The sequence below is a fragment of the Tauraco erythrolophus genome, chromosome 9 (assembly GCF_009769465.1).
Source record: "Tauraco erythrolophus isolate bTauEry1 chromosome 9, bTauEry1.pri, whole genome shotgun sequence".
Taxonomy (NCBI): Eukaryota; Metazoa; Chordata; class Aves; order Musophagiformes; family Musophagidae; genus Tauraco; species Tauraco erythrolophus.
The window spans coordinates 40,009,072-40,559,327 of NC_141473.1; the positions used below are offsets into that span (position 1 = coordinate 40,009,072).

The 550,256-nt window shown below is 42.0% G+C and overlaps 1 protein-coding gene across 3 annotated transcripts; it reads left to right on the plus strand.

The window, feature by feature from the left end:
- Positions 1 to 60,489: 60,489 nt before the first annotated feature.
- On the plus strand, positions 60,490 to 420,271 carry PCDH15 (protocadherin related 15). Of its 3 annotated transcripts, XM_086616980.1 has the most exons (36): positions 60,490 to 60,580; positions 91,767 to 91,832; positions 155,857 to 156,017; positions 160,236 to 160,391; positions 171,340 to 171,459; positions 176,822 to 176,932; positions 179,980 to 180,150; positions 204,783 to 204,891; positions 210,920 to 211,032; positions 228,798 to 229,004; positions 236,476 to 236,496; positions 239,700 to 239,834; positions 240,944 to 241,093; positions 249,922 to 250,115; positions 255,382 to 255,514; positions 261,325 to 261,404; positions 266,483 to 266,576; positions 283,058 to 283,186; positions 298,831 to 299,136; positions 300,312 to 300,536; positions 318,121 to 318,237; positions 330,570 to 330,710; positions 332,922 to 333,034; positions 347,359 to 347,468; positions 348,219 to 348,359; positions 360,015 to 360,142; positions 375,471 to 375,686; positions 380,010 to 380,098; positions 391,624 to 391,800; positions 399,267 to 399,485; positions 403,342 to 403,452; positions 414,114 to 414,135; positions 415,627 to 415,665; positions 416,854 to 416,927; positions 417,764 to 417,896; positions 418,685 to 420,271. In XM_086616980.1, exons 1-36 carry the CDS (start codon positions 60,490 to 60,492, stop codon positions 420,269 to 420,271), a joined length of 6,189 nt encoding a protein of 2,062 aa, XP_086473106.1. The 3 variants fall into 3 exon arrangements, with proteins under 3 accessions (XP_086473106.1, XP_086473107.1, XP_086473108.1); XM_086616981.1 differs by lacking the exons at positions 236,476 to 236,496; positions 414,114 to 414,135; positions 415,627 to 415,665; ... (1 more) ...; positions 417,764 to 417,896; positions 418,685 to 420,271 and adding an exon at positions 408,335 to 409,727; XM_086616982.1 differs by lacking the exons at positions 236,476 to 236,496; positions 414,114 to 414,135; positions 415,627 to 415,665; ... (1 more) ...; positions 417,764 to 417,896; positions 418,685 to 420,271 and adding an exon at positions 91,071 to 91,085 and having other exon boundaries at positions 403,342 to 403,456.
- Positions 420,272 to 550,256: the final 129,985 nt, after the last annotated feature.

A 550,256-nucleotide genomic window follows, 5' to 3' on the forward strand; every position in this document is an offset into this window, starting at 1 on the left:
GGCTTTGGTTTGAGTTGTCCAGTTTTAAACTTTGTTTCTGCTTTTTAAATTGTGTGTGTGAATAATTTTTTTGTGTGTGAATGTCCATTGTACAACAGCACTATCTTTAAAAGAAAAAAAACAAATTTTTCACGAAGAGTGGACTTGTGAAGGGCATTTGTGTAGTTAAATATTGATAGGGCTGAGATGTGGCAACACTAGCATTCGTAGCCAGTTTTGACACCATTGGTGTTAATTTCTTAATTTTAAATATGTGTTAGGAGCTTCAGATTGGAAAAGACCATCCGTGAGTCCAACTGTGCTTCTTGCTGCTGCATCCTTAATACCATACCATTGCTGGCATGCTAACTGAGCCCCATCTGCAAACAAGGGTATGCCTGGGATTTGTGTTCTGTCCCTGGTGCTCCCGTGGAAATCTGGAACTTCTGACCCTCAGATCCTTCTCCTGATTTCCAGGGTAAATACAGTATTCCCCTCCCCCATGTCTTTGCTGTCTTCTTTGAGTAACTCTTTTCTCTGAAATTAATCTTTTAACGTGGTGATCGGAATGGTAAGTGGCATCCATTTGTCTGCATTTCCAGTATTTTGTGCAGTGATAGCACCGATTTCTCGTTCCTGTTAGAAATACGTCTGTTCTGGATCCAAGGATCTCATTTGCCTTTTTGCACCTGGATCACATTCATGGTTTATAATGATATTTTAATTAACTGAAACTCCCCAGTCATCCTCCTTTGCAGTTTTCCCTGGGAAGTGCACAGCGTCGCAGGAAACTTCCTGTGCTCCCTGACTACACGACCTTGAGTTGTGCCTTGCTGAATTTTGTCCTGTTTCTGTTACTTCAGAGCGTCCAGTTATTTCTCTGTAGTATCTAGGTCCTCTCTTCTGATACCTGTATCCCCACTGTGGTATGTGTTATCAACCTGTTCCTAATACCAACGACTGTTATTGGTTGAAACGTTTAATAAGATCAGTTCCAAGCCTGATTCTTGAGACCCTCGAATAATCACTTAAGTTTTCGAGACTTCAGCTGTTGTCTCCCCTTGAACCAGATGCTCACCTACCTCTAAATTCCTCTGCTAGTTACAGCTTAACTAACAGTTTCCCATGTGACAGCGCTGAGTGCTCTGCTAAAACCCAGATTAATGAGATCTGCAGCATTTGGAGAATGTTATCTGATGAAGTAATCTCTTCGGTTAGTCTCTCCCAAGCTACCCTGTGTTAAACCCATAATAAATTTGGTCGCGTTTTCCAGTGTTTCCGTGTCTTTAAAAGGAGATTTGAAGGGAAGCGTGCTTCGTCTCCGTGCCACTGAAGTAAGTTTTGCAGGCTGGTAGAAAATTCTTCTCTTTCACTTTAACCGTGAATAATTTATTTCCTACTCTTTAATTGTAAGCAATATCCTAGTTAAAAGAAACGCCTTAGTGGTGATCGATTTTGTGTGCCGTTTATTTCAAAAATAATGAATGTTTAATAGCTCCTGAAGTTTTTGTTTCACTTCGTGATGATTTCCTCTTTTGTCCCCTTGTGTATCTTTTTTTGTTTTGTTTCTTCACCACTCACCCCCTTCGTTTCATACCATAGTAAACATTAATGCCCCTACTAAAAATAAAGGCAAACATTTCCTTTGGTACTTGAATTATCCTTCCCAAAGTACCCTTCTTGCAGCACAGGAACCCAAGTTCTTTTCCTGATCCTTCCCTACTTAGAGCACCCAACAATCTTTATAAAGCTATGAAAACCAGGAAAATGCTGTTTGGACTTTGAGATCTGCCTGAGATTCCGTTATACCAGTCCTCACTGTTTTCTTTTCTTGACATCTGCATTGTGTCTTGTTTTAGGCTCTTTTAAAATTTGTATGTTTTCGTTAAAAGTTTTCTAATGCTAGAGGTAGTTGAGTGTTAGACATGCATTCATACAGATTAAAACAGCCAGTCTTTCTTCTTGGAAATCTTTCTCTCTCTCTTCCTTCCTTGGAATACTGAAGGGTCTCATACCTGGGATTTGAAGATTTCTAAGCCTCCTTCCTATTCAGATAGCTGAATTCCTCAAGTCAGTTGATTTTTCTAGTTAGTTCCCTTAATTTCTTTTTTCAAAAGAAATGGTTATAACCCTTAATTACAAGTCTGTTTTCTTTTGTTCTTCCATTTTGTTTAATCAGCTTATTACCATTCCAATCCAGTTTACTTTCTGTGAGTGAACTCTCTCAAAATTGAGTATGAATTAACCTTATTTCTTATAGCTATAAAGGTTGTCCACTGGATCAATCATGGATGAGAGTACACAAATTACACTGCTATTAGTATTCTTTGCTCTTTGTATCTGGAAAATTGAACTCTTCAATAGTGGCAGTTTCTATATAGTTCTTACTTTTCTTAAGAACGCCGCAGTGATCTATGTGTTGCTTCAAGGTTTATGGCATTACTGCAGTCAAATGAAATTTGACTGGATCAGCTCTTCCCAGAGTGATTTTGATCAAAACCAATATTGAAGTTTAACATATGGTGCTCTTCTGGCTTTACATCTCGGTCTCAAATAGAAAATCCTTTGGAGAATATCTTCTCTGCCTATGTCTGGAGAAATAATAAGATCAAGTTAGCTGGTTGCACCAATCGTTTCTCCGTTCTGTTGCCCATGTTCCTGGCATTTGTGTGCAGGAACTAGTACAATCTACAATCTACTAGTAGCAATTTGCACCCCGAGAGAAGCAACCACAGTTCATGGAAGAACCCTGCCCAAATTTAGTGCAGACACAGAATCAGCATTTCAACCTTCTCATTAACTGTGGCTACAGTGCTTTGTTGTAATCAGCTGAGTAATCAGAGTGGTTATTTCATCTGGAGACCCCAGTGGGTGTGGAAGTTGTTCGCTTTGTCCTGACGGAGCAGAAGCGTTCCTCATGAGCCATTCCTTCAAACACTGCCAGTGCTGTTTTCTATTCCACCTGTAGAGAAGATACTTCAGATTTTCTTTTCTCTAGCATAGGGTGATCACAAACTGGGTATACATCATACTGGTTTACAGTTATGATGAGGCAATGCTTGAAAGCCAGCAGACGTAATCCATCCTGAAGCTTGTCCTTTGCAATAATTCAGAACCTGCCCTGAAGTTCATTGAAGACAATATTTCTAAGGTTTCAACTCTTAGCTTTAGTGCTTCCAGGTGGTTTTACAAGGCTTTACATCCACACTACTGTTGTGTTTGTAACTAATTGAGTGTGCCTGTGCACTCTCTATACATACAGACACATATGTAATGTGTATGTGTATATGGTGACTCCTGGCTCTTTTTTGGGTATTCAGGGTACGTGCTTCAGCTGTCGGTATGTCTTTGCTGCAGTCCGTGTTCGGGGTGCCCTGTTTGTTTAATGTAAGTTCCACTTTGCTGAGTGGACCTTCCCTTCCACTGAGCAGTAGCTATTGGCTAAATTGCCAGCCAGTTTGTGCACAGATAGTTATTAACTGTTGGTTTGACGGAGAAATATCTGCAAGGTTTCAGTGCAAAAATCCAGAGGAAAATCCAGGCTTTTAAGAATAAAACCTTTGTATCACAATATACAGGAATAATTGTAAGCTCTATCCAAAGCACAGAATGTCTCTTAAAATTTTGTAGTGTTTTTTAATGTCATACACCTTTTGTAAAGTGGAATTCTGCTATGACTTTTTTTACTGAAATTGTTCGCTCTTTTGAGTATCACCGGTGCCTTGACTTTGAAGCTGTGAAAGCTGAATGTACTGGCTATGTGACATTTGAGATGCTACAACACCTTTTGCATTTAAAAAAAAATTACTATTGCTTGGTAGTACCCCTTTCCTTCCCAGCATATCAGCACACTTTGGATTTTAAATTTAAATAAGTGTTCTTATTATTTTTAAGCACTTATACCATCTTAGATCAAATAAGTGAAGAAGGAGTAGAGCAGGATCGTGACAATCAAATCTTATATGAGGATTTGGAGATGAAATTTCTGATGATTCACTGGGACAAATATGGTTTGTTACGTTTTGCCTCTGAATGTACCGAGGCCAGGATGCTTCCAGGCTGCAGAAGAATTTAGGTTGCTTAAGTGGCAGTTCCTGATCTAGCCACAGTCTGTGGGCTGTGCACATTCACCGAGTCCCAGCCAGGGGACTTCTGTCTTCTGGTAGAAGAGCTTGGTGGGGAGAAGGTTTAGGGAGGGGAGTTTACTGGCTTTGCTGCTCTTCCAGTGTCATTGCAAAGTGTTTCCGTGGTTTTGAGCTGTGAGGGTGCGTGTTGGACCTGCTACACTGCTGGTCCCGGGAAAGTGGACTCGATTACAAGGTAGCAGATGGTAAAAATGTGACACGTCACTGTACTCCCACCCTGAGTACAGTCATAATCACAGCTCTCACAGACCAGGGAACAGCCAAATGAAACAGCTGCTGTTTGACACAACAGGTCAGAAGCTGATGATGGGATACAGAGCTGGTCTTGGTCCATAAATTTACACCCCTGGTTCATAAATAACTGACACTTAATTTTAATTTGGCAATGTACTTTCACACTGTATCCTTCCTTTAACAGTTTTGTAATGAGCTTCCAGCACACTTGATGCTTTGGAGACTCTACTTTAGAAGTTCCCTGCTCAACCTGCTGAGCATTCACTTTAGGAATACTGCGTGTTGAGAATAACTGTATATTCACCACCACTTCTATGTCTCAAGTTCAGTTTTCTGCATGCTTTGGTGCATCCTGACCAAGAAGCATTAGTGCTGCACCTTTGAAATTGCTGCTAACCAGATGAGCTTGTACACCATGCTGGCCTAGATTCTTTGTAAATTGGTTAAAAAAACTGTTCACGGCTGTTTCTGTTGGATAGCTCACCATTCCTGGTCTGCTGTCACGAAACCAGATGGATTACAATATACCTGACCTACCTCTGAAGTCATGAACCTTATAGAAAATAAGCTACATAGAATCCTCTCTCTGTTTCTGTACTTCTGAACCAAATACGTAGTAAAGTGGCCACCAATCTATCATTTGTAGTGGAGTTGACTCTTCCTAAAGTGACCCTGGAGTAGAACCATCGCGTGCAATGTTGAATTGATTCATCCTTGCCAGAGCATCTGCACGTGGGTGTAAAAGATTTGTATGTCCTGAGCAAAACGTTAAGAGCTGCTACTTGTGCAAATGCTGAGTGTTGTGAGACCTCAACAGGTGAGATGCTCTGAATAGCGTCCTTCACAGCAAGCTAATGTGTGAGAGGGTGTGAGAAGGATGGCATGCTGATGAAGTGATGCGGTTGCTTGCGTTGACAGTCCTCTCTTTTTGAGATCTACTGGAGTTTGTGCTAGCTTGATACAAAGTGCCCTGCTGTTCCTGATGGAAGTGGGATGTGAATGCCCCAGTCTGCTTCTACCAAACCATTAGAGCCTTGTCTAATTCGTACTGTTGTGACCCTTCAGTCCAATGAAATGTCCGGTTTGTTTTCTAAATAACTGAGGCGGGCCTTGGTTTTGCTTCTGCAAGTGAGTCTTTATGCTACACATGCTGCTTGAAATGCAGCCAAAACTCTAGTATACTTGTGTGTCCCAAGGTACCTGTAAATGAGGAGAGAAGACACACTTCTCTGTTAACCTTGACTCCTGTTCTTTGTTCCTGAATGCTTCTGACTTACTTGAATGTTGAGCACACCATAGGCAACGCTTTCCTCAAAGGTAGGGCGCAGGACAAGAAATTATGGGCTTGTAACTTAAAATTTACTAGCTTAGAATCTCCCAGGTTTCCCAGCATCAGCTGGAAAGTGGAGTCCACATTGCAGTTTATGAGCCGTGATAGACCGTGATTATTACTACGCTTGTTTCAGCTGATGAGTTGCACACTAGACATAGCTCAAGGCTGCTGCTAGTGCTTACAGAGCTCTCCAGAGGAAAGATGATTGATTGATCCAAGGCCCAGCACTGTTTTGGCCTTGGAGCCAAAGATCTCTCTCGGAGACCTGAGAATGCAACACGGACCATCCTCTGGATGGACTTGTTGCTTATCTTTTGGTATAACTTCTTTTTCCCTGCTCACCTCAACTTAGCTCAGTGCAAAACACTTCCATGGAGTATACCTTGGAGATGTCTCTGTTCAGATAGCTTTAACCCCAGTAAGAAGTTGTTTTGCCTCCTCCATACCATATGAAACTGCTCTCTGTTCATTTGCAAGAAGTTTTCAGACCCACTGGTAAATGAAGCCAGACAGAGTGGTGTTGTGTGAACTGGATTGCTGCCTGCTTGGTATTTTTGCTGTAGTAAGACCACTCTCAACTGAGACTTGCACAGCGGCGTCTGTGAGACCTCCTGCGAATGGATGTTTTGTTCTCCAGCCTGTGCCTTGAACAGTCATCGCAGCCACTGGGCTAACGCCTGTGCCCCGTGCCATGAGAAGAGTTGGAGGCTTTCCAAAGGGTTGTCTTGTACTGGAGTAGGAGCTGGGTCAGCAGTGGCAATTTCCAGGCACGCATGTATCTAAATGATGTAAGAAGGCAGTAACGAGGCCTCAGAGGTCTGTGCTTGCTTGCTTGCTCTCAGGTGAACCCCTCCACTTCCTGTCCCTGTTGCTCTTCTCTGCTAGCCTAAAAGCGAGAGAAAACCCTCATGTTCCTTTTTTCCCACGGTCTTTTCTTGGAAGGCTTATGAAGATGGTGACCTGTCAACAGATCCAAACTAGCACCATGTTTGTTGTGAGCATGGGTATCAACAGGGTCTGCTGAGGGACACTTATTCTTCCTACCAAGGCTTCCCCTCCCTCCAAAGAGCTGTTTTCCCGGATAGGGGTGATCACCTTCTTTAGAGTGGGATTGCTCTTTGTCTTAGTGGGCATTGCATCCCAGATGTCTTGTCTCTCTTTTAGATCCTGGTTTGGGTCTTACTAGCCTTGCTAAAGGCAACTGGCTTTACTCCTTTGGGTTAAGTGCAGCGACTCCTTGATATTCTTGTGGGATCACTATGAGTTGTGGGGTCACAGTGAGTGGTGAGCCCTGGCTTGGCTGTACCGTGAACTTCTGCCTTCAGCTCGCTGGCACCTGAACCGCCCTGCGTGGGTGTGGGGTTTAGTGTTTTCTGCAGGTTGCCTCAGTATTCCCTTGGGACTGCCTTCAGTATCCCCTGGGACAGCTCCTGCCCTTGCTCCTGCCCTAGGCGCAGTCACCCCTCTCCCAGACACCAGGTACTGGCACTTGAACAGGTTTCACAACGTCACCGGCTGCACTTTGGAGAGCACCGAGTGCTTTCTGAGAGACAGGTGGTGCCAGAGTCTCTGCCATGACTTGTGCGCGTCTGTGACGCTTGAGCATCGTTGGTGGCACAAGCAAATGTCTCACTCTTGCTCTGCGTGATTTGGAGTGGCTCTCGGATCAGAAGTCGGACTCTTGGTTTCTTTCTTAGGGCAAACATGGACATGTAACCCCTGAAAAACGTGACTTAACTTCAGCAGACTTGTGGGAATGCAGATTAGGAAGTAGTAGCAGTGTTGATGCAGTCTTTGGTTTCTGGTTCGCAAACAGCTGGGGTGTCCGTAGATCCGCACAGAAAATGAGACAGATCCGAGTGCCTGATGGGGGAGGAAAGAAAGGTTTCCTTGCCTACTGTCTCACCACACAACCTACATGATTGTTATGAAATGAACTGATGAGAGAGATTACTTCTCCCACCATCATTAGGATGCAAGTGTTCTCTGAATGTGCCAGATGTTTGGCTTTCATTATCTGGAAGTTTCTTTCATTTCCAGCCCTAGTGAAAGGGAAGCTTGAGCACGTCCAGCAGAATTATAAACAGTTTCCTGTACGGACGAAGAAAGCGGCATACTTAATGAACTGCAGCGTGGTAATAGTAAGGCCAGCTAATGAATGCTTTCCCTGTTATTTTAGAGAGGTGGCCGAGTGACGTTTTTCTGATTCTGGATCACTGAATCCGTATGGATTATTCATCTGAGAAAGGCTTCCTTAATTTTAATATTTGGGAGGAGTTTATTCCACAGCCTATACTGTACAGTCAGATTTCTGAGTTATTGAGCATAGCCTTTCATTCAAAGCTAGCTAAGGGTATGTCCTCTAAGATGCTAGTGGTTGAAAAGTGTCTCTATGAACAGGGTTTTGTATTTGTTCTGGAGAAATCCAAAGAACGTTTTTTCAAGGCACGATAATACCTACTCCAGTAACGTATTTTGAAAGTATTAGTTTGTGTAGAAGGAGGAGTTTCTGAACTATAGGTTGTAACCTGCTAGTTAAGATTTGCACATTCAATACTGCTCTGCCAAAACCACGGTGGACTCTCTTGACTCCAGGTAATAAGGGAGTTGCTGTGACTTACCAGGAAATTCCCCAAATATGTTGTTGTATTACTGAACTGCTTTGGGATACATGTGTGTCTTTTTATTTCTAAGGATTGAAAATATGTTTTTGGAGCATTGAAAGGCACTTAGATGCACAGAATATTGCTGCACTAGATGGAACAGATTTGTCCTTTCCAGTGGTAGAAGAAGAGAGAACTTGTTTAGCCTGGTCTTCTCTGAGAATATTTTCTTCAGCCAGGTTGGCTGGATTGTCAGGGGGCTATGTCTGCAGTTCTTCAGCATTCAGTGATTGACATAACTGATCTGGAAGTGATCTTTACTGCAGCTCAAGTGTGATTCATTAGTTTTTCCAACAATTGGAGCCGAGAACCTACTGGAAGTGGTTGCAGCTAATGGGAAGACCAGAGTCGATGGCCTCGTGGTTCAAATGCAAGTTGTGCCTTGTAATAGATGAACCTTTAGGGCTGTCCTACGATTGTTCTTCAGAATTATAGTCTTCTAGTACAGAGGTGGGACTGTGGCTGAAACCTTTTCCTGGTGCTAGAAGCAAGGTACGTATCATGAGTGGTGCTAGTTATTCACATGAGCTTGGTGAAGAGTGAGGTCATCTGAGATACCACGTGTGTTAGCTGAGCAGGATACTAGGTGTTTGCAACAGGAGGAGGGGATGGCACTTCAAATTATCTTTAAAAGCATTTCCCCCACCATTTTGCCAGCACTGCTTTCTCTACATTGTGCTTTAGAGAGCTCCTTTTCCTCCAGGAGCAGGGAAACGCACGGATACCTTTGTGTTAGCTGCACGGCAGAGGTACGTAGGGAGTTGCCATCATCATGTTGGCATCTCTGCCTGTGATTTCTCACTGTGCTCTTCTACAATGGCAAAGGGAACAAAAAGGTGACAGATCTGTCTCTCTGAAAGCAGACTCTAGGGCATCAGTATCCACCTTCATTGCATCTTTTAGGAAAGACCTGGTGGAATTCCTACAGCGCTGCACCATTTCTCCCTGAATAACTGGGGGGAATTAACAGTTCCTTGAAATATAATGTATCAGAAAATGATGAGGCCTCCAGCGTTATGAACGTAGAGATCTTCTCTGTGCCTGTCTCCCAAGTCAAATCTTCTGGAACCGTTCTGTGCTGAGTCCGGATCAACTCCTCAGTATCTCGGACTAGGCTCGTTAGGCAATATGACATTTTAATGCACTTCAGTGGTTTTCCATAACTTTGATCAAATGGGATATGAAACAGTGGATTGATGAGGATCACTTTGGTCTATAGGTGACATTGCAAGTACTGGACATAGATACTGCATTTTCCATGGACTTGATGTGCTTGCTTTTCAGAAGGTTCTAAGTTTCTAATAGTTACAACCTCAAATCATTTTTGTCAGGAAGCAGCAATTTGAGAAAAGGATCTGGTGCATTTTTTTTTCCTCCATATTTTCTTGAAGAGAGCCGTGCGAGGATTTGGATGGAACAAAAGCAGGAGAACATGAGGGGAAGGGCAACAGATATGAAAGGAATGGGAAGAATACGCCAAGATAAGTCGTGTTGGAGGAGAATGAGGATATAGAGGATGATGAGGGGGAGAAAGACAAATAAAACCTGAAAACAAACACAAAACCAGGCTGAGTCAGATGAATGATTTTATTCTTCCCTAAGAATGTTACGAGGAGAACTGCACAGCGTTTGGCTCTGTGTGGCTGCTGGAAGCTGGATGGGAATTGCCCTGAATTGGAATGATTCTGTTTCATAATCTGTTTTGAAAATGACAGGAAAGCCTTCGAGTTCACACTATGCTATGGAGCAATACATTATCCTTTTAATGCAATTTTTTGGGGTGTGTTGACTGTGTTAATAAGAGAAGTGGAAAGGAAATTCAATGTTCAGTGTCTAATATATATAATGCATGCTTATGTATTTTCTCTTGTCTGTGGGTAACCAAAACAGGGTCTTTTTTAATGCTTAAACAGGTTTGAAATACATCTGTGCTACTGTCCTGAATCAGCTGACTTGGAGTACTCTAGTGAATTCTAAGTGTTAGAGTTAAAATATGTGATATATAGCGTCTCAGGAATAGCAAATGTTTTGAAAAATACAGTATTTTTGTCCATGTAAATTCATTTGCCTTTATATGCAGACTGGCTGAAATAAGTAAGAATCTGCGTAAAACATTTGAGTTCGCTCATGCCATTAACAGGAAATGTTGATGCCCCTCTTGCCCTACTGTTGAGAAGAATTTGGGAACTGCAGTCGTCTTTGCGCTTGGTGGAAGGACAACTTTAGTGTCAGTATTGGTTTTATGTCACAATTGCAAGCAAGAAATTGGTCATAAGAGGAGTGTTGCATTCCACATGTTGGAATAAGGCCTATAAAATTCCAGGAAAACTCAATTTCTTGCAAAATGTGGGTCACAGGAAGCAGCATAACATCTGTTGCTCTCCAGAAGAGGATTTTGGAGCAATTCCTGCTATTTCTTAAAAAAATTATTCCCCTTTAGCTCAATTACCAATATTAAAATATCATTAAATAGACATAAATTCCTTGAAATACAACACAATGATTTTTAATAATATTGAGAGTTTGAGAATATATAGGAATAAGTATGAGCTTATGGGAAAGGAAAAGCCAATAAAAGTGTAGTTTTTTCTTACAAGCCGTACACTGGATATTCATTTCTGGATTACAGTTAATTAGTCATATCCAGTGATCAATATTTTATAAAATAAATGTAGAAAAGCTGGTGCTTTAGCAAGTTTTTGAGAGGCCAACTAAATTTAAGAGGAAAGCCCCAGCTTTCTCCTCATAACAACAACACCAACAGTATTTCACAGGGAATTGTAGAGACGAGACACTGAGTTTTTTGCTCAGATATTTTACTTTAACACACTTTCAGCATATTATTGAATTAAAATGACAGCTTGTAATATGTACAGGTACTCTAATTCTTGCAAGCTCGTTACTGCATGTATTATGCTTGGGATTTTGGGGAGAGGTTGGGGGTTTCTGTTGTTGTGTAAAGGAGAAGTAACTGTCCCAGTGTGTGTTTCAAAGCTGTTACGCTCCGGTGAATCATTCCACTTACTGTACTCACGAGCTAAGGCATTGCTCCCAAAGTAACTTTTGATTCTGGCAGCTATTGACATTTTGTCTAACACAGCCAAGCAAACTGAAGAATCACACTCGGCTGGGGCAGGTGTGACTGGATATGTCTTATTTTGGAAGGAGCCCTGTGCGATCGTTTCCACTGTCAATAAATCAGAATTTTGACTAGAAGCTACAGGTTGATGATGGTAGAGTTTTATAGAGCCTCTGGCCTTTGGATAGCAATAGCCATCCTTCACTTTGAAAACACGTGTTTTCTCAGGCTTTAATGACATTAGTTAATGGCTTCTGTGTCCTACCATACTGTCTTGTCTCATCCAAACTCTGAGTAGTGCTAATATAACCCACGGGATGATTCTTTCTTTTGCATCTCAGCATTTTCAATATGTTACTTCTTTTTCTTTCTGGATTCTTAAGGATTTTGAAATGAAACTGAACATTCCATCCTTCAGAGGACTGGGAACACTAATTATTTCTGGAGTGTGTGTTATACATACGAACTTTTGACTGGAAAGGTAACGTTTTGTACACATCCACAATGTTTGCGTGGTGATTTCATCACAGAACTTTCCCTGATTGTTAAAGAAATACCCTGGAGCCACACGCATCATGGATATTTATAGGGGATGGTAGCAGCACTAAGTCCATAAACTGTACAGACTGAAAGTCTTTTTCTATACATTTTTTGTCATTTTCAGAGTTTTAATGGAAATAATGCGTATTCTCATGATGGCTTTAGTACAATATGGACATACAATGCCATCCAAGGCTGGCGCTGATGTGCCTACTTTTTTCTTCTTTCACTGCTTTTCTCCTCCAGAGCTGCTGAGGACGGGAATGCTCCTGCAGGCAGCTCAGGGGAGGATCTGGCATTTGTATTTCTGGGGAAGATGAGAATATTTGGGGTGGTAAGAGTTTAGTCGAAACGTGAGTCGGTCAACGTGGCAGCTAAGTGGATGGTCTTCATTTGTTGTTGTTCCCACAGTTGCTTGCTTGCTCCTTACTAAAATTAGCAAGACATGCTGAGGAATGAGATGCAGCGTGGAAGTATCTTCTCGAAGCAATAACCTGTAGCAGTGAGCCGTGCTTTCAGCCTGTCCGTGCGGGCCTCCGCGTGGGATGGGAAAACTGCGCTACCGAGAAATTGGGGTTGGAAAAGGAAGAGGATTTTTAAAATATAACCAAGATAAATCAGTGCTTTGCAAAAAGACTTTTTCAGGCCAATTTAAAATACTGTAATGGTATCCATGTGTTAGTATCTATGTGTTAAATGTGCCTCCTGTAGGCTCTTTAGCATTGACTAACTGGTGTTTCTCAGTGGAAGAACATTCCAGTTGAACATTCTTGTTTCTCTCTTTTTATGAAGAGGAGGAATGTGTACTTTTCATTCAAATGACAAGCTTAATCAATCTGAGTATGCCATTTATCTAATTACAATTGGAGATTATTAGGTTTTTAGGTAATCCTTTAAATTAGATCAGAAATCATATTGTCTTACAGCTTGATGATTCCTTTCAAATAGAGTTTTCTTTTCCTGTCTAGAAAAAAATGAGGTGTTCCACAGTCTTACGTCCTGCTTTCAGATATTCCCATTGCAATTTCATGCCCTGTAGCTTCTGAGAAACTTTGGTATATATTTTTAAGGCAATAAGTTTTGTTCAAAGCACTATGTTCTGTATATACATGAAGTTACTGAGGAAATTTTCTATACGGATGTTGCCAAGTGGCTTTGTGACTTACAGTGGCAGAAGTAGGCTGTTAAATCCTTGTTAGGTACCTGTTAGGTTTATACAGCAGTCTGTGAGAAGCTCATTTGGCAGTGCTTCTGCTCTTTAATGCTCTCTTTTATTGTTCCCTCTTCCATGTGGTTTGTGCTTTTGCATGAAAATTATTTTGATGAACTTAATCTGCATCTCCCCACCTTCTCCCCCAAGATGAGAATGAGAGGATACAGAAAGGATGGCAACACTGGCGCTACCTACGCCTTCATCTTGCTTTCCTCTCTCTTCCCTTTGCTCTGCACAGCCCAAGTTCTCTCCCTGAGATGGTTTTAAGCTCAAACAACAGCTATTGCTTCCGTTCAGGATTTCAATGCTGCCTGCAGTTCATGCAATATACAGTAGACTCCTGTTTCTAGCACAGCTGTTTTTCATGGCTTGCTTGGAGTGCAAATTGCACTTCCAGTCAAGCACTACAGATCTCCTGTACCATCTCCCCATTCTCCATTCCACCCGTCTAAAATCTGCTCTCGGTGGTTGGTTAGCTACGGTCATACCTTGGGGTTTCTACATGTCAGTGGGCTACGTTCGTAGTAATGTGGTGTTTACATTCCAGCACGGAAGCTCCTCCTTTGGTTACTTTAATTCAAATTTACATTTAACACAATTATTTTTTGTGTGTTTTTTTGTTTGTTTGTTTGTTTTTTAATTTCCAGAAATGAACGCTGCTGTAAGTGCAGTATATCACAGTTGCTAATCACATACCATGCCTGCAGTTGTGAATCCTCCCACTGGGTAAAGATCTTCCTCCTAATTGTGATTAGTATTCAAATAGTAGCAGAAGAAGCCATCGTTCCCCCTGCTCTGCACACTCGGGTCACAAAAGCAAGCTCACTTCTCCTTGCCTATTTCTCAGACAGTGGTGGGGTTTGCGTTTAAACGGAGAGAGTACAAAAAAAAAAAAAAAGAAAGAAAGAAACCCCTTGAATGCTTCCTGTTGCTGCAGTGTTTTGTTGAAAGGAGAACGTTTCCACATTTTTCCGATCTTTTACCCAGCCTCTTGGTAAAAAATGGAATGGTTTTATGTGTTCTGGTACTGATTTAGTTTGGGCTTTTGTTTTGGGTTTTTTTGGGGGGTTTTGTTGGGCTTTTTTTGGTCAGGTGTTGATATGACACATGAAGCAGGTATTTCAGTAAATCCTATTTTGTCACTTAGTAATTTTTGTTGAAGGTTTAGGAAAATGGAAACCTGTGTTTATTTTTGGGTTTCTGAGACCACTGACCAGTCAAGTACCTACTGATTTGGAACTGGTGGTTCAAAGATCTCTTTTCCTGAGGGATGAACATACTGTAAGGCATGGCCGCGTGTTCCCTGGAGTGTTTGCAGTAGGTGATTTGTAAATTCCCAAATTCTCTTGTCCACAGGGTCCCTTTGTAGCCTGTCATTAGTACAAGGCTTGAAAAACAGAGTGTGGGAGATTAGCTCTCTTCCTATTTCAGTCGACACCAACTGCAGTACTCCGGGGGATGCCTCTGTGAGGTCACTCACTGTTTTCTTTGCCTGGTACTATTTTAGTTTTTAATTCTGTGTAATCTCTGTGAAAAGAAGTTTGCGAAGGCATGGGGCGGTTCCTGAAGATAGGCAAGTCTTGAAGGTTCACCAGATGTATCAGATGTAGTCTGATGGTGCAGGGCTGAGCTTCGGGTACTGCTCAGCTGCTTCCAGTTTGATTATTGGAGTTGTTGCTTCAAAACGCTTTGAAGCTGAGAGCGAGCCAAATCATTGTAGTGCCATTAATTTCACTCCTGGTATTGCCTTTTCAGAATATCAGGGGTTTTTGACTTTGTTCCTGTATCATAACTGGTTGATGCTGACATAAATTGCACATTGTAATCACTCGTCTTGGAGACTGTCAGAGTCTTCATTGCAAAATGTCACCTTCAATTTTTCTTGGCTGATCCAGCCCTGAGCCCCTGTTGATCATTGCCCAGTAGGTGGTGATACAGTTGCGTTTGCTTTGGATTCTTCACCGGTACGCTAGGCTAACCATAAGCTTTTAAAACTTTCCCATTTTGGAATTTTTTTTTTTAATTACAGTCATTTAACAGGCTGCTATTGTCTTGGTCTTGGGCACTGACGTGGAAAACACGTCTTAAAACCTAGCTATCCTATGGGAATGACAGTGACCTCAATTTATGGCTCTTTCTAGGAAGACTGCTCTGGCAGTTTTAGTCCATAGAGTGACACAGGCAATATTGCTTAATCGGTTATTCCATAAATTAACGAAGGCTTAAACTTTTCTCATTCTTGATATATTGCATTTAATAATCCCTTTAATTCTCAAAGGCTAGAAAGAAATAAATTACAGGTTTTCAAGATTTGTAGTTTTGGCATTTACAGTTTGCAAATCCTGCTTTGTATTCTTGTGGTTTTGGCAGAATTTTTAACCTCGGGGAAACTCCACAATTTCAAGTCATGCACTGACAAATTAAAGATAAAACCCAAATTCCCTGAGGATTCTGCTAAGGACTCTCTTGGTGCTCTTTTCTGAGCTCTTAACATCCACCAGCTGCTTCTAATATTTTCTAATACTTGGTCACTCAGAAACACCAATAAAGCGAACACCAGCATTTTCATCAAAGTCTAAAAATTCCAGAACTCATTGCTTTTAGAGAAGGGACCCGATTCCCAGAAAAACCTCAGCAGCAGTTAGCTAAGAAAATTAGAAACTGCTGCATGGATATTATGTAGGTGTATTTGGGAAATCCAGATAAAATCGCTTTGTGCACACTTTCCACTGGAATAAATGCGTGAGCTTTAGAGGCAGAAGAATTCATCTATTGAACTCTGGCAATGTTTTCCAGCACGGATTTGGCCAGAAATACACAACAGGGCCAAACAGGCAATACTTGGGCTTTTTTATACAGTAAGTGTGGCTGAGGGAAAAGGTGAAAATTGTTCCGTCAGCCTTTTGCCACAGTGTTTTGAGAGGGAAATAGGAGCCGTATGCAAAGGTGTAACAAGGCTTCCCTTAAATTCCAGCACTTTAAGGTCTCAGACTTCATGTGAGAGGGAAGTGGCAGACAGGTGATGTGCTTATGAGTGAATTAATCTTGAAAATTTAAATGTTGCCATTTGTCACAGCGATTATCTTGTCGTCTTGATATAAAACCAACAAGATGGTTTAAAAGACTTTGGGGACAAGCCAGAGGGTGATTTTAAAGGCAAAGTTGCCCTCTGAAGCAGCATTAAAGTTTTGTGTTTCTTTTTTTTGGGTGGACAATTTGTCTGTTTGTTGTTATTTGCTGATAGTTGTTTCTTTTGGTTCATAATCAAATTTTCTTGGTCAGTTTCTGCAGGTTTTTTAAATTTATTTTAAAACTTGCATACTTTATTTAAAAAAAATAATAAAATCCATATTTCTTACTATAAGCACAGCTGCTTCTCAGCCACATTAAATCTAGAGCCACTTGAATGCGTGCAAAAATTTTGTGACCACCTTGCAGCAAATGCGGCACTGAATCTCAAACTGGTCTTAGGAAGGGACTGACCAGTGAATAAAACAAGCAAACCTGGAGGGCAAATTTTTCATCCCTTGGAGATGGACCTGCTAAGCCATGTGCGAAAATACCTGCACCTGTGCTTGAGTGTGGACTGAATAGCTGAAGTGGGGGGATGATGTGCATCTGTGGCTGCTAAACTCCTCCTCCTCCCCCCCCAAAAAACCCAAATCCCCTCAGGTGTGGTGTGTAAGGCTTGATAGGGCTGCCTGTTTAGCGTTGAAGAAGGGAGAAGAAAGTCTGAGTTCTTTAAGCTTTGCAAGAAAGCTTCTTACAGCCAGAGTCAGAAACTGGGAAACCTGAATTCCTGCTGCCACGAGGTAACGTAAAAATGTTTTTAAAACTCTGGAAGGTTTGGTTTCTGGTGAAGTGTGGGGTTTGCTAGTGACTGTAAAGGGCAGGAGAGGAGAAGCCTTTAAAAAGAGATTTTGGCTTTTCATTTTTGCATCTATGTATTAAAAAAAGGGGAACATGGGGTTTTTGTTGTTGTTGTTTTGGGTTTTTTTAAGACAAAAGTTTTAAGCACTAGTGTGTTTACCTGAGTTGGAATTGCTTTTTTTTTTTTTTTAAAGGAAGAGTAAGATTTCTGTCTGAAGACTACTTGTAACGTAGGTATGCATTATTCATTTTCTTTCTTGAGCTCTTAAGATCTGCTGTATTATTTCTTATTCTAGCCTTTAGTAGTCATACTTTTGTTAGAAATGTAAAGATGATATAACAGCCTAGCTTGATTTGCATTTAGAATTTATAAATGTTGCTTAAGAAAACTGGTTAAAAAGAAAAAAAACCAACTTTTTTCAGTTTCTCTCTTCCCAACCTGAAAAATAATATAGCACAGACTTCAAAGCAGTATGGACTCAACTTTTAATGAGCAAAATGAGATTATTTTCCAAAGGTTATTTTACTTCAATTGCAAGCATGTTAGTTTAGTTTGTTTGTGGTTTTTTTTTTTTTTAATTGGAGAACTGCAGGAGCAATTAAGATAGCTTTGCTTCAGTCCTTGATGTGCCTGTCTCATGTAGCTGTTGTAAAAATCTCATGTAGTTGTTGTAAAAGTTGAGTACTGGAGCAGGTTTGGGGATATTAGTTTACAGAGTGCTTGTGCAAACAATGTGAAGTGCGTTTGTGACTACTGCTTGTTCTGCTTACAGTTTAATTAATAAAAAAATGGTTTAAAGCCAAATCACTGCATCCTATGAAAAGTGTATTTTGTAGTCTTAGCCCTTAGTTAACTTAGAGTTTTCTCCCCGTATTTGAGGGAGAAAGATGCAGCTTTGGTGGTTCTTATATGATGGTAACGGCTGGAACTTGTGTATTTGGGATTGGTGAAACTTTTTTCTCCCTGTGTTGTGTCAGGGGCTGGAGGAGCCTCTGGTCCTCAGGCTTCACCTGGGTGTAGCTGAGCACTGTGGAGAGTGGCTGTGCTGAAAACACCTGTGTGCGTGCGCGTTTGCTGGGCATTTCTATTCGTGTTTTACGTGTTGGTGAAGGGAAGCCTGGAGATTATCGGGGCTTCGTTCCATTCGAACTGAATCCATAGCAGAGACCTTGCAGATCGCAGTGACTCTTCTCTGTGTGTGCACACGCGTGTGTGTGTGCACACACGTGTACTAAGCACAGAAGCACACGGGTGTGTACACCCAGGGCCAGGTGTCGCTTGTAGTTTGACGTGTAAAAATTCGTTCAGAAATGTTGAAATTGAACATGATGAGAGAACTGAGATGGGGGGGGGGGCCAGGCGGCTCCTCGGACTGGCAGGAGGTGGGCGGGGCAGCCGGCCCCGGCCGGCCAATGGCGTGCCCCGCTCCATATAAGGTCATGCCCGGCAGTTGAAAAGGGCGGGAGGGGGTTTGTCGCTGAGGCGCCCTGCGGCCGTGAGGAGATGGTGGGCGCGTTCCTGCGCCGGGCTGGCCGTGCGCTTTCCTTCACCTGATCAACCACCGTCGTGTCCACCCTCGAGTTCTCTCGCTTTTATTCTTTGGTTTCCGCCCTGTCCTGCGGGAGGGGGGCAGATCTATGAAGAAAGACAAGCCGGAGAGGCATTGACTGGTAGGTAATCCTTTGTTATCTTAACTAAACCCAATTCCAGTATGAAAATGTGGTGAGTTGCTAGTTTCTGTGTTAAAACCTTCGTAGGGCTTCTAATTTTTACATCTGTGGTAACATTAACTGAGTATAATTCAGATCTTAGAAATTCCAAGCTCTTCAGAAATGAAATAGTAGCACATACACCTCCAAAACCTACATGTGTTTAAATTACCCAAAAGTATGGCAATATAATTCAGCAATATATTTCTGCAGTTTTCTTAACGAACACTTTGGAAACATGGTTTTGTTAAAAGAGAGAGTTGCAAGAATTCTGTACGTAATTAACCAACTCTTAGATCATATACACGTGAGCTCGCATAAAAATATTTCCTGGAAGTAGCTTTCAAACCTGCAGCTATCAAGATGACTAGCAAGAGATGGCAAGGTAATAGCAGAAAAATCTGTGTGTATTCTTTGTTAGTCTAAAATACTGCATTACGGTTGAAGGAAAATGCCGTCTGTTCAGTATAATGTCTGCAAATGTATGTACATAAACTTACCACAGTGTCGTGGCAGAAGGACAGGACTGTGTCTGCAAGCAGAGGGAATGATGGCACTGTTTGTTCCCAGTTTTGGCTGAGCACTCTGGAAGTACCTTGTCTGGGAAGGTGGTGGACAGTTGAAGCTGAGCTGGGTTTGAGCATGGACTGCTTTGTTTTGAAAGTGAAAAATACTTGACTACCTTTACATTGCACCATCTGCTTGTTTATCATCGTTTACCAAAGGGTTAATTTGTGTTCTAAGCCGACTCTCAATACACAATCTGGAGTGTTTATGCATCTGGTTTTATCTTCAGATATCATAAATGTTAGTCTAAAGCTGCCATGCATATTAAAAAATACAATAAATTAATTCAGAATTAATATTTTTGTTGTGAATAGAGCTTTATTTTGCTCTTGTAGGCTTCTTAAATGTGTTTGTTTACCCTTATTTCTCCGAACAGTAGCAGTGTTTATACGTTCCATTTTTCATGCATGATTTATTGCTTTGTTCTAGCCAAACTTTATTAGTCATATTAATAAGAAAACAGTTTTGAGAAAGACATGAAATTTATTGAACTGATTGGTTTGTCCTGTTCTTTTAGGTTGTATTTTAAGGTATTGTCTTCCAGTTATCATGTATTTTTATTTGTTTACCTTTTACTGAACATATTTGCCTTAGCATCGTTATTGTCAAAGTCAGCAGATGGGCAGCTTGATGTACTTAACCCTTGGCTTCAAGTAGTTGAGGTTTTCACCACGTTAGCTTCCTTGTATGCTTTTCTTGAAAGATACAGAACCTGTACCCTTGATGATCCTTTCCTTCTGAACATTTTTTTTAATAGCTTATTGAAATACAGTAGCTGGGTTGAGTGATATTAATAATAACATATTCTTAGATGACCTCAAGAGGTGGTCTTTCATCCCGTTCTGGGTGGTGCAGAGTGGAGTTTGTGGCTGCAGTGCTCCCTAGAGCCCAAGTCCTCCCTGCTCATAAAGCTAAGGAGACACCTGTAGCTGAAGAGCTGCTGTGCTGATCATTGCCTCAACGTGTGTGTGCACTTGGCTCTGTGTTTCTTCAGTGACTTTCCTCCTTGCTTAATGTTTCCCCAGGTGTCTGTGTTTTTTCCCCACGTTTAATTGCTTCATTGCCCCCAGACTTTAGAACTGCAGGGCACTGCAGCTGCAGAAGAGCTGGAAACTGGCTGGGCTAGACCTGCTCTGAGACAAGAATGAGAAAGCAAGAGCTTAGGTCTCATCACATCAAATACAGGCAAACAGGGTAGAAAAATGAAGGTGGAGAGCTGCTTAACTCAGCTCTGGTTTTATTTTTCTCTCTTTCATGGAAAATACACCATTGGCTCTTGGTTGTTAAGCTTCTTTCTTTGCAGCACAGATGGCTGCTTCTCCAGCGGGACCAAAGGAAGAGCAGGCAGCTCTAATAAGTGTCTCTTCTGCTTCCTGCATATGGAACATCATGTTGTGGGCTGGAGGGCCTGGAAATGGTGGTATTGTAAATACCTGCTGTTCTTGGGCATGCCCAGGACTCTGCTGTGCATAAGAGTCTTCCTGTAAGTAGACTGAAGTTTTGTGCTGCTGCTCTTCTATCAAATTTCTCTGAAGCCAAGATGGACCCTAGAGCCTTACAGATGCTGCTTTCAGGCACAGTATTTGCAGGATGTTTTGGAGACTTTGCCAGTCCTTGCTCTTTTCAGGCAGAGCCTGTGGGCTGCACAGGTTGGTCTGAAGTGTCAAAATTTGGGAACTTAAAGGCTTCTCGACAAACTGAGGAATGCTATTACGTAATCCATTATTGTTTTGGGGAAGATGAGTAATCAATAGCAAGAGCAGGAAGGTGGAGGGTAATAGCTGTTTACATGGTACTTCTGGTGACAAAGGGGGGAAAACTTGCAAGCATCTTCCGTTGTTGTCTACCATGTGGCAGCTTTGCTGTTGGGTTTGCTGCTTGGTTTGGGTACGCTGTGCTGTTCCTTAGAGCCGGGGCTGTGGCCCTGTGCGTTCATACCCAAGCCAGAGCTTTCTACTTCAGGGCTCTTATCTGTAGCAGCACAGATTCAGTCACTGATGCATCGGACAAGTTGGGTTTTGCCTTTTGTTTTGCTTACAATATTTGTTACTCTCTGGGGTATCTCTGCAACTTAAGATTTCTCCGTTTTCCCTGCTGAATACTTGCCACTGATTTGGAAACAGTGTAAAATATGCCTGCTTTGGTTTATGAGAAAAAAATGTGCATTGAAAGACTGTTCTGTAATGAGACAAGTTGGGACTTGCGATGTGAAAACCAGAAGCATATAGATCAGACAGGTGAATGGGTTCACTCTCACCCCCAGCCCCCCCAGCATTCTCACAGAAACCTAATTAGTATCTTTGAGAAGTAACATACAAATAAATAAAATAATCTTCAAATAGTCTGTTACTTTAATCAGTGAGTTGGGTTTTTAGGTTTTACTGAGAGTAACACCTTGTGAAAAGGAAATACCCATGTGGTGGTTTTCTTTGGTTTTCATTTTGCACAAACCTAATTGGATCTGCTGATTTAAATCTCATGCTACTAGGGTAAAGTAATAAATAGTCATGCTGCAGACTGTATAGTGGTGTCAGCTAGGATTTCCTGTTTGGATCTTTCCTGTGAAGATAAGGCGCTGCTCTAGAAAAGTCAGGTCTAAAATAATGTTGGATTTTTTTCCTTAGCTTACGTCTGTGTTGGTTTTTTAAGAGTTTTATTGATGCGCTGTTTCAAATTTGACCTCATAGCTGCCATATGAAGTGTAAGAATGCTGAAAACACGCGTTTCTTTATCTGGTTTTGAGGAGGTTCCATGTTTAGTGTGGAGTGTTTAGGAAGCGTTATGTGAAAGTGTAGATCCATTTACTTCCTAAGTCTCCAGTATTTGGGAAATCTTTGAAATGGGTATTTCTTCTACCTGTGGCAGTGATTGAAATACTTTCTTCTTATCACAGATGCATTTGGCTGTTCTTCAGGATTGCTGTTGCACTGCTGGTACAGCATTGATCATTCTGTATTTTCAATACAGTTGCTCAGATTGTTTGGTGGTTTTTTTTATAATTATGTCATATCCAGCTGCTGTTGGTTTAACTGCTGCTGTCTTGGTTTAAGGCTCCTGGCTCTTTTGAACTTTCCCAGTAAGGTGACTTTTGAGAAAAGGGAAAAAAGAGGAGGGGGAAGCAAGTGTATGGGGATTATTTTTAGGAACATGCCATCCCTTGAAAAAGCAGCTGTGCACCAATGAAGAAACATGTGCATTAACCTCAGATTAATCTATGTTCCTCTACCATGTTATGTATACGGGACGAGGAACATTTGCATTTTTGAGCATGTCTGATTTTGTTCCCCGCACAAAGGAAAGATCAGAGAGAGATGTCCAAACTTTTATTCATTTTCATTAAAGAAAATATATAAACCACACTGGTAAGAAGTGTTTCTGAGGACTTGTTTGCTGTTTCTGTAGGTAACACACAAATTAACCAGTGGTAGTGCTTGAAATGAGGAAGTACATAGTACACTCGTTGCAGTGTAGGAGACCTTGGCCAGAGGGAACTCCAGGAAGTCATCCTTTTTTCTGTTCATCAATAGCACATCCCTTTCAGAAGGACAATATTTTCCATATGAAATGGATTGCTGCTCGTGGAAGAGGCTTAGGTCTGTTCCTCTTTTAGATCTCTGCTCTTGACTTGTGAGCGTTCAGAGCAGATATGAGTGTGTACTTTGCATTTAATTAGAAAACCCAAAACATCAGCTGCTTTATATATTGCATTTTCAGTTTAATGTGTTGTGATATATTACATGTAGTGATGCTTGAAAATAAAGCGAGGAAGATTTCATGCTTTTGAAGATCATGTTTTCGCAGGTGGGGAAAACTCAACTAACCTAAACATAAAAAGTTTTAGAGCTGTGGTTGTTTAGTTAAAAGAGCTCTTCAAACACAGCCTATCATCTAAACATCTAAAATCCACAAACATTGGCTGCCAAGAGAAAGCTTTTTTCTTTGAATTTGTTGATCGAAAATGACATATGAATAGTCTCTCTCATCTCAATGATTCTCATGATAGAAAAACGGAGAAATATAGAAGATGCATGGTAAGGAGGAAATAGTTGAAACTGGAGACTAAATGGAGGAGATTATCCTTTTACAGGTTTTTTTTTTGTGTGTGCGTGTATCTCTGTTTCTTGGTATTAAGCGTGTGTACACTTGCTGCAGGCGAGAACTTGGGTCAGGGGGCAGTGTTTCCACATAGTCACCCTAATGAGTGAAGATATGAGAACATCTATGACCTGAACGTATCTTCACCCTGGTGAAGATATGAGAACATCTATGACCTGAAAAACAGCATTGTTTTCACATCTTTGAAGTGCAAATTATACTATTTATGTGTGATAGATACGTGTAACTTCTTGTGAGGGAGAGACAGATTCCTGGCAACAAATACAATTAGTGGTTTTCTTGCAGCCTTTGGGTTTCATTTTGTTGTTTTATGACAGTGTGGGGTTGTTTACGTTCTTAAGCTGCTTAACTGGAGACAAGTTCAGACAACCTAAATGATCTTGAAGTCCCTGAGTATTGTGTGATGGTGGTGGTTTCTCTAAAGTTGTGACCTAGCTCTTTGCTGTCGTCACTAGCTGATGCTCACAGGGAGAGTTGTCATCCCTTTTCCTGATACTCATTCTTTTTCTCAAGACTCCTGCACCTTGGTGGAGAATATACCCTTATAGTAGGGACCCAGATTGCAGGATATGTCTGCAACAGTTTGTTCTATTTTTGTACCTGCACGGCAGGGGAATTGAGATTCATCCACTTGACTAGAAGGTTTAACAAGGAAAATTCTGTTTATTCCACAAGGTGAGGAGTTATGTGATGGATTGCAAAGCTACAAAATACAAATTGAGAAGGCACAACCTTATAATATGCCTGGCCTTCATCTCTTTTGTCTTCTACCTGTCACTTTGGATTTCTGAGTGTCATGTTTTGTCTAAGGAAACCCAGAAAATAGCTTGGTTTTACTACAGGCCGCTAGCTACTCAGAATTGCTCCCTCTTTATGAAAATAAAGCTTTTTTTGGTCCTTTCCTCCTTCAAGCATCCAGCTTTTGGACTTATACTAAACATGACTGTGTGTTAAGTTTTCTTTCTGTTTTTGTTTGTTTGTTTTTCCTCTACTGTTGTGCTTTGAGATGCAGAATTAAAACACATGGGACGTTTTCCCTCTCTTGGAAGCTTCTTCGAATGTGTTTTGCTGTTCTGTGTATGCTTGGGCAAAACTGGATCGTAGTAACAGACATCTGCAACTCTCATGACTAATCTAATGACATAGGCTGAACTAGTTTCGATGAATTTACTCGTGGACACGGATGTTTTGTGATGAAATACTTGTATCTGTAGCCTGATGTGGGCACATGAAGGAAGTAACTTGTGCATGTCAGTAGTTGCTAAATACACAGTAACAGTGGGTTAGGCGGAATATATAAAGAAAACTAGGAGTCTTGAGTGGTGGATTGTAGCAGCTGAGAAGACAGCTGCCCTTTCTTTTCTTTTTATCTGCATTGCAGGTTTGTTTCCTTCCTGTTCTGCACTCTCCCCCAGCATTCCTGCAGTATTCATGATACTTTCATGATGGGCAGCTCTGTCTTCAGCTGCAGCTTGGTGGCTCTTGTGGGGCAGGGTAGGGGATGGCTGAAATTTTGGTTCTTTATCTGGCACCCCCAAAATGAACAAAGAGTAGGCTGCCCCCCCTTCTATTCATTGCTCTTTGCTCCATTTTGCTTTAAGTGCTCAGAATGCCAGTTCTGTGTTTCCGAAAGGAGAGCAATCTCTCATGTTCCTTCAAAGCGCTGGAGGGAAACAAATAAACTAATAGTTCATTTTGATGATCTAAAGATTGGTGGCTTTGATGCCAGAGGAGATCCCCGTATTAATGTACTACAGAAACAGGAATTTAATTTTAGCTTGTGTTACTAAGAGACAAATACTGCTGAAAACTGCATTAGTCTTCTGCCCCTAACCCCTCCCACAAACTAACCTGAACCATATTATTTCTGTTAATTGCTGAAGAGGTGGATTCTGGTGGCTGTCACGGTCTCTCCTGTAACCTCTAGCAGAAGTCCTGAGGCACCTTGCTTTTATTACTGCAAGTGCAAAGGGCCTGGTTATAATCACTGATTGTCTGTAATTTATCTGCTTGGGCCAGGTTCCAGCAGCTCTGGTGGCCATGTCTGAACTACTTCAGGATTGGTTAAACGTCCTCCAGGTGAAGTATATTGGGAAATTCAAATAATTAGGAAGATTGAGAGGTTTTGCCGCAACCTTTGTTTGCCAAACTCGTCATCGGTCTGTTGGGGAGACACTGAAAATTTGGCCATCTAAATTGGATGGTTTGTGGATGTGAAGATAGTAAACTACCAGATGGAGTGGGCAAATTGCATACTGGACGCTGCCTGGTATGTGACTTTCACAGTATTGTAGCCCTTTTACAGAGTCTCTGAAGTTTAAAATTGAGATAAAACGAATTTTTAATAGTAAAGTGTTAAAAATAAATGCTATGGAACACCAATACACTTTACATAAGGAGAAAGAAAATTAAAAAGAAAAAGAAACTTAATAATTTTCAGAGTAACATTTTTGATCTCGGCTGGTTTGTGTCCCTCCTTGCCGTCCTTGGGCAGAGCTCAGCTCAGCTGCTGGGTCTTCAGGTGCCCCTGTCCCCACTGCCTTGTGCCGAGGGCGTTTTGGCCCCGGCAGCGTGTGGATAATGAAGTTATATTGGCCATCTCTGTGTGTAGCAGCACGTAAACTGTGACTGGGAGGAAAAAACAGAGTCGACTTCTATCGCAGGCTGTGAAGCAGAATACCAAAGCTAGAAATGCAAACCTATTTCCTAGACTCCAGTAAATTCTCTTCTGATGCTAATACTTCTAATAAAGACATGTCTATTAAAAATTAATTGTTTTTAGTTGGAAACAGTTTTTAGTGCTAGAGGGCCTGTATTCTTGCAGTCAAACACGTAACAATATAATGGCTGGAAGTCAAAATTGTTAAAGTACAAATTGTAAACAAGCTGTAAACATTTTGCTGATGGTAATCAACCCTTGAACTAAATTAGTAAGCGATGTTAAATTTCCTGTTGCTTTGAAACTATTCATAAGTAGAAATCTTGTTAAAACATGTCACGCTTGAGCCACAGTTAGCTGGAGTTTACTGTGGGTGTTGCTTAGTTCAATAAAATCCGTGTTGTGCCTGATGAGAGTGAAATGTTCTATGTGGCATTAAAATGGGAGAGTCAAGGGAGTGGGCCCAGTGTAAAATAAAAACCCACTTGCTTGTTGGTTTTTGGTGAGTTCAGGAAGGTGCTTCTGGCTGTGCAGCCAGGAGTGCTTGTTTTGCTCTACCTGGAAGTATGGGATGAGAAAGTCGATTTAATGACACATGTGTTATGTTAGAGGTTTAATCCTAGTAGCAATAGGTTTTGGATTTGATTTTTTTTTTAATTCTATTTTTTTTGTGTGTTGGGGAGTAGGGTATATCTTTGGGATGAACAAAGATTTAGATGAGAACTGAAATGGTCAGGGTGCCATGAGAGCCAGCAGCTGGCTGGGGAGACAAGGAGGCGGCAGGGCCTTGCCAGGCAGGGTCTGTTCCAGCACCCCAGCCAGGGAGCAGGGCAGCCCTGGGGCCGCATCGCCCAGCATGAGGATGAGGCATGTCCTGGACCTGGTGGGGCCCAGCTCAGCAGGACCTTTGGCCGGCCTGGGGGCTGGTGTCCTGCAGTGTTGCTGAGGGCCCAGGGGCAGTGGGGAAGCCCAGATGAGCTTGATCAGGAACAGTGAGGCCAATTGGTGCCCTCTCTGCCCCGACCGAAATGTGGTGAAGATGAACCTTTAAAAGCATTGTGATTCTATCCACATAGGTGTCTTTGTAAATGTCACATGCTGCTGCTGTTTTCTCCTAGTGACTTGTAAAGGGATTTGCTTCTGATAGCCAGTGTTTCTGTACAACCACCACTTAGCTGATCTCAACAGCCCCTGCTCAGGAGAAGTATAGCTGCATCCTTAGCCATGCTTGCAAACAAGTTCGCCTCATGCCTTCGTTTCAAGAGGAGTTGCCATCCTCTATGAGGGCAGAGCACAGAGTATGTAAGAAGAGTTTTACAAGCTCATTTGTTTTTGCAAATGTTATTTGTGTGGTGTCTATTGGCTTGCTTCTGTTCCTCACATGGGACACGAGGGAAGCGATAAATTGAATGCAATATTGGATGGCAAACTGAGTCTTGATTTAGAAGGGGGAAAATAACACACAGTTTGGATTATAGTACGTATCACAAGGAGTGTTTTTTACTTCTGAATATTGATTAGTTAAGAATTATTTTTTTTACCTGATGTTGCATACTTGTTTAGGAGTAGATTACGAACAGCTTGCCAGCATCAGTTTAATATTAGTTTCACAATTTCCCAGAAGGGAAATCAAATGGAAGAATTTTGGCTAAATTGCGGAAGGCTGTTTGTCATACTCTTGAAATCCATTATTACAAATATCTGTCTGAAGTCATACAGTCATCAAGTGGATTGTGCCTCTTACATGTTGTCTTATTCAAAAGAAGTGTTTTGAACTCATTTGGTTCTTCAGTGGAAGAATTGGGCTGTTTTGGCGTAACTAAGTCACGACTTGAAAGCTTTACAGGGAAAATCAATACAGAATGCTGTTTTCCTTGTGGAAGTTATGTGGATATGCTTCCTGTTCTGAGAGATGGTGGAAATCCCAAAGTAACGCCAGGCTCGCTATGATAATGTTCTAACACAAAGCCACGACAGTTCTCTCTGACATCTGCAGGTGACCGTTGGTTACAAACCATGAAATTTGCAGTGGGAACTTCCTTGGTGCTCAGGAGGTTACAGATGAGCATTAAAAGGTAAACCAGGAGCCTCTTTTTACGATATTACCAAACTGAAAGAAAATACTTCGGCCTGTTGTGTGTCGTGCTACAAGCACTCAACTCTGCACATCTCACTCTGAATTGCAGCAGGACTTAGGGAATAAGCTTTTTGAGGGAGAGAGTAGAGGAGTTATTTGGCCTAAATCTAATCCAGTGTAAGGAAGAGTTTGAGGTCGTACCTGGTTAGCGATTCTGGTGGAGGACAGACCGGAGACCTGCATTTTTCTTTGAATGACTGTAAGTCTTAATTCCTTCTTCTCCAAAGAAGCAATATTTCACACATGAAACCTTCCCAGAAAGGCCAATTCAGTGACTGTCTTAGTTTCTTCTAGTTTAGATGCTTTTGTTGCTGTTTTCTGGCAGTCAGAGGTCTGAGGCAGAGGCTGTGTGTAACCTGTTCTGGTATTTGGAAGTTTGAGATAATTATCATTAAGAATACAGAATTAAATAGTTGTTCTCCTGTGCACGGAGAAGCTGAGTAATGTACTTACGAGTACCAGTCTTGGAAACTCACCTGAGGCTTGCTGGGCTTCATGGTCTTCATCTCCACTCCCAACTGGAGTTTGCCACAGGAATCCAGTGTGAAAGCCATGCTGATCACCATGATCAGACCTAAATGGGACTGGATTAACTGACTCGAGATTGTGTCCCTGTGGCCACTGCTGCTGGTGGGCAGACAATTTTCTCTGACTGAAAAGAGACTGCAGAGGGCAAATGTGTCTCAAACGAAGCTACTCAACGTTTCTCCTTTGTTCACGCTTTGTTTTTCGTTTGAGCTTTACCTGGCTGTTTTCCGTTGCGTACTCGTGCATGAAGTACTGCCAGAATTATAAGAAAATGGATGGACTTGGCTGCCTTGTGACACCCTGCTCTGCAGTTTTTCTCACCGTGGCACAATTGAAAATATACTGAATGTTACAGAGCAGGGCCAGGAAGGGCGATGTGATCCGTTCCTGGGGAAGGAGCTGGTCACACTGTTACAGATACGGATGCCACCAGTCTTCATGATGAAAACAAGCAAAGCCACATTTGCTGAGTATCCAGTCTCTTTCCTGCCAGTTCTTTCTGAATCATCAACTTTGGAAAAGAGCAATAAAAATTGGGCAAAGATCTACCTTTCACAGATAATAATCTTCAAGTACGACAGTTGTCGTCTCTATTCCCTTATCTTTGAGGTTAGAGAGAGATGTGTCTAAATTGTTGACTTTCCCACTGCTTTTGGAATGAGTCATGGCCAGAATTCAAAGTGAAATGGTTAGAAGCAGGGCGTTTAGTGTCATGAATCACTTTTTGGAGGAGTTAGTATTACTTCAGACAGCTTACTGGCCTTTGGCTAGCAGTAGGTTACTCCTTGAGAAGATGTAAGAGCAACTTGTACCATGTAATTAGAACCACCTGTTGCTTTCTGGGTGTCAGACCTTTGAAGGATCATCTTGGTGTGGTTCTTGTACCACTGTGAGAGGAAAACCTTGTGTTTTCACTACCTGTTGATCAGTGAAACCCGTTCTAAATGTAGGCTCTTTCTCACGTTTGTTAACGAATCTTTCTGTACTGGACAACATGATATTTAATAGCTACTCAAAGGAAGTCTGTGTCCCGTCTCTGCCTCTCTCAAGGCTGTCACTGCTGAAGATTTTGTAAACGCTTTTGTGACTTTCCTCCCTGACCATATTTGTTACTTTTCAGATTTACATTAGATTCCTGTCTTGCCTTGTGTGAAAACTTGATTGTTATATTTTTTTAACACTGAATTTTTAGTGTGCTATCCATGAGCTAGATAGGAAGACCAGTGAAGGTCACTATATCAAAGGGAAGTGTTTCAGCATACTTGGTTCTGCAGTTGCTGATGTAGGGTCAATAAGAAGGGAGGAAGAAAAAGGGCAAAATTCAATATGCTTAGAAACGTGAAGTGCTGACTGCAGCTATGGAATGAGCATTGTGTGGGGAAGGTAAAAGGAATCTGGTTTTGAGAAAGGCTGGATTAAAACTATAATTGCCCTTGTAAGCGCAAGATAGTTATTTGAAAACTACTGGCTATTGATATACTGATTAAAATCAATTGCTGTTGACTAATGGGAGGTGTGAATCCCTATTGCTTATGACTGATTTGGAGGAAATATTTGTAAATGTCTGTTGGGAAAGAACCATGAATGCACAAGAGATATTAGTTTCAGTTTCTTTCACGTCTGTCATTCTTACCTCTGAGAGAGATTTGCAAGTAAAGAAATTGGACAGGATGTTCACCTTCCAGCAGTACGTGTTGCTTAAAGGGATGCCTGAGTGGTGGTTCTGGTGTTATTACTTGAGCCTGAAAGTCACCTTTTAAATTCCTAGCAATTTGAAACTGTTGAAATGTGTGTTTCCAACCGAGATTGAGTGATATTACTCCGAGTTGTGTATTTTTGCTGCTCTGGATTTTCTTCGTAAACATAGATTGCAGAATCCAGTAAATCCTCTTTTCTATTTACCCCCACTTTGTTGAACACGGCGATTCTAGTGTTGCAAGCTTGCAGTATTTTACCAGCATGTGGTATCAGGGAGCAATGTCAAATCCTTTACCCCTCCGTATTTTTTGTGAGGCAAGGAAAGAGCTAGTAAGATTTTGTGCAGGCTGTCTTGAATGCTCCCCTTGTCCTCACTTGTTGTGTCCACAGAGATTCAAAGCAGCATCCCTGTATCAAGTGGGCCAGAGTGGTTGTGCTTTAGAACAAAGTCAGTGAGTTACGTTTTCTCCATTGGGTCAGATGATTCAGCCCAGAACATGAATCACACTGGACAGTGATTTGGATGTTTCTAGGGTAGTAAGAGCCAAGTAATTTTAGTTTGCCCAGCGTCTAAATTAATGTACAAATCGAGTTCAATTAAAATTTTTTTCACACTCTGACTATTCATTTTTCTTGTTCCGACACTTTTATTTAACATTTGTCCCAAAGGTCTGCCACCGTGGACCGCTTTGGCATCCTGTCCAGAGCCTGAAGGCAGCACCTAGTTGACATGTGCTTTGTATCCAATTGTGTATGGATGGACCGTTTGCTTTTGAATTTACTTAAATGAGATGTTGCTAGTGTCCCTGTATCCCTGCAAGCTGATGAGCAACAAACACTGTAGATCTGAGCTTACTTTCAGTTTTCAGAGAGAGGAGCTTTTGCACCCTGTGAGCCGTGACATGCTAGAGGTTTGGTGTGTGTTGTTTGGTGTCCATCAGTTGTGAACCTAGGCAAATTGCCTCTGAAATAAAAGTTTTTAATCATCTTGATGATTTAAAACTGCAGAGTCTTTTATTTTCTGGTATTAATTTCAGTAGAAAAACTTGCTGCGTACTGGGCACGTGGAATTCCAAGTGTTTGAGCTTTTGTTTCTTGTTTATCCTGGTATATATTGTTGGACTGCGTATAAAACTTTGTGGAAGGATTTCTTTGTTTTGCACATCTAAAATTTCTGCCAGGATGGAGATGTTTACTTGATACTGTGCAACAAACTTTTAATGGTTTGCAAGTATGTGCCTAAATGAGAGACGCAAGGAAGTACTTGTGGTGCAGAGGAAGCCCATTCTTGTTGGGGATGGATGGAAATGTAGGTAGATCCATTCTGTTTCTCTACAATTCCGAGTAAAGGCTCTGTTCTTCATTGTTTTTTTCGACCATTAATGTGTCTTCTCACTCTCAGTGTGTTAATGATGACTGCCCAGTCACCAAATTGGAGCGAATGGGATCAGTTAAAAGAAATCTCCATGGCAGGCGTCTCGCTTGAGAAGGGCGGGTAACAAACGTAGCCCAAGAGCAAGGACAGAGCATTACGCTTTCCAGTTTCCACTGTTTATCCCATCACTGTCTGTACACACGTTTTCAGCTAATTTTTCAGTTTAGATTGCATGCTGACCTGTGGCAGAATAGTTTGTCAGGGCTTGTTCACCATGTGGAACATCTGCCATGGACCGTCCCACTGAAAGTGGTTTACCAAGCAGGTTGCAACTTTGCAACACTTCTTTTCCGTGGTGTGGTTTTCTTTGGCTTAGCGTTGGTAAGTGCTGTCTGTGACAAAAGTTTGAATTTCTACTGTTGTTTCGTATGATTTTTTTGAAAATTAAGTTTCTTTGTTTGAAGTGAGGCAAAGTTTAGGGATATTCCCTCAATTCTCATTGGTGCAGAGCTTTGTTTGACCTGTTGTTCTTGGGTTAATTAAAATTCAGGGTCTGTTTTCAAGTAGTGTGGAGCTGTTATCTGAGACCTATATTGCACCCCTCCAAATGTGAGTGTGTGCTTCTGGAGATTAAAGTGCTATATGAAGAGACTGATTAAAACATAAAATTAAATTGCATATTATAACTTCAGTTCCAAGTTTAGATTAATTAAAAGCTAAATTGCCTATAACACCTTCCACTTTTGATAGTTCAGTGCCTTCCCATATGATCAGACGAAACTGCAAGGCTTAAGCTCTTCAAACTGAACATGCTCGTACACGAACAATGCGAATGAAATAAATAGTGACGTTTAGGTACTGGTCAATTAAAATTACAAGAGACACTGGCTCTGATAAGTATCTCCTGGTTTGCTCTACCATAATAGTTATTTTAAAGAGGAAAGAAGCAACTTGAGTGAAGAATTCAAAGAAATTCTAGTGGCTTAACCAGTAGAATTATATGGGGAAAACTGTTTTGGAAATCCTTGTACTTGATTTTAGAGAAGCAGAGTTCCCGAATTGCTATCATACTTCATTGTCTTTCTTACTGCCAAGGTCAAACGTCCTGTTCAAAGTTCTTCTTGGCTGTTTTCTGTTATTTGTTTGGATGTCCTAATTTTAAAATTTCAAGATCTTACAGAACAGAGCATTGAGAGAGACTGTTAAACAGTTTTCAGGATGCTGAGTGATCTTGAAAATGAGCATCAAGAGATTCTACTGCATATGCTGGTGACCCAGACTTTTCTGGGAACTTGTGTGGATGTATATCTATCTGAAGGTAGCGTGCATGTGGCCAGAACCATACTGAACATGTTTTACTCGCAGTTGCAGACTTATGCTTTATTATTATTTATTTTTGGGTTTCTTCCATCTCATTAAAGACTTTGGGTAAAATACTAATGGATCTAGAGCTTGATGTCAAGTTGCTTTTACAATGATGGGCTTCAGAGATCATAGGACTATTTTGCAGTGATTCAGTCTGTAGGGAGGAGGACCCTGTCCCTCGTGGCTCTTGTTTCAGAATTCCTAATTTGAAGATAATTAATCTGTTTACTGAAGTTTGTTCCTCTTATGCCATGATTCTCTTCCTTCTTTGAGTATGTGGTTGGCAAGCTGTTCTCCAGATTTATCACATGTGCTTAAAATCATCTGAGGAACAAAATTAAGACATTTTTCCTTAAACACTAAGCTGTCCTTGAAGCCTGGGGCTTTGCAGCAGACAGCTCTGAGCAGAAACGGATGAGCAGTTTTTTCTCTGGTTCTGCTCTAGCTTTCAGCAAATTTTAATTTTCTTTCACTTAAGATAAGAAATGGGGTGTATCCTACTATGAGGTGGAGCAGAGTAGCAGAACCAGAGGAAATAATTCTGAAAAGCATTTGAGGATCAATGATCAAGTATTGATGACTCAAGTATTCCAAATACTTTTTTGGTTTTTTTCCAAAAGCGAGTTTGCTTACGTAAATGTGGGAATTCTGAAGTTTTGCTAACTTTTGTTATCCCTAAGGAATAAACTACTTGTGTATTGCAAAATTTTTCTGAAACAGAAATTTGTGGGAAACCTGATTAGTGCGGGGGGTGGGGGGGGGCTTCAGACTGTTAAGGAGCCAGGGGATTCAAACCATTGGGAAACACTTGCTTGTAGAAGCATTCCGTTTCTTCTGTATGTTTGTGTGAGTGCAGTCAAATGACCCCCCAAAAAATACTTGGGGGCCTGTGCTCTTAAATCTAGCAGGTCTCTGATGGTTTATCTACCCAGCAGCAAATGGGTAACGAAGCAGCTACTGATGCCATAATACATTGCCCTTCTAGAGCGCTGTAATCAAGGAGAAGAATCTTTCTTCCAGTACTTTGCTCATCCGTAAGAATTAAATAATATTTAAGGGGAACAAGGAGGACCCGGGCAACTACAGACCGGTCAGCCTCACCTCTGTGCCTGGCAAGGTCATGGAGCAGATTCTCCTGGGAACCATGCTAAGGCACATGGAGAGCAAGGAGGTGGTGGGTGACAGCCAACATGGCTTCACCAAAGGCAGATCGTGCCTGACCAACTTGGTGGCCTTTTACGATGGGGTGACAGCATCGGTGGACAAGGGTCGACCAATGGATGTCATCTACCTGGACTTGTGCAAAGCTTTTGACACTGTCCCGCACGACATTCTTCTCTCTAAATTAGAGAGTCATGGGTTTGATGGATGGACCACTCGGTGGATAAGGAATTGGCTCAATGGCCGCACTCAGAGAGTAGTGGTCAACGGCTCAATGTCCAAGTGGAGACTGGTCACGAGTGGCGTCCCTCAGGGGTCCGTGTTGGGCCCGGCCCTCTTCAACATCTTTGTCGGTGACGCGGACAGTGGCATGGAGTGCACCCTCAGCAAGTTCGCCGATGACACCAAGCTGTGTGATGCCGTCGACACGCTGGAAGGGAGGGATGCCATCCAGAGGGACCTTGACAGGCTGGAGAGGTGGGCCCGTACCAACCTCATGAAGTTTAACCAGGCCAAATGCAAGGTCCTACATCTGGGTCGTGGCAATCCCAGGCATAAATACAGACTGGGTGGTGATTGGATCGAGAGCAGCCCTGAGGAGAAGGACTTGGGAGTACTGGTGGACGAGAAGCTCAATATGAGCCAGCAATGTGCTCTTGCGGTCCAGAAGGCCAACCGCGTCCTGGGCTGCATCAAGAGGAGCGTGGCCAGCAGGTCGAGGGAGGTGATTCTCCCCCTCTACTCTGCCCTCGTGAGACCTCACTTGGAGTACTGCGTCCAGTTCTGGAGTCCCCAACATAAGAAGGACATGGACCAGTTGGAGAGGGTCCAGAGGAGGGCCACGAAGATGATAAGAGGGCTGGAGCACCTTTCCTATGAGGACAGGCTGAAAGAGTTGGGGCTGTTCAGCCTGGAGAAGAGGAGGCTCCGGGGTGACCTTATAGCGGTCTTCCAGTACCTCAAGGAGGCCTACAGGAAAGATGGGGAGAGGCTGTTCAGGATGGCCAGTTATGATAAGACAAGGGGTAATGGTTTTAAAATAGAGGGAGGTAGGTTCAGGTTGGATATTAGGAAAAAATTTTTTACTATGAGAGTGGTAGAACACTGGAACAGGTTGCCCAGAGAGGTGGTGGATGCTCCATCCCTGGAGACGTTCAAGGCCAGGTTGGACAAGGCCCTGAGCAACCTGATCTAGTAGGAGATATCCCTGTTCCTTGCAGGGGGGTTGGACTAGATGACCTTTGAAGGTCCCTTCCAGCCCTAACCATTCTATGATTCTATGATTCTATTTCATTAAATGTTATTAGATTATGCTAGGTGATTAATTTAGTAACCAACAGTATCAATCACGCTGTCTTCCTGGCTGTTATCTATTGAGTTAAAACCAAGTTTCTCACAAACTGTTATGCTGCTTCTTATTGACGTATCAGACATTTCATTTACTGGTGTTTGAAATTACCTTCTGGTGTTACTTTGGGAAGCATGGCGGCCTGACAGTAATTAAGCAGTAATTGGTAGACAAAGGCAGGAAGTGTTCCCAGTAGCTAACTCTTCTGTTAGTAAATAATATCAGTTGTGCTATGATATTTCAGCAGCTCTGGCCAATTTCTGTTTTATTATGTGCCATATGTCTGTGCAGCAGAACTTTGGATTTTCAGTTTTTCTGCTTTATTTAATGTTGATTTTTAAAGTACTTTTTTTTCCTCACCAGTGTGTGTATAAATACACTTCTTTGCTTCCCAAGAGTATTGCTTCCTCACCGAACCTTCTGCGTGGCTTTTGCATTCATCATCTCTTGTTAGAGCAAATTATTTTTGAGGAGGAGGGAGGGGTACATTAAAAGAGCACGGTCACTCTGGTTTTGTGTGTTGTTCCCTGAGGGCAAGTTTTCTCAGAAACCAGACCTGAGGAGTAGTGGCGGTGGCAACAGCTTAGCTTCAGCATCGTTTTGAAGGTGTCTTAATTGCCTGCCTTCAGGTTGGCATACAAAGGAAGCTATAATCAGCTGATTCTGCTGATTTTTGTACAAATCTGACATGGTGTTTTGTTTCTCCTTTTCTTACTCTCGGCTTGTTTTGTTGTGGTGGGCTTCTTTAGTGCTCGTTCTACAAATGCCAGTCTCAGTTGTGTTTGCATGCAACCCTGACTATGTGATTCCAGTAAGCAGGGCATTAAGGGATTCCTGCTCTTGTTTTGGGAGCATGGGTGTTGAAATGACTCCTCTGTAGAGACACAAATGCTTGGCATCCATTAAGGAACATCCTAATTGTCCTTCACTGTTATGAGACGACTTACAAGTTGTCTTTCTACGCAAAACCTTTTCCTATCGTTGCATTCCAGTGATACACAAGTTTAAGGCTGATACAGAGATCTTAGCTCAACAGCTATTGGAAACTATCAGATCTAGACATAATACATTGTAGTTGTTTTTCCCTCTGCGTTTCCATTGCTATTGATGACCTCTCCTGGTGGATAGGGAAAAGATGAGTATCTTGTCCCATTTGTCTCTGAAAGCTAGGGTACCGTTTGTGCTGCTCGAAGATTAAAGTAAATGGAGGAATGATTTATCAGGGAAAGGAGAGAGAGATGACTGAACCGAAGAGATGAAAGGGTGCAAGGCAAGAGAAATGAGCTGGTGTTTAAACAGGGCTGGGTCGTGGAGCAGACGAGTGTAACAACTGACTCCTGACCTGAGTTAAGGTCACATTCGAGCAACCACGGAAAAGCCACAAGTAGCCAAAAATACTGGTTCTTTTTCCATAGCTGAGTAGAGATCAACTTCAAAATGCAATGCATTGCTTGTTTCCCAGTTACTGTCTGACACATCGTTGTAGCAGCAAAGACTGAGTCAATTAAACTATGAACGTTTAACTGATAGCAAACAATTAGTGGAAATTGTTTTGCAGTTTGGTTTTGTTGGGTTGGTTTTGGGTTGCATGGGTTTTTTCTCTTTCCTTGGTGGCTCAGTGTTCACAGAGGTGGAATATACAAGCCTATTCCTGGTGCTGGCGTACAGCTGTGTTTCCTCATAGTTCACATGGTGGCTGGGATGTGCATTTGCCCCCTGTGCTGAAGCAGTGGTGGTGATGTGTCTATGGTTTAGCATTTTCCTGAATGTTTGGGCTTTATAAAAAGACTTTTCAGTTTCTCCACTGAAACACAAGGTAGAAAAATGTTTTGTCTGTTTTCCCTTGGAATTAGTCCCCCTTTTTTTCCCCATTGTTAAGATTTCATGAAATCCAGGCCAAATTCAGCAGAGATGTCATTTCAGACATAAATAATTTGTCTGTGAAGAATAACCCAAGTAGACCAGAACTCTGTCTGGCGGAGAAATGACAAAACAAGTATGTGATGGAGGTGTGTAATCACCTGAAGGGGAAGGGTAGATAGTTCCCATCTCTTCCAATGCAAGCATGGAGGCATTATCACATGAAAATAGTTGCTATGGGTTTTTCCCCGTGATTTCTTTTTTTAATTTACTTTGTCTTCCTAGTGATCTTCCCGTTGATCTTTTTCTTTAGAGATAGGTTAGCCATGGGTTCATCTAGACTGATTACCTTTTCTCTTCATAAGGGTGAAAAAATATTTGATAGATACTTTAATTCTTCAAAGGTGGTTTCTTTTTTCTTTCATGTTTACGTAGCCAATGTGAAAAGCTGTTCTCTTAGAAATGTAAGAAAAAAAGATATTGCTGCTTATCCTGTTGTAGGATTGACAGTGGTATATATTAGCTACCCTAAAAATTAAGTGATAGTTGTCTGCCTCTGTTTGGTTATTGTGTTCCTTTTGACTCCTCTGCATGTGGCGTTTTTCCCCTAAGTGTGTGTGTGGGAAGGAAGGAGAACAGAGAAGGGAAAGGTGCAGTGTGGCTTTTGTTCTGGTTTTATTTTCTGAAAAATGAACATTGGTAAACTTTCATCTACTAATGCTGTTCAACTCCAAGACCATGGATTTAATCTTGGGAATCGCCTTCTGTAAGGACAAATATGTCAATGCCTGAAGACCTTGCAACACCTGAGTTTACTCTCCAACATTTTCAATACAGGCATGCAGTGAAGTGCAAGGTGCTTTTTAATTATATGCTCAAAGTATTTGTGCTCTATTGGGGCTTATCTAATTGTTCTACAAAGAAAATACTTCCAAAACATGAAGAAATCTACAGGAACTTGCTAAATTTGTTTTGAAGGCTGGCAACTTTTGAAATGGTACAGATGAATCTCTTTCCTGCATCTGCTCTTCTGTAACAGTACTTTGAGAATACAATGAAGGATTTTGTTCTTAAAACAAAAATACTTTCCCTAAACTGTCAAATTAAGTGTCGAGACCTTTTCTTGTTGCCAGTGACACATCATCAGTTTTACCCACGCAGGTCACTGTTCTCGAAGAGGTGGAGAATTGAAATGTGATGCTGAATTGGACAAACACTGACCTCTTTTTACAGCAAGTGCCACGCTGCTTTTGCAGGTCACAAGTAATCAGCGTGTCGGTTGTGTGTCTCATTTACAAGTGGCACTTCCCCCTGCAGAAATGGCCCCACAGCAAGACATGGGGCTGTAGCTGAGCCGGAGCATCCTCATCAGTAAGCATTCCTTGGGCAGTTAGCCTGAGGGATCTTGAGCTTCCCAGATTCTTGAGATGGCCCATCGCTTCTTCCCAGGTGAAATTTCTTTTGATACAAATCCTTGCTTTGTGAGATTGCCTACGCAAGCTGATTTGCAGAGTTTGTGGTTTTGACTATAAGTGAAAAAAATTCCTCACTGTAGCTGAAATAATATGTGCTTTTTTTCCCATGCACCTCACCTGCCTTCTCATCCAATTCAGATTCTCAGGTTGTATTTATGTATTTGTCAACTCCCTTAGTGGAAAGGTTATGTTTGGAAACCTTTACTCAAGGAGGTCTTGAGTAAAGGTCTATTGCCTTCAAACTTTATTCCCTTGCACTTGAGGCCAGAATTGCTTATGTCGGAGCGTTGACATATATCTTTTCTGTGTTTGCACAAACACGGTTGTGTTCTGGTGTCCAGATGTAGCCATCTTCTACTGCAAACTAAACCACGCGTTATATTGTCAGCAATATAAAGCGTTCCCATTGGCAAAATACTGTAAAAGTGTGTACTCCATCACAAAATGTAACTTCAGAGTAATATTGGACTGCGTAAATCCGTAATGTTTCTTGGTGTGGTGCTCAACGAGTGTTTCTTCAGGTGTTTTCAATTCTGAAATTTAAAAATTAATGCATGTTGAAGTGCTCTTCATGCTTTTGAATATTTTTATTATATTTCATATGCATCAGAAGAATAAAAGTATAGGTAGTGTCTTTAGAGATCATTTAGCTGGGAAGAAAATAAAGCAGGAAAAGGGAAGACGATAACAAGGATTTAATTTTAAAACAGGAACAATAAATTTTCTTCAGTGCAGTCTGCGTTTTGTCAAATACTGGATAATCCTAGCTTCCTTCCCATGTATGATCTCAAGAATCCTTTGCCTCTTTTGTACTCCATGAACCAATTCTACTTGTTCCACACTCACACTAGGAGGATTTGCTGTATTAAATAAGCGTGCTTTTGCAGTTGCCTTTTTCAGTGAATGCGGGGGAAGGATGTTCGTTATGAGCATGGTTTACCACTTCTTTTACTTGAGCCTTTTTAGATGTTGTGCCTGGGGAAGTCGCTGTGGACTCGGTGTTGGTTCTGTACCTGCTGCAGGTGAGCTAGCGGAGGTTCATGCAGCCTCTGCTTCCTTGGCATAGTTGGTGAACCCTCCATGCATTCACTTGCAGCTTGCCATTTCCTTCCTCATATTGCAGTAATGGCACTGAGAGCCAGTTATGGCCAAAAATCAGGAATGAAACAGGGACAATATCTCTTGCTGGAAATTTGACAGGTGTAATGCAGTGGCAGAGGTCAGATCCTGGGTGAAAGAGCATCCACAGACATTGAAATACAGCATCCATCTACGTGGCCATGCGTGACTTTTATACAGCTTGAATCAAAGGAGCAGTTTAGGAAATAAATTCCTTTTTATTACCTAAAAATCCTATTTTCAGAAGGCCCACAGAGACTTAAAGACACATAATGAAATGATGTGCTGTAAGGAGGTGCCAGTCTGTAGCCACTAGGTCAGATGTGGGAAGTATACCACTTCAGCAGCGTAGTTGTTATGCTTTGCTGTTCCTTCTGGATAGACACTGCCTCTTCTCTTCCTCCTGGATTTTGGGTATGTGCTGCATCTGTGTTATGAGATACCTGCTGTGTTCCAAAGAAACTTGTTGGAAAAAAAACCCAACAAAACACTTAGGAATGCCATCTTGAGAGTTCATCACCAGTGCACACTGGGTGGTAAATGGTAAAGCTCCAGAGTTTTCAATCCAGCCTGACCCCTGCTAACTGCTTATTACAGTCTCTTCTGACCTTGGTGAGCTTGCAGATAGGCAAGGTAAAAACCTGCAGTGATCTTTGTAAGGTCGTATTGTGGGGAGTGTTGTCATGAGGATTCAAACATAGGCGAAGTCAACAATTTTTTGGAAGTAAAGCCAACAATTTTGCTTTATTATATTTTTTTTAAATGTAAGAGGCTGTTATCTGTAGAAGAAAATTCGTAGTAGCCTGTTGATGCTGAAATAGGTATTGTTCCTTACCTCCTCTGAAGTAAGAATGCAGTTTGAGTTGTTTTTCAGAGATTCCACCTTTTTGTTGTGTCTTACAGTTCAGTGTTGGTTACGGTTATGTTTGTGAATGGTGAACTGAGTTTAGTATACAATATAAAAATTATGATCACACTGGACATTTAATTACAGATTACATGAAAATTTCACATGTAACGAGTGGATGTGATGTCTTGCCACAAACCAAAATTACTTTCTGTTTGTGTTTTGGGATGCTCAGATTTGGATTTTAGAAATTTTAAACTGGATTATGCTGGGTAAGTGGAAGTGTAAGATGTTTTTTTTACAGCAGTCTTCCAGTTGCACAAATGATTACAATGATGAGAATGAAGGTATTCATGTGAAGTTTTTTTACATAATGAGAAGGGAGTGAGTTATTGGGGGAGAGATAGTAATGATTCAGCTCATAAAGACCATGCTTGTGAGAATAATTTCATTAAATACTCCAGCAGATCAGTAAATCCTTCAGCTGCCTTTTTCCGTACAGTAATATAGTTTATATTCTTCTGGGAGGAATTCCACTCTTGTTTCTTGCCTCCTCCCTCCAGCTTGATGTTTTGCTAAATCAATTTATTGCATGACAGAGCCTGCAAACAATGTCTGCCAAAGCATTAAAGATTTGATCTATTTACAGAAGACCTTTTTTGTTTATATCCTAAATATGCTGTCAACTGATCGTTTGATTGGAGTTTAGCTTGTCCCCTTTAATCTCTTGCAGATTCTCCCTGGTGACAAGCCCAGCTTCCTGAGCTTGTCCAAACTGCTGTTTCTTTTACCTTAAAAATGGTTTTCTGTGCTCTGGTTTCTACTTTTCCTAATGGTAGAGTGACCTCATTTGGACTCATCTGGTTAGTACAGTGGCAGATCTCCATCACTTTTGGTAGTTGGATTGGTATCAGAGGCCTTCTGTGTTAGTGATCCTCAAAGAGGAAAAATAATCTTTTAGTCAAGACCCATTTCTGTGAAATTCAGCTTGAAGGAGCAGAAAGCAAAGAGAGAAATGGATATTAATTGATTACAGTTGAAACAGACGGGACCAGGGTTTGGTTTTTTGGTGAAAAAATAACAAATAACGTTGGGAAACTTTTGTGCTCTTCAACTCCTTTGGCCATATTAAGCAGGTTGATTCTCTGAGTTTTGTACTCTGTTAGTATTCGGCTGGAATGATGCTGATAGCTGCTTACCTGAGCCCAATTCTGAATTTGAAGTGATCAAAAGCCGGGTGTTTCCCTGTAAAGAATGGAAGACATCTATCCTAAAATACAATTACTATTCTTTGAGCACTGATTTCTCCTTTTCCCCTTTAAAGAGTTTAGAAGTATAATTATTAATTTGAGTTCAAAAGAAAACTACAGAGCAGGCATAAAGAAATAAAGTAGTCTACGGTTGGGTCATTTGTGTTCCTAATGAATTTGAAAATTACATCTCTCGTTAAACTTCCAATTTGAATCAAAGCTGTTAAAGTCTTGAACAGAGTGCTTCTGAAAACCTTTTATTCAAATAGCAGTTAATATTTTTTGCTAATATTTTTTCATACCAAACACTCTGTTCTTCAGACTTTGAGGAATACTTATGTTTGGGGGTGAACTGGGATGAAAACCACAAGTTTTTAAATGTGTATTTTAAAAATTATTGTTCTAAGCAATTCTAATGACACTGAACGTAGAGCACAGTTCCAAAGAGCAGCTGGAATTTCCAAGAAAATCTTGCGTAGATTAATTTCCTATGTCCTTCCGTTATAAAAACTGAGTGGTTTGGAATGGGAGTTCATCTACCACCTGTATATAATAGTAGAAGACGAGGATGTCTTGTGAATAGTAGTTCATTTCATATTCAAATGTGGTAAAAATTGCAATGTTAGATTGTCTTTCAGTTGGAGAAGGACCTTTCCCTGTGAGAGTTTGTTGAAAAGAGATATTTATGTTGAAGGGCGCAAACCAGAAGCAATAGGATTTTATTCCTAAAAGATCCTGCGGATTATAGCACAGAGAGCTACCATACACTTGCATAACTTTTCAGTCCCCTGAGGTTTTCCTGATGGGACAGCTGCTGCACCAGATTCTGCAATCTGCCTGCATCAGATGTGTTTTCAGATCTACGTAGGATATATGATTGCATACTAAGTGATACCCAAAAATACATATATTTGCATTTTTGCCTCTCTGCATTTGTTCTTAGGAAGGTATAAATTATGATTAAAGCACTGGGTAAACGATGCATGCATAAAAAATTTTAGGAGAAATGCAATAGAGCTTCGAAACTACTCAAACTGCAAGAGTGTAGAAGGCTCTCTTTAGAGGTGTCTCAAGAGATGAATTTCAATAAAAGGATATCGTGTTTTAGAGTCGTGATTGATATTGCCAGCTCTGAAGTGATTTATAGCTACCCAAGTTAACTGTGGATGTGTGTCGTTCGAGGGTAAGTGTGCCTGTCGGTGGGTATTTTGAGGAGTTACTGCCTTCCGATCTGAGTAGGTTTCCCATGTAAGTGGCTTGTGAAGAGGTTTAGCCAAAGCTGGGTCTTCATGACCTTTTTCAGTGCTAAGTTGAGAGCATTATTGCTCTTAATCTTATTTTGATTTCTTTTTCTCCTCTGCTTTTCAAGGGGAGGATGGCAGAAAATGGAGTCCTGGCATACAGTGGCATAGTGATTTAACACTATCAATCCAATTCCATTATTGAAACTGTTTCTTTAAAAAAAATTCTGATCTCAGCAAGTTTAAAGCCATCTAATGCCTTCAAGATGCAATTTGTGAGAGAGTACTGATAATTTAAACTTCAGAAATGGGATAAGGCTGTACAGCAGCATTCATGTCATTACTGTGATGTCCTCTACTTAGTTGTGCCACCTAAGGTCGACTGTATCCTCTGGACAAGTTGCAGTGCTTCTGTCGTGGATCCCATTTTGTATAATTTCTCAAAGGTCTCTATTGGTACTACATCCATATAGATTTTTACCTTGGTTTTGATGGCTTGCCTCTAAGACAAAACTCTTTATTGTTATAATGATATTTTGTCTTGAAGAAGATTTTTTCCAATTTTATCTCTTGGGGAGGAATACCTCACATCACAGTTGTTGTGCAAATTAGGAGCTAGCTCCGGGAAAAAGTTCACGTCGCTGCGGTAATATATCTGTGTGTTCAGAGCAAAACACACAGCTTCCTAATCGAATGAGTCCTGGCACTGAAACAAAAATCTCTGTCTTATGGGAAGGCAGTCTGGGTCTTTGGGGAACTGGTGTAGCTCATCTGTGTAGCTACCTGCTAGCCAAGAAAAGGCCTTCTCAAATACTTTCAAGTCTTATCTTTAAATGGTGTGTCAAGAAGTAGTGCTGGACTACATGCTATAAATGGCACTCTAGCACCTCTTAACTTGGAGTTCATCTTGAAATGATAGAGAGATACAAATACATGTGAGAAAAATAATCTAAACAGTTCCAACTTCAGAAGCATTGCCCTTAAAATCTTGCGAGGCCTGCTTTGGTGGATGGGGGTAGGCTCTGGCACAGGAGGCTAAAGGAGAATTTGCAGTGGTGATAGTGCAGCCCTCCAGGCACGCTCCGCTCTTGAGGCAGATAGCCATGCTCCGGCCTTCGGAGTCTGCCATGAAGAGAGACCTGCTGCTCAGCGCTGCTGGGGAATCTCCTTTCGAAAACCACCATACTGTTGCAAAAATAGGAAATCTACTCTGGAGAAGGAGAGGAGACAAAAATGTCGTTGTCATACTCCAGTACCCAGGAGAAAATGATGTTGTGTGCTCTGTGGAGTTGGAGCCACCTACTCCCTGAGGTCAGAAATGCTGCCTGCGGAGCAGGCGTATGTCGGTGCGGTAGGGTGGTTTGTGCCTAAAGGTGGCACTGCTACCTGGGACCTTCTGTCTCTCTAATTTCTCGTTATTGTGTGATAGTGGAGTTGTGCAAGTTTAGGGGCTTCTGTAGGTGCAGCTTTCTCCAGAAACATGATATAAGCCCTGATTATGGCATCTCGAGGTACTGGATTTCTGTCATCAGTGTGGACTGCCAAAACCAGGTATAATTTGCCGCCAGGAAACTGCTTAAGATTGGCTTATGCATTTCAAAAGAGAAAATAGTCTTGTCTCTCACAGCGTTGCCTTCGCTTGTTGAAAACTGAAAGCGTGGATTATTTCTTTTTACTTGCTCTGCTGTATTTCATTTAGTGGATGTTAACTCCTCGTCTCCTAGGCTGGAAACCCATTTCTCCCCCAGCTTTGCAGCATCATGCTACAGTAAGAGATTCAGATATGAAAACTGTACCTTTTCCTTGAGTGGAAACCGAAGAGATTGATCAGATCTTATAATTTCCTTAAATATTTGTTTTGTGAAATAAAACCTGTGTTTGAGACCACTTTATTTTGGAAGACTGTGAGGGAGAAAGAGGTATCAGCGAGGCTCTATGGGGTGTATTATCCTTGCAGTTGTATTACCAACTGCAGCTGGTCTGAATCAGGGTACTGCTGAAACAGCTGGATTCCAGCCCAGGTTTCCCAAGAAACTGACTACTTTATGCTCAGGTATGTGGGACCTTTTCTCTTCTCTGTATGCTGAGGGCCAAAGTGATGCAAGTAAAGCAAAAGAGGTAAGGTGAAGAAAATGCCTTACTCAAGGCAGTTTCATTAGCTTGAAACAGGTGTAGAGAAGTGGGAGGAAACTGACACTTTGGGTTTATATGCTTTACTAAGTTTATAAAACACAACTAGGGGAGAAAAAAAAACCTCAAATGTCTGAATTGGCGACTGAACCAAGCCGTGAATCTGTTATGTTCAATATCTGTTCCTCTGACTGTTGCTGCATGTTTTGCAGAAAGTAAAAAGCGCCCGACCCATGGCCTGAGGTGAGCCATATAGCGCCACGTGAGTATTCTCTCTTGGCTCCTGCAAGCAGTTGGCAAAAGCCTTGAAGCACAGAATATTCTTGTCTCAGCCTGCATAGTTAAAAATATTTTTGTGTTGAAAGGTAACTTAACTGGGAGTGGAAGCAGTTGCGCTTTCCCTGGCCTGATGACTTCCCAAACAAGCCCAAACGTTTAGTTCCTGTCAAAAAGATTTCTTTGTATTTATTCTTGCCTTTATTTCTGCCTGTATTCCTGTAGTATAGAAATATTACAGTGTCCAGTGAAAAATTCATTACTACAGCAGTTTTGGTAACCAAGATTTCAGTCGATATCTGTAATGTCTGTTTCTTGTGATAAGTGATCCTTGAGCTTCTTTCTCAGGAGTGGGGATTGTTTTGGGGGGTTCTTGTTCTGTTTCAGAAGGAAGGGTGAGGTCCCGCAGTGTCTTAAAGACAGTTGAGCTGTTCTTCCTGAGACCGTTTCCCTTCTCTGGTGTCTCTTTCGGAAATTACGGCAGCAAAAACAGTGTTTAATACTCTAGGGGTTTTCTATTGTCCTTTATAATGTCATTATAATTTAGGTCCTATTTCTCTCGCTTCTAATGCTCCCAAGCATTTTGTTTACTTTAGCTCAGTACCCATTACACTACAGCAGCTATCTATACTGTCTCCTCTGAGGGGAAAATAGCTAAAAACCTGACAAAGTCAGAATCCCTATTTGCATACATGAATATCTTATTTGTCCCAATGTGCATTTTTATCCAAATGGAAATTCATTTCCCAAGCTATTGCTCAGGTACTAAATGCATTTAAATCCTCCCAGAGCTGCTCACAATCCTCCGCGGTTGTTAATAACCGTCGCTGAACGCCGTGGAGTCGGCAGGCTGCGCAGTCGGCACTTTATTCCACGCTACTTGGCTGACTGCAGCACTGACACCTGTGCCTCCTTCACCCAACAGTAGGCAACCACTGGGCCAGCTCGTCTGGTATGTTATTTCTTAGTTTTCTGTTGCATTTACATCTAAATTTGTGTAATTCAAGTTTGTTCCCTACAGTTCAGCCTTTCATCTTGGGTAGCTCATCTTGTACGCTATGGCTGCTTTCCCTTCTAAAGCATATCAGAGCCATGTCTGTCTTTACGTGCTTTGATACAAGAGCAGCCTAAAAAAAATGATGACTGAGAGGAGTGTGGGAGTATCCCTCAATCCCAGGAGTGCTTCCGATTCCATCAAATAGCATTGAAAGGTTATCTCTTTTCTGATACTGAATGAAGACTGTCCTCTAAATTTTTTCTTTAGGATGAATGTTTTATGTAATTCTGTTTTCATGTTCCTGCTGCTGGGTAGGGCCTTTTTTGTACCTTAATATCCCAAAAGCCTCAGGATACTGTGCAGAGAGGAACCAAGGCACTAGGAGTGGGTGTATCACTTTATTTAGCCATAATTCCTGTACAGGTCATCTTTTGGATGCAAACTATATGAACGTGTCTTCCCCTTACTTCAGAGTAACTGTCTCAGGACCGTGTCTAGAACCTCACTCTCTCGCCCGTACCAAAAATCACAAATATTGAGCCCATTCCCCTTTCCTTATTGTCATCTGACTTCAGCAGTCAGTGGGTCTCTGTGCTACCTATTCTGAACCATCTGCTGTTCGGAAACGTTAGCAGTTGCGCTGGCATCTTTCAGGTTCACCGTTGTTCGATTCCTAGGGAGTAAAATTACTTCTGTAAGTGTCGTGATCAGAGCAGCTTCCAAGATGGATTGGCATTACTTTTCCTTGAATAAGGCAAGTCATAGTCTAGCTGTCCATCGTGAACTTGTGTATATATTTTCTTTCACCTGCTTGGCCTGGATACTAGTCTGCTCACATTTTGTTGCCTCTTGTGAGGGTCAGTAAGTTTCTATATTGGGACCACTGCTTCTGAACCTTGGGTCAAGTTACATTAATTCCAGGTAAAAGGGATATCTTCACCCCTAGTTTCTAAAACTTGATTTATCTCACGACTGAACTTGTGCTGATATCCTGGGAGGTATGTGTTGACTCATTCATATGACCTCTGTGGAGGTCAGTGAGTGTCAAAGTTGTCCTGGCTGTTTCCAGACTCTGTGCAACTTCACTAGCGCAGCTTAATGACTTCCAAACACCAGTCTTTATGGACTTCATGGAACTGTCAGCTCAGTAACAGTGAAAATATCAAGTAGGATGCTGGAAGCAGGTAGGAGAGGGAAAGCGCACTATCAGGCACATGGAGACATGTATGGGCTGTCCACATCTTCAATGCTGTCCGCATCTCAGAACACGTTTACTTTGTTTGCATGCTCTCCCGCAGCTGGCCTCGGTCAGAGCCAAACCAAGGGGGCTAGACGACCTTGCGTGGGTGTAAGGATATTATTAGTTTAAAGACTGTCGAACAATAAGGTTGGTTTTTTTCCTTTATGAGATGTTACAGGAAACTGTTTCAACAAACTTATTTACTTTGACATCTTTCAAAATTTAATAATAACGTAACGCTGTTTTTAAGTCTTACTCTAACTGATGTGTATTGCTGTGTTAAAACAGAAGCTGCGAAAGCTCTTTTGTTGGTAGTATGTAGTGCTCTTGGATTTCTTTTAGGTGTCTGGTTTTTATTTGAATATTTCAGTAATTAGTTAAAGGTAACTATTTGTAAACCCATTTTGGCTGAACTTTGTCTTCTGCAAATAATCACTGATACAGTAACTATGAGTTAGGTATCTAAAGAAACTGTTACATGTCTTGTGTTCAACAAAACTGCTTAACCTCTTCCAAGGTATGTGATGCATTTACACGAAAGAAATTTGCTGGAGTAATTTTAAATGTTGTAATGAGGTCCTTGTTTTGCCTCACTTCCCACGTGGCTGTGTTTTGTTCTGCCCACCTCAAAATTTGCTTGCCATGATGTGTTACTGTCTCTGTTGCACAACCTGGCAAGGTACAGTGCTCTTCAATGGACGACATTGTTTTTCTTAAAGAAATGGAAGAATATTTTCTCTTTCCCTACTGAAGGCACACAGCAGCTTTGGTAGGCTCTCTGTCGCCAGCTGTCCCTGAATGAGGGCCCTGTGCACACCAAACCATCCCAATGTCCCCCAGCTCTGCAATGTGTGAATCACCCACAGATGCAGTTGAACAAAGCAGCTGATAAATGCAGGATCAATTCCTCTATTCATTAGTGTGCTTAAGCACTTTTGAAAGTCTTGAAGGTTGAAGAGAAGGATTTGCTTGAAAGAGGTGGAGACTAAATGCCTCAGAACAGCCAAAGAAACCTGGACGTGTGAGCGCTGTCTGTTCCTTGGTTTTAAGAAAGCAGGAATATGCAAAATCCAGGAAATGTACAAAGTGAAATGCTGAGCCTTGGGGCTTGATGATGCAGTACTGAGGTGTGTGGGTAATCTGGAGAAATAGGGGTTCTGGAGATGGATACACGTTTGCCAAAGGGCTAACAGACCATTAGAGTCATGAAGAGGTTTAGAAGGGGATATTGTGAAATAGAGATGGACACATCATAGAATCATAGAATGGTTTGGTTTGGAAGGGACCTCAAACATCATCTAGTTTCAACCCCCCTGCCGTGGGCAGGGACACCTTCCACTACACCAGGTTGCCCAAAGCCTCATCCAACCTGGCCTTGAACACTTCCAGGGATGGAACATGTAGAGGGAAGTGATTGCAGCTTCTGTGAAGACTTTTAAAAGGGAAAGAATAAATATGTGAAAACATGAGCAAGTACTTAACTGCCTCCTTTCCCTCACGGCCAACAAGCTGAGAAAGCAATCAAAGTATAATCAAAACAAGTAATCACATCTAATTATGCTCTTATTGCCCATTAAGAAGTGATAAGAAGGATTTTTAAAGGTAAGATCCCCTAAAACACTGGGAAGGAAAATCATGGAGCAGAGGAGTGAAAGAGTACTTGAGGATTGATAGACGTGATGTCAGATACAGAAAATCTTGGAGAGCAGCGGGGCATATGAGAGGACATGGAGCAGAGCCGGAGGTTTGGAAAAGGCTGTATTGGGGAGGTGATGAAAACTAAGTTTAATATACAGAACTAGGACCCGACAGAGTGCAAGAGGTGGAGGAAGACGGGGCAGGACTCCTTTAGTTTTGGGATTGCTTGCTGCTAGATGAGAGGTCTGAACATAACAGTTGTGTAACTGAATATATGAGGTTTAATGTCTTCAAGCCTGCTTGTGTAATTGGCTTGTGGGTTAAATAATCTGTTGATTTAAGTGCTGATGAATGTGTTGTGCAATATGGTAACCGATAATGCATCGGGTGGCCTTGTGAACATGGAACTGATAAACATGAAACTTGCTATGTGCTGCACTTTTCTAGAAAAGAAACCTCAATTCTCCCTTAAATAGCTTAATTTATGAGGCATCTGGTCTCTGAAGGCTTTAGAAAGGGGGTCTGTCCCATAGTCAGCTGTGGCTGGAGGGTAAAAGCCATGCTTGGAGTGTCACTGGTTTACTGGACGTTAGTAGCTGATGGGTACTGGTAAGAAAAGAGGTGTCTGAGGTTCACTGAGAAAAGATGAGGAGATGTAGGTACTGATTATCCCAAGGGTGTGAAGGAAGGCGGGCTGAGACGAATCCTTTCTCTGTGCAACGATGGGATGTGCGTTACCTTTTGAAGGACTTGAATGCTGTTGTCCTGCTGCTACCAGCAACTGCTGTAGGTGTCTTGGGCAGAGGAGCAAGTAGCTGAGCGCCCTGCTCAGCAACACAAAAGGGAATGGAGTTACTGCAACGAGCAGCAGCGGTGGAGGACGTTGGTTTTGCTCTCTGTGATCAGAACAAAGCTTCTAGTGTGATGAAACCTGTTGAGCTGCGCTGTCTCCACAGGGATCTGTCTAGGAACAGGATTGTTAGGAGCATCATTAGAAATGGCACTACAGATGACTCTCAAGGACTCTGCTTGGTGAGTTTCTTTATCAAGGTTTGGTAAAAATAGTTACTACAGGTGGTTTAAGAACAAACTGCTGTCAAGTGTTTAAGTGGAAAATTTGTATTTCCAGAGAAACAAATTACAACAGAAGACCTCTCTAAACATTGTAAACTTTCTTTGCTGTTACTTAGTCTGTAACTCGGAGTGCAGACGTACAGCAACGCTTGTTAATGAGTTATTTGGCTTAATCGGCCTTCCTGTTTGTAAGCTGTCCTAACTTCCAAAGCTAGGACTGTTTTTAGAGCTTCTGGCCCAGTAATGTGTAATAACACAGTTTTCAACTTGACATTGAAGTAGCTGAATATAACGTCTGCTAAGTGTGTGTGTATTTATGTGTGTGCATGTTAATTCCGAAATGACATTGCATTAAACTGTTTTAACAGAGCTAATAAAATCCCTGTAATTACTCCAGGGGGTGTTTAATGCTACTTTTGATGTGCAATGACTAACAGGCAGGTAAACAGTCACTTTTCTAGAAAGCTAGACTTTGTGTTGACAGGTTTGATGTATTTATTGTACAAAACTTAAATAAAAAATTCTCTCGGAGAAGAGAAATGCGGCATATAAATCGTATTTGAGCAAATGTTCTTTTCTTTCATAAAATACATTTACTTAACATAATTTTGGATGTTTCCGTCACTGTAATGTGAGTCACTTTTTAAGTCTTAAGATAGTGAGACAGTTACTGGTTTCCTACGAAGAGCACTGAAGGATGCTTGACAGAATAGTTCCTGGCATCAGAGAGAGACTTGCACCTGTGGTGGTGTCTGCCTGGTCCAGCAGGAAGCAGGGATGGGGAAGTTAAGGATAGAGCTAGGGTAGGTTTGAATGTTTTGACTTTAACATGAGTATTTAAAGGTAGGATCATCTTTAAAGAATCAGTCATCTTGGGAAAGATGAACAGATATCTACATCCAGAAATTCAGTTCCTCTAATGGTGCTCAGAGTTGAACCATTTGAACTGGGTCATCTTTTTTAAGGGTACTGACTGGTCCAGCTGCTTGTTGTATGTTCCTGACAATGGCTCAGGCATGTGTGTGACAGTAGCTGCAGCTGGAGACTGAAGGTCCTCCTTGGAGCTGGGCAGCAGCGCATCCCTCCTGCCCCGGGGCTGGTGGTGGAGCAGGGATGGTGGTGGCTGCCTTCCAGCCTCACTGCTTTTAGTTGGTTTTGCAATGTGCTGCCCTTGGTGGCAGCAGCTCTCTCCTGGCTAGAGCCCGGTTCCTTAACCTGAGGGCAGTAAGGTTCATTTAGCTTCCCAACATAGAATCATGGAATGGTTTGGGTTTGAAGGGACCTCAAAGATCATCTAGTTCCAAAGCCCCTGCCATGGGCAGGGACACCCTCCACTACACAAGCTCGGAGCTGTGTGTCTGAGCGTGCTTTTTCTTCCTCCTTGCAATTCATACTTTTCACTTCTCTGAGTCTCTTTGAGCTGGGGAAACCCCGAACTGTCCAAGTACGCTGAGATTGCAGAAATCCACCATTCTTTCCACTGTGATACCAAGATCTTCCGTAGTTTTTACTTGAAGAAAATCTTTGATCTGCTCATCTCTATTAAGTAAGTCCAGTCAATGATCCTTGGAGAGAAAAGGCTCTGACCAAGGAAAAATTGAGAGGTTTCTGGGATATCATCCAGTACTTGTCTTGCAGTAAAAGCAATGAAACTGATCTTTTGCTTGGGACTTTTATATCAAAATATATTTCCATTATTAACCAGCAAAATAGCCTGCTCTTTAGTGTATACTTTAAGCTTTGTGTGCATATTTTGTAAAGACAAAGGTTATTGAAGAATTAACTACTTTGGAATAATATAGATTATATTTATTTTAATGTTTTTATGTTAAGCAGTTAACGTTGCTTTTGAAATGAATTCTTCTTGCACTGGCTAACAGAAGACCTCTGTAAGTAGAAGTTGGACGTGTATGGTGTGATGCAGCCCAAACTTACAAACTTCTTTTGATGGAGCACTCAAGCCTTCTGTGAGAGCAATGTTTTGTAGGTGAAGTCCATGCAGAATCTTGGGAAACTGTATATTTATATTTATTGAGATGTATAAAATGCATCTGCAGTGAAAAATGGGATTTGTAGCCAGGAGTGAATTGGCTACCCTGTTTACCCACCCGTGATGAAGAGACTGTAATGCTGTTAATCCATCTCCTGGCTGGATTACTTTGTAAAAGTACAGAAAGTAAGTCTGACAGTCGTAACTAGTGATGGAAGCAGGAAACAAAAATCCTCCTCTGTCCCTACCTCAGTTATTCTATAAAAGCTTTCTTCTGTTTTTGGAAGTCTCGTTGATGTTTCTCTGCGCGGTCCTATGTATGCTTGGCCATCTTCGCTCTTTGCTGTGGGAATTAGCAGCATGCCACCTCGAGTGCTAGTACAGTGCGTTTATAGTACGTTCTGCTGGCAAGGGGACTGGAAAAGTGCCCTCAAGATGTCACCTGCTGTGAGTCAGGCCATATGCACATTAGCATATTACTATTTAGAGATGGAAAATAAAGAACTTTATTTTTGAGAGAGTGCAGGAAAATACCCATTACTTCGGTTTGGGGTACAAAGTATTGAAATAAACTTAGGAATTTCTGCATTGACATACAAATGACTCTTTAATAGCTTACTTATAAATCGCTAACTTTTAAAGTGCATCTTTCACTTCTAGGTGCAAGGTCAGCTGTAGCTAGATGAAGTGCTGTCACTGAAGTTTTAAATTATTTTTGAGCTAATGCAGAGGCAAGTAACTTGCTGTTACTGATGCTCTCCTTTGGCTTCGAAATACCTTGCCGTAGCAGTGGCTGTGCATCTCATGGAAAAGTGGTCATGTCTGTAAGAAAGGCACAGAAAAGAATAGGTCTGAAGAGTAGGGGAAAGAAATAATGAAAACTGGTAGTCCTCAGAAGAATATGGGCAAGGAGGAATATATGAATTGCTTGAACATAGATACAGAGTATACGCTGAGGGATTTTTAACTTGCAGGTGAAAATATTTTCAGTTTTTCATATAAATTGCCATCAGACTTTTTCTTTAGTTCTTGTGTATTTGCTTTCTAAAAATGCTCTCTCCAAGTAAGGCTAAAAACTCAAGACCTTGGTAAGTGCAGAACAGGGGAAGAGCCACTAATGCAGTATCAATGCTACTCTGTTTTTAATTTGTTTGTTTATTTGGGATAGATCAATAAGTTCAGATCCAGCAGCTGTGAAAAGGGAATGGAGCTGTGAGCATGTTTGATCTGGAAATTGTTTTTAAAAAAATCTTCATATTACTGAAAGTTTTTACTGGAGAAGTAACAAAATCCTTACCAATTGTACTAATTCTATAGCATGAAAACCCTATAGTTAACATACTAGAGATTGAGTAAATCCAAGAGTCCACAGGCTGAAATATTTACATACCAAGTGCTCAAGCAGTGTTAGTGAAATAAAAGCTGTAGTAGCGTTCTGGTTTTTGGAACATTCAAAATTGGAGAAAGGGTTGTATTTGCACTGTAAATTATTCACCATCACCCCACTTCAGCTAAATATTTGCTTATGCTTAAATTCTTCTTCAGGAAAGCGTTTAAACAGATACTTGGCTCCAGTACCTGGAGTTACTCACACTTGGTGCTCAATTAGAGCCGTGACTAACTCACATGGCTTTAACTCAAAGGTAGAGTCTCCCTTCACTGGCTCTTCTCCTGGTTGTAAGTGCTGTGAGTTGGGCTCAGCAGCCGCCCGGGAAGCACAGCAATGGAGCGTGGGAGTTTGTGGGCTGGCATTTAGCCTTCCAAAGTGCCCTGAACTAGCTGGAGAGGTCCCTGAGCTTGGGAGCTGGATTTTTATTTTTTTTTTCTGGTTAAGCCTTAAAGTGAGGGTGTTTTCCAGCTGATGTGCTCCAGATGTGCTCCACCAGTGATTTGGGCTCAGGACCTGGCTAATCAGAAGTAAAAACCCTCCAAGATACTCAGGGTGGATGTCAGGTCCCAGCACCGACTCCTGGTGCGCGCATTCCGCCTGCTTGCTGGTGTAAGTGCTGCAGTGCCGTGTTTGGCTTGTGTGGCACTGGGAACGGCTCCGACTGGGGACGGGGAGGCGTTCTGCTGTGCCTAACTCAGTTAGGACATATGTTAAGGCAGATGTAGCTGCCTACCATATGAAATGGCATTAGTCAAGAATGGCATTGAGACAATCCAGAGGGTTTTTTTTCCTGTTCTGCTGTTTAAATAATATTTTAGAAGTTTGTTTTTTTCTTTTTCTTATGTTGACAATTCAATATAATTATTTCAGCAACAAAAATAAAACATTTGGGACCTGCAGTTTAATGGACCGTAGCTTTAGCTAAGCCAGGAAGAGTCAGACTGTAAAGCAAATTCATCTCCTTTTTGGCTTCTGTAAGAGACTTTTTTTCTGTTTCTCCTGACATTTCTAATTTATTATGGCACCAGCTCTCTCAGAGTAAGCATTTGCACTTCAGAGACGCTCTGGTTTTTGTCTTCAATCTTCAAAAGAGTTCATCTGATCAGCAGTAATAATAGATGAGCCTCATAATAAAACTGCCCACTATAATTTTTTCTATGTTTAAACAATTGAGTACCTTATATTTTAAAAAATAGTTTATCATATGCTTTGCTATTTTATCACAGTTGTAATACACAAATAGCAATACCACTAAGCAAAATGTGTAACTTCTGATGCTTGAAAGAGTTCTGGCTGGTTGTGTAAATTAATAGCATACGTATAAATGGGAATTTAATTGTTTTCTTGAATGCCCTATTATTCATCCAACCATGGCAGTTTCACAGCAGCTATAGTTATTGAGATCTGTATTAAATGGCAAATATTTGTTTAAATGTCTCCTGAATTAATACGTGTTTAATGATTTCTTTTTAATTATTCAATTTATTTCTTCTCTTACGATGCCTTGGTACAGCGTTTGCCTCAAAGTTGTTTTAGGGTTGGCTGTTAATGGTAAGAAAACACTTGCAGAATCTCTTACTGTGTGACTGTTTATGTGGTATGGCACTACTCTATTCCACATTTCTATGAAGTCACGTGTGTATACGTCTGTTTTGCTCTGAATAAGCCGACGACCGCTGGCTTGCTGCAAACTCAGTCCAAAGTTTAGATTTTGCTACTAAAAATGGATTATTTTGAGTGTTTAAAAATACTGAAGCTCCATGTTCTGCTACAATTTAGGCTCTAGTTTTGGGTTTGAGACCAGTGTTGACCATGTTTGCAAGGGTTTGGGTATTTGTGCACTAGTTTTTTGTTCCCTGTTGTCTCCTGACCATGTCAGTGACTATTTTGCTTTCTTTGTTTCTTTTTCTCCCTTGCCTATGTTTCTCTGAGACTTTGATTTTTAAAAAGAATCAGTTCCCTTCAACACGTGGTGTTAGACTGTGTGAGCATGTACCCTATTTTGAAAAACCTCTTAACTTTGATTTTCATTTCCATACTGAGAACAGTTCTGAGAACAGTATGGGTGTGTTAAAATATTTTTCACCCCAGCCACGCATGGCTATTTATTTTGACTGAGTCCATGTTTCCCTCCACAGCTTCAAATGAATGTAATGTTTTTAAGTACTGTAAAACCACCTGATTTTAAAGTAAATAAGTATTTAAGGTTACTGTAATATCATTGAGCCTTAAATATATTCAAGGCTTTTGGATTTGGTAACTCATATTTGATACTTGGGAGTTTTTTTAATTCTCTTTTATCCTTTCTTAAAATTTGTTGGTGTCTCTTACATAGATGTGTCTAACTAGTTGGCGTTTTGGCTGAGTAAGTAGCTATACTGGTGAGAGGGGAAGGGGTTTAAAAAAAAATCCAGAAGTGAGGTGAGGAGACATGATTGTTCCTTGGAGTGTTATTACACCCGTTTGCTGCAGTCGAGCTGTAAACATCTCCAGTGATCTGCTGGTGCTGCCGCTCCTCTGGGAAAATCCGTGCGTGTTTGTGTTTCTTGGTACAGCTGTACAGTCGAACAGGGAATGCTCCGGAGAGAACGTTATTGAAATTTTTTTCTTTTTTGAAATGCAGACATGCCAGGAACTGAAATTCTCCTAAACTTTAGTTCTTTTTATTTTTATTTTAAAGTTTTTTCTACTAGAGTGTACAACTTCTTGTTGCTCATAGTAACATCAAACCTTAAAATTCTGCTGTAGCAACATTAGAATATTTTCAAGGAAAATACTGAGTCTTATAGACACATTGTATATTCTTTCTTTACAGATCTTCCTTCTGTCATCAATTCATAATTATCTTTTGCCCTGTCAGACTGCATCTAGAGTTCAACACTGTATTTCTTACAGATTGTCTACCCTTGGGGACTTCGTAGTAACTTGTGGTTTGTTGTGAGCTATTTCTGAATTAGCAGAATCTGCTGAACCGAAGACTATTCTTCCTGTCTACACTTCATACCTTTTTTTTTTTCTGGTACAAATTGGAGGAAAAAGAGGGATCAATTTTTATTCTGTTGTTATTACAGTTATATAGAGATGCTTATTCTTAGAGCAACACTGTTGCTATCCTTGTGGTTTACTTGACATTTCATGAAAATCAAAAATAAATCTGCCAAGATTCTGTCCTAAAATCTCTCCAGAGTAGACTCAACTCAAGGATGTCAGCTGAGCTCTGAATAACTTTCTAAAATAGAACATCGTGATTGGAGATCTGGATTTATTTTTTTTTTCGAGATTGTGAAATGAAATATCAGAGGCCTCTGAAGTGTGTTTGTGCATTCCTTTTTAGGTCTTATAACACATGTAACCTGCTTATGGATGTGATTTTCTTAGACTGACCTGAAGAAACCAAGATAGTCTCCTGAAGCACTAGTTTCTGGGTTTTGAGGTGTAAAAGGTTGGAAGCACTTGACAGCAAATGCCACCTAATGTAATAACACTGCTCAAAATGAAAAAGCCTGACAGAGCTCAGTTCTTTCAGGATCTCCTCTTAACGTGGGAGGAAAACATGGTGAAATATCCAGAAGTTCGCGTTCCTCAAAAGTTCTCAGAAAGTGTAACGATAGCTTTGGATTCATCTTAATCCATTTGGACAATGTGTAGACACTCAACCTTTATTTAAAAGTAGTCAACTGGAGTATGTTATGGTGGAAGTACTTTCTGTTCTATTGCAAAATCTCAAATGACTTCTGAGTTACCTAAGTGGAAATCTAGGTGACGGTTATCAAATGAGCTTTCTGGTAAGCAGAAGAGAGGAAAAAGCCATTTTTGAGCAACATTGGCAGACTTCCCGAGTGAGTCCCTCAAGGAAGGGATTTATTTGTTCTCTCAAGAAAGAACTAGCTGCTCTTTTTCTCTACGGGTAACCCAATTGTCAAATTATTGGTAACATACTTGATGAACTTGAAGCTTCCTTTTCAGAGCTGTGCAGCAAGCTTTTTAATAGCTTTTTCTTAGGGATAGTGGGATCTTTGCTAACAATTCTAGTCTCTATACGTGCATGGGAATGATAGGCCCTTTAGGAAGGGTCTGAAATTCTCATTTGTGCTGACTCTGCTGGAGTTAGGGGCAGAAACTTGTAGAAGTGCCAATGGAAGAGAAGGAGGAGAGAGGGGGAAGGTGGGTGCTTTTGTATGGTTCACAGATACTATTGCGTGGCCTGAAATCGTTCATTCCTGTAACCTTGAGCTGTTTCATCAAGACTGATGTTTGTCTAGCTGAAATGAAAATGAACAGTCCCATGAGATCTGCACTGCTGCTTCAATTAGACACAGGCTGCCTCCTTGTTTGATGTGTAATATTTAAGTTCTTCCTGAAATTGCTGCCTGTTGCGACTAACTGCCTGCGGTGACCTAGTGCTGCTGAGCAGGGTGGGAAGAGTCCTACTGGAATGAAGATGGAGATTGGAAAAGCCTCTCTTCATCTTTAACCCCCCAATGAGAAGTGGAGCAGTGTGTGTGGCCTAGGATATAAATGGTTTTGCTGCTCCCCTTTATTTTTGCAGCGTTGTTTGAATAGTTAATGTTGGTATTAAAATCCACTGGAAAGCAAAAAGTCAACTGTGATTCAGGTCTTTGCAAAATAAGAGAGAGTTCTTCTGGCTGTGTAAAGGAGTCTAATAGATCCCACCCCTGAGAGCTGCCCTGGAAGCAGGCTAAATGTATACAGAGGCAACCACCTAGGAACTTCAAATATTTAAGTAAATATGGGCCACTCAATCTGGTTTATTAAATTTCACTCCTTGCTTTCCTTATCCATTTGGAAAAAAAAAAAAAAAAAAGTAACAAGACCAAAAAAAACCTCCTCAAACCCACAACCACCAAAAAAAACCCCTCTTGGTGCATACTTATTTTGGTCTTTTTTTTTTTTTGGAAGAGGAACAGCTTATAAGCTGTTTCCTTCACAGTACTGTTTCCTTCACATTGACTAAAATATTTTACAAGCTGATATGATTTGGGATGAATTCTTGGCTTGTCCAGTACTTAATGAAACTATCACCCATTTCTGTTAGTGGAAACCCTCCTTCCTTGTGGCTCGGATAACTCTTGAGAATCATCTGAAAGAATGTTTTTCTGCCCTAAGTAGGTACGTTTCTCTTGTGCATTGTGTGAATCAGATGCCGTCCATACATTTGTGGTTTCTATAAGCTCAGTTTGAGAAAGGAAAATGACAGCACGGCTTCAATAATGCCTCGCTGACGGAGGATCAGATGGTGGTAAGGCTGAGGCTGTGAAGCGGGGGGTAATAGTCTGCCTGTTTGACTTGGAATGAAATGCAGCACTTTGGGAACCATGACAGAAAGTTATAAGCAGAAAGTGGCAATGAAATCTGAGTCGAGTGCTTTGCTTGGGAAAACTGACAGCACTTAAAGCCTTTTTATACAATAGCTTGTTTTTATACTGCTGGAAGTCTCCATTTCATGCTTCTGTTGCTAGGAAGTCCATTGTATTTGTCACAATGTTTTTAAATGTGAAGGAATATTTTAAAGTAACTCAGTTCTGGGCTACAAAAATATGCTAATTCTCTTTATTGAAGCAATAAAACAGAGCCTTAGATAACTTTCTAATGTTACTTGCTCTAAATATGCTTTGGAGTTCATCCAAACCTGTCTTGGCCAGTTTATTCTTCTGAGTTTTTGTGCCTGTGAGGTTTTGTTTGTTTGTTTTTCCTCTTTTGCTGGGCATGAACCAACAGCCTGTCTCATTAAAGGCCACCTACGGGATTTGCTTGTGTTTTTTGCTGGGAGAGGTTCTGCTGGGTGACGTTTTTCAATACAGAGTCCCTGCTGACTTTTGCAGTTGAACAGTGGTTAAAAAAAGTGAATTCTCTCGGATACGGTCATTTGGATTCTCCAAAGTGCTTTAAAGCATAAGGGGAGGTAACGTAAATACTTTATTGTAAGGAAATTGTGGAAATTAGACCTCATTTAAGAAGCAGCTTGCATTGGAGGCCTGTCCATATATGAATTCTCCAGTTAACATGTACGTATGTATCAATTGATGCTCCTGGGATGAACCTTGCTTGTTTAAGCACAAACGATGTCACGGTTTCATAGACTACGTATCCCTCCGTAGTTCACACATGCATAGTTACCCGGGAAATAGTTTGTCGTCGCTCACCTTTGCATAGGTTGGCAGACTAACGCGTGTGTCAAATCTTTCTTTTTCAGATCTGCCTTGAGTGAAGTGTGACAGAAAATGTTACAGCGGTTTTCTCTCTGGAAATGCTTAGCTGTAGGGATTGCGGTTGCTACTATCTTAGCAGATTGTTTGGCCCAGAACGATGAAGGTAAGGTTTTTACTGTGGGATGGGTGGGATGACTCTGTGATTTCATTTTTATTTTTTCCCCTCTGGAGTTATTACTTGAACATGTAGCGTGATATTTGGCAGGAAAGACAGTGTACGATAAAGATTAAGATAGATATGGCTATGTTTCATGATTTTAAGCATCTGCTGATGATCACGTTTTACAAAGCTGTTGATTTACCAGGAAAGATATTAATCTGAAGTTAGGATTATTCAGTACTGAACTCCTGCATTAAATTTTTTTCCTTGTTCATTCATTGAACAAATACTTCATCTTCCTTGACTTGTAAATCCACAGTTACAGCACTCGGAACAGGAGTTTGAGAGAGAATTGTTAACGGGCTGTCTACATATCTGACCAAAAACTTGAGAAAAGATCCACAATGAGGGTCTTTTAGAGAAACAATACTTTAGAAATCCTGAAACATGGCTCGTGTTCATCCTTACAGCATGTTTGTTGAATTTGATTAAGAGATACCAGAAATGTGTTCTGCCAATTATCTATAGTAGTAAAAAAATTACAGACCCAGGTAACTGATTATGATTTATTCTTTTGAACAATTTAAAAAAAGTTGAAAAGCTGAGTTTGACAGACATGTTCATAAATACTCTTAAGAATAACGAGGAGGATAAGTAAAAAGTGAGTATGATTTCAGAATGTCTGTAATGAAGTTGCTCATTGAAAGTGGCACTTATGCCTTCCATGTAGGTAATCTGTTAGAGTACATATTTATGACTTATTCCTGCAGCTGGATTTTTCTTGTAGAAAACTCTATTTTGACAGTTATGAAGTACAGTAGTTTTGCTTTCGTGAGAAGTAGTCAATCCCACTTGAATTTCGCTTAGCTTTTTTGGTGTCAAGTAGACAGCATCTTTTTCTTACTCTGTTAATTGTTTTCCAAGTGTCCTTTTGTTCCTTTCCATCCTCTGGCCGAACCCTATGTTGTATTCCATGTCCATAATATAGAAGAAAACTAATTTCATTTTATCTGTTTTGATACACTGTCATTATAGTTGTCATTGTTGACACTGAAGTGAAGTGTGGGAGCTGCTCGTATTTCAGATGCTTGATCTACACTTGGCTGTAATTAGCTTGCTTTTTAATCATTTATTGTAGTGGAGGAGTGAAGCCATTATGCTTTGCAATGCTGGACTTGGTGATAGTTGTCAAGTGCTCTTTGAGCAGCAAAATGCTGGATTTGAGGGAGGAGAGGCTGCGTGGCAGCGGGATGTCCCCTGGCACCTTCAGCAGCATGGGAGGAAGCAGATGCTGGAGAGCAATGGAAATAAGTTGAAGGGAGGGGAGGGAAGCAGGATGGTAGGATTGCACTGGGCTGTAGCCATCCTGGGGTGACGAAGAAAGAGTGTTCCTGGTAGACTGAAAATACAAAGCAATATTTTTTACTGTGATCTTGTTCGTACTCACACAGGCAACGCCATAACGTTCATCCGAAAAGGCTGTTTATCAAAATAACATTGTGAATTTCGGTTGAATGCTTGAACAATGCTGCAATGTGCAAAGCACGTGGCACAGATGCCCCAGGACAAGACAGGCTGATGTTTCAAAACAGCAAAAGGGATTCCTCAGGTTTCAGTTTTCATGCTTTTCGACTTCTTGTATGACAAACTTCCATGTTCATCGACGTCCCTGTCTCAAAAAGCAGGCAGATCGTCCCATTTTGTTACAGGTGGTTTAGAGGAAGGGAAAGATACTTGTTCACAGTTAGATATAAATCTATTGTTCATTAATGATAGTGACTGAAAATGTATGGCAACTTCCTCACTTAAAAAGACTGTAAACATGTAGTTGCACTTAAACTGTCTGTTGCCTGATGGGGCCGTGTGGGAGGAGAGGGTCTGTGCAACTTCTTCACTCTGTACCAGGAGTTACTGGGAGCGGGTGAAAATTGCATCGCTGACATAGCTATAGCAGCAGAAATGCAGCTGCTCAGATTGCTTTTTGTGTTTGTTTTTTTTTTTTTTTTAATTACCTTGCACCAGTTTGAATTTTATTTGCTTCTAATGTTGAATGCTTGTAATAATTCTGTGAAAACTTGCCTATAAAACTTTCACTTGTGTCACTGGGAAATAGAGAAGACCTGAAAACACAGAATGTTTTAAAATTGGGTCTAAATTTTGTGGACAACTTAGTCATATAGCTACTCCAAATATCCAGAACTTTGGAGACAATGTGCAGACAGTGTTGGGGTTTTACAGACTTTGTTTTAGTGCATTAACTTAGATTCTTGAAATTTCATATTTTCAGTCTGAGTTTCAGACAAGTGTACAAGGATCCCTGCTAGTGTGGCCACATCGTCCCTCTCAGTTATTTTTCTTGTGTGTGTTAGTGTGGGTTTTGGGATTTGTTTTTTTTTTGTCTTTTTTTTTACCCTGACTCATGCCACTTTGCCCAAACTCGTTTTTATACTTAATGTTTTCTTATATAGTCTGACCAGAGGGGCTTTGCTTTTCAGTGAATAGAGATTTGATGCATATAGCCCAAGAGTATTGTTACTTTACTGGGGGGAAAAGTATGCTGTTGCTTGAGGAAACGTGCAGCACCTTGAAACAAACTTGAGAATGAACTGATTTCTGTCCCCTCTCCCCCAGCCCATGATCAGGAAAGGGTAAATTTAGCCAAAAGTACTTCTTATATTTTCAAGGTACTTTGAATAAATTCCATAATGCGACAATAGAGGCAAAAAATTCTATGGAAATTAAGCCAGGGTGAGGTACTGGTTACTCAACAAATGCCACGCAGCTAATGAGGCAGTTCTTAGAAAAAGAATTAGTTTGAAATGTATTTCTTGCAGCAAAGTAGAAAACTGTTCTGTACTTACATCGTTGCAGGAAAGTACTTTGGCATGCCTGGCACTGGTAGAGTTGTTCTAATTTGCAATAACAAAATCTGTAATCTAACACATAACATAAAAGATGCACTCTTTCAGCAAGTGCAATTTAGAAACAGCGCAGTGATTTTAACAGCAGAACAATCATGACTACAAACAGGAAAAATCAATTACGGCAGAAATGATAACCTATTTCTTTGCATCTAGCATGCAAACGATCTGTTTTCGTAGCTGTAGCTGTGCATACCCAGTTAGTTGCATGCCTCTCTATGCACTTTGCTCCATTAGCTTATGCTTTCTCTATTGCAGATGTTTTGCTTGACCTCCTGAGTCATCAAATCTTCCCCAGCCGCAGCAATTAATGATGTTACAAAGTAGCCTTAAAAACTTTATCAAGAACTGCCTTGGAAATAGTTAGACTGCTTTCTTCCTATGCTTATTAGAAAGCTTCCCCAGAATCTCATTTGTTCGTTTGGCTCAATGCCATTGTCTCACAGAAATGAGCCAATTTATTCATGGCCAGCTGATAGCACCTGCATAATCTTTCAGTTCAGGTAAGATGTTTCCATCACTGGTGTTTCTGCTCTCCAGCCAAAGGAACATTCAGAGAGCAATAATTCCCCCTTTTGGGTTCTGCTTGATAAACTAAACAAACCCGTTTCTGTAGGCTGCCCTTGCAAAGCAGATTTTCCTTCCCCTCCTCATCCCGGTAGTCCTGCCGCATCCCTCTCTTGGCTAAATTCCTCTCTTGAAGGTGGTTGCTGGCACTCATATTTTGTCTCCAGGTGACATCCTGACAGTTCTTGACGATGCCAGCTGTGCTTTGCTGTCTCTATTGGAGTCATTTCACTCAGGAAAGTGCATTTTGTGCCTTGCTGGCTGGTGGGTGTGCTGTAACGCAGTGCAGCTCTGTCTTTTTCTGTCACCATCTGTAACTGAGAAGCACGGGCCCTTAGGGATCTCTTTTTCATAGCGATGTTTTTGTCAGTGGTGTCGAAGTGACATGCAAAGCGATCTCAAATTTGTGCTCAAGTTTTGTTTCCGTCTGTGCCACTAATCAATTTGCGTCCTGCGTTTTTGTTGCAAGTTTTCAGTGAGCTGAAATTTCGGTCGTATCTTGCTGCTTGTTTGGAGAGAACTCTGTCACTGTTCAGGACAAAGTACCCATCTGAACTGAGTCGTCTTGTCGTCCCATTTTAACCAGCTCTCTTCAGGTGGTACTTAAAATTTTCATACTAATCCATCCTTTCCAGCATAATCATTTCCTGTGGGGAGTATGTAAAATCTAGTGATGAAATGCAAATACTTTACATCTACTGTAGTGCCTTTTTTATTAAAAAAACCCCAACACTTCCCCCTCAAATGTCAAAAAAAACGTTTATTTCGTTAAAGAGTTCTCACATTAGTCTCAATGTACTGTTGATGAACCATTCAGTGTTTTCTTCCAGTGATTTCTTTGTATTCTTTTGCTCAATCGTATGGTATGCCAGAGTAAATGTAAGACTGGGTGGATGGGTTATGTGTTTTTTTGCTTGATTTTGGTTTTCGTTGTGTGTGGTTGGTGGTTGGGGTTTTTTTAAAAGAAAAATCTGATTTTACAATTTCTACTGCCTCTAGTTTGCTCTCTTCCAAGCAGGAAGACTGCAAAGACTTAATATTTTATTTTCAGTAAGATTTTAGCTTAAGTAAAAGTAGAAATGTCAGTTATAGCCTTGCAATATGTGAAATTAGGTCAGCTACAATGGCTTTTATTTTTTCAGTGCTACTCTATTAAATTCAGAGGCAAACTCTCAAGCTAAAAGAAGCAGTGAGGAGGAAGGTGGAAACCCAGGATCCAATGTCTTTCCTTGTTTTTTTTTTCTTTTCTGTTTTTTTAAATCCATTGTGTATGATTAGAAGGAACACTTTAGCAGATATCTTTTGTTCAGTAGAGAAGGCTGAGTTGAAAAGCTGTCTGTGTGCACTTCCATGTCACACCAAACCAATCCAGCAAAAATGATCATTTGACAATTAACAGATTTAATAGTCTTCAGCATTTAGACCTAGTATATACCTGTCACAAAGGATATAGCTGCAAATTTGGGGGTACCAGTGATTTATACTTTACTCTTAAAAGATGAAAGAAAGACAAAAATAATTCTAACCATTATTAAAAAAAAAAAAAAGAAAACCAAAAGCAAACTTGATAAACCACCAACAAAGGGCGTAATGATTCCATTACTAGGATTTTCAGAAGTGTTTAATGGGGTTGTGAATTGTGGTGATCTGTTTAATATAATGGCATCTTTGAAGGATTCTTGAAGATTGTCATTCGTTGGGCCTGCTTTTAACCTGAAGTTGGCTTGTTTTGACTTTTTTTTAATACAAATGAGTAAAAAGTTTGAGAAGTCCCCTATGTTTCACTTGAAGATTTTTTGGGTGTAAAACAAGAATACTAACAAAAGTCCTCGATTAATACACTTAGATGAGACCACCTTGGTCCTTATGTTGCCTTGTGATGCAAGTGCAAGTTTGGATTGTGTTTTAGGGGGTTCTTGAGGTGGGGAGAGGAAAGGCTGGGCTTGCAAAAGCCACCCATGTTTCCCTGCACAACTTGACACTTGCTCTTGCCTGTCTCCCTACAGCTCAGCTGATTCAGGGAATTGTTTTACCACTCTATCACGTAATGTCCAAAACTGTGTTGAATTCCCCTTGTGTTTTATATGGAACCAGTACTTAGGTTGTAACATATGGTAAAGTAGAAATTATCTATATTGAGGCTTTTTAACTTTTTTTTAATCAAATGTATGGGTGAGTTTGGACTTGGGACTGAAAAAATGTCATGTTATCTTCTAGTTTCAGACTCATTTCCTTGCTTTTGAATAGTCCATTGAACATGAGAGGTGCCACGGACATCTTGGCTGTGGAATATGTGTCCATTGCTGATGGCTCAGTGGGTGATGTTTAATTCTAACCTGCTAGTTGGGTCTTTTCTCGGAGTATAGGGCTTGCCAGCAGGAGTGCCTCTGCAGGACAAAAATTTCATGCTTGAGAAGCCTGAAAGAATACATGTTAGCATTTTCATCCAAGTATAACTTAGCACGTAGATGGAGGAAAAGAAACATCATCTCATTTTGGTTGAAGTATAAGGTAGTAGATACTGCTTTTTGTCCTTCAGCTCATGAAGGCCCTTGAAGGTCTGGAAAACATGAGTTGTTTTTGTGGGGGAATATAGACTTTTCTGGGAGAAAACAGACTTGTAGGGAGAAATTGAGGAAATGAGTGACTTCAGTGGGAATTGGTGGAAAACTGCGGTTGCTAGGCATTGACAGTATCTCACGTCATGGTGTTTGCATTAGGGTTGTGTTGAACATTAAGCACCTACTTTTGTTTTGTTTTGTTTTTACCGTGGATGCAAAGCTGGCTGTGTGGGAAGCTGCCTGAGGTAGTGGATTGCCAGGTGAGCCCGACCTTTATCCTGACTGAGCTAAAGGAGCTGCTGGAAAATCATCTCCTGCTGCATTGCCCTGCTACTTTTTATCCTGCTACTACTGAGACAGGGTGTGTGGGGATGGTTGATTTTAAAAGTAGACTTAAGGCAGGCCTCGTCTATATCAACACTAAGGGTTTTGGCCAAAAGAACAGAAACTCTTACTCCTGGCTCCTTTTACACATAAAAAACTGCCCCAAAACCAGGCAACTACGTGAGGAACTCTAGAGCTTGCTAGTAGAGTCTGTCTCTAGGCAGTGCTGGCATCTGAAACGAAGTAAAATTGAGGCTCATCGGAAGGCTTTCTTATCCAAATATGTATTTCACTTCATAATCATTGAGCAGGTATTTGTTTTATCAGGATGTAAGGAATGAGCATTTAAATAGTCTTTTTATTTATCCTGAATGGGAGATTGCTTTTTAAATAAGGGTTTTCCTGTGAAAAACACAACTGTGCAATTTTCTTTTACCACCAGGATTGGTCAGGCACAAGTTCCTTCAGATGTTTTTCCTCTGCATGGTGGCCCCTTCTATTAGTTACTGTCTTTTATTGAGTCTAACAGAGTCTTATGCTACAGAAATTGAATAACTAAAGGGCCTCACAAATCACTTTAAGAGGCTACTTTAAAAATAAAATAGTTTCAGATCTTGATATATTACTGTTGGGCAGGAAATTAACTGAGGAAAATGCATATTTGAATACATGTAGCCCATTTGTCATTCCCTGAGCCCAGTACCGTACCTATCCAGTGAAAGAAGAGAAATACAAACAGGTGCTTGCCTAGGGGCTGTGTGGGCAAGCCTCTGTTCTTCACAACACAAGTAATTTGTTTGCTTGCTTTATGGAAACTCGCTTCGTTTGCTTGGGAGCTCTGGCACTTGGCTCTGCAGTGTTCCTAGAAGGAAAAGAGCCATCCTTGATCTTTTTGAATTGTAGTGCGGCCGTTAGTTCCTCTGATGGGTTTAGTTCTTCGAGGTGTAACTGATAGGTCATCTCGAAGTGCCGCTAGCGATGCTTGAGTCTGCAGAAAATTTATTTCCCTTTGGCAAGAGATTAGTTAAATTCATCAAATATAGACATCAGAAACAAGTTTCATTTTAGTTAACGTGCAAATTTCAGTCCTGAGTCTCCTGGCAGAAGTGACTGAGCACCCTGTGCTGGGATGGATGAGGCAGGAAGTGTTTGAGAAGCAACAAATTCCAGATCCCAGCATCCTCCAAACAACCAGACCGTGGGATCTAGTTAGGAACGAGCCTCTCTTAGGCACTGGCCTAGCAAGTTCTTTCTACTCAGCCTTATCCTTTGGCACACAAGGTGATGCGTGTTGGATTGCCTGGATTATATGGTTGCGAGCATCAATATTCTTCAAGTCTCTTGGGACTTGACTGACCTGAGCTATCCGTTGGTGTGGGAAAGCTGGGAATACTGAGCTGCACTTTTCCTGCAAGGGACAGGTGCCCTTTCTAAGGTAAGATTCGTGTCTGGGAAGGGAAGGCCTGGTGCAGGGAAAGCAGAAACCCTTGTGAAAGGGCACTGACACAGCTTGTGTCCCCTCTGTAACAGTGGTTTGGACTTTGGGACTTTCACAGAGTAAACTATAAGTCCAGTGATACTGGGCTGAGCTCCTAAAGCTAAAAATCAGCAGCAGTTGTGTCTGCGTATTCATATTCATGTTCAAGAGCATGAGTGTTGAGCTGAGCTAACCCCTGTACTGGTCGTTCTTGTGCTTTAATGGTAACGTTTGAAAGAGTCTCGAGTGGAGAGTGAAATCTGGGAAACTTTGGCAATTTAGTGTTTTGACATAGAATTAGAGGAAGGAAGTCAGGGTTTCTAGAATGCTGTATCTGTTTGAGATCTTCATTTCATGTCCAGATTTCGCAGAACAAATTTACCGCTTCCTTTGAACCTAATTCCTTTTAGCCAAGAGAGGTGGTGCACTGGTATAGTGTGAATAGGACAGTGCTTCCTCAAATAACGTAGATTTCTCCCTTAATTTGGGGAGGATGAGGTGGGATTCGTGTGTATTGCTGGGTACAGAGGATTATACTGTAACTGCTCTGTGTGTTTATTCCCTAGTAAAGCTCTTTGGTCACGAATATTCTGAACCTAATTGCAAACATGGATGCCTTAATGTAAGTGTGTGTACATATGTCTGTTTTGCATCTCTGTTTGAAGTAGCATAAAGACAGAGAAGGCAACAACCTCTCCTCGCAGAGCTTCATTTAGCTCGGTCTAAACAGGATCCGCTTGCTGTAGATGGGACACTGCCACTTGAATTCTTGAAAATACTATTCCAAGCAATCCTTGGGTTTGTATGTTTTTGTGTAGTTCCGTGTGGTCTGACGTTGTTCCCCACGAGATAAACGCCATCTGCACTAATCCAGTAAATCCATCTCTCCATTACCTGCTGAATTGCTGCCACGCTCTCAGCTGGATCAGCAGAACCTGCTTGTTTCATTTTATTCCAGTTTTCTCTTAAGCGTCAACATATCTGCAGATCAGTAGGCCATTAGATCTAGTAGTAAGATAGCTCATACTAATTGACCATATTTCTTTACTAGGAGGCCTTTAATAAGAATAAATGTAAATATTTAAACTTGGCGATTTATTGAAATAACTTGGGAGGAAATCAGACTTTGAAATTGATTTTGAAGAGCACTAACTAGACTAGTCTGACTTTCAAAAAACTGACAGAGAAATGCTAGAAATGACAGCATATAAAATCTGCCTGTGTCCCTTAGTGCCATATTATTCATGTCGTGGTCCACCGTTTATTTACGTTGCCTACTCAATTTTTCTTGGAAATATTGTGCCGACTTCTTTGTATTCACATATTGTATATGTAACAAGAGTTTGGAAACAGAATTCCTGGGCGTGTTGTGCTGACATGGGAGGCTAGTAATCTTTTTTTACAGTAAGAAGTATGTCTGCAGCAGACTATTTGTGTCAACACAGAAGCTTTTGGCTACTCAAGGTTGAGGTTGGTCATAGGTAGCCTACAAACATAGATGGCTTCCAGTAAGTTTTCCATTGCATGTTTAGCTGGGTTGTGTTCCTAAATTACAGCTTAGAAATACAGTATTCAGAGCACAAGTATATTTTTCTTTCCTAAAGAAAGGAAAGTTTCAGACTAACTCTTTTAAAAAGTGTTTTCTTAAGATGAAGCAATAGGTCTTGGGGAAAGGAGTCTGAGCTGTTAGGTAAACCCTGTAGTTGCAGTCTTCTCTTCTGCAGACTTCATTGCAGCCACAGGATGCGTGAGGAATGGGATGAGGTGTGAGTTGAAACAGAGAGAACTTCTGAGTAAGTTTCCAGAATCCGTTAATTTACCTTTTTAAAGCTTCTTAAAAGTCAGGGGGTGGGAGAAACACTTATTTGTTCCTTCCTCTTTCTCCAGACATTCCGTTCTTCCTGCTGGCCAAGAGTTCTGGTGCACATCCTCTTTCATGCTCAGTCTTCTGTAAATATGCATTTTTGTGCATTATAACGAGCTCTCCCCTATCTTTGGAGTTCTCTGTTCTGCCACTGAACTCTGTCGCTAGCTAGAATATTGCTTCTGCTCCTACACATCACTGTCCCTCCCCTGTCATATTACTTTCCAAACTCTCATCTCATTTTTCCTCGTCTCAATCCACCAGTAAGAATTATTTTCTGAATGCTTATATGAGACTGTCGTGTGTTGACAAATAAACTGTGATAGAAGCTACCTCTCTGTTGCTACTATGCTTCAATTTAATCAGTTTCTTATGAGAAGTATCTTTACAACAAAGCACAGGAACTTCGACTTGATCAAAACTTGATTTTATTATGCTTTGATTTTCACATAACAAGAAGCGACTCATAGCTATGTCCTTAAGAGCACAGGTTCTGTGCATTACAAGTTACAAATTTGGGATTGGGTCGCTTCAAAATGCCCAGTTTTGCTTCAGTTTGATTAATTTATATATTGGGAGTGGGATTCCTAACTGCACCAACAATGAGCATATGTTTTCTGTGTTATGTGGCAAAGACCTGATTGAACAATGGGGTCACCTCCAATGAAGTAATGAAGTTGTTCTGAAAAAAAATGACATGTGAAATCTTTTTTTCAGAGGACGTCTTGACTTTCTTGCTCAATTACTTGGTAAGAATGGACTAAAGGAAGGCTTTAAATATGGATCCAGGTTTTTCAGCACTCCGAGGTCTGAAGTTCTGCAGGGTCTGAGCTCATGCCCCAGACAGCACTATCTGCTGTAGTGTCTGTGGTGGGAGCAGAGTGACGTGTTGGGCAGTAATTGCAAAGGATGAGCTCTCCTGGCTCATTTTAATGCGTTCAGTTTACAGGAATCATTTTCAGATTAGGGGATCATTACCATTCAGCTGTTGTCTATCGTTAAATATAGAAGGTGTTTTTCTTGACTAAAGCTCATGTAAACTCAGGCAATTGCTAGAGATTTATGTGGAATGTCTGTGGGGAGGAAATATCTGCAGTTTTGAACCTAAACCCAAAAACAAGCACCAAAAACCCCCCAAACCAAACACCCTCCCCTCCTTTTCCACAAATATTGCTGTGGTTTTTGAATTAACTGCGGTTTGTAACTCTGTTGGCCTTATAGCATCAGGTGAATAAATGCCTTTGACTTTTGCAACAGTGAAGATGATGATGTTAATATTTAATGTGAACTTAACAGAGCAAATAGAATGGACTTGGAAAGAGTTTTGTCTTGAAGACTTCTGCCCTTATGCACAGACGTGATCATCACTGGATTTCCTCCCAGGCAAATACCTTCTCTCTCACCTCTTCTAGGGAATATCTGTTGAAAGATAAGTTTGGTTGGTTTGTTTTGGTTTTTGGTTTGGTTGTTTTTTTGTTTTTTTTTTTTAGATGATGAAAGGAAAAATTTTGGGTAAACAGAATAAAACAATATAGGGATTTTAAAAAGAAATTCCGACTGTCTTTCAGAGTTAGGTTTAAGAAATTAGTAAGAAAAAAAAATCTGTCCTTTACTGCAGTATTTATTAGAGAGTGTATTGAGGCATGGCAAACCTTAAATTGGTGTGAAGATGAATATCAGTAGGCTACACTGAGCAGAACTCAAATATTTAAGTAATGTCAAATTACCGTCATGCACCTAGTTAAGCCTGATTGCAAAGTGGAGGGCTGAGGAGGTGGAAAAGGAAGCAAGGGAGAGAAATTGTGCTCTCAAATTGGATTTATAGATAAGTGGGATTTCTCTGCAATTGAAGGCTGAACAGATCTAGTCTAAATTATCCTGGAAAGCTGATTTTCACAGAAGAATAGGCATTGTGGTACGAGTTTGAGTGTGTTTACCTATAATGCCATTTCAGTTTTCTTTTCTGAATTCGGTAATGATAAACATGATCCCTTCTCACTTTAAAAACATGTAAATGGGGTTTCTATTCAAGGTATCACAAGCTGTTAGGCATTTTAAAACACTCGTGCAGAGCAGTAAATAGTTTACTTAGGTTATTTGCCTTGCTTGATCCTGTACTGCAATAGCAGCGTTTCAGTCTCTGATTTTTAAGCTACTGATTGTTCTGCCCGCAATATTGATGCGACATTAAATACTTGATTTCTTTATCCCTTCTAATAGGTCAGTCCTGCTCAGTGGTACTGTCTGTTGAGAAAAACAAGTTGTTGCCAAAATAATTATTTTTCCTCTCCATTTGCTAGAATGAGCTGCTTGTATTTACTCAATTATAGCGACAAGAAGGGTTTTCTGTCAGTAGTATTTTGGAATATCATTGGTTTGAGTGGCTACATACAATTCTGTTACTGCCAAGTGGTTCCCTGACTTTAAGGATATATAATGGGACAGGAGTTAATTATTTGACCTGCTGTTCAAATGTTACATGAGACTAATTTTGTGGCTTATTTCTATTTTGTGGTTTATTTTTATTTTTAGAGGGCAGATTTAGGTTAGATATAAGAAGGAAATTCTTTACATTGAGGGTGGTGAGGTACTGGAACAGGTTGCCCAGAGAAGTTGTGGATGCCCCATCCCTGGAGGTGTTCAAGGCCAGGTTGGATGAGGCTTTGGGCAACCTGGTGTAGTGGAGTGTTTCCCTGCCCACGGCAGGGGGGTTGGAACTAGATGATCTTTGAGGTCCCTTCCAACCCAAACCATTCTGTGATTCATTATAAACGCAGTTGTTTAAACAGACCGATTTGTTGGGTCCTAAAGAGAAACACACAGTTGTAAGCAGGTAGGGCCCTCCCTCTTTAAAAGTTTCATCCAAAGCTCCGGATGGTCCAAGCTTAAAAGAAGCTGTAGTTGCCTGATGTTGTACTGCTGGTGCTGGAGATGGTAGTTTTGTTTTCTTTGTGACTAGTTGGCCAGGGCAGGCTGATCGTGTTTCTTGAGAAATAGCTGGGCTTGTTGTTGTAAACGGGTAACACGGCACACAATTAATCACTCAAAAAATACCATAGTAAGTTTTGAAAGATTTCTGAAAAAAACAAAGGAAGACAGAGTGGACTATTTTTCTTCCACATAATGTAGCTGACAATGATGCTGGATGACAGAGCAGTTGATATGTTATATTGTTAGGAGTTTGTAGTGATTATAGTGTTCTCTCTAATCTTCTTTCATAGAAACAATAGGTTTTCCTCATCTTTGCAGATAATTCTTGACTCATCAGACTACTTTTTCTCCATAACATCATCGGGATCCTGCCATGTGAATCGGTACAATATTTAATGCGCTTCTGCGATAATGGCTAGCAGCAGATGAAGTTGCAGTAAATGACACCTTTCAAAAATGTCCTGAAATTGTTTTTCTGTTTATTTGGGGATAATAGTGATGAACAATAGAACACCTGGATGTAAATTGGAGAGCTCCAAATAAATGTCACTTGCAGTGGCGGTCTGTGCTGTGAACAGGCTCACCCAACATCAGCAGTTGTGTGATGTGAGTGCGGTTCATGCCCTCACGTTGTCAGCACTGAGTAGTCAGTGCAGAGAAATGAATCCCCTCTACAATGAAATGAGTCCCACTTCTCAGAAGATGGAGGAATTGTTCCCTCTAGCCGATCTTCGTTAGGATGGCTACTTTAGAAGAAGATTTGTACTGCTATTATTACCTGTAATTCCATGGCAGCTAGTGTTTTATCTCGAGATATAAAGATGAAAACCAGTATCTTCAAGCTTGCATTATGGTTTTCTCCAAAGTTCAGCATCAAAAGTACAGTAAGAGATGCTAAAGGGCTTTGTGAGCCATTGGTATAGACCGTTTTGGTTAGTATGCAAAGTTTCAGATACGTGAGTTGGAAACTTCAGCTTAGTTTCCATTTCTTCAGTGCTTTTTTTTGTCCTCCCAAGTTTTTCTTTACTGCTTTTTATTGCAAAATTAACTGAAAAAAATCTAGACACTGTTCTTTATTAGCGTTCTAACAATTCTGGAGTTTAAGAAAACTAAACATAAACCAGAGTATTTATCAATGTAGATGGAGAATTTTCTGTTAAGAGACTCTAGAGAGATATTTGTGATGTTTCCCTTCTGAGAAGCCCTTTAAGGATTGTTTGAGCCCTTTTTCCTGCTTGGCTACAGTACAGGAGTTGCTAAAGTGGAAAAATATTACGATTTAAAAAAAAAAAAAGTTGTAAATACCATCTCATTTTTTAAGTACTGTTTTGTAAATGAGAGGAGGAAGTTTGATGTTCTTCGTGTGTGCAGGTGCATTTTGGGAACTCTGTTCCGTTGACCCATTACTAGTTGGTTTGGGGTTGAAGCCACTTGTACATCATTTGTACTTGAACATGCCATATCTAATATTTTATAACATATACAGCTGTAGTAAATTTTTATAGCCTTAAATTCATTTCAGTAGCAGACACTAATCAAAGATGTTATTTTATGGTCATTGTTGATAGAGATTTACATTCACATTGTTGATAGAGATTTACATTCACTGTTTCTTCTTCACTCAAATGCCACATTCTGTAAGATAAATTTTTTACGAGATGCTTACAAAATGTTTGTCCTGATAGGAAATCTATTCCACTTCAATTAAACGGGGCATCTGCGATTCCTGCTCAGCATAACAATACAGCATGTGAAGAAGGTCCTTTCATTTGACAGAGATAGGGTTAGGAGTGTCAACTTGGAGTTATTTGTATGTTTTTTTTTTTTTAATAGAAAAAGCCCAAGAAAAAAAATAATGAAAAAACCCTCACAAAATCCCACCGAAAAACCTGACTCTTTACTTGTTTGTGTAACAACATAGTATCTTCTGCAAAAATCATGCTGCTTCTTCTGGTGCAACGTGGTTTGTGAATGTTAGAGAGTTTTTGTTCAGAAATGATCCAGAAATTATTCCAGGGCAACAGATAATGAAGGGGAAACTTGAATTCACCAAAGAGAACTGAAAAAGTTGTAAAGTGTAGCTCTATGAAGTTATGGTATTCTTTCTGGACTCGGTTAGTAGCAGGTTTATACTATAAAGCTAAAGACAAGCCTGAAGATTTGTTTTGTTTTCTGGCGCTGTTCAAATTATGAGCTGTTGTGTTGACCTTAACTCTAAAATTTTCGTTATCTTGGGGAGGGTGAGGGGGAAGTTGAATGATTTAAAAGTGAAAATTTGTCAGTAGTTTAGAAGAAAATGAGAAATACTCTGTCATGACCTCACAACGAGATTGAAGATCCTACTACCACAATAAGTAGCAGTCTACTTTGCTTTTGATCAGCTGTAAATGCTCTTTGAAATCTCTCTGGCAGTATCTCAAAGGTACACCAGTGGTGTCCATTTTTCAAATCTCAAGTGCACAGCCTGCAGGAAAGCAATATTATTTTTCATTTAATGAGCTTTAGCACACGAGCAATTAAGAAGACGTAATTGAATGAAGCTAATCAGGGAGACACAGAAGCTTGCCTCTGGGATGCTGCTCAAGTCAATTGCTCCTCTTATCTACAATTTTATCTGTTTAGTTAATAACACCGATGGGTATAGTGGCACGGGCTAGTGGTTTTACAGCTCCAGGGGCTTCTGGCTGGTTTGTTTTGTTTTGTCTTCAAGCCTTAGCCTTTTTATTCTGCTAAGGAGGTCGTGATTAACAGGTGATGAGAGTCTCTGCTTGGCTAATATTCTAGGTGCTCAAAGAAATGTGATTGAGACTACTGTATTTTTAAATGGCTTTGAATTGCTCAGCATACAAACCACGAAGCCAGACATTTACAGGCATGGTCTTCACACAGCTCCATGGAATCACTGAACCTGTTGTTGTCTGATAATTAAAATAGTTACGAACATACTGTCACGAAAAGATAAACTGAGTGAATGGCTTCAGACAAATGACTATTTTCTTCATTATCTGGAAATAAACCTGTAATAAGCCAGAATCTTACACACACACACAAAATTATATTTAAAAAACATAAACAATCATGCATAGGAAGAAATAATAAAAAAGTCCCATAGCTGTGCATAGCTATTTTCTTAACGTCCTTGTGGGTAAAACCTTTGTATAATTAAGTGCTAGAGGTATGAAAAGAAGATGCCATATCTGCTTGTTCTTCCAGTATAATCAATGGTTTGGGATTTATTTTCAGTTGTGCATCTGGCTAATACAAAATTAATCAACCTCTCCATTACAGTCAGCCTGGATATGGAGTAGAAGCTGAGTACTTTTGTGTCAAGTGTGCTACTATATCAATGCCTGTGTGCTAGATTAAAAAAAAAAAAAAAAAGGTTGAATGGGATTAGGAGAGGAATAGTCTTTGGCACTGCTGAATGCATGTTAAACCTACAGAAATACCCATGCAATCGCTGTCTCATCTGCAGGGTTGTTTTCACCTTTGCATAGGTGAAAACCTTACAGGAAGAATTTGAAACCTCCCCTGTACCCTTGTGTTTCCCCCTATAGAGATGAAGCTGGGTCCAGCTTGGAGGCATCGCTTCTGTCCTCCTGCTGATGGCCTCTGTATAGTCTGTAGATCCAAATTATTATGACATTTTTGTAATTTAAGAAAACAATGTGTTTTCTTTCCTGTCCGTCCTTGCTGATGTAAAACTCCCAGGAATATGCACTGGGATGGGACTGACTTCTCAAGTCCTCTCTAGTCGAGTGCTGTTTTGCAAGTTGTTAGCGTGTACGTGTGTATTTGGAGGGAAAAGATGGATCACTGGTGGGCGAAAGCTGCTATTCCTTTGGCACTGGTCGTTTTTCAAAGGAGCAGAAACACTGTGGAGAGCTGTAGCTATACAAGAAACAATGATCAATCTTAATTTCTGCCATCAAATACCCTCCTCCTCTTTTTTTTTTCCCCAAGTTTTGATGGCTTTTGCAGTAAGAAAACTTGCATTTTATATTAGTTTACCTGTGCTCATTATTAGCACTAGGAGCCAGTAGATTTGTGAACTGTTTTTACTTCTTTGCTATTTGGTATCCTGGGAAGCACCAAGGTACCACCGTTGTCTGTTTTAGCAAAAGAGTTTTCTTCCATGTCTTCAGCTCTCCCAGAGATTAGTGATAGACACAGAGAGATTTTGATGGTAATCACTATGTCCTATAAGGTGTTTATTTTTGTAACTGTTTTCTAAGCAGGTGAAAATTGAAAAGTATTTTGAGGGTTTAGAGTTGTACTGCAAGGAATATGAAATGTCTTTTCCAATGTAGCAGAAAGGTATCAACTCTCTTCTTGCAATTTGTCTGTTGTTTGATGATAGAGGTTTCCGACAGCAGATATACCAGTGCTTTGAATTCATTTTCACAACTGTTATTAAAAAAAACGCACAAAAAAATCATCCTAAAGTGTGTAAGTTTCTGGAAGAAGTCTTTTTAATGTTCAGAGCTTGGAGAGTCCACGCACCAGCATCAGCTGCTTCGCTTGGCTTTAACACCGTGTTTTGGGCATGGTTAGCACGTTTTGGGAATCCTCTCCAGAGGGGTTCTGGTGTCCACCGTCTGCTGAAGGGGCTGAGTCAAGCAGTCCTTTGCCTCATCCCATACATCTTTCCTCGCATAGTTGCTTTATGGGGGAAGCACTTAAAACCTTAACTTTGTTAAAATAGAGCTTAAATGGTTTCAAAGACAACGGCTGTAACTATTTTGTATTTACCAGGTCATTTTTGAGTTAATAGTGCCCAAGCTTTCCAAAAACATCTATAAAGAAATTCTGGCCGGAGTGACAGGTGACACCATAGATATGTTCTTTCATTTCAGGTTGTAGTGTCCTTATTAAATAGATACTTCAAAAATAGGCTGAAGTTCCATCTTGATGCTTTTCACAAAATTGTTGGTGTTTTTTTTTTTTTAATAAATATTGAAGAAAGTGCTAACTCTGCAGATAAACTTTTATTCCTCCCGCTCTGCATATTTTCAGTTTTTTCATTTATAAGTGGGAGGTATTTTGTGAATTTACCTGAAAAAGTAAATAATAAACTGTGGGACCAGGAAGGCATAGTACAACTCCTACAAGAACAGGTATGATCATCACTGTAGATGGGAAGAATGTTAATTATAAAAATAAGGTTGTATAACTTTTTGCTTAACAAAGTGGGTATCAAAAGTGTGCATCTAACCAGAAGGAAAACAAATAACTCTCTGTAGCTGTTGAACATTAAAGTCCTTATTGCTTTTATAATTAACTCAGGTTCAGGCTGTTTAGACACAGGCCAGATCTGTGATGGGCAGAAAGCGGTTCAGACTTCAATTATTGAATCCGTTGGAGCATAATTTATTAAAGAGATACTTCAAAGGATGACGCTTTCTGTGAAGTCTTATTACTTTGCATTTTTTATGGATGAGGAACATGCAAATGGATGTGTTTCAGGCAGGTGGTATGTAAGAGCTGTTACGATATTTCAGATGCCTTAACCTCTGTTTTTTTTTGGCAAAGGATGTTCCAGCTGCGACTTGGGAGCCTGCTTTCTGCTCACAGCTCTGTACCTGTTCACCCAGGCTGTGGAGGCAGCATTTTCCAGATCCTTGCCTAATTATTTTTTACATATGTGAATGCGTGTCAGCATCCTCTGTGCAAAATAAGTTAACTTTGTGAAGCCACTGGAACTTGATTTTAAGCCCTAAGTTCATTACGTCCTATTTCCTGGGTTCTGCTACTACATGTCTGCTTGGAAATATGCTTAAAAAAACAGATCTTGACACTTTTTATTGCCTCTGAGACCTTTTTTGGTTGTCACTTCTGTAAGATACAATGTCTTCTACTTGAGATACCTAAAGCTTTCTGCTTTCGAAACCAAAGCACAACATCTGTCTTAATTTGATAAGGCGTTCAATGGTAATTAGATCACGATTCAGTTAAGAGACAGTAGCAGGGTCTGTTTTTTAAACGTGAAAATCTCCAGGTCAGTCCTCAGTTTTGCAGGTGGTTGTTTCTGCAGGGATGGAGCAGGGGATACCCTGGTGCGTGCTAGATAATCCAACGGAGTCCCGTGACCATGGGACATGGCAGCTTGTCCTCCCAGAAGACGGTTGCATTTGCCATGGAGAAAGGAAGAGAAAATTTGCAATGTGCTGTTATGTTTAAAATGCAGTTGTGGAAGTCTGTTTTGCCAGGCTCGTTTTAGCAGTGTTTGAGTGAGTACTCGAGGAGCTGAGAGAGTAGGGTGCCTCGTAAGCCAAGGAGTTGTCTTGCTTCCCCTTCGTGCCCGTGAAGGGCGCAGCAGGGTATTGCTTTACCGAGCAGCGAAGCCACTTCCTCACCTTGTGCCACTGCTGCTTTTGATGTCTTGATTGAATTACAGGAAGATGTTGATCAACGTCGACTTCATTAGAGATGTCACGAGCAAGATATTTATAGGCACGATATGTAAATGTGCACAAAATTGCTAGTTAATTGCCCAAAACATAAACAATCCTAGAACTGGCAGATTAATTAGCGCAGCCTGTTTTCGGTGGAGGCAGCCGTGGGTTACCTGCTGTAGATCTGGCACATCTGGTACCAAGTGGAATTTTCTTGAACTGTTGGAATATTTACAGCAGCTAGTGCTCAGCGTGAGAGGTGACTTCAGAGGAGCAAAACAGCTTCTCGTTGTTCTACCACCAACGGACTCTGACAACTTGACTCTTGTTTTTTACTTAGTAATATGTGAACGTTGCTGATATTTAGGATGGACGGGAGAGAGGATTGTAATCTTAAAAATCCAAAGGGAGTTAGAGCCTTGGCAGCAATATAACTTTTTTCTAGTCAATAAAGCGCTGCTTTCTAAAGAAAGTTGCTGAAACCATAGTCTCAAGACTACAGTACAACAGTATTTGCATATGGTAATGTAATATTCTAAAACTTTACATCTGCTTTAAAAGTGAATATGTTCCTGTGTATATAGGAAAATTTCATGAAGGTTTTTTTCCTAAATTTAATCTTAAACTTTTAATGCTGCTTTCTTTTTTTTTCTTAGCTAATCTCAATCGGTTCTGTGGGAAACAAACTTAACATTTTCCATGTCTATTGTGCACAAAAAGAATCCTGGACCCAAACGGGATAAACTGTTCAGGGGAAGATGACAAGCCTGATGATTAAATGTGATTTCAATGGCAACAAACATTAATATTGACCGTAAAGTCTAAAAGTCAGAAATTGACCCTTTAGGAACAGGGGAAGGCTAAATATTATTAGCTCATCTATAGGCAGTTTAGCTGTCTCCTCTCCTGCGTTTCAGTTAATAAATGTTGATCCCTTTTTGTTCACATGTAAAGAAGTTTCAACAATAGGAAACGTTACAGGTACCTCCAGTTGCTTTTTCTGAGTTACCTGAACTAGTAGTTAAATGTCTGCGTTTATACAGCGGTTAAAATTGCAATGACTTCAAAATTTGCTTATAGCACCTGGATTCAGTTTAATTTCAAATATTAAATATTTTTTCATTCTCCTGGATGAGATTTTTGTCTTAAATGTATCACAGAAGTAATAGGGAAAATGCAATTTCCAAAATATTGAAAACAGCATGAAATTTTAATGCTCAGTGCATAGTAATAGTTAAAAGTAGATTTAGTCAACTTTTGAAGTTTAAGCACTTGTGAAGATATTACAGCTATTTTTGAGCCATCCGGTACGTTTTAGTGGTCTTAAAAATTACTTCTGGTAATAGCCATTTTAGGTGCTGCTTGGCATAGTATCATATTTTTATGCGTATTACAGTGTTTTCAGGCACAAGTACGATTTTAAAGAGACTGTCAACTCCAAAACTGCTTGTAAAATGCAAAGTTGTTTCAATCTATAAGAATATTGCCCGAAAGACGGATGGTACTGCATTTTTCTAAAGCGGTAAAACAGCAATCCACATCACTTGCAGGGCAATTTTCAGCTCCCAAACCCTTTATAGATATCGTATCTGTAGAAAAAGAGTTGGACGAATGGAGAAATAAAGCTACAAAATAAATCAGGTTGCATATTCTGTATAAAAGCATGTTTTTCTGAGGCTATGGGAACAACAGTTTACAATGACACTCTTTATTTGGTTTATGTCCTTTTTATACTTGATTATCCATCATGCTCACCTTTTGTTCATCCAAAACCAAACCCAAATTCAGCTACAGTCAGATTTTAACGTTTAGCTCATCTTTCACTAGAGTCTGAATTTCTGAGCAATGAATTTTAGAGTAGTGCTTAACTGAGCCGGTCTGAGTCAAAAGCACAGAAATTCAATGTAGGTTTAAGAAGTACCGCAAATGGGTTTGAATCAAAATCAAGTTTGCTGTCATTCCTTTCCCAGTTTCTACAATTGGAGAAGTCTGTCAGGAAGAGCTGAAAATAGTCTGTGAAAGCCCTCCTTATGCTATTTTCAATACAGAGCAATTGTAGTACAAGCCTGCTAATGTAAAGGTTTTGCCAAGCTTAGCCGAAATTGCGCAGCTGTAGTTCGGAATTCAGTCACGCAGGAAGCAAGGCAGGACGTTTTCCTCGTAAATCGGGTTGCTTAGTTACTCAGCTTAAATGTATGGTTCTATGTAGCTCTTTATTAGCAACCTTGTTCTGTAAATGGAGATGTTTGGAGAGACTCTTTCACGGGGTTTTTGGGCGAGCGTTCCCTGATGAATGAGCATTGGAAGTGCAAAACGTGGAAGTAAGTATAAGGCCTTTCAAAGGACTGTTTGCTTAATGAGCAGTTGGAGCATTTCTGAGAAATATATTTTCCAGCAAATTTCAATGTGAGGTGCTTTAACCTCAGCCAGTGCCACAATCTATTAGAATTTCAGTTCTTGCATCTCCAATTTAAATAAAGCAGAGAACACGCTATCGCTTTCCCTGCACATCGCAAAGTCCCAAGAGTTTGGCTGGGAATTTCAATCTATAAAACCCCGTGGGCTTGAGGTTTTCCTGTATTCATTGATATTCTGTTTTGTGAACCACTTAGTTCTCTTGAAACAGCCTTTCACAGTAGCTTGTGGTCTCTCTCTGCAGCCACCCCAGCGATGCACAACCTGCCTTTGTGGCACTTGCTGTTCTGGCAACGTTTTAGTAAATCAGTTAGTGCAGGTGTTTTGACTTTGTTCCATCAGACATCTTTGGTGTGGTGCGTGCACAAACTCTCTTTGATTTCCAGGCAGTGGAATAAGGCAAAAATCATGTGTCTATTTTATTTTTTGTATTAATGACTTCTCATTAATTTCTTATTTAAAATGGCCACAGTATTAAGAGTGACTCAGGACTGAGGACTGGACTTCAGTGATTCTTGCTATATATCTCCAAGACATTTATGCAAGTGTCTTATGTGCTGTGCTTAACAGTGCAGAAGAAATGGGGAAAAGAAGGCTTTAAATACTTCCTAAACCTTCTTTCACAAGCTCTATTTCCTTTTTCTCTCAACATAGATGGAAAGGGATAGAGTTGAGGAAGAGTACGCTTGAAATTAAGACTGCTGCTTAGTGCCCACTACTCTCACTGAACTAAGGAGCGTAGCTGAATGTTGAGTGCTTGCTTTGTTTTGCTCTCAGCAGAGCAAAACTAAAACACACTTAAATGCAGAGGGGAAGAAACAAAACTTTAAGAATCTAGACTTCTGGCTGCACTTTAGGTACTAGAAAACTCCCCTCTGTTCATTTCGGCTTTTCTCTAACTCTGCTCCCACTCTTCTGGCTCTGGAAAGTAGTTTGACTTGCTTGCTGTGTCAGGGTTTTTGTAGTACCGAACAACTTGTCAGTGCTTCATTCTCAGAGAGTCTGAATTCCTGGCAGTTGGTGTTGAACTATCCAAAGGTTTTATTATGATCACATTATATCAAATAAGGTGGCCTTAGCATCTCCTTCAGTGCAGAGGACAGGTAGGCAGCTGAGCCTGTAATTCCAGTGTTCGGAGAAATCATTTGTGTGTAAGGCTGTGGTCGGACAGTTGCTTCAGGCTCTGCAGAGGTGGATCAAGATGGCAAAGCCTCCCACTTGCCAGTCATTTGTTACCACTTTGTCGTCAGCTGCTGTTATTCAAACAGATGAGCCAAATTAGAAGACAGTGCATGGTCACCTTGTGGACTTCAGGACAAAATGAGGTGGCATAGTTCAAACCTTGATGTGCTTTGCTTGGCCAGGTCAGCACTGGGGATGACTGTTTCTCCAGCCAGGAGACAGTGACATCTTGAACTACTACGGTATTTCTGACGAAGCATAGTATGGTGTCTGTGGTATTAGCCTGAGAACTACTGCTTGTGTTTGTCTATGTTGGGTTTAAAGAGGAGTTAAGCAGGCTGGTCCTGTATGTTGGTAATGTGCCTTATTGCATTTGCACGTTTGGCTTAAACATTATCTCAGTACAGTTGGTGGTGATTCTGAGGCATCAGCAGGGCTCTTGGTCTAGAGGCTCCAGGCTTGCAATCGGCCACAAATGACTTTGTTTAAAGATGGCAGCTAATTTTAATATCAAATTTTTCATATTACTGTATTTGTTATTCGTAGCACATAGTCACGGAAGCAAGTCAGAATCCTGAACTCACATTATTGTTTGCTACAGTATTTAGGGATAAAAAAAATGGTTTATTGCAGTCATAGAGGGCACAGAGGGTCAGTAGGGAGTGGTTGGATGCTGTTTCTTCCTGCATGGTGATGAAGTGGTACCATGTGAACAAGCAGTGACTAAGTTCAAAATAGGGTTGCTCTAAGGGATTATAGATGCAACACAGTTTAATGGATTAAGGAAGAGTTCAGACAAAGGAATGTGGGGGATCAACTAAGAGCTAATATCATGTTCTTGGAATATTGCTTTTGTAGGCTGTGCTTGAAGACAGGTTTGAGTTTTTTGTGTTGAACGGATACGGCTTTATTCAGTGTGTCAGAGTGGTCAGGCCTTAATTCCGTCCTTCGAGTTCACAGCTTTACGGGAAAGCTGTTGTAGGTGTGACACACATCACCTTTCAAAATGCTTTCAGCTTGGAGTAAATGTACAGGCAAATACTGAGTAATTAAGTTCAACCTTCTGCACTTCATTAATACAACAGAAGTGGCTAAAACACAAATGCAGAGTAATTGCGTGGTGAGATTTTTTTTTTTAATTGTTTTTTTCCTCTTGGCTTGGGGAGAAGCCCTTGGTAAGTAAGGGACTGATGCTGAAGAGTAATGGAGCCTTCTACAATTCCTGACAAAGTTTAGAGTCTGATCTTTGTTCCAGTGACAAATTAAAGAACAAAATTTGATTCTGCCAACAAATAAAATAATTTCCTTCAGTAGTTAGTGAGTAGAATTTTATTAAATAACAAGTCTTTTAAATCAGGCTGCGTATCTGCTAGGAACTGAGTCAGTTCTTTGAGATTGCCTGCTGTACTCTCTCTATTTGTTTAAATAAAACCAAACAAAACTACTTATCTGAATATATAACAGCAAAATTGAATAGAAGACCAAATGTAAAATAACTTAGAGGAATAATTGGATGTTCCTGAAGCAGCTGGAAGAAGAATTGGTGATTAGCATATTGAAGTGGATTTTTTTTCCAATTTTAATTCCAGAAGTGCTTAGGAGAAGATGACAGTTATTTCACAGAATAATGTCCCAGGAACGGTTCCGGTTGGCTTTGTTTTCCAGGTGAGCACACTGTACTACCGGCGGGGCAGCTCGCTTTTTCCTGCCATGTCAAAGACAGAAAAAGTTATGGAGCCCTTCTTAAAGTTGTGCTCTGTTACTGGGAACACAAATTCCCTGTCAAGTGTTGTGGGAGACCTTTTTTTGGTTATATTCATTTAAATTCATAAGGCTTTGTGGGGCAAGCCATTTTCTTTATGAAACTTTCAAGCAGTCAATGCAATTATGTGCCTTGCCGTCATATGATTTAATGATCAGAACAGCCAACTTGAAACACTGCTCCCAACTCCGTCCAATGTTTTTTTTAGCTGGAATTTAGGGATATGCCAAGTATGAATGGTTATTTTGGATTTCTAAGTAATTGCATTTAGTAGAGGGATGTTGTAGGAAATTCTCAGTCACTGTGACTACCTCTAACTTTTTGGTTTCGTTGTCAGCTTCTAAACGTGTGTGAGGCTACAGCTGGCTTTGTAAGTGTATGACTATGGGGCTTATAAGAAACGCAGTTAAGGAGATGTTTGCAAAGCTCCATCTACAGTTAGTGGTGTGGAGGTCCATCTTTCTAGTGGTTCGGAGCAGGAGGCCAGTTTGTAAGGTCCTTTGAAACGCTTTTGTGAAGGAAGTCGTCTCACAGGAGAAAGAACTCCTGGCAGAGAGGGGCTGTGAGGATGCAGGATGGTGGGAATGAAGAGGAGAGTTCAGGCAGGGAAGGTGTGCTGCTGTCAACTGCAAAACCCCACGTTGATGGGGGTACGCTAGTTGGAAGGGACCTTTGGCAGTTGGGCAGTCTAACCCTCATCTCATTGCTGGACTATCTCCACTCTGATGTCTTTAGAGCTCTTTGTGTTGCATGTCAGTTCCCCACACTCAAAGCTGCTTTTTGACTGATTCAATGGCATTTGTTTTTATTTTTATAGATGTTTCTGTTTACTTTAGCTGTGAAGTTGAAATAGAGAGAAGTCCTGTAAGTAATGTAAGTGTTGGATGGGAATTGGGTTTGAGAGAGGGAAGGACGAAGTGAAACGAAGATGATCAGACAGCTCTCTGTAGGCAGAGTAAGAGATCATTCAAGTTGTTGTGTTTGTTTGGACTCAGGCTGTTCGACCTTGCTGAGCATCTTACCTGTAACAATGATTGAGGGTGTCCTCTGAGCTATCTCATTAAAAATAATTAGAAATTAAAATAATGAAAATTAGCTATCAGAAACCATCTGAGCCCTGTAACTGTTCCATGAAGAGTTTGTTAAACAGATTTTCACTTTGCTCCCAAGGAGACAGGCCCTTTATTTACCTGCCTTCACCTTGATCAGGTAATTGTAAAGCAAACACACTAGTTAGATGAAATGGTGAAGTTAATGACAGGAACAAAAATGCTCTTCTGGAAGCTTTTAGGAAAGCCTTCATAGCTTGTTGTTTTCTTTGCTAACTTTTATTTGCCTGCTGCCCTTTCTGTAAGGTGCTGGGGCGGAGAGCACTGCTACATCATGATTACATTTACCAGGGCTGCTGCTTTAACGTAAAACAAATCGTGAAAACTGTGGACAGGGAAGCTCGTTTCTGTAGTGCCTTTTCTGCCTTGCTTAAAGCATGTTCAATTTAGCACGATTTGACGTCCACGACTACTCCATTATGCCCAGGAATTTCCGGGACAACTTGCTTTTTGTTGAGAAAGTAGAACAAATAAACGTAGAACAGGTAGACGGTGCTTCAACGTGTTGCTTCTCCCAGTGCTTCCAGCAGAGCGGAGGTTCCTTCCGTTGGTGAGACAAGTCAGCCTCTGCCATGTTCCCTGCTCACTGGCTGCTGTTTGCTGGGCATGGGGCCTCTTTTCAAAGAAACTACGTGGTGGAAAGAAACCATCCTGTCTTAGCAATTGCAGTAGTTTTATTAAAAATTGGAATTGTTAGTTAGGTGCACGTCAGTATTCTGGTAATAGTCTGCAGCATGAAATTAGAAGAGTTAAAATATCTAATATCTAATAATACCGGGGCCCCAAATCAGGCATAGGGCACTTGAAAACAAAAGAACAGGAAAGTGTTGTGTAAATATTTCTTTCCTAAGTCGCCTTTGGTGCTGCGGTTATCTACACTTGTTTATGTTGAATAAAGCAATCTGTTACTGCTTGAAATAATTTCTGTGGAGGGATATTGTTTCAGCTAGGCTTGAGGATTCGGCAAGGAGACGCACGCGTGGTAAAGCTCAGTACCAGCACTATTAGTCAGCAAAATAACTCGTTCATTCTGGTGTCTCAATCGCTTTGTCTGTCTCCAGCTGTTTCACTCGCGGGAGAGCACGACCGCGAATCAAGACTCCGCACTTGCTTCCTACTTTAAGTACGTCTGTCGCCCACACAGGACAAAATACAAGAGTTAAAAGTTGTGTTGATTGTGTTGTGTGTGTATATATGTATGTGTGTACCTAGAAACCCTACAAGCAGTTTGCCTACACGCTGTTGTTACTCAAATCTTCTTACAGACTTGCTAGCACTACCGCTCCTGATGCAGTGGCCATGGTCAACCCTTGGATGTTGTTGCATTTCAGGGTGGAGGCTGACAGGCACTTTTTAGCAGATGTCCCTGCGGAGACTTCGGTGATGGAGCGCATCTCAACCCGCACCCCTGTGCGGGCTGTTACACCTTCCGTCCTTCCACGTAGGGCCCATACGTGGCAGGAGGAGTGGCATTCCACTCCGCCTTTTTTGTTAGATAAGATGCCCACTGCCGCACCTGCACGCGGCAGCTGGGGGGTCGCCCTGGTGGTCTGCCTTCCTCACTAAGTCTTCCTCTTCTCACGTCTTGCACGTTCGCTTTCTCGTCTGCCGAAAGTTCTGAGTTTCTGCTAAGTCAGTTCTGGAAAGTCCCAGTCTGGCTCCGTCTGTTGTGAAATGTAGTATGTCCAGTCTATCCACTGAGTCCCAGCTTTGTTCTACCAGCTCTGAAACCCTGTCCCCAGTCCAGCTGCACACAAGGCTTTCCTCTTCTCACCTTCAGTGTTGCAACCAGCAAATCACCAGTTGCGTAGTTGCTGTAAAAGCAAAAACTCAAACCAACTGATCAGCACAGACTTACTTAATCAATAGAAAGTCGTTCAGTCAGTGGACCCAAATGACACTCACGCGTCAACTTCTCATGCTCCCCTACAAATATTTAAATAAAACCTGAGAAAAAGTAAATCCCATCTCATAATATCTCTGAGGAGCATTTAGTGTAATCCCTTTCATAAGCAAATCAAGGCATGTTTCAAAAATGCTGAAATTGTGTTTATGTGCAGTTCCTGCTGTGGAAGAGTGTTCTGGGATCTACCTTCTCTGCAGGTTAAAAAAATTAAATTTGGACTGGAAATGTACTTTTTAAATTCGTGGGCAGCATGCAGCCGTTTCTCCTTTGCACTTAGTGTTCTTTATACTCGTATTGCTCTTTAGTTTAAGCACTCATTTTTCCTCCTCGATATTTATCCAAGTGTATTTCTAGAGAGCTTTCATTTTCCTTTACTAAATAATTCAAGCGTCTGTCATCTTCATAGGATGGACTCTCCATCCTCCTGATGACGGGAATGACCTTTCTGTGCACCTGGCTCAGTCTAAAGATGTTCTTTTTCCTGTATCCGGTGTTTCCCAGGTCTGGATGGTGCCTGGTGATACAACACAGTGTGTGAGCACTTGGTCTTGTTGCTGCTGCTTACTGATTTTTATTTTGCACAGAAAAAGAAAAGGTACCACTCGTGTATTTACAACATGTAACTTGGCTTTAAGGTTTTTCTTTAAAATTATCGTCTTCCTTCGAATTGGAAATTGGTGTAAGACTGCAATTTTAAGTTTATCTGTTCAGTGTGTGGTGCTGAACGTGAAACTAAATCAGACTGTGGCATTATTAGGTTTGGTCTTTGTCAAGGGGAGGGAGGGGGTGACAGGCATCTTAAAAAGCACGCCGATATTTGGTTGGTACTGATGTGTTTGAAATGGTATGAAATAATCTGTAAGCTCTTATCTGTGCCATAAACCCACATATTTCCTCAGAAATTTCTTATTGGTACCACGAGGGTAATCCACAGCAAGATTCCTACTGCGTGTCCTGTTTATTTTTTTTCCTTCCCTAACTATAGAAATAGTTTTGACTATTGCTCCAATCTCTTCTTTTCATTGTAATTTGTCTTGTGTTAAATTCTATTGCTTCACCTGCTCACACTTGCAATAAATCCTCTGCAAATCACTGAACGGGACTGTATAGTCTGCCTTTTCTCTGACACTCTATCCAGATTTCCATGCTGAACATTGATTTTAAATATACCATATGACTGCTTTGGTTATAATTCTGGGAATTCTGATCTGCTTGATGGAAAACCAGTGCTGTGAAAAGGCTGCGAAGATGTTATAGGCTTGTAATTTTGATAATTTGCTTATTGAATAAAAGAACTAGAAGTTGGCTTGATTTAGGTGAACTTCTCATTGAGACACCCAGCAAGAAGAAAACTTCATCATGAAAACATAGATGACAGTGGGAAAGCTCATACAATTTTCAAAAAAAAATAGGATTTTTTTTTTGGTAAGGCATATGCAATCTTTAAAATAAAAATTGTCTGTGCTTGGATTTCTTTTTGGCTGTATGTGCAGTGATCACTGTTCAACAGTGAATAGCGGGATCGTTCATGAAAACAAAGTCTCAGTAGAAGTTTGTATCGATGGGCTTTGCCCTGACAAAGAGCTTGTTCAAGGGTCATTCCATTAGCCAAATCCTAAACTTCTAGAAAATTGTAACACACGTCTCTGGAAAAGGTTAGAGTTGTGTCTGTTACGGTCGTGTTATTTTTATAGCATCCAAGGGAAAAAAAAAAAAAAAAATCCTTATTTCATGCAGATATGCAAACATTACATATCTTCCCACGGGATGTGCTCCTGGGAAACTACAACAAAATGGAGGGTGTAGTTTTTCAGATGGTCTGATTGCTCTGTTAATGCCTTTGAAACAAAAACTTTACAATTATAATCAGAAAATATTCCATTTTTATGTATCAAAGTAAAGCATATAAGAAGGAATAAGTACTGAGAATTTGTTCATTAAATAATTTTCTTTAGACTGTTTAGGATAGCAAACCCAGTGGGTTCATCAAACTCTACAAACAGTATCACTGGCGTAAGAATGTGAGCCAGTACCCACACAAGCTCTGTGTGTTTTACCTTCAGAGCGAGGTTTGCACCTTGGTCTTCAAAAAAACCCCACGTAATTACAGAGTGACTGTTATCATTAGCATTAATTCAGCTGTTGCTCAGGCTGTTCGTAAATATTACCTGCCTCCTGGAACGCTGTGCTATCAGTTCCAACCCTGGTGTTCAGAAGTTTGGTCTGGCAGTTGAACTCATCAGCTGAATAGCAAAGCTGGTGCTCGAGAAAACGACCGTGCTGCGGAGATGTCCTTCAGAGGCTTCCCCTAAACGGAGATGTGAATTAATGCTTCGCTGTTTTGATCTTCCTTCATAGGCTTTGTCTATACTGGGGTGACTACAGCCTGTAATGAGCTGCAGCATAATTCTTGCGAAGTCGATGAACATGTAATATTTATTGTAAGCTGGGAAATAGCATTTTGCCTCAACTTGCTCTTGTGGATAGTTTACAGATGATTTTCTGTTGGAATTTTTGTGCAAAGTGTTTAGACCTCTCCAAAAAAAAAAAAAATACAGTGGTACTCCAGCATTTTTTTCCTTGGCTAGAAACCAATTAGAGCTGCTATTTCCTACGAGTGGGGTGTAGCCATCCATGCGATGGGGCTGTGTCAGGAGGATCAAAGGAGTGTCTAAGTGTCTTAAAAAATGTGGAAGTGTCTAAAAACGTGGACTGCTCTCTCATATATAGCTCTCCATGGTGAAATGGGAAGGAGCATGGTTGTCTCTTAGCACGCTGTTTCAGTGGTCCTGGGAGGCTCTTTGAAAATTAAAAGCACTTCTTTATTTTCTATGTGCTTTACAGAGGTAATAGTTTTCTTCTGTTCAGTGTAGAAACCCAAATTGTTCACAAAGAACAGTCCCCACGTGTAATAGCCGTGCTTTTATATATTTTAAGACTACGCCTATGCATTTGCTAGCTCTGCATGTACAGCTTTGTGTCTTTGAACCTATCTTTTGAGTAAACCTGCAAAATCTTACTTATTTTCTTTCATTATTCTGCTTTGCTTCCATTGATGGCTCTAAACTTTTGACTCCAGACTGGCAATACGAGGGTAAGATGGCACAATGTAACTTCCTGAACATTGCTCGTCTGTTTTTAATTTTTATTTTCTTTAGAACGTTATTAAAATTCTGTTTGCTCTCTTTAATTAGATCCTTTTGTTGCAATTAAATTTTAATTATGTTTGTTGTGAAGCTTTAATTACGATTTATACCTTTTAGTCATTCTTCTGTTATTTCTTGGGTTAAATTACCATCACGTTATCTCTGTCTTGAAGATCTTCTGCTTCGCTGAGATCCCTGGTGGTATCTCTAGAGCAAGTCACAAACAGGTTTATAGCGTAGCCACCAAACTGCGTTGTGGTATGTGACAATGATTTGGGGGATGTGTGTATTCATGACATGTTATGTAAGAGATAACAGAACAAGCGGTAGGAAGTTTTTGCTGTTTGTCTGTTTTAAATATGGATCTGCAGCTGAGATGTTAAATCCTTTGGCATCAGATTCTCCCTTGCTTTATAAAGTTTATCTGAGTGAGGGATAAGCAAACAGCTCAGACTTTGATCCTCCTTGAGTGTAACTTAGCAAATAGTTGTAGCTCATACATACATCATACCTAATTGAGTACTTGTCTTCAGTATGCCGAATCTGCTGACTTGTTGTAAAAAACAGCAACCAAACTCTCAAGATCCTTTTTCTGGAACTAGAAATAACTTCTCTTTTCATCTTTGTAGATTGCAAATTGGCCAGAACAGGTCCTCCAGCCACAATAGTTCCTATTGATGAAGAAAGTCGGAACGGTGAGTGCATCTGGGTTTCCCACGACACCCCTTTGGTTACCCCGCGTGAGCTGGTCAGGGTGTAGAGGCGCGCACGGGGCAGTGGAGCGTCTGGCTCGGCGTTGAGGACCCCTGGGCATCAGCTCTGAAAACCTGGTAATGAGGATTGCGGGTGAAAAGGTGACAGTGATCTAAAACGCTGAAGAGGTACCGTTTCTTCCTGAAAATTACACTTTTTGATGACTTTGGGCTTTGACTCCAGATAGTTCTTGTGAATATGCATTTTGTTTTAACAAGTATTTAGACCACGAGTGTTTGTAGTTGTACAGCAGTCATTTAGCTCCCTCGTTGGAATATGGCAGCTTATTTTTACTGTCTAATTTCTAATTATGTCAGTGTGATGATACCGAAGGACAAAGTTCTGGTCGGTCTTTGGTTTTGGTGTGCTTGGTAAAGCTGAAACCCTCTTTCTCTGAAGCTTCATAGAGTGTTGACATTACTGTCTTCTAGGTTTTATGTGCAGCTTATAGAAGATCTCGCATTGTTTCACTCTAAGTTTAATAACATGAGTTTACGGACACTTCTGAAATGGCAGAACTTGCGTGTAGTCATGGCAACTTCAAAAGCAAATCAATGTTCTTCTGTTCATGGTTTTTTTTTCTTGTCAAATCATACCGTTCTTGCATTGTTGATCTGTAGTCTTAGCATTGCATTTACGCAGCATACTGTGATGTGATGAAGTGCTTTGCCCTGTTGGAGTTAACGCTGTGTACAGGTGACTGTTACTCCTGATATTAAGTTACTACTCTTTCCTGATTTTTATTTTGTGATTTATTTTGTTATCTTAACCTCTTAAGCTAAGCACAGTGGTATGCTGCATGTGGTTATGATTTATCTATCATATGTAGATGCATGAAATGGTGAACAAAGATCCAGATCATGCTGGTGGAACCTCTCTGCTGTTATCTTTGAGAGAGCTCCTTGCTGTTGGAGTTGCTCAAGGTCAGATAGAGTAAGGGCATGCAGGTTTTACTGGTAAGAGAACCAGCACCAGAGTGCTGAAGAACTCAATTGGTACTGGAGTGCCTTTTAAAAACAGGCTATTTTTTTCCTCCAGTGCTGATTTTTCTTGCAGTCATGTCTAATGAAACTAAAAAATTATGATTGGTCTCAGCAAAATTAAATTCTCCTGGTAATCGTGTCTGCATGCTGAGCAGGACTCTATTTTTTTTTTTTTCCCCTGTTAGTTTTGGTTGTTGTAATGCAGCCTGACTGCTGTAGAAGTAACTTATACAGTGCAATATTAATTTAAGTAGAAAGCTGTATCATGTTTGATTCATGCTTATATTAAGTGGGAAAAAAAAGTCTTTTTCTAGTGTTTAAATGGATCACCATGTCCATCATTGGTCTTACTCTTTAATAGCAGGACTTCTGTGTGAAATCTGTGCTGCAGGATTACTCAACTATCATTAAAATAATTTGGGTATATTGGTACCTAAATAGCTCAAGGGTCCAGAATCAATACTGTGGTGTTTTTCTTTATCTTTTTTCAATGCAGGCACCATAGAAAAGACTCTTGGTGTTTGATGCATATGAAATAATTATATCTGTAGCACTTTGTTGGGAAGGTGTCAAGTATTCTTGGTTTTACATGGCCAGTACTGGCATGTTTTACAGCAACTTTAGTTACTATCTGGAGAACGTGGTGGGAACAACAGGCGAAACTAAGGCTGGATGCTGACCATAGAGTCATTTGAAATACAAACAAAAATTTAGAGAAATAAAAAGCTTATAGCTCTCTAATTGAATGGTGTAATAAACTTTATTTCTCAGCTTTTTGATGCTTGATTCAGTGTTTGCGAAAAACTAGAAAGTTAAAATTTCGGTTCAAATGTAGCTGGTCCTGCAAGAAAGATGGTTAAATTGAGTGTGGTGGGGAGAGGTTTGAATTTTCTAAAAGCTTTGGATGTGTCTGCAATGATTTAATTTATCTATTTCACTATGAATTCTTATGAACCATTAGCTCCCCATTAAAGAAGTCGAATTGGAAGCAGGAACTTCAGTTCGTGTGGTACTTAATGGAAATGACACACCTCATCTGTAAGTCACAATATGTATTAAGTAAATGGATCTCCTGGGAAACCAGCTCCGGAGTTGAAATATCCTTAAACCTTTCCCTGTCTTTGTTGAAGTGGTGAGTTGTATCCTCCCCACTACTATGTGTGACTGAAATTAATGAAGGTGAAATCTCAGTACAGTGCAGAGTTGCAGCGGTTGAGTTAAGGCTACTACTCATGTACTTCAAATTAAAGAGTTGTTTTTCCCTGAGTCTTGTTTAAACTGAACGTAGATGTTTTAAAATAGAAAAATAATCACAGCAAAGGACGCAGAGCAGCTACCAGCAGACTTTATTTTCCAGCTCTGTATGTGCGCCCTTCTAAATGTCTTCTGGTTCCAGGCAAATGCTTTAGCTTTCTAGAGTTGGATTTGGATCCATGCCGGATGCTGGGTGTTGTTGCAAATGAACATATGTGACTACACACCCGTGCGTGCACGTGCACACACACACACACACACGTGTATGGGGGAACTGGAAGACTGACTGGTCAGGTCATGCTTTGTTACTTGGCTGCTTGCTGCACGCAAGGTCATCAAGTCCCTCTTTTGGACCTCTCTCTGTGGTCATGTTCACATGCTTACGTTAGGTGCTTGTAAGTAGTGTCTGGCAATGCCATCAGTGTTGCAAAATACTAATATGCTGTTAGTTATGCTGGTTTAGTATGCTGATGTTTTGGTCCTAGGCAAGTCCCTGTCGCATCCTGATGGGTGCGCTTCTGTTTTGTGTGACGATGCGTTTGGCTACAGTATCAATTTGTGCTCTGCAGCACCGTCCTCGGCTCATTTCCTCACCTAGTTGACACTACAGCGTGAAACAAATAGTGAAAGCAGCAGACCGAGAGCTGATAGATCACCAGTAGGACCTCGATTGGGTTTATGCAATGACCTCTCTTACATTCAGAAGGAAGAATTTGGTTACCAGAGCTCGTCCCCTGTAGCCTTTCATCCTTCCTATGCATTAGAAGATGAATCCATACAAATGGGTAAAGGGTTATAAATAAGTCAAAACAGTTCTGCCACCAAAAAAACCTTTGTAAAAATCTCCAAAAGGGAACAAACAGAGGATGTAAAGGGTAGTAAGGAAGGTCAGGCGAAGCAGTGTGTTGTGATAAGAAGATGTTTTAATACCAGTTTTTGATACTTAGGGAGCTTTGGTACAAGGATTGGATGCAGCCTGAAAGTAAAAATCATGGATATCGGTGCCAGGATCAACCGAGTGAGTGTGTTTACTCTATGTGTGAAATCACTAGAATAGTTTATCAAAAATGATGTCAAATAATTTGCTGTTCAGGCTCAAAATTGACATTATATAGTTGTTAAAAGTGATAGTGAAGCTGTAGTGATAGACGTTTAGGTAATATACAGATTACGTTATACAACACTTCCAATGACCAAACAAACTTTCTATTGGAATTGCCAATAGATGCAGAGAAACAGGGTGTCTTTTGTTCTAATATATGCAAATATGTCTCTGGATCACTTAAACATGAAGTCTAATGAGGTTACTTGAATTTCTTGCACTGCAGCTTTCAAAGGTCTGTTGCTGGACTGTCTCCTTCTAAGGTTTTAGGATGAAGATCTCAAACAATAACCAAGTTAACACCTTTGTGTGACGTTTCATTTCATCTACTGCACATATTCATCAAATTCTGGCAGCTGAATAAGCAGAAAAGGCTGCTCTTGAGAAGTATATCTTTAATTCCACTGTGTTGAATGTTACTTCTCAGCTGAGTTCAGATGTTTCTAATTCACGAAGGCTGGAGACCAGCAAGTCGCAGGGAATAAAAATTTTTTACAAAATAACTATTCCTAGTTTTCACAGTCAGACTCACAGTTACTGTGTCTGTCCTTTAAGGATTCCTTGAGAGATCAGCGTAGATACTAGGGTTTGACAGATTCTCACCCTTGGATTAATAGATCTTTATAAAAAGTAATTCAGATACAATAGTGTTTTAGACCATAGTTGTGTTCCTGTGAAGAATCTTAGAAGGGGTGAACTTTGCATTTCTTAATGTCCAAATGAATTTTCATTTAGCCTTTGTCTAACTGAATGGATGATAGTACTCGAGATGGTATTAATGGCAAAATTTAATTCTTCTAGATGCACGAGGGTTTTTTGATAGGTAGAGAGTTGTTTTCACCCATGGATTTTTATTTTTCATCAATGAATCTGAGACTTGGTTTTAACTTGTAGAAATTGAACAAAGTGAGACTAGTTCATACTTTAAACTTTTTTCGTTGCAATTGCACCTCAAGTTTTTGGGGCCTTCATGGAGAGCTGCCTGTGCTTTTTTCCTTAAGATGAGTGTACAGAAATGGTAAAAGGCTTTGAATCTTTAAAAAGGCTTTTTAAGGAAAAATAGGCTCTTGGGAAATGACTTCTAAAAGAGGCAAAATTGAGGTCAGCTAGATAGGACTGATTAAAATACACTTTGGAACAAAGTGCCGGGGTTGGGGTGAAGGAGCAAGCAGGCTTCTGGGCAGGATGGGTGACCTCATGGACGATGTGTCACCTGCTGCTTGATATTTACCTTTCCGTGGTTTATTTCAGGATAGCTAAAACATTAATAGAATGTGGGCAAAGATTATTCCAATTTTAACAGATACTGGTTTTGGATATAAGTTTTATACTTGGCTAATAGCCAAGTGTCCTAGCCGGGTGTCAACACAGAGATCAGCGTCACTACCTTAATGTGAAGAAGAACATGAACCTCTATGTCATGAGAATGTGTTCCTACCAAAACTCTGTAGTTATGGATATTTTGTTTGTGTTCTTGCCTATCCTAGGTAAATCAGTAAATCTTGTTCTGCTTTTGATTTTAATTTTTTTTTGTTTATTTCTCCCCTCTGCCCTTAATAGTGGGGAATGAATAATCAGACCGTCTCCACAAATTACCTGATCTCTCTATTTTCTCCATACGTAAATCTCTGTAGTCCTCACTGGGGATGTTTGGGATTTATGCAAACACAGATGAGTGTGTGGGAATGAGCTTTCATGGCTGTAGGAGGGTTTGCTATTATTTTGATATCTTTTCATCTTCCTGCTATCTTGGCAGCAATCTTTTGTCAGCCTGACTTCCTGAGGAGGCAGAGGATGCGTGATCGCTACAAATCCCCATCAATAACTCCCTGTGGTGGGGGATTAAATAGGAAATAGGGCACAAATACGCAGGAACCAGGCTGTGTGGTTTTTTTTTTTCCTGCTACTACTGGAGGAATTTATTTTCAATTTAATTGACGTTAATGCTGGAAGAATGGACCTGATTACTAAGGCACATTGACAATGTCACTGCAAATTTCCGTGCTATACCAAACTATTTTAACTTGTTTTTCAGGGGCAATTGACAGGGATTGAAGAAAATGTCTCTAGAGGTACAAAATCCGTAGCCTCTCTTCTGAGACGAGCTTTGGTGTACTGATACGTTTCCTATGGACTGCGTGTGATGCCTTCCGAACAGCCATTACTTAATCAAATTGCCAGTGCCTACTGGTGTGGGCCGGAACTCAACTAATGAGCCTTAAAGATTAAGGGTCCTGCTCTCCATCTCCTGCGTGGATCGTGTGCCGATTCCAGTCTGGCTGAGGGGAAAAACGGATTTAGTGAAATACCATTTTCTGATTTGGAAAGTTACTGTGAGTGAACACAGGTGTATTGAGAATAGCATTTCTTAAGAGCTGTGACTTTATGGTCTTCTCCAACTTTTTGTTTCAGAAAAAGGACACATTAATGACTCGAAGGATGAGAAGGTGCTTCAGCATCTTCAGTTCTTTAAATACATCTGTCATACGGAAATAATGTCTCTGACATTATTGTTGTTTTGAAATGTCTGATTTTTGACTTTGCAGTTGGATTTTGAACATGCCACCAAAGCTATATAATTGTTTTAAAATACCATTTAATGGATATTTTAAACAATCAAAAGTTCACCTCAGACCCACTCCAGGTGTTTGGATTATATAAACCCAGTGTGTTTTTTCAACAAATACTCAGATTTCATTGCGAGACGTGTGTTTTTCTTACATTCTAGGAGTTGCTGAGTTCTAATTAGTGGAACTAAAACTTGCAGCAATTAATCTTGGTGTTTGGCCCTGTAAAGCCTTAGCAGGGAGAGCAGGCTGGGATGAGATGTGTCAAAAGCACAACGGAACTTCAGCTTGCTGGTGGCCTGTACGTTCCCATCGCTCCCTTTACATTAGTATGGTGAAGGTACAAAACAAGACTAAGTTAGAAGACTGTTCTGTAAAATTTTTCGAAGTCAGGTACATCTAATAAAAAGCTCACGTTTATTTTATGTACTGACAATTAAAACAGTGCATCTAGAGCTTCTGCTTTCCCCTTTTTGTGAGGAAAAGAAGCAGTGGGAAGGCAGGGAGTTAACCCCTGTCTCATAGTAGTGGAGCGTGTTGTCCTGGAGACATCACCGGTGGAAGGAAGCAGTCTAAGCCTGGTGAAACTGTTTCTGTAGAATGTTTTGACATGGAGCATGCAGGTCCATGTGTCTGTGGACCTATGAAGTCTTTATATCATGTGGAAGGCTCCCTGCTTTGACTTGTGCTGTCCGCAGTAGTTCTCTATTTACCAGGAATGAGTCAGTTGACACTCAACAGGGTGTAAAAAAGTTACAAATAAGCTGAAGACAGCCTTGTGTACTCAGCACCCGAACAAGACCTGAAAGCTGTTCCGTGGCTGTTACCAGGACTGAAATGGAGCAGAACTTTTGGCCTTGGCTCTGGGTTTCTTGCTTCAGGAGGGAGGACTTGGGTTTATTTTAAGCCATACAGATGCTAGCACGTTGCATGGAGCTGTTATGATTTATAAAGTTATACGTTCTTGTCAGTTATATATATATATATGTATATATATAGCTCATCTTTATGAGCCTCTCAATATTTAATTTTAAAACAAGGTATTTTTACCTATTACTTCCTATCATTCAAAAATCAGCTTTATGTAGCATTGCAAAGGAAAAGTAATTCTCGTTTTACTGTTTCAAGTGATTCTGAGAAAAACGTCTCTCAAGTCTGGGGTGTTTGTGTGGATATGGAAAGGGAAAAGAGACCAAGCTGTAACATACTGTAATTTTGTATCGATTTTTCTTAGTTTCCCCATAAGTGCCGTTTGAGGACTCCGTGTGTTTAACTTTCACTCGGTGCACTATTTCTTTTGTAACAGTTAACAATTATGTTTCTATCATAGAAAAAAAATCTAATTATTAGCTTATATGTTGTTATCATTCCTGTGAAATTTTTCCAGGGAGAAACTGCTTCAGTCAATTTTCAATCTAAGTTTTGCAATTGTCTCTATACCTATATATCCACAAGTCGATTTTTCTCACATCTTTAGACAATCTTAGAGCTTCCTAAAGTCTTTGTGAACTTTTTTTCATCAGCTGTGGAAAGTATTCCTTTTTGAATATGTCTTCACCAATCCGGAGCCCAGTTTCTGTAGCAATGGAGATGTGATATATTGTGTGTATGTGATATAGTGTAAGTCAAGGTATTGCAGCCAGTAAATAAATCTTTGAATGAAATATTATCTTGCTGTGCAAGGGAAAGAGGAGTTCAGTCAACTTTGCTTCAAAACCACCAACTTTTCTTCGGTTGTAAAACTCGTTGCTCTAATTGTACAGATTCAACCCTTTCTCAGGTCCCACGTGTACATATGACAAGGCTTAAATTAGCCCAGGTCCTTGTGGGCCAAGGATTGCAGTTGAGTCTCACGATGTGGGTTAGCTGCTGGTGCGATCTCCATGGCTAGTACGATTGTCGCATTGAGCAGCAGTAGTCTTTCGCTGAACTGGTGTGTGCCGATGCTATTCCACGATCGTTAATCCCGGGTCTGTGCAGCATCAGATTAACCAGTGGTACAAATCTGGTCTGGATCAGCCCAGGCACATAATAACTTTTTATCAAATTAAGGAGTGCAGCATGGAGTTTATTCTGACTTTATGTTTTTATATGGGAAGAAAGGGGATACATTAGATCTAATATCTGACAGATTAAGTGACTTCTATCAGAAGGAGTTAGCCTTTCAGAATGTTTTGGACAAATTTTAACAGGAGAAGTGGATTTGTATTGATTTGTGTATGCCACGTGGCTGCACAGTGTTGGGGCTGCTGCTGAGGGCTGAAGATGGAATCTACCACGTTGCAGAGCGCTGTGTAGTTCAACCCTGTTTTCCCATACCCGGACTGATTTGGGAGCCCCAGTGTTTCCTATTGACACTTTGCCAAGTCATCCAGATGGACAACTGTGCCATGGACTGTTTTAGATGAGTCTAGATGTGACTCTGAAGATACAGGCAGATCCTGAGGCCACCTGAAAAGAAAGCTTCCAGCTTGGTGTTCACAGCCCTGGCAAGTACTGGCTCTAGTTACAGAGCCTTCAGGGCGTTCCTGTTGCATTTAGGAGTGAGTTGGTTAAACTTGGAGAAAGGGGTGAGTTTGGGCCATAGAAATCCACTGGGAACAGCGTATCATCCAGGAAAGTTTCAGCAGCAGCATCAGAAAGGGATTTGCTGACTACTGTGGTGCTCCTCGGCTTCAAGGTGGGGAGCGTGCAGGGTGCAAGGGAGTCAGGAGAGAACCAATTGTAGCTGATTTGGTTATTCTTCTGGCAGAACTTTACTTCCCACTCGTTTTTCTGAATGCTCTGGTCCATGCACTGTCCTCAAATTTCTCCGTCATGGAGGAAAATTGGCTAATATGCCCCAGGTTAATAATGTACGTTTAGACTATTGCTCTTTTTCTGTTGTGACTTGCACACTTGGTTGCCGGAGGTAGAAATTTCCTTCTTTTGTATTCAGAGATGCAGCCAATTAGGACTAAGGCTTATTTGGTCTTAATCAGCTGTCTCAAGAATCATCATTAAATGCAACAACAGGAATATTAGCAGAGCATAGCAAATCTATGTTTCAAGAAAGGGTAAATTGCCTGGAAGCGTACGGCTACTATTCTTGTCAGGTAAGAAGGCTTAGAATGGAGCAGATGAAGGGTAAGTGTAAGAACTAGAAGTTAGAAAATTCTCTTGTACGCGGCTAATAAATGTCTTCAACAGGATGGAATGTGGAATATCTTTTTTTTCGAACTTGTATTTGTGGTTTTCCTCCTGTTCTTCATGCTAGCAGCTGGCTCATACGTGTTGGTGCTCGACTCGCTGTCTGAAGTTGCTTAAATCAAAATGTAAACTAGTGCAACAAAGTGTCACTTCTCAGCCGACAATTTGATTTAGTTTTTAAATTCATGAGATGGCAAGAGGGCCTAAATTTATGGAAATTATTTTTGTTTCTTCATTTCCATTCTGAAATTATACATTCTTAGGATTTCGGTATTAACGATTTCATTGAAAAGTCATGAATCGATTTGATGTCTAATGCTGTTTTTATACCACAGATTTAAATTCACACCGAAGTGTTTTTTCATGGAGGACAAATGCATAAAGACTGAAGAAGCTGTAAAATGGATGAGCTTATTATTCCCCTTCTATTCATGAGCACAAACATCAGCAGTGGCCAGTGTTTATGCAGAGCTTTTGTTAACGACCCCTGCCATTCTTCTTTCTCAGTAATTTTTTTTTAATTGTGTCTTTTAAGAAAAAAATCGAAGTGCTAAAAAGCAGGAGATAATTTGGGGTGGGAGTCGGGGAGAAAAGACACTGTCCTTTTAGAAACAGATTAATTTTTTCTTAAAGATAGAAAATGCAGTTAGTAAGTGATAGAGTTGGAATTATTTAAAATGTTTTTATGCTGTCAGCTGTCTAGAAAAATATCTTAAACTGATGTTGGTGCTCTCAGGGGGAGGTGGAAATACATTGTCTTTAGGGATGAGAGTTTTTTTTCCCCTTATTTTCATCATTAACCTACATTTGTAGGTTCTTGGGACTTCTGAGTGGACATCGAAGCTGCTTCTCTTTTCATTGTGTTGTCTGCGCCCGTGTTCAGGTGTCATCTTGGCTCAAGTTGTATCTTCTGAGATCTTTCTTGTGCTGATAACTTGCAGCTGTCTCAGTGCACCCACAGGCACCAGTTAAGCTGCGACCTACTGAGCTTTGTTCACTAAATATTGAATAACTAGGAGTAATTAGGAGATGAGGCAAGACTACAGGCCTTCCCTAGTATTGAGGTTTAAAATGACAAAAATGAGGGAATTTAACTCTGGTTTGGTGGTAGGTATATTTTTTTTTACGAGTAGTGATTATGCTCTGATGCTGAGACCTTTTCAAAATGTATTTGAAATTTACTTTTTTTAGTGGAAATTCTCCTCAGCGTGACTTAAAATTTTCTGAACAGTTCATCTTTGACAGTTTGAGTGTTCAGAATAAATTATTCAAATTACAATGCTCTCTCCATTCATGTTCCCAGGTTGTCAATTTACCTTTGCAAATGACGAACTGCGTATTTCAACAATTTATTTCTTTCATATAGTTTTTGAAAGATATGATGTCATTTTACAAGCAATATTCTTGGACTGTTCTCTCCATTACAGTTCCAGTAAAGCAGTACAAGGATAGGAGTGTTTGATACGTTTAAACTTAATTCAAATTATTTTTTGTCTGGGGAGTGGGAGGTGACTGTTGTGATGAATCATCTGGTAGTAATTGCCAGAGCTGTTATGTCGTGCTTTGTAAGTGTTTTGGTATCATTTTACATCTGGAGTTACTGTATATTAACTAACGTGTACTTGCAGGAGAACAACCGAGAGCACTCTGATTTTCTGCTCCTTGCAAGCAAAGAGGAGACACTGATGAAAGTTGGAAGGAGCTTATTTTGAAATCTTGGTTCGCGTTGCGTTCGAAATGTAAGCAGAACTTCTTTCCATGGCATGGTTTTGAATACAGAATGCTGTTTTCCAGCTCAAAAGCAAGAGTAGCATGTCTAAGTCAGCCCAGTAAGGGCTGATGATGCATTTAAATATTTAATCTGCCTTATTTTCACCAAACAATACTGCTTTTACTGGCATGACTTAAAATTAATTCTTGCCAAGTTCTCGTTTTGTGAAACATTTCCTCTTGCGGAAACGTGATTTACATTTGGCACACTGCTCATCTGGAAGAAAATCTCTTCCCCGGAGCGTGTCGCTGTCATTGTAACGGGGATCTATTCCTGTTACACCACCCACCAACAAGACAGCTGTCCTTGTTTTATATTCTCCACTGCATGGTCCTGTAAACAGCTCTCTTACCCCGATGTGGGAATTGGTGGCAGTTGTACGAATGCCATGACAAATGATTGGCAGAGCTGAGATCTGGGAGCAAGGGGCGGGAGGAGAAAGGTATGAAACAGAGTTCAAAGCAGGAATAAAAGGCCTAATAATAATAATGAGGCCCTGAGCAACCTGGTCTAGTTGGAGATATCCCTGTTCCTTGCAGGGGGGTTGGACTAGATGACCTTTGAAGGTCCCTTCCAGCCCTCATGATTCTATGATAATAAAGGGTCCATAGGTATGGCTGAGCCTGCCTCAGCCACCTCCTAGGAAAGGTCAAACCTGGGCCTGTTCTGAATGACCCAGCTGGCCTTGCCCTGGGCAATGGGAACGTGGTGACTACCATGGAGGTCCCACAGTGTTGAGAGCTCAGGCCTCCTCTTATGCTGCTGGCAGAGGTCTGCCACTGATGTCAGAGCGAATGGATCTTATTTTGCCTTTTGGGAGATGGACTTCTGTGTGTTTGGTGTCAAACAATAGAGTTCCTACCTTGCAGCTCAGAATCCATTCTTCATTTAGCTCTTTCGAGCTCTGTATTGGGCAGATGCTCCTGTTCCTAAAAGCCTTGGCTCTGTTGGTTCCTATGTGCTTGAGCTACTCGATCCCAGAATCATCTGTTCTTACCCACTGGGGCTTTGTTGAGCTGAACCCACTCAGTTCACACAAAATTCACCTCTTGTTCAACTTAGTGCTGGGTATGGAAATAGTACGTTACTCATTTCTGTGTACTTTTGAATTGCGATATTTACAACTACTCTAGTGTAAAGCATAAGGTTTTTTTCTATCCATGTTGAACTAAGATGAATTTGGACTTGGGACACTGCAGCTATAATCACAGAATGGCATAGGCTGGAAGGGACCTCAGAGACCATCTAATCCAACCTCCCTGTCATCTTTTTGTTAATACTCTCAAGAAATATTTTCACTCTGCTGGAAGTGTTTGCTTGATTGAGTTGGAATGACCCACATGCTCAAATTCTGATAGTGACTTGGGACATTCCATTGATTGCACATACTGAAGGGAGATGATGACTGGAGGAAAACCTTGAGAGGGAGATCTGTTCTGAAGGTAGGAACATCAATGGAGTCCTCTGTTCTGTTTCACATCATGTCTGTCCATGATGCTCTTACTACATCCCATTAAGTAGCTTGTTAGGCTGCAATAAAAGTGTTAGCTATTATTAGTGTTTGTGTCAGTGAGCAGTGTGGTGGGACTGAACCAGGGTGACCCCAGCACTGATGGGACAGTGTCCCCACTGACCAGGATGCTGTCCCGCAGGATCTCAGCAGGGTGGGGAGAGCAAGGATGGTGGTAACAGGGTCAATCAACAGTTGCAGGCACAGCGAGGTGATGGAGCAGGTCTGGGTCCGTGTGGGGAGTCCAGTCAGGAACCGCAGAGGATGGGACTGGAGATGAGTACGCTTCTGGTGTAGGAACATAGGGCACGAATCCGTGGTAGGACACATTGCCATCCTGTTGTACAAATGGTAAATGATCCATAATACTTTGAAACGACTACTAGTTGGAGGAGGTAATGGAGTATCGCACTCACTTATATCATGGCAATGCTCAAGTCATCATCTTTCCTTAAACGTCTTGATAGAAAGAAATAAACTCAATGATTAAGGCTTAGTGACTTCCTGTCAGGCTGTACACGTGTTGGCACTGTAACATTTTAGTGTGTAGAGGACTTCAGTCTTAGAGGTTGTTAGATAGCCGTAAGCAATGCTCACAATTGGCTACAGAGACAGTATTAGTGTGGAAACGCTTGTGGAAAGACAATAATGGAGTACAATGTCTGTTTTACAAGTTTTGACTTTCAATTTTTTTTTTTTTCCTCAATACAACTCTTCCATAGCTGAGAGTTTGGAGTTCATTGGTTTTGTTTGGTTTTGGTTTTGTGGTTTGCTGTTTTGTTTTGTTTTTTTTTTTAAGTGGCCATCATAGTTTAGTTAGCATTGATCATAATTTTTTAATGTATTTTTGTTCTAAGATCACTTCCTCACCTGTCCCAGGTTACTTATTTGAAAGAGAAAATGATCTGGCTATTGCAGAGCTGTAGTAAAAATTCTCTCTAATCTATGGAAATACAGATTTTGGTTGCGTATAATAAGCTTCTTAAAATACTAATTTGAGCAGTTGGTTTTAAATCTTGCTTCCATGGTAGTAAAGTATTCAGTTCCTTTTAAACTATTTTACTGCGTCTTTTTTGGGGGAGCTCTTATGATATGCCTTCAAAGAGCACAGTGAGTTTTTCCTCTGATTTTATGGAGCCTGATACCAGGAAATACTGTCTGTGGAGTAGGTTTGGAAGGAACCTTGCCACGTGTGAAACACTGTTCGGACCCGCAAGCCGCTGCTGGAAGCCAGTAAGAAGGCCTGCAGGCAACGTGGTGTATCTGCTCAGCTCTGTAACCTGGCAGCTGGAGTTGTGGTATGATCAGTTTAATCTTAGTTTAGTCGTAGCTTGAGAATTTCTTTGCCATAGATGACTTGGACACGTCCCCGCATACTTGAATATGGAGAGCCAACATCATTTAGTAGAAGCTGAGTTTGTGGATAGGTATCTAAAAAGCTTTTTTGAAAGATGAAGCATGTTAGCATCATAAGCCTACTTGGTTTTGGTGGTGGTCAGGGGATCTGAGCCACTTCAGTTCTTTTCAAAGTCCAGTTAACACCAGATGATACATGTAAAAGTGTGATGGGATTGCAAATTGGTTTCCTTTCTTTCTCTTCTGTGTCAAAAGAATTCCCCGCCCTACCTTGTTGGCAAATGAAGTATTTTACGGAAATGCACAAAACTAAACTAAAAATGACAGCTCACTAAGCAAAAGGACTGTGGAGCCTACTGAAAGAGGGAAGAAGAAAGGTTTGCAAGCAAGTCCCGTTGTACTAACCACAGCGTATGTCCTTTCCAACAGCGTGGGTTTTCGGCTGGCATCCAGAAAAGCTTTTAATTGTCCGTAGGGCTTGAAGTTAGAGTTCTTGCAGGCCTGCTCCTCTTGCTTCTCCTGAGGACTCTCCATTTACATGGTTTCTTCTTGCCACCCACCCTGTGGAAAGCTCAGTATGTTCAGTTGCTCTTAGCAAGGTGAACATAATCCTCTCAACTTGCTATCCAAACAACTCAGGATGATGTAGAGGGATAGTGTCCAGGTAAAAATACCCTCTCTGTTTCTCTCTTTAGCACTACAGAATATACAGAATCTGTAGAAAATCCAGTAAATGAGAAATTGAATCCTTGTGTCTCCTTTAGAAGCTGCCTGAGGACCTTTAAAGTCTGTACCGCAGAGCAAAATTCCCATTACTTTCCATAAGCGAGGCATGCTTTTGAAAACATGCCTGCTTCTAAGCCAACTTCAACTAAATTTTCATTTAAACTGACACGATAAAACCCTGCTACTTCTTCACACCTGAATGAGAAGGTATGGCTTTGCCTCTCTCCTCCTTCAACATGTGCCTGAAGGGGCTACTGGTAGCCAGAAGCTGGACCAGGTGACTAATGAGCTGTTCTTAGTGCTTTTAGTAAGCATTAATACCATTTTTTTATAAAAGAAAAAGTAAAAAAACCCCACCCCAACCTTATAAATGGTCATACCTCAGCTCCATTTAATTACATATATTTTGCTTTGACTTCGAAAAGGCGAATAACTGTACAGCATCTCAGGGTACATTTTTTGCCCTCATATTCGCTGTGTTTTTAAGCAGGTTGCTCTGAAAGCGTCAGTAATTTAAGCTTTATTCTGACTTGGAAACACTAATAAGAATAACACTGAAGTTATTGCTTGTGTTGAACAGCAGAGCGCTTGTAACAGTAAAATAATTCAGTAAATGATGAATTTCAAAGCTTTGCTGGGCTCAAACGTAAATTACATTTGTTGCTTTATTTTGTTCCATAGTCTCATGTGAAAACTCCTTGTATCCTTTTACGTTTTCAAAGTCATATTAATCAAGCCAAATGTTATCCTCCATGGCTCTGGTATTTTTTTTCCCTCCTTTATTCCCTTACCATTTTTCATCATTACTTTGCTATTCTACATTTTCAGCTACTGATGCAACTACTTAGGAAAGTACAGCCCGATTAAAATAAATCATCAAGTCTCAACCTTCTGGTTAGCTGCTTCTAATTTATGCCATTAGCACATCCCTGGTGATAATTTTCTTCCTCTGATAAGCCCATCCTTCCTTCTGTAGCTGTTTAAGGAGCAGTGGTCAACGGTATGGTCTGAGGAGCAAGACGTTTTGGTTGAGTAGCTGCTGAGGGAGTAAGGCTGTGGTCAGCTGTGGACTCTGAAATACTTTTAACTGGTTTTCATCATGAGCCTGTGCTGGTTTAAGACCTGGCTTGCTTCACTGCCCCTCTGGACAAAGCTCTTTTGGGTGTTAAGCAGGTGTTTCATGGTTGTTTGTGGTGCCGTGGTGGGGAGGCGGTGGCTGTGGTACTGCGTGTGTTCAGAATAAAAATGACACTCAACTTGTGCAGAGCGGGGGGCTGCTGGGGCAGAAATTTTTCTTTTTCCTTTGCGTAATGATTTGATGCCAAGTTCTAAATCAGCCCAAATGTATATTAGTTCTTTTCAGAAGAATGATTATACGTGGCTGCCGCCAGGCCTTAAGTTTTATTTTTCAGGGTGGTTTATGAGGCTAATGAAAAATCTGGCAAACCCGCTTCTGAAACGCGCGGCTGAGCGATTGTGTTGGGACGATTATTTTGTCACTGTCGCAACAAGGTGAAGTCTAAAAGAGCAGTTCTGTGATAAATTACCTTCCGTACAAGGAATTAACAGTTTTTGAAAGGGCATCCCTGAGGAAGCGGGCAGCTGGGAGAACCCCTGACTTCTCAAGCATGTCCATGTGTTTTGATAGTTTTACTTGTTTGTTCTTTTTTTTCTCTTTTTTTTTGGTTATTGGTGCTATTGCCCTTCACATGCAGCTCCCCACCATCTTTTGTGCATCCAAGACTTTCCATAGTTCCACCCAGTGTAGAAAGGGGTGGGATGAGAGGATGTGGTGCTGGCGACCACGGCAGCCTGAGCCGTGGGTGACGTGCGGCCTGTTCCCTCTCCGGTTGTTTCTGGTAGGTAATGCTCCTCACTTGAGTTCCTCCTTCCTTTTTCACCTCTTTGCTCGCTCTTGTTATGGCCTGTTGTGTTTCTTTCCTTTTAAAAGCAAAAAAAAAAAAAAAAAAGAAGAAATAATCTTACTAGGTCCCTTTGGGAATCCTTTTGTGAATTATTCTTCCTCTCTGCAATTAACTGTTCAATGTCCTAATTTCTTTCTAAGTTTGTGAGCTTATGGTTGCTCCCCATATCTGTCTGTCAAAGGTCACTTTTTATCAGTTTTGGCTTCCAGAATGAACTCTGCTTACCACACGGACCAGAGACCCCTGAGGAATTCACCTCTGGCTTTCCCTCAATCTCTTCTTTACTCAGTTTACCAGAGATCTTTACTCATCCCTTGCTTTGATTCCCTTTTTGCGTTGTGTTGATGTAGCTCCTAGGGTTGTGTTGTTTTTCTTTTTTTTTCTCCTCTTTAAGTTATTCTGTGATTGAATTCTATTGCTTCGAAGTCATAGAAATTTGAAAGAAGAAATTCAAAGGTTAAATTTGTCTTTCTTAAGGTGATGTTAGTGGATTTCACCTGACTTTACTGAGTCTTTGCCACTTAGTAGAAAAAAAAAATAAAATCAAACAACCCTTAAATCAACAGAGATTGATTTTTCCTTTTAAACTCTCCGTGAGCTTTATTTTCCTTTTTCTGAGCTGTTGCTTCTAATGCATTTATTCAGCATCCCTTCCTTTTTTCTTTTTGCAGCACGCTGCAAGTACGCTAGAGCTTTATGTGGCTGTGCTCTTCCTTATCGGTTGCACTCGACTGGAGAGGTGCTACTTTTCTGTGTCAAAGCAGGAGAAATTTGGAGCAGTACAGCTGAAGCCACGTGTCTATAAAACACATCCTGTGGTAGGCTGAGTACAGTTGAGTGTCATATAGATGGCACTTCTTTTGAAGCTCAGGATTGCTGTTCTTTATTAAATATGTATGCAGATTTCTGGAAAAACTAAATATTGTTTATTCATATTAAAATACAGATAAGAGAAGAAACTGAACAGATACTCTAGTTTCTCTTTACTTTTCACGATTTTTCCTGCTTTTCCAATCTTTTTCTTGACAGCTTTGTTCTTCAGTGCAGCTTAATGCCATGCCATATTTATTCCACAACTCCTTTTTATTTCTTAGTGAAACAGTTGTGGCTCTGAAAGGATGGAAGAGGAGCGGTTGAACTCCCATCAGGAATATGCCCTACAGACCATGGTGGTACCTGGGGTTCCTCAGCTTTTGAAGAGTGTTAGGCACATAAGCCAGGTGGACAGTTGTCAATTATATATAAAAGTTGCCTTCAGGCTGTGAAAAATACTGGTAACAAGTCTCTTGGTATAAACCAAGGTTGTTCACCAGCTGCGTAGGTTCTCTGAGAAATTTCTCAATTTATGGAGCCAAAATGTTTGTGGGTGTATGATGATATGAATGTGTAATTGATATAATTGTATTTACCATTTAAAGGCTGTCGATTGTGGAGATATGCTGCTGCTTTTCTAGAAGGTTTCATCCTTGAGAGAGCAAACACCCACAAAGGGTTTAGTTCCTTTTCCTGGGGAATTCAGTGACTACAGTGTTTGGAGAGAGAAACTTTTTTTTCTGCTTAGTCTTATGAAGAATACTTACTATCCTTTAATCACTGGATCACTGGACCTTTTCTTGGCCATGAGATTTGACAAGTTGATTGGTAACATGAACCCTGTGTATGCGCTGCTAGGAATTAGCTTTCTGGGCTAGATTTTTTTTTTTTTAATTACCTACAGATAAGTTATTTCTGTTAAATTGGAAGCTAAAGCAAACACTGGGATAAGCTGTGAATTGCTGAAGCTGAAATTAAGGTTACTCTTCTCTTCTGAAGGTTGACCCTGTTTTGAGCAGAGGCTTGGACTAGATGGCCTCCAGCTATGCCTTCTAAACTTATTCTGTGATTCTGGGCATACACTAAAAACTGCCTTATTAGAGAGCAGGGTGGTTTGTTGGTAATGCAAATTTATTTGAATTGTTTTCATCTTTTGAGGGCGTTATGTTCTGCAGTCCCCTATGTTGATTATTAAGGAAAAGAAAAGCAGATGAGATGGTGTGCTCGTTGTCTGATTGCTATTTGCTGTCTTCTTTTACCAGGAGCTGCAAGGAAGTCATACTTATTTTTTCCTCCTCATTGTTCTTGATTTGCTAAGATTTAAATTGGTATATTATTGAGATAGATTAAGCTTTAGTTTCGGTAAATGTCTCTGAATACATTAGCTCCTGTATTATCTAAACTATTTTTGAAATCTCTGGGTCGGGATCGTTAGTTAAAGAGACAAAACTTCTGGTATGTTGCATGACCAAGGATTTTCCAGGGGAACTTTTGGTTGGTTTATGCAGTAGCTTTGAGTATTGGACACCTTGTGGCAGTTAAACATCTCTAGATGTCCCCAAAACGTCATGCTCTGGATTGTAGAGGACAACTGGAAATAGTTCATCTTTGCCCCTCGTTACAAATCAGCAAATCGTGTTCTACTCCTGAGGTAGGTGAGAGATGAAGTACTGAGTCAAAAGGAAAAAGAGCATGATAATTACCATTGAAATAATTCTCATTAAAGATGGTTGCAGTTCTAGGACAAGTTTTCCATGGTGACACTGTATGCAGCTCCCTCTCCAGGGGAGGGGGGAAGGATTTTTTGTGAGATGAAGCTCTTGCTTGGGGGCCGCAGTGGGTTTTGTTGTGGCCTCTTAGACTGTCGGTTTGACACAGGTCGAAATAAAAAAGATGCAGTTGACTTTATGTAACATCTTGCAATGGATTAACTACTGCTGATTTGATTTGTGTAACTCAGCTTCTGAATTATAGCTCGTTGTTCTTAGCTAGACAGGAATTACAGCTCTCGAAAAGAAAATGGAGCAAAAGTTGCCAAGAGAGGACTGCCAGCACTCCTTAGAAAATGTAAAGGAATTTCAGTAACAGCCACCTTGTTGGAGGTGCAGTTATTCTTAAATCACTTTGAACATAAATGCTGTTTTCTCATTTAAAGCGGAGTTGAGGACGGTTCTTCTAATAAAGGCAATTCCGATCGACCGGAACCATTGCGGTTGCAAATGGTGGTTAAGAGAGGTGAGATGGCACTTTCTCGTAGCCCTAACTCAAACCCATCTTCTCTAATGTTTTATTAATGTTCTTATTTATTCCTTTAATGCTGCTCAGAAAAGCTTTGGGGAATTAGTCAAGAACCCAAGTCCTCTATATGCATATTTTTCTATGTATTTGAGATGCTGCCGTATTAATGCGGGATATTCATATGAGATTGAGAACGGTACGTGCTGTAGGTACCGGGGATCAGCAGCCTCCAGGCAAAACTCATTAGAAATTCAGGATGTTTTGTTTAATTTGAACTGGATAGTAAACTACAGTATCAAAGGGGATGGGACAAGCAGAGTTCAGTGTCTGAGATATTCTTTATCACAGCGGAGGAGAGCTGGTATTCGAAAGGGTTCAGCATTATGAATGTCGGTATAGCGCTCCAATTGAATTTAAATTCATAGGTGAGTGTTTAATCACTTTGATTTGTAATTTTTTTTTTTCTAGTTTAAGTAATACTATTTTAGGAAGTAAATAAGATTTTATTTTATTAACTCAGTATGCTAAAAATGAACCAGCTAGGTAAATGGGATGTAGGTGGAAAACAGAGACAGGTCAGTCAAGAACAAAGGCTTTCACCAAGACATCGGGAAGCGAGAACTATCAAAATGTAGATGACTCGGACATGGAAATATATATTAAAAAGAAAAATACTTTTCAGCAAAGAGAAGAAAAAGTATAAATGAAGTGGCATGGCTGTGCTTTAGGGAAAGAGTAAAGGTTAAAGATGGTCTTAGATATTGCCTCAGACCTAAATATATGCTTCGTCTGGGCTGTAATTAAGGAGGTCCATGCTGAAATGGAGGGCGAGGGCAGGACAGCTGATGAGAAGGTGTGGAAGCAATGGAAGTGACTGCATTTAGGCTGAATGAAAATCAGTGAGCTGTCCGTCCTCAAAGCAGGAGCAGCAGGAAGGAAAGCAGATAATTTTCATCCCACAATAGTGAAAGAGCTGATGCATGAAATCATAGATGAGACCAAGAGGATTTTAATAAACCTTTCAAGCTTGGCAATAACATATGATTGGAAATTATTGGCATATATGTTGGCTGAACAGTAACAAATATCACATACTGTTTTAAGGAACAGGAATTATTTAGGACCTGATTTCTATAGTACCTGAGAAAAAGTATAAGCATGCCAATAAATACGATCTAGGTAAAATGAATGTACCGTAGCTCCGTACCAGGTGTGACATCAGTCTCTGACTTTCTAGAACAGAAATTCTAGTTTTAAAAAAGTCAGGTTCTGTGCACAATTGTGGGCGAGTGAGAAAGTTGTTGCAGAATCAACAGCCACCACGGTTGTTTAAGGGAGAAGGATCAGAGAGAGATTTGTCAGAGCTCTGGTTTGAGGCCAGTCATTTTTAGTGATGCCACCTGCAGCGGTAAAAGCTCACGCATCCAGTCTGGTCTCCTGCTTAGTGTGAGACACCATTTCATCTGGTGGTTTCTCTAAGAACCCCGGAATTACTGGTCGAAAGAGCATCTGGTTTACATCACCTGTGCATGGGGGAGCTCGGCTGGTGCCGGTTCACTCTTGTGCTACTTTGCAATTTAGGATATCAAACAGCTTTATTAGTTAGATATTAATAAGTGTCACAACTTACCCTTCTTTGGTCTTCTAATATAAAATTCCAATTCCAACCTTGGTGTCTGGAAATCATCTGACTGCAACAGCTTGTAGGCAAACCTTGATCCTTCCGATCAGGCCGCTACAGCCTGAACCACCTTGCTGCTGTCTTCAAGGTTGCTTTGCAGAGAGATCAGCCTTTTATCCTGAGTGGATACAAACTCCTTCGGTGAGCGTGTTCCTTTTTGTTAATGACAATAAAAGAAGTCTCCTCCGGTTCCTGTGCAATCTCTGGAGTCTACAGGAGCGATTGTGTCGCCACAACTGAAGTGCTTCTGTGGGGCAGGTGAAGATGCAGCACAGTAAACTTTTCCCTGGAGCTTAGTGTTCAGCTTACTGTGACAAGAACGAGTTGGGTCTGCTTGTCCACATGGTGCCATGTTATGCTAAACAAGAGGAGGAAGTCTTATCTCTCTGGGATTTCTCCTCCTTACCTGTGTGAATTACATTGCATAGGTTTCAAACTCCGTTCAGACCGTTGTCCGTGGCTGAGATGCGAATGGTGTCTCTGCGGAGCCTGTTTCAGGTTTTTGCAACATAGCCCTACTTAATTCCAAGTAGTTTTCTCGGCTCTGAGGTTTGAAAACTGAAGCTTGCTCATCCGCAGAAGCATCTAGTCATTATATCAGTATAGTTTTACCAGACAGTTATGCTCGTTATGTGTTTCTTCTCTGTATTGCATGGCAACTTCTTTGGGTGATGACAGGCACGCTTTACAGCAATAAGCAAACAGGTCTAAGAATTTATCTACACAGAGGAGCAACCAAAGAGAACGGGTTTGTTTTCTGGCAGTGCACTCTGCAAATTTTTTTAAACTTTGATTCCTGCAATTTAATTTTTCTAGATTGAGTAGAATAAGAATATCTTAGCAATGTACTTCAGGACTGAGGATAAACTGTGATTGACTGAGTGGTCTGCAAGAAGTACAAAATCCTCTACTCCAGAGCTTGTCTTTCTCTGGCACGACTGTTGAATACTTCGGGCTGTTCAGTGTGATATATGCACTGATGTATATGCATTTCCCTCATCTCCTGTTTTGGCTGAAGAGGTCTTTCAAGTAAAATGCAATTGGGCTTTGCTAGGTGAGCCATGAAGTACAGGTGTCAGACCTCCTGCAGTTCTGGGTTGAGAACAAGAACCCTAACTCTGCTTCCAGATCTTTTAGCAACAAATCTGAGGCAAAATTTGAAATATTTATCCTTCAGGATTAGAATTGAATGAGTTTTTTGTTAACTAGGTCTTATCTGATGGTAATAAGTTGTCCACTGAAGGAAGAAGAAAAGGTGACCAGATGGTTGATGTTTGTGATGTGATGTTCTACACACTGATGTGCTCCCCCTCGCACATCTTTTCTGTGGGAAAGAAAGAGTTTTGTCGTCTTGATTTATTTCTAAATCAGGTAGTTAAAAGTCCATTTGCCAGTAGTTTTGGCTTTGCATACTTTAATACGGAGTTTTCTGTTGTGTAGATTATTTCGATGGCTTCCCCTTGACCTATTTAGAACATATGTTAAGACTGATTTCACAATTTAGAGACTGTTTCTCAATAGGACCTTCCACTCTCAGTAGAACATTAGTGTTCATGTATCTAAAGGGAAGAGTCCTTGAAGCCGTTAGCCTCTTGTCCTTGCCTTCATTTGTCCATGAAGGAATGCACTTTGCAGTTAATTTCTCCCACTTCTCTTGCACAAGCAAGGCCCTTGCAAGAAGAAAATCTTGTGCCTTATCTTCCACAGCAGTTAACTAAAATGACAGTGGATTTTTGCTACACTATGAATGCAAAGGCATCTGTGTTTTTCTCTAACTCGTTTTTGCTCCATAGCCCCAGGCTGGGTGTTTTAGTAGGACTCCTCCTGTGCCTGCTGCAGGCTGCTGGAAGGGATTGCCTGCGTATTTGGCACGAGGTGCTTAGGGATGACTGTCCTGGCTTATTAAAACCCTTTCAAGTAGAGCTCAAGCAACATCAGTATCATCCACTCATAGTGTACTAACACGTTAAATTTGCAAAGCCACCATATGGAGTTTGTTTCATGTTTTTATTAAGCATTAATGCTTCTACTGAAGCATCGCAAAGGAACGTTGCTTTTGGAAGTGTAGTCTCTCAGTCATCGGGGGCTCTGCGATGCCCCTCCAGGCACTTAATTAATCCCAGGGTTGAGAAACTATTTCTCTTCAAGATGTGTTGTCAACATGTGCGTTTTCTACTCCTGTCCCTCCCACTGAATGCCTCTGCTTTTACACATCCGTGCCTGAAAGGAGGATTTGTGGTGTAGCTTGGAGGTGGGCCTGAGGGATACCGCTATGGTTATTTGGGATGGGAAATCTGGCAACAGTGGACTGCGAAATGTATTTCTATAAGAAGAATACACGTTTACACAATGCATACAGGAACCATCCTTACAGAGCTTGTAGTGTATTGAGGTGTCGATTATTCCCCCCCCAGCAGAGTATCGTATGATACCAGCTTTAATGAATTTCTGCTATTTCTTTTTTTTTTCCCATTTAACAGCATCTCATGGTAAACCATAGGTTTTCAGCTGCCTTTAGGATAATGGCAAGCTCTGTAAAAGGCACTTAAAGAGCACCTTTCCTTGACCAGACTCGGCAACTGGAGAACACGCTTTGTTCAAGTCCCTACAGACTACTGCTTGTTGTACGTTAAGTGTTAAAGATCCAGAAATGATAGTTCTTGCTTGTTGTTGAAAGCACTCTCATGCATTATTTATCAAACAGTAGGTGAAGACTTCAACCTTTTTATGATAATTGATAGTGGTTAGAATACAAGATTACACCAGTAATGAGCACCAGTAAATGCCAGCATGGGAGGTGTATTATCAGGACATGTTCTTCATAGTTAATTCAAAATATATATGCTTTATTGGGCCTCACTCAGGCAACATGGAGGGGAGAAAGGAAAGAGATGATGAAACTGCCTGTTAATAGCATTGCATGGGGGTTTGCCTGCTTGTGTTTTACAGTACTCATTCAAACTACGTGAACTGTAGCTCTTTCAGTGTGAAGTAATAAGATTAAAGATACCTTCTGTGAGTTCTGCAACTTGTTCAGTACGACTGCCGTGCTTCCTTGAAATCCAGGATCTTTATGCAATGGTTTCTCTAGATCACCTGGGGATTTCAAGTAGTTTTAACATTAGGTGTGATTAGAATGATCTCATGTTAATCAGCTGAATCCATGATGGTCAAGAGGAACAGTTCTGCCAGGGAAGGGACTCAGGCTTGTGAGTGACTGCGCAGACCTGAACACGAAAAGAACCTCTTAGTGTAATTTGCGGCACTGGTCAGTGTGTGAGCTGTCGTATCGCTGCTCTTGGTGCTTCCTTTGCCCATGCCAGGCTTCTGCTCCAAACAGCCCAAGTCCTCCTCGTATTTGGGCGCAGTCGATGCCTGTTTGGAGTTGAGACTTCAAAAAACATAGCCGGTAAGTTGTATTATCAGTTTAGTAAGGTTCAGTACAACTTAAGCTAGTAAATTCTAGCTGTTTGTAAATAGACAAGGGATCGAGTGGTTATGAGGTGTTGAGTTGCAGATTTTTGATTTTTAGTATCAATTATATTGAAAAAAGATGAACATTGGAGGAGACGGAGGAAATAACTTTATACCCATGAACTGTTAATTTAGTTTGATAGAGCTGAAGCAGCTACATATTGATGCCTCATTATTTTTAAATTGAATAAGAGGTTTCCTTTCATTAATCCTTTATTTTGTAGACAGATGGGAAATGATAGTTCCTTTTTTCCGAGGGCAATTTCGCCCAACTGTCAGTACGTTGAAAGTTAGGAGTTCTTTTACTATTGAAATAAGGTGCTGCATAGTTGGGAAAATAAATTAAAAAAACAAGAGACCTTAATTTGAAAAATGTGCTGCCTTGTTTTATTTCTTTATAATTTATTTCTTTATAATCTGTGGCAAGATCTATGTTAGTTTTCAGCTTGGCTAGCTGTGTATCTGAAAACATGCCTGGTAGGTGGCAGATGTAAATATCTCAAATGAAAAGATAATTTTCGTGTGCCACTTATTCGTCAGAACAGCGAAACAGTCTGAAAAAGGGAATTGGAAAACTGACGAGTTGATCCTCACTTGAGCTCATGGCCAGTAGTGACTGTGCTTTCCCTGACGCCGATGGAAGTTCTACCCCGGGCTTGGGCAGAGCTGGGAAGAGTTTGGCTCCGGGGATTGTGGAGAAATGTGTAAATCCTAAGCGGGGAACCTGCTCGTTCTGAGTCGAATGTAGCTTATGACTTAATTTCATATAACCAAGGGCGATGGTTGGTTTAGTGTATTTTTGGAATAATTATCTGTTTGTCCAAGAAAAGATAGAAATGAGTGTCGTTTCTGTGGCCTGCAAAAAGTGTTCAAAAGATCTGTTCACCCCCTGGTAAAGAATACTTTTGTACGGCAAACTTAAGCAGAAGTTAGAGCAATCCAGGCTGTTATTTCATGCCTTCCTTTTGGCTGCTAATTCTTCTTTTGTCTTCTACTGTGTTAAGTGTCTCTTAACATGTGTATGCTGGTTTGGAAAACATCAAAATACATTGGGAACACACATTACTCTCACTTCAGTGCTGCTTTGCCCTGTCCTTTTCATTCCGTAGCTGAGTATAGCCTTGAAACTTCGTACCGTTTCTATTAGCTCTAATAAGCATTTAAGCAGGATGAGCGGCGTGACAACTGGGGAATAGCTCCATGTATTTTCTGACTTCTAGATGTCGGTCCAATTTTTTGTATGTGACTGCTATCTGTTAGGTTAAGCCCACAGAAATGGAGAAGAAAGAAAAAGCTACGAGTCGAGATAAGCCTCTCGCCCTTTCCTGCTTCATCCCATCAAAGATATCAGGGTATTAGCGAAGGAGAAGGCTCTTCCAGCTCAAGTCAAAGTACAAACCTTACCGTTAGATGAGTGCAAGGATGAGACTGAGAACTGGGAAATGGAAAAGTGCTATAGCTGGCTGAATGGATTATAAAGTTGCTGTAACCTTCTTGTGTCTCAGGGTTTGTGAATATCCTTGCACAGCGCAGGCTTTATTTTTCCGGTCAGCCTCTAACAACGTTTCCGTTAATGAACAGTGCATTCACATGGTTGATAAGCTGCTTGACAAGTTAAGTGTTGCACTTCTAAAGGAAAATACACCTTCCTTGTTCCCGTGGTGAGAACTCAGTCTTGCTGGACCCTTACTCTCCCTGGGGAAGTTTCTGACCTGGTGCCTTAAGGCAGCGGCGAGCCTGATCGGGTCATTCCTCAATCTCCGCTTGATGAAATGGAAAGGGGGAGTTTTAAAGCATTTCCTACCATACCAAAAGCTCTCTGATGTGATCATTGGTCTGGTCTTTTCTCTGGCTCCTCTTGAAGGACTCGTATTAATTTCATTTTGTGAGTTATGGCCCCAGTATTCTTGCTTGGCTGTGCTAATACCAAATACAGCAGAAACAAAACCCTGCTGGCATCCTCATTATCCCCTTGGCTACACCAGTACAGACTGCGACAGCACTTGCGGACAATGTCCTGTCTCCAGCAGATGCTGGAGTTAAAATGGACATGGCATTGAGCCTATGTGATATTTGCCTGGAATACTTTCAAAGTCTGCAACTGTTTTCATCTCAAAAGAAAAGAGATAACCCAAGGAGCTCTGCAGCATCTGGGTGGCCCCTTCCTGGTCAGGACACTCTGCGTTTCCAAAGTGTTTCCAGACCTCTGTGTTTACACCTGGCTAATGCAGGGATTTCCTCCTGATTGCTTTTTGAGACCTCTCGGCTAACTAGCTCTTAACCCATTTAACTTTCATCTGGTTTCTTTTTGTGGTTTTGTGAACAGCTTGTGTGGTACAAGGCGTTGGAAATTTAAACTTGGGAAGTTGCGTTCCCTTTGCCATGGAGGCTTGTAATTTCATTAAAAATAACACAAATTGGGTTGTTGATGTTTTCCATAAAGCCATGTTCAGAGGTGTAATTATAGTATATTCCCGTAGCATGCGTTGAGTCTCGTATGAGCTCTTGCATTGTTTTTCCTGGGATCAACGTTCAACTGACATGTATATTTACTGGGTTTAAAGAATGGCATGAGGTTTGCTTTCCCCATGGTTCAGAACTGTTTCAAGTGATGTCAGCACTCAGCTGGCGCTTCCCAAACACTTCCATGTCCACACTCTGGGACTAGAGGCACAAAAAACATCAAACCTGGTTTGCCATTGTCCTCTGTAACAATGCAAATAATAAGTTTCTGCAGGATCTTCTGATTAAATCACCTTTTTTGCTGAAAAGCAGACATGTATTTAATAAGTGCTTCCGAGTTTTCTGTCCTGTGGATGGAGATGTTAAGCAACACTAGCATTCAGAATTTTTGCGTTCTCTAAAACATAAGAAATCAAGATCTCAAAGTTACTTTTGAGGGCTTAGCTTGGTTAGTCACAGATGTGTCCTGGGGTCTTTTGCTTCTCTTGTTGCAAAGCGTTTCCTCAGTCTCATGTTAGTTCCTCCTTCTCCATTAGCATTCAATGACTTCCGTTTGCTGGAGTGTTTTTCCTTATCTGCTTTGCCTGATCAAGTTGGTTTTGTTATTTGGTTGGTGTTTTTGGTTTTAGCTTGATTGCTACGTTGAGGGGGTTGAGCTAATAAAGGGTTACATGCCTGACTAACCTCTTAATTCTAAGCGGAAAATACATCCCACTGTTTTGACAAGAGGTGTCTGTTACTCTGCTGCTGCTGACAGGTACCCAAGGGAAGACCGCGCTTGCTTTGCTACCAGAAGCTGTTCCAGGCTTGCTGATGTTGTGCTTGGAACGAGTTCACAAGTGGAAGCTGACTTAGATCGATGTGTTTTACCTCACCAGCAGAAGTGTGGCGGTATGTTGAGGTCCACGTGTTGCCAAAAAGTTTCTTCACGTTTCCAATTACTCCTTTGCTGGGCAATAGCCGAGATGTGTGATCAGTGGCTTCTGCCAGAGCAGATACTTTCCCACATTCCTGCATTTCTGTTTAAGGTGAAGTGAATTTTAAGGTTGTGGTCATATAGAGATGTTTGGCATTAGAATTGTGTGGCAGTCAGTGTAAAGCATCTTACACCTACCTGTCTTTTTAAGTAACTGAAGTTTGCCCATACGGTGCCTTTTTGGGAATGGAATCATAACTAAGATAGGAAGAACCTTAGCAGCAGTTTGACAAATGGTTTAAAGAGTTATGCTGCCTTCTCAAGAGAGGTAAAAACACAAGCCTGACACCAAAAGCGATGTAAAGCCAAAGAAGACAAAGGCAGCTAACCAAGTGTGACAGCCCTGTCCTCTTTCTGGTCGTCCCTTGTCAGTGAAAGATACAGCTGAATTAGAAATGATTAATGGAGATTGTTAGAAAGGTGGGGAAAAAAATCAATAGCAACATACGTTAAAAATCTTCAGATCCTTGAAGTACAGAGAGATGATGACGTGCTGAAGGTATGAGAAAGGTAAATAAATAGATGTAGTGTGCTGTGGACACCACTGTCCGTACAAATGAAGTCTCCGCTGGCTGCAGAGGCAGCCTGCGCTGGTACAGGCAGCCAGATCCTTGCTGCTCCAATAAATCCGAGTGAGCTGCGGCTCCTCTCACTTTACACTGCAGATGTAACTCAGTGGAAGGAGTAGTTAAGGCTGCCCAGTCAGTAGGATGAAATCGTAGCTGTGATTGTCATCATTCCCCCATGGTGATGCCTTGCTTCATCTCACTTATCGACCTAAACTACTCATTGCAACTAGTAATCTACAGCGATGTTGTAGTTGATGGGAAGGAGAGAGGACCGAACAGCCACAGTGTCTGATGCCAGGGGCTGTCTGCCAGGGTGTCCTGTCTCCAGGAGTAGGCAAAGCCAACTCTGCCCAGAGGAAGCATGCAGCACAGTCCGTCGCTGTGTGATGGATAGCACTACAAGCAGTGTTGCAGATGACGGGCAGCTGAAGAGCATATAATGGCATAAAGGTCTGAGGTTTTTTTTCCTGTTTCCTAATGGTTGCTAGTGGTTTGGGGTTTGTGGGTTGTTTTTTTTTGTTTGTTTTTTCTTTTGATCCCTTATAATGTTAGACTGGTGCTATCATAGAATCTGATTGTGATTCCAAGGTCTGATGCCTGAGTGGAAATTACTTGCTTGGAGCCCGGCATATTTGTATTAAGCTAGAGTTGCCCACCCTAGTATGTGTGTATCTGTGTGTGCTGCCTGTCTACCCTGCAGAAGACCCTTCTCCCTTTTCTTTTGTTCCTTTGGAAGTGACATTCCTCGCTGGTACATGGTCAGCTAGAGTGAGAGAGATTTAGGTTTCTTTCAAAGGTGGTGGTAGATTTTCATCTCACCAGGGAGACAAGTCTTCCAAATGCTTCATCTAGTGCTTTAATGTCTTTGTGATCCTGTTGTTTTAATCAGCTCTTTAGAAGTCTTCCATGCAGTTTATTTCCAGCGTAGGTGGATTTCCAGCTGTGCTGAAAACCTGTTGGGAAACAGCAAAGAAGGGAACCCTGGTGATTGCTGGAGCATGCTTCTTGTGGAGCCCACCTGACTCTGGTAGCAGCGTGGGGCAGTGCTCCTTTCCAAGCGTTTGCAGCTTAGATGTTGACTCATCCCTTTGTCAAACTCTTGTGCCTTTCTCAAAGCCTCAATAGATCATTACTGCTGCTTTGAGTGGCTGAAGTACTCATCCTCCCACTGCCATGCTGAGCTGAAGGAGATGAGATCTGAGAGTGAGTTGTCTTTGGGTATTTAAAGGGGAACTGCCCAGTCATCAGGGAAGGGACCAGCACGCTTGGGGTATGGGTGTCCATGGGGACAACATGTACTGAAGCGTGCTGGTTAATGGCAAGAAACTACTCTGTCTCCAGAGATGTTCATTTGGTTAATTTCCATCTGGAGAGAAGGAAAAGCTCCTGATTTGGTTGCGGCCTCACTTGCTGATCAGAGGAGCAACAATTGTGAATAGCCAGAATAGAAAGGAAGAGAAGTTCGTAAGTGCGAGTAGGGTGGGGAAGTGGTACCAATGCTGGTAAAGAAAAACATATATAGCAAAATTCATGTTAAATTAAGATGATCATAACAATGGGGGAAACAAAGCAGGAAGAGGACTTGGACTGAAATGTGAAACAAAGACACGAATACAGAATAGGATGTTTTCCAACTTAAGAGCTATATTTTGAAACTCGAAGTTGACAGGTCATTAGCACAGAAATGTAGCAAGCTGTTAGGGTACCAGCAATTACATTCCTGCTGTGCCAAGTGGGCCTTTTTGCCCTGTTTGAAAAACTCCTCTTCCTCTTCGGTTTGTTTATGCTTGAAGGCCAGGAGACCTTTGGTATTATCTCATGCTTGCAAGGACAAAGTTAATTTCCAGCTGTTTGTAATATAATTCACTTTCTCCCTATTAATCTATATCAATCAAATTTACTAACTTCCTTTATGAGAAATATTTATGCCTACTCAGAACACATCCAGTTAAAATTGATTGCATCTTAATTGGATCCAGTATGAAATATTTTCGTCCTGGTAGGAGCACGGGAGTGTTAAAAGGAGAGAACGTAGAGAATGTTCTTTGTAGCAGCATTTAAATATCGTTTCAAGTTGTGGTTGTGAGAACAGTAACTTTGGAGTTGCTGTCTGTACTGCTTAGGGCAGAGACCAAACTTCTTCCCTAAGTGCTGGTACTTAGCCAGCAGCATTATAGGATTGCAAGGTGAGAGGGCACCCGGAGCCAAGTCCTCATGCAGTGTGGAAGAATGCCTGCCATTTAATGTTGTTCTAAAAGCTGGCTCCATTTCATGATTAGTTTTTGATTTACAAGCTGCTTTGCTAACCCCCTGTTGTTAGAGAAAATGGAGTGGGCTGGTTGCAGCACAGAGGATTTAGGTTCAAGTCTGAGAGCGCAGCCCTTGGGTGACCTCCCCATCATTACCGGCAGAGCGAGAACTGGGAATTGCTTTCTTCGAAGCCATGATGCATTGTCCAGGATTTGTCTGGTAAATGTTCTTGCAGCAAATGGAGAGGTGCGTTATTATCGTTGGGTGCAGAGCACGCTGGAATGAGCCATTACCTGCGTGATCTTCAAAATTGGTGTCAAAATGAACTCCCAGAAAAATCAGTGAGGAGCCTGCTGGGGAAAGAGCCACGCTGCATATTCGGTGATACGACTCGGACTTTGTGGTATAGTGAAAGATAATGGAATTAGAAAAGAAAGGAAAAGCTGTGAGTAATACTCCTTTGTGCACCCTGAGCTCCTTGATCCAAGCACTACGCTAATGAAAGGGCATGAGGGGCCTGAAATAGCGGGAACAGCTCCAGGCTCTGCATCTCTCTGCCACTGCTTTAGTGGAAAACGTCTGAAAAAGAGGTGATAAGATTGAGCAGGCTGGTGGTCATGCATTTCAGATACTTCAAGTTCTGGAAAGTAGGATGAAACTGCTTTTTTTTTTTTTTTTCTCAACCATGGAAAATTGCCAGGTATGTTCATTGCCCAGCGTGTATTACATGGTGAATTGATATTACGTAAAGACTAAAAATAGTTTGTTTTTGTTTTAAGTCTGTTGTCATAAATAAAGCAAGGTGAGTAACCAGGAGGTAAATAACATTCTTAGCAGTGCCTCCAGGTTTTCGTGGAGTTTTATGGCTCGTTTTAATAGTCTCCATTTAAGATAGATTTCATTGAAGCCAAAAATGCCATTTAAAGTTAGAAGTCTGTAGAGAACTTGAGGAATGAATGGTTTTGACAAATGAGCAGTTTGAGGGAATTCATCTTCTGTAGAGGAAATCATAGAAACTCAGCTTTCTTATACAGGGATAGGGTATAATTTGATTAGCTTCAGGTAGAAAACAAGGAAGAAGTGCCTTGGGAAGTAAGATTTTTATTTCGATTAGACCAGCCAAGCAACCAGACCAAGACCAAATATGCAGATTTTTATACTAATGCTTGAAGTCTCAAAAACTGTAGCCAACATGCTGAAATCTGTGTGCTTTGGACATCTGAAATTACTGATGCATCAGAAACTTGCTGGAGGTAGAGGACTGATGGGATTCTTACAGCAAGAGCAAAGGAGACGAGAGTAACAAGGTGGTTGTTTCCATTGAAGCCCTAAAGAAAGCACAGATTTATAAAAGAGCAGGAAGGCAAGAAAGGCAGTAGCATCTCCCTAGGCTGCAATGGCATGCCTGGAAAGGAAAAATGGAATATTTGTGCCTTACCTGCCAGCCGGGCAACCTGGGAGGATAAGACAGAAGATGCGGTTAGCGGGGGCAGGCTGTGGCTGGTCTATGTTGAGCTGGTAACTGGCAGTGCGATGCAACGCGGTGGCTGGAGTTGTGGGTGCAGGGAGAGCCTGTGTCCTGCAGCAGCCGGATGGAGAAGCTGTCCTGGTGGCTTCTGAGCAAACCCCAGTGCCCGGTTCTGATGGGAATTGTCAATATGCCACCTTGTAATAGCGACTTCAATGAACTCTTTAATGGTATCCTTTTAGAAGCAAATAGTCATTTAGGTCCGTAAAGGAATATAAATGGTAGGAAAAGCTCTGTTTTTCCTAGCAGGAGAAGTAGGAGTTGTATGCCTTTACTGGGTTGCATGATTACGCAAGGAAAACATTTCCGTAGTGCCTTATCAAACTGACACCTGCTGCCCTGAAGTGTTCAAAATGTGAGGGAGCTCAAAAAAAGGAATTGGAGTTGTGGAAAAAAAGTATACCCAGGCCCTTTTTAAGATCCCTGTAATATGATGGCCCAGCCACGCTTGCTGGTTCTGGATTTTTTAGAACTGATGATTACAGGAACCTTGAAAGTACAGTAAAGAGTTTCCTTCTGCACCTATCAAATGAGGGAGATGTTCTCCTGATGTTCACCACTAATTGCCATTGAAGAAAGGCGGTTGGGCCAGCTATGTTTGACCTGGCCACAACCTGGCTGTGCAAAGGAGCCTCGGGAGCTGGTGGGGTACACGTGTCTGACCTTACCCACGGTCAGCTATGGGACCTTGCTGTAAAGAGGGGAAGCTTTGAGGTGAGTAGAAGCTGACTGTTCAGTTGTATCTGCGGAATGGGTCAACAGAAAACTCTACAGCCTCTTTAGAAAGAGTTGAAGTAGGAAGCAAGCAGGAAGAAATAGACAGCAAACTCCACTCAACTAAAAAATAATAAATAAAAATTAATAAAACCTTTGAAGCTTGATAGTGCAGGGATGGATTCTTCTACTTTATTGTCAAGAGGAAACAGAAATGTAAACTCTCAGAGGATGAAAATGTACTAAAATAAAACAGTAAGTAGGAGCAGTTGTAGTACCTCAAAGCATGTATGGTAACTTTCTGCTGGAAATGATTGGAGAAGTCGCAGAAAAGTTCTAGCAATAACAAGATGAACCCCAAAATCACAGCTGCCATAGCCAGGACTTGGGATTACTCCAAGGTAAATGTATAAATCCAGTGTAATTGTGCCCCAGAACCACCTGCTGGTCACTTCTTTACACTATAGTAAAATTCACGCTTCTGGAAAACTTCCCTTTTCCCTTCAACTTACAATAAAAATGAACTGTGGGTTGAATGAAAACAACCAGCCTTCTATCTTAACGGAAAATGTGGTTAACTGGCACATCTGCACACGAGATTTTAAGCTCTGAATAGACAATGAACAACTGGCTGTTAGTTGCTTGTTAAATATATGAAATATGTAAAGATACACAGTATATTTTAACTTCACAGTGTGTATGTAGTGGAAATACATTAGCTTAACCACTCTGGTAAAATAAGTAATTTATGGGAACCTTTTGTATTCTTTAGTGTCTAGGAGTTTTACAGTGGATAAAATAACTGCATTTATTGGGTGTTGGTGCGTTCACTGATAGGACAGAAAAGGTGCTCTGTACACCTGACAGCTGCTTATTCCCAGGTATTTGCATGCGGGAAGCTCTGACTGCGTTGTTTTAGCAGTATACAAGTCCGGAGGTAATTCCTATCGGTATGCATTTGCCTTTTACAAGACGAGTACCTGTGCACTGGAGCAAAAACAAGGTTGTGAAAAAATAGTGCTTTGCCTCATAGCTGTAAGTGTGGATTTTTCTCTCCTTACTACGGACCTGTTCCATGTGTCCAAGTCAATCTGTGGCACAGTATTGCCAAGTTTAAGCTTCGTTTCATAATAAATACCCCAAAGGTGTCTAAGCAGAGACCGATGCATCTGAGAGAAATCCATCCATATTGGATTTTTCTAAATTGAGCTAGAAGAGTGAACTAGGGTCTGTAAGGAGAGGTAATAGGCCTGCCTGCCTGCGGCCCTATCGCTCCGTGCCTACGGACAAACGTGCGAAAGATTCATCTCCAGGGGAGATGAAGTGGAAAGTGTCCTTGCCTATGGCAGGGGGGTTGGAACTAGATGATGTTTAAGGTCCCTTCCAACCCAAACCATTCTATGATCTCGCCATGGGCATGGCATGGTGTGAGCGATGGCCCATATGAAAGGGTCATCGTCTTATAATAACATTTTCTGAATTTGAAACGTGTCAGCTTGTTCCTTCTTGCTTCTCTGTGAATATAAAAAGCCATTAGCTTTCATAACTTCTCCTTGAGGTAGATATGTCATGAACAAGAAGGATGCTGCTGAGCTTTTATGGTTTGCAAAGAACGGGTAGGGCCAGAAAAAGAAATATATGTGCAGTGTCTTGGTTTTCTTGTTTGGGGGGGGGGGGGGGGGGAAGGTTTTTTTTGTTGTTCTGTATCACAAGACAAAGTGGGAAGTTTTATGTAAGCATACTGGGGGACAGGGAGAGCAGGTTCTAGGAAAAAAGGAAATTTGTCAGCAGAAGCTGTCCAATCAACCTGCTTAGAAGAGCCATGTGCTTAGAGGAAGTACTGTAAGACGACTATTAAAAGGACACCAAGTTAGTTATCCTCCTGGAACTGTTGATCTACTGCAAATGTGGTTGAAGGAGTGGTCAGACTCTTAAAAGAAGAGCAGGATTTTATCTGGACGTTTGTGGAAGCAATTCACAATGAGCAAGAGGCATCTGGCAAAGTGGACAGAGAGGCACAAGTGAGGAAGGTACTTTTTTTTCTTAATTAAAAAGTCTCAATTCGGCTAGAAGAGCAATGGCTGGTATGTTGCTCATCTACAAACTGAAGATCACAGCTGCTGTGGTTTATAATATTGACTTGAAAAGCCATGGTAAATTCTGGGTTGTGTTCAGGTAATTATAGAATCATGGAATGGTTTGGGTTGGAAGGGACCTCAAAGACCATCCAGTTCCAACCCCCCTGCCATGGGCAGGGACACCCTCCACTACACCAGGTTGCCCAAAGCCTCCTCCAACCTGGCCTTGAACACTTCCAGGGATGGGGCATCCACAGCTTCTCTGGGCAATCTGTTTTTTTACTAATTCCCATAGTAAGATTGCATCATGCCATGAAACAGGAGCATGGGTGACCACGTCTACGTGCCAGCCTGCGGCTGCCGAAGGACTGCATGGAAAAAGAGCTGTAGGAGCATCTTTGTAGGTTTACTATTGGATTTTTGCTATAACTTGATTAAAGCAACTCAGAAGAAAGCCATCTGCAGAGAAAGCAGGCTTCATTTGTTCGATTGCTGGTGGAATTGCTTGCTTTGAGTTGGACTGAGTCTTCACTGGAAAAGCTTCTCCCGGCGAAAGTGTTTTCACTTTCTCGACAGCTGAAAATGAAGCCAAATCTCCAGTTTATTGTGGAACTTTTGGGTGGGTACTGCAGCAATTGCTGATCTGAGAAGTTCTTTAACCCTTGAGTTGTCTCTGTCTGATTTAGCAGCTTCAATTAAACAGGCCAGTTAACTTCCCAGCCAATAGACAGAACATTTCAAAAAAGGCAGGAGAAACTATTCCCGCTGGAGATTATTGTACTTGTTTGCTGCTATCACAGACATTGTGAGATTGAGTGACAGGGAGAATTACATGATTTTCCAGTGCATAATGCTTTATGTGTGTGGGTAGAATTTGACAACTGTTTTTAAAACAAAACAAAACACCCCCCCAACTTAACTTGTCATTTAATATCGAATTTTCAAACTTTTCAATTGAAAGTGGTGTAAAGTCTGAAACTAACTTCTGTTTTTCTTTTGCACTTGCACCGAAGAAAAGAAAAGCAAAGAAACCAGAAACCAAAGCAAACTTCCAACAGCCAGAATGAAACGATGTTATTCAGAAGCCAGCTCCCCTCCTTTCCCTCCCACCTTACACGTTTTGGCTCCAGGCTGACCAGGATTACTGTGGAGGCTGGGGTTTTGGTTTTGTTTGACTGCCAGTATGTTTAAAACAAAAAAAAGCAAATAAACCCCCCAACAAACCAAACAAACTCCAGTTTGAAATCTGCCTGTATAGTTGAACACTGAAACTATTTATGCTGATGAATTGGCACCTCTGGCAGGGACTGGAAAACATCCTTTACGGTCAGTGAAAACACCCGATGAGAGTTGGAATTGAGCTATTTCTTGGCTTGAAGAGTGACTCAATATAAGTGCTTTTGGTTGATTTGGGTGTCATCTAGGTTAGAATTTGAATCCATTTGTTGTGCACTGGTGTGAAGACTAAAAATTCTGTCTTTTTCCATATAAACAGGAAATAATATTTTGCTTTGTCTGTTCTGGACGATAGCAATTGATGCCTTTGGAGCTAAGTACAGAGCTGAAAAAAATATCTCTAATATTTCTCACTTTTCATGTTTTCCTGATGTTTGCAAACAAACAAATTGCCACTTAGAGGTATCATCTCGCACTAAGCTCGATGGAATTCCCCCAGATAGCAGAGTTGGCCACTCTGACATGCTTCAGAGTGCTACCACCACCAAATTTCCTCCTTTCCTGTACCGTGTCTGTCTTTTCAGTCTTTCTAATAACAGCCTGGGAGTCACTTGAGTGGGTCTCCTTCAGCCTTAATTGCACGTGTGCAGTTTTTATGGAGTATGCCCCCACCAGGAGGTCAACATCGTATCAGTGATTCTGTTCATCATCTAAATTTGCATATTCAGGCACGCTCCTTCCTTCAGTTTACTCTAACAGAGTTATAAGATAATGCAATTGTCAGTAATAAGCTGTGTTATCTCTTCCACCGTCTGCCAGTCAGTCACATCAGGTCACGTAAATTTATTTGCGTAGAAGTTGATTATTCTCGTCTCAATCCTGAACGTGCTTTTTGGGTCGGTTCTAAGTCGAGCACGTTCTTTCAGCTATGCAGAGCTAATCGAGAGCGTTTCTGCCAGACTTTTGGGACTGTGGGATCAGTTTTCTGTCCGAGTCCCTAAATGTCCATTAGGTAAATAGCTTTTCATGGCACATTACAAGTACTACTCAACTACCAAGATGTTTTCATTATTCAATATTTATTTGAGGCGGGGTTTTTTTTTTTCAGTATTGCATCCAGTGCACTGAAAAGTCTGCTTGGGTGTTTTTGGCAATTTTTTGTCACATTTTTTTATTTTCTCTTCTGAAAATCAAGTTGACTGTACTCTTTCTAAATGATTTCTTTATACACGTCTTGCCAAGCTGGTGGCATCCATTACTACTGAAATGTGTTGGTGTCAAGATGCATGTTTATCTTGCATGGAATAAAATTGGTTCGTAGCCCCATTTGGAATATGGCAGGTATCTGTCACCAGCAACAGGACTTGCGAATGTTTAAACTGGAACACATTTTTTAATTTGCAGCTACTACTACTCAGTTGCTCACTTGTGATGTGAACTGGAAATGCTACCATTAAGTCTTTGTTAAAGGCATACAGCTGAATTGTTTGGGGGGAGTTAAATGCTCAGTTTGAATATCGTGGTTTGGTTTCATTTGCACTTCCATTAGAACAGTTTTCAGCATTAAATTTGCATTAAAATGCCGAGGTCAGTAGCTAAGTGTGGATTGGGAAGACTGTAATTAATCAGAACAGCCACTGATGTGAGAAGAAGAGGGTAGAGCCCAGCGGAGCAGTAGCAGTAGTTTTGACCGAGACGTTCACAGTTGACAGCCATGGTGGGAGCCCACAAAGAGGGCAGGAACATCAGGGATCTGCTGCTGGATGTCTGTAAATCCCAGCCAGGGACTTACATAGCTCTCTTGGCAGGTCAGTGTGGTTCTCAGTGGAGACTCCCTCCTGCTTGCCACTTCCTCAAAGGGTGTTTAACCCCCAAATCCCATGGATTTGGCCATAACCAGGAACGGTGAAGACAATAGCTTAAAATCAAGGCGCCAGAGCTCCATAATGTCTATGTAAGTGAATGTAAAGAAAAACTCTAAGTAGCCTGATAAAAATCTTCTATTTCTAGTTCCTTTTGCTTAAATGGGCCTGTCTAGAGGAAGCGATTTCTTTTCTGGAGTTGTTCTCCAAGCTGCTGCCAGGTCCCAGTACTGCAGCTGATGCAGCAGTAAATGAGTTGTCTGGCCTGACCAGTTCTGCAGACAGGAAGCCCCTTCCTTTCTCCGTACATGCAGACTGTCTCTGCAGTACCTGGACCAGAAGCTAAACTTGAACAGAAACCACACAGTGTGGCTGCTGGCCGTTGAAGTTAGAGAAACGCGTGGGCAAATAAAGACCATAGAGAACCACACACCAAAGAAGAACAACAGTAGGAACGGTTGTACTAGTCACATTTTACTCTTAACTGTTTTGGACCACTGAGTAGAAATGCTTTTGTGGTTAAAGCAAGATTTCAAAATGCAATTTGTTTTAAAAGCTAAACAAGAAGGGTTGCAACAAAGTTAGAACTTCATATTGAGCGTGGCTCTGCCTGGGCCCCGAAGTCAGTTCTTTATTTCCCATGATGGAATGGGTTTTCCTACAGTCAGGTTTGAACAAAATACCAGTTAGTTTTTAAACCTCTCTATTTTATTCCAAGAATGTACTGGCAATGACAATACTTTAATAAAAAGAAAAATAATAAATAATAAAAAATAATAATAAAAAGAAAAAAAAAAGAAGCTAAAAGGTTTGAAAGTTCCTGAAGAATTACTTGTAACGTTGTTTATTTGCCTATGTAATCAGCTGTTATTGTGCTTCTCCAGTGACACTGGCTTTACCCTTGGGATGCTCTGACCTCTTCAAGGATAGTCATATGCAAACTGAGTTAAAAATTAGATAGAGTATCTTTTGTAACAACATGTCAAAATGGAAACCGGTGCTGAATATTCAATGCTGGCTGCTCAGGATAGGCAAATTCATTTAGATGACATGGTAATGATGCTGCAGGAAAGAAAAATTGGAGGGGAAGAGAGCAGTCTTGTAAGAATAAAATTTATGGCCGAGTAGATTGTCATCTTTTCTTCTCGCTTCATTTTATAAAGTATTTCCATTCGCAGATGTTTATTTTATGTGCTTGGGAGGTAAGTAAGGGGGTAGTACAGTTTATTAGGAAATAGTTTAATATACTGCACAACAATATAGTTTATTGAGAGAAAGGATTATAGATTTATGATACCGTTACCGTAGTAAATGTCATCAACGCAGCGCACGATCCGCGCATCACCTCTAACTGAGAAGGCAGTCTGGGTTGGCAGCAGCTCTTTCCTCAGGGTTTTCTCCAGGCTTCCCATGCTTCCCAGCGCTGGGCTTGGGGTGACATTGCTGCCAGGCTCTGCCTTGATCTTCCAGTGCCTTGTAAAATCTCCCCTTGTGCCCCAAAGGCAGATGGTTTCTCTGCAGTTCAGGGCAAGGAATTTGTGCATTGGATGAAGAGATGCTCCTGGAATGCCCAGTGCCTGTCTCCCTGGGAGTTGTGTGTGAGTGTCAGAGCAAGCTGGTGCCCCTGAGAGCACTGTGATTTGACATGATTTCTCATTTTTGTTTGTTTGGAGTCAAACTGGAATAACTCAAAAATGTAATCTGCAAGTAGCTGTAAGAAATTATTCTGATAAGAAAGTACAGCAGAGGGAAGTACTTTTTTTGTATATTGGATTGGTATACGTAACTTGCTGACTTCAATATTTAAAATAAAAATAATCTAAATTTCAGTTTGTCAAAGCTAGTAGATGTGTGCTTGTTTTAAAAATGAATTTTGGAAAGCAAAATATAGTTATAATGATGCTGTATCAGGCATCTTGTTGCTCCACACAGTGCTCTACATTTGCTTCTAGTTAACAGTTTGAAGGGGTTAAGCTACAAATGGGAAATAAAATATACTGTCCCTCAGTTTCCCCTGCCCGTTCGCTCCCGCGAATGCCATCTCATATCTCCATAGCTCCTTGTCCTGGTGCTGTTACTGAATGAGGGTTTGAATGAAATTGCTCAAAAGGTTTCAGGATGACCAAATCTAAACGGCCTGTAAAGATTGTTTTACATTACTGCATAAATTGTCTGCCTCAGTATGTGGTTAGCTGCATGAAATGGCTTTACTTTATTTAAATATTAAAAAAAAAAAAAGCCAAAAACCACCACATAAATGAGGTAAACATTCTCATCCTTTGAATATAGGAACACACATCTGGAGTAATGTCTTAGACCTCAGCACAATGGTTTTCAGAAATCTTTGCTGTAACAACTGCTCTGTTATTTCTGGATTTACGTACGTAACAGAGGGCTGTAGTTGTTGAAGATCTTGGTAACTTAGAAGGAAAAATAGTAGCAGAAAAGTTCTTCTGGTGTTCTGTGACTTGTTTGGACAAGTGAGTAACAGAGACACTAAGGGATATAATGCACAAAGGGATCTTTCTGCCAACACTGTTACGTAAACGGAGAGTAAGCTGTGTATTTTTTTTCTGTAAGTTCATGGAGTTCAGAGTCAAAATGGACCTTAATGTTTCTCATTACCTGCATACTATAGACTATTAAATTAACATTTACCTCTGTACTGCAGGGGTAATATTATAGTACAGTAATAATTATGAAATCTGAAACAAAATAAGGGATAATGTTTATTGCATTCCGTTTAATGGCATTACACTTATTACATTACACATATTTGGTTAACCTTGGTGATTAATTTCAATATTTAGCTGCCCTCTCTCCTTTTTGGTTCCTTAATGATATGTTTTTAGCATTTGAACGTGATTCTCATACTGTTCTCCTCTAACTCTGCCTTTCATAACTGATGCTTCCACCTACTGGCAATGCTCACACGGAGGGATCGGATAAGTTGTTCCTCTTTCCCATAGCTGGACTGATTCAGATCTTTTTGTGCATTTTTGTGTTGTATTGCTGATGCACTAATATTTTTTCTTTACTAGATCCTTTCCCATTTATCAGTTTCATAACAAGCAGACATGAGCACTGCAGTCACTTTTGCAGTTTGAGGCTGAGCAGTGCTGTGCAGAGTTAAACAGACATCCCTGTTTCCTGTGTCTTTTCTCTTGGTAACGTGTCTAAGGATAGCACAGTTTTGATTTACTCTTTGAGAGAGCAAGCAGAGTAGCTTGCCCACAATGATTTGTGAATATTTGCAATGCCCTGCGAGGAGTGTCTCATTTTATAACTATGGACTAGTTTTTAGATGCTTTCCGTTTGTATCAAGAAGCCTTTGAATGCTTTGAGTCTGCTTTCCAAAAAAATCTGTAAGCTTAAGATTTGGAGTAACTCAGGATTCCATGCATTAGTTTGTAGCTGCTTAGAGAAGTAACTCTTTAAAAACATTTCTTTATTAACAGTTCTCCATGGCATGTGAGAAATCAAAAAAAAATGTGTTATTGAATATGCGTGTGGCTTAATAGGCTGGATATTTAGTAGGTTCAAATGTCTTACGTTTGTAGATGAGCAGAGAAATTTTTAGATAAGAAATATTTTCTTCTATGAAAGTGGATTTAATACCATGTGAGCTGTTTGCTTTGTAAAAACTTATTAATCATTTTGGTTTAAAATGTTGTTACAGTGTCAAAGGGAATTCAAAACGATACCTAAAATTTCTGAGTAGACTGATGAGATCACCTTCTTGTTTATAACTTGAGTTAAGTTTGAACAACTGGAGGGAATTTAATTTGCTTGGCCTCTTTAAACAGCCACAACCATGTCCACATTGTTGATCCATGTTGGGAGCAGAATGGAAACCAAGTACTGGTCCGATAGTGACTCTTCTGGCCCAGTGAAAAGGTAAAATGGTGTTTAACCAGGCACAGCTGTCTGAACTAAAATTCAGCTATTGGCAAGCGTTAATATTTCTGAAGTTGCCCTCTTCAAAATGCCAGAAAAAGCAACTTTGTCAATGTGGTACATAAAATATCAGCAATTATGAAAGGATTTGACTGAAAAACTTCATGATGAAGTGCAGTTGCAGGTAGAATATGTAGGCAGGCAGGGGACTGGATTTGGGGCGGTTTTCTGCACTAGTTGGTGAATTGCTGGACAATAAAAGTGCTGCTCTTAGAAGATGTGTGAGACAGAGCTGTCCTGTTCTGCGTCCGTTTACCATCTCTGCAACTCGCTTCGCTTGTAGATCTCTATGCAGTTACAGCTGGATCCAGGTCTGAGAATAAAGTCAAGCCTAAACCTCATTTGAAACCTTAAACTGTTCTCCCATGGTGCTTCAAGCCTGGAAAACGAGGAGGAGAATTATATAGATAATGATTCCAGCACATGATGCTGAATATTCGCTTTGGTCGTCAGTGACTGAGCGATGACACCTGGAAGCGATTTGAGTGATGAAGCCAAAATTTTAATTAGTTGCTTATATTTGGAGAGTTATTAGTTTCGGCCTCTGGGGGCACATCTATACTGGTAAGTTAAGCAGCGCAAGGGCCTTTTCTGTGGCCCTGAAGCCAACTGGCATGGTCTGACCATGTCTATACAATTGCTACCTGGGTAGTGACACCTCCCAGGCTGTGCCCGACCGTTGTTTGGGCAAGGACTAGCTGGCCAGGGCCAAAACTGTCCTGGAGACCGTAGTAACCGTTTACCAGCAGTGACTACTGGTCTCCAGTGCTCAGGTCTGTGCTATGGCACTGTTCAACAGAACAAAAAATTACTAAGATGATGTGGGAAGGCTGGAAAGTGGGTCAGTTCTTACTGCCTTTCCTCCCTCTTGCTCGTGTCAGTGACTTGCCTTTCAGTAATTTGCTTGGCAAATAGATGTTGCTGATGCTTCATTAGCATTTGAGTTATTTATTTTCGTCCTTTCTGGCTATCAGCCATTTACGAAGCACGTTGACATCTTTTTTTTTTTTTTCTATGCAAACAAGGAACTTGAACAACAAAATAAAGGCGATGCAAATGATCTGTTGCTAAACTTGACAATTTTTTTCATTTAATATTGTTAGGCTCTATGTTTCTTTTTTCAATTAGCTTTGAAATCTGCTTACGTACTCTGCTGTTTAGTATTTCTGTCAAAAGAAGGAAAGAGATTGCAGCATGTGTTCAGGAAAGACACAAACCGAGAAATCCTCAACTGCACAAATAATTTGCTCCTACAGTGTGGTGCTGGAATTGCTCGGTGTAAAGATGAAAGCATGCTGTGTTTGAGAAAGCATCAAAAATATCATTAGATTTCTGAGATTATTTTTTTTCATCCATCAGAAGCTCTTATTTTAGCTTGTGTTATTTTTGTTTAAAAAAAGAAGTCCGAAAACGAAGATGCTTTTGTTCTCATGGTTCAGAACAAATACTCTGCGAACACAAAGAAAGTGAGTGTGTGAAGGAGATTTTGCAGAGAGTCTGATTTCCTCAGGCTTGAAGTATTAACAGATTGTAAGGGCTGCCAAACCACCCTTTATCAGCCAACACGGACAATAAACTGTGCAAGATCATAATTAGGTTGGATGCAAAACAGTAATCATGTAAGAGCTGTAGGAGTTGCCAGTTACTGTTAGTATTCTGCAAGCTTGATGGCCTGTGTGGATGCTCCCAGTCTTAAGTCGGTTCTGCTTTCAAGAAGTGTTATTTCTGTACCCACTGTCTCCTCTTTTGTAGGTTTTCTACAAAAAGTCACATGAAACATGTTACCCTTTTGTCCCTAAGTATTTGGGCCTTAGTAGGACTGCATGCAGAGTAGGGATCTTCTGCTGACAGGTTTTCTGGCATGACATCTGCCACAAGCACGGCTTGTTCTGTACGTGTTTGCCCTTTGTCAGTGATTTTCTCTCCTCTTGTCCCCTGCCATAGGAAGGCAACTCGTGAGACGAGCTCCCAAGCTGAGTGCTCCAGTTGCTGTAGCCAAGGCTATGTAATTTTTTTTTTTTTTTTTAATATTTATGTCCCAATAGAGCCTTTAATTGGTATATCCATGTATCTTCCACTCAGAAGCTGAGATCTTCTAGGATTCAGTTACAGGTGTTTCTCCATTGAGCTTCTCAAGGCATAATGAAAAGGCTTCATTTAAAAAACCACTCTTGAAGTGTTCTTTGTTCTTCTAAATTAGGCAAATATGACTTAAGTGAAACAGCAGGAGCTGAGGATGAGACCAGGAGGTGTTTAAACCACTTGTGTACAGGTCTAAGTAGATCATCCAAACCCACCGACTTTAGTTTCCCTGTGGACTTGGTTTGTTTTCTGGGCTGTTTTTTCCTGGACTTTATTTCGGTACGTTTGCACAGCACCTGTACAGGGATACCAGGGGCGCATGAATGGAACTATTACGACCATCATTACAGCAGTCAGGTGTGTTAAGATGTATTTTCCCTGTTGTACTCACAAACCTGTTTTTGCAGGCACAAGAAAATTGTGGTGGGCAATAATTATGCTGTAGGTTTCTTGCAGTTAGAGTTGTGGTTCCACAGCCGTGGCTCGGGAGCCTCTCCTCTCCCTGGCAAACTTCTGAGTAACTCTATCATTAGGTGCTTTTTTAGGCACTTTGCTGAAGCTGGGGAACGTGCTTTTGAAAGTTAACAGTGCACAGCTTCCTGAGGGCTATCAACTGCTTTACTTGCGTATTTGTGTAGTATTCAAGAACAATCAATTTTTCAATTTCCAGGTATTTAGAAATTCTCTTAATCTTTGCTGTAAGATGACCGTTTTGCTACTGATTGAAAACATCACTGATATATTGACAATAAAGGATTTCTTGTAGATATGAGCCCCCAGAGAGCTGTAGTTTAGAGCTGGCAAAGTGGTGACAGGCTCTGGAAGAAACAGTCAATTAGCTTTGCAGTGAGACGTTATCAGGGCAGAATGAGGAGGCTGGAGATCTTCTTAGTTCTCTCACCTGAGAAGATCATTGCAGTAACCATAAGACTGTTCCAAAGGCAGTCTTAGAGGTGCGTAAAGAGTAATATCAGAGAAATTAGTAGGTCACTATAAGGGTTTTGCAGTGGAAAATAGCCTATATCTATGTGTGGGCATGTGTGGCAGTAACCATACATTTAATTATAATGCGCACCTCGTCCTGGATTATGCAGCCCGTGCGAATTTATTTAAGAAAATGGATACTCGGGGAGTTTAGGGTGCACAGAGGGACGGCTTTTCCTCCTCTCTGCCTGCCCTGAGGTGCAATTAAAAACATTTATGGCAGTGCCCAAACCTCCAAGTCACACTGGCCCATGTGGGATGAAGGTATACAGGCTGGTAAATTGTTGAGATTATTGATTATAAGAAGTTAGCCTTTCCCGTCCGGTGATTAACGTCCCTCAGCTGCAAGGCAGGAACCTGCACTTTCCAGTGCATGAGGTAACGCACCTTCCTTAGGGCAGATGTTTTGGGTTTTAACTGCATTAAGTTGATTACTTGTAATTGGATGCTTGGTTAAACTACTTTTATGGCTTCTCCTTGAGGGAACTTTGCCTTCATCAGCTGCCATGGTGCGGCCTCTTACTGTGTTAACAAGAAATAACGCCTCTGGTTTGTGAATTTTGTTTGGAGAAGCAATGGGAGATACTTCTGGTGGTTGAAACAATTCTTCTGGAATAGTTAAACCAGCTTTTTGGAGCTATACAGTCCTGTTGCTTCTTTTTTAGCGAGTGTAAAACGTGTTCTGTTGTAATAGACTTGTACACAGTGCTGTGGCTCTTAAGGAGAGATGTGGCCATTCTTTCCAGAAAGATTGTCTTTTAGAAAGTTGTGTTTATTTGCTGTGGAAAGGCTCAGTTCCTTCCCATCCAAAGGCACAGATTGCTCCTCTGGTTAATGCAGCACCTGACTGCATGGAAAACAGCCAACAAAGTTTCTGTCTTGTCTGTTAGATGCCTGGGGTTTGCAAAAGGAGCAATTCTGGGAAGTTAACAGATGAGATAGCACAGAAACTACCATTGCTTTAGATAAAAACATACATGAAGAACAGCAGTACGAAAACATTGAAGATTTTGAGTAATTGTGAACAATCGGTGTTTGCAAGTCAGTGCTGATGCTGTTCACTCTTCTGTTGCCTCTTAAATCACTTCTGTAGAAAAGTGCAGTCCTCGTGGCTGAAAGGTCTCCTGAAATCTCCTGGGAATGAGATGCATTCAAGTGGTGATTTTGCCTCATAAGCTTGTGTTTGAATAAGTGAAAAAATACGTAAATAAGTTGAGAAGACTGTCAGAGCTACTTTAAAGTACTCTCCATAGAAAGTCTGAATGGTAGAAACAAGGAGTAAAATTATACAGTTTGTGCTTCTGGGGTTTTCCCTGTTTTGAACTACTGCAAAGCAGCAGCTAAAATCTCCCCTTCCTCTGAGAATTAAAACAAAAATTATGTGCTAAAAGTTTGGACGGGAAAACTCTGACTCATATTGTGCTCACATTTATTGAAAAAATAAATCAGCATTCTGAAAATTTGATTTTTAACTTCCGTCATACATGTTTTAAGCTATGTCTGAGGCTTGAGTAACACCATGACCTTGAGCAGTTTGTGAAACGGTCCCAGTTAAGTTGAGTGAAGTCAGTTGCTTCAGCTGTCTTGTTAGCTGTGTCTGTTAGCAGAGCACATGGATGCCTTGGACATGGATTGTCAAAAAATGTATGAAAAAAAGATTATTAGCAGGTGTGACTTTCAGAAGGAATTTTTTTTTGTGCTGGAAAAGATCCCAAGCGTTGGGTCACGAGACGGCGTTGGTACAGCGTGATGGCTTGGCATCCAGGTGGAACGTACGGATCTGCTGCGCAGGAGCCAGGAATCGCATGGCCGACGCCTCCTCAATGGGGGCCGGCGGTGGCACAGGGATGAGGTGAGTGTTTTGTGGGGAGGCTTCCCAGGAGCGTTCTGGCAACAGAGGAACAGCGAGATGCAGGATTCCTGCCCTCAGCCTGAGTAGAAGGATTTTAAATAGGTTCAGACTTCTCGCTTCCCTCCTGGACTTGGCCTCTGGAATTTCGTCCTGATTCTGTCTGGTTTTCGTTCCTAGAGAAGCTCTGTTATTGTGATCGTTTCATAATCCCAGTTGAGACCTCGGAGAATTCCAGCTGTGATCCTGAGGAGGCAATGGAGGGGGACGGATGATGCGCTGCCGTGCTGGGGGCTGGCGCGTGAGCAAGCTGCCGCGGGGAGAGGGACGAGGTACCGGCGTGCTCGGAGACGATGGTGTTTTCTACTGGTGTAGTTACTGGATTCCCAAATCCTGCTCTCAACACATGTGAACTGTGTTTTATTCCGCAGTGTGCACGTGGGCAAAGTTTCTCAGGGTGACAAAAGGCACATCCCTGGTGTGATTCAACACTTCCGCTTCATTTCAAATTCCTTCTCTGAAAAAGATAATCTAGAACTGTTAAAAGGTGCAGGAATCTTTAAAAGGAGCAAGAGGTTTATTTTCAGCTGGTTTTGTCATTAAAAATTACTGTCTTAGGACAGCACCCTTGTTTTATGAAGAAGTAAGCTTGGATGGTTAAACACTGAGAGGTTCTCAGGAGTGTTTTAGGAAGAAGCTTGGCTGAGGCTCAAGTCAGGTGGTACCGATTGTCTATGTATAATCATTAATGTGTTTTATCGTTTCAGTGGGTTTTTACTTCATTACATGCCCAGGCTTTTTCTTTTCCTTTTTGGGTTTGCTGCAACTGCTTGATAAAGCAAATGTCTCAAGTTTTATTTCCATAGGGCATACAATAGAACAGCAAAAACTTAGTTCATGACAAGTCTTGTATTTTGTTCTAACTCAGCTTTTTTTTTTTTAAAGAGCTTTCAGATTACAAGCAAAATCAAATGCCAGGAGCTCTCTAGCAGCCTCTTCCAAACGTTTGTTTTCAGTTCACTCGATGACTTTTTTCTTTATGCTAAGACCTGTTCAGACAGCCTTTTACTAAGAGTGATTTCCCTTAGAATAAAGAGCAGCTCTATCTGAGGGGGAAAAAAATCCTAATCCTCATTTGCAAAAGGGAAGTGATGAAAAGGTTAAAAACCTGATCCTCATGTTACACTCATAAGCTGGATACATCCTCGCCACTTCCCTGACACCCAAGTCAGGGAAATCTGAAGAATTGACTGTCTCTGAGGAAGGGTGTGGCTTTCTTTGGCTTTTTCTCCCAATAAATCTGATGTTTTCGTGGCATTAAGGACTTTCACTTCTTCATAACTCAAAACCCATGCTTGGTGACAGAGGCAACAAAATGGCTTAGAACTTGCTTTTGAATGTCCTCAAAGAGGAGAAGACAATACTTCTAGGCAGAATGCAGTGCCAAGTGTTTCTGGTTTTCTTAGTTTTCTATTGGTACGTCTACCAACACAACCGTGAGTTGGTACTAGTGACAAAAATCACCTTGGTTTTGTTTGCTTTAGTAAAATGAGAATAAAATAGTATGGAATGATGTTAGGCTGATATTTTTATCAGTCAGTCCATTGTAATCCGTCACTCTTTCTGCTCGCTATCTGAATTGTTTGATTCTGTATTCTGCTCCAAAGCTGCTGGTAAGACTCTTTTCTTAACCATTCTCCTGTCAGTTTTTTGAAATTCTGCTTCCTTGAAATCAACTTGATTTATGGAAGTTTATGCACAACTGTAGGTTAGAAGTGGTCTTTTAGATTTCATAATAAAGTCCTTTTCTTATGCTTTTTATTTCTGTAATAAAGCAATTCACAGGGAAAGAAAGGATTTCTCTCTCCCCACAAAGGAGAATGCTTTCCCTGCGCTCACAAAAGCAGAATGTTAGCCAGTAATGCACAGAAAGCTTAGGCTATTTAAACAAAAAAGTGCACCTTTGCTTCAAAAACCAGACTATTAGAGATCAGCAAAGAATACATTTCAAAGACAGAATCTCCTTTTCTTCTGCCTGGCTACTGAGCTCTCCTGGCATTTGTCAATGGGGGTGGTTTGTCCTCCAGTTGCTGCTGCTGAGGCATCATAAGAAATCCCAGCCTGCCTTCTCTGAAAAATCACATCTCCCAGGTTTGTATTTCTAGAGAGATATAAGGAATTTTCCAAGAAATTGTGGATTTTCCTCTATCAGTTACAAAGTCCTGTATGCGCTTGCACCGTAGTGCTCCATTCCGTACCTTTGGCGTTCTTTTAGCCTCTGAAAATAGGACAGATATCGTAGCAAGAACACAGTAAAACTGAATTCTTGTTTAGCAAGACTTGTATCCAAATCTAGTTCAAGATACACATTCAGGTCTGTGATGTATTTTTCTACTTGGATGATGTTTGATGGTGGCTTTTCCCTGCACTTCCCACACACTCAGCTGTTTATCCCCCTCTTTCATGAGGCTCAGGTTGCAATGTCTCTGGGTTTCCATCATCTGCAGCTGGGAGACTAGAGCCAAACTCAGACTGTGCAGTCATGTTGGGGCACAATTTTGGAAAACATGGCTGTGATTGCTCTGCCTTTGTTATTGGATGGGGTGCACCAAGAAAATTCGGGTTTGCTAGCAATGCTCTTTTTTTTCCTCAGGATATTTCCCTGCAGAAAGTAGCCCGAACAGATAGAGAGGGTGTATGAGCATCAAGATTGTCTTTTTTTGCCTGCTCTATAAGGAGAAAACAGATACGTGTGGTTATTACAGTGCACAGTAGATGCCAGGGAATATTAAAAAAATAAATAAATGCAGATAGCCATAAGCAATGTTTAGGTAGGCTTTCTATAATTTGAATAATTCAAGTTTGCTCTAGAGCAGAGTGTTACAGTCTCCTGCTGCTCTTCTCAGAACGATCTGCAAACAGGCCCTAGGATGGCTCCAAATTCAAGTCATTTAATTCACACCTTCAATGGCCACTGCCTGATCACAGTGTTCCCAAATAAATGCTCGGTCTGCTTCATTATTTATAAGTCCTTGAGTGTTTAAAGTGTAAATTGGACTTTTCTAAACAGAGAACCATTAAACCCTGATGTTGGTTTGCTTGAGTAATGGCTAAAGGAATTGGAAAGCAAAGAAGATTTACAAAACCAGTTTTTGATATATATTTGTGATCTGACACACTGAAACGTGCCTGAGAACTCTAAAACAGATTACCTGAATATGCAGTCTTCCCGAGGAAAGGTGATGAATGGATGTGTCCTGCTCTCCGTCTGCGTGGGTTGTGTGCCAAAACACCCGTTTTGATAGAATAGTTTGCGTTGGAATTTCACTGGTCAAAGACACCCCTCCACGCACACCCTGCCTCCTTACTGTCAATCTTGCCTGTGTTGAGAGCTCCAGTCCCACCCTATTTGCACAATCCCAGAGATGTATTTTCGGTTAATTTTGAAATTAAGGTTTCTATTTTAAGAGGCAAACCTAGCCAAAGCTTGGCATTTCCTGAGACACAATCATCTGTACTTCCAAATAAGTGATTTTTCTAGAATCAGAATGAAAATTGGTTGTTTTTCTATTTTCTGTAGGGTGGATATAGAAATACGCTCTCCTTTCAGAAAAAAACAACAGAACAACCAGTCTCTCCAGTTCACGTGCGTCTTGTGCATAAAGGACCTGATGTTCAGGTAGCAAATATTGGTTGAGGAGGAAGAACCAGAGGACCTTTGCTCCACATGCATCTGCCAAGATCCTGAGGCTTGTCTGTAGGGGGAGAGCCAGGAAACCCCAATTGCTCCAGCTTGGCTGTTTTCTCCCCCGTTGAGTTTTTGGGACTTGCAGGCTCTCCCATTTGGCAGGAGGAACCTAAAAGCCTTAAGAGCCCTGGCTGCAGCTTTTCTCTCTGGTCACCCTGCCCCAGAATTCGGGAGCCATAGGTTCACCCTGGAGATCCCCACGCTCCCAGGGGGATTTTGGGGTCAAGTTTGTCATTTGAGCTGGTCGAAGGTGGCACCACAAGTGTCATCTCAGGCTCCTCTGTGTTCTTGGTGCATGTAGGCACCGAGAGCCTGGTCTTGTGTTCCCAGCAACTAAGAAAGTAAAAAATGAGGCAGATCTCTGATAAAAACTGGTTTGTATTGCAGCAGCGTTTGTCAAACCTGACAGATGAGGAACATTTTCAGGAACTTTTATTAAAAATAGCGTTCTGAGAAAATTAGCAGTCGAGGATCTCGAGAGGAAACGGAAAGACTGCAAATACAAGCTTTTTCATGCATGGTCTGTAGTTGCCTCAGAAAAAAAGTCGCTGCAGTTGGCACTAAGTTCAGGAACACTTTCTGTTTTCAACAGAAACAATTTTCGAAGTTGCATTTCTTTCAACCTGTAGGTGCAAATTTCTGTCTTATTTAAGGACTGGTCAGTGTACACCGTAAGTGCTGCAGGTTTTCGTTTCTGATTTTAAAATCTGGCACATTTGCACTCAATATGTCAGGTTGTAAATGTAGTTTGAGTGCATTAGAAGAAAGAGGCAAACCTGTTAACTTGAGGAAGGATCTGGGAAGAGAAAGCCCAAAGTTAAAGAAGGTGCATGTAAATTTGAGGGAAAGTGGTTGGACTTTTGGGTTGAATGCAATGTCACAGATTTGGGTTAGATGAACCGGGCAATGGAAACAAGGGTGTGTTTGCAGGTGAGGATGTCTGTTCGTAGGTTTGGAGAAGGAAGGTACTAGAGAGGATTGTTCTGCAGGTGATCTTTGCAGTCCTGCTCAAAGGTCATGAGAAGATACCGTGTCTTTCTGCTGACTGCAGCTGCAGGGTTTGCTCTACGAAATGCGTTTCCTCCCAGAAATGTTCTGCAGGTAGAAACTGTGACTGGACTCCTCGATGCTGGGACTTGCCAGGTGCATGGCGTAAGACTGGGACTCAGTTGGGTGCACGTGGTGACGTTGCTGTGTCTGGGATGCGTGGGGCTGTCGTAATCAGGGGGAGCTTGACTGTATTGCACAGGCTCAGTAAATTAAATCTGAAATGTGTTGTACTGGAAGATAACTGGTGTGTGTGTCCTGGGCTTCCGCTAACGTCTCTGTAGTCGCACAGCTAAAACCGTTCTTGCTTTGTCCTGCCGTGGTACCTACTTGGCAGATAGAGAATAAATACAACATTTATTAATATTTATTAATACGGTCTTAATAAAATAAGCCGGGTCTGAAATAGAAATGAGATTGGTTTTGTGATAATGTATTGAAATGGGAAGGCCTGGATATCCCTGGGAACATGACTCCTTTCAAATGCAAATAGTTTTGTTTGCAGGTTCCTAACTTAATAATCTATGCATGTAGTCAGAGAATTTGTGTTCCAAGGAGCTCAGTTCTGGCTGGGAATGTACACAAGCTTTGTTAATATCCGTGATTTTTTCCCAAAGTACCAACATAAAGCCAGGAGTTTTCAACGTGGCCAGGTGTAATAAGCTCACTCGCAGAAGAGAGAACTTCCAGTGCAAAAGCTGGTTTGTGGAATTAGGTACCGTGGCAAGAAATGGCTGTTACTTTGGGATAACTTCTACCTCGTGAATCATGGCAGAATGTCACTGTTCCGTAACCTGGAATTGTGTGAAGTTTCCCGTTCCCGTGTCCCCTTGTGCTCCGAGGTTTCCCTGTGCTGGTTCTCCCTTATCTCTGCGTGTTTAGTAAGGCAAAAAGTAACTTTCCAATTGACTTTCATCAACTGGGCCAAATGCAGGAAGAGGTCCAAGGTGCGAATGGAAGTACAACTTGCTGATGTTTCTGCTCTGTCTCTCAAAATAACAGAGTCATAGAATAAAGAGCCCTCAGTCTGTTCCTCTGGCTTCAAGTACAGATTTGTCTTTTTTTCTGATGAAAGTTTGTCTTATATATTCCTGAGACATCAAGTGCTGAAGGTCTCATCTTCTAAGAAGCCTCAGGATCTTTCCTGGGTTTAGGTGAGGAGCTGGTATGTCTGGCTCTTATTCCAGTTCCTTAATCCAGGGCTACCAACAGGGCCCCTGTTCTCACTGTCTGACTCGTCTTGCCGATCTCCGAGTAGTTCCTGTGTTCATTTGCTTTACTTCTAGGTGAGGATGTTGTGTTTGCCCTTGGTTTTGCTGTCAAGTGTTATTTCCCCTCTTTACATCACCTTTATTCATTTCAAAAGCTTTTTCTCTCATCATCTGACCCGAATGAGACACAGGGATAATTCCCATCCTTTTTTTTTTTTATTTCTCAGAAAAGAGTTTGTCTAAGTACAGTAAAACTCGTAGGAAACTTTATGGTGCTGATGTGCTTCCTTTGTCAGAGGACACGTGACTGGAGCGAGTTCCTCTATTTCTACATAGCTTCACCCCTGCAAAGCCCAACGCAGAGTGGTTTTGTTTGGCCTCTTTATGCATATCCTTGTTGTTGTTGTGCGCTGTGTCTTAAAGATCTAAATCACCTTCAAGAATTGCTGCTGCCAAGGTCTTCTGGGAAACGAGACAAGAAACAAAGTGTTTGCTGGAATAGCCTGGAGACTTTTTATCTTACTGCTGACTGTAGCATGTGCATTTTTATTATTTCTGTGCTGTCTGGTAAGAAGAGGAATGTTTTCTTTGCTAAACGTTCCCAGAAATTTTAGCCTGTGTATTTTCTGTTGATGGCCTTTCCGTTGTGTGTCGGGTACTTTCTAAGGTAGCATTTTTGTTAACGGTCATTTTCTTTCTGTCTGTACATGTTGTCTGGGATGAGAGCACCGATCTGGGGGTATTTTTTTTGAGAATTGACAGCTTTTTGTAGAAATAATGGAGAATCTTAGGTCAATCTTAGCAATCCGTTTTTGGTCCCATTTGCTAAAAGAAAAAATAAATAAAAGAAGAATCTGACAAATCAAGGTCTTTCAAATTTTTATTTCAGCAGACATTTTAGTGTTGTGGGATTGCCAGGGACTCAACAGCCTATGTGGCAGATGAGCAGGTGGTCTGGGGACCAGGGAGGCTAAAAGCCCCTGGATCCCTGGCGGGATCCTGGCCAACAACCTTGACTTCTCCTCTAGTTGTCTGGGGAACTTCTACTGCTCTGCATATCCATGTCTGCTGGCTTGGAGAGAGGTCAGATGATTACTTTTTCTTCAGTAAGCAGGTCGATGTGTCTTGACCATATGCATGGTTAGCTATTTAGAAATAGTCCCTTGAGCAAAATAGAATTGATGCCTCCTCAATGTCTGCAGTTGTAAGCTTCATAAAGCTTCTGAAGAAGAGCCTGTGTGGTTTGTAAATGCCTCTAATGTCTTTTTTTACCTGTAAAGCCAGTAAGCCCTTGGACAAGGGGGATCTGGAGCCAAGGAGCATGTGGAGGAGGGAGATATAAGTAAACTTGATTTCTAGAAGTAATTTGGTGAGTTCCTTTACCAAAGCCTCATGCGATGAGAGGTAGGATTCTTGCACTGATAAGAAAGTGACCAAAGAAACCCCAAACCCAGAATCAGAATGGCTGATTGTCACAGTAAAGGAAAGTCACCAGTGAATCCTTCCAAGAATGTGCACCGAGACCTGTTTTATTCAGTGTGTTTATAAGTTTTCCGGGAGTAGAGTGCTTGGTTTGGACAGTTAGGCTGTCCAGAGTAATTAAAAATTTACAAAACAGGGCAAGGTGGGAGGAGTATCCAGAAAACGTTATTATTGAGTGTCTAGGAGAGAGAATGGCAGATGCCAAGTGTAATGTAGATAGATGAGAAGTGATCCTCATGGGGAGAAAAGTTGGTCTTCACATCATGTGTGAAATAATGGGCTTCGAAGTGGCTGTTATCCCTGCAGTGAGCTTAGGTTTATTAAGGATTTGTGTTTAAAAAAAACAGACCAAACCAACGAGCCAAAACCTAAGCTAAAATGCCTAAAAGAAAATATGGCTCTAAATAAAATGTTACAAATTATTAGGAAAATATTGTTTTGCATTTCAGAGCATCATTTTGCCGCTAGATAAATTTATACCTTGAACACTGTGTGAAGTTATAGTCAAATCATTTCAAAGAGACTAGAATAAAGCTAGAGATGGGCAACCAAGATGATCAAAGATAAAGGACCACTGGCCTTACGGAACAGCTGCGTTCTTGACGATCCCAAGATGCTTCGACTGGACTGAAAAAAATTGAGGAGTGGTGTCAAATTCTGACTAGTGTTCGGTGAAGGTATTGGAGGATGTCAAAGAAATTAGCAGGTTGAGAGTTAAATTCTGTGACCTGTCTCTTCTTTTTTTATCTGTGGAACGCCTTGCAAAAGCTGGAGTTTGATGGATTTTTTTGAAACAAAAGTCATCGAAGGCTGTTGTAGACATCAGGACAATCTCTTGCGTGGAAAATGCCAGCACTGTGATTTGCTGGCATCTGGGAAGGTGCGTTTGGGAAACATCATCGCTTTCTTGCTCTGCTCTGTCCTGAGCGTTGCCTGTTGGCTTCTGCTGGAACCAGGACACCAGGCTAGATGAGTCTGTGGTCTGATCTTGTACAAGTTTTTGCAAAGGCAATTATATATATTAAAAAAAATAATCTGATAAAATAGGACTGAAATTTTTTCATCTTAAAAACAATCCTCTGTAAATAATGATTTATAAGGGTCGAATTTTTAAAGCAATTCAGTGTAAACCTTCAGATGTGTTTTGATGGGAGTCATTGCATTTGCCTTCTGTACCATTCAGTGTTAGAGTGGATTCAGAAGAGATGACAAATGTTAAGGAAAATAGAAAATTTCCCCAGAAGGAATTTTTGAAGACCGAAAGAGAAAAAATGGTCCCTTGTGGGGGAAAGACATTGAGTTCTCTCACCTGTCTCCTTCAGGCTGGTTTTGCTTTGCGGCTTGCAATGTGGAGTATTACCAGACATCTAGTTAAGGACTTTGCAGACTGTAGTCTGACCCAATAGAGACATTCCTGTGGTCCCATGTTGCAAAAATACTGCTAAACGTAGTGAAAAGCCACCTTTGATGTTTAGAGGCTCCATTCAACGCCGTTGGCTCCTGACCCCAGTGCTGAGTGAAAAGGAGGGCAAGACGTGAGAAGCAGAAACCTTTGGAGGGCAGGAGGGTGATGGAGATGTGCTGCTGTGAGTGATGTGGGACAGGCACAGCAAAGTGCACCTCGTGAGCTGGATGCAGAAAGAGAAATGAAATGTTGGGAAGGCCTTACGTAAAGGTTCCTTCTGCTAACTTTTTGGTTTAAGGTCTCATAAAGGTGACTGCTGGAGGGGAGGGGGTAGGAAGCAGCCAGCATAGCCGTGGCTCCAGTACTCTGTGAAGGGAGCTCCATTTCTTTCCAATTTAGCTTAGATTGTGTCTACAATAACTGGGAGTAGGACTCTTGATTTTGCTCGGTGTAGTCTGTCCCAGTATAGTAGAGAAACAGAGTCTGTTGAGATCCAGCAAGTATAGTTAAGCTTCTGGTAGAAGTACTGGCTTCTGTTGAGGGACGGAGAAACAAAATGCTATGTCAAAAATCAACAAACTCGAGTCAGTCCTTGGACAGTAGCGCTTTACTTAATTTAGGTTTGTCAGCACCAAGAGGCTTTCTATCAGAAACACTTGCAGAAAGAGAACACAAGAGCAACGTCCGTGGCCTCAGCATGGGGCTGTGGATGACCTTGCCCCAGTGAAACATCAAAGGAGGAACAAGCAGACCCTTCTGTGAACCAAGCAATTATCCTGCTGCTGCAACCCCGAGCATTAAAAAAAAAAAAAATTGTTTTTGAAGAAGGATTTCTGAAAAACTGTTTTTATGTTTTCCCGTTTTAAGCCTTTAGTATTCATTGTTTTCAGCTTTTTCTCTAACTATACAAGGACGGACGAGGCACTTGTTTTTGTCTGAGATGCTCCTTTGCTGTCACAATTTTAGAGGATGGGGCTTTGTGCAGAGTAACACATTACGCAGGACTTCGAGTGAACTTGCAGCTTCTAAACTGATCCCCAGCCAGACCCCAGGCCTCCCCAGTCCCTAGTGGTGTTTGTGTTAGGGCAGTATAGTCTCTACAGCCTGGGTTCTATTTTTGTATATCCCTGCTCTGTTCTCTGGCTTTTTTAAATGTCTGCTTCTCTCAGTGCTGTGATGGGACCCGAACTCTGCTTCCTCTTATGCCTTTGCTTTCTCCTGGGCATCCATCTCTGTCTTTCTGCAGTCACTCTTTGCTTGTTCACCTCTTGCTCATCTCTTAAAAGAGGGGTGAGTAACAAAAACATTAATGTAGGTCGATACACCTAGGAAGGGAATTACTGAATATTTAGTTAATTTAGTAGTTAGCATTTGACCATCATGCTTTCCTCTTCTGTTTTCTTTGCATCCTTATTCGCTATGTTTTGATGGCAGATGTGAATGCTGCGGGTCGTGTTTTTCAGAGTCACGTATGAGTTGTGTGTGTGAAGTACTGAGGCTATGGCTTTTTGAGATTCTGGTCCCATTGTTTGTGAACATGGAGGGAAGACAGGGAGGAAGGACCGTGATTCTTAATGTCCTGCAGAATAGGCATACGTATGCTCAGATCTGACGGCGATCCCAGGGCTGCCTATGGAACATATTCCATCAATCTTGCTGCATAGTTTCCGCCTGGAGCAGGAGTTATTGTAAGTGCTAGGTCTCTTGTCTTCATGCCAGCTGGAAAGCACTAAAACAAGAAAATGAGTCACCTTTGCTTAAAACGGACCCAAACTGGTGCTCTACAGTGTCTTATGGATGACCTTTTCCCCACGGTACACCCACTCTTACAGTGACTCAAGGTGGGAAGGCATAAGGTCCTTGTGGGAGGACTAGGAATATAAGCCTCAAATCTGAATTTGTCAAACTCCTCGTTTGGCCAAAATAATGGGCTGGGTTTAATAATGCTCTGTAATTGCACAAAGGCTGTGGCTGCACGCGGAGCAGGACGGGAGAAGATGGACCAGGACAGCAGGAAAACAATCTTGAAACAACCTTGGAAACACCTCAACAATCCCTGCTGATGATGGGAGGCTGGGGCGTAGGAAATGTGTAATCCAGGAGGTGGCTGTGTGGAATTATCCTGGTTTTGTGTATGAACCTGCAGCATGGGTCTAAGTAAGATTGTTTTAATGTTGAGAATTTACTTCTGCAATAAGGTTTTCATTTTCCATTGACTTCTAATTTATTGGTATTTAATCCATCCTATGCTACAGACATACACCATCAAACGTAGAAAAATAAGTTTATGATCCAGGTTTAATTATGAAAACTCTATAGAATATAAAAAAAAAAAAACAACCCAAACACAATTGCCATTTCAACTGATCCATCTAATGCCTTTCTATAAGGAAATAATCCCCATTTTCCAATTGCTTTGCAATCAGGGGCAGGCAGAGGAAAGCAGCACAGAGATACAGGTGGGGTTTTAATGCACGTTTGCTCTGTCTGCAGAGCCCTTGCGTATCGCACGCTCTGTGAACGTTGCTCAGGAGTCGCCGAGTGGAGGAGAAGCTCTCCAGTGCATGCGGGTGGAACTGGGGCTCTACAGCACGTTGTCGATGGCCCTGAGCAGGCAGAGGTGGGACTGGCACATGGAGACCTTCCTGAGTCTCTGCCCATGTTGGTTTCTTCAGCTTGACCAACAGAAGATGCAAGTGCGGAGGCACTGGTGGGAACGTTGTTCGCCCTTTGGCAGAAGGTTTATAACCACTTGGTCTGTCTGATACGGGGTTTCCCAGCTCCAGTGAACGTCCCCAACTGTCGCTCACCGTCACCACCACCAAGTCTGAGCTTGCCACAGCTAATTTCAATGGCTCTTTACAAAGCAGGAGTTTCTCATTTCTTCAGGCTCCCTATTCTCGCTGTCCTTGCTTGGTTGATTTTCATTTTTTAACAGACTAAGTGTGAAAAAAACCTGCTGCTTTAGAGTGCAGAAGTGATGAGTTTCCTTCCATCTATTGACAGCTATTGGTACTTGCCCTTAACTGCAGCTTAGTGAGTCAGAGAGTGTATTTATGTGTATATATTTTTATCCCAATTTTTCTTTTCACTTGTCTTTTGGAAGCGCACCTCCTTTCCCATAAGTGAGTTAAGTAGAATGTCATGTTGCTCATGGAATGTACAGTGTGTCAGATACCTGATTCTTCCAGATGGGTGCCATGACAAATCCATAGTTGGTGTTCCAGGGTAGGAAACACCATGTATGTTTAACATAAATTTCCTGACATGTTATTTGGGCTTGTTATACAGACTTGATGAATGTGCTGAAATGAAAAATATGTGTGAACAGCAGAATATGATTTTTTTATGATCTTTAGCCTTTTTGTACATCATACAGCTGAAGTAGCTGCTGATGTAATTGGGCAATATTGGAGGCTAATTGTGCTGTTGCAGGTGGTTTTATCTTTTCATCAACTTGGAAAATAACAAGTTTTAGACTCTCTTCAAAGGAAGAATAAGTACATTTGGATGATAAAAACTTTGGGGGATTATTATACTTCTGCCTTGGCTTCAGACACTCTCTGCAGAAACAGAGAATGCCATTTAACTCCTAAAAGCAAAGCGCTGCTGGTTCCATTCAACTTGAATCATGTTTTCTGGTTCGTGTGCTGGCATGAGGGTTATTCCCAGACCAGTCATGATTCACTGACTCCTTAAAAAAGGGCTCTGCCGAAACATTCAACTAAAATAATCCCAAGACAGGTTAAATCATTTAATAAGTGAGTCCTCACTGAGTGCTGAGGGTTTGCTGTCTTTAGTAGAGCATAAACTGCAAATTCTGTCTTTCATGGCTTTTGCACCCGAGTCCCTCGTAATGCCCTTCCCATAGAAAGATCGTCGTTTGCAGAAACTGATCTGTAAAAACAAACCCTTCCCTGTTATTTTAGTGTAATACAGATTTTCTGGATTCCTCACCATAGAATAGTCTAGTGTACAACTATTGTTAGAATGTTTACAGCATTTTATAGTTTTTATTTTTGTTGTCCCATCTAGTAGCTACTTGTTGAATAATTCCCAACAAGCTCAGATAACATTTCAGTGTAAATGTCATTACTTTCAGAAAAATAGTATTACACCTGAAAATAATAGATCTTTCTTCTCTGGTACGGTCTGTTGGTTTCTGGACTTTGATTCCTTGAGGCTTATTCTGTACTAATCCCTTGAAAATCTGTTTGGTCTTCCCACAAGGCATCTCAGGCATCAATCAGGCTTCAGTGAAGGTGGAAAAGCAGCCAAATTGTGGTGTTCTCACAAGATGAAAAGCTCCTCTTAAAATCTACTTGTGTTGGTGCACCGTCTAACTTTCACATCAGTCTTTTTTTATTTAGCCAAGAAAAATATCAATAATTATAGTCCCTGGTGTCCTTTTCAATGGCTTGTGCACGCAGGACAGAAGTGCAGGGAACAGTGCTGAAATAATATTGAACATTTGGATGTTTGAGTGTAACTTCCCAGAAGTTGGGTACAAGAAACACACATCTACGTGGACCACCTCTCTCCTTATCATGAGTGGCAGCATCTTGCTCAGGTGCCCTCAGTAGACTTTGACCAACCCCTTATCCCCCCAATACTGGAAAACTGAACTTCCAATATAATTACAGAGGAAGGAATGTGACTTCTATAACAAGGTAAAAGATTTTGCTCCAGCTAGAGCTTTGTTTGAGCTTCTGTTTGTGCAAAAAATTACAAAAGCAAATTGTCTAAACTTGTTGTTTTAGCGTGTTGCAAATATCAAGGGATGCGTTTGATTTTTGTGGTCTCATGTATGGAGGGTTAATGGGCAAACTGTTGATGCGTGTGTTCAGATTTATGGTTAGGAGGTGACCTTCCTGGTGTTTTAGGCCAAGGACAGAGGCAGGACGTAAGGAACAAAAGGACAGATACCTAAATGGGGGGAAAATAAAGACCCAGAATTTCAGATTCTTTGTAAATTAGAAGAATAATACTTTAAGGATGGCTATTAAAAGGCTTGTTTGCAAACTGCCGTGTCTTGAAGAGAGGGTACAAGTGCCTCATGAATATCTGAAGAAGAATCCGTCTGTTTTTAAGAACATAAAAATCGCTGTATCAAAACAAACCAAACAGAAGTGCTTGCTGTTGTAGAGTGCGACAAAGGAAAGTCAAACGAGATGCAGAATTCAAAGCAACGAGGTCAGTTAAGTGGCAAGGGTTTACTAGAGACCGTACGAAATTCGTCATCGCATCAAGATTTTGAGTTGATAAAATATTTTTTTTCTGGTAAGTAATTGCAATCGCTTATTCTCGGGTTCCTTAAAAATGAAAGCTGTTTGAGCTCTTTAGCCCATGCAGAAGGCTGCGTTTGGCAGAAGTCATTCTTCTAGGAAGTAGGCAAGGGAGAAGGAAGCCTCCTTGGACAATGAGCAACAAACCATGGTGTAGGTAGCCTATACCAAGCCCAAGCGGCCTGCAAATGCCAGATAGTGAAACATTTGATGTATATTGCTGGAATTTATAGGTGCCTTTGAGGTGTGTGTGTTTTCCTCTGATGACCTGTACGCAGTTGATGGAAGGGTAATCGCGACCTTCACAGGCAGTGCGACTGCGAAGGACGGAAGTGATTGATTTCCCTTTGCTGCTGTCACTTCCATCAGGACCTACTAATGTTATATGATATTCATAATGATGTTGAGTTTTGTAGAAACCAGGAACCAGTTTTCATTATAGGACAATCTTTCTCTTTTTTTAAAAAAAATACTCTAATTTTCGGAGGAGAGAAATAAGCGCTCTTTATGTCACGATTGCTTAAGCATCTGACAGTGGTGTTTTGGTGGGCAGCTGCGGTGGCTCTGTGTCCTTGTAACTTGTACTGTGATGCTCCTTTGCTCCTCAGGGACTTACTAGTCTTCAACACGGGAGAGAGGACAGAAGCTGTTGCTGCTTTTTCCCTCCCCTATTTCCTAATTATCCCTTGCAGTGTGTTTTTTCACTACTTTCACAGCCCTCTCCTATTTGCTATTCTGTGTCATTTGGTGGTTTCATTTGCCCTAGTTCTTCCATCCTTTAAGCTCCTCCCTTTCCCAGCAAGAATTTTGCATGTGATGTTTTCTAGAAACACCACCTTACAGATCTGCTGGGCGCAGGTGGCCCTTGCTGAAATGCCAGATGCTGTGCTGTTTACAGGTGGAAATTGCAGGTTATTTCCCTCGAGGGCCATTCGAAGGGAGGTGTAGAGCCTTCTGTTGGGATTAGTGCTGGTGAAGATGTGGCCAGAACCTAGACTTCGCCTTCGGGTCTGAAAAATCACAACAACTGAAGCTATTAGGATGATTGTGGTGTTTGTTATTTTGGGTGGGTTTTTTTCAGGGAGGCTTTTTTGGGGGCGCCTTTTGTTCAGATGACCTCAGATTTGGATTGCTGACCTTTCTTTGCATCATTATTGAGGTACAATAACGAGGGCAATGCACAGAAGCTGGTGGGCTCTATAGATTTTAGAGGAGTTGGTGACTAGACATAAACACTTGGAGCTGCTGCAGGGTTGGTAAGCAGCATGGTGAAATCCTCTTTACATGAAAGCTAGTGGTGTCTCCCAAAAGTTGTATGCCAGTTGAAGCTACTGGGTCAGAATATAATCATACAGATGGTATTCCATGAGAAATTGTGCTGGTAACCATAAAACACGTGGGTAGCAACTGCGTTTCTCGTGTGGCTAAAAGGATGTTGCTCCTCTGACTTGACACCAGGCTTTGGTGTACAGTTAGGAAGTTTGGCAGTATTCCTTCCTGTCATCTCCATTGTGTTATAAAAAGCAGTTTCAAAATTAAATGATTGAAAAAAACCCTTACTGTGGTGTTTTCCTCAATAGGACTGTAAACCAGTTGGCTGTGGTTAAGACCAGTAATTAGCTTTACTGTTTCATCCAGAAAAAGCATTGGCTCAACTCAGAACCCACCACCCCGCCCAGCTGAATATATTTATGCAAAGTCACTGTTGTTATGAAGTGAAGGTGTAAAGAAACTTTGCTCTGCACTTTGGAATAAATTATTTGGGCCTTTAATGCAGGAGGTTATGTGATGAATATTTTAGACTAATTTAAATGTTCTGCAGCTAGTGACGTTCACAGATTTTCTCCGTAACTGGGGATGAACTTCCACAAAGATCATTTCTTTTAATATTTCAGTGTGAAGAAAAGCAAGTAGTGTTAATTTTTCAGAAAAGTGAAATCTTAGGCAAGTGTTTATAAATACTGTGCCTGCAAATCTGAGGCACCAGAGTGCAACGTTTAGGGTAGTTAGTAATGCTTGACATTTAGAAAGTTAGTTGGAGTGTTTTACGCAGGAGATTACATACATTGTGGGTACTGTGAACTGACTGAGAGTTTTAGGCAAGACTTTTTAACTGACAGGATGGGACAAGAAAAGAAAAAAAAAAAGCACGTTATATATGTTGAATAGATGGCTGGTCCTAATGAAGTGCCACCTTTGTCTTGGTAGACATAGTTTTTATGTCTTTATGCTGTGATTTAGTTTTCTGTTGCAGAACTCCTCATGTTGCAAAACCTTTTTTTCCTGGAGAGCTTTATGTAACTGTTGGGTTTTTTCCCCCTCACCTTGATGTGTCACTCGTGCTGTGGAAAATTTATTCTGGTTTTGGTTGTCATTTCAGTGCTTTCATTTGTCTGAGGTGAGATTGGGTGATGATTGCTCAATGGAGGGAAAACTCATAATGTTAAATAGATATCTGTATATGATGGGTCAACATAAATTATTGGGCTTTGCAAGTGCTTCTTCTAGCATTGTCTGAAATAGCTTCAGTGTCAGGGGCAGTTTTTCATTACAGATAATAAGGTTCAGACTTGTTAACCATCACTCGAAACGCAAAATACCAGAAACTCGAGTTAGAAAGCTGTATTTTCAGTGTTGCCACCATTACGAAAATACATAAAAATGTAGATGCCCGTATGAATTTCTCCCCCGTGTGTTTTTTGTTTCTGCAGGCACTATCCTGGTTGACAATATGCTGATCAAGGGGACAGCAGGAGGGCCGGACCCTACCATTGAACTCTCCTTAAAGGACAACCTAGATTACTGGGTGATCCTCGATCCGATCAGCCAGAGGTTATACCTAAATAGCACTGGCCGAATTCTGGACAGAGATGTAAGTTTGGGATTTGTTGTTTTTCTTTTCTCCACATAGACATGAAGTTCTGAATCTGTGTGTGCTGGTAGAAAGACCATAAACAAAAGACCTGCTGGAATATAATAGCTGCATCTTTCTTTTGTCCCCAGCTGGATGTGAACAGAGTTAATTTGGTTATTTATTAGGGCTTGTTGGGGTTATGCAGGATCTTGACTGTTTCTGCACAACAAATGTGTGGACAAACACAACAATAAAGACTAAACAAACGGATGTGTGGGTTGGCAGAAATACATATCGACCTGCGCTTGACTTGTTTACTGAATTAAAACCATTTTTATTCTGGTTCACTGCTTTTATCTGGAAGAAGTGCTGCTCACCTCGGGTCCTGTGACACTTATTAAAAGCCTGCTCTAGCCGTGTGCATTGACTTACGAGATGCGAGAGAGAGCCAAGGAATTGTGAATATTACAATTCACTTATAAAGCCTGACATATTCAAGTGGGAATTTGCTAGTTTAGATTCCCTTTTTAAGGCAGCATGAAATTGTGTGGTGTGTTCATTCTTAAGAGCATTAAAGAAATATCATTAGGCTAAGTTTGATTTTTTTATAGGAAAGATTAAAAGCCCCAAATAAACAGGAGTGTTCTCACCTATGCTGATTTCCTTGGAGAGAAACACTTTACAAGTAGAGATGTTTTCTCACAGCATTGCTTGCACAATTTCTTACAGCATTGCTGCAGTTCATCAGAATCTGAAAGGAAAGTTGACTCCAAAGTGATTGTAATCAGCAGGGAAAGAGTGCTTTAAAGATCAGGAGCTCTCCTTGGAGTGCATGGAAGTTTGTTTTGTATTAGCTTGTTTGATTAATTTGTCTTCTCCGTGTGTTTTGAGATATATTCATAAGTACCAGAAACAAGATGCAAATTTTTCTTCGTTTCCATTTTTAGTTTAAAGGAGCTAATTGAAATCACCTCGTCTTAATTTAGTTTTAATTCACAAACTGATTTACATGTGAAGCAAAGGTACGCAGCACAGAACATGGCAGAAGGGACATGGTGGCAAAAGACTTTTCAGTGCATCTGCAGAGTCAGCATTTCTTCTTGTGCCAAGCAGCTGCCTGCCTTCACAGAGACAGGCAGGTACCGGAGTGTGTTTGGCATTTCAGTTTCATTTTATGTTAGAGCAAAAATCAAGAGCCCCTAAAGCGAGGTGAGACTTAAAAACCACTCTAGGAAGCGTAGGATCAATTCTTCACCCCACGCAAGTCTGCATATCCACATGGCATTGGGAAACAAAATTAATTTGTGTTAGATCGGCACCAATTCTTTTTCCAACGCTTTTAGTGACACTTTTCTTTCTGCAGATTCATTCAGCTGACCTGCTTTACCTGAATCTAACTTAGATGCTTTACCAAAGCAACCTCGTCAAATTATTTGATTTCCACTGTTAGTAACAGTCTGACTAAACTCACAAGTATTTATGTTTTTATGAACACATAAAGATGCTTTACAATGATGTTCTTGGCAAGGAGTAGACTGAAGTTGTAAGGAAACAGGTGGAGGGTGTACACTTTCTTAATTATGTATAGGTAATATTGGTATATTTACATTGGTATTTACAGGGTCATTTCCTCATTTTTTACTATGATGGTAACATTTCTTAGTACTGTAGTGCTGGGTAAAATGACTCCTCTGTGTTCATTTAGTTTTACTGGGATATGAAAAGAAAATCTGAAATATGAAGTAATTGAGATTTTGGGTGTGAGCCCCACTGTAGCCGTCATCGATGGTCTCAATGAATTGCTGTGAGTCACAAGCCAAAGAAAATGAAAGCAACCCACAGAAACCCCACTGATATAGAGTAAAAATGTGAAATTTATGTCATGGATGTGATTAATATGGCTCTATCAAAAGGCTGTTTCCAGCCTTCAGAACCAGAGCTATACTAACCCCTAAAATGCAAAATCATTCAAGAGTCTGTGTGCTTCCTTTTATTTTTTTTTTTTTTAAAGTAAACTCTTTTTCTCATCTTTGAAGTTAAAGCCATGGAAACTTAGTAATGCCAATAAACTCTGGGGTTTTATTAAGTTGAATCTTAAAATTCAATTTTTTAATACAGAGCAAAAATTGTAGTCTCTGATACACAAATGGTGCATATATGATTGCATTCAATATATTTGGATACTCTTCCCATTTTTCTCTCTGATGTGCCCACTTGTCAACTCCCTGCTGATTCACTTAGCCTGATCCTGTTCTTTTTTATTACTTTTCTTGGAAGAAAATCTTATTAGATTCCATCGATTGATTTTACTAAGAATGACAGTATGTTTTCCAAACAAAATCAGATACAAAGAAAAATCTAGATTTTTTTCTTCCAAAACTTTAAGTACTTAGGAAGGATGAATAGCCATAAATCAGAACTGAGGGTGAAAGGAACTGCTAAAAGGTGTTGAGAGAATTTGTCCCCACCAGCATGAACAATTTGTTTCATTGTGCTGTTATGTATTTACGTTTTTTGTTCATAAATGCCTGGATTGATGGGTGTTGGTTTAAAGACCTGATTTTTAAATTTAGGCACAGACCCAGCAGAAAGTAGTGTTGGTCCTGTGCTCTGTCACGTTTTACCGAAGGCGACAAACTATTTTTTTCCATGTTTTCTGAAAAAGACAAAATCCAGAACATCACATATTTACATACCTATCGTTACAACTAATTATGTTTCTCTTGGGCTTTGCTAATAACTCTACATGTAGTTTGAAGTTTATTCCAAGTGGCCTAAAAATTCTTGGATCTTTTACAAAGAATGCCAGCTTGAAAAATAGATGGAGATGATAATGTTAGAGGCTTAACTTAAGTTACAGATGATGTTTGGTATGTTTTTACCTGTGTTAGAAGTTCTGTTGCTAAAAGCAGAACCACACCATAGCTGGCTGCAGATTTTTAGAGTGGAGAGAATGGCGTTCTAGTTAAAAGCTCCTGCTGTACTTCATTGCAAAGAAAGTGGAGGGTAAATGTGTAGGGAAGAATAGATGTTTCACGTAAGATCTCGCCCCTACCACCACCAAGCCCCCTTCTTTCCCCAAATCCGATGACTCTTTAAAAACTGAGTAGTGCCAAAGGGTAAGGAAAGCCATACGGTTCTGAAATCTGTTACAGTGAAACTGGAAAAAAAAATCGATCAATCAATCAAAGAAATTGTAGCATTGAGAATGAGTGAAAGCAAAATTATGTAGATCTATAATTACGTTATAATTGTCTCAGAATCTCAGTACAAAAACCTGTTTGCATTCACTGTACAGAAAAGTATGACACAGGCATCTTTAAACCACGTTTCTGAGGTGTTTATTCCCTTGAACACTCTGAGGTTAATAAGTGCAGAATTTTTTCATTTTGTCCCCTTCCATGCTCGCTTCCTCTCTGCTGAGCGTTAGATACAAAATCAAAACGGGCTTGCTGTCGATATTTGACATGCCAGACTGTTGCTTCAGATATGTGATTTGGCACTTGCTGTGGTGGGAACGTTGTGGATAGAAGTGACACTGGAATGCTGTATTTCCGTAGGAGTCGTTCAGAATTTCCATTTCAACCAAAGGTGCCTTTTCCTTTATCTGTAGAATTGTTTTATTAACTCAGGTAAGCAGGACTAGCCTTTCCAGCTTAAGTTTCTTTACCCATTCGCCAAGTTTGGGAGTTATTTTTATTTGAATACGATGACGTTCACTGGAGTAAAAACAACAGGACTTTGGATCGTCTACACTGAAAGGTGACCGAGTTGTTTCTGAATGACTTGGGAAACGTAAGTGGTAGGATATTGAATTTATTTCTGACTTGACCTTTCAATTCTGGTATGAATAAAGCAAAGGTTCAAACGTGTGACATTTTCCTAGGTATCTTTCAATAATCAGAGGGTGTTCCGAAGAGGTGCTTTTTGTTGTTGTTCTCAAGGGAAGTGTGAAGGGCTAATCGTGCCAGGGATTCTTATTTCTGTGTTAGCACATACGGCTGGCAAAGCTCGGTCTGCAGAATACAGCCTTGGGACACGTAGGTCTACTTAAACATTGCCAGCATGAGTTGTAGTCGGGACACTCTCCGAGGAGCTTTTTGATCACACGTAGAGCATTAAACGTAACACAGGCTGTTGGGCTGTAAGTGAACCTGAGCAACACCCGCAGCAGTGGAAAATGTAAGAGTTAGTTCAAATTTTGACTAGTTATTACAAATATATTTTCATTTACAGCCGCCAACGTCCATTCAGTCCATTGTGGTGCAAGTGCAGTGCGTTAACAAGAAGGTTGGCACCATTATCAACCACGAGGTACGGATCGTGGTGAGAGACAGGAACGATAACTCGCCTCGGTTCCAGCAGCAGCGGTACTACGTGGCAGTGAATGAGGTCAGAACCACTTACCTTGTCTCCTCGATTTCTCTTTCGTGTGATGTCATTGCTGAACGCCCCCTTTCAGTTCTTCTGCTCCTCATTTGAAAACCCCATAAATTCCGTTGGTTTAAAATCCCTTCCTTTCGTGTCGCTTTGGAAGAACACAGCACAGACAGTATCCTTCAGTTTTTAGCTTTTAAGCTGTTCTTCCTCCTTCTTAATGAAAATGGATACAAACACGGCTCGTCAGGACGCTTGTAATGTTGCAGGAGATGCTTGAAGCTACATCTCAATGAGCGAACCATTGATTTCTCTTAAACTTATAAAATGTTGTACTGTGTTCTGCAGTTGTATCAACAAACCTGGAAGTCAAGCAAATGTATTTATGGAAAACAAACGTAAAACAAATAGTTCAAAAGATTTTATTAACAATACTGAAGCTTGGCAAAGTGCAGTTTCGGTTTATTGCTGTTTATCTTTTTTTTTAAATTGTGTCTGTGAATGGAATTGTTTTGCTTTATCTTTTTATGGAATACAGCTGTGGGTTGGACTTTTCTGCATTATTTGAAGGAAAATTTTTCTTTCTTGAGCTAGTGCAACTTCATTTCACTTTACAGTTAAGTTGGGCATTAAGGATTGAACAATCTGCTAATAACTGGTACAAAGGATGTGTGTTTTCAAAGTAAGTTAGTATTCTGGGGGTTTTGTTAATAATAAGAGGTGGAAATGGCTAGACTGAAACTAAGAGGAGAATAGAAAGATGGGTCAGTCTTCTGCAGGTAAAGATGGGAAGAATTACAGTTACCTTTAAGAAAATAAAGGTCTTAAACTTGCAGTATGCATTATGTCCTTGTTGGGTGGGTTTTGTTTTGTGGAAGAGCTTGGCTGCTTTCATGTTGTTTGATTATTAGAATTGATTGTCTGTTTCAAAAAAAACTTTGTTTCGTGTGTTTGGGAGATTCAGCTTTTCAGTGCATCTGCATGTTCTCTTAGGATCACTACATGGCTCGAAGTGACCAAGCAGGCAGCTGAGCCATGTGCAGGAGATCTCATGGGCCCCAGGACAGGAGCAGGAGAGTTGGTTGATGAGTTAAGGCCTAATTAAGCCAAAAGAATTGGGGAGGGGTTCCCACACACACACATTATTTTTTGAGCAGAGAGCTGAAGTTGAGATAAGGATACATAGGTTTTTCAAGCTTAGTGGTCTCTTGACTGATGACACCTTTTAAATTGAGACTGTTTCCCCTCAGACAAATTTTTGGCAATCCCTCTGCCCGTGTTTCTTACCACCAGCATTTGGAGGGCACAAAATACCATCTGTCTGAGTTCCAGTGAAGCTGTCATCCTGTTTTTAAATTGTTTTCAAGTTGGCCTTTACACGGTAATTGTGATTTCTATGTTTTTGCAGACCTGTTGCAGAAGTGCTTTTGATCTACAGGAAAGGCAACATAAACGTTAGTCTGAAGTGCCTGTACAGGCTGTGATGCGGGTCCCAGATGGCTTCCAGGACCTGCATAATTTTTTCAATAAGACCAAAGGCAGGTAGTATGCCAGTGCTGTAACACTAAGGAGGCAAGGATTTTCCATGATTAGAAAGGAGTCTGGAAGACAGAGTGAGAAATGCACCATTTCAAATTATTTCTATTCAGAAATTTGACAATGTTCCAAGTATGTGCAGTCATTTATTTGCGTTATTATTGGGTAAAATGCAGTATTGCCCTTTCTGCCAGTTGCAGTCCTGATTTAATTAGCTTCTTTGTTTCATTTTATCACTGTTAAGCTTATAGCTTTTGACGTGGCACCACTGTGCCCTTCAGCAGTACCCAGTGGGTTAATGCTCTCGTTAATTAACCAAAAAAGAGTTCACAAAGCATCTCAGATTTTCTCAAAGGTTTTAGTGAGTGATTACATTTTTTAATGATAGTTTATTCTGCAAGTAATTGGCACTGCCTTTAGTGACTTTAACTACAGGAACGCACTGGAGCGAGGGGTTTGTGGTTATTTTTTTATAGCCTCTGGTCTTCTATTTTTAGTTTGCTTGTAAACTAAAAAGTACAGAAATTTCTCTTGCGTAAGTTACGTAAAGCAAATCAAAGGACAAGTACATATTATTATTTACAGCTACCATACATGCGAGCATCACAAAGATGTCCCTATTTTTTCTGGCCAGGAATTTTAATCTGCGTCAATTTGAGGACTGACTTGTTCAGCTGCTTCACAGGGTGTAGTTGGCAGTTGCTCCTTTCAGCTGCCGTGCCCCTCTCTGACTGTGCCACGTGGGGTGAAGAACGCACAAGGCATCCACTGTGGCTTTATAACCACACTGCAGTCACTGGTGCTTGCACCAAACATTAGGTGGACCTTCCACATACACTATTTAATCCATCTGCACGTGCACAGTAAGTGTTGGAGTTACAACTCCAGTGCTAAGCAGCTTTGTAGGTGGTGTATCTCTCAAAAGCATCACGCTTCCTGTATATGCCTAACATAAGAAAATCCTGGGCAAATATGTCTCAGCCTTGCAATTACCCCAAAATGTTTTAGAGGGAGTAACGTCTAGGGCTAAGATTTTCCTAAGTGGTCAAAACTATTGTATAATTATTGGCACCTGTAATATGAGAAGAATAACCATAGTTAGATTTTAATTCATTAGGTAGTTTTTTAGTTTCAGAAGAATGTCAAGGGGTGAAATTATATTTTTGAGAAATAGAATGGTTTTTCTGTCTAGTATTCTTTGTATTTGAACTGTCTACAACATACTAAAATCAATTTGTAAAAGAAGCTGAGGTTAATTATGATACCAACATAAATCCTAGTTTCACCTGTGATTTTTCCATTCACACATAAAAAGACATGGTTTAAAATTAAGCCCGTGTTTTGCCAGAAGGCTTAGAATGAGATGGATTTGGTAAGGTGGTGTCTGGTTTGGTTTATACCAAAAGGTATCTCAGTTTTTATTCTTGATTGGTTAGAAAAGGAGGATGTCTGTACTGAGTTAGACTAAAAGCTCCCCTAATCCAGTGTATTTTCTCTGTCCGTAGCTCTTACAGGTGCTCAAGAAAGAGCATAAGGATTGGGAAACATGAAGTGGTGCTGTCCTAAGGAGCTCACACAAGCTCCAGTCACTTGTAGCTGCAAAATGTGTTAGACCAAAGGCAGTGTATGCAATAGCTCTTGACCATTTTTTTTTTTTTTCCCCCAGTGGGTTGTGAACATGTATATTTTATTACAAGAAATATTGACTCATCTGTATCAAACTTTTCCATGTTGTCACGAAAGTCTGTCACAGCATCAGAAGATGCATGGTGTAAGTTCAGAAATACCATGGTAGCATTTACTTGATTTTCAAAGCCATCCTTCGCTTACAGAAGTAGAGAATTTTATCATTAGCACTTATTTGCTGATGCCTCAGTATTCCTGTGTGGTAGTACTCCCTTGAGTCTCCATTCTCCTACCTCTAAATTCCTCCTCAAGTGCTTGAGCATGAAGAAAACAAATTCCATGCCTTAAGGCAAACTTCCCAAGTCTTACAAAATATGTGCACTTATTAATCTGGTAACTATGTGATCTCTCTTATGAAAAAGCCATGATCTCTCCTTTCCTTCCTCACTCGAGGTGTTGTATAGTCTTTTTCCATCGTGTCTCCTGAGATGAGAAATACCATCCTTTCTCACTCTACTGCTTCAAATATCTTCATTTGAATCCTAAAAATCCTGCAAAATCTCTATACACGGATAGTGTCTGTAGAATTTGGATCTATTCTGCATATTATCAAATGATCTTTAGGGATTTAAGTGTTTTATTCTGTAATGGGCACACCGGTACATATAGAATACCCCTGTGTAAGGTGATCCAAAATTAAAACGTGCAGAGGAATTAATGTTCCTCTCCAGCACATGTGCGGTTTGAAAAACGTGCCTTTTGCATCAAAGTATAAAAATTATCATTACATATTTATGGTGGAAATACTTTTTTTTTCAGGAGGATCTTAATTATGCTAATAAAAGTATGGATCTTTCATGTGTAGCTGCAGTATGATTGTTCTCATACTTGTTAGTGTTGATGGAGCCTGTAATGTCTGCTTGTCTTGGTGGCTTAGCTTTGAGTGACAGAGCTAGTATTCCTATTAAGTTACAGGTAAAATTGGTTTTAAGCTTCGGCTTCTTCATTTAAAGTATAAAAGAGAGTCTCTGTTTCCCTAAACTATGTGCTTTTTAAGCAAAGTGTTATTGTCTAAGCGTTTGTAAATGAAGTAGTTAGAGTTAGCTAGTAGGAAAAGACTCACCCTGCATTTTTTGGAGGGAAGGGGAGTGTGCAAGCAGAGGAAACACTTTACGTGTGTGTGTGTACGTATACGTTTATGTGCACACTCGTTTGTGTACTTATACATGTATGAATAGTCCCCAATACCTCTGGTCTTCAACAGTGTCAGGGTTCAACCCCAGCCAGCAACTGAGCCCCACCCGGCCGCTCACTTACTTCTTCCTGATGGGGTGGGAGAGAGAATCTGAAGAGTAAAAGTAAGAAAACTTGTGAGTTGAGATAAAGACAGTGTGATAGGTAAAGCAAACCAGGGAATTCCTTCACTCCTTCCATCAGCAGGCAGGTGTTCAGCCATCTCCAGGAAAGCAGGGCTCCATCATCACACATAATGGTGACTTGGGAAGACAAACATCATCACTCTGAACATCCTCCCCTTCCTCCTTCTTCCCTCAGCTTTATATGCTAAGCATGACATCATATGGTACGGAATATCCCATTGGCTAGTTTGGGTCCATTACTCTGGCTGTGCTCCCTCCCCAGCTTCTTGGGTACCTGCACTCTGGAAGCTGAAAAGTCTTTGATTTCTTAGCAACAACTAAAAATCAGTATATTGTCAACATTCTTCTCGTATCAAATCCCATCCTAAATCCAAACCACAGCGCTCTTCTAGCTACTAAGAAGAAAATTAACTCTGTCCCAGTCAAAACCAGGACAAATAAGTCACAGCAGGGGGCTAATGCAGGCACAAAATAACCACGTGCTTGAAATTAACTGGCGTTTTGTGCATAGGCTGTAGTCAAGAAAATGAAGTTGTAATTAAACTATTGACTTTTTATAGTTGCCTGGGTGATGAAACCGATTTAGGACCTAATTCAGGGAACTCCTAAGCAGTGCTGTTCCGACATCTGAAGTAACTAAGCTCATTGTTGCTCTTGGGCCGCTGCTGCTGTGCTTACCACACCAGAGAGTCCCTGCAAGCACTGGGACAGAAATGGGCTCTTTTCCTCCGTATCACAGCTGACCCAGTGCCACTGCTCCATAAGGGGCATGAAGTTACTGGTTTTTCATCTGTATTAAAGCAGGCTCTGGCCTCACCAAGAGCTTAGTGCCGCACAAGTGCAGATCCCCTTTAGAGGGGTTTCCCTCTTCCCTTTCCCGTGCTTTTTCAAGACAAAGAATTTAAATGTCTCAGCCAAAAGCAAATCCAACTGCTGTCCACAGCATTATGAATCTTCTGATAAAAGTAAAAATGAGTTTAGATTGTGGTTAACGTTTTAATGATAATTAGAAACACTCTGCATGGCTGTTTCCTTTGGTTTGTGTGTTACGTGGTTTTTTGTTCATATGAAAATGTCACATCATTATTCAATTAGAAAAAAAATCCTGAGGAAATGACATTACCCTGGGGCTAAATGTGACCGTGTGTATTAGTGACTTAAAGACAGGAGTTCTTGCAGTAAATTAAAACCAAGTTCCATAGTTAGGTTGAAATTCAGAAGAATTATGCAACTCGGTTAACGCTCTACAGGCAAATCTATAGCATTACTGCAAGGGTTTAAAAATACTTATGACCTAATACATAAGTCATACATAAGATTATGTATTACAGAATATCTAGAAGAAACTATAATCTTTTACTATTAAGGCAGAATTGTGGTTGTGTGTTCTATGTTAAACACAACTTATCTTAACAAATTTTATCTCAGGTAATACAACGCTAACTCTGCGTTGCCTGAGTTTTATAAGACTGACTTTTTATATTAATTTTTTGTATTAATTTGTATTAATTTTTTGTATTAATTTTTCACGTGAGCCTTGCCTGAGTGCTACAGAGGAGTTGGTAAGCTCAGGAGCATTTAAATAACAGAGGGTTTTGGAAACAGTAGCGGAGTTACCAGAACACTGTTTGAAGTCAATGTCACTTCATTAAACATGCATAACCTTACAGCTGATGAGAATTTTCTGCCAGTAAACCAAAATTCAAGACTTGCTTTTTCTTTCCCCCTCTTCCCCTTAAGTTGGCAGAGATGAGAATCCTTTGCAAAACGAGCGTGTTTCTTGAACTTCAGCCATCTTAAAACTTTGGCTTTGGGCTGTTGAGAATTATAACTTGTGCTGAATTTTCATCGCTTCTGGTGTAATTATTCATATCTTTTTCCTTGTGGTACTGAAATAATTAATCTCTGCAGGTAGACATCATCAAAAGAATATTAGCTCAGAATGATCAACTGTAAATCTTACTTTGCTCTGTGGTTCAGGGCCACTGTGAAAAATTATTCATTTTTAACTTTGTAAATAGGCAATAATAGGAAAATTTATTTTCAAAATGTTTTATGGAAATGTTGAATGTTCTTATCTGCGTCTAGTCTTGTAATAGACATAAATCATGTCGAAGGAAATTTTTAAGCATTACAGCTGTTGACTGTGGAAGAGTAAGATTTATTGTGTGCATTTCCTCTCTCGTTGTTTAATTGCATTCTTTTGAAATGTTACTTGTTTCTTGTCATCACGGTTCTCTTTCACCACATTGAATTCCCACAGAGATTATTATCCTCCAACTGTCACTAACACTCATGTAATTTTTTCTGTACAATTCCTAACGTTTTATCTTGCATAGGGAAAGTCACTCAGCTTGGTCAAACACTTTAGTACGTAACTTCGGTTCTTATTCATAGGAGATACTAAAATTTAATATTGAAAATCAAAATTCCTCCCTAAGGTATGTCTGAAGCAGGCATGTCTAATGGGAGGGAAACAAGTGGGGCTCTAGAGACAACTCAAGCAACGCTTTCTAGAGCATTTTTGGATCCTTTTGAGAGGTAGCAAAGCAAAGGAGCCAGGAACCCCTCCGTAGACATATTTCCACTTCCTTCATCTCCCGGAAAACTTGTTAGTGAAAGACTTCTCAGAGAATGAACTGAGTTGGAAACTGGGGGAAATGGGTGCTGTGCAGAATCCCTCTGCTACAGGTTGACATAGCAATGGTGGGGGTGATTTGAGCTCTTGATAAGTCTTTATTGTCTAGAGAGCATGTGCAGCTACTAAAGAATGAATTTGATCACTGGTTTCAGAAATTATGTATGTTATATAGTATATAATGCAAAACCATCTCGATGTTCTGCTCTTTGCCACTGCCAAAAATGTGAGTAACCAATTTGTTCAACTTGCACACTCATGTATTGAAGTGACATGCCCATTTTGTGTCTGGGCGAGATTAAACCCAGTCAGCTTGCTCTTTCAGCTTTTGGATACGTGTTTTAGATACCTCCCTAACGTTGGCTAGAAAAATATTCCTTTCGTTCTCATGTTACCTGTCTGTCTTCCTAGGAATGCACTTCCTCATGGGCTGTTCACGTAATAAGTAATCCTTATTTAAGCAAGAACAGTGGGATTATTCATGTTGGTAAAGAACTATATGGAGAGTGAGTACTATGTGTAGTACTCTACATATAGTCACATTTTGTAAGGTGAACTGAGTTCCTCCTTGTTGTTCCAACAACAAAGTGAGTGGTGACAGCAGTCTGTCAGAAAGGCTTCACCAGGTAGGATGAAGGTAATGGTAAACCATCGCAATGTGGAGATCTTGGTGTAAAAATATTGTGTAGCTTCGAATGCCGAGTGCCTCTCTTGAATGATTACAAAGTGGAGTTTGAGACAGCTAAGAGCTCATCTGGATTTTTCTGAGGGCTGCAGAAATCTTTGATGTGAGGTTTTGGGCAGGCTGGAAAGTTGATTGAAATGAGTTAATTTTTTCCTAACTTTCAGGAAGAGGGAGTTGCAGGGGATTTTTTTTTTTTTTTTTAGTGGCCTTCCTAAAAATCATTCGTATTGCATATTAGGTTCATGAAGGTCTGCACATCTGCAGTCAGTTATTTTGGATGTCATACACTAAATCTGAGACTTTAGCTTGGACTTTTGACTTACTGTAAAAGCAAAAGCATGCAATTGTAATTCTGGTGTTTACTGCTATTTCATTTTTATAACTGTCGTCTTTGTTATCACTTAATGATGTGCTTTACAGCGCTGGAGCCTTTTTGTGTGAGTCATCATTTATCTGCACCCTGTCAGGACCCTGATACAGCTGCTTTGGATGGAACAGAGCAAATAACTATTGCCCAGCGGAGCTGCTGGTTAAATTCCATGGAAACCAAATGTTTATGTGCTTCTGAAGAGCAACGCAGCTCTCAGCATCCTTCAGCTGTGAGCACTTGTGCAGGTTCAGCCCTTCCTCAGCCTCTTGGCAGCCATGGAGGTACCCGGTCAGGGCAGTGATGTTGTCCGGGATGTTGTGCTGGAGCTTCCCTCTCCCTTTGAGGACACGGAGTTTCAGTGACCAGCTGAGGGAGCGGTGCCAACGCCTCCATGGCTGGCTGTGCTTTTGGGCTGTTCTGAAGTGACAGTGGTTTTTAACAGAGACCTGTCATTTTTTTTCCAGTGGGAAGTTCTCCTGCTAAACTCATTTAGTTTAGCTCTTTTGGGACCTTATTGCTCTCTACAATGGGACTTTATCGCTCTCTACAGTTACCTGAAAGGAAGTTGTAGGGAGATGGGGGTCGGTCTCTTCTCCCATGTTATGAATGACAGGACGAGAGGGAATGGCCTCAAGTTACGCCAGGGGAAATTTAGGTTAGATATCAGGCGGAATTTCTTTCCAGAGAGGGTTGTGAGGTATTGGAACAGGCTGCCCAGGGAGGTGGTGGAGTCCCCATCCCTGGAGGTGTTTAAAAACTGTGTAGATTTGGTGTTGAGCAACATGGTTTAGGGACCCTGACAGTGCAGGGTGTATGGTTGGACTCGATCTTGAAGGTCTCTTCCAACCAGATGATTCTATGATTCTCATGTTTTCAAAGCTGCTTCCTCTGGGAGCACTGAGGGTTTTTTCTGGTTTGACAGCAGCAGCATGGGGGACTCCCACTGCGCGCCAGCCAACGCAGCTCTCCCCGCTAACGAGGCCGTGTCATTTGACCCATGATTAACTGGTTAAACTGCTTTAGTTAGTGTGGTACTGGGCGGCCATGCCCGGCCGAGGGCTGAGGGCTCTCTGTGAGGAGAGGCTGGGGCTGCCCTGTGCCGGGCACGGCCGGTTCCAGCTGGTTCTGAGGGCGCCAGCGCAGGGCGCAGCCCGGCCCCTCCGCCGGCGCCTCAGGGAGACGGGTTCAAGAAAGGGGAGAACGCCGCCCGGCGGGAAGGAGTCGGGCGGGAAGGAGCGAAGCTGAGCCTCAGGAGAAGGCATGTTTCTGAAGTGGTGGCTCTCCTCAGTTCCTGAGAGGCCACTGGGGTGCAGGAGGCTCCCTGTGAGGTAATTCTCTCGCCATTAGCAGGCACGGGGGAGCAGTCGGCTTCCTACACCCGCACGTCACGTCTCCGCTGTCTGTGCCAAGAGTAAGCCAGTCAAGTTTGTGGCAAACCATAAACATACGTAGTTATTGTGGCGTGAGCGTAGATAATGAGTATTGTACATTAAGCCCCACGTGTTTTCTCATAAAAGAGGCTTTGAATTGGTGTTTTTTGTTTCAAAGATTCAGTAGTCTCAGCCCTGAAAATTATTTCGTAGAGGACTGTCATCCATTAAACTCTTGAAGTAATTAGCAGCTTTATAAATGAGACAGGACTAGGAACTGCGACTGTATCAGGAAATGGGCAGTTAATTGTTTGCTTTATGGTGTGAGCTACAAAATATGAAGGTGAAACAGCTCCACATTTGCAATGAATGTTGGAATGACTCTGTCCATTGACACCTTTTCTTCTAACAGCGTTTCAGACCTTTTTAGACCTTATAGCTTTAAAGATGTGCAACAACTTACTGGAAAATTTGGAGGGCAAAAGAGGGGGTCGGTGGATCTCTGAATTCAAGGGCCAAAAATTTGGGTGCAATGAGAGCAGCAGCAGGAAACGTGGCTGGGAGCAATTGCTATGTCGAATCCAGAACTGTTTGTTCATTTGTTTTTCTCTTTCAGGTTGATTACTCACAAAGTTTTCTGAATATTAAAATTCAGAAATGATGACTCCCAAGAAGTCAATTGGACTTCTGTCCTTGATCTCAATGGATCTTGATTTCATGCTGTTTATCTATGCTAGGATAATAATAAATGGATTCATTTTCAAAATATAATTTTATGGGTATTCAATTGCTGCCAACAAAATACTGGAGAAACAGGATCATTCTTGTGTTTGTTTAAAGCTATAAAGCTCTCTGGGTGTCTATATTTGCATGCAATAATATTTATCTGGTGCTTTTCACATTGTCATGAAGACACTGTTAAATTTAAGTTCTGTTTACTTTTCCAGCTCATCTTTATTTTCCTTCCTGAGTCTGAAAAAGTAGCTTTTATTTTGTTTGATCTATATATATTTATTTTGTGAATTCCTTCAGTTTAAAGACTTTTTTTTTTTTAATCTTCATGTTTTTTTAAAACAAATGAGGTTCTTGATGCAGACAATCTGTGGAATAAAAGCGGAAATGGGTTTCACTCTCCAAGTGACACTTGGCATCAGTTAAAGAGTCTGAGTACATTGTGTCTAAATAGTTGCTTATATGTGAGGTTCTAGGCCAAACAGTGGGGAGGAGATATGTCAGCCTTGCATTGTAGATCAGAGCTGTGGGGAAAAAAAACCCTCAAAGACTTTGCAAACAGTTCTTTAATTGTTTCTTGTATACCTTAAGGTTTTAATGGATATCTATCTGCGTCTGTTGTTGCAGCTAACTCCAGTTGGAACAACCATCTTTACAGGATTTTCTGGAAACAATGGTGCTACTGACATTGATGATGGTCCAAACGGCCAGATAGAATATGTCATCCAGTACAATCCTAATGACAAGGTAAATGCATTTAGCTTTTATTTTTTTTGCTCATGTATGTATATACACACATACACACACCTTGAAACAGCAAATAAACAAGAGTTTGCTGTTGGACTTCATAAAGAAATGTCTTCCTCTCTGCCTATGAGCCTTGCTTGCCCTGTAAACGTAGCTGAATTTATCTTCCCTTTCATTGCCAGGTTGTTAGCAGCTGGATTACTTCAGTTATCAATCATTAATAATCCCATGTCTTCTCCGGTGTTATTCACGCACTTGATCTTGGTTTTGGCATGCCTTTTCAGTCCGTGATAGGTAGTTGTATTTGCTCCTGTGCATTTATACCTAACGGAGTCACAGCTAAGAAATGTTCGTAGGCGTGCCTAAATTGCTCTCAAAAGGGACATCCTGACTTTTCTCATGGAGTCATTTATATTTAAAGATCTCTGTTTTTAAAAGAGAGAGTTATATATTATTAAAATAAAGCACTAGTGATGCCTACCTATTATCTTTGCAAACACATAGTTTTAGAGACAAAAGCTTAAAGTATTAAAATAAATTCTCTTTAAGGTCAGATGTGTGAATGTCTCTATTATAACAAGTCTTTGCACGTTGATTTGTGTGAAGTGTCCACATGTATTTTCGTAGCAAATTCAAACTAATTTTAGCAATCCTTTTTTGCAAACCAGGGTGTCTTTTGCCATGGGCTAAGAGCACAGTTATTGTGGATCAGCTGGTGTGATAATTTGATAAGCAAATTAACCCAATTTTGTATTTTGTATCCCAAACATGACACAGATGTTGAAGTGTTTCTTGGGGGAAAGTAGTATATAGACTTAGTAACCTCTCATTGAAATTCCCTGCTTTTACTTAAGGGGAATTTGAGCAGAAATGGTTCTGTGAGAAAAGAGCAATCTGATTTTCAGTTTAATTAGAAGTGTAGGCACACAAGTTGTGATTCAGTGTGCACTATTTAAGCTGTATGCCTCATAAGGGCTTCAGTCCCGTTTCCATTGAAGTCAGCAAGAGTGTAAGTATCTACTGAATTAAACTTAGTGCTTATGCTTTTTAAGAGGTGGAATCTTGTAGAATAGTGACAGTATCAGGGAATACTCAGTGTGAACTAATGATACAAGAGCCTACTTTTTTACTTTTCGCTGGGGTGATTGTTGATTTTTGCATGGGTACATGCTGATGCATAATATTTACTTACTATATCTACATATTTTGAGGGCAGAGATGGTTTCTTGAGAAACTTTGCAAGTCCTTTTCTGGGAGCATTGTTTTGCAAAGAGACAATGTCTTTTTGACAAAAGTGGAATTGTGTTTTTGGAAGATAGGGAGATAGGGAATTTTCTGACTTTAACGTGTATATTCAGACTGATTCCATTTTTTAAATGTTTGCACTTGTATTTTTAGAGATTAAATGGACTGTGCGGACTTGAGCAGTCTCTTGAGTTACGGCATTTGCTTCGTGAGACCGCTTAAATGACTAAAATTAATAGCACACGATGTGTGGGTTCATCATGTTACATTCTCAACTGTTCTTTGTACTGGCAGTATGTATGACTGAAGAGTTTCTCTCCTAAATTTTGTAAACAAAAGCATGAGGTTTCTGTGGAAATAGAGTACTAAAATGTTATGCTATCATCTTTTAACTGTTTGCATAATGGAAGTGTTATAAATAAATGCTGTTCCACTACCACAAATATTTGAAAAGTAAACAGAAGGAAGGAGGGAGTGACAGGAATGGACAAGCAGTTTCAAATTCACACAAAAAATCCCCAACCTTTGTATTTTTCTGTCCACTCTTTTTTCTTACCCTTAACTTGTAGTACTTGACAAAAACAGCTCCAATACTTTCTTCTGTTTCAATAAAGACTATGAAAAATATTGGCACTGAGAAAATACCTCTTCCAGGTAACTTTAAAAAATTTAAAGTGTTACAAAAATTAAACATTTTAACATACATTGAATATGTTGGTATACTGAAAACAATACTGAATAAAAAAATCCAAACCCCTCGAAATATAATTTCTGTTAAAATGTATTATGCCACAGTGAAATAGAAGAGCTGCTTTGTATTTGATTTACTATTAAGTCATAGCATTGTATTGCTCAGAGGCATCCTGGGAAATTTCCTTAAGGAAATTGTTTTCCTGGGAAACAATTACACCACATTAAAAAATAACGTGTACAGCTTAGTGTGAAACACCTCTACTTTCCTACTTCTAGGATCCGTCTCTGTTGTGTGAGGAAGGTGCCCACAGTATTGTTTGGCACCAGCGACATAGTCTCCTGCCTTAGATAAAGCAGACTGATTATAGCTTATAAGTTTCCTTGGAGACTAATTTAAGCATTTGGAAAAAACCTTCTAAAAACAAGAGGTGTTATTCTAGAAATTCAATTTAACTTAATTATTTTGTTGTTTAATTGGGAAGATATATAAAAGCCAAGTAGAAAAATGAATGCAAATCATACTTGACATAGGGCTGGGCTCTAGCTGTCATGTAAAGGAATTCTATAAAACTTTTCTTAGCTGTTAAAAGCTAAGGATCAAGTCAATTAACTTGCCAAAAAGATTTTGTCTCCTAATGCAGAGTGGATTTTTAGGTCTCCAAGGACTCTGTTCATACCTGAAGGTTATTAAGACAAATGCATCCTCAGAACAAGCTCTGAACTCCCTTCTTACAAGCTAATTTTACTGAGCTTCATTGTACTGTCTTAGGTGAGGATTCAAAATTAAACATTTTGAGTTTATCTGGAGTTAGGGAATACACATAATGCTTTTGCTATACTGATTTTTCACATGTCTCTCTGGGGGATAAATTGAATTGTTATCCTGGTGACTTTCCTCATTTTAAATTTGCTGGCCCGTGTTCAAGACTGAGTGAACAAACGTTCCAAGATATGAAGACTGCTGTATAAAAGCAGTTTGTTGTCTCTGTTTTGAAGTGTGAGGAGAACCACTTTTGTTCTCTTGGAGTAAACAAGTGACAAAGCAGTGTCGTGATATTCCTGGCTTCCAGTGTGTGCTGGCTCATTTCAGTATTGGATAGAAACAAGAAGGACATGGAGCTGCTGGAGCAGGTCCAGAGAAGGCCATGAAGATTATCTGAGGGCTGGAGCACCTCTCCTATGGAGACAGGCTGAGAGAGTTGAGGCTGTTCAGCCTGAAGAGGAGGCTCCGGGGTGATCTTATTGCAGCCTTCCAGTACCTAAAGGGGGCCTACAGGAAAGCTGGAGAGGGACTTTGGACAAGGGAGTGTAGTGACAGGACAAGGGGTAATGGCTTTAAACTGAAAGAGGGCAGATTTAGATTAGATATAAGGAAGAACTTCTTCACTCTGAGGGTGGTGAGGTACTGGAACAGGTTGCCCAGAGAAGTTGTAGCTGCCCCATCCCTGGAAGTGTTCAAGGCCAGATTGGATGAGGCTTTGAGCAACCTGGTGTAGTGGAGGGTGTCCCTGTCCATGGCAGGGGGATTGGAACTGGATGATCTTTGAGGTCCCTTCCAACCTTAACCATTCTATGATTCTGTGAAACACAACTGAGATGTGATGATGGTGTGTGCATCTTTTAATTGCCCTGGAGCTTCGTTACAGTTTGGGTTGCAGCAGAAATACATGGAGTTCGCAGATGGATCACAGGGCTGTTCTGATGCAGTACCTTCAGGAGCTGTGGTACAAACTCAGGTCTGGAAGTGAAGCTTTAAATCACCACTGAACAATGGCATTTCTGTGCTGTGTTGGAGCACGAGGGGACTCCAGGTACAAGCAGTTGGGGAAGAGGTTGAAGTTTTTGGCTGAAATTATGTTGATCCTTCCTAACAGTTTAGATTGTACAGTTCCACTTAAGTGCATCATGCCAAGATCTGCTGAGGAAAAGGCAATTATTTGGAGAGTGCCTTGACTGATCCTGAGCTGCAGAGTCTCTTCCAGCTGGCTCTGGCCTTTTAAATCAGAGAAAAACGGGCTAAAGCAGTTAGGATAATCTTTCTGGTGAATTAGAAGTGCCACATGTGTGCGTGCATGTGCGCACACGTGGCGTCATCTTGTACAGCAGCCAAAGATACTGCCCATTAGTTGCGTAGTTCTCAACCTGCTCGCTTGTCTGTGCAAATACCATCAAAAGAAAGGAAGAGGGGGAAGAAGGCAAGGAGCCCATCCCTGCTTGGTTCTTCCTTCTTCCAACAGTAAGAGTCTGTTCTAGTTTCCGGTTTTGCCACAGTATAAATATTGTAATCAGTTTTTTTTTTTTTTCAGTTGGAACAATGTATTATTTATCAAAAAAAATGAGTGCCAAACTCGGACACAGCCTAACGGTGTCTCTGGTTATTCAGCAGAGCCCGTGATGTACTTCCCAATCTGGTTTTCCCGCACACCACAAATTTCTGCGACATGGTGAATTTAACAATCATTCATTTGCTGAAAATCCAACTGCAATTTTAGCACGTTTCAACTTTTAGAGGAAAAAGGCCTTGTTACGTTATCTAAGGAAAGAACAGTGCTCTGTACCTCTGCGGTGTTTTCCGTTGAGAGATTTTGGAATATTGCTATTATCCTTCAACGTTCTCAAATGTTGACTATACTCTACATTGGTAGATTGAGGCACGGCAAGTGGAACCGTATCTCACCTCAGAAACCCGTGTCTCTGCCTGTAATCCGCCTCCCAGGTGGGGCATTATTAGTCCAAGTGAATCCTTTCAAGGTGTGTGCACCCTAACAGTACCCTCCTGCCACTCACGGCCACAGCTTTGGGATCTGGATCTATTTAAGCAAATATGCAGGAATTTCACCTGATGTACCCCGAAATCTGAGTTGACTAGTGTATGAACGTGTGAGTGCTGCTGTGAACTGGCACCTAAGCGTGTAGCACTGGCAAACTCCACGTGTGTACTACTTCGTTTCCCTTACGAAAGCCAGAGTAAAGAGAAGGTAAGTACAATGATGTGAATTTCTTAGTCTCTCATACTTGATACTTTCTAGAATAGTGAGCAAAAATAGGCAAAGGCAAGGCGAACTGTTGAAACTGAAGACCTGAACTCGCAGCTGACAAATAGGGAAGGCTTTTCGGAACACACCACTGCATTTCCGCCTGGAAAATCTACAAGAAGCAGGATACTAAACTTCAGTTTGTTGTTGGAAGTAATAATTTATACGCAATGAATCAGATAGAATTCTGTTACGTACAGATTGTTTATCGTGGGGTTCTTATGGAGTACATTGGATGAGGAGAAGACAGAAAACTTCAAAATCTCTGATCTGGAAAGCATATGCCATTTTGGTATGGAATCCGGTCGATCATCTCGTCGTGCCCTAGCTGGAACGTGTTTTATCTTTCAAGCATGATCAGTTTTCTTATACTGTTTTATCTTTTGCAGACTTCCAACAGGACCTTTGATATTCCTCTCACTTTGTCCGGAGCAGTAGTTCTACGGGAAAGACTAAATTATGAAGAAAAGACGCGTTATTTTGTCATTGTTCAAGCAAATGTAAGTACGGATCTCTTAATGGCCATTTAGGCCACTGATTTAGGTGGGGCTTCAGTTTGCAGATTTAGATTTTTTCCAAGGAAAGGAACAGTCTCGCAGAAATGCCAGGTCGGATAATACTCTTCTCCTGAAGATCTTATTTAAGATTTATCTAGGTTGTTGAAAGCTTAGACATATTATTCCTGGTTAAAAAGCTTACTCAGCGTGTGTAACAAGACAACCTTTTGGCACAAGTTGCGTATTTGAAGTACAGCCCGTGCAGAAAAGTGCGTTCCAGTGTCACTAAGTGTTCATTTTCTAACAAATCTAGCGATGCTAAATTGATCTCAGATGATTTTAGTGGATACAATTTAGTTGTATCCTTCAGGTTTGAAATGCATTTTTCTATAAAGAGGTGATTTTTCTTTCAAGTCATGTTGCAAGTGTATCTAGAGGTTTTTACGGTGTGGCTCGCAGTGTATAATGCATACTGAGAAGACAAGTGATGTTTAAACTATATCTAATATATCTGTCATCAGAGAAGTTTTTTTGGTGCCCTTGAGGGCTGTGAAAGCTTTTTTCCCTTTTTGTCCTTCTGATAATAGCTGAAATGAAAACTTTTCCTCTGTTGTTTATCTCTGTTGTGATACTGTTTCATTTGTGGGAAATGAGAATGCTCTGAAGCAGCTTTGCCTAGTTTGCTCCTGAATTCACACATTTGTATTACTGTCATCTTTCTGATACAGGATTGTAGATACATTACACAGTACGTTTTACAATCCACTGTCCTGCGTATTTTGTGGCATGTTCAGCATTCCCCCAAGAGAAGAGAGGCTCCAGTGGTGTCTCAGTGCTTGTTGCATACATCTAAAGATGCTTCCTGGCCCACACAGTTATGGCTGTTGGAACAAGTCATTTTACCTGAGTAACATCCCTTGCTGGTCTCTTGAACAGGAATATAGGAAGGCTCAGAACCAATCTGGCTTGTTGTTTTATCCATAATTTATTCTGCAGGTCACCACTGCATATCCAGACCTCTTTTCCTTTGATGGCGGAACTGTGTGTTTCATGAGACACCGCGCTCCTAGAAAAGTAACTGGGGCAATTGAGCAGGTCATGTTTTCCCAGTGGGAAGCCTGTCACACTGCAGGAGCAACTGGTGAAGGCACAGCTTGGGATGCATGATGGCAGTACCACAAAGCAGTCTCATATTAATTTGTTCATTCCCTCCAATATACGACCTTGCACAGTGATTTATCACCTGTGTGGTATTGGTGTGGGACCGTGTCATGTTCATACACAACGGAGCAGCTCGCATGATGGAAATGTCTTGCGAGGCCATGTCTTTTCTCCAATACACCCACAAGTGGGAACTGGGCTCACTTGAGTGCTCGTGGATGAGAAACTAGATCTCAAAGAAAGGCTCTAATTAAGCTCTACAGCCCAGTTTTTTAGGAGTTTTCCTTATGCAGCCTTTTTTAAAAATAATTTTTAATTTTAAAATATATCACAGGCCGCATTTAGTTTTCTCTATCGTTTGTACTATGCAATTGTACTTCTGTTCAGCTGATTACATTAGGGGTTGATGGTTTATTGTTCTTGCATCCTGAAGATACTTCATGAAATTAATTACTCTGTATGTGTTTTGATCCAGTATTACTCAAAGGCACATATAGGGTAATGTAAAAAAGTTCAGTTGATGAAGATCCTCTGCACCTTGTAGCTGATATTGGTTTTCATCGTTGACCATGACGACAACCAAATTCAGAAATTCCCATATTTAGTAACCATAAATGTAAAGTGGTTCCAAGAACAGAGTGGACTGTAAAATAGGAATAGAAAAAGTGTATCCAATCTGACTGTGAGCTATGACCTATGCCTCTTACACACATGATGATATCAAGCAGCATAAATGCCTAAAAAGAAAAAAAAAATGTTTTTTTCTTTTCTGTCAATGTTATCCTAGAACAGGAGGGCAAGACTTAGCTGGTGGCCTGTATTCCCTTGTATTCCCTCCCCAAGGTTTTATTTTTGTGAATAAAAGCTATCACAACAGTTCCTTTGTGAATATGAAAATATTTTTGGCTGTTGTGCTATTTCTTCACTAGGATAACAAGAAAGAAAAGGTGAACTGTTGTTAGCGTGTATGTTGTTCAGTGTATAAAAATAATCCAGGTGATTCCCACAATTCAGGAAAGTGTAGCTTTATTTGGTACCATCCGAAAAGAAAAAAAGGAGACTGTAGAGAAGTTGCAATAGTCAGTGTCTTGTATACTCAAAGATAATTTTTTTTAAAAAAAACATGATACATTAAAAGCAACCTGTTATGTAGCATGGAGGCTCTTTTGGGATGCAGAATTGTAGCTGCTTTGTTGTGGACAGAATTGTTCTTCAACCTTTAAAACATGAGCAGTATGACTCTCTAGACAAATCAGCTTTCCACGTGGAGTGCAGTTTGGAGATCTGGGATCGATCTCGTTGCTGTCCTCTGGCTGTTTTTTTTGGAGGAGGAAAGAGAGGTGCTAAATATTTCTTAAATTGCGGTGTGCAGAGGTGGATTGAGCTTCGCAATCCGGCCTCTCCACTCCCAATTAGAAGAGAAATTGTTACTGCTTACGCTTTCCCTTTCTGTAGTGAAAGTCCTTTCACTCACAGACAGGATTAAGTAGGGCTACACAAGACAGTGGAAGAGTGTGTTTTGGATTATAAGGCACAAGGGACTTTTGATTTTACACAAATATGCTGCATTTTTATAGATTTAACAAGACATATATCTTCTTTTCACACATTTCCTGAGAATTAATCTCTCACCACTGTATTATTTCTGAGTGATAGATGTCTCAGTACTTCTTAATTCAAGGGGTGAACTTTTACCTTTTAGTTGTGTTTCTGAGCCTTTATGAAAATGAAGGCTGTAGCTCTGAGGCTGAAGTTTCTGTAATTAGCAATTTTCAAGGACCTGGATAATTATGGTGCTTATATGCTTTGCCCTTAGCTTTAACCTTAAACCTTTTTTGTAGCTTCTGAGTTTAGAAAGTCTCACCAAAAAGAATCCGTTTGCTCTACAGGACCGAGCCCAAAATCTCAATGAGCGAAGGACGAGTACAACCACCCTGACAGTAGACGTGCTTGACGGGGACGATTTGGGACCAATGTTTCTCCCTTGTGTCTTGGTGAATAACACTCGTGACTGCAGACCTCTCACCTACCAAGCGAGCTTGCCAGAGCTGACCGATCCTGTAAGTCCTCCGGATTTTTTCCACGTTTTATGTGTTTGTTTTATAAGCGACTGTCATCTTTTCCTGTGGACGCAGTTGAGAACTGCAACTCGAAAGGTCACATATGCTTTATGCCACATTTTATGTGCTGAACAGAATAAACCCAAGGTAAGACGTGTGTAGGAACAGATGGTGAATTTCTGGCTTTGATACAAGGGCAAAACTGCTCATTCACTACAAGGGCTGAGTCTCACTGAAATTCGGTAAATTATGGAGTTTCTTTTCCGGATCTGCCCACGTTTTGCTCTCAAAATACTCTGAAGAAGCACTTTTGAGAAGGGAATTGACGTTCCATTCGAGATTGTTGCAGACCTTAAAAGAAAGATTTCTGGAAGAGGAAGCACTAGTCCCTGAAAAGATTATTTTTTGCTGTTATCTGGTTTCAGTCAAGAGATGCTAAAGAGCAGTGTGTGTTTATGCCATGGAGATGCTTGTATTAAGGATGTCGGTTCATAGATCAGTTAGGGTAGGGATCAGCACGAGGCTCATTTCGCACTGGACCGTGCACAATGAATCACAAAAGGAGGAGGTTGAGAGCTTTATCATTTCTTGATGCAAGACGGTGCCAACTCCCCTTCCTTACAGGAGAACCGCGGCTCGGTAGAATGATGATGCGCGCCTCTGTGGTGGATGAAACTGAAATATGAATTTCTTAACTGATACTGAAATATGACCTTTGATTCCTGTGTTTTAGAACATACAAAGGAGAACGAGTTGAAGCACTAGCAATCACCCCACCTGGTTGACATTAAGATGACCTTAAGATAACATTAATTGTTGACATGAAGATGGTGACTGTCATTGTTCCTCGCAGGACACGCTCTCTGCCCTCCTTCCTCCAACCAGGAGTCAGGGGAGATTGAGGCCATAACGGTGGAGACTCCTGCCGTTCTCTGCCGCCTTTTCTTGCTGTTCTGTGCCTCGTGGTCTTTTGCAGTTCCCCACACCTCAGGGTCCCGCTGCAAATATGCTTGAGCAGGGATGCCAAGCATTGCTGCCTCTCTGCTTGATTGATTCAGATGATGCTCTTAGAAAGTTCCAAATCTCTCACGGTTGTTTCATGCGTTTTAGGACAACCTGAAATTTGGTCTAATATACAATAGTCGGTCAATTGCTTCTTCCTAGGCTAGTGGTACAGGCTCTGGTTTAATAACCAGTACAGTCTCAAGGAGGTGACATAGGCTTATTGTAATCAAGATGCGTGATTGGGTGCCCTCTGGAAAAGGAAGGGTTAGAACAAGTTTCAGGGAGGTGGTATAAGGCAGTCTGGACACTGTGGCAAACTTGTGGAGGAAGATTGGGTCTCACAGGGCACATGCACCTCCAACGGAGGCGGTGTTTGTCTCTACCAGAGAAGTTCTTCCTACCAACTGCAGCCTGATTTGTCAGGTGTAGCAAGACTGGAGCCTTGAGATATCCAGCCTGTGACAGCAGCACATCAGTTGGGAAAGGGAAGGGGAGAGACATTCCAGATTTAACCTTACTATATTGATTTACACATCTCTCTCTCTCTCACTTCTGCACCTTGGTGGTGTATAACCCTTTGTAACTCTGTTGTCTGTTTTGGACTTTGTGAATAAACCCTTTTATTTTAAATTTGACATTAATTTGGCTTGGGCTCAGTGTAGTTTTATGTTAACTGGGCAACCACAAGTTATTCCCCAGCTGAGTCTGTGGCCTCATCAGGATTACTGGGGTACCCAAACTGTGGAGCATGGCAGAATATGACCCCGTTTTATCTGCACGGATCCGATAGATCCCAATACAGAGGCAGAAATAATGAATAACCGGTGTTTGATCATTACCTTGGTTTTTATCTGGTTGTCTTAGGTATAGTGCAAGTCATAGAATTTTCCTGATAGAGCTCTCATAGGTGGAAGGAATCTAGCTCTGTCTTCATTCCTGCCCTTGGTCAGACACATACGCTGAGCTGGAAGACAAAGCGGTGTCTGCCAAGGAGTGTGTCTAGGCTAGGAAAAATCTGACTAGTGATGAGGTGCTGAGTTGCAAAATGTATTCATTCAACTTCATAAGCTACAGTCTGTTCAGGTGTCATTTTTTTTGTTTGGGGTTTTTTTTTGCTTTTTTGCATCAAACTGCATCTTGAGAAATCTGATCTGTGAAATAAGAAACTGGTTCTGTTGATAAACTACCAGCTATTTGCTGTTTATCAATTTGTAGCACTGCAGCTGTTTCGATAAACAAAAGTGGAAGAAGGGTGTTTGAACTCCAAGTTTACTTGGTACCTCAGATATTTACTTGACTTCTAAATTGGAATTCATTTAGAAGATATGGATCACACCTGAAAAGGTTCAGCTAGTGAATACATATGTTATGTTTGTCCTGCAAACAGCAGTATAATAAAATGCAGAGAAACCTGAGCTGTCTGGACTAGCCAGGGGCTGGCAGTGGACTCAGTGGTGCTCTGACCTGGCAAAGCAGCCTGGGCAGAGGACTTTGTTCAGAGATAGGTTGGAGGTTCCTGCGTGATGTGACAAGACCCTTCTGAGTCCTTCGATGCTGTGAGACTGTCACTACAATGTGAGGTTATACAGAAGGTGATAGTGACCAATATACTCCTCAGAAGGATTTATCTGAAGTTTCTTGCACCAACTCTTTTTTTCTAAAAGGTTCATCTCTACTGTACTGTAGGCGTTGAATCTTCCAGTGGGTGTAGTAAATATAACAGAATGCTGAAGTTTTTTTAATTGTAGTGGCTACGTAGGCTAAAGGACTATTTTTAGTCCAATGTAATTTTTTTCATTTGCTTTTTAGTTTTTCAATAAACAAGAGAAGGAATATTAATGAATCTAGAACAAAGGGAGGTGAAGTATGAATTATTCAGAAGCAGTAGCTTGAAAAAGAAGTCCTGCTTTACAGGGCAAGATGCCTACTGTTGGAGCGGGTCCAGAGAAGGGCCATAAAGATGATGCGAGGGCTGGAGCACCTCTGCTATGGAGACAGGCTGAGAGAGTTGGCGTTGTTCAGCCTGGAGAAGAGAAGGCTCTGAGGAGACCTTCTAGCAGCTTTCCAGTACCTAAACGGACCTACAGGAAAGCTGGAAAGCGTTTTTTTTCAAGGGTGTGTAGTGACAGGACAAGGGGCAATGGCTTTACACTGAAAGAGGGGAGATTTCGATGAGATAGAAGGAAGAAATTCTTCCCTCTGAGGGTGGTGAGGCACTGGAACAGGTTGCCCAGAGAAGTTGTGGCTGCCCCATACCTGGAAGTGTTCAAGGCCAGGTTGGATGAGGGTTTGGGCAACCTGGTGTAGTAGAGGGTGTTCATGCCTGTGGCAGGGGGGTTGGAACTAGATGATCTTTGAGGTCCCTTCCAACCCAAACCATTCTATGATTCTACTCAGCTGACCCCTAATGTGAAGAATTTAATGTAACTTGTAAGAATAATAGTTTTATTCAGTTTTGCATGATTCCTTATCTTCAGTTGGCCTCCATCCATGAATTTCCTGAGGTATTCCCTTTCCTAGTTTCTTTCCCTCAGATGCTCTAAAGCAGTTGGATACGCTGGCAGTGAAGAATCTATACGACGTGTGCTTTGTCTATGATCTTTGACTGGTGGAGATGGAAGAGGCCAGCAAAACTAACGAATCTTTTTGTTACCAGAGATGTGATTTCTTTTCCTGAAGAACAATGTCAAGGTTTACATTATGCTTTCTAAGAATTGGTCTGTCTCATGACAGTGTTAATAATATCATTAAATCTGCTCCGGGCTGAGCAGAGCGCTGTATAATTACTGTTTATACACTTGTAAAAACCTGTTTGGCATTTCTGCCATTTGCTCAGACAGCGTAAATTCCCCCAAAGGTGCAGATCTCCCAGGCAGAGGCAGAGGTTACCTGCTGCTCCTCTCTGGGTGTGCGTATAGAGTGAGATGCTGTGATCGTGCCTTCTCAGCCTTTGCCCCAAGGAGCAGTGCTGTTCGTTGGTGGTGGCCTGGTTTTGCAGGTGTCACTTCTGCAGCGTCCCCACTGAGCTACTGTAATTAATTCCTACAGTGGCCTCCTTAGGCCTGTGGTCACAACTAACAGATAAACATCAGTGTCTCTGGTATCAAATGCTCGTGAGGTGCTGTTGCAACTTTGTAGAGGATGCAGAAACTTGTGGTTTGGAGTAAACAGACTTTGGATGCTTTTAGAGCACATGAGCTCTTCTGAACGCCTCATCCTGTGGTAGGTGAGGGCTAAACTGCCTCACTGCTGCTGGAGCCTGGGCGTAGAGCTAAGTTTGCTCATTTGTGACGTGCTACGTGTCAACTCTGATTCAGTGCCCATGACAGTGATGGAGTAAGCTGCTTTACAAGTTCCCAGGCTAGGAGGATAAAGAAATAAATCTACTGAGTTTTGAGACCTCTAATAATCATTGCAAAAGTTATTATCTTGCAGAAAAGATACCAAAGCCTACGATAAGACTGTGTTCAAAGTCATTGTTTGAAGTCCTGTCTCCTAATACACATGCAAATTCTTTTACTTCATTTCCTTTAGGGGAATGCAAAGTACAGCTTCAATGATGTCTTACGGTGAGATTGCATAAACCTTTCAAAATTCGAGTGCCACAAGCCAAATAAATCGCCTTCTAACAAAGAGAAGAGGTGCCTGTGCTTGATGAAAGGATGCGCGTATGAACCTTCTGTGTCTGCTGATTGGCCCACGTACTTCTGTGTGGTTTTCCCTGACTGTCGCCATCCTACGTGCTCTCTAGAAATGAATTTATCATTGTTAGCTAAATTTCCATGTCTGAGAAAACCTGTGGTGATAGGTTTTGGTTGCAGTTTTATGTTTGCCATAGTGTTTCAGTGTCTGATCAAGTCTGGTAAGTAATTTTATTTATTTTTGGTTTTCATTGTCTCAGGAAGAGTTCAATAAGTTAGCATTTATTAACAGTATGTGCAAATCCATCAAATGGAGTTTAGAAAAATAACCTTATGAACATCTCATAACACTGGAAGGATAATTTCCCTTCCTTCTTTTCCCCTTCAGTCTTCTCCTGTCATGCTTACTTTATGAAGAATTTGTCCATTTCTATACTCAATTTTTTCCATCATCGTGCAAAGAAGGAAAGCCAATTAGCAGTAATATATAGATTAGGTTAATTTAATCAGTTACTAGACTAGTTTTGCAACAAACTGATTATTATCAGGTTCCATAGGGTAATTATCAGTCCACATGAACACTAATATACTCCATGACACCTGCTAGACTTTCTTTGTACTAATTCAAGATCCAACACTTTAAACACCCAGCTGTCTTACGAGACATTGCTTATTAGTGCACCTCTGATGTATCTTTCTACATGGAAAGTGTTTATTTTTGTGCTAATTATCCTCAGGAGCTGTGTCAGCAGGGACTTCACAAACTCTGTGCTCAGCTGCCCTGTTGAGGAGAGACTCAAGGACTTGGGTCTGAGCAGAGGACTGCTAGATGAAAGGCTAAAATAAAATAAATAAAAAAATATCAACAACAAACTTCTCTGAGGAACAGTGTGGTTGAGGGGGGTAAAAAAAAGACATTGAAGAGGAGAAAGTCCTTAGAAGCCCTCAAGCTTTTATTAGCAGGAAGGACTTCTTTAGTTAAATTAGTCCGGATTCAGGGAAAGAAAACTGAACTTTTGAGAGGTGGTATTTGTAATCGTGCTGGGTAAAGTCCTTGCTTGATCAGTCAGGGAGTCCTCCCCAAAGAGCACTGTGTGCATCCTGTAGCACATAGTTTTGAGACTGTGAAAACTGCAGACTTGTAATGGTAAAGTAAAATGAACAGTTTTGCTCTGCTGTCACAGAAATCAAGAGTTAACGATTTTTTTTTATTTTTTTTTTTCCAAGTTAGGTCATTGTGTATTCTACCTTTAAAACTGAGCACAGTCTTTTCTTATCCTTCAACAAGCTTCCCCCCAGCCCCAAGGACTGCAAGGGGCAGAAAAGTTCACTGGATTTCATATAAGCATAGCATAATAAACCACCATAATATTAAGAATTGTGGCTGTACAGTAAACTCATCAAATCCTCAATATGTCTTGACAGAAAGTACATCTTACTTGGAATCCAGAGTCACTTGAAGAGTTCCCAGTTAGCAGTGAAAAATGTGTTTTGCATCAGACTGATAGTTACATCAAAAGTGACAAGCGCTTTTTAAAACTCACGTTTTATCTTTTCATTTCTTCCTGAAGCTCTAGGGGCAATCACAACAATTTTTCTCCAAGCCATTTCCCATTCCCTTGCAGCGTTCCAGCTCAGCATCGCAGGGTGACGTGCTGGAGCTGTTGCAGTAAAAGAACTTTTGTCCCACCTTCCCTGGTGTATTGCTGTTGGCAGTTATTTGTGTTTATTGTTTGAGGAATTGGGAACTGATCTGTTGTGGTACCTTCTGGGCACCATCATCTGTTGCAGTGGGGAGACGTGGAGGAAACAGGTGATTCTCTGGGCGTGAGAAGTGGAGATGCCGTGGGAGGGAACTGCAGTTACAGCAGTACAGGAAAGGCTGGGTTTGTTGCGGTGGAGGAGAAAAAAGGAGTTTGGAGGACTGAAGTCATTTGATCAGTGAGTGGGGCTGGTGTTGGGAACACAGGACACTTCTGCAAGTAACCAGACTTCTTGTAGAGACACGCTGATCGAAAACTTGCTGCAAAATTTTTAGAAGCAGCATCTCCCCATCTTAGTTATAATGGCAGGTATTAGTCAGAGAATAAAGTTCATCAAAAATGGTCTGGAGTTTTTATAGTGAGGGCTTTTATTATTATTTATTTATATTTTATGCAGTGGGAAATACCCACCCACATAAGGCATTTTATCCAGATATCTACCACGCCAACTAAAACCAGAAACCTTCCCTGAAGTTTGAGAGAAACTTGATTGTTCAGCCTGAGCTTCCGTACAGATGCAAAGTAAGATTTTTTTGGTAGCACTGAAACACGCAACCTTCATAATTTGGCCAGTTAAAAACTTAGTCTGAGTTGAAGTGAATATGTGTGGTTGAATCAACTGTAATAAAACCTTTCAATGTGTGAGGAAGCTGCTTCTTTTACCTGTGTGAAGTGTAACATCTCGTAGAAAAGCAGGAACGCGTCACCCCAGATGGCAGGGGGTTTTCTTGCCTTGTCTTGTACGCACAACTGCTTAAAGTCAACCGTACATGGGGGTGAATTCACCCCTACTGACAGTCAAATGATATAAAGGTAAAAAAAAATCAGGTTAGATTGCCAGTTTTTCTTGCCAAATCATTACGTTCTTGGTTAGATACAGTACATTTAAAACTGCAAATGTTGATGGCTAATTTAGGAAGTTGTTAGTTTCTGAAGCAGTTGTATCTCAATATGCCTTTTTTTTTCCTTTGCTTTATTTTTCCGAAGATTTGGCATCTTCTGTAGAAACATGGTGGAAGAGCTTTGCCAGCCTTTGGCTTACTCTGCCTGTATAGTCTTAGGAGCTGTGCTGGCAATTTAGTTGCATCAAGCATCAGGAAATTATTTGATATTTAATTTGTTTCTAATTATTCCTTTCTCAGCAAAGTAGATACTGTCCAATTTTTGGGAATGATGCTAAGTGCTCCTGTAAACGATGGTATTTACACTTCATCCTGGACTTAGACCACGATTGAGCGTGATTACGTTCGCTGCCATAATCGAATGTTTGAAGTGTGGCTTGGTTTGTGGCTTCCAGAGAAAACAGAGCTTTCCTCATTAGGAACACTGCACGTTTCTCTTTAGCCAAGTATTTTTGGTAAGGAAATAAGTGAGTTTGCATTTTGAATAAGCAGCGTCCAGCTCTGCCATGGTCCCTGGCATTGACACGTCGGGGCGCTCTAGGAAGGCAGGTTGGCTGCTTACAGAGACACATCTTGGTGCCCAGCCCAGTAGGTACGCTCTGTCTCTTTCTTGCATAGAAGTTTTTTGTTTTGTTTTGTTTTTTTCCCTCCATCCGTTTGTCTTCCCATGTTAGAAACTGATCTTAGCCTTGAATTCAGATGTTTGTTTCTCAGTAATCAATACAAGGGAATGCAGCAAATGCCATATTAACTGTGCTCTGTGTTCATCTTTGACTCTAACTGCGTTCACCTTGCCTGAGGATCTCCCTTAATTTCCCAATAACGAGCCCATGCCTTCTTTGTATCTCGTAATTTCAGGACTTGATAGGAAAGAGAAGTTGGGTTTTTCTTTGGTTTTAAATAAATGTTTAGTTGAGAAGATCAACTCCTCACAGCTGTTATTTCAGAGGTTCTATACAAAAAATGAGGAAAGGTAAAAGCTTATATTTTTTTCAACGTTTCTGCAGCCATTCTCTAGTGACTGTAGTAGCTCCAAGGTTTAGAAAATCAGACCTCTCGTAATTTATAGTCTAGGCTGTTAACTTCTTGGTTTTACTGTGTGCGTGTGTTGGCCGGCTTTCCGTATGAACTCATTCTCATATTTAACACGAAAATCATTTTGCCTTTTCTTCACAAATGCTCCTGTTTCTGAGCAAATAGTAGGCAAAACAGCACTGGCAAATCTGTACTTGCTACTAAAAGGTTTATGTACTTTCTTGTCTGTGTATTTTATCTTAGAATATTTGTTTAGAAAAGCCTGGTGATTGGTTTTAATGAGACTAAAATCTTTGGTGAAAGATAGCATGTGCTGTCAACTGTTGAGCTGTAAGTTGGATGAGTTCCTGTGTACTTACTAGCCAAAAATTATTTGGTAGACAGGCTGGTGGTGTCACTCAGTTGTGCTACAAGAACTAACCAGAGAAGTGCTTTAAAAACCAGGGCTGTATCTAGACGTTCTTGGGCTGTTGCTTGTTCAGTAAATTAGAACAGAATCTCTCTTCAAATAGTCCCTTTGCCACTGCCTGAAAGAAGAGCAAATTGACCTTTTCTTCAGATATTAATTTTTCATTAGCAATTTAGGTAAAACCTGAAACTCAGATTACGAAAAGGAAAATGAAGATTGATTTCCGTGACACGGATGCAGTTGTCAGTGTGTTTTTTATTGAAAAAGGCAAATTGTTACGGCCAAGTTATTTGCAGTATAGTTGAGCAGCAGACAGCAATTTTTCTAATTAAATTTAAGCATAGATGCATGATGAACTGAGAGGCAATCTTGAGTTGCTTTGGAAGTTGGAAAGCAATTCAAGAGCAATGATAAAATCCTCTCTTGGGAGCAGTTTCCCCTTTAAAGTTTAGGGGTAAACTTTTCATTTGCGTTTTTTTCACTCTGCAGCCATGCAGAGGTCACGAGATTGATAGTAAGTTCAAGGTGATGGACATTGTTAGGCAGGCAGTAGCGCTGACAGAAGGTTTACCAGCATAGGCTTTTTTTATAGCTTGGTACCAGTGATTTTGACTGAACTCTCTGGAAATTACTCTTTTGGCAGAGTCAAAATGGACAGCTTCGATAAGCGATTGATTATCTGCTAGTGCATGATAAGAAGTCATAAAAAGGGCTTCAAGCGTTCCGCTATGATTTTGCCGGCTTTTCCGTTTTTGTGATTGATTTTCTGTCTCCCATACGCAATCTCTTGATAAGTAGAGCCTTTTTTTTTTTTTAAGGAAATGTCACTGAAAAGTAATGAAGCATGAGAAGGTTAAAATTACAAAGATGTGATGTTACAGGTAATTAATTTTTATGTATTTGGGAGTACGCCAGGACGGCACAGCTAATTAAAAAGAATTGTCAGTAAAATTGTCAGTAACTTTAATATTTGAATACATGAAACGTGAGAATTGTTTTCTATAATCTCTCTTAGCAGACAGGCCAGCCCTTCGCTTGCTTGACGTATCAGTCAGGCAGGACAGTCACTGTTCAGGAGCTAAGCTTAACGGTTTTAAATAGAGGTGTATTTTAGATAGAGAAGTTAATGTGGCTGCTTTTCACTTCAAGAACAAACAAACCCATGCTTTTTACTTCTAAAATGTAATGAATGTTTTAAGAAAGCGTTTCAGTTATTGAAAACTCTGTTTCTCGTTGAGAAAATAATAGCAAGGCTGCACAATAAGCAGATATCATCTGAAAGATACTTCCCTGCTGGTGGTTTCAACCGAGTTGTGTGTCAGAAATGGAGTTGATGTCTACGAGTAGGAATAAAGGGATATGTCACAGTGCGCTCCGAGTACAGGAAACTTGTTTTAAATGTGGGATTACTGTGGTGGAGATGTTGCCTTGTATGTTTGGTACATAGTGGAAAAGGGGGCTGGATAGTGAATTTCATTGAAAGATAGAACAGGAAGACACATGGACAATTTTATAATGTGAAAAGAGAATTGGTTGAGCACAATTTACATGCTTTAGGTTTTCACTTGTACTGATCTTTCTTAAAATGCACTGGTGAAATGTTAAGGGAAAAAGAATCAAGCTTCACTGAAAACTGAGGAGTTTTGGACAATGTATAGTAAAAAATTAAATAGGAAAAGAAAAACATCATTAGAGATCATCTCTGGAGTTGTGTTTGAGGTGAGAGAAACACAGTTTGTTTATTGTTAGGACTGGGTTATCGAGTGCCCTGTGATACCCAGTGGCTGTGGGGCTCCCTTGCTGGTGCAGGAGGAGCAGGAGCTCTGGTAGTTCACTGGAGACCCAGTCTGGACTGGGTGTTTGGCTGATGGTGAAAAGAGGCACGTTTTCTAGATACTTTATCAAGCTGCAAAGTGAAATTGTAGAGAGTTAATCTCAAATCTGATTCCTTTAATTAGCAAGAGTAAGGGGGGAATAAACTGGTAAAAATGACTGATTATATCGTATACATGGTTTTCTCCTTTTTGCCAAATATGGAAATGTTCCATTAATTGGCTGATATTTATCATCATGGTTAGTAACTTACTGGGAACACTAATGGGAAAATACTCAATTCTTACAGCTTTGTCAGAAGCTAAGAAGAAAAAGGGTCCTGATTTTGCTTGGAAGAAGTAACTGGGAAGCTGTAATTAGAAGCAATTTTCTTTCAGAAGTGAAGATGATCTGCTTTGATTCAAATTTTGGTCTGGCACATCAGCCGCATAAGCCAATACATGAGAGTTTGAGAGAGATCACCAGGGTTCCTGGGTGGGTTTCATGTGTGCAGTAGTACAGGTTTGCTAGCATAACCAGCACCAAAAATCTGTTCAATTAACGGAGTCCAAAACCTGCCAAACACCCTAGTCTTCGTTTAAAAGATCTTGCTGTCTCATCCGATTGAATTCTTTGTTCGTTTTCCAGTTTTAATTGTAAAGTTTGTTAGAAGGAAGAAGAAAAAACCCCACATGCCTCATAACAAAGAAGACTTTAGCACAATATGTGAGATCACACGGCTTATAAAAATAATTTCATGAGGACAGGAGAAAAGCATGATTCCTCACTTCTGAGAGATATCCCACAACCTGGGGTTTGAAATTGTCTTGCTCTCTGTGATGCCATTAAGGGATTTCAGGTACGGATGAAGCGATTGAGCCTTTCTCTCCTCAAAAACTAGAGCTTCAGTAGAGGCAAGAGTGCCTGAGAAAGTACCATCCCGGTCTCGTTCTGGGCTCCGGTCTGTGTCTTGAATATACAATCAAGTACTTGTGTGATTTAATTGCTGTCTTGGATATCTGCCACGGCAAAAAAGCCACTTTCACAATATGCACGTCTGTTTTCTGTTTCATAAAACCGTGTTTGTTATGGTGTGAAGTGGAGCTATTGTCAAAGAGGAAGCGTATATATTAATTTATTTGATCCTTAAATGTCATTTAGAAACATTTAAAGGTTTTAAATGTTGACATTTAAACAAAATACGTTTGCAGTGATGCTCTATCACTGAACTGCACTTCAGAAAAATTCTCATCTATGTCATAACAGTGATCCTTTTAGAGATAATTATAATTTCAATGGCTAGGTTATCCTGTTAAACTATAAACTAGCTGTTCATTAAGGGTCAGGAAGAAAGATTCCTCTTTTCAGCTTGTTGTCACAATGCAGAGGGTGCAGATTATTTTTGTTCTTTACTTAATCAAATCACGATTCATCAGTAAAGACTTTGCAGATATGTGCAGGTTCACTTGCTGGTGGTGGAAGATGAAGTAGCAGAGGAGCTTCCTCTTGGGGACCAAAGTATTAACCCTCGGAGGCTGTGAGAGGCACTCCGGGCGCTGCGTCCCTTTGGATCACCGCAGTGTCTTGTGGCCCCGCTCTATTTATTATGTAAATAATAGAAACAAACCAACAACATTGACTTAATAAAACCTCTGTGTAAAATGAATCAATCAAGACAAATGATCTGGGTGAAATATTGACCTATTCATTTCTATGTTTAACTTTTTTTTTTAATTAATTACTGTTTTGTTATGGGTTTTTTTATTTAGTTTCATACCACTTATTATAAGAAAGGGTCCCACCAGTGATACTGGTTATACTGGGCATAGAGAAGCTGTCAGCCTCTTCTCCTTAACAGTATCACGTAAGATTGTTTGCCAACTCAGCTGGAATTAGCACTGTTGACACAGCTGACAACTGTATTCCTTTTTCCCATCTGAGAAAAATATATATTTAAAAGAAAACAAAATGAGGTTAATATTTCAGACTTTTGTATTGTAATGAAATCACTCTTGGAGATGAAAAAAAAAACCTGCTTTAAGTCGTTATATTAGTGTTACACTGATCTTTAATTTTTTTTTTTTTTTTTTCTGTCAAGCAGAAGTAGGTGTGTTTGTCTTGGGTTTTACAACTTGCTTTTCTGCTGTTTTCCTGACTCATTCGGAATCCTGAACAGAAATCGTTATAATAATAAACCTACCATCAAGAATTTGAAAGATAATCAAGGAAATAGACTTCATAGTTTGAATGGGAGGAAGGGAAATGTCAAAAAGGAAATGTCTATTGTTCTTTAATCACAGTCATCACATTGGAAGAAGTAGAACCTCCGGATTGAATTCTTGCTTTTGCTCTGGAGATAATACCTGCGCGCCACGGCGGGGGGCCCATTGCATAATGCATTTCGTTTAGTCTCCAGCACAGATTCTCTGTTGGAGATGTTTCTTATCAAGCATGTCAGATACAGAAAAAGCAATTTAGTAAGCACTGTGATCAGATCCTGATGAAATTCAATTCCTTTTTGGTCTGGCTGTTCCTGGAAGACATCATTGATAAAAATAGTCTCTATTTTCCTCTTTGTTCTGATTCATTATGCTATCTTGCTACTCTTTCAGAATATTTTTTTTCCCCTCAAAGGTGCCTTGTTTTTACAAATAAATGAAAGGAATTGTGTTTTTTGACAGCGTGCTCTGTTAACAATGTGATCTGTCAGGATATTCTCATTTTACAGTTTTCATTTTAGTAAACTGCATAAACATTGGACACAACAGAAAACTAAGCTCACAGAAACCATGGATTTTATTGAACAACCAAATAATGTGCTAAAAGGTATTTGACAATTATGGTGCTGAATTTAGAAAGCAGGTCCCTTTCTAATAATCAATCTCGTGTCTTCATTATTCCCATCAGTCAGTACAACACTTTTTATACCCCTAGAGAAGACATGAGAGGTTAGTTCAGGCATGTTAACTGCTTAAATTATCTGCTGTTGCTTTTTATCAGTGGTTTTTAGAAATGAAAGTAAACATTAAAAATAAATAAACAGAACGGTTAGATCTATTTTAAAGATCTATTGTAAACTTGCAGATCAACTCCCTGTTCTAATTACTTTCTGCTTATACATATGTTTGGACTGAACAATTTTTAACAATGATTTTATGATACCAACTTGACTTTCTACTGCTAATAGTTATGTTCCCCTGGCTGGACTGTTAAAACACAGTTCCTGCTTTACTGGTGGTATCGATAAACGTTCCCTTTCACTCAAGTGCTACACAGCAAAGCTCATCTCCAGGAACGCTGCTCAATGCTGCTCATGTTTCATTTTCATATGAAGTGTGAACATTCCACACAGTCTGGTTGGACACTGTAACATCATCTGGTGGTAAGAAGTATTATTTTGACAGAGCATGAACCTTCCGATGGTTGTACACTGTTGCAAACAAGAAGTATCAATTAGGTGCATTGGCTGCAAACCTCTAGATTTTGATGGGGTTGGGTTCCTCATGTAGCTTTACACTTTCTTGGGGAGCAGGATTGTTGCTGTATAAACCTGTTTAGCTCCTGTGACAATTTGATCAGAACAATTCTCTGCAGAGGATTTACTCTCTCTTCTGTGTTTCAGCTTCACAATGTGTTTTTGATCTGTGCTTGGGGTTTTCTTCCCCTCTCTTTGTGTTGGCTTTCAGTCGAGATCTTACCCAAAAGTTTGATATTCTGTCTTGTGTCAGAGGAGGGTCAGAAAATCCCATTCCGCCTGTGTTCCTGTACATCTTTGCATCGCTTGAACCCACAGAGTGGCATAGGAAATCCTGCAGCCTGCTGACACGAGGCACTGCCTCTCCCTGTGTTTGCTCACTGATCAAAGGGAATGTCCGTAGGCACTCGTAGCTATCAACAGGAAGGCAAGAAGAGAGGGAGAATGGTGAAATTCTGCAAATAGATTTGACATGACATGCTCAATCTAACTAATGACAAGGAATTTTTTGGTAGTATCTTCAGCTGACTCTACTTTTCTGGGGTGTTTCTTGCTTTTTGGATTTGCTTTGCTTGTGGTTGGAAAACTGCATTGAAATATTTTCTGCATTTTACTGACATGCAAGTACTTTATGATGGATTTGCTTTCAGTAGTGTTTTGTCACAGCCCTTGTACTGCCAAAGCATCTGAAGCAGCAGCAAGAAACGATGTTGAAATGGTTTTCCAGCTCTTCCTGCTGTTTTAGTACTCTGTGCTGGCAATAGCGGATGCGTTTCTGCACAGCATGGATATTTCCATGTTATTACTTATTAAGTTATTAATAATTACTTATTAAGTTATTACTTATCTGCTTTCCCATTTACAGCTCGTATTCTGACCTCACATGTTTCTCAAGAAAGCACAAGGAGGAACTGTAACCACAAGGATTCATCAAAAACTTTGTCGGTTTAGTATTGTAGGGCTCCTTTTGAAGGGGTTCTGGGTGTCAGCATGGGGCAATGCATGTTGCTTTTACTAATATTTTCTCTCTGGGAAAAAGCTTCTCACCCTTGTTTGCATGGAGAGATGAGAGTTCTTCTGTCTTGGTTGGTCAACTCATCAGCTAAGCTATGAGTGTGCCGTGCGTTTAAGGCATCCAGGCTTGATTTGAAGTTTGTTGGACACAGTGACAGCTTCCTAATGGAGAGAGTTGAAAAAAATAATACTTTTCAGGGTTTAAAACGCTAGCTCGGAATGCCTCGTGTTAACTAATTGACCACCCTGTTCTGATAAAATACATATATCTGTATTGCTTTACGCTGTGAGAGAAACCCAGGACAAACTGATGGTTAAATGCATTGTTTTCCTTTGGAATGTTTTGTGTTGTCAGTAAAAGTTATCCTTCTGAAATGCTCTGCAATTCTCAGCACTTCCTAGAAAATAACACGATACGCACAAAAATGTGGGAAAAGTGCTGCATCTGTACATTCATACAATTTGGATGTTACAAAGTTTTATGTGCATCTTCCTTAGTTTTGCTTAAAGCAGGAGAGACTATAAATTGTCAAAGAAATAGCCTGCGTGTTTCAGTGATTTAATCTGGTTTGCCACACTCTTTGTATGAATTTTAACCTGATATCAGAGAGGCAGGGAACCTTGAAAATCATTCAGCCACTTGGGGCAGAATTCAGTTCCTTGTGTCCTTGACTAGAAACCTGGCTGACTGTCTGGGTTCAGGCCCACAGCTCAGGGAAAGAGGGGAGTTCTCGGGCATCCAAGTCCCCACCCTCGATTTTTGTCATTGAACTGCACTTGGTGATACCAGTTAATCAAAATCCTGGTGTTCCCTGGGGGTGTCAGTGTGTTCCGCTTGACACGAAGGCAGCACGAGGCATCGTGGGTGATCGGTCTGGGCAGCAGGGATTGCTGGCAGATGGGAAAGTGGGAGGGCAGGGCCATTGGGTTTGCCTGCAGATATTGATGGGGGTGTGGGAGAGGGTCACTGTGATGCTTAGTAAATGGGAAAACTGAGAAGAAGAAAGAGGGAGAAAGTACTTGGAAATGTCGGGGGGAAAAGATGACTTCTTTTAATCTGTTACCAATTGAGTGGCATAATGTCATCAGTCTCCTAGCCTTATAGTTAGATTAGATCTAAGAAAGAAATTTTTCACTCAGAGGGTGGTGAGGCACTGGCACAGGTTGCCCAGAGAAGCTGTGGCTGCCCCATCCCTGGAAGTGTTCAAGGCCAGGTTGGATGAGGCTTTGGGCAACCTGGTGAAGAGGAAGGTGTTCCTTCCCTTGGCGGGGGGCGTTGGAACTGGATGATCTTTGAGGTCCCTTCCAACCCAAACCAGTCTATGATTCTAGCGTTGGAAGCCATCTCTGTTACAACACTGCCAGTTGAGCTGATGCAGATCAAAATACTTATTTTGCTGTCATATGAAAAAGTATCTTTCTTAACCTCCTCCCTGAAGTTAACAAACGTTATGATCTGCTGAATCTGAATAAATGAGAATAAGGTAGTATTTAGGAATTAGGTTTGCTCTTTTCACAATGGAATATATGTTCTTCTGTTCTCAGTGAAAAATGCCTGGGGAGACATTCCAGATTGTTCAATATTAGACAATTTATTGAATTCCTTACAGAAAATGCTTAACTGTTCAGCATTAATCATCTTATAAACGTCCTGCATAGCTCCGTGCAACAGATCGCATGTGTATATACGAGTGCCTTAGAGTTTCCAGGACAATGGAATAAGTAACGCAGGGTTTACTATGACTTTGGAAATAATTTTAAAAGCATATCAATTTATTTGGTAAGACTATGATGTAGGACAGGTTTTCACAGCCATGTTAATAATGCACGTATTGCGTAAAGGTCAGCTAACTGTGTGTCTGCCAAAGAAATGCCACCCCAAACTGGCAGACTGAAATATTAATGCAAGTGAACGTTCTTTTTTTTTTGTTTGTTTGCTTAAGGCACTGCGATATATCATATTTTGGTCAACCTGGAGTAATGCATATTTTCATCATGTTCCTTTTTTTATCATTTTTTTTTTAGCAGACTTTGTGTATGTCTTAATAAATTAGTCTTCCATGTGAATCAGTGGGTAGAAAATGTCTTGCCGTGTTTGAATACAATAATAAATTCTAAAGACGTAGGTTTTGTCCCTTCTGTTAGTGGATTTCGTGCAGGCTAACAGACAGAGGAGCGCTGTGGGTGGGAAGCTGGCCTTGGGGTGTGTAAACAACAGTTTGGGAACTCTTCTTCTTTGTATGGTTTTGTCTTTGCCAGCAGTTGGTAATGTTTACTTCTCGCCTGTGTAGCGGCCCTGACCACCAGCTCCCAGGAGCATCTCAGGGCAGGCAGTGGGGGCTGAAGTGGTTGTGAATCATCAAAGCAGCATCACCCCAGTTTGTGAACCTGTGGCTGGTTCACGGTCTGTTTTCTTCCATCATGTAAAAGACAGTTCTTATTAATAAATTACCTGCTCGAAAAGAGGCAGTGGCCTGGTTCAGTAAGGTCAATTGTGTTTTGGTTTCTCAGAACCCAATGATTTTTGTGATAATAAGTGAAAAAAACAAACAAACAAACACCTCTATGCAGAAAATCATGTTGTTGTAACTATAAAAATGAGTCATTTCCTCCCTTTTCCTTTGTACCTTCCCCAGAGGGTTAAGTTCTCCATAGGTAGATACAGTTGGCAAATTTAGCTTTGCATCTCAGGCAGGCCATGGAAAAGATAAGAAATCTTTTTTCTTAGAGCAGAGCTACCCTCGGTATCAGCTGTGCAACAATTACTATGGTTCACTGTCTTTAAAAAAACAAAAAAACCCCAACTTTCTGAACTCGTAACTTCTAGCAAATACCAATCAGTGCGTTGTTTTTCTCATTTAATGTTTAGTGCTTAGTAGAATCAGAGCCTTGAACGAGCCTGTGGCAACTTGAATTCAGCGTAGCGCCGTGTGATATACAGCTATTTCGAAACCCTAAATTGTTTTTCACTCTTGCGGTTGTGTTCTGGTATTTCGTGACTCTAACGTGTAATTATTTAGCAACAATCAGACAATATTGAGAGAACGGTAAGAGATACAGGGAGAACTGAGTGATTGACCTGGGAGGTTTGAAGTCACTTAAAAGCTGCTGTTTGATAATGCTGTATTCTGAGGAGGTGTCTGGGAAAAGCTGTAGATACGCAGCATTGAGTTCAGGTCTTACTCCCAGGAGATTGAACTGGATTTGATTTCATTAACTTCAAGTGGAGTATTTCTGACCTGCGTGGCTTTAAAAATCAAGATGTGGTCCAGGTGAACATACAAAGAAAAGAAGGTACTTTGTTCAGGTAAATTAGTTCCCTGAGGTTGCTCTTCTCTTGCTTTTTTTAAATCTTGCTTATTAATCATTATTTAGCAAAAGTGACCCTCTGTGGGCTTTTTGGCACCGTGCTGGTTTGAAACCATTGGCAGTGTTCTCCCAGAGCTCCAAGGTCCGAGCTGGTACCGTCCAAGGACTTTGTGCAGTGCTGAGAAGCAATGTTTTATCCCAGAAAGTGAAAGATCTCGAGAGGAGGATGGTGAGGAGAGTTATAACTAAGGAAGGAGGAGGAGGCAGATGGCAATCGTTTGAACAATCAATTAAAAATGTCCATATAAGAAGACAAAACCCCTCAGTTTTCAGTTTTTAATCAAATAATTGCATTATTGCATTTAACACGACTTTTTACATAGCTTTCTATTGAAAGTCTGGCAGTCAGTCATGAACATCCTTAAATGTTTTAAATAAAATAATATACATGCAAAATCTTTGGAAAATATGTAACTTCAAAAATAGTCGCTTTTGGTTTATTATGCTCGGAAGCCCAAAATGCATATTTTGCATCTCAGTTGTAGACTGCCTTTTAATTGTTCCATACTGTATTTCAGTCATCACGTGATGCTGAAAAAAAGACTTATTTTTACACAGATGCCTGGAGATACTGTTTGGGTTATTGAATGCATCTGCAATCCTAAATATATTAAGCTCCATGTCAGTAAATAAATTAAAAACCAGTTGTTCCTTTTCCTTACTATCCGTAGTAGGAGTTTAAAACACTCTTGCATGAATGCTTGTAAAGGTTAGTGACTTCCTTTGCAAGTTTTGGGACTCATCAGTGGTTTGAGGTTTAAAGATCTTTTCCTTTGGACTTTTTGATGTATCTTTCAGGTAAGAAAAAAGAAAGAAATTTCTACCAGTTGTTATTATCATATTTATTATGATGTTATCCTTCTTGGATGTCTGTAGTCTAGCTGTGCGTCGTTATTTGCAGTAGAGATACCAACTGAAGGAGTTTCACTGCGTTCTGAGGGTGTGTATGCCGAAACAGGAAAGCAGGTGGAGAAGGGAACATCACAGACAGGCTCAGATGTGGTGGTAGTCAGTTCCAAAAAAAAAAACAAAAGGAGTTTTTGTGGTTGAAGTATGTTCAAAGATGTAAGCGGGAGTAGTGGTGTCTGGAAGTTCAGTTCCTCTCCTCTCCAGGGAAATGTGGCTTTTACCTTTCTACTGAATTGTTTAAAACGGACCTGGCTCTGTTATCGGCTTCTCTTCTAAACAGAACCAATTTGCAGCCAAATTTTGGCTAACCACACAGGCCAAAGAGCAAGACATAAAAAGGGCATAGCAAATTAGTGTAAGCATTTTCCAGCTATACTAAATGCATTTAACAAAAGCATTGGAATGAATATTTGCTGTTGGAGTTTTTTCTTTTCTAGCCCATCCGATTTTGTAACAGTAACTTCAGATAATTTCTGGTTTTCTTTCCCATGACAAACTCTACGCTGCTGCTTTTTAAAGTGTGTATCGTTTGGTGACTGGGGTAGGCGACGGGCACTGGTTTATGACATTTATGAATAAACATTTTATTATTCACTGATCATTTCGTAATGAATTATGAGACATCTTTCTATTGAAAAGACCTGAGGGAAAAATTCCCGGAGCTCTATCCTCACAGCCCCTCAGCAGTCAAGTCTTGTTTGATTTCGTTGAAAAGGAGGATCATTTTGACTCATCGCCCTCCCAAACACAGCTGAGAAAATTTCTCTCAGTAAGAGTACTGAGAGTTTTGATTGGTGGTTTTTCATAAAAGGACTGAATTATGTACAAGGAAAATGTCAAAAAAACTTGAGTCACTTTATGAAGTGTGCAGCCTTCAGTGCTTAAAACTGCAGTCTTTTGCAGGTGACTCTCATCCTCTCTACTCCGATAGTAGCACAGATCCCTGTGGGTCCTCCCCTCTCTCCCTACGGGAACGGAAAGCTTACTCCTGCTCCGCCTCGCGTCTCTTAACCAAATTCTTTCTGGAGAGACAGGTCTTCGCTCGTTTTCTGTCAAGGCCAGATTTCCTCAAGAGTATTTTGTAAGGGAGCTTGTCCAAGTTGGTTGGAAGTCTACACACGCGCTATCAGACAGTTCCGTCGTGGCTGTGTGCCCGTGATTCCTGCAGGGAACCACAGGAGGTCTGAGAGGCTGGATTTCCCTTGACAGAAACCAAACTTTCCCTGGTGTGTTGTATTCATGTGTTTACTCAGACTGTTATTATATCATCGGCTCATTTTTCCTGGGACGAGCCTCAGGCTTCATCTTGGTATTCCCCTGGGTTGCCCTTGGGACCCTTTTAATTTTGGTATTATGCTTGTCACCTGCTGTTCCTCAAGTGCCAAAGGGCTTTTAAGCAGGAAATTACATAGCACAGCAAGTTCATATGATTCACTCTTGCCTTGCTTTAGAAACCCATCTGCTCTTGGCCTCACGTTACTCTTCGTTTGGCTTCTTCAGTCCATAACATCTCTGAATACTCTGATTTTTTGCAGGACCTGCTAGGCATCCTGCACAGAGAAGGTGCTGACATGGGGACCCGTCAGTGTCCTTTCATGGTGAACAGAAAAGAAGGAAAAATGAATAGTTTTGTCTACTACCTTATTCTCTCTGAGCTTTTTTGTAAATCTTTTTTTTTTTTTTTTCCCTTGATTGTCCCTTGGCCCTGCAGACTGCCTGACAGGCTTCCTGTCACGGCTCTGTTAGAAGGAAGATGTATTTTTTAAAAATTATTAATACTTGTGGTAATGTTTGCGAGTTGAGGTTTGGGTTCTTTTTTTTTTTCACCTGCCTCATGGTGTATTCTGCTATTTTGAAGTACCTGGAAGTCTATTAATAACAAAACCAATAGCTGAGATCTCTCTTCCCTAATGAGGAAAAGTAAATAAATGCCTGTTTTACCCTGGAACTGACAGGATCTCCTTGTTTGGTTGGTTTTTAATTAACTGCTTCGGCTGGAGCTTGTGAACCCTCTGATGTTCTTCACTTGGAAGTGGCTGGGTTTTGAAGGCTGTTTATCCTGAGTAACCTTCCCTGCACCACTGGGTAGCTGTGATGACTTGCCCTTTCTGAAGCCTCTCTCAATAAAAAAAACCAGGTGTTTTTTCTTTGCCACCACCTGAGTGTCCTTAAGCAGTCATGAGCCCCTGCAAACGTTTCACTTGTTCAATAATGTGTTTTCCCTTTCTGTTAATGAGCTTCCATCTTTTTGTGAAGCTCTCCTTTGAGGCTGAGAACAACAGTGAGAAGGTTGGTGGGTTTGTCTTTTGCAAAGGTGTGGGATCTCATACACGATGGTGGCTGTCACAGACCCTGTTTTGTAACGTTCACCCACTCTGCAGAGCTGCCAAGAGTCTCTGTCTCCTGTGCTTACATCAGGAGCCACCTTCTACCTGTGTGTGACCATGTCCTCTCCCTCAAAGGGCTGAGCAAAGCCTCAGCTTTCCCCTGAACCTGCTGGTGAGGATGGCAGTGGGTATTGTATCAGAGTGGTCTGCTGGTTTCTAGCAACAGCTGCTAACTGAGACATGCAGAACAGTTTGGGGAGCAGGACTGGGGCCCCATCCCAGTGAGACGGGCTCCAGGGAGCTGTCTCAGGCCCCATAGCCCCGATGGCTCTGCTGCCGAGCAGCCCCGCGGCAGCGTGCACGTGGGGGGCGTTGTGAGCACCCATTTGGGCCTTTTACAGTTTGAAGCACTCAGAAAAGAAAGAAATATCCCCGTGTGATAGTCACAGTTATTGCTGCAATAGCTCAAAGCATGTTTTGACTACAAATTTTAAATTTGTTTTTCAGAAGAAGTATATGTACACCTTCTGAAATGATCCTACACGTGCTTTTCCAAATTTATAAACATACTTAATGACTGCTTCTTTGTGCAGTTATGTTTTCATAGTTCTAGTTTAAGTTTAAATGAAAAAGAGACTCGCATTATCTATGGATTATTATGCCAATATGAAAGAATCTTTAGCTTTGCTTCAGGGCACATCAGCCTGTTTAATTCAAAACAACTTCAAATTATCCCTAAACATTTCAGCGGGTTGCGACTGATGTTGCAGAGTATCTTCTAGTTTACGAGCAGCCCATTGCCAGGTGCGTACAGTGCTTAGAAAAACAACTTATATGGAGTAAAAATTCAATGGATTTCACGTTTCATTCTTAGTTTTCTTATATTTCTTTGTCTTGCTTCTGTTCAATTGATTGCTTTGGTTCTGAGGAGTCAGTGTGATGGTGGCAGCGTGGGATAAAATATCTACTGTTCAAGCAGAACCTGTTTAATTTCAAATGCAGTTTTTCTAAAAACTGCTCTCAAGCTTCTTGAATTGGAAAGTAAAGTACTTATCCTTGCTATCTGAGTTATGTATCCAACAATTATTATTTTAGTCTAGTTTCGGCAGTTGGGTTCAGCTGACAGCTCATTACTGACAAGGCTAGATCCATCGCTGTTACTCCAGCATAAAGTTGGATGTTCATGAGTTAAAAAACCTAGCCAGCCTTAGCAAATGAGACTGGTTTTGTTGTATGTTTTTAACTATAATGTAGATTTGTCTGAGAGTGCTTCAATTGATCTGTAAATTTAAAAATAGCATTTTAGTCTTGGACAGTATTATGCATAATCTTATCTCTCAGCATGGAACTTTTATGCGATCCTAAAGCATTTTAAAAATTCAAACATGTGTCAAATTTATCTTCTTCTCTCTCTTTCTTTATGCCTATTTTGAGCTCATCTTCCTCATTACGCTTTTAAGAGTTTAATTTTTTAAAGAGTCGAAAGTGGAAATAGGCGTGTGACAAAGGACCTCGCCTGCTTGTTGGGAGCTGTGGAAAAAGCCACGAGCAGAGAGGCAGAGCGGGGAGGTACCAGTCCCATGCTGGTAGGCAGATGCTCTACACCCAAAGCCGAGAGCTGTGTAACCACGTGTGGCTGGAAGCCCTCGCTCATGAGCCTGGAAAAGCCTCATCAGACCTCAGTAACCTGCAGGAATTGGCTTTCGGGTGGGCAAACGGTGGGCAGAATAGCTTGTGTTGTTGCAGATGACCATATGGCTACACATCCAAAATTCCAGGAGGGGTTATGAACTTTCCCCCCTTGCAAACTGCCTTGCATCCATTCCTGTCTCGCTCTCCTCCTCCTGGCTCTTTTCCCTCCAGGTTTATGGACAGGCATCGCTAGAGCTCTTGCAGATTTCTTCCAAATCTTAGCAGGAGGATTTCTGAAGGCTGTGCCAAAACTTGGCCAAGCATGGACTTGTTTCATTCCTATTCCTGTGCTAAATTTCAAGTTATCTCTTGTAGAACATGGAGCATTAGAGCTTTCCAAAGCAAGGGCTGCCAGGATTAGTCATACATGGAAAAAAGGCATCTCATTTTTCATAGAGTTTATTAAATGGTTTTGCCATGCAAGTAAGAGTTCCAGGAAGGGAATGGAAAAGACGAGTGCACATACATTCACGGAGTGTTTACATTTCTAGTTGGTTAAGCAGCCCAGGTTACCAAAACCGTTCTTTTAGAGTTGGGAATGGCAGCTCTGGTGTTACTGCTGGAGACTGTATCGCCGTAGGAAAACTTCAGAAAATATTCAAAGCAACAGTGAGGGCCAAGTGCTGTTAGTAGCTACGGGAGTGCTATGAAGTTGGTGTGTGAAGAAAGGGGAGTACAAATCCTGAACAAGACGAAAGCCTGCCAACGCTTTGTCTGGCTTGCTGTTTCCGTGTTCGGCGTGCGAGATCCCTCCGCTTCTGAATAACGGTGGGAATGATTGCAGTGTCCATCCAAACTTGTCAGATGTACCTGTCCTCGAAACCTCTGTGCCTTGGCTTGAATTTCTTTTGCAGTATGTCTTCGTGTATCACAGCCACTCTAGCTCTTAAAACCAAACTGGATTTGAGAATCATTATTTCCTTTTTTAAAGCATTTGCAGCATTTCACTGCTATGATGATGCCTGAAATGTCTGATTCAAGGGACTATTTATAGTAGCATAGTCAAGCATCTGCTTGAACATTTACGAGCTTCCTTTCCTCGAAGATACTGTTGTAGTATAAAATGTATCTAAAAGAATTGTTGTAGGATTATATATGTTGCCTACTTAATTTTGATCTCCAAAGAGATATGTGCCGTAACTATTCTTAAATATGAGTACATTTTCTCCTGCAATTTCACCAAGTATCCTTTTCAATGAGATATTTTTGTGTTAAACCTGAAGATCTGCCTACTGGCTTTCTAATTTCTGTTTCAAATCTGTCTGATTTTTCATTTCAGGCACGTGTGAATCCCATCAGTGTCACTCCACCCATACAAGCCATAGATCAGGACCGAAACATCCAGCCACCTTCTGATCGACCGGGCATCCTCTATTCCATCCTAGTTGGTTGGTGTCTGCTACTCTTGTTATCACTCACAATTAGCCGCTTTGTTATGACCAGCCAGAGAAAGATTGACTGGGAGAATGGAAACCTAATAAAAATGCACATTGTGGTTAGTGGGATGTTTGAAATCAGTCCTAGGAAGAGCTCAGAGATACCCGCTTCCTGGGGGGAATGTCTTCTATTCTGCTGCGTATTTTTTTTCCTTGCTACTTTCCTGTGTTTGGCAATTGTTTCCAATTGCTTAGCTTGGATGATTTGATAATGGAGCATCCTCTTGATAACTGAGCATCCTCTAAGAAAAGAAACGAGGTTTTCTTTGGATAGCCATGAAGCAAGCTAGATCCCTTTAGGCTGCAACCAGGTTCAAGTCTGGCAGACCGAGGGATGCATTACTGTCAACTAGTCCTCTTCCAGGGAAACTGTTTTGTAAGGATGTTTGTAAATACACTGGTTTTATGTTTGAAAATTGACTTGGTTTATTTATAAAGTGATTTGGCTTAATTTATAAATTCTGTTATTGACAGTTGTCCCCTAGTGCAACATTTAGTCTGTATTTCTTTCAAGTTCTTTGCATAATTTGCAGAGTTCTTCAGCAGTGAACTTATTAAGGTATTTTTAATGTTTGAACGACTGTTTTGACCTCGAAGAAATAATTCAGAAATATGTATTATAGCAATTTGGTTTAGTTTGGGGTATTTTTCAATGGGAAAGCTATCTCTCTTTTTTCTTCCTTTTTTCTTCCTTTTTTCTTCCTTTTTTTCTTCCTTTTTTTCTTCCTTTTTTCTTCCTTTTTTCTTCCTTTTTTCTTCCTTTTTTTCTTCCTTTTTTCTTCCTTTTTCTTCCTTTTTTTCTTCCTTTTTTCTTCCTTTTTTTCTTCCTTTTTTTCTTCTTTTTCTTCCTTTTTTTCTTCTTTTTTCTTTTTTCTTCTTTTTTCTTGTTTCTTGTTTTTCTTTTTTCTTCTTTTTTCTTTTTCTTCTTTTTTCTTTCTTCTTTTTTCTTCTTTCTTTTTTCTTTTTTCTTCTTTTCTTTTTTTTCTTCTTTCTTTTTTCTTCTTTTTTCTTTCTTCTTTTTCTTTTTTCTTCTTTTTTCTTTTTTCTTCTTTTTTCTTTTTCTTCTTTTTTCTTTTTTCTTCTTTTTTCTTTTCTTCTTTTTTTCTTCTTCTTTTTTCTTCTTCTTTTTCTTTCTTTTTTCTTTCTTCTTCTTTTTTCTTTTTTCTTTTTTTTTCTTTTTTCTTTTTTTTTCTTCTTTTTTCTTTTTCTTTTTTTTTTTTTGCCATGGTCTTAAAAAGGATTTCTTTTTAGATTTTAAGTCTGTCTTCATCTTTGCCAGTATGCAGTGCTATTTATATTTCAGTCTTTACCTCAGAAAATATTAAATAGCTTCACAGGACACAGGCCTCACAGATATTTCTCGTTATACGGATTTTCCCCTTCCTTTAGATCTAAACGTATTTCTTAATATCTTTGGATATGTGGGTTTTTTAAGCACAGGAAGGTCTGAAATATGCCCATAGAATGAGAGAATAAGCTACTTACAGAATACGAAAATGATTTTGAGTTTAGTTTGATTTGACTGTGTTCTAATTTGGTGGTTTTCTTACTCTGCTTTCTTCCTCCCACTGCACACCTCTACACGTCAAGTCCCGGCATATGCTTTGGGCACCATGGAAGTTATATATGAAACCTGCACATCTTTCTCAGTGTCTTCAGGATCTACTGTAAAGACACGTTTCTTTTCACGAAGCCCAGCATCGCTGCAGCAATAACGCACTTCTACTTGATGTGGCTTACTGACCTCATCCTTAAGTGCCCATAAAGATCTCTGCCTGTCATGCCTTCAAGCTTATAAGCCTTTCAAGTGTTCAGGCAAATGCCTCAATGCTGCCTTTGCCAAATCTAGTGAGCTTTCCCATGAGGGGGGTACGACTGAACCTCTCCAGTTCCAACAACAGGTTCCCCTGCAGTTCATCAAAAAAGAGTTAGACTCGCTCGACGAGGTAATCATAGAATAGAATCATAGAATGGTTTGGGTTGGAAGGGACCTCAAAGATCATCTGGTTCCAATCCCCCTGCCATGGGCAGGGACACCCTCCACTACACCAGGTTGCCCAAAGCCTCATCCAACCTGGCCTTGAACACTTCCAGGGATGGGGCGGTCACAACTTCTCTGGGCAACCTGTGCCAGTGCCTCACCACCCTCAGAGTGAAAAATTTCTTCCTCAGATCTAATCTAAATCTGCCTGTGGAGATCTTGGTGTACATTCACGTGAGCACAACAGTGCTGAAGACTAAAGTAACTTGAGGGTAAGGCATTTGAGAAATGAAGAAATAGCCCAGGTGTGTTACTCGCCCGTTGTTTTCTGCTTTCTTCCTCATTCTGACCTCTGAGTTCAATCCTCTCAAAGGATGTATCGAGATGTCTGAGTGGACTTGTTCAGGTAGTTGTGGGCTGGTACTGGTAAAATGATAGAAGATTAGGTCTTAAATATTCCTGAGGGTCACCCTAAGATGAGAGACCTAATTGCAGTACTACTGGGATTGTTGTCTTCTATTTAAAGTATTGACCAAAGTACATGATGAAGGAACTACCTTCTGAAGTACGGTCAAGTACTTCAGAGGAGAGGATTGAACTGGGGCCATGCTGGAATACTTCAGTTCTTATAAAATGCCCCATACCTTTACCTTTGGAAACACGATGTTTGGAATTATTTTTTTCATGTGCTAATTTTTCCCAATCCTTGACTTTTAGGATTGTTAATGTATTTGGGTCATTGCAATAAACCCACATACAGTGTCTGGCGTAGGCAAGAGTGTAAGCAAGCCCCCTCCCTTTGCACGTGGCGTGTGTGCAATAAAAGGGGCGTTAGAAGCCAGCTCACCTTCTCTCACCTGCAGTCCTATCCAATTTTTTTCCTTTGTGCTGACTGCCCTGCAGCCCTGTGCTGCTCTTTTATTTACTGCTCAGCCCTGCTCGAAGCTTTTCCCTTCGCGATTTTTATTAGTAATTTTAAAGTTCTCTTTTCTCTGGAGGTGGCTCTTGGGAAAAGTCAATTTTTCTTCCAAATCATCAGCTTCTGGTTTTGACCCTGGAACTGGGTCTGATTTCTGCTGCCGATTTTCAACAATTAAGGAAAAGAAACCACATGCCACCCTTCATGTGCCGTCTTCCTTTCTCACTGGTGCGTGCTGGTCCACTGCCTTTTGATAGCCTAGACCTCTCCAAACACCCAGAGCAGATGAATTTCTGGAGGCAGGAGACTCAGAGTTCATCCGTAGGGCTTTAGACCTCTCTGCTTTTCCTGGGTTACCTCTTCTTGCAGGTCAGACTTACGAGAGACTGGCAGTGTAGGGATGGTGTGAACAGTTCTGTGGCCAGTAGTCCTTGTCTATGATGCGCAGACGACACATTTGGAAGACACACAGTTACAGTTGCAGTAGGAAATTCCTCCTTTCTGGAAGCAGATGAGGCAAAAATGTTGGTCTGCTCTGTCAAAATACAAATATTTTTGTGTAGGTGAAAGCAGATATATCTGTTCCTGGAAAACTTTACTTTCAGGATTTCAGGTATCCTGGAGTATAGACTCTTCCTGTGATGGCTGCAGCTAAGCAGGCACCTCAGTTAGGATTCAGGCAGTCCAGCTCTATTATACTCTCATCTTTACTTTTCTGATCGTCCTTCTTGATGTCTTTTCCTCCTTTACATTTTTTATTTTCTCTTGGATTCTTTCCTGCTGTCTTTACACAATATTATCTTCGTCTTCCCTGCTGTTGATCACTTTGTGCCTCTTTCAGCTGTCTCCATCCTCTCCTATGTATTTGTTCTCCTTCAGGGAAGCTCTTGTTTTCTACTTTCTCTACTTTTGCATTTAGTCCTTCATGTCTTGATTTTTCTTAGCTTCAGCATCAGCCCTTGTGATGTGCAGCCTCCTAAGACTGCAGCAATCCGTTATCTGCCAAAATCTTGGAGCTCCTGCTGGATGCCTCGTGCTCTTAAAAAATTAGATCAGTTAATTAGGAGCTAAAATTAAAAGGTGAGGGCAGAACTTGGAGCTAGAAACTCTGCATTTATGTTGGTGGTGTAGTAGAAAAAAAATCATCCATAGTGGTTCTTCCTGTTACTACTCTGTGGGTCTGTAACGTGCATGTATACAGGGATGTTCACAGAATATGTACGTGTATGTACACACAGTATATCTTGCAAATGGTTGTCATTTGATGATGTGAAAATTAAATTATTGTACATGAGTTTGGACAGTTATCTATCTCCTGAGATAGCTCCTAACTTTCTAAAAGCAATTTCTTACTCATTCCACTTGAAAGGTGAACAAATAGCATCATTTCTCAGCAATGTAGGCTTTTGTGTATTGAATCTTATGCCCTGATATACTGCACTGAGGATTTGGCACAGCAATATTTGTCCTTCTCTCATGGCTGCTTTAAGATACCGTAACTCCTGAGGCATTTGTGTGCCATCAGCCAGGAGTGCTTTCTGCCTCAGCTGCTACACAGGTCTGTTCCTAGACCTAAAATGACTCGAGATCTTAGGCTTGCAATCTGCATTTGGGTTTCTTGGGATACTTTTAATAGTATTGTTAAGCAGTGAGATGCCCGGGTTCATGCTGTTTCTAAACGCCTTGGCTTTCCGAGCCCCGCTCTGTTCAGGTTTGTGCTCTGCCGTCTGCCCAGCGAGAGTCAGGCTGGCTCAGGGAAAGTCCAACAGTTAAACCGAAACAAACTGAGGTGGGACACAGAGATGAGAGCAGGCACGCACAGCTTTGTGCCATGCAATTAGGAGAGAACATCCCATTGTCTTTTAGGAAAAAAAAAGATAAATGTATAACCTTTATTCCCTGATGGGCAACAAACTGCTGCGGAACAGTGTCCCCTGTGCTTATTGCTTCCTTCTGCCCTGGCAATTACTGCTCCACCTTTGCTACTTTCTTGTATGCTTTCGATGAGAATTATGCAGCTCAAAATCACTGCAGCTTAACTCTTAACCCCTCCTCCTGTGTCAGGCTGTGCTGTTAGAGCCTTTTGGCTTGAGCATGATACCAGGGGAACGTTTTTGGGCCGCGGTTGCCTCGCTGGCCAGCCCGGGGCCAGGCCCAGCAAGGTCGTGGCTGTCTCGGTCCTTTGCTCAGCCCTTGCTGGATCTCCGTGGCTTCACAAAGCTGTTTTAACTGGGTTGGAGAGTATCCTGGAAACTCACAGCCATGACGATGTTATTTGCTGCTGACAATAAATGGAAGCTGTTAGACACAGATGAGATTTCATCTGGTGCTTCCTCCCTGACAAGAAACTTTTCCTAGAAGGATTTCTAAAATAATGTCTCTGTTATCATTACTTACATATACGTTATTAATAAAGAGCTTGCCCACAGGTGCAGCAGAGGGCTGCAAGACCCAAAGTATTTAAAATGTGCGTTTTAAATTGTGTCAGGACATGGTCTGTGAACAATAACACAGCTATCTTGAACTTGGTGGCAACATCTTAGTCACATCACCTCATCATGTATTTTCTTTGCTTAAATGTCTGCACTTGAAAAAAGGTTCGTAATGTTCTCTGCTTTGTGACTGGTGTCAGTGTTTGTCCAGCCGTGCCTAGGGGGAAGCATAGCTCAAAGCTGGCGAGAGAAAATCTCAGCGGTATGTGTGGAAGACGATTTGCAGTGAAAGCTCATTTCTCCATATGTCCTCTTAACTGATTAGATTTATTCCTATCTCCTGGAAGCTGAGAAGCAGAGTTTCCACCAGCTACAGGTGTGTTTGGGCTCCTGTCGTTATCAAGTATTTAAGGATTCCCAGTTGAGAAGAATATTCATGGTCAGGGAGAGTAAGGAAATAATGATGATATTAAATGCGTAGTGTTAGTAGTATCCTTAAGCTCCACGTCCACATGATGCAATATTTTACCCTTATAGTAGCAGCATTAGTTTTTGTTCATTTGGTGATCACTGAGTAAAATAAATCCATTGTGTAACTGAATCTTTTGGAGACAGCGTTTGTTCAAACCTCGATGTCTTTTTTTACAGGTACTCCTGAGGATTATCCACAGTATTTCCATATGAATCTCACAACAGCTGTACTCACGCTCCTCAAGCCAATAAATAGGGATTTACACCAGAAGTTTGACTTGGTTATTAAGGTAATTTTGGCTGAATTCATATTTCCATACGCCTTTGAAAACTGCTTAGTAACAACAAGCTCTAGAGAAAATGTAGGGTGGGCTTGCTTTTCTTTCCTGAATTTTTCTATTTTTCAGCCTGTCAGGCACCATTTAGCACAGTCATGGGGAAGAAGGGTGTGAAAAATTTTTGAAAAGGAAATGAATCTTGATAGATTTCTAACATTTCATGTTATATTGATATTGTATGAACAAACTAAGTACCACTTGTACGTTTTGCTTCTTACTGAGTTGTCCTGAGAATGTATTTGGTTTATATTTCACATTTTCTCCAGTTCACAGCCCATGCTGTGAATCATATAGATACAAATAACTGGATACTGAACATTGGGAGCAAGGAGAACAAAAAAACATCTCCACATCTCACAGCAATTTTTGCGTGGGTTTTTTGTTTTGGTTGGTTTTTGGTTTGGTTTGGTTTTGTTCAGAGATGATTCAAAAGAAAAAGGGAAGCTCACTCTAGAGCTCTGCTACTGAATTAAAAAGAAAGCTTCTGAAACATAACCAGTGCTGATCTCATTCAGCTCCTAGTGCTGGGAAAAGACATAAACCACTTCTGTGGGGTTAGTCTTTTCAAATCCTGCCATTGATGAGGAGAGTTGGCTTATCTCCTCTTTTGTCCATACTGCTTTGTCCTCAATTTTAGTCTGGCTCGGTAACAGTCTGCAGTTGTTCTTAACTCAGCCAAGTGATCAAAGCACATACCACTTAGTTGTGCAGAGTGTGTCTTTACAGAAAATCTCAAAATGTACCTGCATCTGGTTGTCAAGTCCCAATTTTGCAAGGAAAAGGATAGGAGATGATGATATCAGTAGTTAATTGCTAAACTTATTAAACGTAGCAAGCTATAAATTTTACTTGGAGCAAAAAGCTTTGCTGCAGGTGGAATTTGCATGGAGGGACTGCAAAAGTCAGATCAGTAAAGATGGTGTCTGATGAAAATAGAGCAGAATTACGTTTGGTTCTTTGGAGACAGTCTGGAGTTGTCCCTAAAGCTGTTGTCTAATGACACGGAAAATTGTGTGGGTTTTGCTGTAAGTATTGGTAGGCAGAGGAGCAAAGAATGAGAAAGGAATGGCAGGGGTCTATTTCGAAGTAGTAGATCACTTGTAGTGTTTGTCAGTGTGTTTCATGCAGAATAAAGAGCGGGCTTCCCAAACCGCAGCGCGTTCTTACACCGCGTGTCATAAAGCTCTTGCTGGTTTTTAGTAGAATGTAATCCATTTTTAAATACAAGAGTTCCTCTCACATGGTAGGAATTATTTATTTGCCTCTCCTCCCTCCCTTTGGCGAGAGCGGCTGTGTCTATGCCAACCTCTGAACCTCTTGAGATGGTGTGCCGTGGTTTTGCCAGCTCCCGGCCTCGATGCTTTCGGCCTGTCACGCAGTCAGACCGAAATGCTCGAGGCCATTCCTCAGGGAAAATCTGAGTAGGGTTTTGTTCCTCTTTTTCCCTTCAGAGCAGAAGCAAAGCTCAATCTTTCAAGGATTTGGGAGTGGGGGAAGCAATGATATACACTTCTGCTCTCGAAATAAGGAGAGATGAAGGAACATACACAAATGTGATGTGACAGAGCGGCCTGGGTCCCATCTGTGCCTGTGCATGGCCATGCAAAAGCTGATTGTGGCTAGTACCTGTGTAAATTGTCAGAATTCTTTTTTACACTGGCTCTGAGCATTTATTAAGCACGAGAGAGATAGGGACAGATTTGCAGGCTCCTCCTGTGCGTCTCAGAGAGGGCAGCAGTTTCTCTGGGAATATGGTAATAAGTTTGTTAATATACAGGTCCTTTCTGTGTCTTCTGGGGAATATAACTGATTATAGTATGACTGAAGAGGAAATAAAATTATAGCTTGATAGGAATTTTGAATAGCTCAGCACCTTTTTAAATACTTGTGTTAATTTCCTACCACAGTTCATTGAGTGCATCAAAGTATAAAGTCTGTGTACACTTAGAGTGAGATAATTTGTGATTAGATTCTTGTATTATTTTTGAGCTTACTTCCTGTTGTGGAGTTCTACTGTCAGTGGGATAGAGGAAGAAACTTAAGTGGCTTAATATCTAAATAAATATGCTAAGAAGTTACAGGTTAAAGCCCTGTAGTGTTTTGTTTGATTTCGTCATCGTTGTCAAGATTCAGCAGTCATATACAGTAGCACAATAAATCAATTAAAAAAAAATCAATTACCCAGCTCTGGTACCACATTCTGTGTGCCTAAATAGCAAGCTCTGTTGTTAATGGAAATGTTTAGAGGCATTATTAGGTTCATATTGCTGTGTTATATGTGCAGTCAAGGGGATAATAAGGAAAATTATCAGTCTGTAGGAATGATAATATGCCACCTGCTAGAACAATAAAAGTTTTAATGCTGTGTTGTTCAGGGACCTTTTGAACTGGTATAATGTCTCAGGCTTATAATAAATCTTCAGATTCTTGTTTTACACATTCTTAAGTTCATATTTCTTGCAGTGTTGTAGTTAGTGAATCAGATTGTATTTTTTCTGAAAGAGTGCAGGGTCTGATGTTTCCCTTTAAACAGAAAATATGCTATTTTTGTAGGACTTACCAAACTTAATCTTTAAAATATTCCCTCTGATATCAGATTTCTTTTTTTCTGCTAAAATATTATGGAAGACAGTGAAATAGAGGAAAAGGTGGTTAAGTCAATACATGAATATTAGAATGCATGAAGTAAGGCAGACAGGAAATTGAGGCTCTCATCTGTGGTGTAAAAACTGCATTGCTGATAAATGTTGAATTCTCAAATAGATAGAGAATGGAGAAAGCTAAACTTCATAAGAAATGCTGGGTTTCAGCCTCCCTGCTATCTCCAGAAGATATTTGATGCTGAGCAAGGAGGAAAATTTGTTGGCCCTCCTAGGGAAGCTCCTGTCGCTTCCATTCCCTGCAACGCAACAGGGGCTTTTACGAAAGAATGTGGGTTTTTGTGTGTCCCATTGAAATGTCGATGTGGCAACTGCAAGGCTGTCACAATAAGCATGTGGATTTAGAGCCTCTGAACTGAAAGGGCTTTCCAGTGTCAATGATACTGTAACTAAAAATACAGTCTGTATGAGACCCAAAACGTGTAAGGCTGCGAACATGATGAGTCATAAGTGCTCTTTCCCTTTACTTACTTGCTTCTGCTGTAAAAGATTGTTCCTGAGATGCAAAAACACACCCCGTAACACTAATTGCTGTTTTGAAATCAATTACTACTTTTGGACCAAGTTTTATCGATAAATACATATGTATGTGGTTTGAAGAATTTTGTCCGTAAAGGCAAGGACTTAGATGTCTCTTGGGAGAGCAGACGGTTTGGAGAGAGACCAGTCTCTCCTGGAGCAGACAGTCCTGCTTTACAGAAGGTAGTTGCTAGAGAAATCAAACCAAAGCTACGGTGAGAGGGAGCACGCTTTCCGCAACCTCAAAGGCTAAAAAATAATTACATCTTTGATCTGCAGCCGTGCTGAAACATCTCCTGAGGTTCTCAATAAAATAACAGACCTATTAAAACTACATTTCCTTAGCATTGTCACTACAGTGGCTGTCTTTCTCCTGGAGGACAATGATTTGTAACAGGATGGCGTGTAATCTCTTTAGTCCTCAATAGAGTTAACTTCACCTCTGATACCTCTTTGCTTGTAGAAGGGGATGGAGCTGCTTGAAGGAAATGGCAGCAGCTTTCATCACCTTTGTGGAAAAAACATGACCACTGCACTGTAGACAGGAGACTATGTTCTTGTTGCTAGCTCTAAAATGTGCCACTGAGATTTTATGGTTTTTTTACAAGCATGTGTATCGTGAAACAAATAGGAAGATTAATCAAATTGATGCATTTTGATCCTTTGCTGTTCGAGCAAAGATTATTTATCAATCAGAATCTAACCTGACAGTTCTATTAAAATCAGTTTGCAAAGTGGATGGGCTACCGAAGGCTAGATGTGCTTACACAGTCAGCGAAATACTAATGAATGGAAATGCTGCACCACACAGGAATTTTCCACACCTGTAAGAGACCAGATTTTGATAAAATTACTCATGCTGAGTGGCAATGTAGTTCATAGGGACTCACGTGGCTTGCGGAGTAGGTGGAGGATGAGGAGCTGCCCTACCATAAGGGCTGGCAGTCGGCCCAAAGAATGTATATGTGTGGAGATTTAGGAGAGAAATTGTCACTAGCAAATGATAAAGAGTTTTTGCTTTATAAAATAATTTAAAACATTATGGCTACTTAGATTATTTCAGTGTCTTGTAAAGCAAAAAGTGATCCTTCTCTAAATAAATGAGTAACTATATTATTTACTACGATTACAGAAATTTTATCAACTCTCTTAAGACCCAAGGTGACCCTCCTAAAAATGTGAATAGTAAAGCAGAGTAAAGGAGGAAGGGCAAGTGTTTTGTTAGCAACTGTTGGTAACCAGTTGATAATACATGTCAGAAGTCAGCTCTGGTTCTCCAACGCATCAGTATTGCAGAGGGTTGGTATCCAGTAAGTAAGGAAGACTCAGGAATTATGTTCGTTCAGGATTGCTATACAACCTGTAGGAGTTGCAATAGAAAAAAAAGACTGGAAGTATTTTGAGGCTAATGAAATATAGGCATACCTTTTCACTTTATGGTTGTATCTTTCTCTGTTATTTACCTAGAACAATCAATACCTCCAGTTTTCTCCAATGTAAAGAAAATGAACGCGTGTCAAATTCAAAATCAGGGTAGGAATTTTATTTCTCTTGCAAGAATTATATTCTGGTTTTCAGGGCACAGGGATGCTTGTATTAAAGACTGAAAAATACTTTGAATACTATAACATGAGGTGGAAAGATAGAGGAATGTTTTGTTAATCTCATAGGGACACCTGTGTACTGGGGAGATTAAATTTATGATGTTTAAGAGTAGATTTTTATACAACCTGTTGTATTTGATTGTATTTGTGCCATTGGGAAATTGGGAAGGATTCCTGTAAATTAGACATCTCAATAAAAACTCCAATTAGATTTAAAAAAAAAGCAAAAACAGGAGGGGAATATGTTTCCCAGCTTCAAATAACATTTGTAGCCTGATTTTTAATAAGACTTTTCCTTGGATCTGAGAGTTTTGTGGCTCTTAGGGAATAGACTGTTACAAAAAAAATTGCTTTGTGTTATGGCTGCTTGGGGTTTTTTTTTGGTGCCTTCCCAACAGTGTTGGTTACAGAAGTGTGCTTCAACACCATGCTGCAGCTATGCAGGATGTTTTGAAGAATAGCTTTACAGAGTATTTTCCGTATCTTATAGAATCATAGAATGGTTAGAGTTGGAAGGGACCTCAAAGACCATCTAGTTCCAACCCCCCCTGCCATGGGCAGGGACACCTTCCACTACACCAGGTTGCCCAAAGCCTCATCCAACCTGGCCTTGAACACTTCCAGGGATGGGGCAGCCACAACTTCTCTGGGCAACCTGTGCCAGTGCCTCAGCACCCTCTGAGTGAAAAATTTCTTCCTTATATCCAATCTAAATCTGCCCTCTTTCAGTTTAAAGCCATTGCCCCTTGTCCTGTCACTACACGCCCTTGTAAAAAGTCCCCCTCCAGCTTTCCTGTAGGCCCTTTAGGTACTGGAAGGCTGCTATAAGATCACCCCGGAGTATATGTACCTATCTCAAAAATGTGTTGTCCCCAGATGGTGTTTGAGTCAGACTGGCATTAACCTCATGAAAGATAATACCATAGAAACAATTCCATAGTGGGATTGCGTTTCCATGTTGTTTAGGTGGTAAGAGAAGGCCAACACCATGTGTCGGAGTTGAACAGACTGTTTGAAATTCCAGTGTTACAAGAAAATTGGTTTGGGGTCCCATTCTGCAAGAAGTGGTGCTGAACTTTCCAGCAGTAATATCTACTCTCTTTACTCTACTCTGCTCTTCCTCTTGAAAATCTGAATGGAGTGTGATCCCAGTTTTTGGAAGGCTTCGTCCGCCTGCCGAATTGGCTGTGACATTTATATAAGTTGTGACTAGACGCGGGAGGTTTGAGTAAGTCAGCGGTACTTGCTTTGAGTACGCGTGTAGAGACTGAGGCTGAGGAGCAGCCAGACCAAATTCCAGATGAAGGAAGGCGGATTGTGAAGCTTGGCTACAGCTATGAAGTGCCATCCACTGGTGCACACGTTTGATTACGTGAATACTGTTGTGGCATGAATTTGTGGGCCTATTCTCCTGCTCGTCCCAAGAAACTGCCTGGGAGCTGGAAAGGCCACTTTTCCTTTCTGGTGGAGGTGCTTTGGATCAGACAAACACTCCCAGTATGTGTATTGGCTGATCCAGTATAGTTAAGCCCTTTGCAGCATGCATGATTTTCCTGGATACGGCTCTCGGCGGGAATGACAAAGTGATGCTCTCCTGCTGCTCGCACTGCAGGTTAATTGCTTTCTCTGTCCCTGCTGGGAACTTTGTTGATCTCTCGAGGCTGTTGAAAGCTTACTGCACTAAAGGAAAAGAAGGCAGAGCTTCAGCAACGCTCTCGGGACCAAACTGTGGACAAACGTGCCCTTTGAAGGCAGCAAGTAAAGCTCATGTATGCCATGTTTTGTGTGGCCTATTCATCGAACAAAGACTGTGCTCTGTTCGCTGTGGGAGCACAGGGAGACTCAGCGAGGATCTTTGCCAGCCGTTGGCAGGTGCAGAGGGCAAGGCTAAATGATCAGTTCTAAAAAACAGGTAGGTCGTCAAACGCAGCACTACACTTGAAGCCCTTAGTTTTTTAAGAAACTTGGGAATGATCTCGAAGGTTGAAATAATGAAATAGAAAAGCTTACTATGATCCCGAGCTATTACAGAATAAGAAAATTGCCAAGATGGGCAGACATCTCTGGAGATTGTCCAGTCCAACCCCCCCTGCTCAGGTTGTGGGAGGGGGTTGAGTGTTGAGCTATCTCCAAGGCTGGAAGCGGCGCAGCCTCTCTGAGCAACCTGGTCCAGTTTTTTGGCTACTCTCAGATTAAGAGTTTCGTCTTATATTTAAATGCAATAATTTGTATTTCAAGTTTTCTTTTGCCCAAAACTGATCCCAGCACTCCAGATGTGTCTCACCAGTGCTAAGTAGCACTCGAACTGCTGGCAACGCTTTTCCTAATGCAGCACAGTTTTGCTGCAAGGGCGTTTTGCTCAGTTTATCCACCCCCATGTCTTGTTCTGCAAAGCTACTTTTAGATTGTTTGACCCCTAACGTGTACCGGTGCCTAAGGTTATCTCTCTCCAGGTGCAGGACTTGGCGTTTTCCTTTTTTTGAACTTCCTGAGACTCCCATCTGCCCAATTCTGCAGCCTGTCAAGGTCCCTCTGAATGGCAGCACACCCATCTGGCAAATCAACCACTTTTCCCAGTTTTGTATCATCTGCAAACTTGCTAAGAGTGCACTTGGTCCTATCAACTGGGTCATTAATAAAGATGTTAAAACAGTGGTGGTACCACTATCGACCCTTGGGTACACCTCTATTAACTGGCCTCCAGCTGGGCCGCATGCTGTGGGATCGGAACACTGTGTACCCAGCAATTCTGCCAGTTTTCAGTCCACATCGTCCATCATAGTCAGTACTTCACCAGTTGGTTTATGAGATGATACGGAGACAGTGTCAAAAGCATTATTCATGTCAAGATAAATAATATCCGCTGCTCTCGCCATACCCACCAAGTCATTCATCTCGTCGTAGAGGCTTATCAGAGTGATCGAGCATGAACTTCTCTGCATAAACCCACAGTGACCACTCCAAACCCTCCTTCTTGCCCTTCAGGTGTTGTTTGGAAATGGTTCCTAGAATTATTTGCTCCACCATGAGCTTCCCTAGCATTGAGGTGAGATTGACTGGTTTGTTGTTCCCTAGATCTTCCTTTTTGTCTTTCTTGAAGATAAAGTGATACTTGTTTTCTTCTAGACCTCAGGAACTTCTCTTAATTGCCACAAACCTTTCAAATGTAGTAGAGAGAGGTCTTGCAGTAACATCAGCCAGCTCTCTTAGCGTGTGTGAGTACAGGTATGTATTCATGTATGGATTCATGTATGTCCAGTTTGTTTAAATATATCCCTAAGCTGATCCTCCTCTGTCTTCCTTGCTCCAGACTTTTCTGTGGGTCTTAAGGGTGGGGATTACTGATGATAGGTCTTACCTGTAGAGACTGAGAAGATGACACCATTAGATATGGCAGCCTTTTCCATGATCCCTGTCACCCTGTTCCTCCCAGCAGCAGCCCTACATTTTCCCTAGTCTTCCTCTTGCTGCTGATAAACCTGTAGAAGCCTTTCTTGTTGCCATTCACTTCCAGGTGGGCTCAGACAGTGTTTCTATAGTCCACTTGCGTCACCTGTCCCTGGTTCCAATTCTTGCAGGCTTCCTTTTTGAGTTTTCTCAGGAGCTCCTTGCCTGTCCACACAGGCCTGCTGCCGTCTTTCCTTGATTTCCCGTTTGTCAAGATGGACCATTTTTTGGAGTTGGAGAAGGTGATTTTTAAAAGTCAACCAGTTCTCCTGCACCCTCCTTCTCTCCAAGGCCATATCTGATAGGATCGTGCAAAGCAGATCCCCGAGTTGGGCTGAAGTCTGCTCCTATGCTGTGTGCAGTAGCGTAGGGATGCTTGGGTGTGGGAGGGACATATGGTCATGCTAACTTCCCAGAAAGGCTATGAGAGCTTTACCTATAATGCTGTCCTGCTGGCATTCCCTTATTTATGTGTATATGAAGGTGGTCCTCCTTCAGCCCTGCTTTCATGATTATGGGTTCCCTCCTGCTCGTATCACCCTGCAGGCTTTGGTGGCCAGCCTGGGTCCACCACTTCCTCATTTGGTTCTTGGTTGTCATCTCCTCACCAAGTTGATTAGCTGGTTGGCATAGATGCTGTTGCCCCACCCCTACTGTTCTGATAGGAAAGACGAGAATTGACTGTAGAGCTGCAGAAGGACTTTGCAAGCCCGAATGACTCGGTGATAAAATGGCTGATAAAATTAGGCAGAGCTTAAAAATAAGGTGAAACAAGTCAGAAAAGGTCATCCTAGCCTGATACACAAAAAGTATAGTAAAGTAAATCTGGCTTGACTTGGGAATGAGATCTTGGCATTGTAACTGCTAACTGAGCGTGAAGGTTGACTCGGTCATCTGTGGCTGTCCAAAAAAAAAATAAAAGGCAAATTGAACATTAGAAATCATTAGGAAAAATAGAGAAGAGAACAGAGAAGAAGGAGTACTGTACAGATCCAGGCTGTACACGTGTCTTGACCAAAGTGCACTGCTCCGATCTCTATCCCAGAAAGGACAGAGCAGAACTGAAGCAGGTTCATATCAGGTGAGGAAGGAAGAAGATATGATAGACACCCAAAAACTCTAGTGTCACAATTCTGAGAGCGAAGAGGGATCGATAGTTCGCTGTCTCCTGCGGTGCAGGAGCTGGGAGTTACCAAATGAAACAAACAGGTGGCAGGTTAAAAACAGACAAAATAAGTTTTGTCTTCTTCATCTAATGTAGCTTGTCTGCTTGGACAGGCAGCGGTGTGGGGCTGAAAGTTGACATGGGCTCAAGGGGAGGCAGGGCTGGCTCGTGGAAGAAAGATCTATTGATATGAAGAGAAATCTTGAGCTGCCTAGGTTCTTCTCTAGGCTTCTGTCTTTGGCTGCACCTGCAACCGTGATTTTGCACGGGATGGATTATTGGTCTGATCTAGTATAATTCTTCTTATGATGTTCTTTTATTATGAGTTTCAGAAAACACCAGAAGAAAACACTATGCTAGCAGGCAATGAGAAGATGTGCATCAATTGAGGCTCGCTAGACTGGAAATTCCTGGACTGCTGTTACAGAAATGGTCCGAAATCCATGTTTTTTGAGACTTAAAAAGTCCTGAACTATCTAACTCTTTTTCACCACTTGAGAAACCTCAGATTTGCAATGTTTGGTGTGTTTTTGTAAGAGTGTCAGCCTCCAACTCTTCTCATCCTGTTTTGATCTCTTGGCTCAGTGCATCTGTTGACCTTTATTTGTTATTTTTGTTCGAGGTAGATCTAATTTTCCCCTCTTCCAGAGTATCTCAAGGAATGTATTTTCTTACATTTGGAAGATTTGTGTTTATTCTTTGCTCTTCAGAATTTTAAAACAGTGCAAATAGGGATTTCAGCACACAGAGTAACGCCCCATTTATTTAGTTTAATCAACATGATAAAGACTTACTAGTTTGAAGGACATGCCTGGGCTGCAGCAGTCGAGAACTTGAGAAAACTTCACGGTGACTGCCGTTGAATAGGTCTCTAGAAAGTAACCTGTATGTTAAAAAGCTCATCTTCCTAAATATTGGTGTTTTCTCTCAAATTTCTCTGAGTACAAAGTGGAAAATAAAATATAGACTCCATTACGAGTATGACTTTCCAAAAAAAATATTTTGCCCTTGTTCTGCAGCTGCTTTGTTTTTGTCTCGTCTCTTTTGAAATGCAACTATAGAGTCTCCTCTGATGTTCTTACACAACAGCGGAGCTGTACCAGCTGTAATGGGAAACAGGGTGATTGCTCTGCCTCAAAATAGAATATGAACCGAACAAATGAGAGTGGTTTTGCACTCACGGTGACAGATTAGGAAAAGAATGGAAGAAATGTATTTTCATTAAATAGTTACTCAATCCACTTCCTGACAATGATGAAATCTTCAAAATCATTAGTTCGGTTGAACTGCTGTGCATCACCTGTAGGCATTAAGTACAAGAACTGCTTTTTAAATCAGCTTTTCAAATGTTTGTCCTTTATTTGAATTCAGTATTCAATTACCTCTCTTGGATTATAGCTGTCACAAAAGCATACCTACTCCAAATAGTCTGGAAATTTCTGTTCTCTTTGAGGTGGCCTTTTTTTCCATCTTGTGTGTAATACAGGGATGAGAGTTGATGTAAAATTGAAAATCTGAGTGCAGAGACAGGTTTTGTGTTTGTGAATAAGGAGAGGGGAAAAAAGGGTGCCGGAAAACTAAGCGCTTTCCGATACATGAAGAAAATGTTTCTTCGTATCGGTCTTTCTCCAAAGTTATCACATACGTGTTGAAAACAGCAACTTTTCCCTGTGTTTAGCAGTGTCTCAGCATGGTAAATGTTTTTCCTTGTCTTTAGAGCATTGTCACAGATGCATGTTAAAAAGACCAGTAATTATGAGTTAAGATTGACCCTAAATTGTGTGTCATGACTCACAGAGCAACAAAGATTTTAAGATCCATAAATGGTAAGTTCTGTAACGTCTTCTGTTTACAAAAATAGCTGTATTTCCTTTCTGCAGTAAACAGACTTTTTTTCATGTAAAACTTAAACACCCATCACTTAAAACGTGGAATAATGACGTCATGGTTGGCATTTTCTTTAACCGAAAGGAAAAAGGAAGAGTTTTGTTATTTGGAAAAATGGGCAGCTCTAAGTATTACTGGTCACTGCACTGCATCGTCATCATATGTCACAATCATATCTTATCATGGTCACTATCGTGATCATAAGTCACCTTCAACACATGAAGGAAAAATGCATGGTTTGGGTTGGGTTTTTTTAAGCCTAATGTCTAGACACATGATGTGCTAATTTCAGTTCACTGCCACATCACAAGCTTCACTGACGGTAAAGTCACATTTCTTCTGCGTCCTAAAGATACTTTGTGCTTCTTGTCCTTAAGCCAATTTGTAATCCATTTCAGTAGTTCCTTCCTTATGCTGTACTTTCTGACCTTGTGAATTAATCCAGTGTGTGATACACAGTCCTAAATCTTACCCTACATCTAGATAAATTATGTCCCCAGTTTCACCTTTATCTCCCAATTCAGTTATGCACTTAAAAGAAGCAACTTTGTTAGACTCGACCTTCCTTCTCCATATAGACCTGTACTGGCTGCTCCTTTTTTTCATTCCATTGGTTTAAATACTATATATTTCCGTCTTCTTCACAGCTTAAAGTCAATTTAAAGTTGGAGTGTTTGAAGTTCATGGGCAGTTTCCTTGTTCTCGTATTAAATAGAAAATCCTAAGGGACCAACCTGCAGTTTTCCAGTACTCCATCTCCTTCAGCGAGCTATCAGCTGTGTTTGCCGGAGGCTTTTCCTTATTTCTTTTACCATATCTCTGGAAATGCTAGGGTATAATCAATGGCAGGGGAAGCACAGAGGGTTTTGGTGGCCTTCAGAAAGGAGAGGAGTGCAGGACTGGAAGCAATTACGGCAACTGAATTGATCATGTTTATGTTTCTTGCTGGGATGCTTGTAAAAAGGTAACTGGACTGAAAAAATGATGTGACTTCCAGTTTGCACAAAGGTGGTTGTCAGCCAGCCAGTGGCTCTCTCTTTGCTCTCTATGAGGGATCTCTGGTAGCCTACTAAGGGTTCTCTCTGTTTAGTTGAGTGTAATTTCTTCTTACAGCGTGCTGAAGTGGCTGCATCAATTCTAATCCCAACATTAACTTCCAATAGCAAAAGAACATGCTCGTTTACCTTTCTGGAAAGCCAAAGGTCAGTTCTTAGATATAGTGTGAATCTTCTTCAAATAACATTCTATTTTTTTGTTTACTTCACACAAGCATTTAAATACCTAGGATGCAGGGGCAATTTTTTTTGCATGGGATTCTATGCTTGGCGATGCAGATATTTTGCAAGCTTTATCTCAGGGCTAAGCTAAACAGTTCTACGTTGGGGTATAAGTGACATTATCATTGAGTTGGAAGAAATGAAAGACTATTATTTTTTGCAGTTATTTCAAGTAAGCCATGATTTTTGAATGTTTTAAAAAATCAGTCTAGCCATAGAATAAAAATTCAAAGTTACATTTACCCATCAAAGAATTTTTTCATCTGCTGCTGGATATTTCATGAGTGATAATGAACTTAAGTTCAAGTACACTGTTGTGACTTATGCATTTCACATACTGTGTCCTGCGGAGAAAAAACAATGGTTTGATCACATTTTTAAAGAAACAATATCCAGAAGTTAACCTGGTTGGTTTAGGTATAACTGGCTTAGGCTACAGAAGCACAAGGAGAACAATGTCCGTTTTGTTCAATAAAAGTATTAAGTTGCTCAGGGAATTATGATAGCACAGAGGAAATGACTTTAGGACCTAACTGCAATTCAAAAAACTTTGCTTGTGAAGAAGAGGAGACTGGTGGCACTAATTTCAGCAAACCTTTTGGTCATGTAGTGCCTGAAGAAGTTCATTTTAATGGACAGATTGGTTGCGTGGGTTCCAAGAAAAATTCTTAGGGCTGATATTGATAAAAACTAGGATTTATTCTTCTGAGTTTTCACTTTTTTTAAGTTTCTGACATTACTGGCCCAATTACTTATCAGATGGTGATAACATACGTTCGTTTTTTTGAGTCACGAGGCCTGCGATAAGTTGTATTGTTATTTTAGACACTATTCCCAGTGTTTTCATCGCTGTGGCAGAGCACGTTTGTTTTAACTGGATCAGAAAGGCAATATATGAATTTTAAAAATTGTCAGAAACATGCTATTGTGTGGGTGGTTGCTTGTGCCAGATCTACCAGCAAATCAAGCAAAACAGAACAAAGGAATATGAGAATACTTGGTGCTGCTGCTTAAAATATGCTTGTATTCCCTTGTGCCGGCGGATCTGAAGAGTGCGTGGGTGCACACGTGCTGGAGTGGGCATCTTCAGGAGGGAATTTTGGAGACTTTCATGCCTGATAAAGGTTGCGTGCAAAAGGAAGAAGAAAGATTTCTGAACCTGAGTTTCTTGAAGCTTGAATTTTACACCAAGGAAGGAGTGATCCTTGTGAGGAAATACTCAAAGCAGCAAAGACGAGGTCCCGGTCTGCTCCCAGGAGTGTTTCCATATTTTCTCAAATAGCTCTTTAACGCAGACATCGCGTCAGGCAGAAGGATAAATGAAACGCAAGCCTTTAGAAGTCAGTCTGCTGTATAATGGTCTTTAGGGGAGATAGTTCAAGGTAACCTATGCAAAGCTTAATTCCAACAGGATTTCTTGTAAAATTTGCTCACTTTTCCCCTTCGCTATACAGAAATCTTGTCCCTTCTGATCAATGTCAGTTCTGTCCAAGCGCTAGGTGAGGGGGAAACGTTACCATGCCCTCATCCAATCCTACGGATCTGCTGCCTCTGGAGGAAGCGTGCACCTGCCATTGCTCTCCTTAAGTCTCAGACACTGCTGTACCTAGTTCTGCCTGGCCCTTGAAGAGGAATTTCAGGTCCCAAGGTTGGCACTGGGGTTTGCTCTTTGGTGCTGGTGATGAGCCAGGTGGGTAGGGCAGCAGAGCAAGTGCGTTTGTACCTGTCTCACCTCCTGTGCCTGAGCACCAAACCTCGACAGCCAAGCTCTGATGCTTTGGAGATTTCCAATCTTGCCTTCATCCATCAATTTCTGGATTTTTTTTTCTGGAAAGGAAGCACTTTTGTTGGCTATTTCCAAAGCTTGCTTTTTTTTTTTTTTCCTAAATGTAAAATATCTTTGGAAGGAAAGCTGAGTTGTAAGGGTAAAAGAGACGAGCTGGATGTGGTGGTTTTCACCTGGTTGAGGTGATTCCCCACTTTCTAGGGGAGTGAAAGAGCGAAGTCGAGTTGTGTCGTGGTGCAGCGTTGACGCTGTGTCGCAGTGCTGCAAGAAGCCCTTGTTGCTGGCAACAAGCAGTTGGGAAGTGACTGTGACTTTTTGAAGGCTTAGCTGCCTAATTCTGCACAATTCTCAAATGAGGAGCCAAAGTTAATTATTTTGACCAATGTACCCAACCTGGTGAACAAAAAGGAAAGGAAAGCACCTGCAATGTTGAAACGCTTTAGGGTTGAAGTGCTGTTGAGGAAGGAATCCTATTCGTGGTAGGTTTGGTCTCCAAGGCCTAAAATTTTAAGTCCAATCTTAGGACTCATCCTTCTTTGTATTTGACCACACATAGTTTAGAGCACTGACTTGTCTTTCAGAAAGACCCTGCGGTGCTATGGTGATGATGTAGTAAATACCCTGCACGGATGAGTATTTCCTTTTTTAACCCGGGATGCGGTCCGTGCTCACTTATGCATTCAAGCAAGGCCATTGTTGTGGCAGTTCAAGCTGTTAAGAATGTTGGGACCCTCTGTTCTCTGCATTTTCTGTTTTTTAGCATCCCTTTGTAGCAGTTGCAAGGAACATCAAGGTATGTTTGAAGGAAACTTGGAGCAGTTGTGTGTAAACTTTTTACTGTGAAGAGGCCTGTTTTTCTTGACATGGAGCAGAGTATTTAATGATGTTCAACCATAGATCTACTTATTAAATAGAATCACATCTGTATGTATTTGTTGCTCATAGAGCAGACTTGTTTCTGAGATTCTTTTTATATTAACCTAGGCAAAAACTCTCCTTATCAGGACATGTTTGAAGTTTCATCCTACTGACTCAGTAGCCAGAGTGCATCCACGTAATTTTAATGACGTTAGTTTTTACGTACAAAGTTTATTTTCATTCATCAGAGCATCAACTCCAAAATAAAAATCTCACTGGTGTAAATTGCGTTCAGCATTTGGGAGTCACTTATCCAGTGTCCAACACTATCGCCAGCTTCTGCCGTATTGGATTTGAAATACGTTGCTGCTAACTTCCCGCAGGACCAGGAGTTCCCCAGGGATATTTTGAGTGCTGCTCTGTTGAATGAAACTCAGTGCAATTGGAAGGTTTCTAATGAAAAGGTAATAAACCAGGTGTATGTCATTCTCTTACAACGACAAGTGCGAAGGCAGACTTTCTCAGCTAATGAAAATCTCTAAAATTGGTTGGGATCACCCAGAAACATCAGTGTCCTTGAGTGGCCTGGAGCCTGGTGAACTATTTTCTTGTGGTTTTTTGTTTGTTTGTTTGAATACCAATAATGAAGCTGGCTGAAAAAAAAAAATGTTCATACTTAATTTGGTAGTAATTATTTGAGGCAATTACAGTTTTGATCACTGGTAGTATCCTGTATTCGAGAAGCTGGTAAGAACAGCAGTAGATAAATATGTTGCCTCCTGGTTACTGAAATCTTAACGTGCCACTGAATTAACAAGCAGAACTCCCAGTTACTACAAGAGAGTTTTGTTTCATTAACAAAAATTGATCTCCTAGGAAAAGCCTTATTAATTTTAGATCCTAGCGCCTGCTTGCATAGATCTGCTCACCAGATCCGAGATAGGTTGGTGGTTACTTTTAAATCTGTGCCAGCGTGACCGTTGCCTGTCTCTTGGTCAAGAGTCCTGATTTGTTTAATAGAGGAAAATACATTTTTCCCAAAAACTCAGTGTTTTGAATGAGTTTCTTAATGATTTGCCAAAGGTGTTATCACCTACTTTGAAAAAAAATAGCAATTTTTATGTTTATACTTCTTTTTATTTGAAATGGAAGATTTTATTGTACTATTGTTGCTTGGTAAACAAAGCAAAACTTTATACAGAATTAACATTTTGCAGACAAAGAAACCCAAAGACCTATAAAGCAAACAAAGAAACAAAACTCCCCCAAAAAAACCCCAAGCAAAGCAAAAAAACCAAGCATCTAAAGAAGAAAGAAAAAAATAACTCGGTGATGAAATCAAAACGGTGTGTTTCCAGAAGAAGGCTCCTTGGATGTTGGATATGAAAAATGAGGCATTATCTGTTTTGAAATGGGGGAAATACCAGAATAATAAATTATCTGCAAGCAAAAAGTGCTGTTAAGAACAATCATGTGGGTACTGTTCTCTCCCTTCTGAAATATTTTTACGCTGTAGAAATTTATTGCGTAATACACGTCCTACGTCTGCAGAAAGGTAATAGTGCCCTGCTGGCCCAGTCTCGGGGTCCATGTGCTTACAGATTTGGGAAATGAAGCCGTAGGAATAGACCAGTGTCTTGTGCTACCCTGCTGTTGCCTTGCTACAGGGACATGTGCAGGGCTATAATGAAAACTGGTTTCTCTTTATAAATAAAGAACAAATTACTTGTTGTCTTCTACGTCCCCTTTTTATTTATTTAGTCATAGGTAGTAAATTTAAAAAACAAACAAACAAACAAAAAAAGATACGTGTATATTGCATTACCATAGTGGAATGGGCAATTAGTGCTTTTATGTTTAAGAAGTTTGAAAATAAGAATAAATCAGGTGAAAATCTATCAGTAAATCTTGATCGGTGAGGCGTTGCCATTGAAAAGTGGGAGTTATTAATTGAAGTAAAGAGTTTTGCTCGACATTCAAAAAGAGGCAAAACCAAAATTAAAATTGTACTCAGGTAACACTGGAAAGGTGGATTTTGGGGGAGTGGGAGAAAGAGTCGTATCCCCAGCAATATGCTCTTCCAGTCATCTGCGGCGTGTACTGTAGGTCCGTGGGTGCTGTTGTCATCTTTCGGCTTTAACTCTCTTGCTGGTGGTGTGAGTGTAGGTTCTGTTGGACAACCAACAGATTGCAGTTTTCCTTCAGCCTTCCAAGACTTTCCAGAACTCTCCATACTGACCATTAAGGAGCTATGTTTGCACATATGCTGTATGGCTTTGCGTTTCTTTGTGGCTACTTTAAAGGATATTGCGACTGAAACTCTTTTTGCTCTTATATCCTAGCTAATTTTTATTTGGTATTTTTTTCCTGATGCTAAATTTCATAATAGGGTGATCTCTACATTGATATTTGTTTTAATAACTAGAGTTTAATTCTTGAATATAAGCCAACACCAGTCAGTAACTGTAGTTTTACTTGGCTGAGAGCTTTTGACAAATGAGGTGTTTTTTTCAGGCTGAACAAGACAACGGCCATCCTCTTCCTGCCTTTGCCAACCTGCATATCGAAGTCCTTGACGAGAACAATCAGAAGCCTTACTTCACAAGGTCTACGTATGAGGGCTTCATCCTCGAGTCCTCCCCAGTGGGAACAACCATCTCCGATAACCAGAATCTGACTTCTCCACTACAAATCGTAGTGTTGGACAACGATGTGGAGGAGGTATGTTTCTTAGTCTTTTAGTGTCATATTGGTGTTTACATTCTTATTATTTTCAGAGTTTTTTTTCATATTTTTTTAGTGAGACAAAACTGTTTTGAACAATAAATTAAAAAAAAATCTTAATGTCGTTGTTATGATTCAAGTTTTGTTTTCGTTCTGAGTTCAAATAGATTTGAAAGTGCATCTGAACTGGAAAACTAATCTGTATTTTACTCAGCTGTCCTTAGGGTGATGTTCTGTTAGAGATGACGAATGCTTAGTGCAAAGGAAAGCATTTTGTGAGAAGGGTGAATCTACCACACAGTGTGGGGAAATGGGAGAAGTTCAAAGTGAAAGGAAGTAGTAGTTTGACCAAACCAGGAAGAGGAGGAATAGGAGGGCAAGAGGCTGAGTTCAGTCCATCCTTTGCTTTGCCTGGGTTTTGGTACTAACGTTCCTCATAGTAAAAATGGGGCATGTGGAAAAGAATAGTAACCAAGCAGTAACACCACCACACCTGTAAGGCTAACGTGTCTTCTGTTCACACCAAGGCTGTTGCTGTTTCGTGTTTTTCGATAACATTTATTTTTCCTCTCATTACTGTTGTCTCTCCAGGTGTCCCCTTTGTTCTTTTTTGTTTCTATTTTTCTGTTCTCTTGTTATCTTCAGATACATAAGGAAAGCTAAGTTGTAGGCATAGGATTTGTCGTTTTGGGTTTTTTTTGTTGTAGTATAGATGTTTATAATATATGCCAGTACTCTTGAATAAAGTTCCTAACATGCTAGTCTGAAAATAATCTTTTGTTTTTGAACATTCACTTTTGACATGGGCAAATTAATTAGTTTTGAGAAACACGAGAGGCCATTGTAACTGAAAGATGCTTTCTACATCCCTGTCTGCATTAGAGTGATTTATTGTCCTAAGAAGCTACTTTAAAGCCTAAACTCATGCAGAATATCTCCTTCCTGTCCATTAAAATCTCTTGGTCAATTTATGGGCATTCGTGACAATTGGTTGGAAGGCAGGTGGTAGTTGCTGTTGGATCTGGCTTTCTTAGGGGCTGGATAAAAGGTATGGAATCGGTGCAGGGGACAGTCATCAGTAGGCATTGCTGATGGTTCGTGTTACTTGCGAAATACTCTTGTTCAGCACTGCTTTTGTTAACAGCAAAGCAGGTTTCGTGTTTGAGCAAATTGATGGATCTTGTAGGTTGCGTGACCTAGGAATAAGAAAGGTGTGGAGGCATCAGGTATGTGTCTATATTTACAATACATCGTCTGATTGTGTTATATAAGATCTATGCACATAATGTGTTCCTAAACACAAAGGAAATAAAATTGTATGAGCTAATGTCTACGGTTCTAAGTCCTTTTTAAGCTACTAATTTGGGAGATGGTCACAGAAGGCAGCTTTTAGTTCTGTCATCCCTATGTGTATTAAACAAAAAAAAATATTAGGATATTTTTAGATGTTTTTAGCCTAAACAAATAGCTGTCTGTTTTGTTTTATCCACACCTTCATGAAAGTACCAGTAAAACCCTTTGGTTCCAGTATTCCTTGGTGCATATCTCTTTGTTACAGAAGTCTGGAATTTCTGGGCACTATCGATGCCCAACTTATAACACACGTGACTGCATATGAGCTTTCCAAAAACGGAAAGAGAGGAAATAGATCACCTGAAGAGAGGAAGACCAAAAGCAAGCAAGTCTGTCTGTGAGACTGATAGACTTGCCCATTAGATAGATATGGTCTGACACTCAGAATAGGGGTTTGGCAAGCTGGAGAGCTTGTTGCGAACCGTTTCTGCCAGTTTGAGCGATGGACAACTGAAAATAGCACAAAAATCTGGCTGTTAATCCGCAACGTGCTGCGGGTGTTTCTCTGTGCAAGTCCACTGATGTTCTAGGGACTAAGGTATTTGCTCTCAGGGCTTTATAGCTGCAATGGCCTTGGAAAATCCCACTGTGCATACAAAGCCTGGAGTGAAGAAAGAAGTCACGCAGCATGGCCGGTGAGGGAGGGGCTCGATCAGTTGTGCTTGAAATAATTCAGAACAACTGTGTTAATTAAAGATAGTTCAGTGTCTTGGTTTAGGCACTTTTGTGGCAGTTTTCCGTGCTGGTGGCTTTTTTGGGACTCTCTCCTATTTCCTAGTACATGATATATATAATTTCGTTAGTGGAATGATAGAAGGACTTTGGACTTCATTAACCTCCAGAGGTTTTTCAAGTTGTAGTTAATCGTGCTCTGATTAACCTTTCCCTGGCAGTTACACAGCTCTAACTACAAGGTGTCAAAGGCAGATTTGATAATAGAAGGTTCTGTGATATAACTACGTATTACAATATACAGAAGACTGAAAATTAGCATGATTTGAACTGTTAAATGCTGAATTTGGACTGACTCTTTGAGTTAATCACATAACTACCAGGTAGTTAGTATAGCACATGGTGTTTATGTGCTCTCAAACTGCAAATATTTAATTTCAAACACTTCTGTGTGGAAAAGTGATTTGTTTTTTTAATAAACTACTTCATGAGGTTTATAATGCAATCCTGGTATTTATGTAATCCCTGTATTTATGTTCCCCCCAAAAAAACGTGCTTTCTATTATTGATTTTTGTGAATACAAGTTCAATACCTCAAGATTTAGAGAGTACTTTGAAATTCATCACAAGCGGTTTGACCACGGGGCTCCACGCTTTCTTGTTGCGCGGCCCAAATATTTGTAGTTTTAATTGCATCACGAATAAGAAAAAAATCTTTCCATTCTGCAGCAGATATTTCAATTGGGAGCGTTAACATAAATAATCTGCATCCAAAGATGATGAAAAACCAGTTTATCATTACTGAACACAGGCTGCGTTGTTAGAACTTGTTACGTGTTTCCATGTCTCAGTACAAATAGGCCTGAAATTTCATATCTGTGAGAAATGACCATTAAAGGGCCCCAAAATATTTCCTAGTAAACTTAAAGATTTGTTGTTTATGCCATGTTTTTGTTCTTTTCATTGCATGATGAGTAACAGCAGTTCGGTTAAGTTGGTGACCATCTAGATCAATGATATGACACAGTGAGACAGAGCCAGAAGTTTCCCAGCAGATGATTTTTGTTTATTATTGGAAAAGTTTAATATTTCAGTGTTATGTGATGAATAACTGCTGAGGACTTCTAGACTGGAAAATGAGGTGGCATAAAGACTTAATTTTGACACCGCACCCCATCCTCGCGAAGTGAGGACCAAATAACGCAAATCTCTGGCCCTGCTGGGATGTAATGCCATGTGCCAGGGGAGATGGGCTGTGGTGGAACTCGGCCAGTGGTCTTCGTGCCCTGTCCTTCTTCTTGCTTCTAGGATGGCTCTGTACCCACAAGGCCACTTTCCTTAGGTATGGATGAGGGGATAAGGGCCAGTGGCACGGCCGTGAGTGCTCGTTACCAAGCCCGGGAGATACGAGGGGAAGGAAAGGGCGCTCTGTCTCAGCAACCTGAACTACTCAGGAAACCTGGTGCCAGATTCCGTGACTGTATCAGCCTTCACTCTTGCATGTTTGGTTGATGCTTAAGGCCAACCGGCTCTGATCTGCCAGAGGTGATGCATCCTCTCTCTTTCCAGAATGCTCTAGGCTTATCTCAGGACATGCAGAGATCTGCCTGCAGCCACAGAGACGATGCTCAGCGTTGTCCTTGGGTGGAAGCGCTCCGTGTAATTTCCTACTCCTTTGGCATCACCTCATGCGAGCACAACTCTGCAATTTTCTGAAATTATGCAGGTGTAACAGGAATGTGAGGAAGGACAGAACCAGATTTAGCTGTCTGTGTGTTACCATACACGTGTCAGTGATTCATGTAGTGCTTATAACCTGTTGTGGGCATGAGACTTCCAGCAGAGTAAGGCTGGGAGTGCAGCAAGTGCATAGAATTCCTACAAAAACCAGCCAAACAACCTAAAATGGCAGGTGCCTTCTTGCTGGGACTAGGTGGTAGCTCAGAGTGGGTTAGTAAGCACAGGTAATGCTTATTGACTTCTGCAGGTCTTGGTGTTCTGATGGCTTCGTTGTATCTTAGTAAATTAATGAATTTAGGAAGTAGGGATTGCTGATGAGAGGTCAACATACATCCTCTACGTGCTTGTGCATGTTAGTTTCCAGCAGTGACGCTGGCTGAACATAATGTGTTCAGTCTTCTAACTGACAAATCAGCTGAGATTATGCTTCATATTAAAATAACTGCTTGTCCTGAGATAAATGCATGAAGAAAGTGATCATCTTAACTGCGTCTCTTAAGGAAAAAACAAAACACGTTATAAATTTAAGCCCCGTGGGAATTCTAATGGGGTCCTGCTATAAACCTTCCAAAAATTAATTTATAGATGTGACATTGCAAACAGACCTTTAACTAGAGGAGCACTGCCAAGTGCTGATATAATTAAGTGGTCTGTTTAAATGGCATAAATTAAATTAAGCCACACAAGTACCTTAAGACCTGAGTAAACCAAAGCTGAGATGAGGAATTTAAACAGTACGATCTAATTGCTGTTTACATAAGGCTTCCGAGCCACTGGCTTCCTTACTCTTTGGCTTCCAGGGGAGAGTGCTCATTTCTTCTACTCTGGCGGTTAGGATTGGTGAAAAAGCTACATGGTAACCACCTTTCTGTCTCACATGACAAATCTTGTTGAATCTCCTTTAAAAAAAAAAGAAAAGAAAACAAACAAACAAAAACAATGAAAAAAACAACATAAACCCAAACAAGAACTGAGGATTTAACTTCCAAGTTGGACGCAGCTAATCAGCATTCACATCCATTGCCTACTACTCAACTACCAAGGTGCTTACCAATAGCACACGCAGTGTCTTGATGAATAAACTCAGGATGTAAGGTAATTTGTGTGTTGCTCGTTAGAAAACAAAATTGATTCGTGTTCACAATGTGTCGGTGTGTGTTCAGAAGCATTTAATGCGGCCCAGCGCACGTTCGGAAAAGCACCTGTGCAGTAACCCTGATGCTTCTGCGGATACTACAGCCCAGTGCAGCATCCCTGGTAGGGGAATGTGGTGCAGGTCAGGTATTACCATAGGTTCCTCTCCAGATCCTTTTCTACCCGACGAGGTTCTTGTTTTATGCTTGCGTTGTCTATGAAGTTGAAGTCAAGCTAAGTAGGTGGTTGCTCAACATCCGTGGTTCCAGAGAACTTGTGGGAACTTTTAAAGAATGATTGTTGTACGTAAAAGCATCTCAGGAGCAACCTAAGAATCATAGAAGGGTTAGGGCTGGAAGGGACCTTCAAAGGTCATCTAGTCCAACCCCCAAGAGGACAGAACAAATAATAGATAAAACAACTTTTAAATGTAACTACAAATGCAGGTTATGGATTTCAATGATATATCCAGATAAGGAAAAAGAATGGATTTTTTTTTTTATCCAGGAGTATTGAAGCATTTTAAATACTGAAGCATTTTAAATGCTGAAGCGTTTTTCACTAATGTTTACCTGGTTGCTTTTATCTTTCCCTGTTACTGTTTGAACTTGTTTTGCAGCTGGTATTCTCTCGAGAGGAGAGTTCTCATAATGCTGCTGTCCCAGTGTAGCACTTCTGTGACACTCGTAGTCACACCACAAAATAATAATTCAGGAAATATTCTTCCCAAATGTAACAGCCCATTAATATCATTATTAAAACAAAAGGGAAAGGCAAAGCAAAGAGGCTGCTTTTCTTGCTTTAGGATTTATAAAGGGAGGGTTTTTTCTTTGCTGAATCTCTCTGCTTAAGAAGGAAAAATAAAAATCTGAACGTTGAATCGCTACTGTGGTGTTGTACGTCTTCCTTTCTTCGTCGAGGAGGAATATCTAATGGTTTCTGCCTTCTGAAGCTATTCTTTCTCTCTTTTGGGTTCCTTGGAGTCCTCAAGGAATTTTTCTGTATATCTGCCCCGTTTCAAACAAACGCTTTTGCTGAGGAGTGGAAGTGCTGAAGATGCTGACGTTTGTTTCTTGCCCTCTCCCCGGAGTGGCTCACTTGTATGAGGAGCGGAAGACGATTTTTTTCACGACTTTTCTGTCGGCTTTTCTTTCAGGGAGCGGCATGGCCCTTTGCACCTCAACTTGAAAGAGTCTAGAAACTGTTGCAGTGCTTTTTAGTGCCTGACTTTATAGCCACGCTTGTGTTTCGGTGGTGGTTGAAAGAATTCAGAATTAAAGCACTGCTCAGCATCCATCCTGGTTCTCTCGTTTGTCTTTTGACATCTTTTCCTCCAAAGTGGAAGTTACGTATATGGTGAAGAACTTTTTAATTATTATTTTAAATTGTATGATTAAATATTATTTAGATGAACTCACTTTAAAGAAAAAAAAAATGTTTAAGGAAAAAAAAAAGATCCATAGGGTGTCTTGGGCAAAGTCTTCTCAGACTGATTTACCTCCCTCAGTTTTTCAGTTGCCCAGAATTTAGGCTTGATTTGTTCTCCTCCTTGGGTTCTTTTGATCTCAGTGGTTTTACAACTAAAGCCATCATGAAGACTTCTCGGGAGGCTGTGCTTCAGGTTAGTTTCCTGGTATCTAATGGTAATGTTAAAGATGCAGGAAATTCACTCCAGATGCCGTGTCTTCATTGTCTGTTCCATCCAAGCTATTGTGAGCCTGAAGGACCATCTCATCAGGCCCTGCAGAACTCATCTCGCACAAGTGAGAGGAAGTCAACAAGGTCAGTGCCAACACAGTCTGATTGCAAACGCCTTGTCAGTTGGACTGGGAATCCCACTTCCTTCACCTCTGCAAGACTGTGAATCTCAGATTTTTCCAATGAAAGACAGAAGAGGGAAAGATTTTCTATTTTCACCCAGAACTGAGGAGGGCAAGTGCTGGGGACATCGCTTCAACAAAACAACTCTCTTCTGTGGATGTTTCAGTGCTGATCATCTCCGCATGAAGGATGTTGGTTAAACCAAGATGTGTCATTAAATTAGCTTTGTTATCACCACAGCTTTTTGGAAACAAGTCTGTGCTAGCAATCAGGAAGCCTAAGCAGTTCTGATACTCTTGGAGCTCGTTCTGGCTGGAGAATTTAACAGCCAGATACACTCCCTCTAAAAAGTCCTTGGCGATGTTGAACCCCATACTGAATATGTGTCATTGTCTGCTCATTCTTGACAATATAATGTAATTATGGTTTAATTTTAGTAAATCGTAGAGAACTGTTGACTTTAGCTTGGAAGCCCTTGTGGGAGGAAAGGAGCAGCAGAAATGTAACATTAACATCTGTGCAGGCTTCCAAACTTGCAGGAACTTCTCCAGAGATTTTCAAGCAGAACAGATTCAGACTCAAGCTTTGGTTATTAAGAGTGCATTGGAGCACTTTCTGCCTCTAGTCTTACTGTATTTTTGTCTGTAACCATTTTTTCCTTAAATGTACTGTTTTTATGATGTCCGTCAGTGTCGGATTTTTGTTCCTTTATTTGTATTCATTTTGTATCATGTGTTTTTCTTTGTAGGTCGCACCAGGTGCCATTCCTGTAGGTATTGGGTGTTATGTTTGCAAAATTACTTTTTTGCTTTAATTGCGTGATTTGGTTTTTTATTTCCCCTTGTCCTCCTTCATTTTTCTCTGCCTCGTTGGTGTTTGACTGTCACTTGTTTTCTGAAGCCTGCAAAGAGCCCTTTAAACACATCAGACCGAATTCAGTTACGACGTACAGTTGTACTGTGGTTACGTTGTGATTGCTTTATGTTCCTTCAATAACTCTACGTCTTTAGAAATCTTAAATATTGCAAAAAGTACATTTTTAATTTAAAAAGTACCTACTGGTTAGTTTGAAGTATGTAAACCATATCAGGTTTGAAGTGTGTCCTTGAAATGGTCCTTGCAGGTTGCATGTATACTCTTTTGTGTGGATTCTGACAGCTTTCTACTTAAATTTTTATATGCTAAACGATTTATCAGAGACAAGCTAGTCCACGTGACCCAGTAACGTAGTCACAAATCACAATGCTTAAGTCCAGATCTCAAAATAAAATAATAGTTTAAAAAGTTAAAGGAAGAGCGTTGGCACAATTGTGTCCCACAACCGTATTCTCTCGCAGTATCTGCCACATAAAACGTTCTCGGTTAAGTCGAGCAGAATTTCTTTCAGCGTAAAATGTGATAACAATGTAAAAGCATAACAATGCCAAGATTAAGGAAATAAATCGCTTTGTAGGTCCAACATGCATGGAAGGTAGTAGAAATAGGCATTGATTGCAGTAAAGGCAATTTAACTTACACATTAGGATAAAATTTCTAATACAAGAATAGCTAAGGAGTAGGATAGATTACTGTGGAAGTGTATGGGATGTCCGTCATTGGTTTTTCTCAAGAACAAGCTAAGAAAAAAATACTGTTTATTAGTGTTCAAAGTGGCATGACAAGCAAGAACTGTAACAACTAAGCAGGGTTTTTGTAAATTAAATTTTTGACGGACTTTGTAGTGTCTACAAAGTGAACAATTATTGGCAATTACCTTCTGTAATTTTTCATGGAAAAAAGAGATTGCCGTTTGCATTGCTAGCTGTAAAATGAATTTTAATTTTACTGAAAGCTGGCGTAGTTGCAGCGAAGCTTTAGGCAATAGGAAACCACTCAGTTGGAACACTGCTATTTGTTTAACGTAGCTTTCAGCAACCAAAATGGTTTCTCATTTAAACAGTATAATCTTAGCCTTCCTGCTTCAGAGTGTTTTGGATTGCTAAAATAAGTTTCTCTTTCTCCTTCTGTTGTACTCATCTGTCCTCGTAGCTGTTCAGTAGGACCCTCAGTGCGTGTGTTCTTGCCCACCGTACCGTAGGGATTGGTGAACTTCCCAGTGGTCTGTTTTCTTTTGTGAATTATGTAGGAATGACAGTAATGAAAGGGCAGTAGTTAACCTTCTAGAAGTGTTTTGGATTCAGTTTAAGATGTTCAGAGAAGAGGACCGTAATGCTACTTGTTGGATAATTTGTTGAATTCAGCTATTTCTGTCTGGATCGTGTGTCCTATTCTGTACGGAGCGGGTTCTGTAGGATTATGTTGGAAAGTAGCTGGTAAAAACACTTTTCAAGTTATGCCTTGTGCAGCCACTGGATTTTCTGTTATGTTTAATTCATGGTAATAGTCCTCTGATTCCTCATCTTCACATTATTTGGCGCAGTTCAAAACAGTTTTTATTGGACTCGTCTGGCAGCCTTTTGTGTTTTGCCTGATCACATTTGCATTCCTCTTTTGTAACCTCGCCTCATAGAACAGGAATAAACGAAGTAACTAATGACCGAGAGTAGCACATTAAGTCAGGTTAGATAACCAGATTACAGGCAAGGACACAGAAGTGTTTGTTGGAATACTGTGAGCATTAAAAGGTAATGTCATTTATTTTAAAAGTTAACTGCAATGTAAAGTGACCCGTGCAGTCTAATCAGTTTAATAACGCGATAGCATCTTTGAAGAGATGGGAGAAGATGTTGACATAGTTCATCCTGGTCACAATTGACGTTTCTGGCATTTCACCAGCACAGACTTCTCGGAAAAGTGCCTTAATTTGGGGGGCTTTTCAGAACCACCAAGGCATACAGAGCTTAAACACCCTTTTTGCCTGCTCTGTGCCAGCATCCGGCAGGGCACTAAGGTTAGGAAGTCCGTTTTGCAGCTTTGTATCCCTCTGGTAAGTTCCCATTGGAAGGAACTGGTTTTAATTGATCTGCTTGATTCCCTGAGAGTACAGTAATAACTTCTGATTCTGTTTGTGGCAGAAACATTCCTCCCTCTTTCTGTTAGCTGAGATTCCATTTGCCCCCAAATTAACTTCAGATCTTTTCCCCAGAGAACATTTCATTCTTCTTCCCCATACTCCTTCCTATACTGCCAACCACGCTAGGAGAGAGGATGGAAATGGAAGGAAGAGTTCCTGAGGGGTTGCTCAGGATATCTCATGAGACATTGCCCCGTCTTTATGTTGTTGCGTGGTTTTGCCCACAGTGCTAGAACTGCAGCACCGCTCTTGGTGCTCACCCAGTTGTACCGGGAGCCATCCAGACCTGGAGGTCACGAGTAACAAATTTACAACGCCTCGACTTGCTCCCCCCCTCCCTTTACCTTAAAATCTTACTTTCTATTGAAAATTACACCACAGTTGCTTTACTATGGTTTTGACCTCATCAACTGAGACATCCATAATTCCACATCGATATTCGAGACATAAAGAGAATGTCTGAACAGTATCTATTTAGCAATAGGCTTCAACACATATGATTATCTTCTTCATTGCATCAACCCAACTGTTACATTGCTCCATTAGTCAAGATAAGTTTGTTTTGTTCCTAATATGGTTGGAGACAAATGCTTCAACCTGGTTTCTTATATTGATAAGTTAGATTTGGCTTAACAATTATTATTTTCATTTAAAAAAAACCATTTGAAACTAGCAGATACAGATATTTGTTTACCATGGGGTTTATTTGCTCTATAGGTAAAAGTGTATTTTTAATACATTTTTCATCAAGAAGATTAGATTTTTACATCAGCAGTGTTACCTTTTTTATCTTTTTTTTTTTTTTACAGTTTTGTAGATTAACTTCAGTTAGTCACAGTATTTGTACTTTCTGCTTATTTAGGTTTCGACTAAAACAAGCACTTATATTGAGTAATTGGAAACTTACTGGTATATATGCATTTATAATAAAAGGCTCTTTTTTTTCATATTGTTTAAAGACCAAGGATCCCCAGCTCCATCTCTTTCTGAATGATTACAACACGTTTTTCACTGTGACTCAGAGTGGCATCACCCGCTACCTCACCCTGCTGCAGCCTGTTGACAGAGAAGCCCAGCAGCTTTACACCTTCTCGGTAAGTTGAACCCACTTCAAGGCGCATCAGGCACGGTTCAGAGCAAGTGTTGAAAAATCATTAGTTACAACAACCTTGAAGATCATTAAAATGGCACAGAAGAAAGAAAACCAGTAAAGGACGAGCAGCAGCAGTACTGGGGCTGGGGGGAGTTGGTGTCTGAGGTAGAGTGCTCTTCCAAAATGCGTGTGTTTGGTTTGATAGCACATTTTAGATCCCCCTACCAGCATCATCTCCATGGTGCCAGGCTTGTGTGCTGCTCCTCGCCACCATCTCATGACACAGTCTGACTCCTGTTTTGGCCACCTTTGCCTTTTCTGGATCCTCGAGCTAGGAACACGACACCTGTAATGGCCTTTCCACTTTATTTTAGTATAAAATAAAAAAAAAAACACAAAACAACAGGCTAACATGAACCAGAGCCAGCAGTATTTTAAAAAATACGGGAAAGAAAAAAAAAATAAAAAAAGACTTAAATACTCCCTCAGGCATTTCCCAATCTGTGAGTAAACATCTTACCAGCCCTAAAGCAATTTGCAAACGTGCTTTAGGGAAACCCTGTTCCTCTGCAGGAGTTCCCAGTCAATGCCTCCGTGTTTTCTGTCCATTCACCATTTGAAAGGAGAGCTCAGATTTCCTCTGTGAGTAAAAAGCCTCCAGCTCTTTAAGTCCCACCTTAAAATGGACTCTTTGAGGTTTAAGATCTGTATAGCAGATCTTGTGTGTGGCCCTGCCCAGGTGAGACTTGAGTGTTAGACAGATGTGAGCTGCTGTGGCCAGGCTCTGCTCCTTGAGGGTGTTCAGCACAGCTGGGGATGGGCTCTCCCCTTCCAGCTTTGGACTGCAGCTCAGATCCCAGCCCCAACCCTGGGAAACAGGTATTCCCTTAATCTGACACAGTGTGTTTTAAATGTTGTTTCATTTTGCGTTTGCTCGGAGTCTCGCACGCTGCAGGCTCAAGCTCAGCTGAAGCCTCCTGTAAGTCCAGACAACAATGAAATGCTCATTTTCACTTGTCATATTGTATTTTCTCACAGTTGGAATTGTATTAAGAACACACCATTAAAATATGTTCCTGTTGTGCTTTTTTATTTTTTTTAACCCCGCAGATGACAGCTTCTGATGGTGTACAGGAGAGTGTCCCCGTGACAGTCAATATCCTGGTGATTGATGCAAACGATAATTCCCCAACCTTCTCCAATATCTCGTACAATGTCAAGATTTATACAGACATGAGCCCTAGGGAAGGCGTTATAAAGGTAATTTCAGGTCTTTATATTAGCTTTGTTAACTCAGTTTTTGTTAGCAGTAGATGGTCTTGTGAATGCAAATTGGAAATGCACTGAAAACAGCTAGAAATGAAGTTTGTCTATCTCCATCCACTTCATTAGTTACACAGCTATTAAAAAGGTGCTAATACTAAATGATGGGTTTGTCTTAGCTGAACTGCAGCTTTGCCTCTGTTTCATCTGAAGTTTTACAAAACCTTTTCATCTGAAAAATCCCAAAAGAATGAAATACTCTCCTGTACTAGCAGAAAATTGAAATAAAACATTTTTGGAGAACAGGTAAACAGTTCAGTAGAACATAACCAGAAATGTTTTACCATGCCATAAAACCTTTTCATTTTTACAGAAGCCGAAGCCGTTTGTTTGTAGAGCAAATGAGCAGTGAAAAAGGTGTTGAACACAGGCCCAGAGAGAGAAGCAGTTTTAATTAAAGTTAGCAAGCACTGATTTATGTTTCAGTGCAGGCTGGAGGTGAATCCTGGTTGCACTGAAGTTAATGGAAAAAGGCTTTTTTGGGTGGTAATTCTTGTAAGATTTCAGCCACGCGCCTGAGTGCTTCCAGTCTAGGTGGATGAGAAGACAAGATGCTGTTAGTGGAGGTTGGCATTTAAGGATGGGAGAAGGCAGTGAGAGTATTAAAAAAAAAAAACAAACACAACAACAACAACAAAAAACACAACCAAAAACCCAGCCAAAAATTCATCAGCTGACTTAAGTAATAAAATACCATTTTCTGAAATATAAGTGGGAATTAAGCATTTGAAAGTAGCAGTGATTTAACAGTATCAGGGTCTATTCTGGCATATGAGCTGTATTGACTTGCTGCATTTGCTGTCTTTGCCTCTTTGTTAGTGTTATACTTGTCTCTTCATCAGTCTGGGCTACAAGTGGTTCAAAAGCATCAGTGAGAGCCATGGGGATGTTTTCAGCAAGTTTTGAGGGAGAGAGAAAAGTTTTAAACACAATTAAGTTCCTTCAAGCTATGCACAAGGCTGTATGGGCGGAAAAAAAGAGACCAAATACTGTGCAGAATGAGCAAAAGGCAGGTAGAGCTCAGGAGCTGTATTTGCAACATCTCATAAACTCCTAACTTCCTGTATAAACATGGACTTTTCATTCCCTTGATGTTTAAGGGACAGAGATACACACAGAGCTGAAAAAATTTAAATCAAGGTTTTTTTGCCTAATGCATAAGCGCTCTAGTTCGATAATAATAAATCACATGGCCTTTGTTGTGCAGGGCAGGGGGCAAAGTAGTGTGCTATGGATTGAAAGTGGCTGAGTACCTAAATGGTTTTCCTTTTAAAGGTGCATGTGCCAGGAAACACGAGGCAGAAGGTGTTGCTAAACAAGGTCGCAGCATGTATGAAAAGATTTTGGTTGCCAAGGTTGGCCTTAAGGATGCTCTGAGCTGCCCGAGTTGTGTTTATGATGCTTGGGATGAAGCAGAGCAGCTACTGTGCTTGTCTAAACCAGCTGCAGTGCTAAAGTCCCTCTGTGTTCAAAGGGGATGTGCTGTTCTGAGGGTTTATCTGTTCTGGTGTTTCAGCTCCAAATACTTTCAGACCCTGAAGGTGTGCAAAGAGCAGGAGTACAAATTCCTTAGTGAGTTGTTCCTTCTGGGAGAAAACGAGAGGGCGGCTCTACAAGAGGGTGGCTCTGCAAGACCACCTGCGTTAGCCCGCGCCACCAGAAGGAGCTCAGGGAGACACAAATTCCTTCTTCGTGAGCAGGTTCAGTCTGGGAGACTGTTGTGTTCCTGTTCCTCCAGTGCCCGTGGCAGCAGTTCCCGTCTGCCTTCCCACGCTGGCGCTGTGTGACTGCTTGTATAAAAAGTATCATCAGGTCAATCATGAAGATGAGAAACACCGCAAGGACGAAGAAGCGTAAGGGCAGAAATGGCGAGAAGAAAATGTGAAATGTAAATATTGTGCAGAGCATTTGAACTTAGCTAACACCTGAGGCAGATCTGGAGCAGGGCCCTTCTAGAATGACATTGAGAACTTAGAAGTGAGTAGTGGGGAGGTCAGGCTTTGAACGTGCCTTTGCTAAAAATTAAAATTATTTTGGAAAACATAGAAGTTCTGAGCGTGAGGTTTTTCCCTCCTGCACACTTCTGTCTGCAAGGTCAAGGTGTGGCTACTTTCAGACTATGTGAGTTTGTGACGTGCTCAGAGATGGAGGGTAGGTAATTCTGGCTGGATCGGGAGAGGGTTTGTTTTTCCACGGATATTACATTGCCAGATGATCTGGGTTTATAAACAAACGGACATTAAAGAAAAGCTAAGAGTCATCTTAAGATTTCTGCGTACTGAGATAATGCCAGTACTAGCAATTCCAGGGTATTTGGGAAGTTGCTCACCTTGTTATTTCGCCCAGGCTGCGGGCACCGAGTCTTTCATTCAGTGTGACAGGAGTGTGAGCGAAGGGATTTGTCTCGAGGAGTTAGGAGTAGCCACCGAGTCTGTGGTGCCAAGAGTGCCCGTGGGTTTCCTTAGGCCAGGAAGGCAGATAGGTGCTGCCTGTGTTTGCCTCTGCTTTATAAATACCTTCTGAAATGGGAAACAGGCTTGGTTTGTTGTTTGTGGGGTTTTTAACTGCTAATACAATGATTTGGTTGATAACACTTAGCTTGTTCTCTCTACGTGGAACAAACTCATCGTGTAACCCTGCCTCAGCGGTGGTTTAAAAATCGTTTGAGATTCTCTGCCATGGGATGACAATCAGCTGTGATAGTTCCCAGAGGAAAATGACCCAGGTCAGATATGATTAGTCCGTAAAAACCAGTTTCTCTAATCGGAGAAAGCAGGTTAGAAGCACACTGACCTCAGTGAAGCTGTACAATCTCATAATCATTTACACCTAAGCGCTGGCTTGCACTTGGCTTTTTACTCAGACTTATCTTCAGAGATGATCACGAGAGTATTTCTTTGATGAAGCATTTCATCTTTCTACAAAAATGTGAATTTCTGCTATAGCAGTGTAAGCACTCTCATGTAGTTGCTGCTTTGCTTTTATTATCCCGAGGGTAATAAGAAATTAATTTTTTTTCTTTTTTTTTTTTTACTGAGTGCAGTTGTGTAAAATGTACAAACAACCCCAGTTTGTGCTTAGCTGGGTGAGTTTCCCTCCTTTCCCTCTTGCCTCTAGGAGAAGTGGTGCTGGGTACTCTACATTTGCCTTCCCGATGTACGTGTTAGCTGCAGCTTCGCGTGGCTGCTTGTGTAATTTTTGGAAAATTGAAGGGTATCATGATAGAGGAGCTTGTCTCCTTTATAGGAATGACCTCCCTCTGCTTTCTGAGAATACAGAGCAGAGCGTGAAATCTCCAGTCCCTCATTTTTTTGGGCAGGGGCTATGGCAGTACCATTGGGTGTTGAAAACAGGATTGGTTTGGGAAGTTTTTATTTCAGTTGTTTACTCTGAGTACTTGTGAGATTGTTTGAGGCCTTGGTTGAGGAGAGTACCTTTTCAGTTCAGTTTAAACGTCTGTACACTCTGGCCCTTTTCAGCTTGGGAATTTCTTACCTGATTTTTCCTCTGCTTGTATAGATATTTTATTGTGTTCCCTGAGAGAGGCAGTAGCTGATGGAGAAATCTCTCATTTAAAACACATACGTGTGTGGTAAATAATAATTATCACTAGAAAGACTGATTAATATTAAACCTATTAAAGTACTCGATTCCCTCTTTTTTATATTGTTATAATTTTGCTGTCCTGTTTTCCACTTTTCTATTAGTACTTTCTTCCTGTGATTTACATATTTAAACTAGTTACACATTGATGTTTGAAGTATGCAGCAGTAATGCAATAGTGTTTCGCATAAGTAATTTAAATCCACTGTGCTTCTTCAGACATCTCTCATTTCTGTATACAGCATAAACCATGCAGGGTGCAGAGAATATTGCACAAGAAAATAAGAGAGCTGAGAAGGGACAGAGGATGGCAAAAAACATTATCCACCTAAATCTTTGTGTAAATTTGCCTGAAGGTCAAAGACTTCCTGGGCCCATGAAGAGATTTGGTGTATGTTCTCTTTATAGAAAAACTCGTGAACTGGCCTTGAGAAGTATATGCTGTTCTTACTCTGCTTTCAAGTAATGAAACCAAAATATCCTATTTTAATTTATTTGTGTATAAATAATTTCTGAGTAGTTTCCTGTTGAAGAGGTATGGTCCACGTTCAAGGGCTCTCTTATAAAAACAATTAACTCCAGGATTTAAAATGGAGAATAAGCTATGCAGTGGGTTAGAGCATTACCTGTTCACCTTGTGCGAGCTGGAACATTCTGCCTCAGATCACCAGTGCAAGTTAACTTGCAGGTCCTGCCCCAGATCTCGGTTACACAGAGCACTTACCTGCACCCATCACGGCATAAACAGCCGCATGCTGGAGGCCAGAAGCGAAAGCAAAATGATAAAACATGGTAAAACTGCAGGCAGTAAAGTTTCTATCACTTACCTCTTGCTCACAGTCAAATTAGTCTTGAGCAGTAACAGTACTTTCAGTTGTACACAGGGACAAATCTTATTTAGAGCCATTAGATAAATACCTCCTCTGGGACTGTTTCGCCGTTACCTCAACTGCTGCTTCTCAGTGCTGGATCACTTTGTCTCCTTTAAACAGCTTCTCTTCATTCCCAGCACATACGCACGTGTGACTCAAGCCATCCTCGCGTACGGACACGTGCTAAATTATGTATGAGAGACATGTTTGGGTATCTGGGGCTTGTTACATGCTCATGGTTTCCAGCTTTTAAACATGCATCTTGCTAGAAAGCCACAGAACAATTTAGAGGAAATCTTTGTAAAAGTTCTCCCCCAAAACCACTTAAATGTTTTATTTAAGTGGTTATTTGCAACCCTTTGCCTTGAGTCCATCAGCATATTAATTTCCATCTACAAGGTAAACAGTATTAGCAGAAACAGAAAACAGAACTGGGTTATGTTTGCATTTCTTCTTAGTAGATCTACCTATATACTGAAGTGAAAATAACGGATAGAGACTTAATGAACTATCTGAAGAAGATATTGAAGAAGTATTTTGACCTACTCTGTTAGCGTGATGTTTTGTTGGCTCAAATTCAGGAATATCTCCATCAGGATCTTTTCGTCCCAACATATAGAAACTCATTACTGCTTTTCCTAGTGAAACTAATGACTGAGTTGTACTGCTGAGCCCTAGGAGGATGAGGAGGGGGTGTAGTTGCCGTCTAAGTTATGGCAGCCCAGCGTTTTTCACTGGTGTGCTGCTCTGGAGAGCAACCGTACTGTTTTCTTGACAGTTACACAGTATAAACGTGTAGTGAATGTGGCCCTGGAGCTTTGCACTCACTTGACTGGAACACTCATCTTAAGGACAGCGCTGGGAGGCGAACCTGTGGGACTCATGGTTTCCGCAGGACTCGCTTTAGGTCAGTGCGACTCAGACCGACTTTGGCGAAGATTTAATTTGTCGAAAAACGTAGGGCTCCGGGAAAGTTTGGTAATTGCTTTGTTTAGGGCAAGGTCACTCCAAGTGTGGCGGTGGAAAGGCTGCAGGTCAAATGTGTTGAAGCCCAGTCTCCTCCAAGAATAAAGTGAGTGTGAACAGAGCTTATATGGTGCAGAGGAACGTGTCTTTGTAAGCTGTAAGTCTCCTTTTCCGTCCAAGAAAACCACTTCTCGCTGCAGCAGAATACGCACCTATTTTGCAAAACTATCAGTCCGTTAAATTTTAATGTAATGAGGCTGATGCTGTTGGATGCAAAAAGTTCCTTGGGAAAATAAAATAAATCTTGTTTTGTACTTCTTTCTGTATATTTTAGACTATGTTTCTCAAATCTTGTTAACTATGAAGCTCTATCGGTCTGGCACAGCTGGAGATGGAATTTATACAATCATATATTATGGCAGCGATTTAACTTTGATTCTGTTTTATTCTATTTTCAATTCCTGTTTTTGCCCTCAAAACGTTATTCAAATCACTTATCTTTTCAAGCATTCAGTATTTGTAAGTGTAATTAACCTTATTAATCTGTGTACTTGTGTAGTCAATTAATTTCCTTTTCCATGTCGTCACAGTAAAAACTGGCCTGGTTCCAAATCCCATCGTTAAATACTTAGGTCCTTGTATTTTGCATAAAGCCTTTATTTATCTTTTAGTGGGGGTTACTTTTGAAGTTCAGTAGAGAAGGTTGTTGCAGCACTTTTCTTGGCTGTGTCACGTAGTTTGATAGTTCCTCTTTGCAAGGTTAACACATCCAGTTGTGCATAGAAACTATAGAACGAGTGATTAAAGAGAGAGGTTGAAGCTCTGAACCCTGAGAGGGTGCAGAGAGTCTGGTTTATATGCTGGGTTTTGGTGTGTTGAGACTGACCATTGCAAGTTGATATATCAAGATGTCACATGGGTGGAAAGCAAAGCACGTTCCAAAAGTGCAGTCTTCATAGGATGACTTTTTGACAATTTCAAAAGAAAATCGAGAACGAGATAGATATGTTCTCAAAAACTAACACATGGATATTAATTTGCTTTTTAAACTTTTAAGACGAGATTTTTTTTTTGAGGTACTTCAAGTGTTTCTCCTGTTTTCAAGGCACAATATGAATTAAGATTTACTCATCCTAGTGCAACAGTCAGTTTGCATTGTTGGAGGGAAGCATCTATGACAAAGAAATCAAATAAAATCTGTTTAGAGAAATTAAAGTAACTACTTCTGTGCTGGAAATTTGCTTTGGATCACTGTGCTGTGTGTGAAAGAGGCAGAACACTGATTACTTCAGGAGAAAAGTAACCTAATTAAAATGCTTTTCAGTTGATGAATACTGTGTGCAACCTATTGCATGTGAAAAATGGTTGTTCCTCCATAAATTAACTCAGTCCCTAACAGCAGTAGTAGCTTGCACTCTTAACGGAGAAGCTAAACCCTACTTTTGTTTATACACATAAACCACTTATCTTTTAGCATTTCAGTTAATTTATTCTATTTAAGCTGCTGTGTGCTCCGTTCTTGGTTTTGAGCAAGATTTTGACTTTTTACGTGAAATTTCATGTTTCACTGAGCCTATGTGCATAAAGAATCAAGATTATCCTTATAAAGCAGCTAGATCCCTGAGTTTTTCACATACTCCCCTTGGTGTTTAATGTTGTATGCAAATGTGATTAACTTGAATATTACAGCTTTGCAGTTTATTCTTCATGTCCCTTCTTGTTCTAGTTGCAAGGTTTGGTTTTTGCTCTTCCAGTTCTTTAGCAATCGGTGGGCAAAGGTGGTTTGAAAGTTGTCAGTAGTGCTCTGAAAGGCTGTGACCCGCTGAAGCTCGAGCGTGATGCTATATTGATTAATAAATGACATTATATCCTAATGTAGCAGAGACTTCAATGGATTCCTCTCTACCTGTCTGCAATGCTGTCAACTTTGAGGGTGTCCCAGGGATAAGAAAAGGGTGTCCGGCAGGCGGACATTTAGGCTGCTGTGTCGGCTGGCCTTGGCTGAGATCATGGCTGTTGATCCTGCTGTTGGCTGCGTGGTCGTCGCTAAGGTTTTGTGTCATCGTGTGCTACCCTTAAATCCTGGACTTTCAATCCTACGTGCAGTGCTGCCCACTGGCATGAGCGTTTGTGTCAAAAGAGCCGAAGCAGACAGGCCAGCAGAGACCTTTCAAGAATCTACGTGTCTATTTTTTTTTTTTTTTCTGTCTTCACTTTAGGAGCCCTGCAGGGAATCGTTTCTGAGGCTGATCCCAGCTTCTTTCTGCTTTGTCCATCCTGGTGGGGGCTCTGCTGCTGTACCTGCTGGTGCCCTTCGCCATTTCCCACCTTGAACTGCTCGGCTGCAGCTGGGAGCAGCAGGAGCCCCTCGTGCCGTTGTTCCCTGTCATTTCCACTCCACTGCTCTTGGTACTGGGCAGCTGGGTGCACGGGCACCTGTCTGCTGCAGCTGTGACCTCCTAGGGTGTTCAAGCACCGCTCACACCACTTTGTGTCATCCCCCGCGCCATTTGAGGTGATATATAGTCGTACAAAATCAGGAGCCAACTGAGAAATCAATGTGTGCATCAGCAAAATAACCCCAGTGGGAAGAACAAATTCACCTCGGAAAGTGCGGAGGTGCTGGCATGGTTTGGTGGTGCTTTGGTGACTCAAGCCTAAACGTACCAGAATGCTGTGCTCCTTTTTGTCTTCTCCACATGGTGATGATTCAGATGGAATTTTAATCGTAGGAATACAAGTCAAACGATAGGCGCTGTGTGTCCATGTGGGAACAGCTGCCGTTTCCCTTCCGCTCGGCTTCCTTTACAGTACATGCACACGAGCGATACAAACACTGTTTTCCAGTTCCACACGGCGAGGGTTTGTAACGCAAGACCTGGATATTACAATTCCTGGCAGTAACAGGCTGTCACTTGGAAGAGCGCAGAGAGGGATGGGAACTTTCACTAATTAAATACAATCCTCTTGTTACGTTTGCAACGCAATAAGTGTCTTCTTTCCCCCTCCCCGCTTTATAGGAAGTGTTATAAATTCAAATCTACAGAAAGTAAACTTGCTTTTAATTAGTTTTCTTAATTCATATCTTAAAATAGTTTGCCTGCAATCTTAGGTAAGCAGTTTTTCTCTGCTCTGTGATGTTTTTACGCCTATTATCCTTCATTTAAATGTTGTACAGTAATTAGAAATTACTGCATATGTTACAGGTGTTTGAGTTTCCCTTCCTACTTCCTCTCCTCCTACCGAGTTGCCTTACAAAAAAAAAATAATTATTAAAATACAAGACTGAACCATGCGTGCTGACATTCTGGTTTTGAATTGCAGCTCACCGCTGTAGATGCGGACGAGGGACCCAATGGACAGATAGTGTATGAAATTTTGGCTGGGGATCAGGGAGACTTCACCATCAATGACCGAACAGGCCTTATCACCATTGCTCCAGGAGTTGTACTGTCAGTGGGGCGATCCTACGCTCTCACTGTCAAAGCATCTGATAGTGCTCCTCCTGCGCAGAGAAGGTAATTCATCTTCTAATGAAACTAATTTTTTTAATCAGTGCTTAGCAGCGCGTAAGAAGCGTGGCACGTGCCTGCAACTCCGCACCGGAATGGAATTCAATGTGTTGTGTTTGGTGTAAGGATCGCCTTTTGGAGAAGTGTCATATTAGAAGTCTTTCACTTTTTGTTCCTTATTTGTATTTTCCTTACAGCACACAGTTTTCATTATTTCATTTGCTTGTAACAGTGTTTTTTTAAAGGTTCACATGTTGTGCTGTCATTGTGCGTGCCCATTTGTTAAGAGAAACTAAAGCGAAGGGATGTGAGGAAGAAAGCAAGTGAGAAGGGAGGTGCTTTTTGTGCGGAATGCAGCTTGCCGTGATGCAGAAAGGATCAGAAATAGCCTGGTTGCTGAGCTGGAGACCCTCTCTCCAGGTATAGGGTGTGCAAAGCCATCCAGACCTGGTGCGCTGTGGACATACTTGACAAGCTGTGCCAGTGGCGAGCAGTGCCCCCTCTACGACCTAAATTCTCACCGGCAGAATTATTTCCCTTCTCCACCAGCTGATAAAGAAGAGCAGCCTGCAAATGTGGTGCAGTTAGAAAAAGGAAACACTCTCATGTTAAAAAAAACCCAAAGATATCGGCTCCCACTTACCTGCTTGTTTCTTTTGAGCTTGTGTTCTGCATGTGGCAATCGTGCACAAATGTTGTTTCATGAAGGTGCAGGGACGGGGTGCATAAAAGTGCCTCTCGTGGTCTGGGCCTGGTATTGACAAATGTGGCAACCTCGTTGTCTCAAGAGGATGACAGAGAGGAGCAGTAGTTTCCAGCATTTAAATCTCCCACAACCTTTTCTCTTTTCCTCAAATGGGGTATGCAAGAAGGAAAGATAACACACAAGTGGAATTTCACTCATTGGCTTTTCTTCAGGACCTGCTACTTCTATCATGTCTCCAAGAAAGCAGCTCACAGTGTTGCGCACACGTTTTATAATCACGTTTTCCAGTCGTCGAAGTATTCGGGTTGTTAGATTGTTCATAAAACTAATACCTGGAAACATGCTCTTCTGGTTGAATTTTCTTGTCCTTTCCCTCTTGCTTGCTTTCTTGATGAGCCTTCTCTCAGGGTAGCTGATAGTAGGCTGTTAGTAGTGCTGAGGAGAAGATTGTGGACTATTATGCACTTACTTTTGTGTAGTGCTACCATGGTATTAAAGTGGAGGACAAAAATCAATAATGTCACTTCAGAGAGCTGCAGAATCCAGCGGTGTGACCCCAGCAACAGTAGCCCCTACAATACAGCTTTGATTGCCATCAGCTCCTTTTATGTTTGAGAAATCTTTATATTGTCTAAAAATATATACTTCTGATGATGTATGTTGGGAGCATGTGCTTCCTCCTCTGAAAATGTCTTTATGGCAATAATTTTCAAAAGTGGGAAAGCTGTCCTTGTCGTTTCTGCTTGTCTCCCCTTTTATGGAATTACAGCATGTAATTTCCTTCATAGCTTTTAACGTATGTTCAAAACCCACTCCATCCAGGCAGTATTCCCGGAGCTGGGGTGGGTGGCCCCGGAGCCAGCCTTGACCTGAGTTGTATTTTGGGCCCAGAGCTGTTTTTTCTGTGTCTGTGGAAGTTAAAAAATCAGGGGGAGGGCCACTGAAGCTTCAGCAAGGTGCTGTGGAGGAAGAACGTGGACAACACTTACTGTCTGATAAAGGACATTCAAATAAAAAGATTTTGCTGCCTTCCTGATCTTCTTTCTGTAAGGTTGGAAAACCAGAAATGAGCTGGTGGTGCCTGAAGGAAGCCTCTTGTTGTTTTACACAGAGAATAGCTGGGGAGAGCTCATGTGAGCTACAGCTCCAAGGTGTTTAAAACTGTCCTTTTGCATCTCCTTAGTTCCTTCCTCCTGTTGTGAGGTGGTTAGTATCTCGCAGTTGGGGCTGTATGAACTTCTTGGTCCTTCTAATGCAAAGTTGTCACATTGTGTTAGGTGGTTCCCGTTGCCTTGCTGTAGGCAGTAACTGGTGTTTGAGACTTCCAGGAACGGGCCAGGTCTAGCCAGCCATCATATATCTGTGCCAGCAGGAAGGTGTGTGCCCTGTAACATAAATAAATGAAGGAATTTGATGAATTTTCAACTATTAAGCATTTTTTCCCAAATCTGAATTCTGCTGCAGGACATACAGGGGGTTGGATCTAGATGGTCTTTGAGGTCCCTTCCAACCCAAACCATTCTATGATTCTATGAAACGTAGTCAGTTGTAAACTGGTTGGGTTTCAACTATCCCCTTGCTTATGCACAAAGCGAGACCAAACTGCTAAACCTGGCTCAGGAGCTGCAGTTCTGTAGCCTTTGCGAGCATGAATGTGAATTGAAATGAATCTTCTGTAGCTTTTGGTGTGTGGTATGACACGTTACATTCATAGTGGGTGACTGTGCTTAAAACAGGAAATTTTTCTGAGTGTTATTAAAGTTTCTATCTGTAGCAAGGATCGCTGATGTAAGTTATTGAGATATGTTTAAGTACACTGGAGTACTTAAAGTATATTTAAGCTTTTACGAAGTATAGAGTGGAATTATGTCACTTAGTGATAGCAGTGATCTGCCAGATCAAGTCCAATCTAGAAACTACCTGGTTGTGAGATAATTATTGCACGTAGTGGAAAAGAACACTTTCTCTTTGACATCTGCAGAGATTGTTTGGCCAAAGATCTGCTGGTCCACATGTACATAAAGGTATTTGTTACATGTTATGTAACCTAGTTGTAAGCGGAAAGCACACAGGATCAAAGCAGAAACACGGATGCGATCTCAGTGACTTGCTGACTGGGCTTTCCTTGTGTTCCCGCTCAGCCGGGGCAGCCTCAAAACTGTATTTCCACTCCGTCGTGTCTCGGTTCCTGAGCTCTGCTTGTTCTCGGTGCGTTCGCCTGTCCCTGCGCTGTTGGGACACCAGCTGTGCTTGTTGGAAGGCTCAGCTCCATCTCCTTTCCCTTTCCCACGCCGCAGTGGAGTTTGCCAGCCGGACACGCACAAAGTGGATGGGTTAAAATCGCAAAGCGCTCATCAAAAGTGGATTGGGAATGAGACAGAGTAGACGTTTAATATTATAGTGCTTTTAGTTGGCACACTACTAGTGCTTTGCTTCTGTGATCTTTTCTGAAAGATTTGAAGGAAATTTGCTTACTGTTGTGGTAAACAAACCATTTTTTTTGGCGCTTGAGAGGCAATAAATCATCTTGGGTATTATTAAGACGTAGCAGGATCAGGAGAAAAATGGCACGGAACTATATGTTATTATTAAACACTCAGCAGCAGAAAAAAAACGCTCACTAAACCGCAGCTGTTGGGGTGCGTGTGTCGCATTTGTGCGTTTGGTGACGGGTTTGGGTTGGTGTTTGGTTTTTTTTCACTCCAGCACTGTAAGTGTGGAACCATCAATGCAGAAGGATTAGTGGGATGTGAGGGAGTATCTGAAGACGGGAAACAGACTGTGCTTTCTAAGGAGGTGATCTACACGGAATGATGGGCTTGGGTTGTAGTTGTCCATCTTGCCCCGATCGCACTGGTTTGTGTGGAACCGCTGGGTCAGTCGTCGGCAAATGCAGCTGCCGAAATGCCCAGCGTGAGGAGGGGCAGAACCGGCCGGAACCGGCTGTGCTTGCTGTGAGGGAGGGGCGGAACCAGCTGCGCCCGCTGTGAGAGGGGGCGGAACCGGCCGTGCCCGCCGTGAGGGGCGGGGGCGGAACCGGCCGGAACCGGCTCTGTCCGCCATGAGGGGGGCAGCCCCGGCCGCTCCTCGCAGGGCCGCCTCAGCCGCGCTGCCGCCCCGGCGCGGGCGCCTCCCGCGGCGCAGCCGAGGGCGCGTCTGTCCCGCAGGAAGCGGCAGCAGCGCCGGAGCCGCTCTCGGTATGTCTGTGGTGGCGTCGCGGCGGCCGTCGGGCCGGCTCCCGCCGGGGCGGGGCGGGGGGGGTTACAGACCGGCTGCCAAGGGCGATGGCTTTAAACTGAAAGAGGGAGATTTAGATTAGATCTAAGGAAGAAATTCTTCCCTCTGAGGGTGCTGAGGCACTGGCACAGGTTGCCCAGAGAAGCTGTGGCTGCCCCATCCCTGGCAGTGTTCAAGGCCAGGTTGGATGAGGCTTTGGGCAACCTGGTGTAGTGGAGGGTGTCCCTGCCCATGGCAGGGGGGTTGGAACTGGATGATCTCTGAGGTCCCTTCCAACCCAAACCATTCCATGCTTCTTGTCCACACCCACCAAAAAAAAAAAAAAATAAATAATGGGACAAATCCCTTTGTCCTGAAGTGGTTTCTTTCCTGCAGCCCTAAAACCTGAGATATACCAGCTTTGTCCAAAGGCTTATGCAGAGGAAATCTGCGCCTGCAGTGCAACACGTGCTCTCCTCAAGATTTTGTTCTGGGGCAGGGGTACTGTTTTAATGTACAGGAGAGAAGATAGGTGGGATAACCGAGCAAAGATGCAAGAGAAAGGTCCCTTTAAGCCAGCTTTTAAATCTCTCTCTCAACTTCAGGGAGGTTTTGGCTCCCTTTCTCAATTTGGAGCAGTTGAACAGCAAGCGTGTCTACAGCAAGGGCTGTAGTGTCAGTGTTCCCAGAAGAGCTTTCAACTTGCACTCTAGGATGCTGTTTGCAGTATATTTGGGATAGGGGTTCAGTGCAGTTGAAGGGTTTGCCAGATTTCCTCACAGGATTTTGTAGTCTCCCGTATTGCTGTGGCTCACTAACCTGAAGTGGGCTTGGGTTGTTTTGTGTGAACCACAGCACTGATGCAGCCTGTTACAGAGTTGTGTGCATCAGTCTTCTCTCAGCATTATCCTCTGCCAACATTTTCTGTTTCCTCGCTTCCAAAGAAAGGTAGCAAACCGAACAGCAGCAGGGATGCTCCAGGGGTGGACATTGGGCATGGCAGGAGCACTTACCATCTCAGAATTTTTTTGCTCTTCTAGAGGACCCGGTATCACCAAAGGATTATGAGTTTTCTTTGTATGTGGAGTGTGTACTGATAGCTTACTGCTTTGTTTTTCAAAGAACACTTGGGCTACCTTTAAAGAAATTATTTAGCTTTTCTTCCGTTAAAGTGGCAACCTGCTTTATTTTTGATGCAGAATGAAAAATGTGTCCTGAAGCTTTTAAAAGAGCAAAGGGAGGTTGTTAGAGCTAGAGAACACACAGCGTATAAAACAGACGTTTTTGGTTGCCCTGTGTTTGTTGATTTATTGATTTTGACTGGCTTTGACTTTTTTTCTTGCGTTGCAGGAGCTCTATTACTACTGTTTACATTGAGGTCCTTCCGCCCAACAACCAGAGCCCTCCCCGCTTTCCCCAGCTGATGTACAGCCTTGAAGTCAGCGAGGCCATGAGAATCGGAGCCATTTTGTTAAACCTGCAGGTACAGATGCTTCCCTGTAAGCCTTTACCACGTTCCTTCTGTTTGTGTCCATGCCATGCAAAACCCAGTCCTTGCGTACGGGCGGAAAGGACAGTTTATAGGGCTTGAAAATTATTTAGTTGTAATGAGTAGCCCCTTTTACCTGGACCGTATAGGAAAAGTGCTTACTTGGATATTGCTGTAGCTTCTTTTTTGTGTTAAATATGCTAAAAGGTACCATAGGCTGCATGTGGGACTGAAGTATATGAGAAAAAGTTTTCATTACTTGCTCGAAACCCAAAAGGCCTGTGATTTCTTATGTTAAAATCTCTCTATGTACATTTGCCAGCAAATCAGAGGAGCTTAGGACCCTCTGCACCTAATTCACAGGGAATTTCAGTAAGATTTTTGGTGCTTGGTCGTCTTTAGCCTGTCGTTTTTGAAAAGGATCGGAAGATATTTACTCCCTTTGGTGTGTGTAACAGCTGCTGTTAAATGCTAACAAAAAGCAGAGGTCCCTGCCCTAGCTGACCACCCAGTACAGCTCTGCAAGTGGAAGCAGTGAAAGCACATTGGTCTGGTATTGCTTATAAATAATGCTGCATGGGCGTAGTGCGCAGACCCAGGTTGCTTCTCTGTGTGCTGCTGCATGGTTGATTTATCAGCTTTCTCCTAGCTTATTTTACTGGTGCCTGAGCTTTTCCTGCGTTGTGTTCTGTCCATATGTCTTGAAAGCCAGCTCGGCAAAACGGGTAGATAAATTACCACTCTTTAGGTGTTTTTTGGGGGATCAGGAACTTACTATGATTATGAAATAAATACGGCCTCAAGTCTAGAGCAGTAAACTCAGTACAGCACGCTCTCCTGAGCGTGGTCCCTGTAATCACGTCCGCGTTATTCAGACTTGGTATACAGCCATTGGAAGGAAGCAGACTGGAGACACCTGAGCTGAACAGAAACCACGGAGAGCCGTAGCCTTACCTGCTGTAAGTCAGTGTAGCTCCACTGAAGTCTGTTGCACTCAGTGGGATTAGGTCAGTTGGTATCAGCTGGAGTGTGTGGCTCTGTGTGTTTTGCACATTCAGTAAACGCACGGAAAAAAAAATAATCCCAACCAAAGCGTGCGAAATAAAGGAACTCTAATTGGGTCACTGGTGCAGGTGAATGGGTAAGTTTCTATTAAAATCGTTTGCTGATGAAAGATTAAGATTATGATGGATGGTTAAACTGATATAGTCTCCTGTGCTGAGGGAGGGTGACTCGTTTAGCTCAGTGCTGAAAATTGACTTCTGACATGTCTGTAACGCCTGCAGTGAGGGCAGAATTGAAGAGCTGTGCTGCTCAGGAGCCTTCTCCTCGCTGATGGGGAGACGCTCGGTTTTGGAAACCCCAAAGAGTGAAGGAAGCCAGGAGCATGCTGAGGAACAGAAACATTTGTGCTTACTTGACAGGTGCTGGAATATATGGCTGAAGGCCTGGGTGATCTGTGGAAGCAGAAAAAGCTATCAGCAGGTTTTATTATTTCAGGGTTTTACGCAATTTAAATGTGGCTAGAAAGTGAACTTGATAGTTGGAATAATCTAGCTGCTTTAATGTTTCACTAAACTCCAGACGTTTTACCTAGATTTTGTTTTCCTTTTCAAATGATCCTTGGTAAGGAGTGCTGAGTAAATCTGGGAGAGACAGCCTGTGCCAGGCAAGGCAGGGGAGACACAAAATGGTTGTGCCAGCTACTCTCCTGCTAGCCAGGACGCCGGTGAGCGTTTTGGTGATGTGGCAGTGGGTGTGCTCTTGCCACATGCCCAAGATCACCAGAAATGACGAGTTACTGTGTTTGGGAAGGAGTGAAATGCATCAGTTAGTTTGAAGAGCTTTGGAAACACAGAGAAAATTTCGTCTTCTACTTACTGTTACTGCAGTGTAGATTTATCTTCTGTTACCAATATGCTGTGTGTGACTTGAAATCAGCGAGGCAGTTTCTGTTCATGAAAAATAGGTGATTGTTAAATCACAAATATGTGTGGCTTCGTCTCTTGGGGGTTAGTCAAAGACTGTATCTCTTGTAGGGCTGGTGGTCCTGGACCTGAAATGCGGCTGCATTGTCTTTATAGTGCCAGCTCAATTGCCTCATTCTGCATTAATATGCCCATCTATATTAAAGGACTTTTATTGTGTGGAATGTATTTCTGTCTTCATCTTTTTTTATTCCCCGTGTAAAATTGGCCAGGACATTTGAAACGTTCATAAACCGAGTATTTAAGCGTATGAAATCTTGTGCTGTCTTTTCCAGGCAAACAGAAAGCTAAAATTAGTCATCTTGATTATTTTTTGTGTGTGTGTGTAATTTTAACAATAGCTTAAGGGTATTGCCTGTATTCCACAGGTAATAAGGAATATTACCAGACCTCAAGTGTTTGACAAGTGTGTTCATGTGTAAATTTTCACACTGGCTTTTTCCTTCATGAGAAGTCTTATCAATAACATTAAGTGGTTTGGACTTAGGGTGTGTTTTGGTTGGTGCAGTAAGGTTAAGGTGTTAACATTTTTACGACTCTCTCTCAATAATATTTTGTTAGTGTTGCATAGAGCATGAGGATTACAAAAAATATTTTCACTATTCCCAAGTTAGCAAATCTGAAGATCTGTGAAACATCAGTGTCAATAACAATGCAAATGCAGCTGATTTAAATTTGCCTATTAGACTTTAAAATACATGATCTAAAACCAAAATTTACTTTCTCCTTTTCTATTAAAATTTTTCATGCAGATGATGGAAGATTACATTTTTTCTTGTGCTATTATTTATTTTATAATGCACCCAGTTGATTGTGACTGGTGTTTTAATTAACAACATTTGAGATTAAGTAATGCAATATTAAATGATCTCCACAGCATTAATTTGTAAATAAAACTCAGAGTTTATTGCATGCCTGGGAGGCATTTATTGCTTCGTGTTCTGCCAGCCATTATTAATTAAAATATGCAAATAGTGTAATTTTCCTGCGAGTCTGCAAAACAAATAGGGCCGTTACCACGGTCCAGTTATGTGCTGAACAAGGAAGCAACATGAAATCTGCGTGTGATTTATGGAGTCACTGCATACAACTGATCTGGAAAACCGCAGGTATAGGTCACACTTTTCTCATGTGCAAGTCTTCAGCGGTTTTCTTCTGTCCATAATAACTTGATGTTCTTTGGTTTTAAAGAAAACGGAAGGTTTTTAAAACAATAATAAACTTTTCCCTGTTTTTTTTAAATATGGTGATCAAAAGGTACATTTTTTTTTTTTGGACATAAGCAGAAGATAAAATGAACCAGTCTTCTGTTTTCTGTCTTTCTGAAAGTCTCCTGCCTTGTTATGAATGAATGAATGTAGACCCTAAACAAACCTCTGAGATACCCTTAAATGTGAAGTGAGGACAGGATCTCCTGCAGGTAAAGTAAAAAGAATACAAAGGACCACCAGGGATAGAAGCTGCAACGTAATTCCGGTGATTTAGAATCTCTGGTGTAGTCCTCAGAGACGCCAACTAGTCAGATTTTCTACATCTGGTGTTTGTGTGGTTTCATACTATTGACTAATGACTTCATGTCTTTACTGACCGTTCACATCTCCAGCATAAGAACACCTGAGTTCCCCTCGCACCCTCTCATGTGCTGACACCTCCTGTCTCTCTTTATAAAATCCGTGGAATTTATAAGCAAATTCCTTGTTCTGTCTGGGATGTTGTTAATGAAAATATTGATCGGTATTGGAACAAACATGCACACCTCTGCAGAATTTAGTCAATACTAAATGCTACCCACTGCTGTCTGACGTTAAGTTTTATGATCAGCTTTATGTTTGCTGAATCCCATGTTCCGTTTGGAGACCACGTTGTCTGAAGTTGTTTGTGAAAATGTCACGTAAGGCGGTGCGAAAAGCCTTGCTGTGGCTAAGATGCATTGTTGCATCCAGAGTTTTTTCCCTGTTTACAAGGCCTGTTGTCCTGGTGTAAAAGAAGATTAGATTGCTTCGACATACTTTGTTCTTGGGAAATTTAGCTTTGTGTTATCCATCTCCATATTGTCATCGCAGGTACTTACAAATAATGTGATTATTTGTGGGTTTCTGGGGATTGAGCTCTACCTGTCTGCTCTGTGATTTCCCAGCTCGTTCCTCTGTGAAAGATGTACCTTGTGTTTGTCCTTCAGCACGTGTGTCCTCTGTGAGTTTTCAAAGAAAACTGCTAATGGCTTTGAGATTGCTTCAGCCCGTGTTTTTATACACTAGGATGAATTTCATCAGGCTTTAATTTCAGCAGATGATTTAAAGATGCTCTGTTTATGTACATATTGTCTGCTTTTATTCTTTCCCTATTCTCATCTGAGATTTTACCCCCTTTGTTGCCACAGTTAATTTTGTTAGCTGCTTGATTGCAGCTGGAACGCCGGAACTGTTAGCTCTCTGACCTTCTCACATCATCCTTTCTGCTTTTTCGTTGCGGCAAGGTACCACCCTCCTCAAGTTCCCTCTGCATTCTAAGCATTTCTGTGTCATCCTTTCTTTTCTGTTTCTGTTATGTTTCTGCCTCGACTTTTCCTGACTTCGTCCCCATATAGTTGTGCTTGCTTTTTCTTTAGCCTGGCTGCCTTCATCTGATTTAGCCACTATTTTTTATATGCTTCCTATGCTTGGGGCAATTTGGTCTTTTACTGGGTTCCCTGTTCTGCCTGCACACTGGAATAGGTTGTGCTTCTGTTCTTGATGTTGCAGGGAGGTAGGGGTGTGTGTGTTTTTTTTTTTCTTTTTTTCGTTTTAAGAACTTCTTTTTAGATGGTCAGCCCTGAGATATACAGTTCTTGACTGTGGACTGCAGGAAATGCTTGTGGAAAGTAGATTAAAAAAAGGATAGTTGTTGAAAGATGAGAAACATAAAAATATTCTCTCCTTATCTTCTTTTTAATTTTGACCTGTCTCCTATTAAATCCAATCTGGCCGCCTTTGAGCTTGTTGGATGGCCTTCTCGCGATTCTTGTAGCAGTGTGTTTGTTTTTCCTGTGATAACATGCTTAATCACTTTGTATTTTGAGTGCTTAATAGTTGTAACTGTGAGACAGTTCAATAGACAGTATTTTCTCTGAAAGGGACCCCATAGTCTTTTGGGGAAAAAGGTGTGTGTCCACCTGACCAAAAAAATAACAATTACATGGCCATTTTTGGAAATAGGTTAGGTGAAGCTTAACTTCCAAAATAGTTTACTCAACTTCTGAAAAGCTCTTTTGTCATCTAGTGGGTGGAATATACTTGTTTTGGTGCTGTCCATAGTCCTTCTTGAAGGTCTCATCCTGATCTTCGTCTTGCCCCAAAAGCAAGTTGTGGTGAAGGGCGAATGCTACAATATCTACACCACTCGATGGAGCATCAGCAGAAGGGTTGGGATTCTACTAAACTAACAGAAAGAAGAGTCTGGGCAAGGAGTGAAAATAAAGACTAGAAACAAAACAAAAAGTTCAGTTTAATCAGTCTGTAGCTGCATAAAAGTAAAGGTAATTGAATAAAGCCTGAATTTGATACTTGTGATGGTGTGTGTTTATGTGTATCAGGAATTCAAAAGTCTGTGTTCAGGATATTGCCCTTTCCCTCCAGGATAACAATTCTGATGTGCTGCAGCTTTATTTTAAGTAGCCCATCTGTAATTACCACTGTTGCCCTAGAAATAGAGAGATTACTGTCGTTCCTGTAGATAACTTTACTAGAACTTCAGGGGTTAATTTTCCAGTTGATAAATTGAAGGAAAGAAAAGAAAGCTTTGTAACTGACTTGATTTTATCCTCTTTTTCCCCTAAAGGCTTTTGATAGAGAGGGTGACCCTATAAGATACCTCATTCAGAATGGAGATCCTCAACAAGTTTTTAATCTCTCTCACAGGTAAGTGGAAAACCCTTCGAAAATAGACTTGTAACTTTTCCGTCAAGGGAATATGTGGACTGAGAGCAAAAGAAAAGACTTGTGATCAGACATACTCAGCTGTTCCTTAGCTTGGCTCTCAGACATTAATGAGAGCTCTGTGAATGATACTGCACTCTGGAATTTTTCACAGGGGACTATTTATATATTTTAAACACTTTAGTAGGTAAAACTCACTGAGGTGGAAACATTCTATTTAAAAGAGTGACCAGGGATTAATTAAAAACCTTATACTTGTCAACTCTTGAATAATGACAGACAATTTTTGCTTTAATTTCCTGCCTTCAAGTGTTTTAGTCTGTAGTCGAATGTCTTTTGAGTGTTGTTTTAAAATCTCTTTTCCTTAAATTGAACACCAACTTAAATAGAGTTAGGAAGAGAGGGTACGTTACGAAATTACAAGCACCAGGTAGGTCTGTGCCTGTCCCTCCACCCCCTCCTTTATTTTACCCAGGCAGCTATTATTTACGTTCCAAAGTATCTTTTTTTCTTTGCAGGAAGAAGGGAGGGTGGTGAACCGACTTCCCCTGAGGCTTATTTGTTCATGGTGTCAGTATAATTGCAAAAAATTATTCTGATTTGGTGCGAGGGAAGGTTTGTACTGAAACAGGTCTGCATATTCTGAGTCAGCTCTAGGTGACTCGCTGTGATGAACCTCACATATACAGAGAATCAAATCACTTATGAAACAATGTGAAAAAAGCCTCCAAGATCCCAAGAGATGCTGATACTGTTATCCACCAAGATTGATGTGCCCTCTAATAATAAAGACGTGTCAGGCAAGGAAAGGGACAGCTTAGAGGAGACTGTTTCAGTGAGGTGGTGAGAGAATCGGGGAAGGTGTGCTGTGTTCCTCAGCTCAGAGAAGGTGCTGGGGGTCGTAGTCAGAGGCAGCAGGGAGTCCTCCTCCATCCCACCCAGCCTCCGGGGCCCATCATGGGCAGCCTGACAGCCCCCAAACACACGGCCCCCAGCCTCACATCCCCTTCACATGTGTCCGAGCATCATGGCATGCCGAGAGATTCAGCACAAACTCAGGTGTGCCTTTGTCTCTTTGATCTGTCACCTCTTGGTAAAAAGGAGAACTCTTTGAAGTGTTTTCTCCCTCCTGCTCTTCTTGCATCTGTTTTCTTGGAAATTGTTTGTGCAAAGTTTTCTTAAGGCTTTTCCGTGTTTTTTTTCTCTTGATGCTGAAATGTCACAATAGGAGATTAAAGTAGGATTAATATTAAACAAAGCATATATTTGATGTGAGTGGCATATTAAGGCTGCAGGAATTTATCTCGGTGTTGCATAAATACATTTTTAGATACTTTAAGGCCAAGGCAGAGGCCACGAACATGATTTCTCTCTCTTCCTTTTTCTCATCTGGATTATTTTCTTGCATCCTGGAGCATGTCAGTTAATCCCTGTGTAATTCCTTAACTGGCAGCGTGAGTACTGAGTATTACCAGTTTTACATCTACCTGCTAGATCTCTTTTATCCTCAGTCTGAGGATTGTGAGCTGGTTCTTTCTTCCTTGACAATACAACGTGAGCAGGATCTGTAGTAACTCGGTACCTCCTTACGTTCCCCAGGGAAAAAGCGATGGTTAAAAGCGGGAGTAGTCAGTGGACATGAGTACACCTGAATCCTTGAGTAAAACACAGGAGTTTTGTAAATTAGCCTGTCTCTTGAATGACGTTCACCTGCTGAAATGGAGATCGTAGATTGCAGTTGTTCAAGTGGTAGGAAGGAAGACTAAAGGCAGCACGATAGTGCAAAAATATGTGAGAAATTTAGATGGGTACATGCAGCTCAAGGTCAGTGTTAGTAAAGCAGTATTTGTTGTTAATAATTTATTCTTAGCTCCACTTTGATTATTAGGGGTTTTTTGCAAATTAATACTTTACCACAGAAGCGGTGTATGTTTTATTCACTCTTCCTGTCCTAAAAAATTCTTCTGTTCGTATTTTATTACAGTGTCTTGACCGAATGCTGAAAAATATATCTGATTTATTATGATAGCTAATTGATTTGTAGGAACACCTCGATATAAGAGAACTGTTAAAATGCAGAACATGATTTAGCGTTTTGCATGAGTTAATAATAAATTTGACTTTCCTACAGCCCTCAGAGGAAGTTAATGCCTTCCTCAGTGGCATCACTACTGTTTCTACGTCTGCTCTTTGTAAAAAGTAATATGAATAAGAAGTATTTAGTAATATAACAATGATATTAATTGAGCTCAGCTGAATATTCCTTAGCAGAAGACAGAACGTGAGACTGGAAGCAAAAATGAGATACGCCGTGTTACTGATTTGTGGCACACAAATTACAGGATGGTTGCTGGAAATCCCACCACTCTTCCACTCATTGCTGTCTTGTGGGCCATGCACGTATGGCTAAGAAGTCACTGTTAGTCTAAGCCAAGTCTTAACGGGCTAATCAAATGATTATTAGTAGTCCAATTATGACACTAATGCAAATAGCTAAAATTGCAAATAGGCTTATTTTTTAGGATGTGTATTTAGGTAAATAGAAAAGATGTATAATATAGTTCATTTTATGTATATATGTAATTTTAACCTTTATGTGCAATCATATATATCTATATATACAGATGTATTTTAATGATATATAGCTATGTATATTTTTATATGAGTATATATCTCCATATGGATATATGCTCTCATATGTATCCATATATAAAGTGTGTATATATATCCATATATATATGTATCCATATATAAAGATATATTTTTAATAGCTATATATCCCTACATGTATTTATATTACTCTCTATATAACGATGTAGAAAAACATATATAAATATATAGACAAACTTTCTGAAGTCTGTCTCTTGCTCTGGTGTTACGTTTTACCTTTCCGCTTTGCTTTTGGGGCCCTCAGGGCAATAATTTCCTCTGGAGCTGAGGTCTCTGCTGAGTCTTCGTTATCTGAAGTCATGCCCTGGGAGGAGGAGTGTGATGCTGATGGCTTTGTTCTCCTCGCTCTAGGATCCGTTTTGAGTCATTTTTATGTTTGTTAATGTGCCCAGTACCGTGCTTTTTCCCCCCACGTGTATGCACGACTGTCTTACATCTGAACTTACTGCCTGTGATGTGTTTTACATACGTGGATATTTGTTTGTTGCTCTCTTTGTGACCTCAAACAGGTTTTGGGCAGCTCCTGAGGTTGTGTTTATCAGTAGTAGGCCACTGGTGAGGTGTTTGTGGCCAAGAGGCTCTGGTGTCATCCTGTGCCTGAACTTGCACTGTACCAGAGGCCATGCCTGTCCCACTGTGGACGTAGTTCAGCCTCTGCACGATAACCATGCTATAGCCACCTATTAGTTACCAAAAAATACATGTAAAAATAGGCACCATGTCACAAAATTGTGAAAGAGCAAGCAGAAGCTAAAACAACATTGGTTTTGGGTGCCCGCTCATGAGATAATCGCTGTTTAAAGCTAAAACCAACCTCTGAGCAGGCCAAGGCAACTCCATGCAGAGAAGCATGACAGGTCCTCAGGCCCTGCTGTAGCTTGGGACAAGACGTGTCAGCTCCATATGTACTGGATTACAGAGCTATATTCGTGTGTATTTACACAATATTCGTGTGCCCCGTTGCCAGTAAGTGTTGATATTTGTCTTTGCCAAAAACAATGTGGGGAAAAAATGTCGGCCTGGAACCAGCTTGCTGAGGTCTTCTCTGACAGTGAGGAGTTACAGCAGAAACTCTGCAGAAATTTATAGGCAAGGGAAAAAAACATCATCAGGTACAAATGATGTACATCCGGGCGTTCTGGAGCAGTACAGCTAATGAGACCTCATGGTTTGGTGGGACTTTTCGGTTTGGTTTGTCTTTGGCTTCTCTTTTTTGTTGTTTTAATAAAACCTTTTTCTGAACAAGTAGCGAGTTGTTTTCTAGGTCATGAACATAAAATGTAGGTTCAACCAGTGAAACTGGTAGCTGTGCTTGACCAATGCTTGTGCCCAATATGTTCATTAAAAAAGGAATGACGCATGGAAAGTCACAGCGTCCCAAGATCCCAGTTCACATGGGTTTTGCCCTGCAAAATCATATGTCATTCCACTGTTCTTAAAATGTTACAAGTCGCCTGTGATGTTTTTGGTGGAGTTTCGTGGGAGAAGGGGCTTAGCCTTGCGACAAGAGGATACTGGATCTGTGTGTGTTGGTGCATGTTTGTTCAATAGCCCGTAGATTGAGTGGCATTTAACAGAGATCTCCGTTTGTTACACACTTGACCAGTGTGGACTTCTGCATGAGGACATTGGATCGTCCTAAAGACAAAGTCTAGGTTGCTTTATTTGTCAGCAGTCATAGGAATTTGCAATGCTTTCAAACAGCGTTTTTGTAAAATTTTATTTAGTTTATTTTTTTATATATGTCGCTTCATTTGTCGTCTTTAAGTGGGCTTCAATAATCGCAAGGTCCTGATTCATTTTTCCACAACGTTTGTGCCTGTGCTCGTATCTCATTGTTAGGGAATAGGGTATATCTGTGCTTGCACTGAAAGGGCACTGGCTGATTGCAGCGCTTTTTCTGCAGTTACACAGCATGCAAGTTAGTAGCTTTTCCCTCTAAAACTCTACGGAGCCTCGCACTTAAGACCGTGCGTGTTGTATTCCCAGAGTTTACAGATTCCTGCAATCCTATCAGGGCTATCAGGACTGCTCTGTGATCAATAGGCTGCTTGTGATCCTCTCTTCTCGTTAATTGCAGCATGCAGCTTTCTAACCAAGGAGCATCCCGTGTTGGGTGTAGGCCTGTCTTTTGTATAATCCTGTAGATCGCTAGGTGGTTGTTGTAATCCTAAATTATACTTGTAAGGAGGCAGAAACGGTTAGAAATCAGCTCATGGTTTTTATTAGCCTTTACCTACACAGAACACGCTCATGGTTGTAATAAAGCCTAAAAGCTATTAACTTGCTCGAGGGGCAATGTTTGTGTAATGCAAAGGAGTGGAACAGAAGGGCTTGTAGAGATCTTAGAACTGTTGTGGTAACGTTTTGTGTGTTTGTTTTATCCCTAGCTCTGGACTGCTAGCCTTAGGAAAGCCCTTGGACAGAGAAAGCACTGACCGCTACATTCTGATTGTGACAGCCTCGGATGGCAGACCCGACGGGGTGAGTTTGCTGTGAGCGTTTAAGGAAATGAGCTGTTACAATACGTAGGTAGGCACTTGGAGTAGGCTAATTGTAGTGTCTTTTCTTTGGGTCTTGATCAAATATATCTGTAACCTGCAACGATTTTCCTGTATCTCAAAAAGGTTTGTGCAGCTAAAGCCGGTGTATCACTGGGGTAACGTCCTTCGATCTTTGAACAAAGTGTCTTTGCTGCTCCTTCTGCCTTTTTGTTATTCTTCAACAGGAACCAGTGCAGTCAAGGTTTTGTGTTAATCAGACAAGAGCATCTTTTTACTATTTCTTCTCCGTGCTATTAAATAACCAGTGTTGTTCTTACCTTCTCCTAAAGATCAGTTATATGGGCAGCAATATTATAGATTTGTTCTTTATCTACTCAAGTGCATTGAACTTTTTTTCAGAATTGACAGATGAAAGCACTGTCCAGCTTCAGGGTTTTTTTTAAGCTCTCAGGAAAATTCTGGAAAAGTGCCTGTGCCACTGCTCTTAAAAAATAAACCATTTTTTATCAAGAGATATTTCTAAATCTTCTATGTTGCGTTGATCAGGCATGCAGCAACCCCACAGTCAAACCAACAAAATATTGCTCACGTTTGTGTTTAGTACAACAAAATGATGATTTTCAATTTCCATAACAAAAAATGGAGGGCTGTTTAAGAATACATATTTATTTATCAAGCAGAGGCAACAGAATTAGGTTTTCTCAAAGTCTGCAGCAATTCCAGCAGGGGGAATTTACTGCATTTGGATTGTGTGAGGTGCATGGGAGTGCAGCAGTTCTGCGGTGGACTCGTGCCACGGACTGATAGCAGAGATGGAGGAGAAGTGTCTAAGTGTCCAACCTTAACATTACAGAATATAAGGGCAGACGTAAAATAATATATCCACATTATCTGGGCTATTCTAGGAGGCAGTGTTCAGCTTTGAGATTGAAACTGAGACATCTTTGACAGGTTGCTAAAGAGCAATCATGAAAGCTTTGTGGTTTGGACCCTTGCTCACCCTGTCTTCGCTGCAGCAGGAGAAAATCTTATGCATTATTTCTGTGGCATGCTCTTTTCTCTATTTTAGTTTCTCCAGCTTATAAGATTTGCCTTCCTGCTCCGTATTTACTCAGATTTTTTTTTTTCCCCTGAAGTATTGAGAAAGTTTTAGAGCCTTCATGCAATTCTACGGTAATATGGAGTAACTATAACAGAGCTTACACCTTTTCCATTAAAAATTTGGTTAGGCTTATCTTCAGTAATTCATCTTAATATTTATAAATTTGTTACTTGTGAGCTGCTCTCCGTTCTTGGTAGCTACAAGTTTAGCTGTTCTAATCTCTAACTTCTAGCTGTGAAATATAAAGATTTAAATAAAAGACTTGCATTCTGTCTCAGGCTACGTTATGCTGCTGAAATACTATTTGGGCATAGAAAGGCTACTGAAAATATATTTCCTTTTACTTTCATCTAGAGATTCATTCTCTTTGTCCTGATACTTAACTGGACCCTGATCCCTTTTAACACTCAGAAGATAATAGTTGCTTTTTTAAGAGAAATCTAGTTAATCATGGCATGCTGCTTAACATAAAATAGTTGTTCCTAAGGTGAGAGACGGCTTTGGAAGCTCAACTGTGTAAAGATAAAACCGTGGAGGGCTTCATTAGTATTGTCTCTGAGCTACGCTGACGTAGAGTGTACTACTTGTTGCAGCAGAAGTCATTGCTACTTAAGTCCGTGAGCAGTTCAGTAGTCAGGCTGGAGCAAGTAGCAGCCGTGTTGTGGGGGGAATGGACTGTCCTCTTTTTTTTTCGTGCATTGCCTATCCCAGTAAAGACAGGGCTAGAGGTGTGGTAACACACATGAGAACAGTAGAGTTCTCAAAAGTAATTGTAATGGTATGCAAATTTCAAGGATATTTTTAGGGTGTTTTTTTGTTGTTTTAGAGAAAATATCAAGACTGTCCCACGAGGAAATCAAATAATTAGAGCCCAAAGAACTGTTGTAACATCAATGAAAGTTTTTTGTGGTTTCCCAACACTGCCACAAAACTCATAATTTCTCAATAACCATGGAAGTTCTTAGTAAGTACCGCAGTCACTTGACCAGCAGAGACATAAGCAAAACAGCAGCAGGTTGCTTGACTCTTTGGTACTGAATGCTCTTGATGGATGATGTTGTTATGTTGTTGTTTCTATAACAACACACTCTTAAAAAAATAAATCCTGCCCCCCTGCTATCTCATTACCTGCCTTCCTCCCTCAATACCGTATGTTTTTTCCCTGGAATTTTGTGTCTGCAGGTGTGTCTGTATGTGTTAATTTTTCTCAGTGAAATGCAGTCTCGTGCTTTCTGGCTTGTGTGTTCTCTTTTCTGCTGCTTGGTTTGGTGGTCTTCACCACTCTTTCTTACCTGGCTGTAGCTGTTTTCTTCTGTTACGATGCTCTCTGCCAGTGGTGGGGCACCTTTCTTCTTCAAACTGTCCACCAGTATGGCTTGCTTGACAAGCTGGCTCGGCTGCTGTGGCACCCTAAGCTTCTGGTGGCAGCCCGTGAAACGAAAGGGTTAGGGGTCAGCTGGGCTTGCCAGTGTCACCAATGAGACTGTGTAAGTCTCTCAGCTTTTATTTTACAAACAAACAGATGAAACGGGGCACCTCAGCCCATTAAATCTCCATGCCTTTTCTGTTCCAGGAAACACTGGTTTTGACTAATTTGCAGGGCTTCCTTCTGTCTTTGCACAATTTCTTTGATTTGCAGCTCTTTTGGACTTACTCTCTTATTTGACAGGCTTCTCCTGGGTCAGGGACAAACTGTTCTAAGGACATCAATGCTTGTTTCAACAAGTTAGTGACATTTCATGGAGGACCTTTTCATTTTAACTACTTTATATCAGAAAGGAATGATGTCTCTTGTGGAAAAAAAAATTATTCCTACAATTACAAAACTACTGCTCCCTGAACGAAATCACCTGCTGCTTGTCATCAGGGTTTGCTTTTTTGAACGATTCTATTAGTGCCTACAGCAAACCGTTGTCTGATTGAAGAACTTGTGTCAGTTTCCTGAAAATCACAAAGTTAATTCCACAGGCAGGTGCGACTTAATTTAAATGACGGTAACATATTTTAGCTGGTTACTTATAAAAACTGATTTCCTGCCATCCAACAGTGGGCTGTTTGAAACTATCTATTAGTGTCAAATATACTTAGAAAAGCTTTTGTATTCTGGACCACCTTTTCTGTATTTGCTTGTCTTTGAAATTCAAAAGCAATTTAAAGGGAAAATACTTTATTAGCGTGTTGTTTTTTTTGGGGGGGGGAGGTGTTGCTAATTTTTTTTTTAACTAGAACTTGCATCTTCAGTTAGAACATAAAAATTGGGCATTTGTACATGTTTGCAGTTAAGTTGTATGAACAACAGTCATAGGATCACAGGATAATTCAAGTTGCATGGGATCACAAGAGATGATGTAGTTTGAGCCTGTTCCTCAAGCATGGTCAGCTATGGTAGCACTGGCAGTTTAACTGGGGAGCAGGTTGTTTAATTCACAGCCTTCAGGTATAAAGATGCATAAAAAGCCATGTTGATACCCTTACATAGTGGAAAAAATAAAACATTTTTATTGATGTTTCCTACTTATCTGAGGAGGTTTAGTCTTTGCGATTTCAGCCGGCGAATTTGCTTCCAAAATTGTGAACAGTACTCAAGACATTTCAATATCAATAGTATTTTTCAACTAAAATTTTAGTTGTGAGCAAAGACTTTAGCCATTATAACATCAGTTTCGAAGGGGCATAACTTCAGCTCATTTAATTTTTAAATAAATGTATAAAATACTGCATTTTAGATGGACTACTTCAGATGGGAAACGTTGCTGTGCTTTGAAAGTGTTGAAGCTTTCAGAAAGAAATTTATCCTGTGCTGCTTTAAAAGTTGTATCTTTAAAAGTTGTGCTTTAAAATCGTTGTGGTACAAACCGTTACCTTCCTAAAGCCACAGGTTACTGGGTTCCTGATCTTCTAGGGATTGAAACTCTGCCCCCCACAGCTGTGTGCCCATCCTGCTCCGCTCTGCTGTAAACCCCACGGGGCATTGGACTAGTACACAGTGTACAATATGGTATCAGCCCTCATTTTTATCCCAGGTGGTCTCTAGGCAAAACTAACTGTTCCCCAGCATCATCTCTGAAGTCAGCTGAACGCGTTTTTGCATTTGAAAAGCCTGTGGTCCCACACACCTTGTATTTCTGGTGCTTTAATGGTATTTTTTCTCCTGCTGCTTTTTCTGTGGCATTAATAAAGGGTCTACGAGACTTTTAACAATGTTTCTATGGCGCTAAGTAGTTGAGGTTTCTGTATTCTAAGCCCTGAGGCTTATTTAACTGCCTAATGTTGTGTGGTGACAGTCATGTTGACACCTTTTGACTTTTGGGGACTGCTCATTCCATCAAAATTAATACAGACCTACTTACGCCTTCACCGAGCAGTGCAGCTTTCCATTTAGCGGTGTGGCCTGGCTGACACCAGTTCATCACTTCTGCATGCCTTGTAATGCTCTTGATTGTTTAAAATGCTCGACTGTGCTTCCCAAGTTAGTGTTGTTCTGATTTGTAACCTGGAGCATTAACAGGCTTGTGGGTTTTCTCTGACCTTGCAATAACATGACCTACCAACCCTCACTGCAAACGACAGAAAACAACAAACAATTAAGTATGTATTAGTTGAGTAGTCAGGAAAATGTTTTTATTTCCCTAGTAATGAGACTTAGCTGTAGATGGACAGAAGAATAATGCACACACAAAAAACAAAACACCTGTATCAAGCTCAAATTGTTTTCACAAATTGTGTTATGTTTGGATGGGATTTCAGGGCAAGAATTCATGTCTTTGCATTTCAGAGGGAGAAGTTAGAAATAAATATGCATGACTTCTGCTGGAAGCCTTCCGTGCTGTTTATTTTTGGCTTGCACAAGTGTGTGTGTGTGTCAGTTCGTTTATACAGATAAAACAGGAAGCTCCATTCTATCGCCTTGCTGTGTATTCTGTGATTTAAGCAGAATTCAAACCTCCGAATACAAATCTGTCGTCCTGAAAATATCCACCCAGCACTTGAGAAATGTGTTTCTGCCCGAACAGAGCAGCTCAGTGACTAGTTTACAAGGCCGTTTGGGACTTAGCAATTGGGTATTCTCCAAAATTGTCATCCAGGGGCTGTTCTCAACCCCCCAGGCAGCTACAGCCTTCCTTTTTAATACGGCTGAAGGAGGGCAACGGACGGCATTGATGTCCCTTGTCACACTCACTTTGTGGTACCCAGAAAACACTGACAGGGGTTCGGGTTCTCTTGATGAGTCTTAGAAGACTCAATGTTTACTTAACCTGTTTTCCCAGTGTCTTTTAACCACTAAACTACTTTGGAAGTCCAGAAGCAGCTGTTGTCCACCCGCTCTTTTAAAGTTCTGCTGTTCAATCTGAGATTTGATGGATAGGAAGATCAGAGGTGACCTAGCTCTGGGAGGGTTTCTCTGAAAGCCATGAATCCAAGATCTTGCCCATTAATCTCAGATTGTGCCCGTTTCTTCTGCAATGAACACTTCATGAAAAAATTTGAGTAATTTTACCATGGCAGACCTCAGAACTGGTTTGAGGCCGTGTTTCCTGAGGAGACAGAGGCACCATCAGGTGATTTTTAGAAAGGCATCTGAGAGAGAACTCTTTTCTCCATGGTCTGAGCTGGCCCAGGGCAGCTGACTGCCAAATGCCGGGATTGAATTGTCAGTATTTAAGATATTCTAAGTCTTTTTTAGTGCTTTATATGTGTGGTTCTGGGTACCCAGCACTAGATTCCAAATTCCACTCTGATGCCTGATGCATAAAGTGAGACACTGGCATATTTAACCTTTAAGTGTGGCTAAAACATTCATGGGTTTGCGCTGTACTCAGTACTGGAGCTTGCATCAGTGAGACTTTGAATTTAGACTCTTTGAAAACCGTTTTCCTGGCTACAATACGCAGAAGTATGGTGTTCATAGGTGGTCATGGTCGTCTCTCTGCCACAGCAATGCCCTCAGAAGGACCAACAGAAGTTGAAAAGTAGTGTTTGCTCACCTCACGATCTAGCTAAATAATTGCCACAGGCTGTAAATGACAGTAGAATAATACTGTTGTATTCTTGATCCTAGAAAAAGCTGTGTGAGCAGGGCAACCTCATAGTCTCTCTGTCCCAGGGGCCTTGAGACACACTGGTGTGCGTTGTGCAGACACATACCGTGCCATCTTCCTCCTCACTGTTTCATTCTCAGTCAGAGCAGACTAACGCTTCAGGAGGGTGTTCATCCACTGAATGAACCATAAGTAGCTTTATTTCAGCGCCCTGTGTTTCATCATGTAAGTTAGACTTAGGTATTTCAGTCATCTTAGAAGATCATTAATAATTTAGAGCATCTGTCTCCCACGACTCTTCAATTAATTATATTCCTTAGAGCAAACAGGTAGCACTAGATCAAGGTAATTTAGACAAAGATTTACTACTTGGATAGCATACAGGCAATTAATTAATTAGAGTAAATTTTCTGTTACTCCTGTAGCTGTTACCTGTATCTGCTCCACATCAGTTCCATTATCTATCAAGAACAAAGCACGCACCCCTCTTTGTGTAAATACTCGCTGAACAGAGATTTTGTATGCTTCTATTGAAAAAGGCTTCTACTTAACTGACCTTTTTGTAATCAGTTAAACAAGATTGCCAAAAAAAAAAAAAAATCAATGGTGTCTGTTCATACTGTGGAACCGTAATGCTACCTTAATGTAGCCCATTTCTTTTGATCTGTTGGTGCAGTGGGAAGGAATAATTCTTAAATGTATGAAAAGGGACAATATAAACAGATATATGACCTTATACTTCCTCCTCTAAAGAACTCCTCCTCAAAATATTTTCTTTTCAGTGACAGAAACTGTAACTAAAGACAAACACTGCCTATTACTATTTTCCTGACGAGTTATGTGCTTTGTATGAGAAAGCCTTAAAAATTTCAGCTGATCTATAAATTCCAGTTTTCACAAGGAGAATCTGTCCAGCCAGATTTCCTCTTCTGTGAGAGAAGGCTTTATTCCGTGCATCAGCTCTTTTATTAGGGTGAGCTTTGGGAGACTCCCAAACTTCTAGTGTTTGTGCAGCTCACCTGCTCGCATTGCATGGATAATATTCCCCATAAAGGCTTTGGTTTCAAATGCTAACAGGGGAAGGGGGGTGATTTGAAGTAATGTTCATAAAGAAACAGGTTGATTGCAGTTTTCAGAGATTTTGAGGAGGTTGTAATTCCATTTTGAATGATGACTTTAATTATTTTAAGGTGAGAAACAGTTCTGCACCAAAGATTATTGAAGCATTTTGTATCCCAAACTTAATAAGATGTAGAACTATGTTAAAACAGATCTTGCAGCAGAGTTCACAATAACAGTAATGTATAGTGTAGCACTGAGTATATGTTACTTTTACTGAGTGTATATATAATACCACAGTCATGACAGTAAATGCCGTGGTCATGAGTTCTAGTTAGACTGGAAAACATAAACTGGGCAGACTGTTTTTTCAGCCGGCACTGTATGTGCACTTAGAGAGCTCAGGAGCAGACACACCTTTAAAGCTTCTTGCCCTGACCCTCCTGTAGCTGAGCATGCCTTTCAGACACACCTCTGTTTTTTTTGTAACAGCAGTGAAGTCTCCAGTTCTAAGTAAATAGCTGACTCTTGCAAGAAAGGTAGGAGAAGTGCAGCTGAAGGCCAGGGCAGCCCACGTTCCTCATCTGTTTCTAAGTTTTGGGGTTTGATTTATGACATAAAGGCATGGGTGGGGATGCCACAGCTTTACCCATTTGTGATTAAGACACTGTATCCCGAACTTTCAGTTCAGGTGCAGACCTGTGTTTCCCCAGCTGTGTCTGTGCCAGGCTGTGTGGCAAAGGCAGCCCACCAGGCAGGTTAGCCCCCATCCATGTTACACGATGTGCAGCACCCAGCACGCTCCACATTTAGATTATATATAACTATATAAAGCTGAACTATAATATATAGCTTGGGCTAGAAACCACCAGCTGCTGCTGTTCATCTCGTAGAAGCAGTAATGTTTCATTCCTGTGATACTAAGATGCTTTTCAGCTGCTCGGACAGCAGATCAATACTTTTCCTCAAACGGGCTGGAGCCCTGGCCGTTACGTGGCTGGTGACTGGTGTAACAGTGGAGACCCATCCCGTCAGTCCCATGCATTTGTCAAAGACATGTACTTGTTTTTCTCTTCCTTTCCTGCTGACGTTCTCGTCTCTTACGTTTTCTTTTTGGATGTGTGAGGTTTTAGTTTTCAGGGGTTTCCTTTGGAGATGTATTTTTGTGTGTTTGGCAACTTTTCTTTGTCTCCTCCCCAGGCGGCTTCTGATCTTTCATTCGTGTAGCTATTGACAAGCTCCAGCCTTGTCTTTCCCTTCAGCCTCAGTCTCTTCTCTCTCCTAAATTTCTTTGCAGTCCAGCTGGCCATTTCTTCTTCATAACTTGGAGGGGTGTAGAGGGTCGTTAGATACCGCTTTTCAAGTTCTCATGCCTTACACTGGAAGAAAACAAGGTCTGAAAATAGCTGAGGCTTGCAGCCTTGCTGATAGGAACAGACTGGAATAACATGCTCCCCCTTGCCCAGGGGCTGGTGGACGTTGTTTGTTGTGATGTTGCAGCTTCTGCGCATTCAAAAAGCTTAGTGACCAAGGCCATAACCAGTTGTGCATATTTACCCATCGCTTTTTCTGACTTTGGCACTTTGTTGACATCCTCCGTTTCCAATCATTATTAGATTCCCATTAGCAGTGTCACTCTTCAGGCTGTCTCTCTCCTGGAACACTGAACTTGGACGAGATAGCAGTTTACCTGTTACATAATTTGTGTATATTTTATTCTGGTCCTTTACGCTCCCAATATTTTAAGATCTGAGCAGCTGTTTCCTCTGTTTGGTAAAAAATAGCTCTTGTTTTGGATATCGTAATTTCAAGTGTAGTTTTCTTGAACTGACTATAGATAAGTCCTGATATGTAGTTCAGAAGCATTATTTACAGTTTGGTTTTTGATCAAATAAGGCTTTGCCTCAGATCTTATTATTTGCAAACTAGTTATATCTAGGGATGATAGTGTTTGTCTTAGAGTTTGTCTGAATTGATACACTTACTTGACATCAGAGCTAAGAATGTTTCCTCTCCAAGGCATAGAATGCTCTCATCAATTCTCAACTTCAGTTTAAATGGCAGGGCACAAATAAAATAAGTCATAAGTGAAATTTCCTTCAGATTTATCGTCCGTAACATTTATCAGGGCCTGGCATACTTAGGACAAAAGATATTTGTGGAGGCGACGTAAATGTTACATTTATTGCTCAGGGAAGAATTATACATGTAAGAACTATTTTAGAGGCCCTAAGAAAGCTATAAATTGCAGCTGCTGATCTTTTGTTTGCCTTATGTTTATTAGAAAAGAGAAGTAAACACGGTTTGCCTCAGTAATAAATAAGAAATGCCTGATATGGGGCTGTACTACTTTTTTCCCTGCGTGAATCTCCAGTGATAGCTTCAACGCTCCTTTCCAAACCCTATTTGACAAATCTTTTGTAGAAATGCCTGATTTTGAAACAGCCGGGGCAGGTTTTTTATCCGTACTGTATTATCTTGGAATTTGCATGAGGAGTATCCGTTCAGTTGATGTACAAAACCAGTTGTGAATTAGGTCTCTCTCTCATTACTTTGGGGAACCACTCGAGTTTGTTTAAAGACTTTTAGTGGTAATTAAACATATGCTAGCAAAACAGCAGCTCTCTTTCATGAGTGTGCTGTTTTACTGTCTCTTTTAGGATCCTCTGCAAAACACCACAGCGTTTCATAATTCCTCAAGAAGTTTGTGAAACTGTTTGCTTTCATATATATGAAATTCCTCAAGAAGTTTGTGAAACTATTAGCTTTCATATATATACTTCTATACTTTGGTAGTGAACAAAATAGCATGTATGCGATCAAGGGGGCAGATTAAAACATTCTGGCTTCGACTGATTTTCTTCAAATATCATCTTTTCTCTAATAATTTCCCCAAGCTTTGCAATACAGTTGCCTCTTTTCCCCCTTGACTAACAAGACCAGAAAGCAAACTTTGCAGAAGTAAGCGGGCACCCAGTCGCAACTTGCCATTAAATACAACTTTTGCTGCTTTGGTTGTCATAGGCAAGAATGACTTTTAGAGCTCCTCATACTCTTCATTTCTGACTTAAAAATGTTAGTGTGATGAGTTGTGACAAAGTTAAGCGCCACCACCTCTCTGTCTGTGTGCTGCAGGTTTTCCTTGGTGGAAGAACTTAAGCTGGTAACGTAGAAGTGCAGTTTATGTGGCAGTGGGAGCGATCTCCGGCAGCCACTGCTACCTGCAGTTGAAAGTGATAATAAGAATTGATATACTTCTATTATGGTACAAGAAAGGGAGCTTCATACAAAACGTTTTGACCCTTTCTTGGTCTGTTTACTTTTATCCTCTCTGGAGTGCACTTTTTATCACCAAAACGTACATTCACTGCCTGGGGTCCTTCTCGCCCGTTGCCTAGTGTGCCAAGTGGTTACTTGGCTGCTGTGAGAAAGGGGATGACCCACAGCCTGCTCGCTTGCTTATTTTGTGTTCCAGTGACAGACTGAAAAGAGGTTGTGGCGAGCCTTGAACGTAACTTCTAAGCAGAGATCGTTTAGTCAATGTGATTTTACTGTTGCTGGTGACTTTTTTACATGATGCACAGGACGGATGATCATGATGTTAGCAATGCTGCTCTGTGCTGCAGTTCTAATAAGGCACTGTAATTTATTCTGGTTGTCTAACACAGGCTATTTCAGAAAAGCACATCAGTCTGAAGCTGTGGCTTGCAGAGAGCTTAAGCAAATCTTTGGAGCCATCTAATGGGGATATAAAAATGCTGATTTTATTTAATAATCTTTGATTATAGCAGTTTCTGATGCTAATGGCAGAATGGCTGCTCCTTGCTTCTCAAAGAAATAAAGGTAGCCAACTGGCTACCACTCTATGTAAAAGGTTCGCATTGCTCCATCAGTGGGATAACATGCTTCCTGTATTCAGATGAAATAGCAAGATTTCTGACGATTCCTATGTGCTTTCTCAGTTTCAGAGTTGTTTTTTACTGATTTAAAGAAAGAGGGCACACAGAGGCAGTGCTGATAACCCAGAGCTTGTTTTGAATGCTCCTCTTGTTGGTCTTGCCACTGTATTCATCAACTTTCGATAATTTGCTAAATCGAGACTAATATAAAAATGAGGATATATTTGAAACGTTGGTCTTATTACAGGATCTTATTTCAGTAGCCTTGGAAGATTAGAAAGAAGAGAAAACTTAATTTTGCAAAATAATTTTCCTGTTTGGCATCTCAATAAAATATTGTTCCTGTGCAAAAAATAATGCTTTTTTTAATTCATAAGTGGATGTTAAAGTATGACTTGAGACTCGATAACAAGGGGAGCGCTATCCTGTGTGGTTGTGTGGCTCACAGGTAAGGTAGGATGCTTAAGATTAGTAAAAGCATTGCCATCAATTTAAAAATTACTAAAATTCTTAGACAACAGGCGATTTGGGAAGCAATTCCAAATGTCGCTTCTCCTACCTCCCTCTCTCCTTTCTTATAAAATCCCTGCAAACTTTCTTTTATTTCTTGCAAAACTAAGCTAAGCAAAACCTCTTCAATTTTTCCAATTCTTGTTAGTCTGGGGGTTTAGTCTGGCCTGGAATCCCTCCGCACCAGTCACAAGTCCTATCCTACGTTACAGAATAACCTCTAGAATAACTCAAGAAAGCTTTTGCTCTTCATTCACACAAGTCAGGCTGGTAGTTGATTTATTACTTTTTTTCAGGTAACCCCTATCTAATGACAAAAAAAGCATCAAAAACTTGATTCTTTATGTTGTTATCCAGGGAGTGCTGGGAGCAAGTTCACAGTACCTGTCTAGAGTGTGAAGACAAGCTGGAGCACAGCGCATAGCAAACACTTTTGCTTCTTCATGCTGAAAGGCTCTCAGCTTTGTCCTCCTGGGGAGAAGCAAGGGAACACTGCTGATGGCCAGGCTGAACCTCTCCTGTTTTGGTTCACACCATTTTCTCTCCTGACACTGAGTATGTAGGTGTGGTCTTCTGAGGGCCGAGCAGAGGGGATAATCCCTTCCTTGGCTCTCCAGGCTGGTCCCCTGTCCATACATCCCCTGAGCTGCTGGCCCATGTTGCTGCCAGGGCACGCAGCTGCTCCTGCTCTGCTTGCTGTTTGCCAACACGCACAGGCCTTTCTGCAGAGCTGCTCCCAGGTAAGCAGGCTCTGCCCGGGCCCCAGGGACACAAGTGGGCATTTATTCTTTCTGAATTTCATAAGGTTCCTGTTGGCTCATTTCTCAGCTGGCCCAGGTCCTTCTGAATGGCAGCCCTGCCCTCCAGCTTGTTACCCCCAGTTTGGTGTCGCCTGTGAACTTGAGGAGAGTGTGCTTTGTTACCTTCTCTACATCATCGATGGTGATGTTAAAAACGATCTTAAAATTCATCTTAAAAGCCAGGTTGTGTTAAGCAGAGCTCAGCCTTCCCTGCTGCCTCTGCTGTCTCCTCTTCGGTGAAAGCCGAGTCTCCTTTGCTACTTTTCAAATGACTCCTCCTAGACTCGTTTCAGTAAGCTCTGTTTTTCCAATGAATGGGTTTCAAGAAGGCTCGAAGGGAAGAAAAGTTCCTTTTTTTGTTCAAAACATCTAAGTATTGCTGCAGGGTCATGTCTTTAAGAGCATGCTTCCAGAGCAGAGGTGCTTGGGTTTGGAGAAACACTGCCATTTAGGAGAAGTGCTCTTCAGAGTTCTTCATAACGTGTCGCTAGGCTTATCTAAAATCAGTACGTGAGCCCCTCCCCATTGCCGTGCAGTTACGTTCTAAAGTTAGACTGGGAAGTAGTTCCCAAAAGTGATTTTACTTTCGGCACTCGATCCACAAGTTGTCGGGTGCCAAGGCGCGTTTTAGCGTCTGCTCCGAGAGCTGCTGTAGAAGGATTCAGTGGCATCAGAAGTAAACATGTCACAGATTGTAAGACACATCCCATTAAGATTCTCTTAAATGGAAAACAAATATTTTCAAAACGAGATGTGTACTCACTGTCTTAAGCCAATGGTTTTTATGCCGTATTTCTCGCGGTTTTTTACATCTCGACGTTTTTATTACCCTATATTCTGTGGAATCAAGTGGGCTTTGGGGAATTGATTTACATTCTGTGTGCATTGCACATCATCAGAGCAAACGTTCTGGAGTGTGTTTTGTGTTGACAACGATGCGTAAATTGTAAAATACATTTGCCTGATATAAATAAGTTTCAGAAACAATTAGCAAATAACTGAGCATAAGCAAATATAAGAAGCCAGCCCGAAAACATCTTTTTGTTTGTTTCGAAATACTCTGTATTTGTTACCTTTTAAGTATTAAGTAGTTATTGTATGGTGTTTAGCGTGGCACAGACCTGTTTTCTGCGTTTGACGCGGTAGAGAAACTCCCCCTCTGAAAGAGCTGTATCATGCATGGATGGGATTGATATTTATGCCATTTGTGCATGTTTGGGATCTGCCCTTTGCCTTGCTGGTGTGGGGGGCTGCTCAGGAAGCCTGCTAGCCCAGGCAGCACCTCGGTGAACACGTGGGACACTGTGAGTGCACCAGCCACATTTATAGCCGTGGAAAGAGATGGCTGACTCCAGTAGCGGTGACTGGGCAGTGGCTGAGTCTCTGGAGTTGGAAGGTGAAGGAGATTGACCTGTCACAGGATCTCTCCTGCAGAGAGGAAGCTGTCAGGCTGAGCTGGCGATGCAGCAATGGAAGCATGAGCAAACACTCTTAAGGTAGTGAGTAGGTTTCGAGTACATTAGTTGTCCTTTGCAAACACTTTTCTCACGTGGCAGATACAAGGCGCTTCCCTCTTAATAAAAATTAGATGATGTTCGGCGTTTGTGGTGGGCAGTTGCTGCAGGGACCTGTGAAGGTGTGGATCTGTGTGAGGTTCGTGACACGGGAAGCAGCGCACCAGAAGACGTTTCAAAGCTGCAGGCTTACAGTCGGACTTTTTTGGTGTGGCTTTTCTAAGGGAGGCTGGTCGCAGGTTTCTTTGTGAAACCTGTGAGGTGCTGCTTTCTAACAGGTTGGTTGCTCTTGTGCCTGAAGCAAAGGACTTTCGGGGGCTACGTCTGCACAGTAAAGTTGCTGCAACTGTAATGTCATATGGGTTTCCCCCAGTGTAGCTTGATGCAAAGTAGTTGAGTGTCAGAATGCATCTGGATGCAGCGCAGGAAATTTGATTTCATGTACTGTGTTTGATTCCGCGCTGCATTTCACGGCAGCAGTCGCTGTATCGTAGACATCGTTACAAATATGACTGTCACTGGGGGAACAGTACAAAACAGTCTGGGCAACCAGCGTTAGCAGTCTGCGGCACAAAGGCATCAGCGTTAAACTTCACACGTGTTTCTGTGCTTCTCCGTTCTTGCAGTGGAAGGCTTTCCTGGTGGGTCATCTCAATCTTTCTTACCGTGGTTTTTGCCCAGTAGAGCTTCTCATGTCCCTGGTGGGTGAAGAGTACCGTTCATTCCTTCTCTTTGTGACCTGTGTCACAGCCACAGAAACTCACATTATTAGCCTCAGCTCTTCTGGAGTTACATTTATAGGATACAAAACAAAGGCACGTTGTCGTTGCTCTTGCCGCAGCGGTTATATTCGTGAGGCTTAAACGGAGGTATTTCACCTCAGTGCCAAACTGTTAAACTCGGGAAACAGAGAAGTTAAGCATATTCCGAAATAACTAACTGTGTGAAGTCTTTAGAGTTAGCTGATGCGTCTGTTTCTGTTAAAATCTTAAACTGTAAGCTACGGGTCACGATGGGACTTGCTGCTGTGCTGGGTTTGAATTTACGGAAGAAAAACATCTCTGATAGCAAAGGTGTTAGCATCTGTTGAATTGATTTGGAATACAATAATGTATTAATTACAGTAATGTATTAAATACAATAATATGGCGCTTTGCATCTGAAACCCTCAGTACGTAGGACCGGTGAAAAGGGATCTGACTCAAGCTGTGAAGATCTACAGACAAAGTATTTGACATTCCAGTTGCTTTGATTTGGATAGAAAATGTCAGTAGGGAGCACAGACACGTTTTGTTGAAATGTTCAGGGTGTTAAATATAGTTAATTATGCTGTTCCCACTAGGCACCTCTCTATGTTACAGTTGATGTGCTGATGCTTAATAGCACAGCAGCGTGGTGTGGGTGAAGGATGATGCGGAGATCTCTGAGCTGAGGCCAGCTGAGCTCACCATGGAGCTGCGGTAACGTGATTGTGCCAGCTAAGGGGCTGACTAATCGTCTAAGCTCATCATCACAGTAGCGTGTTTTGATGAGTAAAATCAGTAATGTCTTCCCAAATTTATACTTGTGGTAAATTTTGGTATTTCTCGCTTTTTTCCCCACTCAGAATGGAAGATCCTTAAATCCTTAAAATACCGTATAAGAAAAAAGATATCTGGCGTCCTTTGTGCATCTCTAAGGCGTTATTCAGTCTCGAGCCTGTTTTGTCTTAGAATCATAGAATGGGTTGGGTTGGAAGGGACCTCAAAGATCATCCAGTTCCAACCCCTCTGCCATGGGCAGGGACACCCTCCACTACACCAGGTTGCCCAAAGCCTCATCCAACCTGGCCTTGAACACTGCCAGGGACGAGGCATTTACAACTTCTCTGGGCAACCTGTTCCAGTGCCTCACCACCCTCTGAGTGAAAAATTTCTTCCTTATATCTAATCTAAATCTCCCCTCTTTCAGTGTAAAGCCATTGCTCCTTGTCCTGTCACTACACACCCTTGTCAAAAGCCCCTCTCCAGCTTTCCTGTAGGTCCCCTTTAGGTACTGGAAGGCTGCGATAAGATCAACCTGGAGCCTTCTCTTCTCCAGGCTGAACAGCCCCAACTCTCTCAGCCTGTCTCCATAGCAGAGGTGCTCCAGCCCTTGGATCATCTTCGTGACCCCCTCTGAACCTGCTCCAGCAGCTCCATGTCCTTCTTGTGTTGAGGACCCCAGAGCTGAACACAGTATTCCAGGTGGGATCTCAGGAGAGCAGAGCAGAGGGGCAGAATCCCCTCCCTCGCCCTGCTGCCCACACTGCTTTGGATGCAGCCCAGGACACGGTTGGCTTTCTGGGCTGTCTTTAAAGAAAAGAAAGGTAAAAATAAACTTTTCAAATGAGTAATGTTTCCTCTATCACCAAAACATGCAGGAAAAAAATCCATGATCTGTTTACCTGTGGTTCTGTGCTGGGTGGGTCTGTGCATGGCAGTAAGGTTGCTGATCAGTTGTCATCTGTGAAACTGCAAAATAAAGGTAATTTGTTCCTGATGTTATCTTTCTCTGTAGACCTCCACAGCTACTGTCAACATAGTGGTGACGGACGTGAATGACAACGGACCAGTTTTTGATATGTTTCTGCCCAAAAACCTGTCTGTACAGGAGGAAGAAGCCAATGCTTTCGTTGGTCAAGTGAGGGTAAGTTGTTAGCTGTGCGGAGTTGAGTTGTTTATTGGATTACCCCAACTGTCCAGCCTATTAGGAAAGAGCACAAAATAATTGTACCTCAGACAAACTGACATCAAAATGTCTTGGGTTTAAATACAAACTGCCTGTTGTCAGATGCATTTATGTTAACAAATTCATCTTTTGGTCTTTAAAATACAGGAAGGATTTTCTTCTTTTCTGTGATTCATCGTTGAAAAGGCTTTTTCATTTAAAAATAGCACATTGAAAACTGGTTTTGAAGGCACACACCACTGTAAAAGCTTGCTTATAGCAAATTTACTGTGTTACAACATTATTGCTACGTTTTTACACTCTTACTGATTTCTCTTAAGATATTTTTCTAACATACTGAGCAAGTGACATGTATGTATAGAAAATTGTCATGCATATAGAAAATTTTAAGGCTATTAATGGGAAAAACAGTTTAAACTGTTGACTGGAATAATGGATTACCTGTCATAAAAACAGATTGTGCTTGGGATATTGTTAATTTGAGTGATTTGAAGCTTTGTACATTTTTATAACGTATATGGGTTTTCAGGACTGCTGAATGCGGATTCGGTCACTTGAAACCATACATCACTTTTTTTTTTTCCAAAGTCAGCTTTTTTCCTAACATCAGGTGAAAGAAAAAAGTATGAGTTGGGTTTTTTTGAACTAGTACTTGAATATAATGTTTTGTGTTTCCTTCAGTGATGGGTTAGCACAACAGTTGGATGCAATAAGAGCTGTAGGTGAAAGATTAATTTGGAAGCACACTTTTTTAGGAATTTAGGTGGAAAATCTGCTTTCCTTTCCAGTAGCAACCATATCAATAGAAAATGGAGTCTAGCAGTATATATCTTCAGAAAGAATAGGACTTTTTGGGTAGCATGGGAACCATATTGGGTAGCATATAACTATAAAAACCATGTTTCTTTGCAGATGGTTGGATATCTTACTAAATAATAGAAGTGTTTTTTGTCTATCGTCTTTCCTGTTATTTTTGTGTTCTTTTTGAGTGAACTTCAGTTGTTTTCTGGTATTTATAAATTGAAAAATTGCTTCTTTGGGATAGACTTGTGTCTCCTTCCAATTTTGTTACTTATTCACTAAGTTATACTTCAGGTTTTGAAGGCTTCTTCAGTACTATCTCATTTGCACTTATACTGAAGTGGTTCTACATATGTCTATGCTCTGCTTGCTGTATAACCTGGTATCATCAAAGAGGGGTACTGCTCTGAAGCTGTCCAAGCTTAGGTGTAATTTTCAAGGGAAATAACTACTGTCAGCATTGAAGAAGATTGCAGTTTTCCTTAAGCTTAATGTTGTTGTGCTGGACTGAAATATCAGCCATGTCAAAGGCTGGTTGGAACCCTTGTGCATATAGAAATTAAGATCCCTGCGATGAAATCAGCTTCCATAGATCGATGAGTTACTGCTTTGGTTTTTGTCATTGTGTTCATCTTATGTGCTCATTTTTCATTTTGCATCCTAAAACGTACAGACGTGATATTTCAAACCAGTACCAAATATCTTTAAAATCCATTTTGTGCTTTGCTGGGTGCCCTCAAGGTGCAATAATCTTCTCAAACACTAGATCGGGTCTATTTTTAGCTTAGATGGAACTGTAAAATAAAACAAGTTATTGCAACAGAACCTCTCAGTCTTCTAAATTAGTACAATTTCTAAGTTGTGTTGAAATGCAAATATGTAACGAAGCCTTGTGATAGCTCATTCCTAGTTGTGGAATGACAGGAACTGGTTATGTCATTTGTTGTCGTATTTATCACAAGTCCTAATTCACAGTCTCTGGATGGAAAATGCTTTCTCTTTGTAGCACAAATACTGGATGTAGTTCCAACTGTTTCAGATTCACACACACAAATAGGTAATACGGAAAAGAATGATCTGGGCATTTGGAATTTTTTTTTCTGGCTTCAGTGAGATCATTGAAATAAGGATGATGAACATTTAGGTGTAGCCGTGTTGTTTGAGGATATTCTTTAAAAACTGAAATAGCTTTTGTTGTGTTGTTGTGCTTCACAGTATGTTAGAACCACAGGAGGTATGGGGGAGATTTCTGTGGGAACACATTTTGTAGAGAAGCTGTAACGTGCTTAAAATACAAAGGCCTGTTTTAGGTGAAAATAGCCTGGTAAAAGAAGGTAGTAGCCCTTATTGCATCATGAGTTTTCACTACCAAGAATGAAGCCGCTGACTGGCAAGCCTGCTTTTCAGAATGTCTTTTACTGTATTCATTTCAAACAGAAACCTGAAATCCACCAGAGTAAGCAGTGATAGAGGTAATTTGGAAAAAAAAAAAAAAAAAAAAGAAAAAAAACCCAACAAACAGGTTTTGTGGTGTCCCTTTCCCTTTTGAAGGTAGGTTTCCTATTTTACCATGGGGAAAAATATAGTCAGAGATTTTTATGTTAAGACCCCAGAAGGTGTGGGCCCTGCTGCTCATTGAGGCAGAGGACCTAGTGGCAAAGGGTATGGAGAAGGTGCTACTTTCACAGAATCATAGAACGGTTTGGGTTGGAAGGGACCTCAAAGATCATCCAGTTCCAACCCCCCTGTCATGGGCAGGGACACCCTCCACTGCACCAGGTTGCCCAAAGCCTCATCCAACCTGGCCTTGAACACTGCCAGGGATGGGGCAGCCACAGCTTCTCTGGGCAACCTGTTCCAGTGCCTCACCACCCTCAGAGTGAAAAATTTCTTCCTTGTATCTAATCTAAATCTCCCCTCTTTCAGTTTAAAGCCATTGCTCCTTGTCCTGTCACTACACACCCTTGTCAAAAGTCCCTCTCCAGCTTTCCTGCAGGCCCTTTAGGCACTGGAAGGCTTCAATAAGATCACCCCGGAGCCTGCTCTTCTCCAGGCTGAACAGCCCCAACTCTCTCAGCCTGTCTCCATAGCAGAGGTGCTCCAGCCCTCGGATCGTCTTCGTGGCCTCCTCTGGACCCGCTCCAACAGCTCCATGTCCTTTGATGCCTCAAGTGTATTTTACTCGTGAGGTTTGGTATCGGGATCACCAGCTGCCTGAGCCCAGTGTCAGTCTCGGGGCAGGAAAGCACTGCCCTCAGTAGCAGATGATAAAGTTTTGGGCTGTTTCAGGAAATAAGAGATAAGCAATGACCTGGGTACTGAAGGACGGACCAAACAACCTCCAGAGACCCCTTCCACCCAAACTGATTTTGTTTCTAATCGGCTGACTTATTGTAATGCATTTTATAGTTAAATCCATTCTGTTATTCATGCAAGATCCACCCAAATCAGTTATTATATGATTTACTAGCAGTAGCTACTATTATTTTTTAATTTTAAAATATTTTTTTTTACAATTGCCAGTTGACGTGATAGTAATGCCGCTAAGTCTGGGGATATGTTCTATGATGTCACTAAGTAGTAAGGTGAAGCTGTAACAAACTGATCAGTACCTATGTTAAAATGTTAGAAACAGTCTAGATAACATATGAACAGCTATTGAAATATTTATCTTATTTTTTACTTTCTGTATGGGCTTTCTCTTTCTTCCCTATCCCGAGCCTGCAAAACTTCATGTCTCTTGACTGCTCATCTGTTCTAAGCCAGTGCTGGATCGCATTCACACCCTCCTTTGTCCCCTCTCCCCTCATGCAGGTGAGGTTATAAGCAATTTGGGGTGTAAGACAGTTAGGTCTGACGCTCCCATGAGTAATTCCTGCCGCAGACAAGAGATTTCTGTGCTCTGCTTTCTTCTGAGTGGGAAAGTTGGACATAAAAAGGGTTCTCATGAGGGCTTAGGTAATGTTTGGGAATTTGTTTCCCAAGGAGACACGGAACAAGGGCAAGGAAAGCTCTTCTGTCTAAGAGGGGAGGGCTTGTTATGGCAGGGGGGCAGCATTCACGCTCTGAAGTGCTCTCACTCTGCCACTTCGATGGCTCTTTGTCTGCCAGCTGGAGTTGTGGGAGGCACCGTATAGGAGCCCTTCCTGTGGGCATTTGAGGAGCATACTGAAGATTAAAAGAACAAAAGCTGGGAAGGAAGAGGCTGAAAGCACAGTGGATGTGTTTCAAATCCCTTTTATTTTACACAGTGTTGTCTAAATTGGGGCAGTCGGAGGTGTAATAGATTCCCTGCTGTTCTTTCGTGTCTGATCATGGGGATCCCCTAGCAAGACAGAAGGAAAATTGCTGAATGAAGTTCTCTACAAAGGACCGACAGGAAACAAAAAGCTTCAAATGGGAAACATGAAAATGAAATTCAGGCCCCCTGTTGTCTATTGCAGTCTGAAAACAGCTGAGGTCCTGCTGAAGATGGGGCATCTGAATGATTTGCACTGTACAGTGTACTATTTATCAGTACCAGGTACACAGGAGGCGAAAAGGTGGAGTGGAATTTAGGTGAGGATCAATGTATCGACTGCAAAACCTGCAAACAGGTTTGCAGTCTTGTTCAGCGAAAACCAGTCCCGAGTAGTTTGTTACAGGAGTTAAAAATGCTGTCCGTGGTTTAATAAGGAGCTGCTGATCTAATGGGGCCCAGGAGAGGAAACAAATCACTCTCCTAAAGTTTTTATTCATCTGTTTTTTTTACGTTTACCCAGATTCTTTCACACACACCCCCATCGTTTGTGTATTGTAGCCATATTTTTGTGTCGCTGATCAGCACTGTTCGAACTCTCCGACTTGAATATGTTGGTATCGAGAGGTAGATAGGGACATGAAAGGAAATGAGAAGGAAAATAGGCATAAAGAATTACATAGCAGGGGACAAACCGACCCCTGACCAGATGTTCAAGTATCCCTGAACCTTAGATTTTCCCCAAAATGGAGACAGTCTAAATAAGCTCCAGTAATTAAAACAGTTTGCAAACAGTGTGTAGTACCTCTGTCAGCTGCTGCTTTGTTTAAGTGAGAAAAGAAATGCTTAAAGAAAGTAAGTTGCTCTTTAGGATGGAGCTATTCTACCTATTGCAAGAGCGAGCTTTGGAGGGCTTTCTTTGATTGTATGGTACAATGGAAATATTTTAATGTTCTGTTTATGTAATAAATGGAAATTCACACCTGTGGTATAAATCCAATAGCATCTGTGCACTACAGAACAAAGCAAGGCAAAACTGTTAGATGAATGAGATAGAGATGGTCTGTATGGCACCAGTCTATGGATTCTAGACATTTTCTTTTACTGGTATATAAGTGATGTAAATGTGTCGTGTAAAGAAGCAAGCTATCACTTTTGAACGCTAATGAAACGTCATTATGATGCCAGCTTCCTAACAGCTTTCTGTCTGTGAATATCAGTGAATTCTTACAAGCTTCTATTTTTATTTCAAGTCCTAAGGTGGTAAACCCTGCAAGCCTCATGATTTAAAGCCCAGTTTAAATTTGACAGTTGTCAGTAAGGCTTATTGCGTTGGACTAAATGACCTCTGGCGATCCCTTACAACTAAATGATTCCGTGTTCCCGTGTACAGGAAAATTGCTTCAAATGCTGATGAGGTATTACAAGATTTTGCTGTAAAATGTATGGAAAGGAATCTCACTTTACCTAAATCACCGTTGTCAGTTTTCTTCGTGAAGGCTCATAGGACAGAATATGATTTCCCACAACCTGCTCTGTAGATTACACCTTACCTGTATTAAAAATACCAGCTACTGAAATTAAATTCTTAGGTCTTCTGTACCTTTAGACAACTTGTAGGAAAATTTAGAGGTGGAGGAAAATGGGCAAGACCAGCAAAAAAAGGGAGATCTATGGGCAGGAGAGGAGAGTCTGTGAGGGAAAGGAATTAAGCCCTTGGTGAAGAGTAAAGTCACGGACTCTGAAGTAAATCTCAAATACCTGGAGTGAGGCCATGGCTACTGCTCACTGTGTAATACGTTGCCTAACAGTGTGTTTTGAATTCATCTCATATATGTAAAAGCAATACGAGCAGCTAGGCTTTTAAAGTCAGATCCGTAAAAAATTGATCGGAACCTAAATTCAGAGAATCATGGTATGGCAGATGGACCACAACCAGAGGAAATTCAGACTTCTGTGTTTGGTTGCAATGTGCGCATCTGTATCGCTAATCCCTTACCGTGTAGTGGTGTGACTGTGCAGGGTCTGTGCGTGTAGGAATGGGCTACAACTTTCCGGTGCAAAACAGCTCACAAACTGTTCTTCGTGAGCTCCTGTTTGTGCTCATTTCTGTAACTTCCCTGTAGTTTTTTGTAAGCGATTGGATCATCATGAGGACGTTTGGATAGGACTTCTGTGGTATCATCTCCTCGCAAGCTTCTTAAGAAAGTTGTCTACATGATAGGTTAGCGAGGCCTTTAGTAAGGCTTTTGGCACAGTCTCCCATAAGATTCTCAGAGAGATGCTGATGACATGCAGGCTTCCATGGTTTCACGTCAGACAAGACGTGCAGAGGGGAGAGTGTTTCCAACAGGGCCTGGATGTGCTCCAGACCTGTCACAAGTGCGTTTATTCTTGCTTCTTGCCCAGCCCTTCTCAGTTCTGTCAGCCCCTAATACCTGGTCATGGTGGAGGAATTGTAGCTTCTTGGAGTCACTGTATCCGCAGAGTCTGCCGTGAATCTTCCGCCTGTGCATGATAGGGCATGCTCGTGTCGGCTTGGCTGAATGCTGCTTCAAGGTGTGTACAGCAGAGGTGCTGGGATTTGCTTTTGGGTTAAGCTAAACGGTATGCTCCTTCCTTTCCTCAAAATAAGAAGTCCTGAGGAATATCTTCTTTCTCACCCAGAAGGGGATATGTAAAAAGGATGAGAAATGCAGAAAATGGTAACCTTTATGAATAGTGTTCACTATATATTTTAACTTAATTTTATTTTTCTTTCCCCTTAGAGTCTCTCAGATTGTATAATTAGCTGTCACAATAATTATTAAATGCTGCATCTCTGCTTAGATGATGAGAAGAAATGAAATGACAGCCATTGCTGAAGTCGATGTCATCATCCCATGTGCTTCTAGTTGGATTTCCATTTGTTTGTTAACAAACAAATTCTTTCAGCCTCTTAAAACAATGTAGAGATCACGGTTTCAAGTCCAAACATGTGGCATGAGAAGTGGATGCGGTCATAGATTTGTGTGATTTTTATTTTTTTTTCCATCTCGGACGGGCTGTGCTGGGCAGGATTAGCTTCTTTCCACGGACACCCCTAAAGGGTTGTGTAATTCCTCCAGGGTATTTCCACTGCAGCCACTCTCCCTCTGCTTTACAGCGGTTCCTTGAACTTAGATGAGCTTAAAACATAGATCAAGTAGGGTTAAAAAGCTCCTTGCCACCCACAATGTGGGTGACTTTTTAAACTAAATTAATTTCAAAAGCTGCGCTCTTGTCTTTCCTGTTTCCAGTATTGGATTTGTGCATTAATTTGCATTTTTGTCTTCAGAGTGATAACACCTGTGCTTTAATGCAGTTGAAATTTTGATACTTGTTGTCAGAGAAGCATTTAAACCATTTTCACGTTCACAGCAGTTGACCACTGAGAGTTCAGGGATTTTTGTATGAAAGGAATTCTTGGTTTTGTCTGCCTGACACCTTGCATCCCAGTGTGTTAGTAAGCCCTTTCATCTATTTCAGCCCGATGCCATACTAAATCTTTGGAATCAGTGGTTTCACGTCTCCAACACATGCTCTTTTAGTATTTTGATGGCTGATTCTGTTTGTTTAGATTTGGCTGTTCAGATTTCTGTCACTGGGATAAGGAATTAGGTTTTCCTGAGCTTACAAATTAGATTGGTTTATATTGGGCCCACTAACTTTTGACTGCAGTCTCTCATTATAGATCTTCTTCTGTGACTTGAACAATTGTCTGCATTAGTGATTCCTTTTTTGAAGACTGCCTGGAAGAAGGAGGAGTTTGGGAGTTTTCTTGTGATAGATGTCAGGTGTCTTAACTTTTTTCTAATATTCAGACCTTGTGGCCTCGATATCTGTAACTGGTATGAGAAAACTAGTTTCCTTTAAGAATTCTTCTGTCAGTGAGAGAAGGCAACAGAACACAACCAAGAGCTTTATAAGACTCTGACCAGTGAGATAAGTAGTTTCAAATCCAAACATTGGCTGTTATGTTGCAGCTCAGATTCTAATTCTAATGTTCTCTAATTAGGTGGGCTTATGAGGAGTGCCAATAGTCTAGAGAAATGGCAAAAATAACTTTAAAATGGATTAAAGTATTAGAGATAATGTTTGGGAGCACAGCTAAATGTGGAGATTTTGAACAATATAAGTGTATTTCATCTGTGATTTAGAAAGCTTTGGGTTTTATTTTTGCTAGTATGTTTATTCATAGGTTTAAGCTCTGAATTACTTGATGATATCGTTGCCAAAGAACATACTCATCATAAAAGCAAAATTTCTAGTCATCTTTCAAGTAAAAACAGGCAGCAGAAGTCTCTACATTTAGGATTTGGTTGCGTGCCAGACTGAAGGAAGTTTCTCTATTTTTAAGTGTTACAATGTGATTAACTTTTGTAGGAGATTCAGCAGTCCGTTAAATCATGTTTTTGCAGCCATGAGCTTTCTGATTTTCATTTATTTTAATTTATATTCGCTTGTAGCGTTTAACTGATCTTACTGTGTAGTTTTATTTAGAGTCACATTTAATTGGTTTCCAAACTAATCCTCTAGATGCACTGAAATTAGCATTGACTATGGAAGTAATTATCAAAGGTTTTCCTGTCTTGTATAATGGCTAAAATATGTCTGTATTTGAAAATTTACCATATGCTACCTTTACTCTAACGAATTAGAGTGTAGTTATGAGAAAAATGGTAAGCTGGTGTGACTTGGTAGCTCAGTAAGATACTTCTTGGGAAAAGTTCTTGAAGGATACAGACCAAACCTGCAGTGTTCTTCAAAAGCATGTGTATGTAGGGCGAAGTAAAGGATGCTGCCTCTGAGTCCCGTTTCTGCCCCTCCAATTTTTTTTAAAGCAGTTGCACCCAATTGGACTGCCCAACCAGTGATAGATCACAGAATTTGCCCCTGATGGCACTACCATGTCCAGTTTTATTTATTTATATGATAAAATTGCAGGGACATGAAATAGGGACATGAAAGACTGTGTAAAAGCAAACAAAAGAAATGAAAGAGAGGAAAAGCTGTGCTGAAATACAGGGCAGAAGGAAACTTCCAAACTTTTATGGATGACTGATTTTCCCTCCTTAAAATATTTTTAAGTAAATACCAAGAGGTCAGAAATATTTCAAATACTTGCGGCCTCTTACTGCATCTGGGAGATGTTAATTTTATCCTGGGAGCACAAACAGTAATCTCCCTGAAAAACAAGTACCAAATCCAATTTAGCACTCCCCCCCACTCTTGATTTGCTCTTTGACACAATTGAGAGGCTTGGGAATCTTTTAAACCCATAATAATAAACCCATTAAACCCATAATAATAAACCCATTAAACCCATAATAATTAAAAAAATCATGTTATCATCCATGAAAACAATAACCCAGCTCCCACCAGCAGCATCCTTTGTGTCCTCCAGCACAATTTCCATCCATCCCTCAAGCTACAGTGTTTACTGATTACTGGAGAGGCTGTTGGATATCGGGAGCTTTTGTTGGGCTGAGTATAGATCAGGGGCAACTTCTGTCCCTGACGAAGACCTGAAGGAAAATTTAATCTGAAGAAAGTCGAGCTGGTGGCAAAGTGGTCCCTGAGAAGAGTTTCAGCTTGCAGCTTTAATGAGGACATACCTGTTGTGTTTCTCTCTGCTTTGTAGGCAAGTATGAATAACAACACGCAGCGTTATTTTGCTGTTTTCCAGCTCCAGCAGCCCGAGCGTAAACCCTCAATTAACCTCCTTAAATCCTGTTGTTACCCATTGCGAGCAAGAGTTGTGGATATTATTAGATTTCTTTTGAAAAGAATGATAATGATACAATTAATATTGTTGACATTTAAGCACTTGTCATTATATTTCAGAGTTAATGATCCTTCAAGAGATATTCTGGTAATTCAGATCTCCCAGAATTGTGTTTTCAAGCTGTTTGAGAAGGAAGATAATTTGTTACTCTGACTGTTGGTTTATATTCATCAAGTTTTCTTAGTAATGCTGATGCGTAGTTGGTAATGCAAATTAAAACTTCGCACAACAGATAAAGGCTGTCACCTTGTAGATTATGGGATTTCCAGTAAATCTGGGATGTATTTTCCAGGAAATAAAGTAATGGTTTATTTATAATAAATAAATATTAAATTTCATTTTTTAAAAAAAATATTTAATTTTATTTTTAATATTAAATATTCATTTCTATTCTTAGGTTCCCAAGTTTGTTTTATCATGCAGTATTTTATAATTTAGCCCGTGAGAGATGGCAAGGAGAGTAGTCCTGGAGATCGAAGGAGTTAGTCGAATAACAGCAATAGTTCCCAGAGACTCTTCAGAGGAGCATGCTTCTCCTAACTTTGAATAAACATAATGAGATGGGAGATGCAGAAACGTGCATCTCATCTTTCTGCATCTCTTGCAGCGTTGGCAAGAGGAGTTAGTCAGCAAGGGGTGGGTTTTTTTTCTTTTCTTTTTTAAAGTCTTATTTCTACTCCTGCGGATGCTCTCAGTGTAGAGAAAATAAATTACCTTAGTCCTCTGTAAAGCAGGTTCCTCGGGCCTCGCAAAACCCCTTCTGGTCGGGCCGTACTGACTTCAGTGAATTTATGAGCTCTTCAGTTGCGTGACGCTGGTGCAGTAAATTTGCCTAACAGGCTCTTTGAATAAGAACAGAGGAAAACCTCTGAGCATGCAGAGGGATGCTTCCAATTTTTCTTTTATCCAGAATAGCAGAGTCAGCTTAGTTTTCTATCCACATTTCCCAAGTGTGTTGTGTGTGATGGCAAGTGATCGAACACCAAAACTTACCGACAGATTTTGGTGTAATGTGATGGGTGGGAACTCGGGTGTTGCGGTGGTGCTCGAGTGATGGCTCCTTTGCTTTCTTGTTCCCCAGCCCTGTCTCTACAGGCACTTGAACTGATACTTTCCTTCCCTTTGGATTAGGGCTGGATGCAACAAAAAAATATTCTTGCAGGAAGCTAAGGCTGAAATGAGTAGGTTCTTTCTTCACTTGTCTGGCCTTGACGTCCCACTGCGGCGGAGGAAGAATGAGTGATCATCTTTGGAAACATGGATTATCACTTGTGCTGCCCTCACCTTTGTCAGCTTTGGCTTATTGCAGCGGGGAAGAATGTGTTCTGCACATATCCTATGCATATGTGCAAGATCAGATGTCTATGGATTTGAAGCTAGAGTGAGACAGACTGTGCTATGGGGAGTAGAAAGAAATATGGCCAATTTTGTGCTCAGTGTTTGCCTTGGGTTTTTTTACTCCTAATAGACCTTACTTAATAGAATAAATTATTAAAAATGTTGGTGTAGCCCAGAGAAAAATAATATTTATGATTTGTATCTCATTGTTACAGCTGAAAACACACAAGGATACTGGTTGCTGTAGAGATTTCAGAGCTGACATGCTTTCATACTTCCTAGGAGACAGATTTTTGGGAGCAAATGGAGAAAGCTCTGACTAGAAACGTCAGGAGCAGATGGCGGAGTCAGAACATCAGGGAGAGGCTCTTGATGTGAATGTGTGGAGTGCTGTGGCTCAGGTCACAGAGCTCAGTCCTTTGAACGGGTACTCTGGAAAGGCTGACGTGGCCAGTTTTGGCCATGAAGCCTGGATTCATACCTGCACTGTCTCTGTATGCCTGGAATGTCACAGTCCCAGGAGCGCCAAACTTGGTCTGAACTGAAACAAGCCTGAGACTTGCTGTGGTGCAAGATGGCGGTGGGTTGACTGGCTGGCTGAGGGAGCGTGGCTCAGAGGTTAGTTGGGGAGCAGATAAACTCCAGGGAACAAAACAGAGGGGTGGGATGAGAGAACAGGTGCCTCCCAAACAGTTCTCCTCTCCCGTTTTCAGTGGTCATGTGGTTATGCAGATGGTGTAGGACCTCTCAGCCATTAGTGGGCTGGAGGAAATTTGCACGACCTCCAGCATTTGAGGTCATCATTACATAATGACGCTATTGTCTCATCTTGGGATCTTTTCTGTTACTCTTGAAATTTCCCTCGTTTTCTGGTTCCCTCTTCTTGGGTTTTTTTTGGGTGTTTTTGTTCGTTTCTACGATGTCTGTCTCCCCTGTGGCCTTTGAGGGTGGTGTTGCCTACAGCAATCACGCCTGCTGTTTCTGCTGCCTCTACCAAGCCTGAATTCCTTGTATGAGCAACATCTGCAAGGCTGTGAAGACATTTCTGCCTGTAAATAGATCTGTCGCTCCTTTCAAGATCTGCTATCATCTGGTGGCCCTTTACTGACTAAAGCTTCAAGACTCTTGCCAGGCTTTTAATGTGCGAATCAGTGAGGATGAGTGGGGGTTGAAAGCCTGTGTGACGCATTGGCTGTAAGAGTTTGAGCTCGCCTCTCTTTAGTCCTGCCATAGTCTCCTTGGCTTTGTCTTTGGGACTTTCCTTGGGACTCTGGTAATACAGAGATGAAGTGTTTGCTTGCTTCTCTCCACCTCTGGTGGCTGTACACCCAGGTGATTCACCTCAGCGTTGGTAAAGAGCAAATCGTATTACATTTATTGGGATGTCGTTGGCTTCTCTTTTAAGGGTAGTGGTAAGTTCAAGCAGGGCTGATTTTTGAAGCAGGACTTTCTGAAAGCCCAGCTCCTTGTTGTGCAGACCTCCTTCTCCCTTTTCTTCTAGTCAAGGCTTGCAATATGTGCGTGCCAGCTTGTACCTGTCACAGGGATGACATTGGGATGACTGGAAGTCATCCATTTTGATACAAAGCCAGATAGTAACTGTGCCACCAGTGAGTCCTTCAGGACTTCTCCATGGAGCTGCTGCCCACAGGCTCCAAGAGGCTCTGTGAAAGGATTTTTCTGGTGGAAAGAGTTAACTTTGTATACCCTTGAGACAGGATTATTTCAGAAAACAGGTAAAACTCTCTTTCTTTCCTAGCCATAAAGAGTACATTATCTCTCTTCAAGCTTTCAGTGATAAAATGCTAATTAATGGAGATCTTAAACTGTAAAAGCCATTTAATTTGCTAAAATAATAGCATTTTCTCAAAGCTTTTTTTTTACGATAAAATCAGTTTTGATTCTTTAAGAACATGCACTTCAGTTTTAAACATATTATGCATGTACGGGTTGCCTGGAGCTGGTGGTGGAGCGCTCTGCGAGGAGAGGTCAGGCACAGCTGGCTCCAGCCAGCTCCAAGGTCCCCACAAGGGCACAGCTCACCCTATCAGCACCTCCAGTAGGGTCTCTGAGACACAGAATGAAGCATCTCCTCCTGGCAGTGAGGAGTGAGGCACAGCCCTGCAAGCATTGCAGAGGAAGAGGAGCTTCAGGCGCTGGAGCAGATTCTCCTGCAGCCTGTGGGGAGGCCATGGTGGGGCAGGAAAGGGGTGGGGCCAGGGAAAGGCTCTTAGGGGTTAGGAAAGCCCCGCTGGTGTGCCACAGGGGAGTCTGGGCTGGAGAAGGCAGCCTCTGGCACGGGCTTGGCAGCCGCCACAGATGACGTTTTGGCCTTTCCAAGTCTCTGAGGGTCGCAAAGCCGCCTGTAGGTAGGTTGGGCAGTACTTGTACAACGTAATCTGATGGTTCAGTCAGAACATCCATCTGAGATTTGAATTTGCCCTGTGCTGTGGAAGCACAGGACTACGATACGTAAAAATGCACAGAGCTAATGCGTGTCTGCACGTCTTTGGTTGGCTTCTTGCCAGTGTTACGGTGCTACTGTAGCAACTGGTTTAATTGGAGTTAATGACGATGGTTTGCCTGCTACTCTGCGTGGAAGCAAAACAGTCCTGCAGAAAGTGGAAAAGATGTTTACGCGCAAGGATGCGCACAAATGAGTTTACAACACACGTAGTCGTGTTTCTAGCAAGCAAATTGCAAAGTGGCTATATTCAAAAATTGGCCTATTCAGAAACTTTGTTCCAAATTAATCTTAAATATGTTAAAAATGTTTTATTCTCATAGTTTCTATTAGTAGTAGCGTTTCAGATCACTGTTAGTTGGGAGATTTGGTGGTTTGGCTTTTTTTTTGTTTGTTTTTTAACTTTAGCTCTTTAACAATGTAATTGTTATAACACAGCTTTGGCTTAAATTAGAGGCTAAGTATAAGGACAGACCTCACGGGTGTGTTGGAGATCCACGTCTATGAAGGTGAATCCTGCTGTTGGTATCTCATCCAGAAGCCCTGCTACTTACTCTGCATTTCCTATACTTTCCTTTTCTTTCAGTGGGACTAAACGTCTGTTACTGCATACTCTAAATGTTTCTCCTTGACCAGCTTTGTGATGGTTTTCCAGTAGATCTTTCTGACCCAAATTGGTTGCTTCCACGGAGGAAATAGAATTGCTTCTAAACTAAGCAAATCAACCATATGTTGAAGGATGCCCATTACAAGGATGTGTTCTCCATAGACTGGTCATTATGAAGTTGTTGCCAGTACTGCTTAGTGCATTGATGTAGTGCAGGGGGAAGGCACAGGGAAATTTTTCTTATTAACAATTTTAATTAACTTTTAATTGATTTCTAGTAGATAAATGGTTTCGTTACAAAGTCTTACAATCAACACCTTCACCGGAATGAAACATTCATGGAAACTTCCTGACAATTGTTCTGATAACAAAACATGAAAATCTCTTATGATCTTCCTAGATGTCTGTAGCCTCATGTCTAAAATCAAATAAATGAAAATGTCTTGCTCACAGAATGCCCTTTGTTTAATTTACATAACCTTATTCATCGTGCCATAATTTAATTAAGAGGAGGAAAATAGCAGGTCAGCATTCAGGCTATACTGAGGGCCTGGTAGCTCTGGGAAAAACATATCTATGAGGGCAGTTAGGTAATAGCCAGAATTATATGGCTGATACTGAAATTTGAGACTTTGCTCAGTACATGAGGACAAAGATATCAATTGAACAAAATCTGAAGAGTTTTCTATTGCAATCATCTGCCACTTCGGAGAGTAGAAGAATAAGGATGAAATATGATAACATTGGGTTTTGAAGAACGTGATAAACTGTAGGAAGTTAAGTAGTTCTTCAGAGTGCAATGATTAAAATATCACTACATGTGACAGAAACGTTAAGTGAAAAGAAAACTTGTAACTAATGTGTCCGTTCTAGCTATCTGCTGGCCGCATCCGTGTTTCACCTATGTACTCCGTATGATTTGGGCAGCAATGAAACACCTAAATCAAACAATGTAAAATAAAAATTCCCCTCAGACACCGCCTAACCCTAAAGATACTTCAGCATTGGAAGTATCTGAGGGCTTGACTTTAGAAACATCTGGTTTGTCTTCTGCTTCTGCGTGCAGTTGTGCGAGGCTGAGCAACCAAACGTGTATTTTCTCCTGAATAGTCCAGTAAAGCCTACCTTCTGTCACTGCAAACTAAGAGATTTTTTTCTGCAGGATGTTTTATGTTCAGCAAAATATCAGAGGGAGGCAAGCTGCTGTAAACAACGAGTGCCAAATAGCCACACAAGCATTAGTACTCTCTAGAATACTCTCCTAGCTTACCCTGTTACTCCTGTGTAGGTATGTCCTTTGTATTTAAAATGTGCATTAAAACATGGTTCTTTTTTTCTGTTTCTTTAGGCTACAGATCCAGATGCTGGTGTCAATGGTCAAGTTCATTACAGCTTGGCAAACTTCAACAATCTTTTCCGAATCACGTCAAATGGTAGCATTTACACAGCAGTGAAACTGAACAGAGAAGTAAGGGACTACTATGAACTGATTGTTGAAGCCACAGACGGAGCTGTGGACCCCCGCCGGTCAACACTCACTTTAGCCATCAAGGTGCTGGATATTGATGACAACAGCCCTGTCTTTACTAATGCTTCCTACACGGTCTGCGTGCCAGAAAATCTACCACCAGGCACGGTCTTCCTGCAGATAGAGGTAAGAAAGCATTATACTGTGAGGAAGGTGTTCTGTAAATGTTCTGCACTGCTAAGCATGTTCTTATTTCACTTCTCAGTGAGACTGCAGTGAAAAATTGGAAACTTGAGTGGGGAAGTTATGACACTCAACAGACTGAAAAATGCATGACCTTTAGACAGGTATATAAAAATACTTTGAAGCTGAGGTTCGTTTGGACATAAGAGCGATTATTAAAAACCAAACAAACAACAAAACCTACACTACTGTTGTCATTTATTGGAACATTGTTTTACACATTTGAAGTGGTTTTGATCTGTTTTTGAAAGGTCGTCATATTGCTCCTACCTGTTAATGTCAGTAGGAAAATAGAGCTTTGTCTCAACTGATTTAGAGGTTTAAGTCAAACCTAGATGTCTAACCTCACATTATAGTTATGGAGATAATAGTTACTTAGACAAGCAATTCATCCAATACCAAGTTCATCATCCAAAATAGCTGGAGTAAAGTGAAGTGAACACCTGGAGGTGTTGTCTTCTCTTCACTGACCTGGAAAAAGATACTCTGACGTGTGAGAGTTAATTGCTCAAGGATGAGCTAGATCTCAAATACAGCTGAGATCCTCTTCCCCTAAGCAGTCTGTGTATCCTCCTGATGTTTTGGTCAGCATTCTTTCACGAGAAGAACCTGTCCTGAGACGATTTCAACAGGAATGGTTTTCTCTGAACCTGACTGCAGGTAAATCTAATGTCAAAGTACAGCTACAGCAATAGCATAATGCTCCTTATCATGATCAAAATTAATATTCTTTGTCTAAATACTGGTATGAGATAAAAACAGCCGTGCTGCCCTACAGGGGTGAGATCAAACATTTGCTAAGCCAAGCGTCCTCCCCCAGCAGTGGCCGATAGCAGGTGGCCTGGGAAGAGAACAAGAGCAGACTGAGTTTCCAGGGACTCTTGTCCAGAATATTCTGCTCATTTCATGTGGCAGGTACCTCTGGAATTTATAACCTGAAGTGGATTTGTCTTCCATGTATTTGTGCAATAGTATTAAGTGCATCAAACAGTACTAAAATAATACGACAAAATGAAATTTGTTTGCAGTAGCTTGCTTTTTTATGTTCTTTAAACCTAGTAAGGATTTTTCGTGCAAATGGATTTTGTTTGGGTTTTTTTCTGTATGACGTGCTCTAGGCGAAGGACGTTGATCTCGGTTCTGATGTTAACTATCGAATAAGGACACAGGAAGCACTACAGTATTTTGCATTGAACAAACACACAGGCGAGTTATCGCTTCTGAAGTCCTTGGATTACGAATCATTCTCTGACACAGAAGCAACCTTCACCTTTCTTGTGGAAGCCTTCGACAGCAAGGGCACTATGCCTCCTGGTCTCGCTACTGTCACCGTGAGAGTAAAGGTAAGAGGAGTAACTTGTCAGTTGGTAGCATCATCTCCTATTTGTTACAAAATACTTCATCAGCCCTTACAGGTGTCCTGATGAAACCCCAGAGCACGGTAGCAGTACGTCTGCTTTCCTGCTTTTTCAATTGTGTGAAACTACTGCCTGTTTCTGACAGCAACTTGTTCAGTTAAACATATGCCTTGTAACATCTATAATTACTTTGCTATATGCCGTTACGTAGTTAAATCTTGGATCGTGGATTTATGAAGTGCAAGAATACCTGAGACATGCATAAACCTTTAGTCCTTTAGAATCCCTGAAAGGTTGAAGTAAGTATCTAATGGAATTGTTTGCAAAAATGACACCATCACGTTTCAGTTAAAGCTCTCGTAAATCGTAGTTTTATGAACCGTTCAGGTGTATTGAGTGCTGATGTGGCACACCACATCCTAGATGTCAGATTCTGCTGCTAGAAAACACAGAGCTGCAAAGGAACGGGCTTATTTAGTGGTCTGGCACAATGAATCGTTTCTGTGCAGTGAGTTACAGCATCACCTCTGGGTTTCAGTTATCTCACCAGTAGTATGGGGATAATGGTATTCTCTTTGGTAACGATCCACAAATGAAAAGCATTTCTAGCTGAAACATTAGCACTTACCCATCTTAATTTGGTTGATGTGCTCATGTCCAAGAGGAGAGGGTGTTTTAGATGCTCTAAATCGTGCCTCCTTGCATTGACAACGGTGCAGTGCTGGAGCCAGTCGGTCTGGTCCTTTTGCGCAGTTACTTCGTCCTTGTTGACTTTGTCAGCGAAGAACCGTGAGCAGTGGGAAAGAAGAGAGTTTAATTACTTGTATTTTAGCTAAGAAATGAAAATTGTAACAGGAACGAAAGCATAACTCACAAATGTGAACTTCGTATCTGGCAACTTCAGTTTAAATGTAAGTCTGCGGGAAGTATTTAGCATGTATGAATCAGTCTCGGGTTCAGCTTGCTGTGTATCTGCAGATGCTATGAATTGCCACATGATTTTGAGTAATTCTGTTTGTCAGTCTCTACTGAGCTCAGAATTATTTTAGGGACAGTAAATGTCTCCGGTTATTAGTTTCGATGACAATGTAAGAAGGCGTCTACAATACCTCTCTGTCTCTGCAAAATTTCTTGGACTGAGATGCAGGTCACCTGTTTCCTAATAGTCTGCACAATTCCCTGGCACTTTCCAAGTCAATCAAAGAAAACATAGCTTTTGACATCATTCCCTGGGCCTTTTCTGTTATACTTTTAAGGAAGATGTTACTCGAACCTTTTTTTTTTCCTGAAAGAAACTTTTTCCCAGCACAGTGAATTTTTGAAAGAATTAAGTGTTTGGGTGGTTCTGATGGCTTTTTTTTTTTTAAAAAAGTACTTGTTTTCCAATGGGAATGTGTTCAGAGAAAAGCTGCAGTCTGTGTAATAGGGCTGACCCAGCTGTATGATTGTGCATTTGTGTTGTGTTCATTAGTGACAGGGTACAGGGGACCAGTACAGCTCAACTTGGTGGCCTTAGTGTAACAGCAGCTTGTGTATTGAAAAGGAGGTGGTGTGGGAATAGCAAACTCAGGAATGGGATTAGAAAGATCAAAAAATAGGTTTCTCATTTTCTTGGAAACTCTTCCCACACATGAGTAACAAAAAAAAAAAAAAAAAAAAAAAACCAAAACAAAACGAGAAGCATGATCATACTTGTTTGGAAAGGCAATATGTGAGAGGCTGGAATACTGGGCTGGAGCCAGGAGTAACGATTTGTGCAATAAAAGGTATTAGGCTGGGGCCAGAACAGGGCCTGAAAGTGAGGACAAGCAGCTTATATTTTAAATTAAAAAGAAAATAAATCAAAGAAACTGTTAAGAGAGTGTTATACTCAGCTACAGGCTGACTTTTGCAACAGATCAGTGGACATAATTATTATATGTATTGCTGAGGTTAAGATGATGCTTGGGTTCCAGCCTTGAATTAGAGGCAGAGCAGTAGTTTTTTTGAGTGGCAGTTGAGAGGATGGGGAAGGGCTTGTAGGAAAGTGTTACATTTTTAATATCTCATTTTGTTGGGCAGATGTCATTAATAGTAGATGGTAGAAACTTAGAACCTTGGTCACAAGAGGTGCCTGGAATAGAGAGAATGGTTTAATTTGAGCTTATAGATGAATTTTCCAGATACAAAATGTACAGAGGGGAGGAAAGGTGGAGATGGCAGTCAGAGATTTGTGCATGAGATGAGAATGATGTGCAAGAGGACAACTTGAATGGTTGATTCAAGAGACAGAGCAGCAAGAGAGGGATATAGAGTCTTGGCTTCCACTGAGACCAAGATGAAAAGCAGGCCTCAGCTGTGAAAAGAAATACGGAAGCAAAAAGTGCATCACAATATAGTTTGGGTTTGTTCTTAATGGGAAAGCCTGACGTTCTCCCTTGTTCTGAAGGTGGAGAGCTGACGTGCCTTCAGAGAGGGTGAAAAGTCCTGATCCGCGCAGAGAGGGCAAGGCACTAAAGTTCCTTGAGGATCAAGGTGGTATTTACAGGGCACTGAATTCATCCCTAGGTCTTGAAAGCTTGGTGACGTGGTTATGCAGTGGGGTAGAGCCTCGTGCACAGCGTGTCACCTGATTCCAGTCCAGCCTTCGACTCCTCGGCCATCGTAACCACGGTCCGAGCTGCTGCTTCAGGGCGTAGCTAAATAGATAACTCCTCATGAGCATGTCCACTGTTTCACTGGAGTCATTCAAGACTTTTTGTTGACCAATTAATACGTCTGCAGAGGGAATTGAAGGAGTTCTAAACCTCACTATTTCTGCCAGACCGTCTGCCAAATTGGAGCCTGCGTCAGGGACAGGGTGCTTCTGCGTGGGGATGAGCATCCCTCCATCATGGCTCTGGAGTTGTTGTTCCCACTCAACCTGTCTTTTGCTCCTGCTCTCAGACCAGGAACTCCATGTGTCTGTTTCTTCTCAGTAGTAAATGTGCTTTTACTACTTTGTGTAGAAGATCTTATTAGAGTAATTCTTTTAATACAGTGTTTGCGACCCTAAGTAGGAAATGAACCCAGTGCAGATACACTGGAGACCCTAACACAACAGTCGTGCAGGTTGCAGTCTGTAGTAACCCAAAATTGAACTAGAGACAACCAGAAGCAAGCATTCCAGCAGTGGTGGGTCCAAGCAGGGAATTCATGTAACCCTTAGGGATTCAGTCCCTGTAAGCCTCAGAGCATTATTTGTGTTACAGAGGTCTCCGAGTCCGTTTGGGCTTATGCCGCTCTGATAACTTTTGTTGTTTTTCCCAGTCCAGCTCTTAACAGAAAGCTTTGTAGTTTTTACTGTGTGATAGGATTCTGCTAACCAGCTATGGACAACAGCTGACGTTTTCATGTCATTTATGCAGTATGAAACGGAATGAGCAGCAGTACGGTGTACCCATAATCACACTGGTATTTGGGGCTTGGAGGAGAGTGGATGCACACAGCGGCTTTCTTTACGCTCCCGCTTTCAGCCTTTGGCACATCAGGTTACAAATAGTTTGTATTAACCTTCCCTGAGCTTGAGCAAAACACAGATTGCGTAGCAGAATAGTCACTGTGGAAAAACCTACTTAATCTGTTACCTGCATGTCAGTATTGAAACACAGTATTGAGTTCTGCTGCAGCCAAATGGCCCTTTACATCGTATGGGTATCTTACAGCTCCATCTTCAAAGAAAACCAAAGGTAAATTAATGAATTGTTGCTTACTTTCTGGTATTACTGAGGAGCAATAGTATCAGTGGCGTTGATTTCTTCTTGCCAGAAAGATGCAAACCACCTCAGACTGAGATTTTTCTTTTTTCCCCAGTTCTCAGACTCCGCTCAATGCTGGCATAACTTTAGACCTTAACCCAAAAGTAGTAATGAGTCATCTTGTCTTGGGATGGCATGGGAGATTGCATCCGGAGTAACTGAGGATTGTAATCTGATCTGTAATGAAGAACACAACACTTTTTATTTTATCTGTTTGATTTTTTAATAGATTAATTATACAGGTTAGACACAGCACATTTTCTCAGTCTTGAAAGCGTAGTTTAAGGCATAAAAACATTAGCAAGTCCAAGAAACAATTTGTGTGCTATTTTTCAGTGGTTTGCTGCTGCCAACGCATAATTTTTGTCACCATGAGAACAGCAGAGATTGACATTCCCTTGGTGGCTGAGAGGGCTGAGTTGTTTGCTAAGCGTTCCTGTAGTGCGTATTGCAGTACGCACAAGAATCCACTCACAACCTAAGTGTTTCCTCCTAGTGGAAGAAGCAAAATCATTACTGTTGAAATGGTGCGCTTGTTAGTAGGATTTAGCGTTCGGAAACAATTACTGTGGTAATAGAGCTTCTTAACAGCAAGAGGACTAACCTTTTTCCAGTTTATATTGGTGTTAGATGAGAAATGTGTTCCTAAATACATAGTGTGAGAATTTCTGTATCATGGGGCCTGTATGGTACTTGCATATTTTATGCTGTGACCACCTCCTTCTTATTACCAGCGTTATTTTTGTATTACTTTGTCTCTTGCTAGTTTGTTATAATTGCTTTTTCTCCTCCTTCTGTGTTCTGAGATAGGTTTTCTTTTTAGTTTTTTCAAGTAGAGTATGTATTGTAATGAAGCCGTTATCTCTGGCTGGTGATTCAAAGTGATAGAGCGAGAAGAATAAATAAATAAATAAGAGAAGAATAAATAACCCAGATCTCTATGTTTCTAGCAATGCCATATCATGAGACCATCATCTTTGCCTCAGTCTTTAATAATAAGGTCAGCAGTTCCCAGGTGAGCTGGCCTTCGGTGTCTGAGTGCAGGGAGGGAGAGCAGATCGAAGCTCCTGTGATCCAAGAGGAATGGGTCAAGGATCTGCTCCTTTGGCTGGATGCCCACAAGTCTATGGGGTCTGATGGTATCCACCCGAGAGTCCTGAGAGAGCTGGCGGATGTCATTGCCAAACCCCTGTCCATTATCTTTGGGCAGTCTTGGCTCACTGGGGAAGTTCCGCTGGACTGGAGGCTGGCGGATGTTACCCCCATTTACAAAAAAGGGCGGAAGGAGGATCCGGGGAACTACAGGCCTGTCAGTCTGACCTCGGTGACGGGCAAAGTCATGGAACAGGTTATCTTGAGTGCTATTAATGAGCACATACAGGTTAACCGGGTGATCAGGCCCAGTCAACATGGGTTTATGAAAGGCAGGTCTTGCCAATCAAACCTGATCACCTTCTATGACAGGGTGACCCGCCTGGTTGACGAGGGAAGGGCTGTGGATGTAGTTTTCCTGGACCTCAGTAAAGCCTTTGATACAGTTTCTCATAGTGTTCTGGTGGAGAAACTGGTAACTGCTGGCCTGGATAGGCACACCCTCCTTTGGGTTAAAAACTGGCTGGATGGCCGGGCCCAAAGAGTGGTGGTAAATGGGGCTAAATCCGGCTGGAGGCCGGTCACCAGTGGGGTTCCCCAGGGCTCAGTGCTGGGTCCAGTTCTGTTTAACATCTTTATCAATGACCTGGATGAGGGGATTGAATGTACCCTCAGTAAATTTGCGGACGACACCAAGCTGGGAGGCTGTGTCGATCTGCTCGAGGGTAGGGAGGCCCTTCAGAGGGATTTGAACAGACTGGATCGTTGGGCTGAGGCCAATGGCATGAGCTTTAATAAGGCCAAGTGCAGAGTCCTTCACTTGGGGTATAAAAACCCCAAGCATCGCTATAGGCTCGGGGAGGAGTGGCTGGAGAGCTGCCTGGCGGAAAAGGACCTGGGGGTGTTGGTTGACTACCGGCTTGATATGAGCCAGCAGTGTGCCCAGGTGGCCAAAAAGGCCAATGGGATACTGGCATGTATCAAGAATAGTGTGACCAGCAGGAGCAGGGAAGTGATCCTGCCCCTGTACTCGGCACTGGTGAGGCCGCACCTGGAATATTGTGTCCAGTTTTGGGCCCCTCGCTTTGAGAGATATTGAGCTCCTGGAGCGAGTCCAAAGAAGGGCAACTAAACTGGTCAAGGGGCTGGAAAATAAAACTTATGGGGAGCGGCTGAGGGAGTTGGGGCTGTTTAGCCTGGAGAAGAGGAGGCTGAGGGGAGACCTGATTACGGCCTATAAATACTTGAGAAAAGATGGTGGGGAGTTAGGGGAAGGGCTCTTTACATTAGTGATGGGAGATAGAACAAGAGGAAATGGGCATAAGCTTAGTCAGGGGAGATTCAGGTTGGATGTTAGGAAGTATTTCTTCTCTGAAAGGGTTGTCAGCCACTGGAATAGGCTGCCCAGGGAGGTGGTCGAGTCCCCATCCCTGGGTGTGTTTAAGAATAGGGTGGATGAGCTACTTGAGGATATGGTTTAATGGGGATTAGGGATGGTTGGACTCGATGATCTCTAAGGTCTTTTCCAACCTAGAAATCTATGAATCTATGAGACTGCCAACCAAATGCTTCGTTTCATTCCCACCGTGCCTTAATCCCAGTGGACCGTTATAAACATTATACAATGAATTTCCAGATTTAGTAAAACTGACTGTACCCCTGAACATCGATAAATGTATTGCTTTCATCAGAGAGTTCACAAACTGCAACTGCTGAACTAGTTTTTCAGGACAAGTATGCCATTGCGAGGTTAGAAGTCATCAAATGCTTTAGATCATGCATTTATATGCATTGATTGGTACTTACCGTGAGGGGGAAATTTGAATCTTTCACAATCACTATGCTAAGTCTTCACTTCCTTGGGAACTTTGCGTAAAAGCAGCAAACCAACCCTGCAGAAACATGTAACAGCTGGCCTGGTTGCTCTGAGTGGTCCTCCATAGAATCATGGAATGGTTTGGGTTGGAAGGGACCTTAAAGATCATCTAATTCCAACCCCCTCCCACGGGCAGGGACACCTTCCACTAGAAGTGTCTAGTATCTTGTTCTTCTAGACACCTTCCGCTTCAGCAGCATGACCATTCTTGCAGTCCCTCATAATCAAGTTGGAAGCAAATGGTATGATCTTGGTGGTAATGATGCCGTAGCACTGCAGAGCTCCAACCTGCTTAGACAAGAAAACTCCCTTTGTTTCTCTGACAACCTGAACCTTGAATCAGAACAAGGAGAAATAAAGTTAGTTTGCCTTTCCAGGATGGGAGCATTAGAAGAAGCTACATTTTTGTGGCCAAATCACCCTCTCAAATCAAACAATTGGAGCCTACAGTAAAGCGAAGATTTCATGTTATGGTGAGATTTAATTACAATAATAATGAAGATCATCTGCCAGAAGTTATACAGATAATGAAGGGTGCATGGAATATAAGATATTAGTGAATCAGTTAAGGTCAAACACATCATCAGTTCTACTATTTTTAAATTAAAACTTAAGTTATGTTTTTTAAATAAATTTACATCCATGAAGTTAATCTTTCCTTTCAAACATTAACGAAAACCATTTCCCATTTAAAGGATAACAGGGCAGTCCAGCACAGCAGCAGCACATAACTTACACAAAGGTAAAAAAAAAATGAGCTGTATTGCCTCCAAAATGTAATTTATGCTTATTTATCTCTATTCTAGTGGCATTAATGGATAACAGGCATGGTGTTGGACTACGGTGCCAGTAAACAGATTTTGATTTTTTTTTTTCAGTCTCAACTTATCTGTTCAATCATTTTCTAGTCATTTATTGCCTCATATATTCCACTATGAATATTGTCCCTTAATTTATATTATGAGCCACTTTAGTGCTTGCTGAACACTAAATATGAAAAAGAGGCAGTTATACCATGTTAACAAGCCTCTATTTTCTATAGCTTCAAAGAAAGATCCCTGTGCAAAGAAGCACTGCACCCAATTAAAGACAAAATTCCAAGTGCCAATTGATGCAGTTTGTCATGTTATCTTGTCAGCATCGTCACAAAGATCAGGAACTTGATGCCCAAAGCTACTCGATGTTGCTTGATGCTTTAACCTCAGGCCTTCTAAATGAGTCACTGTGGTTGATACATAAATCTAGAAGACGTTTCAAAGACTTGCAGCAAAGCTGGGAGTAGATGCCAAGTATTGGCTTATTTCAGTGGACTCAATGTAAATGTGAAATTGAAACAATACCCTGGCAGATCAGCGTGTAGGCTCATGAAGAAAGGTTTGCTTGCAGACTTTGTTCTGTGTCTTGGAGGATGAACGTGCTGGTGGCATGCGTGAACCTTAAAGGAGAATAAGAGGCCAAAAGAGTACATAAAGAATGGGAAGGGGCTTCAAGTTCTTGATACTCTAGTATCTGGTAAAGTATTTCTATATTATGCCGAGTAATGAGTTCACTTCCCCCTCCCTCCTCCAAAAGCTGCATTTTTAACAAGTCAAAACTTTGAAGGCGCTCTTATACATGTGTTATTTGAAGTGGAAATAACCACAGTAGGTTGTCCATCACGTGTATGATTATTGATAATAAAATTAACTTGCATTTGTAACAGAAACAGTTGTAAAGCTAAGAGTCAGTGAAATAAGTGTGGGGTTTTTTCCCCATTACTTTTATCATATACATTAGGAAGTATAAATTCTTCTGTGCTCACCTTCTTTGTATAAATCACAGAAACTGACTGATGAAATGAAAGCCCAAATTACAGAGGAAACAAAATTGAAAAGATCTTAAAAGAAATTACTCTACCTCAATGATTTTAAGCTGTTGTACAGTGACACATTTCTAATCCCTTTGCAGTCGGTTTGAAAGGCTGCATGTACCTGGATGTGTAATGTTCTGTTGCTGTGGAGCGCTCCGCAGAATTATCTGGGTAAATTACAACAAAACAGTCATTTAAAGTTAATAATACCAGTCTTTTAGCTGAGGGAGGAGAGCTTGCTTGAAATCTTAAGTTCTGGTTATTGCCCCAGTTCTAGATAATAGATTAAATGCTTACAGTGGTCCTTTAGGGGATTGTTAGTGGTTCTTAAGGCCTGGAGAATAATGTTGCATCCTCTCAGCTTGCACGAGTGTTTGCTCAGGGAAAGAATAGATACAGTTCAAACACTTTCATGAATATATACTTAGATATATATATATATATATATCAGTCAACTCTTGGCTCAAAGTGAACATCTGTGGTTGTATTTCGCTGTAGCTGTGTGCATGGCGTGATAGACACTTAAGGGAAGACGAAAAGAAAAAGATGATCTTCTAGTAAAGGTATTATAGATGAATAACATTTTGGTTTTCTTTCAGAAAAATAACCTTACCTGTGAAAGAGTGGTTTTCTGAAGTCACAGCTCAATTTTCAGATGTTTCAATGCTGAGTCTGTGACTCCAAATCCAGAGACCTTGTTTCAGAAGAGCTTTATTTAAAACTTATTTTAGAACTGTCATGTAATTTAAGATCACTGTGTCATGAAAGCGTATGGAATTTGCATTTTAATATTAAATTTATACATCTGTACTGTTCTGAATAAGGTTGATTAGCATCATACTGAAAGGCTTTGGAAACTTAGTACATTGAATAATAGAAATATAAGCAAATGAGGATTTGCAGAAGTTACAGAAAGAATTGAGGGCACTAGATGGCTACTACCAGTTAGCATGGACCAGAGGAAGAGATGGTAAGAAAGTATGGCACTTATAGGTGCTGTAGCTGGAATGTAACGATGGTAGGAAAGATCTCGGCCTGTGCAAACATCAATGAGCACCATGCTAGAGAGGTTTCTGCCGAGTGATAACCGGCACTTGGCGTTTCCTTTACAGCTAAGCAGAGCTTCAGGAACTCGTTGCAAAGCATAGTGGCATCAAAATGAACACATTTCCTCACTCAGGCCCAAAAAATGTTCTGTTGAAGGGCAAGATAAGGCCTTGTGGCAGAGGTCAGAGATCTGTGAGTCCTTGGGTGCTTGTTACAAAGGGCTCACTTCCCGCTTTCCTGTTTTTTTCATGAACTGGTAGTTAACAGATGAAGAAATTGAAAATTATTGTGAGAGATGAGTGTGGGCGAGGCTGCCCCATGTGGGACGATGAGCCGAGGCCAAGGGTGACCCGGTGTGGGCAGTGCCCTCCCTGGCCGGGCACAGGTCCCGGTGGGGACAGAGCTGGGTGGGCAGACCAACAGGCTCCATCAGCAACCCCAGACGTGCTGAGGGCATGAAGCAGGTCTGGTGTCTGCCCAGGGAGTCCAGCTGGGAGCAAAAGGACAGGGGGCCAGCAGCAGGGCTGGAGCCTGGTGTCCTGTGGCATCACTGGAGCAGCACTGAGGGCTCCAACTGGGTGGCAATGGGGTCCCACGCCCGGGGCGGGCAGGGTGTTGGGGGTGATGAGGTGAGGCCAGTCACACCGTCAAGGGTTATTAGTGCCCTTAGGGCCGTGGTATTGTCTGGCCTTTAGGCTTTTTTCGTTCTGCTTATTTAGTAATGAAGTATCTTGGATTTTATTTTTTTTTAAAAGAGGCACTGAGTGACATCTTTGTATGGTTAAAGAATGCAGAAGAGGAATAATGATTTTCAAGTACAGCAATACCAAAACACCCCTTTCCTTTCTGTAGAAGAGAGTTTCACGGGTATCAGAGGAATGTTAAATGTGCCCTTGGAAGTCCCCAGACAGCAGGGGATTATTAAACACTTGGAGGCAGCTCAGATGGGAAGGCACCAGCTCTGGTAATGTGCACATAGACTTAAGTGGCAGATGCTCAAAACAAAATGACAGCAGGAAATTGCAGATACATATCTGTAGTTGTAGAAGAAGATTGGGAAGGTCTGAAAATTCCAGTGTGTGACATATGCTGTGCTTTGAAGTAAACCTTTTTACTTTCTCCCTTTGTGGGATTATATTATGTACGTTTACCATTAGTGGAAGGAGGGATCACTTAAAAAATACATTTTTTTTTCCCTATTTAATACACTCGTGATAAAAGCCAGCAGACTGCGAAAGGAGCTATAACTGCCTAATATGCATTTATTAGCTCCGACGCCGTTCAGTCACACTGTGTTTTACAGTGAGGGAATGTTGGTTTCCACTTAAACATGGTTAACGCGAAACCTTGGCATCAGCAGGTATAATCAAAGAGCACAGTCCTCATGTGGTAGGAAAAACGTATGGAAACACTTAGGAACGCTGTAGGAAACTACTTGCAAACCAAGAAAATGTAATATTTAAGAAGCTAACGAACTTAATGAGTGATATATTGTTTTTTCAACATCAGAAATAGGAGAGTAAAACATTTCCTCAAAGACTTTTGGAATCTTTATGGGGAGATGCTTTCTGCTCAGCAGCTCAGCACAGAGGCAAGAAGAAAGGGAGGCTTGGTGCAAAATTGCATTTGTAATGCAGGCTCCCCAGGTAGGCACCTCTGTTGATAACGGTGAAAATCTTCTAAAGTGTGATTCTCTTAGTGGTCTAGATGAATCGATAGAATCTGTGATTTTGGTGTTCTTTGACAGGAATTTGTCCCTCTGGAACTGTTCAGCGGATTGCTAATTAGATTTTGCAATCACAAATTACAGCTATTTTAATAAATAATCAAAACTTCATTATAATTAAATCACATAGTACCAAAAAAAGGAATTAAAAAATCAGACTGCTTTTGTAAGCTTCAAAAAATCCAGAACCTAGATGACTAGCTGTAAAAAAGTATAACCCTGTTTTTGTAAGATGGAAGTTGAGAGAGGGTAGAACATGTTGGGGTTTATGGGTGATGGGGAAGGAGAGGCTCCACTCCCATTTGGGAGGGCTGCCCTCTAGTGCACTGCAGGCTGAAGGCAGCGTTTTTTTTTCCCTGCAGTAACAGTGTTCCCTTTGAAGGATGCAAGGGCATTTGCACAAATTATTATGCCTGAGATAGGTACAGATATGTATATGTAAATATATGAGTATACCTGTAAATATATATATGTCTCAAATGTGTCATCTGCAGTTGCTTCCGTTTGTGTGGAGATAGCTGATGAAAAATTAACTTCAGTTTTTACTCGTCTTTCAGTAAGATTTATACCAAAATGCATTTGCAAAAAATTCATTATTCTTTAGAAAGTCTTTAGGTTAGGGGTAATATTCAAATCAGACAAGTCTGTCACTCATTGTGATGTTGCATTTTGTTAACTGAAACCCGATAACAGTCATGAGCTGCAGCTGTAGTTCCTGGGACTGAGAAGGAGCCACATCCTGAGCTCATCACAACTGCCTTGCTCTCAGGAACCGCCAGGAAGGAGCTGTAATCCCAGCGTATCCAGCTTCTTCCTTCAGGAGTGATTTTCCAAATATCCTAGAACTGCCATAGCATAGTTAAGGGGCAGGGATGGTGCGAGGAAGAAGGCAAACATTTGAATCCAATTTGCGTGTCTCCCAGATTAGTGAATGAGGAGGAAGAGGGGATGGTTTCACCCAGTTTCATCAGCTGTTAAATGCTGATACTCTTAGTGACAGACAAGCATTAAAGGTCTCTCAGAGTCCCCATAAACCAAAACTATATTAATATCTCTGAAGTCTGTTGAAGTTTACACATTAATTTTATGCTGGCAGCGCTGTACTGCAGGTATTTTTCTTCTGCTCTAGTTGTGTATCGCCTCCCACGTCGGCAGTCACCACCTGTCTAGGAGCACCTAGTTTAGTATTAGTACATTACAGCTAGCGACTGTCTTAATGATTTTTAAATTACATATTGATTTGCTCCTTAATGCCTTTCCTCCCCTACGCTTTGTTTCTCCTCATTGGCATTCCTAGACGACTATCCTAGTTCACCAACATCATTGTTCAGCATTTTCATAATCTTTGCAGGCAGGTGAGTATGTGTTTCCTACAAACCTTTTGCTAAATAACAACCCTTTAAATCTTGTGAATGAGGTGTGTCTTGTTCAGAGGGTCAGGAACTTGGTCAGGACGTGGGGTCATTCACCTGGTAAGGGTGACATCTGAGTTAAATGAGTCGGCATCAAGCAACCTCTTAATATGTCTTCATTTGCTTTTGAAGGTACTAACATGAATTCTCAAGAACAGTAATTTTTGAGCATCTCTCCCATATTGTGCTTCCTTCATGCTTGATTCTTAATCTTTGTGCAAGGGAAAGGTGTAAGGATGCGTCCTGTTCTGCTTTTATGTGCTGCCCAGTGCGAGCAATGTGAAACAAAACCAAGCAAAAAGTGGTCGACAAAGAGCATCTGTGTTGGGGAGAAAGTGTTGTGGTTTTTATGCTTTGACTTTCACTCTGTTTTGTAAACAAAGATTTTTAAAAATACAGTAAAACTGCAGCTGGATTCACAGTGACACAAAGGCCGTTTGTATTTATATATAAATATGTGGCTGCTATTACCTTTCTGTCACAATACACAGCCCAAGTATTTTCAGGTGGGACATACAGAGAATTCATTACCTCTATTTTCCATTTACATATTTTTGTGTGTGTCTGACAGTTCATAGCAGCCTGGATTCATGTGACTGAAGCAATGAAGTGTGAACAGTTGTAAGATGCTGCAGTTTGGCCTCAAGGGCGCGCGTAGGATTACACCCCACTCCTAAAAAGTGATGATACTACTACTTACTACCACTTCGTGGAAGGTTGCTACCCTATTCCTAACCTGTGGTTAGGGATTGCACTTACATGCTGCATCCGTTTCTATGCAAAGTCAGGTTTAGTGGTGTTTTAAGCAGAAGCCATTGGGTACAGCATGATCTTCAATTATTTAGCTGTCCAAAACCACGTCTGTCTGTGTCTTTGGCCACCAGTAACGACAGAAGCCTAGTACTTTCTCTAAATGTTATCTTTTTGCCCAAAGTCCCCCTGTGATGAAAACTTGAAAACTATTTCTCTCCATCTGTCAGGAAATGCTGAACACTACTCACTCTGAAGTCCACTTTGATGAAGAAGGTTGAATTGGGGACATTGACTACTGGGGCACAGGTCTTGGAGGTGGGATGGGGCGGATCACACCCATGATCTCTGGAGCTATTCACAGAAAATACAGTTGTGCTTTCTTTCTGTGCTATAAGAAAATCAGATCTAGACTGTATTCCATCCTTGATGGTGGTGTTTTCACCAGAAAATCAATAATTTCTTTTCGTGACCTTTTTGATACCTTTAAGTGCCTGTAATAGTTAAAGAGAAATTACACCAGTTGAAGGAGATGACAATATGTGAATTTCTCCAACATGTCTCTTAACAAATCTCTGCTTGTTCTGTTGAGGGTTGCCCAGAAGAGTCATCTCAACCATAAAAAGCCCATTTCCAGGTCATGTGCATGTTTTGCATGTCAACCTTCTGCCTGCCCGTTCTGCTTACAGCAGTTATTTATCGCGGACATTAGTGGTGGGTACGTGAGACTCCATCACCTGTCTGCAACGACAGTCTTGCTCTCTCCGAAGTGCGCTCAGCTGCAGCTGCATAATGAGAAGACCTGCGGTGATTCTTATGGGCAACTTTTCTTTTGATAAAAGTGGAAACATTTAGGCTTGAACTCTGCTGTAAAAAATTAGTGGCTGCTTTAAGATCGGGGAAGAGATGAGCCCGGAGGAAAAGCACATAGAGCTGTTCTGTCTAGGTAGGACTGAAACGTTTGGTGCCTGTTCATTCGCTCGGCTAAGGTTTATGAGGCACAATCGTTCAGAAGACTTGTCTTAGAGAAAAGGTAAGTTAGAAAGGCAGAAGGCTTTCTGTCCCACTTTTTTCTTTGCATTCTTGTGTATTTTGTACTGATCCGTGTATCTTAAAAAATAGGTGTGTTAAGGAGGATGGCTTAGTCATTTTCTGTAGCAGAAGATGTAATCACAGAGTCACAGAATGTCAGGGATTGGAAGGGACCTCAAAGGATCATCTAGTCCAATCCCCCTGCTGGAGCAGGACCACCTAGATTAGATCACACAAGAACGCGTCCAGGCGGGTTTGGAACATCTCCAGAGAAGGAGACTCCACAACCTCTCTGGGCAGCCCGTTCCAGTGCTCTGTTACCCTTACTGGGAAGAAGTTCTTCCTCATGTTTAAGCGGAACCTCCGATGTTCCAGCTTATACCCATTTCCCCTTGTCCTGTCATTGGACTGAGAAGAGCCTGACTCCATCCTCATGACAGTCACCCTTTCCATATTCATAAACATTAATGAGGTCCCCCGTCAGTCTCCACTTCTCCAAGCTAAAGAGACCCAGCTCCCTCAGCCTTTCCTCAGAAGGGAGATGCTCCACTCCCTTCATCATCTTTGTGGCGTATCGTCTTCAAACAGGATTACGCTTACCAATACCTTAAGTCACAGATTTTTCAGGCTCTAAAGTCACATACAGGTATTCAAAAGATAAAATAAACATCACACAGTGATTCCCCCCACCCGTCAGTGAGCAAACAGCAGAGCGTGATCTCTTGCTGCTACACCAAAGAAAAAAGACCAGATATAGATATGGCTGTGGATTTGCAGGTGCACAGAGACAGATGAATTCAAAATAAATGAATGAATGCAGACAAAAGGCTGGGTTATTCCAGAAACTTCACCTGCTTCATGGAAGTGATCCTAAACATCCAGATCATGGGAAGCAGAAGCCGCAAAAAAATGTGTTATAAGCGTAGTATTGGGTCGTTACCCCAGGTGGAAACTTCATAGGACAGAAGGTGGCTTTTCTGTGTACATGCAGTTGGTAAAAGGTTGCATCCCACGGGAAAACTTTCAGGGACTACAAACCAAAGCAGTTCCTGATTTACACAGTGGTGAGACCTGTGCATGTAGTGTTGTATCATATTTCCTGTCACACTGGAGATCATTTTTAGTATTCCATCCTTAAATGCCTAGGATTTCTTGACTCATGGCTACTTTGTGTGTGCTTCAAATAAAGTAATTCCCTGTCTTTTCTTTGGGGTAGAATGGCTGCAAATGGAGCCTTACGGTGTGAGACTGCTGTATGGTGTTGGTTTCTTTGCCCCAACGATACGTTGCTCTGGAGTGGAGTTTCTGGGAGCAAAATGGAACAAAGGATCGCTTATTTTACAAGCGCAATGTCACTTTGAAGAGGCTTGAGAAACAAGACTGTTTATGTAAAATACTCATGGCTATTAAATTCTCAGATGAAGTTATTTATTTTCTTGCAAACAGGTCAAGAAATTGAAGTTGTAAGATTCAATGCCTGTAATTCCATGAAAAAATGCTACTGTGTTTGAATTTGAATGTTTTTCCTAAATGTTTTCATTTGAGTGCTCTCCTGGTTTGAATTGCCTAGTAGTCACTTTTTGATGATCCAGTTGTCTCTTTAAAAATCAGAGAAAAAGCTTCCTCCAGTGCCTTGAAGCCTTGAATTGCAGACCTTTCAGCATAAACCACTTGAATTATTCAGGTGTTTACCATGTGGACTCGTAAGAGTCTTTTTTTTTTTATATATATGTAGATGTTTATTACACCATCCTTTCCTCTGATGAGGCATGGATGAATGTTTTAAATGATCATGGAATATAGCGTGCCCACCTGTATCGGCATCCTGCGTTTGGAACATCAGGAGGTGGTAGAGGATGGTATAAACTTTGCGTCACTGTGTAAACTTTCAGTAGCTGTGTAAGAGATGGGGGGGCACCTGTGTTCCCCCAGAGCTCCGGCACACACAGTGCTGTAAGGGGGAAAAGTCTGCTCTTCATTTGTGGATCAGTAAAGTCGCTCTTGTGTGCCGAAGGCATATGATGCTGCTTATTTGTTCTGCAAAAAAAACCCAGAAAATTTTGTCTATGTTATCCATATGTGCAAAACAATGGAAATAGTAGTGTGCAAAAATGAATAAATCTTTTCTTAATAGGATTCAAGCTAGGAAGGTGGCTCCACAGAAAAAAAAACTGAAAGTCAAATTTATTAGTAGAATAAACGTTGTGATTTAGAGATGTACGTTTAATTTTTTTAAAGGAGCATAGAGATGCATTTTCTGGAGCTCTCAGTGAGATAATTTTGACAAAAAATTATTTTCTGACAACTTCTGAGAGTCAGAATGAATGACTTTTTAATAACCTGGGATGCTGGTTGAGTTTCTGACTGTTCTCGTCTCCTGATGCGTGAGGAACGTGTCACTGAGAGGGCTGCATCTCCCACACAAGGAGGTACCCACGGATGCATACAGACGTTTATGGCTGTGCACAGATGTATAACTGGCAGCGTACGTACGTGCGTACACACACCACTGTGCCAAGAAATGGGGCTTAACTCAAGCCTTTGAAGCTTCTGTTTGGCAACGTACACATCAGCCCAAAGAGCACCATTTTTGGCCCTCACGAGGTGTTGATGCTAATCTGACACTATGTTTTCCCTTCACTTGTTGCATATTAGGGGTAATAATATGCAGCAGCTCATTCATTTCAGAAAATTACCAAAGCCCTCTTGTGGCCTGCTGCTAGAGAAGCAGGTGTCATGGAAATCTCTGCTTTGTTTACTTGTGAGACTGCGCTGTGTGCTTTTCTGCAGATTTTCCTTCTGATGATCTGTCTCACATGAATATTTTTTGGAAACTTTGGCACCTTCCCCTCGTGTGCTGGTTTTGTGTGGTGCTAATGAAATTGAGAATGGCAAACAGGCTTCCTAATGAGGAAGGGGTGATTGGGTAGAGTTTGAAAAAAAACGATTGTGAATGCATCTATAATTTTGTTTGAACTTCAGAACTAAACTCTTAATTATGTTTTTCAGGATATGAATGATTACTCTCCGGTGTTTAGCAAAAAGCTCTACAGGGGAATGGTTGCTCCTGATGCAGTCAAGGGCACTGTTATCACTACTGTTTCAGCTGAGGATCAAGATCCTCCGGTAAGCAAAAAGGTTCTATTAATACTCTGCGCCCACAGGGGAGTAATCTTTCACCCTCATAAGCGACCTAAGATCTCTGAAACAAAGGTGATTATTAACGAGTTTTGCAGAGCAGTAACTCACACGTTTTTTGTCAGCCTGTCCTTTGTCGTTCTGGACCAAGGCTGCATTGACAGCGAGTGTTCATGAAGCTGGCAAATCAATGATACAGCTCTGTTCTGTCAGGAAGATTTTTGGAAAGCTCTTTATCCGACTTCACAGTGTCGATGAATAAGAGGAATAGGCAGGAAGGGAAGCTGTGCTTGTCTTTGGTACAGTTCTGCAGCTTAAAGAGGAAACAAACCACAACTTTTTAAGATTGTAGCTTTCTTGATTTGGCAGTCCTGGTGTGTTTCCAGTCCGAGACATCACAGGGTCTCGTGGAACCGTCCAGCTCACCAGCCAGCCCTACTGCATGTGCTGTGTTTGAACCCAGTGCACCTGTGTTGGGAATAAAGCTTATTTCTGCCACTGGCTGTTATCACTGTTCCCTGGTGAAGCACTTGATTGACAGAACTGGGCACGTATTTTTGACTTGTTAGCTATTCTGAAGGGTAATACCAATTTCTGTAATCAGAGGTTGATGAACATTGGTGACCAGATGATACACTGAGGACCATAAAAGCCAAAGATGTTCTGCCAGCCAGGTTTAATTTTTAATTGTTAGTGTTTGGCATATTAAGGAGAATAATCCTCTGGGAGAAGAGTTCAGAGAGAATGTGCCATGCACATTCAAAGCTGCTGGCAGTCCTTTGACACAAATCAACTGTAGCTTAGCTAACTATCCTACATAGTAATTTATTTACCGCCCAAGGACAGAAATGCTAAAGCAGTGTTTCTGTAAGGACAATCCTGCCATCCCCTTGTAAAAAATCCTAACACACAAAGGTAAGTAAATTCCCTGCAGGGGATACGTATCAGAGGGGTATTACTGAACTTGGAGGCATTTAAGGTCGTTTATAACAGCTGAAGATGTGGACTATTGTTTGTTCAAAGTATGTGAAAGACAGTAGGATCATCAAATAGGTAATGAGTAGCAGTAGTTGTTGATTAATAGTGTTACAGAGTACTTAAGGGATGCGGCAGCAGAGGACATAGACATTGCTTGAGCAGAAGACAAAAGAAATTGAGAGGTGTGCGTTAATGGCAGGTCTTGGACAATTTGAAGGGGGGTATAAGAGATGTTGGTGTCTGATTTTGAGTGCTCTGATTGCAGAATGGAGTCTGAGGTGTGTGTTAAGCTCCTTCCGTAGAGCACGGGCACGTTAGAGTAGAGTCCCAACCAGCCAACATGTTAATCACAAATCTGCTTAATTAAAAGAAGAGTCAGCGCAAGTATGTGTTAGACTGATCAGCAGAGGCAAGTGGGAGTTTCTAGTGTCTTGATTTAGAGATGCTTTTAAAAATGCATGGCCTAGGACTGTTCTCTTTGTGGCAGGCACCTACACTCTCCTTCAGAGATATATCTGAGTGTGCTCATAGCTTTTAGCGTGCAGCAGGAGAAAGGTGATGTAGTGGTAGTGCCTGCTTTCCTCTCCGTGCATCTTGTTATATTAATCTTGCTAGGAGAAGCCTTTCCATGGAATGTTAGAGGCCAAGGCTGCCTTCCCTCCTCTGACTGAAGGATTCAAACCTTCAGCTCTATTTCTGTGTAAAATATCTTAACTACCAGGAAGGAGGCTGGCCAGAGCTCCTGACACACTTGAGGCGTATCTGCGGGTGTGCGGAAGTCTTCCAGGCCAAGAAGTTGCTATAAAGGTAAGAAGCTGCAGCACCTGTGAAGATCAGGGACATGCAAGATTGACCAGTCTTGTACCTGCATCACCTGGTCCTCTTCTGGATTTGAACCATTACACCTAAGCAAGGGGATATATTTCTAGCAGCATCATAGAAGTCTAAAAAATACAAATCCCTGCTGTAGCCCTTCAGAGGGCTCATATTTTTGAGGCCTTCCTACACTCTTGCTCCCACTGCTTTTTTGCTCTGTGAAAGTCTAGTACTTTTGTCTGACCTCCTTCGCTGTTCTCTGGGACACACCAGCCCCAGGTTTCCACCATCGTCGTAGTCACTGTTTAAAACAGTCATTTGCAGGGGAAGGTAGGCTTGATTGTTCAGATCTCAAAGTTACTTGCTGGAAAACAATTTTGAAATTTCTAAATCTGATTCTGTTCTGTGAATGACTTACTGTCACGTTTCATGAATATCTTATTCTTCCATAAGTTAGGCACAATAACGTGGCAATTAGAGAATGGAAATTGAGATCAAAGTGGGCAGTTTCTGGGTGGCATTAGAAGCCTGCAGGGGTTATGTTTATGCCATGTATTGCCCAAAGGTATTAGCTCATTTTGCTGGCATTTCTTACTGAATAAGACACTGCACTACTGGAGTACCACCACCAGATCAGTACCCCTTGCCTTCACACAAATGGGTCTGAACTGCATTCAGCATGTCAGGGAGTTCAACAGATGCTGCTTAGCTGGAGATACTCTCTGTGGCTCTGCCTAGGAATTACTTGGGAACCAGGGAGGCAGGAGACACCGTTTCTGTTCAAACTCTTCTCTTCAGCAAATAATGGAAAAGGGAACACTCTGCCTGTATCACAAGCAGAGTAGCTTCGGAGCGATCTGTCAGTGGAGGGTGTGGAAAACTGGCTGTGCATGACTGTTGGAACTGTGTGATTTTTTTGATTGCCACAGTAGAAATCTACGATACTGAGTTCATTAGTCACAGTCCTACGGACCTGTCTGCCCCTTGCACCAGTACGTATTTGCTCCTGGCAGCTCTGTCGTACTGACCTTTGAGAAAAGTCTACAGAAAAAGATGTTAAGGATCAGTGCAACTGGGCAGGAAGATGAATTTCTATTCCATGGAAATGTTGACGTAAATGGGTTAGTGAGAACAGGGGAAAAAAAAAAAAAATATTCATTGGTGCTAGAGAAACACTTTTTAACTTGGTTTTTGCGTAGTTTTTATTTAGTAGTATCTGTTGCCCTGCAACAAGGTGTTTTGCTCTCAATAAAGTGTTTGTCCATTCTGATATAAGCTCCATTTTATAGTCCCTTGGTTTGATGTGTCTCAGTTACCACAGAGAAACTGGAGGAAACAAAAGAGCTCAGAAACTGATTAACGTATATTTATAACAACTCTTAGTCCTGTGGAATCAGCATTTCCTAACGCGAAGTTATTTCACTTTCTCATTTTAAAAAAATCCAGATCCTTCTGAACTCTCTCCTTTTCTAACCTTTCTGTCACTATTGCTGGAACAGAGAAACGTAGAAATGGGACATGGATAAGCTCACGTGCTGTTTGGTATAGAGGGTGGTAACAGCTATCTCTAGGTGGTGTGAGAAGGGCAGAATGAAAACCTGCCCAAAGTGCATACCCCTCCTAAATACCTTCCCTGTGATTCCCTCATGTATTTGTATGCAATTCTTTTATATGGTTTCACGTGTGTTATATTGGGAAGATGTGGGGATTCTACCTCTGCGGAGAAATCAGTGCACATCCATGAGGAAGAGATCAAAATCACTGAACGTGGGATCCTGTTTATTACCATTTCAGCAGGCATAAACACGCGTGACGGTCATTTTAAGATAATGTTCTTGGAAATCAACTGTTGCATTTCTTTGATTTTTATGAAGCTTTAAAAATGAAGCTACCCTTAGGCATTTAATGAATACAGTAGCCATAAAAGTGAGCCAGCAACGGAGGAAAGCTTTTAAAATAGTTTTTGAAAGTTGGTGTTTTATCTCAAACTAATGGCTGGTAGTTTTTACTTTTAAAATAAAAAAGAAGATGGAGAAGACTCTCAGGCATAAATGGCTCTGTTTCTTTTTCTGACTGAGCCAACCTGTTTAGATGTTCTGTGCTACTGGCAAATCTGTATTTATTTGGAGCTGTCTTTGACGTTAAGTGATGTCACAAAGTATTTGATATGAATTCACCAGAAATTGTTTTAAAAAACACACAGCCTTTTCTCTGTTCAGCAAGAGTACCTTCCTCTAAACTTGCCTAAGGGAAAAAATATTCTTAGTTATCATCATCAATATTTTAGTTGTTTGCTTTGAGCTTTTTAACCTGGTGGAATCTTACTTGCCCAGTACTAGTACATCTATTTTATCAGTTCAAGAAAAGAAAGATGTGTGTGTTAAAAAAATAATTGTGGCTTTAAAATAAGCCTGATTATCAGGGCAGGTCTAATAAGAGCCTAATAATTTGAAGTATCCAAGCCTGAGTTTTTCTATTGTCATTTTACAAGTTGTGTACACTATTCCCCAGTCAACATTAAACTCAGCCCAAAATAAAAGTCAAGCTAGATTTTTTTCAAAAAGCAATAAAATCTTTTCAGACCTAATCAGCTCTTCAGAGACTGTCCACTGTCTTCAGCAAATCCCCAGTTTGCTCTGTGTTGTCAAATTAATATGGAGGGTATGAGAGTCCAAATTGAAACGCTCAGCACCTGCATGTGATTTCTCTGCAGATAAGGGAAATTCGAATTTTCCAACAGCAGAAGAGCAGGTTTGGAGTAGGAGGGAGGTGTTGAATGGTGTCAGTGGAGTTTGGCTCTCCGTTTCACCCCACAGGCACCATCCTCAGCCCCGTTCCTTCTTTGAGCTGCTGGCCTGGGGCTATTGTGGTGTTGCCCTGTTGTTCCTCTTAGTCCCACAGCAGCAGTGATAGGCCTGTAAGTGGTAGAAAAAAATTCATACCACTGAAGTCAACATTAGTAAATCATCATCTGTAGCAGAGGATGCAGGTATTTTACCTACTGTGTTACTTTTTGACTGTGGAAGTGCTCATTCAGTGATGTTCCTGGGAAAAGATCATTTATCTGGGGCTTCTGACTTCTAAAGGACAAGTCATCAATAGCAATACTATTGATGCATTAAATGGTCAGTGAGGGCGGCATGAGTCCAAAAAGTAACGTAGGTGAAAGGTGAGATGTTGGAAGAGACTCGTGGCGTAGAGTTTTTTTTCTTCTGGCTTGCAGTAGCAGTGTATTTCTTAAGTGATTTAGAAACTTAGAGATAAAAACTTTAGATATGGAAGTGCCATAAGTGACTATGATATGCTTCCAAAAACAGTCAGGAGGAGTAAGGATGAGCTTTTACTCTTAAATGAAGAGCTGTTTGATTAATTTGTTGGAGATGTACATTGAAGGTTATCTTGTTGTTTTTCTTTAAAAATCTCCCCCCATCGAATCTCCATACAGTAAATTATATGCAGCTGAGTGTGTCTTACATGTGTGAACAAATGAATGGCTGAGTTTGGATGAAGTTGTGTAATTTTCTTCACTTAACTGTACAAACCTGATGCCTAAAACATTAAGCCATCATTAGAATCCAACTGTAAGATCGGTATGGTTGCAAAAATCCATGGATTTCTGGTTACTATTAACAGTTACTAATTCAAAACAAAAATCATCTACGCTGGATTCAAATGTTCCCAAGTAGGTATTTTGTTCTATTTTGACCTGTGGATTTCCAAGTGGTCAAAAAAAATCCTGACCCGAAGGCATAAGAGATCTCTGATAGTTATTCCTTCAGGTCCTTAGTGAAATGTCAATTAAAACATAGAAACCAGTGCTTTTCACTGAAGGCCAGAGCAGGATTTGAAGGGTTGTCTTCAGCAAATGTCAGTTTTAAGTTCTTACCAATTTCTCCTTTCCTTTCCTTTCTGGTTTGAATTTGCTTTTTTTCAGTGACTGAGAATAAAAATTATGTTCCAGAATTTCTTTTACAGTTGTTAAAAACATTCTAATTTGAAATACCATTCTGGAAATTGAAATCTGGTAAATTTTGATTTGCATGTGTTTCATGGAATACCGTAAATCAACATATTGTCCTTTGGTTTAATGGAACTATCCACTGTATATTTTTCTACAGTTTTAAAATAGTTAAATGGTATCTGACTCTGCAAATTACGTAGTACATCCTATAGTTGTTCACCCCCTCTTTCCCAGAAGAGCTTATGTCTAATTCCAGACACACTACAGGTAAAGGGTAAGAAAATACTAAGCAGAAAGCAACAAAAACAGGCCGAGGGAGCCAGAGGGAATGGTGGTAACAGACTAGAGCCATGGTGAAATGGCTGCCAAGGAAAAGCTGGTGAACAGCCTCAATTCTTTCTAAATAACTGGTATACCTTAATAAAATCAAAATTGTCACTTTTACAAACATTGCAGTTGAAATTGTTGAGCACTAAACACTTTCTGGTTAGCATTTGACCCTTTAAGGTAGAAGTCCTCATGTTCAAAATATTTTGTTGTGCAGAGATCTGAAAGAAGAGAGGAAGGAGGGAGGGAGCTTTTCCAGGGGTTGAGAACAGTGCTGTTTGCACGGGAGGTGATGGTGAAGCAGCATCACGGCCACTGTGCGAGCCGAGCTGAAGGGGTGAGAACAGCGGGTTGGGAGTCTGCTCTCTCCAAGGGGGCAACAGCAGAGACAGTTGTGTGTTGAGAGTCTCTCCTCACACATCATCTTGAGTTTTCTTTCCAGAAGTGTTGTCCAGCTGGAGCTTAAGGACTTTGTCATTTCTTTGGGGTTCCTTAGCATCCAGGAGTGGATTAGTTTAGGCTGTGGGACATGGTGGCCAAGCATCGTGTTGAGGGCGTCTGGAGCCCTGCGCGATAAAGCCAAGTGAGAAACCCAATTTTTTCCTACTATTACACCCCCTGCTTTGTTTCCTGGAAGAACTCCATTGGCCCTATTTGAGCTTAGCTCCCCCACTGACTCTTTTGCGTTGAAGACAGTGACGTGACCCAAAACCAACATCAAAAATGGTGAAAGGTGCCAGCGGATATCCTGTGTGTAACTTTGCGAGGGGTTCGTGTGGGTGAGTCAGGGGGTCAGGGCGGCCTCCCTCGTGCTGCTTTCCCGTTCTTTGTCTTGGGTCGTCATTGATCTGAAACTAAAAATAAACGCTAAGCCAGATTGTACATGGTCACAAATCAAAGGCATGAGATCGTTGTTTGCTACCCAGACTTCAGGGGCAAGAGAAAGGAAGGCAAAAGGGCTCTCATGGCACGGTGGAGATCAAACTAAATCACAGCAGAGCAGTGGTTTGCCTCGAAACTTCAGAGGTCAAACTTGGTCAGTCTCAAGAGCGGGAAGGTTTTGGTGATGAGAAAGAGCTTTAAACCTGGCTTGTTTCCTGTTCCGTGCCGAAGGTTACAAATCTGTATTTTAAATGAAACAGTTGCATGGGGAGAGATTTGAAAGGTGGTTGCTTTTTTGCTTGGCAATGGGGTTACCCGTGGTTATGTTCAGCAGGTCCATACAGATGGCTGTACACGTACCTGAGTTAATTCAAGGACACCTGGAATCATCCTTGGAGAGCAGAATAAGAGTTTTCTTCATGGTGGACAGCTTATGCTCTATTGAAGTGGCGTGGTGATGGAAGATGCTGGGTGATTATGACTGTGTTCTCAAAGCTCTTAACCCTCCAAATATTTTGAAAGGAGAGCAACATGAGCTATTTCATAGACGCTTAATTTGGTTGCTTTGTTTATCAGAAAGCGAACGATCCCAGGACTGATGTAACTTGAGGTGTTTGCTTTCCCTGTATATGCCACCCTTTGTACAGTTTATCACTGTAAAAGCTGGAATATTTCTTCTGTGGGCAATTCCTTTGCATATTCTGATTTTGTTGATTTGAAATGTCAATAGAAACAGATGCAGAACACTAATTTTAACGAGCAGCCAGCTTCCAGAGCTCCAGAACATCCAATTTAATGGTTTATCCAGTCTCGCAACACCTTGTAAGGTTTTTGTTCAATGGAGCCCTTTTGTCAAATAGAGAGTCGTTGTCCTTATTGTTTTACAGGCACCCACTAAAAGCAAGAGGCTAGCAGATATTTAATTAGAGATTTCATAGATATTTAATTGGAGATGAAAGCGTTTTCTGGCAGTCTAGGGCTTGGACTTTTAAAAACTATTACTGTTGGATTTCATAGTGTCTGCTGGAGATTTGTATATGGGAAACATGCTGCAAATTCAATGAGTTCATACAGTGATTTTATCTCATGGCTTTAAAAGTTCCTGGGGTTTTTGTGTTCAGCTTGTTATAGTTAATAATTCAGAATTTCCAGATTTAGCAATTCTGAATTTTAGGCCCTCTTGTTGAGTTACATACTACAGAATAAAATACATCAAATTTTAGGGTTTATTAAAATGAATTTAGGGTGAATATACATGAGTGCACCATTCACAACCCATAGCTGGTATAAGACCCACCAAAGTCACTCACCTGCTCTGTGGTCTTGACCCATCTTTATTGATTACTTTGAGCATGTTACAAAGAACATATGCAGCCACCTGTAAATTTTGGGTTTAGCATCACTTTCCAATTTTTTTTTCATAGAATTAACTTTACAAAATTTGCCTTAGTGAGCTCTTAATGATGCAAATCATTCAGATTTTTGTTGAAATCTACAGATGGAGATAATTTATTTAACTCCTTACCAGTTTCACATTTCGTCTGTAATACCCTCAGAAGTTTTCTGACTTTAGTGAGAAAGTGGCATTTGAGTAAATATGTCTGTATTTGTTATGCCACTCTTCCATACTAGTACTTAGGGGTAAAATCCAGGTAATTTATCAGATGCATATCAAACTTTGGTTTGAGAGGGTGAACATGGTTCCTGTAAAGTACAATCCTTGCTCTGTGGGTTATTTTAGAGTATTATCTGCTGTATTTGAGTTTTGCTGTAGACACAAGAATGTGTCTAAATTAATTTAGAAGAGAGGCAAAAGATGATTAATATTTTAGATAATTAAAACTTCCTTCTAAATAGATTTCCCTGGGAAATCTCTCTGGAGATTTTTCTAATTACATTGGTTGCAAACTTTAGTAAATAAAAAATAAATCCCTGTTTTGTTATTTTCAGAAATGACAGGAGAGAAGTGTACTTGATAGTCATATCAGGGACAATAACCCGATGAGATTTTTGTTTATTTAATAACAAATTACCTCATGTGTGCAGGTTTAATGATGATGATAGCTTTTAGTCTTCCAAGCAAATGTGAGGACCATTACCCTGAAACCAAAGAGAGTGGATTTCAGCAGGTAATTTCCCCTTAATTACAATGTTGAAGAAAAATGACTGCGTTGGAGAATGCCAGGGGAAAGATGTATAATCACCTCTGTTACGCTATGATCTCTGAAATTTCTCGTGTTTTCGAGAATTTGCAGTCTTCAGTGTGCCTGGTCCCGTAAAGTACTTTTAACTATTAATGTGATCTTTCATATATTACTTTATTAAACATTGAAAAACATCTGGCAGACCCAGATGAACTACCAAAGGTGCTGACGCTGACGTGCCAGTGGCACCGGAGCGAACAAACCCTTCCTGGGCGGGATTCCCTTGGAGGGCTCGAAGAACCAGGGGCCCCATCCCTGCTGCAGTTAAAATCATGAGGAGGAGCAGATGTGCAAGTCTCCCCAGAAACTCTGTGAATCCAGTGTCTGTTGCATCCAGCCCTGTCTCACTTCTCTTTACGAGCAAGGAGTTATGTGCACAGGGTTTTACGGGGAGGAAGGTGGAGGTGGCTGGGCTGCCTTGTCCTCTGTCTTACTCTTTTCCTATTAGACTTAAATATTCTTGATCTTTTAACAGCTGTTAAATGGGTACCATCAATTACATTCTTACAAGCTACCTCTAGTTTCCGATTCCAATAAATATTCTTCGCTGAAGGGTCTCTTTTCTCCCCTTGAAGTATGGTTTATTCATTGAGTAGTCTCCTCGTCAGAAGTTAACGTGGCAAAATGTGTCACGCAGCTCTGTAGCATCCATTAGTGTGATGCAAAATCCGTTTCAGTAGAGCTTTTAGTTTAGGCTGTGTATTTTGACTGAGCATTTCGGTGCACTTTTGTTGTGTCAACAAAATGTTGGTAGGATTTACTGAGCTTAAATGACTTTTGCAGCTGTTTATTGCTGTTTACAGAAGTAAATTTCCTGTTTCCTTGTGTCACTAGCTGCCATGGTACATTGGATACATTCTCGATAACAACAGAGCTGCTTTATACCACATTATTGAATATGGATGAAAATTACAAATTCACTATTAATGAAATTGTGGGCTCTGATATTTTGTCTGTTTAAATACAATGTAAAGGTGAAAACGTAATCTGAGGTCTAGATTCAGAGGCATTAAGAAACCGAAATCATGCTGATGATAGGACTTGAGTTTCTAAGTGCTTCTCTGAATCTAGTCCCAAATATATTTAACAAATGACCCAGTTTGAGTTTTGTGTAATATCCCAGGTGTCTATGTAGCCCGGTAACACAGACTTTGGTCTGCTAAAAAAAGAGTTATTCAGACATCAGTGTGGAAAAAAAAAAAAAAGACAAAAACCCACCTTTCTTTGCTTTGAACCCCTTCTTTGATGCCTCGTTTTCTTACAGCTCTGTAGTACATAGTTTTTATTCATACTGACTTTAGTAACCTGCTGCTACATCACAGGTAGCTACATCACAGTCTTTGAAAACGGGGGGATTACTAGCAATACTGGTGAAAGGGCACTCACTGAGAATGGGAGTAACCCAGACATCCTCTGAAACCAGTCAATGGTACTATTCATCTTATCTGAAAAGAAGTTGGGTGATTCCTGCCAGAAGTGGCTGCTGCTTTCAAATTAGATGGGTGCCAGGAACCATCCTGCCCCTACCGGAGAAGCTCCTCTGGGTGCCCGTGGGAAAGCGGTTGTCGCAGCAGAGCCTGGGATGCTACCAGGAAGTGGTGGGACTGGACTGTGGAGATCCCAGGGACGAGCCTTTCCACCCATTGATAGGCCACAGCACAAGCTGCCAGGGCCCTCTGGGCCCTCCGATGTGGGAGCACCGGCCTCTTAGGCTGTCCTTACAGGCAAGGTGTTACTCCACGTCCTCTGGAGGTCCCTGGAGGGTGGCTGCTGGACTGGGATATTTGGAATATAATGGATACTTTAAGAAACTTCATTCTTCACAGTAGATGTTACTTATTTAGTTAGCGTTAAAACAGTTAAATCAGGTAAATAGCCCTCTATTAGAAAATTTCGAGTTACTGATCTGAAAAATTCTTCTCATACCCTCTGGCAATGCCTCTTCTGATGCCTCTTTTAATTTGGTATTTTCTGAGTGCATTGGCATGCAGACAATTTGTGACACGTGCACGGGCTGTCCGTGCTTGTTCCTTGTCATCGAAACAGGGTTTGAACAGTGGGGAGGGTTCATTATGGGGCTACTTAAGGTCTGTTTGCAAAACTGCATTTTCTATTACCACTGATCCGACAAATGTATTTTCCTTTTTGTTTTCCGATGTTCCGCTTAGCGCCAGCTCTGATATCTGATAGTAAGTGGCATTGGCAACACTCAGCCTCATTGGCAACGTTCCAGGTGGGGAAGGCTGGATGTGTCTGGTCACTTCGCATGACTTGTGACCGTCTCAGCCTTGCAGAGCAGGAGGCTCAGCCCTGCAGTGGATGTGAGCTTTTAGGTGGTGGTACTAAAACTGCTAGACCTGCACAGTTCAGCCACAGGAAAGAGCATGTGTTGGAATATGTTTAGAAGTTCTGCAGGCCCTGTAATCTCTGTGGTTTACTTCGTAGAGATGAGGATTTCGGAATGTATTAGTTCTTGTCACTTGGCTTTGGGGAAAAGTAAAACCTTCAGATGTTTGATTTGTAGGTTAAAAAAAAGTCCATTTGGGCTGCATGGTGGGTTTGCCCAGGCAACTGGCTGCTGTTTGGTTTCATTTCCTCTAAAAGAGAAGCGTGTGAATGTCACGTAGACTGGACTGTCCTGTATGCAGAACTATACTTTTCAGAAAATAATAGAATACACATATTCCCATATTCGGCAACAAGACACTGTAACTTTCAGGACAAGATGAATAAGTGTTGAAGTTCTTAGAGCATTTAGAAGTTTCTTGAACTTCAAAGGAGTGTACAATATGTTAAAATATTGTTGAAAAGTATATTAAACAGCCTTAAGCTGTGTCCATCTTCTGTTATTTAAAAATGTCAGTAGTTATAAACCAGACCACTGCTTCTGTCCAGGTTTAAGTAGACAAGTTTTTCAGCTCTCTTTCCAAACCTCTGGTCGTTTTTCTTATTGGACGTCTCAAATATCACTGTAAGGTATTTTGTAGGGAGGCAGGGGGGATGCTCAGTCACAAACCCAGTTCTGAGGAAGGCAGACTGCAAGTTTTGTTTGTGATGGTCAGTTTACCAGTGTTGCATTTGAATCCTTTACTAACTTCATGAGGTATGTAAAAATACAGAAACGGGCAAGTTGCTTTGTTTTTGCCTTACAGGGCACACCAGCAAGTCGAGTCCGATACAAAGTAGACGTTGTCCAGTTTCCTTACAGTGCCAGCATTTTTGATGTGGAGGAAAACTCAGGACGTGTAGTAACCCGAGTAAACCTAAACGAAGAGCCAAGTACCGTGTTTAAGGTATGAACTCACCGAGCTGTATGTTGTCAGTAAATGTCGCCTGCGTTTGATGGAATTCCTTTTATCTTTATGTTTCTCTATGTTGCTTTATATTGCATAGAAAGATGTGACATTTTTACTTTATTTGTTTCTTTGCTTCCTTAATTTCTTCCTGGCACATGTTTTGTGCCTTTTTTATTTCAGAAAGGTCTCGGATGGATGTTATTGTCACCGTTAGGAGGGCAATGCAAACAGGGAGGCAGCAGAAGGAAACATCAGTTTTTGAAAGCTCTTTTGCTGATCTTTTTGCTTCCAACAGGGTTGTGAGCGTAGCAGTTTTATGAGGACTTTGTAGGAACGGCGAGATGCCGTGTAAGGAAAGTTGCTATGCAGTTGGATGGTTTGGGTCTTCCTGTTCACAAGTGCTGGAATATAAAAACATTTGCTTTAAGGAGCCTTAAATTACTGTTGTGTTGTTACTGTTCCTGAAGAGTCTCAAGCATAGTTAGCACGGAATAAGGTACAATTTTAATCAGAATCATTGAGACAGATCTCCATTCTTAAATCCATGAGTGGAGGGGGTAGTTGAAAATGAAAAGTAAAGCGTGTCAGTAAGCAAAAACATGGGTCTATAATATGTGAAGGTTTATGTGTAGTTTCCCTACTTAGAAACTGCCAACCTTCTGTATAGTCATGAAGGTGTGTTTTGTTTCTTCTCTCAGTTACTTATTTTTGAAATGAGGATTAAGAGGAGGTTTATTTGCATACTTTCCTCTTATAGGCAAATAAAACTCTCCAGCGTTTTCCACTCCTGTGGGCTTGAGTAGCATTGTAATGCTGTCACTGTTTTAGGAATTTGGGACAGTGATAATCTGAGTTCGTTTCAATTTTTTAACTAATGTAGTAAAACCCAAAGGGAAAGAGAATTATCTCTTGTTATAGTCACTGGAGTGTAGCTTTCCTGTTGTTACTTCTCAGTAATTGTTTTGTGTGGCTGTTTTCCGAAGCTGTGATACATTAACGTGGAGGTGAGTTGCACGTGGACGTGGAGCTACGTGAAAACTGCTCCATATTAGGGCAGACCAATGGTAAATTTAGCAGAGTATTACTTTTCAGAAGACATAGGTGCTTAGGGAAGAAGCACAGAAAAGACTCCAGAAATCAGTCATATGAGGACTTTGAGTTGGTTTTTGCATCTAGACCGTTGGGCCTGTATCTATTACTGAATCTTCTGTTTTTGTAACATACTCATACTTTCTGCAATTACGACATTTTGCACTGCAGAGTTCCTTAATATATTGACTAAAAAAATGCCTTCTTTTGTGTCAAGCTGCCTCCTCACCAACCTATTCTGAGAATAGCTTGGACTTGCAGAAGTGAGTTGAAAACCCTTTGCTAGGAGGTGCTGACCTGCTCCATCTAGTGACCTCCTGAAATAAGGACAAATTTAGAGAGATGAGAAACTGGAAAACTGTCCGTTACTCCATCTTCAGTGGGCTGGTCTCATCCTTTTGCTAGCAGATAGCTTACCTTCATTTGAAAGCTGAATTTTTGTCCCAGCAGATAAGCACAGATTAAATAAACAGACATGAGTAAAGATCATGTAAGGAAAAGATTTCTAACAGGCCACGTTTGGAGAATGTCTTCTGGTCTTCTCCTCGTTTTAGCATACCAAAGATCTCTTTTCTAAGAGGACTTTTTCGAAGAGGAGATAATGTTAATTTTTTTGTTTCGATATCAGACTTCAATTTCAAATATTAATGTCAGCAACACAGAGTTCTTACCGAGCACTTTTCCTCCCTGTTTTATTGGGAGTTATAAGGAGTTTTTCAATAAAAATTATTCCATTGCATAAATGTAAAATTGAACTATGTACCATTAAAGAAGTCGAATTTGATTCTGGAGTTTTGAGTAAGGACAGTCTGTGAGTAGCTGTGAAGGGAATCCCCTGAAAAATGTACTTGAAGCTGGCAGTGTGTTTCGAAGAGGTGTTTGTAGAAGGCTATTGTATTTGAATTGCAGTTTACTGTGTTTCTCTAAATTTTCTAGCAGATGGTTCAACTTGTAGATGGCTGTCAACTCCTTCCTCTGTTTTGTTCTTATACAATGTATGATTTACAGTGAAAGATCTCATCCGACTTGTTAGACCCTGAAAATACAAGAAGTATTGTTGCAAGTCAACATAAAAAATGTTCTTGCCTATACTGAGAGAGTGACTTTCTGTATTTATAGCTAGTGGTCATTGCGTATGATGATGGGGATCCTGTGAAGTTCAACACCACTACCGTAGAAATTGCTGTGCTGCAGCCCTCAGTAATTCCACGGTTTACGCAGGATGAATACAGGTAAAGCATTTATTCATTCACATCACTGTTATCTTTTAAGTTGAAGTAAGTTCCTGTTTGAGTGTTATTCTGAGATACAGGAGCTACAAAAATCCTCCGTTGTCAGCGTGGAAGTGCTTCACCAGCATGTACCTCAGCTTTTTTAGGTAACACTTCTGCTGTTAACTTTGGTTCACCGAAGGAAATAAGACACAAAAATAAGGTTTGAACCAAAGCACCAAAACCCTTGTGTTGCTAGAGCTGATAACATATTTACCAATGTTAACTCCTCTTTAGGAAATACAATTGAATGCTGCTCTAAGGAGAGAACAGTCAGTGCTCAAGTCCACCAGAAGCACGACTGTGAAATCGCACGCAGGACTTTTTTGTAGCACTCTCATTTGAGAGTGAGAGTGGCAAAATACTTTGAGTTGCTTCTTTCTCTTAGCCACGAGTTATTTGGCAGCCAGCTGTTCCCTAATCATATCAGATAGTGGTGCAATTCTACCATCTTAACAGGTTGTCTCCAACTGAAAAGGTCTGGGCTGTAGGTGACAGTGACAGTGAAGAGAGGTTTGTAAACAAAAAACTGCGTGCATTGCAATTGTCGCTGGGATCACCAGGGCTCTAGGTTAAATTTCTTCCAGTCTGTTTGAGTGTGTTTTGGTCCTGTACATCAGTCATGTGGGACACGAGAGAATTCAGTCTTGACCTCTTTGACTTGAGAAGTACCAATGATAGTTATTATTACTACAGAGTCATGTTTTGATAAAGTTTACCCTCTGATAAATTAATAAAATCAACCCCATTTTAAGTTAAAGAAAAAAAAAATTAGTAGCAGTGCACAGGCTGGTTAGTTTGTTAAATTGTGTTACAAAGGATGTGTTCAGAACCAGTTTCTGACATCTGTACAGTAATAGGAAGCAATAGGATCCATGCACACAGCCTCCCGATGCCAAGAAGTTAGCCCTGCTGCAGTAGGCACTCCTGATTCCAGCATAGCAACGTAATCCGTATCGGAATGTAACAGGATTTATACATATAGTTTCAAGAGTAAGTAGTTTAGGAAATCAGAAATTGGATGGAACATCATTGGCTTCATTGGACCCTAATGAGAGGACTTGCTCAGGTATTTTAAGGGGTTTAGACTGAAATTCATGATGTGCATTCTGTTCTTCCTCATGAGAGTATTAGCATTTTGAAGGAATACCTTAAAGAGAATGAAAAATGGCAAAATACTCTACTAATTTTGTACTTAATGTTGAAACAAAAATATGAAATCTGAAAGTGGTGTAAAATTACAAACTTTGCATTTAATGAAGTGCGAATGGTAATCTTTTGCCGAAGGAATTTTCTTGAGAGAGATTATTCCTGCTGTTCCCTATATTTTATTGGATTTCTTCAAACCTATGAAGTGTAGTTTAGGTAATGTAGCAAAAAATAGATCTTTAAATAAAAATGTCTCCATTTGTTTTTGTAATTTCAGATATCATGTGAGTGTCTGCAATTTCTGAACAATATTCGAAGCCTTTCTGTAATAGACTAAACCTCTGTGTTACTGTTGTCAAGAAAGACTTGGGCAGGTCCTGTTTGTGTAGCTGTGAGGGGAAAAAAAATGTGTAGTTATATTTAACAGAAAGGCATGAAAATATGCTAATGTGAGATATATTTCCAAGATATTCCACGCTGGAGCAGTGAAAGTCTCTTCCCTGCCAGGGGCCCACTTAGTAATGCACTTTGTTTCCTTTTTCTTTTATAACTTTATTCCAAATGACCTTTAAGGAGCTTGTCCTTGACTCTTCCCTGATCACAAATGTGATCCCGAGCAATGTGTTTTGGGAAAGGCTGTAATGCAGCCACAGTGCCAGACCACTGGGGCCCAGTCCAGCCTCAGGAGGACTCAGAGCACAGTGTGGTCCACCTCTGCGATGTATAAGTATCTTGCAGATCTCACGTTACCCAACACAGGGTCGTTCTTTGCAGGATCTTTGTTTGCAGGGTTGTGAGAAGAGACTTTAAGGTTTAGGAGCACAGGCAGAGTTTGCTTTGCCTTCTGAAAAGTGAACTGAGCTCATGCTTCCTTAGGCCACCTTCAGCTCCAGTTTTACCCCAGGAGACAGGAACTTTATTTCACTACAATGAAGAAAGCTTAAAGTAAAAAGTGGCTCGTATCCCCTAATACTTTTAGACAACAACAGAATAACCCGTGGTATTTCATCCTCCTTGCCAACTCATCAGGATTAGCTGAATGGCTTAGTTTCTCTTTCCAAAGAAATAGCACTACTCCATTCTTGGCAAATTATTTGGTGCACACCATCATAAAAAAACTCTTAAGATGATTTTGGGCAGCAAAGGCAGTTACTTCCTTTCTTCAACGTCAGAAATCAAATGGAAAGAACCCCAAAACTTTCTGATTCGGCTCTGAGACTCTCTCAAACGTTTTGGAGCAAGACTAGTTTTGATTCCTAAGGGTTTCAGGGATTGTCACACTCTGCAAGCTGCACTTTGTGTTTGGTTTCTTGACACTGATGCAAGCTGAAACTGGCAGGTTTCATATAACTTTATTTTTCAGTTGACGTAGTCTGTCTTTAGGGTAAATGTCAGCACAGAGTAATGGTGCTGCTTGCAAAACGCTATACTGTTGGATGTGGATACTGGAATTTCTGAAGGATAGAGAATTAGTGGCTTTAGAATGGATTAGTATTGATCTTTGCTTGCATCATTATCATAATTTGGGTGATTCCAGCGGTTTTTACCTAGCTGTTTTGCAAACTTTGGTTCTGTGTATTTAGAAAAAGGTCACAGTTGAGCAGTTTTACGGAATAAAGCTGCCTGTGCAGTTGCAGCGTGTATTACAAACCAGAAATAAATACCAAAACCAGGAGAGAGCGGACGAGATGGCATGATCAAAATAGCTGTATTAGGCAGAGAGGGAGATAAAATCACCATGGAATCATACAATATCAGGTTGGAAGGGACCTCAAGGATCATCTGGTCCAACTTTTTTTGGCAAACGCACAGTCTAGACAAGACGGCCCAGCACCCTGTCCAGCTGAATCTTAAGTGTCTAGTGTTGGGGAATCCACCACTTCCTTGGGGAGATGATTCCAATGGCTGATTGTTCTCAGGGTGAAAAATTTTCGTCTTGTGTCTGATCGGAATCTCCCCAGGAGTAACTTGTACCCATTGCCCCTCGTCTTTTCCATGGGACTGCTTGTGAAAAGGGAGTCTTCATCTGCTTTGTAGGCACCCTTGAAATACTGGAACATGGTGTAAGGTCTCCCCTAAGCCGCCTTTTCTCAAGGCTGAGCAAATCCAGGTCTCTCAGCCTTTCCTCCTATAGCAGACTTCCCAGCCCTTTGATCACCTTTGTGGCCCTTCTCTGGACCCTCTCCAGCCTGTCCACATGTTTTCTGTATGGCAGGGACCAAAACTGAACACAGTGTTCCAGGTGTGGCCTGACTAGCCCTGAGTAGAGTGGGATAATGACTCTTTACCTCTGCTGGTGATGCCCTTGTTGATGCAAGCCAGCAGCACCCTGTTGGCTTTTTTTGCCGCAGCAGCACACTGTTTGCTCACGTTGAGCTTGTTGTCCATGAGGACCCCCGGGTCCCTTTCCACAGAGCTACCACCCAACCACACAGATCTCTGCCTGTGCTGTGCTCCAGGATTATGTTTTCTGAGGTGCAAGACCTTACACTTGTCCTTGTTGAACTTGATAAGGTCCTTGTTAGCCTGCTCTTCCAGCCTTACCAGGTCTTTCTGCAGGGTGACTCTCCCTTCTGAAGTGTCCGTTTCCTCGCTCAGTTTGGTGTCATGGTCAAGCTTTATTGAGGTACGCCTGTTGTCGTCAGCCAGATCGCTTATGAAGATATTAAACAGCTTTGTTGGGCCTACTCTCAATCCCTGGGAGACCTCACTTGTGATAGGTTGCCAGTTTGAAAAGGAGCCGTTGACCACCACCCCACCCTCGGGGTGCGGCCTGTGAGCCAGTTCTCCACTCACTTCACAAACCACTTGTTTAGACTGTAACGCATCAGTTCCTCTAGGAGTAGGCTGTGGCAAACAGTTATCAAAAACCTTGGAGAAATCCAGGTAGACAACGTCCACCACTCACCCCACATCAACCGAGCAGGTTACTGTGTCGTAGAAGGCGATCAGGTTTTGTCAAACATGATTTGCTGTTCATGAATCCGTGCTGGCTTTTCCCAGTTGCATGCTTCATGTGACTTGTGATAGCCCCCATAACTTTCCCAGGGACTGAAGTAAGACTGATAGGCCTGTAATTTCCTGGATCATCTTTTAAGCCCTTCTTGTAGATGGGGGTGGCATTAGCCTTCTTCTGGGACATCCCCGATCTCCACGACTTCTCAAAGATTCTGGAGAGCAGCCTCGCAATGATGTCAGCCAACTCCCTGGACACCCTCGGGTGCATGGTGTCAGGGCCCATCGATTTGTAGAAGTCAAGCTCCTGTAATAGTTCATGTACCGACTCGTCCTTCATCGACCATGGGTCTGTGTTTGCAATAACCGGGATTTTCATTCCCAAGGCCTGGGGCCCAACAGCGCTGCTAAAGGCAGAGGTGAAGAAAATGTTGAGAACCTCTGCCTTTTCAGCATTGTTGGTGACTAATTCACCTCTCCTGTTTAACAGTGGGCCAGTAGTTTCCTTCTGTTTCTACTTGTTTACCTACCTGCAGAACCCTTTCTTGTAGTTTTGGACATCTCTGGCCAATTTCAATTCAAGCTGAGCTTGTGATTTTCGAACTGGAGCTCTGCACACTCTGGCTGTACCCTTGTAATTGTCAATTGGGAATTTGTCTGCTTTTTCATCTCTGATACGCTTCTTTTTTGGTTTTGAGCAGACTCAGAAGCTCACAGTTAAGCCGAGGAGGTCTCTTGCACCATCTACTTCCTTTACCTTCAAAGGGGATAACCTGTTTTTGTGCTTCCAGGAGAGCATTCTTGAAAAACTCCCAGCACTCGCTAGCTCCTTTATCCTCCGTGAAAGCTTCCCATGGAGTCCATCCCAGCTGAGCTCTCAGCGAGCTGAAGTTGGCTGTTCTGAAATCTAAAACCTCTGTCTAAGTAGATCTTCGGTGTGTTCAGCAGGATCGCGAACTCCACAACACCGTGATCACTACAGCCAAGGCTCTCACCAACCGAGATACTACAAAGTAGCTTTTCTTGGTTTGTGAGTAGCAAGCCTGGCAGTGCCTCATTCCTGGTTGGCACATCTAGCAGTTGTATGAGGAAGCAGTCCTCTCTGCATGCCAGGAACTTGAGGGATGACACGTGAGCTGCTGTATTGTTCTTCCAACAAATGCCTGGGTAGTTGAAGTCACCTGTAAGAACCAGGTTCTGGTGACCTGAAGCTTGCTTAAGTGACCCACATAGTGCAAGTGTAGATAGAAGTGCAAGTGTGCCTCGAGCTGTTGGTGTGGCAGCTCCCTGCTCTGTCAGAAGTACACCAGCACAGCAGGGTCTCTGCTTGGAGTCCTGTTCATCCTCAGGGACGCTTTGAGTGATTATTATCCGTGTCTTAAACTGACTTCCACAGAAGGCAGTGGTTGGGTAGGTGAGAGTCAGAAATTTGCGTTTTGTTCTCTGGCTCTCCCTCTGAATTGTCTATAATTACACTTGAGACTTCTGAACGTCGCTGCGCTGTACGTGTAAAACAGCAAAGGGAAGCTGAGAGCTCTCAGAAACGTAAAATAGAAGATGGAGCAGTTGCTTTATGACAGGTGAATGATAAAATACAGTTCCTTCATAATGACTGAGGGTAAGTGACCACTGAAGTACATCAGAAAGACATCTGCTGCAACCAGTCAGCTCTTCTGATGGGAACTAGCAGGTCAAGGCCAAGCATCCCAGCAGCCTGGGCGCAGCGTGCTCTAGAACATTCCTCCTCCATGCAGTCACACCCTCTTAGAAGCAGAGCTGCATCAGCCAGCAGGTCTGCATGATCTGATCCAACAACTTGTGAAGATGCCACCCCAGGGCTTGCAGGCGGTCAGTGTAGTTAGTAAGAGCCAGATGATCCATGCCTGGTGCTCCTCACACCTTTCCATCTCCTGGGGACACTGATGAACTGCAACTCCCACAGGTCTCTCTCTAGCCCATCCTTCGACGTGAGGCTAACTGCCTTCACCATGCTTCTGCTGGTGCTGCAGGTCTTCCTGTGCTCCCAGCCTGGGTCTTCGTTCTGAAGCCGCAGAGTTTAACTGCGTTAGCAGTGTGGATCCTTCCCTACTTGACTCCTCGTCTGTCCTTGTCACGGATATTAAATATGACTTTGAGAGAGCCGACAGCAGCAGTGTCTGCTAAATAAAGTGCTTCCCAAACCAAGCATTGTTTGCTTGTTCCACAAAAATGCAAAGTGTGAAGAGGGAAAAATCAAAAAGCATCAAAGGCCTGTAACATGCAGGCGTGTGATTGTAGATGGCTGGTCCACCTCTGAGCCCACTTGACCTTTCGCTGCCAGCGAAGGACACTGCTGCTGCTGCTCTTCTCGCTGCATCTGCCTGCGAGGTCGTTGGCAGTCAGGCGGATTTTGCTGGTTCTCCAAAGCACTGGTGGCGGAGGGAGGCAGAGGCACTGAACCTGAGGCGTGGGGCGGTTGTCAGCAGGGAACGGACAGGGCCGGAGCTGCCGCTTCCACTGCCTCTCTCCAGCCAAAGTGACAGCCTGGAGAGCACGGGCCTGGGGGTGCTGGGCACAGCGAGGTGATGGAGAGAGGGAGGCCAGCACATGGCACATGAGACGACTTCTGCATCGCTGCCCAAAACAGGCTGTGGCCGTTCGCACGGTTTATTAAGGTTTTTAGAGCCGACTTGGATCTCTTTGTGCTTCCTGCTGGCAAAGCAGCCACATCTCTGGCAATAAATCACTTGCCTGGGAAGGTGAAATCAGCTGGTTTGAGTGCTCCTTTCCCAAGCTATTATTCCTCTTGTCCTGATGGCTCCACCCAGATCACCTCTTGGTCCACAGCAAGTAATTGATCCGGAAGTTTCCATTTCTTCCAAACAGGTAATGGCAGCACTTTCATTTCTTAATTAACAGATCATAATTAGTAGCGCTACGGAACAGTGGAGACCAGATGTGAAGTGAACCTCAGATGAATATGAAGAGGCGTTTTGATTTTTTTTTTTTAGCAAGCCTGTCCTCTTTATGAGTACATTCTCCTTTGAAAAAAGTTACAGTTCAAAGGGACTTGGGATCTTTTTTTTTATTTTGTTAATTAATAAATATCACACCCACTGCAACTAGAAGGTCATTGCTAATAGCAATGTGCTGCTGTAGCAGAAAGTGAAATGTTAACTGAAAGCAGCGTCACTGGTTCCTAATTATTGCCTGTGGGCACATTAAGCAGGTGTTCAGCCATTTCATAGCAGAAAAAGGAAAATACAGAAAACTTTTAGCTTCTGTTAGTATTGCATTATAGGTCCCCAACCTGTTGGAAAAGATGTGTCCAGTGGCCCGGTAATCTGAAGTTTGCTTCCAGTTTATGAGGGAATATGTGAAGTTGCAAATTTGAGGATATTACTTGATGTAAATGTAGTGTGGCGTTTTATTTTCGACTAGCACCAACACTCTGCTGTGGAAGTGTGTTCTGATTAAGAAGTGAGATTCTGGGACATGTGGACCTCTCGCTCAGTAGAAGATACCATGTTTTCCACTTAATTAAATCCATCAATTCTGTGGGCAGATATCATTCAAGCAAATAGCTATGTATCTTAGGATTCCACAAAACAAAATTAGGGAGGCATATCAGGAGTCAATTGGAAGTGTTTTTCCAAGAGGCTTTTCCCAGTTCTCTGGTTTACTGCTGTTCCGTCAAACAGTTGCTCTCATTGTGGAACAGGAAGTGGGGAATCCTGCACAGAGACACTGAGGGCATGGGTAGCACTTCATGTTTGAAATCTCTCTCATTTGATGCCTCCTTCAAAAAGGTGCTGTTTGGCACAGAACAGCAGCCACAGTATTGTGAACATCTGAGGCCTCGTGGAGGCAACCGTGCTTTTCTTATCATGAGATCCTACTAATTCAGTCATCCTTCATAGTCAATGAAAAATAGTCAATGTTTTCCTCAAACCAAAGCTAGAGGAATGATATGTAGGTTCCAACATGGTTTTTTACGTTGCCCCACATGTCAGTGGCAGCTTGGCTTGAGGAAAATGTGTGGTTTTGCCTGTGGAATTGATGTTTTATGGTGGTGTTCTCTCTTACTTTTTGTAATGAAAGATAAGAAAGTGCACTTTAGTGTATGGTTGTAAAAGGTAGAGAAATTATTTCTAGAGCAGATACTGAAGCGTGGTTTGCCATTGAAAACTTAGCAGATGATTACAGTGTGGTAGAAGGATCACCTTTCTGGTTTTCCTTGTTCCAGTAGTACTACATTGCATTTTATTAAAATCTTCTACTTCTTTCTAACAAATGTTAAGGAAACTCTCAATTTTATTGTTTGGTTTTTGGGGTTTTTTTAATGGAATATTATGGTGAAATGAGTCTAGTTAGCTGGTTATCCCAGCAGAGGTAAGCATGGGGTCCAGGGCCATGTGGGGAATCTACCTGGCTGTGCTGAGTCGGAACTTTCAACACCGTGTTGCAGTTTAATGAAATGTAGAACTACGTCACACGGGAATGTCAATTAGGAATAGAAATAATACACCCATGTAGCACTAAACCTTATTGGCAGTGTGTTACGAGACCGCAAAGCCACGGCGTTATCCTTGGTCTTAGAACTGACCCTATCAATACCGTGTCGGACCGATTCCAGAATGTGAGCGTGTCCTTCATTGTGCTTGATGGCAATTTGGTTTTGAACTTTTTTGCTTCCCTAGTAATCCTGAGAGAAATTTTCCTGTCTTCATGTCCTTAGCTTTAATTTAGGAAGATTGGTGGGATCACAGAAATGCATTAGGCTTGATGAGAGAGTTCACGGGAACAAAATTTGACATCTGGTTTAAAAGATAATAGGTTGTGACAGGGGCTCACTGGAACAATGTCCAGACTCCCGTGTCATCTGTTTTACAGATAAATACCAAGGTCAGAATGTCTGAAACCAATGCGAGAATTGAGACAGAAAGTGAGGATATTAAGAACAGTAAGGAGATATTAAGAACAGTAAGGAATACATGATCCTTTTCAGGACACTTTGAAGATAAACTGCTTTAAAAATACATCTAATGAATGTAATAAGAAATTATTCTTCTCCTGAAACAAAGAATCACTGTCTCTGTCAAACTGTTCAGATTGTTACAATTGCACGTACTGGAAACTGAAAATTTGAGACATTAATCAATTATTACTCTAAAATGTGACTAGATCCTCATTTTTTTTAGCAAGGACAGGAAGCCAAGAAAGACTAAAGGCGTTGGTGAAAGGATTGAAAGAGCTGCCATCTGATATTTACTTCTTGCTTTCTTGTTTCTCTACCTCTTCGTTTGCTACTCTAGTTAGAAACAATTTAAGTTTTTGTGTTTGTAGGGCTTTTATTAGCTAATATGTTTCCACATAACTTCATTGTTAGCTCACCTCGTTTTAGATGCTGTAGCGCTCTGTCTACACGTAAGTTCTCTGCAGAAAAATACATAAATTCAGTTGTTTTAAATGTCTTGCATAGCATCAGACTTCCCACGAGGAGTCAGATGAAGAGAGTCTGTGCAAGAACGGGAACGCTGCTCAGAAACGTGTTTCAGGTAGAAGAGGGTGAAACAGCTTCAGGTAAAACGCCCTTGAGAGTTCCAAGGAGCTGAGGCCAAAACACTTTAAGAAGCTGTAATGCTAGAGACAGTAGGGAGATGACTTTACTAGGAGAGGTCCAAACGACATTTTAATCAAGTTGAGCTGAAAATCTTAGCAATGTAATTAAAAAAAAAATAATATTTAAGTTCTGAGATATGCTCATGGACCTCCATGAACTAAAATGTAATCCACAAAATGGAGTCGACTGAAGTCTCTAATACAGAGTACGTACACATCACACTATTAAACTTCAGTACTAAACCAATTTTCCAATTCATTTTTGGGTTTGCTGGTTTTAAATTTAATTTTTGATTAAATCTCGCGTTCATGCTTTTGGAGGTAGAAAGGTTTCATGGTGAATTTAAAGCATGTTGGACGTCAGGCAAATTGAAAAATGGATGAGAGTCTGACATGTTTAGCAAAGGGAAAAAAGCAGCAGAAAAGAAGAGAGGAAAAGTTAAAATTTCACTTCGGGCATTAAAAATACTTATGCCCTGCAATGTATTTGGTATGTGTTCAGTCTCCATTTCCCTCTCTGATCAAGATAAAGATAAATGAGAGATAGTTAATTAAAAGATTTTAATTTTAAAATTTGTGTCCTTTTTCAGTGTTTTTGTATATAAGTGGCGACTTTATTTTAATCCTGTTCTGCTAGCTTGGGGCTGCTTTTTCTTGTGCAGGGCAAACACATTTTGTGGACACGTTTTTTGACATGGTTTCATACTGAAGCAATTCAATAGAGGTCTCAAAGAAATACAGGCAAATCTTAAACCTGTTCAAGGATAACTAAATCTGAAGAGTGTTTTCGTTGCACCGCAGTGATGGGGACCTCTCCTGGTATCCATCCCATCCTGGATGCTGAAAAGATACTGTTTACTATTTCTGTGAAAGCGTTAAAGTGAAGATCGACCGACCTAAATTGCACAGTGCCGTGACGGTTACAGAAAAACACCCTGTGAATACATGGAACATTGGTTTAGAAATATATTTCTTCTGTGGTAGTGAAAAGATGGTTGTGCAAAGAAGAGTGTTCAGAAGGAAAGAGTTAAACTATGGGCAGGCTGAGGTGCAGCTGAGGTGGCTAAAGTGTGCGTTAATTGCTCTTTGTCCCATTTCACCCTAAGATTTATGGGGTGCAAGTGTATTATCATGTTACTGCGTGGGCCTGCTCACGTTCGGTGGCTGTATGGATGTGGATGCCCACGCATGTAAGTGTTGGGGGGGATATTAGAAACCACATATTTGGTCAGAAGGTCAGAAAGATTTCAAAAAAGTCAGCACTGGACTGTGGGGCAGTGGTGTGGCAGTCCCAGGCAAGTGACAGTGGTCACAGCCTGCGGCTGGCGGCGTCATCACTGTATTGGCAGTTACAGACTCAATGAGGTGTTGCAAACATTATCAGACAAAAATACCGTCAGACACTCTGAGTCGTAATCATATGTTGGAGGCACAGCAGTACCCTTCCCTTTCACTACACTGTCGATTTTCCAAGCCTTCTCTGGGTGGCTTGGACTGGGTTGCGGTGCTTTGCTGGTGTCACGTCTTCTCACAAAAATAACCGGGCTTTATCATCCCGTAATGCAAAATTATTGCATAAAAATGCCCTCGTCTGTCCCCAGAAACGGCTTCAGCAGCATCTCTTCCACTTACCAAATAAAAGGAGCGCTATTGTACATCTTAGTCTTTCAAGAATTGGAAAATAATGAACTTATCCCCAAAGAAAGCTTATTAGAGCTTGTAGTACAGGATAAAGAGCAGTATATTGCCAGCTGAATACCATTGTCTTTTGCCGGTTCACTTCTCTACAGATCAGCAAAATGTTCTGAAGAGACCCGCTGTATGTTTTAATTCAGCTGATGCATTGCTCCCGTTGAACCTGATCACCTTAGTTAAATCAGGGAGATGGAATCAATACAATTACTGGGGCTTTTTTCTGTCCACTCCCTCTGTATCGTCTCATAGCAAACGCAAAAGCCACTCGCTAATTGATATTGATTTGTCAATTCATTGAATTTGGCCAAGTCAGAGGGGAACTTACAAGGCCATTTCCGTTGGAAGAATTTACTGAAAATGTGCTTCAGATGAAATGTGGGCTTTGTGCGTACACAGTCATGAGGTGTTTTGTTCAAATTATATGCCTTGAGAAGGAGAAGAAAAAGAAAACAACACAATATATAACGCAACATAAAAAGGATCTTTATTTCCCTCGCTGGCCTGCATCTCTGACCTCATCAAAAGAGCTACAGCTTGAAATGCTTTCAGATTTGACACCCTTTTTTTCCTGTCTCCAAGATGAACCTTTGCGTTTGTAAAAGGCACGCCGATAAGCATTTTATAGCACTAGTTTTGCAGCTTAATAAATCAGGTAGCAGTAATGAATTTTATTTCTACTGCTGATGTAGCACACTTGAGGCAGAAGGGTGGGAGCCAGAGCGATCTGCTCTATGCATGTGTGTTTGAGCAAAAGTGAACTTCCCATCATCATCTTCTGTGAAAAAATCAGGTCAGTATTTCAGTACACTCACTATTACATGGTCCAGTGTGGCTCAGCCTGGAACAGCATCTTCTCCCCATTGTTTTGACAGTGGAAGGCGTAGGGATGCTCAGAAGAACTAATACCTCACCATGCCAAATGAGATTGTGTCTTAATTTCAGACAGCCCGGGCCCTCCACAGGAAGCACAGCAACACAAGTAAATAAAGCAATGGCACAGATTACGAGGAGTGCATCTCAGCCCTGTGGGCCACGGACACGGTTTGCCTTTGGCAGCCTTTTGACAGGTGGTGTAATCCGGAGCGTGAGCGGTCAAACCAGCAATACAGTGCCATAATTGGGTTAAGCTGAGAGCAAGAACTCGGGAAGAGCAAGAGAGGTGTAACCCTTAAGGCTAAGGAAGGGAGAGTCCAGGGTCATGGCGAAGGCAGTCGGAATAGCAGCTCGAGGGAAGAGGCAGAAGTGTAGGCAAACTTGTGACCAACGGTCATGTAGGCAGAAGGCGGTTGCTGCAGAAAGCAGCAAAGCATGAAGGCAAGGAAATCTGTTAAACAACAATTGTTAAAAAACAATGAATAATTTACCTTCTGAAATCTTTAATTCTCTATATTCAGTGTCATTATCTAGAACTTTTTCTAGGATATTTGAGCCGGTATTCATCCCGAAGAACATGGTTGTAAGACAGAGATCAAGGGCAGATTGTTGGTGCGTGATGGTGAAGGTTTGGGTTCAATAGGACTGCAGCCTGGGGTTCTAGCTTTCTGTCCCTAGAATGGGGAAGTGTGGGATGGACTGAAGTATTTGAAAAGTATCTAGAGAATGGAAGAGGGAAGTCATAAAATATTCTCTGAAACAATAGCAGGTGTAGATTCTGTCCAGAATTTTGAACACAACTAGAATCCTTGAAGTCTACTCCTGTTTAGGAGTCTATCTCAACATATCCTCACCTTTTAATTATTTATATACCAAATGAGTGTCATTTTTAAAATGGAAAATATCTGAATAATGCTAGTTTTAATAAAGATGCATCTGCATTTATGGATGACTGCAAAAATTTCTTTTCGAATTCATTTATTCACTAGCATGAATAGTTGTAAGTATGAAGTCAGCCTGTGCTTGCTGTGATGAGAATCCGAACATTTAATTTGAGATTAGCTCAAGAATCTAACCTCATGTTGAAACTGTTTATGTTGCCATTTTAAGTACATCAGCACAGACTCTTTGTTCATCCTGAAGCAGTTACCGTTTCCTTGAGGAAACAGCAGCTCTAAATGTTACTCATCACATTTTCTGAGGAGAAAGCATTTGAACAATAGAAGAGAAAGAGCAAAGTGATTCTTTGCTGCATTTCAGGAGGAAACTCGTTATTTATACACGATGGAGCTGTGCAGAATATGAGATGCTCAGTTTTCAGTGCTTGTAGGGTACAGAGCACACGAGATACTGATGTGTTAGTAGTGTAATCTTTTTTCTTTCTCTTTACACGAATCAGAGCTCCGTGAACCCCAAACAATTTACTGAACACTTAAAAAGTGTGTATGTGCACCTTGTGCAGTTGATTTCCTGAGAAGCATCTTGGCTTTTAGTACCAAAATGCGTTGCCAGGAAAATTTTTGGATCTTTCTGACGAGTAGAAATTCCTATGGAGGTGGCTTTAAAGTACTCACTGTTTAAATGATAGAGGTTTGCCCATGAAAGAATTTTCCTGCATGCATTTCAGAGAGATAGTGAGTTTTCTTAGTAGAGGTGAATATTATGAAAGAGCCATTATGTTCTAATTTCTACTTGGGGTTGATCAGTCCGTGGTGGTTCCTGTGTTTCTGTTATTTTCTACTCTTTATTCCCTGCTTTTCCATTTCTCCTCTCAAAGAACCATTATATCTTTATGTTGTCACCTCTTGTCAGTTAGACTTCTTACTGCTTTTCGCATTTGCAGAGGCCAAGGTTAAACTTCTGCCTTTTTAATGGGTCTTTCTGTAATAACAGATCCTCTCGCTTTGGCAGCCTAATAGATGGATGAAAGTGCTAATCTGAGGAAGAAGTTTCAGTAATCTGCTGTTCAGGCAACTGGAAGGTAACACAAATACTTTTGTTCAATTCTGCAGACCCCCACCAGTGAGTGAAAGTGCACCAAAAGGAACTGTGGTCGCAGTTGTTACAGCGGCTGCCTTGAACCAGACGATTGTATATTCCATTGTTTCGGGGAACGAGGAGGGTAAGCAGTAATATTTCTGTCTTTGTGGTTATGCTGAGCCTGGTGCGTACATCAGAATTCTTCAAGAAATAGTGATCAGAAATACAGCTGCTGAGGTGAAGTCCCACCTCGTGTGCAGGCAGGAGGGACTGCCGCTATCAAGCCTTTAGAGATCAGCTAAAGATCAGATTAGTTAGGAGAATTGCCATGAAAATTAAAGTACAGTGGAATTCTCACTGATGTGAAAATTCACACTGGTGCCACGTGGTACGGATCCATGGCGTACAGAAATAGCTTTGGTGGAGCTGTGCTTCTTGCTTAGAAATCTGTTCTAAGGCATCATAGACTTTGCCATGCTGTAGCCACAGGTATTAGATCAGAGCCTGATATTTAAACAAAACATCATTCCTGCATTTGTGTCCTTCTCAGGTAGTCTCCGTGATCCACCTTGAAATCTCTAAGCAAAATTACACTGAATTGTTGGAAGGGGTGTGGAAGAATTCCCCGTGTCCCATCCTCCATTTTGTGAGAGCGGGCTGTTTGTCTCGTCTGCTCTTGCCGGCGTGTCCTCGAGTTGGTTATTCCAGTACCAGCTCAGATTCAGCTGCTGTGCTCCTTTGAAGACAGCTTCAAAGAGGAATTATATGAGCTTTTAGAGGCCTGAGGGAGGGATGGGAACGACTTTCTGAAGACAGTGTCAGAGAATAGCACTTAGGCATTAAAAAAAAGTGTTTATGTGTCTTAGTAACTTCTGGTTTTGATGGATTTCAGATGTGTTTGCTATTAATAACAGAACAGGCGTGATCTCAGTTAAAAAGTCTCTGGATTATGAAAGTGTGAAACGTTATGAGCTTCGAGTTCAAGCAGACTCTTTACAAGTGGTGCGATCCAATCTGCGTGTCCCTTCCAAAAGTAAGTTGAAAAATCCTTATTTTTTGATGTCTTTTTAATATACATATGCATTGTTATTTCTTTGAGGGTATTGATAACTGTGCTCTAGCTGGTGACCTTATTTTGTCATCAGAAATACAACGGTGACGATGGTATGTGAGCAGCAGGGCGTGCATTTGTGGATCTTTACGTGTGCCTTCCGGACACGGAGCCGATCAGTCGTGAGCTACATCCTCACAAATCACATCGATGTTACATAGTTGTAGGTCTCACTGATACAGGTGAAAGTCTGGTTTCTATAAAACCAGAGTTGATGGCACAAATTGAACGTTTTGAGTATAAGTAGGGCTTTTTGTGATGGAATGTCACAGTTACTTTCTCGTAAAGACATTGTACAGCCCAAATAGAGACTTCCTCCCTGCTGGGCTCATAACATCACAGCAAATACTGGGATACTACGGAGAGGAACGGGGAATAGATACACAGCAAGGGTGACAGGAAGAAAAAGAGTTCTTTGGCACCCCGGAGGGTCCACCTGCAGTTTATTGTAGCCCTGACTGAGCGCAAACTGGAGGCAAGAACCTGCTGTGACAAAGACAAGAAGGTTCTTTGCAGCATCTCTGGGCAGGAAGGAGTTTATTTACAAACTGCTTCACTTTGGCTCTATATCAGGGTGAAGATTTTCTTTTTCCCTTTAATGATTTTCTTTTTCTAATAAAAGTAATTTGAAAGTTCTTTTGGTGATCTTTGTCATCCTCTCTGTAAAGAAAAGGTCTGGGAAGTCTGGCTTTTGAACATCTGGCTCACTTAGTGTCCTATCCCATCCTGTACAACTTCTATTTAAGCCACAATTGGGCCCTAGTTAAAAAAAAAAAAGCAAACCTTGTACCAAAAAGTATTTTGGTACACGTTTTTACACAAGCCATGTTTGGGATCTCAGTGTGGGTTTTTTTCTGTACTTTTGGTCTCTGTGAGTCTCAGTTTTCCCCCTACTTTAGCTGAGGAGCGTCATGGGTGCAATGACAATAAGCCCAGGGCGGTGGACTGTTGCACTGAGAAAAGGGCAGTGAGGAAGCGAACGTTTGTTTAAAGGCTATGAAAATATGACCTCCTTTCATTTCAAATTGAGTGTCACTTTATTTCAAGTCATTGTTCTGCAGTCACAGTTATTCTGGCATGAGCTGTGGGCCAGAGCCGTCGCAGGTGACTGGTGATTCTTCTCCTCTGCGCTTCCACCAGTGTTAATCGAAAAGCACATCTTCAGCACTGGAAAAAAGCAGGCTCGTCCTAACCAAACACACCCTCAGGAACTACCGGGTCGAGGGGAAAACTTCAGCCTCTCTGCTTTACAGAAGTCTGTCCAAGAAGCACTGCTGTACCATCTCGGGACACCCTTGCGTGAGCTGAGGAATCCCCAGGGGGCCGGGCTTTGGGTACCTGCTGTTTACTGATGTGTGTGTAGAATTCATTCAAAAAAAGGACGTCACAGTGGTATTTTGAAACCATGAAGTACAAATGGAGTTCAAATTTACTTCACGCTTCAGTTTTGCACAGATAACCAATGTTTAGTTGCTTGTCAAACCATCTGTCGATGGGCAGGGGGAGGTAGAATAAACAAAATGCCAGTACCTGACTGTTCCTAAGTGTCACTGAGATTTGGGCACTTACCAAAGCGCACACACAACAAAAACTTCTTAAAATTTTTGGAAGCCCTCAGTAATATAACAATCAATTGTAGTTTGAGCGCATCTTTTAAAGCAGTACTGGCAGTATGGTGCTGTTGGGACTGTGCTGCTGCGGGCTTTGTTTTGATCTCTGCTCCCAAGAAGGTCTGCGTGGCAAGCCAGGGGCAAAAACATTTCCATCGGTCTTTCATCTGTCACTAATGTTGGGCTGTCACCTTCCCACCTGCCCTGAGTAAGAGAGAACTCACTGTGCCTGTGTCCAGGCACAGAGCACTGGGCAAATCAGGACTCAGGGCACAGCCTGATCCCCTTTTCCCCTTTGTGGCAGGAAGAAGTGAGCTGTGTCAGCGGTTTTGCTTTTGCTACTCACTCTGGGCTCTTTGACTGGCACGTTGGCAGGCAGAGAGCCAAAGTGCCACCCCGGTGTTGTCAAAGGTGACAAAGTAATTCCATGACATGGTCTCTCCCGCACTGCAGGTTGTGATCCGCAGAAGTCGACAGTCTGAGGGTTACAAAGGAAGGGCCACCCTTAACTAACTGGGCTGATTCTGCTGTCCTTTTTCTGTAATTACTCTTCTAATTATTGTTCTGATGGATACAGTAATAGCTGTGAATATTGGGAAACCCATCTCTGGTTTCGGTGCCAGTTTGGTGCTTATGCTCAAGAGTATTGCATGTAGATTCGAGATTAGGAGTAGCAATTTAAACAGGGTGCAAGTCTTTCTTCTTTGTAAAGATACTACTGATTGCGACACTGAAATTGGTACTTCATGAAAATTTGCTTATGGATTTGTAAAGTTCTTAAGGATATTAAACTTAATGGGCTTAAGTATTTGGGAAAATGTAGATGCCCCATCCCTGGCAGTGTCCAAGGCCAGGTTGGATGAGGCTTTGAGCAACCTCGTGTAGTGGAGGGTGTCCCTGCCCATGGCAGGGGGGTTGGAACTAGATGATTTTGAGGTCCCTTCCAACCCAAACCATTCCATGATTCTATGATTCTATGTCATAAAACAGGGTGATAGACCATAACCTGAGACATTGTACAGGGGGTGGGTGGCAGTTAAAATATATTCATCAGGCTTTCCAGTACTACCCATGCAACCAGCGGAAGATTTTTGGAAATTGAGCACATATTATCATGGATGTTTCTTCTTCCTTAAGAAAGAAATGAGCACGTGTGTGGTGTAACACTTGGGGTTTGTTCAGTGGTCCGAAGTTGAATTGTGTTAATAGCGATGTAAGAGTCCGTGTGCTGTTAGAGCCACCATCGATGACGTATCTGGAGAGGGAAAGAGAGAGAGCTTAGTGCCAGCTGAGTTCATGTCTTTGTGTCTGGGAGAGGTCCAGTTAAGGGTAAAATCTGTAAAATGCAGCCAGGCCATAGGCGGTACAGCTTTTTCCAAACCTTTCTCTGACATGGATGAACAGACGAGGGAGTCAGCGGGTTTCCGCAGAGGAGTTTGGGCAGACCTCACCGGTCAGGGAAGCAGTGGCCTCTGTATCCCTCTTCCGACTCACAGTGTGCACTAGAGCAGTTCTCCCACCTGGGCAGCAGTTTTAAAAAGGGGATGGCTGAATTATTTTGTTCAGGGATACTTGATAATGACTGGAGTTTGAATTTGGTCCAATTTAAAGGAAGACATGCACTTGCTCTATGTTTTTGGAAACCCATGAGTATACAGCATGCATTAGGTTTTGAATATGCACTGTGCTGGATGGATAGCTAAAGAATTTGGTAAATATATATTTTTAAAATACTTTACAATGTCTGGCTAACTAAATCACTTCTGTCTTTGTAACAGAGATCCCTTGACCTCTGGGTTTGAGTCCAACGTTTGTATGATGTATATCTTTCCATTTTCTCAGCACCTTTTTCTTTCTCAATGAGTTTTAATCAGGTTAAATACTACTTCTGAGTTTCAGGGCACTGAACTGATGAACTGCAGTGGAAGGAGATGAGATGGAATTAATGCACCACTGTGGGCTTTGGTGACATTGAAATGATGAACCGCTTTGGAGATAGGTGACTTTGAACGTGCTTCTCTAGAATGATGTGACACTGAGTTAATACACTGCTCTGACATTCAATGGCAATGAATTGCTGCCAGTTCCGGTGTTAGATACCACAGAATCGGTGAACCGTTCTGGAATTTGTTGGCAGCCAGTTGATGACCTGCTGTGGAGCTGCAATGATTAGCCCTTCTGGAGGCAGATAACACAGCACTGATGAGCTGCTCAGCCACGAAACAGTGCTGAATGTTACGAAACTCAGAAGCTCAGTACCGAATTGTTTTTAACTGTGTGGCATTACAGAAGATAATTATGTAGAAGTAGGAGTTTGAGTTTTCATCTGTGCGGTGGAAAAGCAGATGATACTGCATGAAGTGTAACTAAGCTTGTCATTCTGTGATAGTGCCAACTGATAGCCTAGTACTAACTGAATAAATAAATGAGGAGAGAAAGTAAATTGAGATGTCCTCTGGAGTATGAGAACATAAAATTGGTGACTTAGACTGTATATTTAAAATATGATACTAAATCATGCAAAATCAGACTCTTTGAGTGGAACCCAACTCCTTAAATGAGCTACTTGAACTGAAACTTTAGAATACAAAATTTCAGTGCATTTTTACTTCATTTGGATGGAAAAAGAGTGAGGTTTTGTGATGACAGTGAATTTAAAAGGTTGGAATTCTGCCTTGAGGAATCAGCGACTGGTGATTCTGCACCCTGAAAGACCTTCAGTATTAATGGACTTCTCCAGGTAAATTTAGCAGCCTGGGTTTTTTTCTGTCTGCTCTTTGCTTCCTAGATTTGTCTATCGCAACAGACCATAGTTTAGCGGTATACTATAGGTCAAGTTACGATGGTGATGATGAGCTTCTAAATAGAAGCTTTCCGTTCTCCCTCAGTGGTTACGATGAAAAAAGGAAAAACTGATGCATAAGGGGAACATCACAGAAGTGTGTGTGGCAGGATGTGTTCTGCACTTGCAAGGTGCTGCTCTGTCATCTGTCACAGATCGAGCAGCTCCTTCCTCTCAGAAGGATTTGTGAATGAGTGTGCTGAAGGCAATGTATCAGCACAATTAATCATTTACTGAACCAGAAGTACTTCTTGAACCAAGAACAGGAGAAGCATCAGCTTTTACCTCATTTTCACAAAGTTTTCACCTGTATCTCACTGTCCTGCTGTTTGAAACCCAGGGAAATACAGTCAGAGCAGTGACCTTGTTGTGGCGAGGAAGGGAGGGACACACAAGGCAAGGAAGCAGAGGGGTTTACGGGAAAGCAGAGAGAGCTGCGAAGAGAAAGTGCTGCCTAAACACAGTAAGGAAGAGCGGTGAGCGTTATAGACAAGAAGGATTTTGCCCCCAAAGTAAACGTAGTCCCAGTTTTAAGAATCAAAGTGTCAGTGGCTGTCTGGTCCCTGTGCCAGATGGATGAAACATGCACTGCGGTGGGAGACACCAATGCTTCCCACTTTGATCTGGAGAGAAGGGTGTATTTACAAGAGAGCCAGGATAGGTTTGCTTTTGAACACCACAGACAAAAGGGCCCTCCAGATTCCTTTGAGAACAGAAATGGAGGATTCAGTCTCATGTTTCCCAGCATCTGAGAAGAGCACATCTTTGCATTCCCCACCTCCGAACGCGTGACCCTTTCAGCCTGCCACTGCACTCTGGCTCACCGAACCGCTGCTGACAGTTGTCATTTGCTCTCTTATCTTGACTTGTCGGCGCCGCCTGCGCGTCGCGTCGCCCGTCCTCCGTGGCTGCTCAGCAAGGTAGCCTCCAGGCTGGTCGGTGTCTCTCTGCAAACGGACATAGATGTGAACAGATTGTTTAAAACTTAAACCTTACAGGCGAAGGCGTTACCAGGTGGCACAGTGCCTCATGAAAGGCTTGTCTTCGTTAGAAGTTACCTGCGTTAACAGCTTCCTGCTCGGTCAGTTGTTGAGAGGGAGGCCAGAGGGAGTATTTTTGGCTGTGGGTTGCCCTACTGTGGATTTTGTCATGTTTGGATTGTCTCTCACTCCCAGGTCAGTCCAGTTCTCATGGCAGGGGTGAAAAGAGGGGAGTTGTAAATGCAGCAGCACTCTCCCGTACATCCCTGATCTTGTCACCTGCATCTTCATTAGGAAACTTCGGGCATTGCTTGTAGTCCCACTGTCATCTCTGCCTCGTCCTCTTTGTTATTTTTGCTTACACTCTTGCTGACTTGATTGACTCTAATTAAAGAGTAGGGAAAGGAAGAGCAGCAAGTGCATATTTCCCAGTCCTAGACATGCAAGAGTAATGACAGAACCACCTGATTGGTTTTATTGTCTTTTAAGAGGAATTAAAAAGAAATGAAAAGCACCGCAAACAATGAATTTGTTATTTTTTACAGTTGTACTTGCACTGCCTTGATAAGCAGATTTCTTCTGTAGAAATGGCAGGTGCTGTCCTTGTGTTTACACCCAACCTGCTACAGGTGAGAACTAAACCAAGATATCCCTCCAAACTCTCACGGGTGCTGCAGAGTTCAGAGTAGCACAAATTTTTATTAAAAATCAACTTAGAACTAGAATTCAACAAGCAAGAGGTAGAGGATCCCAGGGGTGTTAGACCAGCTGAGGGGGGGGGATACACTTCCAAGATTTTTCATTTCAATCAGCTGTGCTAAATATTACGTTCACTGCCAGGTGTGAAAATGTGATCTTGGTACAGATGTTTTTTATTTTGGCATTGAAAGATTTTTAAGCAAAAACGCACTTTTCAGTTTGTTATTTACACTGTTTATTCATTGAGTTAGACCTGGTTTTCGCCTTTGGCACAGCCCCAAGCATGAAGTGGTGCATGCCCACTTCCCCAGGTGGGTGCAGAGGCGCTGCCCTGAGGAGGGTCATTTCTGTGGCCAAACTGCTGCTGTCATCCCAGCGGCGAGGCAGGGCTTTGCTCTGGGTGTTTGAGGGTGAAAGGAGAACGGTTCTGACCCTCCTGTAATGGTTTTGGTTTTCTAATCACAAAATAAACCTTTGGGAATCATAAAGTGAAAGGGATAAAACTAGTTTTGCAACCAAAAGTCTGCAACTGCTCCATACTAATTGGGAACGATAGTTTTACTGGGTTAAAGATGAAAATTAATTCTGTATCCCTGCATTATTGACTTTTCAAGTAGCCTTACATTTTTCTTTTCAAGCATGTTACAAAATTTGTACTGATGGTGTTTTATAAGTTGGCTGCCATGCCAGTCCCTGGAACTGGGAGACGTGACAGATGGACAAAACATGCTGCAGAGCCTGCAGAGCGGCGAACCTGCCTCCTCTGCCACACAGCTCTGGGGTAGTTTCCCTGAAAGCCACTGGGACGAACTTCAAATTTCTTTGGGCAACAAAGCAACGTATTTGAGAGAGACCACATAAAACGTGAGCGCCCTGTCAGGTAATTATTTGGTAGAAAAAGATGTTTTATATTGATTTAGAGCAGACCTTGGATCAGTGCTGTTCTAAGTGTGTTGCTGTTTACGTCTCGTCGAAGCTTCTTTTTGCGCTCTTCTTGATCCACTGCGGCATCTGAACTTCTTCAGGCTTTCTGAGCGCGTGCTGATTTAGATCAAAACGCCATTCAAAAATATTTGGTGCTGATTCCTGTTCGGTTCTGCCAAATTTAGCAAGGCGACATGGAGTGCGGCTGCAGCTCGGTTTGGTTGACCTGCCAAAGCACAAGGACGGCTCGGCAGGCTTGTAAGGTAGTAGTAAAGCAAAGTGCAATTGAAGCCTTAAATGAGAAGAATCTGCTGTTGTCCACTGCAGAACAAACAGCCACTGCCTAAGCTGGGTGCAGTCGTTCTATGCTCAGAGTAGCGATTCGTGAAGAGCAGCGGTGTGAATGGCTGCTCTGGCACAGTGTAGAAGACAAGGGCGGTATGGTTGGTGAAAGCGTAACGTAAAACAAATCTGGCGACACTCAAAGCATAGTTGACGCTGTCCCAGTGTTCAGAAAGCGTTTTAGTTGGACTTTATTTCCGCAGTCTGGCAAGAAGCTGAATCAAGCACGTTATTAGCACTTAAGTAGATCAGCAGTGGTACTGGAAAACAGTTTTCAACAAGTGTGCTTGGGAAAAACTTAGGGAAATGCTAGTACGTGCTAGTTCTGACCAGCTTCCCGGAGGTTTTCTTAGTTTTGTTTTCTCTTAGTCATTCCTGATCTACTAGTTTTATGTCTTTCAGAGGATCCTCAAGTTTCCTTTAGAGCAGCTTTAGGACATTTTCACTCTCCTTAAGCAAATCACAGAAGCTGAAAGATCCAAATGCCTCATCATCTAGTCTGGGGAGCAGTTATTTTTCTGGAGCAGTGCACGCAATACGTTTGGTTCTTATAAGCTGAAGATGACTTACAAGCAGCTGCAGTTCTGTGTACTTCGTACACTGCAGCTCATCTCAGCAGGGTCTGGGAGACAGGAGGCAAACGGGACGCAGGAGACCTTGCAGGAGATTGTGGTACAGGAACTTCTTGTGCAGTGTATTGTCTAGGAGGCTGACCTGACCTTCATGACTGAAGTAACTGGTGTGAAAAATCCAGACAATAAATATGTCTTAGCGATAAAAATGTGCAGTAAAACTAAAGAACCTGATGGCTTATCAAATGTTATCTGCGCACTTTGTGTGCAGAGAAGCACTTCCCTCACAGCTGAAGGAAGGCGATTGTAGCACTTAATTTTCTTCTCTGCTCTTTTTGGCCACCTTGGAAGTTCCATGCTGCTTTGTCCAGGGAAAGATGCTTTCTTCTTTCACCTGGACAGCTATTTAGGTAGCTCAGGCACAGTAATAAGAATTATACTTTGATTGCATGAGGTCCCACAAGCAGTACCACGGAGGAGTAAATTCTGGTTTCAGCTCCTGAAATCCGTGAAAAAGTACGTAACAGGAGCTGGATTCCAGATCTAGAACACCAAAAAAAAGCAAAGGTTTACAAACATGGAGATACAAAATCTCCCCTCTGCAAGGTAAGCGTAAATATTGGTGTTGCTCGGTGTTCACTGCCCTGCCTGCAAGAGTACCATCAACTAACGGTGCACGTTATACAGTGGGTGCTGTTGCCTCCCTTCAGGGACCAGAAAAGAGGGCTAGAGCCACACACAATATTAGAATAAGCACTAAATATTTGGAATATGAAGGAAAAAAAAGTCTAATGCTGTAACCAGGCTCTGTAAGAGCATGCTCAGGTCAGGTGGCCTTTTCAATGAGGCAGGGCACTGGAGGTGCAGGGCTGGTGGGCGCAGGAGCACCATACCCCGTGCCTCTGGCACCAGAGCCCCCTGTGCAGCGGACATCTGACTGCATCAAGCAGGGTGGCTGGGGACATCCCGGTGGTGGAGGGTCTGGCACAACCTTCACACGCTCCCCACAGTTTCTGGTGAGGGATTTTCATGTGCACATCTAAGCTTATCTGATGTGAGAGTAAGGCAACCTCTGTAACCAGCTGGGAGTCATTCGTTCCGATTGGAATGGGATAAAAAGCACGTGGTAGTGAGGGGTTCACAGATGCCGCCTTCCCCTCCGTCTGCCAGAACGAATGAAGGAGAAGCTGTGTATGAAGATCAGGCAGTAAGATGAAATGAAGGTCTGTGTTTAATTTAACGTTAACGATGCTAATGTTAGTCTGTATATAGGCGAGGTATTTAATTTGCTTCGTTCTTAATGCAATAACTTTCATTTCTCATTTTCAAAGCATTCAACCACCGCTAAACAAATCAGCATTTTGGCAACTCGGAGGACTAGCAGCAAATTAAACAAATGTTTTTTGAGCAAATTGCAAAGCAAACTTCACACGAGGCTAAGCCACCTCACCAAAACTAGCTTTGGAACGACGAAGATAGCGCACGCCACGCAAAAGATGTTTCATTTGCATTAGAGAGCTAGTGCAGGTTAGCAAATGCCTAGTGCTACCGGCGCGGAACGGGATACAATTAGGATCTTCCCTGCAGCAGTACACCGGTGCCAGCCAGCGATAGAACTGTTTATTAGCTCAGCAGGGCAGGGTCACTTACACACATTGCCTGTAATCCTGCTTCGATTGCCTTCTGCCCCGAAGGGTGTAGCTGCAGTGGAAAAGCTTGCCTGGGAATCTCGTTTTTCTCAACAGGGCTGCAGTTTCTAACAGTAACTTCATATTGCAGCCAGAAACGTTAAGGATGTAGTTTAATAGGAGAGTGGTGTGACTGTTTGTAAGACCTCACATTACGTCTGGCTGAAGTTTTTGTTTCATAGAATCATAGAATGGTTTGGATTGGAAGGGACCTCAAAGATCATAGAGTTCCAACCCCCCTGCCATGGGCAGGGACACCCTCCACTACACCAGGTTGCCCAAAGCCCCATCCAACCTGGCCTGGAACACTTCCAGGGATGGGGCATCCACGCCTTCTCTGGGCAACCTGTTCCAGTGCCTCACCACCCTCAGAGGGAAGAATTGTTAAATCTAATTTTAGATCTAATCTAAATCTGCCCTCTTTCAGTTTAAATCCATTGCCCCGTGTCCTTTCACTACCCACCCTTGTCCAAAGCCCCTCTCCAGCTTCCTGTAGCCCCTTTAGGTACTGGCAGGCTGCAATAAGATCACCCCGGAGCCTTCTCTTCTCCAGGCTGAACAGCCCCAACTCTCTCAGCCTGTCCTCTTTGCTGTAATGAATAATGTAGTCAAGGTAAGAAGCGTTCTTTTAAAACAAACATAAGAAAACCAGAGATGATTCAAACAGACCATTATGTCCACGTTACACATACTCAGGTGCTGGATTAATGCTTTTTTTCCACGTCCTTAAGCAGAGAGCTTGTCATGAAGTCATTCTCCCACGAAGTAACAGAAGCTACAAGTTGTTTAACATATCAGCACAGATCAGTGTGGAAGGTGAAGAATTGATTGTTCCTCTGAGGAAATGTCATTTCTTTGTTTTCTTTCCTTTCTGTTTTTTCCTTCTCTCCATACTAATGCATGGGATGACGTTTTAAATGTTTCCTTCAGATTTCAGTTACTTTATGAAGTCCTCATTAGTTTCCCATCAGTTGGACCATCAGATAGAATATCTTTGGTGTCTTTGGCTGTCTTAAGAAATAGTCTTGGTTTTATTTTTCTTCGTCCCCTAAAGATACAGCTACTAAGCTCTTTCTAAATGAGACTGCATTTTAAGCTCACTCAGATCAGCGCGGCACCTGTGCAATATTTAAATTACCCTGGCACTGAAACAAGTTGGGAAAACCAACTCTGAAATGAGGCAATTTATCACTTGAAAATGGGGTTTTAATGAACTAGATATCGTTTCCAGCAATCTTTCTGGATTATAGAATTCTGAAAGAGACAAACAGATGTTGGTATAGATTACTGTGCAGTTGAATCTGTTTTGCACTAGGTCTGTCATCTTTGCTGGATGTTTTTTCCTTGCAGAAAGAAAGAGATGTTTATTGTTCAGTGGGGTGGATCAGTAACTGTTTAATAAAACACAAATTAGCCCCTGTGTTTTTCTTGAAAAAAAAATCATAGAATCTGCGTAACTGTGAAGTACGATATTCATACTTGTGCTTTTCTGTTTATTTGAAAAATTAGTTCTGTCTTTTTTTTCTGTTTCCCCCAAAGAGCTTGCTTGCTAAAGAAAGCTGTGGCAGCTCTTTGCTTACAAGCAAGTTCAGATAGCCCTGATAGCAAAGTGCAGGTGTACAGATAACGGGAATCATTTTCTATAAAAGTACCAATTTCAGCTCAAGATTCATTCAGAGAAAACGATAAATGCAGAAACAAGAAAGAAAGAGTGCAAAAAACCCCGTGAAATCTCTTGACTTCCTTCAAGTTCCTATTTTTCATAACAAACATGCTATTATTTCTAATGTATTTCTTTTTACAGTGTCATCCATGCACTTATTTCACGTGATCGGTTTGGGCTGTAGGCGTTTGAACTCCAGTAGGTGCTAAAGATTTATTGCCAAATGCTCTTTGTATACATTTCATTCCTTCTTTTAGGTAATACAGCCAGGGTGTTTATTGAAGTGAAGGATGAAAATGACCATGCGCCTGTCTTCACCAAAAAAATGTACATTGGAGGAGTGTCAGAAGATGCCAAAATGTTTTCTTCTGTGCTTAAAGTTAAGGTAAGACAGACATTTGTTTGAAACGACATTCACTTGCAGTGGGAAAATATCTACTCACTGGTTTCATTTTTCACAGGAGGGAACGGAATATGTTTCTCCTAAAACTAGGCACTGGCAATAATTTCCTCCTTTTTTTTTTTTTTAATAATCAGATATAATGAGCACAGAATGGGTAATTCTTGTTATGAAATCAGTGTTTAAGTGTGTGTGATGGTTTCCGTTTGTGAATGATGGACATGCATCGGGCCGGTATTCCAGCAGGTTCTGACAGAACCTTGATTTTGAGCTCAGAAGAGTTTTGCAGGTTTTATTTCTATAGAATCTATGTGCTCGTTTTTCATTTGAAGATTTGTAGCTATCACTTTAAATACCTTAATGTTTAGAAGATTTTTTTTTATTCTCAGCACTAGTTTTCACCTTAAATTCTTCTCACTACTTCTTTGGCGGCAGCGTGTTTATGCTTTAAAAAGGAAAGAACAGTTTCTGTTTCAAGTGAGCAAAGCAATTTCAGGTCTGTGCACTGTGACACAATCTGTGAGTAAAATTGTCTATCTCTTTTAAAAAAATAGAGAAAATTCAAGGAAACATAATAAATAGAAAGTAATTAGTGTCAGACAGAAAAATAGCTTAGAATAAAGGCTGTTTGTTTTCTCTAACGTGCTTTGTGATGCAATCTAGTGCTGGAGACAGCCTGAGTTGCCAGGACTTTCCAAGTCAGCTTGTTTCCTCTGCCTTTATTTTGGTACCTCAGCCGGCCTCTTGCATCTTTTTTTCACCTCAAGTGTTGGTGGAATAGCTGTGAAGTTGCTGATTGTAGCTTATGCATGAAAGGGCACAGAAATACGACCCGTTAAGAGCTTTATTTTGACCTCATGATGTGTTTAGGGCACCAGGAATAAAATAGAGAATATCAGAGCTTATTACAGTTGTCCATTGCTTTTTTGTTTCCTGGCAGTCCTTCCCAAAGTACGCCCAGAAATGGCAGAAAAGTGGGAAATTGTTGAGCATTGACTGTTGGATAGAAGCCTTTATAGATGAAATTTGTTTACTTTGTGAACTAGTCCAGAGTATTTGTTTGGTTGTTGTTTTTTTTTAATACAGTACTCATCATGGGCAATTTTTGTCCCCAGAGTATTCATATTGGTCTCTTCTGGAAATGCATACAGCAGTCCAAGTAAACAGCTGGGAATTTACTGAAGGCAACTTGGAAAAGGGAACATTATAGTATGTAAATCTACCCTACGCCAATTCTTCCCCACTGTGGCAGGCAGACTGTGTTTGAAGCCATAGCAGGTACGGACAGACCTACTGAATGGGGCTGGTCAGGAATTTCGTGTTACACATACCCTGGGATGGTGCTAAGGCTGAGCTGCTGCTTGCTGGTCTCCCAGCTGCAAAAACATGAAGCAGCCTTAACACCACTTTGCTCCAGGTGCCTTCCTGGCGTAGCAGAGGATGCTGTTCAGTGGGCAGCATGATATGTTGCCCAATGGAAAACCCTGTGCCCATCCTACGGGGTAATTTGAGGAACCGGATCAGGTAAGATCAGGTGGCAGATCACTCTCAGAGTAGTTGAGTAGTTAAGAGAACATTGAGTAGTTAAGAGAACATTGAGATCACTCTCAGAGTAATTGAGTAGTTAAGAGAACATTGAGTAGTTAAAAGGTAACCGTCCTGAATGAAACAGAAGGTGTAGGGAGGAATTATGATGGGAAGAGGTGAAAGATACAGATGGGTAGCTGGAAAGAGTGATTAGCCATGAGGCTGTTGAAGAGGCATATTTACTTACCTCTGCTTTATCAGCTGCGAAGACTCAGCTGAGACTTGGTAAACGAAGCCAAGAGGAGTCATCTCGCACGTGCGATGCCTGTATTTGCTTTAAAGATTCATTTCTACACAAAGACATTGTGAAGTGAGCAATAAAGCAACAATTACAATTTGATGTCTCTAACCTCCTTCTGTTAAAGCGTATGACAGAATTCTCCCTGGCTTTGCTGGCAGGCAATATTGAAGAAGGTGTAAGAAGGTGTAAGACAGAAGTTGCTACTAGTGGATGGCGTCAAACATAACTGTGTACTTAGTTAAAGTAGAATTCAAAACAGTTGAGAGCGCTTGTTGCAGAAAATCAGGCTGCAATTTATTGTTCTAGCACCGAGCACTTTCAGCCCTTGTTGCTAGTTAGCTTATTTTCTGTCTTTAAAAAGGAAAAAAAAATTGCTGTTAGTTAAATACGCTATCTATTCCAATTAGTGTTATGAAGAATTAATCAAATGAATGTCTTTTCTTGAAGAGTTCAGGTGAGTAGAATTAAATGAGTGATTTTTCCAAGTTGCAATTTTTAAGAACATTAATAAAGTACATAGCTTGCACTGTAGAAATTACTGTAATAAAAAGTAGTAGAATTTATATTTTATTACTACTGCTCAAAGTTTTGTTCTAATTCAAAAAACTCCTTAGTGGGACTTTTAAATGCATTTGCTTTCATCTTCTGCATTCATCAATAGTTGCTAAATTTTTTTAATGACACCTGAGTAACTTTGAAAAGACACTGATATTCTCAGCACGTTCTCGTTCCTCCTGTCACTGACAACATTGATGATCCTTGAGCGTGAGGTATTGCCTAGCAGCACGTTTTTTACAACTGAAAGATGTTAAACAGCATAAAACAGATGGTTGAAATCGTTGTTATTGGAACTTACAGTGAACCAACAGTTTCTGATTACGAAAAGTTTGTCACAGCAATGCCATACAGGCACCGTTGTAGAAAAGTACAGAGCTCTCCCTGCACACTAGGACCCAAACTTGGCGGTTTTCCCCCTGTACTTCAAGGAGCTGCCAGCAGTAAAAAGGTACCAAATGTGTAGAAGTGACATGAACTTTTTAATTGGTTTCTTACGTACAGTCCGTTATCCTGAGGGAAGGAGACAGTCTGTATTTTAAAGCGTAAGATTGGTGTTACCAAAAAAAAAACGGATTCTGAATTGAGCCAGTGTTCTCCTTGTATTCACCAAAATTAGACGTTCTAGAGGTACAACAGGGACTCTGTTAACTCCCAGCCGCTTTGGTTTTTCTCTTGATTTTTATCTATATGTGATACATTTTGCTTGCAAACCTGAAAGTCGAAGACTTCTATTAGTAGTGGATGATTTGGATATGCAGGTCAGTTGTTTGAAAATTCCCAGCCCACCTTTTCTTTGTCAGTCACTCTGTGTATGTTTAATACCATCTCCTACTCATCACTCTCCAAGGCCCTTATGTTTATATCCCTTCACGTGAACATCCATGCTCCTAATGACCTATATAGTTCCTGCCTCTGTGGGCAGGGCTAGTAGAACTCGTAACATTGTTTTGACATGGTGCTGTCAATACCTAGAGGCGGTTGTCAAGGTTTGGTTCTCTAGGAATCGCGCAGGGGAGGGGATGAACCGAAGTCTGTAAAACAGTAGAGCGTATTAGAAGGACATATGAGGACAACTCAATTCAGTGAAGAGACAATAAGAAAGGAAAAAAACTGCATCACTTCATCAGAGGTGAGATAGGATCCATCTTCTGCTTTTATATCATAAAAATGCAGCTCAAGTTACCTCTGGTATTTCTCATGACACTTTCATCAAATGTGTAACTGTTATGTACCATAAAGAAGGGATAGATCATGGAAAGGGATATTTAAGTGACAAATGGAGATAAATCACATTGTGAGCGCCTAGATTTACTTTCTTGTTTGAAAGTGATAAAATATGGTGAAGTTCTTTTTTGGGGTGACTGACTTTGCCTGAGAGTTGGAAGCACTAAGGGCAGGCAACTGTTTGGCCCTCTGTTGGATTGCCTTCATAGGGTAGCAAAAAGTTTTGTGTAACACAACTTTTGTGGCATAATTTACTATGTAACCATATTTTAGCAGACTGTCAGAGAAAATAAATCACATTCATTAATTATTTTTGTTTATATTTGAAGCACAAAAGCGTGTTTAATTCACCTCAATAGGTACAATACAAGTTCTCCAACGAGGGCCTTCTGGCAGGCTGGCAGAGGATGCTGCTTCTGGAAGCCCTGATTTTGGAAACAGCAGTGCTGGCTCCCCGTCAGTGAGGAATGCCTTTTTCTGGAGCGGCAGAGCGGATACTGTTGGTTGAAAGGAAGGGTCAGGTTTATTGCAAGAGGCTGATCATTGCTCATTTATTTATATTGAAAGCAAAGGGCGGGGTTTAAGTACATCATACTTGAGTTGAGGTAACAACTCATGATCTGGGTACCTTTATCTCCTTCAGCCTTTTACATCTGAAGATCAGGATCTGGAATTTCATGTTAAGCCCAAGTGCCAGGTGGTGGTTTGGTTTCTGTCACCATTTATCCATGCATCCATTTTTGAAGAAAGTGTCACAATGAAAACCCAAAACTCATCTTGAGTATCTTTTCCTTTCTCCTAAAAGCTCAAGCTCAAAGCTGTTGGTGGCTTTAGCAGAAGGCTTGAATGAACACCACAGAGTTCTTTGTTATGTTCAGATATCTCCAGTTTCAGCTTCCTGGAGTTTGCAGCATGTTCCTGATCTGAGGATCAGAGGTCAGGAAAGAGACTGTACTAACGTGGCTGCACCAAGAGAGAGCTCAGTCTGCCGAAGCTCTGGGACAGCTTTACAAGCGGAAAGGTCTTTTGTTGGCATCGTGGAGCTGTTCTAACGTGGTGCTTTAACCCAGCTCCTGTTGTCCGAAGAGTGGCCAGAGCAGGCTTGTGGAAACGTGTTTTGCTTTGCCCAGTCACTGTGGGTGGAATAACGGTGGGAAAATACCAACGGGTGGGTTAATTGCAGTAATTGGAATGGTGGGTATTTAGATATCGATATGGCTCCTGCAGCTAGATGTGATTTACAGAGTATGCCTGCTTTTATTTGCTGTTGCTGTAATTAAATTAGTTAAGCATGATAATCACAGTGGCAGGCACTTGCCAGCAGTTCTCGTTTAGCGGCAGTTTAAGCTAATACAATTTTTTCTATCAAATAGGGGATAGAAAAGATGAGCTGAGAGAAGTTCATTGAGGAAGTACTCACTTCTAGGTGGTTACCAGTGTCGATACTCAGGAGGTTCAAAAATTATTTTATAATCTGGTAGAAATACACTGTGTCTTTATTTCAGAGAGTATGTAGGTGACATCAAGCAAGGGGTAAACTTACAAGTTTTTAAAAAAGTATCTACTTTTGCAGTAGTTGAAAAAGAAAAATCGTCTGAAATGTTGGAACAAAAAAAAAAATCATTAATACCGAGAGGCACTTATATGGCAGGATAGGATCCACAGCTGTGTTTATGCCCAGATCCTCACCCCCAGGTGATCCCTACCCCACCAGGATCCACAGTGGCCTCTTCCAGCAGTTGTCCAGGCCAAGGGATGCGTTAAGGTGCCCGCAGCTCTTTTCCCGGCCGTGCACCTGCATTTTCCCAGAAGAAACCAGAGGGGTGTGCAGGGCAGTTTCTGCTCAGGCTTTGCCCGGGGTAATTGGCGTCCTGCTGACGCTCCCCTAAGCTGTAGGCACATCTCCAGCTCTGCCTTGTTTTGGCATTTAATAAGTTATTCCCAGCTCACTCCCTTTGTGCAACGTTATTGGCTCATAAGAATGGCTCATTTTTGATGAGTGTAATTTATATAAAAATAAGACAACAAGCTTTATGGCACTATGCAAAAGCTACAGCTTTCAAATTACAAAAAAAAAAAACCAAACCCAAACACCCTCAATTAGTTCCTCTTTAACAGTACTTAATAATTTGCTGTAGTCATTAATTTTTAATATGACAATTTCTGTAAATCGTTTGAGGATAAGTTGATCACAGATATACTGCTGAACATTTGTATGTTTAACTTCAGTTGCTTAAAGCATGCTGTACTCTGTGGCTCGAACTAAATCTCACTCCTCCCATCAAAGCACAGTTCTTCCCTTCTTGCAAAATATTTCGTAAGGCACCCCAGTCCTGGCACTAATTCCGCCATACAGCCTAGTGAGTGACGGCGAGGGTACGAAATAATCGAACCGCCTTGGGCCAAACACAAAAAAACAAAATGCAGGAGGAGAAAGCCAGTACTGAGCACATAATCTTACACACAAATTGAATTTAGAGACAAATAGCCAATAAAATACTGGGTAAACACTGCTCTCATCATCAGAACCGTTGCGTATGTGACTGAGGAGAATACTATGGATTGCTTCTCCCAGCTCCATAAGGTGCAGCAATTCTGCTGGCAGCAGCAACTGCTCTCTGGAATGTATTCATTTGAATATAGAATCCTTTTAGAATAGGCTCATGTGTTGTCTTGCTCTGGGTTTTTAAAGACTCCTATAAGAAGCTAAAAAGGGAAGCTTGAGCTCAGAAGAATGCCACAAATCATTATCAAAAAGTCACTTTTAATCAGAATTAATTGGGTTAATGATATGCCATCCGAATTGCTCTATATGAAAATGATTGTTTTAAGGCTAGTGTCCTCTGAAAGCTGGCAAGTACTAACGGCTCTAAGAAGTAAATAAAAGGAATATATTTAATCAAATAGCACTTTTCCACTGAGGCTTTGGTCCTTGCGGCTTAAAGACCGTGTTTATGTTGCCAACAGCTCAGCAGGAAACGTGGAGCTGTGTTCAATACCCTTTCTCTTGAAACGATGGCTGAGGCTGATTGCGCGTCTCAAATCCGCAGGCAATTTCACACAACCATGTGTGAAGCCCGTTCATTCCCCCCAGAGCCTCTCAGATGGACAATGCACAGGTGAGATCTTCTGGGTCCAGGTTGATGATGTGATGCTTGACCAAAGGGCAGATAAGCCATGGTACGTCTCGGTTGCTGGTTATTTGGGTTTTCCTTACACCCTGCAACCACTGTGCAGTGGTGGGACAGCTGGAACGGCTGTCTGGCTAAGGGCTTTAACTACAGTTCTGGTGGTGCTCAGAAAAAGGTTTCAGGTGCTGGACAATCCCAATGGGGACTGGTGGTGTAATAACCTTTTATGTTCTCTCCCCTTTTCTGCACTTCTCTTTTTTCCCTTAGAATTTTCAACGTATGTAAGAGCCCGTTTCCATGATCAAAGGCCTTTTTGTGCTTTCTGTTATGAACATGTTAATGAAAAACAGATGCAATACTCATAACTACTAATTGATGAATTTTGTGGTTTGAGATTTGCTTTGCATTTCATTATATTAGAATTACTTATTTTGCTTTGCCACTGGTATTTTCGTATCACTCCTTGTTTTCCCTTCAGAATTAGAACCAGACTTCCTTTAGCCACATACACAATATTTTCAATCTGCTCTATAAAAACAAAACCAAGAGCCACACAATCTTTGGGGAAATTACTGGGGGGAATTGGCTGCGATATAATGGTGTGTTATTAGCCCTTTCCTTTAAAACATTTTCTTTTACAGTATTAATCACTCTGGCTTTGTTGAAGTGCATTTCAATGAGGAAATATCGGAGATGCTAATTCTAGTAAAGAAAGTGAGAGGTTCTTTTCTGAATTACTCCTCAGTTTCTAAAGGTATTTCTTGTACTGAAAATGTTTGCAGAAAAGGAAACTTGCCAAAACAAATGCCAGTGAGTCAAAACCTCTGGACGTGGCTGACCTGTATTTGATAGAAATGGCTCTAACGTGAAGCCAGCAGAGAGGTTTGATGATGATAATAGGAGCCAGTGGAGTCTGAAATGCAGCTACATCCTGCAGAAAACTTGATTCTTACAATATGGTCGATCAAATTTTCATTTCAGACCTTTTCTGTGTTTTGTGCCCCTTTCTGATAGGCTTCATAATGTAACTTCATCCTTTATAACCGTTTGAATATCTTAATATACAGAACAGCAAAATAAACCCAAGCCATTTTGTGCTACAGGTTTTTACCGGATCACACGCAGGGGAACAGGAATTACACTTCACTTAACCGTCTCTCTTAGTGGTCACATACTGATCTGAAGCAATTGAGAGAGTAAAAGTTTAAAATTCCTGGGTATGGTTACATATAGAGAGAGAACACTGGGATTACTTTTTTGCCCAGACTCATTTATCCATGTTAAATCTCCAGTTATTTTCTATTCATGCCTCTTACCTCTAGATGTGGTATTTTTCTTTTTTTTTCCCCTTGGGATGACAGGTAAATCTTCACAGCAGCCAGTTCTGCAAAAGTGGGATTCAACCCTTGAGATAGCATTCCGCTGTGAAACACAAAGTTTTCCCTTCTCCAATTTTGCTTTTGCACATACACAAGAGAACTTTTTCTTTGTAAAAATAAACTGCTTTGCCAGTCACAATATTTTATTAGTTAAAATATGATTTATGAATCACAGAGTAATCTGTAGGGAGAAAACATACTTGGTAGATGTAAAAATCTACTTTGAAGCCTATCTGCAGTGACAGCAGCACACCCTCGAACGCACACATCTGCTGTAACATCTGGCCTCTGCCAGGAAGCTGCTTGCCCTGCTAAGAATAATATTACAGCAATTCCAAGCACACAGGTAATTTCTTTAAAAGAACATATCTCCAGATAATATGTAGGCTTGCTAAACTTTTTACTATAAAAGCCAGTACTATTGTGTTCTTTTAGCAGGGTTCAGAAAAAGTACCCTCTGTCATTTTTTTCAAATGTGATACTAGATTATTTCAATTACTATGTTATTTTCTAAAATTTTATAGACTGTTAGTCCTGCACGTGCTTTCCAGAGTAAAGTACCTCCTTCAGGGGCTGGAAGGGATGAGTATGCCTGGAGTTTTCCCAATGCTGGATCATTCCCTTCCCATGGAGGATCAGCTGTGTGCTCTGCACTCCCCCACAGCACATACACATAAACCTGCTGTATCGAGCACTGACTGCTTTTGACCTAGCAGGAAAATGGGATAAAACCAATGTTTCTAATTTTTGTTTCAAAATACAAGTTTGGGAACACTTAGTCAACATTTTTTCCCTCGTGACAGCCTGTCAAAATTGATCCACGTTTCCACAACTTGGGTTTTTTGACACCGTTGGAGGAAAAAGTGAACAATTTTCATTCATTTTTTTTTCCTACCTGTATTTCTCTTAAGTTTCCATGGAGCTGAGGCTTACTCAGAGCGGGCTGGGCAGCAATCAGCAACGTGCTTAGCAGAGTCTGTTCTTTTCCTCTTTGTTGTAGTACCTTTGTCAGTATGCCTAACAAACGATACATTTAAAGTGCAAATTAATTAATCTTTGGCTCCATGCAGCCATCATGAAAGGTGATTATTTGACATTTCTCAAATCCGCGCATTTCCGCAGGGAATATCGCAGTGTGAGGCGCAACTACGTGGCCGCACAACGGTAGAGCACTCATCCCCTTACCAAAAGGGACTCGTGAAGGCGATGCCATGTGGCAGTAACACTGATGCTGTCACCAGAATTGCCAGTGGGCTGACATGTTTGGTGGCTTCTTTGGGATGAGCATTAAAATCTTCATTACCTGTAGCTCCTGAAGCGTAATCATCAGAGGATTGCGGTTTTTATCATTCTCAGCGTGAGCTAAATTCAAACTAGCTGCTTAGAGTTACATGCAATTGTTAATTTTAAACGTTTTCCAGTCTCCCTGGCAGGGTCACCCTTAATCACGAGCCTGAGGATGCTACCAGGGCGTGTAAAATGAATGGGACCGGGCTGTTGGGGTTTTTTCCTTCTTCCTAGCTTAGTGCCACTAAGCAGATGGCAGGTTCAACTGTTCCCAATCAGTTGCTGGCACATAAAATAGCTTTTAGAACAAGACCGTTTTTGCTGGTCGGAATTTACGGATTGTGGAACGCTCTCAGTTCTGGCGCCACGTCTGCCATTGTACTGTTTTAGAGGCGGTTGTACTTTGTGATTTACAGACGCTTAAGCCAGTAAGTTTGTTGTAGCTATGGCAATTTTCCTCTTTTGTTTCTGTATTTCTTCCCTGCCGTGCTCTTTTACACTGTTACCTGTCTCTAGCACTTCTGAACTCATGGTCATCAGCTTATTTTTGTCACAGACTGCCTGAGAAATTTGTTAACTTTGCATCTCCTGGCATCTACTCCTCAAACTTAACCTCCTTTACAGACCTCTTGCCACCAAATTCTCGGCTGTGAGATATTTGGACGGCCTTCAGGGACAGCTGCTGTGTAAGGTGCTCGCATACAACCCGAGTCTTGTTTTAATTAGTAACACCAGTCACACCAGAAAAAACCTATATCCTAGGACAAACTGTAACTGGTTACAGAGGCACCACTAAAGGGATCTCTCTCACTCCTAGTTTTCAGCTCATATATTTTCATTTCTTGTCTTCCAGACATGCAGCTTGACTCAGCTCTAGTGACTCCTCTATATTTCCATACTTGAAGTATTTTTTCCCCCTCTCAGTCCTCCCAAAAGTGAAAACCAAACCCAATAAAGTACCCTTCTGCTCCGTCTCTGCTTTAAGGCAACCGATGTGTTAAAAGCACTTTTTGTTGGCAGCAAAGCAGCTGTGTCCTTCATCCCGTTGCCGCTGCAGCGCCGGGCTGAATCAGACATTGCTTACCTGAGAGCAAACCCGGCGAGTTCGGCGTCCGTCTCCTGCTGCCTCTGCAGTGCCAGGAATTTTAACGTTTGTAATGACTTGCTGCGAGCTGTGCTGGGAATCCATGTCTACAGGTGTAGTCACCAAGAACGCTTGGCTTATCGGTGGTATTGCTCCGAGAGAGGTAGCTGCCAAGAAAATGATAAAATATAACTGTTAACGACTTTGCAGTAAATACCCTCGCTGTTAAGGCCTAGAGCGGCATATTTCAGCTGATACCTGGCTGGTGTCATGTGTCTGGGGAGAGGGGAGGTTAGAGACTACCCCAGCAGTTGCACCTCTTCCTCCGTGGGAGAGGATGGGTAAGGGCTGGCTGTGATGCCAACGAAACTCCATTCGTGTGGGCACGCTTCCACACAGAGGGCTGAATTTGGCCTGGCAGTTGCTCAAATCATACATATTTATCAGTACTCAATCACAGCAGAATTCAGGAGACATCTGTATTTCTTGCGCATAACAAAAGGAAGATACACTGCTGTAATATTAAGATTAAGTACAGCTCTTTCTCTTCTTTGACAGTCATAACGCAACTCTTGAGATGTCGTAGATCTCTTCCTAATGAAGTGTCAAAAATATTTACCTTCAGGACAAATTACAAGAATAGCAAACATCCTTACTCTGTACTAAGGAAGTTGGTACGTAAGTGTCAGCAGCTCACAAGCTCTCTCTGGTGGTCCTGCAAAGCTGAACGTGACACCGAGTGTCGTTAGGTTTGATCAGAGTATCAAAGAGCGGTGAAAAGGGAGGAAATGGAGTTGTGCCTGATGTTTTTTCTTAGTTTCTCAGGCTGTTTTGCACCTGGCTTTGCTCGTCTGCATGTAGATGGTTTCTGGGATGGAAATAGCCTGAACTGTAATGATACTGAGGCCGTTGATTTCTCTGGAGCGCTGCTGAGTTCTCAGAACTTCTGCAAATTAACTCGTAGCCGGTCTACCAGCTTTGGGCATCTGAACTGCAGGGTTTTAGAGGCTGCATGCTTAAAATTTCAAAATGCCTCTTTCACTGGAGTTCCATGCATTAAATTCAGCTGCAAGACATCATACCGTTACTTCTAAAGAGCTACTCTAGTGTGACATTCGTTCAGAAAGGCCGGCGTCATTTAATGTCTGTGCCTGCAATATTGATACCTTAATTTGGATCCAAATTTTGTGTGTCCTTAGTTGCACGCATATACAGGGACGAAATACCGAAGGTGAAATTGATTTCTGTTGTTATTGAAGCAAATTACTATTAAAAGGCATCTCTTTCTATTGAGAGAGATATTGAGATTTATTATTTGCTAATATTAAAAAAATGATAGGCTTATGGCCCAGCTGAACCAATCCAATAAATCCATTGTAACAAAGAAATTGGCTTTTTATGGAAGGAGCGTAGTGCTGATGTCACAGGGCACCTCCAGAGAGCCTTTGGCAGTTAGTCGCTGCGGATCCTGTCTCGCTATGGTGAGGACCTCAAAGAAGCTCTACCTGTGCCATGGGCCTCATGTGCCAAAATACACGCCGTGTGGGGTTACAGGAATTAACTTTTTGGGTTTTTTTTGCCCCCACCTCCTTTACGAACATGCAAAGTTGAGTGTGGATAAGCCAGTGGTTCTTTGCCAGACTGATCTATTCTATGTTGTTCATGGCTTTAAACTGAGCTGCGTTGGACAAGCTGTCCTTGCCTGGTCTCACATGCTCGCATGTGGTTGGTTAGGTATGAGGCAAAGAAGTGATGATTTTTAAAAGTTAGCTGCTCTGCGTCACCACAAAGTCATTTCTGAAGGTTTCTTTGTCTCTCAAGCAGCACGTAGGTGGTCTTCAGGATGGGGGTACCAAATGCTATCCCCTGCTACTACAGGCAGAGGCTTCCTGATGTCTAGAGTGCCTGGAGGATGTAAAGCTCTCCTAGAACACAGAGGCAAAATGGATCCAAAAAGCCCCAAGAGAAGTTACTTTGAATGCCTCTGTAACTTACAGTTTGCGTATTTTCAAGGATGTTTTACTTCTGTTATTGTGCCAGTTTTAAATGTTTTTTTAGTAAAAGTAATTTCTATAGTAATAGTAATAACATGAAATCTTTTAGTGGTAATTTTAAGATTTCCTTTGCATTTGGTCAAGAACAGGTACTTGAAGTGAAATACTTGATTTTTAGATGTGTACGGGGTGCCCAGGTGGGGGGCTGAGGGGTGTCTGTGAGGAGAGGCCACTGCTGCTCTGGGCTGGGCACAAACGGTTCCAACAGCCCCATGGCCAGGCACAGCTGAGGTGACGTTTTAATTTTGGTCTTTGCATCTTATCATCCAAATCAATCTTATATGGCAGTAAATTAAATTCATTTTCTTCAAGTTGAGTCTGTTTTGCCCTTGACAGTGACTGATGAGGAAGCTACCTGTCCTTATCTCGACCCGTGAGCTTTTCCAATCTTTTTCTCCCTATCCTCTTGAGGAGGGGGGGACAAACAGCTGGGTGGGCCTCGGCCAGCTGGCCAAGGTCAACCCACCACAACACCCTCATCCGAGAACAGAGCAGATGAAACCATGGTGGCAGTAAGAGTATGAGAAGGTCCCTGAAGCTGGTGTGGTTGCTGGAGGACTGAAGGTAACCTGTTGTGCAATTTGGACACTTCTGCACTTCTTCAAAGAGCTGACCTGAGCGCGGTGTTGAGCGCTGTCGTTTAGCTCTCAAACGGTGACGACCGTTAGCACTGACGTATCAACCTCATTTTTAGGTACAGCCCCTTCCTCGTGCCACATAGCGTGCCTCTGCATTTATTTGTGCTGTCAGCAATTCACTTGTCAAAAGGAAAGCCAAAAATGAGTCTAGTCCTGCAAATCCACCTGCCAAGCTCCTGTCTGCTAGCTCCGGGATGTTTTGGGGCTGTAGTTACCCATGCCAGTTGGATAGCAGGAGTGCTCTGGAAAAACTCACTAATATCTTTCTTTACCTTTTGACTGTCAGAAAGGGGTAAATTCCAGAAAGCTTTTAACCTTTCCCGTCTTTCCTAAAAATGCTAATAAAGAGGCTTGAGATCACCCAAGAGGGTGGTAATCTTGATTTTAAAAGCCTTAAAAAAAGCTATAGATCTAGAGAACAAAAGCACTTCAACATGTTTTATATACATGCTTTCTGTAGCCAAGCCAGATAAAGCTGTGTCGATTTAGAGGCAAACACAACATTTACAAAAGACACAAGGACCAGTTTCCGCAGTTGTGCCTCTGTGCCGAGCGGCAGCCGGTGTCGTCGTGCAAGCTCATCTTTTGGGCGGCCCTGCAGCACGTTGGTGAGCTATGCGAAACGTGTTTGCTACCTCCAGCTAATCCAGCCCAGATATTATTGCTTAAGCACTGCATAGTTATATCTGGTCCATCTGGTGCGATAGCAGTCGGAGTAGCATGGAAACCACTTACAGTTTTGAGTACCTGGATCGTTCGTCTGGCACGGGTATCTCTTGATGGTGCACGATGCAGTCGCTGTGCTGCGTAGACTCATCTGTTGTATCTCCTCGCTGGTACTCCCTGAAAGTCATCAGAAAATAAAGACAAGATAGGAGTTAACAAAAGTTTCTGCCTTTAGATCTTACTCGTTGAAGGCAGGAAACAATTAACAGTGAGTAACAGCCGTCTATTGGAGGCTTAATGACCTTGCACAGATAATGCTTTTATAGGTGGCAGTGGTGTATCGTGGGAAAAAACTCTGAAGGCTGTCGTAAACCCTGACTAGATTGGGACTACTGGTTTTGGTTTTAAGTCATGGTGAGGTATGGGTTTTACACAAAGACCTTTTTGAAGTTCAGGGTGGTTTTGTCCAACATTTAGCTTAAGCCACAGGCTTAAGAAGTCATGCCGATATTTTCATAACAACCTGCTAATAGATGCTGAAGTGTCCCAGATGCTGAGGCAGTGCCCGAGTGTAACAAGTGGGCAAAGGTACAGGTGGTAATTAGCTGCCATCTCTCTGACCTGTTCCTGGACAGAGCACATGAGAGCTTTGTCAGGGTCCTCAAAAACTCTCCCATCGAATGTGGGTACTGCCTTTTGAACAGGAGCCCGATTTAGTCTGGAGAGGCCAGAACGGGGCCACGCAGCATTGTCAGGCACCAAGGCAGGTGAGACAGTGCAGCTCCCGGGGCTGCCGAACCGATGCCAGCACTGCCTCTTCATTCCGCGGTGATTCAGCAACAGGGGCGTGCCAGGGCAGCTGTGTGTCCTGCACTGGGTCTGTGCGTCAGATGCACTGCAAGGCTTTGCACGAATGTTACTAAATCCTTTTTTTTTTTTTTTTTTCTTAATAAAAAAGGATTAAATTGTTCCAAAAATATATGTGCTCAGTCAATGAGGGTGCAGAATATCTCTAAGAAGAGGGAGGATGTTTTGTTGTGTAAGTTTGTGAATGTGTCGCTGCGGGTTTTTTTCTTTGATATTTAATTGTCAACAAGAATTTGGCAGTGAAGGTTTCTTGGAATTAAACTGTTCTTATCTGTTCGGTTTGTTGCAGACTTGAAAAGTTCATTTATATTTTTCTTCTTTTTTTTTTTTTTCCTTTTTCTCTTTTTTTTTTTTTGGAGCAGTTTAGTGCCAACAGAGGAGAGAGAAATTGCTGGAAAAGCAAAACTGTATGCAGCAAAGTTAAATGAACCATTTAAAGTAATAGTAATATCTGCTCTCCGGGATCTAATGTTTTAAACGTCAGCGTGGAAGAAATTTGCTGGACCAACATGCAACTTTATTTAAAGGACAAGGTTAATGATTCTTTGCATTCATATTTACTTTATTTGCCTCTGCTTGTTTTCTTTTTCCTATTAGGCTGACGATAAAGACACTGGGAATTACAGTGCCATGCAATACAGACTCATCATTCCTCCAATCAAGGATGGTAAAGAAGGTTTTGTGATTGAAGCTTACACAGGGCTAATAAAAACTGCTATGCTGTTCAAAAATATGAGAAGATCCTATTTCAAGTTTCAGGTCATTGCAACTGACAATTACGGAAAAGGACTAAGCAGCAAAGCAGAAGTACTTGTAAGTATGACCCAGCATTATCTTTATGGAATAATTCCTGAGGAAATTCAAACACTACATAAAGTTTAATTCCAGGCAGACCTATAGGAAGGCCATAAACTGTGTGTAGTTAATCTTTTTAAGTCATTGAAATGAATCTTTTTTTAAACCAGTGGCTTTTATGACCCTCTGAAACACGTGTTCATGTGTCGTGGCCGAAATACCGATGTCAGTTACCACAGTAGACATGATGTTCAGTATTTTGTTTATTCAGTGAGACGTTGTTAATGGTTCAATTTAGATTCTAATTGTTTGCATTAAACATGGACCTAAGTTACGTTCTGGATGTTCCAAACCCAGATGGCAGCAAAAAAAGTGCTGGTTTGGGGCAGTACGAGTATAAAGCAGGTCACATCTGCGTGGTCGGACGAGAGCATTTACAGATCATCTCCAGCTATTCTCTAAGCCAGCAAGGTGCAGCCAGCTCTCGTATCAAAGCTGTGGAGCAGGGTTAGCACGGCATTAAGCCCCAGGTAATAAGCCAAGCCGAAGACTTGCCAACTTAGGCTCTGCTCTGTGTCAACCTGAGTATGTAGCTTCTGGATCAGAGTTAGATCTGGTTTATGTTGCAGTGCAGGCACACGTCTGAGCAAAAAGTCTCTGAAAACTAGAAGTCGGTTGACATAGTGAAGAAAGCCAAAGTTGCCACGTCTTAGTTGCTTGTATCTGGAAGGGAGTGAGAAGGAACAATTTTGGGCTGAGACTGTACTTTAGGTTTTCAGGGAAGCAACGTTTCAAAAATGGCACAAGCTAAAGCTTGTGGCCTTGAGCTCCTGTTTTTGTGCTGAGTAAAAGACGTTGATTAGTCCAGTCACAGAAACCATCAAAGCTAAATTTCTTTGAAGCCCATACAACTTGATGGATTGGATTAATATTAGCATAATGTCGTAGGGATAAAGTGCATTATCTAGTTCATGGGAACATTGTCAAATGATACAAATGATAGCCATAATACTTGGGATATTGAGTTATGCAGGAATTCAGCAAATAAACATAATGTATGATGTCCTCATGCTTGACCTCCCAAAATGATAGGGCATCCTCCTGCAATTCATGCAGTAATAGTATATTAAAATACAGCCAGAAGGTATCGACATTAAAATTAGAAAGTGAAGGATGTCTCATTAATTTATAGAGGTATCTCTAAGTTGTCTTAGTGAGTGATGAGCGCTCTGGTACGGTGTTTTTGAGCAAGGCACGAAAGCTTAGAGTAGCTGTAGATGCAGTTACAGACTGACACCATCCCACCATGAAAGTCTGGGTTTGCACTGACCATCATCCATGTGTGAAGAGCCTTTCTAACCAGACTACAAGCTGTTCCTGGTCCTCGTGATTTGAACAGAATTTACCCTGCTGTCGCTGTGGTGTCAGGTGCTCAGACTGGGAGGTGTTATTCCTTTCTGCAGGCTCAAGGAATGCACATAGTTAAGGGAAATGAATTTAATTACTCACATGCAAAAGAATAAGATGTGGGGGAAGAAGATAGGATTGCACTGGGAGGAGGTCTAGGGAGAACAGGTGAGGCAACACCAGAGGGACAGTACCACGAAGAACCTGAGCAGAGCCAAGGTATCCTCCAGAATTGTGGCCAGGATGCCCTCTCAGAGCCCTGGCACAGCTCTGTGAGCAGCATAAGCTGCCAAACCCACTGGTAAAATGTCTTCATGCTGTAGGGTCGGTCCGTGCGAAGGATACCGGTCTGTGTCTGCTGGCTGGGACTGCCAGAGTGGCTCAAGGTGGACATCCGTAGATCTACAGTTTGGTTCCACGTGATGGAATTTCCCTTTTTAGCCTTTGAGAGAGAAAAGAAATAAATAGGAAATTACATCATAAAATAAGTTTGCTGCAAGTAAGCACTTAAAGCTGCTAAGTAAGTGTGGATAGTGACTATTCCCTATGATACCATCTTCACTCAAATGTTTGTTAGGGTCTGGGAGATCCTAAAGCCCCTTCCTCATTCAGCTCTGAGCACGTGCTACTCCCAGGAATCCATTGGTGCCGTATAACGATCAAGGATTTTGCTTGATTTCAAAATTGGAAAGTGCCTTGTGAATGAAGCAGGAGATCAAAGTGATAGCGCTTACAGGCCAGGAGTTATCAACGCTATCCCTGCCTCTGCTGCAAACTTCCAGTTTGTTGTGCTACTTCCTCAGTTTACCCTGGAACTTTCCTGGTTCTCTGCAGCGCGTTCCGCAGATACTTACGGACATGGGGCAGCTGAACACGCTGACTTCCAGCCCCGTAATGGAGGCTGCTGCCTGCCGTGTAGCATCACAGGGCCTGGCTGTGGTTTTGCTCGGTACACTGGAAGCAGCAAAAGCTTTCTAAGGAACCGTGGGTGCGATGATCCCTGGTAACGGTGCCCCAAAAAGCTTCCAGGGAGCGGTGATGGTGGTGCCTCAGGAAGAGCCTTTGCTTTCCCACACCTCTACCTCTGCTCCCAGCATGTTTCCATCTCTCCCCGAGTAGAAGGAAACGGTTTCTCCCCACAGCTTTTCTTACATTGTAGTTCAATTGGATTTAGTTCTTCCACTTAATCTTATTTTTAATAATTGAAAAATGAAGGCCATTACAGATGTGGATAGGAAGCAAGTTAATGTTACTATGGAAACCTTAACTTTTTCTTGATTTTTGTTCAGCACCCTTTTTTTACTGTACCTTGTCATGAATGTGTGTTTATTCATATTTTTGTATATGAACAAGTAGTCATAATTTTGATTCCTTAAACATCAAAAAAACTATTGCCTTTTTAACGAAGCATTGCATTTATGCCGTACTCAGTACGTAGGTGCACAGGGGTCGCTTGAACCAGCCGACGGAGTTAATTCTATCAAACCGTTCGTTGTTTTAGAGTTCCTCTCCATGATCTTAGTCTAAAATTCGAGTTCATTGTAATTCTGTTTTTCTTACACAGAAGTCTCTACATGCTGATCAGCGCATCTGATGACATTTCAAGAACATTTAAATATTTAACGTTGAATTAAGCTTCAAAGCTGGTGAATCAGTGTTTGAAGTGAAAGTACATTACGGCTTGTCTGCAGAAGTGCTTACAGGACTCAGGCTTCTCTTCTGAAAATCAGGGGTTGTTTTTCTTCTAGAATTGGCTGACTCGATTTCTAAATTTATCGGGTTTAATGTTGTCCTACTTTTCCAAATTTACCTCCAGAATCCTCTATGGGGAGGTGGTTTGGAGTGTAATGTTTTCAGTCATGCCTACAGGGACCTGAGCCAAGTTTTAAGAAAGATTTTATTTTCACCACCAGTATGGGAGGTAACTGTTCCGTTCACATCCTAAGGGATGGCTGGCTGTGCTAGTGAAAAGAGAGCTATTACAAAATGCAGAAATATTTAAAAGGGAAGAAAAAGCATGCAATCATTTTACTGGAAGGCAGCCTTTCCTTGGGATAAAAACAGTTTGAGGAGACTAGATCAGGAGACGTGCAGCAGAGTTTGCCAATTCTGCTGAATTTGATGCATGTTTGTAGTCCCTCTGCGCACTGACCAGCCAACCCATGGTTGAGAAACAGAAGAGTTGCATTGCTTTTTGTTGGAGAAAACACTCATGTGAGAGATTTGTTCTGAGGTCAATCGGTTCTTTTGTGGAATCCTGGATTTTTATTTTTTTATTAAACAAAGCACACAAGCATTTAGTCTATTAAAGAGAAGTTTTTCCTGTCCTTTTAAATAAAAGTGCAATTGTAAAATGCACGTGATTAGGCACAGTTTTATGCCGTAGAGAGGGAGAAGCTAAAAAACATGGGAGGCTAAAATAACTTCCACTTATTTTGAGAGAGAAAAGACTTCAAAATAGATTAACATTTTCCTTTGTGATTTTCTAACAAAGTCTCCTTGATTTAGTGGAATTAATCTGGTATTTGCGTTTACATTGGTGCAAACTGTGTATCTCCAATGTTGGACTTTCTTGTCAAGTCATCAAAAATCCCAAAATACTTGTAAGTGATTTTGGATACGCACGTGGGAGATGCATGATTCTGTAAGTAAAGTCTAAACTATGAAGACCAGGTTTCATAGTTCCTCCCCTAAAAATCCATAATTCTGATGCAGTCCTGCAATTACAGTTCTAGTTAAATTTTTGCCTGCTGTTTATTGGTTTTGGCTGCCAAGCAAAGCAAGATTTCCCAGCTCTCCTATTTGGAATTAAAATGAGAAACTCGTCCATCAGGGCATGGTTGTGAAGGCAGGAAAGTAATTATTCCGTTCTTTTTGTACGGGGAGGATGTTATGCATGGGAGTGCCAATTGAATTTCACTCTTTTGTTTCCAGGTCTCTGTGGTCAATCAGTTGGATATGCAAGTCATCGTCTCTAATGTTCCTCCCACCCTTGTGGAACAAAACAAAGATCAACTCATAGGGTAATAAATTTATTTACTCTACACATATCAGACAGTTCACTGGTTTTGTGTTTAGAGTCAGCAGGGAGTGCTCCCTTTATGCCATGATCTCCTTTTTTGCCAAAAGACTTCAAAACGAGCAAGCGGCTGTTTTGACAGGGAGCACAACTGGCTGAGTGACAGCACTGGCCCCCCAAATCCACATTTTCCTCCTCCTCTAGAGAAGGCAGAGATACAGAACTTCTTTGCTGGCACATCTGCCCACTTTGCAGGCTGAAACTAGGTTCAGACCATAGTGGAGCCTCCAAACGCTGAGCACAGAGCCTGCATCTGTCAAAATCCAGGGTGTAAAATGAATAAAGCTTATCTCCAAAAGCTTTAGGCACTGTCTCAGTGAGCTGCACTGCTTCACTGTGGTTTTATTTGGGTGACACAGCTGTAAGGGAAAGCGGAATTTAGAAAATTTGTACGGCTGCAATTAATACCACTAACATCATTACATAAAATTTTAATTGCAAAAAATTGGTAACTGTGTGTCACTATTCAGGCCTAGCAGGTATAAAATGTTGTGATGGGTGGATGGGTAATTGGAAACATAAATGCTTCGCAATAAAAGCGAAGTATTTTATCATACTGGAAGCCAGCTAAAATCCTTTTGGTAAAATATGTTCCGATAGTGCTCAGGCACCACAATATCATCAGCTTCCAGGAGTACGGTTTTCACTTTTACCTCCTTTTTGTAAGACAAGAATGATGTTTATACTTTGTGTCATTAGGTATATAACCATGAATTAGACAGTATCAGAAAATACTACAGGAAATAGTTTGAGAACAATCTGTACTCTTCTGTCACTGCAATCAGTGATGGACAGCATTTCTCAGATTTCAACAGGTCTGTTCCATCCTGACTGTTGTCATACCTTTACTTCTCCGTGGAAATTGAAATACCTTGGGGTTGATGACATAATCACTCACTGAAAAAGCAGCATGTTGTCTCTAAATGGCTCGTGTCTTCATTGGGCTAGGAAAAAACATCGACAAACTTGCTTCTGGAGTTTGAGGACACGTTCCCCTTTTGTCCCTCTGTTTTGAGCCAGGTGTGAGTAAGCTCTGATAGATTCTAACATCAGAAACACTAACGAAGTTGTTCAGGCAATAGTCTGTATTCACAGGGACTCCGTTTCCTAGAGCTAATAGGAGGCTGCCTGCTTGACGCTTCAGTTGTAGCTTTCCAAAAGTGTCACGCGTTGGTGTTGGCTGGAGAGACGAAGAATTATATCTCTTTTAGTGACAGTAATAGGAAAAGTTTGCTTCTGCTTTGCTGAGCCTTCGAGCTCACCTTAGCATGCTGCACTCTGCAGTTTTTTCTTCATACAGTAATTTGCAGCCTTCCTGGGCTTCTGTTTTCTTGAGTGGAGAAGATGAACACGTGTTCTGTGCCATGTGTTTCTCCATGATGTAACATAGATCTTATGCTGAACTGGATTTAGGCTGTGTTTGAGGTCCTCCTACTTTTGGGCAGTCCTGGAGCCAAAGGAGCCACCAGCAAAATACAGACGGCTCTTGCAGAAGGTGGTTGGAAAACAGGGTGGAACAAGCTTGGCTTGAATGAAGAGTGTCAACTGCGTGACACGCGTGTCGTGAGGCTGAAAGCGTGAATGCTGCAACGGGTGGCAGCAGGAACGGCGAGAGCAGGTAGCATCTCACCCTTTCACCGTCCCTGCAAAAATCTCCTTTTGCAAACACCGGAGCAGCTCGTTTCCAGCTCCCAGCAGGTCTCAGCAGCATTCAGTGCCTCAACAATAAATTGTGCCATAACCGTACCCTTAGTCCTCTGGGGCCCAGAGGAGTAGCTGCCATATCCTGCCACAGTCTTGGAAAACAGCCCAGAGCCACATTCCTCAGTCTCCGTGCTCCAAAAATCTCTTTTCTGCCAGGCTGGAGTCTTTTAAAACTTGTTTCATGCTGTTCTGGCCCTTGTGCGTGGCAGTCTCTGACAGATGTCTAAGCATTTCACAGTGAGTGAAGCTTTTGAGTGAGTACAAAAATAAAAACACACGGCCAGGTTTTGAGTTCTGAGAATTAGCTTGGGAAGTCTTTGCTTTCGCGAACGCCGTAAGAATTTCACTTCTAAGGATAAGCTTTTAAGGCCGACCTTTGCCAGAAGAGATTGCATTAGCTTGTTTTAAAATTGTCCCATTCTTTATTGAAAATTTTTTGCAGAGAACAAAAGTCTCATAAATAAATTTTGCATATGTATCCTTGTCTGTTTCACATAGAAATGTGTATGTTTGAAGATTGCCATCTTCAAATTTCTGGGATTTTCCTCCTGAAGTTTAAAAGATTGCTCTCCCTAGTTTTAGAAAGGCTGTAATAATTCATGCAGGAGACAAACCCAAAATAATAGGAAATTGTGATTTTTTTTCATGCACTACGTGGAAGATGCAACCACAGGCAAACAGAAACCAAATAATTTGGTGACCTTCTGAGGCTCAAGTACTTTTGCTTGAAGATGTTTCTAAGCTGTTTCAAATAATGCAGTAATTTATAGAATTAGAACACTTTGTATAATTCATTAACAGATAAAAAGACTGTATCATTAACTAAATTAGTCACTACAGAGGTTTTTTGGCTCTTTCTCCTCTTTTTTTTTTTTTGTCACTGGAGTGATAGTAAATATTAATCTCTGAAAATCTGATATTTAACCACCAGTTGCAATACTTGGTGATGGGGAATGTTGAGGAAGTAGGTAGTTGGGTCGTTTTTGAGATGATAGTCATTTTTCACAATAAAATAAATACTGATTTAAACAGCTTTGGAGAGCAGGTTCTAACAGATTCTCCCCAGCTGCCTGTAATTTTCACTAAAGAGCGGACAGAAGGTATGAAGAAATATGTCATTCACTTCTTCCACACTGGAAGGGCTTACTCAGCATGGCCCTGAGATGTGTGGTGGTTAATGGTCCAAAGAAAAGACACAAGATTTAAAACATCACTGCCTATCTGGGTTAGGAGTTTGGACTTCTTGCGGATACAATGGGTATGTCGTCAGCTGATGTTCCTGATAGTGTCATGATCTTTTGCAGTCATTCAGGAAGCGCCGTGGTTTTCCTCCAACTGCTTGAATTTCATCAAGCTTTTCATATCCTGTGGACTACACATCAATGTCGGATTTGCCATTTCTCTCACTCACTTTAATTATGTCTGTTCAGATAGGACCGTTCTGTCTGCTGCAGAAGAGGACAGAGCAAAAGGAGTGGGGCTTAGTGGAAAATTCAGCGCGTGTTTGTCTCCTTCAGAAAACTTGGCGAAGGCAGATGACACAGTGTTCTTTAAATATGGCAACGTTTGTGAGTGCTTGCTTGGGCGAGGAACAGCATTTCAGCTAGAATATAATAACCAACTTCATGCTCAGCGCGTTTAGTTTTTCAGTTTTCACGTGACCGGAGCTTAAACACCAGCTAAAATCAGATACGCCACATTACCAAGAGAGACCTGTGTTTCTCTCAACCCACAGGTAGCAGAAATGTCTTGTGAATTAAATTCCTCTGTACACACTTCTGTCGATGGCAAAGCATCTCCTCTGAAATGGAATAATGGAGTGGCTCAAAAGGAGTGCTTTGATCAAGTGCTCCATAGACATTCCTCTTGGAAAGGCTGGCTTTGCCCTACAGCTTACAAACCCTACCAAATGCTTAGGGAACACTTTTTTCCTGAACTAGAGCTAGCCTAAACCTTTTGGGCAGCATTTTCAACATTAATGTTAACGGGTTTTGCGTTGTGTGTGCTTTCTGAGCTGATCAGGTGGGGAAAGAAAACACATTTAGCTGTGCTTGGGCTGCTCTGGAGTTGTTAAGGAACGGTACGAGGATTGTCTTCTCGCTTTCAAAAATCACATGAGGTTTCCCATGTTCTTCCCTCCTCCCTGTAGTGAAAAGTGAGCCTGGAAAGAATGGAGTTTCTTTTCTGTCCATTATGAAGGAAATCTAGTGGTGATGTAGGAATCTTGCTTTGGAAGAGAGGATCTGATGGAATCACCACCTATACTACTAATACATACATACATACATAATAAATGTGCATAGTACAACATTAGAGAATTGCTTTACTATTTAATAATAAAATATGTAATAAGTATAATTATTGAAACACTGAAATCTTGACTTCCCATATTAAGAAGTTTCTGTAGTCCTGTATTTTCAGTCTTGGTGGTGATTCCCATTTTTCATATTTTGACTTAATAACAGACAAGTCACGGTGCCTGTATTAGAGCAAAGGTAGAGGTCACAAAATGCTTATACGAGACATCCCTCATGGGCTTGCGAGCGTGCCTTCTCTCTGCGTCACTCCAGCATTTTTCGCCCTCCCGGGCTGAGGAATTTAAGTGCGTGCAGCCTCCTGGCCAGACCTGCCTCTGGAAGTGGAATTCAAGTGCAGACGTTCTTGAGTAGCAACTTTATCTGTCTTCTGGATATCCATGTGTATCGGGTGTATCTTAATAGAGGTTATTCCCTACTTTTCAAGACAAAGTTCCTGGAAATAGCAGATATGATAATACCAGGGAACTTTCCTTCATGTGTCTTTCAGCCTGTTACAGGCTGCAATCCTTTACTACCTTAAGGCTTATAAAAGAACGGAGCAGTTCCATAGTTACAGAAAATCCACACTCAAACCCCTAATGCAATGTAGAAGCGACCAGGCAAGATTTTTTACCTGAAAATCCAAATGTAAAATCAAGTGCTGATCCTTGGAGATAGACTGAGTGAGAGTCTCAGCATATGAACATTCAGCCTGCTAACTTAATAGTTTGCATATATAAAGTTGACTGCCATCATTTCTCAAACGAGTGTCTGCTCTGCTTTGCTGCACGGGAGCTGTGGTCCACCTAAAAGAAAATGTCGTAATAAATACTACAGCAATATATATTGCTATAAATTATATATCATAACGTAAATCACACGTACATTGTACGTCGTACAGAATTTTATGTATAATCGTAGTATATGTGGTAATATATTTTATATGTGAGAGCTGCAATGCAGCGCTCTCTTTAGGGAAATGTTTCAGAACGTGGATGGTTTCCCTTCAGTTGTGTTTTGCTGTTGACAACACAGCAAATGGTGTTTTCTAACGTCGGTCGCAGGAGCCGGTCGGTGGCGTTTAAAAGGGACAGCTGACGGGAGTGCTTTGTAGAATGAAATGGGATATTCTGAGGCATCACAGGGATTCCAGCTTCTTGGGACCTTTGGCAAAGCCAGGCACAACTACCCCTCACGTGGGCTGCCCGGGAGGTGCTTGTTTGGAAACGTGGTGGCTCTGAGAGCACTCCTGACTGTATTAAAATAGTCAAACTTAGGGCACCAGTGGTTTTTCCTTCTCCTCAGCCCACGAACTGGTAGCAAATGAGCATCTCTCTCCTGCCGAATGTAGCTGCAGCCTATAAATCACTCTGACTCATTAGTTTTCCCATAGAAGTTGCGTTCCATTGCTTGCTTTGTGATTTTTGCCACATAATTACTGAATTAAGCCTAATTACAGGTGACTGGACTTTTCGCACTTACTTTCCTCCCCATTATTAGCTGTTCTTTAGTCACAGGTACTGCAGTGGCCGCCTCGTTCTTTGCCTCAGCGCTTTCCGACGCGGTTCATTTTGCTCCTGGCCCTTTGATCCACCTGCCCTCTGCCCTCTTCCCTTTCACTTCTTTGCACCGCGTCGTTTCATTCTAAATTAAACTGCAAAATTAGCAAATAAATAAATAATGAGATTAGAGGGCCATTTCCCCCGACCAGCTGCATCATATTACATATCCACCCCACACGTGGCTCTGCTTGGAGAGCGCACGTCCTGCAGTTCTCGCTTCGTACTAATAGAGCCCATTCCGTTTCTTAGCTGATCTGAGCCTCCCTCTGCTGTAATCAGGGTGATTAATAACATTAGGCTGCCTTTATTAAGTTAGGTAATGGAGACCAAAGCTGATCTGACTCCACTTGCTGCTTCCACTGCCAGTTGGGAAGCACTGGTGCAGCGATCTCCTTCCCCCACCTCCTGTCAATAACACCAAACGCCGGTCTGTGAATGTATTTTCTCCGAAGCACTATAAAGCAGCGCGTGGCTTCTCAGATAAAGCTGTAAACTCCTGCTTTATTCTGAAATTGCTTACCATTGCAGTAAAAACCCTTTTGTGCTGAGATCTGAAGATGTATCTTCTGGGTCAAAGTCAAGATGTCTCTGTGTATTACTCTTCGGGTGAGTGTAACATAATGTTCCTTCTGCAACTGGGAAACACGATACCGAAATAAAAAGTTGGAGTGCACGTAGGTTTTTTGGAGGACAGGATTATACATGATGAGCACAAAAAGAAGAAAAACTTTCACAATATGTAAAAAAGCAAATTTCCTTTATGGTGTGCGATCCAATATGCTTTTATAGGATTAGGCTAAATACGATAAAGACACTGTCTCTAGGTTGTTTTCTAAATAATTTAGATGTGATTATATGCAGAGTAAATTGACTCAGTGGTGCTCCTTCCCGCTAGATACATGCTCTGTGTGTGGTATGAAAGTAGAAATAATCTTTGTCAAAAGGCTATTTTATGAAGGAGGCTTAGTCTTAGGGTTGAAATTAACCCCAGTTCTGGCTTTTTTTATTCTGCACTGCAGCACAAAGCAGGCTGCCTTAGCTCCTACTAAAGGTTTGTGGAGTCGTGTTGGCAGCTCCGGAGCCGCTCGATGCCCCTCCGGAGGCTGCAGAAGTAGCGTGACCTTCCCTGGCTGTATGGATGTTGTAATAAGGGAGCAGGGAGCAGGTGGCTGAGGCCAAGTGCATTAACCCCTCAGAGCTATCACTGACTGCACTGGAGGGGCTGGAATCGGTCCTTATCTGGTTGTGAAAGCACAGTTGAAAACCCAGCAGTGCAGTTGTCCATTATTAACCTTGCAAAAACCCAACGCAGCCAGAATTTGGCTGCGTTTGAGCAGAAATGAGAGAGTGTACTTGTGTTAAATGAGACACTTGAAGAGTCTGTATTGATGTGTACCGGCAGAGCTGAACGCTCTCTTCTGTGCATTGTTGCCAAATTTGGCTACATTTTCAAATACACAGAAGATGAATTTATTATTATTACACAGTTACTTTGGGGAGCTAGAATTTTCAGTGGAGGAGCCAAAAGTTATGCAGGATTTCTAGTCTGCAACACTTCTAGCTCTACAAGTCCTGAAAGAAAGAATAAATTCTTTTATTTATTTTTTTTTTTCCCCAATTCTTAAAATATTTTTGCGTGCTCCAGAAACACAGCAGGCTATCAAATTACTAGAGAACTGGAACATTGGTTTTTTTTCCCCATAGAATTTGCTGCTAAGAAAATCATGCAGTAATTAAATTCAGGTACTGGTGAGAGCCTAAAATGTTCTGCAAATTGAATTGTTTCTCTTTTTTTCTGAAATTGTTTCTGTTTTTTTGTGTACTGATTCAGAGGATACGCGTGCAGCTTAGCAATTTGGCTCAAGGGTATAAACCCACCGGAACGTTGCAGCGCTCTTTCGGGCCATGTCGTGCATCTTCTCCGCCAGGGACAACAGAGGGTCGTTAAACCTTGCTGCTGACTTACCAAGTCTTACACAATGACTGTTAGTCTAGTTGAGTTGCTGTGGTGGGTTGACCCTGGCTGGGCACCAGGTGCCCACCAAAGCTGCTCTACCACTCAGCTCCTCAGCTGGACAGGGGAGAGAAAATACAATGCAAGGCTGGTGGGTCAAGATAAGGCCAGGGAGAGATCACTCACCAGTTACTGTCAGGAGCAACACAGACCCGACTTGGGGAAACGACTTTAATTTCTTACCAATTAAATCAAAGTAGGATAATGAGAAGTAAAACCAAATCTTAAAAACGCCTTTCCCTCACCACTCCATTCTTCCCAGGCTGAACTTCACTCCCAATTTCTCTACCTGCTCCCCTCCAGCGCCATAGGCGGACAGGGAATAGAGGTTGCAATCTGTTTGTCACACATTGTTTCTGCCGCTCCTTCCTCCTCAGAGGGAGGACTTCTCACACTCTTTCTCTGGTCCAGTGTGGATTCCCTCCCATGGGAGGCTGTTCTTCATGAACTTCTCCAAAGGGAGTCCTTTCCACGGGCGGCAGCTCTTCTCTAACTGCTCCAGTATGAGTCTCTTCCACAGGGTGCAATCCTTCAGGAACAGACTGCTCCAGCACGAGTCCCCCACAGGGTCACAATTCCTGCCAGGAAACCTGCTCCAGCCTGGGCCCCTCGCTCCACGGGGCCACAGGTCCTGCCAGGAGCCTGCTCCAGCGTGAGCTTCCCACAGGGTCACAGCCTCCTTCGGGCATCCACCTGCTCCAAAATGGGGTCCTCTGTGGGCTGCAGGTGGATCTCTACTCCACCGGGGACCTCCATGGTGTACAGGTTAAGCTGCTGGTTCTCTCCCTCACTGCACCGTTGGGAGGATGGTAACTACCCTCGTAACATTAACAAGTGACAAACTAATTTTAAGCTCACTTTTGGTGATAAATACAGTAGAACTGCAGATGCTGTTGTTGCTTAAAGTACGCAATTTAAAAATTGCTTCTTGTGAGTAGTACTGCAAGCAGGTTGCCACTTTCAGTAGAGTTCTAAAGCGCCACAGTGTTTTCAGCATCACAAGTTCAGCTGAATGACTTTTAAAATAACTCCATGGGGAACTGCCCTATTTTTCCGTGCGTTCTTTAATTGCTACTTTTCAGTCTTCAGTGTGGTTTTATTATATATTTCAACCTAAACATGCAATTTGTGTGTTTCGGATGAACTATTACTGTCATTTCACTGAACTTTGTGGTGTTTCTTGCGATGTCAGTTAAAGCCAACGGCTGCAATGGACCTATTTCTCATAGTCAGACAGTAGTATGCTATTTATTCTTCAATTTTAATCATGTTTTAGACAAAGATATTCTCAAAGGCAATGAATTCCAGCAGAAGCCACGCTAGGAATTTCTGAGAAAAGGGAATGTTGTTACCAATTCTGCTAAAAGTGACCCTACGTTATAACCTCCCAGCCTTACAGGGCGTTTCTGTCTCGGGTGAAATAATAGTTCTGTGCAAAAAGAAAAAGCAAACCCAAAACATCGAAGAAACAAAAGCATCTGCCCTGAAGCAGCAGCAGATGATTGTGTACTAATTAGGGAGGTGAATCTTCCACATACTCAGTCTCACTGAATCCTCGTGCAAAACACCATTCTAAAGACAGTTGTGGGGGTTTTTAGCCACTTAGATACAGGTAACGTTTGGGGGCTTTTTTTTGAGTAATCTGTATATGCTGGATTTGTTCTGTCAAGTTTTACCTGGGAGAATTATTGTGACTGAGGTGCCAGTGACAGGTTATCGCCGTAGCTGCCAGCTAAGTGCGTGCCAGACGCAGAGATGAGTAGCGTTTACCGTATCTGCAAACAACAGGAGTGCTTGTTCAGAGGACACCACTCAGCAACGTGTCAGACGATCTACTGTTTCCATTTTCCCTACAAAAAATTCCCTGAGAGTATATATTCACCGCTAGATTAGGGCCCTGGTCTGACAGACTTGGATTTTTCAAAACCTTATAGAAAAGCTTCTGTTTTAAGGGCACGCTAACCTCTGCCACAAAGAGCAGAGAAACTGGATGGATAAATGTGAATTAGTGTTCTTGAAAAATTACGAGATGGTGATAGTGCTCTGACAGCATTATTGCGCTTTGGAAATCTCGTGTCAGGAAAAAAAACAACAGCAAAACATAACCTCAGCAACTGCAGAAGATTTTGTTTAAAACAAATGACTTCTTAAAGTCATTGATGTCCTTTTTTATGAGTTTTGTCTCCCTCCTCACCCTTGATGCATCAGGCAGCGTGTTCTCTCTCGTTACCTTTCTCTTGCCTCCAAACTCAACTGTTGCTTTTTGATTTGATATTCCGATCACATAAATTAGCCTAGAAATTTTCTAGGCAGTTCTGATGGAGTGTTTAGCCTTCCAGCTTCTCTTGGTTTATTTCTCCATGCTTTTTTGCCCTTGTATCCAGCATCGATGATATTTGCTTTTATGTCTTTGTTTATAAACTCTCTGTGGGCTTTAACGGAACCTTTCTCATCCCCAGTTTGGAAACCTCATCACGCTGTTCCCAAGTCTATGTGCAAAGATGTTTTTCCCATCTTCTCTGAGATGTGTTGTGTCCTTGCCCAACAGCTGTGGTTAAATCAAGGTCTTCTCATGGCACTGTCTAAGCAGCTTTCCTTTTTCCTCTGGCTCCATCCATTCTTGCCAGAGTTGGGGTCCCCACCATCTTAGCTGCCAGCCCCAGCTACGGTCTTGATGGGAGTACCAGTTCTCCCTGTTGCATGTGGAATCTGAAGGTCATCCAGGTGAGCTGTAATACTTCTATATCTCCTTTTTCCATTGGATGCACAATGCAGCAGATAGAAGCAGTCTGCTGCAGGAACTCGGCATGTTTCATGGGCCTCACTAGAGTAGCAGATCAGACCACAAAGAAAAATAATATATTTTTTAAAAACTTATGTTGAGGTGTTGTCCTTTCTAAACCAGTTCGTTAGAGCACTATTGAGTTATGCTTGTAGCTTTTCATGAACTCTCCATACCTGAGGTAAAAGGGTGCTTGCTACCTGTGCAGAAACTTTTCAGGACCTCAGAGAGGTCCTTTCCCCATCGGCCCGGTGTTTCTGCAGGCACGCTGAGGGCGTTTCAGCCTGGCATAGGCACGAGTATTTGGTTTGTTTGGAGGGGCATTCTGCAAACAGCCATTCTCCCTTTGACTTTTTGAATATTTTAGGAATAACATCACATTAGGACTTCTCCCATAAACAGTTCTGCATGGAAAACTGTAGAAAAATAGGAGATTTTGAATTCAGAACAAAAGCTTCCAAAAGCAAATACTAAGATGTCTGCTAACATTCAGTTGTAAAAACAACAACAAAACCCACCACCTATCTTTCTTCTGCTTGTAGAACTTCTCTAGTTTCTTTTTTTCCTATAGTAAACATGTCCGCTCGATATTCCAGCTTTCTTATGGCTGTAAAACTTGCTCATGGCTTTTGGAGAGGCAGGTGTTCTGGAACCTGATATGTTGTGCTATATTGGAGGGCCTGATGAAATATCCCACCAAAAACAGTTAAAGCAGTTGTTTCTGTGGGTGAAAATTTATTGTATGCACCCTGCGTAAGGCAGGAATTGAGTTCTGAAGTCATACAGCTTAATAAAGGGATAACAGGGGTTTTTTTGTGAAATACAGATGGTGTTTCCCATGAGCCATTTAAAACTCAACTGATGTCATAAATACAAAGAGCTAGACTTAAGGACACTATTTCTGCTGCCCTCTCCTAACACTGCTAAGCTTTCCCCAAGAGTTCAGCATTTCAGAGGTTGTATTGGAGCAGAGATTTTTTACAAGTGCTCCGAAGGTCACCATCCTTCTCAGCCTCTGGGCTTTGTCTGTTAGTGCCTCGTTTGGGCTGTTGTCAGTCTTGATCAGCACAAATAAATCACTGCAGCTCTCTGGCTCCATCTCGTCTTTAGGATTTTGGAACGCTATGTCCAAGACCAGATTCCCGGTGCGACGGTCGTGGTGGAATCCATTGGTGCGCGGAGGTTCGGGGATGGGTACTCTGAAGAGGATTACACCAAGTCTGACCTCATGGTCTACGCAATCGACCCGCAAACGAATAGAGCTATAATGAGGAACGAACTTTTTAAGTAAGTATATTGTTTGTTGCTCTTCCTATATTTCCGTGGACCGTTTTGAAGCCTGTTGGTCTGTCTCTGTCAGCAACTGGTTCAACACAACAGGAACAGACAAATCTATTGAAGAAGTCGGTGCGCGTCCCAGCACCCACCCTGAGTGCGGTTTGGGGAGTTTACAGCTGTACTGGGTTCGTTCCCTTGAGCTGCACGGCCGCAGTACACGTGATTCAGACATTGTCCCCATGAGAGCTTGCAATCCATTTGGTCCTCCCTGTGGAGGAGCTTCCAGTTTAAATTCCTCTAAAGGAACGTACCAAAAGTTCTCTGTGATGTCCAAGCAAGGCCCTTGGTGCTCTCATCATTTCTTTTTCGTGGCAACCAAAGGAGAAGAAGGAGGGAAGGGAGAGAGGTAGTGTACACCTAGTCTGAAGTATAGACATCAAGACATGACCCAGGTGTACCTCTACACCCAGGAAATCAGTACTGCTCTCAGGTGGCCAATGGGCTGAGCAGACAGAGCTGCATGGGCCCATCCCACCAGCTGCTACAGGAGGTGGGGAACAGCAGTAGACAGGCCACTTACGCTCATAATTTGATCTTTGTTTTGACTTTTCATTGACTTCCAAATTAGCAGTTAAATTCCAGTGTCACATAAAACAGAAGAGGTGGCTTTTAATTGACCAATTATACTCACAGCATGTTGCCAGTGAAGGGGCCCGCTCTGGCCACGGCAGCGGAGCGGTTTGATAGGGTGCCATTCTGCCTGGGGTTCTGCACCTTAGCACAGCTCCGGTGGGATACCGCTCCGGCACGCGACGGCTTCGGGGGGCAGCGGTAACTCCACTCTCTGCCTGCATAAGAACAGAAGTCAGAGATTACATGGGTAAGGAAATAAAATTAAGGCAATCTCTTTACAGGGTTTATGTGAGTCATCACAAGCAGCAAGTAGGTTCTAAGACAAAATTAATATCTCAATCCATTCAGCTGCCAATGTATCAATATGGCTGTAGAATCGTTTTGCTAGAAACTATATTTTTGTGTTTCAGCATTCTGCATACGATTCCAAACGATGAAAATGGAAATCAGGCTGCTCTTCCAAAGCAGATGCTATCTTTTGAGGTTTTTTGCATGTATTCACCTCAGTGTTTGCTTTTTCTCTCAGTGAAAACTAGACCAGAATGTTCCACGACGGTATAAAGCAGCACGTCAGTCAGCAGCCTAAAAACCAAATGGCTGGGAGCCATCTCAGTGGACTGTGATTGAAAAAGGGCTTGTTCTCCCGAGCTCTTAATTTAGCACTCATGAATTACAGCACACCAAAGCTCTGCATATATTCAGAGTTTATAGGTTGGAAAAGATCCCTGTGATCAGTCTGACCTGGTATCATAAAGATCATAGCAACTCCCACAATTAATTCTGCTTTGAGCGGGTCTTTCAGCACAGCTACTGCTCAAGAACATTGTCATCTACCATCTTTGTGTTGTTACTGCAGGGTAATTATTTGTACTGTCAAAAATTAGGCCTTTTTTCTTTTTTAATTTGTCTAGATTCAGTCAGAGTTTTACCATAACTTTAGGTGCTAGATGGAAGTATCCAATTGGGGCTTTTAATTTCTGGTTCCCACCAAGGTCTAGGCTTACGATCACATCATCCTTTTAATTTTTTTTCTTGAAAAGTTCCTTGACCTCTGCAATCTGGGCTATGTTTCAATTCTTTTAATCACTTAGTTTGAACCCTCTCCAGTCTTCCAGCATCACTTTCTGAATTAGGAATATCAAAAATCAGCTGCAGTGGTAGCTTTCAGAGCAGTGCCAGTGCAGCCTCCTTCCTTCTGGTGGCCGTTTTCTGTTTGTAGGTACCTCTGTGGTCATACAGCCTTTTTAGGTCTCAGTAACACACTGGGAGTTTGTGTTCACTTGTCCGCTGCCAGAGCTGCGGATCGTTCCCAGAACGGGATCTCTGTGATTTTGCTCCTAATTGTGTTCAAGAGTGGAAGTGGAAATTAAGGAAACCTGGCAGGAAGCCAGCAGAAATTCCTGAGAGAGAACCATTTTCTGTTGTAAGGAAAAGTGCCAGTAAATCTGCTTGCAGTGCTCCTGTAAGTGACTGATGTACCCCAACGCACTCCCAAAACTCATCTCAATAAAAGGTAACTTAATGCCTTACACCCAGACTATCTACTGATCCCTCTTTTTCATTATTTTTCCACTTCTGTGGTTTGGAAATTCATTGAGGTCTGTGTTTTCTCCCAGTCATAGCCAGTTTACAGTACGGCCAAAGTGGGATCCCATTAGAAATGCTCAAGGTCAAAAGGACATTAATCAGTGCTGTCCAGGCTCAGAAAATTTATGAGACCTTGATGACAATTTCTGACACCCTTTTACTCCTTGCTTTGGAAAGCTGTCTGCAAATCTGCAAGTATTAGTACATGAAAGTGCGCTAGTATCCCTGCATGGAGGCAGTTAGCTCTTTCAACTCCATAAAAAGAATCTTTTTCTGATGCAGACTCTCTTCATGGTCAGAAAACGTGTCCCTCTTCATTTTGGTGCCCGTTTAAAGTACAGGGATGTCTTTTTTAGGGATGTTTGTGTGTCTCATGAAATGCACAGAACGGAAGAGAGTTAAGACAGGTTAAAAAGCAGTTTTTCAAATGTGAAGGGGAAGTTATTCATTTGCCTGGTCTGCAAATGTACGAGGTATCTGCTTAGAAGCAACCTCATTAAAATGCTCCATGTGCCTGCATACTCAGCTCTGCTTTTTCTATTTTTTTGCCTTTTTTTTTTTTTTTTTCTTTTTTTCTCTCTTCAAAAGCTTTTAAATATTTAAATCAGCAAAATCCCAGGGAATGCTTTCCTGGCTTTAGGGTAGAGGTGAGTAAGTGTCAGCTCACTAAAGTAAGGAGAAAAATGAAGTGAGAGTTTTGTAGCTTCACCTCTGAAGTTAACAAGTTTTCTCTAGCAAGTGGGGTGAACCTCAAGAGGCTGGGCTCAGCTCAGGTGCGTACCCAAATCTAAAAAGAAATTCCTTCTGGGACCATCTTTCCTAGAGTTTTGATCTTTAGAGGGATGGCTCAATGTTGTTTCTGCCTCAGCCAAAGGACACAGTAGCAATGGCTGTCCCCTTGTTGGGAAGAGATTGCCAAGAGTCACAGCCATCCTTCTGCCAGCCAGGAATCTGCTCCAGATACTAGCAGAAAAGAGATCAGTAGGATCATTTAATAAACTGAATATGATGAGAGAAAGGTTAGAAAGTCAGAAAGAGATGGACCACCCTGTTTTAAAAAAATTATTAGCAATAAGGAATATAAATTTAGCCAGGGTATTTTCCAAGTGTTCAAAGATTTCATATTGTATACAGAAGAGAAAACTGTACCAAGAGCAGAGATTTAGCGCATGAATTCTGCCAGTTGTGATTTTAACACGACTTACAAAATTATTGTGTATTGGAAGATACCTGTGGCTTTTCTTAAATGGGCTTTTTGGGAACACCCCGCTGTGTTTCTGCTTTTAAAACACAGTGGAGGCCCTGACTCTATGAGAGCTGACGTCAAACCTGTCACTGTTTGAAAACAATTATCTGTGAAGGTCTTTTAAGGAACGTAGGGGTGAGGACAGAGTGGAGCAGAGCGACCTGTTCCTCTTTGCAGGGGCAGTGCTGCTGGGATACAGACAGATACCACTGGTGAGTTGTCCTGGTGGGTGCTGGCAGGCAGGCACGAGTCAGGGCCGTGCTGGGGTCCCAAAGGTGCCGGGCTTTACGCTGGAGCTGGGAGGAGAGGATGGTCAAGAGAGCTGATGCCCATCAGCAGCTGAGCAAAGCCACGCTCGTGACCAGCTACGGTGCTGCATTTCTACAAGAAGTAAACCCGACTAAACCAAAGCCAATGCGTGAGGCTCCTGTAAGCACCTCTGGGAAACACCACTCCAGTACGTCAGGTCACATCCAGCAGTCGTTTATGAAACGAAGAGGTACCAGCCAGTGCGGTGCCGTTTGGATGTGCTGGTTGAATGCCAACGTGCACAACGGCAGCACATGCACACACTGTGCCGTACTCGCCCCCGGGCTATTTGGAATGGGCTGCCTCACATCCAGAAGTCCCAAACGAGTATCCCAATCCCAGTCCCATGTATTTGCATTCAAGCAAAATGTTTGGCTGGAAAACAAAGACGTGATTTAGAAGTCATGGACACAACAGCTGCACTGTGTTCCTCACTGCCAGCTGGGGAAAACTCATGTGTCTCTCAAGATACGCTGATTTTTCCCTGTCCTGTACTCTGTAAGACTGATACGCAACGAGAGGCTCATGCTTTTCCTTAGGACCGTTATGACCAATTACCTGACCTGCTTCTCAATCAGGACCTGTCTGGTGACACCAAAAGATGGGTCTGAATAGTAACTGTGCTTTGCCATCTCCTCCCTCTACCACAAACTCCTAAAAGACTTTGAGGCCACTTAGATAATTTTACAGACTGAAACGATCAGCTCCTTTTTTATCGTTTATATGAAAGAGGCTTTGATTTATTGGAGCATAAAAACCAGTTGAATCCAGAAAATTTCTTCTGCATATATTAAGTGGAAAACGTCCACCATTAAAAATAAAATGCTTACCCCGTCTGAATCTTTTGCACAATGTGTCATGTTTCATCATGGAGTAAAGGTGCACGGTTGAGTTACGAACCTGTTAAAATAGGGTTTGTCAAGAAAATGCTAACAGAATTTTAACTGAGAGATTGTTAAAATCTTCCAGAGATTTAATGCTGTCCTACCTGAATGCTTCTGCCAGCTCGGAGGCCGTGTGACACGCACCAGTGACATCTAGTGTATGACAAAAGAAGCAGAGCTCTGTTTATATTCCGTTTATGTCTTGTGAGCCATCATTGCGGGTCTTTAAGCTGCAAAAAGGGATTTTTGCTCAAATACCCAGAAAATGTTTTGCGGAAGAAATCCAGGAATTAGTTTGAGTATTAGCTAAGCATGCTAATGCAGAGGGAAGTTACTCTTCAGGAAAACACCTTGGGTTGCTTTTTGTGGGAGTGTGAGTCTGTGAAAAAGAAAAAAGAGTGGGTGAAAAGCCACTGCTCTTTGAAGTTAGTGTCACAAAACCAGCCCCATTTCATCATTCGGGCTGAGTTTTGCATGTTATGAGATCCAGCTAATGCGTTACACAGATCAGAGTACGCTCTCCCCAAAAATCAAAAAGAAAAAAACAGGGACAAACAATGCTATGAGGGCTTATCAGTAAATTAATTTGAGAGGAAATCAACTGTAAGAAATTAGTATCTTTTTAAGAAATGGTTTTTTAGGAGTGTAATTTCTGTCTCATGATCAGACTAAGGAAATAAAAGCTATTTCAGACTCTTTAGACACCCAGAGTTTATATGCAGAAATCCTTTCAGAATATTTTGTTAGCTGTTGGTTTTTCGGGTTTTTTTATTCCCGCTTTTTTCACTTGCCTTTCTTTCTCCAGCAGGACCACTGCACATGTAGGGGTCTGGGGCTCTGCTGTAGCTAAGAGCCAGCAGGATCCTCCTCCATCCTATCGGGTGCCTCCTACTTGGATCCGTATAGCCAGAGCCTACTACTTGGCAGCTTGCGAGACAGTCCGTCCTCACTTCAAAAAGGATCCAAGAATTTTTATTTTCCTTTGAAATTAAAGCCTCGGCCAAAATATTTTTCCAAACTCCTCAAGTAAATTTCTTTAACGTGCTATTTGCTATCAGAAAGTCATCCAGTAGAGAATTTCTAGTCCTGTAAACTGCCCGTTATCAGATCAGACACTGAACGTCTTCCACTGCACCTGCTTTTTCAAGGACTGTTGCAGTTCTTTGCTTGGTAACTCTGTTGTTCCAAGCTCCTCTCGTAGGTGATGGATGTTATTATGGGTTGCAAGCTGTGACAGCAGCGCGTGGATGCCGGTTACCTCATACCCCAGTTCTGCCTAGGACCTAACTCTGTCTTCACAGCGTGCCTTGCCAGCCTCCTCGACGCCAGCGTTTTTCCGATAGCTGTATAGATAGCTTATTGTTCCCGTAATTAGTAACGTTAGTCAAGATTGTTCTGGTATCTGGCAGTGTTTGGAGAACCCCTGAAGTTTAAATTACAGTTTATTATAAGCACTTACTGCTTTTCCTTTTAGAAGAGGTTTGAAACTCCAGAAGACACGGCCTGCATCTTCTCCAAAAAATGAAAAAGAGGCGGCAGTTTACAGGAATCTCTGTCTGTCATCTCTTGTGACCTCCAATTTGACTTTAAGGAAACGAGCACAGATGATGTAGCACTTTCTAAAATGTTATTGTTTTCCTTGTTACAATTCTCCTGCATCTCTCAGGAATATTGCTACAAATTCCACCCCAAAATTGCCATGATGGAGGGGATGCCTGAAGCCAGTGAATAAACTCCCTTAGCACTGTGCCAAGCAGAGGGCACATCCTTCAGCTTCTCTGATGTTCACTCCCACTGGAGATGAGCTCATCTGATGATTGTCCCTCCGTGTTTCCCTCTTGCTATCGAACAGCCTGTGCTATAAGACAAAAGTCTTACTCCAATCAATCAATCTGTAGTACCAGCAGTACAATCTCAGAAGATGGTGGCAACACAGAGGCTGAGTAGACAGAGCAGATGGGAGAACAGGGTTCAGAATTGATGCATCTAGTGGGAAGGGGGAGCGAGGATTAATCAAAGCATATTTTTTCCAAATCCCTTTTCTTTATAATAATGAAAGGGAAGTCAAAAGGGAACAAACTGTAGGCTATCCTTCCAGCTGAAGAGTTTTCCTAAGCAGCTGAGGGAAGTCCTCTAAAAATTGCCTGCTTTTAGAGTAGCATCAAGTTGATCTTTAGGCCAGAGTGGTCTTTAGGGATGTGTGCAGGAGAGGGTTAGTTAATCCTCTGCAACAGACCACTGAAGGGAAAAGCACAAAGCAAGCCGTTTGTCATGCTGCTCTCAATGGCATGGAGAACTTTTTGCCCCTAGAAATGAGGCTAAGCTTCAGCTCACCTCTCCTTTTCAGTGTTTAAACTGTCTTCTGGTATAAGTACATTGGACTTATCACTGACATAGGGATTACAGGGAATTACTAACATTTTTAAGCACGTAAAGAATAGAATCAAATCAAATCTTTTAGGTTGGAAGAGACCTTGGAGATCATTGAGTCCAACTGTAAACCTAACACTGCCAACCCCACCGCTAAACCACGTCCGTAAGCACCATGTCTACACATCTATTAAATACCTCCAGGGATGGTGACTCTCCCAGTTCCCTGGGCAGCCTGTTCCAGTGCTTGACAACCCTTTTGGTGAACACCTTTTTCCTAACATCCATTCTAAACCTCCCCTGGCTCAACTTGAGGCCATCTCCTCTCGTCTATTGCTTAGAAGAAGTTTGTGCGTTATCAGACCATAGTTACTAACCCAACCATGCAGTAAGACAAACACAGTTAATGCACTTGGCTGTAACAGTTTTCTTGTGTGACACTGCAGGTTCCTGGATGGCAAACTGCTGGATATCAATAAAGAGTTCCAGCCGTACCTGGGGCAGGGAGGACGCATCCTGGAGATCCGCACCCCGGACGTGGTAGCGAACGTCAAGAAGCAGGCACAAGCCGTCGGCTACACAGAAGGCGCGTTACTTGCTCTGGCCGTCATAATCATCCTTTGCTGTATGCCGGCTATTTTGATAGTTATGGTCAGCTACAGACAGTAAGTACTCCTCTTTTTGTGGTAGCAGTGCTGTAGTAGGGATGCTGCACTTCTTAGCAGAACTGCTTTGAAAATGATCCTTCATTGCAAGGGAATTACTATACGGGGAAATATTTATCATTTCCTTTTCACCCACCACAAGAGTTGGTCAATGCTTGATGTGGGCCGTGCATGAAAAGAGAAAATGCCTGGGAAGTCCATCTTGCTGTACTGTCTAAAGTTGTGGTGCAGTAACTGTTTCAGAATTCGTGCTGATGCGCAAGATCAAAAGACGGATGTTTGAAACAGAAGTGTAGATTCAGAGCTGAATTCCGTAAGGGGAAAAAAAAAGCAACAAAAAACACAACAACCCTAGAAGAAAAAGGTTCTGTTTCAATTCATGAATCAAAGAATCAAATCATGTAGGTTGGGCAAAATAAGAGGACTCAATTTTTTTTGTTGAAATCCTAAAATACTTAGTTACATTTTTTCCCTGGCTGCACACCTCTTAATTGCAAGTGTTTCCTGAAGAATCGATTTTGTGCCATTTTAGCGCTATCTACAGCAGCATACACCAGAGAGAACCTTCTTGATATTTCCACTCACCTCTCAGAGACTCAAGAGGTTTTAAGTAATTGGGCTAATAGACTAATTAAAGGATCAACATCACTAACAAGTTCCTCTCAACTAAGCCTTTTCAGGTCCACTCGTATTTAAAATCAATGCATTCAGACTTAAAGGCTGTATGTTTATTCTTTAATTTCTTCTCATGAAAGACTTCTAATTCCACATGCCTGCTATGAGCACTTAAAAGAATTACTAATCATTACAAAATGAAAATACAAATAATTCTGTGCATCTTCCCCAGTAAATGGCTATATTCAGCTTTTTTATCTGTCAGTCTGTACCTCCATATCTTTCTGTCTTCATTTTAAAACTGCTGAACTAGCTGGGATGTAATATGCCCTCATCATGGAAAACCTCTGCTCCACAGACCATGTAGGAAGAAGGCGTTCCCAGCACCATGCTGGATTGGTTTTTTGTTTGTTTTTCTTTTTTGTTTGTTTTGTTTCTACCAAAAATGCTTTGGCATCTGCTCCTTTCATTGTGCTGAGGGCAATGAAGTGTCCATGGCTCTGCAGTCCTGCTGCAGTGCCGCATCAGTCTGTGGGAGGAGAGGGCACGGAGGAGCTGATGTACGTGTATTCCAGTAAAGCAATTACAATCTGAACGCTGCAATAGATGCAATGTGGGACGATATGCCGGGGTGAGATTTAAATGGTGCAGTTTTCCTTTCTGCGCTGCAGTGAGCAGTCAGCAAAGCACTGTGTTAGTCATCATCTCAAAAGCGTAACCTACATGAAAAACCAGCAGCCTGCCTGAGAGCACTTTCCGTAGTGACACCAGACAAACAGCCAAGGAGAGCCTTTTCGTGATGGTTACTGCACATTCTTTGGATTGGATTTACATACCAATTTCTCCAAACAGCTTGGGTCAAAGGAAAAGGTCCTTTTAAAGGAGTTTGAAAGAGTCTGGCAAACTTCCGTGCCATTGGGATGGCAGCACATCTCAAAGCTGCTGTACTTCTCCCAAAATCGTATATAAAGTTTGGTTCCAGTGAAACACTACTGAACCTGTTCAACCTACAATGAGTTGGTGGTGCTTGTTACCTGAATTGCCTGTTTCTTCAAGACATCTAATAGCACTATTTTTCCTTGGTATCTGTTAGATTATCAATCCCTTAAAAGAGCTTTAAGGAATCTGCCTAACTTCATTTCATAAAAAAAATATACTTTCGTTGTCTAGAAGCATGACTTGGAGTAGGATTTATAGCAGACCAATGTGAATAAACTATCCTTTTATGAAAAATATATCACTGAAGAGTGCCAAAGATTTTAGTGTTAATATTGACACCAAAAGCTATCTTGAGCCTTACGGTTTGTTTTCACATTACAGCCTGTTTTCTCCTTCTCTAAAGGAGTATCAGTATTTTTCCTGTTAACATTCGGGCAAAGTAGGTGCTCCAGTCTGCCACTGAGTGTAGAGATTATAGCGGGATAAAGGCAACTGGCCTACCCACACCACGTGTAATGGAAATGTGAAGATTTTCTCACTTTTGAAACTTTTTATGTGCAGGAGGTCCATTTTCCAGTGCCTTCCAGATCAGTGATTAGCTAACTAAATTTTGTAAATAGTGAAAATTCGCTGAATTTATAAAATTATCACTGTTAAAGTGCAGCTCAGTGCCTACATTTATGACCTGTAAACAAGCCAGAAACTATCATTATTCTTTTCTATTAAATAGTGTCTTTGAAATACACTATCCAGTACAACCTTATAAGGTAACTACAAATAATGTATTATTTACTAATCACAAAGGACCGGTATTGTCCAAACAGCATCCAAAACAATACTCCTTCACTACCAAATATGTTTTCTATAGCATTCTTGAAACATGTTACAATGAGAAAACAGTTTTCTGAGAAAACAGAAAAATGCACCCCAAACAGTCGACCTGTCAAAGAAATAGCATGAGGTGTGTCCATGTTTTCATGTCTTACCCAAAATTTTCTCTGGGTGTCCGTGTAGGGAGTTGTTTTCTCAAAGCCCAAAAGTAGTTTTCCCCGCTGTAATTCATGGTTAGGCTGACTGCAAAATTGTTTCAACAGTATTCACAAATAGCAGCTAAACACTGTTCAGCTCTGAAAATTATGATTCTGTAGACATGTCATTAATTCTGTAATTTTATGTGTGGAATAATTAATTAGCATCTAGTTTATTATTCCTATTAGGTTCACTGTTTAGGACAATTGTTGCAAACGGAATTCATTTAACCTTCCTTTTTATCTCTTTATCTCTTTTTGCATAACAAAACAGATTCAAAGAGTAAGTACTTATTTTCAGCTTTACTTCTAGAGCTTGAATGTGACAGCCTACCAGTCTTTATTTTTAAGAAGTAGGGGTACTTGACATTCAGTAAGAGTTACTTCCTCTACTCCAGCTCGCTCCTGTACACGTTGTATGGCAAAGTTAAAAGTTACTTACATGACTACTCAGTGTATGTTATCATTGCATGCTAGCAGAAATTAAAGATGCTGTGGTTCAGGACATTGCCCGCTTTAAAGGAAGTAAATATTTCCATGGATATGGTGTTCCTGAAGCAAGCAAGTGCATGTCAGGCTAGAGTGCACAGAGGGAGACTTCGCTAGGAAGGATCAGGTATTGACACCCTCAAAGCCAAAGTGAGGCAGATCAGCCATGTCACCCGGTTACATGCATGAGGGACCCCAGGCTTTGCTTTCTAGATAGAAAACAAAAATTTCTCTCATAGTGAATTAACCCATTTAAAAAAAGAGTTTTTTTCAGGAAAACTGTTCATTGAGACAGAAATTTCCCAGCCCACTCTAATGACAAAGGAGTTGTAAGTGTAAGTGAAACTTTGCCAGAGACTTTTTTTGTGTTTAAAATTACCGTTTCTTGGCTCTTGACTGAAGCACTTGACCAAAGAGCTTACTCCCTCCACTGTTAGTTAGTCTTGGGCAGCCAGAAGAGATAAACCCCCTAAGAGGAACAGTGTCAAAGTTAGAACATACATTATTTCCTGGGAAGCAGCTGCTGTGTCAGTGATGTACTGCTGGTCAGGAGGTTTCTGTCCAAGGAGAGCTCTGGGGTTCCACCAAGAGAGATCAAATAACAGAGAGCTGAAAAAGCCAGGAAAAGATTATGATGTTACTACTTTTCTTTGAAGAAGACAAAACGCAAGGATGTTTTGAAAACTGGAGGGGGGAGAAAAATGTAAAACTTTACATCTGGGCTTACATTAGGGTACAGAGTGTTTCTAATGAGCACGTCTCCTTCCCTGTGTGGCTTACCAAAGGCGACAGGCTGAATGCGCAAAGACTGCGAGAATCCAGATGGCTTTACCAGCAGGCAAACCAGCGAGCACCGCTGCCAACAACCTCTACGAAGAGCTCGGCGACAGCACCATGTAAGTATTCCTTGTGCCACATCGGTAAAATCGTTAGTGACCGAAGCCACAATTCGCTTTCCAGGGATATCGCTTCATGCGGTCTGCGGCAAAAAGGCTTTTCTTCAAGAAGGGGTCTTTCCCCAACTGCTTGGAGTTCTCAAACATCTAGAAAATAAATAGGATGACTCTGTAAGGAGAGAAAAAACAATTTAACCCGCTAATGGGGATTTCTTGTAGTGCACGGGGGAATCTTTAACAGGTTCTAAGTTGGCAAAAAGCAGGGTATAACCAGATGGTTTTTTCTAGAGCAAGAGCCTACAGCAGGGCATTGCTACCAGGGTGAGCCAGGACCGGGCTCCTTTAGAGCCTTAGCAAACCCAGACCAGCATGCCATGATTTTCAAAGCTGCTGACTAAACACATCCAGTGGGATTGCTGCCCTGAAGTCCCTGTTTGCTGTAGTAAGAAATATTATATTGACTAAAGTGGGAGTTTTTGTTCTAAATTTGAAACTGTTGGAATATTGAAAGTAAAGAGAAAGGAACTATCAGAATAGAGAAACCACTGGCAGTTCAGTGAATATATATTTTACCTATTACATGCTCATAAAATAATAATATTGCAAAGATGCCAACCTTTTTGTGCTCCTGTGAGTCTGAAGTTTATGGACTCCAACAACAATTATTTGTTTTGCTCAGAAAGCTGCAATGTCCCAGATGCTGCGATGGGGTTTATAAAACGTTAAGGAGGCACGACAGAGCGTATCTCTGCCGCTTTAACTCTTGGCCAGCTGAGTGCAGTCTCTGCGTCTCAAATAATTCCGGAGCTTCAGCTTTTCTGTGTAAACAGAGGAGCTGTACTTGAGGCAAGAAGAGCTTCTCCTCACTGTTAATTTCCTCCCGTGCCTTTTGCCTTCGTGAAGTGTTACTGCTTAGGCAGGAAGGGAGGAGAAATGTGTGTTGGACAGTAGAACATAGTCGCATTTTTGAACGTAAGCACTTCTGCTTGTGTACCACGTGAGATCACATCTATACGCTGACACATTCAGCGAGGAGCCCTGCTGCATAAAATTCCCATTTCTTTTGCATGTAACTAAATTTCTACTGAAATTAATAATTCACTTCTACTGCTTTTACTGGCAGGGATATAAAGCTAATTATCTGTGGGAACTGGATATCCCAATGGATGAATCTGTGTTTTGTGCTGATGAATATTTTATGCTAAACCCACAATGAGCCTTGTTGCGCTGGGTTTTGACCTGCAAAGATTTTTTTTTTTTAATGTTTTAGTAATGCAAAACCTAAGTGCAAATTTACAGATTGGCAGTACTGACTTTGAGGCTTAGATTTATGTTCATTTTGACTAAAAATAGTTTTCACTGCACCAAAAAAGATGCCATATCCAGAATATTTTCTCTCAGATGTCTTTGCGTACAGCTAAGATGTAATCATATCCATCGTGCTAAGGAACTGATTAAACATAAACTAGTAAAAATCCTTACAAACAAATCAAAATCCTTAGGATTTTAAAGAAAATAACATGCTTCAATAACAACAATAACAAATAATCTATTTTTTTTTTCTGTCAAATATTTGATTTCAAGGCGCTGGTATACCTTAGGAAATTATTCTTTGGAAAATGCCTTTTATTAACACGCGTCATGATTTTTAGTCCAATATCACCTGTCTTTAGTTTTCCTGAGATGGTCATCTTTCATTTGCGGTGCTGCCTTGTGTCTTGTTTCCTTAATTTGATGTTTATAGCAAATGAAATGGAACTAAGCTCTTTAGTTTTAAATCTGCCTTGTCTCATAATTTTCATTTTTCTCTGTCTTTGGATACATAGGCATCAGTAAGTAAGCTCATTTCATTGTCTTAATGTTTGTAGCTAGTAGAAACGCTAGTTAATTTTCCTTTCAGTCATTCCCATTAAACCTTGCAATCTGAAACTCATATTTCATTTGTCCATTGATCAAGTACAGGAAAGACATTTACTGTGAAGTTTGAATACTTCTATGCTTCTTTATCCTTTTCTTGGAAGTAGAGATGAAGTATGATTGCTGAACTTGAATGGTGTTATTTCTAAAGCCAAAGAGTCCTACCACCTTAAACAAAAACCAAACAAAATCAGCCCTGAGTGCATGCACAGAGGTTTGCCTTCACTTCATGGACTTAATATCTCACAATTGGATGCAAGCAAAATCTTTCTTGTCTGCCGTTTACAGTTCTTTGCAAGGCAGGTATGCTTGTTTGAGTTTACAGAAACGTGCTTCGGACTGGTGAGCTGATGTGTGTCTCACTGATTAAAATACCTATACATAAACAGAAAAAGATTGCAGGATAGCCTCATCCTCGAGAGGCGGCATGGGAAGTGAGGAACGCACTGAGAAGCTTTAGAAATAATCTGTTCCAGTAGCATAAAGGTTATGTCATCTTGCATGAGCCTTTTACTGGAGGGTTTCCTTCAAGTTCAGAATCATTTATTTCTCTCACCTCTAAATAGCTTGAGGGTGCTCGACCAGCCTCAAAGTATGCTGCTTTAGAATAAAGAATTAGTTTATTATTAGTGTGAAGTCAATTATTTTTCATAGAGTTACATTCTGCTCAAAGGCAAGCCTTAGGCATACTGGTTTTTGGAGAACTGCAGTGCTCGGAGAGAGTTTATTCGTCGGTGTAACCCTTCGTGGCTTTGCTGGGCGTTACTGGCAAACGGGAGAGCGATCCCTGTGCTCTGTGCACTGGTGCTTCTCATCGGTCCTCTCAGGCCCCTGTGGCCATTCGGAAGCTGTAGTTTCTCTGCGTGGGTGATCTAGTCAGAACAAGAAATAGAAGTTAAGAAGCAAATGTGTTTCATTGCTAAATACAGGTCTCCGGGGGAGTTTTACATATTAAATAACTCAGAGGAGATTTACTATCTCTTAATTAACTCCTATCCAGTATCTAGTTAGTTGAATTTCTCTTTCGGTTTTGCTAGGGAATATTTAACCACCTTGAGGTTATATTTCAATTAATTTAGATTTGGTAGTATTTCTGAGATAGGAAAAACCAACACCAAAAAAGACGGAACAATCTGACCAAGAGGTCTAAAACTTTGTCTTCCGACATTCACGTAATCATGGAAAATGTAATTTTTCCCCTATTCCTGTGTTAATACAGACTAACTCTTTTTTTTAATCTAAATTCTAAAGAATATGACTCGAATTTTGGTAGAGACAAGACTTAGGATTTTTAACTCAGAAGATTCTGTGAAAATACTGGACAGCTCCAAGTCACTACAAATAGTTTTATATGGTATTTTGAGTTGTGTGTGTGTGTGTAGAAGTCATTGCCACTCATGCTATACTGCAGTTGCTGAACTGCAGAAAATAGGAAGGTTTTAAGTATGGCATTCCAAACATGGAGTACCAGCAGAGGTAGCGAAGCCGTAAGGGAATTGTACAAAAGTGGAATTCAGTCTTTATACTCAGTTTCTACCATAACGTTCCCTTAAGCCGTCACGTTCTCACCATAGTCCAACCTACAGATATATTTAATATTTCAGAGAGCTTTTTAGAGCAGGTGTCCTTTTTAAGACTGTTTTTTTGTTTTGGGGTTATTTTGCATCCCCATGCTCAACAGCACATCTGTTTAGTTACATCAAATTTGTAGATGGCAGCAGTGGAAATGCATTTTGCTTCGATCTCGTTCCTGATGAGGGTCATCTTCTCTTTGAAAGGATAAGGGGTTTGGTTTTAGCTCTATCTGACATTAGTCAATATCTTAAATTTGTCACAGGTTGGGGGGAAATAAATTTATTTTCAGCCTCAGGTGAGCATTATTTTAAAAAGGACTCTAAGGGCACATTTTTCTAGCAGGCAGTTTGGGGATATGTATTTTAAATTACTGTTTATCTTAAAATCTGCTCAGAATTTTGTGGTGTTGAAAATATTTGAGGAAGGTAGGTTAATGAGGCACTCAGAGGTGCTAGATGAATTCTAGAAAATGGTGAGACCTCCTACTTGTGGTGTAGAAATGCAGTGTAATCCAACTGCAGGTGTTTTTCATTTGGTTTAATGTGGTGCAGAGACGAAATTCATACCCATATTGATACTACTGCATAAATACGTGTGTCAGAAATGCAAGCAAATGCCCGGCTTGGTAATTCTTTAAGAATCGATGTCAGGAGAATGGTCTGAGTCTGCCAGTCGTCTCGGCTGACTGGTTTCAGCTCCCATTGGCCGCCTTGCTCAGGTTCACCTCTGGCTCCTGCAGCCACGGCGTCAGGCTCGGCGTCAGCTCGAACCACCGTTCTACTTGTGTGTGTGACCACGGCCAGTCCTTAAAGACAATGCAGGCACGCTTAAAGACTGCCTGCTCCCACCCCGTGTTTTGTAGCATACCAGAGTTTTGATGCACAAGTATTACAGAATAGGCTTATTGTAAAGATTCTGTGAACATTCTGTTGGCTGTGTGCAGTATGGCACAGGGAATGATGGACACACAATTATACCTACCACGTATACGTACCGCGAGTCCGTATTATCTCTCAGAGAAACTGTATCGCGTAACTACGTAGCACTGATGTTTGCTGTCACTGGGGAGACAGGGTACAGTATTGGCTGGTACTTTTGAAATCTAAGGGGCTTTCTTAAGAAGAGGTTGACTTATTTTTGAACTTAATGAGTAGCTGACAGCTTGTTTTGATTTTTCTTCCTCCTCAAGTCCTTCTCCCTTAAAGAAGATGTAAAAGTAAATGTCTTGCCCAGTAGTCTAGTAAATGTGATCTTTCTGTTGGGTAGTAGTAGTTTGCTAGAAGTAATTTAATGGCTCTGATTCATATCATTAAGTTCTTTTTTTTCTCTCTCATAAGTATCTATGTCCATGCATGTTTCCTCACATGTGATTATCTTCTTTTCTTTCAAGTCTTTTTCTTCTCTACCATTTCCAACAAAGCAGGGGAAAAAAGTCAGTCTTAGAAGAAGGAGACCGTCAGAGAGTTATAAGCAGCTTTGCTTCCCGTGCTATTGAGGCTCACAAGCAATCTAATATCAATGGATCACTGAACAATAATCTCCCCAAATCTTCAAGTAACATTACTTTTTTATCTGACGAGAACCCATTAACTACTCAAAACCCATTATATGTGGAAGGTGTCACTCAAAGTCCTGCTGCTGCTGGGTTTCTACGGAAAAGAAATGATACTCTAGATACTCTTTCTCCTTCAAGACTAGTCTCGAGAGAGGCCTTTTTGGGAGGCAGTCACCGTGCGTGGACAGTACCAACTCACATTACTAAGAGTCACGCGCCTGGTTCTCTGAGTAGGCCGGTTATCATGGACCCCATCCAGTGGCAACAGGAGAGACTCAAAGCAGAGAATGAAGGAACTGAAAATCAGCATAGCAGTGTTGATACTAGCAGTCCACTCTTTCAAAAAATAAGTGGCCCCAAGTTAACTGTAAAAGAAAAGGCCAGACAGTTTGAGCAGCAGGCCTTGCAAGAAATGAAGCAAGTGAAGTCTCCTGATGTGAAATCCATCCGGTCGCCAACACACAGCGTCTGTTTCCCAGAAGGAGAGAACGTGCTAGAGCAGTCTCCTAAAAGTGTGGTTGCTTCTCCTTGCCTTCGCTCTTCTCCTCTGTCTTCTCCAACTCCTTGTGCTGAAGTAGTTGAACCAGAGGCCTCCGCGGTCCCCTCTGTAATCATCACTCACCACGACTACCCTGAAGAACTTTCTCCTCCTCCAACTCGCAAACCAACTCCTCCGTCTTTTAGGATAAAGAAATCAGTTTGCCAAAGTCTTCTAGCTCCTCAGACCAAAGAAGTTACAGAAAGCATTCCAGATCCGCCTAAAATTCCCCCACCCCCACCTCCACTGCTGCCACCTCCACTGCCACCACCACCTCCATCCCCTCCTCTGTTGCCACCACATCCTCCGCCCACAGTTCCTCTTCCTTCTTCCTCATCTCCTCTTAGCACCCAGCACCTCTCCCCTGCCAAGCATTCAAAATCCCCTGCCAAACAGCCAGCTGTACCGCCACCGGCCACAGTGCCAGAGCCTCCTCCCCGTAGGGAGCTGAAAGGTATTCTTAAAAACATTCAGAATTTAGCGGCGATCGAAAAGTCGGTGGCCAACATGTACAGCCAAATAGACAAAAACCACGTTCTGCCCAAGCACGTTTCTAAGCTCAAAGCGGTTGCAACGCCAGAGCTGCCAACTCCAGAAGCTGTGGCTGAGCACAACCAGCAGAACGGCAACTTGAGCTGCGTTGTGGAGGAGCTTGAGAAACGCTTTCCGTCTCAGTCGACAGCTCTGTAATACTTACGGTTGGACGTTTTCCGCATGTAACGTTTTGAGTGAGGTGACTCTAATGCAGCACATGGTATCTGCCTCAGACTCCCTAGAAATTCAGACTTTTCCCCTTTCTCTGCTATGTACCACTACTTACTCGGTCCTGATCCCAAATTGAGAGACAATTTCCTGTTCACTCGGAAATTTGTAACGTATAATACTACTACAAGTTGTTTTCTCAGAGCTACATCTTCCTGTTCTGTGATGCTGGTTCTCAGGCTGTTTACCAAAAATTCTTGGGGAAAACTGTCCCTTTTTAACCATGGATCGGTCATAGACGGCAGAGGGCTTGATACTGCTTTATGTTAAGCAGCCTTCCCTGTAGGTACTATCAGTGAGCAGAGTGATTTTTCTGCAGCTGTAATTGGAATCTCTTGCTTTGCCCATGAAATGTACCACCTGGGAGGAATCTTACTGTCAAATCTTGGATGTCAAAGAAAGCAAGTACTGGTAGTAAGCAGGCTCAGCACCAGAGAGCCGGAGTTATTGCAGTAACACATCCTCATGTTCCATGGGAGGTGACGCAGCGCTCCGCTGTGCTGGTGTGCTTTCTCTCAGCTCATGTCTGCATCTCCAGTCAGAAGCAGGGTTTTGTCTTGATTTGTCAGTAAACCTGGCTGTCTTCCCTCCTGTTACCTATGTTCTGCCTTCCATTGCATTTTTTTATAATGTAACTGCATGTTAAATGGTTTTCTTTTGTAAATTTCTTTAATGTACAAAGCGTTTGGTTTTCATTTTGCATGCGCATGTTGTTGGTGTCTCTAATTTTCATGCTAGTTTGCCATAAGCTTTACAGCTGAAACATCTCGCTTATCTTAAATTGTAATAAAGTCACTTTGATTAGTGTCACCAAGTGAAGATTTTTCAAGTGCTTGTAAAAATCCATGTAATATGGATTTACTTACTGGCTTTTTTGCTCACAGTCATCTAAATCAGACCTTTACGTGAAATATGCCAATTATAGTAAATCAGCTTATCCTTTGAAAAAAATGGTAAGTAAAAGCAGTTTTGGCATTTAAATGAATGTTAATTTGAGTCAACTTGCAAGTTTCCTTTTAGTCTTTTGCCAAAATTTGAAATATTTGTGTTTAGTATGACAATTTTTAAAAACATATTGGGAAAGGCAGATAGTGAACTAAAACTGAAACCCCAGTTCAGTATCAAATGTTGCAATTCTGAGCAAAAAGGTAATTCATTCTTTATCAAACTGTGTCAAGATACTCAGCATTTCCATGGTGCTTGCTTGGCTTTCCCTCTTTTCTCTTTTTTTTTTTTAAATCCGCAGTTAGGACATGTATGGATGCTTCGGTCAGAAACTGCTGAAGGTAGTTTCTCTTTCTTTGTCCCAGAGCCAAACTCCATGAACTTCCATCACGCAAGTTTCGCTGATACATTAGAATTTTTCTTTACTTAAAACTCTTCTTGGGCTACACTGCAGCTCCCAACACACATGCTAAATGTGAGGAGAATGATTATCCATCATAGCATTTTTGCTGTAACAGAATCTGTATAATTCACAAGATGCACATATATAGAATACCTGCCGATGATGCTAAATTCTCCAAGAGTGGCACGACTGCAGCACCAGCAGCAAATTGTCAAAGTTCAGCAGCTATTAGGTAGAGGAACTCTCAAGGTTTAAGAGCTGGAATTGGAAGATGGCTTACATGTTTACTTGCTTCTGTGTGTCTGCCACGGTCCTGGCGTGGAGACAGTGGAAAGTGTGCAGAGATGAGCGTGAGAAATGACTGTGCTAAGCATGTTCAGAGTTGATCAACCCTTAAGACAGAGATTTGAATTTAAGTACCCACATCTCACCGTAGAGATGCTGCTGTGAAGTTCATTACATCACTAGTGAAATACTAGGCTAATATGACCTAATTTTGCAGTGTGTAGCATCAGGCAGCAAAGCTGCAGGTGTTTCGTAATTCGCAGCATAAACGCCAAAGGTTTTATTTGGCTACAATTGTTTGTGGCGTTCCTTAAGCAGAAAGAATGGACATCACACAGGAGCTCCTTTTTAAATATTTAGTGTCATCAGTCTTAGAAGAGTCTGTGGGGGTCATGGAAATGGGCTCTTCACTACTGAGGAACACCTGCTTTCTCATTCTGGAAACCCTGAAGTTGGAAAGTTTATGAAACCAACTTTCATTTTGTCTGGAATTAATGCAACTTTTGTTCTGCCGGTTTTTGAATAGCCTTTGTTTTTAAAAAAAAACATTGCATTAGACTGGGAAAGAAACTGTACCAATAGCATATATTTTTAACCTAACTCAGGGAAGTTCTGTCCCATGGAGATGTCTGGATGCTCCTGCAGTTCCGCAGCACTACAAAGTCGTATAACCAATACTGATAAGAAGTTGAGCATAGATATGGTTATCGAGCAGTAGCTTACCATTACTCATCTCCCTTCCAGATTCTTGCTCCTCACTTCCAGCTATAAACTGCAGGAAACCTCCGTTGTAAGAGTCAGAGCAAACTGATAAGCAGTTGCCTCCTCCGAGTAGTATCTGTAGTTTTTGGGGTTTATGCTGCTTTTGCTTTTAATATGAAAACAGATAGAAAGTATGAAATAGCAAATGCCTGCTGGGATGCCAATAATTGGGAAAACTGTTGCTTTAGGCAAAGCACAGTGAGTAATACAGGCCTGTGAAAGGTCGGCACGTTTTGTACACGTAAGTTCATTCTTGGTCTCCCTTTCATGTTCAGTACCAGCAGTGTGTCCTGTCATACTGTCCTGCATCATCACAGGCGCTGTGTCTTTGCTTTCCATTTTCCATTGAAGATTTCTCTCGGACTGACTGCAGGGGAGTCTGGCCGATAATGTTTATCCAGAAGCAATTCCTCCCTCGGTGGAGAGCTTTAATTCCTTCCTGGAAACAAATGATGTTGTTTTGACCTTTGCCTTTTTGTCAGAATAGATCCTTGTGCTGTATTGAGTAAATGGGAATTTTTTGTCTTTTGGGGGCTTTTTTTCTTCTAATCATGGCCACGCAAAACTACAAGAGGTATAAGCATCTCTCGAAACACAGTGTGGTGCTATTTTTAAGACAGTTGAATTCCAAATTTAATTAGAATTACTTATATTATGCTTTTAATCTGCAATATAGTGGCTACTCAAGAGCAATTAAGAATAACAGGCTTACTTATCCTCTGTGCAACACAAGACCTCCCTTATCTGAAGATTGTTGGAGGCAACATGGAAACTAAATACAGTGTTCCTCAAGTGGGCTTTGAAAAGTCACAGATCATCTTTTGATGATAAATCTTCATTTCAGTTGTTCATTAGTTTTATATTCTATGGGCAACAGCATTAATTTAATGCTGATAATCAATTCTATGGGCTGAGTATTAATAGAAAACTTTATCGATGGTGATATTAAAGAATTAATAGGACTTCTACTCTGTTCTTTATTATTTACTCAAGTGTAATTAAAGAATTTCCCTAGGCTGCTGTCTGTGTACTAGGCTAAGCTCAACATAATTTTGAGCATTTACCCTTTCCTTCTTAAAAAAAAAAAAAAATCCAGGCTTCTTAATAAGAATGCTAAGACCTAAATTGCTGTTCCCTAGTTCTTTCTAAACCATTTTAATTTTCTGGCACAAAATGGGAGAATAGAGAACTTGATAGACATAAGTGCATTTGTCATGAATATGAATGACTCCAAGAAAATGAATTAAAACAACAAAAAAATTCCAATAAGATCAAAAGCACAAAGCCTGTGGCAAAATAATCATAGATAGCAAAAAAGAATTTAACTCCCCCCTGCTAAGCAAATGTTAGGAAATGTGTCATTTTAGTAATAATGTTGTTACAATAAATTAGTAAGAGAAGCTCCAGGCCAATTTCTAGCACATCCCAAGTGGATACAGAAAGTCCCAAAGTAGAAGAGAAGCTGTTTCACTGCTTAAGCAGACGCATGAAGTAACAGAGTCTCGTTGGAGATCTCTGGAGGTCTCTGAGACAACAGAGAAGGTGCCTGGGAGGGACCTCTCTGAGGGGATGCGAGAAAAGCCAAACACGGCGTTCGCTCCCTTTCCCCCCGCTCAGTTCCACTGGGTGCACTGGCTCTCTGGCTTTTGGGGATTGGGGATTCCTTCTCATTCATTTGCAATCTAAAGCAAGAAAAGATCCCAAAGATTCACTAGCCTTTCTCATACAATAATTCGTATGTCCAGAGCAAACCTAAAGAAAAACATATTTTGTATTGTAGATATGTATTTCTTTTCTTGCTAGTAGTATTTCTAATTACATTATCTTTTCACCTCTCTCCAGAAAGAATGGCAATATGCATCTTTATGTAGCCTCAGAGAAGTACACTAATTTATGTTTTTTCTTTTTCTGACTTCTAGGCGAGGATATGCACAGCAAGAGGTAAGGCTGTTCCCCGTTTTTGTTTAAAACATTGATTACATCAGCATACTTTTCCTACACAGCCTGTGTTGTGAAAGTCATTGCTACTAGGTTGAGGCTAGGAATAGAAAGTGGTTCTAAAAGTTCCCGAGGCACAGATTCACTGGGATTAGTAACCAGTGTGGCACAAACGTAAGGCTAGGAGACTGCTGCTCGACAGACTGCCAAAACCACCTTCCCTCCACGCTCGCTGTGGTTTCTTCTGGCACCGCTCACCGGCGTGGGCCTGCTGCTGGGCTACACAGACCTTCTCTGCAACTCAGTGTGGTCAGTTGTTCTTGAAGCATCATTTTCTCCAGCAGCAAATAACATGGAGAGTTTCTTTCAGAAACATGAACTTTCTAATAATTAGAAAGTTCTCCAAAATATATTTCTGTCATAAAGGCTGATGTTTTACTGCCGAGAGGTGGATCTGTTTATCTTAAGATGTGCATCTGGAGCCTACTGCTCCTTACTCAGTAGCGTTTCACAAATTGCAAGCTTTCTCTTGTTCCACTGCGATTTTTCCTCCCTTTGCAGAGCTGATTTATGTCTCTTCATTCAGATACAGAACTTCCCCATCTCTCAGGGTTTGGTTTTGGCCAAGAAACATGGCTGAAATAGTTCCACCAAGTTTTGGGAGCAAGGTAGGGGCAATGGTACCGATCTTCCCAAGTAAATCTGATCCTCATTTACAAAACAGCAAATGACGTGCATCAGTCTATCATTTGCAGAACACTGGAGCTGCTGAGTAACTAACAACACGACTACCAAAAATGACCCATCTTTAGCTGTGACACACCTGAAAGGAGACGTGTTGTCCCATCAGTCCTCTCCGTGCAGCCTCCCGGGGTCTCTCCCCTCCCATCAGTGTGCTTTTCTCACCGCGTGCCGTGTACGGAAAGAAATCCCACATGAGCTGTAGAGAAAACAAGTGAGACGCTGTCTTATCGGTGTTGTGAATTAAAGTAGGTTTGTGGTCACCAGGTCTCAGTTCAGCTGCAGAAGTTTATAAATAGAGGATTAAAGTGAGGGTATTGCAGTAGAAAAAAACAGTAAGAAATCAAACCAGTCAGGTTTTTAATAGCTGAATCACTGACTTTACTGCATAGATGCCCTTTCTACCCGTTGCGGATAATTTTTTGTCTGCCATTGTCTCCAACATACACCACGCAGAAGTTCTCTTGAGCTCTGACAGAAGTTCTTGAGTTAAACAATTTGGAGAATCACCACATAAACTGGGAATTTTGTATTAGAAAAAAGCAATAGCGGACTGCAAAGTGATTTTACTACAGGAGGTGCTTAGCAGTGTTCTACTGCTCACCGAGTTTGGAAGTGTCCAGGTGACTGCCGTACAGAAGGCTCTAAAGGACCCATGATTTTCAGATTTCTATCCAATCTCAACTCAAACACAAATGACCTGCACTTTAATTGTTGCTGCCTAATTAACCCCTGTCTAATATTCTTTTGTAGCAACAGCAGTTGCTGAGACCTTCTCTTCTCAGACCAGAGGTAAAACTATTTTTCATTTCTTAATTAGCCTATAACTTTTTTAATGGCTTTTACATAATTTCCTAATAAAAAACTTGTCTGTCTTAGGTAATATTGTTCCCTCTGACTCTTTTAGATGAAAAGGAAAGTCTCGACATTGTTACTCCATTTATGTTGTTTTAATTAAATACCTTAAATCTACTGTGTTTTGGTATTTTCCCCTCGAGTATCTTTTATTGCTCCCGTGGACTTCATCACACAGACTGAAAGCTTTCCTAGTTTTGTGTGCGGATTCACAGACAGAATAATTTCCTTGCTGTCCAACCACAGTCTTTTTTTGTGGATGTCAGTCAACTGATAATTGGTTATTGTAATAATCAATTAATTATTAATTGATAATTGATTATTAGCCTGCCAAGGTAACGGAAGCATTAGCCCACTGCAGTGAAGTGCTCTGGATTATAGACCAAATACTTTCTATTTCACATCTTTTAGACCCACTCCTGTGTCCAGAATAAGCAACAGTGCAAACGTAGCTTTTGTGAGGCCCTGCTACCGATGGTATTTTTGGGGTACAGAATGGCGATGGTTTCTGCAGTTTTTGTAAGCAGTTATGACAAGATGCTCTGACACAACTTTAATTTCACTGGACAAGAGGAAAACCTTTGGGAAGACAGGAGATAGAGAGGACATGCTGTCCCATGTCAAAACCCAGGCGCTGGCGCTCTGCGTCGATACTGCAGTCCAGCAGTATTCCACAGAGCAGCATAATACCAAACGCTGCGGGAAGGGAGCTTAAGGACACAATGCCTCTTCCATAGGCTACAGACAAGTCCAGTGCTGCTCATGATTGTTGATGGTTGAGAAAACATTAAAAAAGTGACCTGACAGACAGTTGAGAGAGGCACAGAAGGGACAGCGTATTTGCAGTGAGTCCAGTTTACTGAATGAGGTTTTGGTACAGGGTAGTTGAGACAGAGTCCCGCACTGGAACAGTGTCTGCATTTAGCTGACTTACAACAGTCATTCCCAGGGAATGCACCAGGGAAGGGGTCATTTAAAGCTCCTGGTGGCTTCTCAATACGTTCCTCAAATTATCATCATTTTTTATTTTGCTTGTTTGCACTTCAAGATGCTGTTCTTTGTGCCTTTTTCATCATTCACATGTGTATAACTGTTTGCATCCAATCAGTCTCTCTCTTTTGACAGGAGTTAAGTATGGAGTCTGGAATTGATCCAGGGCAGGAATACTATGGGCAAGATTACTACAGTTATGAGCACGGGTACATTCTCTTTTTTTCTATGTATTTCTGAAAATGCTGCTTTCTCAGGTTGGTGATGTTTATTATACAGCATCTAATCTGGAGACTTTCCTTCACCTCAGGATTACTTTAATCTTTGTGTCCACAAAGGCGTGCGCTGACAACAAAACTCTTTTAAAAAAAAGTTAAAGGGGCATTGTATGACTCCCTGCTTCTTTAGGAACCTAATTATTACGCTGCAGAGTGTATACCCTGTTTATCATGCTGGTTTTATAGTCACTGCTTTATTTGCATAGATCTGCTGTCTTGGAAATTAATTTCCATCATCTCCCCTTCCATGGCTTGCCAGTTTGAGTTCAAGGACTGATATTTCCTGCTCACAGTTTCCAGCGAGCACCTGGCCTTTGATATTACCCAGAAAAACGTCATCCCACCTTGTTCTGGTAATGCCCATCTGACTGCAAGCACTGCAGGGACTATTGCTGTTCTTAAAAGCTTACAGGGATTCTCCAGAACCGATCCCCAGAAACCTGCTCTCTCATCCCCCAATTTAAAAAAAGATCCTCCAAAAATTCAGGTACCTGGAAAGAAGGTCATTCCACTTGGGAGATTTTTGAGTGATCCCAGAGACGTGGCAATTCGAGTCATCCTCCAGTTGTGATGGGCTTACTGCAATAAGAAGAGGTTTGGGATTGTGTTACTGCTAAGGGGAGGGGAAAAAAATTCTTCTCAAAGGTAGAGAGAAAAGAGAGCAAAGAAGTTCTTGTCCTTTCATGATGTGAGGGCGTGCGTTTGTTGCTGTGTGTGGAGACACATGTGAATAAAAGTGGTGCACGTTATGATGGTGTTTTTGCCAGGTATGAACTGCCGCAGTATGGGAGCCGCCGCCGACTGCTGTCTCCTTCAGGGATGTACGATGAGTATGGGGAAGTCGTGGTAGAAAATGATGGTGGCTACTACTACAGTCCGCATGGATCGACAGCAGATGAGGTAAGCATCTCCGGTGTGTTGATTCCATCTCTGAAACAAGGTGAAGGACCACTAAACTTTGTCAAATGTATTTTGTAATTGATTAGAATATTGTGTTCTATATAGACCAAATAAGCAGCTCCTCAGTGCTAACCACTGTTTGCCCTTCTGATAACCAGTAAAGTTTGTGTCAACACCTCTTTCCCTTTTTCTAGAAATGAAAGGAATTGCAAAGTTTCTTTTAATATCCACATCTATTTTTTCCCTCAATGTAGATTTCTAGTTCAAAGAAAAATCCACATAGCCTTAGGTAATTCCATTTTATATTGTTTACCAAATGGGGTATTACTAATATTCAGCCTATGACCGGTGATTTTCCACTGAGAAAAGCAGTCACCTAAAGTCATTTATCATAAAGTTCACAACTGAATGCAAAGAAATTTTAAAATGTCAGTGGCAGCCAGAAGAAAGTTGATGTAAATGTTCCTTTTTTTTTTTAATGTAATTTTCAGAAACACTAGACTCTTAATCCATCACATGGGTTTTAATTAAATGAGAAGAGATAACATTTCTGAGCCAGTCTTTTTCCCTGTTGCAGAGTAAGGTAGTTGTGCACTTGCAGCCTATTCTAGAAGTGAAACTTTCCCCATAACTTTGGTAAAAAGCTATTCTAAAACAGGTAAGTTACTGTTGATGCTGGGAAAAAAAAATGTTGCAGTTGTTCCTACTGACTGACTTCTTTTAGGGTACGAGTTTTCACAATAACGATCCTTCAAATTGTAATCAAGTTCCGTTTTCGTAATTTGCAGGGGATGAGTCAAGGCAGAGGTCCTTCAAGCAGAGGCGTAAGCCAGAGAGCAGGGGCTCAAATAGAAGGTAGACCTTTAGGTGGTGGGATGGATCTAAGACATGGTTCTGGAAGAGCATATAGGACCAGCCAGGGAAAAAGGAAACTAAAAGCAGTGATGCATTTAAGTCGCGTAGCAGTCAGTGTTCACAAACCGGTAGGAAGAACGGAGTCTGCTCACTCTCCATGGAAGAAAGCAAAGATATTCCCGATGATTCTGCAGAAAGTGAAAGGCGGAAGGAAGGATTCCAGTTATGCCAAGTTGATGTCGGCTCGCCAGGTGGACGGTGAGAAAAGTATGATTATCAGGGGGAGTTACTTCCAGAAATCGACAGACGACAGACCTTCGATGAGAAAACTAAATCATGTGTTAAAACGCATCAGCGTCTCCCGAAAATTTCAAGAGCCTATTAGCAAAGATTCAGTGCATGCAAGAGGAAAAGGAGAGGAAGAATATGAAAGAGATGAAGCAAAGTCAGGAGTTTCAATAAATATCACAGCAGAGAGTGAACACGAGGATAGTGATTATGAGAAGAAGAAAAAGAGAAGAAAATACACCTCAGATGAGTCATCTGCGAAGAGCAGCAGCTCTGGTTCGGAGTCGGAAGATAAAGACTACTTGAAAGTAACGCTGGACCAAGACGAAGCCACTGAAAGTACTGTGGACTCAGATGAAGACACTGGGCACGATTTTGGGGATTCTGATGATGACTCTGGATCCAGCTCTAGCAGTGAATCGGAGGAGGACTCCTCTGAAGAGGACGATGATGAGGAAGACTCTGACAGCGATGAAGACGGTAGCCTGTCAAAGAGCTCATCTACGCGAAGTTCATATAGCAAATCGGGGACTAGTGAATCCAGCAGTAGAAGAAGCACCGAAAGGTCAAGTGTAAAAAGTATGGGAGGTAGCTCTCATGGCAGAGCGAGGCGATCCAGCCAGAAATCAAATATTAGCTCTAACACATCAGGTAGTGACAGGGACACGAGCTACAGGAAGACTTCAGGATCCAGCTATAAGAGCAAAACCTCCTCTGTCAGCCTTGAAATAGAAGACACGATAGAAGAGGTTTCGGAAGAAGATGAACAAGTGGATGTGGAGCAAGGCAGCGCAAGCCCTGATGAGACCACAGAGAACTCAAATAAGGCAGTTTCTCAAATATCTGCCAGTGCAAAAACTGCTGCTACTGAAGAAGACAAGAGAGGAAAAGCGGCTATTAATGGTGAGGATAGCTTGGATGAAAGCACAGAAGAGGTTGATACTGATGCTAGTGACAGGGAGGAAACTATCAGTAAAAATGAATCTTCCTGTCTAGAAAGTGAAATCAGTGTTACTTCCAAAGGTACCGAAGGGACAAAAAGCACAACTGGTGCCACTTCTGGTAAAACTGCTACTTCCCCTGATACTGAGAATCAAAGTTCTGGCAGCAACATGAAAAGAAAGAAAATAAGAAAAAAGATGTCCCAGGAAAACGGTCAGTCTCACTCAGATGAGCCCCTGGATACTGCCGTCACCGAGTCAGAGACTACTGGTGATTCTACGTCCTTTTGAAAAGGAGCGACAGTAGGTGGACACTTTGCAGTGAGGAGTGATCTTGTTTGCTGTGCCTTCTGTGTGGTCTTTCCTAAGCAATACACACTTGACTAGAGACAGCCAAAATGAATATGTCAAAGCTTATTGCTTCAGCAGGTGAGCCCTATACGCTGTCTGAAGGACAGACCTATAGAGAACCAAACTAATAGAATTCCTCTGAATCTACTCGGGTACACTGAGTGGTAGATACAGAAAGATTAATTTTCATCGAGGAATGGCGGCAGGAAGGAGCACTTTTCCTCTGCTAATTTCAATAATGTAGTTAAAGAGGCATTGTGTCGGTTCTTAGGTTTAATCCTTTTTGCGTTACGCACGTTGTAAAGCAAAGTAACGTTGTCTTTTTGTGATAGATACAGCTTGGTGAACCCGTTGGTGCAAGCCTATTAAGGGCGCTATGTCCACGCAGGTTATGTCTGTCACAAAATGGCACACTGCAGAAAGGAAAAGGGGCCAAACATGGAATTCAGTGAAGAACAGAAATTACAATGAGGATGAAAAGACTTGAAGTCATGGTTTCACCTTATGTTCCCCTACTGTACAACGTTTGCTAATCTTCAAATGAGTTCTCTGCTGTAAACATTAGTCCTGTTTGTGGGAGGACAACTGAAACAGCAGCAAAGCAACACTCCCAAAACTGCGGAGTAGTACTAGCAGAGCTGGGAGTAAACTGTTTTCTGGATCACGAGATTCAAGTTTCAGGTACCAGCGATGTACAAGACAGGAATGCAGAGACAGGTGTACAAAGTGAGCTTGGTCAGAAAAGGAAGTGGATGACATGTTCCAACTTCTGCCCTTCCCACCCTACAGTACAGTGATTTTTTTTTTTTTTCAATATCTGTTTAAAAGTTTGAGGTGCGTAACAGCAAAATATTCCTGAAGGTAACCATCACCTATGCTCTATATGCTTTTTAAAATTCAATAATCTGGAATATCTGATGTCATTCAACAGAGAAGTCTTGTAGCACTTTCGTTAGCACAGTCCTGCTCAGCATGAGCATAACTGCGTAGGAAGGACTGCTGGTTTTGAGAGTGCAAGTGGCCTTTGTGTTTGCATGTAAGAAGCAACTGCAGCACGCTGTACTGCCTCATGGAGCTCTCATCCGTGCTGTCAGCACACAGAGCATGAAAGCTTTGTATACACACAAGCTATATGTGCTTTATTTACCTTGTATCAAAAGCCACGGAGCTGTTTCTGAACCACTAGATTTATCCAGACAAGCCATAAGAAGCCTAAATAAAATTAAAGCTTTGAGCCAGTATTGGATTAGCCTTGTGAGTGAGTACTTTAAAGCTGGGACAAATTCTGGCGTACGCACCAAAGCTCTGCCAGGAGGTCTCTGTTAGACAAGGGAGAGCAAAATGTTTGAATTTTTAAGATACTTGAGCCTGCTCTGGAGTTACCCTGGCAGGACAACCAGCGTTGTGCTGCAAAGCATGGTACTAACTTTTCAACTCCTGTCTTTAATTCCAGTTGAAATGTGATTTAGATTTATGATCACTTACCCACTTTTTTGTATTCCCTTATAGCACAAAGTTGTACCTGCACATGGTATTTTAACGCAAACCCCATTTCAACTGGTCAGTCTTTTCATCCTCCTGAATATATCTGTGCAAAGAAAATTGGATGTCTTTATGAGGAACAAGGAATAGGCCTTTAAGTAATTTGTACAAAATGTAACTTCTCAGAAGCTTAAGAGGAATCACCCCTTTGTACCTCGCATGGTTTTCTTTCTCTGAAAACTAGCTTTTCTTGTGTGCATGTGTGTGTATTGCAGTGGCAGTTAACTGTGATGGTATCTGCTGCCTTAGTGAAATAACAGTGTTTTCATTATTGATTCGAGAATGATAGTAGCTTGTTCGGTGTACTGCAAGGAGGCATTTATTTTAAAAAGATCAATTAGAAATTAAAGTAAGTAATGGGTTTTGTGTAATCACTGTTAGTACGAAGTCACAGCAACATGGAAATTGTTTGTGTTAACTCTTAAAAAAATACATAAATTATATAAAATCTAAAGTCTCATTTCTTCACCATCTTCCATTTAGTAGCAAAGCATCTCCATTGATTCCACTAGACTGGAACTGGCACAAAGCCTTGTATCAAGCTTTTCTTTTTTTAACCAGCCAATTTTGCCAACGTTGTGCCTGAGAATTTCCCTTGTGTAGGTCCCAAGGTCTTTCTCTGCTTGATATGTTGTTGCATATAAACCAGGCCTGCTCAATGCCATTTCTGCACAGAATTTTCAGTAGTAACACTCTAGAAGAAAACTTAGAAGGCCTTCCTAGCATTTACCCATTAGTACAGGAGTTTCTTAAAAGTATCACTTACACAATGGCTCTATCATCAGTGCCTTCCAGTTTCTGCTGGAAGGGGTAATTAACGTAGTTGGTTTTCATCTCTCTTTGTAAGACAGACTGAGATGTTGCTTTGACAAAATATAACTGGCTTACCAATACCATGATTTACAGAAGTTTTCTTTCAGAAAGTAATGTCTCCATTCTCAGGATTCTCCAAAGAAGGTGCACTTCGGCTTCATGGCAGCACAGCTGAATGTACCTTTAGCAAAAAACAAACAAACAAACACAAACTGACCCAAATTGGTCACTATTTCCCAAACCTGATGAACACTCACACAGTTTTTATACTCTGTCTGACTCGCGTTATGCAGTTCATGAACTAAAAGGAATTTGTCTTACAACTTTTTAGTACAAAGAACTGTTTGTGTGTTCAAGTATTTAGGTATATATGATAGAGGCACACAGTGGTAATCAAAATTAAGACATACCTTGTATACAACCTCAGAGAAAGAGCAAAAAAGTTAATAAAAATTCATATGAGTGTCTAGATAAAAGATAAGATAAATACCAGGTAGAAAAAGGGCAGGAAACTGTTAGAAATAGTGCTGAGATTTAACGACACTTCTATTTATTGTCAAACAGTGGGCCAGAAAGAAAAGGATCAAGCTGATAGTCGACCCCGAGTATGAGACCAGCTCCACTGGAGAAGACAGCGCTCCCGATTCCAGCCAGAGGAATCGCCTTAATAACCCCAATATTCAGAACAACATCAACGGTAACATCTACATCGCACAGAACGGCTCTGTTGTCAGAACCCGTCGCGTTTGCCTTGGTAATAATTTAAAAGTCACATCTCCAGTGAGGCTGGGGAAGCAATTCAAGAAACTGGACAAGCTTGCAGTGACGCACGAGGAGAATGTCCCACTGAACACGTTGTCAAAGGGACCATCTTCTAGTGATAAAATGAACACAAGACCTTGCAGTGTCTCGTTTGCTTCCTCCACTGTAGGGGCCGAAAATATAGTAACAAAGCCGAGGGGCTCTAAAATGAAAAGCACAGAAGAGCAAGAATCAGTCGTTGATAATGAGGATGTCAAAGAGCCCTTGGAGTCGCACAGTGAACACACACAGTCAGATGAAGAGGAGCTCTGGATGGGCCCTTGGAACAACCTTCACATACCAATGACAAAACTGTGATTTTATTTTTTTTTTTAATTTTAATTTTTACTTCAGTTTATAATAAACTGCGCTTTTTATTGTCACTGAGGAAAATGTATGAAATTTGTATTGTGCACATACATTGTATACTACAAACAACACGCTTTAAAGGTTAAAAACAAAATTTGCACTCACATTTGTACCAATTAATTGTCCCCCCCAACAACTATTTTGACAGGCTCCCATTTCACTAAACGATAGTTCATTTAAATTAATTAGGTTTTTTTGGATCTTGAGTTATTGTTTAATAAACAATAAACTACTAATAAATGCACAGCAACATTTGGTTAACTTTTCCAACGGTTCTATACATGCCTAGCTTGTTTTTCTGTATGGTACTTGTGGCTATACTGTTTAGATTTGGAAATTGTCTATTTATGTTCAAGATTTATATCCAGAGCTCTTGATTCTGAACTCAGAGTAATAAATTAAAAATAAATCCATGAAAGTCAATGGAGCAAATCCTCGGCTGGCTTAAATGTGAGTAACGATACCAAAGTCGATAGTGATATACCAGTTTATGCAAACAGAGGATCTCGCTCAGCACCCAGCTAGCAAACTTCTGTAAGAGTGCAATCAGGGTTTATGAGAGTATAGCACTGTTACACAGAAAAGTGGAACAGAAGATTAAATAAGATAAAAATTGCAGAGAGGAAGGAAATGTGTAGCAATTAATCTTATTCAGAGTTACCTGGCCATGGTTTGTTCATTTTCTTTTGTAAATTAGCTCATTCCAATTTTCTTCTCCAGTCAATTCTTCATCTTTTCATCTCTTCCCACATCAGTTCTGTTTTCTTCTTTATACGGTCTTTAGCTCTGGTTTTTATGCTCCATCAATAATTGTCATCCTATGGCTATATTCTTCTGAAATAAACCGGGATGATACACGAGTCTGTGTGATAGAAATAGGCATTAGAGAGTAATTAATAGGAAGGGGATGGATACATTTTCAAGCCCAGCTAGCTGTTGGGTTAAATGGTACAATCACCATTCCACTCCAATAGTGTTGAACATAAACCTGCTGAAAAGACAAATGGATCACGGTGAAGAGAATAAAAAGTGACTATTTTACGAGGCTAATATGCACAAATGGATCTGTGAAGGGCAAAGGGTGTCAGAACACACACACAGAATTGTTTCAAAAACTTGAAGTAAGCATTACTTTAAATTTTGGCACCTGCTTATGATTTCTGTTTGTACCTCAAAGTAGCGAGGGTCTTGTGTTACAACTTGAACAGGGAGCTGAGAAACACCGCTGTTCATAATCACCAATACCTAAAAGACACTCGCAACACAAAGTATTTTTCTCCAATGTGATACAGGAAAGGAAAAAAAGAAGATACATATTCACGTGAGAAAAGTGTCCTGGTGTATTCTGCAAAATTTTTTTCCAGGATAAGATCAAACCAGTTGTGAGATCAATATGGATACCTCTTGAAAGAGTCGACAGATAAATGCGTGCAATTAGTAAGGAAATGATGGGCATCCTCATTCCTTCCCCGTTGCTGTAGTTGAAGTTGCACCACGAGATCTGGATGACAATGGTGGGCGGTTCTGCTCTGGCAGTAAATGGACTCTGCTACTGTGATTGTGTTTGTTTTCCCCGCGCGCAGGTTCTCCTCCACGACATTCCTCTTAATGTGTGTCTTTAGAAGCTGTTCGCATGTTATGCCGATGTAAATGTCACATTTCTGTCAAACACCTCCTTTTCAAGCTGAGGTTTCTGACCAAATATTAGAGAGATGGTGCTTGTTTTCAGGCATGAGAAATGCAATGTAGCCTACCACGCAAGAGAAAAAAAAAAAAAAAAAAGACCAGGTCTTCTTTCTCCTAATTCTCTTATCTTGGCGTATTTGCACTTGGTGCCAAACAAAAAATAGCTGTTTGGAGATTAGCTAGAGTCTGAGCATATAGATAAGAATGATGGAAGAAAAAAAAACTTCTATTCTTTGAAATATCTAGTAAAATGTTATATTTTAATCCTGTTTAAGATACTGTTATTATTTCACTACATCATTTTTATTGCAAGATCTGTCAGTTTGGTTGTTACTAAATACTTCGATAAGGTCAGATGCTTTTTAGAGAAACATTTTCTCCCAGCTGCTCTGTTTTCTGAGTGGGAAAAAAAAAATTGTTTCTTTTTCTAGAGACTCGCAGCATTACCAGCTTTGGCTGTAGCTCCGTGAAGGACTGTCAGCCTAACACCGGTGGTCAGCAGTGCTGTGCGTGCTTATCAAAGGCGAAACCTTGTCAATAAGAACTTTTCCAACAATGCAAAGAGCATAATATATGCCACTTTTTCAGCAATGGGTGGGGTTTGTCTAAAATCTAACTCGATTTTAGCTAAACTGGTAGTGACTTTCAGACCTGAATACTGCTGGCAAAGAGGGGGCTTCATGAAAGCTGTCACAGGAGCAGAAGATTTGGGGGGATATGTTTTCTTTTTTGTTTTCTGTGGATGTAATACTGTAAATCAATACAGAATTCAAATCTGTATTTTCTAGGGATGCCACACTGTAAAATAATACAGATTTTACACTCTGAGCAGGCAGTGAGGGCCAGAATGAACAGCAATAACAGTGCAGACTACAGTAAGAATGGTCACTTCTGCCTTCCCTTTGGAAAGGGAAGTATTAACATGGTTTTGGTGGATGTAGCAAGTAGAACAACGTATCTGGGTCTTGGGATATAATTTACAGCTATTTAACCACTGGAATTTGTAAAGCTGATGCAAGGCACGAGCATTTCCCCTGGGTGGCAGACGACTCACTGGCTGACCGCTCAAGGTGCTGACCATTGCTCCTGACATTGATTTAATTTGTACGCTCCTCCATGCAGGTACTGGTAGTTCTGTGGTTTAGCACAAGCAGGATTCACATGGCGAACGCTGTGGTTGTAGAAGGGCAGCGCAATGCCCGCTGTGAGGCAGAACAAGGACTGTCAGGAGCAAACCAGAAACTTTTCCTTTGTTTTAAGTGTATACTAAAATGAGCCAGATTGCAAAGAAAGCCCTGCAGATCTCCTGGGGTCCTGTTAGGAAGCTTAAAATGGTAAGCCATTAATGGTAAGTAGTCCTTGCAGCCAGGATTTGCCTGAGTGGGTGAGGGCGAAAGGACAGCATGGTTGTGGTGGCTGATGTGTGTGTCCATCTTGGTGCCTTCTGCTGGCAGAGTGATGTCACAGCGTGATCATTCAGCATCCCCAGAGTTGAACCCTTCCGGAACCTGGAAATCTTGCACAGTCAGCAAAATGGAAGAGAGACTTAAAAAAAATCCAAAGTTTTAGCGATGGGAGAACAGCACCAATTTCTTAACACAAATTTCAGCTTACGTGGTGGAAAAACATAGCGGGAACTGGGTGTTTTGGGCCAGTCTGAACCACAAAAGTGCTTTCTGGAAAGCGTCACACACTCACCAGGAAATACAGGTTGGTATTTTAAAAAGTCTGGAATGGATCAAAGCCATAGTGGTTCTGGTTTCTCGTGGTGGCTGTCCCCAAGTTGCTTCAGTGTGATGATCTCGGTGGTCGGGAAGCGGGTTCTCCTTTTTACATCTTTTTGCCTGTAGTAAATGTCAGCTGTAACTCAGAGCTTTACAATTAATTATATTTTGCAGCTGGTAGATGACGATAAATGCTTCTTACCTTGTAAGACTTATAATTGTGCTGCAAATGGGGATATAAATTTGAATGCTTTCTCATCAAGCCTTAGCTGGTGGCTGTACAAAGACACACAGCTAGCCAGAAATAAAAAGGGCAGCAGCTTTCTCCTCCTCAGCACACATTTGCTTGCTGAGCCTTCAATGCTGCATACAGAAATGGTGAGTTTAAGTTACCATTGACTGTCTCATTGTTTATAGTCTGAGAAAGACTTGCATTTATTAAAAAGTATTGATAAACTGTGAGGTTTGATAAACCCAAAGAACGGTGCAGTTTGTCAAATAAATTTTGAAGGCAGCTGGTTCTCAAAAGCCCATTAGATGAGTACTGAGGAATATTACCTTTTTTTCTTTATTACTGGAAGAAGAGAGTTTCAGTAATTTCACTGTTTGGACTAGGAGCACTAAACTCAGCTGATCAAATGATAAAGCTGTAGCACAGACCTGGATCAATAGTATAGCAACAAGAGGAGCAGAACTGGGTAATTCACTCGTAGCATAACAAAACCGAACCGTTCAGGGTGGCACCAGCCCGGCTGGCTGGAACGCAGTTTATCTTTCTGGCACTGATTGTTGCTCTTTACCAACACAGGATAAAATAGCCTTGCTCCTTTCACGAGCCACCCAGCACAAGCAACGTCAGCCGTGCAAACCGTTTGCACGTTGTTAAGCAACAGCCATCCACGATGCCGCCGTGATACCCAGAATGAGTTGCAGCATTCCGAGGAGAGTTTCTGTCCCTATATGGATGCCATAGAGACATATAGGTGGCCGTGGTGTTGCTGCCGTTTGGCTCCGTCCAAGGAGCCAGCATGAGGTGAGCAGGTATGGGGAGCCTGTGCTGGAGTTCAGCAGAAGAAGATGCAAGCTCCGGTCCCGGTTGTGTGGAGAGGGCTACTTGGAAATAGCGTTTCTAGCCCAAGGCGGCTTAGTTCATATGCTCTCAACCTAGGAAGGGGCAGCAGTTTCCACAGAGAGCTGGAGGAACCATGCAGAGCTGCTCGGGCAGCAAATGCTCCAGGGCACTGTGGGCAGTAACATGGAGACCGTTGGAGTTACCATGCTTTGCATAGTCCTGCAGGTTTTAACCAGTATTTGGCTTTCAGGAGGTCCCACTGAAGCTCTAGCTCTGGACAGGCTGACCTTGCTTGGTGTGGATACTAACAGGTAAGTTGTTTGCACTGTATTCTAAAGTGTGTTTGGGGAAGGGACGGTGTCCGTACAGTGGCTCTTTTGCTGTTCTGGAAAAGGCAAGGACAAGGTCCTGTGTCAAACTGTTAAAAAAATGCTTCAAGTATAGAAAACATCATCATTTTTTTAAGGCAACAAGGCAAACTTAGCCCTTTTTAGGGCGTACCGCTCAAGACTTCATTCTCTACTCTCAGAATACTGTGGACATGGTCCCTGTGAGGGCAGGTACAGGGCTTATCTCATTGCAGCAGGTATCAGAAACTTTGCAAGTGTCTGTTTGCAAGTGTCTGTTCCCAGAGGAGGTGTTCCTGGCAGCTACAGAAGTCCAGTCGGTTTTTTGGGGAGATTTTTAGGGAGCCGAGATCAGGGTGCTTATAGAGGAGGGCAGCTTTGGTGCAGAACTGAACGTTGTGTTACATTGAAGTTTTGTTTCAAGAGTTTAGGGAGAGTATAAGCCTTTATGTTGATAACACGACAAAGCTGTGTTGTACGTCAGCATCGCTGAGATCCGTAACAGCTTGTTGGTGAAATCCATCATTGGTTGTCCTCAGCAGTGAGATTTGCAGTACGTGTGCACATCATCCCTCTGGTTGCCCATACATTATCTGTTGTCTTTTGAGGCATGTAAATGTCTCACATTGTGTCTCCGACTAACTGATGGTGGCTTAAATACGCGTGCTACGTGCTAGAAGGTTTCTGTTTCGGAGGGCAGCGTTCTCCTAACAGTCTGGCCCTCTGCAGCCAGGTGTCTTGCAGAAGTGCTCCCTGCGGCACAGTAATTTGCCACCAGTCATGCGGGTTGGAGCTGATGGTGTTGTGATCTCTCATACGTACTATGTTGTGTAACGTGCTCCCGTTTGGCAGACTTGGCTGTTCCTGTGGAGCTACTGGCAAGTTATGTGCTGTGCAAGACAATTAGTGGTTCCCAGCCATGCCCCGCTGCAACTTGGCACTGGGTCACTGTTTTTTTGTGAGGAAATGTCGCAAAAACAGTGTTCGGCGCTGCTGAGATCTAGCTGCTACTCACCAAGGTAACGCTTTACATTCTCCTTAATGCCTGCATTGAAGGCTGACAGGAGAGTTTAGCAAAACTCTACTTTGTCATGATTACTTTTAATATCTAAGAAAGAATTTCTTATTTCCTTGATAAAGGTCACCAAGGGAAATTGTATTAAGGTCATTATTTAATCTGATTAATTTTTCACAGGTAGAAAGATTATTATTTTTTAATGTATTACATTTTAAAAATTAGACCTAGACAGCATCTCTCTAACAGCATTCACAAAGAGCTATTTTACTCTAACTTGTTATCTCAGAAATGCTGGTAAGAGCCTGTTTTAATTAAAAAGGAAAGTGCCATTTTTAAATATATAAAATATTAAGCAGGGCCTGCCCTGATTTAGTGTTACAAAAAGCTACCACAGAATGCTAGTTCTAGGAAGAGGGGCTAAACAAAATGGTGAATGCTGTTTAATCACCACTGTTTAAATGAGGAACACGAAGTACAAGAACGCAGTAAACTAAAAAACTTAATACCATCATCAAGCCAAGTGAGAATAGTAAATATTTGTCTCTCCCATCAGTCTAACTTAGTGATACATGTTTTTTCCTTGCGGACTGAAAGATCTGCATAGTTAACACTATCAATGTACATAAAGAAATGAATTCTCAGTAGACGTCAGAAGTGGCTTGTAGGCACCTTGACAGACCTTCACAATGTGGTGAAGCACTGGCTGTGGATAGGATTGTTAAGTCCAAGTGAGTTAGAAGGACAGGAAGGGAACAGAAGTGGTGCTCCCAGACCTCATGTTCAGAAGTTACACTTGGCTTAGCCACTGGGTCCTTCTTCGTTTCCATAAAAAAGGTGAGCAAGGACAGGAGAGACAGGACTCTGCACGGTGCATGGAAAGATAGCCAGTCTAGCACGAGTGCCGGAGTACAGCCACGCTGGGCATTGTGCTGCCCAGGCTAATTATCCTGCCAAGATGACAAATTACAGTCCCTTGTTTTCTGGACTTAGAGAATAGCCATGCCCTTGTTTGCTTGGAGGGGATTTGCTCTCTTTGTGCACATACACGTGTGTATCTCTACACACATGCATCCACCTGTCCATCATCCTTCTCCATCTATAAATGTATAGCTATGTCATAGATCTTCCTGTTAAAACAAGCTAATGGCTAAGGAGAGACTACTGTAAAAGAAAGATGGAAATTCTGATTGAAAAAATAGAGTATGTCTTACAGGGGACAGGAGGAGGGAGAGAGAGCAAAATGATGAAACATGCAGCGTTCGTTATCGCTATGCGGTAACACCGGACCCCAGCAGCTCAGGAAGCGGTACCACATGGCTGCAGGACTCATCGCTCCTTGGTGGAGCAGCACCTTTCCCTCCTGGTCCCACATGCTGGACACAACCGACCAGCTGTGCCCGGAACATGGAGCCAGAACTGCGTGTGTGCTGCCTTGTGCCCACAGGCATGAGGCGTAGCGCTCACTAAAGCCAGAGCACGCTGCTTGTGCCGCTGTGAAGGCAGCACAGCTAAACAGCTTCTTGTGCCAAATGAGTTTGGGTTAGCAGGAGGCAAAGCGCTCAGCTGTAGTCCCCACACAGGCAAGCAGGAAAGTCACATTGATTTCGGCAGCTGCTCTGTTTATGACACAGCTTTCCAGCCTTCCTGACAACCTCCACGTTCTCAAACTAATGAAGATGTAGTCGCTAAAGGAAAAAAAGTGTAAAAGGAAAAGACAGCAAAGCTTCTGAGATTTAACAACAAGGTAACGGTACAACGAAACACCCCATCTGCTGCTACTGCAGGACGTGTCACCTTGATTTCTTGTGCTTCCTTCCCAGCATCCATTCACCTGGCAAGTGGCATGAGAAATCAGCTGAGGGCAAGATTTGCTTTTTAGGAATTTGGGCGAGGGAGTGGTGTAGAAACAAGTTAATCCTAGGATGTGATATACGTTCATCTGAGAGCTGTTAGTTTATAGCCTCCATAGAAAACACTATTGTTACAATTTTGGGGCAATAAAATCTAATAAATCATATGAGACAGCAGCTGGAACTACAGTCCTCCGAAGGTGCTCTTAAGAGGAGAGACTTTGCCAGTATGTTAACACGCCACGCTGCTGTTGGCAGAACCCTAAGCACGGGTAAGTGTAAAACTCTGGCTGCTACAGCTGGACTTTTTCCAAATTTTAGACCTTCTTTTGCTGATCTATATGCTGCTTGTAAGAAATTTTTTTTTTAAAAGGGCAGGGAGAGTATAGACTTGATACATAAGGCCTGAGGTAGTCAGTCACATGATGCTGCAGATAGGCTCTGAAGGGATAGTATCACCCTTAAGTCCAGCTTGAGGAAGCTTCCTGCTTCGGCCAAAAATAAAAGGTGTTAATTTGCTGATTAAAATCAAACCATCTCCCAAATTTAACATAAACTTGTATCTATTTAGCGTGTGCTGGGATTTTGTGCTGGTAGTATACTATAGTAGTTGAGGGCCAAGCTTGTTGCATGTACAACTTGCCAGCTGAGCCTTAGTCGTGGTTTCACTGCGGATCACTGGGAATGGAGTGATTCCTTTTGCAGGGGGGTATAGGTTACTGGGACGTTGGCATCCTCGATTCCCATCCTTCATACTTTCTCCTCTAGACATCAGCCTGTCTTTCTCTTCTAACTGCTCTTTTTTTCTTTTTCATTTTTCAGGAGATCTCTGATAGCTGCATTGTTTGCTTTATACACCTATGTATGGCTGTATAGGAAAATGAAAGGCTGGCTTAAGCAGTAATTAGCTGTTGGAGGTTAACAAGAAAACATCACCAGTACCCGAGGTTTGATCTTTCTGGCTGAGTCAGTTAAGGGTGGGATGCTGAAGTGATAAAGTCTTTGAAATGCAGTAGCTGCTGTAGCACTGCAGTTTCTGAGCATGACTGCTGTTAAAATCAAAGGATGCTCAGTGGACACACAGACTGACCATGCCTCCGTATAGGAAAACTCTCAGCACTGCAGTGACATGAATTCTGACCGATGGCAGGTGTGTTACAGGAACACAACATCCAAGAAGAAGGATGTTTTAGGAACTAACGAAAACTATTCCTCCAATGCTGCTGCTTGTTGTTGTTGCTGCTGAAATGCAAGTCTCTACTTGCGTTTAAAAATGGGGGAGTTGGTCTCCTGAACAAACCACAGAAGAACAGACCATCCAGGTACAAACCAATTCTTATGTAGCCTCAGCAAAGAGGACTTCTGTGAGGCCATTTCATATGAGAATGCAGCCTCGGCTCTTATTACCAATACATATTTTAGAAGCTTTAATAATAAATGGTTTATAACTACTGGAATATGGACCCTTCCTTTTCTTCGAGCAGCCAAACGCTACATGAATTTACAAAAGGAGACTACCTTTAGGAATGCACTGAAATAACTACAAGAAACAGTGCAACGTGGGACTTGGTTTGAAGTAGGGTTTTTATAGTGAGCTCCTCATGGCAGCTGTTCACAACTGATCTTTTTCATGCACAGCTAGCTTGAGCCGTGTTAGTTCTGTACTGCAGAGTTCAGGGCTTAAGGCCATATTCCTTTTAAGTGTGAACATGTAACTCCTTAGACTTGATTCCTCGCTGCAGGTCCCACTCCTGTTTTCACATTTCCCTTTTTTGACAGGTCAATTTCTGGGCATTGACTCACTGCTGCCTCCATAAAGGTGGATTTGAAAGCAGATTATCTGTACTGAATGCCAGAACTGGGACACAGAAACACTGGTTAGTGCTAGTAAAGCAGCCTGGCTACAGCACGCGTCAGATAAACGACCCGACTTTTCAGAGAAAGGTGTCCTTCCAATGAAGGTTCACTATTGTCTTTTTTGCAAACAACTCCTGCAGCAGGGTTTGCATGGAAGGAGTGTTTGGCCTTTCCTAGCTGCTTCTTCATTTCATGCAAATATGAAGTAGGAAAATGTCATCTCTGCCATGATCTCTCTGATGATGCAAAATTATTTTGACTATTTTTGGTTACTGATACCTGTTGGGTTGTGCCCTGATTGCCAAGAACCGTCAGTGATGACTCCGGGAGCTCTTTTCTGGAGTATTTTAGCATATTGTGGCATTCAATTATCCAAAACTACTGGTTCATTTGGTTTTGTTTGCTTTGGGTTGGTTGTTTTGGTTTGTTATGAGTTCTTCTTAAATATTTGCCATAACATGGTGTGAACTAGCATTTGGCAGACAGGTATTCTGTGTTGTTGCTAGCAATAGCATTTATTTGTATGTGAACAGTGCAATATGAATGGGACGTTCCTCGCCATCTAGCAGTAATGCCAGAGTTTAACTGGTCTTTGGTGCCTCTCCCTCCTTCTAGGAAAGGTTATAAAAATAAAATAAAAGGTCTGGTCAGGTAGGTAGTGTTGGGGAGATCTTGTTTACAGTTGAATACAGCTCTGTGTGGCTGAATTGAAGAGGAAAATACAGTCCCCAAACCCAGTGGGGAAAAGCTGAGACAACAAAAGGCGTGGAGATGAGAAGCAAGAGTCTCGTGCTCCTGCAAGTGACTTTGCTGAAGTGGGCTAATGAAGTTCTTGTAAAAATACATACACTATAATGCAGTGAGATTATTTTTTCCTTTTTAAACACCGTGTTGTAGTAAAAGGTTCAGCCTGAGCAAGCATTCTGCTGATGACCCTACCTGTGCGGACTATCGTGTTAACATTGCTAGTTTTAGCCTGTGAATTAATTTATTGATTTGCAAACCAGATGGAGTGGATTTGTTCTCTTTCCTACTCTACATTATAATAAACGTTGCAGACTTATCTTTCGGAAAAGGTATAGTAGAGAAGTTTTTAAGTTTTACAGTCTTGCTTAATAGTGTGTTTCCAGAATATTTCTGAATCCCAAGAAAGGAGTGTTAGTTTTGATCTTACAGGATCACTAAAAAGCCTGAAAACCAACTAAACAGGAAGATTTCTTACTGTAGCACTTCTCATTAATTTTAAATTCCAAAGGCAGACTGAAAAAACATTCTCGTATCATGATCACCACTGTTGTTTCTCCTTCAGTGCCCAAACCACTTCTTCCTCCCATGAAAACCTTTTAGAGTTTGGTTTTAAGAGCTGGTATTCTTACCGACTTCCTGCTTCATCACCTCTAGGACATGGTTCTGCGGTGCCTTCTTTCTGTGCCGCGTTACACCACAACTTTCCCTTGACCTTAAACTTGCCAGATGGCACAAAAACGCTGTGGGTTTGTGACACAGGACAGGCATCTGAAGTCCAGCCGGTATTTCCACTAGCTGCTGCTGATTGCCCCTATTTCAGGAATTCGAGTTCTCTTCTAAGTGATTGTTTTATTTACAGATTTGACTGTGCTCTTTGTATTTGGCAGAGCCCTGTTATCCGTAGTCACACCTGTATCTGGTGGGAAGTGCTCACCCTCCACACTGCAGCATCGCTACATCAACATGCGTATATAACCAGTACTTCCCAGATGCCTGGTCAAAATTAGTCCATCAACAACTAGTTCTCCAGCAGTTGTGAGGTACTAATGAGCTCTCCTAAGATTTGAAGACCTCTTTTTTCTTTAATGTTCTTGTTACTTTCTTGTTTTCAGTTTTGTTTCTTAGGGAAACAACATTTATGTGACTGCAGTGCCACCCACCTGTCCCTCCTGCTCTGAATAATTTCTGAACCAAGTGACCGATTTCATCCAAATTTGAAGGAGGGTTAGCAGTCTTCAAATTAATTAAGTTTCCACAAGCTTCTGGAAAATTGACAGCTGGGTAGAGGAAAGTGAGAAGCAAATGAATGTTCCTGTGCCCTCAGAGGAAGACGAGAGTTCAGCTGTTACCCATTCAGTTGGTCACAAGCAGATGGCCAGCCAGGACGTACCTGGCTCTTCCATGACTGCTGGGGCTGTCCTTGTGGCCTTGGGACACCTGATGTGACTGTGATGTGGGTGGCAGAGGGACAGATGAGAGAAATCCAAATACTTTCTTTGCTCATAGTGCAAGTTACTTTCTTTTCCTGCTGTCACACCCAGCTGAGATCTTAAAAAGCATTAAAGAGCCAGTTGTCATTGCCTCATCCATACATCTGCCATGAGATGTGCTTGTCCCTGTTGCACTTGGACCAGCAGAACATGTCAAGCATTATCCTCCAGCACAGACTTAAAAACCTTTGACTTTTGGTTTTAGTTAATGTTTTGAAGATATTATAGGAATTTAATATGTCGAGTAAGAACAATTATTTGGTCAATTATAATGAGAATTATGGCAGCTAAGTAATAGAAGTTTTTTCCCACTAAAATGAAGTTCTAATTAGAATGATAATGTCTCTTCTTTGGGGAAGCTTTTAAAGTAATTGCGAGGTCACCTACAACTTCATTTGAATAGCCAGTTAATTCTCAGTTTCATTTTAGATTCTATCTCCTGTGACTTTCACTGTGAACCTGCAGCCTCCCACTAAATGTAGTTTCACAATAACCGAGTTTCAGTTAGAGAGATACTCAAATTTCTTTTGTGTGTTAGCTAAGAGAGGCACTGTACAGACGATTTAAAAGTCAAAGGGAACAGAGCTTGTGTTTTTAAATCTTGATTTTCAGTATACCATCTTAAGTGAACTCTAAATGCTGATAAACCTTACAAAGTCTGCGGTATCTGAGGTAGAAAGCAACATATGCAGCTGAGCAATATCAAGCTTTCACGGTAGCTGAGTATTAGTAAGTACAGCAAACCATGGTTAAATATGTGCATGTTAGCAGAAATGTTAAATTGTGCTTTTATTCTTCTTCTGGCAGTTTAGATGTGTTACGCTAAGGCAGGTGTGACTCCATGGATGGCTCAAGTTGAGCAGCACTGGGCCATGCACCTCTTCCCTCCCCCCTGCACTCTTCTGTGCCGTATTCCCCTTTTCCTGCTCTGCTGCCCAAACCCCAGCCTGCAGCCCACACCCCTACCTGTCCCACGACTTCTCTGCACTCTCCACTTGTGCCTCCACCTGTCTTCTCCTGCACTCTGTGCACCGCTGGGGACGTGCCTCGGCAGCCCGGCAGGTTCTTCCAGCCCTAGAATATAATTAGACATTTCTATGAGTGGTCAGGTTTTTGTTTGCAGTTTCTGTCATCTAGTGGATCAGCAAAGTCTCTTAAATTCCTCTCTGTTAAGGAAAATTAATAGAATATTTGCAATGAGCAACATCAAGTATAAAACCAGGAGCTGAAAGAAGCCAGAACAGCAGTTGGACGTGAACATAAACTGATACCTGTTAATGCATTTTGCAGATTAACAGCTCCTGCAGGCTTAAAAACTCAAAGCCTAAAACGGTCTCTGCACTTTCAGCTGCAGAACTGATTTATTCATCCTTTCCCTTCTCTCTGAAGTTATTTTTGCCCTATAAAGTTGTAGAAGAGTCCCCCTTGTGGTATATGCCATAAAAGCAAAAGGCAGGACTGCGATTTTTATCTGGTCTAAGATTTCCCCTCTGGCCTGCAAGTTAAATGTATAGCACTCTATTAGGTCAGAAGCATTAACAAATCAAAGCGTGTCCTGACTTTTTACTGGGGAGTTTTGCAACTGGTATTAGAACACCAGAAAGTTAAAGACACTAAGACTGATTTTCTTCCACTTACTGCACCTCTAAATTCACAGCTCGTCAACTTCATCACAGCTTCTGCAAAACGGAGTGCTTTGTGGAGGGGGAGAAAGCTGTGAAGGTGGCATTTTGCAGGGTCTTCCTCAAGTCTGAAAAGCTGAAACAAGTCAGTGGGTCTGTGCTTCCAGAAATCCCAGGGGTGCTGGGAAAGATCAGAGTCGTTCACTGTGCCTGTCGGCACTGAACTGGCCACTTGGTCTTCTGGGAAAAGATGCAGCATCTCTTCTTCTGGCCATGGCCACCTTCCTTCTCCTCTCTAACGTATTCAAATTTGGTTTTACTGAAGTGCACCAAAGTCTGAGCGCTGCGTGGGTGGCTTATGGAGCTGCAAATTATCGTTTGCGTGGTGTTCACCTTATAATGTTTTTTCTGCTTTGCTCCTCCACTGTGGGTGTGTTAATAACTTTACCCACTAATGAGCTGTTCAGGGCAGTTGTGCTTTGTGGGCTGCCCCATTTCCCTCGCAAAGCAGAGGCTTTCTTGAGCAGACAGTGACTTTTTTGGCAATATGTCTGGTCCTGACTCTGCCAGGTCACTCTGTCCCTAGCACAAGTGTGATTGCAGTCAGCTCCAGACGGTAAGGAGAAGGAAATGTAGTTTTTGCAGCATGTTTTTAAGGCTGAATTAGTGTTTAGGCTATCTTACCTGTTGATGAAAAGAATTCCCCTCTCCTTTGAGGGCTCACACCATACTCTTTTTTTGATTTTTCTTTGTCCAGTAGCAGCAGCTGCTGCTCCTGTGTCCATTTGTTATCTCTGCAGAGCGAAGGAGAAATTCGTAGCTTAGAGGCTTGACACCCTGCAACTTTGATGCAGCAGCCTGGTTTGACTGTAAATGTTTCCTGCAGGTGGGAGAAAACAAAAAATGAGGCGATAACTATACAAAAATTCTGCACTTTTAAGTAGGGTGGTCTTTAAAAGGGGTGTCCTTTCCATTAAACCAAGGATAGTCAACCACCCTGCTCCGAGGGCTGGCCACACAGACCCTCTGGAAGTATTCAAAGGCTATGAACTGTTTACCCTACCAACTCACCAAACACACAGTCGCTGTGGGGCTTCCCCCTCACCCTTGCCCCTTTAACGGTCCCTGGTCCCTCCCTTCGCCTGGGACCAAGGACAATGGGATGAGGTGGGCAGGACATCCTGACTGATGCGCTCTGGTGACCAGGAGAAAGCCGCAGTTTGGATGATCTCTAGTGGACTTGGTGTACCCAGGGGTGCTGGAGAGCATACAGATGCCCAGCCTAATCTCCTTGTGGGAATGGGGGGGGAATCAGATACAGCTTGCCTGCACCAGCTAAAAAGGGAAGTCTATAACAAGAAATGTTTTCCCCTTTATGGGAATAGTCCTTCCATGGCATGGTTCAGGCTGGGCATATAATGGTCCCGTAACTTTTTCCTATCTGCCTTCCTGATTTAGGTACTGTAAGAACCACCCAACTAACATTTCTTGCTTTCTCCATCTTACCAACCTCCTATTTAAAAAAAAAAAAAAACAACCAACAACCAAACACAAAACGAAAACCAAACCAAAACCAAATGAACAAAAAAAGTATTTGTTAGGCTACGTTCAGAAACCAACCAAAGGCTTAGTCATTTATCTGCAGGGTGCAGAAGATTTTGCATCTTCTTGGATGCAAAATTGTCAAAAGGGCTTAAAAGTGGGAAGGGAGGAGAGGCAGAGACGAGCCAATGGACAGTTGTCTGTGATGCTATAAAAAGCTCTTAATTTTAAGCATGCCAGCACTGAAGAGGTGATTTTCGTGTGTGTTTGCCGGATCCGAGATGCAAAATGGAGGGGGCCTTTTTCAGCTGCTTCCATCACCCTGTACTTACGCAGGTCAGTGCAGAGCAGCAGCCCAGTCTCTCCTTTCCCCTATGCGAGGCACACATAATGCAGTGTCCAGATAACCAACAACCTTTCTCCCAGATACGGGGGAAAAGGAATAAAATTAGTGCCCTGTGACAGAACTGAATACCAGACGATCTGCGCTAATGCTCCCTTCTCCAGCAAACAGCTAATTTGGCATTTGGTTACATGACATCATTTCTGTGTGACAAGACCTGTATTCAAGCCAGCAGCACTTAGAACCACTTCTGAAATGATCATTGACTTTTCTACATGCTGTCAAGTCTATTTCCCATGTGACAGGTTTATTTAATTGAATCAGAAGGTGCTGGGAGTTGTGTGTATTCACTTGTTAAATACACCGGACTCCTCACCTCTGTGTTTGCATCATTCCAGTTCATTATCCATGAGGCTACAGCAGAGAAGGGCTGGGTGAAGAGCTACTGATCAGCTCATCTGAAGTACAGAGGCCTGTTTTCAAAGGATGCAGGTAAACTAAAATGGTGGAAATAAGAGGCCTAACTCTGATGTTATATTGCACAACCTCCTGCTTTGCAACCGCTTGACCCTGGAGGCCAGTAGCCTTAGTAAGGAGATTCCATGGGTTTTGCCAAGGTTCCCTAGGTACCGCTTTGCATGGGCAGAAGGCATTGTCTTGAGGCACGTGCCCGGAGACTGAGCACAAATGCAGCTCAGGACCTTCTCAGCGTCACAAGTGGAAGGACCCAGACTCCCGTGAGGAGCCTGTGACACTGTGGGGCCAGTGTCTTTCGAGGTGAGGGAAAAGCAGCGCAATTTTTATAGAGACACTTAAGCATCCAGGGAAGAGTTGGGGGACTGAGGGTACATGTGGGTCTACCTTGAGGTCATCTACGGAGCTGGTGTCAAGCCATCTCCCTAGGTAGGGTGCGAATGCATCTTGGGGTACATCTGTTTGCTCGTTCTGAGGGGCAGTTGTTCAATACTCAGCTGTAAGATGTCTCTGTTGAGGACCAAGCAAACCCTTGGATGAAATCAATGCACTAGGTGAGGTGGGGACATTAAGCTCTTGGTCAGACCACCTCCCAGGTACGCCGAGAATACGACCTCCGTACCTCCTGAAAGAGCTGTGCAGATCAAAGCTTGAAGTAATTGTCTTAGATAGCCCTATATACAGCACCCCAGGCTTTATTTAGGGATGTAGCCAGTTTTGGAAGTTAAAGTAGCCTTTGGACAAAGCAGCAAGGGTCAAGATGCATTGTATTGGGAAGCTGAGGGGTGACTTGCACCCCGCAGCCTGCTTCCGAGCCCTCCTTTTCTACAGCTTAATAGCGGTGCAAAATAAAAACAGGGAAGTCAGTCAGTTCTTGGGAACAGGGTGAGGGTTTGTTGGGTGGCATTTTGGCCAGCCACGAAAGCCCTGTGGAGAATAATCCTCGTGGGAAAACAGAAGAGTGAGATTTTGTTGGTGCAGTTTAGAAGTCTCTTAATGGCAAAAATTGGAGGGTTTCCGAGCTGTGCTCTACCAGTTTCACTGGATGTGCTTTTGTGCAGTCTGAGTAGGCCCCAGAAGGTGTCACCACAGGACAGTAGGAAAAGAGGCAAGAGCCTCAAGTCCTCTTAAAAAACGAGAAGAGAGTGCTAGATCTATGCAACAACCAGCCCAGGCAACCTCTAGGGTTTCCGTTGTTGGATTTACATTTGGAAAACTGTTGTGCTTTTCCTTTTTGATAATCAGATGAACATTAGCACAATTATGGTAAGAGAAAAGCCAAAAACGTGGTAGTTGCAAGATTTGATTCTGGAGAGGATTTTTTGCTAAAGGTTTGCATTCTGGAATAGATATTTATAAGCAACTTACAAGACAGAACTTTAGACTATTTTTGAACAGTCACAAAAGCAGTCATGGGAAAAAACTAATTTTTCTCCATAAAAGGAGTGGTCAGATGGTCAAATGAGTGGGTTTATGAAAAACAAGCAGCGTCCTGCTCTTGTTTTTGCATTGCTCTGGGGCTGTTCTTCTCATTTCCTCTTCCCTGCCCTAAGTTTAACAAGTTTCTCATTTCTAGTAGAAATCTCAAGGGTCATTTTTTAAACATAAAAATTATGTACAAATAAATAAAGCCACTTTTTCTTTTGCAAAGTCAGTGTATAAAAAAATGATGCAAACAAGTATATCCATGATGTGTCAAAGCAATCCACTTGGGACTGACACAGGCATCCACAAAAGCTTTCTGAGACCCGCAGCTGTATGCTGAGCTGTATTTTAGTCGCTGGCACTTAACTCTTGAGTCTCCAGTCTAGTCCACTGGGAGATCAGAGTGTAAAACTCATCCTATCCAGAGCCATGCAAAAATTACCATGACTATACATAGCAGCTTCAAGCAGCTTTGCCTGCTTGTTTCTGTAGAAAATCCCAATCTCTACTATATTTCCCAACGAATTATATTTCTTATTTGCCAGGAGTAAAAAGACTTTGAACACATGTAATGGAAGAAGCCTATATGCTATGTTACGTGCTGAAGGAAAGGGGATTGTTGCACGTTGTTCCTAACGCTACGCCTGTGACTCCCCTTTTTTTTGAGTTTGCACATCAAAACTTCATGATTTTTCAATGAAAAAACTCCTCAAACTTTTTGAGTTTGCACATCAAAACTGCACACCACTTCAGGTACAGTAGAAAAGATTTCCATCTATCCACGCTATGGTCCCTTGGCTGCCTTCAACACAGCACATGCCCACTTTGCAGGCCGTAAGAAAAGGAATCTGCCTTTATGCTGGATGAGTTGGGCTCGTACAACTCCCAGCTGCGGCGTGTTTCTCCATCTCATTCCTTTGGGACACCACCATCCTTTGGGTCACATTGTAACGCGACCTGATTTCTGAAACTGTTGTCTTCGCTGGTGCCATTTGAATAAAAATGTATCTCAGGAGAAGCCACTCGATATTGCACAGCTCAAAACAAACTACTTTCAGGCAGTTACAAAACTTGCAACATCAAACAGACTGTGCCCTAAGTTTCAAGTCACACACAGAAAGAGTGGGGACAGCTATTTAATAACACATGCTTTGTAAATGGACAAAGTTGTGAGCTTTTCTTTATGTTCAGTTTTTTAAGTTAGCTATTTATTTACTTTAAAGCCACAGAAAAGTCTCATTTTTTGTAACAAGCCTTAGCAATGCATTGGGGGAGAGTCCCAAGGTGGAGGGGGATTTTTTCCTTCCTGTGTTGAAGCCTGAGACTCACACCTTTGCAATACAGCTTTTCCGTTTTGTGGCTTCCTTTGTCAGCTGAGTTTTGAGAGCCCACCAAAGTACCAACTCACTGCGGTCACTCTAATTTAAGACTAAGCCACTGCTGCAAGCAGACATCATGGTGGGCCACTGTGCTGGCCTGGGACTGTGCACAATCTTTATGGGAAGGTCAGGGGCACCCTGGACCCACGCACTATCCGAGGAGCAGATCTTCAGGGTGTACTGCAGTTGTGCCAATAAATCCACAGGTTTTAATAATTCAGCAGGGGAAGCCTCTCTGGCAGAAGGTGACAGAGAGATACAGTTCCTGAGAGGCACTCCATGGGTACACAGCCTACGTTCATCTGTACAGATGTTGTAATTCACCAGGCTTGTGCACCAGTGCACAAACTTGCAGCAAATAAAAAGGCCAAGATGTGAATAAAAGCTAAAAATAACCAATACTACCAAATAAAGCCTTTCCCCAATGGTATCTACAGCTCCAGACTGACTCAATACACACAGCCCTGACAACTCTTCCCACAAGTAACTAATGCATTTGTAACAGACACCAGCAAGGAAAAGTTTGTGCAGCAAAGGAAAGTCTCACTCAAATACAAACCTCAAAACATAAGTCCCCACTCACAACCATTTTGGAGGACAAACCAAATTGAAAAACCTCGTGTTAAAAGAAGCAGTTCAACTGCAAAGCCAAGGATTCAGCCTCAGAACTGAAGTTATCTGAGCAGCCGTAATTGCTCACATGCATCGTGGTGGAGTCACTACGGCACCATTTTCTTCTGTTACCTACGTACCAGTGCACAGGAAACCAAGCCAGCCTTCTCTCACACACTGAGAGTACTTGCAGCATCTCAAATATTTGAAGAAATATTTTTTCTCCTTGTTTGGTTACCAGCAAGGACATAAATAGACCGAATTGGGGGAATTATCTCCCCTTTTCTATATGCTGCTGATTAGATGAAAGTATTTACTCTGTCATTTCATACGCTGATGAGGGAGGTCTCCACTGTGAGACAACAGAGGAAAATTTCAGACTCAACTTTCTGATCTCACCACATTCCCGTGCAAAGCACGTCGGTCAGGTACAGTCACGCATTAGCTCTGCCCACTCTCACTGACCCAGACCCTCCCTCCAGAAATCTGTGGCCATCCTCACACATCTGCGTTTGGCAGGCAGGGTGGGGTAATAATGGCAAAATAAAGTGTCTAATGAGCTTCCTGATTGATGCTCCTGCCTGCTGCGGGCAGGAAAGAGTCTCTCTGCCTTCTGTGGCCTGTAGTAGCACTGACCAATACCCAACTCAGCAAAAATGAACCCAGCCAAAAGTTGAACAATGAGATGAATACATCAGGATTTCTGGATATTTGTCCCTTCCATACTGTAGTGCTTTTCTAGACACTTTGACAAACGATCTTGAGAACTGATGCTCCAAAATCCAGCTTTTTTCATGCAAATAAACATTTGGATTTGTATTGGAAAGTCTATATTTTATAAAAAAGTGATGTGTTGTGTTGCATTGTATTTGAATTTTTTCCTGGAACATTAATTGCCTTTCAAGAGTGTACGTTTTCCTTTTACTTTTTTCATTGTGAGTGAACCATTGCATCTTTGCAAACGCTTGTCTTTTTTTTTTTTTGAGGGTTATTTTTTTACTTTTTTTTTTTTTACCTAGCTAGCATAAATAGAAAGAAAAACAAAATGCAAGAACACAGATAGTCCTAAAGGTATGAACTTAACATTTTGAATTAGAAGCTGAATGTGGCAGGTGAAAAGTATTATTATTTAACTACTCAGTCACGTAGTTAAAAGCTGTTGTCTGCTGGATTGCAAAATCAATTGTTTTAACCACCTGGCTTTTGAAATGCTTCGCTGGTAACTGCTGCTAAGCAGTTCACCTTCAGCTTCATCGTCATTTTAACTCTCATGTTTCAATCCTGTACTTTCATTCTACACTGTCAGCATCTCTACTGTCTTACGGTGTAAATAATAACCATCTTCCTACCCTTTTTTCTGTACCTAAAATAGTGTAGTCACATCATCATCACACTAGATGGCAGTGATGTCCACAGAGAAGGAAAACAGACTGGAGCACCAAGTTCTGCAGAGGAACTGAGTTATTTGAGAGATTTCGCCCCCTCGCATTTAAAAAAAAAATATTATATTGGCTAGGGAAATCAAGGTTGAAAAATAAGGTGACAGTGATTTACATAAAAGAACTCACCAAAGCATGTAGGTGAAACGCGAGTACAAGTACAGCACAGCTACTATTTCCAGGACTGGTTACATTTAGAACACTACTGATGTTAGAGAAATGAAGGAAAGCCATACCTTAAAAATTGAGTACCGATGTCTGATGCTGCAGTGGACGAGCGAAATTACAACATAATTTTCTTTCAGCACACTGTTTCCATAATTCTCCTTTAAGCCTGGTCTTGGCTGCGTGCTTGCTGCCGTGCTTCATCCTTCATTTTCTGTCTTAATTGAACCACACAGCTGTAAATCCAGAAATTAATACTTTAGGAAGAAGAAAGGGGGGAAAAAAGCCTTTTATCTGTTAGAAACCTACAAATCATTTGCAAAGTTGAATCCTTAAGGGCAGCAGTGCCATAAAACTGAAACTTGCTTGGAAATTTTATGTGCTTTACAATGTGTTTCTTTCGGTGGAAAAAGGATCAAAATGTTAATCTGCCCTTGTGTTTTTTGCACACACACATATATATTTATAAAGGTACGTGTATATCTATAGATGTGTACACAAACACGGGTATTTATATTAGCCCACAGTTTGGATTTACATAAAGCATAAGAACATTTTCCTTCTCCCCCACATCAGCTCAGCACAGAAGACGCATGTGCCCCTCTCAGGCTTTATCCTGGAGAAATTTTTGAGCATATTCTCCCATCCCTTGGCTTTTCCCAGCACCATGTGTAGCTTCTGGCTCCTTGCCCTTTCCCTTGCAGCAAATCAGCTTTGGGGCACTTACAGCTGGAGCTATCAGCTGGTGCTTCCTGGGAAAGCCCCTCTTGGCCACTCCTGCACTGGAAGCGAAGCAAGAAAAGGAATAGCACGGAGTCAGCACCCCACAAAAGCAACGGGGGAAATCTCCTGTTCTACAGGTGGCCTCATTTAAAAGGCCAAGGCCCTCTACGCAAGACCAAAGCAGCTCTGTACTTGAGGGTGGGCTGTTTGTACTTGTCTAAAGGGGTCCTGGCACATGCCAGTACACAATGCTCTCTGGTTCTCTCTTCTGGTGGGCTACCGAGACTCAGCTTTGATAAGCCGTATAGTTTACCCTGCGTAACCTCCATGTAACGCGAAGGTTGTTCTAGGTACAAACTCCACAAAGCACAAGTCCTCCTTTTGGCTAATTGCCCTCTCTGTCATCCAGATGCTGAACAGACCTTCTCCTGGGTGCCGTATGCTTTCTCCCCTAGCCATTGGGTAAGATGGCAACGACCTTTCACAAGAAAAGCTGGGAAAGCTTGGTGGGTACAACACTCGGTGCCAAGCTCAGTGGTTTATTTCCTCGTTAAGGGCAACTGTGCATCTGCTTGTCCAGCTCCGGAGGGTGCAGCTGTGCTGTCTGCCCACCAGGACCCAGCTCAGCAGGGCTCTGGACCGAGCTGAGCTGTCTTTTGCAAAGCTACACAGTACATGCAAGGAGGCCTAACACTGCTGTGTATTTAAAAAATATACTTTTCAGGAATTAGTTCCTCATATTTTCAGGTAATTGACTTTTCCTTACTGAAACGAGCACCCTGTGTTATGCTGCCAGCTTTCTGGTCCTTCCACCACAGCAAAAAACAGAATTCTGACATTGTACATTGCCTATCTGTGCAATTCTAAATATTCTGGGTTTAAAGTTCATTTGAAATTAGACATTTGTTTTGGAAATATAGGGTCTCAGAAAAAGTAAGTAGGCTTTATGTCTAAAGCTTGCTGCTTTTTTCAAGATCTCGACAACGTTTCAATGTTTATTCAGCGGAACTTTTTCTATTGACTTAAAGAAATTACAGACCAGCCCCAAATCTTCCAAATGGACTCTCTGCTGCCAATAAATCACACTGTATTTTCTTACTTAAGGGCATTTCTCACACTTCATGTGGGAATTCAAAAGGTTATATATAGAACTGGAAACTATACAAACAGAATTATGTTTACAATGTAAATGTTTACCCTATAATCTGACCAGTTCTTGCCTCTTGGCTATCGTGCTGTTACTAGCTAGTCTGGGTAGATATCTTCAGTTTCCCTGTTTACATAATACCTTCATAAGCTTTAAATTTATCCGTTCATTTTTTACATGGAAAATTTTATCGATAAATACATTTTTGGGAGGAAGATGTTGGTATTATTTGGAGAAAATATTTCAAAGAAGTGATAGATTTAAACTGTATCGCCTCAAGTTATAAAGTTACCTGCAAATTTAAAGGAAATTTAAATCACTAGAACTGATGTCTGCTAAATTTTATCACACTGGAGAAGTTTTGGAGCAGTAAAGAAAAACCAGTATTTAAAAAGGTGAACAAGCCAATATGAGCTGGCTGGCTTGACAATGAGTCTGAGGCTGGATATTGGAAAGATGTAGGCTAGATGTAATCAGTGAAAGATTTAAGATGACGTAATTAACACCAATCAAGGGTTGGTTCACCAATTTTGTGAAAAATAATTCTTGCGAAGCAAATATGAAATCTATTCTGATGGGGTCAAAAATTTCATCAATACAATTAACTTTCAGTAGCGGGGCTGGGAAATCATTTGCAGCACTTAATTAAAGTCGCAGGGAAGAGCATATCATGTGGTATTAAATGGAGACTAGACTGTTTAGGAACACGAACACCACAGGTTCTGGTGCTGCTGAGTGCAGTCCCGCGGCAGCCAGCCCTGGTGAGCCACGGTCTGTTCTGCCCTTCAAATGGCAGAGGTGACTTGGGCAGGTTTCCTCTAGAGCTCCTTTAGGTGTTCGTGTAGATACAGAAAAACAAAAGCTTCACCAGCCCCAGTAACTGCAGATCACTGTTAAGAGCCTGTCCGGGATCCTTCAGCGTTGCAGTGATACTGGTGTGTATTTTTTTCCCTCTCTGCTCTCGCTGATGTTTACTTTTTTTTTAATGAACATTAAAAATCTAACACCATTGTTATTACCTCATTTACCCCAGTCCCAACAAAATCATGAGGGTTGGCAGCACTGAAACAAACATCTTCTATCAAATAGAGCGCCTCAGTGTACTTTTCTGTGTACTTTTTACCACGAGCGTACACATTAATCAGTATAATTGCACTGCGCTGTAATTACACTGATTGATGTGTAGGTTCGTGGTAAAAAGTACACAGAAGAGCACACAGCATTAGAAATACTGATGCTAAATTGTTTGGTGCTGTTTTCGGGACAGCATACACATGGAAAAACCAGGATTGGAGACCTAACAGAGGATCCTAACTAGCCAATGCATAAAGGAGAAGATAATCTCCTCCTGTAGTAGCTTCACTGTCAACGAGGAACAGAGAAGAAACCCTCCGAGTGCACAGGAATCCCAGGGCACGTTAAGAAGAGGCTTTCAGTTAGTCATCCTAAATTTCCAGATTGCACTGGAAATAAACAGCGGGATCTGACTTGTCGGCAGGGCTCTGTAGGAAACCTACGTTCGAGGTTTGCTCAGGAGACCCTGCCTCAGAGTAAAATGAAGTCAGCTGCATGTCCGGGCCGTGAATCACATAAAAGATCCAGCCTCAAAGCGTGTGGTGGTGCAACACATTCTCGCATGACAGCATTCACTGTGCATACTGTCCGTTCCGCTGGGAAAATAGTGTCAGGCTTACTCATTCGTACAGAGGCATCCTTTTCACAGGACGTTCCCAAAAGTGAGAAAAAGTCTTGATCTTAGGCAAAATGTGACAACTGCTTGTTGATAACTGCAGCTTCTTATCAGTGTTGTAAACGCGATCAGCCCTTGATCAAAAGTGCAAGGTTTTAGGCCCCTTGAGGGTGGGTACAGGTTCCCAGAGACAGACATAAGTTTCCCCTTCCACAGTTAGAACAAAATTCACAGCTTTAAGATACAATAATCTTATTTAATACTGAGCTAACGCCCCTTTGAGCCTATTTACCTGGCAATAACACACCATTTATGGGGCTTGATCACAAAGACGCTGATCTGAAGGATTTTTAAAAAGTCATTTAAAAGAGTTAATTCCAGATAACAGAAGGCACTGCAAGGCTGCTGCTATAATTTGGAAATCAACCTACATCTTCAGCATGAGGGAGAAGAGAAAAGGTTTTCCTGCTTTCTAGGGCCTCTGTTGCAGTATTAAACCATAGGTTTAATTTTATTGTGTTGTTGCGTATCTGGTGCAAAATGGTGTCTGAACTTTCTTCATAACTGGTTTTAGCACAACTCCCCCAAATTAATTTCTTATGACCAGATGTGCAGGTTTGCAGCATGTTGGTTTCCTTTGCATGGAATGGCAGAATTTGAAGTAATTTTATAGGGAATCGTTAAAAATATTCAATGGTCTGGCTGTGTTTTATAGGTGGTTATTTTTCTGGCTCTTCTCAGTTTCAGTGCTAATTTATATAATGAATGATTTGGTTATTTTGAAATTGCAGCTAATCCTACAATAAATCAAGGGATTCTGTTACATTTTACACCATTTTTTTTTTAAAAAAAAAAAGAATAACAAGTATAAATCATACAAGCCAATTAGGAAATTAGAATGGAAAATACTTTTTGAAGAACTACTTTTCAAGGAAAGCCAGAATTGCATTTTCTTCCCAGAAGATAGTGACTCCATCAGTTCCCCTGTGAAGTTATTGAAAGCAGAAATGAGGTAAATTTGCCATCTCTTAGATGGAATTGATCCTTTATAAAGTACAATGATTTCAGCGATGAGGGAAGAAAGGGTTTAGCAAGGGCTAAATAGCTTGCAGGAGTGTTATGGAATAAATTGAGTCTGCCCAAAAAAGAGTCTATTTTGTGCCAGGTTTAGTGAAACCAGGTTTAATTAAGATTTTGCAGAACAGTCTGTATCTGAGTGCCTCAAATGCTGTTGAGCTGGTATGAGTGATAGACGGCTTGTTTCCACGCCAGAGAACTAGAATAAATCTCTTAAAAAGGCAGAGTGAAAACTAAAGAAGTGGGGGAAAACCTGAACAGCCCTGTCACTTAGGTCTGTAAGCACTAGCAAAAACCAAAGAGGAACAACTCACACGGGATAAAACCATGCCACTGCCAAGGAAGGTGGTAGAAAAGCATTTAGGAGAAATAAGTAGAGGCTTCAGCAAACCTCCCCCACCCGCCCCCGCAGAGATTCAATTAATTTGTAGTGCCAGAACAGGTGAAAACAATTTGCACTAAGAGGTGCAGCCTGTGGGGGATAATGAAGGGCTGCTTTCTGCCAGCCTGTAAATCCTGAAGAGAAAAGTAATGTTTAAAAAAGTTCCTTCTAGCCGAAAGAATGGCAATCCTTCCCATTATGTTGTCTCTTTTGTTTAATCTCACCTCCCCTTTCCTAGGAAGGGGCTGGGCAAAGGTTGAGAGTAACTGAATGAGTACTGGGAGTTTTCCTCACACCTTTTTCTCCGAAGGACATGCTTTCGGGGTGTTTTCTCTGACAGTGGTGGCACATTTTGAGAGTAAAAATACTCTTTTTTCCTCACAAACTGCCGGGTTTCACTGCCAGAGGCCCGCCAGCTGTAGCACCCCCCTTTCGCCCCTTTGCCGCAGCTCAGTCCCCAGAATGGAGGACGCAGCGCCCCAACAGACCCCGTACAGCCGACGTTCGGGCGGGAAACCTTTCCCCCTCCTCTTACCGCGTCCCCGGCGGAGCCGTGAGTCCTCCGGTGCCAAAAGCTGCCGCCGGAGCCGGCCTCGGCTGCAACTCTCGTCTTTCCCGTCGTCCGAGCGCGGCGACAAACATGGCGACTGTGGCAGCTCTGGGCGCCGAAAGCCGAGGGGAGCGGGAACGAGAGCGAGGCGCGCGAGCGGTTGCCGGGCAACGGCGGGAGAGCGCGGGGCGCGGAGCTCCGTCGGGGCGGAGCGGCTTTGGAAATTGGCGGCCGAACTGGAAATCCGCTGGCCAAAACGCTCCGTCTTGTGCTGCTGTTCGCACGCGGTTCGCTCACGGAAGAGTGTTTCGCACGCCTTCAGTGCTAGTCGATGAAGACGGGTCGTTTTGATCCCAGTCGCCAAACTTTGGGATGCCTTCCCAGTTTGCAGGGGAGCCGCGTGTTGGCTGAGAGTCTCCATGCCTGCTCCTGCAGCTTCAGCTTTAGGGGAAGACAGTTCTTGATTGAGGAAAGTCTGGAAATGCTGAGATTTGTTGGGAGATGGAGGGAAGAGTCACCTCTGAGTAAAACTTAATTAATTGTCCCATCCCGTGTGTCTTGGTGCTGTATAGGTTCCCATATACACACAGTATTTTGGCATTGCTGGGTCCCAGTGGACTTCAGTTCTTAGTCAGCACTAATATGCATGAAACAAATAAAAAACATGCCTATCTGTGTCTAAAAGTATCAAGGATTTGGCCACTGTGCTGCTATTTGCAAGGAGGGTTGGAGTCACAACGCTGATATCCCTCCACAGTCTAGAGGTTCATCTCCTCCGATGTTCAGGATGTAACTGTTGGCCACAAATGGCTTCAAACGTAACTGCGGAGCACCTAGGCTGCAGCTGGATGCTACCAGGGAATCCCAAACTTCTGCGGGGAAGAATTTAGAGTGAGAGCTGTCTGCAGCCAGAAATACTACTGATTTTGACTGGCCTCCTTCAGGAAGTTCAGATAGCATGGAGTTTTGTTCCTGGAGTTGTTGGTGCTGCGACTTCATCTCCTCATTTGAAGATGTAGGGGCAAAAGTTGCCTTAAAGGATGGTAGTAGGGTTCTTGATGGAAAGGTGGTTGCTGATGGATGCTGATGTACGGGGTCATCAAAGGGCATGTTCAAAAGAGGGCATCTTTTGAAAGAGTGTGTATTTATGTAAGCAGCAGGTTTTTTGGTGGTGATGGTTTTGTTCTGAAGCTTGATTTAAGTATAAGCTTTTCTGGACAATCCTGACTATTGTAAAAATCTTACGTTTGGAATATTGTCTAAATCTGAGTGAAATCAGATACAGGCTACAAGTAGAGGTCTTGGTACGTTTTGAAAGTTACATTAACAGACATAAAATGCGCAGATTATTGGTTGACATCTATTTGCATGGTGTTGGCCTCACTGCTCAGTTTAGAGAGGGCTCCACTGCAGTGCTGAACCTACAGGTTCTAAAGAGGACACAGAAAGAGCTCAGGATGCAAGATCAGACCCGCTTTTTATACTGCAGTTCAGCCCCCAAAGGATGGTAGAAAGCCTAATGCATCAGGTGAATGTACTCAATAACAGATTTACAGTCGGGTTTAAGTGATCTTACTTTGAGTTGTGCTTCTGATACTGAACAACACTACACATTATCAAACCATAAGATTTGTTTTTCCACATACTTTTAGAGCTGAGAATATTTTCTGGCTTGTGGCTTGTGTACGTAAAGTTACAGTTTGTAAAAGCCGTTTCCAGTCTTCCACTAAAAGGTCCCAAAGCTGCACGTTGCACCTTTTTGTACTGAAACCGAACGTGGTGAAATTAAAACTGTGGGATCACGAAATTTCAATTCGATACAGAGCCAAAAGGGTCGGAAAGGCTGTGTTTTCAGATGTTGCAGTCCTCGGTAAACAAATGTTTCAAGGGTTCCCTGTTATTGCGTGTATGGGATGCAACATAAAGTGACAATCTATGTGCTGTTATTGTTCTATGGACTCATGCTGTACTAGGCAAAACCACGTACTATGTGTGGAATTGCTTTTCACGTGTAATATCCCTCTACGAATGAGATGCTAGTGTGATGTAGTTCATGTGGCCTTCTTTGGTGACATAGAATCATAGAATGGTTAGGGTTGGAAGGGACCTCAAAGATCATCTAGTTCCACCCCCCCTGCCATGGGCAGCGACACCCTCCACTACTTGGAGGGAGGATTGCAGGGAAATCCTCCACTTTTGGTTGCCCAAAGCCTCATCCAACCTGGCCTTGAACACCTCCAGGGATGGGGCACCCACAACTTCTCTGGGCAACCTGTTCCAATACCTCACCACCCTCAATGTAAAGAATTTCTTTCTTAGATCTAACCTATATCACTAGAAATGCTTACTCTGAACTCTCCGATTTCTTTATTACAGCCCAAACGTGGGTGTCAAGGCATTTGTCTGTTGCATAGGCAAGCTGGTATGCTGATAACTTCTGGCTCTTGCAAACAAACACAAAACTCCCACTGTACAGTAGAAGCTTGGAGACTGTGCTTCGGGGGCAGGAGTCAAGTCCAGCAGCACTCAAATTCAGCAGCGGATCCAAGGAATTTAAACTGGAATTAGCAAGGTCAGAAAAGGCAGGGCTCCCAGAGGACATGCCTTGGAAATGTCAGTTAACCCACAACATAATGAAAATCATTACAAGTAGCGGCCACTACATTCTCCTGTAATTGTGTAATTTGGAAATCTTAGGGATTTTCTTCAAACCTGGATACCAGGATAACCTCAGCAGTATATTAGCTGTTCAGAAAAATGAAATTCTGCAGTGAGAATTGGATTAAGGGTGATTTGAATGTAGCTGTTCAATTTCTTGGTGTGGAGTTGGGAATATCACATGTAGCCTCACGGTCTCAGGTGTCACCTCTGTCATATGTGCATAAGCAACTTTTTAATATGAAGAAATGATGCTTTTCTGGACCTTTGTTTCTTCTTCTGAAAATATTGTCCATTAGTTGCCTTTATTGCGCTAGCACTTCTTAATATACATTTCTATTGTGCGGAATTTTGACATCTTCAATAAAACTGAGATGGCTGGCAGGTTTAAAGGCACCTCACCTAGTAAATTTAAAGCCAGAGAAAAATTAAGCAGAAAGAAAAGAATAAAATTCTGAGATCAGCTGTGATTTGGACTGTGTTGAGGTTTATGTCCAAATTCATACATCCTAAGACTATGGAGTCCGGATGTAAAGCTAGCATGTTGATGAAGGACTAGTGGGTATAGCTTTCTGTCCTGAGTAAATCCAGAGCTTGAAGTTTCACACCCAATTTTCATGCTGGTTTGCTTAGAATGAACTCCTCCTTCCTCCAGGAGAAGTAATTTGAAGGTTACATGAGAAATTAGGGCAGGATAAGTGTATCATGGAGTTATGTAAGCTCACAAGGTGACTTGTAAAGGCCAAGAAAAAAACATGCTGCTGAAAAGGAAAGTCATAGGAGTTCAGAATCAGAGTGCTGATGTCTAAAACTTAATGTAGGATGAACTTCTCTCTTAACTGGCAGTAATAAACCTTTCACGTTGTGAATCTTTCTCCTAGGATGCAGGAAACACCAAATGCCTAGACCTATCTAGGACGTAGCCAACAGTGATTTGTACAGTTCAGGTTCATGTTCGGCTTCTCTGGAATAGATGGGTGTGGGGTTTTTTAGGAGAATGCTTGTTCTAGTTCATATCCTGTAGGAACAAAGACCTGACCTCAGAGTTAGTGGCAGGAAAACATCAGCGATGGCTTGCATGCAAAAAGGTGGATACAGTCACTACGCCAACCAAGTAAAGGACCAGCACTGTCTGTAGGCAGTCCGTTTACATTTCCAGGAGAGGTAAAACACTCAAAATGCATGTGGAGTTGCAGAGTTACATGACAATTTGGTAGCAGGTCCCATGAAGGAACCACCTCTCCTTCATGCAAGTTCATCCTTTTTGGTGAACTTTTTTGGAAAAACCTACTTTTAAGTTTGGACTCGTCCTTGATGGAACAGTGGTGATACTGGCGGGTTGGTCTGTAATTCTTTCTCTCCCAGTAAAGTTCCAGACATTGAAAATAATTTCAGTTCGCTTTTAAAAATGGTCTTGTTTTCTATAAAGCCCGTTTCTTTAAATGACTGGTGAAAGAGGAATGAGTTTATGGGGTTTAGCCATGTGTCATCCAAAGCTCCATTTTAACCATAATGAGATTCCAGAAAAAGACAGTAGAGGGGGCTCGTGAAATGCACAAGTTATGTTGGTTTCCGCAGTAAAATACCGAATTTCATCATTTTTCTGCTGCTGGGCATAGAGGAGGGTGCTGAAACTGTTTTTCAGGCAGACGATGCACCACCACTCTAGACTGGAAGCTGAGGCTAATTTTGAGAGGATGCTAAGTGAGAGCATGGGAAAAATCCTAAGGCACCCGAGGAAGTTAACTTTGAATTATGTTTATTCTTTGATTTTAATGCATGGAATATATATGGAGCATGGAGTGACCTCAGTTCCTTCGCTGTGCAGCTTGTGGTCCTAGATTTAACAGAATGAGCTTTTTAAGAGGCCTTTGGAGTGGCTTTTCATCTTTTATCATCTTGGCAAAAATTTCATTCTGTTTTCAAATAATCACAAATTGTGACAACATCCCTCTATACAGAGATATGACCAAACAGTGTATTTCTCACCATAATGACCCAAACTTAAATGTAACAAATTCAGAAGAAGTGGGAAAGGTGAGTTGACAATGAACAAGAGCCATATGAGTAAAAAAAAAGTTAGTAGCGTATATATCACGATGAGTCTATAATAGAAGCAACTTCTTTGAGTGAGACGTGTTTATTTTTTATTTAATCAAATCTTATATAGTTTTTGAGTTTCAGAGCTGTTTCTCCAACATTTTGTGCTTAATATGTTATCACGTTTGCTGTTGGTAAGACAAATTACCATGAATACTAGGAACAGAAAAACGGTCCTCCTGTAGTAAACCAGTTCTAAATGTTACATATGTGAGTTTTGTTCTTTTCCATCTATGTGTTAAGCATCTAAAAGCTGCCAGTTGCACTATTTGGGTGCCTGGTCTTCTGGCATGCCTGGGACACAAAAATATCGCAGGATTAGCACATTACTTGTAAACAGAACAAAAATACTATTGACTCAGAACGGTACTGCAAACAGTAGGGCATCATACAACATCGATTAAATATGTGCTTAACTGTTCTCTTAATGTTTACTGTGCTGTTGAACAGATTAGAGGTGAACGGATTTCCTTTAAACTGGAGTTTTTTTCTCGCTCAGACACATTTCCTGTTCAATATGCCACCTTCTGACATGACTTTACTGTCGATGGGAACGACCTTCGATTTGCTGTCAGTGACATCATATTGAACCTGGGTCAATATTCCTTTGTAGAGACATGGCCATAAGTGGTGAGTGATGTATTTAGTTCCACATTTCCCTCCCATAATAGCAATGACATAATAACTGATGCACTACTGGAACTGTAGTGTATTTTTTTTTCCCAGGTAATTGAATTCATATGGATTTTGGCCTCATGTCCTGTAGGAAACCACAAGTACAAGGTGCTGAAAAATCCCCTGTAAAGTTAGGGAATGAAAGTGGACCTTTACAGAATAGAGCTTTTGCTGAAACATTGTGGCCTGGAAATGTTAATGGAATTTAGGTGATATCTGGAAACAAAACCCATCCCATAAAATAACCAAAACAGAGTGATTTTTTCCATGCAAAGGACACAGTCCTATTGTGTATATGGGTGTCTGAGACAGAGTAATATTTTCTGGGGACTGTGGAAATGTATCAAAATCCATAACGTAATCCTGTTAATAAAAGTACTTATTCCGAATACATATTTTGTCCAAAGTACTTCATCAGTAAAATAACAGGTAGGTATAAAGCACCTCCCCCTTAATTCTTCACGGACCAAGTGCTGTAAAATATGTTATTCACAAATCCTTGAAAGAAAGATCTTGTTGCAATAAGAGAGCTCATTATTATTATTATTATTGCAGAATAAATAGGAATGTGTGTGTACAGAAGGGCTTAATCATGCCAAAAAGGTGCACCATCTCTGGCAGTCCTCGCTGAACAGTATAAGGGGTTGTCTGCTGACTTTGGACTTAGCCTGGAGGTGTGCTATTGATGGCTGTTCCCTTCTCCTTCTTTAATGGTACAGGAATATTGTCTGCCCCAGCATTCATGTGAATGATTTGGTTTGGGTTTTGTACGTTACTGGCAGAAGCTGGTAACTAGAGTGGAACTGTGAGCAACTGAGGTGAGGGCAGGAGCAAGTGTCTCGACCATGTATTGGCTACTGAAGAAAAGTAACCTCCAGCACCTGTCATATGCACGCTGCCTTCTCATCATCTAGTGATTTTTCAAAGTATGTGGGGTTTTTTTCCATTTTCTTTCCGTTTCATCCAGTTTCCTCATAGTCCAGGTTCAGGATGTGTACTATGCCTGCGAGTCACAGCCTCACCTGTAGCTTATTTTTCTTCCTGAAAAAGAAGGAAGAAGATAGGACAAGGGGCAATGGCTTTAAACTGAAAGAGGGGAGATTTCAATTAGATATAAGGAAGAAATTTTTTACAATGAGGGTGGTGAAACATTGGAACAGGTTGCCCAGAGAAGTCGTGGCTGCCCCATCCCTGGCAGTGTTCAAGGCCAGGTTGGATGAGGCTTTGAGCAACCTGGTGTAGTGGAAGGTGTTGAAACTAGATGATCTTTGAGGTCCCTTCCAACCCAAACCATTCTACGATTCTGGAATAGCAGATCCCAAAGACACATTAAATCTTCCGCCTTTCCTTAACATGTCAATATATCAACCGACTGCAGGAACTGCCGTATTGGGGCTGACTTGAGACATTTCCGCTCCTGTGGCTGACCCTGAGTGAAAATCTGGAATTAGGCAATTAGGGAAGTTTTCTTCCTCCATACTGAGTTTCATCCTGCCACTAGCGGCCGGAGATTAGGAGCAGTCCAGAAGTGCAAGCACCCGAAGTATCGAAGTCTAGCTCATATGTTGGAATCTGACACAAGGTTTGGTAGAAGGGTGCTGTGCTGCTCTACAGCTCAGCTCAGCCCCGTGTTGCTTTGTGCAGTCGTGCTCACACGACAATAACCTTGCATCACCTGAGCTTTACTTGGTGCAGAAACTTATTGCTTTTTGCAGTTTTACTAGGAATTAGGTTTACCTTGAGGTTGTCCTGAAACTGTTCCGTTTGTTCCTCATACTCTGATCTTGTGGCCTGTGCTGAAGAGTGAAGTAGCTGGGCTTGGAGGAGTGTTTTACAGGCAGCAAAAATCTTCTGGGAGCTGGCTAAGCGAGTTCAGGTCTAGAGCAGAACTGCCAGAATCTGATACGTGATCCCAAATTGTAGAAAACTTCAAGTTCTCAAGAGTTCCAAGGTCTTAAATATCATTCAGAGGTAGAATAGAACCCATCAAAACCTTCCCTTTCTCTCATTTTTCTTTTTTTTACACAGGCAGCAAGCAAGTGCTCCATCACTTCCAGTTGGAAGGAAAGGATTCAACTCAAACCCTGATGCTTAACCGTGTTACTGTTGTCTTCTGTGTGAAGCATAAAGGAGTTACAAATTCTTTTGCTTTGGACAATGAGGAAGCAAGAAATAAAGTAAAAGCATATTGTGTTATTTCTTCAATAAACTGAATACGAAAGGCAGAGATAGTAATGACAAACCATAAGCTTTCCCATGGAAACAAAACTTTGAGCAAAATAAATTGAATTACCTGAGCATTTGTTGCAGCAACTTTACAAATAGATGTGTATTTATGCTACACTAGCTTTTTTCCTTATGCCAACTGGTTTATGACGGTTAGTGCCAGCACAAATCTTTCTGTCTTCGAGCTGCTGCAAGCCACAGATGCTGCCTGAAGGAGCAGAGGTCAATCTATAAGTGTCTAAAGTGTATAAAGTCTATTAAATCTAAAGAAAAGGGGGGAGAGAGGGAGATATTTAAGAAAAAAAAATGTGGCTATAGCTGAAGAGATGAGACTATGCTCCATTTTTGCCGTTGATTGAGCTGTGGCTTTATCTATGTGATTTTGTTTTAAACTATCACTGTTGTTTTTCATCTTTTTTTCCAATCAGGAAAGACAGAACACTACCCTGAAGTATGTCCACCACATGGCCTCTAGTAAAAATGAAACTGGCCAGCCTAGATTTTTATAACCACAGCAAAATTAGATTTTTGGGTGCATTATTTTATGTCCTAGTAGAGCCTGGAGGAGATGCTAGGAAAATCCTCAAGACTATACAACTCCGTTTTGGTTGGGCAATAGATTTTGCCAACTTAAATGTCTCACCTAAATGTCTCACCTAATTAAATGCCTCAATATCTGAATAGAAATGCTTTTCTACTCCAAATCAATATGGTTTATAGGGAGAGCTAAGAAAAAGGAACTGACCTGGATATTTGTGATGACAAGGAAAAAAATCCCCTCCCTCTGATTTCTGTGAAAATTAAAAAGAACCCCAAATCATTAGCCCAAGTCTTGCCAAACTGACAGCTGCTAGAAGCAGATGAGTGGTTGGACAAGCTGGAGCTGGATTAATGAGCAGAGTAGAAGTGGGCTTATTGGTGCAAAGGTCCACACTGCACGGAGCATTCGTATGAATCACTGGGTGAAATGCCTCCTGCAGTCCTTGACAGAAGTCTTTCATGTCGAGGTACTTCCAGTTAAGTGGCTCATTAATGGTGCATCTTTTGCATCATCAAATTCCCTTAGGAGTTGTCTCAAATTTCCTCTTGGCTCATGTACAGCAATATCCTTCTAAGTCCTTGGCATCTGTCCCCTCGATGTAATTATGTGGAAATTAATCTCTGTGGATCTGAATAGCTCGTTTTCCAAGATTAACATGAGGGCTGCTTGCATTGTTATTAATAAAGCACCTGGATTTATCAACCCTGCAAGGAACAGGCACATGAACTTCAATGTGTGGATAATACACTAATATTTTAGCTGTCTGGTCTACAATGAGATGTTGGACTGCAAATGCTTTTTTTTTTTTTTTTCCCCTGTGAAGACAGCGAATGTTACATGTTTTCCACTATGTAATGGCCTTAGTTAACGTTAATCAAACTTACTTATCAGCTGCAAAACACGCTTCTAGACGTGCACCTCCAGGGCAGCCCAAAGCCAAACGGGTGACAGGCTTCTAATAGATATCTCATAAAACCCTGTTCTGCTGGCACTTGCCTTTGTTAGAGCTGAACCCCAGTCTACGTTCTCATCCTGTGATACTGGGTGTGATGTGTGTGGGCTGGTTTTAGAAACTGTGACTCCTTCACGCTAGAGGAAAAACGGAAGCATGAAAGCAATGCAAATACGCAACCCGAACACGTGCAAGCCTTTTTCCCAGGGATCCCTGAACTTTGAGGGTTTCTTGATGAAAGCTCACTTAAAGGAAGCATCCAGTCAAATCCACACAGAGGTTCTCGCAGAACTCTGGTGTCCCAGTGGGCTATGCCATCGTTTTCCACTTGAGGAAACGTGCATTTCCAGTGGTATATGCTGTTCACTAAGGTAAAAATTGGAGCCCATACTAATACAGCAGGTTGGCTTCTCTACGGAAAGCAGAAGAGAGAATGGGTCAGGGAGTGGGCTAGAAGTCAGCAGTGAGCCTGCTTCACAAGCAACTGGTTTTGCACTTGGGGTTGAAAATACATAACCCATCATTTACTTCGAACTGCATATATAAAAACGTGAGATTCCAAGAGATTATACTGGTAGCTTTCTGAGCAATGGTTTCCTGTTACTTTCCATGCAGCAGAGTGTTAGCTTTGTTAACAAAATATGAATATTATATATTTAAATCTGCTTCTGTGTTGGAGTAATATGGTTCAGGTGAGCATAGACCTCCATGTGTTTGGGAAGGTAGGACAGACAGTAGTGGAGTAAAACCAGCCTAGACAGCCTGTTTGGTTGCTCGGCCTCACATCAGTCCCTAGAAAACTATGTCCTCTTGGCTTCCGTTTCCAAATATTTTAAGAACAAAAGGATAATCAAGGATGCATTGGTTGGGAGTGAGTTGTGCTTGACCAGCTGGATTGCCTTCTCTGATGAAATGACTGGTCATATGGTTGAGAGGAGAGCAGCAGACACATCTGCCTTGATGTTTAGAATGCCTTTTGACAGAATCTATCACGGAATTTTTGTTTGGAAGCTGTGGAAGGTACGGGCTTGAAGAACAGACAGCCTATCTGTTCAGGCTGAAAGTTGCCTGAGCTGCCAGGTTTGAAGGATAGTGATGATGGGCCAGATGTCCAACTAGCAACTGGTTGAGAGTACAGTAGCCCAGGGGTTGATTCTGGGGCTGATATCATTCAATATCTTCATCAACAACCTGCGTGATGAAACAAATGCCCCCATGGCAATTACTAGGTTGCCCTTTGTATATGTGTACTTGTTAGTAACAGAACCTGTGAGGCTGTTGTATTTTCTGGTGGTAGACTTGAGATTTTTACTAGTGCTGTGTTTTGCAACACATGATCTTCTGTGAAGCTGTGGAAAGCTTTTAAATAGGCTGAGTTTATTTGCCAGTGTTAGAATCAGAGAGGGACCCTGGTGTGGGTCCTTGCTAGGTCCAGTTCCATGAGCAGCTTAAAACCTTAGAAGCAAGGTGAAGCAGCCCAGCCCCAAGAGCAATCCAATTATTATTATAGTAAATCCTATACATTTGGCTTGCTGGAACAGTTTAGTACCTTCATGCAATATAAAAATTATATTACAATGTCATTCTCTTTCCAAACAATGGCACTTTGAAATAGGTCCACTTTCCTATTTTGGTGTAACTTCCCAGAAGAGCAGCTTAACTCATAATTTGTGCTGAAGAGGTCTTTTGCTCATACACAACCTTCAAAATACAAGCTAGAGGAACTAAAATCTATTAAAAGACATAATTATTTTCCTGATATAATGTCTTAAATTCTGAACTAATTATGTAGTAGCTGGAAATACGCTGTGATCTCACATGAAATAACTTTCTAGGTGAAAGGATAAAAATAGTAGCTTAATTTCAGTGGTCCCTGAGGAGGACAAAAGTAAAATACTGTTTCCATTACAGAGTTTCAAGATTTTGTGGCATTAATTAAAAGCATTTTTTGGGGCTGTCACCAGTTGAAGGACTTAGAACTTGCAGTGCCCGATAAAGTGCTCTGAAAAGAAATAACTTTAATTATGCATCAGAGGTGCAGGTTCTCATGTAGAGGTTTGTGTCCTCGTGATGCTTCTTTTGTAAGAACATCATATAAGAAAGGCAATACTGAGAGAAATTAAAGTACTCTCCCAGCTTCCAGTCATTTTCAACTCAAGGAACCTCCTAAACTATGTATAGTTTCTGAGTGCTAAGAAGCTTGGTGAACTTTTCTTCCATGTTTGTGTGCATTTCCCCCCGACTACACCAGAACTGTTCACATCCAGGACATCTTGTGGCAAGGAATTACACGGTTTAAGTATGTATTGTATGAAAAACGTATGTTCTCATGGGTGTCCTTGAACCTGCCGCCTGCTAGCATCATTTGATGAACTTCCTTGCTGGAAGAAGCAAGGAGTAGCTGGCCCCTGTTGAGCCCCTCCTTGCCACTCATGATTTTACAGACATCTGTTACTCTTCTGTGTCATCATTTCTAGATGAGAAAGTCCTGGTTTATGAAGTCATTCTTTCTAGGAAGGAATTGGCTCTTCAGACCACTGGCCGTCTTTGTTGCCCCTCCTTGAATTTTTCCAGTATCAGTAAATCTTGTTAAGGAGAGGTGAGAAGCACCAGAATTGCAATAATTGCCCAAGCTCTGGACAAAATGTGTGTTTGGAGAGCAGCGTAATGATATTCTCTGTTTGCTTTTTCAAGAACGCTGAATGATTTCTGGGGTTCGATGGCTGTGCACTGAGCTGATGTGCGTGTCCGATATCCTGCCGAACCCTAAAATCTCGCTCCTGAATCGAAACAGGCAGGATGTTCCCCACCATTGTATCTGTGAAGCCAGGGCTGGTTTTCCACTTATGTCACTTTACATCAGAGCTGATCTGTCATTTTAATGCTCTGTTACTCAGTCCTGTAGGTTCTCCTGCAGTTCTTCACAATCTGCTCTTCTCTTTACTGACTCGAATAATATAATTACTAGACTTTGTAAGCCTTTTCCATCTTGTTTGTGAATACCTCTCCACACACACTGCAGTGTGACTCGTGGTTACCACCAAGCAGCTGAACACATTGGTTGTTTTGAGGTAGAAAAACTGTAATTCCCGAAGAAGGATGGAACTCATTCGGATTTAAACGTGGGGCTGCGTTGCGAGTGTGCTTGCTGTAGTTGTTACTGTTGATTTTGGACCTATTAGCTCAGGTCCACTGTCTTACCCACAGCAGTGAGACTGTTGCAGAATCCACTCAGCCTGCAGTTTGTTTCCTTACTCCTCACCTCCAGTCCTGCCTTTCCAGGCAGCGCGTACACAGGGAGCCTGTCTCTTGCTTCTTGGCAGAGAGCTGCTGACCACTGCCTTCTGCTTTCTTTGGTTTTCACTGATTCTTCTACTTCAGTCTCCATGGTTTTTAATCAGTCCTGAATGAATTCCTGCAGACCTGCTTGGGTAAGCTTCTGCTCAGTGTTTGGCATGTTTCTGCCAGCGCTTGCCCAGCCAGCCTGGATCCGGCTTACTTTTATCACTTCAGGGTTATGTATGATTAAGCAAACCTTCGTTGAAGTTGCCTAAGTAATTCTGCTTAGAAACAGTTTTCTGTGAAACGCTAAATAGTTTTCCGTTAATATTTTCTGTGTGAAACACACAAAGATACCTTACAGAAACCCAACTTGGCCACTACAAGTTCATTTAAAAATCAAATCTAATTCCTTCAATTTAACTGGAAGAATATCAGTCATTAATAAAAACACAACCCAGAAAGAAGTTTGATTCTGCGTCATAAAGTAGAATGAAGTTGGGCAAAAGTCCTTCCAGCCCAACGTCTCATCCACAGCAATGGCCAGTAGTGGGTTTTCAAAGAAGAACCTGAAGAACATGCTGCTCTCCTGCTCTTTTTGGTCATCAACAGAGATAGTTTTGCAACGTTTGTCTGACATCCCATAGGCAGAGGGATGCACACGCGTGCAGAAGCTCTGTGCAGCAGTTGGTCAAGGTCAGGGCTGGCTCCAGGGTGCCTCGGGATGAGCTGGCTGTACTGCCCATGTGCTGCACAGCTGGGCCTTCCCATGTGCAGGAGCTGGCACCCAGAGCTGATGCATCCTGAGCGCCCTGGGTTTGCTCTGCATGCATAGGACGTCTGTGCAGCACATGGGCAGCAGATGTCATATGGCTGGTCAGTGCTGGACATGCACGGTGCACATGTGCTGCGGGGACAACCGTGCAGCAGGCTGCTCTGGTGGCATTCCTGATCATCTCAGTCCTCTGAATTTATCAATCCCACAACCTGTATGTGGAGAAAACATCCTTTGGAAAAGATGATGTGTCCTAATGAATCTGGATAATGCAGGATAGGCTTAGCAATAAAGAGTTTTTAAATAGCCACTACGGCTACATTGCTGGTGCATCCCAAAGTTTGGGACTAATCTCTCTTTCATTGAAGCCAGGGCCAAACATGGCACTTTTTTTCTACCAAAGCCATCATTTGGATCACTTTCTGCTTTCACCAAAAGTACTGCTGCCAGTATGTATGAGAGGAATCGGACCAGTGGGAAGGGCAACATGCAGTGAAATCAACGCCTGTTTAAGTCACGCCGGTTGTGTCAGCGACTTGCCTGGAGTCAAGACTGTGGCCATGGATTTTCATTCTTCCAGTGCTGAATTTTCATTCTGCTGACAGTGAAAAGTAACGACTGAAATGGTTGAATTCACTGGTTGTAGGAGTAGGTTCAGCTCGTTTCTTTGCTGCAACTTCTCTTTGACTTGGGTAGTTCCCCTGTTGTTAAGAAAAAGCAGTCTCAATGCATCTAACTCAGAAGGGTTCCACGAGGCTTGCAAACATCTCTGAGGTGCTCACAGCTGCTGAAGTGCTTTTGATTGACAATACCACTTTCATGTAATTCTTCCGTGTTTCCTTTTGTATTGTTTTCAATTACAGTAATTTCAACAGAGCTGTCTACAATCAGAAACTATGGAAATTGGATACAGAAAGATGTAATATTTCAAGGAAGGGTAAGTAGAACAGTGTCATTTTTTTTTTTCCCTGGAGAAAGGATATAGATTTCTTGAGACCAGCTCTGTATTCTCAGTTTAACTGGCAGACAGGAAATGTTTTTTCTTTCTTTAGGTCCCAAAGGATGTTTCTTTGTTAGAAAGCCAAACCTCCGTTTCCTCTATTTCTTGTAACCGATAGCAAACCTGGTGAACATAGAGTAGACTTGGCACCGAACGCATGAACTTGTAGCCTATTTCTTTTACAAACCAATTTCGTTTGAACATTGGAAGTCTGCCTTTGTTTTCTGCTAGATAACTTGGTAGGCAACTAATTGATTCTCTTGTGGCCAGATGCTGGAGCCTACCCTGATGTTAATGAGACTTCACTTACACAAACAGTCTCAATGAGGTTAACAGCAACTCGTGTGTGCGTGGAAGTCCCTAATGCAGCTGCTTTACGCTAAGAAATGTTAGCAGTGGCTCGGTCTCCATCCTTTGAGCAACCTAGTGTAGTCCTACAGGACTACAGGGTGTCCCTGCCCATGGCAGGGAGGTTGCAACGAGATGATCTTTGAGGTCCCTTCCAACCCAAACCATTCTATGATTCTGTGATATACAAAAGTACCATCTTAAACAGCACAAAACAGACACAGCAGAAAACGGCACTGGAAGTCAAGCTGCTGGCTTCTGCTGGCACGTAGTTGTCAGCTGGAGGGATGCAGGAGTCAACGCATCGTGTGGCTGAAGCTGACCTCGCATTCGTGGATGCAAGACTCCAAGCACCAATGGTGTCTTTTTATTTTTCTGTATAGAGGTTAAGAACCTTCATTGCTGGAGTCTGCCATCTCTACCAACTAGTCTGAGTCGGTATCTGCCTTTCTATTTTCAGGGGATGACTTTTCTTGATTTACTTCAGATCAGGACGTAATACCCATGTGCTTTGAAAGATTGCCGCTTAATGAGTTTCTGTGATTCTGAACTCAAGTTTCTTAGCCATGAGGAACTTTGTTCTTTGCAGAACTGCTGAGATTATTTTCATTTACAATTAAAGGAGAGGCAAAGTTTAGCCTCCCATTTTGTTTGGTTTTCTGCCCACACCCCTGAATTGCTTCTGCAGTAGTTTGTCTGACCGCTCAGCTATAGAGACCAGACAGAGACAAGGAAGGCTTCAGCTCTTTGATTGCCACCCATTGGCAATACTAGTGCTTAAGTTGGGTTTGGGGAGTTTTCTAGCTGATAAGTAGGTTTAGATGTTTGAGTGCGATTACTCTAGGCTGACTGTTGTATTTACTTCTGGTTAAAAAGTTACTCGAACAACCAATTGCTTACTTTCACCATACACAGAAGTTAATGCTTCATCGGTGAATTAGCCACGTATTTCTTGTTTGAAAGTTCCAAAAGATTCCCACGTGCTGCTTGTCCTTGATACGTGAATCACAAGGAGAATGGCGAATTTAGGAAGCATACAATGAAAATTAAGAACTCATAAAGGACCAAATTATAGGCTAGAATTGTGGTAGTTGGGTATCTTAATTAAAAAAATATTTGTTCTGCTTGCAAGCAACCTGCAGAAACATTTTAAAAGATTATCTGTGAAGATAATACTTTCAGAAATAAATACTACATTTTCTCAGAGGAAACTGTAACAGTGAAGGAGCTCAGGAATAAAAAAAAAAACATGCAAGAAGCAGGCCTATTACGCTGCCTGACTTGAATTGTATACTTTACTTTTCCTGACGTTAAGTTTGATCTTGATAGTCAGTTCTGTGATGAAGTAATTTGCTGTAGCACTCTGTTGCACTACTGCTCAAAGAGGAAAATGAAGGGTTTTGACTGGTGGTGTCCAGCTTTTATAAAATGGGAAGTTAAAATTGCAACTTTATTCAAGCCAGCAGTAAATGTCAACTGTCTTAGTTGGCAAGAAAAACAATACAAATTTTAATAAACTTGATAAAAATAGTTTCATGGTACGAGGTGAGTAGTCAGCCTCTGAAAACACTTGTAGATAACTACTGGTCAGTTTTAATGTGAATAATAATTTAATAATCAGTCTAACTCTGATAAAATGCAGTCATCAGCACCTACTTATTTTGTCTAATGCTGAGACACCATGGTTCTTTCAGGTCGTGTTCCCAACAAGAATTTCTTCTGTCCATTCGTCTCCAACTGGGTATTCTTTGTAAAGTCATAACAGCAGGATGTGGTTAGAACATCGTACATGACATTACAGCTCTTAACAACAAGGCTTTTCCAGGAAGGGATGTCAGAGACTTGTCTGATATAGTGCTTGCAACCATGCCCTAGCAAAAATAGTGACATCTTGTCAGCCTGGCTGTCTGCAGATAGCTTACCAGCTACAAGAGAGGAGCAGTGAGGCTGTATGAGTCGGTGGTCTTCACAGCTGTTCTCTCTGGTCTTCAGCAAAGTCCTTTGACCCTTTCTGGAAAGTTATGCAATAAGGTGCTTTTGTTTTCCCGAAACAAACAAACAAAAAAGCCCCAACCAAACACCCGTCAGTCTGTCGTTAACTTAATTGAATGAAAGCAACGGAACTGTACCTTTCTGATAGAAAACGTGGACTGTAATCTTGCACAAAGCAAATGTCACCTATTTGCAAAGTAATTCTTCCTACCCGTTGATGACTGGCTTTGCCACTGAATTATTTTTAAATGGGATTCAGTTTAAATGCAATCCACTTTCTTAATTTCCTCCTAATTAGTCTTCTATAGACATTATGTAGGTCAGTGGTCCCTCAAGACAGAGATGACCTGCTGCAGGAAGGATAAATAGGATTCCAAGGTTTGTTCACAGGCCTCACAAATTTGTGTTGCTCTCCAGAGGGTTTTCTTGCTTTCTCATTCCTTTGAAAACAAATCTTTGGTCCAAAGCAACCTTGAAAAACATGAGGCAAAGGCAACCAGCTCAGATATCTGAACTTCTGAAGAAGCTAAAACCAGGTCCCGGAAATTAGCTGGGATTTGTATGCCTGTTCTGTGGTCTCTGTGGTGTCTTCTGAATAGAAAGAAGATTTCAGAAGATTTCAGTTCAGAAGATTTCCAACGAGTGTTGCCCAAAGCAAAGGTTAAAGCAGAGTTCATTGGGTGTGATGTTGAAGACAGACGATTGAAGACAGGTAAACTTGTAATGTGGAGCGACTTTTCCTGAACCAGGGCTCAATGGCTGGTGATTTGGGAAGCATTGCCATGGTCATGTCAGGGTGAGAACTGTTCAGTAAAGAATGAGGAGAGAAACTGCGTATCTTTTTGCTTAGACTTAGTCTATTGTACAGGACTGAGACCTCAGAAAATGAAATGACACACAAAGCATCCCATTGCTTCACTTAAGTTTTACTCTATTATGAAAACCCTATTAAATGAAGAAACTTATCAGAGCACTATATTGGAAAGAACCAATTGCTTGGTTGCTGTGGAGGCGTGAAATGGACCTCAGTGCTCTCTGCATGCACCCAGGGACCTTCCTCAACTTGTGGAGGTCATACCCTGTAAGAAATCAGCCCTCATTCAAGCCGTGTTTGGACAATGCTTGGCATGCAGGAGAGCTGATAGAGCTGACGGGAGCGTGACCAAAGTATGTTCTGTGTTTGTACAGCTTGTGCTTATCACCAGGCAGAACTTTCCTTTGCTCCAATAGTACCCCAGTGGATGCTGCTCTGCTAATGTACGGAGGTTCACTTTTTCCTCTTCATTACGTGGTCGCTCTGTCTTGTGGGCAGAGGCAAGGTACTGAACTACCTGGACCTCACTGGGCCCAGTAAGGCTATCCCTGTGGGTGCCTCCTGCATAGCACATGGAGAGGAGCTCAGAGAAAAGCATCGTGTTTGCTATATGCTTGACCCAGATACTGATGGGAATTAAAAAATGTTTGAGGTTTTGCTGTGCACGCCGGTGTTTTGCTTTCCAATGGTGAGCCAAAGAGGCAGCAGTTTCGGTGGGTGAAATAGGAGTAACAGTTACCAATGGCAACGGGTCTTCTGTTAAAAAAGCAGCTCTTTTTCTGGTTCTGATGAAGCCCTGTAATGTATAAACCTCCAATCTGATGTTTCCCCCCTCCCCATTTGTCAGATGAACCGTAGGTTTCAATAGCTACTTGAGATCCTGTGGTTGAAATAGGATCCAGAGGTGTGTATGTTTACACTTCCCAGCTGCCGTGGTAAGAGCGCTGCGGTTTGATGACCCAATGTAGTATAAATCACCACTTTAATGCTCAGTGATGCACCAGAGTGAGCCATCAGCCTTTGAGAAGGGTCTCTGTGGCCGTTATGGTACAGTGGTGAGGCCAAAAATGCTTGCTGCTCTGAATAAGGATCGTTATTAAGGTGGACTGACCTACTACTGTGTTCTACCAACCCTTGCAACCTATAACGTGTCCTTTCACCAATCCTTGTTTCAACTGCAGGCCTTGAAGTTACATCTTCATGGCCGTACCAGACTCTAATGTAAACTTAGCACAAATGCTCCGTGCTGCTTCTTCAGAGCTGTTAACTGGTGCCATGGCGTGGTCCATGTTTTTTTTTGCAAGAAAATCAGGGTGCGTTGTGTGCTTGCCCATTCAGTTTGGGAGTGGGGTGGTGATGAAAACCTCATTTGTTCCTTTCAAAGTATATTTTGCATTTCTGCCCCGTATGCCATTTTTCCTGTGTTGTAACAGTTGGATTTCCAAACGTTTTGGGCAGGGAAACCTAAATATTAATGCTTTTAGGAAAACAAGAAACTTAACCCACTTCTGCTACGTGGAATCAGTTCATTACTTCCAGAGGTGCTGCAGCTTCTCAGATGAGGCTTCTGTGTGTTCTCCTGTTTAGGAGCTAGTTCGAGTTTAGCTGCATCCATCACTAAGACTGTCAATAGTCTCTCTGTTGCCATGATGTCTGAATATGTGCGTGAAGATCCCACATAATAATCTGTTCCTGTCGTTTGAGTATGAGGCAAAGTGTGTGTGTGAGAGAGAGAAAGAGAAGAAAAATAGATGAAGTCTGGGAAAGGAAAATTGAGGTGAAGCTTGCCGAGGTGATGAAGGCTGCTGATGTAATATGCAAACAGCAAAAAAAGTGGTTTGGCAGCTGCTGAAAAGCAATTTACCTTGCTGACCAGTCTCACCTCCATTGCATTTCTGAGCTCTTTTTACAGCTTGCGCACTCCTGCGGTCCCTAACGTCCAGCTCTGTGCCTGGGTTGGCCGGGGGACAGTTTTGTTTCTGTTGGTGCCTAAAAAATGGCCTAACACAACTACTCGTTGCTACAGAAAAGAGCAGCTCCATCATAGCTTTCAGATCTTTTGCAGGAATGTGTAACCTCCTACCTGTTGCAGTGGAGCATGCATGATGGTAGCAAGGAGGCTCTGAGATCCCTGGGGTTTTTCCCAACTTGCTCTGGTTCAGATGGGTATCAATTAGGTATGTTAGTCAAACATTGAGAGGACACTGTTGTTAGCCTGGACTTGAGGGCACAGACCAAGTGAGAGCCCTCAGTCTGATCCAGATTTCACTGAATACAACTAAACCAGCGATGTGGTCCCGTCTGCTGAGGAGGAGGCCATGTCTTCTGGCTGGACTGCATACTCCATGGCATAAAACTGCTAAAAGCTATGACAGCAAGAAGGAACCTTAGCTCTGTGGGAGCTGTACCTGATTCGTAGTGCAAAAGCTGCATCACAGCACATCACAGAACTCAGACTGATCACGTCCTGGATGCAGATGCTGCTCGAGGTCCCTCCCATTAGAAAGGATGACCTGTAGCAGCAGAAAGTTTCACCTGCACTGTAGCATGATCACAAAGGAGGAAATATCACAGAGTTTCCTCAGTCCTTGACTGCAGCAGCAGCGCTGTTTGGAGCCTGGATTGCAGTGCCGGCTCTGCGGAGCCTGAGCTGGGGCTGTTGCTGCTCCTGGACCTGGGAGCACGGCGTTGATGCTGCTCCAAGTGGGCAGAGCTGCTGAGGCTTTGCTGGTGAGTCTGAGCAAGCCCTTGAAATACCCCCATGGGTATCTCAGGACTGCTGCATCTCAGTCCCTGACACCGTTTCGTTACAGCCAGAGGCAGCTCCAGCATCTCCCTCTCAGTTCTGACCAGTGGCCTGTGGATGTTAGTTACTGGTACACAGCTGTCCCTGTTCTGCGGGTATTGCTGGCTCACAGCATGAAAATACTGGCTGGAGAAGATTTTGACCTCAGGGGTTTGGTTCTTAGTGTTTTCTCAGTGTGGTTTTTTGTCCTCAGGTAAGACAAATCAAAATGAATATTTAATGTGAGTGTGTGCAGGCACCACACGGGCTTGCAAAAGCCAAATCTGCACTTCAGAGGTTTCTGTAGCGGTGTCCACATGGGGGAAGAAACCCCTAGATGTTATAGGTGTTTGGTTTCTTTGTTATTGCTGCTTTCCACTGTTACACGTGGCCAAGAAGACTGTGCCAGTGATGCACTCTGGTTTCTACAAGGGTTTTAATGTCCCTGTGACCAACTGAGACAGGCTGGCTGGTTTGGTAGATCTCAAGAGCATCTTTGACGCAACTGATCACCTTTTCTGTTTGATTGATAGCTGTGTAGGATAATGATGTGGCAGCGTGGCTAAGTCCTATCTCAATGGAGACTATTTGTTTGGCTGATTTGGGTCAGTATGAAGCAAACTCCCTTTCCTGTGGTATCCCACCAGCGTTTTGTGTATTTGCATTGTCATTGCAGCGATGGTAATCTGTCTCTTAACAGGAATATTAAGCAACCATAAAACTATGCATGTTTCAAAGAACAAATGTGTATGCTTAAGTTCTTAAGCCCAGGTTAAGAGTAGGAAAACATAGCTAGATTTTTCTCAATAACAGCTATTTTGCATTTCATTTGGCAAGTCCCAGGTGTGTTTCAGACTAGTTACTTCAAAATACGCTTGCTCACAGCTGTAGGCCAGCTGTGCAACGACAGCTATGAAATACTCAGAATTTAACAGATCTGGTCTTTTAAACCTCTGAAACCACAAAAGCCACAGAAATGCCTGATAGGAAACAATTAATTAATTCTAATATTAAATGAAGTGAAAAAGGAGCATCCTGATTCGCAGAAGAGGGCTCATTGCCTTCAATCTACAAAGACTGTCTAAATTTTTTCTGCCACTTTCTGAGTGTTACGGTGGAGAACAGGAGCTATTCTGGATTTTGTAGCTTGAAAAACCTCACTCTCTGCTTCATTTTTGTCTCTTCCAGTGCCACCTTTTGACATCACGGATTGTATTTAGGTGATTGGCATACCCCATCTGCAATGCCAAAGTTTGTGGTGTCTGGCTTTCCATTTAACTCCTCGCTTTTCTCCTGTACCTCTTTGAGACCCTACATAGTTTTCTGCTTTTAGAGAAGGGTTCTAATTTGGTTCTTCAAAGATGTAATAAGCTATTTTAAAAGGGCACATCTTGGACTGTTTCCTCTTGCAATAACCTGAAGATAATTGTCTTATATACTTCATATTTCCTGAGACCTGTTTTCTTCGCCTTGCTTTTTCCTGGGTGAGGAAGTATTTCTAAACCCACCACTTTTAATTCTGTCTTCCCATATCGTAGTGACAAAAGAGAGAGAGTCTGCATTAATGTCACAAATTATCTCCGAGGGGATTATTAGTACCTTGGTTTTGTTGTCACAGCTGTAAATGCCAGTCGGATTCCGGCAGAGGTGTATTTCTTCCCGAAAGTGCAATGTGGTAAGATATTAAAACTGTCAGTGATGCAGAACAAACTCCCCACTGTAGCAAGTGTGATTGGAAGGATATTTGTGTGATTAGAAGAAGAAGCTCGGGAAAACACCTTTTGAAATCCTCCCTCAAAGGCACCTTGCTGCATGTTCTCTGCAGCCTGCTTGGGAAGAAGGAAACAATCAGTAACTACATGGGAATGTTGGGTTGTTGGTCTGCACGCTCTTACCTCCATGCTTCACTCCTTCCTAGCAAACCTGCCTTTCGCTGCACGTCAGAGCTAAGTAGACTTTTGTATTCTTTGCAAAGAGAAAAATCATGGTTTTTGATGGTAGACTCCGAGTTGGCTTTAGCAGAGAAGAATAAGGAGATAAACTGTGGTGTTTGCCTATGGTTGAAGAGATGAGCTGGCTGCTCTGAGGGTAGGCTGAGCTGCTAATCCTTCCTTCTTGCTTGTACAGGCCTATGCTAAGATGCCTTTGGGCTGGCTTTGAAGGAGAACTGATTCACTGAAAACATCTGCTCCCATGTTCTTGCTTTCCAAGCAACCGTACGTTGCGGCGCGTCCCACGTTCAGAAATTGGGATTAGGAAGAAGCAAAGGAAGGTTAAAAAGGCAGTGTTATGATGAACTGGAGAATCAAAGACTAACCTCTTCCAGAGTCATGGCTAGATGTAGTGCTTGGGACACATTTTTCTGTGATGATGTTTTTTTAGCATAACGTGACCTCATCCCCTGCTCAATACTTCTGTTTTGGAAGCTGCTCACCCCACCTCCCTGCTTCTTTGCCTGTGCCCTGTCTGCTCCTCTCCTGGCAAGCACCCAGATCGTTTTGGAAGCATCTGCTCGTTTCTGACATAGCATTGGCTTTGCAAATCTACAAAGGGATTCACTACTTCAACGAGAGTCTGTATATTTTTATATATATAGAAATACTTGGGGGGGGAGCAGAAACTAAACCAAACTCTCAAAGCATCAGAAGGGCAGCTCCTACTGTGCCTCCCTGACTGCTCACACACTGCACACACAAAACTGGGCGATGGAGCATCAGGAGGGAAAAACAACCGAGGTTTGCCTGTAATTCTGTACATTTGTCCTTCTTGTTCTCAGATCTTTTCAAACTATGGCTATAAATTGTCTTGAAAATGTGGTGGTAGTATCATGAATCCACTAAGACATCAGCAAGCGTGGAGTGAAAGGTACCTGCCGTTATATACCTCCTGACAAGATGCAGCCCAGCGCTCCCTTTTGCAGCCCCCAGGAAGGAAGCTGAGTCCAAATGCCCTGAGTTTGCAAATCCAAATCTGAGGTGAGGCTGTCCCCTCCTAAACCAGCTCAGGGCACAGCAGGAGATACTGCCTGGGCCACCCCTGCACAAGACCATCTGTCCTAACCCGTATAGCGAGAGCTCAGGTGTGAAGGGAGGCAGGAGTAGGAAATGCCCTTCCATCCAAGACCTCTGATGGCTTTTCCTCCCAGCCCTGTCCTTCATCTTTTACAAGTTGAGGAGGAAGAGGACTCTGTTCTCATTTTTCTGACCCATCCCTTCATCTTAAGGGGGTCAGGGTGGAGTAGATGGGCCTTTGTAGAAGGAGTAGGTAGGGGACTTGTAGAGGACTACTGGTGTATTCCTCAAAGGAAGAGGATGAGAGCGAGTGATGGGAAGGGCTTTTTCCTCCTCCTTCATGCTTTTTATCCCAGTGCCCACTCCTCGCCTACTCTGCATCCTCCAGCACACATTCTGCTGCTGCGGAAGAAAAACAGCTTTGCCCCTGGGGCTGAGATGCCTTGAGTGCTGAAGTCTCCCTTGAGCATCAAGGAAACTGTCTCACGTAATAGCCTGTGTTTGGGTGTGACTCTGCATGAGCGTAGGTATTTCCCTGTGTTCTGGGAAATTTTAAACACTGGGAATATAGTATTATGGAAGAAAGATTGCTGGGAGGGACCTCCACCAGTTCGGAAGTTCAGCCTCTTGCCCAAAGTCAAGAATGACTACAGCTGAGCCATTCCTGTGAGATTCTTGAATCATCTCAGTTGCAGAAGACAGATACTCTTCCTGGACGCTCTCCCTGTATTTATTTCTCCATTAAAAACCTTCTGTTAACCTGTTACTTCTTCCCCTAGCCACTGCAGATCCAGAGAATGGGCAGTCTGTTTCCTTGTGGCCTACAGTGGCTTTTTATCATTTTGAAGATGGTTATTGTGTGTCTCCTCTGTATAGCCCTTCTCCAAGCATGGTTTCTGTGCAAACTTCTGTTTCTCTTTCTTGTCTTTTCCTTCTTGTTGTGGGTTTTTCCCCTGGTGTTTTCTATCATACTTATTATCCGAGCAATTCAGCATACAATTTGTCCGTCTGTGTTGGAAGTTCAGCCTTCCTGCGAGGCTAGGCGTTCCTCTAGCCTGCCTGTGGATTAAGGATGAGCAAAGCAAAGGAAGGCTACTGGAGTTTGCAGGAGATGCCTTGAATCTTGCCCTTCCTAGGGGAAGGGCAGGTAGGGGAAGGGCAGGTACAGCCAATAAACTGCGTTTGGGGCAGCTGTTAGTCCTGAAAGAGATGCAAAAGGTGACACTGATGGAAGTTTTTGAAAGACTGCAGTTTTCTTATCATCTCCCATGTTGTACAGTGTTGGTCATGTTCATAAAGACATGATAAAAGAGCGGCATCTCTACTCTTTGACATGCAAAATGCTTCCCTTCAACTGTACCAACAAGGCTCAGTGTCAGAGAGGCACTGGGATACTGCAGACGACCAAAATGATGTTGTTGTTATCCTGAATGGCTCAGGTATTGCCCAGAAACCACCTCTTGCTGACAGTCCCATTTACTTCGTGCTTCTAAGCAGCCTATTGAACTGGATTTCCCCCCAGGCATTTTCAGTAAACACCAAACATAGGGTTTTTTCTCTAGCTGTGCCATGTGTGATTAGAGAAGATGCTGTATCTGTACGCCCGTTTATAATGGTGGCACCCAAAGAGAGTGGCACCCCCATCTTCTAGTGCTTCTATAAATAGCTAAAAGCAAACACGGTTGTAATGTTTCTTTACAATGACCAACAACGTTATTTTTTACGCTTTAACAGAGGTAATAAAGCAAGTTAGAAGCTTTTATCGAACTATCTACAAACAGTAAGGTGGAAAATTTTACTGCCTGGCTGCTGGGAGTGTGCATGCATAGAGATGATTCAGCTGAACGCTTGTAAAAACATACATGTAATTGCTCAACTTAATCATGAAATTTATGGGACAGTGAATGAAATATCTTGCTGTGCTTTAGAATAACTGTATTTATGATGGCCTTCAGGACCCACAACCTCAGTTATATTAGAATATTTTTCTGACAAGCCATAGCTCCTTTTAAGCCAAAGGCATTGTATTACAAAAGGAAGACACAACCTTTGATTTAAAAATACATAGGATGAGATTGGGAGATGATCCCATTTGCATTTGGGATTTGCTTGCAAATGACCTCTGCACGCTAGTCACAAAATTGCTCTCTCTTCAATGACTTTTGTACACGTGTAATCATTTTTTATTGCTTTGTGTGTACCAGGAAGAGAGGCTGATGGTGGGAGGCTGTCAAGGAGTAAACCACTTGAGGCAGTGGACTAGCAGAAACGTGTGGAAGTGAGCCTGGCCAGGTTTGTTGATGGGGAAGAAGTAATGTGTGGTGGCACCTCTGGGAGGGGAGAAGAAGGTCACAGGGCTGATATGGCTGGTATCAAAGTAGGAGCTGCATGGAGAATTGAGACAAGTGCCAGAAAGCCTTGGGCAAGAAAAGCAAAGTGATGAGCAGCCTGAGCAAGATTAGGAAAAAGGAAACCGAGCTGTAAAATTGCTGTTGTTCAGAAAATGAGCCATGAACTATGCAGAAATGACTGGACTTCCAGAGGGGCAAGGATCCTCTGCACAAGGAATGCCCTGGGGAGAGGAGGTGGCAGAAACTGGGAAGTACAAAAGGGGGAGTTTGTTGTGTCTTTTCTTGGGATTAGTGTTCTTCAGGTTATTCAGCAAGGAGCAATTATATCTCCATTTCCTTTAATTCGATAGATGCCCCCGAGCAGGTAAGATGTCACAACCACAGGGGCTGACTGAGGGAGGAGAAGATTTGTTAATGGGAAAGGAATCTAATGGCTTTCGCTAAGCCCATGGAAGTCTCATAGCGAAGGGTGTCTGCCTCTTCAGTCCTCTCTCAAATTTCTATCCCACTGTTGCCCATCCCAGGGCAGGAAGGACATCCCTGAGCCCTCCTCCCCAAAGCAGCAAAAGTCAGGTTTGTCCCATGTTTTTGGAAAGCTCAAAGCTGGTTCTGCTGAAAGGGCTTCTGATTTACCTGTCACTAATCATATATGATGGCTATTCTGGGAGATTCTACACCTCTTCAAGCTCTCCATCTTCAGGAGACCAGCCCGGGAGCTTAACATTTGCATGTATTTAGCTCTAGAAAGTATTGCTTTGTAAAATAAGATTTTTATTAAGAAAGCTGATAGAAATATAATGGGTACACAGTCAGGAACCTAACAATAGCTTCAAGAGATAAGATACATCAAATACTTCTAGAGCTTCCAGGCTACCATTAATATTTCAGTCTGCTTTTAGACCAAACCAGCTAGGCAGCTGGTCTGAAATTATTTCTAAATGTGATATAGTAAATGCAGTCAGTCTTAGAGAAGAGCCTATGGCTGCATGCCATTGGAGAGACAATGAGGTGGTGACGTACCCATTTCCTTGAGACCTACAGGTTTTCACACTAGCTAAGATACTAAAAAGCACAAGTCCTCAAAAATATGATTTGTTGCCTTCTCAGGATTTTTCTCGATATCTCACACGCCGCAACTCTGCCTGTGCATTGATGTGCACTGTCCAAGCAGATGTATTTCTGTTGCTGGGAAAAAAGGGCCGGAGCGCTCCCACCTTATCTCTTTTTCCAAGCAAAATGCTCCTCAGTGAACACAGATTTTGTAGCAGCAGCAGCAGCAATGTACATGTGCTCTCCTTCCATTTGCATTTTAATTGTATCTGGAAAACAAAACTTCAAATAGCACTTCACAATCTAGCTGAAAGAATTAAAACAATCATTTCTATGTATTGTTGAGAGATATGAGGAATCTAATTTAAATCCAATTTCAGCTGACCCATGCTTGCTTTTAGTGTCCCTCTGGCGCTTGCTTATCAGCTTCAAAAGTTGGTGAAATTCTCTTGAATTTCTTCTTTTCTTCCCTTCTTGGGTCTTTTTCTGACGCTGTCCTAAAAGGAGCAGCACAGGCAATGACGAGATAGCCCTACTGATTCCAGTGAAGCTCTTGGATTATCTCAGAACTGCTGCTTTTATTGGCAAAAGGGTTTGATAATGGATAAAGCTGTAACTCCCAGCCTACTCCATAGCCGCTGAACGTACAAAATTGTGCTTTATATCTTTTTAGAGCAGATCCAGTGCTGCTGTGCTTTGTACCGAAAACACACTCAACTGCCAAGTACGTGGTTTTGATCTTTACGTCGCCCCTGCAGAAAGTGGTGTCCACGTTCGGTGTTCCAGCGAGAGGTGGAGAATGAAGGAGGTGCCTCCTTCAGAACTTTTTGTCTCCAGTAAAAAGGCAAACTGGGGTGGGTGGGTGGGTGAGTGCGTGTGCGTGATGGTGGTTTTGGACAAAAATGCTGTTGTCTTAATGGATGTTAGTGTAGGGAACGATGCAGAAGGGACCAGTAGCACACTAAGTACACCGCTTAAAGCGAAAGCGGTTGGTGTGGATATTAGGAAGGGAGATAGAATCACAGAATCATAGAATGGTTAGGGCTGAAAGGGACCTTCAAAGGCCATCTAGTCCAACCCCCCTGCAAGGAACAGGGATATCTCCAACTAGATCAGGTTGCTCAGGGCCTCGTCCAACCTGGCCTTGAACGTCTCCAGGGATGGAGCATCCACCATCTCTCTGGGCAACCTGTTCCAGTGTTCTACCACTCTCATGGTAAAAAATTTTTTCCTAATATCCAACCTGAATCTACCTGCCTCTATTTTAAAACCATTACCCCTTGTCCTATCACAACAGGCCCTCCTGAACAGCCTCTCCCCATCTTTCTTGTAGGCCCCCTTGAGGTACTGGAAGACCGCTATAAGGTCACCCCGGAGCCTCCTCTTCTCCAGGCTGAACAGCCCCAACTCTTTCAGCCTGTCCTCATAGGAAAGGTGCTCCAGCCCTCTTATCATCTTTGTGGCCCTCCTCTGGAAGATAGTGGAAGATTGTTTCAGCCAGAATAACTGAAAACTTACTAAATGGTTGAACTCACATGAAGTGAAAGGGTTAGCTGGGCAGCTGACAGTGGAATATGGACGAGACCCTTGCACTTAGCTGGAAGGATTTATGTCTACGTTTGATTCACGCAATAAAGAGAACTGTGCCAACTCGATGCAAGGGTCGCCGTGAGTGCATCATATTATCTGTGAGGTCCTGCAATGTGCATTTTCCTTTGGTGTCCCTACTCCCTACCAATGAACCGATTAAAGCTTTCCTGGAACTACTTCCCAACTTGCAGAGTTTGCTTCCAGCACATGTGCTTCTCGATGAAGCAGCTAAATTTCAGGTCTCTTCTTCTAAATGCGTCACAATCTTTCTAATTAGCCTTTGTTGGCAGGACCCCAAACGCAGTGAGGAAATACCTATTCTTGGCGTGTTGAAAGCTCTATATGTTCCGAATTAAGGCCCCAGACTCAGCATGATGGTTTTAGGTGGCGAAGCATGATGTCTTGGCTCCCAGTATAGCCAATGGAGAGAGCGGGGCACCACAGGGTGATATGTGGGGAGCTGTTTAAAGCTGGCTGTGGGAAATGGACTGGACCTGAGCTCTGCCCCGTCCCAGATGCTTTTGGGTGCTTGTTCTGAGGTTGCACGTTGGACATCCTGGGAATTGGAGCCCACGAGTCTCTAATGCCCACCATTCTCTGATAACAACTGCTAAGCAAGCAGAGCTCTCCGGTTTCAGAGCAGAGCTGCCAGAGGATTGAGCAGCAGCTCTCTTAATGCTGTAGTCTAACTAGGAAAGCATGAGCTTGGGATTACAGGTGTGAAGGTTCAGTTCTCTTCCAGGCTTGACTCCTCACTGACTGGTGTCATCAGGGAGCCACTGAGTATCGTCTGGGGCACCCATGGGGGTTGGCTTCTGCACATGATGGGACATGCACTTTTGAGTTACTAGCAGTTCTAGGTCTCTGGCTCTAAGACTTTTTGCCTTCCTGTTTTGTCTTCCTGTCGTTTGCAAGCAAGAGCTACTGTTATACATCCCATCGCCTATGGAGAATTGAAGGATGACTAGTTTTCAGGCTGTTTTGCTGTAGCCTCCTGTGTTGCCGATTGGAGAGTGGATGGGGCTGCCCTGCCTGTCTTTCCCTGAGAGCTGTCAGCATGTGACAGGGGAATAATATTGGTAAAATGATGCAGGTGATGATGCCACTGCTTTTTTTTGGGGCTGCAATAGCGTCTTCGTAGGAGCTACGTGCCATGGCCAAGGAGGTGAGTGACCTGCGAGCCCCCCTGCACAGCAGCATGGGCACATGAAACTTGTGTGTTTCATAGAATCATAGAATGGTTAGGGCTGGAAGGGACCTTCAAAGGTCATCTAGTCCAACCCCCCTGCAAGGAACAGGGATATCTCCAACTAGATCAGGTTGCTCAGGGCCTCATCCAACCTGGCCTTGAATGTCTCCAGGGATGCAGCATCCACCACCTCTCTGGGCAACCTGTTTGCCAGACTGCTCTCCTGCAAGGCACTAGAGCTTTGCAAGAAGAGATCTGGTTCTTGCCCTGAGCCGCTAAGTCACTTTTCAAAACATGATTCAGACTCCTGAGTTATACAGGCTCTTGAGAAAACAGTTTCAGAGACTGGATAAAATCTCAAAATGTCAATGTATGGGGTGTCTTCTTTTGTGATGTGTTCTGCCCAGCAGCATACTGCTGCTCTCAGGTAACTGCAAAGGATATGGGCTCATATGCTGCTTGTTTCCATATCTTATATCAAGAAAGGGGAAAAACATAAAAAAAAAAAAAAATCCATGTGTTTCATCCAGGGGACGGGTGCAGAAGAAGGAGAACTCCTAAAAACCCAAACGCGCTACCAAAATTCAGCTGTGTGGGATCTTCCTCTCTCAGTTCACTGAAGGGATTGATCAGAACCACCTGAATTTTACTACACGTGCATCTGTATGAAACATTGTGAAAAAGTGCAAAAAATGCCAGTGCTGAGGTTTCTTGGGTGTTTTCAATCTGAAGATAGAAAGGGCAGCAAATGTATCTGCCTAGCTTAAAGAGTGAATAGTTGTAGTAGATCACAGCAGTCTCCCCATGCCCTGCAAAATAAAAACAAACTCTGGAATGCAACTGGGAAAAGCTGGTGTTTAATAATTCCTGGATATGAAGCTGCTCCTCCAAAACTAGCAGCTGCCAGAGTTTTGAGATGTGGAATCAGACAGGTAACGAGAAGTCCTGTAGCAAAACTTTTGCCTTTTTTCTTTGTTTGTAGTTCGGGATGGGGGGTGGAATGGACAGGACATGACATGACAACATAGCTCACCTCCTCCAAAAGAGATACAAATCACTGTTTTAGTCTTCTAAAACTCCTGAAATAAAGAGTTTAGGAGGATGTAGTTGTATGTTTTGATCACCCCACACACCTTTTGCCGTGCTGCTTCTGAGCTCAGCCACGAAGTCTGCAGTGGAGAGCGTCAAGCAGTGCATCAGACGGGGATGAAAAGAGAGATGGACACCAAGCAGGAGGGAAGGTGAGAGCGAGGGGAGAAATAAAAGGAAAAGCTGGGAGAAATAAAAGGAAAAGGTGGGAGAAACAGGCACGCGGAGGTGGGAAGTGGGGTTAAAAATGGGCAGAAGTGTCAGGGGCTGAAGGGTCTGTTGCAGTGAAGAGGGCTGAGAGGGAAAACCTGAGGCAGGTAGAAGTCTCTGTAATAGATGTTATTTCACCTTCCAGCTGTTCTCATGGATAAATACACAGCTGTAGGCAGACAGCTGAAATAAAGGCTCCGTCGGCTGCTGAGGCTCCTGCCAGTCCACCTTGAGCACCTCTCAGGAGTGGAGACTTCAGGTTTGATAGAAGCATGTGGGGAATGGGATGAGAACCATGAGTTGCTTGGGTTTGTTTCTGGCTGAAATGAGAATAAAATGCTGGCTCAGAGATGACAGACCAGCGTAACCCATTATGCTGTTCAGACCCACTTCTGTTTTTCAGAAGCATAAGAGGCTTCCAGAGAGGGCTCTGGCAAACCGCACGATCCTGGATATGGCATATCAAACCGGAGAGAGGTCGTACATAAAAATCTAGTGTTACAATACCTGCTTTTCTTTTTCTGTATCTTCCATCCTTTCTGACTTCTGAAAGCTGTCTCGCCGTGCTGGGCTGTGGGTGTGCCAGCAGATCAGAGTACTCTTTTTAGGGTAGGGGGATTTTAAAGTACAAGGATTAAATAACTGGACTTGATGCTTAGCAGGCAAGTGAGATTTGTGAGCTAGGAACTCGTCTGCACCGAGTTCCCTTTTGGGAAGCGTCGGGCTCCAGGACTGCCAATCCAGCACCTTTTTGGAACTCTGCTTTAACAAAACCAGAAACTCGCTTTTGAACACAAACACGTACTTAATAGAATAATCCTTAATTTCAGGGCCTCTCTGAGACATGGGATCTTTGTCTGAATTCCTTTGACAAAGGAAAATTGAGGGTTTGTTTTTTTGTTTTGCTGTGTTTTTTGAGTAGAGCTCCACTAATTAAGTAGCAATTTAGTTGCTTACACTTTGAAGTTTCATTCATTACCTGTCCTGTGTTAAGTCAACAAAAGGCTACATCTAAGGCAGTGAGTCTCAGGCCATCACTTTTTTGGCTGCCTAATTAAATGTAATTACTTTATTTTGTGCCAGGGTTCATACTTGTAACATTGCCTTGTAATAATTTAAATTGCATGTATGCTGCAGGGGGACTGTTTGACGCCAGAGAGGAGACGTCCCCGCTGCCCCGCTGTCCTAGCATGAGAGTCAAAAGTACAGAGATGTCATTTTCCTACCTACTTATTAGCTGCCCTACAGGAGAATCACCAGTAAGGCACCCGTTTTATAGGGACAGGATGTATAACGGACCCACTGTTGTGCCCAAAAATAGCCCGTGTTCGGGATGTGCTGGGATTAGCCACAGAGGGAATCCCAGACCTTTAAAAGTGAGTGACCTTCCCATGGCACATGAGCTTTGCATCCGTTCTCTTTTATTTTATAATTATGACAGATCAAAAGCGTTACGCTGCCACTCATTATCTCTTTAGGGGGATTTGAAGAATTACTGTCCTCTTGACAAGCAAAATACTCCCGCTGCTTCTGTTTGTTGAGATCAAGCAGCGAGCACCCCTCAAACAGAAAAAAAAAAATCACCTGTATTTCATTTTTCCCCCTCGTGCATTAGGAAAAAGGTTTTGTTGCAGAAAGAGCAAATGAGTAGCCCAGTGCAGTTAATGAGCTCTGGGAAAGCTCCCTGCCCCACGCAGTAAGTACAAGCCAGTCTGAATTTTGAGTCAGGCTTTAATGATTAATAATATGGTAAATCTGGTCTCGCCAGCACTAATAATAGGGGTCGCCTTTGGCTCTTTGTTGGCCACTGAAACGAGAGCATCTTCGTGGCGTGTCGGAGCCCTCCCTTCTTGTCCGTGGTGCCAGCAGGTCTACAGCGAAGCAGTTAAAACTAATGTGACATCTTAAGTCTCTCAAGCTGCATTCAAGTTTAAAGAGAAGGAGGGGGAGAAAAAAAAAGCCAAACAATTTCTGGCTTTCCAAGGGCTGGATAATTTGTGGAGTGTTTGGAGGAACATCACAAAGAATACAAATGGAAAAACAATTAATCAATTTAATGTAAAAGACGGATGGGGCCGTTTCTTTCCAGAAACAATGTCATATCAGTGGTTGGGTACAAAGGGGCAGCAGGAGTTCATTTATAGTGTACTTGGTGCAATATAAAATGGCTTGGTGGGGGGAAGACTACATTTTTATGGCAGTTTTGTGAGGGGCAGCAAGATAAAAATCAAACATACGTGTATTTGCTGTGGGGTTTTGAGTTGGTTGGTTGTGGGTTTTTTAAATACTAGTAAGAAAACTCGTATTAATGAAAAGATATATAGAGATATATAAAGAAAAAATGCTATTAATGAAAAAAAAGTCATCAATTGAAACGTTTCCATTTAAAACACCTTTGGAGATTCAAGTGCTGGCTATGCCTGAGCTAATTCTTTATCTTGCTGCATGCGTTTGGCATCCAGCCCACGAAGTTTATCCTATCGGTGACAGAGAGCACACGTCACTTGCAGAAAACGGTGGGAGATATTGGGAAAATATTTGCTCTTTGATTGCGGTAGTAGGTCATCAGGATTTTAGTCTGTTTCTTAATCTGCGGGAATACAGAGAGGGGGGATATATGTTCAGCTGATCCTCTTTTGTGTTTAGGACCCCATTATGTGTCATATCAAAGGGAGTGTTTTATATGAGGGATGAGGATGTTCATCTCCACAGAGCAGGCTAGATACGTAAGCTAAACCAGATAATTTACTTTTCCCTTTTAACTTGAATTTCTACCCACTTACAGCCCTGTTTGCCATCACAAGATGGCATAAGCTTATTGAAATAGGGAGTCTACCAGTCTGCGTTCGATTTGAGATGGAGGGATATCATTAATGATTAACTTCTTCCATTGAATATCAATTTAAATCAGGGCCATTTAGAAGATTCATTTAGGACGTTGCAAACGCAGAGTCCTCAGCCTCAGAGCTCCTTAGCAGGCTCGGGTAACCAAATTCATTTAAGGATGAGGTGAAGAAAATTGTGGCAATACAGGCCAAAAGTCTTTATGGACACCCACTGCGGAGTGTCAGGAGCATGCTTTGCAAGTAACTCGTGGTTTGATCGGAGAGGAACGTAGAGCTATGCCTACTGCTGATGGAAAAGCTTGAAACACATGGAAAATTCTCCTGCTTAAATTCTGCCCCTTGTGAAGCCCTCTCGATGCTACGCTGGCAGTGCCAGGGAGATCAGCCTGTGTTAAAGGAGTAGTGGAGGGCTCTCTTCATAGCTAGATTTGTACGGCCTCCTAAACCAGCAGGTCTGTGGTGGTGTGTCTACCCCTGCAGAGGTGAGGGGCTATGGAAATCCAGCGGCAGAAGTAGAGCTGGTGATCTGCAGTGGGGCCCTTCGTGTGGAGCAGCCTGAGATGGTCTGTCCTAGATGGGCTGTCTTAGACCAGCAGGCAGGAGGCAGAGCTATTTAAAGCCAAAGAAATGAGGAGAAGCTGAGAGCTACTATAAAACGGAATCTACTCTGTGTTTTCATCCTCCAAACTGTAAGAGACCTGTATTAAGAGAGATTAAGGTAGTCCCCATCTTACCTCCACGTTTCTTGCCTCTTGCTCTGCCAAGGGTCAGGACATCCGAATCTGGCTGTGTCCTGCTGGAGAATTACAGTGGAGATGAATTTGTACGTTTTACAATAGAAGCTAAAAAGAAAGAAACCACTCGTGTGAGGATCATGAGCTGGTCTTCCTCTCTTTCTGCAAAAGAATGAGTATGACCCGAGTCACTAAGCAACTATGAAGCATATTAAAAAAAAATAAAAAACCACAAAAGACCCAAACATGGAAATGTTAGCTGGTTTAATGGGATCTAGATTAACGCTTGGCCTTCCAGTCTACTTCCTACCAGGCGGTTTCCAGCACAGCTCCCTCTTGCTGCAGTGCTCTTGGTGGGCTCTTGCAGGATGACTAGCAGAGTTTCTTCTCCAAACTGAAGAGTCTCAGTCTACAGTGTGGTTCCTTGTCCAGGAGCTGTTCTGTCTTTTTTATGACTGCTCTGACTTACACCCCCCAGCACTACCTGTTTCAGGCCTTCTTGAGATGAGGAGACATACCTATTCAGGTTGTAGGTAAACCCCGGATTTGGCAGCATAATGATACTCTTGGTTTCATTTGCTATTTCCTTCCTAAGGTTTGAATTGTTTTTTGACCTCTAATGAACACTGAGATGATGTTTTTGTGGACCTCTTGACTATAACATCAAGATTTGGTAATGGTCAGCTGAGCTCTTGCTATTTCTGTGTATGCAGTTGGAATTTTTTTCCCCTTAGGCATCGTTTTACATGTATCAGTGTTGAACTTGGTCTGACGTTTTACTGCCTGGCTTCTCAGTCTCCTGTGGCCCTTCAACATTTCTTATCAGCCCTTATTATCTTAAATTGCTGAGTGTTGTTAGCAAACTTTCTGACCTCTCTGCTCAGATCATTTTGTTAGGGTGTTGAACAAGGTTAACCAGTCCAATATAGTCAGGGTAAGCCAGTTTGCACATGAGCTATTTGTGAGATGGTTCTTACGTTGGGTGCAAGTACTATTTGGCTCCCTTAATCCTACTTCAAACTCACTACAACGTTTGAAAGAGTTTTTTGGACCCAGTGTGAAACTTGTGGGGCCCTAAGAAAGCTTTCCACCAGCTGTGATCCTGTTGAGAGCAACAGATTCGAATGGATTTGGGAGAAGCAGTCGCATCGTCTCCCTCCGATAGATTTCTGGGCTGTGTATAGACAAGATGTGAAACCAACATCCAGATCCTTGTTTGCCGGGAGCCGATGAGGCTCAACTTGAACATCAAAAATAAGAAAACAAAATTCTTCCAGCCCCTGTGTCCTGTTATCAACAGATGGTATTGATAGGCTGTTCCACAGTAAAACAACAAAGGTCTAACCAGGATCTTTAACAAATTGCCAGCGGGGAGGAGGGGAGGGAGGATAAAGGAAGAAGAAAGATGGTGCCTTTAAATAGAAAGGAAGGAAAGGGAAAAAGGATAATACTTACAGTTTTACAGAAGTCCTGGGGCCAGCAAGAAAAAGTCCTCATCCTATTGGAGAGCCACGAATGGCAGCAGAGTAAGAGAGTGAGGAGAGGAATGGAATTTCTCACAAAATTTTGAAGCCTTTCCAATAGTAGAAACCTTGAATGATATCGGGGGGAATACCAAACCACAGCAACAAGTATAGTGTAGGTTAAACCAGTTTTCTTCTACGTGCAGCAGGTATCCCCAGATCTGTTGTTGTTGCACGCAGTTTCGAAAGGGGAACTACATTTTTAATGAAATGGTCTTTTAAAAGTAGCTTTGTTTTTCTACCAACTCCAAAGACAGGTCTAGGTAAGGGCACCTGTCTTGAGAATAGGGAAAGCAGTGCTACAGGGAACCACAGACTGGGAAGCCTGACTTAAGAACTGGGCAAATAAGGAGGGACTGTTCTCTAGACCAGACTTATCTGATGCTTTGATTAAACACCATATATCCAAGAGGAGCCAGTGGGGTGTCTGCAAAGGTAAGTTAAGTCTCACATTTTTGGAGTTCTTTGAGGGAACCTCGTTGTTGTGTGTGTCCCGACTCCCAGTTAACACAGATTTTGAAAAAATATTTGGCAATTAAAGGCACTGTGGGATGAGAGGGAAGGTATTGACATGGTAAGTTAAAAGAAGGGGAAAAGTGAGCAGGAGTAAGAAACCAGCCTTCAGAAAGGGGAGAGATCACCAGCAGCTTGTGCAAGGATTTGTTCAGTGTACTGAGAAACGAGTGGGAGAACCATGTGGTGACCAAGTTTGTTGACGATACCAAGCTTTTCTGGGGAACAGGGTTGAGGACCAACTACAATGGGCTGCAATCAGGCACTGAGACTACGTGACTCGTGACAAGACACACAAAGCAGCAAAAGTGGTGGTACACGAGAGGGTGGGGAAAGTGCTCTCATCTTTACACTCACAGCTCTAAGCTGACTCTTTCCACCTCAGTTATAACTAATAGTGCCGTGAAAACACTGGCTGAGCGCGGTGGCAGCCGAAGGAGGAAATCAAATGTGAGGAGTAGAGATGACTGTAACACTATGAATCTGTCGTAGGTCACTGTAGAGCAGTCTGTGTGGTTCTGGTCCCCTCATTCCCACAAGGATGTGGGCAACTGGAAAAAGCCCAGAGAAGGTTGACGTGATAATCAGAGGTCTGGCGTGATTTCTGGATGAGCAATGACTAAATAGGAAGACTCATCAACCTGGAAAAACGCTTGGGAGGATATGATAGAATTATATGAAATAAGGAGTGTCACTGAGAGGGTGACTGAAGACCAACTCTTCAGTGCCAGTATAGTTAATTTAATATTTTTTTTCCCCTTTTTTAACCAGGTGTCCAAGTTCTGATCAAGATCTCCAAGTTTGGGCTCAGTCTGCCAATATCTTTTACTTGTGAGTAATGACACTGCAGAGTGGAATGGATCCCAAGCAAAAAGCTGTTATGTCTGTAAGTGTTTTAAGGTTCCATGCATACTTTAAAAACCCATTAGCTGAATTACTGTCTATACTTTTATGCAGCAGAATATCAATGTATAGGTCTTGGAGCAGTTGCAGAAGTAAGTACTTAATATTGAATTCTCTTGCCTTTAAATTTGAATTATAATGATACACTGTTGTGGCTTGGCATTTTACAATACAACTCTAAAAATACTACACAAGCACTTGAAGATACTTTCCCAATGATTGCAATGTCTGTCTTGGCAAATGGTGTGCATTATAAAGACACATTGTAGCTATAGTGAAGGTACATATTACACCAAAAAAAAACCCTCATTAAAAACAGATGATGCATTAATTGTAAATGCATGTTCTTTTTGAAAACCGAAATTGCTCTTAAAGCACCTATCCAAAAAAATTCAAGTAACAAACCCTTTTTTTTGCTTATGTATTCCATCCTCCTTACCTGCAGGGGAAAAAGAAATCCAGACAGTATAGAGGTCCGAGTGGTAATGCTGTTGCTATTTTCTTAAAGCTTTCAAACACCTAAATGTTGCGAATCAAATTTTGGGGTGCTGTGTAAGGAACTCCTCTGCATTCTTTCTCCCTGTATAGTTTTTGCATCTCAAATTTACTATTGCACGTCAGAGTGGCTTCTTCAGAGCGGGTGGTGTGTGTAAGACCAAGGTGGTGCATGGAGGCCTGAGGAGAAAATCTGAAGAGTAGATTAAGTGTTTTAACTACACAGTCTGGAGGGTGTGATAATTTAAAAGTATGTCTGGGGGGGTTATAAAGAACCTTTTTTAGGTATAAGGTAACACTAGTAAACAGTGGTTAGACCAACTGCTGAAAATATTGAGTCCATTTAATCTGCGAGGCAATCCTTTGAAATCCAAGAATTGTATAATAAGGGTTGCTGTGAAAGTGGGGTGGGAACATGCCAGATTTCCTCTTAGGCAAACACTTCATTCCCAGTCAGGCAGACTGGATATTCAGCATCTGAAATACAGACAGTGGCTTCATGAGCCACCCTCGGTACCTGACTCACTCCATCTCTCCACGTAACCGATGCCGTTACGTGTCACTTGTCATCAGTCATGTGGTTTCTCCTTATTCAAACCCCTTCCTTGGTCTGTGCTACTCTGGATTCGTTACTCTTTGCTCTGATGAATTGTGATCGTCAGATTCTTGATTTCTCTTATTTCAGTTGCAGTTTCTTGTGTCATGCTACAGCGTTGTAAATGCTGTCGTTTTCTCTCTTGATGTCTCTTGGGCACCTCTGTGCCTCAGACACTTCCATCTGTAGTGATGCTGCCCCAATTCTTCTTTCACCCCTGTTTTCTAGTGTAATCTTTGTTAGCCTTTCAGGTTTTTGCACTTTGGGTTGTCTGTGACATAAAGCCTGTTTAGTGCACTCCCAGTTCCCCTTTCCCATATGTGTTCCAGGTTCTGCTCCAAACTCCTCCATTATGGCCCTAGTGCCATCCAGGACCCCCTTATTACCTTAAAAAAAAAAAAAAAAAAAAAGAAATAGGTCAGTTTGTCACTTTGCTTAGAACATTTCCTCTGAATTTATCTTTCCAGCTGCATGTAGTTTTTCATGGGTGTGCTGATGACTGCAGGTCTGGCGTGTTTCCTAGGTAAGCTCTGATCAGGTTTTATTGCAGAATGATGCAAACATTTATAAGATACTCCATTTTACAAACAGTAGAACGGACAGAGAAGACCTGCTGTAAACTGAGCCAGAACAGAAGGAAGGCCAGTCAACTGTTGAGTACATGGTTTCGCTCTCCTCATTTCAGTTAATCTCTGGAAAGCAAAGGTGTTTCGGTGGAGGCATCTGTGGTTAGATGGCTGTGTGAGTGTACATGTGGCTAATATTTCTGTCGTTACGCTGGGATAGATACTGCAGTTAATTAGCCACCACTGTGCTTTGTTGCTTTGGCAGCTGCTGGGGACAGTTAGCGATGGCATCGCTCTAGGCTGGGAGGGAAGGGAGAGGAAAGAGGTCGTCCCAGTAAGTGCTTTGCCTCCTGTTTGTAGCTTGGCCCGTTGCATCTTGCCAGACACCCAGACTCCTCCAAGTACTTTCACAATCATCTCTTGTCTCTTCAATTACCACTTCCTCCTCCCCCTGCCTCTCTCTTCCGTTTGACCTTCCGGTAATTCCTCCGGCGCTAGTTCGGAACGGTGCAGAAGGCTCTACTACCTCCTCCAATTAAAGATACAAGTATGTGGCACGTTAGAAGTTACCTAACAAGCCTCTAAACCCACCTCAAACGAGAGCCCACAGCCTCATTGATCTGGCGTCGACCTGTTTTGAATCCCAAACTTGTGTACGCTGCAGTTAACTGTCTGCCACAGCAGTTTCAGGATTTTTGGAACTTTACTGGTGCTTTGCTTTTTTACTTTTTGCTCTCAGCCAGGATTATTAGGCTTATACTTCCAAATTTCGGCACAGCCTGACTTCCCAGGTTCACGTATTACGCTCGGGGTTTATTTTTAATTCAAAAAGGCCACTCGATGTCATGCTCAGCAATCAAAGAATACACAATTATCACTCTTGCAAACTTTCCTGTGCCTCACTAATTAAACCAACAAATTAGTTAAAGGCTCCAATGCGGAAGAAGAATGGTAGACTGTGGTCAAGACACACATTTACGGATTTTTCCCTTAAGCTGCTTTTCTTGAGGAAGCTTTGATAGAGCCCATATGATATCAATTATCATTAGCTCTGTGTGGTTTCTCTGCGTTTGGAGCTCGCAGACGTCAGTAGACAGGAGCCCTGCGTTAAGTCTTTAATGTACAACTGGTATTTCTGCCGCGTAGCCGCTCCTCGGGTTTGATTTCTCAGCTGACATTTGAAAGGGAAGATTTGATTCCATTTACAAGCGCAGACTGGGGCCCGGCGTGCTGAGTGACACTTCCTCCTCCGACCTGATGTGACAGAGTGCTTTTCTAACAGCAGCCACGACATATTTTTAAATGCCAGATTCGAACCCAAACATTTTAATTAGATCTCGTGTTCGGTCACTGCCCGAAAAAAAAAAAAATTGAAGGATGCGTTTTTGTTAAGGTGGCGCTGCCTGAGCTCGACAACAAAGTCAGCACAATTTAATAAACTGATTGAAATCCTCTCTCCAGAGAATGCACGCTCCTATAAAGCCCCAAAACATCAAAGTCTCTCTTGTCTTGAGCTCTGTTCTACAGTCCGTCAGCGTGAGCCTTCCTTCGCAGGCAGGAGGAGGAATTCGCCAAACATGTAGATGTGATTCATTCCTAAGATCTTCAAATATGGGGATGAGTCACTGCTAAGTACATGGAAGTTGTGCTGACCAGATTTAGAGTGCAGCAACCAGCGCTGGAAATGACAGGATGTAGCTGGGAGCAGATGAGGGAGCCTGAAAACTCTTATAATTGAGGAAGTCCAGGGGAAAATCCACAGCAGCCTGGAGAGTTTCCACCCCCCCCTCCAGTGAAATGAACCCAACAGTCTACATAATTCATTTTACTTGGATTTACAGACAAGTTTAGGCCTGATTGATAGCTCCCAACTCCTCTTTGCTACTTTTTCAGTTTGGGATTCTCAGCAACTTTTCAAAGGGAAAACAAAACAAACACAAAAACTCAACCCTGAAACATCTTTATTCTGTAACTTTTCAGAAATTGAAAGGCTACATGTGATGGGCAACATGGACTCATATGGTAGCTGAGCTTTATGGCCATATCTGATCTGGACACTGTGAGCTGGGGAGCTGTAGCATGGATGTGGATAACCAGGAGGCAGAAACATCTTAAGAAATTATATTTTAATTGTATTTTGATTTTGGTTTTTGTTAGCAGCAGGTAGAGCTAGATCATAAAACCTGAAGGAGCCTTGAAAATTTTCACTTGACCTTTTGTTTACATGGCAGAGCCTGTGGACCACTGCTTTACTTCATATGTAAGAACACCACAATTTCAGGGCCAAGGAAGGGGGAATTATGTTTGAACACACCCCATGATCTCAGGCAGTGTTCTTCAACCCAACAGCATGCAGCTGTTTATACCCTTGTTGGCAGAGAAATCAATTTTTGACTCCCAAGAGAAATTTGGAGACTTCAAAGGACACTTCTGTAGATTACCTTAGTCAGTTTGACCAACAGCTACATGAGAGTGTCACCTTCTGCTATTTGTCTTTCTGACTTAGCACATCATTTTGAGGCTGTCTGATGCCACTATGCCTCGTGCAATGTTTTATGTAGGGCTTTTCTTCTGTGCATCTTCTTTCAAAGCCACAGTAGTCAGCATGAAGAAGTACAGGTGGTGTTTTCAAGTGTCACAGCATAGAACTTGGAGATGTTTTGCAGCTACTAAACATGCAACAAACCAGCCAAATTCCTGCTCGATGTCAGCACGCAGCAGGGCTCCACCTGCACAGCAGGCCTGGACTTGACCTTGTGATTTTTCACCCTGATTCATCAGAAGGTTATTTGGCTGCCATGTTGCTATAATTGTGGTGTAATTAGAAAATTTTATGCAGTTCAATCACCTTTAACCACCTACTCTTGTAACTAAATATGAGCAAACATCTTCAAGGGCAGCATGCCAGGGATGCAGTTTCCCATGGCTAGCAAGAAGAATTAAATGGGTTCTAATTTTTCTCAGAAAGCTTCAGAAATTTTGGGTTATTGAATGCTAGAGCCAAAAATATCTATTCAACAGCTTTTAAAAACACCATCACCTTTTGGCTAGACATTATTTTAAAATAGCAGTGCTGCCTTATTGTTTCCTATTTTTCAACATTTTCGGTTTTTCTTTTCCCTAGACATCTCTTTATGATGTTCTGAACATCTCAATGTTCAGCTTGGGAGTTTGCATTTTGACAACGTCAGATGTCTAATAGTTCTTGCTTACTTGATTAGAAACACTTATCCTATAGCCCTAATTTCTCAGATTTTTCTCAGCCAGAGGTAGCAGGAGCATAGCCAGACACAGATTTACCTTTCCTCCCCAAATTTTCCACACCAGATGGCACACTATATTTAAATAGAACTGTGAGAATCCTCTATTTCTTCTGTGAAACTCTAATATTTGCAGTGTCCTCTGACCCAGGCAAGATAGAAGCCTGTGACACTCAGTGTAAACTTTGCAGATTACAGGTTTCTGTTGCGACCTCTGATGTTATGGAACAACAAAGCCCACATTTTTTACTTGAATCACTGCTAATTTCAAACTTCAGACTGTCTGCATTAAATTTAACATCCTGGCACATAAAGGGCTGGTTTAATACAAGACTTTCATCTCTCCAAGAGGGTGGCCTTCCAAAATAATGCTAAGTTCAAGATGGGACTGAGCTGACTGGTTGATCCCAGAGTATCTTCACCAAGAGAAGGTCTCTTCACACATAGAGCCCCTTCCTAGAAGAAGTTAGAGCCCGAGTGTGTTGCTGATTAGGTGACCCAGGCTTCTGATAAAACATCTCCCAGGTAATGACACCACCAGATCAAAGAGCAAGTGGCCGCACAGCAGCAGAAGAAATGGAGAGAGATAGAGGGAGAAGGAAGAGACTTTCACCAGCTACTTGAAAACGGCTCCATCTTATAAGAACTGTGACAGGCAGCTCAGAAGAAAACCCAGACAGGAGAGATGAAAATTTCCACGGGCAATCTGAAAGCGAGAAAGTTTGGAATGCATGCCTATGTTAAACAGAGGCTGGCCCCTGGCTTAAACACAGTCCTTGCTTAACCAAACCTAGCTAAGAAAAGCTTGCAGTGCTGGAGACGTGCAATTTCTGAGCGTGGTTAGTGTTGTAGCAAGAGCCACCAAAGAAACTAAAGCTTAAATACATCACGACAGCAGAAATGTGGTGTTTTGATTGAGCAGCTTTCCCATTGACAAGAATTAGAATTAATGGAAATGAAAAATTGCCCATCAAAACTTCTTGTGAATTACCCCAGTCTTTTCATTTTAATAGCACACTAAGGCACAAAAATGTTCTTGCTTCAATCTCACCCTGCTCCTGAGATTATCTCTAGTGAAGCTAGGAATTAATTATATTTACTGAGGTACATCTTGACCATTCATTGAGCCTTTTGTTACTGCTGCATTTTATTAATCTTCCTCAGCAAAATATGGCTGGAATTATATTTGCTTACCCTTTGTCTAGGCTTTTACCATTTACACAGAGCTGTCTCCAAACTAAATATTCTGCGTGTGCTGTAAAGCCCTCAAAGCAATGCTCTTAATCCGCTGGGTTTATGCAATGAAAGTTGAATAGGTTACTGGAATTCATAGTGATCCCATCACCTCTGCTCCTTAAGTTAAAACCTATGGGGAATATATCCTGCAATGCCCTTTTCTCAATTTTCAGGTTCTTATGAAACAAGACTTAAAAGGATGTGGGAGTTAGCTTTAGAAATCCCGTTAATAAACTGGATTAGCATCCTGACAGTGTGTGGCCCTCAAACAGACGCTGGGAAGCTAAAAACAAGCTGCTGTTTTAAAGACTCCTGTAGAGAAAGCATGCCCTCAAACTTCTCATGACTCTCGTGGACCATCTTTTGCTGCCTTGCTGTGTGTTAGGACAGAGTCATGACAGGCTGCATGGCAATTATGCTGGGTTTCGTTGCATGGGTACAGCCCTGCACAGCTTGCACTCTGGAAGCTATAAAAAAAATTAGTTAAATGCAGTTTTGTTTGTCTTTTTAAAAGAAATTATTAAAAAAAAATCATATGAGGATTGATTAATTGATAACATGAACACCTCTGAATAAGACCGAGGCAGAGGGCCTCCAGTAGAGGGAGTGACCAAATCAAAAATCCCATCTCAACTGCCTCTGAGTTATGTGTTGCTGGTAAACATTTTTATTCCTCAGGTGTATGTGTCCTGGGAAGCAGGGAACGATCTCAAGCAGGACTGTGTCTTACAGAGCCTCGTGCCTGAGGCTGACAGTCGTGCTCCCACGTGCGAGCCGATGCATTTCCAATAGTGACATTTAAATACGTGAACAGGTTGAAGAAGAGGTTTTTTTCCTTTCTGCAGTTCATGCACTGTGGCTGCTGTCACCTGTGTTTACTGCTCTGCATTGCAATACTCAGTATGTCACAGGCGTGCATAGCACTGATCACACTGCATTTCCTTTCAAAAGAAATCCAAAATTCCCAGTTTTGAGCCTCAAAACCCTCACCGAGCTCAAGTCCAAATATGAGTCATATTGGCTTCTCCTTCTAGAAGAACGTTCTGATTAATCAAAAGGATTAGAAGATTGGTTAGCTTTTAGGTAGCACCTAAAACACTGGTAACAACATCTTTGAGGTACCTGTGTACATCCCGGATGATGAGGCTAACGTGTCCTCTTGAAAATCCATCTTTATCAGCCTCCCGCAGTCACCCAGGCATAGGCACACGCACCTAAAAATGACTCTCTCCTTCAAAGGCAGCTCAGAAACCAGTCCTAACCAGGGAGATGATGAAACATAAAACCCCCTTTTTCAGTGAATTTTGTAATCGCACGTTTTTTCCATTGCATCTCAGTTTAATCTTTTTTTTTTATAAAGCCATTTTACATGTAGACTGAGTACTCTGAACTGGGATCTCTGTGTTGCAAGGCATCAGACAGTTGAGACCGTTTCAGAAGCCTCTCTACAGATGCTCATTGTTCTGAGCAGTATCAAAACCTGTCCTAATATAAAAATTAGCATATATTCTACCTAAAAATGAAATTAGAAAAGCAGTGTTTAGGGGAAGCTAGGAAATGCTGCTCTTGAGAGCAGTGGAGGAGAGGAGAGAGAGAACCCCACTTAGAAAAGAACTTCCAGCACTGAGTTTAAACACAGTTTTTGATAGACAAGTAGCTTTTTACATGATCCCTTACCTTTGTACTTTCTTGCAGCTCTCAAATGTAGTTTTTTTTCTTTTTGTACCCAAGTTGAACTGTGTGTAAAGTAACACTCCCTTTTCAGGTGAATTTTTAAGTTCTATAAACTTCATAATTGTAGCACACAAACACTTTTTCCCCCCCAAAGACAAACAATATAATATCCTCTGGGGAAAACAAGAGGTCTCCAAGTTTAGAAAACAGGCTGGAGCGATCATTAGTGAAGCACAATTTCATGGCAGGAAGTCGGCTTGGATCCCGTCTATGTATCCCAGACATTTTATGGTCTGGATACAGAAAGCTCATATGGTGAATGTTGGGGTTTTTAACAGCCATATTTTGGGCCCATAAAATAACCAACTACAACAGTTAATTTTCACCCACACACCCAAATTGCTAGTTGGTATCACAATTTCAGTCCCCTGACACCCCTTACACAAACATACACTATTCACCACCAAAAAAAGTAAAACCAGGAGGGTAGTCTTTGGGGATTGCAATGGAAGTTAAAAAAACACACACACCATACATGCAAAAACGAGCAGCAGATGACTGATTATACCTTCCAGCAAGTCACAGAAGGAAACAGTTTACAGAACGTGTTGCCTCACAGCTCTTCCATCTCTCCATCACCTCCCCGTCCTTTTCTGCTCTGGTCTCTGTCATCCTCCTTTCATAAGCTGTCATAGCCCAGAGCAGAATCAGCAGCTTCCAAGAGTACCAGCAACTTTAAAGTTCACTTTAACTCTTTCCAAAACTGCTCCGTGTGTTTTAGTAGGAAATATAACTGATAGGTTGGCCACTGTGCTGTTTTGTATTGTGAGAAAACGTCAGCGGGCAGCTAGGTTATCATCCACTTGTCCTAATGAGCACTTAGCTCTACTTAAAATACCACTATGCCACAGAAGAAAGAAATTATGATCCTTTAGCTCATCAGAAAATGAACAGCATGACCAAGGTAAGTTGTGAAACACATTAAAACTCATTGGTCATTCAGTTCAGTAAGAATAATAAAAAAAAAAAGGAGTGAACGCTTATTAAGACAGATTTTTTTTTTTCTCAAGCTATCTGAAGGATTTGGCTCTCAAATCCCACTAGAAGTTAGGTAGAAGTGAGCCCCAGGTCCCAGAGGTGGCTTTGAAAAGCTTGTTTAGTGTAAATTTATTTTCAGCAGAATCATGTGTTAATGTGTAAATACGTGGCTTGAACTAGGATCCTCCTGTTAGGAAGATGTGGGTCATTAGGGATGCCTGGAGCATGTCATCTTTTTCAGGAGACAGGTATTATTTGATAAATTATAGCTAGCTACTCAGTGACTTAAACTGGGTTGAAATTAAAATGGAAGTTTCCTGAGGTGCGTAGGTCTTCCTGAGATGTATGAAATGTTGGGCCAAGCATCAAGAGCAGGATGCTGGCTCAGCAGGTTGTAAAACAAGAAAAATGGGCAACAGAGTTGAAAAGTGCAGGTTTATAGACCAGTCCTTCATTTGCAGAATGAATTATGTAAACGATTTAAGAGGCCCTTTCTCTTACCTTCTTAGGTCCTGAGCGCTTTCTATGGGAAAGAGTTAAAAAAAAAATCTGAAACATTGGGAAAACTAGCTGTAAAATACAGATTTAAAGATGACCAAGACACACCAGCCAGCCACATCACCCTTCTGCCTGCCTCATCTAATCAGCGTTGCCTAAAACATGCTACATACATAACACATCGCACCTCCTTTTACCGTGTGTTCAGACTGGTCATCTTCTTCCACCCTGCTCAGCACACAGCTTGTAAACATAATTCCTTTGGAGAATGCACAGGAGAGGTGGTGTCTTTCCTGAAGCCACAGCCCAGGAACTTCACTCCTTAAATTGCTTCCGTAGGATCGTTTCGTAGTTCCTCATAAAAAAAAGAAGACGGCTTCCTTATGGCCTCCCTGAGCAGACAACATGGGAGAGAAGCTGTAAGAAGATGCTGGAAGATGGTTTAACCTGTTGAGAGACTCAAATCATGTTCCCCAGGTGGCACTCACCTCTGCTGCCCACTTCAGTGTTCAGAGCTGGCCTCTCCTGGCACTGCGATCCCACAGCATCCTTCACTTGGGGTCCCCAGCTTCACCTCACACGCCAGTTATTTGCAAGACTTTGGCCTGGTTTCCAGTTGCCTGGTTTCTTCACTTGCTTGGTTTGTTTCTGTCTGCAGTCTTCCAGCCTCAATCAATGTCTCCAACAAGCATCTGGACGAAGCCCTGACAACATGTTTCTCTCTGTTTACCCAAACATGGGATGCACTGCAGTAGCTCTCAAGAGCATCCTGGCCTCGAGGCTCTTTTACTAAAAATACAGGTATTCCAGGTAATATTGCTGCTGGTGAGCCAGGGCCAGGAGGGGATTTACAGCTCCCTTTGCATCAGCTCTTTGATCCACTTTTTCTTTTTTAAATGCAGGTAAGTCAGCTGCCAAAAGCTGCTGCTCGAGAACATTTGAGAAACACCCTCTCGGATCGATGTGCCTCACGGGGCTGGCTCAGCAGGCAACTTTCATTGGTACTATTTTAAAAGTCTTTAGTGGAATTTGTGCTATTTACACTCATTCTGAGGAAGACCCGTGTAAGATAACACACATACGTTTTCCAGACTGCGGCATTTTTCAGGTATCGGTGGTTTATGGTCAACCTGAGTTCAACCGGAGCGCGGTGTAGCATATCCACATCTTGAAACATCACAGCTTTGTGGGGCACAACAAATGTCTGACTTCACAGATGCGTGGAAATTCAAACTGTAAATCCATTATTCTAGAACGTTGAGGAGAGTAGTGAAAAAAACAGCTTACACCCCACTCAAGATTATTGCACACCCTTATATGCAAAGTATTATTAATGTACAGTCTTGCATCTGCTCCTTTGGGGCCTGAGATCCATGTCTAAAAGGTAGAAGAGCTGAGATGTTGTCATCTAACATGCAGAGCTCTTTTTTTTTTAAATATGATCTATGTGTAGCAAATTTCAGCTTTAAATACGTAACAATAGCAACACCACTCTTGAACTGTTTACACCATGGTGGAAAACAGAGACCTTCTGCCATTTATCACCCAGTTTGAACCAATACTCTTACATTTCAGAGTCTCAGTTCAGGCAAACTTTTTCTGGCTTTAATTTTCCAAAGATTTCATTTTATTTCTGATCAAAGCCATACAAAACAAGCCACAATGAACTTAGCTAATATAGCACCACTAGCACTAGTTTCCAGATAGCTCATTTTCGTTTTCTGCAAATCAAATTACAATGGTTAGCCTCATTGTGTGGTTTGCCTGATTGCAAGGGAATTGAAAAGCAAACTTCAACACTCAGCAAGTTCATGGAAACCCAGTGACAAACTTGCTGAGCTAAAAGCAGCTAGAGAATGTTGAGCATGGGAGACGGCAGCCTAACAGAGCGCAGCTGGCAGCTTTAGTTTAATGATTCATCTTAATAATTACCATGGAAAATTAAAAGATTTAATTCGCCTATAAAAGGCACCTTCCCAGAATTTGATGTTCTCTTCTAAGGCAATATCAATTAATACAACGGAGTGAAATCTGAACCACAGTGGAGAACCCCTGAAATAGTGGCTTGGGTCAAGGAGCACCACCATGCATTAAGAAAAGCTTTGGAGATACTAACATTGGTTGGAGTTGGTTTTTTTCAGAATTCTTCCTCTGGTGCATAACGTGGAGCACTAATCTAAACTTGAAGGGCCATAATCTGCCGTGAACTCCACCATCATAAACTCTCTGCAAGTTATTTTGCACGCTGGAGTAGCGTCAACTGGCAAAATCACAACATGTACTTGCATCAGCACAACTGCAGAGAACTTAGATTAAATGTTTGGCTACTGCTTCTGTTCTGATGTCCACAAAATGAGAGAGACAGAAATGGCTGCCTGCAAATTCGGTGTTCCCAAGTGGAAAAGAGATGTGGGGTTTTTTTTCCCCCACAGACAATACTTCAGGTTGTCTTGCTGACCAGTTCCAAAATTCCCATCTAAAACTGTGCTAAAAATTGGTATTTGGATTAAACCAAATCTTTCAACCTCGCAGTGGTTTTAAAAGGCAATCCTACACGCAGTTCACAAAGTAAATTGGATGTAGCCTCAGGTATGAATTTTAATTATTTTTCCTTCTCATATATGGGTAGTATCACAACTAATATGGATCTAGTCAATCAGGTTGGTTCCTGCTGGAGGAGTTGTCTTAAATATTTTAAGCAACCATATCTTACCCTTTCATAGGCTGGCTTTGTAGCATAAAAAGCATGGTACTCCTGCTTTTAAAACAAATCATTTGAAAAGCCTCATGACTTCAAACATGGAGTAGGACCGCGGCAGCTCTCCCGCATCGGGTGGACCTGGCACAGGGGCTGGTTGCAAACGTGGAAGATGTGAGCCGGTCTACAAGGGAGCACATTTGCAGGCAGCAAGCCAGTTGTGTGCGACCGTTAGCTCAGGAAGCTGCTGAGCTGTGGAGTTGCCAAAAGCTGGGAGGGCAGCCCAGGGAAAGGCTGGTGCTAAAACTGCTGGTTGTGTTTTGTTGAGGCTGTTGGTACCGGGGAGAGACTCAAACAGAGGCTGGAGCAGATGATTCAGGAGGGCTGTCTCGCTGTAGCTCTTCCTATATTACGTTCAACGCATTGAGATTCAGCAGGTGTGAACCTCCTAAACCTTCTTGGGCAAGTTTCACTGGCTCTGAGGAGAAACACCACTCACCCAGTGACATTTACTCCTCTGTAGTACTTTAGAAGCCCAGGTCCAGCCAGTGGCAAAATCGCAGGGCACGTTTTACCTACTGGTGTGTAGAGCTCCATTTTTTTGGTAATGTAAGTGGGAAAAGTCATTACGCAGTGAGTTGAATCAGACAGAACCTTATTCCTTGCTTGAGGGCAGATGACTATCTATCCCTCTCCTGTCCTGTTATTCCTAATATCTACCACAGGGAGCAACCTAATCTGCAGTTGGCTCCTTTTTGAGTGTACAAATCTAACAAAGTTTTAACGAGTATCTCCTAAGTAGAATTACTGGATCAAGCAGCCTCTTCTACCTCCCCTCTTCCTCACACCCCTCCTTCTACCGCTCCATCCTGCAGCACATCCCTGCCTGACTCTACCCAAAAGTGTACCAGGAGACTCCTCTGAGAACTACCCAGTTTTCTTTTCCAGGCAATTATTGCACTAGACAGGTTCCCTGGGCTGGCAGAGCTCTGTGAAACTGCTTGTGGAAGGTTTTGCACTGGGCTGGGAATGGAAAGATGCTTTAGGAGTTTTGCTGACAAATGTTTTAGCCCGGTCTAAGTAGCATGACCCAGATGAGCTACAAGCATAAGGGTGCCTGCTCAGTGTCTCCCCAAGTGTCTTGTGTCCAAGAGGTCTGTGGAGCAGCGAGAAACACATATTTTGAACTTCTCCCAGCATGTAGGCTGTGCCACTTCAGAACTTTTCAGAACTAAAAACACTAAAGGGAAAAAAACCCTCCCTTTTTATAGCCTACTGTCTCGTTGAAAGTGATTTATGAAATGAAGCTTCCTGCCCACCCAGTGCACAGAACAAATACAGACAGTGCTTTGAAATAACTACAGTACTATGCTATTTTCAGTAATATTTAGCTCAGACTTAGCCAAGAAAGCCCACTAAGCTTAGCAGACAGACATAAAAAGAAACACTCTTTCTGCATTTTTGTGTGCGCGTGCATCTATTTTAGGTTTTACTCCTCTTTTCTCCAGTTACATAGCTGACTATCAATGCAGCAAAGTCCCAGCTCAGGAAAACGTTATAAGCACACTTCTCATTACAAGTAACAGCTCTTGAGCACACACCTCATTTTAAGTGCCTTACTAAACACAAGCATGTTCTTACATTGAGATACTTCCACTTACTGTAGTGAAACTTGTCGAATTAATTCGCTTCAACAGCAGTGGAAAATATTGTGGTCCGTGTACTTGATTCTATTTTGTTTACTTGTGTTTAGGAAGCACTTTTACCTTTTCCTAAGTCTATAAGATTTTTATGTTGTCACAAGAGTATTACCTGCCAGCTACCACCTGAAGTGCAGTTGAGGAGGAAGCTGTAGCTGACACTGTCTTGGCCGTCACTTACTATATTTTCTTTACACCCCTTTCTTCCCTATCTGCAAGATTTTGAGCTGTTACTTGTTTTCACAGTTACATTTAAGAGAAAAGATAAAAACAAACCTACCAAGCCATTTAGATCTGTCAAGTCCGTTTCTCCTGCCGTCAGCAGTAGGTGCCTAGGGAAGAACATAAAATCAGATTGAGGGTACAAGTGATAGTTCTCCAAAATACTCTTCCCCCAGACTTCTTCAGCCGAAAGTGTTATTTTTGCACTAGGTGGACTTTTATTCAAAACAATGCTTTTGAATGCATGCAGAGCTCAAGCATCCACTCTTGCAGCAAGGAGTGTCACAGTTTAACAGGATGTAGTAGGACAGAGCATCTCCTTGGCTTTTGAACTCGCTGTCTCCCAGGTCTGTGTGGCACTGCCTGACTCCTGTGGCATGACAGCAGATCACAGTACCACTTTGCTCTTCTGCATGCCACCCAGGCAGTCTCAGAGCACTCTGTCATCTCCTGTCCTCCCAGATACTTATTTCCCTTATTAGAAGTCCTCCTTCCTCCAGGAAACCCTCACTTGAGCCCTCCTGTTGGCACCAACGAAGATGCTTGTAGAAGCAAGCGCTGGCAGGATCACAGCGTTACTCAAGATCAAGAGAGCAGTGCTTCATTCAGGTATTGTGGGTACTGTCTGTAGCGAGCATTTCTGTCTCCGTTTGGATATCTTAACAGTGCTTGTCCTAACTTTGTGGAAGTAGAGCTCCTGCCACTTGGGTTTCTACTGAGATTTGTGGGATACGTATGCATTTCAGTTTCAAACTGCTCCATCATGACAGTATCCTCTCACATAAACCTATAAAATAGCTGTAAATCTTACCAGCTTATCTCAGTTCACCACTCCCCCCCCCTCACCTCCGTTTTCTCATTTTCCTGGTTCAAGTTGCTTTTGTTATTCTGACCAAGCTCTGGGATCTATCTCGCTGATGAAAGAGACGTCAGTGGTACAAAACTCTCTAGAAAGCTCATCATGTTCAAAACACAGTAAGAAAGGTCTCTCTTCTTGGTGTTTCCACGCTGTTAACACGTGGTTTTCTTATTGTGGTTTATTTTATAGATCAAAACCATGTGCTGTATTAGGAAATGCTATGGAAGGTTCATTTCTCATGATAGTTTATCAGACGAGATCCTTCAGAACATACATTAAAAATACATCAAACAAAATCAGTGTTATAATTCACTGTCTCATTTTAAGGGAATGATAGGAAAGCACCACCAGTGATAAGGACTTGGACTTTGTGTTGCCATGTAAGCAGATAAGCTCCTCTACTCAAATAAGTGTCCAAAGAAATCTTATATAAAGATCTTTTAAAATTATAAACAACATGTCTTTTTAGTTTAATGATGTATTACTCAGTTGTAGAGTCAGATTTAAAAAATGCTGAGACTCCACTAGATAGAAAAATAAGTAGTATTTAATTTACATCCTACCCATGACAGTACATGTCACTATTCTTTCATGGTCAACTAAGGTAAACTTTTTGATGTGCTTTTTCCTCATTTAAAGCCCATTTGGGATGTTTGCCTTACAGTCCTAAGACCCGAGACGGAGTATGTCTTTACTGCTCTAAGAAACAGGATAAAAATTTCAAAGACAGGAGCTGCGTGCTCTGCAGAAGAGCCCAAGTATAATGAGATGCTTGGTCCTCAGCCCCATAATTACAAAAAATAGTTCCTTATCAAAGACTGAGATACTGATTTGCAGACTTTCTGATCCATTACTCAGTGAGATGCACTGCTCCTTTTTCTTTCATAGCTGGTTTTCTTTCTTCTCCTAATTCAGAAGAGACTTCAACCCCGCGCTGTCATGCATTAGTAACTCTGAAAACATGTTTACTTAAGTACAAAACCACATTAGCTCAGCATTATTGTATGCCTCCAACACACATAAATTACAATATATTGTGGGGTAGGAACTTTGATCAAGAAAAGCCCACACTGAATTAACTTGGAGGTGGGGAGGAGGGTTGGAGCATTCAATGCTCCTTGTCTCCTTTTCCTCTCATCCCTATGCTTCTCCCTGCCAGTCAGTCTTTCCAATTGCTCCCCATGTCTGCGCTGTGGGATAAAAGAAGCAAAAGCACCAACAGTAGTAGCCCTAGAAAAGTCATGCTATTTCATGGATCTAATCTCCTCCTCTAACATTAATTTCCATACACAGAATCTCAAGTGTCACTTGTAGAAAGCATTCCCTCATTCTCCCCAACATTGTGTGTCTCACCCTAACAGCACTGATGTTCTGGAGTAGAAAGGCAGCTTTGAGAAGGAAAAATATTAGAGACCAACCTGAAAACCATAACTCGTAGCCAAGACTTTTTTTCCCCCCCATCAGAGGGCCTACACTAGGATTTTTGCCCCATCAGGACCGCAGGAATCTTGTACAGCAGTAGAGACAATTGTCTAGCCTGGGCAGCAGGGAAGGAGCTGTTCACATATGCTGCTGTTGGTAGAGGACATAGATGGTGAAGGGTGGCCTCGGTGCTCCCAAGAGGGCTGCAGCAAAGGGCACAGCACACCTTCTGCCACCGGAGATGCCAAGTGCCCGCACGTGGTCCAGCCCTCCTGCTCACAGCAAAACAGCCTCTGGACAGGAGGTGGGCAGAGCTGAGAAACACAAACAGCAGGTTTCTTCCTTACAGATCCAGTACATTGACCCAGTATGTGTCTTGCAGTATAACAAGTCTAGAAACCATGTTGTTTTATCAGATGGGGATGGGAGGGGAACAAAGAACACACATCCTCCTGCTCCTACGCTTTTTTTCTGGCAGCTCTACTCATCCCCTTTTGGAAGACCTTTTGACTACCATTAAGTGCTGCTCTGAAGGAACTGGTGTATGGCTGCTCTCAAGTTGGTTCCATTGATGCCCACACCAGAAAGCACATGAGAAGCAGCCTCACTGCCTGGGTGTGATTTAAAGACTGAGCAACCAATGTCACTTCCATCGAAGCTGGAAGAAACTTTGCCTCTGATGCAAATGGAAGCAGAAATCAGTCCTTACTTGTATTTGAAGTGTTAATTGATTTTGTTGACGAGAAAGCATGAGACACTGTTTATCAGCTACAGATTCTTCCTTTGCCAAGCATTTGATTTTTTTAACTATTTGTTTGTAAGCATAGAAAGCTAAAGCCATAAAGTTTCAGAAACTTTACACTCAAAGTGAGTGACTTGCTCATCTGTTTATGTATACACAAGTATACAGAACATTGCTTGATAGTTTGACACTGATACCAGCATGTTTTCTGTATTATTCTTCACTTGTTTCTTGCAAGTTAGAACATCCTTCAAGCCCTAGGCTGTCTCTTGTTCCATGTACAACAAGAAAGAAATTGATACTGCTGTTGTGTGCAGCTTTATCTTTTTAAAGGGTTTGGATCCTGCAGGTAAGTGATGTCTGTCTTGTCCAGCAATCCACTCTTGTTGCAATAATCCTAAAAAAGAAATCTTTCCTTCTATTTAGTTTGGGAGTTTATTACTAAAAAGTAAAATACAATAAGTATAAAGTTTAGCAATGTGTGAAAGCAGAGAGGAAGAGTACTAAGAATGTTGTTTTTGTACTTGCATTCATCCAACATCACCTGCCTTTCCATGCTACCTCTGCTCTACAATTTTTTGTTCAATTTATTGTGAAAATTAAGCTACTTTGAACAATACAGAGAGCATGACACTTCAGAGAAGTTATCACTTGAGAGCATCACCATGTCCCTAGTTGTCACCTAGATTAAATGCATCATCTCTCTACCTCCAAAGGTCTTGTTTAGAAGTGGACCTCAAGATAACAAAAGGAGGATGGGTTCATTGCGACTCCACAGATACTCAAGGCAATATACCAGTGCAAAATAAACCATAGGTGGTTCTGTGGTCTTTTGGAAACTACATACAGTCCATGGGACCTCTGGCAGCACATCAGCCCATATGTTGCCCCACACCATTGTAGCTAGTGTGTGGGGAAATAAGTAGGGAGGGAAGATAGGGCTCTTGTACTTGGATAACACTTGTACAGTGTCAGATCAATCGCCAAAAATGGGAAGGGAAAGTTTATATAATGATATTCCTGTATAGATGGCAGGCCCACTGAATATACCTTACACAAGAAACAAGATGACAATCTGGCTCAGGTGAAGCCCAAGGAGTTGTTTTTTCCTGTTAAATAAGCTATTTATGTGTATGCAAATTAACATTAAAGGAACATACAGATTCCATAACATCTACAAGGAACTGCCGAGACATGTTCAAGTATTTCCTATGCTGCATATTTTATTTCTGTGTTCCTCAAGGCTGTCCTAAAAATTGATAATTATAGTTCATGAGCTAATTCACTGCAGTTACAGCAATTACAGGTACTATAGCTGCCATTAATTTTTATTTTTTAATATAACCAAGTGGCTGATAAGGGACTTAAAGGTTGCTCTGTGTTAAAGTGTCATGCCACATTGTGGTTGTCATGTTGATATGCACAGATTATATTATGAATAAACAAAACTAGAGGATTTAAGAAGGAAGCCTTTTTCCAGAGCTCAAGTAATTTACAACACAGGGAAACTACTCATGTTTGTTCAGGAGTGTTACCTGGTTTATCCTTTCTCCGATCAGAAAAAGAAAAATTGATTTAAGGTGACTGTAAAGGTCACATCCCAGGGAACAAACCGGTTATGACATCACTTCTCATTTTCAGAGAAAAATTCAAGCCAGCAGTGCTCTTGGATTTCAACATGCTCATTTGTGCACCCTTCTCTAAACCTGCTAATGCATTTGAAATTAATTGAGTACAGCTCTTAATAGCAGCATTGGCTTTACATGGTTTGATTAATGTCTGCAGAAACCATCTAGCAGCATCCCTTGATGCAATAACTTATACATCACCACACGCAGATCATCTGGGTTCAAGTTCCATTGAGCTGTCTTGTGCTTTTGCAGGGTCCCAGTACAACCAGTAGCTCTAAATGATCTAAGATGGCGCACTCTCAGCAGGGTTCCCAAATCAGAGTTCAGGTATCACACTTGTCATGCAGGAACTTACTGGAAGGAGTTTGCCAAACACAAATAAAACAGTGGCTGCTGTCAACTGCTGTCAGAAGTTACCACTAATCCAGACAGGGCTTTGCTCTGATGAGTTTCAGGAGGAACTGGGCTCCATTTTGCTTTGCTGATCTCCTCATTAAACCTGGCAGAGCCTTTAGGGGTGCCATTTGAGCCATAAAACACTGTGCTCACATCAGCAACCCATCAAGGTGCTGTCACTGCAAATCCTCCTTATGGCAGGCACATGCCTGCCCACTTTTAAGGTCCATCCACAGCATCTGGGGAGATGCACTCCATCACAAATTCACCTAACCCTATTTGAACCTTCTAGTGCTGCAACAAGTCCCAGAAGTTTGTTACCTGGCTAGCACTGTAAATTGAGCTGTGATTTCATGTTAACTCTGGGATGTTTTCTGATGTAACTGCCAGTTCAGAGCTCAACAGGCTCTGGTTTGTTTTGTCCTTAAACGCATAGCTTTTGTTTATCTCCACTGACACTCCTCTACCTCATTTTCACCCTTTCACTCTAGGGTGAGATCCTTATGGATTTTCTCACTGTCAGCAAAGTGTTTGACTACCCAGAAGAGCTCAGTGTCATCCACAAACCTGGAGATTTCACTACTTGCTTCCCTCTCCAGTCATGGGTAGGACTGGTTGTATTCCATAGCTTCAAGGAACCCACTCAGCCTTTCCCTCCCACTGCCTGGCACAGCACCAGTTTACAATGACAGGTCACACACCCTGGCTAGGAGTTTTGCAGCCTCACAGCTAAATTCTTTCAGGACTTTCAGGTGATGCCATTTAATCCTGGGGTTTAATCACATCTGTCTGGTGTAACTCAAACTGACCTCGCTCCTCTGACCACTCTCTGCTGCAGAGCACACATGTAACATCTCCAGTCCTTTCAGGACAAGAAGTTGATGCTGTTCCCATTTTGTCTGGCACAGCCTTATTATTCCCAAGTGCACCTTTTACACCTTCGTCACTGAACAGTCCTACTGATTCCCAGGCTGCCTTTCTGCTTCTGAAGAACACGAGAGTGGTCACCATCAGCTTGACCACCCTTTCCAAGGTGGTCTACAAACTGTTGCAGCCCTCCCCATGTTTTGCTAGCATCTGCCCTGCCCCACTTGGGAATCCCTCTTCTGCTTTCCATTATTGGCTGCTCAGCTTTCCCTATAGTGTTTCCTTAGCCTCCCTGCTAAACATAGAGGGGCTTCCTAAACCTCATTTCTTGAGTTGCAGCACAGGCTTTACCTGAGCTTATAACATAGGCAATTTTGAGCAGTCTCCAGTTTGCTTCTAGGCCTCCTTGAACCCTCAGACCCATGGCCACACGCTGTCCTATACAGCATACTTCTAGCACTCCTGGACACTCAGAAGCCCAACAACTTTTTCCACTGATCATCCTCCCTCCACCAGGTCCAAAAGCCCCACTGTACCAGGGCTGTCATCTCACATCAGGTGTTGCAGTTACCCCATCTTATCTTTCAGGCTCCTTGCACTGCTGTAGAGCCACTTGTAAGGTTTGCCTTCACCCTTTCCCTTAGTGCTACATGTCCCACTGTCCTGGCACTGCAGGGATTTGTCACCCCTGTGCTGCTCATACCTGTCCCACCTTTTCTGGGGCATGCTGAACATCAGACACATCTTCCTTGACAGCCCAAACCAGGAGCTACCCTAAGCCTGCCAGCTTTTTCCTGGCTTCTCACCAAGATACTCCTCCACAGCCACCCCCAGTGTCAGCACCCAGTCCCAGGGCACTTTCAGTGCTGCCCATTCCCCACACACAGGGTCCCCCAGTCCCAAAGGCTCTCAGCTGTCCTCCCTGCCCTGCTCCTCTGCCAAGGACCAAGCTCCGGTGCTTGCTGCCCCTTGGAAAAGACACTGGTTGAGAGATGGTGCCAACCACTGAGCTCCTACCTGGCAGACAGCACTGAACCACCAACACATCCCTGTTCCTCACCATGCCGTCAGCATCCACAGGGTCCCCAGCTCCCCCAAACCCAACCCAATGTTCTGCTGTGTCAATACACTTGTTTTGACACACATTGCCACCTGCTCATTGGCTCTTCTGGGGCAAACAACCAGCCCTCTGACATCACTCATGCCCCATCCTGACCCCAAAGGTCCCTTCAGTGCAGGAGGAGGACGCTTTCAAGGGAAAAACATAGTTCCCCCTCCTCACCAGAACAGCCACCTCCTGGCACCAGGCTCCTCCTCAGCATAGCAGGGGCCATGCAGGGCCCAGACTGTCCTACAGCACCTAAGGCCACAGCAAAGGAGCTTGATGACCATCTGGTCTGCAGCTGCCCAAGCATCCTAGCATTCTTCTTCATCCTCAAGGCCCAGAACACCTTACCCCCCAAGCCTCAACCAGTAACCACCCACACTGAGCTCCATACAAGAACCCAGAGCTTCCCACTCTACTGCTGGACTGATACCTCTGTTCTGAGCTTGGATTAGTTTTTAAACTTTTAAAGTTTGAGATTAATTCAGTTTCCCCTTTGAGAAAGGGATTAAACCCTTGCTCTAGCCTTAGTACATGAGCAACAAAAGATCTGACTTTGCTGAAATAAACCCATGAGCAAGTGCACAAGAAAAAAATCAGCTGACCTGAAGCACACAGGCATTCCTACAAGGAATATCTACTCACCAGGGCAGTCCCTCAAGCCAAATTGATGCAAGAAGCCCAAAGTTAGGGAGATGCCACCCTTTTATTCTCTCCTGGGTTGCAGGAAGTCCCACCCCCTTGGCAGGATTAAGGCATCACATGACACAGCTTTCACCCTCCACTCCCTAATTAAATAATTAGTAAATTCAGCTGGCCTACAGCCACAGCCACCCCCCCTGATCACACAGGCCCCAAGCTCCCAACCTTACTCACCCCAAGGAACCAGCCCTCCTACCTCTCTTGGGCAAAACTGCGTCACCTGGGCTCGTTTGCCTACACTGTGTCTTTGCTCACCCTTGTTTTACTCTTCCATGCTCATCTGACTGTGTGTCTGTCAACCTGCCCACCGTAAAAGCCACTGTGGTGGTGGTCTTTGCGAAGTCAATCTATGAAAACATCTCCCATGTCAAACACAGGTTTCCTGTAGCACCCCTTCCTTTCCCCAGGGGTTTGGGTGCTGGGTATGGCATGTGAGCAGGCCCAGCCCACCCTGGCTGGGCTATGGCCGTCATGGTGGGGCATCAGCATCCTCATTGTTCGCCGCACGTCGTCCCAGCCATTTATCAGCAGCTGCTGGTGAGCCATTGGGATTGCTGCTAAGGTGAACTTGTCACATGGAGTCTGTTCCACATGTTCCACTGACTGTCAAATTCACCTGATGTCTCCCGGATTCTAATAGTTGTCCCAGATGGATGATGCCACATGATGAGCTAAAATGTTTTTTTAATGTCTTTTCATAAATGTACAGCCAAAAGGGAGCTTCACATCAATGCCTCTGTGACCTTGGGTTTGTGTCACGGGCTGAAGAGGTGACCATCAATGTTATGGTGCCTGTGCACACACTACTGCTCCGAGCTGTTGAGAAGAACAAAGGACAGACATACACGTGCCTGTCTTCTCTGACATAGATCCATCCTCCATCACGTGGCTTTCATATCGTCTCAAAAAGAGCAGATGAGGCTACAGGAGCTGTCAAACTCTCTCAGCTTGCTTAGCATCTTCCAGACACTTGCTTGGCCAATAATAGGCAATGCCTTTGGCTCATCAATAGAGATGCAGGTGCTAGTCCCCAGCTTTTTCCCGAATTTCCTACGTATTTCTATGGGCTATTTATATGGTACTAAGATTGAGCTGTAGTGTGTCAGGACTGCAAACGTGTTGTGAAGTTGAACAGCACCTGCTTGACACCTGGTCAGAGGGATAGACCAGAGCCTTAAAGTTCAGTAGGGAAAAAAAAAATAAAAGCTCTTAGAAAGGTGTCATACTAAAAGGAAATCAAGAGAAAGATCAAATAAAATGTAGGATCAAAATGCTCTCTCTGTTAAGGTCCACCCATCTCAGCCTAGTTTGCTCTGGCAGGGCCAGAAGTGAATTTTCACTTTGGAAATACAGCTGCCATGGTTTTGTTGTAACAGCTTCGGGCAGCAGCTCCGTCACAGAACGCTGCTGGGTATTATATAGATTGAGTGAACACAGATGCCTTACCCTAAACATTTACAGCTAAGCAAACAGGTTTGTGCCACTAGACATATCGAACGAAGCTGGTGTGTGGTTACTGAAGCAGTTGTCGTTTTTTGTGCTTGGAGACTCCTCATCCCTCTTCCAACCTTTGACCCAACCCAGGGACTCACTGAAGTAGAACCAACGGACATAGCGTGGCCGGGGGGCAGCCCTAGCCCAGGGACATCGGGGTCTTCTGTGGGGACTTGAAAAGAATGAAGCATTTTCTGGGTTCAGAAGTGTGCTGGAGCCTGCACCACAGTAGCAGAAAAAGTCCTGGATTACAGCTGCTCTTGGGAAGTCTTTTGTGCAGTAATATTTTGGTAAAATACATGCATGAGTTCACTGCAGCCCTAAACCAGAACCCAGGTACCTAAATATTCTGTGGCAGCCAGGCTCCTTCCAGGGCTAAAACCTTCCTCAAAGCACTGGCAGAGGAAGAGCTCATGGTGATGGTGAGAGAAGACCACTGCCTCCGAGTGCTTTCAGGAGGGGGCTGGGATGGAACCTGCTCATAGCCACCGCTGTCTTATCCCTGACGTGTGCAGTTCACAACCTTAGTTCTAGTGTACTAAAGGGTTAAATAGCATCAGGGCTATTGAGTCTATTAATTCTCTGACTGAGTAAAGCACTTAAGTAAGCATGCACTTAGCTAGTTTGGTTATCCCACCAATCCTTACCTACCCAAACAATCCCCCAGCAAAGGAAGTAAGCCAGAATTCACAGGATATAACCTTCTTTTACCATTCGTGGGAAGAGTCTTAAGTGGTTTTTCACTTAAGCTTTTGCTGGTGTGACTCTGTAGCCCCATTTATAAATCCTTCTGAACAATGAAATAATGGGAATAGGTTGAAAGGTTGGAGATAAGCTAGTCTTAGTCTTTGGAATTCGGGAGGTGTGCTGGGATAAAACCCCTTGAATATGTACATCTAGAAAAATGTGCAAATAGCCATGATCACAGGTCTGTCTTCAAAGTCAGGGAAGGGTTTTGTTCCCCCTCTCCCAAGATAATGAAAATCTTCCTTCCTTTGCCCAGAGTCAGTGGATGTTGTCTACCCCAGGTTCCTAAATCTAAATGATGCCCAAGAAAGTTTTCTGGGCTGGAGGTGCCCCCATGCAAGTTCAGCCTGTTCTCAAAGATTGCAATCCCCCACCTCTGCTGGACAATTCCCACCACAATCCTTCCACTATGACCATAACCCAGCACTGTTCTCATCACCATTGCAGCACCTTTTTCCAAGTCCCTCACCTCGACTCTTCAATAAAGATGGATGTCTTCATTTTTATTTTCTAAAACAAGTGCATGGAGTGGGTTCTTTTAAGGGTTTGAAAGTACAAAACCAACTCCGTGGCCAAACATATGTAAAGTCACATGAGCTGACACGTTTTTGTGTCCTGACACATTTTTATGTGCCAACAACAGGTATCAAATACTTGAGAACATGCTGTCTGTGAGCTGGACAGAAGCAATACAGCACCCCAGTCTCTTGGCTGTTCTTAAATGATGAAATCTTGCACAATTTGTTGCCAATTTGTTTAAAGTACAGGTAGGTAAAAGTACTTTGATGTAGCCTTTTGTATTTGCAATGCTGTAAAAGACACTGTAAAAACATCTGAAGTGTTTTGTTCTGGGTTTTCATGATCTGATTCCCTTTTATTTGTTAATTGCATTTGTAATTCGGGTCCTCAGGTGTGCCTCTGAAGTTGTTCCAGCATCAGAGAGGAGGCTCCAGACACCAGACCACAGGGAATTGATCGCAGCTTGGTTGGGATGACAGCTCTGTACCGAGGACGGCTGCCAGCTGTTTAAGTTAAGGATGTTGGGTACTGGCAAAGCATGAGTTCTGCACTTGCCTGTATCCCAGGGCCTCATGTTAGACAAATCCCTGTATGTCTCTAAACAGCCAAGCAGTGTTTTTTGGACTTGACATCATCTACAAATCAGACTCAGACCTGGAAGAAGGTCATATATTGCCACGGCTTTCAGCAAAACTATTTCTAGCTTGTCCAGCTCTTAATTTAGCTCCTCTTGCTTTTAGCATTAATAACATCATAAAGGAGGCTAATTAGTTCAGAGACTAAACAATTTGCAGAGAAACCAATGCCTTCGCCAAAACGAGACTAGCTCTCCAGGAGATAATCTGGTCAACTGATTATAGTGAGGCTCCATGACTTCAGAGAGGATCGAGTGATGGGCGGCGAACCCTACGGCGTGTTTGAATTCTCCTGGTGGCCTTTGCCTTTGTGAACTGCCAGAGTTATCTTACGGGACTTTCCTGTCCCGCTGCTGGGATCCTTATCAGTTATTGATTGTGTCCTGCAGATTAACGGAGTTGTTTCTGTTTAGCAAGAAAATTCGTTCTTGGCCAGCGCCATATGGGAGTGCTTCTGCAAAGTGTCCTGCTTGCTGCGTTTCTCCTCTGCCTTTGATAGCAGGAAGGTATCTGAGTTACGTTATCCGCAGTGAGTAGCCCCTGTACCCCGCAGACCCTGAAACAAGCAAATAATGCTATGGATTAGAAATTCCACCCCAACGACCTTTCACGGCTTAACCCTTTGTACTCAGACTTCCAAAATCAAGGAAACACCATTTAGGCTATTTGATAGATTTTCCTCTAAGCCAGTTGCTTGGTATAAAGCAAAGAAAATAACTGATGGGATTGAGAGAAACATCAGGCGAATGAAATATGTCTTTTTTTGTCTTTATTTCACTGAAGTTGTGTGTCCCTTTAGCATTTTGTGACATACAAAGATAAGAAAAACACTGTTAAAGGTGGCACCTAAGGCAGAGTTGGTGAGACCACATTTACCCCAGACTTCCCTCATTATTAGCAGAAAGAAGCAAGTTACAACACTATGAGTTAAGCCGGCATGAGACAGCACCAAAACCTTAACCCTGGTCCTGCCTTCAAACTGCACCCTCCAGGCTCATCCTGTCTGTCTCAGTTCACACCCCTGGAAATTTGGCCACAGCTCTGGAGCTGACAAAATATCTTGAGCCTCTTTTGGCGTAGCTCAACAGTGCAGCGCTCCAGTGTGTGCTGGGGAGGCCAAAGGCCCACCGTAGCACGTGAGGGACCACTGAAGTGTGGGAGATGATACTCTCTGTCTCAGTCTGTAGCTGTTTTAATAGTGGAGTGGCATTCTTTGATATTTAAAAGATCAAAAATGTGTCCTCTCAGTTTGCCATGCTTAGCAGACACTAAGGGGAACGTGTCCTGCCTCTAGAGCTGCACCAGGGCTGACGAGACAGAGAAGGAAAATACTGCCCAGGGTTATGGCTTAAAGAGAGTAAGTTTTCAGTGTGTTTTAGGTAATTCTGTGGGTTTGGAATTTACATTTCACTGTAGCCAATTGAGGGGGAAGTATCAACAATTATGTTCCTCTTCAGTATAGCCATAATTATGTGTCCTTTGGCAGGGTCGGGGTGGTGTCTGAGGTCTTCCTGTGTGTGAGACTCCACCTCCTATCTTTGTTTAATAAGCTGTTACAAGAAGCCCTTTCAGTTTCTTACAATGTCCACGTGCTTATGTGGAAATGGTCTTCAATTCTTTTGTTTGCCATTGGCGTTGTAAGTAAAATCAATGTGTGTATTATGATGCAAAGCAACCTGCAGATATTTTGGGAGTTTCTGCATTCAGTAGTCCCATGCATCTCCGGATGTCGTTTATCAAAAACAGATGGTCTTTATATCACTATGTCTTGTATTAATGTCTATTTAAAGTTAAACTGAGAGCAACCGAAGCCAAAGAAGCATGCTTTGATTTAAATAAATCAAAGCATATCACAGTCATAGCAATTAATAATCCAAGACTGGAGCAAACATGAAGAGTAGGAGAAATCCGTTCAGATAGGATTGGTTTTGTTTCTTGCTGCTTTTCTAAAGCTTATTAGAAGCAGCAAGTCTCTTTGATTAAACTAGATCAACTTCCACAAAAATCCCTCAGTAACAATAGGTATTAAGAGGCTCAATCCTGGCAGCCTGAGTGAACAGCCTGTATAAATCAAGGCTGGGGTTTTGATTATAATGGTCTCTTTTTTATGGCAGGTCACAGAAAGCAGCTCTTCACTTGAATCGTTCTCAGCATTAAATGCAAAAACTCCTGCTAATGACACAGGATGAGGTCTCGAGCTGTAATTATGTTACTTGCATCATGTATCAGGCAGAGATATTGATGAACCACGACTCGAGTAATTATAGCTGCGGGAGAGGGAGCCTTGGATTATAAGACAAGTTTCAAATTGTACTGGGGCAGCAAAATCAATGTCTGGTTTTATTCCTGTTACAGTCGGTTAGTGTTTTGTGTGCCTTCAACTGGAGGGCATCTTCCTCTCATCTCCAGCACACGTGAAGAGGCATCACTCGAAGAGCCAAAACTTCAGAAACGTTTGTGGGAAATGGCAAAAGAATGTCCTGTTGAGAGGACTCCAGTCTCCAAGACGAATGTAAGGGAATCACTGGAGAAGAAAGCTAATGGTGGAAAACAGCAGAAAATTCAGCTTTGTGTTTAGAGTAGGTGAGAAAGTCTCACCAAACCTTTCATCTCGTTCTGCTGAGAAATTTTGCTATAACAGTGGAAGATACAAAGCACATTTCTAAGGAGAAAATGCATTTTCTTATCGCAAAGCTAAAATGAGTATTTGTTCTCTGAAACTCTACAGTGATAATTCCATTTTCCTGTAGGTGGAATTATTTTTGAAACTAGGAGTAGATATATTTTTAGATACTTGTAAACATTCCCCACTGATTTGAAAGAACAGTACAACGATACCACTGACATTTTATCAGTACATTTGAAGGCTTGGCTTAGGAAAGATGTCATGTCCACAGGTCGAAATCCAAGATTGAGTCCCAGAAAGGCTCGATAGGGTGGAAGTGTTCAAGGCCAGGTTGGACGGAGCCTTGAGTAGCCTGGTCTAGTTGAGAGGTGTCCCTGCCCATGACAGGGAGGTTGGAAAAGATGATCTCTGAGGTCCCTTCCAGCCTATGCCATTCTATGATTCTATGATTCTATGGTTAAGCAATAGGCTCGTCACATTTTCGGCAAGCAGTAGGCTCATCATGTTCTTTACAATACATTGTTCCTTTGCCTTTCTTTCCTTTGCCAGCTGTAGCCCAATCCGCTCATTCTGAACATGGGAAAAAGAACACTTGGTGTCTTCAGAGAGGATGGTTCAATTGGAAACATTCACAAAAGCTGAGATGGTAGAATATTGGTGAAAGAATCATTATAAACCTGAAAAACCATAATATTGTTGTCAAAACCTTTTTTTTTTCCATCCAAAATGTATTTTTGACTTTATCCAAACAATTTATGACAGCTGAAAAAGCCAGAAAAACAGGGGGTTCCCCCCACATTTTCGCATTTTTTTTTAAATGCTTCACTTTTTGTTCCAAAAGGACTTTTCTACCTGATAGCAGCTCCAAGGACAAGTCGTGATCTTAACTGGCAAATGTTGCTCCCCCATCCTCCTTTAACAGCAGCTCTTTGCTCATCTGCAGAGCCAGCGCTGGAATCATGGGGAACATGAGCCATTAGTTAAAGTGTTGGTAAGGTTTAGCTCTAAGCTTGTTCTATCGTAGAATTGTAGAATCATAGAATGGTTAGAGTTGGAAGGGACCTCAAAGATCATCCAGTTCCAACTCCCCTGCCATGGGCAGGGACACCCTCCACTACACCAGGTTGCCCAAAGCCTCATCCAGCCTGGCCTTGAACACTTCCAGGGATGGGGCATCTACAACTTCTCTGGGCAACCTGTGCCGGTGCCTCACCACCCTCAGAGTGAAAAATTTCTTCCTTAGATCTAATCTAAATCTCCCCTCTTTCAGTTTAAAGCCATTGCCCCTTGTCCTATCACTACACGCCCTTGTAAGAGCCGTGATGTTACATCTCTCAGCACGGTGTGTGCCATCGTGTGGCGTGGCCCGGTGCACGTGGTCTGCCTGCTCTCCAACGACCACGCAGGCGCCCAACGGGACAGGGGAGCAGACAGCAGCATTTTTCCTTTTTTCAGCAGACACTCGGAGGTCTGGTGCTTATTATCTTCTGAAGAAAGGGCACAGGTTTCTGCAAGCAACTTGAGCTCATGTCAGCACTGAGCTCACAGCGCGTGATGTAACTGGTCAGTTCAGAAAGATAAATTGGTTTGTAGAGGAAAATGAACGCTATACTCCAACCCTCCAGCTTAATTACTTTCTGCTCTCATTGACAGGCTGGGGTTTGGCAGCAAAACATGAAGTGAGGCAAACGGAGACACTTCATGGGAGAGGAGGACATGGCCCCATCTAAGCCAAGAGATGATATATTGCTTGCAGAGCTGACTGTGAAAACGACGGCGCCTAAACAAAGCTGTGAATCATCCCCCCGTCTCACACCACTTCCACTGGAGTAGTTTCCCTTCTGAAAAAAAAAAAAAAAATGTGGCAAATCCTTTGATTGCGAACACCACAAATAAATACGTCAGTCCTGGCAGCTCTTTGGAGAGAGTGTTGGTAAGTGGGTAAGTGGGTACATGTCCTTCCGACCCCGTTGGGGTGCCCGCTCCCTTGCAGCGGGGCAGGATGAGACCCTCTCCACGTTCGAATTAAAGTGAAAAAATAGCTTGAGCATCAGTCCAGCTCTGACGCCTTCCAGATCCTGAAATGACTGATCATTTTCTGAGCAGAAAAAAAGGTGAGTGACGTTTGCCTTGATTAATGGCTGATCCCGAACACGAGTGCCGCTGGTGGCATGATTAGGGATAGGGTTTTGGAGTCACTCCGATTTTCCCTTCAGAGCTTGTGGTACAGGCTCTCAAACCTGGAGAAATACTTGAAGGAAAACCTGTGAAGTTAACTGAGCCAGCCCAGGCTGAACCAGGCCAACCCGATGTGCTCTACTTTTTCAGTGAATACACAGAATAAAAAAGTATAACCCTAAAGGCTTAGCATGCGTATTTGTTTTCTCCATTTTTCTTTGTGAGACGTAACTCCCAGGTACGTGAGCTCATCTTCTTTTAATTTTCTTGGAATATTTCGGGGATGAAACAGGATAGTGGATGTACCCCGTAGCTACAATCCTCGCAGTCTTGTCTAGTCACCGAAACCAAAACACGATTTGCTTTGTGTTTCACTTAAATTCTGAAAAACAAGAGGAGGGAAAGCCAGGAAAAAACCTCGAGAACGGGTGAAGTGAAAAACATGCACTTTAGAAAGTGTAGGGGGGAACTATATATACAAAGGTCAATAAATAGAGCGCCTGTTTGTGCTGCTGTGCACTTTGAGAGGTGTTCTGCTCTCCCGAGGTGGCAAAATATGTTTGTTTTTTTGTAAACTGTGTACCTTGGACAAAAACAATATGATTTAAAATGGTGGTGAAATACAATTCTCTACCCTAAATTAGCAAACGAACTCCATGAACCTGAAACAGGTCTTGCTAAATTCCCAAAACCTCAAACACCACAAAGTTTGCCCACTTGAGCTCCAGGACCATGTGAAGGGGCTCTTTCAATGGTGCAGCGTAAGCCCGGGATCTGGGGAGGGTAATAGAAAGATGAATATTTACTGAATATATGAGAGAGAGAATCAGTGGAGACTTCTGGCATCCTACATTAGCTATGAAGGTTCCAAAAAAATCCAGAAGAAATGTTGTTTGAGCATTGGCCTGTCAACAGAGATTTGGCTGAGTTTGCAGGTTCTGGAAGCGTGAAAATCCCAGAAGCCACTTAGGAACAGAGTTCAAGTTTTAGTGCTATGAAACAGCTAGCTCAGGCTTAAGGAGATCACAACCTTAACAGGACACCTGTAAAATCCAGCAAGCCATGAACGGAGCTGATGATAGAAAACTAAAGACACTGCAAACCTACTTATAAAGGTATTGCCTCCTGTCTTTGCATCATGCTTTTGGAAGGACATGGAGGTGCTGGAGCGTGTCCAGAGAAGTGCAACAAAGCTGGTGAGGTGTCCGGAGCACAAGTCTGATGAGGAGTGGCTGAGGGAAATGGGGTTGTTTAGCCTGGAGAAAAGGTGGCTGAGGGGAGACCTTCTAGCTTCCTACAACTACCTGAAAGGAGGTTGTAGTGAGATGGGTGTTGGTCTCCCAGATAGCTAGCAACAGGACGAGAGGAAATGGCATCAAGTTGCACCAGCAGAGGTTTAGATTAGATATTAGGAAAAATTTCTTTACTGAAGGAGTGGTCAAACATTGGAACAGGCTGCCCAGGGAAGTGGTGGAGTCACCATGCCTGGGAGTGTTCAAAAAACGTGTAGATGCAGCACTTCAGGCCATGGTTTAGTGGGCATGGTTATGGTGGTATTGGGTTGACGGTTGGACTTGATGATCTTAAAGGTCCTTTCTTATGGCTCTTGCAACTGTGGCTATTGCCCAGATTGCCCAGCTGGGTTGAATTGATTGAATTTCCTAATTAAGGTTTAGACCCTGCCTACAAAAGGTGGGCCATTTCCTTCTGGCTGCAGAAGATGCAACCACATCCTTGGGGCTGCAGCCTGGGCTGGTGAGAAACAACTGGTGACCCTGATGTGATACGTTTGAGAGACCTTGAGGACTGTGACTCCCTTGCTGGAGCCAGAGTAGCTGGAGCCAGGGCTGGAGTGAGAGTCCTTTGGTAAAGAAGGTAAAGCTGCAAGCCCAAAGGAGGGAAGCGTGCTGGAGTTGGAATGAATGGACTGGGTCTCTGCTCACCATAAAGCCTTCACCTTCCTTTAAAAACAAAAACTGGTAAAACAAAAAGGGGGAATTATGGCTCTTGCAACTGTGGTGATTGCCCAGCTGTGTTGAATTGATTGAATTTCCTAATTAAGGTTTAGACCCTGCCTACAAAAGGTGAGCCATTTCCTCCTGGCTGTGGAAGATGCAACCACATCCTTGGAGCTGCAGCCTGGGCTGGTGAGCAACACTTTCTAACCTTAATGATTCTATGACTCTATAAGAAATGAGAGGCTGGTTTTGGGTTGTTTGAAAACATCTGTCACTGTGAAGTCTAACTGCTTGCTATTTAAACATGCTCTTTTTAATCTCCTTGCAAAGTCACTTACCCATTTGTTGGGCAAGAGACCAAGCTTTAGGCAGCAGAGAACTGCAAGTAGAATAGGTCTGAGAGTTTAGCAGCAGCTACTCTGTGGTCTTTATTTAAAACATGATCAAAGATACAGTTTAGAATAAATAAATTGCTGCAGCAAAGCCATGAAATTCAAGGGAGGGTGCCCTGAAGAGGTGCAAGGGCTGAGCCAGTTTTTCAAGAGTTTCTTAAACCACTCACTGTGCATACTAATGCAATTTTATCAAAAAGCTCTGTGCTTTCAAATTCTTTCCAAAGCTTGGTAGACCATGGATGCTTGAAAATTTGCTCCACCAACATTAAGAAAATGAATACTTGTAAATACCAGTTTGATCATGGTAGGTAATGGAAAGGAAGTCAGGCAGAAAAGCTGGCATGGTCTCAAGCATTGTGTGTTTTGTCCACTCTCACAAACTATGTGTTTTTCAAACTGTTACCTGTTGGATCTTCTTATCCCCATTTAAACCATTTGATCGCTGGGCTGGACAATCCCAGAACTTGACACCCCAAACATGTTTATCCTTAGGCCAAAAATGCTAAATAATATAGGATGCACGTAAGAGAGTCATCAAAGATGTGGAACTATTTAAATGATGCTACGGCACTAAAGGACAGAGGATCAGGGACCACATGGAGGACTTTTCTTCTGTTCCTCCAGCTTTCTCCTTCGGAGCACAGAGTCATGAATTAATGTTAACTTGCCAGTTTGGGGAGTAAATTGGGAGAATGATGGCTCACATCTTTGTTAAATGGTACCTCTGTGGCAGAGGGAGATGTAGTGTGATATAACGCTCAATGGGAATGAGCACGGGAGGAATTTAATATATGTGACTCCATTTTTCAGTGAGTTATTTCTTGCAGCAGTGAAATAAATACTCCCCAGTTACAGGCTCATTGAGTTCTTTTATTACCAGTGATAAAGGTAAAGCAGTGGCCAGAGTTGGATTCTTTTTTTTTTTGCATCACTATTTCCAGGAGAAAAAATAAACGTGCTGCTTTCAGGAATTAAACAGAGATATTGCACCTAGAGCAAAGGAATGAAGTGGTTTTTCCAAGTTATTTACTCCAGCTTTGACATACACATGTCATCCTGTTGAAATGGTGGAGTAGGAAAGCAAAATGGAGAGCACATCCTAAAATTTATCAGGTGACTTTGTTAGGAGAGGTGGAGAGCAGACTGATTTTTCTGTCTACAGCTGGATGCAGTTTTAATAAATGCCAGGATATCCAGGGGGGTTGGGATAGCTAACTATGCTAGAAATGTTTGAGTGGTAAGTCATTAGGAGAATGAAATTCTCCTTCCTGTCCTTAAATTGGGATTGTTAGAGATGGTTAGAAATCCTGAAGGGAAGTAATGTCTTCCATTAAAATGGATAAAACGGACTGGGCTTGGAGTCAAATCAATTTAATTCATTACCAGTCACGTCCAGAGAGGATAATGAGAAGCAAAGTGAGATCTTAAAAACACCTTCCCTCCATCTCTCCTTTCTTCCTGGCTCCACCTTCTCCCCAGTGGTGCACGGGGACGGGGAATGAGGGTTGCAGATCAGTTCATCCCACATTGTTTCTGTTGCTGCTTCCTTAAAGGGGGAGGACTCATCACACTCTTCCCTTTCTCCAACATGGGGTCTCTTCCCACAGGAGACAGGTCTCCACTGACTTCTTCAACATGAGTCCATCCCGTGGGATGCAATCCTTACCTATCAGATTGCCCCAGCGTGGGCCTTTCCCACAGAGTCACGGCTTCTTAGGATGCAACCACCCGCTCTGGCGTGGGGTCCACCATGGACTGCAGATACATCTCTGCTCCACATTAATCCCCAGCAGCATGGGGTCGTTTCCCGTGGGAGGTAGTCCACTATGAACTCCTTTAGGCACAGACATCTCTCCTCCAGCATGGAGTCCTGTCCCATGAGCTGCAGGTGGATCTCTGCTCCACTGTTACTCTCTTGGGCCACCTGCCATCTCACCACGGGCTGCAGGGGAATCTCAGCTCTGGCACACCTCCTCCCACTCCACCTGCTGCCAGCCTGGGAGGCCAAGGGAGCCAGGCTCCCCACCTACCCCCTCTCTCTCAGCTACAGGTTCCACATGGTGCGAGTTTCTTTGTCCCTTCTTAGATATGTCATTCATGGAGGTGCTCATTGACTTGGCTCTGGCTAGAGCTGGGTGCTACCCATCCAAAACCGGCTCTGACTTGGAGCTGTGGTAGCTTCTCACAGCTCCTTACAGGGACTATCCCCGTAGCCCCTGCCCTGCTACCAAAACCCCACTGCACCCTCTTACAGTGAAATGTTTTTTGAAGGCACTACTAGGAATAGAAAAGAAGAAAAGGAAGCAAAGCTTTGCATCCTGATCTCTGAGATGGGGCGTGTGTGAGGTCAAATACTTGACAATTTTTTATGTGAAGCCTCTGCAGTTTGGGCACTACGTCCAGCGTAGCTAATGCAATACATGGTGAGCGTGTTCGTACCAAACATCCTTGAAAGCCTGTAGGAAAGTCCTTTATGAAGCCGGTTCATCAGGAGAGAGCGATGGGTACTCAGAAAGGCTGGCGTTCGCTCTGCGGGGCTGATTTCCTAAGGTTCCCTCTAGAGTCAATGCCAAGGGAGAAGAGAAGACAACAGAAATCCTTAATTTCTCTCCGGAGCGTGGAGATGGTCGGCACGGGAGAGAATTAAAAGCATGCTTTGCATGAGCTCTGATGCTGTGCAATTTCTTGGCCTATGGCTAATTAAGGAGGGACTATTTTTTATTATTAATATTTACAAGGCAAATGACACCTTTTCCTCAAAAGTTGCCTCTTCCTCTTGCATTGACGTCAGTGAGTGGCAAAGAACAGATCTTCCTGCAACACACCAAGCCCGGAGTGGCTCTCGCCTCATCCTGGTACACAGCAGGATCTGCGAACCAAAAGCTGTCAATACCTTGAGCACTGGGGGGAAACGGGACACTCCAGCTCATTTTAAAATGCTTTTATTGAGGTTTGCAGTTTGCTAATCGCTTTGTTTCCTTTCACTATAGGGTTTTCAACAAAATATCACTGACCAAGGACGGCAGCATCTTGACTCTGGCGTATCATAGAATCACAGAATGGTTTGGGTTGGAAGGGACCTCAAAGATCATCTAGTTCCAACTGCCCTGCCATGGGTAGGGACACCCTCCACTACGCCAGGTTGCTCAAAGCCTCATCCAACCTGGCCTTGAACACCTCCAGGGATGGGGCAGCCACAACTTCTCTGGGCAACCTGTGCCAGTGCCTCACCACCTTCATTGTAAAAAATTTCTTCCTTATACCTAATCTAAATCTCCCCTCTTTCAGTTTAAAGCCATTGCCCCATGTCCTGTCACTATGTGCCCTTGCAAAAAGTCCCTCTCCAGCTTTCTTGTAGTCCCTTTAGGCCCCGGAAGGCTGCCTGAAGGTCTCCCTGGAGCCTTCTCTTCTCCAGGCTGAACAACTCCAACTCTCTCAGCCTGTCTCCATAGCAGAGGTGCTCCAGCCCTCAGATCATCTTCATGGCCTCCTCTGGACCTGCTCCAACAGCTCCATGTTGGGGACTCCAGAGCTGAACACAGCACTGCAGGGGGGGTCTCGTGAGAGCAGAGCAGAGGGGCAGAATCCCCTCCTTCAACCTGCTGACCACACTTTGGATGCAGCCCAGGACACGGTTGGCTTTCTGGGCTGCCAGTGCACATTACTGGCTCATGTTGAGCTTCTCATCAACCAGCACCTCCAAGTCCTTCTCCTCCATTCAGCATATCATATTTTCCTTTGCCATCCAGCTTCTGTTTAACAAAGCTGACTTTTTCAGTCCATTTTAAACTCTGCCTTTGAAAATATAATGATATATTTCAAGTTACTTGCAAATTTCAAGCCGGAATCATGTTCACAGCAATGTGATTGGGTTCGATATCTTCCGTGCAACTTGTTTCCTTTTTTCCCAGCAGTCTGGCCCTGCCATTCCTTGAAGTCCAACATTGCTCTGATGCACCAGGGGAAGTGCAACACATTTACACTATTTTCTTTAGCTTGTTGATTTGTTTTACATGATGACCAGGAGAATTATTGCCTTTCTTCAGCTTTAAACTCCAGCCGTGTGCATGGCAGTTTAAGCACCCCAAAAACATTTCCCAGGTTTGTGGAGTGCAGTGTTGCTGTTCTCCTTCTCCATAAGATGGTGAAGTGAAGAAAGATGTGGAAGGACTGGCTCCTCTTTGTGCCGTTTGACTATGATTTTATGTAGTGTCGCAGCTGGAGCCTATTGCTCAGCCTTGAGCTTGAAGGTCCTTTAAGACCGTTCGAAGCTGCCATGGGAACGGATGTTCATGCCGAGATGGGTCTGACAAGTACCAGGCATCAACCAGAGCTACTCTGCTGATTTTTTCCACATCTTTGTACTGGACATAAGCAGCTTAAACCTGCCCACATCCCTCTCTACACCTCCTCACCCCACATCCATCGCTTGATGTCATGAATACAGTAAGGCATGATGGTACCCAGCTCTCCATCTCTCCTTGGAGAAAAAACGCCACCGAGATCACTTTTTCAAGGTGACAAAGGGCGTAATACAGAAACTTGCAGCATGCTTTTGAAGTGGCAGCAGCATTTCACCACCAGTCACCTCACAGGAGAAGGGGGACTGTGCTGAGTGAGTTGCCCGGGGACCAGAACAAGCAGTGGAGCAAAAGATGAGAGAATCACAGAATCATAGAATGGTTTGGGTTGGAAGGGACCTCAAAGATCATCTAGTTTCAACCCCCCTGCCATGGGCAGGAACACCTTCCACTAGATCAGATTGCTCAGAGCTACATCAGATTGCTCAAAGCCCCATCCAACCTGGCCTTGAACACCTCCAGGGATGGGGCAGCCACAACTTCTCTGGGCAACCTGTTCCAGTGCCTCACCGCCCTCACTGTAAAAAATTTCTTCCTTAGTTCTAATCTAAATCTCCCCTCTTTCAGTTTAAAGCCATTGCCCCTTGTCCTGTCACTACACACCCTTGTCAAAAGCCCCTCTCCAGCTTTCTTGTAGCCCCTTTAGGTACTGGAAGGCTGCTAGAAGGTCTCCCCAGAGCCTTCTCTTCTCCAGGCTGACCAACCCCAACTGTCTCAGCCTGTCTTCACAGCACAGAGGTGCTCCAGCCCTTGGATCATCTTCGTGGCCTCCTCTGGATGCTCTACATCTCCATGTCCTTCTTGTGTTGGGGACTCCAGAGCTGGATGCGGGACTCCACAGCTGGATGCAGTACTCCAGGGGGGCCTCACAAGAGCAGAGTAGAAGGGGCTGCGTTAAGCATCCCTCCCCGAGCAGAGCCACTGAAAAGAACGGGAGAGGGATAACTGTGCCAGTGATCCCACATGCTCCCTCCCCGTCTGAGCGAGCGAACCCTGCTTTTAAATCAAGGCTTCCACCAGCGAGCTCCCCGCCGGATGCTGCTAGACACCGCTCCTTAACGAGACTGACGTGTATTTTTAATGTGGTGATCTTCTGGCCCTGGCAGTTGTACAGACACCGAGAGTCACTTCAAAAGAGTCACTTCAATGCAATGAAGCTGCCAATGAGCCTCACGTCAGAAAGCTGCTCTGCCACAGGGACGAAGCCATTGCAAATAAACACTTCTGGGGAACTCTCTCTCCTGAAATAACACATTTATAGAGCATCCAGATGTTGGTTTAACACTTAACGACTGTGGGAGAAAACAAAGCATGAAGGGCTGGGTTTGGTTTGGTTTGTGGTTTTTTTTCTCTCCTTGATCTCATATATTGACTGTGTACAAACAGATATGGGCTAAAAAAAGTATAGGAAATCCATATATATGTATGTATGTATGTACGTGTGCCAAGACGGTTATTGGTCCATGATAATAGCTCAGTCCTGTGAGGATGGAAGGAGGAGGGTGATCCTGCAAGAAGTGTGCTCTGCAACTCCAGGAGACACAACTTTGCTTCGCTTTGGGATGGTCACAATGAACCCATCTTACCCAAATTATTTCCAGGCTGGTTGCAAGAAGCACAAGGGCGGAGGGGACAACCCCTCAAACCTTCATAACGAGGTGCCAAAGGTCCTGAAAGGAGATTTGGAAATCGAGGAGCAGGAATCAGACAAAGTCTTACAGATTCAACCGGGGCTTTGCAAACGGTGCTCTGTGCTTGCCTGGTCCTTCAGGTCTTGTCCCTGGTCCTTCAGGGAGTGGGTCCTGCCGTTGAAATTAAGGTGTCCCAGAAGGTCGAGGACCACTCGTGAATTGGGAGCGTGGACCCATCACTTCAATCCCAGGGCTTGACCAGCAGGTTGAGCCGGGTGAACGTGCCAGGCAGTCGGGCACAGGTGAGGGCAGGGACTCTTCCCCAAAGCCCAGCAGCACTGTCCAGAAGAACCTGCGAACATTTCGGAGAAGCTCGTTACAGTCCTGGGGAACCGCTCTGAGCGAGAGATGTGTTTGGAAGTGACGGGAAAGAGCTTGTGTTTTAATGAGTCATTTCACAGTGAGATTTATGTAGAGGAAATCTGGCTGCTTAATCCAGACTTCCTCCTGGCATAACCTATTTTTTGCTCGCTGCTGCTCTCCTCGCTTCCTTTGTTCCTCGGGTCGGGGGGGGGGAGTCCTCAGCATCCTACACAGCTCTGCCATCGCAGAGGCAAGAGCAGTTCCAGCTGCTGCTGCTGGAGATCAGACCGTCTTCCTCCTCCTCTTGGGAGCCGGGACAATCTCACCTTCCCATTTCACAGCTCCTCGAGCCTCCTCTGCTGCTCTTATTGGATCTTCAGATTGCATAGTGTACAGTCGTCCCCTAAAGCATCCATAATGCTGACCAATGGCTGTTTCTATATGGGAAGAAGCAAGAAAACAAATAATGGCTGGCGTTTGTAAATCCAGTTCTGGGCATCCGTGGCCCCAAGTGTCTACAGGAGTGTGGACCTTCCCAGCCAGCGTAAAGTCATTACACTGAGCATCGCTGCTGGGATGCTTGTAGAATTCTATCAAAAACCACAAACTTAGATAAATATGGGGCAACCCCACTAATACAGGGTGGCCACGGAAAGCTGCTGCACTATTCCAGCTTATATCACAGCATGGTCCACAAGCACTGATGTCCTCCAGGGGCGACAGCACTAGGCACTTCCAAAAGGCAAGACTAGTTTTTTGAGGTGTGGTACTGCCTTTATCGCTGAGCCCGAGGGCCACACGGCCCAGTTTTGCCCCCATGGGACGGGTATAACCTGGTTTGTGGACATAAGCCAAAAACATGGTGACTGTGTTGCTAAATTTGGCTATTTTGGGATAACTTTGGGGGAAAGGAGCACCCCACTGAGGGCTCCTAGCATGTTTGCCACCAAAATGTCTCTGGATGAAATACAGACCCCTTGCCTGAGCCCGGGGTGTCTGGGGGGGTTTTGGCTCACAGCAGAGGTGCCTGAGGCATTTAGACTCCCTTAGATAAAGCAGGAGACCAGGGATTTTTGAGATCAGTATTTGGGGTTCAGCTTTAGGCACCAAGACCCATTTTCGAGTTGATTTTAACATTTTCATCACTCTTTGCAGCAGACACTGCGTCCCAGCGGCTTCCCTGGGGTGGAGGCCCCAGGGGACACGTGGGCTCATCCTCTCGAGGTTTCCTGAAAAAAAAGAACCTGAAACTTGAACAAGGATTTGAAACTCTTAGGCAAGTTTTGGGGAGCTATGGAGATGCTGCGTTGGAAGCAAAAAAAATTACAATTCCCATATCTTCAGTGCTAATCATCCTATATATCCTACAGCCCAGCGAATGATGGCTGACCCCTCCCCGCAGCTGACTTGACTCTACTTTTCTCTTTCCACCCCGACATTTGGGATGCTGTCAGGCACCCACAGCCAGAGCAAGGAAAGTTATGATGGATTCAGGGTTGGAATTCTTTTTCCTTTGATTCTGGCAACTTGTCTTCCCTCCTTACCCCAGAACGTCCAAGATGATTAGGAGCCGCGGCTTCCTTTAGGTGGCAAAACATTGGGAAACGCGTGTAGATAGAGACGAGGTTGAATTGTTTGGTTTGGTTTTGGTCTGGGGTAGCTGGTTCTCGGATTGGAGGAGGCTTCACACAAGTCAGAGCCTTACCTCCCCCTCCACTGGCAGCATCCAGCACTGAGCCACAGCTATCTGAAATCCTGTCCTCCGGCGCCTTGTCCCTTGTCCTTCCAGCCGTCCTTCCCACCGCCTCCTGGTCTACAGGCAGCAGCCCCGCTCCTGTCCGCTGCCGGGTGTATTTCATCCTGAAATTGCACATTTGGAAAGTTTAACTTGTTCCCCTTTGCTTGTGCACTCGCATAATATGTATTTCTTGGACTGAGTTTCCCTTTTCCCGTGTCTAACGCACCGTTTCCGAGTTTTCCGGCTCCTAGTTGTGCTACATTAGCGCCTTCACTTTTCCCATCCCCAGGCCTGCGACCGACTGGCTGCCTCTCCTCTGATCAGGTTGTTTGCTTTCCTCAAATCCTCATCCAACGAAAAAACTTGAAGCATGATGCTTATTTCAGGGCCTGCCATAAGTGTCGGAGATGATTTAATGAAATGCCACTCGCAAAGACTTTCTGCAAAGCATCCCTGCTCCTCTGAGCACCTGTTTTAAAGAATAATGCTTAATAATACAGAATTAACACCTGAATTGAGGTCACACTCCCCACCCTAAAATTCAGCACTCTATCTCTTTTCCTTTTTTTTTTTTTTTTTCCTTCTTGTAGGAAACTATTCTATCCAAATAATCCAAGTATATATGCAAAATCTGCCCTGGAGTCTGGCAGAGTGGAACGAGGAGCCGTCGCTTAAAAATCAATTCATGGTGGTCTCGAGCTATGTTTTTGTTCTGGCACATTAAACAGAATGAAGACATATGTCTGAATTTAAGACATCCTTTTGGTTCCCTGTATACACGAGCCAGCCGAGAAATTTGAACTATTTCAAAGCACTAGGAAAAAGAATTGTAGACACATCCTTTGTTTAGGCATATATTTTTAATTATCCTGCCTTTTAATACTCCTCTCCATTTGAGGATAATCAGAGAAAATAGATCCTGCTGGGCATTGTCATGCTTAATAAAAGTAAGGCTGAACATCTGCAAATTTGGCGACAGTGTGGCGCATATGATGCACCGGCGGCCGAGCTGCATTCTTGTGTAATTATGACACCACACGCAGCTGTAATGGTGTAATTCTCTGTTTACATTAGTTCTAGCACTCAGCCTCAACTCCGCTGGGTCGGGGTGCGAAGCGTTTGCAAACCGGTAGCGTTTTTTTTTTTTTCCCCCCTACTGAATTAAGCTGAAAGGACGGGAGGGCTGTATGAACCTGCAGTGCTGCGTTCAGCTCTGGGGCCCCCAGCACAAGAAGGACGTGGAGCTGCTGGAGCGGGGCCAGAGGAGGCCACGAAGATGATCCGAGGGCTGGAGCACCTCTGCTATGGAGACAGGCTGAGACAGTTGGGGTTGTTCAGTCTGGAGAAGAGAAGGCTCCGGGGAGACCTTCCAGCAGCCTGCCAGGACCTAAAGGGACTACAAGAAAGCTGGAGAGGGACTTTTTCCAAGGGCATGTAGTGACAGGACAGGAGACAATGGCTTTAAACTGAAAGAGGGGAGATTTCCATTAGATCCAAGGAAGAAATTTTTTACATTGAGGATGGTGAGGCACTGGAACAGGTTGCCCAGAGAAGTTGTGGCTGCCCCATCCCTGGAAGTGTTCAAGGCCAGGTTGGATGAAGCTTTGAGCAACCTGGTGCAGTGGAGGAAAGCTGGGCCGTGTCATCCTTCAGCAAAGCTGAAAGTTAAATATGAACTCCTCCAAGCTATCGATGCACGTGGACATGTGTGGGATGGAAAGCAGGGAAGGTCTTCTCCTTGTGGGCAGCTGGTTGCCCTCTGCATGCATCACCTCCTGCCCGGCTGCTGTGCGCACCAGACGTACTCTGTCCTTCCAGGGCTGGGGAATAGGGAAAGCAGGCAACAGAAAAAAGGGACTGAGGAAAGGCAGCAAAATGTTCATTGACATGTTCCCAGCCCTGATAGGCACACCAAGCTCAAGGTCTCAGCAAATATAAGCCTCTCCCTGAAGCACACCTTGCCTTACCACCAGCCTGCCCCACACCAGTGCTTCTCCAAGAAAAAGAACTAAATTTAGGCCTGGGTGATTGAGCTTGGGATTATTACAGATGTGTTCTACTCTGGTACATCCAAAATCTTGCCGCACGTTCAGGTTGGTCCCATCCAAGAGCACTTTGGTGCCTACCTCAGCTTCCGCAGCTGTATTATTTCCTGCAAATGCAACCAGCTCTGCGTGTGCAATATTGTGTGTCCCAGCTCCAGCCCACTCACAGAAATGCAAGGGTGATGATGCTGTAGGAACGTGGTCGTCTCGGCCCTGGCCAGAGGTGCGGGAGGGAGCGGGTGTGGGATGTAACAGACCTCTGATGCTCTGGAGTGTTTCAGGGACAGGGATGATGTCCTCCTCTTGCCCTAAATCAGCCCCCTGCAGTAGTGATAGGAGGAGATCATCTCCAGGAAGACCTCGACCTTTCTCTGAGACCAAAACTGGATATTCCTATGGCTGAAAAATGTCCCAAGCCATAAGGAGAAAATGCAGAGGATGAATAAATAAAGGTATCGTGCCCACCTACCTAACAGGGGCTTCCCTGGCCCAAATCCCCCAACTTGCAGCCTGACATTAGAAGCTGTTACATGAGTTCCTTGGAGGCTCAGGGTGGCACCTCTGCTACAACGGCTCAGTCCCAATGTTTTTGGGGGCATTTGGCAGCATTTAGTGCTGCGCCTGGTGAGGGGAACGCTAACGGTCCTTCTTCTGCAGCTGGCAATGCCCATGGTGCCGTGCTTCCCAGAATGTTCCTATGTGGTCTTACTATGCCAGGCATTGCCCGCACCCTCCAAATAACCATTTTCATGGGACACTGGTGCTTCTAAGGCATGCTTTTTTTATAAAGGCAGTGCCAAACTGAAGCTCTGCCATACCCTTCTGGCTGCTCTACTCAAAAACGGAGACCTACGGGTTGGCAACGCAGCGTCCGATGCTTGAACACTTGGGAGCACAACCCACCAACGTGAGCATCTCCATCCTTCAGTGACTTTCTAAACCATTGCTCTGTAAGGGGAAGAAAATGATCCTCCCTGTACCCAGCCTGACGTTCATCGTCAGTGTGGGAGAACAGAGGAGGGTCCAGGAAGCCATCCCCAGCAACGACAGTGCTGCTGAGAGCGAATGTTCTTATTATAGCATCGTTTTAACGGAGAGGCAGCGCTTTCCCTTTGCACATGTGCTCGGCAGCTGCCTGGCTGCTCTTTTGAAAGGATGCCACAAGATGCAACACCAGATGCTCGAGTTTCCAGAGGGACCGGTAACGGTGGACTCGACTCCGTCTTGTTCTTGGCTGCTGCGCCAGAAAGGAAAAGGATCATAAAGGACCAGCTCACCAGGGCAAGGGCTGCAAGCTGGGAGTTTCTTTATGTAATTTAAAAGCAATATGGCCAGAAAGGGAAATGATGCTGAAGGTACTGAGCCAGTTGTATCTTCAAGCAAGATGGGACCTTTGGCTGCTCTGACCTCCTCGAGATGACTGAAATCCCTGGGATCACCTCAAGGCTGAGACACAGTGGTGGTTTGAAGTCTACAGGGCCTGGCTAGTGTTCCAGTCTGCAATCTCATGCCAATGGCAGCAGCAAGCACTGGCATGGAGCATGTACCATGTACCAGTTCTGTTCACACATCAGCAGCGATTTCTCTGCTTGAACACAGGTGGGCTTTGCCACAGGTTTTGGGATAAAACAGACTAGAATGGGAAGAGGAAGGTCAGGATTTTAGATCTAATCTATTTTATCAGACTATAGCTGTGCCCTATGGAGACAGAAAGAGTATCTTTTATACATGGTGAAACACTGCATTGGGTTGCCCAGAGCAGCTGTCGCTGCCCCATCCCTGGGAGTGTTCAAGGCCAGGTTGGATGAGGCTTTGGGCAACCTGGTGTAGTGGAAGGTGTCCCTGCCCATGGCAGGGGGGTTGGAACTAGATGATCTTTGAGGTCCCTTCCAACCCAAACCATTCTGTGATTCTATGGTATCACCAATCACCAAGCTTTAGAAACCCACCTTAAATCTGTCGTGCCTTTGTATCTGAAAGACTTTTTACTACAGTTCAAAGTGCTTTTGCATTTCAGTTTCAGCATAACATGTTTTCCAGCATATTTTCACAACTCCCTCTCAGAGCTCTATGCATCAGAGTTGTGATTATTGCACCAGGAATACGTCAGAGGCGGCTCGCAGGCAAGGCGTGCAAAAATCACACCTCCCTGCTGATGTGGCCGATGGGTTTGCAGATGATTCAGACAGGCCTATCAAGGACAAGAGCAATGGGGCAGAGAGGACAGCAGGACCCGCAAAGTGCCTGTTGCTGCTCCTGCTGAATTCCCCGGGTGCGGGATTCCATCCCAGGTGTATTCTCCTCTTGACCAAGTTTCATACTAAATGAAATGCAATCATACAGAAAGCAGCTACCGTTACCAACCTAACCTAGAAACACACTAGAGCGTAATCACAGCTGTGAAATGTCATTAAACAAAGCAATTATGAAATCTTCATGGTGGTCTTCTGCAAGAGCTCTGGGAGCAAGGAACGTAACCTGTTCCCAACCCGTGCTTGATACGAGGGGGAGGGGGAGTTGGCAGATGAACATTAAAGCTTGTCCCTTGATGTGTGTGGCTTGTGATATCCCCCAGTACAGTCCAGAGAAGATTCAATTATTGTTTATTACACTGTATATATATGTAAATGTCCGTGTGCACACACTGTATTAACCCCAGACATCCACCGCTGTCTGCAGAGATCACGAGTCTGTCCCATCCTTTGCACCTTAGCTTGGTTGCTTGGGGTTTTGCCCTCCTCTGCAGCGACAGTGAGAGATGGGCCATTGACTTAGCCCAATGGCTCTGTCCTGCTCACGCCAATTATGGGATCAAAACATCATCAAATTTTCATGACTTTTCATCTTTTGCACTAGAAAACCTTGTAGCGAGCAACAAGGAGTGCTTGGAGTATGGAGGGCAGGTGTTAGGTGTTCCCTGGACCAATTTCTTTGCTTGATGGCTTTTCACCATGAGGGCTGGCTGTCCCATGCCGATGGTCCTCTGCTTCTGTAAATGTGCCAGTGAATAATTCCGCTTCAGCCCTGGAAGAGGTGCATTACCAGCTGCATGCTGTAACAGCGGAAAAGGGGAAAACACAGTGGGCGTCAACACCACGTGGCATCTCAGGAGCTTTGTGCAGCATCTCACCAGGCAAACCACTTGCTTAATGCTCCAGGTGTGACATCCAGCTCTGGGCTCATCTCTTTCGCAAGTGCACAGCGGTGGGCAGTACTGCCTTCCAAAAAAGCTCCTTCCCTACCACGACTGAAACAAACCCAAAGAGCCTACCCCAAAGAGAGTTCCCTTGGGAAAAGCCCAACTGAGCTGCTCCATCTGCGATGTGACCACGCTGTGATATTGCAGCGACATTCCTTATGTTCCCTGCGCGTTATAACGTTATGTATTATCTTATACACCCACCCACACTGTTCCATATTTATTCATCATTAAACAAATACAAGCAGCCTTCACATTCCAGAAACGTGCTGGCTTGCAGCTAATTAAAACCACCATACATTCCGTTATCCCAGATTTTCTTCGGCTCCGGTTTCCACAGACTCCAAAAGAAATGAAAAGGAGTCGGTTCTGGCACGGCTTTTCCTCCTCTGGCTCCGCATTCCTCAGGGTCTTACGGGAATTGCTCGAATTCTCAGATGTTGTTAAACAATCAAAGAGTAAATATTCCATCACATCCTGATTTTTCTAAAATGGTTGTGGTTGCAGAGAACAGCTTCTGTAAAGGGGGCTGAGCCCAGCAGGCCTGCAACTAGTGGTTACTGAATGGCCACAAATTAAAGGCAACCAAAAAAAAAAAAAAGAAAAAAGAAAAAAAAAGCAAGCCTGGACCACAAGTGAGCGACATCGAGACCCGTGCTGAAGCGTGGATGAGTTTTGTGTCCATGGGTCACCAAAAGGAAGGATGCACTGGCTTTAGAGGGACTTCCAAATTGCAATGAGCTCATTCTCTGCATTCCCCCCAGGTCCTTCAATAAAGGCGTCGAGTCTCAGAGCCCAGGTGAGATTTAAATGCACAGATTTTGCACAGAAGTTGAAAGCTCTTCTGCATGTATCTTCATAGGTGCTGTCCTCCTCAAACCACCCCAAGTGATGCTGTACATCCAAGGGACTTTAAATTCTTGTGGAGGTCAAGTTAGGCTGTGGCTGTCCCAGAAGAGGGCAGAGGTGCTCCTTCCAGCCCAACTTGCCATTGAGGTGGCTTCAGGAGCCACCAGTACCCGCCACCAGCTCTGCAGCCTTTGCAGCACCTTATCTGGCACCTTTGGAAGGCGTGACATTCGTCATGTTGCTTCTTCTGCTCCCAGCGTGTTGCAATCGAACGGCCTGGGCTGGTAGTAAAGTGACTGGCATTAAAGAGAAAAAGCTTGGGATTTAGCCGGAGAATCTTTGGCTTGCAAGCATACCGGTGGACCGCGCGGCTCTGAATTTTCACGAGCAACTAAATCTAGATGTCAGATGTTTCTTAAAAGCTGTCCTGTGCCTGGGGACGTTGTTGAGACATTTATTCAGACTGATATTGTTCAGAGATTTAAAATGTGCAACCAGGAATTGGTCCTTATGTATTTGTGTATTTGTCCTCACTACAGATAAAGGTGAAATATGGGTTATACTTATTTTAAAAGGAGTTTCATGTAATCTTTTTTTCATTTAAATGCCTGTTAGTTAAAATCACATCAGGGAGACAAAACATGAGATGTTAAGCTCACTGATTCGAACATTAGTCTTAGCCTCAAGGATCAACATTTTACCTCACCATGAAAATAACACCTTGCTACCTTTTAAACAAACACCTTAGTTGCTTAAAAGTGAAAATTTTGGAAGCTATCGTACAATTTTTAGATTCAGTGGCATTTTCAACCTGGTTGCAAGATTTAGAAGCAGCGGTTGTAACCGCAGGGGTAGGAGAGGTAAGGTTTGTAGGAGAGGCAATAACATCTACTGGAGCAACTGAGGTTTGGAAATACAGAGAAGAATTGTTGGGCAAATTGCCTTTACTTCTCATATTTTCCTTTCCCTTCCCTTGTTTCCTCCCCATGGCCTCACTGTATAGACCATCCCATCCTTTGGAAATAAACGCTGTATTTTATCCCCCAACAACAACATCAAGGGACCGTTCCCTCTGCTTGGCCGTTGTGTTTGCTCAAGCAGCAGGTGACTTCTCCGGTCTTCATCCCCTTCAAATCCTCTCGTTCCTCCTTTTAAAACACCGTTGCTTTCAGGAGGGCTGAGATGAAAGTTTCCATTAAAACAAACCCCCCACCACCGCCCCCCCCAGTCACTGAATGAAGACCAGCTTGGGCAGGGTGGCCACCAAGGGACGAGCCTTTCATCTCCCAGCTGCCCTCCCCGCCCGGCTGTTTGTCCCAGCCCCAGCACCAAAGGATGTTTGTCTTCAGTGCAAGACTTCAGCCCTGGGGAAACTTTGAAGTTTCCTGCCTGGCTCAGGTGTCACCTACTGTTCCTGTCAGCAGTGGCCAGATAAACCTGATGGGCTCAAGGTGTCCACTCTAATGCCTTCATTGACACGTAGGCTTGTCTTCAAACGCTTGGGTAAACGGTTGAGTGGGGAGATAGTAATGCGTCATTAATCCCCTGCCAGATAAGAACCCTGGTGTATGTGCTGGCCCTGGCTTCCTAAGGCCCTAACAACCCCCAGATCTTACAAATTAGCACCTCACCCACATCAAAGATTTCGCTTCCCTTTCTTTCTGCCGTTACCTACTCGAAGGTTTAGACACCGAGCCCTCTCGGGCCCGCCCAGCTCTTCCCCCACTTACGGAGCAAATGGTTAAATTACACTCGCGTGAAGGTCTGGGTGCCTTTCCGTGGTCATTTCCCCAAAGAAATCATCTGGGAAGGGGCTAGGGGAGGAAATGTTTTCCCTTACAGGATGGAGACGTCATAGAGCAATTTTATTTTTTTCCTTGCCCACGTGAGTTTATAATAAAAGCAGTAAAATCCTCCCAAGGCTTATTGTGTTGTGTACAATCGTAATTTTAGAGGATACTTGGTACTAAATCATATTATCTAACGTGACGGAAGGGATATTGCTTGGGCTTTCCTGAAAACGCTCAGCAAAGACTTTGACTGGTCTGGTCCTGCGCGACAGCCCGAGCCCAGAACAAGCGCTGTGAAAATAGTGTCCTCCATGGACAGGTCTGAAGACAGTCTTTCAAAAGAAGATATTTTTCATCAAAAGACTGTTTTCATTTCTCCTTTGACATGCTGTGGAGCACCATGCATCTGCAGGAGCAACAGCTACGGGTAAGTTACTGTCTTACATGCAACACCTTTAGCGCAAGTATGAAGCAAATACTGGCACCAGTCATGCTGCAGCTGTCAGTGTTGAAGTCATGCATTGTGGGTAACGTGTTTCATAACGAGGTACCTGTCATTAGAAAAGTGTTGGAGTGTTTAGAACAACAACAGCAAAAAAAAAAAGATATTATGATGAAGGTGTTAGAGGACTTGGATCTGCCTCAACCAGCCAGCTTAGCAGGCAACCAGATTTGAAACAGGGGCATCTGAAAAGGAGTAGATGAAGGCTCATGCAAGCCAGCTAGTAGAAAACGGTGAAGAGACAAGTAGAGTTAAGGCTCAAAGAAATGGGTATGTCTTTTCAGGCAGGGTTCATTGCTCTGAAGATCTCAGGAGGTCTTGAAACTGCTGCTGGGTTTTGCTCTAATAGCTTTTTTCAAGGGGAAAAAAAAAAAGTTCCTTTCTTCCCAAAGGCACTCTCCTCCCTCTCCTTATGCAATATCTCGGTGATTGAAGCATCCGTTTAGGACGTGGGAGATGCACGTTAAGTTCCTCCTTGCCTGGAGGGGTTTGGACCTAATCTCCAACATCAGGAGAACATCCAGGCAGAGGAGATAGAGGAAGGGAGACCACCCTCTTCCCCCAATCCAGCCCCACATCACAGCTCCTGGAGGGCTGGGCAGCATAAAATAAAAAATCCTCTCTTTAAAACAAAAAGAAAAGAGAAATGTTCCTCTAGGTTATACATGTCATACTTTCAAAGAAGAGAGTTGGCATCTTCCTTTTTACCCACAAAGGTAAGTACGAAAAAATAATATCCTGGTGAAACCAGAACTTTAAAGACATTCCATGACGTTTTAATGAAGTTTCATGAAGTTTTCATTTTTAAGGACATTTCTCCTGCCCGTGAAAGAGCTGCCAGTGACCTTCCCAGGAGAAGGGAAGAGTGGTTTTGGTACAGAGTGTGCAAAGCTTCATCATCCGTGGTTTGTGCTATGAGCCAATTCCTTGGGGAGGAAAGAAATTATTTAGAAAGCAAATGCTGGTGACACATTTAGCGAACACTGTCCAGACAAAAAGATGCCAGGTTTGGTTTGGCTGTGATGGCTTGAATGTGCCACTGCTTTAACCACAGAAGATACTTTACACACTGGTTTCTCCTACTCTGTTCATTACAATAACTCCTGTCCCGGATGCCTGACAGCGTTAGCAGCAAAGAAAGCACATGAAAAGAGTGGCAATTCCTAAAGAACATATTATTTTAAATGTATTTGCCCATTTCCAACAGGGCAAACTGTTCCTACAGCAAGTCCTGTGGGTTTTCTAACTCGGTTTCGTTCAAAAGGGTGGATAATGGATGAAGGAATGGCTCCAAACTAAGTTGGAGAAGGTGATGCTTATCATTTAACCATTTATCAGAGGGCTGGAGCACCTCTGTGCTGTGAAGACAGGCTGAGAGAGTTGGGGTTGTTCAGCCTGGAGAAAAGAAGGCTCCCAGGAGAGCTTCTAACAGCCTTCCAGTACCTAAACAGGCTACAAGAAAGCTGCAGAGGGGCTTTTTACAAGGGTATATGGTGATAGGACAAGGGGCAATGGATTTAAACTGAAAGAGGGGAGATTTTGATGAGATCTAAGGAAGAAATTATTTCCTCTGAGGGTGGTGAAACACTGGAACAGGTTGCCCAGAGAAGCTGTGGCTGCCCCATCCCTGGAGGTGTTCAAGGCCAGGCTGGATGAGTCTCTGAGCAACCTGATCTAGTGGAAGGTGTCCCTACCCATGGCCGGGGGGTTGGAACTAGACGGTCTTGAAGGTCCCTTCCAACCCAAACCATTCTATGACTCTAACCTTTGCAGTGACAGACCTTCTCAGCTGAGGTCCTCCCTTGCCTCTAGATCCTGGGACGTCTGCAGTGAGCCGTAGCTTCCTCTGAAGCCACAAACACAGTGGTGAGCTCTGAATCCACCAGGGCCCAATGCATGAAACTGGAATTTGGAGAAAGGTGCATTGGTTTTAACTCAAAAATGAGCTGGATGTATCCATGCGAGTACCTATGCGGCTTTACACGTTGAGACTAGAAATGGAATTTGGCCACCCAAATGTAGTTATTTGAGGTGTTGTGAGGGGCATGTTGAACATCGCCAGCTCCGGTTCCTCAGGTCTTCTGCAGGTTCTGTGTTGTATCTGCTGGTCCCCTTTGGCTGGAAATGAAAATCTGGAGCTCCTGGCGGGGTCTAGCAGGCAAGGAGGATACTAGACCGAGCCGTTATCTGAAGTCAGGTCATGGCAATCGGCAAGTGGAAGAGCAGATGTGAGATCTTCCCACTCAATCTCCTGCCTCCCCTTTTGAAGTGTGAGATTAATGACCATATCAGATTGTTGACTTTACGGAGGCTGTAGTCGGGGCTAATGTCATAGTGTGATACTTCAATAGCGGGAGGACGCTCCTCGTGTCTGACAAAAGCAGCTAATAAACAAAGATAAATGGAATGTACTTCCAGGTTATTAATGACTTGCCAGCACAGTAATCTCTAGAAACAATAGGGAAGTGTTTACGCAGCGGGTTATAGTTTTACTTTGGTTAATGGCTGTTGAATTAACCCGCAGCTCGGGGCGACGCATCAGTGTGCGCTTCACGGCAGCATCCTGCAGGGACGGCTCAAATGGTATGTTTTGGGTTGGAGGGGGCAGGGAAGGAGAGCTCAGCTGTGACCTGGGTCTTCTCCAGTACGTGGAGACAGTGAGAAAAATAATTGGAAGCACTTTTCACCCAGCACCGCTCGGAAGATGAAGCCCTCTGTTTATCTGCCTGTGTTTGGCTAGTCTTTCTTCTTCATCTTCAAAGCACTTGACTAGAATTATCCCATTAACATCCGAGCGGGAAAGGTAAGCAATGGCCACTGGTGTGGGGACAAGCTTCTGTGCTGCTGACATCTCCAGGCACCGCCAGGAGCTGGCTACGGGGACATCCATCTCCCTAAGGGTTCATATTCCCTGTACCCAGGGCAAGGAAAGTCCTGCCCTGCTCAAGCCCTGCTCCTTATGGAATAAGGGTGCTGCCAATGGTATGGGGCTGAACCACTGCTGCCCGGACCTGGATTTACTGGGAAAACTCAGAGGTAGATGTTTGGCCTCGATAAGTCATTTCCAACAGATAAAATTAATCCTCCCGCAGGGGTTTTGCTGGAAATAGGAGCTGCATTTTGTGTTCACGCGGGCACCTGAGATACCTGCAGTGACTGTCTGCCCACGGGTAGGGCTGCACCGGTTTCAAATACAGGACTTTTTCCCATTAAAAAGAGAAAGTTTTCTTTTCCACCCGTGGTTGTCCAGTAGAAGTAGAGCCAAAGTGTAAACGGAGCCACCGAGAAACTGAGGTTTGTTTTTCTATCGCTTTTCCGAACAATTTGAACACTGTAATTTCGGCATGTGGTTCAGCTGAAGACAATCCCACCGGGACGCTGCAGGACATAGAGCAGTTTCTCCATAGCCAATGGTTCTTGTAGGAAGAATTAAATAATTTCTTCTTCTTCTTCTGTCTTCCAGCCCAAAATCACTGAGAAAAAGCCCGCGAGCGCGGGGTGCCCGGGAGAAGAGATGGAGGGGGCTGCACCAGGAGGTGAAAGCAAGGTTTTAAAAGGAAAAGAGGTAAAATTCTAAATATTTGGAGTAGGAATGTGACCCTGACGTCACTCTCAGCTTTGCAAATCTTTTGAGTGATGCTCTCAATGAATTCCTCAGCCGGAGGGCAAGAAATCTAACACGAATTACAGCTGATCTCACGCTGCCGGGAGCAGTGTATAGGGTCTTACATCAAATTAAAACCTTTATAATAATAATAATAAAAAAATAATCCTCCATGCTTTCTTACCTCCCCATCAAGGACGCCGCAAAGGGCAGCGCCCAACGTCTTGACATGTTGAGTTGTTGTTTCTTTTTTTTTTTTCTCTCATTGGGCCCTTAAATTACAGCTCCATCGTCGGCGGTCACCTGCTGAGCGGCGCTGTCGTTCGCACTCCCCATCTTCCTGTCTGCTGGTCATGTCAGAAGGTCGCGCAGCGTGAGCGGGGTGATTTACGGGCTCGCTGGAGCGCACAAAGGCTTTCGGAGGAAGTCGGAGCTCTCTCCCGCCAGCGTCTTTCAAGGGCGGCGAGCGGAGCGGCGCGGGGCTGCCGCCGGGAGCTGCTGCCCAGATGAGGACGTTCCACCAGCAACGTGATCGTCCGATGGAAAAGAGATGATTGTTTTTGGTTTTTTAAGCAAATATATATAGAAAAAAAAATTAAAAAATATATCACTATAAACTAATAATTTTTAGAAATTTGTATAAAAAAATGTGATGCTTTGCCTCTAATACCCATCGCTTCTTGTTTAAAGAGCCGATGCTGCTCTTGGGTGATGCGTTCTTGCGTTGGGAGCGACGCGTCTCAAGAGAAACCTAAATTTCTGGAGATTTTTAAGCTGGGTTTTCCCCTTCCACGTTCTCTGCCCGTCTCGCCCAGTGATTCAGCCCTCGCCCTCCTCCACCCATTTTATCCCGCTGGCTTTTCCAGCTCCGCGCAGGCAGAGCGATATTATCCCTGCGCCGGTGTCAAGCACCGGTTGCAGTAACCCACGTGAAAAGTGTGAGAGCTGAGTTGTGGTCACTGACAAATATCTTGCCATTTTATTTTTTTTAGCCTCAGTTTGAGCATTTGCCGCCTGAAGGCGCACTGATTTTTAAATTTTAATAAAAGCTAAATAAACGCAGCGGTCTCTGCATGCATCCGGGTGATATTTGACTTGTGATGGAGCATTTATTGTCTAGAAAGAGGTGTGACATTAGTCCAGGCAAACCCCCTTTCTTTTCCTTTTTATTTCACTATTAGAAAAAAAAGGATTTTCCTGCTGATTTACTAAATTTTCACGTTTTTTTTAGCTGATTTTTTGGGCTCGTGCCCGTCACTCCCACAGCAAGTACACGCTCAGCTACGCTTCATGTACAGCATCCGCCCCAAGTGAAACAGGAATCCTGTTACATGCCCCGATGGCTGCGTTGATTTATGATATTAACCTTTATAGAAAAAGATTAAATTCTTAGTTTGCAGCCTTTTTTTTTTTAATTTTAAGCAGTAAAGAAACGTCCTGGTGGAAAGTGCTCCCGCAGCAGGATGCTGCCTTCTTTAGGTGAATGCACAGGGGGAATTTCAACTTTTGTATTGATATCCCACGTGTTTGCTGAAATAATTGTAAATCTCTTTTGAAAAACTTATATTTATTTTATGGCTGAGAGAGTCATGGCCAGAGCAACCAGCAAGAGCGATTATCATTACATTAACGTGTGTGCACGTATGAGTATAAAATACTGATACATCTCTAAATTTAGGTTATATGTTGATATAGAGAGAGTACCATCATGCGTATAAACGTTTTCGTTTTCACGTGGGAATGGGATTGGGAAAAGCCAAACAAGTTCTCTGGCCCTGAAATTCAATGCAAAATTACAATTCAAAGTATCCTACTGTATTCAAAAGGGAAATAGGGCGACAGTTGTTTTTCTCACACTGGTGCATCGTGGTGGTGGATACAGTTAAAGGAAAAGTTTGCACAAGGCTCGTGCAGCAAATCAAACTGGTTCAGTGAAAGAAACCAGCTTTGAAGGGACCACCTACCATAAACATTATTCTGAAAGCCTGAATTCTGCGCGCAAGCATCCAAAGAGTAAATGATAAACAGATGAGAGAGCAAACTGAAATTTCACAGAGTTGTAACTTTAACTTTCTGCATGTGTTGAAGAAAAATGTCTTTTAAAAGAGCAGTGGAGCTGTTTACTATTAACGGCGTCACTTTATTTATCTACGCAGCGCCCGGCACTGTTCTGATCCACTTGATCGACCCCCGAAGGGGTTACTCCTCAGCTGCCAAACTACAGTTTCATTTATTGTAATATAATTTTGATTTTTGCTGGTCATTATTATTATGTTATAGCCACCAGATTACATCCCTTTTCTTTTTTCATCTTTTGATGCTCTATACAGTGTATTTCCAGATGCATACAGCTTCTATTACTGACCACACTGGGAACAAACAAATTACAGCAGCTCCAGTGCAAATTTGGGCATTTAATAGCTCTGGATTGCCTTTTTTTTGTTGTTGATCATCCCTTTCTGACCCTTCCAGCAGTGCTCAGCACCCGCAGCATCTGCCAGCACCCTTTGGCCAGCCGCACCACGCACTCTGCCGCACCTCACCGTTTCCAAACAATTTCTGCTGGTTTAATTTCGTCACCCTTTTATAAATCGGTGACAAATTTATAAATGAGTCTGACAGCATATACAAGATTTGGAAGCACAGCTCAAGAGAAGACCACAGCTCATCACCGCTGTCTGTTTGGAGTCAAACTGGAGAAAGAATTTGGAGCGTGGCTTCGAAAACGCCAACCAAATTCACTGAAGCACACTGATTGCTTCAATACATCACGAGCCATGTACAGAGGATATTTCTGGGTGAGAACAAAACAAAAATAAAAACCCAACCAAAAAAATCCCAAACGTATTTTACTGGCTTCCATATCACTGTAAAAATCCTGGAGTGGTCTGAAAAAAAAGCCACCACCTGAAATATAAGAGGGCAGCGATGTCTCAGGCCGAGCAAAACACACCCACGAGACTTTGTTGTAATAAATAAACAAGTAAATAAAATGGTCTAATGAACAAATTGTTTGTCTTTCAGAAGGTGCTGCAGGACCCTGAGCGCCCAAGCACTGCATCTCAGCAGCTGCTGGCAGTCGCCATCCTCCTGCTCAATCGCTCCCGGCATTTATAAATATATTCCTAACCAGTAAGTTGCTGGCTTGCCCTGTTCCATCTGAAAGAAAATTATTTGGTCCAAACTCTTTCAATTTGGGAAGCGTCACGCAGTTGTGATGGGCTGACCTGCCCAGTTAGCTTTGTCTTGTATGAAGGAAACCAGACTGGGGGTGATGGTGACTGGCGTCGTCTTCTAGAGACTCCACCACGGTCCAGCAAAACTGGATGTCTTGTGGAATGAGGCTTTCAGTGCTCTTGGGGCAACATTTAAGTTCCTAATGATAAATAATGGGAACTTTGGACTGATCTGAGGGCTTAGCACCTTCCTGGCTCCAGAAACTCAATTTGTATTTCTGAGGCAGCAGGTTCTGGAATTTTCTGTACCTGAGGCAACATCCCACCTTCACTGTTCATTGCCATGGAATCTAGCATTTTGAGATACGAGTTTGATAAAAGCTATAGAGTTAATTGTCCACGGACACTTGGGATCCTCACACCCTACTAGCACCTTCTTCTTCTATATAATCTTTAAAAATCCTTTCTCCAGGATCTTTAGTTTGAAAAAGTGCAGGAACACCACAGATCCATGGGCATGGCCAGATACCCCAAACTCTACCTTGGACATGGCCTCCCCTTTCCCCACCTCTATGGGTCCCAAGCCGAAATGAGCTTACATGGTCTCTCTTGAAGAAAAATGAACTGTGTCAGGTAGTGGTGCTGTCAAAAGGGAGAATGGACTCTCTGTATTTGGAAAGACAAAAAAAAAGGCAATGAGCCTAAATCCAGAGCATTTATTGGTCGAAACCCCAATCGTTTCATTATGGGAAGCTCAGGTCTCCTGTAGCTTCTCCTTGCACCTCCAACGTCACCTAGCAAAGGGCAAGGAGTCAATACAGCGTGAGTTTTTGAGGTGCTCCACACTATCGGCCATGACCGAAGGCCGTCCAGACAGGACTGAAACGGTGATGGCATTTCAGTGTGGTGGCCAAGTCTTTCCATGCTGGGATCCCAAATAACAGGCTTCGGAAACAGCTACCTTGTCCTCCACGGTCGATGGGATTCAGTTTGCGTGCGTGTCCATCCAGGCTTTAATGAAAGGATCCTGGGTGAAATCTGTTCAGCTGCAGTCTCTCATTTCGACGCATCCCTAAGTATACCATGTGTGCCCTGCGGAACTGGTAACCTACCATCAAGGGCCTGATACTGTGAAATGTGGAGCAATTCCTGGGAGGTGTTGAGCATCCACAACCCTCAGGGAGCCGCGGGCGCTCCCAGAAGTCCCCCCCCGCCGCGCTTCCCAGCACCAAATAAACAGGGAGAGTTATTCCAAGGTTTGGAAACCAAAGCAAGGATCCAACCCGAGCCAGCTCGTGCCCTGTGTTATTTGCATCTTGCTATGTTTAACTCAGATCACAGTTTTTAGTACGTTGGGCTCAAAAATTGTTCGCGCGGGTTCGAGTTTGGCTGGCGGCTGGCAAACCTTGGGTAGTTATTTCCTGTTCCTGTTATTTAGCTACTTTTACATTTGTCAGAGTTAATAGGTAGGCTTTTAGCAGCAGACAGCTCGTCTTTTTAGGCTGGATAGTCCTTAAGAGAGTGGGATGATGAATTGTGAACTGGGGCCACCAGCCCTGCTGCTGCTTGAAAGCCCAAGAGGACGACGGGCTTGTGACGGTGGCCTGGAGTAGAACATGGGCCCTCCAGTTCATACCTCTCGATACCAGACTGGAGGCACTCTGGCAAATAAGCCATATTAGAAGAAGCCAAAGCTTTCCTTTCCAAGTTTTAGACCCTAAAATAATAAATAATGTATGTTTACCTCCAATTCTGGGCATTAATATTGTGTGCAGTGAAAAGATTCGCATTTTTTTCCCAGCTTGTCACAGCAAACGTGGTGACGCAGGGATGGATTTGTGCAACAAGACAGCTGTAGTGGTGGAACCCTCTGGACCTCGTGCTGTCAGAATGACTGCTATTCATGGAGCTGCATGATGACTGAGCATGTGGCAATGCAACAGCTGTCTTCATAAGCAACCCGTGCAGATGTTGTACCCAGTCAGCGAACGGACCTTCCTGCAGCTTTGCTCTGACTCTGTTTTCTTTTTCAAGATTACAGGAGTTAAAGAAAAACCAACGAGCCCAGACATGCAACAATTGGCAAGGAAGCAATTTCAAATGGGAGCCTGCCTGGGTGGTGGCCACAAAGCAGGAGTGCCACCGCTGCACCATGATGCCATGGGCTCACTTAAATGCATCCCTTGGCTAATCATCAAGCCGTTCTTAATCTAATCATTATTTCAATTTGGTGCTTTAATTCAGTTGACTGCTTGTAGAGCATAATAAACCCTATTTCACAAAAAAAAGTCCTTATGATCTTAGGGTATGAATATTTTTGTCTTTTTTAATTAATGGTAATGAAACATCTGATGCAGTAAATGAAGAGATATCAAGTCTACAAGTAAAAGAGCTACATCCTATCCTAGAAAAATTTGGTTTTATAGGAATCAAACACTGGCCTCACTGCCCTTCTGCTCTTGATGTAGACCTCCCCCATGGGGTTAGCTACATTATACGTGAGTATTGTCCCAAAACTATACTCTTGTTCTTACAATAGCTTCATTACTGCTGAATTCACGAACAGTTCAAGGGCAGCGAGACACTTGCCTTTGCTTTTTATCAACCACTGTGACACAGGGCATAGTTTTGCTTTCAGTGTAAGAATACGGCCCAAAACTCCATAATTGTCATTGTTATCCCGCCCAGTGTGAGAGCCTCGGGCAAGTGGACATCACTGACGAGGAGCCAGGTAATTATAGGACTGAACTCCACTGAATAAAGCAAACCTGAACCCATTCAGGCCACAGTGGTTTCTGGGATGCTTCTCACTGGAGTGAAACCTACTCACAGGAGAGGAAGGGCTGGCTTCTGGGACATGGTTTTGGGTAGAAGGGCTGAATTTCATTTCAGCTTAACCAGACCAAACATGATGCTATTTGGGTGCTCTCTTCCCTGGTGGATGGTGTAAATGATTTCTTGGGCATCCCCTGGGGTGCAGCACTGGGGAAAGACACCCGGAATTCACCTTCCAACCATGCAGAAAGTATGTTGTAATGCATGTACTACTTTTAATTACAGATTATGTTTTTTTTTTTCCCCCTATATTGTCATATTTTCCTCCAGTTAAGTTATAGTCACAGGTGCAAGATCTAGCCTTGGTGATCATGGGACTGTAGCAGACACATTTTCTGTGGGTGTTGAGTTGAGGGAAAAGGTGGCTTGGAAATAAGGGCAGGAAAGGACCATTCCTGTGTCCTGGGAAAAAGGAGTGATGCTCTGGTTGTAGGCAGATACAAAGGCTCTTGTATTCTTGCTGGGCATGTGGGCAACTCTATAAGTTTTTGCTGATATACCATTGAAAGTCACCTCTCTATCCCACCAAAATCTTGGAAAAGCTTTGTCTTCTGAAGTCACCATATGCCAGGGCAGATTTAAACTCAAAGCTCAGCTGAAACAGGGTGTGGACAGTGGCGTGGGTTTGCCATTCTGCCAAAAGTTGAGCCCTGTTGTCATACTCCTTCCCTTCTGCATCTGGCTTGATGTCCTTTGAGGAATGACAGGTCATGCCAGCGTCTGACAAATTACTCCCTTGATGGTGAAGGTCATTTTGTGTCACATGCATGTGCAACCAGCTGAAACACGGCATGAGTTTTGCTAGACACAAGCATCTCTTCTTGATGCCGTGGTAGACCACGCACTGAGCTCTACTGCTTCCAGGATGAGTCAACAAGAAGAATTAAAACCAGACAAAAATTAAGAGAATGAAGATGACAGAGGCTCTGCTGTTGCGAGCTGAAAGGAAAATAGATTTCAGACTGCAGTGACAGAGGGCATAAATCAAGATGCTCTTGGGATGCCTCTGACCGCTGGTCCTGCAGTACCGCACCACGAGCTGAACCAGGCGCCAAATCTAACCCAAATTAGGTTAGAAAAACTTTGTGGGGCCACAGAACTGGAGTTGAGGAGCGGATGCGGAGCCGAACCTGTCAAACCCACAGTGGTGAAACTAGCTGCAGAATAGCTCTAAGCTAAAGGTAAGCAGCACAGGGAGGGTTTCCCTGCCCATGGCAGGGGGGTTGGAACTAGATGATCTTTAAGGTCCCTTCCAACTCAAATCATTCTATGATTCTATGCGGGTTCCTCGACATGCAATGCACAGATCTCTTTTTCTGGTCATTTCACTTTAAAAAAAAATTTGTTCCGGGTCCCTGTTTTGCTAGACTGTCAATCCTTTAAACGCAACAGGGTTGGTTCCTAGTTGGGGAATAACCACAAGCCAATTAGAAGTTAAATTGTTGAGCAGTATGCATCTAATTGAAGTCTCTACTTTCTGCCTGCTATTTTTAGTGTTTGGACCAAGCTGCAGCTCCCCGTAGGGTATAATCATGTTTATTTAAGAGCAACGTGTACCTCAGTGAGAAAAATAAAATCCAGCAGGCAGAGTTGTTTTTTACCAAATATACACGGGCGGGTGGTACACTTCGGGTCTAGACTGCTCCATCTCTCCTGGTCTACGCTGTCTCCCATTGGGCACGTGTCCTTTCTGCTTGGGTAAGCTCTCAGGTGTTTGAGGAGCAATTCTGCGACAGCAAAGTCATCGCGTGGGAGTTTCTGGGTCTCTTCCAGCAAGGGGAGGCATAGGAAATGGTTATTTGTTGGAAGTTTTTAATGTCTGGGCTCTAAACGATCAGGGTGCTGGTGGGACTGGGATGGGACAACCTTCAGGTTGGATGTCCTGAAAGCCAAGGCATTTTTGTCTGTGTTTGATGGATGAGTAAAGGGCTAGGAAGGGGTAGAAAGGAGAGAAAGCAGAAGGACAACGGAATCAAATCCCATAAAAAAGTAGAAGAAAAGGATCTTTCCAGCAATTTGCCAAAAAGGCTGAGACAAGTCAGCAGTAAATCAGAGGGCGGACAGCCATTGGGTTGCGAATGAGACCACCAGGTCGGCACTAGAAGAGGTGGAGAAGAGCAGGGGATAACGTCGGACATGTGCTGGGAATTAGAGCGGAGATGAGCCGTCTGGCAATGTGACACACAGCCTGAACGATGAGGGAGGGAGAGCTGAAGAGCTTCAAGAATTTTTTCAGTTAGAGGTTGCAACAGAAGCTCTGGCTCTGCCAAAACACCACATCAGTCATCCCAGCTTTAGGAATGATAAGAAGGGAGATAGGGAGACTGATTTGTGCCCTAAAAAGCTCTGTCTATATCGTGACTGCGCGTCTTGACCCAAACGGCTTGTTTCCTTCAAACACCCCAAGGAAATAAACAAAAACAAAGCCCCAGCAGAAGCCAATGTTCTACTTGTTCTCAGTAAACATCTGATTTTTTCATATTCATCTCTATTTTGCACACGTTTGCTGAACAGCTCATGTGCATGCCAAGTCGCACTGGGAGGAAAATAGTGGGTTTTTTCAGGAATTTTGCATACATTCCTGTTTCAAAATGAGTTCGAGTGAGAAGTCATAACTTTTATTTCAAAAATTCCCCCACCCATTTATCCCATCTCAGTGGCTCTCCAAAATACAAAACCAGCGCTAAACGAAACCCAGCAGCACCCTTCCGAAAATACAAGCCCAGAAAGATAAGCCTCAGAACTTCATCCTAAATCAAGAAGCACATGTCCTTGCTCCTTATCTTGCTTCATGACATTAGATGTGAAATCCTCAGATGGTGCTGATTTGAAAGTTACTAAGACGATGTTGACAAGGAGGAAATAAAACGCCAAAATATATGCAAACTGATGTTCTGAGGCTCAACAATGTTTGAGGGATAAAGTAAGAAACTGGGGTTGTTGAGTTACCCAAACAGACCTATAGAATGCATTTAGCTTTGTAACAGGCAGAGGCAGGCAATGGTCTTCAAATTTTAATTACAGGGAAGATTTTTAATAGTAATAGGCTACTTAATAGGTGTTCAGGACGAAGATGTTATGACAACAAAGAAAAGTCCAGTTTTTAAAGGCTCTTGCCTTTATTTATGTATTTATTTATTTATTTCATTTATTTTATTTATTTAATTTTATTTAAATTATTTATTTAATTACATTTGCAGCTTAAGAGAGAGTCAGATCTAAGAAAGGATGAAGATGCCCAAGTAGTAAATGTCTGGCTTTCTAGGCCGTTGCATTTCTGACGCAGTGAAGAGTTGCCTGAAGAAACCAAAAAGCTGAAAGACGCCACCAGGAAGACGATTTTGGTCCAATCCCATCTTCAGGTGCTCTTTAGACCTGCTTCCACCAGCCTAAGGACGATGGTTGAGTTGCACAGCCATGTTCACATCAAAGCAGTAGGCAGGATGTCACGAGCATGAAGGACACATCACCACCCGTAGGACATGTCAACAGGACCCTGTGCAACATCAGAGACTTCGAGACAGAACTTGGCCTTTTCCCAAACCCAGAACCAAAGGTCAGCAACGTGGACAGACATTAAGCAGCAGACAAGTATGGGGAAAACACAGACATGAGGGCTGCAGCTAATACCTAGGGTTGCTCAACAGCCTGAAAATCACGTGCTGGAGACCTTCCAAGCACTAGAAGCACTCACGGCTAGTTTGCTGAGGATTACTTTATGAATTTTAATAACAAAAGGTCAAATAGCAGCCTATAGGGTAACACACAACTCAATATTCAACATGGCAGTAAACATTTAAAAAGTAAGGAAACCTGGAAGATCTGCAAGGGGGAAAACTAATATTCTTCTGTCCAGCTGGTTGTTGTCGGGGCATTTTAAAATGCTATCGTAACATGAAGGCTCCTTTATAAATGCAACAGGTATTTATAATCCACATGATACAGGTAAGTCCACAGAGGCAGGAACGGGATATTTTGCTGGATAATAAAGAACCTACCAGAATTATGTGTCGTGATGACGTCCTTGTCTCAAGTTGTCCAGGAAAACCTGGGTGGGCTTAAAAAGGGGATCCAAGTGAGCTTTACAGGTCAGCTGGAAGCCTCTTTTCCCAATACAATGCTTTGGCCAACAATTAAATTATATTTTTTGAGAACATGATAGCTAAACCAAAATAAACACAAGTTATTTACAGCTCTGGAAAACCCTCATATTTAGAAATTTTCAATGCACATAACACGAACTGAAGGAAGGGTTTTCCCCTCCCCGCTGATCACCGCGGCTTGCGGTGGCGTAAAAATATAACCTGGGAAATACTAAATTGATTTCTCTGGGAATCCATCACACCTCTCCTTGCCAGCTTTCAACGACATTGAACTTGTGCTGCTCTCAGCTTCTGAGCTGCCAAGCGAATATGAAATCCTACAGCAATGATTAAAACACAGCAATAATTTGGGTCGCAAGGGCTTCCCTTTAGCATTTCTACTGCTTCCTGGTTGATCAGACAAAGAGGCTGGCAGCAGCTGCCACCAAGTG

Excerpts from the sequence above, each read along its gene's own strand:
- PCDH15 (XM_086616980.1), top strand. The coding sequence starts at position 60,490 with ATGTTACAGCGGTTTTCTCTCTGGAAATGCTTAGCTGTAGGGATTGCG. Across the intron at positions 156,018-160,235 it reads GCCGAATTCTGGACAGAGAT|CCGCCAACGTCCATTCAGTC; the intron begins GTAAGTTTGGGA and ends TTTCATTTACAG. Across the intron at positions 318,238-330,569 it reads CTGAGGATCAAGATCCTCCG|GGCACACCAGCAAGTCGAGT; the intron begins GTAAGCAAAAAG and ends TTTGCCTTACAG.